We start from the raw sequence: 576,716 nt of genomic DNA, 5'->3' as shown, positions 1-576,716 counted from the left end.
GGTGGACCCCGAGCACTCCGTCTACCGCGGCCCGCGCTGGCTCTACAGCTACTCGGCACCGCTCTACGGCCTGCCGCCCTACTTCTCCAGGGTCGCCACTGCATAGTCGTCGCCCAGCCGACGAGACTCGATTCTGTACAGAGAGAAGCTATCTGTACGCTCTTCTCCCAATGCAGCAATGAATCAACGCTGTTCAGTTCTTACAGCTGACAATTACATTCAGTTTTTATCCATCAAACACTGCATTCACTCAGATTAATAGCCCTTGTCCACCACTTTCTTGTCACTCCTCACATCCTTCCTGTCCATCATATCCTATGACCAGAGTTTTGCTGGTCTGTGAACTAAAACGCCATGAGAAAAATCGTTTCGAAGCAGTTATTCTAAGCATATAGCGATACCTGATGCTCTGAGTTTTAAATAGTGGGCAAACAATTCATTGATCGCTGATTACGTGCTCGGAAATGAGAACTTTTAATTATAAATTTCCTTTACTTCACGTCTATGGTCACAAATTTTTATGTCATCAGACAAAAATTTGTGATCATAGATGTGAAGTAAAGGAAATTTATTCTGTTTCCGGGTCACTGTTCAATTCGCGACCTTGTCGCAGCTTGTGAAACTCTTAATTATTTTATGTGATATGTGGTCTCACTATTGCAGTAATACCAACTGCTGTCATAAACGACCCACTAAGCATTCTCCGTTTTCCTTTTCGAAATTTAAGGAAAAATCATTAGGCTTGTAATCTCCGTTATATGTGAACGTGTCCCGGTATCTGCGATAAACACTAAAGAAATACATCCTTACGTTCAACATCAGTGACATCCACAACGCCATAAGTGCATTTTTTTAAGATATGACGTGTATTATTCTTACTGGTTCTTGGTGGCTTTTCCCTGCCAGTTTATAAACTGACCTTGGTCTTAATATGTGCTCATATTACGAACTCACTACCAAGCAGTTATCTTAGAGATCAAACGATAGGAATTACTAGGATACCTGTGGCCTCACATTGACAGGATACCATTACAATATGATCTTTTCATCCACTTGTTGAATACAATGAAATGTGATATCTCTGAAAATCTGTGCACATTATTTAATCCATCTACATGCATATGCGGATGATTACTTACGCAGTTACAGTAGCAAGTGCACTAATAATCGTATTTTTGCTCTGAAACTTTCGCTAAGATGAAGGTGAATGCACTGTTACAACACAGAAACGATTTGGCGCATACAGCAATCAACTGACATAACAGCAGAAATACACTACTGACCATTAAAATTGCTACACCAAGAAGAAATGCAGATGGTAAACGGGTATTCATTGGACAAGTATATTATACTAGAACTGACATGTGATTACATTTTCACGCAATTTGGGTGCATAGATCTTGAGAAATCAGTACCCAGAACAACCACCTCTGGCCGTAATAACGGCCTTGATACGCCTGGGCATTGAGTCAAACAGAGCTTGGATGGCGTGTACAGGTACAGCTGCCCATGCAGCTTCCACACACCACAATTCATCGAGAGTAGTGACTGGCGTATTGTGACGGGCCAGTTGCTCATCCACCGTTGACCAGACGTTTTCAATTGGTGAGAGATCTGAGGAATGTGCTGGTCAGGGCACCAACCGAACATTTTTTGTATCCAGAAAGGCCCGTACTGGACCTGCAGCATGCGGTCGTGCATTATCCTGCTGCTATATAGGGTTTTGCAGGGATCGAATGAAGGGTGGAGCCACAGGTCGTAACACATCTGAACTGTAACTTCACTGTTCAAAGTGCCGTCAATGCGAACAAGAGGTGACCGAGACGTGCAACCAATGGTACTGCATACCATCACGCCGGGTGATAAGCCAGTATGGCGATGACGAATACACTCTTCCAATGTGCGTTCATCGCGATGTCACCAAACACGGATGCGACCATCATGATGCTGTAAACAGAACCTGGATTCATCCGAAAAAATGACGTTATGCCATTCGTGCACCCAGGTTCGTCGTTGGGTACACCATCGCAGGCGCCCCTGTCTGTTGTGCAGCGCCAAGGGTAACCGCAGCCATGGTCTCCGAGCTGATAGCCCATGCTGCTGCAAACGTCGTCGAACTGTTCGTGCAGATGTTTGTTGTCTTGCGAAGGCATTTCTCCTCCTTACACGTGGCATCACAACAACGTTTCACCAGGCTACGCCGGTCAACTGCTGTTTGTGTATGAGAAATCGGTTGGAAACTTTCCTCAAGTCAGCACGTTGTAGGTGTCGCCACCGGTGCCAACATTGTGTGAATGCTCTGAAAAGCTAATAATTTGCATATCACAGCATGTTCTTCCTGTCGGTTAAATTTCGGGTCTGTAGCACGTCATCTTCGTGGTGTAGCAATTTTAATGGCCAGTGGTGTATAAGTCCTAAAGCAAATAATAAAAATACAACATGCATTTTTCGGTTATAGGAGGTGGGAAGAAATGTATCAGACCATTTAACACTAACCTATCCTGTATAAGCACATTGCGGTAACAGAAGCCATGGGATATCTCCTAACATGGTGTCAGATCTCCTCTCACCGGGCGTGGTGCAGCAACTCGACGGGCCGTGGATTCAACAAATCGTTGGAAGTCCCCTGCAGAAATATTGATCCATCCTGCGTCCTATAGCCGCCCATAACTGCGGAAACCGTTGCCGGTGCAGGATTTTGTGCACGAACTGACCTCTCGATTGTGTCCCATACATGTTCGAAGAGATTCACCTCGGACGATCTGGCTGACCAAACCATTCTCTTGAAATGTTCAGAATGCTCTTGCAACCATTCACGAACAGTTGTGGCCCGATGACACAGCGCATTGTCATCCATAAGAATTCCATTGCTGTTTGGGACATGAAGTCCACCAACGGCTGAAAATGGCCTCCAAATAGACAATCATAACCATTTTCAGCTAATGATCGATTTAACTGGAACAGAGAACCCAGTCCATTCCATGTTAATACAGCCCACACCATTATAGAGCCACCGCCAGAATGCACAGTGGGTTTTGACAATTTCGGTTCACGGCTTTGTGGAGTCTGCGCTACACTAGAACCCCTCTTAGCAACTGAAATCGGGACTCATCTGATCAGCCCACCGTTTTCAAGTCCTCCAGGGTCCAACCGATATGGTCAACAGTCCATGTGAGGTGCTGCAGGTGATGTCGTGCTGCTAGGAAAGGCATTCGCGTCGGTCGTCTGCTGCCATAGCCCATTACCGCTTCCGCCACAGGTTCCTTGTCTGTTAGCACTGACAACTCTACGCAAATGTTGCTGCTTTCGGTCGTTAAGGTGAAGGTCGTCGGCCGCTGCTTTGTCCGCAGTGAGAGGTAATGTCTGAAATTTGGTATTCTCGGCACACTCTTGACACTGTGGATATCGGAATACTGAATTTCCTGACGACATCCGAAATGCAATGTCCCATGCGTCTAGCTCTAACTACCATTGCGCGTTCAAACTATTTTAAATCCCATTGTGCGGCCATAATCAAGTCCGAAACCTTTTCACATGACTCATCCGACTACAAACGACAGCTCCACCAATGCACTGCCCTTTTATAGCTGGTGTACGCGATACTACAGCTATCTGTATATTTGCATGTCGTTGTCCCGTGACTTTCATGGCCTCAGTGTAAGATTCCAGTGAGTGGTTGCTACAGATATGGTGCCAAAGCCGAGAAGAAAAGAAATAACTTGGTGCAGATGTTACGCTATAGTCAAGAACCAAACATTAAGCCAACTGATTTTTAAGGGACACACTAAGGACAAACTTATCCTAAATTACTTCACTAGTCTATGGGTAAAACATTAACCATAGCTGACTGTGTGCAAAGCAAAATAATTCCCCGTCAATATACACATCAAAAATCAAAAAGAGACACACGTGTTCAAAATTTAAGGAAAAATTCAAAATCTTGTAATCCTAATACTCATTAATAGCAACATCCAGATCAGTGACACATAGCTGTCGTAACTTACACACAAGTCTACTGTTCTCATCGTACAAACGTTATAAAAGCACAGTTATTTTTCCAACATCTGAAAAATCTGAAGATCGATGCAAAATATCATGCAGAATATCGGAGTACGACTCGGCTATCAGCATACTGAATTCAAACGGCAAGAGGAAATTTCGATACACAGCAGTTGCACCAAAACAGTTTGCTTGGTTTGCAAACAAAGTTTTTCCTTTCGGTCAAAATCATCCTCCATCTTAAACAATCCGATGTTTGTCAAGGAAAGAATCTAAATGCTAAAGTGTACGATGACAAATTTGTCAGACAAGGAACAAGTGTTCTTGTTGTGCAAAGCTACTAGCATATTCAGTAACGTATTGTACACATAGAAATATATCTTCATAAGGAACAACAGGAGGAAGAATCGGCCGGCCGGTGTGGCCGAGCAGTTCTAGGCGCGCCAGTCTGGAACCGCGAGACCGCTACGGTCGCAGGTTCGAATCCTACCTCGGGCATGGATGTGTGTGATGTCCTTAGGTTAGTTAGGTTTAAGTAGTTCTAAGTTCTAGGTGACTGATGACCTCAGATGTTAAGTCCCATTAATGGCACCACAGTAAGCTCATAGCAGCACAATAAGCAGTTCGAAACAAAGCTGCCACTTGTTTACTACACCCTGTAGTTAGGTACATTATCACTGTCAACAACAGCGAGAAGCTGATAGTTCTTTAAATGCAGTGGACACGTTGAAGCCGTAACAACTCGAGTTAATTTCGCAGAAATAAAGAAAAAGTGTTACTTATAGTAAGGTTCTTAAGTTGCAGTCACCCTCGTGCTCGTACAACTTCAAAGTGATCTCTTCAACCATGAGAGGAAAGACGACCTAGAACTCGATGTTTATTGTGAACCATCATGTGCTTATAAATCAAGAAGAGTGCAGAATACAAAATGTTCTACATTGCGCTGCATGTCGTTCTACAGAAACTACGTGACTTCAACTTTTCTCTCAACGACACAACCGCTTTTGACGTAGTCCTGACGAAGAACATCAGGAACTACATCACTCTGGTAACATTCTATGATAGCAGTAACTTTGTAATGTTGTTCGGATGTATTAAAGAGACACGCCTACCCCTTTTCAAAGACCGGCTACAGCTAGAAACTATGGCTGGTACAAAGGAGGAAATTTAGTTACATGCCGTCGACTACGAAGTTAATAGAAACGAAGTGCAAGGATACACAGTAGTGGCATTCGTTTTATACACCTATTGAAATGTTAATTTTCTTTACCGTCATGAGACATCCGTAAGCTGCCGGGCGGGGTGGCCGAGCGGTTCTAGGCGCTACAGTCTGGAACCGCGCGACCGCTACGGTCGCAGGTTCGTAGGTTCGTATCATGCCTTGGGCATGGATGTGTGTGTTGTCCTTAGGTTAGTTAGGTTTAAGTAGTTCTAAGTTCTAGGGGGCTGATGACCTCAGAAGTTAAGTCCCATAGTGCTCAGAGCCATTTGAACCATTTGAACATCCGTAAGCTGGGGTATACGAGATCAAAGAATTACGCTCCTATTTTTGTTTACGATATGTATTCTAAATATCATTTCTAGAAAATTGGTATGTTATATTTTATATTAAACACAAATAAATAATCATAACTTACAACCTATTTTAAACTCTTGTGCAACTGCAAAGCAAGTTCGTCATTTATTGTATTCCGATAAATCAAACAATGAATGTGTAGCATTGATTCATCCAGTACGAAAAAAAGTTCTGATAATTGTTGCTGCTGTGGTGATTAACAATAGACCGTTTTTGTTGAAGTGTAAATAATTGTTTCCAGGTCCTCCGAATTATCGGAAAATCATCCAATTTTTTGAATTATTCCAGGAAGTACAAAATTTTGTATAAATCTCCCGAAATTATTCGTTATTGCTTCGTCGATAGCGTATTATGCTGCTATGTGAGATATACCTATCACTTTGGTGACAACGAAACATCGCGTTAACAGTTACTATCGCTGTACTACTACAGTACTGTTTGGACACAAGGCCCTGCAAAGCCATGAGAAACAAACGCAGCCCATGTGGTGTGTATAAGGTTTTGCCGATTCAACAAAGAGCATGCGGGCAACAAAACGCGTGCAAGGGGTGGGCCATTCGTGGCTGTTATCAGGTGACACTAGCAGCTTGTGCGACGTCATGGAGTCCTATGCTTATTTAGATATGAGTTCAAAGTTTGATTCAGAATCTGCTGTGAAAGTGCCCAAAGAGGTAAAATATGCTACGAAATACACTGATGAGGCAAAGAAATTGCCACGCCTGCCTAATATCATGTTGTTCCCCCGCGAGTACGCAGAAGTTTCACAACGTGTTGTCTGAAGTAGTGCTGGAGGGAATTGACACCATGAATCCTGCAGGGCTGTCCATAAATCCATAAGAGTACGAGGGGGTGGAGATCTCTTCCGAACAGCACGTTGCAAGGTATCCCAGATATGCTCAGTAATGTTCATGTCTGGGGAGTTTGGTGGCCAGTGTTTAAACTGAGAGCTCTGTAGCAATTCTGGACGTGTGGGGTGCGGATTGTCCTGCTGTAATCCCCCAAAGCAATGGACATGAATGGATGCAGGTGATCATACAGGATGCTTACGTACGTCTCACCTGTCAGAGTAGTATCTAGACGTATTAGGGGTCCCATATCACTCCAACTGCATACGCCCCACACCATTACAGATCCTCCACCAGCTTGAACAGTCCCATGCTGATATGGAGGAACCATGGCTTCATGAGGTTGTCTCCATACCCATAGACGTCCATCCGCTTGATGCAATTTGAAACGAGACTCGTCCAACCAGGCAACACGTTTCTGGTCGTAAACACTCCAGTGTCAGTGTCGACGAGTGCAGGCGAGGAATAAAGCCTTGTGTCGAGCAGTCATCAAGGGTACACGAGTGGCCCTTCACTTCCGAAAGCCCACATCGGTTATGTTTTTTGAATGGTTCGCACATTCAAAAAAAATGGCTCTGATCACTATGGGACTTAACATCTGAGGTGGCTCTGAGCACTGTGGGACTTAACATCTATGGTCATCAGTCCCTTAGAACTTAGAACTACTTAAACCTAACTAACCTATGGACATCACACACATCCATGCCCGAGGCAGGTTTCAAACCTGGGACCGTAGCGGTCGCGTGGTTCCAGACTGTAGCGCCTAGAACCGCTCGGCCACACCGGCCGGCTGGTTCGCACGGTGTGACACTTGTCGATGGCCAAGCACTGAAATCGGCAGCGGTTTGAGGAATGGCTGCACTTCGTCACGTTGAACGATTCCCTTCAGTGTTCGTTGGTCGCGTTCTTGGAGGATCGTTTCCCATCCACAGTGATGTCAGAGATTTGATGTTTTTCCGGATTCCTGATGGTCACGGTACACTCGTGAAATGGTCGTACGGGAAAATCCCCACTTAACCGCTACCTCGGAGGTGCTGTGTCCCATCGCACGTGCACCGGCCCCAACACCACGTTCAGACTCACTTAAATTTTGATAACCTGCCATTCTAGCTGCAGTAACCGATCCAACAACTACACCAGATACTTGTTGTCTTATATAAGCGTTGGCGACCGCAGCGCCATGTTCTGCTTGTTTACATATCTCTGTATTTGAATACGCATGACTATACCAGTTTCTTTGGCGATTCAGTGTATAATCCCCAGTGGGAAAAAGAAACAGTGTTTAGAGGTTGACTCAGAAGCAGCAAGAAAGGTTCCTATAATGCCTAATGGTCTGCATGTGATTATGATCTAAAAATTACATCTAAGAAAAGTTGTGTGGTAAAGCACGCCAGTGATAAGAAGCACGTAAGTAACTGTGGTGCCCAGCAAAGACAAACTAAACTTACCGATATGTCATCAGTTGCGGCAACTCAAGATCATATGACAGAGTTTAGGCCAGTGAAATTCGGCTTGCTAATTTTGTTGCAGAGCATGATTTACCGCTTCGGATTATTGAACATTTACTGAAACTCATATAGGCAGTGTGTCATGATTCGCAAGTAGCAAAACATATGCATTGTGGCGGAAGAAAAGTAGCTGGAATCATAAATAGTGTTACAGGCATGGCAGGTTTCGTGAAACTAATGGACACGCTTAAGACAAATAAATTTAGCCTCATTATTGATGAATCAACAGATAAGGAGTGCATAAAACATCTGTGTTGGGCAGTACCTGTTCTGCGTGAAGGAAACGAAAGAACTAATACCGTTTTAGGACTGATTCTACTTACTGCTGCTACTAGTGATGAATTATATCAGCAGATTTTCAAATTCCTCTGTGACAATAATATTCCTTACAAAGGGAATATGACTGGTTTCGCAGCGAATGGAGAGAATGCTATCTTAGGAGCCCATCGTACCTTATCCACTTTATTTAAGCAAGATATTCCAGATTTGTTCGCCATAAAATACATTTGCCGTTCATTTGTGCTATGCGCCTCCTATGCTTGCTTAACCGTTCCTAGAAGCATAGAAGACCTAGCGAGGGATAGCTATAAACATTTCCAGTGTAGCCCTAAACGTATTGGTAAACTGAGTTTCGGAACTTTGTAAAAGCGAAACCGTACAAATTACTTCATCCCAGCCACACTTGCTGGCTCTCTTTAGATATGGTTGTATCCAGACTTCTTGGGCAATATGATTCACTGAAACTGCGCTGGCTAACGATTGACTTCTGGCAAGCGACACAATTCTCCAGAAATCACATGATAGTACTACGAGACGACGTTTTCTTAAGTTTTTGTTGTTTGTGTTGCTATTTAATCTTAATATTCAACCAGTCTCTCTTTAAGTCCACACCATGCGCCGTTACGTCGAGGCAACATTGGAAATGATGTTAGAATGTTACATGAAGAAAAATTATCTAGAATCAACCTGCTTGAAAGAAATTCAGTATCGAAATCCCACCGATTTTCAGTCTCTTGATGAATTGTATTTAGGAGCAAAGGTTTCGTTGGACAATGTTGAAAATACAGATCTGACTTGTGACCAATCGAAGAACATTAAACTTCAGTGCTTAGGTTTTTTTATTGAAAGTGCTCAACAGATATTCAAACGTTTGCCTTTCAGTGAGATGTTCTGAAAGATTTGGAGGCCCTTGACCCAATTTGCGTTAGAGACAAGAGAATTCCGACTGTTGCCAATCTCGCATCACGGTTTCCAAGTTTAATAAAAAAGAGTCATTCAAGTAATTGAAGCTGAATGGAGGCTATTGAGACCATTTCATAGTGTTCACAGAATTCTTGTAGCCTTTCATCTCTACTATTCATGTTTCCGATCCAGATCTGCCAGACGACTTCGAATTGTGGTGGTTGCTCCACAAATGTCAAAGGTTCGCATTATGATAACGTTGTTGTTTTTATTTGTTATTCCTGGCAGTTCTTCTATTTAATTGCACATACAGTATGTGATCAAAAGTATCCAGACACCTGGCTGAAAATGACTTTCAAGTTCGTGGCGCCCTCCATTGGTAATGCTGGAATTCAATATGGTGTTGGCCCACCCCTAGCCTTGATGACAGCTTCCACTCTCGGATGCATACGTTCAGTCAGGTGCTGGAAAGTTTCTTGGGGAATGGCAGCCCATTCTTCACGGAGTGCTGCGTTGAGGAGAGGTATCAATGTCGGTCGGTGAGACCTGGCACGAAGTCGACGTTTCAAAACACCCCAAAGGTGTTCTATAGGATTCAGGTCAGGACTCTGTGCAGACCATTCCATTACAGGAATGTTATTGTCGTGTATCCATTCCGCCACAGGCCGTGAATTATGAACAGGTGCTCGATCGTGTTGAAAGATGCAATCACCATCCCCAAATTGTTCTTTAACAGTGGGAAGCAAGACGGTGTTTAAAACATCAATGTAGGCCTGTGCTGTGATAGTGCCACGAAAAACAACAGGGGGTGCAAGCCCCCTCCATGAAAAACACGACTACACCACACCACCGCCTCCGAATTTTACTGTTGGCACTACACACGCTGGCAGATGACGTTCACCGGGCATTCGCCATACCCCCACACCCTGCCATCGGATCGCCATATTGTGTACCGTGATTCGTCACTCCACACAACTTTATTCCGCTGTTCAATCATCCAGTGTTTACGCTCCTTGCACCAAGCGAGGCGTCGCTTGGCATTTACCGGCGTGATGTGTGGCTTATGAGCAGCTACTCGACCAGGAAATCCAAGTTTTCTCACCTACCGCTTAACTGTCATAGTATTTGCAGTGGATCCTGATGCAGTTTGGAATTCCTGTGTGATGGTCTGGATAGATGTCTCCCTATTACACATTACGACCGTCTTCAACTGTCGGCGGTCTCTGTCAGACGAGGCCGGCCTGTGCGCTTTTGTGCTGTATGTGTCCCTTCAAGTTTCCACTTCACTATACGTCGAAAACAGTGGACCTAGGGATGTTTAGGAGTGTAGAAATCTCGCTAGGTGGCTAGTCCTTTGGGCCTGTCTCTCTTTCATCTAACTGATAACAATTATGGACTGTATGCAGTTAGGCCACTAACGTTGCATTGAGGAGGCATAGTGACCAGTTCAATGAACAGCATAGAGGACTGGCACTGGTTGGGCATGGTGTTGGCTGTAATGTAATTTTGCATGGAGTATTTTGCGGTGAAGGCTCATGGAGAACTAAGGCTGCTGTTGGCTGAGGAGACCGCCACCGGCGTATAGATCAGCCACTTCATTGCTGGCAGTTTAGAAAATGCAGAGGACCAAGCTCAGATCTTCCGACAATTAGGAGGACCTGGCAACAATTATTTACACTTCAACAAGAACGATCTAATGTTAATTACCACAGTCACAACAATTATCAGAACGCTTTTTCATACTGGACGAATCAATACTACACATTCATTGTTTGATTTATCAGAACGGAACAAATGACGAACTTGCTTTGTAGTAGCACAAGGGTGTAAAATAGGTTGTAAGTTATGTATATTTATTTGTTTTTAATATAAAAATAACATACCAGTTTTCTAGAAATGATATTTAGAACATATATAGTAAACAAAAATGGGAGCGTAATTCTTTGTTCTCGTATACCACAGCTTACGGATGTCTCGTGACTTTAAAGAGAATGAATATTTCAATATGTGTATAATACCAATTCTACTACTATGTACCCTTACGCTTCGTTTCTAATAACCTCGTAGTCGACGGCATGTAACTTTAAACTTACAGCCGGCCGAGGTGGCCGAGCAGTTCTAGGCGCTACAGTCTGGAACCGCGCGACCGCTACGGACGCAGGTTCGAATCCAGCCTCGGGCATGGATGTGTGTGATGTCCTTAGGTTAGTAAGGTTTAAGTATTTCTAAGTTCTAGGGTACTGATGACCTCAGAAGTTAAGTCCCATAGTGCTCAGAGCCATTTTTTAAACTTACATGGAGGTGAATTCCTCACTGAGTACGCCGTTCACCTCTGCAAACAGCAGCAATCATAGCTCCACATAGACACAACTCTAACGCGTAGTTTGACATTTACTGTCTCTGTCAGTCCAGCGAACTGTAGTCAGATATCGTTATGTTAGGAAGTCCGACCATACCTGAATTTCTCAACTGCACAGCACCACTTTTTGTAAACTTCCTTATAAGAGAATGTCACCCTTAGGTTTTTCGACAATAAATCTGTGTAATCACACTGGACACCTTTTAATTCAATATAAATTAGACCCTATAAACCTTTTTTAATTAAATTATGTTGGAGGTACTTAGAGTTGTTGAGAATACATTACGTTACATTCACTTCTGTCTCAAAACTAGGACCAAAATAGTAATTAGAGTAAGATCTTCTTTGCAGACAGTTGCATAGTGGTTCAACTGAAGGTTGGTTCTGTCACATAGGGTATCACCTATCAGAAGAAGAGTGGTATGCCACATTGCTGTTGTTGTTGTGGTCTTCAGTCCTGAGACTGGTTTGATGCAGCTCTCTATGCTACTCTACCCTGTGGAAGCTTCTTCATCTCCCAGTACGTACTGCAATCTACATCCTTCTGAATCTGTTTGGTGTATTCATCTCTTGGTCTCCCTCTATGATTTTTACCCTCCACGCTGCCCTCCAATGCTAAATTTGTGATCCCTTGATGCCTCAGAACATGTCCTACTAACCGCTCCCTTCTTTTTGTCAAGTTGTGCCACAAACTTCTATTCTCCCCAATCCCATTCAATACTTCCTCATTAGTTATGTGATCTACCCATCTAATCTTCAGCATTCTTCTGTAGCACCACATTTCGAAAGCTTCTATTCTCTTCTTGTCCAAACTATTTATCGTCCATGTTTCACTTCCATACATGCCTACACTCCATACAAATACTTTCAGAAACGACTTCCTCACACTTAAATCTATACTCGATGTTAACAAATTTCTCTTCTTCAGAAACGCTTTCCTTGCCATTGCCAGTCTACATTTTATATCTTCTCTACTTCGACCATCATCAGTTATTTTGCTCCCCAAATAGCAATACTCCTTTACTACTTTAAGTGTCTTATTTCCTAATCCAATTCCCTCAGCATCACCCGACTTAATTTGACTACATTCCATTATCCTCGTTTTGCTTTTGTTGATGTTCATCTTATATCCTCCTTTCAAGACACTGTCCATTCCGTTCAACTGCTCTTCCAAGTCCTTTGCTGTCTCTGATAGAATTACAATGTCATCGGCAAACCTCAAAGTTTTTGTTTCTTCTCCATGGATTTTAATACCTACCCCGAATTTTCCTTTTGTTTCCTTTACTGCTTGCTCAATATACAGATTGAATAACATCAGGGAGAGGCTACAACCCTGTCTCACTCCCTTCCCAACCACTGCTTCCCTTTCATGCCCCTCGACTCTTATAAGTGCCATCTGGTTTCTGTACAAATTGTAAATAGCCTTTCGCTCCATGTATTTTACCCCTGCCACCTTTAGAATTTGAAAGATAGTATTCCAGTCAACATTGTCAAAAGCTTTCTCTAAGTCTACAAATGCTAGAAACGTAGGTTGCCTTTCCTTAATCTTTCTTCTAAGATAAGTCGTAAGGTGAGTATTGCCTCACGTGTTCCAATATTTCTAAGGAATCCAAACTGATCTTCCCCGAGATCGGCTTCTACCAGTTTTTCCATTCGTCTGTAAAGAATTCGCGTTAGTATTTTGCAGCTGTGACTTATTAAACTGATAGTTCGGTAATTTTCACATTTGTCAACTCCTGCTTTCCTTGGTATTGGAATTATTATATTCTTCTTGAAGTCTGAGGGTATTTCGGCTGTCTCATATATCTTGCTCACCAGATGGTAGAGTTTTGTCAGGACTGGCTCTCCCAAGGCCGTCAGTAGTTCTAATGGAATGTTGTCTACTCCCGGGGCCTTGTTTCGACTCAGGTCTTTCAGTGCTCTGTCAAACTCTTCACGCAGTATCGTATCTCCCACTTTATCTTCATCTACATCCTCTTCCATTTCCATAGTATTGTCCTCAAGTACGTAGCCCTTGTATAGGCCCTCTATATACTCCTTCCACCTTTCTGCTTTCCCTTCTTTACTTAGAACTGGGTTTCCATCTGAGCTCTTGATATCCATACAAGTGGCTCTCTTTTCTCCAAAGATCTCTTTAATTTTCCTGTAGGCTGTATCTATCTTTCCCCTAGTGAGATAAGCTTCTACATCCTTAAATTTGTCCTCTAGCCATTTTGCATTCCCTGTCGATCTCATTTTTGAAACGTCTGTATTCCTTTTTGCCTGCTTCATTTACTGTATTTTTATAATTTCTGCTTTCGTCAATTAAGTTCAATATTTCTTCTGTTACCCAAGTAGTTCTACTAGCCCTCGTCTTTTTACCTACTTGATCCTCTGCTGCCTTCACTACTTCATCCCTCAAAGCTACCCATTCTTCTTCTACTGTACTTCTTTCTCCCATTCCTGTCAATTGTTCCCTTATGCTCTCCCTGAAACTCTGTACAACCTCTGGTTCTTTCAGTTTATCCAGGTCCCATCTTCTTAAATTCCCACATTACCAAAACAAATTCGCATTGTGGATGGTTTGCAACATGGTAGGTATCAACCACACTGTTTTTCCATTTTGTCTTTAGAACAATTTGCTACAACACTTGATCCAGGATTCTTTTCTGTCTTTTTTCTGAGCAAAAATAATTCCGTACCCATCTGATACAAAATATCCCATGCTATCCCATGTAGTTTCCGATACACCTTGCAGATCTGATTCATCGTTTTTAATGATTTCCTCTAATTCTTATAGTTATACAGCGTTAAGCAGAGTTCTCACATGCAGTCTTGCTGTGGTCCCTCCTCAGCCGGATCCAGGGCTCTGATTCCATTCTGCTTATGGAACTTGGAAATGTCCTTAAGGGTCTTAAAAGGAATTATTTCTTCTTCCCTTACGCATTCTCTTGCAATTGATATCCAGCGCTATTCATCTGTCTTCTGGATCATTTTCTAAACCAAAGATCTAAAGATTCCCCTAACTTCCTCTTGGTGCTCAAGAGAAAGGAGACCACTTGTACCAGCACTCATTTTCTCGCTGCACACGTTTGGCTCCCTATAGCGTTCGCCCATTACCACGATTAAGTGTGAGAGTATCACCTAACTGGAACTGGACCTAGCGGCGTTTCCCATTTTCTCCCTTTATTAAGTGGATAACATTATATTAATATTTATTTTTTGAGAGATATTTTAGAATTCTCCGATGACTGTGCTTGCAAAATATGAACATTTACCACCTGAACACTTGTTCAATAACCACTCCTCTTAAAATGTACATGTTTTATTTTAGAAAGCCTTAATGTTCATTGACTATCATGTATGCTGTGGACAGACTACCCTCGTACTGTTACAGCTAGTATACAAATGTGTAGGTGCGATCTTAGGGACATCTTTCCAGAGATATGTCATTCTGTGCTAGATGTTATGTGTACTGAACAGAATCACGTAATTGACTGAACATCTAGATGTTTACAGTTTAACGCACTATTATGCTGAATATTTAAGAAAGTGTGGCATACTTCCGTAAGCGTTGCTGCAAATGTAATGTATAGAGTTTATTTACATTAGCTCTGAGGACAGTGTAAGATATAGCCTTTTGTCTATACCTAATTAAGAGTATTATTCTATGTGCGCACTTATGTTTAATTATCACCTTAGATACGCTGATGGCCATAGAGGTTAACAAGGCAGCGTTTTTAGCAACATTTGTCTCTGCAAGACGCCTACATTCGTCTGTCACAGCGAAATGGAGAAGAAACAGTTCAGTTGTTCTACTATTACGAGATTCTGGACTTGGTGGCATCTGGAGCGCTTGTGTAGCCTTATTAAAAGTAAAACTTGAACAGGACGGCTCGGGAGGAGATATCTTCGTTTGTTGCTCGCAGCAGTTGTGTCTCGCTTCTTCAAAGCCGACAAACTCCTAGTCTCAGGATCACGTGTACGTGCCATCTTGATTAACCTATATCGCTTAAGCCGAATGGACTGTGAACATCTTTGTAAAGTACATGTCCGATTTGCCTCTTCAGTAATGGCCCTAATTCTGGACACTTAGAAGAAGTCCACTGAATTGTGACATTACTGTCACATACCACTACGCCTTCTGTCACTATTTGGTGATTATTTTGTTGAGAGTATTGGACATGTGGATTTGGGAGGAAGACTTTGCGTTTCTCGCCCTGAGAATGTGCAATCCCGTTGTGATCTCTGGGTTCTGTTGTCGGCAGTCAGTGAAATTCATTAAGAGAGAAGAGACTCCTCATGGAGATGGTCAATTTTCACAGAAGAGGCTGCGGCCTTTTTTGCCTTTTCTGCACGAATGTCAAAGATCGAGACGCCACGGCGCCGGCCGCCCAGCGTGAGAAAGACGGTTGCTTTTGCCCCAAAATTTCTGACATCCATTTGAATTGAGTCTCCCGGCGAACGTGATTGGCTCAAAGAGGCCGACCAATGGGAGACACACTGTTCTAGGGCAGTACCAGCCTCTTGTTCGTTAATGTGCAGTTTTTACACCAGGAGTGGAAAGTTTCTGCTGCTTCCCCCTGTTTTTTCATTACATGAACGATATTCTCGTCCGTCAAACTGGCAAAATAAAATCGTGTCGTCTCGTCCATGGAGAGTTTTATGAAAGTAGAGTGTTGAGGAGGGAGAACTACATTTGGTGGCCACCGTACGGTTGGTCCTTCCGGCCATTGCCTGGTGCTGATGGATGCACGGTTCGCTGATTTTTTTGCGGTAGAGCGACCGATAGTCTAAGCATCTCGTTACTTCCTTGTCCTGGCATGCAATTTTAAGTGCTCATTTGTTTGAAGTTTGTCATTTGGAATCATTAATACTGCATTTGCAAGCTGTCCAACTTACTGAGAATTTTCATGCAGTCTTCCATATAAGTTTGTGTTCCCACAGTATTAGCGTCATCTTAGTGTGAATTCTTGTTACCCACTTGTGTATTTCGACCAATAATTAGAGCATACAAAAATATGTTATTCTCAGTGATTTGAATTGCAAGATCTTTTAAACCATCCTACAAATTTTCAATTGTTAGGCGATCCTCTAATGATAAATATAACCCTTTGCACACCTAACCATATTGTTGTCACTGTGCCTTTGTTATCGTTGTCCTCAGTGGCTAAACTCAACAATCATTCTTTGATTATTCATTGTAGGTAACGAGCGTACCGCTCATGTATCTTTTTTTATTATAAATCCGTTTATTGACCAAGGAGCGTTGTCGATTTCCCCTAGGTTCCTAGAGCAATTTTGGTCAGCCCTGCTTCTTCATACTGCCTGATGACTTTTCTCACACCCGACACTGTATCGCCTTCACCCAAGCTTTTCTCTATTTCTACATCAGTATAACTTGGTCCACAGAGTGTTACTGTCTTATTCCTTTTAGCAATGACCAGTCAGCAAGTTTCGGTACAGAATACATTGTTTTCAATACTGTCTTCTTTCTCAACTCAGCTGCCTTAAAATAAATCTTACACAGCATAGCCAGCTCCGAAATTTTCCAGAAAATGGAGCTTAAAAATTTCCGCAACATGAAGTTAGGAATGGAAATTAAACAATCTCGTATAATCAATTTAATCTTATACGTTATTATTACTTTATGGTGATTATACTTAGAGAACCGTGACTTACAACGAACTGTAAACGTTTTCTTCTTAAATAAATACTTTAAAGTAACAAAAATTCTATGTACAAAGAATTGACCTGTTTTTATTAGCACAAAATTGTTGAGTCGCTAATTATTAATGGGTTATAATAATAGGAGCCTTAGCAATGAAATAATATGAATTATAAACTTCTTCAACTAGGAAGTAAACAGAGCCAATAGAATTTTATACACAGTTCATACAAACGTTTTTTCAACAGCCACTGCATATTGGTGAGCTACAACTAAAACAGCAAACTTTTTTCCTGTCTTTTGACCTACTTGCTTCTAACAACTCTTCATTTTCAATCTCATTTTCGTTTTTCTCTTTATCGCTTAACTCTGAATCACTGTCACGTGAATTAGTAAACGATATGCTGTTTGATATTTCGTTTTTGTATATAAGATTATTTCGGCCTTATTGCCTTCAGCAGTACATCTCCAAACAATCGCATTTGTTTGTATATTATATAGCAAATAATTTATAAAGTTTTTTACCGTTGATTTTACTCATGTCCTGACGCTGTAAATGGACATATATCAACTTTGAGTAAATTGTTACTGCTGTCCGTAGTTGATAGATGTAATATTTTTTCATTAATGTTTAAAGTTGTCCGATGAGAGATGTTGCACTACTAAATGAACAAATCGATTTCAAGCACAGACAGCGTTTAAAAAAGTTATTGATATTTTATGTAGGGATGGCGGATAACCAAAGCACCAGAGCGTAGATACACCACACAGAACAACATGAATGTCTTCCAGTAAACAACTGTCTGTCAAACTTGAATTTCTAAGACTGTCAAAATAATAAAAGACGTATACAATATACATGCGGTGTCTAATCATAGGACAAGTGTAAAACGTTACCGAAAAAATATTACATCCAACAACTACAGACAGCAGCAACAGTTTACTGAAAGTTGACTTATGTCCGTTTACAATGTCAAGACGTGAGTACAGCATCCAATTTAAAGAACCTTTATAAATGTCATAATATGTAAAATATAAATAAATACAACTGTTTGCAGATGTACTAATGAAGCCAAGGACCAAAATAAACTTATATATAAAAATGAAGTATCTAGCAGCATACTGTTTACTAATGCTCCGTATAAGAAAGAAATTCGTCAAGACATTTATTTGGAACATTTTAAGCTATGGTTGCGAAGCGTGGACTCTGTGGAACAAGAAAAGAATTAAATTAGAAGCTGTAGATGTGTGTAAAAGGGGGAAGAGCCAGAAGGACACCCTGGACTCAAGGGAAATATAACGACAAAATTCTAAAAGAAATTGAACAGAATAGGACTTCGATTTATACGATGTTGATGTTGTGCTCTTCAGTACAAAGATTGGTATGATGCAGTTTTCCATGGTACTCTATCCTGTTAAAACCTCTTCATCTCTGAGCAACTACTGCAACCTACATCCTTCTGAATCTGCTTGTTGTACCTCTCTCTCGGTCTCCCTCTACGATTCTTACCCTCCACACTTGCCTCCTAAGTTGTTGATTCCTTGATGCCTCAGAATGTGTCCTAGCAACCGACCCCTTATTCTTGTCAGGTCGTGCCACAAATTGCTTTGCTCCCCCAGTCTGATGATTACCTCCTCATTACGTGATCAAACCATCCAATCTTCAGCATTCTTCTGTAGCAAAACATTTCAAAAGCTTCTATTTTCTTCTTGTCTAAAATGTTTATCGCCCATGTTTTACTTTCACATATGGCTACACTCCATAAAAATAGTTTCAGAAAAGCCTTCCTGACACTTTAATTTATGCTCGATGTTAACAAACTTCTCTTCTTCAGAAACACTTTGCTTTCCATTGCCAGTCTACTTTTTACATCCTCCCTACTTTGGTTATGATCAGTTACTTTGCTTCTCAAATACACTCCTGGAAATGGAAAAAAGAACACATTGACACCGGTGTGTCAGACCCACCATACTTGCTCCGGACACTGCGAGAGGGCTGTACAAGCAATGATCACACGCACGGCACAGCGGACACACCAGGAACCGCGGTGTTGGCCGTCGAATGGTGCTAGCTGCGCAGCATTTGTGCACCGCCGCCGTCAGTGTCAGCCAGTTTGCTGTGGCATACGGAGCTCCATCGCAGTCTTTAACACTGGTAGCATGCCGCGACAGCGTGGACGTGAACCGTATGTGCAGTTGACGGACTTTGAGCGAGGGCGTATAGTGGGCATGCGGGAGGCCGGGTGGACGTACCGCCGAATTGCTCAACACGTGGGGCGTGAGGTCTCCACAGTACATCGATGTTGTCGCCAGTGGTCGGCGGAAGGTGCACGTGCCCGTCGACCTGGGACCGGACCGCAGCGACGCACGGATGCACGCCAAGACCGTAGGATCCTACGCAGTGCCGTAGGGGACCGCACCGCCACTTCCCAGCAAATTAGGGACACTGTTGCTCCTGGGGTATCGGCGAGGACCATTCGCAACCGTCTCCATGAAGCTGGGCTACGGTCCCGCACACCGTTAGGCCGTCTTCCGCTCACGCCCCAACATCGTGCAGCCCGCCTCCAGTGGTGTCGCGACAGGCGTGAATGGAGGGACGAATGGAGACGTGTCGTCTTCAGCGATGAGAGTCGCTTCTGCCTTGGTGCCAATGATGGTCGTATGCGTGTTTGGCGCCGTGCAGGTGAGCGCCACAATCAGGACTGCATATGACCGAGGCACACAGGGCCAACTCCCGGCATCATGGTGTGGGGAGCGATCTCCTACACTGGCCGTACACCACTGGTGATCGTCGAGGGGACACTGAATAGTGCACGGTACATCCAAACCGTCATCGAACCCATCGTTCTACCATTCCTAGACCGGCAAGGGAACTTGCTGTTCCAACAGGACAATGCACGTCCGCATGTATCCCGTGCCACCCAACGTGCTCTAGAAGGTGTAAGTCAACTACCCTGGCCAGCAAGATCTCCGGATCTGTCCCCCATTGAGCATGTTTGGGACTGGATGAAGCGTCGTCTCACGCGGTCTGCACGTCCAGCACGAACGCTGGTCCAACTGAGGCGCCAGGTGGAAATGGCATGGCAAGCCGTTCCACAGGACTACATCCAGCATCTCTACCATCGTCTCCATGGGAGAATAGCACCCTGCATTGCTGCGAAAGGTGGATATACACTGTACTAGTGCCGACATTGTGCATGCTCTGTTGCCTGTGTCTATGTGCCTGTGGTTCTGTCAGTGTGATCATGTGATGTATCTGACCCCAGGAATGTGTCAATAAAGTTTCCCCTTCCTGGGACAATGAATTCACGGTGTTCTTATTTCAATTTCCAGGAGTGTAGTAATACTCATGTACTACTTTAAGTATCTCAATCCGTAATCTAATTCTCTCAGCATCACCTGATTTAATTCGACAATATTCCATTATTCTCGTTTTGCTTTTGTGGTGTTCATCTTGTATTCTCCTTTCAAGACACTGTCCATCCCGTTCAACTGCTCTTCCAAGTCCTTTGCAATGTCATCGGGAAGCCTCAAGGTTTTTATTTCTTCTCCCTGGACTTTTATTGCTACTCCTCTAAACACGCCTCTGCTTAGTAACAGTGAATGCTATGTTTGCATTGTGTGCACGATTTCACCCGGCGCACATGACACCGTTCAAGCCCGACCTGTAAGGAAATGTGCTATTACTCACCAAGGATTTAGACTTCAGAAGAATAGCTGCCATCAATGTTCTTAAAATATTCCAATGAGATATGGAGGTGACCTCTATCTTAGAACAGATAACAACTGGATTGTGACACGACATTTACAGTCTATACCTTGTTATCCCCTTATTAACACTCCATCATCTTCCAAGAGTAGTAAGTTACGTACTCACGTGCCGCTCACGTTATACACTGTTCTTCCCCCAGTTCTCTGCCGTACCCGTACCCGTACCTGCGCTTGACTAGGCTGCGGCTCAGCAGGCCATTGCGTCAGTGTGTCTAACTAAAATTGGCTTCCCCTTCAGTGATGCTTCCATCCTGTTTCTACCTGACTTAAATAAGCAAAATTACGTAAGAGAATTTTTCTCCTCAATCTCGATGCCGCATGTATTAAATCTCAAACAAGATAAATGTTGTTGTTCTTGTTGTGGTCTTCAGTCCTGAGACTGGTTTGATGCAGTTCTCCATGCTACTCTATCCTGTGCTACCTTCATCTCCCAGTACTTACTGCAACCCACATCCTTCTGAATCTGCTTGGTGTATTCATCTCTTGGTCTCCCACTACGATTTTTACCCTCCATGCTGCCCTCCAGTACTAAATTGGTGATCCCTTGATGCCTCAGAACATGTCCTACTAACCGCTCCCTTCTTTTTGTCAAGTTGTGCCACAAACTTCTATTCTCCCCAATCCCATTCAATACTTCCTCATTAGTTATGTGATCTACCCATCTAATCTTCAGCATTTTTCTGTAGCACCACATTTCGAAAGCTTCTATTCTCTTCTTGTCCAAACTATTTATTGTCCATATTTTACTTACATACATGGCTACACTCCATACAAATACCTTCAGAAACGACTTCCTCACATTTAAATCTATACTCGATGTTAACAAATTTCTCTTATTCAGAAATGCTTTCCTTGCCATTGCCAGTCTACATTTTATATCCTCTCTACTACGACCATCATCAGTTATTTTGCTCCCCAAATAGTTCCATTATTCTCGTTTTGCTTCTGTTGATGTTCATCTTATATCCTCCTTTCAAGATACTATCCATTCCGATCAACTACTCTTCCAAGTCCTTTGCTGTCTCTGACAGAATTACAATGTCATCGGCAAACCTCAAAGTTTTTATTTCTTCTCCATGGATTTTAAAACCTACTCCGAATTTTTCTTTTGTTTCCTTCACTGCTTGCTCAATATAGAGATTGAATAACATCAGGGAGAGGCTACAACCCTATCTCACTCCCTTCCCAACCACTGCTTCCATTTCATGACCCTCGACTCTTATAACTGCCATCTGGTTTCTGTACAAATTGTAAATAGCTTTTCGCTCCCTGTATTTTACCCCTGCCATCTTCAGAATTTGAAAGAGAGTATTCCAGTCAACATTGTCAAAAGCTTTCTCTAAGTCTACAAATGCTAGAAATGTAGGTTTGCCTTTCCTTAATCTAGCTTCTAAGATAAGTCGTAAGGTCAGTATTGCCTCACGTGTTCCGATATTTCTACGGAATCTAAACAGATCTTCCCCAAGGTTGGCTTCTACTAGTTTTTCCATTCGTCTGTAAAGTATTCGCGTTAGTATTTTGCAGCCGTGGCGTATTAAACTGATAGTTCGGTAATTTTCACATTTGTCAACACCTGCTTTCTTTGGGATTGGAATTATTATATTCTTCTTGAAGTCTGAGGGTATTTCGCCTGTCTCATACATCTTGCTCACCAGATGGTAGAGTTTTGTCAGGACTGGCTCTCCCAAGGCCCTCAGTAGTTCCAATGGAATGTTGTCTACTCCGGGGGCCTTGTTTCGACTCAGGTCTTTCAGTGCTCTGTCAAACTCTTCACGCAGTATCATATCTCCCATTTCAGATTCATCTACATCCTCTTCCATTTCCATAATATTGTCCGCAAGTACATCGCCCTTGTATAGACCCTCTATACACTCCCTCCATCTTTCTGCTTTCCCTTCTTTGCTTAGAACTGGGTTTCCCTCTGAGCTCTTGATATTCATACAAGTGGTTCTCTTTTCTCCAAAGGTCTCGTTAATTTTTCTGTAGGCGGTATCTATCTTACCCCTAGTGAGATAAGCCTCTACATCCTTACATTTGTCCTCTAGCCATCCCTGCTTAGCCATTTTGCACTTCCTGTCGATCTCATTTTAGAGACGTTTCTATTCCTTTTTGCCTGCTTCATTTACTGCATTTTTATATTTTCTCCTTTCATCAATTAAATTCAATATTTCTTCTGTTACCCAAGGATTTCTACTAGCCCTCGTCTTTATACCCACTTGATCCTCTGCTGTCTTCACTACTTCATCCCTCAAAGCTACCCATTCTCCTTCTACTGTATTGCTTTCCCCCATTCTTTTCAATTGTTCCCTTATGCTCTCCCTGAAACTCTGTACAACCTCTGGTTTAGTCAGTTTATCCAGGTTCCATCTCCTTAAATTACCACCTTTTTGTAGTTTCTTCATTTTTAATCTACAGTTCATAACCCATAGATTGTGGTCAGAGTCCACATCTGCCCCTGGAAATGTCTTACAATGTAAAACCTGGTTCCTAAATCTCTGTCTTACCATTATATAATCTATCTGAAACCTGTCAGTATCTCCAGGCTTCTTCCATGTATACAAACTTCTTTTATGATTCTTGAACCAAGTGTTAGCTATGATTAAGTTGTGCTCTGTGCAAAATTCTACCAGGCGGCTTCCTCTTTCATTTCTTAGCCCCAATCCATATTCACCTACTACGTTTCCTTCTCTCCCTTTTCCTACCGACGAATTCCAGTCAGCCATGACTATTAAATTTTCGTCTCCCTTCACTATCTGAATAATTTCTTTTATTTCATCATACATTTCTTCAATCTCTTCGTCATCTGCAGAGCTAGTTGGCATATAAACTTGTACTACTAAGTTAGGCGTGGGCTTCGTATCTATCTTGGCCACAATAATGCGTTCACTACGCTGTTTGTAGTAGCTTACCCGCATTCCTATTTTCCTATTCATTATTAAACCTACTCCTGCATTACCCCTATTTGATTTTGTGTTTATAACCCTGTAGTCACCTGACCAGAAGTCTTGTTCCTCCTGTCACCGAACTTCACTAATTCCCACTATATCTAACTATCACCTATCCATTCCCCTTTTTAAATTTTCTAACCTACCTGCCCGATTAAGGGATCTGACATTCCACGCTCCGATCCGTAGAACGCCAATTTTGGTTCTCCTGGTAAAGACGTCCTCTTGAGTAGTCCCCGCCCGGAGATCCGAATGGGGGACTATTTTACCGCCGGAATATTTTACCCAAGAGAACGCCATCATCATTTAACCATACAATAAAGCTGCATGCCCTTGGGAAAAATTACGGCTGTAGTTCTCCCTTGCTTTCAGCTGTTCGCAGTACCAGCACAGCAAGGCCGTTTTGGTTAGTGTTACAAGGCCAGATCAGTCAATCATCCAGACTGTTGCCCCTGCAACTACTGAAAAGGCTGCTGCCCCTCTTCAGGAACCACATGTTTGTCTGGCCTCTCAACAGATACCCCTCCATTGTGGTTGCACCTACGGTATGGCTATCTGTATTGCTGAGGCACGCAAGCCTCCCTACCAACTGCAAGGTCCATGGTTCATGGCGGGACAAACCCATCCCACGTCACAAAACCAGTGTCTTGCAACACTGTAAACTAAACATAAAACTGAGGCATCCGACATGTAAGGTGTCCAGGATCTCGACTGCTAACACTCCAAACTTTTGTTTTCTTTCCCTTACTCTTGCTCAATGTACAGATTGTATAAGATCAAAGATAGGCTAAAATCCTGTCTCACACCATTCTCAGTCACTGCTTCACTTTCATCCCTCTCGAATCTTAACGCTGCCATCTGGCTCCTGTGCAAGCTGTGAATAGCCTTTCGCTCCCTGTATTTTACTCTTCCTACACTCAACATTTCAAGGAGAGTATTCCAGCCAACCATGTCAAACGCTTTCTTTAAGTCTACAAATACTATAAACGTAGGTTTGACTTTCCTTAACCTCTCTTCTAAGATAAGTCATAGGATCAGTACTGCCTCTGGTGTCCCTATATCTCTCCGGAAATCAATCTGATCTTCCCGAGGACAGAAACTACTGCATTTTCAATTCTTTTGTAAATAATTCGTGTTAATATATTGCAACCATAACCCTATTAAACTAATAGCTCCATAATAATAGCAGCTGTCAGAGCCTGTTCTCTTTGGAGTTGGAATTATTATATTCTTCTTGAAACATAGGGGTATTTCTTGTCTCATACATCTTGCTCACCAAATGGAGTAGTTTTGTCATGGCTGGCTCTCCCAAGGCTATCAGTGGCTCTGAAGGAATATTGTCTGTCCCTGGGGCCTTGTTTAGACTTAGATCTTTCATAACTCTGTCAAATTCTTCTCGCACTATCGAATCTCCGATCTCATCCTCACCTGTGTCCATTTACCTTTCTATAATATTGCCTTTAATTTCATCTCCCTTGTTATAACGCTCTATGTACGCCTGCCACCTTTCATCTTTCCCTTCATTGCTTAGGACTGGTTTCCCGTCTGAGCTCTTGATATTCGTACCAGTGATTCTCTTTTCTCCAAAGCTCTCTTTAATTTTCCTATAAGCATATCTATCTTTTTCCTAGTGTCATAGGCTCCTAAATCCTTACATTTTTCCTCTGTCATTTCTGCTCAGCCTTTTTGCACTTCCTGTCAGTCTCACCTGTTTCATTTACTGCAGTTTTGTATTTTCTCCTTTCATCAATTAAATTCAGTATTGCTTGCATTGACCAAGGGTTTCAACTATCCCTCGTCTTTTCACCTACTTGATCCTCTGCTGCCTTCACTATTCCATCTCTAAAAGCTACCCAGTCTTCCTCTACTGTATTTTTCCCCTGTTCTTGCCAGTCGATCCCTAACGCTCCCTCTGTAACCCTCAACGATCTCTGGTTCTTTCAGTTCATCCAGATCCCATCTGCTTAAATTCCTACCTTTTTTATAGATTCTTCCGTTTTAATCCATAGCTTGTAACCAATAAATTGTGGTCAGATTCCACGTCTGCCCATGGAAATAACTTACAATTTATAACTCTAACATTCTGCGTGGTGTCTGTTTGCTCTAAGTCGTGTCTCCCTACCACCTTCGCGCAACGACGCTCTGAGCGTGTTTTTCAGGAAATTGACTAGTTTGAATCTGGGACCTGTTGCTGGTAAGGAGACGCCAGACCGCACATGACATGTAGAGTTCAGAAGAGTTCAGTGAGACTAGCGATGATATAATTAAATACTTCATGATTTCAGCGTCAGCTCCACTGCACTCCCAGTAAAAGAATCTTAATACTAACTAAATTTAGTGGAAGGGGTTCAAGGCTTTCCTATTTTTAGTTAGCTGGTAAAATAACGTCCAAAAAGCAGTTAAGTTTACCATTGGAAATTTTATTCTACTCACAAAACGTTGTTTATAAACTGCACTATTGATAAAAGGAAATATTTTAATACAGGATGATAAAAACCAACTGCGTTCAACAAAAATGTGAACGAATATTCTCAGAATGGGTTTCCAAGTTCTACAATGGATCGAAGGATGACCTACGCCATATCACATCTATAATCTAGATTTAAGTTAAGTTTCATAAAAGAGAAAACTATCAAAATGGTCTACAGTGACCCTCAATTATCTTTAATTACTTATCTAACTTGTCGTAAATTACAGTGGCTGATGTGGCTTCTCAATAATTATATAACAGAAAAATTATCGCGTTTCAGATTTTAACTTACGTAGCAAATGTGAATACCATGAGCTTTAATTGACGATCGACACTAGTATTATGCAAAACGGGGATGTAACAGATGAGACTTCTGCAGTTCTGAGTGAAGCCTTATGTGCTCAAAAATGCGGCATCGCGTGCGTTCATTACCTTGTCGGTGTTAAGGCAGCGTCAGGGTGGCGCAGCTCCTCACATCTCGCCATCTCGGAAGCAACTCTTTCCTAACTTCTCCTTGCTACAATTTACCGAAGTTAGCTTTTAAAAAAAACTGTCTGGCTGTGTTTTCATCTGATCAATCAGGGTCTCAGTGTTAACCTTAAGGTCCGCCTACAAAAATTCTGTCTATCCAATGAGAAACGTTATACTTTTCGTGGTGGGGCAATGTTTTTAAAGTTTGCAACGTAACAGAAACGGGAAAAAGTCTCACGCTAAAACTTGCAGTTGGTGTGGCCCATTTAGTGTTATCGTAAGATCTATACTGTTCTTCTGGAGGGCTCTAGCATTCAACATGGGCTGGGGGGTGGTCCTAGCGGTTACTTTTCGTGGTGGGGCAATGTTTTTTAGGTTTGCAACGTAACAGAGACGCGAAAAAGTCTCACGCTAAAACTTGCGGCTGGTGTGGCCCTTTTAGTGTTATCGTAAGATCTATACTGTTCTTCTGGAGGGCTCTAGCTTTTAACATGGGCTGGGGGTGGTCCTGGTAGTTAGCTGGCGACGTGGGTGTCCGTCTCTTGTCGTAGGGCCTTCTAACTTAACACGGTTCTGCTCTCGGCTTCTGTTCTCGTTTCTCCCCTCGGAACTGCGTCTGTCTCACGGTGGGAGGGTATGACATGCATTTAGGCGTTCTTGTGTTAGTCTGTGGTATTCCATTTGCTCACTCGTTACTCTTATTACTTTGGTTAATTTAATGTCACGATTTATTCGGAGCTATGTGACATACTACTGGATTTTCCCATCATGTCAGGGTTTTCATGGAAGGTGTTGGATTTGCCTGACACCTTACATATCACCACCTTTCGAACTTAATTTTTGCACTGAAGTTAGGCAATGATTGAATCGTTGTCTAAGTCAGTCAAAAATTATTCCTTTATCTAAATTTTGTTGCCTACTGTTCAGCCACGTTATTCTGGTTCTATGCTAGTTTGTATTACTAATTTATATTTTCATATTCTTCCACATTATTCTCAAAAATATGTTTATATTGACAACAGAAGAGTATTTTTATGCTATAATTATTATTATTTATTTTTAATTATTTTCTTTCTTTATTTAAGTGTGAAGTTTGTTTTTTAAGAAGTTTGTTATCGAAAGTGAGGAGTCTTTCACATCGATTTTCTTAGAAATATTTTTTAAATGTAGTAATTAAGTAAAATCTATTCCTAACACATTTTCTAAATATCATGTACAAGTAAAAATGTTTTTGTTTCTAGACACTCATTTCAACATTGTTACACTAACAAATAAGAATTATTTCCAAGAATTGCTTTGACAAAGAAATACACATACACAAGTTTTGAGATATTATCCTAACAAATGGTACAAATGTTAAAAAAAAGGGAAAACATCCAACAAGATAATTTTTTATTCTTTGTTTTTATAAGGATAAAATAAGTAAAATATAGTTATTCTTTTATTTTTATGATGAGAAAATAAGTGGCATATAGTTTTAGTGTTTATTATGCCTTACTTTTGTTCTTTATATACTGTCCATTTCAGAACTAATGACTTATTTTTATCGATAGCCTATTTTTTACTTAAGTCCATAGTCAATGACCGTTATTTTGTAGTTTATTAGCTGTTTGGTGTGCTTAACTTATTTAGTTTTTCACACGTTTCTTTTGCACAGTTCCTACATCACATAATTTGGTTTCACACATTCACACAATCCTATGAATGTTTAAGCATGAGGCTGGCGAATGTTTTTGCACGAAGGTGATGGACTTGAGCGAGATGGATGTGGGCAAGTATTTGATGTACAGCTTCGTTCATCGTTCCTTGTTGGCTTTGCAAGTGTGTGTTGCTATTGTGGAGGTCCCATAATGGAATGGAGCTGTGAGTGCAGAATCTCGTGGTTTACTGGCTTTGAATGTGTGAAAGTCATCGTTATGTGTCGCTGAAAGCTGTCGTTTTTCGTTGTAATACTTTGCAGTCGACTAGTTTACAATAGTATAGGGATTTGGGAAGGTATGTTGTCTATTCTTCACCCATCTTCTTTCTTGGTCAAATCTTACAAATCTTCAACTTCAGTTCTTCCTGCTTTTTCTCTACTTCTTACTTGCTTCTTGGTTCTTCTCTGGGTAGGATACGGAAATATTTATTGATAATTAGTCGCTTTGAAGTTCTCCTCTTAGTAACAGTTTGATAAATTTTTTGGGCGTGTCATTTTTTACTTTGTGAAAGTTTTCTTCAGTTTTGTGCATGAGTGTGCTGTTTAATAGCAGTAGTGTGACTTTTACACTTTTTTTTTTTGCCAGTGGTGGCTTGCCCAAGCGGTCTTCTCGTCAGGCCGTTTTTTGCTCGCTCTGCTGAGTTGGGGGGTTCCAAGACCCTCTTGACCTTCCGTGTTCTGTCCCAGCAGGGTTCCGCTACTCTGTTGGTCTTGTGTTCTGTCCCAGCAGGGTTCCGCTTAGCGGGCAGATTTACTGCCCACTTCGGTTACAAGGGAGGCCCTCTGTTGGTCTCACTGTCCTTTCCCTTCTCTCGACACTTCTGCCTTGTAGGAATCGTGTCTTGCTAATTATCTCCTTTTCTTTCTTGATACTTCTCGCGTTGCAACTTGTGGGTCGTTGCATCTGGTCATTGCTGGAGTTTTTACAATGGTTCTTACAAAAAGTTTTACTTACAATCATCTAACATATGTCTAGTACCTACATTGTTTTACGCCTTCTTAAAAAGCTTTACAAATTTTGGCGCCCTTTCCATGTTACAATTCTAAGATATTTTGAGTCTTAACTTCTACAAGAATCCTCAAACTCGTTTTTTATTTTTGTGTAGTGTCATGGTGTATAGCATTTTAGTATTTCATGCTGTTAGACTAACTACGCTTTATCCCTTCTTCTTAATCTATGCTACTATTGATGTTATTTCTGTTTTTGTTTTTATTGAAACTACTTTCTTTATCCCACCAGCTGGTGGCGGTGGCCATGCGGTTCTAGGTGCTCCAGTCCGGAGCTGCGCTGCTGCTACGGTCGCAGGTTCGAATCCTGCCTCGGGCATGGGTGTGTGTGATGTCCTTAGGTTAGTTAGGTTTAAGTAGTTCTAAGTTCTAGGGGACTGATGACCACAGAAGTTGAGTCCCATAGTGCTCAGAGCCATTTGAACCATTTTTCCCACCTTCCTCTCTCTTCATTCTTCTTTCTCCTGACGATGTTATCTGCAACATAATCTCGAAATATTGTGCTGATTATTTACCATTAATAAAAGTAATCTTCAAACTTGTACTGAAAGTGTTTAATACTGCCAGTCTTGGGTAAAAATACCTCTGCTTTATCTCGAAAAATACCCTCTAATTCTCTTTTACTGTGTTCCGAAATACCTTGAACTTCTTGTAATTTTTCGTCGATTTCTTTACGGACTTCTAACATGAGTTGAGGCGATTCCCCCTTTTGTGCATACCATTCTAATTCTTCATCCTCTTTATCTCGCGTCATTCTTAATTGTTTGTTTATAACTGGTATTTCTTCTAGTTTTAGCTTTTGCTCAAAGAGAAGTGTGACATTCCGATCGTTACACTACCTTTCCCCATATCTATTATCGCTCGTCTGTCATTTAAAAAATCTGCACCTATAATCAAATCTACAGTTAGTTTAGATATAATCACGAAATTGGCTTCGATATTTTGACCTTGACACGAAGAGTTAACCTTGTTTGTCTCGTAACTTCCGCAGCATTGTTTCTAATAGGACCTCTTACTTTAATCTTACGTGTTTTCAGAACTGGCAATTCCTCATTGGCATTACACTGCATGAATAAATTTTCTGAGATCGCAGTCAGTTCACTTCCGCTATCAATTACAATATTGACTGGGATATGCTTTACCATGGCCTCCACAGTTGGTTGAATTTGAAAGGGTTGGTTCTGTTCTTCTTCTTCTTCTTCTTGCATCAACGAATCCTCCACTGAATCATACATGAGTATTTTCAGGAATTTCCCTTGTGAATTCGAACTTTCTGTAGGATAAGCTTCGACTGCTACTTCTCTCTCTTTTATTTCCTCTTCTCTGTTTCTTCCTTCATTTACGCTTTCTTCAACATCCTATACTTTTTCCTCATCCTCGTCTATCTTCTCCTTCCTCGTCGGTACTTCCACATAATCGCATCTAAATGCTCTAATTATCGCTTCATAACTTCCTTCATGATATACATTGGTTTGTGTGCCCACTAGTAACTTATTTTCAACTTCTGTCGACTGTGCATTATCCTCATTCAATTCGCTTTCCCTGGTTTCCATCTCAAATAGCTCTGCAATACTCATTACTTCGTCCTTTCCTCCTACATTCGTTGTGCATGCCTCTGGTAATTCATCTTCCTCGTCAGTATTCTCCCAACTAATTTCGCCCCAACACGATATTGTTATTTTCCTGTCATCGTTTTCATCTGGTCCCTGCGGATTTGTTTCTTCCTTCTTCTCTTCTCGTGATAAGGTATTTACTTCTCTGTTCAAGGTGCTGCAATTTTCCTGGGTCGGTGCGTCATTCTCTTTGGCATGGGCGCTTAGCTGTCAATTCGAACGTTTTTCGGAGTTTGGTGGTCTTACCTCCACCTCTTCTATCTGTATTCTCTTTTCTTGCTCCGTTTGTTGATATTGGTTTCTTTGTTGATGATTTGTAGGTCTATTGGCGCTCCAATACCCGTTCCGGTTGTCGTTATTCCCTCTGTAATAGTTGTTGCCGTTCCTGGGTGAATTATAGTTATTGCCATATTCCCTTCTAAACCCATAACCGGTTCTTTGTTGAAATCTATTGTCGTTTCTTGGTGCGAAGTTATCACGTGGTTCGTAATTATTGTTTCTTCGTACTGTGTCTTGTGGATTCTACTGCTTTTTGCTTTCGTTTTCACGTGCGCTTCGTCTTTTTCTTGCGTCATATTCCGAAAATATGAACTCTAGTTCCCTTAGAATACCTTTAAATGCTTCGACGTCATTGCCTCCGCGACCTTCTAATGATTGCTGGTATTTCAATGGTAATTTCATTGCGCATAATTTAATCAACTCTCCGTCACTGTATGGTACATCTAAGCATTGATTTTTCTTTGCCATTAATTCGAAAAATTTCACGGGACCCTTCTCTCCTGAATTTTCAAAATATGAGTTCTGCAATAATTCGTACTTCACTCTGTTCTGTGCTTCACTGGACCAATATCGTGAGAGAAACTTCTCTCTCAAATCTTCGTACGATCGGCATGTCGCTGCAACATTCTGCATGGTTTCTGCGACTGTTCCTGACATGTGTGCACATATAAAGTCTAATTTGTGTGCTAGCGTCCAGTGTTCTGGTAATCCTACTCGGAATTGATCAATAAAAGTTCGTGGATGTAATGAGTTTCCTTCTCGAAAGTGTTGAAATTTTCTGACTGTGAGGAAATGATCGTTGTCGTACTTCGTCATAGTTCCATATGAAATTCGCGATTCTTCGCCACTTTTGTTTCTGATCATTTCTCCCGTCGTTCTTTCCGGTTGTGGTAGATCCATTGGATGTTCTCCACTGTAACTTTCGCGTACCCGCGGTGCAGGCTGTCTGATTTCACGCATGTTACTTTCCGCCTGTGATTGGAATCGCAAATTCATGATATCTTCGTTAATTGCTTGTTTTTCCGGTGCTGTTACAGATACGGATGTGGTTGCAAACTCAGTGCTTGTTCAGTTCTGTTCACTACGCTCTTCAATGCTTTGCAACAACTCTGTTCGCAATTTCTGAAATTGTCGCTTCGTTTGCCCTTCTATTTTGACTATGCGGTTATCACATCTTTCCAGCGCTGCTTTTGTGATACACTTGCGTAACACACTGTTTTCAACAATTTCACGCGCTGTACCTGCTGCTTGTCTAGTAATTACGTTTATCTGTTTCTCTAGTTTCTTGACTTCTCCCTGGGTGTTGTTACGTAATGTTTTGATCTCGTCCTGAGTGTCATTACGCAATGTTTGTACGTCCGCTTGTACCTTGTCAATGTCTGTTCTCAATTGATTGTGACTTGTTATTAAGTTTCCTATCATTTCTCGTGATTCTTTTGCCTCGTCTTCAATATGACTTAGGTGTAACTGAATTTTTTTGGTTTGTTCTTTAATCTCACGCATTTGTCTCGTGATTTCTGCAATTTGTTTCGTCGTTTCTGCATTCTGAATTTTAATTTGGTTCGCAATTTCTTTATTTTGTCTTGTCATGGTTTCCGTCATTAATTGTAATAATCCTGCCAGGTTGGTGGGTCCTGCTGCGTTTTCTTCCGACGTCCTACGCTCTGTGTTTACGCCCAAGCGTTGGTTTGCAACCAATTGCATTGAACTGTGCAGTGACACGTTTCTGCTCGAATTCCTTGTACTCTGTGGTGGGGAAGCTCTGATTACTTGTACTATGGGTTCTACGTATTCAAGACGCAAGTCAGAATCCTCATCGGCTGTCTCTCTACTTTCCTGCTCCTCTGTCGTATGCTGACTTATGTTTTCTGTGACTTGGCGTACATTATCCTCGTTATGGTGCGTTATCTGTCCTATTTCTCACAATACTGCATCGTCTGTTGTACTGTCCTCAATTCTCTGTCCATCTTCATGTTGGGTTTCTACCTCATTTCGGTCAAGGTCTCGATCTGCCATTGCTAATATTCCCGAATCCCTTATTTTCTGTTTTAAAAGCAATTCACGCGCCGTACTTCGAGTTAACATGCGCTCATACGATCTCACGCGTTTTATAAACTTTTTGCACACACGACTTGACAATCCATTTACTTACTTGTGGCTCAGAACCAACTTGTCAACGATGTATCCGCCACCTGTGCGCTTGCATTGGAGGGAAAACTTAATTCTAACAATATTAAAATTCATAACTTAATCATGCTATCGTCTCTGCTAGAATGTCTCACATTCTATTGAATACTTTCGTACTATCTATCGCTGCAGCTACTGCTTTCGTCTATTTATAACTTTAGAGAAAAAAAATTTTTACTAAAAAAATTTTCAACAGCATATTTTTTTGACCTAGTTAGGCATGTGGTCGCCCTTCAATCATAGTATTTTACCATCCTGGCAGGGTCGCCATTCTCTAATATTCTGCGTGGTGTCTGTTTGCTCTAAGTCGTGTCTCCCTACCACTTTTGCGCAATGACGCTCTGAGCGTGTTTTTTAGGTAATTGACTAGTTTGAATCTGGGACCTGTTGCTGGTAAGGAGACGCCAGACCGCACATGACATGTAGAGTTCAGAAGAGTTCAGTGAGACTAGCGATGATATAATTAAATACTTCATGATTTCAGCATCAGCTCCACTGCACTCCCAGTAAAAGAATCTTAATACTAACTAAATTTATGGAAGGGGTTCAAGGCTTTCCTATTTTTAGTTAGCTGGTAAAATAACGTCCAAAAAGCAGTTAAGTTTACCATTGGAAATTTTATTCTACTCACAAAACGTTGTTTATAAACTGCACTATTGATAAAAGGAAATATTTTAATACAGGATGATAAAAACCAACTGTGGTCACCAAAAATGTCAACGAATAGTCCCTGAATGGGTTTCCAAGTTCTACAATGGATCGAAGGATGACCTACGCCATATCACATCTATAATCTAGATTTAAGTTAAGTTTCATAAAAGAGAAAACTATCAAAATGGTCTACAGTGACCCTCAATTATCTTTAATTACTTATCTAACTTGTCGTAAATTACAGTGGCTGATGTGGCTTCTCAATAATTATATAACAGAAAAATTATCGCGTTTCAGATTTTAACTTACGTAGCAAATGTGAATACCATGAGCTTTAATTGACGATCGACACTAGTATTATGCAAAACGGGGACGTAACAGATGAGACTTCTGCAGTTCTGAGTGAAGCCTTATGCGCTCAAAAATGCGGCATCCCGTGCGTTCATTACCTTGTCGGTGTTAAGGCAGCGTCAGGGTGGCGCAGCTCCTCACATCTTGCCATCTCGGAAGCAACTCTTTCCTAACTTCTCCTTGCTACAATTTACCGAAGTTGGCTTTTAAAAAAAACTGTCTGGCTGTGTTTTCATCTGATCAATCAGGGTCTCAGTGTTAACCTTAAGGTCCACCTACAAAAATTCTGTCTATCCAATGAGAAACGTTATACTTTTCGTGGTGGGGCAATGTTTTTAAAGTTTGCAACGTAACAGAAACGGGAAAAAGTCTCACGCTAAAACTTGCAGTTGGTGTGGCCCATTTAGTGTTATCGTAAGATCTATACTGTTCTTCTGGAGGGCTCTAGCATTCAACATGGGCTGGGGGGTGGTCCTAGCGGTTACTTTTCGTGGTGGGGCAATGTTTTTTAGGTTTGCAACGTAACAGAGACGCGAAAAAGTCTCACGCTAAAACTTGCAGCTGGTGTGGCCCTTTTAGTGTTATCGTAAGATCTATACTGTTCTTCTGGAGGGCTCTAGCTTTTAACATGGGCTGGGTGTGGTCCTGGTAGTTAGCTGCCGACGTGGGTGTCCGTCACTTGTCGTAGGGCCTTCTAACTTAACACGGTTCTGCTCTCGGCTTCTGTTCTCGTTTCTCCCCTCGGAACTGCGTCTGTCTCATGGTGGGAGGGTATGACATGCATTTAGGCGTTCTTGTGTTAGTCTGTGGTATTCCATTTGCTCACTCGTTACTCTTATTACTTTGGTTGATTTAATGTCACGATTTATTCGGAGCTATGTGACATACTACTGGATTTTCTCATCATGTCAGGGTTTTCATGGAAGGTGTTGGATTTGCCTGACACCTTACATATCACCACCTTTCGAACTTAATTTTTGCACTGAAGTTAGGCAATGATTGAATCGTTGTCTAAGTCAGTCAAAAATTATTCCTTTATCTAAATTTTGTTGCCTACTGTTCAGCCACGTTATTCTGGTTCTATGCTAGTTTGTATTACTAATTTATATTTTCATATTCTTCCACATTATTCTCAAAAATATGTATATATTGACAATAGAAGAGTATTTTTATGCTATAATAATTATTATTTATTTTTAATTATTTTCTTTCTTTATTTAAGTGTGAAGTTTGTTTTTTAAGAAGTTTGTTATCGAAAGTGAGGAGTCTTTCACATCGATTTTTTGAGAAATATTTTTTTAAATGTAGTAATTAAGTAAAATCTATTCCTAACACATTTTCTAAATATCATGTACAAGTAAAAATGTTTTTGTTTCTAGACACTCATTTCAACATTGTTACACTAACAAATAAGAATTATTTCCAAGAATTGCTTTGACAAAGAAATACACATACACAAGTATTGAGATATTATCCTAACAAATGGTACAAATGTTAAAAAAAAGGGAAAACATCCAACAAGATAATTTTTTATTCTTTGTTTTTATAAGGATAAAATAAGTAAAATATAGTTATTCTTTTATTTTTATGATGAGAAAATAAGTGGCATATAGTTTTAGTGTTTATTATGCCTTACTTTTGTTCTTTATATACTGTCCATTTCAGAACTAATGACTTATTTTTATCGATAGCCTATTTTTTACTTAAGTCCATAGTCAATGACCGTTATTTTGTAGTTTATTAGCTGTTTGGTGTGCTTAACTTATTTAGTTTTTCACACGTTTCTTTTGCACAGTTCCTACATCACATAATTTGGTTTCACACATTCACACAATCCTATGAATGTTTAAGCATGAGGCTGGCGAATGTTTTTGCACGAAGGTGATGGACTTGAGCGAGATGGATGTGGGCAAGTATTTGATGTACAGCTTCGTTCATCGTTCCTTGTTGGCTTTGCAAGTGTGTGTTGCTATTGTGGAGGTCCCATAATGGAATGGAGCTGTGAGTGCAGAATCTCGTGGTTTACTGGCTTTGAATGTGTGAAAGTCATCGTTATGTGTCGCTGAAAGCTGTCGTTTTTCGTTGTAATACTTTGCAGTCGACTAGTTTACAATAGGATAGGGATTTGGGAAGGTATGTTGTCTATTCTTCACCCATCTTCTTTCTTGGTCTCAATCTTACAAATCTTCAACTTCAGTTCTTCCTGCTTTTTCTCTACTTCTTACTTGCTTCTTGGTTCTTCTCTGGGTAGGATATGGAAATATTTATTGATAACTAGTCGCTTTGAAGTTCTCCTCTTAGTAACAGTTTGATAAATTTTTTGGGCGTGTCATTTTTTACTTTGTGAAAGTTTTCTTCAGTTTTGTGCATGAGTGTGCTGTTTAATAGCAGTAGTGTGACTTTTACACTTTTTTTTTTTTGCCAGTGGTGGCTTGCCCAAGCGGTCTTCTCGTCGGGCCGTTTTTTGCTCGCTCTGCTGAGTTGGGGCGCTCCAAGACCCTCTTGACCTTCCGTGTTCTGTCCCAGCAGGGTTCCGCTGCTTTGTTGGTCTTGTGTTCTGTCCCAGCAGGGTTCCGCTTAGCAGGCAGATTTACTGCCCACTTCGGTTACAAGGGAGGCCCTCTGTTGGTCTCACTGTCCTTTCCCTTCTCTCGACACTTCTGCCTTGTAGGAATCGTGTCTTGCTAATTATCTCCTTTTCTTTCTTGATACTTCTCGCGTTGCAACTTGTGGGTCGTTGCATCTGGTCTTTGCTGGAGTTTTTACAATGGTTCTTACAAAAAGTTTTACTTATAATCATCTAACATATGTCTAGTACCTACATTGTTTTACGCCTTCTTAAAAAGCTTTACAAATTTTGGCGCCCTTTCCATGTTACAATTCTAAGATATTTTGAGTCTTAACTTCTACAAGAATCCTCAAACTCGTTTTTTATTTTTGTGTAGTGTCATGGTGTATAGCATTTTAGTATTTCATGCTGTTAGACTAACTACGCTTTATCCCTTCTTCTTAATCTATGCTACTATTGATGTTCTTTCTGTTTTTGTTTTTATTGAAACTACTTTCTTCATCCCACCAGCTGGCCGCGGTGGCCGTGCGGTTCTAGGCGCTCCAGTCCGGAGCTGCGCTGCTGCTACGGTCGCAGGTTTGAATCCTGCCTCGGGCATGGGTGTGTGTGATGTCCTTAGGTTAGTTAGGTTTAAGTAGTTCTAAGTTCTAGGGGACTGATGACCACAGCAGTTGAGTCCCATAGTGCTCAGAGCCATTTGAACCATTTTTCCCACCTTCCTCTCTCTTCATTCTTCTTTCTCCTGACGATGTTATCTGCAACATAATCTTGAAATATTGTGCTGATTATTTACCATTAATAAAAGTAATCTTCAAACTTGTACTGAAAGTGTTTAATACTGCCAGTCTTGGGTAAAAATACCTCTGCTTTATCTCGAAAAATACCCTCTAATTCTCTTTTACTGTGTTCCGAAATACCTTGAACTTCTTGCAATTTTACGTCGATTTCTTTATGGACTTCTAACATGAGTTGAGGCGCTTCCCCCTTTTGTGCATGCCATTCTAATTCTTCATCCTCTTTATCTAGCGTCATTCTTAATTGTTTGTTTATAACTGGTATTTCTTCTAATTTTAGCTTTTGCTCAAAGAGAAGTGTGACATTCCGATCGTTACACTACCTTTCCCCATATCTATTATCGCTCGTCTGTCATTTAAAAAATCTGCACCTATAATCAAATCTACAGTTAGTTTAGATATAATCACGAAATTGGCTTCGATATTTTGACCTTGACACGAAGAGTTAACCTTGTTTGTCTCGTAACTTCCGCAGCATTGTTTCTAATAGGACCTCTTACTTTAATCTTACGTGTTTTCAGGACTGGCAATTCCTCATTGGCATTACACTGCATGAATAAATTTTCTGAGATCGCAGTCAGTTCACTTCCGCTATCAATTACAATATTGACTGGGATATGCTTTACCATGGCCTCCACAGTTGGTTGAATTTGAAAGGGTTGGTTCTGTTCTTCTTCTTCTTCTTCTTCTTCTTGCATCAACGAATCCTCCACTGAATCATACATGAGTATTTTCAGGAATTTCCCTTGTGAATTCGAACTTTCTGTAGGATAAGCTTCGACTGCTACTTCTCTCTCTTTTATTTCCTCTTCTCTATTTCTTCCTTCATTTACGCTTTCTTCAACATCCTATACTTTTTCCTCATCCTCGTCTATCTTCTCCTTCTTCGTCGCTACTTCCACATAATCGCATCTAAATGCTCTAATTATCGCTTCATAACTTCCTTCATGATATACATTGGTTTGTGTGCCCACTAGTAACTTATTTTCAACTTCTGTCGACTGTGCATTATCCTCATTCAATTCGCTTTCCCTGGTTTCCATCTCAAATAGCTCTGCAATACTCATTACTTCGTCCTTTCCTCCTACATTCGTTGTGCATGCCTCTGGTAATTCATCTTCCTCGTCAGTATTCTCCCAACTAATTTCGCCCCAACACGATATTGTTATTTTCCTGTCATCGATTTCATCTGGTCCCTGCGGATTTGTTTCTTCCTTCTTCTCTTCTCGTGATAAGGTATTTACTTCTCTGTTCAAGGTGCTGCAATTTTCCTGGGTCGGTGCGTCATTCTCTTTGGCATGGGCGCTTAGCTGTCAATTCGAACGTTTTTCGGAGTTTGGTGGTCTTACCTCCACCTCTTCTATCTGTATTCTCTTTTCTTGCTCCGTTTGTTGATATTGGTTTCTTTGTTGATGCTTTGTCGGTCTATTGGCGCTCCAATACCCGTTCCGGTTGTCGTTATTCCCTCTGTAATTGTTGTTGCCGTTCCTGGGTGAATTATAGTTATTGCCATATTCCCTTCTAAACCCATAACCGGTTCTTTGTTGAAATCTATTGTCGTTTCTTGGTGCGAAGTTATCACGTGGTTCGTAATTATTGTTTCTTCGTACTGTGTCTTGTGGATTCTACTGCTTTTTGCTTTCGTTTTCACGTGCGCTTCGTCTTTTTCTTGCGTCATATTCCGAAAATATGAACTCTAGTTCCCTTAGAATACCTTTAAATGCTTCTACGTCATTGCCTCCGCGACCTACTAATGATTGCTGGTATTTCAATGGTAATTTCATTGCGCATAATTTAATCAACTCTCCGTCACTGTATGGTACATCTAAGCATTGATTTTTCTTTGCCATTAATTCGAAAAATTTCACGGGACTCTTCTCTCCTGAATTTTCAAAATATAGGTTCTGCAATAATTCGTACTTCACTCTGTTCTGTGCTTCACTGGACCAATATCGTGAGAGAAACTTCTCTCTCAAATCTTCGTACGATCGGCATGTCGCTGCAACATTCTGCATGGTTTCTGCGACTGTTCCTGACATGTGTGCACATATAAAGTCTAATTTGTGTGCTAGCGTCCAGTGTTCTGGTAATCCTACTCGGAATTGATCAATAAAAGTTCGTGGATGTAATGAGTTTCCTTCTCGAAAGTGTTGAAATTTTCTGACTGTGAGGAAATGATCGTTGTCGTACTTCGTCATAGTTCCATATGAAATTCGCGATTCTTCGCCACATTTGTTTCTGATCATTTCTCCCGTCGTTCTTTCCGATTGTGGTAGATCCATTGGATATTGTCCACTGTAACTTTCGCGTACCCGCGGTGCAGGCTGTCTGATTTCACGCATGTTACTTTCCGCCTGTGATTGGAATCCCAAATGCATGATATCTTCGTTAATTGCTTGTTTTTCCGGTGCTGTTACAGATACGGATGTGGTTGCAAACTCAGTGCTTGTTCAGTTCTGTTCACTACGCTCTTCAATTCTTTGCAACAACTCTGTTCGCAATTTCTGAAATTGTCGCTTCGTTTGCGCTTCTATTTTGACTATGCGGTTATCACATCTTTTCAGCGATGCTTTTGTGATACGCTTGCGTAACACACTGTTTTCAACAATTTCACGCGCTGTACCTGCTGCTTGTCTAGTAATTACGTTTATCTGTTTCTCTAGTTTCTTGACTTCTCGCTGGGTGTTGTTACGTAATGTTTTGATCTCGTCCTGAGTGTCATTACGCAATGTTTGTACGTCCGCTTGTACCTTGTCAATGTCTGTTCTCAATTGATTGTGACTTGTTATTAAGTTTCCTATCATTTCTCGTGATTCTTTTGCCTCGTCTTCAATATGACTTAGGTGTAACTGAATTTTTTGGTTTGTTCTATAATCTCACGCATTTGTCTCGTGCTTTCGGCAATTTGTTTCGTCGTTTCTGCATTCTGAATTTTAATTTGGTTCGCAATTTCTTTATTTTGTCTTGTCATGGTTTCCGTCATTAATTGTAATAATCCTGCCAGGTTGGTGGGTCCTGCTGCGTTTTCTTCCGACGTCCTACGCTCTGTGTTTACGCCCAAGCGTTGGTTTGCAACCAGTTTCATTGAACTGTGCAGTGACACGTTTCTGCTCGAATTCCTTGTACTCTGTGGTGGGGGAGCTCTGATTACTTGTACTATGGGTTCTACGTATTCAAGACGCAAGTCAGAATCCTCATCGGCTGTCTCTCTACTTTCCTGCTCCTCTGTCGTATGCTGACTTATGTTTTCTGTGACTTGGCGTACATTATCCTCGTTATGGTGCGTTATCTGTCCTATTTCTCACAATACTGCATCGTCTGTTGTACTGTCCTCAATTCTTTGTCCATCTTCATGTTGGGTTTCTACCTCATTTCGGTCAAGGTCTCGATCTGCCATTGCTAATATTTCCGAATCCCTTATTTTCTGTTTTAAAAGCAATTCACGCGCCGTACTTCGAGTCAACATGCGCTCATACGATCTCACGCGTTTCATAAACTTTTTGCACACACGACTTGACAATCCATTCACTTACATGTTGGCTCAGAACCAACTTGTCAACGATGTATCCGCCACCCGTGCGCTTGCATTGGAGCTGCTGCTGTTGCTGTGGTCTTCAGTCCTGAGACTGGTTTGATGCAGCTCTCCATGCTACTCTATCCTGTGCAAGCTTTTTCATCTCCCAGTACCTACTGCAACCTACATCCTTCTGAATCTGCTTAGTCTATTCATCTCTTGGTCTCCCTCTACGATTTTTACCCTCCACGCTGCCCCCCAATACTAAATTGGTGATCCTTTGATGCCTCAGAACATGTCCTACCAACCGCATTGGAGGGAAAACTTAATTCTAACAATATTAAAATTCATAACTTAATCATGCTATTGTCTCTGCTAGAATGTCTCACATTCTATTGAATACTTTCCTACTATCTATCGCTGCAGCTACTGTTTTCGACTATTTATAACTTTAGAGAAAAAAAAAATTGTACTACAAAAATTTTCCAACAGCATATTTTTTTGACCTAGTTAGGCATGTGGTCGCCCTTCAATCATAGTATTTTACCATCCTGGCAGGGTCGCCATTCTCTAACATTCTGCGTGGTGTCTGTTTGCTCTAAGTCGTGTCTCCCTACCACTTTTGTGCAACGACGCTCTGAGCGTGTTTTTTAGGTAATTGACTAGTTTGAATCTGGGACCTGTTGCTGGTAAGGAGACGCCAGACTGCACATGACATGTAGAGTTCAGAAGAGTTCAGTGAGACTAGCGATGATATAATTAAATACTTCATGATTTCAGCGTCAGCTCCACTGCACTCCCAGTAAAAGAATCTTAATACTAACTAAATTTATGGAAGGGGTTCAAGGCTTTCCTATTTTTAATTAGCTGGTAAAATAACGTCCAAAATGCAGTTAAGTTTACCATTGGAAATTTTATTCTACTCACAAAACGTTGTTTATAAACTGCACTATTGATAAAAGGAAATATTTTAATACAGGATGATAAAAACCAACTGTGTTCAACAAAAATGTGAACGAATAGTCCCTGAATGGGTTTCCAAGTTCTACAATGGATCGAAGGATGACCTACGCCATATCACATCTATAATCTAGATTTAAGTTAAGTTTCATAAAAGAGAAAACTATCAAAATGGTCTACAGTGACCCTCAATTATCTTTAATTACTTATCTAACTTGTCGTAAATTACAGTGGCTGATGTGGCTTCTCAATAATTATATAACAGAAAAATTATCGCGTTTCAGATTTTAACTTACGTAGCAAATGTGGATACCATGAGCTTTAATTGACGATCGACACTAGTATTATGCAAAACGGGGACGTAACAGATGAGACTTCTGCAGTTCTGAGTGAAGCCTTATGCGCTCAAAAATGCGGCATCGCGTGCGTTCATTACCTTGTCGGTGTTAAGTCAGCGTCAGGGTGGCGCAGCTCCTCACATCTTGCCATCTCGGAAGCAACTCTTTCCTAACTTCTCCTTGCTACAATTTACCGAAGTTGGATTTAAAAAAAAACTGTCTGGCTGTGTTTTCATCTGATCAATCAGGGTCTCAGTGTTAACCTTAAGGTCCGCCTACAAAAATTCTGTCTATCCAATGAGAAACGTTATACTTTTCGTGGTGGGGCAATGTTTTTAAAGTTTGCAACGTAACAGAAACGCGAAAAAGTCTCACGCTAAAACTTGCAGTTGGTGTGGCCCATTTAGTGTTATCGTAAGATCTATACTGTTCTTCTGGAGGGCTCTAGCATTCAACATGGGCTGGGGGGTGGTCCTAGCGGTTACTTTTCGTGGTGGGGCAATGTTTTTTAGGTTTGCAACGTAACAGAGACGCGAAAAAGTCTCACGCTAAAACTTGCGGCTGGTGTGGCCCTTTTAGTGTTATCGTAAGATCTATACTGTTCTTCTGGAGGGCTCTAGCTTTTAACATGGGCTGGGGGTGGTCCTGGTAGTTAGCTGGCGACGTGGGTGTCCGTCTCTTGTCGTAGGGCCTTCTAACTTAACACGGTTCTGCTCTCGGCTTCTGTTCTCGTTTCTCCCCTCGGAACTGCGTCTGTCTCACGGTGGGAGGGTATGACATGCATTTAGGCGTTCTTGTGTTAGTCTGTGGTATTCCATTTGCTCACTCGTTACTCTTATTACTTTGGTTAATTTAATGTCACGATTTATTCGGAGCTATGTGACACACTACTGGATTTTCCCATCATGTCAGGGTTTTCATGGAAGGTGTTGGATTTGCCTGACACCTTACATATCACCACCTTTCGAACTTAATTTTTGCACTGAAGTTAGGCAATGATTGAATCGTTGTCTAAGTCAGTCAAAAATTATTCCTTTATCTAAATTTTGTTGCCTACTGTTCAGCCACGTTATTCTGGTTCTATGCTAGTTTGTATTACTAATTTATATTTTCATATTCTTCCACATTATTCTCAAAAATATGTTTATATTGACAACAGAAGAGTATTTTTATGCTATAATTATTATTATTTATTTTTAATTATTTTCTTTCTTTATTTAAGTGTGAAGTTTGTTTTTTAAGAAGTTTGTTATCGAAAGTGTGGAGTCTTTCACATCGATTTTCTTAGAAATATTTTTTTAAATGTAGTAATTAAGTAAAATCTATTCCTAACACATTTTCTAAATATCATGTACAAGTAAAAATGTTTTTGTTTCTAGACACTCATTTCAACATTGTTACACTAACAAATAAGAATTATTTCCAAGAATTACTTTGACATAGAAATACACATACACAAGTATTGAGATATTATCCTAACAAATGGTACAAATGTTAAAAAAAAAGGGAAAACATTCAACAAGATAATTTTTTATTCTTTGTTTTTATAAGGATAAAATAAGTAAAATATAGTTATTCTTTTATTTTTATGATGAGAAAATAAGTGGCATATAGTTTTAGTGTTTATTATGCCTTACTTTTGTTCTCTATATACTGTCCATTTCAGAACTAATGACTTATTTTTATCGATAGCCTATTTTTTACTTAAGTCCATAGTCAATGACCGTTATTTTGTAGTTTATTAGCTGTTTGGTGTGCTTAACTTATTTAGTTTTTCACACGTTTCTTTTGCACAGTTCCTACATCACATAATTTGGTTTCACACATTCACACAATCCTATGAATGTTTAAGCATGAGGCTGGCGAATATTTTTGCACGAAGGTGATGGACTTGAGCGAGATGGATGTGGGCAAGTATTTTATGTGCAGCTTCGTTCATCGTTCCTTGTTGGCTTTGCAAGTGTGGAGGTCCCATAATGGAATGGAGCTGTGAGTGCAGAATCTCGTGGTTTACTGGCTTTGAATGTGTGAAAGTCATCGTTATGTGTCGCTGAAAGCTGTCGTTTTTCGTTGTAATACTTTGCAGTCGACTAGTTTACAATAGGAAAGGGATTTGGGAAGGTATGTTGTCTATTCTTCACCCATCTTCTTTCTTGGTCTCAATCTTACAAATCTTCAACTTCAGTTCTTCCTGCTTTTTCTCTACTTCTTACTTGCTTCTTGGTTCTTCTCTGGGTAGGATATGGAAATATTTATTGATAACTAGTCGCTTTGAAGTTCTCCTCTTAGTAACAGTTTGATAAATTTTTTGGGCGTGTCATTTTTTACTTTGTTGAAGTTTTCTTCAGTTTTGTGCATGAGTGTGCTGTTTAATAGCAGTAGTGTGACTTTTACACTTTTTTTTTTTTGCCAGTGGTGGCTTGCCCAAGCGGTCTTCTCGTTGGGCTGTTTTTTGCTCGCTCTGCTGAGTTGGGGGGTTCCAAGACCCTCTTGACCTTCCGTGTTCTGTCCCAGCAGGGTTCCGCTACTCTGTTGGTCTTGTGTTCTGTCCCAGCAGGGTTCCGCTTAGCGGGCAGATTTACTGCCCACTTCGGTTACAAGGGAGGCCCTCTGTTGGTCTCGCTGTCCTTTCCCTTCTCTCGACACTTCTGCCTTGTAGGAATCGTGTCTTGCTAATTATATCCTTTTCTTTCTTGATACTTCTCGCGTTGCAACTTGTGGGTCGTTGCATCTGGTCTTTGCTGGAGTTTTTACAATGGTTCTTACAAAAAGTTTTACTTACAATCATCTAACATATGTCTAGTACCTACATTGTTTTACGCCTTCTTAAAAAGCTTTACAAATTTTGGCGCCCTTTCCATGTTACAATTCTAAGATATTTTGAGTCTTAACTTCTACAAGAATCCTCAAACTCGTTTTTTATTTTTGTGTAGTGTCATGGTGTATAGCATTTTAGTATTTCATGCTGTTAGACTAACTACGCTTTATCCCTTCTTCTTAATCTATGCTACTATTGATGTTATTTCTGTTTTTGTTTTTATTGAAACTACTTTCTTTAACCCACCAGCAGGCCGCGGTGGCCGTGCGGTTCTAGGTGCTCCAGTCCGGAGCTGCGCTGCTGCTACGGTCGCAGGTTCGAATCCTGCCTCAGGCATGGGTGTGTGTGATGTCCTTAGGTTAGTTAGGTTTAAGTAGTACTAAGTTCTAGGGGACTGATGACCACAGCAGTTGAGTCCCATAGTGCTCAGAGCCATTTGAACCATTTTTCCCACCTTCCTCTCTCTTCATTCTTCTTTCTCCTGACGATGTTATCTGCAACATAATCTTGAAATATTGTGCTGATTATTTACCATTAATAAAAGTAACCTTCAAACTTGTACTGAAAGTGTTTAATACTGCCAGTCTTGGGTAAAAATACCTCTGCTTTATCTCGTAAAATACCCTCTAATTCTCTTTTACTGTGTTCCGAAATACCTTGAACTTCTTGCAATTTTTCGTCGATTTCTTTATGGACTTCTAACATGAGTTGAGGCGATTCCCCCTTTTGTGCATACCATTCTAATTCTTCATCCTCTTTATCTCGCGTCATTCTTAATTGTTTGTTTATAACTGGTATTTCTTCTAATTTTAGCTTTTGCTCAAAGAGAAGTGTGACATTCCGATCATTACACTACCTTTCCCCATATCTATTATCGCTCGTCTCTCATTTAAAAAATCTGCACCTGTAATCAAATCTACAGTTAGTTTAGATATAATCACGAAATTGGCTTCGATATTTTGACCTTGACACGAAGAGTTAACCTTGTTTGTCTCGTAACTTCCGCAGCATTGTTTCTAATAGGACCTCTTACTTTAATCTTACGTGTTTTCAGAACTGGCAATTCCTCATGGGCATTACACTACATGAATAAATTTTCTGAGATCGCAGTCAGTTCACTTCCGCTATCAATTACAATATTGACTGGGATATGCTTTACCATGGCCTCCACAGTTGGTTGAATTTGAAAGGGTTGGTTCTGTTCTTCTTCTTCTTCTTCTTCTTGCATCAACGAATCCTCCACTGAATCATACATGAGTATTTTCAGGAATTTCCCTTGTGAATTCGAACTTTCTGTAGGATAAGCGTCGACTGCTACTTCTCTCTCTTTTATTTCCTCTTCTCTATTTCTTCCTTCATTTACGCTTTCTTCAACATCCTATACTTTTTCCTCATCCTCGTCTATCTTCTCCTTCCTCGTCGCTACTTCCACATAATCGCATCTAAATGCTCTAATTATCGCTTCATAACTTCCTTCATGATATACATTGGTTTGTGTGCCCACTAGTAACTTATTTTCAACTTCTGTCGACTGTGCATTATCCTCATTCAATTCGCTTTCCCTGGTTTCCATCTCAAATAGCTCTGCAATACTCATTACTTCGTCCTTTCCTCCTACATTCGTTGTGCATGCCTCTGGTAATTCATCTTCCTCGTCAGTATTCTCCCAACTAATTTCGCCCCAACACGATATTGTTATTTTCCTGTCATCGTTTTCATCTGGTCCCTGCGGATTTGTTTCTTCCTTCTTCTCTTCTCGTGATAAGGTATTTACTTCTCTGTTCAAGGTGCTGCAATTTTCCTGGGTCGGTGCGTCATTCTCTTTGGCATGGGCGCTTAGCTGTCAATTCGAACGTTTTTCGGAGTTTGGTGGTCTTACCTCCACCTCTTCTATCTGTATTCTCTTTTCTTGCTCCGTTTGTTGATATTGGTTTCTTTGTTGATGATTTGTAGGTCTATTGGCGCTCCAATACCCGTTCCGGTTGTCGTTATTCCCTCTGTAATAGTTGTTGCCGTTCCTGGGTGAATTATAGTTATTGCCATATTCCCTTCTAAACCCATAACCGGTTCTTTGTTGAAATCTATTGTCGTTTCTTGGTGCGAAGTTATCACGTGGTTCGTAATTATTGTTTCTTCGTACTGTGTCTTGTGGATTCTACTGCTTTTTGCTTTCGTTTTCACGTGCGCTTCGTCTTTTTCTTGCGTCATATTCCGAAAATATGAACTCTAGTTCCCTTAGAATACCTTTAAATGCTTCGACGTCATTGCCTCCGCGACCTACTAATGATTGCTGGTATTTCAATGGTAATTTCATTGCGCATAATTTAATCAACTCTCCGTCACTGTATGGTACATCTAAGCATTGATTTTTCTTTGCCATTAATTCGAAAAATTTCACGGGACTCTTCTCTCCTGAATTTTCAAAATATGGGTTCTGCAATAATTCGTACTTCACTCTGTTCTGTGCTTCACTGGACCAATATCGTGAGAGAAACTTCTCTCTCAAATCTTCGTACGATCGGCATGTCGCTGCAACATTCTGCATGGTTTCTGCGACTGTTCCTGACATGTGTGCACATATAAAATCTAATTTGTGTGCTAGCGTCCAGTGTTCTGGTAATCCAACTCGGAATTGATCAATAAAAGTTCGTGGATGTAATGAGTTTCCTTCTCGAAAGTGTTGAAATTTTCTGACTGTGAGGAAATGATCGTTGTCGTACTTCGTCATAGTTCCATATGAAATTCGCGATTCTTCGCCACATTTGTTTCTGATCATTTCTCCCGTCGTTCTTTCCGATTGTGGTAGATCCATTGGATATTGTCCACTGTAACTTTCGCGTACCCGCGGTGCAGGCTGTCTGATTTCACGCATGTTACTTTCCGCCTGTGATTGGAATCGCAAATGCATGATATCTTCGTTAATTGCTTGATTTTCCGGTGCTGTTACAGATACGGATGTGGTTGCAAACTCAGTGCTTGTTCAGTTCTGTTCACTACGCTCTTCAATTCTTTGCAACAACTCTGTTCGCAATTTCTGAAATTGTCGCTTTGTTTGCGCTTCTATTTTGACTATGCGGTTATCACATCTTTTCAGCGCTGCTTTTGTGATACTCTTGCGTAACACACTGTTTTCAACAATTTCACGCGCTGTACCTGCTGCTTGTCTAGTAATTACGTTTATCTGTTTCTCTAGTTTCTTGACTTCTCCCTGGGTGTTGTTACGTAATGTTTTGATCTCGTCCTGAGTGTCATTACGCACTGTTTGTACGTCCGCTTGTACCTTGTCAATGTCTGTTCTCAATTGATTGTGACTTGTTATTAAGTTTCCTATCATTTCTCGTGATTCTTTTGCCTCGTCTTCAATATGACTTACGTGTAACTGAATTTTTTTGGTTTGTTCTTTAATCTCACGCATTTGTCTCGTGATTTCTGCAATTTGTTTCGTCGTTTCTGCATTCTGAATTTTAATTTGGTTCGCAATTTCTTTATTTTGTCTTGTCATGGTTTCCGTCATTAATTGTAATAATCCTGCCAGGTTGGTGGGTCCTGCTGCGTTTTCTTCCGACGTCCTACGCTCTGTGTTTACGCCCAAGCGTTGGTTTGCAACCAATTGCAGTGAACTGTGCAGTGACACGTTTCTGCTCGAATTCCTTGTACTCTGTGGTGGGGGAGCTCTGATTACTTGTACTATGGGTTCTACGTATTCAAGACGCAAGTCAGAATCCTCATCGGCTGTCTCTCTACTTTCCTGCTCCTCTGTCGTATGCTGACTTCTGTTTTCTGTGACTTGGCGTACATTATCCTCGTTATGGTGCGTTATCTGTCCTATTTCTCACAATACCGCATCGTCTGTTGTACTGTCCTCAATTCTTTGTCCATCTTTATGTTGGGTTTCTACCTCATTTCGGTCAAGGTCTCGATCTGCCATTGCTAATATTTCCGAATCCCTTATTTTCTGTTTTAAAAGCAATTCACGCGCCGTACTTCGAGTCAACATGCGCTCATACGATCTCACGCGTTTCATAAACTTTTTGCACACACGACTTGACAATCCATTCACTTACTTGTTGGCTCAGAACCAACTTGTCAACTATGTATCCGCCACCTGTGCGTTTGCATTGGAGCTGCTGCTGTTGCTGTGGTCTTCAGTCCTGAGACTGGTTTGATGCAGCTCTCCATGCTACTCTATCCTGTGCAAGCTTTTTCATCTCCCAGTACCTACTGCAACCTACATCCTTCTGAATCTGCTTAGTCTATTCATCTCTTGGTCTCCCTCTACGATTTTTACCCTCCACGCTGCCCTCCAATACTAAATTGGTGATCCCTTGATGCCTTAGAACATGTCCTACCAACCGCATTGGAGGGAAAACTTAATTCTAACAATATTAAAATTCATAACTTAATCATGCTATTGCCTCTGCTAGAATGTCTCACATTCTATTGAATACTTTCCTACTATCTATCGCTGCAGCTACTGTTTTCGACTATTTATAACTTTAGAGAAAAAAAAAATTGTACTACAAAAATTTTCCAACAGCATATTTTTTTGACCTAGTTAGGCATGTGGTCGCCCTTCAATCATAGTATTTTACCATCCTGGCAGGGTCGCCATTCTCTAACATTCTGCGTGGTGTCTGTTTGCTCTAAGTCGTGTCTCCCTACCACTTTTGTGCAACGACGCTCTGAGCGTGTTTTTTAGGTAATTGACTAGTTTGAATCTGGGACCTGTTGTTGGTAAGGAGACGCCAGACTGCACATGACATGTAGAGTTCAGAAGAGTTCAGTGAGACTAGCGATGATGTAATTAAATACTTCATGATTTCAGCGTCAGCTCCACTGCACTCCCAGTAAAAGAATCTTAATACTAACTAAATTTATGGAAGGGGTTCAAGGCTTTCCTACTTTTAGTTAGCTGGTAAAATAACGTCCAAAAAGCATTTAAGTTTACCATTGGAAATTTTATTCTACTCACAAAACGTTGTTTATAAACTGCACTATTGATAAAAGGAAATATTTTAATACAGGATGATAAAAACCAACTGTGTTCAACAAAAATGTGAACGAATAGTCCCTGAATGGGTTTCCAAGTTCTACAATGGATCGAAGGATGACCTACGCCATATCACATCTATAATCTAGATTTAAGTTAAGTTTCATAAAAGAGAAAACTATCAAAATGGTCTACAGTGACCCTCAATTATCTTTAATTACTTATCTAACTTGTCGTAAATTACAGTGGCTGATGTGGCTTCTCAATAATTATATAACAGAAAAATTATCGCGTTTCAGATTTTAACTTACATAGCAAATGTGGATACCATGAGCTTTAATTGACGATCGACACTAGTATTATGCAAAACGGGGACGTAACAGATGAGACTTCTGCAGTTCTGAGTGAAGCCTTATGCGCTCAAAAATGCGGCATCGCGTGCGTTCATTACCTTGTCGGTGTTAAGGCAGCGTCAGGGTGGCGCAGCTCCTCACATCTTGCCATCTCGGAAGCAACTCTTTCCTAACTTCTCCTTGCTACAATTTACCGAAGTTGGATTTAAAAAAAAACTGTCTGGCTGTGTTTTCATCTGATCAATCAGGGTCTCAGTGTTAACCTTAAGGTCCGCCTACAAAAATTCTGTCTATCCAATGAGAAACGTTATACTTTTCGTGGTGGGGCAATGTTTTTAAAGTTTGCAACGTAACAGAAACGCGAAAAAGTCTCACGCTAAAACTTGCAGTTGGTGTGGCCCATTTAGTGTTATCGTAAGATCTATACTGTTCTTCTGGAGGGCTCTAGCATTCAACATGGGCTGGGGGGTGGTCCTAGCGGTTACTTTTCGTGGTGGGGCAATGTTTTTTAGGTTTGCAACGTAACAGAGACGCGAAAAAGTCTCACGCTAAAACTTGCGGCTGGTGTGGCCCTTTTAGTGTTATCGTAAGATCTATACTGTTCTTCTGGAGGGCTCTAGCTTTTAACATGGGCTGGGGGTGGTCCTGGTAGTTAGCTGGCGACGTGGGTGTCCGTCTCTTGTCGTAGGGCCTTCTAACTTAACACGGTTCTGCTCTCGGCTTCTGTTCTCGTTTCTCCCCTCGGAACTGCGTCTGTCTCACGGTGGGAGGGTATGACATGCATTTAGGCGTTCTTGTGTTAGTCTGTGGTATTCCATTTGCTCACTCGTTACTCTTATTACTTTGGTTAATTTAATGTCACGATTTATTCGGAGCTATGTGACACACTACTGGATTTTCCCATCATGTCAGGGTTTTCATGGAAGGTGTTGGATTTGCCTGACACCTTACATATCACCACCTTTCGAACTTAATTTTTGCACTGAAGTTAGGCAATGATTGAATCGTTGTCTAAGTCAGTCAAAAATTATTCCTTTATCTAAATTTTGTTGCCTACTGTTCAGCCACGTTATTCTGGTTCTATGCTAGTTTGTATTACTAATTTATATTTTCATATTCTTCCACATTATTCTCAAAAATATGTTTATATTGACAACAGAAGAGTATTTTTATGCTATAATTATTATTATTTATTTTTAATTATTTTCTTTCTTTATTTAAGTGTGAAGTTTGTTTTTTAAGAAGTTTGTTATCGAAAGTGTGGAGTCTTTCACATCGATTTTCTTAGAAATATTTTTTTAAATGTAGTAATTAAGTAAAATCTATTCCTAACACATTTTCTAAATATCATGTACAAGTAAAAATGTTTTTGTTTCTAGACACTCATTTCAACATTGTTACACTAACAAATAAGAATTATTTCCAAGAATTACTTTGACATAGAAATACACATACACAAGTATTGAGATATTATCCTAACAAATGGTACAAATGTTAAAAAAAAAGGGAAAACATTCAACAAGATAATTTTTTATTCTTTGTTTTTATAAGGATAAAATAAGTAAAATATAGTTATTCTTTTATTTTTATGATGAGAAAATAAGTGGCATATAGTTTTAGTGTTTATTATGCCTTACTTTTGTTCTCTATATACTGTCCATTTCAGAACTAATGACTTATTTTTATCGATAGCCTATTTTTTACTTAAGTCCATAGTCAATGACCGTTATTTTGTAGTTTATTAGCTGTTTGGTGTGCTTAACTTATTTAGTTTTTCACACGTTTCTTTTGCACAGTTCCTATATCTCATAATTTGGTTTCACACATTCACACAATCCTATGAATGTTTAAGCATGAGGCTGGCGAATATTTTTGCACGAAGGTGATGGACTTGAGCGAGATGGATGTGGGCAAGTATTTTATGTACAGCTTCGTTCATCGTTCCTTGTTGGCTTTGCAAGTGTGTGTTGCTATCGTGGAGGTCCCATAATGGAATGGAGCTGTGAGTGCAGAATCTCGTGGTTTACTGGCTTTGAATGTGTGAAAGTCATCGTTATGTGTCGCTGAAAGCTGTCGTTTTTCGTTGTAATACTTTGCAGTCGACTAGTTTACAATAGGATAGGGATTTGGGAAGGTATGTTGTCTATTCTTCACCCATCTTCTTTCTTGGTCTCAATCTTACAAATCTTCAACTTCAGTTCTTCCTGCTTTTTCTCTACTTCTTACTTGCTTCTTGGTTCTTCTCTGGGTAGGATATGGAAATATTTATTGATAACTAGTCGTTTTGAAGTTCTCCTCTTAGTAACAGTTTGATAAATTTTTTGGGCGTGTCATTTTTTACTTTGTTGAAGTTTTCTTCAGTTTTGTGCATGAGTGTGCTGTTTAATAGCAGTAGTGTGACTTTTACACTTTTTTTTTTTTTGCCAGTGGTGGCTTGCCCAAGCGGTCTTCTCGTTGGGCTGTTTTTTGCTCGCTCTGCTGAGTTGGGGGGTTCCAAGACCCTCTTGACCTTCCGTGTTCTGTCCCAGCAGGGTTCCGCTACTCTGTTGGTCTTGTGTTCTGTCCCAGCAGGGTTCCGCTACTCTGTTGGTCTTGTGTTCTGTCCCAGCAGGGTTCCGCTTAGCGGGCAGATTTACTGCCCACTTCGGTTACAAGGGAGGCCCTCTGTTGGTCTCGCTGTCCTTTCCCTTCTCTCGACACTTCTGCCTTGTAGGAATCTTGTCTTGCTAATTATCTCCTTTTCTTTCTTGATACTTCTCGCGTTGCAACTTGTGGGTCGTTGCATCTGGTCTTTGCTGGAGTTTTTACAATGGTTCTTACAAAAAGTTTTACTTACAATCATCTAACATATGTCTAGTACCTACATTGTTTTACGCCTTCTTAAAAAGCTTTACAAATTTTGGCGCCCTTTCCATGTTACAATTCTAAGATATTTTGAGTCTTAACTTCTACAAGAATCCTCAAACTCGTTTTTTATTTTTGTGTAGTGTCATGGTGTATAGCATTTTAGTATTTCATGCTGTTAGACTAACTACGCTTTATCCCTTCTTCTTAATCTATGCTACTATTGATGTTATTTCTGTTTTTGTTTTTATTGAAACTACTTTCTTTAACCCACCAGCAGGCCGCGGTGGCCGTGCGGTTCTAGGTGCTCCAGTCCGGAGCTGCGCTGCTGCTACGGTCGCAGGTTCGAATCCTGCCTCAGGCATGGGTGTGTGTGATGTCCTTAGGTTAGTTAGGTTTAAGTAGTTCTAAGTTCTAGGGGACTGATGACCACAGCAGTTGAGTCCCATAGTGCTCAGAGCCATTTGAACCATTTTTCCCACCTTCCTCTCTCTTCATTCTTCTTTCTCCTGACGATGTTATCTGCAACATAATCTTGAAATATTGTGCTGATTATTTACCATTAATAAAAGTAATCTTCAAACTTGTACTGAAAGTGTTTAATACTGCCAGTCTTGGGTAAAAATACCTCTGCTTTATCTCGTAAAATACCCTCTAATTCTCTTTTACTGTGTTCCGAAATACCTTGAACTTCTTGCAATTTTTCGTCGATTTCTTTATGGACTTCTAACATGAGTTGAGGCGATTCCCCCTTTTGTGCATACCATTCTAATTCTTCATCCTCTTTATCTCGCGTCATTCTTAATTGTTTGTTTATAACTGGTATTTCTTCTAATTTTAGCTTTTGCTCAAAGAGAAGTGTGACATTCCGATCATTACACTACCTTTCCCCATATCTATTATCGCTCGTCTCTCATTTAAAAAATCTGCACCTGTAATCAAATCTACAGTTAGTTTAGATATAATCACGAAATTGGCTTCGATATTTTGACCTTGACACGAAGAGTTAACCTTGTTTGTCTCGTAACTTCCGCAGCATTGTTTCTAATAGGACCTCTTACTTTAATCTTACGTGTTTTCAGAACTGGCAATTCCTCATGGGCATTACACTACATGAATAAATTTTCTGAGATCGCAGTCAGTTCACTTCCGCTATCAATTACAATATTGACTGGGATATGCTTTACCATGGCCTCCACAGTTGGTTGAATTTGAAAGGGTTGGTTCTGTTCTTCTTCTTCTTCTTCTTCTTGCATCAACGAATCCTCCACTGAATCATACATGAGTATTTTCAGGAATTTCCCTTGTGAATTCGAACTTTCTGTAGGATAAGCGTCGACTGCTACTTCTCTCTCTTTTATTTCCTCTTCTCTATTTCTTCCTTCATTTACGCTTTCTTCAACATCCTATACTTTTTCCTCATCCTCGTCTATCTTCTCCTTCCTCGTCGCTACTTCCACATAATCGCATCTAAATGCTCTAATTATCGCTTCATAACTTCCTTCATGATATACATTGGTTTGTGTGCCCACTAGTAACTTATTTTCAACTTCTGTCGACTGTGCATTATCCTCATTCAATTCGCTTTCCCTGGTTTCCATCTCAAATAGCTCTGCAATACTCATTACTTCGTCCTTTCCTCCTACATTCGTTGTGCATGCCTCTGGTAATTCATCTTCCTCGTCAGTATTCTCCCAACTAATTTCGCCCCAACACGATATTGTTATTTTCCTGTCATCGTTTTCATCTGGTCCCTGCGGATTTGTTTCTTCCTTCTTCTCTTCTCGTGGTAAGGTATTTACTTCTCTGTTCAAGGTGCTGCAATTTTCCTGGGTCGGTGCGTCATTCTCTTTGGCATGGGCGCTTAGCTGTCAATTCGAACGTTTTTCGGAGTTTGGTGGTCTTACCTCCACCTCTTCTATCTGTATTCTCTTTTCTTGCTCCGTTTGTTGATATTGGTTTCTTTGTTGATGATTTGTAGGTCTATTGGCGCTCCAATACCCGTTCCGGTTGTCGTTATTCCCTCTGTAATAGTTGTTGCCGTTCCTGGGTGAATTATAGTTATTGCCATATTCCCTTCTAAACCCATAACCGGTTCTTTGTTGAAATCTATTGTCGTTTCTTGGTGCGAAGTTATCACGTGGTTCGTAATTATTGTTTCTTCGTACTGTGTCTTGTGGATTCTACTGCTTTTTGCTTTCGTTTTCACGTGCGCTTCGTCTTTTTCTTGCGTCATATTCCGAAAATATGAACTCTAGATCCCTTAGAATACCTTTAAATGCTTCGACGTCATTCCCTCCGCGACCTACTAATGATTGCTGGTATTTCAATGGTAATTTCATTGTGCATAATTTAATCAACTCTCCGTCACTGTATGGTACATCTAAGCATTGAGTTTTCTTTGCCATTAATTCGAAAAATTTCACGGGACTCTTCTCTCCTGAATTTTCAAAATATGGGTTCTGCAATAATTCGTACTTCACTCTGTTCTGTGCTTCACTGGACCAATATCGTGAGAGAAACTTCTCTCTCAAATCTTCGTACGATCGGCATGTCGCTGCAACATTCTGCATGGTTTCTGCGACTGTTCCTGACATGTGTGCACATATAAAGTCTAATTTGTGTGCTAGCGTCCAGTGTTCTGGTAATCCTACTCGGAATTGATCAATAAAATTTCGTGGATGTAATGAGTTTCCTTCTCGAAAGTGTTGAAATTTTCTGACTGTGAGGAAATGATCGTTGTCGTACTTCGTCATAGTTCCATATGAAATTCGCGATTCTTCGCCACTTTTGTTTCTGATCATTTCTCCCGTCGTTCTTTCCGATTGTGGTAGATCCATTGGATATTGTCCACTGTAACTTTCGCGTACCCGCGGTGCAGGCTGTCTGATTTGACGCATGTTACTTTCCGCCTGTGATTGGAATCGCAAATGCATGATATCTTCGTTAATTGCTTGTTTTTCCGGTGCTGTTACAGATACGGATGTGGTTGCAAACTCAGTGCTTGTTCAGTTCTGTTCACTACGCTCTTCAATTCTTTGCAACAACTCTGTTCGCAATTTCTGAAATTGTCGCTTCGTTTGCGCTTCTATTTTGACTATGCGGCTATCACATCTTTTCAGGGCTGCTTTTGTGATACGCTTGCGTAACACACTGTTTTCAACAATTTCACGCGCTGTACCTGCTGCTTGTCTAGTAATTACGTTTATCTGTTTCTCTAGTTTCTTGACTTCTCCCTGGGTGTTGTTACGTAATGTTTTGATCTCGTCCTGAGTGTCATTACGCACTGTTTGTACGTCCGCTTGTACCTTGTCAATGTCTGTTCTCAATTGATTGTGACTTGTTATTAAGTTTCCTATCATTTCTCGTGATTCTTTTGCCTCGTCTTCAATATGACTTACGTGTAACTGAATTTTTTGGTTTGTTCTTTAATCTCACGCATTTGTCTCGTGATTTCTGCAATTTGTTTCGTCGTTTCTGCATTCTGAATTTTAATTTGGTTCGCAATTTCTTTATTTTGTCTTGTCATGGTTTCCGTCATCAATTGTAATAATCCTGCCAGGTTGGTGGGTCCTGCTGCGTTTTCTTCCGACGTCCTACGCTCTGTGTTTACGCCCAAGCGTTGGTTTGCAACCAGTTGCATTGAACTGTGCAGTGACACGTTTCTGCTCGAATTCCTTGTACTCTGTGGTGGGGGAGCTCTGATTACTTGTACTATGGGTTCTACGTATTCAAGACGCAAGTCAGAATCCTCATCGGCTGTCTCTCTACTTTCCTGCTCCTCTGTCGTATGCTGACTTATGTTTTCTGTGACTGGGCGTACATTATCCTCGTTATGGTGCGTTATCTGTCCTATTTCTCACAATACTGCATCGTCTGTTGTACTGTCCTCAATTCTCTGTCCATCTTCATGTTGGGTTTCTACCTCATTTCGGTCAAGATCTCGATCTGCCATTGCTAATATTTCCGAATCCCTTATTTTCTGTTTTAAAAGCAATTCACGCGCCGTACTTCGAGTCAACATGCGCTCATACGATCTCACGCGTTTCATAAACTTTTTGCACACACGACTTGACAATCCATTCACTTACTTGTTGGCTCAGAACCAACTCGTCAACGATGTATCCGCAACCTGTGCGCTTGCATTGGAGGGAAAACTTAATTCTAAGAATATTAAAATTCATAACTTAATCATGCTATTGTCTCTGCTAGAATGTCTCACATTCTATTGAATACTTTCCTACTATCTATCGCTGCAGCTACTGTTTTCGACTATTTATAACTTTAGAGAAAAAAACTTTACTACAAAAATTTTCAAACAGCATATTTTTTTGACCTAGTTAGGCATGTGGTCGCCCTCCGATCATAGTATTTTACCATTCTCTAACATTCTGCGTGGTGTCTGTTTGCTCTAAGTCGTGTCTCCCTACCACTTTTGTGCAACGACGCTCTGAGCGTGTTTTTTAGGTAATTGACTAGTTTGAATCTGGGACCATTTGCTGGTAAGGAGACGCCAGACTCCACATGACATGTAGAGTTCAGAAGAGTTCAGTGAGACTAGCGATGATATAATTAAATACTTCATGATTTCAGCGTCAGCTCCACTGCACTCCCAGTAAAAGAATCTTAAAACTAACTAAATTTATGGAAGGGGTTCAAGGCTTTCCTATTTTTAGTTAGCTGGTAAAATAACGTCCAAAAAGCAGTTAAGTTTACCATTGGAAATTTTATTCTACTCACAAAACGTTGTTTATAAACTGCACTATTGATAAAAGGAAATATTTTAATACAGGATGATAAAAACCAACTGTGTTCAACAAAAATGTGAACGAATAGTCCCTGAATGGGTTTCCAAGTTCTACAATGGATCGAAGGATGACCTACGCCATATCACATCTACAATCTAGATTTAAGTTAAGTTTCATAAAAGAGAAAACTATCAAAATGGTCTACTGTGACCCTCAATTATCTTTAATTACTTATCTAACTTGTCGTAAATTACAGTGGCTGATGTGGCTTCTCAATAATTATATAACAGAAAAATTATAGCGTTTCAGATTTTAACTTACGTAGCAAATGTGGATACCATGAGATTTAATTGACGATCGACACTAGTATTATGCAAAACGGGGATGTAACAGATGAGACTTCTGCAGTTCTGAGTGAAGCCTTATGCGCTCAAAAATGCGGCATCCCGTGCGTTCATTACCTTGTCGGTGTTAAGGCAGCGTCAGGGTGGCGCAGCTCCTCACATCTTGCCATCTCGGAAGCAACTCTTTCCTAACTTCTCCTTGCTACAATTTACCGAAGTTGGCTTTTAAAAAAAACTGTCTGGCTGTGTTTTCATCTGATCAATCAGGGTCTCAGTGTTAACCTTAAGGTCCGCCTACAAAAATTCTGTCTATCCAATGAGAAACGTTATACTTTTCGTGGTGGGGCAATGTTTTTAAAGTTTGCAACGTAACAGAAACGGGAAAAAGTCTCACGCTAAAACTTGCAGTTGGTGTGGCCCATTTAGTGTTATCGTAAGATCTATACTGTTCTTCTGGAGGGCTCTAGCATTCAACATGGGCTGGGGGGTGGTCCTAGCGGTTACTTTTCGTGGTGGGGCAATGTTTTTTAGGTTTGCAACGTAACAGAGACGCGAAAAAGTCTCACGCTAAAACTTGCGGCTGGTGTGGCCCTTTTAGTGTTATCGTAAGATCTATACTGTTCTTCTGGAGGGCTCTAGCTTTTAACATGGGCTGGGGGTGGTCCTGGTAGTTAGCTGGCGACGTGGGTGTCCGTCCCTTATCGTAGGGTCTTCTAGCTTAAAACGGGTCTGCTCTCAGTTTCTGTTCCCGTTTCTCCCCTCGGAACTGTGTCTGTCTCGTGGTGGGAGGGTATGACATGCATTTAGGCGTTCTTGTGTTAGTCTGTGGTATTCCATTTGCTCGCTCGTTACTCGTATTACTTTGGTTAATTTAATGTCACGATTTATTCGGAGCTATGTGACATGCTACTGGATTTGCTTATCATGTCAGGGTTTTCATGGAAGTTGTTGGATTTGCCTAACACCTTACAAAATCTAGATTCAAAATCTCTGTCTTACCATTATATAATCGGTCTGAAGCCTTCCAGTGTCTGCAGGTCTCTTCCACGTATACAACCTTTATTCACGATTCTTAAACCAAGTGTTAGTTATTATTAAAATACGCTCTGTGCAAAATTCCACTAGGCGACTTACTCTCACCTTCTATTTTTACTTCTTTTCCTTTCCCTACAATCAAATTTCAGTCCCCATGACTATTAACTTTTTGTATCCCTTAACTATCTGAATAATTTCTTTTACCTCCTCATACATTGCTTCAATCTGTTCGTCATCTGCGGAGCTAGTTGGCATATAAACTTATACTTATGTGGTGGGTGTGGGCTTTGTGTCTATCTTAGCGACAATAATCCATTCTGAACCGTGATTTATTTTCAAAGAATATTCCTAAGAATTTATTTTATTTACTAGCGATTCATCAAGAACATTAACACATTTAATCACACTCTGTAAGCGTGGAAGTAGTTGCCAGGGAGTAACTGATGAAATCATAACCAAATTCCTTTTAACAAATGGGAATTTTATTCACTTTAATAATGCCTAAAAGCATTCTTTAAAAAAGAAAACAGATTTAAAATTATAATAAGAAAGCACCCTCTAAATATCAAAGTTTGAATTTATTCAGAGGCAGAAAGAAATAACTTTTGACTGTATGAGCTTTCAGACAGAGAACCTTGCCGCTACCTTTTGACACGGCCGTAGTTACGACTACTCACAACAGCCTCTGAAAGATCACACTGGTGGAAATCTACAACACACCAGATAGCTTTAAACTAAGAGTTTTAAGAATTTAGACAAGCACACAAACTATGCACCCCCCATAGGAGGGATGGAAATGATACAAAAGACTAACAATTAAAAAATTAACCTTGCCGCCGAAGGTACAACTTGATTTTAACTTCTAAGAAAAGTCTTACAGTGAAAGGGTGGCAACTTTATATACTAAAATGATCATTTAAATAAAAGCCCATGAAATGCAATCTTATATAAAATTCTACAAGGTTGGCCAAACAATAGTTAAGATGCTCTACAGTACACAGATACCAACTCTCAAGATCAAAGGCAATAATATCAAAGTTTCCAAAGATCAAAAGATATTTCAGGTACTAGGCCGTTACACTCCAAGCAATAAATTCGTTAACACACCAAATCCGACAAACATGACCGAGGCAGATACTAAAGTACGGTAGATGGATAGGGAGATTACCGAACAACCCGAACCGCAGGTTGCTCTAACCCGCCCCTACTACACAAGGGAAAAACGGACCACCCAATTTATAAGCAACCACCTTCCCGCGGGTGGGCAAACAGCTGGTGACCTCACCAAGAAAACAAGTAGAATTTAACAAGAGTAAACCAAACAAGATATCAACAATCACTTAACTTCTAATAAACTGCGATTTGTCGAGAAGACCTGGCGCAGCACCACCAAATCGCACTCCCGAACCGTCCGCTGCCAGCCGCTTCAACGGACGCAGGTACGCGCGCCGATCTCCCGTCTCACGGCGTCGCAGCTCGCACCGGCCAGACATGTGGGTTGACTCCTGTTGCTCTCGTGTCGACCGCAAAGTCACTACCCCTCGCTATACGCCGCAGCCCACTGGACTCACGTGGCGACCTCACATGCGCCGACGCTCAAGACGGACAAGTCATCTTGTGTCTCAGTGCGCGACCGACCAACCGATCGATCCAAGCGCCAATGACCATTGCCTGAGCAAACTCGTGCAGCCGGCCGCCTAACGCGCAGACTCAGATGCAGGAACTAAGCCCCGACCGGGCGACCACTCACTGAGTTCTCTTACTGGAGGAGTGGAAAGACTCTCATTTTGCCAACTTTAAAGGTTGATCCGAACGACAGATATACTAGCACTCCAAACGACAGACAGACACTAACTGCCTAACAAATGCAGACGAGAGTCAGACTAGCAAGCTGGGGACGAGAGACTGACCGAGACTGACCGACTGGCGAGGTCATAGCACCCCTTAAATGCACGTGAACAGGCAACCTATCCTCTTCCCCACCAGAGGGAAACACCAAAGCTGCGATTGCCACAGCAGCGCCACCGCCAGAAATGGAGGGCGACTGCTTCACACTACGCGCTGCGGCGCGCTCTTCAAAACAGCAATTTTTAACCATGGCCCACATTCACTGTGCTGTTCATAGTAGCTTATTTGCGTTCCTATTTTTTTAATTCATTATTAAACCCACTCCTGCATTACCTCTGTTTGATTTTGTATTTATAACCCTGTATTCACCTAACCAGGAGTTCTCCTGCACCGAACTTCACTAATTCCCACTATATCTTGAAAAAAGAGACAGCATTGGTCGTATATTTTTTACTATTGCAAAATCGATTTTCTCTCACTGAGTGACCATCTTCAGTGCTAGAAGTTAAAATTTTTTTCACATTACGATCAGAGAGTACAACATAGAAAATCACAATTACATCTGCATATGAACATAACACTTGTTAGAAACAAACCTATATTGTATAACTTAAATTGGGATGCACTGTTGTCACTAAGCTTACGGCAATCACATAGACTGAGGTCGCTGATTTCCTGCACTTGTTCAGCAGACCTCGGTGTGACGGGGCTTGACACGCCCTCTATGTGACATGTGTCACATGAAGACATAGTATTATTGGTTTTGCGAATTATTAACACTAAATAACTCTTGTACTTTTGTGAATGGTGTAGTAATTCAAATGTAAAATGTACGTACAACACATAGCAGACGCAGGAGAATGTCTAAAATACATTGGCATATTGTTTTTTATAACCTATAAAACATAAAATAGATCGATGATAAGTTGTTAGAGTGCAGAACATATAAAAAGCAAAAGATAATGCCAAAGAATAATAAATGAACAACATAAAAAGAGGCGCAACACAGGTCTTTCTTAAAAAAACGTAACACCCACCATCTGGCGTGGGAAGTCAAAAGTACAACGTTCGTAATTTATGTAACAAACGTTAATACCAAGGAGTCAAATATATAAAAAATAATAACGTTAATACCAAGGAGTCAAATATATAAAAAATAATCAGTACGAAACTGCCGTTACTTAATAATTAAAATGCCGTGCAAATATAAGGTGCGAACAAGTAGTATACATCAATCATCGAGAAACCATCATGAGGAAGGACAAGTAATAGTGTCACTTATACCAAAATGTACATCGTACTATAGAGAAATTAAACATAGACTATGCACGATATCCAGCACTTATTCAAATAGCAAAGGAATTGTTAATATACATTAAAAATAATTACGTAAAGTGATAACCGGTTTGTATTACTTTGTGTCATTCATTTTCGCTCCTCTCTTTCGTCACATCATTAACTTAATTTCTGTCAACAATGTCATCCGGGTTGCAAAGAGTCGACATTTTCACACCATTCTCGCGTATCTGGTGTACCAGTAATGCATGTCTCATTGTCAGATTAATATTGTCGTTCAAATTCAATGCAGTGTGTGAACGAGCGAAAACATACAGTGAGTTCACCTTTCATAGCTTTCAACTCAAATTCTGCACAACGCATTACAACGTTAGGTTGCTGCAGCAAGCCATTTTGCGTATATGCTGACGATGCCTCAGTCTTTACACGCAGGTCAGTGATTGACATTAATTGACTTGTTTCGTTGAAAATTTTTATTCGGTGTCTAGTTAGAGACTAGCATTTGCATGTTAAAAATTTCTGGTTTGTGTTAGCAACTGTATGTCCAGATCACTTAGCTGCCATAAACTTCCTTAACACGCCAAACAGATTGTAAACCTACATAAACTACCGAACAATGCGGTTGAAACAAACTTATCTAACCTGTAGGAATAATATCAAAGACAACATACGATACCTGCAAAACCATTTACATAAATCATTAAGTGGAGGTTTACTATCTTTCACCCGAAAAAAGCATGTTCTTTGAAAATTTTTTTCTCGGTACGTGTTATAGATATCAATGTCGAATTTGGTGAAAATGTTTGTTGATGTTTCCTCTACAAACTGGAATTTTTTCGTTTCCGAAAATGTCTAAGAGCAAAGACGGAAGTGCCGTGGGAACGAAACAAAATTTCGATGTAGAGCTCCACGTGCGGCATGTCACAGATCAGTCGGCTAGTCTGAAGTCAAAATTGAGTTGACGTTAGCGAAGTATATCAGAGTCTTTAGGAGTTGTACCTCGCTTAAGTTATTTGAACCATAGGAAACAAAATGGCGGCCATTTGAAAAAAAATGATTTTTTTCATCGATTTTTCGACTTCGTCGAACAAGTAAAAAAATTTGTAGTTGATGGATCGTAATAAAAGTGGTAGAGCTCCTAGACAATTTAGTTATCTTCGTCGGAAACAAAGAATCATGCCAATCGGTTCAGCAGATTTAAAGTTACCATACCGCGCGATAAAAAAAAGTCATTTCGAGAAAAACTTTTGAAGTTTTGACTACATGTAAATGCAATATTATGCAACTTACGTTCAATCTGCTATTCCAGATCCATAAACTAGTCCTTCTTCTTCTTCATAGAGGGCGTTCTGCTCGATCTGGGCCATCCTGCGCTGCTCCAGAGCCGCTCGTACGGCCGGTGACAAGCGGTTTTCGGCAGCTTGAATCCGGTGGTCGTCCGAATGCTTGGCGAACTGCGTCGAATAGGGTTCCAGGGTGACGTCTATCGTTGTCATGCTCTTCAGAATTGCTGAATACCCTTCGCTGAAGCTGCTCACTGCCAGGAAAGTTGCAATCTCCACAGTCTTCGCACCAGAATGCAAATGCTTCGGGGCGAACTTCCAAACACACGCGTTCAAACCTTCATTTGAATTTTGCGTGTTTCCTCCCAAGCACCGGTACGATGACTCGTCCTCCGAAAGAAAAAAAACTGGTGCGTGAAAAGGCCCATTTCAGGCCGGTACATTTTTTTGTTCAACCTCGAATATCAAACATTTCCGTTCCGTATTCGGAAAAACCGTTTCAGGGCTGGATTCTGAACACTTTTATGGATCCAAAAATGCAAGTTAAAAAAATCCATTTTTTGAATGAAAATATAGTAAACCTCCCCTTAACAACTTACTTACTAATACAGAACAGGTCACATGCAACAACTGTGTTTGTATCACTTCAGTCTGCCACCTTGTATTAGGTTCATGAGATTCGTTCATGTCGTAAACAGCATTAGTACAGACTTACATGGTGAGTACATATGTCCTGACACAAAATCCAGTCGTTCTTATATGTCAGTGACAAATGTAAGTAGCTGATATTTTTCTTGGCCCAGATTATGGATAGCTCACATTGAAAATCAAAAGATCCGCCACTAGGCTACACAGGGTGAAGAAAATTCCTCATCAACATTCAAGACAAAAGTTTATTTACGATAGTCAATATTGCAGTCCACGATGCTGATTACGATGCAGAGTTCCTTTGGACGTGAATGCATGTCCAAAGGAGCAGGCATTCCGGCGACTACAGCCGTAATGAAATACATTAAATTTATTCGTAATTAGAACGGAATGACGACAGTGAAAATCTGTGCCGGACAGGAACTAGAGCCCGGATTTCCCGCTTATCGCGAGCGCTCACCTTACCATTCGGTTGACGACACATGGAAGTTTGAATGTGGCCGTGAGTCGCGCACGGATAGCCAAGTGGTTGGGCGACCGCTCGCCATAAGCGGGAAACCAGGGATCGAGTTCCCGTCCAGCACAGATTTTCATTGTCTTCAGTCCATTCTACTGCTGATGGTTGCCATTAATCGCAATTGTGAATACATTCAAAGAAAAGTTTATTTAGTAAAATCAGGTAGCGTGCACATATACGAAAACGAGGAGATGTCAATGCTGTCACACCGTTCAGCACATCGGAATGTACAGAGGAACGTGTACCACACTGTTCTACCGTAAAAACCATCATAGACTGCTGGGATACCAAACCTACATCCTCCCTGGCGCTATGGTTCGAATATTCGTCAGGCTCTTTATCTTGTTTTTAGACGTCATCTCCCTATTTCTCGTCGCTTATAAGTAGTATATCATTTTGTCACATGACAGTAGCCTATCGTATGACAGTGGGAACAATTAAACTGCATCATGTGTCTAATAGCTGTGCAGTGCTCGACCATAGCTTGTCCTGTGAAGTTCATGCAGGGCGGCTTCCGAGCAGGGTACGCACACGATGAATAAGTCGATGCGCCTTGCCGTGTGCATCTGATAACCAAACTGCTGCTGTACATGTGTATGTTTCTCGTCGCCTGGAGCAACGCCTTTGGGAAACCGGTAATCTTCATCCACAGGCAATAGACAGAGGTCGTCCAAGGAATAGACGTGCTCAACAAATAGAGGACGCAATTCTTCAAACCATTCACCATTCCCCTCGGTAAAGTACCCACGATACTGCAAGGCAGCTCCAGATATGTCTAAGACTGGTTGTTGAAGCGTTGCACGACGAAGAACTACATCCATATCATTACACGTTAACTCAACACCAGCGGCCAGAAGGCCGCATTCGACAAACGAAAATTTTATACATAACACGATGTGGACTGACTATCAACCTCGACATCAGCCATTATTGGTCGGAACACAACCCACATGTCACCGGTGAACGTGGCTTTCAGGAACGTTTTGGGCATAAACCTGTGGGTTGAAATTGGGGGGAGGTGTGCTTTTGAGACCTTACCTATTGTTGGACAAGTTGAATACGCCCCTATATCAGGTTACCTTCCATTAGGTAAGTGGATGGACTGAGCGACTGTTAAGTGATTTATAAATTATAGAGCGCAACAATCAGTTGTCCTTTTTGGCAGGTTTTATTACGCAAATCAAGATTTCGGCTAGTGCCTAGCCATTATCGATGCACTATTTTCTAGTCTCTATGCATGTCAGTTCCCTGTTGTTCAGGCGTACGTCACAGTTCCTTGAATGCTACTCATTGCATTGATAATGGCTAGGCACTAGCCGAAATCTGGATTTGTGTAACAAAAGGAAAAGGACGAATGATTGCTGCGTTCTATAATTTATAAAATTATTCCCCTTATATCGTAAGTTTCTTTGCAATACTCTGTCGCATTAGAAAACACTGAGCCGTGACCAGTTCTTGTTGATGCCGTTTGTTCTTTGGCATTTTGTCGCAATCGAGTGGCGTCTTATTTCTCCCTGTGTTACTACAATAACGAGTTGCTGACTTGCCTCTGCCAGTGGCAGCAGCAGCGCTTATCGATACTAGTATTGCTGTACCATCTTTGGTGTGACCAATATATTTCCGTGTAGTCGTGCGTGTGGCAGTCGGTCGGTTGGGAGAGAGGAGCGAGGAACTCTCAGGAGCGTGTGGTCAGACTTGGACCGCTGGCGGCGTGCACACGCAGTCGGATTGTGAGATGCTAGCTGCGAGAGCTACAAAGTTCATTTCCCACCTAACCTGGACACTGAAGCTGAGTGATCAGTTAACGTGTTATGAAACCTCAGTTGCTGTAACATCTCATTTTTCATTGCCAGTTGTTGCTTCCTCGGCTCTTCCGGCTAGCAGCAACGTATGATGTGTTGGAGTTGGCGAAATCTTGCAGCCGTCTTACTACATTGTGATTAATTATTAAATTGACTGTTACTTGCAAGTGAATTCTACCAACGGTATTTTCTGTCCTGTGGCCGTTAACACCCCAGTTACCTGCCCTGGTCGTTAGCATAATTATTGGCAGTGTGCCTTTCCTCATCGGGTTGATGCTGTCCGGTATAGGGTGTAGTTTGACAGCCTTTTAAGTTGTTTGGTTCATATTTTACTAACAGTGGTTATTGTTCCCTCGGCTGCTTTTAGACGCCAATTTCTGAAGACATAGTGCTGTTAGTATCCTCATCCTTGGCCGATATTTTCCATCATTGTGCTGTTGGTCGGACAGAAGGGAATTGGTTAATTTGTTGGTCGGTCCTTTGGGCCATCCCTAGTTTGAGTTGACATCCGATTATTTAACTTCAACTTTTGGCTGCCTGTCTCACCTCCATTAGCCGGCCGAAGTGGCCGTGCGGTTCTCGGCGCTGCAGTCTGGAACCGCGTGACCGCTACGGTTGCAGGTTCGAATCCTGCCTCGGGCATGGATGTGTGTGATGTCCTTAGGTTAGTTAGGTTTAACTAGTTCTAAGTTCTAGGGGACTAATGACCTCAGAAGTTGAATCCCTTAGTGCTCAGAGCCATTTGAACCATTTTTTTTTCACCTCCATTACATTTGAGCTACCTTCTCAGGCCGACCCTTAGAAACACTTCTGAGCACCACTTGTTCTGTTTGTTTTAGATTGTGATTTTCATTTTAGTTTGAAGTATTGTGCAAGGCCTTCAGCCGTGTATTAATTCAGTTCTTTTAAAGTTTACATAAAGGCCTTCAGCAGTGTAAATTAAAATTTTGAATACTGATTTTATTTTAAAAAAGGAAAAATTTTTTTCCTTAAAATTGGTTCTGTCTGAAATTGTCTGTAATCCAGGCCCTAAGCCGTTATTTGTTCGGTGTGTTATGTGTTGCCTTCAGCTGAGGATTTACGTGAACCCCTTTTAACAAGGCCTTCAGATGTGTGTATCCCTTAAAGGAAAATTTTTTATAGGAAGGAAGAGGTTTATTTTAAATTGTTTGTATGACTTGTTGTTCAAGCCTTCAGCCTTTGTTTCAAATTTGTTTGTGGCCTTCGGCCGTGCAATAAGTTAATATTTCTTTAATTAGGCTTTTGACCGTTTTGTTGTAAGTTTAAAAAGAAATTTCTTGGTTGGAAATATTGTTTATTGATGTGTTTTAATTATAATTGTCCTTCAGACGTGGAGTGTAGGCCTTCAGCCGCTAATCGTTTTCAATTGCATGTTTTTTTTAACGAAAAAAAATTTACCTTTTATTTTTAATTGCCTTTGATTTCTAAGCCAGGCCTTCATCCATTCTTTTTTTGGGTTGGCTTTGGGCCTTCAGCCCAGAGAGCATCTCAAGTTCTTTAACTAGGCCTTCAGCTGAATTGTTCAATTGTGATATTTTAAAGCAATGTGTAAATGAGTGGTTCTTGGAAAAATAAAGTTGTGTGTTTGATTGTGCAGCTCACAGTAACTGTTTACGTCCCCACATACGATCATAACCTTATCCTCTCTGAGTACCTACCAACCTGATTCCAATCTCCCAAACAATCATGTTAGAAATAGTTCCTGCGTGTATTACGTTTCTCATCTCGCGCCGTATGAGCGTTAAGTCCAGAATAACTACTCACATTGAATCTGCTAACATCCGAGGAGAGCACGCGGCTCCCCACCTTGTTGGTAGAGTCCCAACGCTCTTGACACCATCGCAAATGCCGATGTTGTTGTCCACAGAACATAACATGCCGTTCGTCGGAAATGACTCATTTTCATTAATCTCCATTAAGTTGTTGATATGTAACTTTACTTTATCTATCCCGTCTGTAAGTTTTGCAGAGCACTGAATGTGTTCGACACAGAGCATAAAAATAAAGGTACCACCATTACTTTTACATTAAGCTGTTATATTTCGAAGACCAGCTGCTATGATAAAACTTATTTCACTTAGATAGCACAAACAATAAAAATACAATCTTTTTATGTAATCATATGTATGACATGGCTCATATTTAATGGAACAGTTGTTTAGTATTATGGCGTTACTCAGTATTGCTTGGACTTTTTTTTAGTTGACTAATCTACAGGGTGACGCACGAAATGTTTTACCATTTTGTTTTTGAATACGAACTTTATTGTCAATACAATCTGAAAGGAACGTATACTACAATGAAGAGCCGTCCATCGAGATTTGTTATAACTCAGCACATGCTCAATATGTCCACCATTTCGTTTCCTAACTTCCTTCAAACGAACACTAAAGTTAGTGATTACCCTACGGCACATGTCTTCCGTAATTTCACTGCAAGCTTGAAGAATAAGTCTTCTGAGCTCCATTAAATCATGTGGACGTTTCGGGAAAATTTTTTCCTTTAGGTACCCCCAAAGAAAACAGTCACATGGATTGAGGTCTGGACTATTGGGGGGCCAATTTTGTCCGTCGTTGAAGCGACCTGGAAACCTGAGCATGTCAAATTCTCGAGTAAAAACTCCAACACAGTGTTTGCAGTATGTGGCCTTGCTCCATCTCGCATCAACCACTGCGTGTTGAAGGGCAAGGTAGTAGCAAGAAGCTGTGAATGAAGCTATTGCGAAGCATGCTCAAATAACGCTCACTGTTCACAGTTTCTTCAAAGAAAAAGGGTCCAATAAGTCCGCGACTGGAAATTGCTGGCCACGCTGTAATCCTCGAAGCATAATGTTGTCGTTCATGAAGCACTTGTGGGTTTTCAGTGGCCCAAAAGCGTACATTTCGTTTGTTAACCAAACCGTCTAAAATGCGCCTCGTCTGAAAACCAAACGTTGTTGAGAGTTTCTTCCCTATCCTCCGCCCACTGAGCAAACAGTAGTCTCTGCTGCTTGTGTTCTTCAGTGAGCTTCTGTGCACAGGTCATCTTGTATGGGTACCTATGGAGGGCACTTTTAAGAATGCATTGAACGGAGCGTCTAGATATTTCCAGTTGCACTGCTGCCTTTCTACAGGATTTCCCGGGACTTCTCTGTACAGCAACTCGTATCGCTTCAATATTCTCCGGCGAACAAACAGGCTTAGGCCGAGGTCGCTTCGCTTCCAATACTGTTCCTTCCTATACAAATGTATCGTACAACCTGTGGATGGTCTTTTTGCAAGGGACCAACCGTGTGTTAACTGTTGTCGAAAACGCCTCTGAATCACAACAAGGCTTTTCGTTTCATGAAAAAGTAACACAACTGCCGATCGTTGCTGTGTCGTCAGTCTTCCAGTGTCAGCCAATGCTGATTACTAGTCTCCTAGCGGCAGTATCGTGAATTACACGTCATTTCGTAACTCATTTGTTTTTCCAAGCTCTGCTGGTACTGCTGTAGAGATCCCTGCGGGATATCTAATGTGCGTCGTAAATTGTGAAAGAAACCATTTGGTAACACATTTCGTACGCCACCCTGTATATGCCTTAATAAAATATGCTTTTCACATTCAAGAAATTTAAGTTGTTACTATCTAACTTATCGTTCAACAAGTTGGAACTACGTAATGTGTCATGAAAGAAAATTTCTGGCTCTTCATACAATTTCATTTGGTGTTCCTAGTCCATTTTATGTAATATATGATCATTCACAATGGCGTGGAATGAGTGGCCAGTGTCCTTTATGTGGGTGGCTGTTGTTCAATTAGTATAATTGTTTGTGTGATTGGCATTTATGCATTCGTTGTCTCTTTTTTTGGAGGTTTCGTCTTTGTATGTACTGCACACTAGTTTGTAAAATGCTTTATTGTGTGTATTTATCTGTGTTTTTATTTTGTCTCAGTGTGTGTTGTAGTTTGTGTGTTGTGAAAGCGATGGCAGTATTGCTTGGTCTTAAAATATTTGCTATTTTGTGGCAGGGTTTGCTTTTGAATGATACGCAAGCAATGGGATTCTCTTTCATTTTCTGTGTTTCATTAGTTTGTTAGTGTTTTCCTTTTCTGTCTGCAGTTGTAAATGGATGATTGTAGACATCTGCTTCAGCTACTTGTTTGGTCATATTCACATTTATCTAATGGCGCGGTACAGGCTCTGTCAACTAACACTCTGTGTGCAACATGTTTGTGTGTTGTAGGATAACAAGGTGAGCTGTGTCTGGTGCTGTCGGTTGTCGTGGTTTTGCTGTGGACTTCGAATGCCTGCTCATTGTTTTCTTTCCTGATGTTCAGGTCTAGGGCGTTGATGCTACCATTGTTCTCATTTCAACAGTAAACATTAAATTTCTATCTTGTTTATTACGTGAATCGAGTATGTTGTTAATTTCATTTGTTAATATCATTTGTGTCACCATCTACGTAGTTTAATGTATCGTGAACATAAGCTTTACAGTAAACAATTACATTCATAGAGGGAATGTATTAGAAATTTCATCTACTATACCTGAACCCAGTAGAACACTTTTTTTCCTTTGCCTCTATTTGAATAATATCATCAACACAAAGAATGTAGATGAATACTACAGTATAATTCTTCTGGAGTTGACAAAATAAGAATAAAAGCTAGCTGTTGCGCTATGCATGAGAAACTGGTCCTGCTCTCCTAAGTACACTAAGACATATACAAAATAGCAAATCACAATTACACTTAACTGTAATAAAATAAGACAAATTTAGGTTACATTAGGCTGGCGAACGTTCATAAATAGTCTTGAACACATAAAAGGCCTGGTGTTATTGGTTTGAACCCTGATTACCTGTAATATTTCTCCATTCTGGAATCACTTCAGGATACGAGCTAATGGTCTGATAATTGTATCCATTACAAATACACCACACGTTCAAATAAACTCTTAAAATTCCTGTAAAATCAGTAACGTTAACTTAGGTATGTACGATTTAGAAACTACTTTTTATACGAATTCTTAGAGAAGGCATTTATTCGAACATCCCGACAGGTGACCACTTTTAGAAGAGAAATTTAATTGGTACTGTTACACTGGGCTATGTGATGGGACGTTTTAATGTTAAGTGCTGAAGTTAAACTCACGAAAATTTGTTGAGAAAAGTGAGGCTGAACGAAAAACAAATTTCTCATAACTTTTAATGGTCCTACATTTAACACATTAGTGGAAATAGTTCTTCCCATACACTGGCGACTCCATCTCCATCATCAAAAATCAAAATAACACAATAACAGACGCAGTTCCACCAAGTCAGCGCTAATCTTTTACGCTGCTATACCTTGCTACTATCAATTGTTTCGAAGTCTTGAAATTTACAGGTGCAGTTTTACTTCACAGGATTTGAAACGCAGTTATGGGAACGTGCCACGCAATAATGCGTACGCTAAAGGATTATATATGGGTAATGTATACACTGAAATAAATATCTAGATATATTTTTGTTTATAACTTTGTATTATTTAAATTTTTAAAAACATCTTCCTGCGTAGTTATTCCCTCTATTTTCTGAACGACAAATCGTACTATTCATCATTCTTCACACTTCTGTTTTTGCACTGATCTCCCTTAATATCCCACAATACCGGCGATGATTTATACATTTCAATACACTCTAATAATAATGCTCTTTAGTCTTGTTTTGAACTTACTTTTCACAGAACAAGAAGAAACCTAACCCAAAAAAAACCTCCGTAGTCCGTGTAGCACGTGAGACTATTTTGAAAAATGAAGGAACCGCCGGACAGTTGCTTAATCCACAATCTTTTATTGCGTACAGTTACAGTTCCATCATCTGACTACTCGCGGCTGGTATTTACGACTGCACAGTTTTTTCTCTTTGTCTTCCCAGTCGCACAGCACGGGGGAACGGCTGTTACGGAAATTTGTTGCTTTTCCCTTTTGACACTGAATCTTTGGTTCCACGACAACATTGGGATGAGGATGACGTCAGATGATTGATTTTATTTTTTTCGCCACATAATGGAATTTCAAGAATTCCGAAACCGGCCGTACACACACTAAAATATAGTGAATTAAGCAACTGTCCTGCGGTTTCTTAATTTTTTCAAAATGGACTTGTACAGTTGCAGCTGCCCCATAAGAACAACTCTTTTCATGAGAGACTGTCAAAGATATTGTCACACCCCTTTGCGGTCAGGAATATTGTGCATCCTGGAAATATTATAGATTTTATTGACCGTCTAGGGCCCGCTTATAACCGCGAGCATACGACCTGTTAACCGTTGCACCGTGGACTGAAGAAACAGCGGACGAAGTGTATTTGAAATGTACATGTCTTGGATTAATCTTCCACACAATGGTATAAAGACAGCGACACAGGAACAGTGCAGATACACGTTTATTATCGGGACGATTTACGGTGCACAACGCCGACTGCCGAGTTAAAATTCCAATGTGTCAGTGTGCCTTTTGTGATAACCTAACGTGTCGTGGAGTGGTAGGAGAGTAGTGACTGTTGAGCGACAGAACACATGCAGTACTACGAACTGTGTACGACTGACAACGTTCTCCTTATCGTACTGCAGTATGAACTGCGTACCAGTAACGAAGTGCTTCTTATCGTGAAGTAGCATATCGTGTAGAAATATGAAAGCAGTGATAGTAAAAGAATACGTTTATCGAGTGAACTATTTTCAATATTGAACACATACTCCGAATTGGGTACATATACAGAAACTATTACATTCGAACAGTGGTTAGATAGGCTTATTACATGCAGCGACGTTGGCAACATTACTTTGCTCATTACGGATTCATTTGTTTTGAATCGTTGACACCAACGCTTCTACCAACAAGAACAGGATACGCATCTTTTATTGCATCTTTGCATTCACTATCATTTTCAAGAAGAAAGCTGGAGCGACATTACTTTAGAAGGATTACAATAACTGGAATGTGTTAGCGTGTCGCAAACGTGGTCAATTAGTCGGCGTTTCCCACGGCTAAGTTTCTTTCTTGGACCATGGTAATGGTTAGGCAACTCATCTCTCTTGATTATATACTTTTTTAAATAATACATTAAATAAAACTTCGCTTGGATAAGTTTATCTGCAATTTTTCTCACTGTTTTGTCACACACAACTTTGTGACAGAATCATTTAAATAAATCTTTCAGTAGCTCCGAGCACTGAACTGAAACTGAATTCACTGTGTAATGCTTTTCACAGTAAAATGTTAAATACAGAAAATACCTGTTTTCGTTAAATTCTTTTAGCACTTGCAATTATTACAAATTCTTGGCTTCCTGCAGTAATAATAAATATTGTACTTTAGTTTTGCATTATTATATGTAGCTTGTTGGTCTTTCGTTGGTATCTTTAGCGAGATTTTGCAGCTGTTTGTGCAATATTTTATTGAAAGTGTTAGCGATATAGGCAAGTGGCCGCCATTAAGGCAGAGACCTTCGACCAATAACATTAGAGTAGCTTGATTTTCATTGGTAGAGCGGTTACTCAGCGGGAAAGCTTTGAACTAGATATACTTATAAAACATCATACAGTATTGTTATATTCCATAGTCACTGAGGGAACTTGTATGTTGTATTCATGAACAGTATTCACTATTCTACTATACGTGGTATTCGATAAATTCCGCGCAACGGTCAAACTTTATAAACTTTTTTTTACTGTAGATTATTCGTCTTCAGCTGACGGCAGTTTAATTAAAAAGAACTACACCAGACGCGTCTCGCTTTTATTTATAAAGCATCTTCCGTGGTTATTCTGAAAATTGCATATATACATTTGTTCATGTTTTATTGTTTTAGGCTAAAAACAGTGTTTTGTTCATAAAGTTGGTTTGCAAGTTAATTATGGTGTTTTTAAATATTCTGCTCCTTCCCTCCCTGCTAGCAGCGGCTGGCGCTGAAAGGCTTCGTTTCACATTTGCACACGGCAGTTATTGCCATTTAAACGATAACTGCTCCTAGCATGGAGGGAAGAAGTAGAATATGTAAAAAAACGCCGTAAGTAGCGTATGTATCCAATTTGCAGAATAAGCACGGAAGATGCTTTATAAATAAAAGTGGAACGCGTCTGGTGTAATTCTTTTTAGTTAAATTGCAGTCAGCTCAAGACGGATAACGTATAGTAACAGATTTTAACAGCTGCTGCGGAAGATGGCCATGCAATCAAACGTATTACTTGCAAACATTTTTGTTATTCCTAGATTACATTTGATGGACTTTTACTCGTTTTATTAGGGAACAATCAGATTTCTTCTGTTTTCGCACCAGATTTCACTTTTATTTAACAGATCAATTAATTGTTGTTAGATTTTTGCACGAACACAATCATGAGTGGTAGGAAAATTAATGGGGTATCCTGTTTCGCTACAAGGCCTGTTTCCAAATTTCAAATACCTTCCATTAAATTCTTCAATTCAATGTTGAAGAGCACTATAGTACCATCAGCGAAACGAAGGTACTCCCATTCTACTTCTGAGACTCCCCAGCTGGCGAATCTGAAAACAACATCTATGACTGACGAAAATTGTTTTGATGACACGGAATCTTGTTGGCTTATGTTCCTCCATCGTGTGGCTTAAACTCATCTGCAGACAGTGCAAGTGAGCTAGCTGACCGAGTTTCATTCAACACGGTTGACGAAACGTGAGGCAGCCACCTCGTCTGCAGACATTCGCCGCCCACGGTGCTTCGATGTTCTGGCGCCGCCCGCGTTATCAAGGCCGTTCCACGTCTGAGTGTTTGCCTGGACCGCAATGGTGTGGAGAGCCGTCTGTCGTTTTCGGTGGTTACGTGGGAGGCTCTCGATCCTCCTGAAACCTTGTCTTGATGAATTATTGTCATCGACAATTCTTGGGGAATTCCGTGGCTTTTGTACACCATCCGGAGGAGTGATGTTTGCAGATTGTCCATTCTGACATCGAAAAGCAGTCCTCCACAATCCACCTCGACAAGAGTCCTTTCTAACCCTATCTCACTGAAGCACGTATAAATATTGACCGGTGCGAATCCGCATTATCAACAGTACTTACCAGTTTATCGTTAAAGTGGCGAGATCGTGTTTACTATTCCCGCACCAAGAGGGCAGCTGGCGCAACACCGACTTAAGCCGATAGGCCGACCTCTCCGAGTCAGTCGTGTTCTGGAGAGAGAGCTGTGATATTATCACCCAAGATGGGCTAGGCGTGATTCTTCTTTTTTATCAATTTTTTCACTGGTTCGATGCGGCCCGCCACGAATTCCTGTTCGGTGCCAACCTCTTCATATTAGAGTAGCTCTTGCAACCTACGTCCACAATTATTTGCTGGATGTACCCGGCGGCCTCGTGATGGCTGGGTGTTGTGTGCTGTCAGGTTAGTTAGGTTTAAGTAGTTGTAAGTTCTAGGGGACTGATGACCATAGATGTTAAGTCCCATAGTGCTCAGAGCCATTTGCTGGATGTATTCCAATCTGTCTTCCTCTACAGTTTCTCTCTCTAGTACCATGGAGGTTATTCCCGGTTGTCTTAACAAATGCCCTGTTATTCTGTCTCTTTCCTTTCCTTCTCTCGCCGATTCTGCGGAGAACCTCTTCATTTTTTTTAAATTGCAGTTGTTTCAAAGAAAATGGCTTTTTTGCATGCTGCACATCGAAATTTTTATTTTTATTTATGCACCCAGACGCTTTTCGCCTTTTTTACAAGGCATCATCTGTGGGTGTCCTGAAATATTACATGATTTGTCCATTTTTACACATAGGTTATGATTTCACATCTAGGTTATAAATTTAAAAACAGTTCTTTAACGTTTTCTTATGAAATGGAAAGGTACTTTCAGATAACTTCTAATTCATTGCAGCTAAGCAAACTGCTTTTTCTCATCTGGCAACCAGATGGACATCTTGCAGTTCACTTTCAGTTCACTGTTTACGTTACACATCACTGTAACTACCATCCTTTTAATACAGAGTTTCATTTGTTTTTCTAAGTTTTACCAACATTCTCAGTTTTCTGCCTTCAACTGTTTTGTGAATGTGTGTGTGTTTTTTGCCTTATCAGTCCATCTAATTTTCAACATTCTTCTGTAGCACATCTCAAATGCTTCTATTCTCTTCTGTTCCAGTTTTCCGTGTCTCACTGTCACACAATGCTGTGCTCCAGTCGTAGATTCTCAGAAATTTCTTCATTTTAAGACCTACGTTTGACATTAGGAGACTTCTCTTGACCAGGAGCGCGCTTTTTACTAGAGATAGTCTGCTCCTAATTCCGTCCGTCATGGCTTATATTTCTGCCTACGTAGCAGAATTTCTTAACTTTATCTACTTCTTGAATACCAATTATGATGTTAAATTTCTCACTGTTCTCATTTCTGATACTTCTCATTACTTTTGTCGTTCTTCGATTTACTCTCGGCCCATATGCTATACTCACTTGAATGTTCATTCCATTCAGCACGTCCTGTAATTCTCCTTCACTTTCACAGGACAGCAATGTCATTACTGAATCTTATCATTGATACAATGCTATATTCCCATATTATTCTGTGTTGTGGGTGAGTGAGACAGTTCTGTTTCCTGTGCGTTGCCCGCAGTCGAGGCCCCGCTGTGAACTTTGTGAAGCACCTTGAGAAGGAAGTTAGCCTGAGTGGATTCAGTTTGGGAAACGGCATCGTAGCCTATGAATCCGTTACTTCAGGACGATCACAGAGGAAAATTATTCAGAGAAAACTTGTTACTGTCGTCGCTTCGGATCTCGTCCAGACACTGGCACTGAACGTTTAACTTTCTTTTCAACTACTGTAATTTAACTTTTCTGCTTCCCATGATTAACATCTTACCTGTGCCTTAATCAATAATATTAAATATTACTTTGAGTGATGACGTTTTACCGGTATTTTATCTTCCTCTGGGTCGGTTGCTAACGGTTGAGCACCGCGTTCAACGTCTCTAACTCATTACCTCACAGTCTTTTTTTTTTCCTTAATTTATTGTGATAATTCAGAGACTGCCAAAGCTGAACATGGTTTTAGCGTTCAAATGTTTTCAAAGTATATCTGGCATTTTAAGCATAGTGTTGTTTAATCAACTACTGCATAACGGGCATCTCCCGTGTTATTTTGTAACCAAATGTTATTAGTTATCTAAATTGGTATCTTAAGTATCTAACTGCTGGGTTTATTTGTTTCTCTCTCCCCGTTAGAGATCTGATGAATGTAAAAATTGTTATTGCTATTCCAAGGCTCCAATTGCCTTGTAAAGAAGCAACGTATGATCATGTTGCCCGGTTTAACATTCATGTCGACGCCTCTGAACTTAATTACTTCAGAGATCAGTCTGTTTTACTCAAGCATTATCGGCTTTATACTTTAATTGTGCAGAGGTAAGAGTTATTTAATTAATTGAACCCATCATTCCAAGATCTTCGTTGCTTATTTTCACAAATATTTTTTAACAAATGGACTGAATAAACGTTTTTCTATTCATTTAGTAAATGAGGAGACGTAATTTCAAGAAAAACATTATTTTAGCAATTTCTGTGTTGAGAAATTCTATTTTGAGTAAGGTCTAATTAATTTTGGCTATTAAAATGAATTGTGCAAATATAGTTATTATCAGGTGTACTTCATTATGGTGTGGCAAGTAAGCACTACAACCTACCTGTGTGCTCCCTACGAACTACGAAAAGCACTTCTCTGGCGCTGTGTTCAGAATATTCTCGATCACACTCACAAAACACCCGGCAAGGAACGTCGGGTAGTTGCAGCTGCAGGTTCGAGGCTAACCATCATAGCTTGCACGGCTCTCCGTAAATCTTATAAGTTCCACTGTGTGCTCAATATACACTGAAGTGAAAAGAGTTATGAGATAGAGGTATTCATGTATACAGATGGAGACAGTATCGCGTACACAGTCTTCGAATGAAGCACATGGCATACGGTTTTGAATTCACGACTGTATGACAGTATCGTTTATTTTTTAGAGATGCATATGGCGCCTGAAGATGGCATAGTGGAATGCCGAAACTGGAAGTCAAAATAAAATAAAATATCTCAAAAAATGGTTCAAGTGGCTCTGAGCACTATGGGACTTAACATCTGTGGTCATCAGTCCCCTAGAACTTAGAACTACTTAAACCTAACTAACCTAAGGACATGACACACATCCATGCCCGAGGCAGGATTCGAACCTGCGACCGTAGCGGTCACGCGGTTCCAGACTGAAGCGCCTAGAACTGCACGGCCGCACCGGCCGGCCTTGCAGCATCTCTGCATTGCTGACGCTGTTGATACCACACGTCTGTTGGCGAATTTCATTGATAATCATTTGGCCACTTGATGTCCCCTGTCCATGATGGATCAATAGAGACTTGAAAGTACATAGTTCTCGGACTTGTCGCTGGCTCAGGTTTCGCGTATCCTACAATATTTCCCGGTGGCAATTGCCCGACATTGTCAGCTGACGTCTGTGGTTACCTCTGGCGAGAAGCAAGTGCTGATGGATGCAGGCTTCGTCTCGAAGAGGTTCAGTATTGAACATACCCGTCGGGAAAGCTTGACGAGTCATAAGATTAAAAAATTTTGAATGTAAAGAGAATATTCCCCCTAAATTTATATTCATTAAACTGCTTCAGATCTATTTTTCTGTAGGTCTTTTCCTCCTCCGTTAACGCTGCCACAAATGCTTTCAAAATGTTCTCAATTTAACGTGCTGAATTAAGCGTCTGATGAAACAACTTGGGACCAACAATGTGGCGTGCAGACACTGCACGCCAAACCTCAACCTTCTGAACATGCAATGGTGTTTCGTGAAAGTCATGCGGATTCTACGCTGCCCAGAACCTGTGATTCTGTGAGCTGACATAGCGACTCAGGTGAAATCAGAATTCATCAGACATAAAGAAGAGACCCATGTCCAAGCCATTCATTCTTACCTCAGTGAACAGCCACTCACAAAACTGGAGGCGCTGAGGACCATCTGCTGGTTTTAATGTATGAACATCGGACACTCGGCTGGGACGCATGTACAAGCGGAGTATACGTCCGCATGCTGGACGTAATATGCTAGTCTCTTGCGACAGGCGTTGGATTGAGTTGGTAGGACTCTGAAGCATTTTCTAGTGAACAGTAGCTACATTTTGTCGTGTGCGGGCACATTTCGGAATGTTTTTTGACTTTCTCATAATGAATCCTGTCTCATGCCATTTTCGGACTACGCGTTGCATGGCACTCCTTGCTGTCACTTTGAACCATTAAACTTCCTAGCAAACATCTGCCCACACAGTTTCCACGACTTTATAGTCGCGTAATATTCCACAACGAAAACCCGCTGCTCCACAGTGAGTATCATCGTCTCTTTGCACTGCTCCACTCACTGGCAGAATCCACACTACGCTCTGAACCGGTGTGGATCACGTGGCCGGATCACACATGCGCTTCATGGGATGTAGTTATATGCATACATTCACACCCAATCGTATCCATTCGTCAAGGCCACTTTTATACGCTCCATTCTGTATTTCTGTATCCCTGAATTTCCCTGATCATTTTGGTACTTCCCTCTTTCATCTATCAACTGAAGTATTTCTGCTGTTCCTGTGGTTTCTTCGCAGTTATCTTCCCTGTAACTGTGTTTGTCTGCCGAACATATATCATTGCTCTTCTTACAGATGTGCATTCCCCTTCAACTGAACTGCCTATTATTGTATTCCTTATCTTAGTATCCACATCATCAGCGAACTTCAGAAGCGTCTCAGCTTCCTCAGTGCTTCAGTGTCCAACTTCCTTCCACATTCATTCTTCCGGAAGATTCTCTTAAGCTCCGGTCTACTCTTCATAATTACTTAATTGTGATCTGAAGCTATATGTGCTCCTGGGTACAACTTACAATCCAATATCTGCTTTCGAAATCTCTGCCTGATCATCAAGTAATCTAACTGGAATCTTTCCGTATCTCCCGGCCTTTTCCAAGTATACCTCCGCCTCCTGTGAAACTTCCGTTGGCAGAACTTCTTATACGGGAAGTCTTCGGCTGCCATTGTTGGTGATTTTTATTCAACATTTAAGCAGTGGCGAAGTTCGAACCTGGGTCCCAGAACTTTTTGATTACTAATCAAATACACTACCCCTAGACCACGGCTGCAGGTAGCCACCTATGTTTGTAAAGCAGATCATGCCACGTGTTACACAATTACCTCATTATCCATAGCACACATCCATAAAATTTTCATCTTGCAACCACATTCTTTCCAATATATTTACTCCCGCTCACGTACACTCTGACTTTTTAATTCTTAATGTTGACCTTCTTATTTACAAGACATTACAGAGATTTCTTTTTAAAGAATCTTAACCCCGTGAAGTAATGAAATTCTATGTTATTTTGAAGACACTGATAGCGGTAGACGCGTTGTGATGCTGTGAGCTCCCCTGCATCCCAACTGGAGCAACAGATGAAGGGCGGTAGCTTAGATGTTCTCAGATATGTGATGTTTTGTTGTGGACGATGCTTCTTCATCAGAGACAAAGTTATCGTCAGGAGTGCCCCCAGTGAAATATGATGGTAGAGCTCTTGTTTTCTGTATACATAAACGAACCAACGGATAGCGTGAGCGGCAGTGTGCGACTGTCTGCTGATGGTGGCGCTGTACATGGTAAAGTGTCGTCTTTGATCGATTGTGGGAGAATACGGCACGACTTGTACAGTGTTTCTATTTGGTGTGATTAACGACAGCTAGCTGTAAATGTTGGAAAATGTAAGTTAATGTAGATGAGTAAGAAAAACGAGTTATGTTCGAATACAGTATTAGTGGTATGCTGTTTTACATAGTCAGACCGATTATACAATATCTAGGCGTAACGTTGCGAAGCAACGTGAAATGGGAGAAGTCCAGGAAATTCTAACACACCTATAAAGGAGACTGCTAGCAGAACACTGTGCGTCTTATTCTTAAACACCGCTGTAGTGTTTCGGTTCCCCGCCACGTTGTATATGAGTACTACGGAAATGCTCCGTGCACTCAAATGAGACTGCCTTGAGGGAAAAACAGTCATTTTCCCCTCGTTCCATTTACGAGCAGAACTGGAAAGGGGAAGACTCGCAGCATTACAAGGAACCATTCGACTTGTAACGTATGGTGTCTTGCGGAGAATGTATGTAGTGTGAAAAAGTCTGCAGATGGGTAAAAAAAGGATAATTTCGGCTCCATGTTGTCCATTTTGCTCTCGGTGAAAATAAGTCGTCGTAATAGGCATGTCAGTGACATCCTCACACAAAATGACACTCATGGTGAGGAGGTACTTATCTGATTATAACTAATTACAAGGTGTTAAAGTTCCACAGGAAAAGGAATTAAATCTGTCAGTAGACTAAGTTTATTTGTATGCTTAAAAAATATAAATACATTAAACAAATTGCAAAGCAAAATATTTTACACATTCACTGTGATATTAATTTAACACAAAACTAAATTATATGTTACATAACAATATTATGAGAAGAAAAGCTGTTATTCACCATATAGCGGAGATGCTGAGTCGCAACAGGCACAACGAAAAACACTCTCACAACTATAGCTATCGGGTGTTAAGGCCTTCGTCAACAATACACAGACATACACACACATACACAGACTCTCATGCAAACCCAACTCACACACACGACTGCAATCTCAGCCAACTGAAACCACACTGCAAGCAGCAGCACCAGTGCATGATGGGAGTGGCGACTGGATGAGGATAAGGAGGAGGCTGGAGTGGGGAGGGGGAGGGATAGTATGGCGGGGGTGAAATGCTGCATGTTAGACTGAGGTCAGGGGAGAGGGGGGGGGGGGAGTAGCGGAAAATGAGAGAAGTGGTAACACTGGGTGTGGTGGTGGATTGACGGCTCAGTATTGCTGGATTGGGAACAGGGAATCGGCTGGATGGTAAGAACAGTGACTAACGAATGTTGAGGCGAGGAGGGTTACAGAATTGTAGGATGTATTACAGGGAAAGTTCCATCTGCGCAATCCAGGAAAGCTGGTCTTGGTGGGAAGGATCCATATGGCACAGGCTTTGAAGCAGTCAATGAAATGGGTATCATGTTTGGCAACATGTTCAGCAACATGGTGGTCTACTTGTTTCTTGGCCACAGTTTGTCGGTGCCCTCAGTCTAAGCTGCAGCACTTCGCTGCCCTCCCACCCCCCCTCCACTCCAGCCTCCTCCTTACCCCCACCCAGTCGCCACTCTCATCATGCACTTGTGCTGTTGCTTGCAGTGTGGTTTCAGTTATCTGAGACTGGAGTCGTGTGTGAAAGTGGTATTTGCTTGTGTGTGTGTGTGTGTGTGTGTGTGTGTGTGTGTGCGCGCTAAGGCCTTCAACAATAGACACATACACATGCACGCACACACACACACACACACACACACACACACACACATACACATGCATGCCCACATGCGTGTGTGTGTGTGTGTGTGTGTGTGTGTGTGCGTGCGTGCGCGCGTGCATATGTCTATTGTTGATGGCCTTAATGGCCAAAAGCTATAATTGTGAGATTCTTTTTGTTGCGCCTATCTGCAACTCAGCATCTCCGCTGTATGGTGAGTAGCAACTTTCCTTCTCATAATGTTGTTACATTCCATCTTGGATTTTCCATTGTTAAATTACATGTAATATCTTTAGCTTATCACCCAGCTGCAAGGATAAATAATTCACAGGTAAAGCCACTTTGAATAACAGAATTTTTCCAACATATTTACAGTCTTCAATAGTCCATTGTCGGTGCTGATTGGCCCAGGTGAGGCGCAAAGCTTCGTGTTGTGCAGTCATCACGGGTACAAGAGTGGGCCTTCGGCTCCGAAAGCCCATATCGATGTTGTTTTGTTGAATGATTCATACGGTGACACCAGCATTGAAATCTGCATCAGTTTTTGGAAGGGCTGCACTTCTGTCACGTTGAGCGTTTCTGCTCGGTCGTCGTCGGTCCCGTTCTTGCAGGATCTTTTTCCGGCCGCAGCGATGTCGGAGATGACATTCACGGTACACTCGTGAAATGGTCGTACGGGAAAATCCCCACTTCATCGCTACCTCGGAGATGCTGTGTCCCGTCGCTCGTGCGCCGACTATAACACCACGTCCAAAATTTTGATTACCTGCCATTGTAGGAGCAGTAACCGGTCTAACAACTGCACGAGACACGTGTCGTCTTATATAGGCGTTACCGACTGCATAGCCGTATTCTGCCTGTTGACATATCTCTGTATTTGGATGCGCATGCCTATATCAGTTTCCTTGGCGCTTCAGTGTAGTACGGCGTGTGTGAGTTGTCACATGAATTGACGAACTCTCAGAGGTACGTCTCGGAACTATGCAAGGACGTGCTGGAAGAACGTTTTATACTCGACTCCGTTGAATTTATCGAGAAGAACGTAAGATCTAATCATTTAATCTTTGATAAGACCAGTGCCCGAGGGTTTTCGTCGTCCCATACATGTGTATTCCTACTATTAAACGTACCCGTTCTTGTAAGCATTGCCTTGTCTGTAAAGGACACTAAATCAAGAAAATTGTTGTTTTCTGCTTACTGCTGTACAGTCCAACTTCCAAACTCCACTCCACATGGAAAGTCCGCTGCCTGCAGTGACTGCATATTCCGTGGATGATGTGGCTACAAGTGTTATTCACTTAAGACTCAAACACATTTGTTTGGCTTGCGTTCTGAACACAAGTGCATCGCGCCAGTTGCTGGTGGTACGACTGTCACCAACCGATTGTTAACACAGAGCTCTATCCCATGTTGGGTGTTCTCGCACGACCAGTCCTGTGTGCAGGACGCAAAAGTGATGCGGTTACCGTTGCCGCCGGAACAGTGCAGCATATCGTCGTCGTGCCGGTCTTTCACTGCATTCAGGTGCATATCGACCAGCTTTTCATCTGCACACTGCTGTATATCGCTGTTAACACGTTATTAACATTGCTAGAAAACAAGCCCGAGACAAAATCTTGAAGGTAAAGAGGAAAGCGGTAATTTCTCTTGTCGGTATCAAATAGTGACGCCATGAAATAAGACTTCCTGGCACATTAAAACTTTGTGCCGCACCGAGACTCGAACTCGGGGCGTTTGCCTTTCGCGGGTAAGTGCTCTACCAACTGAGCTACCCAAGCATGACTCACGCCCCGTCATCACAGCTTTAATTCCGCCAGTACCTCGTGTCCTACCTTCCAAACTTCACAGAAGCTCTCCTGTGAACCTTGCAGAACTAGCACTCCTGGAAGAAAGGATATTGCGGAGACATGACTTAGCCACGGCCTGGGGCATGTTTCAAGAATGAAATTTTCACTCTACAGCGGAGTGTGTGCTGATATGAAACTTCCTGGCGGATTAAAATTGTGTGCCGGACCGAGACTCGAACCCGGGACCTTTGCCTTTCGCGGGCAAGTGCAACGTTCGCAGGAGAGCTTCTGTGAAGTTTGGAAGGTAGGAGACGGGGTACTGGCAGAAGTAAAGCTGTGAGGAGGGGGCGTGAGCCGTGCTTGGGTAGCTCGGTTGGTAGAGCACTTGCCCACGAAAGGCAAAGGTCCCGAGTTCGAGTCTCGGTCCGGCAGACAGTTTTAATCTGCCAGGAAGTTTCAAATCAGCGCACACTATGCTGTAGAGTGAAAATTTAATTCTAGAACCATGAAATAAGTTTGTTTCCAAGCAAGACACACAGGTCATGCTTTCGCTATTGGCACGTCTGTGCGGATACGATGGGTGTTTAGTGAGTAATGCAACACATTTTTTTTTTTTCCTCTGCCTGTTTCGGTTGAAACTTCCTGAAATTTCATCCTGGAATATTCCCATAACTGTTTCATAAAGATGAAGGGTGCGCGCAAAGCTGAAATCTGTCATTGAGTTTCTTTCAGCGAAAGCAGAGCATCCCAAATATTCAGAGGCGCTTGCAGAATGGCTACCGAGACTTGGCTGTGATCGAAACTATGGTGAGTCCATGGGCGAGGCGTCTGTCATCTCCGCAACAAGTTCGCGCAAACCTGTCCGATTCTTGAGTCACGGCCGGCAGTCCACAGGCTCAGGAAATTGAAGAAACGGCTTGAGCGTGTTCGTCGCCACAAAAATGCAAACTAACGTCCCTTTCACTATGAGAACGCAAGGCCTCACACAAGTCTACTCACACGACAGCAGCTCACAAAACTTCATTCGAGTGTTTCTACTCATCCACCCAACAGCCCGCATCTCACACCTTCCAGCATTTCTACCAGAAATCGTAACACTATAGATCTGAAAAGCCAGTGTATAGGTCATAGGATTTGGTACATTTCCTACGACTTCAATCAGCTGCCCAAAGGGGATGATCTCCACATTTACTCTTCCCGTTCACAGTGACGGAGTAGCAGATGTGGAGCTGTTCCATTTCAGAGACCAAGAGCATTCATTCCTTATCTTGCATCCATGTACGCGATCACTGTTTCGGTACTGGTCATCCACGGGAGGTGTTGCTCCCAACACGACTCTCTCCATCTCAACTGGTGTCAGTCAATCGTTATATGGTAATTAACAGCGAACCAGTGGACAGATGGGATGGAAAACTCGATGCGTAGTCATCTACCAAAATTCTGAATCTAGTATATGGTACACCCAAAGTAGTGGAGGGGTGGTTTACCGATGATGAAGAAATTGAGAAGCATGCTGCAATGCCGATGGCCGGCGTTGAAACTACGGAAAACCTGGTAAAACTGCTAAAATTGATCGCACTATCAGAACATCGAAGTTGTCTTTTCCATCCCAATCGTCCGCTGGTGTGCTGTTGATTATCACGTGATGATTGACTGACACCACTTGTTTGAGATGGAGAGGCTTCCAAATTTCAATTATACATGCTTTATAAATCGATGTATGGTATTGCTTTCGAATGAAGCGGTCTTCCACACAAATGCCGCAACACTGAATGTAGACTGTGATCGAGGAGTGTGTATTAACACACCAAAAGTGCGGACGCGCGTCGCCAGCGGTGTAAGCTCTTAAAATACCACCCTTATCACCGAATTTAGAAAATGATTCGCTTAAGGAACGTGGTACTATGCCGATATTTTCAACTCCCTCTTCCCGCTGACGGGTATTTCCCACGCTAACAAGCAATATTTCTAGCGCATTCCATCTCAAAACCATGTAGACAATGTAACAGAGGTTCTACAATATATCCTCAGGGTCATAGGCGAGGGAGAAGATGGTTTATTGAGAATGGTCACATACAGTAGACGGTGTACTATTTGAGGAATCACTGAAAAAATGTAAGGCTAGATTGTAGTCGTAAGAAATGTACAAAATCTAATGACCAATACACTGGCTTTTCAGGTCTGTAGTGCTATGTTTCTCTTAGAAATGCTGTCTGCAATTTGGAATCAAGTCTATCCACATAACCACAGACTTGCGTTGGATCCTATGGAGACATCTTTTAATGATTGCAGCCACTGCTGAATCATATTTATTGCACGCTCATACGTCGAAACTAGCCACCTTTTTCGATACTATATGCTAAGGATCGCATACAGAAAAACCCCAGCGTGGCTATAGACAGTCCCTCCCCATCTCGTAACTCTTCCTCAGTCTCTGCCCCACCCACCCTACAGCTTTGACCATTTGATCGGTCCAGTTTAAGTCGGAACTGAATGGAAGTCAGAGAGCGCTATATCTAAGACCTTCTGTATCCTGTGGAGAAACAGGGTGAGATGAGTTAATGCGACAGGACAGTGTCTTGACCGCTCGATGGAAATGAGGACAGGTCGTAATAGCTCCATGGGATACAGAACGTCTTAGATATATCGCTCTCCAACTTCCACTCAGTTCCGACTTAAGTGGGACCGATCACATGGACAAAGCTGCAATGAGGGCGGGGGAGAGTTAAAAGAAGCAGAGGGACTGTTTAAAACCATGCTGGAGTTTTGCTGTATGGAATCCTTAGCAGATAGGTTCGAAAAAGGTGACTCGTTTTGAGATATGAGAGTAGCACATGGATCTTATGTTACGAAAGCGTGTGACAGAAGCAGTGGAATGACTTAGATGGTTGTTATTACTGGAGAATGTAGACAATCTCGTTACGAATATTGGGAATATAAATCATATCGAAGATATTATGCTCTTTAGCTGGGTGTGTTACGGCGTAAAGTTAGCGCCGGCACGCCAATCGGGAACGACAGAAGAGACGGCTGTGACAATAGGTCAGCCAATCACACGCTGACCGACATCCCTCCAGTAGCGGCTCCTACGTGAAGACATAGAAGACGTGAAGACGCGCCCGACTGGTGGCGGCCCAGTTCAGTAGCAGCTTCAAGATTAGCCACTTCTATAGCAGCGTCAACGCTACCCACTTCTCTTATACTCTCCATGAATCACAGACCTGAGATTGTTTGTACTGAAGAAGATTGATTATTTTGTATGTCGCCCGTTGCTTGCAACACATCTGTGTAGTTGACAAAGTTAAGTATTGTATCTCTTCTTATTGTAATAAAACTCATTAATACGACTTGCCTGATTGTTTGTCTAGCAAACCGAGTATGCAGGCTTCCTGGACGCTACATATTTGGCGACGAGGTTGAACGAATACCATAGCGACAACCCAGAGCCTGGCTGCCACAAATTTTGTTTTGTTATAGGTTTTGTGCTTTACTGACACCTTATTTCTACCTTTTTTTTTTTTCTTTGAAGTGGTGTGTCTGAAACGCCTGCGCTAGCAGGACAGAGCAGATTAAGTTGTGGAAAGGGGCCAAAATGAGTTTATGTCTGTTGCACTCAACATGCAAACTTTATTTATCAACACACAATGTTACAACAAGGATGCAAAACACTTAAAAACCTTAGTCGACCACCTTTGATTAACCTTAGCTCGGCTGTAGGCCACACTCAAAATCCAAGACACAAGGCCTAAGCAAGAAATTGAAATACAAGGTTCTTCTGGAGGTTTCCCCCTTTTATGTTTTCAATCTCAAGAGGCTGAAGGCCTTAGCAATTTAATTTTAATGGAACTTGGCTGGAGGCCGCATATTAAGCAATAAGAAGAGTTAAAATCAAAAGGCAGAAGGCCTTATCTTAAAATATTTCATGCCAAAGCGCAAGATGAGAACATCAATTTAAGAGAAATTAAAACTCATCTGAAGGCCACATAACAACACGATAATTTAATGGTTTAAGACCGTAAAAGATCTGATGTAAAATTCGACTGAAAGCCGCATATAAGGAATAACAATCTTATGCCTAAAGGGCAAGACAGGAACATTAATTCAGGATACATAAAAACTCGACTATAGGCCACACATCAACCAAATAACTAAAACTCAACAGGGAAGTCACTATGTAACAGACACGGAATGGCGCTCAGAAGTTTCCAAGGGTCGGCCTGGAATTGTAACACTAACGCCCGTTTAGGCGAGACAGGTAGCCTGACCAATAATCTCTAAATCGGAAGGCAGCCCAACCGACAGACAGCTGATGAATCAACCAACTACCTGATTTCGGTCACCAGACCAACGGCACTACAACCAAAATGCCAGCGAGGTGAAGATACCAGTAACACTTGTCCTCAAATATTGGTGTGTTAATCATCCAAGGCACAATAACTACTGGCATACGTGAACATCGCAACGGCTGTGGAACTACACGCCGTGGCGGACAGCATCAACATGGTAAGAAAACACTCACTTGCTGCTCTGTCACAGCTGACCAACTGGCTACTGCAGTACGCAGACAGCATTAAAGCATTTAAAGCATTGCTCAGTCGAACTGACACTGGGTACACAGTGTTCCACGAAACACTGCCACAAGAAACTCGAACACTCGTAAAACGAATCCCTAATAAACAACTAAAACAATTCACAGGCAGACACACATACACAAAACAGAAAGACGCTCGGTGACGAAACACACGTCGTCTGACCAGACGACCGACCAACAAGCAATCAAGGTTGTTGCCACTCAAACCATGTGTGTCAGCAATGGTCAGGTGTGTCTTGAATATCTGGAGCTCACTGCAGCTCCAACTCGACTCAACCCGATGTCCGTCCGGAACTGGGAGACACGGCGATCCAGGCACACTGGCTCGGACCCAGTCATGCAGAGGTAACTCTTGCCCATTGGCCATGACATCTCCACACAAGAAGGAACTGAGCCACGTCCAGCAATACGATCCAGTGAAGAGGCCCAGAAACGGTCAAAAGACCAAACACAGGTCGCCCAAAGAGGTGACCAACTGAACGACCGACCAATGGTCGATCCCACTGCCATCTCCGTCTGTCAGACAGTTCATCCTGTGCCGCGAGTGGTCTGTGAGTACTGGCTGTCCGCGCCTCCCCTAGCGTTCCTTCCCCGACTGTTCCTACACCCTGACTGCACTTCTGCCTCTTTCCAACTCAACGACTCCAGGTCCGATCTCCAACTGACTGCCAGACACACGACGACCCGGAAATACTATCGATCGCCCAGAGATAGTATGACAGTGCACTTATCGATATGCGCTGCTGCTGCCGCTCACGGGCAGACAAGACGGCAATTTTGTAACAGCAGAGATTGAAATTAAAATGACGTGGCAGCCGTACGGTAAAAACAAGATTTTAAATGAAGATGGTACGAACACGAGCCACGCACGGCTCAGTGTTTACATGTATTAACAGTGTCTCTTATAGTGTTTTCTCTATTCAGAGTTTTCAGATGGGCATTGCAGAAATTTTCTTGTGTGCTTACTTTTATTGCTTGCATTTTCTGTTTATTGCATTTGCCTACTCCAAAATGAGCAGCCCACCTCTCCCACCCCCTGCGCAAGCGCCACAGCTGCAATCGATAGATGTAATGCAGCTAACACAGATGTTTGTTTCAGATGTAGCAGATTCCCTCCCTTCTCAATACAGTACAGCGGCTACTGGCGAATCGAACAAATGCTGCGCAACAAGCAACAACTGTAGCTACTAGTGACATACTGACTTTTCGCTAGTTTAATGAAAAAGAAGAGGTATGACTGAAGTGGCTGCAACAGTATGAGACCCTCATCATCGCTCACAGAGTATCAGGTACTGTGAAACTACATTACTTTTTGTCGATGGTAGGAAGTGCAGTGTTTCACATCATTCAGAAATTGTTTCCTAACGCCATTCCGAGTGAACTTTCCTGTAGTAAGATTGTAGATTCTTTAACTACTATGACTAACAAGTGAATGCAGTAGCAAATAGGTACCAATTCTTTAATTGCAAGATAAGACCAGAACAAAGTTATCGCAAGTGGGTAACAGATTTGCAGGGTATGATGAGGAAATGCAAATTCAAATGTGCTTTTGGTGCTTTACATTCAGATGCTATGTTGCGTGATGCAATCGTGTACAATGTAACTGATGTCAACCTTAGATAACAGATTTTGAAACAGTCAGATCCATCTTTACAGCACATAGCGCAAATTCTAGATCAGTATGACTGAGGTGCTGTAGCGGCCAATAAATTTGAGCTGCCACCAATTTGTCGGGTTGCGTCGTCCCTTGCTTATGACTGCCCCAGTAGGCAGCAACACCTCGCACGTGCCAAGCCGTATAAACAGTTCTCCAAACAGTCGAACAGAATTAAGTCATGCCCTCGGTGACATTCACAGCACAAACGCCAAGGTTGCCCGTCCAGACAAGCACAGTGTTACGCTTGTGGCAATGAAGGTCACGTACAATCCATTTGTTTGCAACGGAACCAACATAAGAATTCTGCTAGCTCACAAAATTCTCGTCACAAGGCCCATGTAATCAATGCAGTGTACTCAAAGCCTACTGCGGGCATTAGCAAAACTAGCAAGAAAACAGTTCCTTCAGTGCCACGCCAGTCCAACAAACTTTTTGTTCATTTGCATATTAGTGGAAAACGTGTCAAATTTCAGTTGGACATGGGTGCCCCTGTTACATTGCTCAATCATAACACACATGAACTGTTAGGCTTCCCCCACCTGTTTGAAACTACCTTGCACCTTACGACGTATAATGGACAAGACATTCCTGTTCTCAGACAATGTACTTTGCCTGCCATTTATCGCTCGCATACGCGAACTGCCTCTTCCACTGTGCTACAATCGCAAGATTGTGAGAATATATTTGACCTTTATTCATTTGATATGTTTGACTTTCAGATTCAAGACAATGTGTCCTCAGTGACTGCATTCAATGCAAAAGACAGTGCAGCTAACTTGCAGAAAGAATTCCCTGAACTCTTCTCTGAAGGTTTTGGCAAGGTTAACAATTTTGTTGCACATATTACTATGAAAAACAATGCTCAGCCGAAATTTTGCTGGGCCAGAACCAGGGACAGCGCAAGACACAGGTGAAACGTGCGACCGCAAGGGGCGGCACTTTCCGAGGGGCGGCAAATCTGCCGCCCTCATTTTTTATTTTAAGAACAAACTCAACATTAATGCCCAAGAGGGGATTTGAAACCAAACCTCGGAGGGAGCGGCGTCAGGAACTGTGGCATGGCGCCTCGACTACCTGCCGGCCGCCCCTGTTGGACACAGGGAGGGAGGAGGACTGACTTCTTCCTCGCCACTGTGGCATCACCGTCGTGTTTACATCGGAGGAACAGAGAGGAGGAAGCAGTCTGGCGTACACGCCAGTATTCTTATGAGTGGAGCACTGCCAGCCTGTTAAGGCCGGTTCCCACTAGGGCTGCCGCGCGTCAAAACCCCGCGGCAGCGGCGTGGTTCCCATGGAAACGCCGTCAGTGGCGCGGCACAGAGATGTCTGCGTCGTGGTTTGCCCATGTCGAACCGCTGCCGCGTGCCGCGCTCCAGGTCCGTGCCGCCAATCGCAGCACGCGCTGAGCATGACGTCAGGTACGGAACCCCGGGCCACACGAACTTTCGCCGAACCGCTGGCACGGATGCGGAGGCAGCTATGAAATACTTATCATCTGATTTCAAGGAAACTATTTGGTAGAAAATTTTGATTCTTGTGCATGTTGCAGCCTGATATCTTCTCTCGATAAAGGACCGAATTTCTTTTCGTTACTCGTCATGGTTACTTGCCGTATCGCATTTATGTAAACCATTACAGGAAATTTTAATGAGTGTGCAGAGGTAAAAACGCATTGCGTGGGCTTTGCGTACAGTTCATTTTAGGTAATACATTATTGCGTACGAAATTTAGTCAATGTGTCGAAATTGTTTTTAAAGCTGAGAGCAGAACATTAGCTATCACCGTTCTCGAGATATTGAATATGTCGGCAGACGAGCTGTGCGGTGACCGCGCACGGGTCCCTCGCGATGCGACAGAAACAACCATGTCATTGTATCAACTGCAAATTTTGCAAATTCTTCAAATAATTGAAACATGTTTTTTTGCAAACGATAACTTGCAAAAAGTCATGTATTTCGCCGCATGATAAATATCCAAAATCTATTTATCTCCCGAGATATGAAAGTAACTACAGTTGTTTGAAAAGACGCGTTTCACCTTTTACTTCAAGGCATCTTCGGTGGAATCTAGAATGATTCAGTTTTGTTTTGATACTTGATAGTTGCAGATTATAAAACAGTTCACATCTTTTTTTTACGTAAATAACCGGTTACTTACAGTTAATCGAGTTTTTGGCGGACATCTGCATTTCCCCTCACCTTGTCACATGCTGGAGCTTGAACTAAAACTTAGCTTATGGAACATAAGCACATTTTCGTTTTCGTTTTCTTTTTCTTCTGTCACTAGCTGCAGACATTTTACCGAAAACTCTTATTTAAAGTCTTAACTACAGTGTGTTCACCTCATGTCCCTTGCTGTTTGGTTTGTTTATATACATGTTGCCAACCTAAAGAATTATATGCTGAGAACTAATGTTTGTTTATTTCTGTTCTCCTTATATATGTATGTGCGTGGCTAGCCAGTGATAGTTATAGGAAGTTGAAAGTGAATGCAGACAGTGGTTGAAAGGTTTGGTGTTCAGCTGATTTCAGTTTTGGCTTACATTAACAGATAAAATAGTAGAATAACATTTCAACAGCTGATTATTATCAGAATACTAGCACCCAACTCCTTTGTCCTCACTCTTACATGAACTGCTCCACAAGATATTTAAATCAAAACTCGAATCAGCTGAACACAATGACTTTCAACTACACTCTGTCATATATTACGTTCATATTCAATTTCTTCAGTTCAGCCTGACTAACTACATGCACACATCAACAGATATAAGTAAAACAGAATGAACAGACTTTAGTTTTCCGTATATGCTTCATTAGGTTGCAAACGTGTACATAAACAAACCAAATAAGAAGAGACATAAATTGAACACATAGTAGTTACGACTCTAAATCAGTTTTTGGTCAAATATTCCCAGCAAGTGACAGAGGAATAATTGTGCTCCACACCAATTAGCACAAAGAACATAAAAACTGTTAAGGAAAAAGTTTGTAATGTGAAATTACTGTGCTTACGTCTCGTAAGTGATTTTATAGTGCGATCTACAGCCTGCGACCAAATGACTGGAAACGCATACGCCAGCCAAAAATTCGATTAACTGTCAGTAATCACTTATTCAAGTAAAAAAAAAGACCTGAATTGTTTCATAATCTAGAAATAACACAAAGATTCCATTGGAAGTGCCTTAAAGTAAAAGGCGAAAATCGTATAGAGCAAACAAAATACGTCACAGGAAGAAAATGGCGTTTGTTATTTACAAAACGAATATTTCTGTGCTTGGTGCAGGTGATGGCCAAGTAAACAAATTTCTTATTTATTATTTCGTTTTGCCTCAAAATATTTTGTTTATTTGTAACGTTTATAATACTTTATAATTACGTGTCATAACACTTGATTGCCAATTATTCTTTCCAGCATCGCTAAAACAGTCTTTACAGTCAGATGTATAGTCTTTGATAAGGCGATTTCTTTTACCGAAAGATTTTACGTCCCTGATCGAATCTTTGTGTCAAACACCTTGGCATAAAGCACACAATATAATATTATATGAATCATTTTCGATATCCATAAAGTCTCACTGCTCACAGTCTTGCAAGTAGTTATGAAGGACCAGCCATAATAATTGGTTTCACGGTTACCACTTTAGGCGTTATAATCCAATTGTCGATTCCATATTTGGTTGCCAAAATACCGTATTTATTTTTTGTTTAACCTGCTTTCCCAGACAAAAACGGTACTTAAAAGTAGTGTTATACGAAGTTCGTGCGTCATTTAATATGCCTGAGAATAGTCACATGATATCTGAAGTCAGCAGAAAAGCCTCCACTGCACAAAAAACGTATGCCAGCATATGTAAAAGTGCATTACGATACATTTGCACAGATGACTTCTACACAGTTTGAGATCTGCCAGTGCATTCGAAAGTCATAGATAATACGTAACCAGTCATTGGTTGTTGTTTCATGAAGGAATACATGTCATATGGAAAATGCTACTAATGGCAGAGTGGCCATAACAGTAATTAAACTTCATCATTTGCTGACAGTCGCCATAAGAAAAAAATGGTTCAAATGGCTCTGAGCACTATGGGACTTAACATCTGAGGTCATCAGTCCCCTAGAACTTAGAACTACTTAAACCTAAGTAACCTGAGGACATCACACACATCCATGCCCAAGGCAGGATTCGAAGCTGTGACCGTAGCGGTCCTGCGGTTTCAGACTGAAGCGCCTAGAACCGCTCGGCCACAACGGCCGGCTCACCGTGACAAAACTGCATTCAAGTTGTAACTTTTCCCTAACATAAGGCTGTCTGCAGATATTATGAGATATATACACAAGTACATAACAAATATATGTGCTACAGGCTACATTAAACAAATATTCTGGCAATAAAATGGTTCAAATGGCTCTGAGCGCTATGGGACTCAACATCTCAGGTCATCAGTCCCCTAGAACTTAGAACTACTTAAACCTATTTAACCTAAGGACATCACACACATCCATGCCCGAGGCAGGATTCGAACCTGCGACCGCAGCAGTCCCGCGGGTCCGGACTGCATCGCCTAGAACCGCACGGCCACCGCGGCCGGCATTCTGGCAATAAATAAGCAACTGACCTACTTAATGAAAACTGATGTTATGCGCTAGAGGCTACATTAAACAAATATTCTGGCAATAAATACGCAACTGACCTACCTAATAAAAAGTGATGTTATTTGCTGTTGGGCTGCATTAACAAGAAATACAATTCGTCTGTGTGTTGATACATGTTCCACAGGACTCTGTCGTCGCCAGGCCTCTTCATTTCTACATAACTACTGCATACTACATCCATTGTAATCTGCTTACCGTTGGTAAGTCTTGGTCTCACTCTACCATTTAGCCTCCATTACCAAACTGACGATTCTTTGACGCCTCATAATATGTCATATCAAATAACCCCTCTTGTAGTCAAGTTGTGCCGTAATTTACTCTTCGTCCTCTATTTAATTCAGTGCCTCTTCTTCAGTTACACGATCCTCGTATCTAATCATCAGCATTCAGCATTCCTATGTTTCACCACGTTTTGAAAGCGTCCATTGTCTTCTCGACAGAACTATTCATCGTCCACGTTTCACTTACATACAAGGCTACACTCCACACAAATACCTTTGAAATAATACCCCAACCATTAGAATTTATATTCGATGCGATCAAATTTTCTTTTTCAGAACACTTTTCTTGCTATTGACAGTCTTCATTTTATATCCTCTCTATTTCTGCCTTCTCAATTACTGCTTCTCTTTCAAGTCATTGAAGTCTTAGAAATACAGTTTGGTTTCTGTACAAGTTGTAGATAATCTTGTGTCCCTGTGTTTTGTTGATGACATCTCCAGAGTTTCAAAGAATGTTTTTTCAATGAAGATTGTCAAAACCTTTCTCTAAACATGCAAATGCTATAAACACAGTTTTGCAGTTCTTCAGTCTGTCTACTTAGCTAAGTGGTAGGATCAGTATTGCCTTGCATGTTCAGTCATTTAGTTAGTTTGTATAACCCTTTCCCCTCTCCTCTCTACATATTCCTTCCACTTTCTAGCCTTCTCTTATTTACTTAGTTCTGGCTTGCCAATTGAGTCTTGACAGTTGCTTCTTCTTTGAGCAAAGTTTTTTGTCTTCTTTCTCATTTTCATTCTTCTATGTTTTTCAAGTGCAAAATCGTGTTGCTATTTTGGACTCTCTGCTATGTTTAGACATTTCTATTTCCCCTACCCTGCTTTATTTGCTGCATTTTTATATTTTCCTTCTTGTGAATTAAATTTAATATACCACTTTTTACCCAACGATTTCTACTGTACCTTTTTCCTGTTCACATACTCTGCTGCATTCACCACTTCTTCTCTCAAAGATATCCATTCGTATTCTCGCGGACCCCTTCCTCTGTTTCAGTCAGTTGTTGCATTACGGTAACTTTAAGATTATCGAAAAACTGTGGGTCTTGACTTATTCAAGTTCCATCTCCTTAATTTGCTACCGTTTACCGTCTCTTTAGTTGTAAATTGCAGCTCGTAACCAATAAATTATTGTCGGTTTGGCTCCGCACCAATCTGGTTTCAAAATGGCTCTGAGCACTATGGGACTTAACATCTGTGGTCATCAGTCCCCTAGAACTTAGAACTACTTAAACCGAAGTAACCTAAGGACATCACACACATCCATGCCCGAGGCAGTATTCGAACCTGCGACCGTAGCAACCGCGCGGTTCCGGACTGCGCGCCTAGAACCGCTAGACCACCGCGGCCGGCAAAATCTGGTTTCGAAAACTCTGTTCCAAATATGTATTATTCTTTCATGATCTTAAGCAAGGTGCTGGCGATGATTACATTACGCTCAGTGCGAAATTCTATCAAGTGGCTTCCACTTTCATCCCTTCCCTCAAGCCTTTGTGTTCTTACTGTTTTCCTGTACCTACTAACGGATCACATTTTAAATTTTTGTCTTGCTTAACTATCTGAATAATCTCTTTTATCGTACATTATTTCAATGTGTTAGGAGATAGTGAACAATCATGAATGGTAGTCATGAAATCTGTTTATGGTGAAATGAGAAAACATGAATAATGAAATATGTGAAAGATTATGTAACGCTATTGAAAATAAATACTGCCATTAATCTGTATATTTTAAAATTTTTTTGTTTAGTAATAATTTTTAAAAAATTAAGCAAATACTATAACGAGAGTAAGCTTTTGTTAAGTGTAGTTTATCTGTTTAAAGTAACCTCTTTGATGTAGGTGGAATAAATGTATTAAACATATTCTGTAAATAATTATGTAATATTTCAAGTACAACTGTAATTAATTATGTCAATTTTGTATGTATAAGCTGTCATGCAATTGTAGATGGTTCATACTTAGGGTTTTTGTAATCAGAAGTGTAAATCGAAAAGGTGTAGGGATCATAGGTAGAATGCAACTCCATTCTGTCGTCGAATTGAAAAGGTGGTGTGGCACACGAGTGAGAATTGGCGCACAAGTGGCTCAGACAGTCGGTAGCTGCCCTGCAAGTGGTGAACACGCATTACGTTGGACAAGGTATTGACTTGTCGGATTCTGTAGGAGCGAAGCCCTATCAGGACCAGAGGAAGCTTTGAAACCCAATCATCAGACATTTGTGCTTTCAAAGCAGATTTTAACTGATGATGCCATCGTTCAATTTTTCCATTTGCTGCAGGTTGATACGCTGTAGTTTTTTATGTGGACAATGCCCAGTGTGCTTGTGAGACATTTGAAAAGTTGACATTCAAACTGCCTTCCGCAATCAGTAGTTATGATATGAGGCATGCCAAAACGAGATATCCATGTTGAGACTATGGCAAGTGAAACTGCTTCTGCTGTGATGTCAGCTAATGGAGCTGCATCTGGCCATCAGGAAAGACGATCAATAATTGTAAGTAAATAGCGATATCCTTGTGATGGAGATAGGGGCCCAACTATGTCCACTTTAATGTGACTGAATCTTGTTGTCGTTTGAGGATAATGTCCCGCTTTGCTGTTGGTGTGTCTCCAGTCTTTACTTCGTTTGCAAGGAATACATGCTGAACTCCAGGCCTTCACGTCTTTTCTTAGTGATGGCCAAATGAAGTGCTTTCACACCAAATTAATGGTTGCTTGAACACCAGGGTGTGCTAGATTGTGTAGCGAGCTGAAAATTGCTTGTCATAGTTGTTGCGATAGATATGAGCGAATCGTATCTGCAGCTATGTCAAAGACAAGTTCTTTACCATTTGGCAACATTACTGTTTGAAGTGCAAGAGACGTCGTATTCTTGATATGTGGAAGCTCTTCCTCACATAGTTGGCTTCCCGCAATTTGTTCCATGGTAACAGTTAACAGTTGGAGGTATAGTGACTGAAGCAATTCGTGAACAAGCGTCAGCTGCGAGGTTCTCGTGTAACGTATATTTGTGATGAACTGTCCGGTGAAACTAATGTGTCAGATCTGACGTGGAGAAGTTTTGTCCAAACATTGCTTGAACATGAAGGTGAGTGGCTTGTGGTCAGTGTAAATTGGAAAATCATGACCTTCAAGCATGTACTGAAAGTGCTTCTCTGCTGAGTAGGCAGCGAGAAGTTCTCTGTCATTGGTTGAATAATTCTTCTCTGCATTTGTCAGTTTCTTGGAGAAGAAAGCTAATGGTTGCAGATTATTATCTTTGATTTGTTGTATAGATGCACCAATAGCATAATCTGAGGGGTCAACCATTAAAATTAGAGGTAAATTTGAGTATGGGTGAACCATAAGTGCTGAACTGGCCAAGCTATTTTTTAGGTCATTAAAGGCTTGTTGAAGGAATTCTGTCCAATTAATTTTCCTGTTATCATTTTTCTTGGTCCCATGGAGTAGGTCCAGAAGCACTGCTTGATTACTGGCTGAATTTGGTAGTGCTCTTCGGCAAAAAATTAATGAGACCAAGAAATCGTCGCAGTTTTTTATTGTTTCAGGTAGAGAACAGTCAACAGTGGTTTGTACTCGATCTGTTAGTGGTCTAATTCCTTCTGTAGTTACCACATATCCCAGGAAAGGTACTTCCATTGAACCAAAAATGCATTTGTTTAGATTGATTCCGATGTTGAATTTACTGAGGCACTCGAAAACCAATTGAAGATGCTTCTTGTGCTCTTCTTCCACTAAGGTGCGCGTCATATATCTTGGCGGCCGAGTTTAGGTTCGTTCTGCGCATTTGACGTCACAAATCACAGTCAGCCAATGAACAGAGAACGGCGTTGCCAGATCTCGACTGCAGTGCAGAGCACGGACGAGTGTCTTCAATTTTAGAAACGTTCAGTCATAAATGAAGTAATTGAACAAAAGCAATGTCTTGATAGCAGACTTTCTTTTATAGAAAGTTTGGAAAAAGCATTCTTTACACCAATTGCTTCATATTCTATTAATTAATTAAACCAAACAAACAATAAGCCTCCTAATTCAGGCGATAGCAAGGAAAGGTGTTTGTATCAGTCTCACGAACCGCTTTTTCGCAATAAAGAACAGCGATAATTGTTTATTTCCTATTGTACTTCGACGCAACGTGAGTAATTCATAGTCATCCCAACAGTGTTTGTCGGTATTTTGCAAACGTTTAGAGTGCTCCAGGAGATGCCAGGAATGAGTAGCTGCGTTGGCGTAATGGTTAAGGTGTTGGGCTGCTAATCGGAAGATTCTGAGTTCAAGGCTTGTTGCATACTAAATATTCCATTTATTTAAAAACAATAGCGAAGTGTCTTAATTAATGAATTTTATTCGTTTGAATGTAATGTTTTGAAAATTTCCTGTGCTTCATTAGAATCATAATAAGTTTTCAGTTTTTGTAATTTTCTCCTCCAATATTTCTTTTCACAGCAATTAAAAACAACGAAAAGGCACACATACAATATTCATGTTATCCGTTTTGTTTGTATATCGCCTCTTCCGCAGTCGCTGTTTTACTATTCATATTGAGATATATTCTTTTGCGGCAGTATTAAAAGTATTATTTAGAGCAGAATTTCGGCTCGTACGTTGCCGAGCTATTTGATTGTCTGACGGAATTCTTTGCTTCGCTGCTTTGGCAACATCATATTCAATGGTTTCGTCGACTGATCTATGTTTTGGCAAATATTTGCAGTCCGTTGTGACAAAAACAAAATGTTTGCGCACTGTGCCTCACTGGCAATATATTTTAGTTTTACGTTTTATTACGTCCAAAATTCAGTTTTGTGTACTTCGCCAACTTCGTTTTAATCAGAACGTTTTAGAAAAAAGCGAAATGACTCTGGTATAAAGAAAGTTTTGTTACAGTTGCTAAAGATAGAATATTTTCCAATTTATAAACACTGTTTATGTTATAAAGGGTGTTCATTTTATGGGGACATTGAAATCCCTTGAAAACGACACACAGAGCCAAAAGAAATCCTAATGAAAATTAGTTCCTCCCGGAAGGGGACATCCAATTATAACAAATTTGACTACAAATTCGTCGAATTTGGTAACATTGGATGTCCCCCTCTGAGACAAAAAAAATTAGTTATAAATTTGTTTGATCCGATGTGTAGATTTGCGGATATTTCAATGTCTCCAATTAAAATGAACACTCTGTATAGTTGGAACCATGAACGACTGCGGTCGATTTAAGGCTCGTTCTACGCATCTGACGTCACGCATCCGCTGACAGCCAATGAGTGTTCAGTAGTTTTCTGAAAGGTCTGCTGGGAATGTCTTGGCGAGTGCGAGTGTTAAATGTGATTATAGTTATTCTTTGGTGAATTTTTATCGCATTTGTTGCAAGTTGTCATGGCTGATAATGGTGGTAAGCGACAAACTCTCCATAAACAGGCGAGGGACATAATTTACCGGATTCACGCTTTTTTCAAGTGCGAAGCAGAAAACGGTGGACCTATCACGGATGTCGCCAGATCTCAGGACCGCACTGCAGAAGCGACAGGCGTTAGCTTGAGAACCGTTCAGCGGATTGCCAATGAAGGAAAGTTATCTACGGAGACCTGTGGAAGCCCACTTTTCAGATCGCCAGGGAAATATCGCACTCGTGAGAGGACTGTAACTAATTTAGATAATTTCGACAAAGATGTTCTAAGACGAGAAGTGCTCAACATGTACAACACAGGCGAATTTCCTACTGTAAAAAAAATCACTGTGAAAATGCGTGAAACCATAAATTTTAAAGGTAGCATGACTTCAATGAATAGAATACTTAAAAACATTGGATTCAAATATGTACATACAAATGACGGAAGAAAGTTTTTAATGGAACGTAGTGATATCGCTGCTTCAAGGGCACAGTTTTTAAGACGTATTATTGAAGTAAGAAAATCCGGGAATGAGAACATTTTTTTCTTGGACGAAACATGGGTGAACCAAAATCACACAAGGAAGGCGTGTTGGAAAATGAGTGATGGTTCGGGTGGGTTTAAAGTACCAGTTGGTAAAGGTGGACGAATAATTGTGCTTCACGCTGGTTCTGCTTCTGGATTCATTCCAGAAAGCAAATTAGTGTTCCGGGCAAAAAAGAGAAATTCAGGGGATTATCATTCCGAAATGAACTCTGAGACATTTAAATTGTGGTTTAGGAATCAGTTTCTCCCTTACTTGCCTGCAAACTCGGTGATTGTAATGGACAATGCGAGTTATCACTCTGTTGTTGTTGACAAGACACCCACAACAAGTACAAAAAAGCCGATATCATGTTATGGCTTGCAAGTAAAAATATTCCACATACTGCCAACCAAACTCGTGCTGAAATGTTGAATCTTGTAGTGCTCCATAAGCCTCGCACAAAAGTTTATGAAATCGATTGTATTGCACAGGAACATGGACACACAGTTTTGCGTTTGCCACCGTACCATTGCCAATACAATCCGATAGAGTTAATTTGGGCACAAGTGAAAGGGTATGTCGCAGAACGAAATGTGACATTTAAAATTGCCGATACAGAAAGGCTTCTGCACGAAGCACTTGACAGAATTACTTCTTCAGCATGGGCTGAATGTGTTCGGCATGCACAAAGGCTACAGGAGGAGGACATGGACAGGGAAATTGTAATTGACAATCTGCTTGAACCCATCGTCATAACTCTAAGACCTGATGATTCGGACTGCGACACTGACTACAGCGATGCAGAAGACTATCGCAGCGATTGACAACAATGAAGGGTAAGGCACATACACAATAATACTCATGTTCTCTTTCTTGTTTTTGTTCCACAGTTGCAATTTTACCAATGGTATTGAAATATATTCCTCTTCTGCAACTGTAATAAGCGTCTTATTTAGACCAGACGCGTTTTTCTCTTTTGAAGCATCTTCATTGGACAGCATTGTGTCTCCTCCATTGCCAAGTCACCTTTCGTAGTTTTGTGCTGAGGTAACACAATATTCAACGTTTGTGTCGGCCGATCAGTGTTTTAGCAAATAAATGCTTTTTGTGTGTGCCACACACAAAAATTATATTTGACATAGCCCAGAGCACTGATACACAGTATATTCAAGTCCTAATGTTTTTGTAAGTCCACAGTTTTGTTTAACGTATTTTGTGTACTTCCTTTTGATTGATTGAAGTGCTTTAAAATAAAGTCAAACGCGCCCGGTGTAAATAAAACTTTTATTACAGTCGCGAAAGACGGAATATTTCTCAATATTACATACGACACCAATCTGGTACTTAAATTAAATGAGATGTTGTTATACAGTAAATTTTATATGAAATTTAGGTATCTTGTCCACATTTCATTCTCAACATTGTGGTAACTACAATCGAACATACGGAAAGTATACGCTATGAACTTTACCTCTGCAAACTCTTCAAAATTTCGTGCAATGGTTTACTACATTTAATGCTGCAATATAACTGCGTTGAAAATCGAAACAAAATTAAGTCATTTATGGGGGGAAGGTATCAGTCAAGAAGATGTGTCAAAATCAAATTTTTGGGCCAAATAGTTTTTGTGAAATCGAATGATAAGTGTGTCAAAGCAGTCGGAACACCATGTGTCTGCACAGGCGAGCAGTGCAGTGGTTACAAAATCGCGCACGGCGTGGAATGCGGGGAGCACGTCTCTGTAGCAGCGAAAGGTTTAATGCGGCCGTGGTGGCTTTACTTCATAAACTGCGCGCTCCCCCCTAAACGTAAGTTTGAGAACTACACTGCTACGGCGCTGCTTCTCTTGGCGCGTACAACTGGTAACGCTGCAATCTCCCGCGTCTGGGCGGGCATGCGCGAGCCGCCAAGATAAATGAATTGAACTATAGATCATTTATACAACAGTACACCAAATCGAGGTCTCTCAGTATATTGTCGATATACCTATGAAAAGTTTGTGCTGCGTTTTAAAGTCCAAACGGAAGTCGCAAAAACTCAAACAAACCAAATGGAGTTATCACTGCAGTCTTACGTATATCGTCTGGGCATGATGATAAGCTCTGACCAGATATCTTTGAAAATATTTGTTTTCCATGCAGTTGGCTGTTAAAATCTTGAAGGTTAGGTGTAGGATACCTGTCAGGCTTGGTGATTTTGTTGAGTGCACGGTAGTCTCCACAAGGCCTCCAGGATCCGTCTTTCTTGAGAACTAAGTGGAGGGGGCTTGCCCAGGCGCTTTTTGATGGCTGGCAGATTTTCGTATTAATTATCTTTTGGAACTCTGCTTTAGCTGCTTTAACTATTTGAAAAAGTTAACGAAGAACAGGGAATCAGCGATCATAAAGCGGTTACGGCATCGATGATTTCAGCCGTAAATAGGAATATTAAAAAGGGTAAGAAGATTTTTCTGTTTAGAAAAAGTGACAAAAAGCAGATTTCAGAGTACCCGTTGGCTCAACACAAAAGTTTTGCCTCAAGTACAGATAGTGTTGAGGATCAGTGGACAAAGTTCAAAACCGTCGTACATAATGCGTTAGATGAGTATGTGCCAAGCAAGATCGTAAGAGATGGAAAAGAGCCACCATGGTTCAACAACCGAGTTAGAAAACTGCTGCGGAAGCAAAGGGAACTCCACAGCAAACATAAACATAGCCAAAGCCTTGCAGACAAACAAAAATTACGCGAAGCGAAATGTAGTGTGAGGAGGGCTATGCGAGAGGCGTTCAATGAATTCGAAAGTAAAGTTCTATGTACTGACTTGGCAGAAAATCCTAAGAAATTTTGGTCTTATGTCAAAGCGGTAGGTGGATCGAAACAAAATGTCCAGACACTCTGTGACCAAAATGGTACTGAAACAGAGGATGACAGACTAAAGGCCGAAATACTAAATGTCTTTTTCCAAAGTTGTTTCACAGAGGAAGATTGCACTGTAGTTCCTTCTCTAGATTGTCGCACAGATGACAATATGGTAGATATCGAAATAGACGACAGAGGGATAGAGAAACAACTAAAATCGCTCAAAAGAGGAAAGGCCTCTGGACCTGATGGGATACCAGTTCAGTTTTACACAGAGTACGCGAAGGAACTTGCCCCCCTTCTTGCAGCGGTGTACCGTAGGTCTCTAGAAGAGCGTAGCGTTCCAAAGGATTGGAAAAGGGCACAGGTCATCCCCGTTTTCAAGAAGGGACGTCGAGCAGATGTGCAGAACTATAGACCTATATCTCTAACGTCGATCAGTTGTAGAATTTTGGAACACGTATTGTGTTCGAGTATAATGACTTTTCTGGGGACTAGAAATCTACTCTGTAGGAATCAGCATGGGTTTCGAAAAAGACGGTCATGTGAAACCCAGCTCGCGCTATTCGTCCACGAGACTCAGAGGGCCATAGATACGGGTTCACAGGTAGATGCCGTGTTTCTTGACTTCCGCAAGGCGTTCGATACAGTTCCCCACAGTCGTTTAATGAACAAAGTAAGAGCATATGGACTATCAGACCAATTGTGTGATTGGATTGAGGAGTTCCTAGATAACAGGACGCAGCATGTCATTCTCAATGGAGAGAAGTTTTCCGAAGTAAGAGTGATTTCAGGTGTGCCGCAGGGGAGTGTCATAGGACCGTTGCTATTCACAATATACATAAATGACCTTGTGGATGACATCAGAAGTTCACTGAGGCTTTTTGCAGATGATGCTGTGGTGTATCGAGAGGTTGTAACAATGGAAAATTGTACTGAAATGCAGGAGGATCTGCAGCGAATTGACGCATGGTGCAGGGAATGGCAATTGAATCTCAATGTAGACAAGTGTAATGTGCTGCGAATACACAGAAAGATAGATCCTTTATCATTTAGCTACGAAATAGCAGGTCAGCAACTGGAAGCAGTTAATACCGTAAATTATCTGGGAGTACGCATTAGGAGTGATTTAAAATGGAATGATCATATAATGTTGATCGTCGGTAAAGCAGATGCCAGACTGAGATTCATTGGAAGAATCCTAAGGAAATGCAATCCGAAAACAAAGGAAGTAGGTTACAGTACGCTTGTTCGCCCACTGCTTGAATACTGCTCAGCAGTGTGGGATCCGTACCAGATAGGGTTGATAGAAGATATAGAGAAGATCCAACGGAGAGCAGCACGCTTCATTACAGGATCATTTAGTAATCGCGAAAGCGTTACGGAGATGATAGATAAACTCCAGTGGAAGACTCTGCAGGAGAGACGCTCAGTAGCTCGGTACGGGCTTTTGTCAAAGTTTCGAGAACATACCTTCACCGAAGAGTCAAGCAGTATATTGCTCCCTCCTACGTATATCTCGCGAAGAGACCATGAGGATAAAATCAGAGAGATTAGAGCCCGCACAGAGGCATACCGACAATCCTTCTTTCCACGAACAATACGAGACTGGAATAGAAGGGAAAACCTATAGAGGTACTCAAGGTACCCTCCGCCACACACCGTCAGGTGGCTTGCGGAGTATGGAGGTAGATGTAGAGGTAGATGTAGAAGTTTATCTGGTAGTAGTCATCGTGCTTTTGCTGCTACAGGATGTCCTTCTGTGACAATCATATGAAAAATAGTGGCATCTGGGATGACAAAATGGATGTTCTCTTGGAGCAAGTTGGGAAATTTCTTTAGAATGGCAGCATATTTTTGATCTGGTAGCATTACATGAACTGTTCTTATGCATGAGAACTTATTCAGTGTGCCAGATGTTGCTGCTGACGTTACCAGGTAAATGAGTCGTCTGTTCTTGAGGTCTACTAAAAGATTATAATGGTGAATGAAGTCAGCTCCGATAATCGGCGATTGCACATCTGTAATTACGAGCCGCGCGGATTAGCCGAGCAGTCTAAGGCCCTTCAGTCACGGACTGTGCGGCTGGTCCCGGCGGAGGTTCGAGTCCTCCCTCGGGCACGGGTGTGTGTGCTTGTCCTTAGGATAATTTAGGTTAAGTAGTGTGTAAGCTTAGGGACTGATGACCTTAGCAGTTAAGTCCCATAAGATTTCACACACATTTGAACATTTTTTTGTAATTACGAAATTCCAAGTGAAGTTGCGCCATAAACCTAAACTGAGTAATAATAAATGCTCTATGTAAATATTAATACCATTGCCATTTGCAGCATAAAGTTTATGATCTGTTTTCTTTTGGTGATCACTATTCGAAGGCGGAATCACAGAAATATCAGCTCTGGTGTCAAGTAACGACTTCCGTTATTTCTGTCTGTGAGAAATAGACAGCGTGAAAGATAGCTCCGATCACCTGCCGCCGCTAGTGTGGAGCGTTTGAGTTTGACTGTTTGTTGCAATTTTGAGTGGAAGATGGTCGAAACGCGCATGGGCTTTGACATTTCATTGCCCTGTGGCGATATTTAAAGTGATACCAACATAATGCTATTAGGATGAAAATGCTGGGCTGACCGTGACGTGTCTCGTGATCTACTTGGTGAAGAGCGAGGTGAACGTGAGCTGCCTCTTGAACGTGACAATGTTTTCAATTCATTGATTGTCAGCCTTAATTCAGCAATCCGCTGTTCTAATTCAGAGACTCTATCGTAACCGGTATCATTTACTTTACTGAGTGCAATAGTGGATGATGCCTGTAAGGTGTGAGCACATATACTCGACCCCGTTTGTGAAAATTCGACAATTTTGTCAGCCATAGTGGCTATGGTGTCAAGATCATCTTTAATTGTAGCTAGTATAGAACGTGCGGTGACAGGAAGCCGCTGCATAAATGTGGTTTCCAAAAAATCGTCCTTGATAATGATCGAGTAAAAATGTCGGAAATTAATTCTACAACATCCGCTTCCAGTGACGCAACATATCACGATTGGATTTCGTGATTTGGATAGTGATACCCAACGTGGTAAACTGTGCTTCAACTTGAAGGAACCATACCTTAATGTTTTTCTTCCAGACGGGCGGAATCTTGACTGAAACACAAGCAATATCCGCTAGGTTCTGCACTGATGCGAGCGATGGATTTGCGTCGTTTCTGTCGCCGATCATTTTTACACTTCACTAACCACAAATGCGTTCCGCTTCTTATTAATCACGCCGGGATGAACAATATGGTTTATGGTAGAAGGACCATAAAAGACAAGAAATGATGTATTTATGCGTTTAATGAAACACTCAAAACATTGTAGATGTGAACAAGATCAGAGATGATAACTGTTTCTAAGTAATAAGAATGTAAATGAAGTTCAGAGATATAATTTACAGATATTAACACTCGAGTCCGCCACATAATTATGGAAGCAACATAATGAGAATGACTTACTTGTAATGTGTATTAGGGGCATCTTTATGCAAATAATGTAGCATATTAGCAGCAACATTGGAAAATTGTCTAGACCTGCAGACATTTTACTATTAAATTTATGTATGATCCCACAGATTTTCTCCCCAGTGTTGGGCAGCAGCAGCATTGTCCAACGTACATAGTTATTTGTAGCTGTATGTTACTTTTTGGAAAACTTTGTTGCAGTGTGGTTGCTATATTATGTTGCTAACAAAGTTGGACAGGTCCATAATTTTATCTATTAAACAGTCTTTATTTCTGATTTTTGTGTTTATATGCTTTGGCTTTGTGTCACCGGCTTTTGTTTCGCTATATTCCAAATGGCTTTACTTTTATTGTTTGAGTTCTGTATGGTCTTATCATTTTAGATTCCTGCAGCAGTTTCCTGCATGTCCTCTTGTATCTGAGAAAGAAACCATAAGAAAGCTAGGCGACTTTCATTATCTCTCATAGTAATGAAATACGAGGTGTTTTTCTTAAGTAAGCAATGTTTTGAAATAAAGATAAAATAATTAGACTTTTCTTAGCAACGTTGTTTTTCTATTGTGCAACCAGCAACCAGCTCCTGAATACCATCCTCGTAGAAAACAGCTGCCTGATTTGGCACATGTTGCATAAAGCACAGTTCTTGACATTTCAGTATAGTCGTCACATGACCTTGAAATCGTAAATCGTCTTTTGTCCGTCACTTTTTCATCAGTTTTGTGCACCAAACCATCAGTAGTGACTGAAGGTCGTCCACTTCATTGCGCATCATGCACATTCTTATTGCCATCCTTAAAAGCTCTTCCCCATTTCCATACCATCCCATTGTTCATAATGTTTTCTCCAAACACTTCATTGATTTGACAATGAATTTCAGCCACATTCATGCCTTCATCATTAAGAAAATGAATCACAGCATGTCAGGCTTTGTGGCGGACTTTGTGTATCATCAACATCGACAAGTGCAATGAATATGGATGATACGATACTCTATGGTATTCTGCGGTTTGAATTCACTCTGGTTTTTTTTTTTTTTTTTTTTTTTTAGCAGTTGCATTAATTTGATTTTGTAAATGACACTGACAATATTATACACATGTATAATGCATTATTCAAACTACATCTTCTCCCGGATAATTATTTTGTTCAAATTGCACAAGAATTCCAGCTGATGTAGTGTAATAATGTTGACTGTAAGCTGTGTTCATATCGCTAAAATTACAGATCGTACATCTGAGCTTTATAATTTTTTTTTGTCTCTGATGGATTTAATTATTCTTAGAAAATTGATCATGAAAAGAAACCACAGAATACCACCTGCACACAACACTGACGTATGCTACCAGAAATATTTTTCTCCGTGATTCGTGCGTAGTTTAATTTTGGCCACATACATCAGCAATGAAATCTTGTTCAACAATAAATACCATCAGCACTGTTCTTAGAGAATGCAGTCTGATTCGATTAATTTTTTTCTTTTATAAATAGAGTTCAGTACCACCGGTGCACATTTATTTATTACACACTGGAATATTGAAAGTTTGCAGTTTCAAGTAATTTAAATTTGCTGCAATAAAAGTTAAGATGACGGCCAACAAACGATAGAGGATATCTTTTTTAATTAAGATTTTCCTTTTCCCAATAAATCATTTAAATCATTTAAATTGATGCCACCAATAAAAAATATTAAATTGTTTTGAAAATTAGTTTAACACAAACCCATGCTATTTTCAACTAGAAGTACAGACGAAGTTGCTATATAATCGCAACTAACAATGGCTGCGCTTCTTGTGGCTATGATAAAACAATTAATACAAAATTATAATTAAAAGAGGAAGTGAATTTTCAATAATTAATCATAAATAGTTTTAACACATTTGGCTCTATTTGTTTAACCAGCAAGTGAACATAAAAGTACAATAATTTTACATTAAATGTTTTTCATTTAACAGACCTCAAATCGATTCGCACCTTTCGTCGGCGATATACATCAGAAGAAGATGACAAAAGGGTACAAAACAAGAGAAAAGAATGACATAGATTAACAAAGAATGTGAGACAAATATTGTCTCTGTTTTACGTAATTATCATCTTTTTAAGAAATAATTACATAATTGAATCAATATTATCCACACGTTCACATTCCACTTGTAATAAAATATATATATATATATATATATATATATATATATATATATATATATTGTGGATGTTATAGCTTCTCAATCATAAACATTTCAAATATTGGTGGTAATTATGCAGAAAAGTGGCTTTTGTGTAAAAACAAAATTGATAAGAAAAATCTACTATGTTTATTATTTTTATTATTTCAAAATGATACTTACTTAAGATGCATGACTTGTATTTGACTGTTTCAGAATATTTTGTAGTATCATTAGCTGTGGTAACACTGATCCATTTTTTTATCTTCTTTACTACCATATGTTAAGCTCCAATTCATTTACAGGTGCTGGTCAATTGTAGTATAATTTTTTTTAGTGTTATGCTTTATGTGTGAGTAAATAAATGTGGTATTACCATATTTTGTCAGTTGTTTTCTTAGAGTGATTTTTCAAAAAATTTAGATAATGTTACCTTTGCCATGGGTGACATTGTCCCAAATGCTCAAATCTGTTCACAGTAATCTAAAAATGCCTTGAGCCCATGTTAAACCAACTGTAAAAGATCATATATTTAATAGATTGTAACTACAGTTCAATGAATTGTTTATTTCTGAAAACTGAGGTAAACAACTAAAATTTAAAGAGATAAAATCAACAAAAAATACTAATTAGTTTATTTTCATTAGAACATTCATCTCAAAAATGTAACACAATTCAAATGTTAACATAAATGATTACACAAAGCTGTCGAGTTCAGAAACTGAAAACAGGTTTCTTTTTGAGATTTTTTTAGTTGGCTTATTTTGCACAACATTATCCCACTAATTCATCTTCTTATTATCAGTTGAGTATGTTAAGCAGTCACTTCTTTTCTTCTCTAGCTATTCTGACACTGTCTGTCCTTACATGTCAACTGCAGTTTTGTTCATTGCCAAGTATTCAAGAAGCTTTTGCTTGTTCAATGACACAGTTCCACATTTTTTTAACTGGGAGATAAGATTTTGGATCATGGTCCCTTTTACATCACTTAGTAGGACAGGAGAAACCTGTCATCATGATGAGAAACAATTCTTTTTAAAAGAGTAACAACTTTAAACAATGGAAACTGCAAATTGGAATATCAACAATATTAGGAAAAGGATAGATTGCTGTTGACTGCAAAGATGACCCATTGAGTTGCAGAGAGGCATAGCAAAAAGACTGATACATGCTACAACTTATGGCCAAAGACTTCCACAGCAGAGAAAACAGATATATATTGACACAAGCAAGGACAACTCATAGAAACATAACAACTATCACAACTATCACCAGCAGCTCTGACCAATCTTTTGTAAGACGATTTTTGAAGTCTGCTGCTTATGGTTGGGCAGCTGTAGATGCATAATCGTGTAGGTTAAGGAATGAGTTCAAGAAATTGTTTTTAAATGAATATTGGTCTGGGGATGAACAACAAAGAATTGTGAATGAATTTTGGGGAGGGAGGTGACAGACATGATTCTCAGAGAGGTACTATTAGAGGTTTCTGTCAATTCTGAATTAAAAAATTAAATTATTTAGATAAAGAACTGTGGAGTAAGTCAATAACTATGGCATTAGAAAACAAACTCCCACATAGAATTACAGAGTTGCTTTTACCCGCTCCTATAAGTAACACTAATGATTTCTTAAATTATGTGTTCAAAGTAGAAAGGGTCAGGCCCACAATGGAAGGTAGTGGGAGAAATTTTGAAGATAGGACTACCATGTGAATAGAATGTATAGAGCAGAGTCAGGAAGGAATAATGGTGGTACTAAGAATAATCTAGTGGACAATTGTCCAAATGGAAATAGAAATTGTAGAATCAATTCTAGAGGCAGAAATGTGGGAAATAATGGTAATATTGAATCAAATCAGTTAAACTGGGATTTGCTCCAGTTAGGGCTTTCACTTGTGAAAGACACAGGTAAGAGCCTTGTGTAAATAATGTACTTTAATTTCAGAGAATATAAATGAAAATAGAAGTAATAAAGTAAGTGTAGAACCTAAATATGTTATGTGCTGAGTAGAGGTGTTTCCAGTAGTGTAAATCCTATAACACAAAATGTAGTTGACATAGTGACAGATTCATTTAGTGAAGGAGGAAGTGTTTCAGCTATTCGGTGTACAATAAGGGATAACACAGTGCTAAGAAAAGAATAGAAGCTTTCGAAATGTGGTGCTACAGAAGAATGCTGAAGATTAGATGGGTAGATCATATAACTAATGAGGAGGTATTGGATAAGATTGGGGAGAAGAGAAGTTTGTGGCACAACTTGACTAGAAGGGATCGGTTGGTAGGACATGTTTTGAGGCATCAAGGGATCACCAATTTAGTATTGGATGGAAGTGTGGAGGGGAAAAATTGTAGAGGGAGACCAAGAGATGAATACACTAAGCACATTCAGAAGGATGTAGGTTGCAGTAGGTACTGGGAGATGAAGAAGCTTGCACAGAAAAGAGTAGCATGGAGAGCTGCATCAAACCAGTCTCAGAACTGAAGACCACAACAATAACAAGAAAAAATATAGACTATTAAGCAAATCCAAGCAATTTAAGAGACTTTTGTGATGGTAAAATAATAAGAACAGGGAACAGCTGATTAGCAAAGCTTTTGAAGGTAATGATAGTGACAGCAGATTTGATTACATTTATATTACATTACATAGATCATGAATATGACATTTCATAATGATGTGGAACATGTCAGTTGAACATAAGATTTCTTTAAACAATATAATTAATTTCTCTTTTCTTTTAAACTTATTGCTTCACATCTAAAAATTCATCTATGGAGTAGAAGGAGATGTCAGTTTTTAAATGTTGGTTGGCTACCTGTCAGACTTGTAATGCTATTTAGCAAGTGACCAAAGATTTTTGTAGCAGCATAATTCATTCCTTCTGTGCCAAAGTCAGATTTAACCCAGAATAGAGAAAATAATCCTTTCTTCTAGTGTTGTAGCTATGCAATTCACTGTTATTTTTGAATTGGGATGGGTTACTAATATCAAATTTCATAAGTGAATATATGTATTGCGAAGGTACTGTGAATATCCTGTGTTCCTTAAATAAAAGTCTGCAAGGTGATCTTGGGTGGGCTGCAACTATTATTCTGATTACATGGTTTTGTGCAATGAATATTTTTTCTCTTAATGATGAATTACCCCAAAATATGATGCCATATGAAAGCAGTGAATGAAGATAGGCATAGTAGGGTAATTTACTGATATGTTTATCACCAAAATGTGCAATAACCCTAATAGCATAAGTAGCTAAATCTGTTGCAGCGGACTGTCAATGTGTTTCTTCCAATTCAATTTCACATCAGTGCACACACCCAGAAGTTTGAATATTCTGGCTTAGCAAAAGATTTCTGTTCAAAGACTATATTTAGCAATGGTGTTTTCTCAAAATTTAGTGAGAGTCCATTTGCAAAGAACAACTTAATAATTTTCTGTAAGACATTATTTACAATTTCCTCAGCTGATGCTTGTTTATTAGGTCTGCATAAAAGAAATTATTCAGATAGTGAAGAGTGACGAAAATTTAATAGTCATGGGTGACTGGAATTCGGTAGTAGGAAAAGGGAGAGAAGGAAACGTAGTAGGTGAATATGGATTGGGGCTAAGAAATGAAAGAGGAAGCCGCTTGGTAGAATTTTGGACAGAGCACAACTTAATCATAGCTAACACTTGGTTCAAGGATCATACTTTTATGATTCTTGAACCAAGTGTTAGTTGTATACATGGAAGAAATCTGGAGATACTGACAGGTTTCAGATAGATTATATAATGGTAAGACAGAGATATAGGAACCAGGTTTTAAATTGTAAGACATTTCCAAAGGCAGATGTGGACTCTGACCACAATCTATTGGTTATGAACTGTAGATTAAAACTGAAGAAACTGCAAAAAGGTGGGAATTTAAGGAGATGGGACCTGGGTAAACTGAAAGAACCAGAGGTTGTGCAGAGTTTCAGGGAGAGTATAAGGGAACAACTGACAGGAATGGGAGAAAGAAATACAGTAGAAGAAGAATGGGTAGTTTTAAGGGATGTAGTAGTGAAGGCAGCAGAGGATCAAGTAGGTAAAAAGATGAGGGCTAGTGGAAATCCTTGGGTAACAGAAGACATATTGAATTTAATTGATGAAAGGAGAAAATATAAAAATGCAGTAAATGAAGCAGGCAAAAAGATAATACAAACGTCTCAAAAATGAGATCGACAGGAAGTGAAAAACGGCTAAGCAGGGATGGCTAGAGGATAAATGTAAGGATGTAGAGGCTTATCTCACTTGGGGTAAGATAGATACTGCCTACAGGAAAATTAAAGAGACCTTTGGAGATAATAGAACCACTTGTATGAACATCAACAGCTCAGATGGAAACCCAGTTCTAAGCAAAGAAGGGAAAGCAGAAAGGTGGAAGGAGTATATAGAGGGTCTATACAAGGGCGATGTACTTGAGGACAATATTATGGAAATGGAAGAGGATGTAGATGAAGATGAAACGGGAGATACGATACTGCGTGAAGAGTTTGACAGAGCACTGAAAGACCTGAGTCGAAACAAGGCCCCCGGAGTAGACAACATTCAATTGGAACTACTGACGGCCTTGGGAGAGCCAGTCCTGACAAAACTCTATCATCTGGTGAGCAACATGTATGAAACAGGCAAAATACCCTCAGACTTCAAGAAGAATATAATAATTCCAATCCCAAAGAAAGCAGATGTTGACAGATGTGAAAATTATTGAACTATCAGTTTAATAAATCACAGCTGCAAAATACTAACGTGAATTCTTTACAGACAAATGGAAAAACTAGTAGAAGTCGACCTCGGGGAAGATCAGTTTGGATTCCGTAGAAATGTTGGAACATGTGAGGCAATACTGACCCTACGACTTATCTTAGAAGCTAGATTAAGGAAAGGCAAACCTACGTTTCTAGCATTTGTAGACTTAGAGAAAGCTTTTGACAATGTTGACTGGAATACACTCTTTCAAATTCTGAAGGTGGCAGGGGTAAAATACAGGGAGCGAAAGGCTATTTACAATTTGTACAGAAACCAGATGGCAGTTGAGGGACATGAAAGGGAAGCAGTGGTTGGGAAGGGAGTGAGACAGGGTTGTAGTCTCTCCCCGATGTTATTCAATCTGTATATTGAGCAAGCAGTGAAGGAAACAAAAGAAAAATTCGGAGTAGGTTTTAAAATCTATGGAGAAGAAATAAAAACTTTGAGGTTCGCTGATGACATTGTAATTCTGTCAGAGACAGCAAAGGACTTGGAAGAGCAGTTGAACGGAATGGATAGTGTCTTGAAAGGAGGATATAAGATGAACATCAACAAAAGCAAAATGAGGATAATGGAATGTAGTCAAGTGATGCTGAGGGAATTAGATTAGGAAATGGGACACTTAAAGTAGTAAAGGAGTTTTGCTATTTGGGGAGCAAAATAACTGATGATGGTCGAAGTAGAGAGGATATAAAATGTAGACTGGTAATGGCAAGGAAAGCGTTTCTGAAGAAGAGAAATTTGTTAACATCAAGTATAGATTTAAGTGTCAGGAAGTCATTTCTGAAAGTATTTGTATGGAGTGTAGCCATGTATGGAAGTGAAACATGGACGATAAATAGTTTGGACAAGAAGAGAATAGAAGCTTTCGAAATGTGGTGCTACAGAAGAATGCTGAAGATTAGATTGGTAGATCACATAACTAATGAGGAAGTATTGAATAGGATTGGGGAGAAGAGAAATTTGTGGCACAACTTGACTAGAAGAAGGGATCGGTTGGTAGGACATGTTCTGAGGCATCAAGGGATCACCAATACAGTATTGGAGGGCAGCGTGGAGGGTAAAAATCGTAGAGGGAGACCAAGAGATGAATACACTAAGCAGATTCAGAAGGATGTAGGTTGCAGTAGGTGCTGGGAGATGAAGAAGCTTGCACAGGATAGAGTAGCACGGAGAGCTGCATCAAACCACTCTCAGGACTGAAGACCACCACAACAACAACAACTGTACTTGCATCATCAGGAAAAGTCCGCCTGCTTAGTTGGGTGGTAACGGGCTAGCCTCCCATGCAAGTGGGCCCAGATTCTATTCCCAGCCAGGTTGGAGATTTTATCCGCTCAAGGACTGGATGTTGTGTTGTCCTCATCATCATTTCATTCTCATCACTCACAACTCACCCAATTTGGCATCAACTGATATATTAAGGACAATAAAGGACCCAAGACTGGACTCTGTGGGGCACCATTCTTGATAACTCCTCGGTTGGAGGACTCTGCTGATTTTTGCAGATTATCTGTACTGTTAATTTCAACCTTCTGCATTCTTCCAGTTCAATGTGAATTAAACCATTTGTGCTCTGTCCCACTCATACCACAATACTTAAGCTTATCTAGAAAAAATTCATGATGCACACAGTCAAAAGCCTTTGAGAGATCTCACAAACTATCCAATTGAGTGATGCTTAGTTATTCAATGCACTTAATATTTCGTCAGTAAAAGCATTTTCTGTTAAAAAGCCTTGCTGAAAACCAAACTGATATTTCTTTAGTATTTCATTTTTACAAACACATGATGCTAGTCCTGAATACATTACTTTTTTAAGAATTTTGGTTAAAGCTGTCAGAAGTGAGATTGGGCAGTAGTTGTTAGCATCAGATCCACCCCCCTTTTTATGCAATGGTTAAACAATAGCATATTTTAGTCTGTCTGGAAAAATGCCCTGTTTCAGTGAGCTACTACATATGTGGCTGAGAATCCTACTTATCTATTGGGAACAAGCTTTTAGTACCCTGTCGGAAATGCCATCAATTCCATGTGAAACTTCCTGGCAGATTAAAACTGTGTGCCGGACCGAGACTCGAACTCGGGACCTTTGCCTTTCGCAGGCAAGTGCTCTACCAACTGAGCTACCCAAGGACAATTCATGTCCCGTCCTCACAGCTTTACTTCTGCCAGTACCTCGTCTCCTACCTTCCAAACTTTACAGAAGCTCTCCTGCGAACCTTGCAGAACTAGCACTCCTGAAAGAAAGGATATAGCAGAGACATGGCTCAGCCACGTTGGTAGAGCACTTGCCCGCCAAAGGCAAAGGCCCCAAGTTCTAGTCTCGGTCTGGCACATAGTTTTAATCTGCCAGGAAGTTTCATTTCAGCGCACACTCCACTGCAGAGTGAAAATCTCATTCTGGAATTCCATGTCAGCATTTACTTTTGAGTGAATTTATTATTTTCCTAATTTCAGTAGGAGAGTTGGGTTGAATTTCAGGTTTTTGAATTGCATAGGTATTGCCTCTTCCATGTACTACAATGCATGTTCTAATGAATAGCTAGATCCTACTTTCTCTACAACACTTTAAAAAATTATTAAAAATGTGTTCTGCTTGTGACTTTTGTTAACAGATTTTTCATTGAGTTTGATGGAAATACAGTCTACCTGTGCTCTTGGTTGCCCTGTTTCCCTTTTTTACAATATTCCAAATCATTTAATTTTATTATCATATGTGTCAATCTCAGACAAAATGCACATACTTACAGACTTTTTAATAACTTTTCTTAATACAGTGCAGTAGTTTTTATAATGTTTCACTGTTTCTGGATCATTACTCCTTCTAGCTATAAGATACATTTCCCTTTTCTGTTTACAAGATGTTTTTATCCCTTTAGTAAGCCATGGCTTCTTAGACAGTTTTTTTACAATTATATTTCAATATTTTTGTAGATAAACTCTTTTCAAATATATTCACAAAGGACTATGAATTAGGCTAAATTATAAATTAGCATCATGTTCCCTGTCCACCTCATCCCAGTCTTACTGTTGCAAGTTTTTCCTCAAATTTTGAATTGTAAAATCATTAATTGAATGCACTATTTTGGAGGACTGTTTTACATTACTGTAGGGAGCTATGTTCAGATAGTGTAACTAGCTGTGCATCGTGATGAAACAGGCCATTCTTAACAGGAAAATTTTTGATTTCATTAAATTTATCTTGGTCTATAAAAAGTTATCTATCAGTGCGCTGCTTTCCTGCACCAACTGAGTAGGAAAATCAATAACTGACATCAAATTGAAAGAATCAAGTAATTCTTCAAGCTCAAGCTTTCTATTGGACTTTTTCTGAAAATCTACATTGAAATACCCACAAACAATAATTTTCTTCCCTCTGTCTGACATATAACACAACAAAGAATCTAAGTTTTTCGAAACTAGCTGAAAATTTCCCAATGAGAATCTACATATGGCTACAATTATAAAAGTACCATTATTTAGTTTAAGCTCACAAGCACATGATCTGTATGTTGCTCTACACAATACTTTTTAGTTTGTAAATGTTTCACACTATGACAGATTTTAACACATATGGCATCTCCTCCTCTGTCACTACTTACATGTGCTGAAAGCTTATATCCACCTACATTTACCTTTTCCATATCTGTGACTATATAATGTTCACACAGGCATAGTACATCTATTCCACGCTCAGTTTCTAAAGCTTCTAAACAAACAAGAAGCTCATCTACCATGCTTTTTAATTCCCTCATATTCTGATGCAATATACTAACATGATTGTTCACTGTACTTTTATGAGAATCTTTATGAGATTTTAACATCTGTAGTACCTGCTCGTCTGAGCTTCTCATTAAGTTTACTTTCATTCAATGTTGTATCATTGGACAATTTTTTAGCCTGAAAAAGAGGTACTTAAAGATTTTGCTATCATCCCAACAAATTTACCCTTGCCTTTCCTATTGAGATGTAGGCCATGTCTTGCGAAGTCCCACCTACCAATTCGAGTAATGGGTCAGGTGGTGATGATAGTAGTGCAGAATCAAGCAGTAATGAGGAAGATATGAAAGAAGAGTTATTTGAGTATATTTTTAATAGTGAAGGTAATATGATAAGTAAAGAAAGAATACATTATGTAAAAAAGAGAAGTGATGATGAAGAAGTAAATGTCTGCCAGACAGCTACAGTGAATTAAATGGTCTTTCCTAATTTTTGAGTCAGTTAAAGACAGAGAATGGATTTGTGGTGATGTCTATTTCAGGAATAACTGGAAAGATGTCATAGAGTATTAAGCGGGAAGTCTTGTCAACTGTCGAATTAGCAGGACAGCAACTACAGTGAAATTTTTTAGTGATTCTTGACTTCAGTATCAATGTGATTTTGGGCACCAAGGTTTTATGTAAATGGGGTGTAGATATTGATTTTGCTGGTGGAAAGTTTAATTGTATATGTAATGAAATTTGATATGAGATGACATTTTTAGAAAAATGGATATGGCAGTGCATGATGCACTGCACTAACATAGAGAAGACTGAAGAAGAGAGAGTAAGGTTAGAGATAACAAAAGAAAATTGAGGAAATTGAAAGTATAACAGCTAATCAAGAGAACCTGGAGAGAATATTACTGTAAAACAGTAAAAGATCTTCAAAAAAATTTGAAAGACTTTGAGTGTAAACTAAAAGTTAAAGAACATGAACTACCATTTTTTTAAAGAAAAAAAAACATATGTCATCCCATTTTCTAGAAATGAAATTTAAAAAAATTCTTGAGTGAGAAATTATTGAATGGTTGAAGATTAGATACAATAATCTCTTAGTAATTGTAATAAAGCTAAATGAAGGTGTTTGACTTGTCCTAGATGCTATAAAGTTGAATGAAATAGACATGAGAGAAAATGAAAGACCAACTAATATAGATAAGATTTTTCATAAGTTCCATGGATGCAGATTTTTCACTTTTTTGATGTAGCTTGTGAGTATTGGAACATCATCCTGGCAAAGGAATCTAGGCCTTGTACAGCATATCTACATGAAGGTCAGTATTACCATTTCATTAAAATTTGTCTGTTTGTGTTTTCACTAGGGCCACTGATAAAGTATTGGGGGATAACATGGTTCATAAGGTAGTTGTGTGTGTTGATGATCTTTGTGATGGCTAGCTCTGAGCATTTTTTGCATTACAAAATTTTGGATGAGGTACTGAGAGCTGCCTACAGATGAGGAATGAAATTAAAGTTAAGTAAGTCTGAATTTGCAAAGAGATAAATTTCATTTTTGAGCCACAAAATTATTGAGGAAGCTATACATGCAGACCCAGAAAAACTGAGTGCTCTTACTGATTCTCCATTATCTAGAAATAAGAAAGAACTAAAAGCAATGTTTGACCTATTCAGGTATTATTGAAAATTTGAAACAGTTCAATTGTTTAACCATCATTGTTTGGGAACTTTGATGAGAAAGAATTTAGCATTGATCTGGACTGAAGAATGTGAGGAAGTCTCTCAAAATTTAAAAAGAGTGTTAGTCAACAGCAAATTGCTTTTTTTCTGATTTTTCTTTTCTATTCTGCATGAGCACAGACTCAAGTTTTTGCGGTGTAGGGTCAAAATTTGCAATTAGTACTAACTGACATGGTGACTGAACACATTGCATTTGCAAGTAGAACATTACATGCACAGGAAAAAAATATTACTCTTCAGGAATGTTCAAAAATTTGAATATTATTTACTAATACACAACATTATTGTCTACTCATATCACAACGTTTTGAGTTTTCCAAAACAGTTTATCTTGAAACACCTTAGGCTGGTGAGATGGACCTTGTATCTCCAACAGTTTCATCTGGGAATTCATTACATCAAAGGCTTGTGCTCTTTTAGGAAGCAAACAGGAAGAAGGGTTGGTGATGGTAATAAGGTCAGTGGGAGTCAGATTAAGTTATTTTATTTTCAGGGGATAAAAGATGAAAAACTGTTTAGGAGAATTGTAAGCATATGAGAAAGGAACAAAATCAAGATCCAAATTTAAGGTTACTTAAACAGTACTACAACTCTGATGGAGAACTGAAGGGGAAACAGTGCTACACAATACATACAGGAATGCTTTTTAAAAGAAAAACTTTGGACAAACAGGAGTGGAAGCTGTATTTACCAGAACAACATATTGATAAATTAATTGGGTACTTAAACAAAAGTTATGGCCACTGTGGAACTAGAAAGATTGTAACAAAAATTCAGGAGACTGTAACTTTTAAAGGAAGAGGGACTGTGTTTAACATCATATGAAATGGAGCACAAGTTGGGATGCTGTCAAAGATGGGGAAGGGAATCTGTCAAGCCCTTTCAAAGGGAACTATCCCAGCATTTGCCTGGAGCATTTTAGGAAATCACAGAAAACCTAAATCTGGATTGCCAGATGTAGGTTTGAACTGTAGTCCTCTCAAAGCAAGTCCATTGTGCTAACCACTGCATCACATTGCTTATTGGTAACTTTTAACAATTTATTGTGAAGGGTGAAACAGAGAAGTACGCAAGTATGTGATAGATGTCAAATAGTGAAAATTACTGGGATACCATGTAAACATTTAATCCATTCAGTTCTTCCTAATGAGCCAAGGAAATTAATTGTTGTGGATTTAGTATGCCTTCTTCCAGCACCAACAGGAGATAGTAGCCATATTTTTGTAGTGTTGGAGATATTTTCCAAACCTGTCTAATTAGAAATTGATTACTTTTACAATGTGCAGGTGCCAAAATAATTTTCATCTGATATTGGAATGCAGTTTATTTAAGAAAGATTTGTGAAATTTACAGGGATGCACAGAATTACAGACATCAAAATTTCTATGTACTTTCCACAGGGTAACATGAGTGAAACAGTCATGAAGGAAATGAAATGTTTATTTAGGTTATATTGTAGCAAGAGACATACTGTCTGGACTAGCCACATACAGTATTCTGAACACATTACTAATAATTTATGGCATGATACCAATGAATTTGCGCCATTTGAACTTTTGTTTGCACTGAGGCCCACTAATGTCACTAGAGAAGGGGTGGAATTTCCTACAGTAAGTGAACTAGCACAGCATGAAAAAATTAGACCAGCCAAAGAAATGATGAAGAAGTCCTTAGGAAATAAGAAAAGCCATAACTAACATGTAGACTCTACAAAATTCAAGATTGGAAATTTGGTCCTGGTGAAGACAAAAGAGAACTCCAGCATGGTTAATGTTGAAATTAAGAATGTTTTTCATGTGTATCATAATGCTTAAGAGCTAGCTAATTCTGATCAATAGAGTGTTTGGTTTAAAAATTATAACTCATCTGAAGCTTTATGAACAATCTGTAAGATGTATGAGAACTAATCTACAACAATTTGAACTATTTCTAAATATCTGAAACATAAACATTGATGAGAGAATGGAAAATATTTTGAGACAAGAATAAAGTAATTAGATAGGGGGTCTGCTGACTTTCGAAACACATCACATGACAAGTGGCACCTTCTCTCAATGCGTGTGTCCATTCTTATTTCCCGTTATACTCATCTATCCCTCTTTCCCACCAAGTTCTTCTTTTTTTCTATCCTGAAATCCATCCCATCCTTTGGTTAATTTTTTTATGTAACTGGGATTTTATCCCCAACAACTGAAATTCCGGTGCTGAACAATTTGGCATCTGTTCTTTTCTACAAATATTTGCTTTGAAACATGTCTAACAAATTCTGTTTTTATGAAAACTATTGTGGTGTCAGCAGAAGGTCCTTGCTTGTCACCCGCCATAGAGCCCAATAAATTTGAGTTTTCTTTGGTGCTCTCTTTACTGACAATATTGGAGACGCAGATAAAATTTTTGTGTCATTTATTTTCATATGCAGTAGGTAGGAGGTTCATAGGGTAGGGAGATGGGTGCAGAAGGAGCATAGGGTCTGACAAGAATATTATGGAGATTGGGAGGGAGACAGAAAACTATTCTAGGAGTGGTGGGCAAAATTTCAGACATAATGGATCTCATTTCAGGGCATGATTTTAGGAAGTCATGACCCGATCGAAGTAGCTGATTAATACATTCCAGACCAGGACAATACTGAGTCACCAGTGGTGTGCTCTGAACTTGTTTTTTTAGAGGGATCAGCAGTACCAGGACTGGATGTGATGGCCCGGGAAATCTGCTTTTTAACTACGCTGGCAGGGTAATTATGTGCACTGAAGGCTGTGGTGAGAATGGTGATGTATTGCTGTAAAGAGTCTGCATCTGAATGAATATGTTTGCCTCAGATGCCAAGGCTGTATGGGAGGGAATGTTTGACATGGAAAGGATGACAACTGTCAAATTTTATGTATGGAGTCCAGGAAAGCGCCCTCTAAGTGACTCGTGAAAAGTTCAGCATAGGAAGGAGCCATCCTGGTTCCCATGGCTGTACTCCTGGTCTATTTGTACATCTGCCCCTCAAAGGTGAAGTGCTGTAAAAATATGTGAATCTGATCAGATGGCGCCAATACAGTCACTTACTGGTTTTTCCATGTTTGGATAACTGAGCGTAGTGTTGGCTAACAATTCACAAATACTAGACACAACACAGATCCAGTCAATATCAGACACAACACAGATCCAGTAAACAGTTGCTTGAGTACGTTACTCAGCACCCACGATCTCTTGCAAGTTGACTGGTACAGCCATACAGCAGTGTGGGGAGTGGATCTGCCCACATCTTTCAGCTTCCTCCCCAGAGTTCTCATCACTTCTTAGATTTTGGATACAGATGTTTGTACGCATTAGAATGTGGATTTTCAAGAATTTCAAATGGTCCACTATAATTTCTTTATCTCAGATGTCAACACTTTAGATTTCTCTTTGACTTTCACTAGTACAAGATCTCCCTCTTCAAACTTGGAAAATCTACCTTTACCATCATGTCTCTGCTTTCTCCTATCCCCTTGTTTTTTCATCAACTCCCTAACACACTCCTCCCTCTCCTGTGGTAACAGAATTTTACATGGTTAGCTAGTGTGCAATTAAACATGATTTCAAACGGTGAAAAATCTGTTGAAGACTGTTGCAAGATGTTCATAATATCCTCAAAATCATTGACATAATCTATCCAACTAACAATATGTTCTAAAGAGTCTTCCAATCTCTCCCATATATCTTTCCACAGGATTACATGAAGATGGTACACCGAGGTTAGAATATGCTTTATTTTTGTGTGATCAACAAAATCTTTCCAAGCTTGAGATGTAAACTGCGAACCATTATCAGATAAAATTGTTTTAGGAACACCCAACTGATGAAAATATGTGTTTTGAATCTTAGAGATGATTTGCTTACTGGCAGCTTTCTTAAGAGGTAACAAATTTATGAACTTCGAAAATACATCAGCCACCACAAAAACATAACAATATCCATTCTTAGACTTAGGCTAAGGACCACAAACATCCACAGACATGAGATCGAGGTTACTATTAGGCAGTACATTTTGCATTGTTTTGCATTTGGCCTCTACTTCTTTCGTTACTCACCATCGCTCTTTGACATCTGTCACAGCTGGCAGTCTTCATGTTGATTCTCCTTTCTATATTCTCCTTACTGTTTTGTGTGCATTTGGTTGATCCACAATCGCTGAAACTCTCATGTGTATAAGTAATTAAAGTATCAATACACTGTTCTGGCCAACATAGTCTCCAGTTTTCTGCGTCAGTCTTATGTCTCCTGAATAAAATATCCTTGTGTACGTTATAATACTGTTCTGTCTGTCCTCCTCCTTTCTTACCCAACATGCTCTTAACTAATTTCCAATTTTGATCGTGATTTTGATACCTATGGATGTCTTTGCAAATTTTCAAAATCTCCTTTTCCTCTTTCACACCTCTCAAGTACAAAATTTTAAACTCTGTCTCTCCTTCTCCAAAGCTGTTAGATGATTCACTCACTAAAGATAGTCTAGACAAAGCATCAGCAACCACATTTTCTGTGCCCTTGATGTATCTGATTTCATAATTTAACTGCTGTAACAACATGGCCCAACGAGTAATTCTGTTATGGTACAGCTTACACACCTGAAGATAACATAATGCTTTGTGATCAGTATAGATGATGACTTTTTAACCTAATAAATAATTTTTAAACTTGTTGGACACCCAATGTACAGCCAAAAGTTTTTTCTCCGTTACAGTGTATGTCTTTTTATGTTTCTGCAATACTCTGCTAGTAAATGCAAGAGATCTATGTTCAATAACACCACCAACTTCAGGCTCCCAAAATAAATTAGCATCCAAACCAACATCACTACTGTTTGTCATAATAAAAAAGGAAAGAGACAAATCTGGTCTGAAAAATATCTGACTTTGACACAACTGTCATTTGATCTCATCAAAACCATCCTGATACGGCTTATTCCAATCCCAAATGGTATTCTTCTTCAGAAGTTCACACAAGTGTGCAGCATTCAAAGCTTGGCCACTTCAAAATTTTCTATAAAATCCAGTTAACCCAAAAAATGACTTAAGTTGTTTTTTACTGCAAGGAGGAGGAAAATTAGCAATAGCATCAAGTTTCTCCTTATCAGATGCAATTCCTTTTTCAGATATAACATGTCCGAATAATTTAACTTCTTCCACACCAAATTTACACTAACCTATTTTCAAAGCAATGCCTCTTGATTCTAATTTTGCAAACACACCTCTTAACAGATCCAAATGGTGTTCCCAAGTCTTTTCAGCAACCAGAATGTCATCAATATACACAATTAATTCTCACTTCACTTCCCAAGATGAAATCCAGAGCTCTCATGAATTCAGCTACAGATACATTTAGCCCAAATGGAACCACACACTACTGAAACGCTTAGTTCCATACAAAAATGACGTATACTTTCTAGAATTAATGTGGGATCTGGTGAAATCCAGAGGTCAAGTCCAAACTACTCGTGTATTTTACATAATCAAATCTGTGTTGCAGCTTGTCCATGTTCTCAAGATGATCATTCTCTCTGACAAGAAATTTATTAACATGTCTAGAGTCCAAAACAATTCTCACTCCACAATTTCTCTAACTTACTGTGACTAAAGTATTATTGTAAGCACTCCTACTTCTCTCAATTACACCTCATGTTTCCATTTTCTGAACTTCTTTCTCTACATCTTTCCTTTTTGGAAATGGTATGGTATATGGTCTGAGAAAGAAACGGTGATGATCTTTAAGGTGAAGTATGCACTGATAGCCTTTCACTATCCCTTGTTTTTCACTAAACATATTTCTAAACTCCAATAACAAATTCCTAAGTTGTTCCTTTTGTAGGCCATTAAGAGTTTTAGCTTTCCATACTTTAGAATCTACTACACTTTCAAAATCTTGATCATCAGTCTCATCAAAATCTATATCACCAAACACCTGGTACGCACCAAGGACAAAAGAGCTTCAACCTCAAGATGATGTTTTGCAAATAGTTACAACTTTTCCCACTGTTTAAGACACAGAAATTAGTTTTCACATAAGTGTTACTTTTAGGTTCTAAAATAAACAATTCTTTAGCATTTCATCCAAAACAAGCCTCAACTTTCACTGTCCAATCCATACCAAGAACTATATTTTCTTCCAGACTAGGGATCACTTAGCATCCATGTTCAAAGTTTTTGTCTTCTATACTAAACCTTAAAAGTACCTGAGATTTTACGAATTTGCTTTGCTTACCTGTAGCTCCTCTTAACTTTACACATACAATGGGCATTTCCACAAAATTCTTACTATACTTGATCTTATGTCTAAATTGTTCAGATGCACCACAAATTGGGCTACCTGTATCAATCAAATGGTTCCCTTCCCACTGATCAGTCTTAATGTTTATGTAAGGACACCCAAAATCTGAATCACCATGTCTGTTATTAGACACTTCATGTAAAAGATCACTTTCAATTTCATCAACTGCTACATCCACACTGATTTTGCAGGGTTTTATCAACTTTACTGGTATCACAGCATTATTTTGGTTACTCATGTTGTCAGGTAATGACTGAACACACTGAATGGATTCCATAGCACAACTAATATCACTTATTACAGAACAAACACAAAATATATTACTGTTAAAATTACATTTCCTACTTAGACCTTCTTTCACTTCATTCCACCAATGTGGATACAAATTTTGATTATTCACAGCTAACTTATTACAGAATGCACATTTATCTATATGATCATCAATCTGGCCCCAAACAAACTTCAGAAAGTTTTCACCTTTATTCTCTATGCTTACAGATAACTCACCTTTACTGTTTGGATCATTACTCTGCATGATGTTAATGAAAAGCTGCTTTGACTGGGCTGTTATTCCATGACTCTCACTTACATCACCTCAAACATCACTGACCTTATCTTTATACATGAATAACTCTGAAACTTCATTATTTTTACACTCCTCATAAACCTGAAACTCATCATCATCATACTCTTCCAAAATTACTCCATCAACAACATCATTAACAACACAAGTCTCATTACCATCAAAGTCACACACTTCACCTACATTCATTTGCAATAAGCTACCAGTCTTAGACTTGCCAACCTCACTCATTTCACAGCTCTCATTCACATCTACATTAAAAATGGCACCTAATTCAGATCCAACACAGTCATCACCTGTTTTCTGACCAAGAAAAGAAATTGTTAGTACAAACTACATTAAAATTCACATTAGTCTCACATTCTTGTCTGTGATTAGTACCTACACCACCATAATTAAACATACTATTCCAAAACTTTTGTTCAAAACATAAATGAGAAATCTGATGTCCCTTCTGTTCAACTTCAAATAGCTGTGCCACATTATTAATACTGTTATTATTTTCTAAATGCAAGTGTAAATTAGCAGTCCTGTACTTGTTATGTTTCCTCGCCCCAAAACTGTGGACCTTCATTGAGGCGGACAATCATTTCCCGAATGGCCAACCCTACGATTGTTTCTCCTATTAAACTGACTACAGTTATCTCCATTATTCCTGTTCTGCTAATGTTCAGAGTTTCTGTCTCTATTACCATATTGATCCTGATAGAAGTTACCACTATCTCTGTTTCTGTAGTTATTATCATTGTAATCTCTATCATTATGATTGTTATGGTACATGTTTCTTTCAACTGCCCTATCCAGCCTGTCAACATATCATAAAAATTGTTCAAGGCAATCAGCAGGTCCGTGTATTAAATCCCATTGCAACCTCTCTAGTAATCTCCTTTTTAGTGCATCAGTCAATGTCATTTCCTCAAATGGTTGGTCAAGATGAGTTAATTTTTTTTTAAGTTGATTCTTACAGAACTCTTTCAGAGTACCATTCTATTCCTATAATTTGGACCATTCAAAAATTAACTTTTAATTCTCCCTTGTTCAGCTTTCAATTAAAATTTATTTAAAAAGTTTTTTTTTGAAACTTTGGTATGTTTCCCATTGACATAAATTCAGATTTACTCAAGACAGAGATTCACCTTCAAGACATCTTTTAATAAATTTAATCTTTTGGTTGTCACTCATGCCTGACACAAAACTATCTCTATGGTGGTGTAGAAAATCCACTGGATGTAAATTGTCTGATGGAAAACTTTTGATTGGATTTTTGGACCACACAATACCACTACTTGAATACAGATTGTTGTGAATGCAATTTTCCTGAATTACTGAAATTTTTTGATCTAAAACATTTACATTAGTTAGCATACTGTTTTCGACATTTAAAATTTTTTGATCTAACCTACAAAAGCTCTGTTCCGTTTTTTCCTCTACAGCCTTCTGTTGAAATCTGATGTCATTATCATTCATTTCCTGATTTGCAGATTGTGCAACTAACTCATTTTCCAAAACAATAAATTTATTTCCTAATACATTGACTTTTTTATTCACACTCTTTAATCCATCCATCTCCGAAACCTGATAAATAAGTTGGTTATTTGATATTGTACCCTGTCCATTTTATCATTGTTTTCCGTTTGTATTTCCATTAACTGATCAGTAACTGCACTAAATTATGCCAAAATCGACTGCATAATATCAGTTTTAATTGTTTCTTTGTTGACTATACTTTCACTTGGTTCAAACATGTCTAGGCTACATCCTACAGCTTTCACTTCATCACACTACCCTCGTCTCTATTCATTCTCCTAGCCATCACGTGAGTCCACCATAAATATTAGCTTCACAAATAGTCTGCACTTATCTTTCTTCTTATTGATGTCCCTCTTCATAATTGTAAGGTCCTCTTCCAGTTCATCCTGTTTGTCATTGTTGATATTATCTCATCACTGTTGATCTGACTTTGTTGGGCAGCTCTCAGGTTTTCTTTCATCTTATGATTGGGACTTCATTAATATATAAACTGTAAATGATACGAATCTTTTCTTCTTCTTCTTCTTCTTCTTCTTCTGCAACAGACAAAACTTTGTTATCAGTCAACAGATCCCAGCTGAGCACCCACTTGTAATCTTACTCTCCCACACATCACCATTAAATTTCTCTTAGTCTCTTCATTATTTTCAAAAGCTTTGAGAGGTGTAAGATATACAAAAGAAAAACCTTTTACTTATCTTCATGCTCTCTTCTTGCTGGCTCCAAGTCTTGTGTCTAGGGGTACATTCTTGTGGCTGAAAGTTTGATTGAACGTTGTGGGTTCCTGATGACTAAATAACTGATGAAGATTTGCCTGTATATTTCTTTTATTTTATTCCATTCTTCTAGATCACAGTGACTTCACAATCTCCATTTTCATACAGCCATCAATTCATTGTTGTAGACAAAATTGCAAAAAGTGTGCACTTTTATCAGAGGCATGCCCACCACTACTAACATTCTGCAGTACTCACAATATTCCAAATAGTTTACAAAGCAAAAGAGTTCACATACTTGCTTCACAAAATTAGTATATATACTAAGCCAAATCATTATTTTATAAATGAATTCAGAAATAAATTTAATAATTAGCATTAGACTGTGCAATTAATATGAATTTTAAATATGCCAGAAATTTCAAAATTTCAGATATTTTTAAAAGAACAATAATTCTAACTGCACATACAGAGTGTAACAAATTAATTTCTTTTTACACATTTTAGTCTGAAATATAATGCATGTTATACAAAATCATAGGAAATTCTTTCAGTGAAACAGCTGAGAATGTTCACCTATACCAGATTTGAGATTAATCCTGATATCGGCTACATCTATGAAAAAAAAGGTAATGTAGAAAAGGTGTCCCATTACAAACTGAACAGTTCAAATTTCTAGGTGTTCAATAGGATAGTAAACTGTCATAGAGAGCCTGTATTCAGGATGTTGTTCAAAGACTTAATGCCACCATTTTTACTATTCGAATGGTATCTGAGGTAAGTGATAGTTCAACATGAAAAGTAGTCTACGTTTCTTATGATGTATGGTATTTCATTTTGGGGTAACTATTCTCATTCTCAAAGGATATTTTTGGCTCATAAATGGGTAGTTCAGGCAATAGGTGGGGTAAGTTCCACCCCCGTCCATTAGTCAGTGTATTCTGACATTGGCCTCTCAATGAGATATATATTTTTTCTGTCATTTCTTGTTAACAATATCAGGTATTCCTAAGAATTAGTCCTTTCACTTAATTAGTACTAGGCAGAAATCCAATCTGCATTTGGATTGCACTTTGTAAAGGGGCACCCTCCTCTAGCATAACTTTTCCTCAACAGAAGTAGTTGATAACAGAACTAATTTTCAAATTTTGAACAGGTCAATATTATCTGTTTATCTAAAAATTTCATATAATTTTATACACAATATGTTGTATTGCAAACTAAAAACTATGAAATTGAATTACTTTATTTTTGTTGTTACAATCGATATATACTAACTATGTTTGTACTGTTAAAATTATTTTTTAAGAAACATTTGAAGTTATGAAACATTTGGCAAACTTAAGACTTCTATTATTAATTACACAATCTGGTACTGTTTATTATGTTTATTTCTGGATTCATTTATAAATTGATAGAAATTTATTTGTCAAGAAAAACTGTAAGCCCTTTGGAATATTGTTATTACTGCAAAGTGAGCAAGTAGTAGTGGGCATGCCTCTGATGTGGTCGAATGTGTCTTTTTAAAAAAAATTTTTTATTTTGGAAGAATGATGTAACTTCAACTTTGTTGATGTAAAAATTCAAACGACAGTGTGATACAGTGAAATGTGACACAAATAAACATTTAAAAAATCTACAAAGGCATTTTTCAAATTTATTTATGTCAACTGGGACATGAGTACCTAAAATGTGAAAATTTCAGCTTCAAGAATCAGATCCATAGACATGAAATACTGGAGCCAACTATGAGAGAAAATATAAGTAAAAAGTTTATTATAAATCTTACTCCTCTCGAATTTTCTGAATCGACTTTACCATCGACGACAGAAGCAAAAACAAAAGGAGGGAGGGGTAGATTACAACTTCCTTGGCTCTAGTGCAGAAAGGTTTGCAGTGTAATGCTGCATCCATTTTCCACAAGCTACCACAAGTATTCAAAGATCTTAGCAGCATTCCACATGCCTTCAAATCGAAACTCAGGAGTCATCTCATGGGTCACTACTTCTATCCTGTCAAGGAATTCATTGAAAAATTAAGGTTATGCCTGTGTTATATTGTTGACTGTGTTTATGTAAACTTATGGCTTGTGTTTTTTTGGGGTTCATAAACATTGTATTTTAACTGTTATTACTTTTATGTTGTAATTTCATATACTGATATGTTCCATGACCTTGGATATTTGCTCCTCAGTTTGGTCCTATGGAACTAGAGGTGTAAAATAAAATAAAATTAAATTAAATTAAAAAAATGGCTTTCGCATGATGCTCCAAGGTCCTCAGAACAGAAATTTTTGTGAAGATTGGTGATAGCTGGTAATGAGCAGATATTGCTCTGTGTGGGTGGGTTTTCAACAAACACTGTGGCGGAGACACCCATTTGCTTAAAGGCAGACAAAGATGTTGTAGGGGTCACGCAGTATCATGCTATAAACCCCTACTGTTTGTCAGGATGAAGCCTGAGGAACCTGCAATAAAACAGGATTACATTTCACTTCACTAATTCTCTGAATGCATCTCATTGCTTTATCTTTGGCTGTGGCCAATGGATTACCTAGCTAGTGAGGAACCTGGTGAACCTAGTGGTTGGCTCCAGTTGCTGTATCCCACTGCAACAGCCTTGTGCTCAAGACAGTGACTTCTAGTAAGTGGATCGTTGTCCATGATGTTGAAGGCGTACCCTGTCAGAAGCTCTGCTGGGATATAGTGGTGAGCAAAGCGCATGTGTGGTGTATCACACATGTGATTCTGGGAGTACTCTGTTGCTCCCACATCACTACCCATGACATCCCATTACATGGACTGTGATGTCAAATGCTGTGAGGTTGTGCTGAATGCTGATCCTAGTCCGGCAGTTCGGTAGGCCATCTGATCCAAACACTGCTTGAGTTTTGAGCAGTTGCTGGTAGACCCATCAATGGCAGCTGGTACTGGAAGCTGCCTTCCCTACCCGTGGCTATAGATCAGTGGTCTTCTCATAAAGCTGCAGGAGTATGTCTGGTACTGGAACAATCTCATACAGAAGATGTTACAAAACAATAATCAGAGAATTGATATGTGAATGATGTGAATGTCATCTGCCCTACTGCTTGACTGCCTCTAGCCTAGCAATGTAGAGTACTTATGGCATCAAGGAGTGACTCTGCTTTTTGACATCATTTGTTGTGACCAAATCAGCTCTGCTCTTTATGAGTTTCAGCAGTTTTCCTTCCTGCTACATTTTCTCAACCAATTTGTTTCAGTGTCTAACTGCTTTTTCAAACTGCTGATGGGTGTTTTTGTGTCTTCCTTAGCCTTTCTTACATAATGTTATGAGAGTAATGGAGGCAGTGTGGTCTGCACTCATCTAACCCTTTCCCATTGAACTTACTTGCACTCACACACTGGAAAGTTGCTATCACACTCTTGGTGACCGACTAATGATTTTGCAATGTTTATGCCTAGTGGATGGCTTATGTTGACACTTCCAGATGCTTGGGCAATGCTGTTCTGTTTGGACTTAGAATATTTCACTCTCCAATTCCCTTACTGTCTTGATGCATAACAGGTCCCTCCACTTTGATAAAAGTCATCCTGAATTTTACTCTTTCTTGGCCTACTAATGAACTATCTTACATATTTACCTTTGCTCCGAACCTTTGTTTCCATGTAAAATCTTATCCTAGTTCAATATTACTTTACTAGTTTGTTTTGTCATACATTGTGTTCTCTAAAATCTTTTATTCACTAGCATGAATCCGTTCCATGGGAATTTTGTGAACAGTTGCTTGTTTTCCATGATTGATTTTTCTTCTTAGATAAAAATAAACTGCACAAATAAATGCTAGTATTCCAATAACACTAGTGGTTGATACACTGATCATATGGTACTCCACATATGTTTCTCCTGATATTTCTGTACATGCTGTAACATTTGATCTACCAAAATTCATCTTTTCTCTGTAATGATTAATTCATCTATCACTTGTAGGGAACAAGGGAAAGCTGTAGGAAAGGTAGTGAGGAAAGAGACCAGATACTACTGTAGGCCATGTAACACAGACCTTTGTGTTCCTGAATGTTTAGAAAGATTTCATACCCGAGTGAAGATCTCTAATTTGTAAAAATGAGAAAAAAACATTTCAAAATAAACCACTTTACCTGTAAATGAAGCATTTAGTATGTCCTGCTGACAAGTGATTTTAAATCGATAGCCTACCATTCCCTATGACATGAAAATTTTGTCCACTTTGGGGAAAAATAAAAATGCTGAAAAATAGTATCTTTAGAGTAACATCTACAAATCCCTATATAATGTATTTGTGCTAAACATATACATATTCATAAAGAGGAAGGATGGAAGGTTAAGCTGATATTCTCCCTAAAGAGGTAAGTGGATTAGTAAATTTATTAAAAAATTATAGATTGTAGCTCATTTTCTCAGGATCTGGCTATTAACTGGATTGCCAACCCATTAGGCTCCAATGTGTTAAAGGTTTCTCAGGCCAATACAACATTTGTCAAATTCCTGTACCTATCATGGTACCTGTAGTTGTAGCAGGAAAATGAAACAGTTCTGGCTATGTCACACTTGGTTCCATTAACTAATAAATGAATATTTGTTGTCTAGTTTTATCATATCTGTAAATGTTTTATTCTTGCAGAAGTTACTGTTACTGTTTCTTGTGAGATCATGGAATAGATCCAATGATTACTGACCCACTGGAAGTGTTGTTGTGGCATTGATACTACCTTTTTGCAGTCTGGTGCTTCCATATTTCTTATGAATAACTGCATTTATTATGGTTGCTTGTTGGTATGTACTACCTGTTCCATATTCGTGATCTCTGTTGTATACCAACTCACGATTGTTTACATATTTATGGTCATTTCCTGTACTGTGCCTATTGTGCTATTTAAATTTGTGATCCCTCATTATGTGCTTTCACCAATATTGTGTTTAACAGTTTTCCACCAGCATCTAGCCAGCCTCCCTTCTTTTGCACTAGTGTTTCTGGAATTATCGCTGACCCTTGCTGTTCAGCTCTTGATACACTTCCTGTATATCTGTTAGTTGCTTCAGTAGATAAGTATACTAACATATCCTGTAACCATTGGACTTCATTTCTTACCACATGGATATCAAATGTAAGTTCTAGTGACCGCTTGTGGTTTGTGGGAAGCATGTCTGGCTGCGATGAGAATAAGATTCCATTTTCCAATGGCTGGATCTTAATTACAAATACTTCACATGCATCTAAAAACACTGTGCCCATAATAATACATTTTTCTATTACCTAAGAGGAAGGAATTATCACAAATCCTCTCTCTCCATAGGACGCAGGTCTATCCCACCAAAAACTAAACATACTACAGCAAACTAAATAAAATAACATTAATCTAGGTAATCCAACATTGAACACAATATACTGTTATTCTGTTATTTATCCCTGTATCTAAGTCCATATGGTACATTCTGGACTACTTTCATTCCATGTGGTAACTTCTCTTGTAGTGATGGTAACAGTATTTGCAGCAATGCATCAATTGAACACTTAAAAGCTTTTATCTGACTAACACGCTCCATTGATGTTTCCATTGGCAACTGAAACTTGACATTGACCAGTGAAGCCATCTCCACTACATGATATGCTCCTTGAAACTTTATTAAAAATTTTTTGGTTTTACCCTTTAGAGTATAAGGATTGGCCAGTAGGACACACTGTCCTACTCTGTATCAAGGTAACTTACTTGTACCCTGCCCAACCCATTCTTGATGCTCTTATGCTTTTACATTAGCATGCTTTATCTGCTGCCATACATCTTTTAATGTTTTTGTGAATTTCTTTACAGCTGTCTTAGGCTGGATTATATCAAACGTTGTGGCATCTTTCACCCTTACATTACTTTGTACATTGAAAGACCTGTTCCTGTGAGGATTTTAGAGTTGTAACCACTCACCTCATAACTTAAATGCATGTCCCACTCTAGATGTTTGCTATGCACATAGTGACTTGATATTTTTGCTATCGTACAGTGGACTCACACCATATGATCATTTGTTTGTAGGTTGAACAGACTAGTACACAATGTCTTCATTTTCAATGGGTGACACAACTGTTTCATCAGATCAGACATAAAATTAGTTCCTTGATCTGTGACCATAGTTCCTGGTACTCCAAATTTAAGTACTTAGTTGTAAACTATGGCTTGAGCTACAGTGTTTGCTTTTTGACCTCAGCTGTCTCTCATTACTAGGTAGCTCAAGAATGATTGATCATAGTCAGTACATACGTATTTCCTGTTAAACTTCTTTTAAATGGCCTTAACATATCAGTTCTTACCATTTGAAAAGATTTTTCTGATTCTGGTAACCTTTTGGTGACTTAAATCTGTTTGTTGAGCACAAGGAATGCAATTTCTAACTTACTGCTCCAAATCACCACACTGTGTTCTCCACCAAAATCTCTCTGCAATATATCTGTCAGTAGCTCGTTTATCTTCATGTTCCAACAGTACATGGTCATCTGCTTGTCATAACACTCCAGTTTAGAGTCCTGAAGGTACAATGGCACACACATTTTGTTGACCTGCAGAATAAACCTTCACGCATAAGAAACAGTGGTTCCTTGCTGTATAACTGGAATTCTTTGTCAGCTGCTCGTGCCTTCTTCAAATTCATCAAACTTAACTTAAATACTTGCAACACTGCAAATTTTCCTACTAAGTGAGTCCACATTTCTGTGTTTAACACTAAGTTTGAGAATATTCATATTTCAGACTCACTTAATTTCGGTGACCATCTTGTTAGTCAACCTAAAAGGTCTTTTAGTCCCAGTAACCACTTCAAAGCTACACAATCTACTTTAAATTTACAACCATGTGTGTAACATCAGAAATACAAAATACCAACATTGGTTATTCTGTCATTGAATAGTTATGCTCAGCCTTGTTCAGCTGGCGAGACACATACATTACTGGATGACCATCATCATCTTGACTGAAAATGGCACAGCAAAAATTCATTCTTTGGTAAAACCAGGAAAATCTAACACAGGATCTAAAGTTAATATCTCTCTTATGAGAAGGAAAGTTGCTACTCACCACATAGCAGAGATGCTGAGTCGCAGATAGGCACAACAAAAAGACTCACAACTATAGCTTTCGGCCATTAAGGTGATTGTCAACAATAGACAGACATATGCACACACACTGCATTTCAATGACTGCTTCACAGCCTGTACCACATGGATCCTTCCCACCAACACCAGCTTTTCTGAACTGCGCAGGTGGGAACTTTCCCTGCAATATATCCTACATTCCCATAACTCTCCTGGCCTCAACCTTCATTAGTCACTGTCCTCACCCATTCAGCCCCTTCCCTTCTCATAATATTGTTACATTCCATCCTAGATTTCCATTGTTTAGTACCTCTCTTAAATATTTAAAGGCTGTCAGACACTCTGACGTCCAATGAAACATAACTCCAATGAAACATAACTCAGTTGTCTAGTCAACAGTTGCACAGTTTCTGTCAACCCGTTCATAAATTTTGATTAATAATCTGATAGGGTAAGAAATGATTGTAACTGTTTTACTGTCTGCAAAAACACAAAATTTTGCACAGCTGAAGTGAGACAAGGATCTGTCCTCACTCCATCTCGGCTAATGATAAGCCCCAGGTAATTAACTTGTGAATGTGAAAAATGACATTTGTCATTGCTCAGCATGAGATGGGCTGTTCTTCATTCATCAAATACTTCTCTTAGGCATTTCACATCCTCATCTAAATCTTTTGTCATCCAAATATACCATACATTTTTGTTTTGTTTTGTTTTATACCTTCAAAGACTCCATTTAACAAGTGCTGGAATGTTGCAGGGGTGTCCTTTAACCTAAAAGGCATACTGTGATATTGGTAGTGACCATATGGTGCTGCAAATGTTGTCTTAGGCCCATTGTCTGGACATACCTCAATTTGATGATAACTACTACTTAAACCTATTGTGGAAAATAATTTACAATTCCCCTGGTTATCCAAAGTTTCAGTTATATTAGGAATTGTATATGCATCGATTACTGTTTGTTCATTTAAAATCTGTAATCAAAACACACTCAATATTACTTTGTTCTGTCAAGTGGCATTTTCAGTACAGTTATTATGCTTGCTGACCAGGGATTATTGCTGTGTTCTATTATGCCTTTCTCAAGCTGTTGATCTATGGATCGTTCTGTCAATGACTGGAGGTGCTTGTCCCTTATAATCTGATGCAGTGTAATGGGTGTCGCTGGCAATGGACACTCTGAATTAAATAGATCTTTCTACTGCACAAACAATGACTCCATAATCACCTCTAAATGACTCACTTTGCTATGTAATGCACGTGTGCTGCCAGTTTGCTTGACATTGTTCTCTATCAATGATGTACCAATGTCTCCTTCATCAAGTTCTTTTGTTGTAGTTATTACTAACCTCTTCAGAATGTTAACTTTGTCCATACCAAAATTATTCACACTTATTGGCACCATGACCTTGTCATTTATGTTCCTAGCATATACTACACTTCTTCATGTAAAACTGTGCTGTACATCCAAAATGTCATTACAAGACAGTAGTTCTATCAAACATAAAACTTGTTGTTGATACATTGAGATCTACTGTAACTCAGATTAGCTTGCCTATACCTGCTGTTATTCCATCGTGTGAAACAACAAATGGATTTGTACACAGTTTATTTGGTACTACCTTAGCAATGGGTGTATCTCTTGATGTAGAAACATTTGCAACTGCTGTACCCATGAGAAGCAAAGTTCCCATTGAGCTCAACTGTTTGTTACCAAAGGTCAATTTTAGCATGATGCCTAACCAGAAAGTTTAGTTGGAATTACAGAAATCCATACCCCACTGTTGGCAACACTTACATTTGCTCACATAAGCCTGTGTTTCCTACGTTAAAACTTGAGCTGTGTTATCCTAACTGAATCTATCTTATTAGCCTGTTGTGTGCAATCTGTATCTCACAGTTTTCAATCTCCTCTTGTCTGTGATGTCCAGACTCACAATCAATATGTGTGCCCCTATGTCCACTCTAAATTTGTACTTCTTCCTATTCACCCAAGCTATCAAGCAACAGTTCATCTCTTTGTATGTTTTTACTGTACTGCAGTTAACTGATAATCCTTCCCAATGGAAGAAACATCCCATTGCTGTTTAACTGTTTTCTTTTCCCACTGTGTTTGCCCTTCTTTTTAGGTTCATAATCCCAAGCATTATGCCTACATGGTGGAAATTATAGCATTGTGGTTGGCAACACTGTACCTTTGAATGCCCCTGTTGGCCACAATGGTGACATTTCTTACCAGACATAAATACCTTTCACTCACTATGCATTTTTGTTGTGTTATTTATTGCTTGTAGATATGAAGCAACATGAAATTCAATGTCTAATGCTCTATTGCCTGCTTCGCATAAGCCTATCTGCATCTGGTTTCTGTGTTAGCTCATATGTCTGTGTGTTCACCTTGTGTATCTGTCAAAAAATAATTCAACTGTTTCATCTGCATTCTGAGTTAAGCTATTGAGTTTCTCCCTAAAAAACCAAGCACTATTTTGTTTTCTGTATCTTTACTGTAAACCCTCTGATAATTCACCAAATTTGGATGCCTTATTAAGAAATTCATGTTACAAGATATAGATCTCAACCTCATGCATGAAATGCAACATGGCCATCTGAAACATGCTTCACTATAAGTGTGTGCTTATATGTTGTTGTTCAGACGGATGTTGTAGAGTGCATATCAATTGTCTATAGCACAGTTCCATCAGCAAAGATGTTACTGCATCTAGTAGATGGCCACTAGAAGGTGAACTTGCAGTCATCCTTAACAATATGGTTGTTGTTAAAAGTAATGGTAACACTGTGTGGCGCCGATGAGGTTGACACCAGCTTCGATATACGTTTTTCTCTAGACTCTGAGCATCGTCTTTGGATACTAAGCTAAGATTATCTTTGCTCTCTTCCACTATAGTTAGTTCTTTGTATGCCTTGCTTGTGTAAAGAGGTGAATAAATGAACTACTGTTAATAGGCATTTTCGCCATTTTACTGTGTCCGTGGCTTCTGCATCAGTTATTTTCGCATGTATTACATCATCACAAGATTCGAACAATGACTTCGGCCTAACGCCAGATTTTGTGTTGCGGGCGATGTACACCTGCCAGGACTGCAACACAATGTCTCTCACTCGATGATTATGACGATTTCACCGGACATTTTTGAGCCTGCAACAATAAGTGAGGTTAGGAGTGTATATGACTCTGGCTATCAGATGCCTTTGTTTTCTCACCACATGTGCCCTCCCTCATTAACAGTGCAGTTACCTCTTACGGATCTCCGTGCAGTTTGGGACCAATGTCAATTTCTGCAAATGCATCATTGGACAACCTAACACTGCCAGGACAACGATTTACCACGCCGCAATCTGTGCAGTACCACGTAGATTCCTGCCACGTGGCCAGAACTGCTTTGTTCACAGGTCAACCTCCTCAGCATCCGACCACACCCGCGCCTGCCTCGGTTCAGCACTAACACATGCCTTCCTGCTTTGCTACCTAGGCCTGCAACAGGAACAACAGCTTGTTATCTGTGCCTGACCTCCATCTCTGCCCCACTGCTATGCCTCAGTGTTTTGTGCCACCACATTCACCTTATCCACACACCATTTTGAGTGGAGTGACTATGAACAATGAACATTCACACATTCCATCCAACATTTCGACATCATGTTCCACACTAAGCTTCTGGACAGCCCACACCCCCGCAGCTTCCCTGCAACACAGTTGGCCCCAGCTCTGATCGTACACTGAGCTTTCCACTGACTAGCACGCGTTTTCAAACTTTGAACTTTTTCTCACTTGTCACCCCCGTGCCGGCTCCAGTCGAGCTTCCACCACTGTTCTCGGTACATCTTGGTGCCTCGTCCACGTTGGTCTTCCGCAACGCATCAATCCGAACACACCCGCAACGTGTTGAGCTTCCGCAACCACAATCGACACATTACGGTGCCTCACCCGCGTCGGACATCTGCGTCACGACAGATCGCACTCAACCACAACACGTCACCTTCACACTGCCACCCGACCAGCCCTCATCGCCACATCACCTACAGGCACACTCTCCTGGAATACTGCAGCAGCAACAGCTCGTTCAGGCAGTGCCCCGACGAATTCTACTCAACCCGTTCTTCCGAACATTCTACAACGCTTACCGACGCTGCCGCCGTTTAGTCCCGACAGGGCAACAACCTGGTTCAAAATTGTGGACGAAGTGTTCGACCATTACAAACTCGACGAGTCAACCAGATTTCTGTGCCTTATCACCCACCTTCATGACCAGGAGGACTTGATTGCTGACCTGGTCAATGCTCCGGACTCAGCTACCCGGTACACTCAAGCCAAAAAGACAGTTCTACATCAGCTTGCGTGCTCAACTGAGACAGCAATATGGCAAGTGCTCCACATCGAGCAGCTAGGCAATGACAAACCTTCCCAACTCTGGAGATCGCTACGTGCCCTGGTCAGCGCCAATCTACTTTCTGACACAGCTCTCCTCGCCATCTGGTCAGATAAATTATCTCCTCACATTCGCTTTGCTCTGGCTCAGAGGTCTCCCAAACCTGTCGAGCAATGAATTACAATTGCTGACAAACCACATGATGCATCACTGCTCTATTTTGCCAGCCACTGCCTACCTGGCAAGTCTCAGGTTCAGGCTCTTCGTCCCGCATCCGGGGCTGCACTGTACCGACTGTTCCGCTCTCTCCGGAAAGCAGTAAACAAGCAGCTGGGACCTCACCGGCTCTGCCCACAGTCATGCCCCCTCCTGCAAATGAACCTGCTGTGGCCACTGAATCTCAGCCACTGCCTCTGGCAACGAACTTTCTGCAGGAAATGCAACCGCACTACCCATACTGTTACTTCCACACACGGTTTGGTGAGGCGGCACGGAACTGCAGACCACCCTGCTGCTTTCCAAACGCCAAATGCAGGTAGCTCCAAGTGCTGCCTCCAGTGTACAACATGACAGGCACCCCCCAGTGCTCCATTCTGTCCGGGAACTACCGGATAATTACGGACGACTTTATATTAAAGACATTTCGTCGGGATACTTTTTCCTAGTGGACACAGATGCCGATGTTTCACTGCTGCCTAAGTCCTTAGTGTCGTTGAACATCCACCCTCATCATACTTCACTGCAAGCCATGAATTCAACTAAACTGCAATGCTCAGGTTCAACCTCCCACATCGTCTCACTCTCCACAAACTGCAAACTCGAGTGGACTTTTTTAGTGTGCGATATTGAGGAACCTATACTAGGCATTGACTTCTTGCGACACCACAAACTTTCACTGGACCTAGTGCTAAACACCATGTTCCATCACCCATCCAAGACTCACTTCCCCTGTGCTCCATCAAGCAAACCCCCCTGGGACACATCGGTCCGGACTCATCTCATCCGTAGATGCTCGTCTCTGTCAACGACGTTACAAGAAACAAGGCACAAGTGCCTTGTCAAGCTTGGAAACGTCACTTGCCTACGCAAGGAAAACTTTGAGCTCTCTTTCTGGCTCCATGAAACTCAGCTCCAGTTCTCCGAGACAGCATAGGAATTACAGACACTGCAGCAAGGACAAAGCAAGGTCAGTAAGTGCGCTGAATCTGCTTGTAGTCCCAGCAATCGAGCCTCCGTGTGCTTACATCCCACTACCCCTCACAACTGTGCTATCAAATCTGCCATAACGTGTATTGACAGTTCCACAGGGCCACCCCCCCCCCCCTAACATGGCAGCATTTGACACTAGGCAAGACACGAGTGCGCATGCACGATGAGCGTCACGTGTTTCTAGGTTTTCGGGTCTCTGCCGGCGACATTTCACCACCCCCTGAGAAAGTACAAACAATACTAAACCTACCCAGACCTGCGTCATTCAAAGAGCTCCAGCGTTTTCTGGGGACAGTTAATTATTATCACCGACATCTACCTCGAGCTGCGGAGATTCAGGCTCCACTGATGGATGCCTTGGCAGGCACCCACACTTCTGGATCTCAGCCTGTTCCATGGGCCCCTGCTATGACACTCTTCCACCGCCCTCAAGAATCTTCTTGCCGAGGCTTGCACCATCACGCATCCTCATAACAATGCGCAGCTTTTCGTCACCACAGACACGAACGATACTGCCATCGGCGCTGTCCTTAGCCAAACTATCGACGGCCAGACTTCGCCTCTGCAATTCTTCTCATGCAAGCTCACCAATGCACAATGGAAATATTCCATGTTTGACAGGGAGTTGCTCACGGTCTACAAAGCGATCAAGTATTTTAAGACTGATGTTGAGGGACGTCCTTTCTATGTTTTAACGGACCACGAACCCCTGACTGCAGCCATTACAAACCCACCAGCGGACCCACCTCCTCACCGCTTCAGATACATGGACTTCATATCTCAGTTCACCACCAATGTCAGACACATAAAGGGTGCTGACAATATAGTTGCTGACTTCCTTTCATGAGTCGACGCCGTCCATTCGCTGTTGGACCTCTCTGAACAGCCTAACCTCCAACCCACTGGTGAGCACTCACAAAACCTGATTTCAGACTCTACCTCTTCACTACACTTCGTCCGCACCACCTTCCCTGGCATTTCTGGTGAGATCTGGTGCGACAACAGTACGGGCACATTACGCCCCCTCATCCCAACCATGCTCCATCGAGCTGTCATCAACGCATTGCATAATTTAGCCCACCCTGGTGTTTGAGTGTCTGCTCGCCTCGTAGTGGAGCGCTTTGTGTGAAGAAATGCCAACAAGGATTGCCAGCAATGGGCACGCTCCTGCATCGCATGCCAACGATGCAGAGTACACAAGCATACTTAACCCCCCCCCCCCCTCGGCGCCTTTTCGATCCCTCCTGTGTGTTTCCAGCACATTCGTATTGACATTGTCGGCCCTCTACCCCCCCCCCCCCCCCCCTCTAACTGCTCTCGTTATGTTCTCTCATCTATCGACCGAACAACTCGCTGTGTAGAGGCTGTCCCCCTCCCCAATATTACGGCAGAAACTGTGGCTCAAGCTTTCATCGAGTCATGGGTATCATGTTTCGGATGTCCAGCTATCATCACGACTGACCAGGGCAGACAATTTGAGTCAGCCCTGTTCAACAAGATTTGTAAGATTTGCGGCATCCAGCGCATCCATACCACAGCATATCACCTTCAAAGTAACGGGTTAGTTGAGCACTGGCACCGCACTTTCAAGGCGGCTGTTTGATGCCACGACTCTCTTTGAATGGAGGCCCTTCCCCTTGTGCTACTTGGCATTCATGCGAGCTATAAGGAAGACCTCAAATGCACAATAGCCGAGTTCGTATACAGCCATAACTTGGCTCTCCCTGGCAAACTTGTGAGCCCTTCTGCTTCTCTCCCTCAGTCTGACTTACCTTCCTTTGTGCACTGCCTCAGACGCCATCAACCTCCACATCACTCCGCCCGCCAGCCATTCCCGCCCTAAGGTTCATGTCCCGAAATCTCTGGACAATTGCGAGTATGTCATGCTCCAAGATGACACTGTCCGTGCTACCCTCCAACCTCCTTATACCGGCTCGTACTGAGTTCTCCGGCGCTCAGCCAACACCTACGACATCCAGATGAAAGATTCAGCTGTCACAGTCTCTGTCAACAGACTTAAGCCTGCTCATGTCAAGCCTTCTTCTACCCCCCCTTCAGGCCATGACCACGCCACTCACTGTTGTGGCTCACGACGCTCTGACCACTCCCTCCAGGTCGGACTTACACACTCAATCGAGTGACTTCCAGCTCCAATCGTCAAGCTCTCCTCCGTCCTCGCCCCCTACTCTGGTCTCACACACTCCGTCGAGTGACCCCATGCTCCCCACATCGAGTTTACCTATGATCATGCTCTCGCCGCCGGGCCCTTCGCCGGTCCCTTCGACCTCTCCCCCGTCGCCTGCCTCACCCTGTCGGGGTTTCTCACGCCCCCCCCCCCCCAACTTGAACGTGCCATCACTTGAGGTGTTTGTGCCTGTTCCCCCAGACATTATCCACGACATCTCTATAATACTACGCGGTGATACACTGTTCGTCGTGTGTTTCCCTTTACTCATGACACAACCTCTGCCATTCCCCGCCACCTTGTGAAATGTGTTCCCATCTCGCCCAGTGTCAACCTGGACATGCTACGTGTGTTCGCCATGCCCACCAGAGACATCGTCATCGTCGCTCCATTCCACTTGCAAACTGCCGGCCCACCTGTTGCCGCACGACCAGCACGCCCAGTACGATGCCCAGCTCACTTCAACGACTTCGAGGTTTGGTGGCCGAACCTTCCTTCACATCATCTACTCACGCAGCTCCCCGACGACGCTGTTGAGCTGACCGTGGTCCGGCTCCCGTGGACCACCCCTGCCGACACCTTGGTCACACTCCCCCCTCCCCAGGGGGTGGGGGGGGGAGGGGGTGCCTATGTGCCTATGTGGGGCCGATGAGGTCGACATCAGCTTTCTTATACATTTTTCTCTAGACTCTGAGCATAGTCTTTGGACACTAAGCTAAGATTATCTTTGCTCTCTTCTGCTATAGTTAGTTCTTTGTATGCCCTGCTTGTGTAAAGAGGTGAATAAATGAACTACTGTGAATATGGTTTTGTTTGGTGTAACTGAAACCGAACATCCACCTCAACTGCTAGTTCCAAAAAGGTTTAACATGGGCATTATGAATATTGTGATTGGACTTTGAACAGTTGCAGTGGAGCTTTGGATCAGAGCAAGTACTGACCACATATGTCTGGGAGTCCAGACATAGTCAGGGGCAAGATTGTAGGTGTGGTAAACCAACTGTAAAGAGAATAACTTCTGGGAAGTTTTGTAGCCCACAAGTTCTCTACTGGTAAAGTACAGTAGAGTGAGTCCTGATTATATTTGTCATAAATTGTTTTAATTGCAAGATAACACTGCATGTAAAGTGATACCTTGTGAAATAACAGTATAGAGGGGCATGTATGAATTGTAAGATCATTGCAACACTGGGCTGAAACTGCATCTTGACCAAGTAATTACTATTGGTATTTTGGTGTGAAGATCTGTTGTGAATTTAATAGTCATCCAATTTGTCCCATAACTTGTGACCAGCACTCCTGACTGGCACTCTCTAAAGTAAATGAACGGTTGCTGTATCTGTATAGAGATTTGGCACCCTCTAACATTACTGACGGGTTGCTTTGTGTGTACTGGAGACGCTTTGGTGATCTCCATTTAGTGAAGCCATGACTCAATTGCAGGATATTTTGTTTAAGAGACATTAGGGATTTTAAAACACAACATCACTTTGGTCATATAGTTTGTGTCGGCACATCTGCTATATGGTGAGTAGTAACTATCCTTTTCATAATAGTGCTGTGAGAGACGTTATTATTACAGATTACAATCCCCCTGCCCCAGTGACCGATGCTCTTTCTCTTTTGGCAGTGAGAGAAAAATGAGTAAAATTTTTTTTTTAAATTAGAAGAATAAACAGTGATGGGCACTGTTCTGGCATAACCACAAGCACTGGAATGAAGATGCGGAACACAAGACCAGAGAAGGCGGTGAGGAAACATTGGCCAATGGTGTGTGGAAATGGACCACACCATGCCAGGAGCGCCCCCTGCAAGAAGCGAATAAAAGCAGCACTCTTGCCAGCCTTGGCTGCTCTGATCAGCTCAGCATCCAGACCAATACCAGATGTGTGTCGACTTGCCTGAACATTTCTATTTGTGAAATTTGTGTCTTCCAACATGGCCACCCTACCTGTCCCACCCCCTGCTCAGGTGCCACACCTGCAAGCATTAGGTGCCACTCAGCTAATGCAGATGTTACAGTTCCAGACTCAACAAATCTCCATGTTACTCAACACAGTGCAACAGCTACTGGCCAATGCTGCATGCCTGATGGAACAAGCACTGCCTACTACAGCTGCTATACCACCTTTTCGAAATTTTTATGACCAAGAAGAGGAATGGCTTCTGTGGTTATCATAATTTGAGGTGCACATCATCATTCACAATATACCAGGTACTGTGAAACTTCCATATCTATTATCCACGGTAGGAAGTGCAGTGTTCAGATTAATTCAAAAACTCTTTCCTAACACCACTCTGAGTGAACTTGTGTATGACAGAGTTGTAGACTCACTAACAAACTATTATGACCAACAAGTTAATGTGGTAGCAGCTAGGTATTAGTTCTTTAATTGCAAAAAATGGTCAGAACAAACTTATCGTGAGTAAGTAACAGATTTGCAGGGTATGACAAGGAAATGCAAATTCAGATGTACTTGTGGCGCTTTATATTATGTTGTGTAATGTGATCGTGTACAATGTACCTGATATCAAAATCAGATAACAAATTTTGAAACAGTTTGATCCATCATTTCAGCAGGTAGTGCAAATACTAGATCAGTACGATTCCAATGTCTTGTTGGCTAATACATTTGAGTAGCCAGCTATTTGTCAGGTTGAGTCCCTTGTTTCTGCTCAACTCATTCTGCATCAGTGGCTTGAGCGAGCCACACTGAGTAAGCAACCTTCCACACCACGAAATCAGTTCGCTAAACAGACAGATACACAGACGGACAGAATCAAGTCTTGCCCTTGCTGTTATACAAGGCACAAACGCCAAGACTGCCCCTCCTGACAAGCTCAGTGTTATGCTTGTGGTATGAAAGGATATGTACAGTCTGTCTGTTTGCAATGTAAAAAATATAATAATGCAGACCACTCACAAAACTAGTCACAAGGCACATGGCATAAATGCAGTATATTCCAAGTCTGAAACTAACAAGCGTGAAGTTTCATCACTGATACATCAGTCAAACAAACTTTTTGTTCATTTACTTCTTTGTGGCAAAAGTCTGAAATTTCAGTTGGGCATGAGTGCCTATGTCACATTGCTAAATTGACATACATATGGACCATTTGGCTCCCTATGCCTGTCTAAAACTAGCACATAACTGACAGCTTATAATGGACAAGACATTCCCATTCTCATAACATGTACTTTGCCTGCCATGTATCACTTGCATACGCGAACAGTGACTTTTACAGTGCTACAATCACATGAGAGTGAGAACATATATGGACTTGATTCTTTTGATTTGTTTGGCTTTAACATTCAAGACAATGTGTTGTCAGTGTCTGCATTCAATGCAACAGATAGTGTAGCTAGCTTCCTAAAATAATTCCTGGAACTCTTTTCTGAAGGTTTAGGTAAAGCTAACAATTTTGTTGCACATATTACACTGAAAGACAATGCTCAGCCGAAATTTTGCCAAGCCAGAACTGTTCCCATTGCATTACAGGACAAAGTCACTGCTGAACTTAAAGAATTGCAAGATAATGGAGTTATTGCGCCCATATCAGCTACTCAATGGGCAACTCCATTGGTTTTGCTCCCCATACCTTCATGTCACATTCACCTTTGTGTTGACTTTAAGACTACAGTCAGCCCACAAACTGTCATTGATACTTACCCATTGTCATACCCAGAGGATCTTATGCACAAATTAGGTGCTGGATACTATTTTTCAAAAACTGATTTGCGCAACGTGTATCTTCAAACACTGCTCGATGATGACTCTCAAAAAGTGTGTGTAGTTAATACTCATTTGGGCTTGTTTAAATATTTGTGTTTGCCTTTTGGTAGTGCTTCTGCACCCACCATTTGTCAGGGTTATTTGGAAGAGCTGACTGCACTAGTGCCAAACTGCTCAAACTATTTTGACGATATTGTAGCAGCAAGTCGTACACCTGAAGAACATACTGCAAATTTAGGTGCTTTGTTTCCATGTGTTATCTGAAGCAGGACTAAAGTGTACACTAGACAAGTGTGATTTTTTTAAACATGAGTTGCAGTACCTTGGTCATGTCAAAAATAGTCAAGGTGCACATCCTCTTCAGTTGCATTTGTTAGCCATCCGAGACTTGTCAGTTTCTTGCAATATAACAGAATTGCAGTCAGTTTTAGTGAAAACTCATTTCATACTGAATACTGCACAAATCATAGCTTCATTACGTCACAAGAATGCCCCTTTGTTTGGAAAGATGAGTGCCAAGTAGCTTTCAAAAACTTAAAGATGCATCGCTCAGTGATCGATGCTTAGTTCACTTTGATCCTGACAAACTAGTTGTATTGCAAGTTGACACTTCCTCTTATGGACTCAGTACAGTACTTTCTCACAGAATTAGTGATAAATACAGGCCTACTGCTTTTGCATCAAAAGTTTTGTCCAAAGCTCAATGTAACTTTTCACAAATTGAAAAAGAGGCTTTGTCTATTGTGTATGGTGTCACCAAATTTCACCACTATTTGTATGGTAGAAATTTCTACTTAGTGACTGATCACAAGCCTTTGGAGTCCTTGTTTCATCCAACAAAACCAGTTCCTCTACGAACTGCTCAAAAATTGCAAAGATGGGCTTTGTTGTTGTCTCAATATCAGTACAAGCTTGGGTATTGTCCAAAAGCTCAACATTGTAATACAAATGGTTTTTCACATCTTCCAATTGGGCCTGACACAGACTCTGATGCTTCTGCTGCATCTTGTCACATCAATGCTCAGGACTCTGAATTGATTCAGTCTTTTCCACTGAACCATAAGAAGATTGCTCAGGCCGTTAATGCTGATCCAGATTTGATCATTTTGCTCAACTACATTCACACAACTTGGCTTCCTTCCTTGCATAGCATAAAGAACTCAGTAGCGCAGCGATACTTTGTGCATCAGTATATCCTTGCTGTACAGAATGGTGTAATTCTCATTCAAAATGACAGTGGCCAGTCATGTGCATTGATCCCTAAAGCTTTGCAGAAAGAAGAGTTGCAGTTATTTCACCAAGGACACTGGGGGATTGTTCATATGAAACAGTTACCGTGTCAACACTGTACTTAGCAGGTTATGGATGCCCAGATAAAACAGATGACATCACATGCCACAGTGTCATGCCTATGTGGAAAATCAGTCTGCCCCACCACATAAATTCTCTGCTTGGCCTAAGTCACAATCGTCATGACAATGTGTGCACACAAGCTTTGCGGGACCTTTTCTGGAACACCCGTCAGTTGATTGTGGTTGACTCATACAGCAAGTTTTCTTTTGCTGTGCCCATGAACTTGACAATGTCACATAGCCTAGAAGGTTTACCTGAAGTAACAGTGTCAGACAATGGATCTCAGTTCATGTCAAATGAATTTGAAACATACTGTGAACGCAATGGCATACAGCATCTACCTAATGCATCACTCCGTGCACAGTCAAACGGTGAAGCAGAATGTTTTGTCAGAACATTCGAGCAGCAAATGGCCAAACTTCAATCCGTACACACCAGGGATCAAGCATTGCAACTGTTTCTCGCCTCATATCATTCGCACCCATGAGATGGACTTTCGCCGGCGAAACTGCCAGTGATGTGGAAGTTGTAGGATACTCTTAACAGTGCCAGTTGTGTTGACAGTTCAAGCAGCACAGTCTATTGCCCAGCAAATTTGTAGCAGTTCTGAAGTGAATGCTGTGAAGTATTTCCTTCGGTTTAGAAATCGAGTTGAACTTATGAGGGCTTAAGTCAGGGGAGTGCAGTAGGTGGTATAGAGCAGCCCCATCAGTCAAACAAATCAGTAACAGCTTGCATTGTACGTGCATAAGCATTGTTCTGCAAAATGATGGTCAGGTCCTGCAGAAAGTGTCATCACTTCTGTCTCTATGCTGTTCATTTTTGGAGCACAATCTACAACCTGCTTTCTGCAGGACCTGACCATCATTTTGCAGGACAATGCTCAAGCACGTACAGGGCAAGCTGTTACTGATTTGCTTGACTGATGGGGCTGTTAAGTGCTATATCACCTACTGCACCCCCCTGACTTGAGACCTCGTGAGTTCAACTCGATTTCTAAACTAAAGGAAACACTTCATGGCATTCAGTTCAGAACTGCTACAAATTTGTCGGGCAATAGACCATGCTGCTCTAACTGTCAATGCAACTGGCACTACTAACAAGGGAACCTCCCCATCGACCCCTCTCAGATTTTGTTATAAATTGACACAGTGGATAGCCCTTGAAAAACTGAACACAGATCAATCGAGAAAACAGGAAGAAGTTGTGTGGAACTATGGAAAAATAAGCAAAATATACAAACTGAGTAGTCCATGCCAAACATAGGCAACATCAATGACAGTTCAGCTAAGGAGCGCCGTGGTCCCATGGTTAGAGTGAGCAGCTGTGGAATGAGAGGTCCTTGGTTCGAGTCTTCCATTGAGTGAAAGTTTTACTTTCTTTATTTTTGTGAAGTTACCATCTGTCCGTTCATTCATTGACGTCTCTGTTCACTGTAATAAGTTTAGTGTCTGTGTTTTGTGACCACATCGCAAAACTGTGCGATTAGTAGATGAAAGGACGTGCCTCTCCAATAGGAACCGAAAACATTTGATCGCAAGATCATAGGTCAACCGATTCCTCCACAGGAAAACACGTCTGATATATTCTATACGACACTAGTGATGGCATGTGCGTCACATGACAGGAATATGTTGTTGACCCACCTAACTTGCACACCTGGCGAACGGGTAAAAAGATTTAGGTTTTCTTGTGGATGTGATGATCACTCCCAAAAAAGTGATGAAAACATAAGAGTTTGTCACATAAACTGCAACAAATGAATGCAACAGTTTCACAGTCACACAGTTTGCCCTGTGCTCTGTCAAAACATATGTTGTTTACGTTTTCAAATGTTTCCGTGTGTAGACCGTCAAATCCTGCATATGTCCAAGCAAATCTGAACATGTCCTGGAATTTTGGAGAGCGAAGTTGATTATGTGTGAGTGCCTGAACTTTGATAATTGTCTGAAAATAAAAAATTAAACTTTTCACTCGAGAAAAGACTTGAACGAAGGACCTCTCGTTCCGCAGCTGCTCACGCCAATCACGGGACCACGGCACTCATAAGCTCACATTGTCCTTGATGTTGCCTACCTTGCGCATGGACTACTCGGTTTGTATATTTTGCTTATTTTTTTCATAGTTCCACACAACTTCTTCCTTTTTTCTCGATTGATCTGTGTTCAGTTTTTCAAGGCCTATCCCTGTGCCAACTTATAACTAAATCTGAGGGGGGTGCGATGGGGAGGTTCCCTTGTAAGAGTATCCTACGACTTCCACATCGCTGGCAACGGGTAACATGTATGTATTTTGTACGAGCTGTAAGTAAATAGTTGCCAGTATGAAAGTTCCAATCCTCGTATGTCAGTCGGATGCAGAATTGCTTAAGGTTGCATGTTGTTGTCGTTGTGATCTTCAATCCAGAGACTGGTTTGATGCAGCCCTCCATGCTACTCTATCCTGCACAAGCTTCTTCATCTTCCAGTAACTATTGCTACTACTAGGTTGCAACTGCTAGGTTGCACATACATACATAATTAAAATGTGTATTGGAAAGGAGTATTACAATATCAGTACTCACAGAGATTCCACCTTCCATTTATAAAGGTAAGCACTGATTACTTTCACAACTTTGCCAGACAGTAACATATACAGGAAGTGTTCAGCACATGAAGTGTTGATCACAGCCATGACTTCTTTTAGCAATAGTTCATGCAATGCCAGTGTATTCAGAGGACTAACTACTAGTATGTGGCATGGTATACAGAATTTTGACTGCCACAGTAATTCGTAACAAAGGTGCACCAATACTTATATTATTAACATTGCCAGGAGTATTCCTGGAGATGGACTTTGTATGCAAGTATCATTCATATTATTCCAACACACTCACAGTACACTGTCCAAGCCCATGGGGCATCGGGGGATTTTTACCATTTGTATCTCACTTTGCCATCTAACAACTGTTGGGAAGTATATTGCTTGTCACTGGAGCAAGTTCATGGGATTCAGCAATCTGGGAAACATCAGCTAAGGAAGGTTCAGACAAGGCCAATTGATTAGTGTAGACCTCAGAGTCAAGTCCCAAGAGACAGTCATGTCTCTATAATTACACTAATGTGAGTCTGCACATACAAGGTAGCACATTGGGACACTCAAACTGATACTTGTGTAAGAGGCCTTATAGGCTGGTGATCCAGGTCACATGTGACTGCCCAGGATGGTTGTGGTGCTGGTTAAACTGCAACTGTGCCACCACTGTATGGGTTTGATGATCAAAAAAGCTGAGTTAGCAGCTGACAGAGTTTCTCAGAGTTAAGTTTCTTAGGCTCGATTCCGGGCTTCAAATTTTTCACAGCCTTTTCAGCTGGGTTGGTGATATGCCATACCTGGTAGTGCAACAAGAACTGGAGCAGGTAATTCTCAAACCTTTTTGCAGACTTGTTGAAGTTGATGGATGGCATTGGGGATGGTGGTGGTTAAGGCTTCTCTGCAGGTGCCTGGCTGGCCGCCATCATGGCACAACTATGGAGCAGTTCCACGTACTGTTTCAGTAGTTCCTGCATCTCCTTCTGCTGCAGCATTTGTTGCTGCTCCTGGAATGCAATTGCTCCTCCAGCATTGCAAAAATACCAGGTTCATCATGGCTGCAAATTACCACTATGAAGAAAAGTGTCACAGACATAAGAACTTCCTATGTCACCAGTTTTATACCTGCACAGGGTGTGACAATGCCGTGAAACCATTACTGTTAACACAAATAAAATTATTCTAGAGGATGGTGGGTTGACAAAAAAGCTGAGGATCTGAACCCCAGAACAGGGAATGAAACTCAACATACAAGTCAACATACTGGGGAATAGAGAGTACAAACACCACATATAGGTGAACACAAAGATAAACACAAAATGTGGTGAGTGCAAATACCAACACTAGTGTCAGAGGTGTACAAAGTCTCCTTCCACCCTCCCTGCCCCTATCTCTGCCACAACCATTAAAGCAGCTCAGCCTGTCACAATGGAGGCAGAAAGGTACATGTGTACTGAAGCACTGCACTTACAGCAAGCCAGCTTTCATGCAGCTTGTTCAGCCTGCTTCACATGACAACAGGTTGTGCTGTCATTCCACCATGACTAGCCAGGTATATGTTTGCACAGGAAGTTTCACTGCAGCTCAGTTATCATAACAGTAGAACCAGCAAAATGAACAAATCAAATATATGGAGAAATCAAGAATTGGGGAACATGTATTGGTTACAAAATAGATTCCAAGTCAAACAGGAAAAAATTTTCATGTATTTGTGAGACAGCTGTAGGTGTCTCATGATATAAATTGTGAGCAATTAAACACTTGTTCAGAAACCTTGAGTATGTTACAGGTCAGTAAATTTGGCCATCAGCTTCATCACTTCATAAATATTTTTGAAGAGGACAAAGACCTTCTGGCTCACAAGTGTGCAGAAATGTTTGCTAAGGACTTGAGGTCATTTAGTAGTATATAGGGTTTTTAAATGCAGAGCAAACATTGACCAAAATAGGAAAAAAATATGGTTCTATGGATATTAAAAACCACATTCTGGCTTCTTCTTTCAGACATATATTTTTTAGATTAAAATAGTATGAAAAATGAACTTTGTGTTTGATACAATGCATTTGGGGAGTATAGAATGAATTATTTTGGCAACTTAAAATGAATTCAGCTAATGCACCTGACCCATTCTGGGAAAAGTAATTACAAACTGGTATAACTTGCATCATATTTGGCTGAAACACATTAATTTTACAGAAAATATACTTCCAAAACCTTACTTTAACTTGTGTTGCAATATAATAGACATCTTCAGGTTCTTAGGTGCAAAGAATCCTGACTTTCAGAGCTGATTCAGCATACTACACAAAACATGTATTTGAGGTGATCTGATGATGGTTCACATTCAGAATATCCAATACTAGTCGAAAGAGAGTGGAGTTGCAGAGAAAACAGCTAATATCGAGATAAATAAATAAGCCCAAAATACTTCAAAAAGGATAAATAAAAGCCAATGTTTTCTTGCCTACAATGACCCAAAATGAATATGTATTACATTAGGCATAGCCTTGTGATACTCCAGTAAAAGAAAACTTTTCATCAACTACCAAACCCTACTCATAACAGTACAATTAAAGCATACACAATAAACTACCACATAGTGTAGCACAGTGGGAAGATGGGCAGGCAGACCAGGAAGGCTCCATTAGCCTGCTTGGGCTGGGCATAACTTGCCTTGGATGGGAAACAGAATGAATTTTTCATTTTAAAAAAGTCATTTCACAGCATATGAGCCAAACAACAGAATTTTTAAAAATAAATTGTTATATTTTACATAAAATTTAACATGGGTATTTTTATGTCTTTTATTACTGCATACTTAAAATTTGTATTTTCTTTTCTGCATACAACAATCTCAAGAGAGATAGTGTAGCAACCGATAAAGAATGAAAAATGAGATAAAATTCAGAAGTCCATTAAAAAGAAAAGAAGAACATTTTCAAAAGTTTTGAAAATTATAAATCACTCTGTGGTGGGCTGCTGTAAGCAATGAAAGGTAAGAAAATCACTTTTTTCACTTATCTTGGTGTGTATCATTCAGATAGGCAGTGTGAAGTGAGGAATTTTGTCCCAATTTGCGTTGATTAATTTTTCAACATTTTTTGAACACATGAAAGACAGGTATTTTGTGCCAAAATCAAGGTCAGCAATATGGCCAAACTGTAGTACATATAACACAGCATAATACTCTGCATGCTAATAAATATTAAATCATGATTGACTGTAAATCTTACTTTAGGAGATCCACCTACATATTTTATTTCAATCAATCTATTTGTTTAACTGAAAAACAGGAAATGTAAGAAACTCAAAAGAAACAGCTTCCATGGATAATACCATTGTAGAATCAGACTTTGTTGAGCAAGAAGTAATTGGCACATCAATTGAAAATCTGGATTCTGCCACAACTGAAAAACAGATGCAGCAGAATCGTAAAAACCACTCACATGGTATCTGAATCATTTACTGATTTTCCTAAGTTTTTTCAAGACATGTTAAGCTTGAATTTAGAGTATATCATGCAAAACCAAATGAAGCAACAGAACAAAAACTTTGAACATGTTACATCTGAATTATAGATCAAGGTGACAACACAGTTGTGATTTGATTTAGATGAGAATTATAACTGCTCAGCAAATGACTTTTGAGGCATTAGAATGGAATTTACCAAACTCAAGAAAGCATACAAAGATTTGCCTGTGACTGTGCATAATTTCTCTCAGCAAGTTGAAAAAATCAAAACGACACAGGGAAGAATAGAGACTTCAAGATATATGAAATTGAGTGCATCAACAGGTAAGGGGAACATGACAATTTGACCAAAACATCCACATCTATAACTTGTTATGTCAGCAAACAAGATATCTCTTTTATCCCCTTCTCCAGTTACTAGCTCTGTAGGTATCCTGATGGCAGCAGTCAGGTCCTTCAGGGTTCCCACCCACACCCTCCTTAACATGGTGGGTTGCAGCCCCCTTAAAAAAAGCATCAAATGACCCAGGTTTCACCTTCTGGAGAATACGTTTGTTTACTTCATAATTTCCAGTCAACTCATATGAACTCGCATTCATTGTCTGTATTCTGTTGACGAAGCTTTCTAATCATGCATTCTATCTCTGTGATGCCCTACTCAGTCAAACTCACCCAGTTTTAACACCCCCCTCATCACACTACTCGAAGGATCCTACAATCACAACATCCACTTTAACACTGTATGGTTGCCTACCACCTTGAAATTTTTGTTGTCAAGGTAACACCTGAAATAAGTGACACAATATACCAAGCTTAAGATTTCTTTCACTCTTGTACCACAATTCCTTTCAGCCTTGTTTAATTGTTGTGAAGTGTAAGCAATTGAATGATTTTCACCATGTATTTCTTGACGCAAAACACACCCTATCACTTGGTTGAAAGTGACACAACACAGGATAAACTTATTTTTGTAAACGGGAAGAATAAATTCAGTGCTTCTTGTTAATGCCTGTTCAGTTTTTCAAATGTTGCTTGACATCCTAATATTCACTGAAATTTTATACCATCCCCAACAAATGTGTAAGTGGTTATGTGATGTCTGCAAATCCTCTTAAGATAATTCTCATTTATTGATTCATCTCAGTTGATCATTTTTAATTAGATTACACATTTTGATCACTCTGGATCATCTTCAGATCTAAAATGAAGTGAAACTAAGTATGTGCCGTCTACTATTTTACAATAAGTAGAAAATAAAATAATCATGCATAAATCTAGAATTTACCTGAGTAGCTGTGTTAGCAACCCACACTGTCTACTCAGAACCATATATCAGAGTACTGTGTTTTGCAACTGCAGACAATGTTTTAAATAAGTATATGTAGGAGATGGGGGGGGGGGGGGGAGTGAGGAAGGGGAAATGGAGTGGGGAAATGAAGCAGGGAGGGGTGGTGAGGATGTTGTGAGTTTAACAAGAGAGATTGTGCTACGATTACAGAATGTATAATTATGTAAAAATTCTCATTGAAACACTGATAATGTAGAACAATGGGTATGTAAAATGTAAATGGGTTAAAATAGTGGAATTATAAAATGGTGCAAGGGGGGATTGAGAGCAGGCAAAGAAGGCAAGGGAGGGAGGGGAATGTGGGGGCAGGGATAGAACAGTGGGGGGGGGGGGGGGCAATAGTGGCAGGGATGCTACAGGTTTAACAAAAGAGGGTCATCTTGTACTAAGATTGAAAAAAGTCAATAATGTCAAAAACCATCTGTTAATATACCAGGATGGATGCATAAAACTTTAAAAGGGGGATCAAATAGTAATTATAAAAGTGGAAGTATAGTAGTGAGAACTGAATTAGTATCTAAAGATATTCAAAATGTGAAACTTTGAAAGTGTAAAGTTCTTAGTCTAGAAGTATAAAAATAAAATTGTATGAATTTTTTGTTAAAATATTAAAAGTATAGGCCTAAAACAATGTCTGTATAATAGTGAAAGACCTAAAGATTCTAAAATTACAAAATTGGAATTGTGTAGAGGATTTAGAACTGCATGTAGTGTTATGACATATTATGTATTTTAAAAACACTGAAAGTATGAAGCCATAAAAATGTAGAACAGTAAATTATAAAAGTGAAACTATGTGCAGCAACTAAAGTTATAGGGAATAGGGTGTAATAGTTATGGTTTACTGCATTTGCTTCTGCTAGGTGTCATTGTATGGCACAAAGTTTTGAAGTACATATGGAAACCAGTCTGCTCACCAGCCTACTGGCAGGACGATGTGAGCTGATGTGCTGCAACTGTCTCTTCTCATCAAGCTGGGCTGTTAATCACAAATGCACTGCAGTGATTGGAAGAGGCTTTCAAAGTTTGTACAAAATGTACTGTTAATAAAATTGTTCTGCTGATTTAATGTGCTGCAGACAGCGTATAAAACAGTTTGCCTACTTCAGGGCAAAATGTTGCTTTTCAACACTTCAGGTAAGGCATGCGGTATGTAATCTCCCAAAACTTCCTAAACCATTGTACGTGCTCATCCATATCCTTTCAAAACATTTTTGCTCCAATTTTATATGTAATGTGACTGTACTGGAAGCTTGCTTCTGGCTATGGTCCACAATTGACCTGTCTAGGTCATCTTCATCTAATATGTCTAAATTAACAACTAATAACCTGGCTAAAACTTGCTTCACCGGAGCCAAAATTATCCAGACTGGAGGGAACCACTTGAGACATAGCAAGTTGGAGTCTAAGCTATCTGCTATGTTTTCTACTCCAAATAATAACTGAAGCTTTTTGCTTTATCACTCTATGTCTAATGCAGATCAGAAGTACAGGAATATGTAAAATTATTATTTATGCTAAATCTCTTGTAAACTCAGTTTTATATGTCCCTGATAACAATAATGAAATTAGTTTTACTGAAAGCATACTAATTAAAGGATATAAATAATTAAACACACGCCAATGTCACGCTACACAAAAAGCATTATGAGCAATGAAGCTGCAGCAGAGGTATTGTTACCACTCATTTGAAAGCAGGCCCTCCCAACATTCTGAGAACATATTTTGAATTAGACACAAGTAATTAACTTATGAAATAATTGATATAAAAATTTCAGAGCCATCAAATTTTGTTTGCCTATTTTGCTTTAATGACTACAATATTCCGAACTTTGACAGTATAATTTTATTGCTGTATTTTTCTGGATCAGACAACACCATTCACCAATTAATCTAGTCAGTAATTAATATCTTGAATCATTTAGAATCACAAAAGATTTATTTTACGGTGGGGTGTCATACTTGTAAATAGGGGATTTCAGAAACTGTATGTGAATAATGCTCTGTGTACTTTGTGAATAACTAATCTGAAACAAATTTTCTGAACCAGACAATAGTAAAGTCTTAGAATCCATGCAGATCAGCAAAATCTAACCTAGGTAGCTTTCAAAGCATTATGTAATTTCAGAATTCATATTGCATTCTTACATTATGTTAGCTCGTATGGCTAACATCTCTATGTCTGATCACACTAGAGTCTGCATATGGGGATAAAACATATAACATCTCCATGTCATTAAAAGTCTGTAATCAGCTAACATATCACTAACAACTCTAAGCTGGACCACATTTGAAATCACAGCTGTCAGCAATCAGGTAACATTTATACATTATTAACGTATGTGCTTAGAAATTATATTGTTATTTATATTACCTTATTTATGTATTTATATTATACATTATACACATTATTATTATTACTATTATTATTGGTGAATTCTCCCCAGAAATGGAAGACATTAAGCAAATAACTCAATTAGTTTTTCTTTGCTTTCTTCTTGTTCTTCCAAAAGGCTTTCATTCTTTCCGAAAAAGCTTGTTTACACTCTTGCAACCACTTTGGTCTGTGCTGTTTTTCTTTTGGTTGTTCTGATATAACTTCCCATTTGTCTACTTTTTGTCTGAAGATGTCTCTTTCTAGAATGTCAACTGGTCTTATGTTTGCATTATTTAGGTCATTTTGACTTTCATCTAGCCTAGGGGTGGAATTCTTAAGTAAGGTTACATAATCTATTATTCTCTTCATTGATTTTCTGGTAGTCAGCTGAGATGACCAAAGAATTTCATTCGCCTTTTTCTGATATCAGTTTCGATGTTTGAAAACATTTCTGTTGTTTTAATTGATTGTAGCGTATAACCATCTTGTGTATGTCTTCCTCCTAGAATTTTCGTGATGATCTTTCTTTCTTCTTTTTTAATGTCTCCAAGTTGTTTTCTGTTAAGTGTTAGTGTTTCACTTACATAGAGGATTGCTGATTTTATGACAGTATTGTAATGTTGAATTTTTGCCCCTCTTGACATTGGTTTTTTGTTGTAGAAGTTTTGCATTAAACTTAATCCTTTTTTAATTTTTAGAGGTGGTGTTGCTGTGAGAGTTATTCAATAACTGTTGGTTCAATGAATTCTCCAAGGTATTAAAATTATGGGAGCCTGTTAATTTTACTATGTTTTGTTTTCAAGCTTGCAATTTATGTTTTTCTCAAATGAAATTTGTAAACGTACTTTTTCTGCACATTCTTTGAGTATTTCCAGCTGTTTGACTGCAGTCTGCTTATCCTCTATTATAACAGCCAGGTCATCCACAAATGCAAGATATGGTATGTATAGGTTGGTTTTGGCAACACCCAGTCAGATTGGGTTCCAAATCCCACATTTCTTGAGGTCTTTCGCCCTTTCTTCCACAACTTTGTCTAGAACTACATTGAACAGAACAGGAGAGAGTCCATCACCTTATCTCACACCTGTTTGAATGTCGAAGGGTTCTGAGATCTCCCCCACAAATTTTACTTTAGATTTTGTGCCAATGATTTCTTGTGTTTTGGGATCTAATCCCCCCTCTTCTAGAATATGCTTTTTTGAAATCTACAAATGTGCGTACTACAGGTTTATGTCTGAGAGTTCGCATTTTGAGTATGGTTTTGTGGTTGAAAATTCGCTCTGGACATGATTTGTTTGATCTGAATCCTGCTTGATATTCTGCTATTTTGGGTTCTAATAGCTGTTTTATTCTATTCAAGAGACAAGCTGACTGAATTTTGTAGGTGACTGGTAATAGAGAGATGCCCCTATAGTTGTTTACATCTGATTCATTACCTTTTTTAAGTAGATGATGAATCAGAGCAATCTTCCAGCCGTCCGGGATTTTTTCGGTTTGCCAGATGTTTCGGATTATTTGAGTAATTTCTTTGAGTGAGTTTCAGCCTAAATTTTTCAAGAGTTCTGCTACAATTTCGTCTTCCCCTGATGCTTTATTGCTGTTAAGTTTCTTGATGTGCGCATAAATTTCTTCTTGTGTTGGTGGTGATGAGTTCTGTGGTGAGATTTCTGGCTGCACTTTCGAGAATATCTCTTTGAGTTCTGGACAATTCAAAAATTGTGAAAAATATGTGGCTAGTAGTTGGCAATTCTGTTTATTTGTCAGGGCCAATTTACCATCTTGTTTTTGAAAGCAAAGCTTTCATGGTGAGTACCCTTTTATCTGGTTTGCAAAGCTCTTATAGAAATCATGTGTATTGTAGTTTTTGAAGTTTTTTTTTTTTTGTTGACTGCAGCTACTCAGTGACATATTTTCATTTCATTTGTCTTAAAATCTTAGAAGTCTGTGCATTTCGAAAAATTTCTTTTGTGTTTCTTCTGATTTGTTGCAATTGTAATTTTGGAATGTCTTTCTTCTTTCTTCTCATGCCTTCTCACATTCTTGATTCCACCAAGGGTGTTTTGGTATTTCATGAAGATGGATCAGATCTTTTGCTGTTTTGATGATTTTAGTCTGAAATTTCTCCCAATATTCTGTATGTTGTTCTTCCCATTTTTCAGTCTTTGATTTTGTGTAGATCATATTTTGGAATCAGTGGTGTTTTTCTTTTGAATTTCCTCTTGGGTGTGAATTTAATTTTTATTCTTGTTAAATAATAATTCGAATCAATATTTGCACCTCTGCATACTTGCATGTCATGAATTTCTTTTTGTTAGTCATATGATATTGCAACATCATCAATCTGAAATTCTCCCAAATGATGGATGGGTGATCCCCACATTTTTTGTTTATTGAGATGTTTCCGAAGCAAAGTTGACATAATTTTTAGGTTATTTCATTGACATAGCTCAATGAGTCATATGCCATTTCTATCAGTAAATTTGTGTGCTGGATAGTTTCCTACTGTCTTCTTGCATCTGTGTTCTCTGCCAAATAGTACACTGAAGTCACTGAGTAGAATTTTCACATCATCTTTCGGAATTTTGGAAGTTCTTCCCAGAATCTTTCTGTTTTTTCAGACTCTTTTTTATTATCACCATTTGTTGGTGCTTGTACATTAATAAAGGTGTAATCTTTATTTGTGTGTTTGATTCGTACGGTCATTAGTTGATTGTTGATGGGTTTCACATCTGTTACTCAGCCCAGCACTTTTTTGTCTACAATAAAGGCCACTCCAAATAGTTCTTCTCCTTTGACAATTTTCTTGTTTGTTCCACTTATGAAGATTCTGTAATTATTGTAGACTATCATTTCTGAGTCTGTGTAGCACGTTTGTTGCAAGGAAAGAATTTGAATTTTCTACTTTGTGAGTTCTGTTGTGAGATTATGTAATTTTCCTGCTTGAATAAGTGGCTGAATATTGGAAGTGCCCATATACATGTGTGTTTTTCGTGGAAGTTTACCAGACCAGTCTAACTTGCTCTTTCGTATAAGTCCAAGGTCCCCAGAATCCAAATGCTTGTTTGCCACTTTAAAATGGGTAGATTGTCCACCTGGGGTAATTTTGTTGTTAGTTGTACAAGTCATATTTGCTTGTCATCAATTGTCTAGCTTTGCTAACTGTGTAGAACCAGGGATTGCGAGTTCATGGAGCATATTTACAGCTGCCTCCTGGTGAACAGATGGCGACCATACCACCACTTGCTCCAAGTCAGACACAGCTTGGATTCTGGTTGTCATTTTGGTCCACAGGTGGTATTTTATTTCCCACATACCCAGCATATCTACCAACCATTCCCCTATCTGCTACCTGGGGACATGCCAGATGGGGGTTGACAAACCCCACACTGGTATACATTATTATTATTATTATTATTATTATTATTATTTGTGTGTGTGTGTGTGTGTGTGTGTGTGTGTGTGTGTGTGTGTGTGTGTGTGTGTGTGTGTGTGTGTGTGTGTATTTTGCCTAATTCAGAAGAAGGACTTTTGGCTTACGTTTTTAGCAGTCTTTTTGTTGTCCATGTCTGCAAGTCAGTGTCTCCACTATATGGTGAGTAGCAATCCAACATTATAAAAGTATAATGTTATTATCAGTAACATTTCTATGTCCAATCATGTTGCTCAATTAACATCAGTGTGGCATTTCATGTGGGATTTTGTATAGGGCTATGATTATGTTCACATTTCTGGGTCAGCCAAAGTGAAATACTGTGCCCCAATATACTACGCATAACAACTATATCTGGCAAGATTATGAAACAGTGTAACTGGCTTTTGTGTCTAAAGAATCTTGGATGAGCCAATGAGTATCCAACCTGAAGGCATTAAAGGATCAGCAAACTATGTGTATTTGACTGTGTTACTTAGGATGGTAACACATCAGTACTGCAAACCCTTTAATGTGCAGTGATAGAATCGTATTTCTGTCATCACATATTCTGTCACTGTGAACTTTAACCATATTTGTGACATTGCTGTTGAGTGATTCTCCTTTCTTACAGAAAGACAAAAAATGTGCTGCCTTTCTGTTTACCTGTATATACTGTGAATTGTGAAACTGGAACTGGTCACCAACTCCAATGCAGTGCAAATATATTGGGATTAAACCACCTTTAGAACTTGTTTCATGTCCAGATTACATCATTTGAATTGCTCCCACCTGACATCTGTTTTCAGTATGTTATTTCAGTTCAATAATATATGAGACTTCAAGATTCTTCAAAACAGAGTGTAACAAAACAAAAGGTAAGTGGAACATTGCTCACTCCCTCACCACCTATTTCCTGTATGCATATGATACTTCTCCATATAAAACACTGTGATGCATCCAACACATTATTCTCCTCTAGTGGTTCTACCACACACAGCGTGTCATAATATGCTCATCCTCACAATTAGTTATAACAGAAAAAACATTGTTTCAAGTACATTGACAAAACAAAATAAATGATTTTCCTCACAAATATGCAAAACAAAAAAATCAGACACAACAGGGGAAACAAAAATCAAATGAAGAGATGGACACTTAATGTAACACTATAATTTTTATTGACAAAACTCAATTCCTCTGCCTGAGTGGCTGCCCGTACATAATAATTATTTTACACACCTAAAAACTATAAGCCATACCCCTTGATCACAAGATGGCACATCATCCATACTAACCAGAGAAAGCTAACTGTCATATTTACACATTCTCAGAACACTGTCTGGGTTTACTCACCATGCTTCACATACAAACACAATTTAAAATCAAGTAGAAGACCCATTTACTCAACATGCCACATACAGGGGAAAAAAAGAACTTACAGCATGTTGAAGCTGCAAGTAGTTGCTTGAGATGAGGTTCCAGGTCCAGTGGATGACATCCAGCATCTAAAATTACTTGTAGAGGTGTGGAGAGAATGACTTTAACAGTGGGCAGTGGAACTGGGTTTTCAGTGGTGAGGAAGCCAGTACTTGACTACCTTGGGCAAGATTGCAGTGGAGCAGCAGTAGATATCTGGTTGTTGTCTGACATATTGTCATCAAAACAGCATTGTTAAACATCCATTTCATTACACACAGTTGGCATGGAGATGCTGCTGTAAGCAAGCATTCTGTTGTCCCAGGCAGCCAGCAGCATAGTTCGACCATTGAAATGATGACACCAGTGACTCAGCAGGGGCAGTGACACCAACAGCAGATGGCAGCCCACAATGGCAGCCCCACAGACTAGAGGCGGCCACTCAGTTTGAGGCAAGGTGCTTTAGTGTGTGCAGAACCACACTGTGGACAAAATGTAGAGGCAGTGGCTCTCAGCAGGGGTGCCTGCCCGAGCAAGCAAAGGTGAACAGCCCATACAAGCAAAAGTGGTAGAGTAACTGCATGGCCCCTATCTTAAACTATACACCAGCAGGAGACTGGCAGTGACACTAATATTGTCGCTGGTGACCCACTGGTTGAAGTCAGCAGCATCAGACTAAGTGCAGACAGCAGCCTCACAGCTGGCAGTGAGTCTTGTAATCTTATCCTCCCACAGTCTATTTTCAATCTCTTCATAAAGATTAATTCATTTCAAAAGCTTCGAGAGGTGTAAGACGTACAAATAACTTTTTTACTTATCTTCATTTTCTTGCAGTTCGCTATGTCTAGGGATAGATTCTTGAGCCTGATTTTTTTTTTTTTTTAACTTTGTAGGTTCCAGATGACTAGATAAATTTTAAGTAAGCCTGTTGCATGATTCCTGATTGCACCTGTTTTTTATTATGTCACATTCTTCTATAGCATACTGTTTTTACAATCTCCACTTAAATAAAGCAGAAATTTACATTGTTATTGTCAAACATAAAAACAAGTCCAATTCCATCAGAGGCATGCCCACAACTACTTTCTGTGGAACTAACAATATTCCAAAGATTTTACAAAACAAAACAATTTACAAACTTTCTTGACAAAAGAAGAATCATCACCAATCTATACCATAATTTTTTAAATTCTGGCGGTTTCCGTTGATTAAGGGTGGCAGTGTGGTACTGGTGTGCAAGACTCACACTCCCTCTTGGCTGTCAAACTTACTTGGAGTAACTTTGCCAATCTTCTTTCAGGGTAGTCAGCTGTGAAATTCTGCCCAGCTTCTTCTCTGATGAATAGATGCTACTCTGGAGGAATTTTCTATACTTTTAAATAACTTGGTACACTCAAGAATACTTTAAATTCAATCTCACTATATTTCATAACACATAACAGTGTTCATACACTACACATATCCTGTAAGCTCAACGCCTTCTGGTCTGACAGAAGCTATTACAATCATCTTTCTACACATACAGTCTATAAATCTCTCCAAGTTTAACAAGACAACTGTCCATACTTCATGGCAGTAAATGAGAGAATGAATGAAAAAAGTCTCTTCTTTTCTTTTAATAACCTTCAAATGTTTACACCAATAACGTTTTATCTCTCACAGAGTACAAAGCGTTTACTCAATGGATGGGACGTGCAACTTCTTAGGCGGGCTCGGTGACCACCTGCTCATGCTGATCATCTGTCTGATACACGTCCATGCTATACACACATAATTGTGTGGCAGTAGACATAGTTCTACTTTACCACACTTATCTCTAAAATAACATGTGTTCAAGATGGTGAAAATACGAGTGTCTATAGAATTTACTCCGAAATTCTCGAGGCACTAAAAAATGACCCAGAAATAAATTTAATAATTAGCACTGCATTGTGCAATTAATAATAGGAATTTTAAGTATGCCAGATATTTCATAATTTCAAATATATCTAAAAGAAGAGTAATTGTAACTGTACATGCAGAGTTAACACATATCGATTGTAACAAATTAATTTCATTTTATACATTGTAGCCTGAAATATAATACATCATATACAAAATCATATGAAATTCTTTTATTGAAACAGCTGAGATAATTTTAACCTATACAAGATTCAAAAATATTCCTGGTATCAGCTATTTCTATTTAAAAAAGACAATGTTAGAGGAGGGTGTCCCATTACAATGGCACCCTCACGAAATTTGGAAACAGTGTGTTTACAATATTTTGTGGCAGACAGTAAGGTTTGTCAATCGGTATACAAAATGGTGCCAAAAGATAGAGTACAGATGTATAGAAGTATTGACCCATAACATATTACAGAAAGCACAAGAAAAATATCTACTATACAAGTCATAAACTACATATATATCAGGGTACAGTATTCTGATTTTCAGATCTGTGGAACATACTATCACAAGACAATCAATACTAGGTCGAAACTACAACATTGCAACACTAAATACAGAAATAAATACAGATACAAAGTAAATTGCAAATTGTAAGTTCACATCCATACAATGAAACCAAAATCTTCAAAAGAGAAGAGAAAAATTTCAGAGCCTAAGCGTATGATGAGTGAGCCAATTCAAAAAACTCACGACGACGGGTACAGACCAGAAGAATATATTCAATCACGAGTAGGCATATAGTAAAAAAGAATCAGCAACATAAACCAGAGTATTTAAGGATATATTGAATAGCAAAAGAACAAAATAATGCAAAAATATTAGGACTTAAGTTTACGATGTGGGGACCGACCCATGAATCCAAACCACACCGGGTACAAACCAGCAAAAACTGTTTTGGCACAAAAAAATGAATAAAGTTCATAATCATATCAATAAGTTCAATCATATGCAAAAAGTAATTTAAGAAGCATATAGCCTCGATCAATGGTTGTACCCTCTCCTTGAGTACACACACACACACACACACACACACACACACACACACACACACACACACACGATGGCCAGGGGTACCCAAAACAGAGTTAAGCATGAATCTGCCCACAACTCAAGTTCCAATTAGATACAATACTGTAAAACTCAGGATAAATACAGGTAACCAGAGTCATAAATAGCTTTGAATGATGACATAATCGAGTAGCTTGAGGAGCAAAATCAGTGTATGGATCCAGACATTTATACATCTTATTATATTGTCAATACTAGTAAATGTCTTCCACACTATTTGCTAACTGTCCATACAAACCAACTTACATACACAAAAGCATAGAAGATTCATTTACAAATGAAAAAAAAATACATACTGATTTAAAGTTACATAATATATTGGAAAGTCAATCCCTCTACTCAAAAAAATAAATAAATAAATAAATAAATAAAATAAAAATAAATAAAAATGTGCATTTATGTTAAATAACACTGTCTTTAGCAGTCTTGATTAACAATCCACAAATATCAGACACAACACAGATCCAGTCAACAGATGCTTGAGTATGTTACCCAGCACCCATGATTTCTTGCAAGTTGACTGGTCAGCACGGTACAACCATACAGCAGTGTAGGGAGTGGATCTGCCTACATCTTTCAGCTTCCATCCTACAATTCTCATCACATGCTCCAACGGATAGGTAATTGCCTGTCTAGCATTCATAACAAATCCTGAAACATTGTTTTGTGTCTAAATATGCTGTTCAATACCTTCTTCGCATCACATGAGATATGCCCTCCCTATTCATTTTCTAAGTCAATTATATGGGATTTATGTCAGGTACGATTAAAAAAATGTTCAAATATGAAACATTAATAAACACAGTTAAATGCAATAAAAAAGTGATCTATCAAGGTGATGCATACATACATACTAAGATACTAGTCCTAATTTTTGCAGTACAAATTATGAACATTGTCCCATTTCAAAATTGCAAAAGGATCTACTCATTTAGTCTCATGGCATATATGTATCAAATTCTAAAGCACAAATCTATTACAGAACATAATTGTATAGTGTATTATAGATTTTAACTCAGTCAATAGATGGGACATCATCATACATGCTAAATTCATGACAATGGAAAAAGAACAAACAAACAAAAATTATATACTTATGGATCGTGCCTATAGGCTTTCAGTTTGGTAATCCTAACAACTTATTAGATTTAGGACACATAAGCTTGTATGCATTAGGATGTAGATTTCCAAGAATTTCAAATGGTCCAATATAAATATTGAAAAAATTTCTTTATCTCAGTTGTCAACATTTTATATTTCTCTTTGGCTTTCACCAACACAAGATCTCCCACCTCAAACTTAGAAAATCTGTCTTTATCATCATGTCTCTGCTTTCTCCTATACCCCTGTTTTACCATCATCTCCCTAACACACACTTCCCCCTCTTGTGTGTTGACAGAATTTTACATTGTTAGCTGGTCTGCAAATAAACATGATTTCAAATGGTGAAAAATCTGCTGAATAATGTTGTAAGCTGTACATAATACCCTCAAAACCACTGACGTAATGATTCTTACTAGAATATGTTCTAAACAGTCTTCCAATCTCTCTCATATATCTTTCTGCAGGATTACTTGAAGGATGGTACACCGAGGTCAAAATATGCCTTATTTTTGTGTGATCAACAAAATCTTTTCAAGCTTGAGAGGTAAACTGAGAACCATTATCAGATAAAATTGTTTTAGGAACACCCACCTGATGAAAATATGTGTTTTCAAACTTAGAGATGATTTACTTACTGGTAGCTTTCTTAAGAGGTAACAACTTTATGAGCTTTGAAAATACATCACCACCACAAAAACATAACAATATCCATTCTTAGACTTAGGTTAAGGTCCATAAACATCCACAGACATGAGATCAAGGTTACTATGAGGCAATATGTTTTGCATTTGACCTCTACTTGTATCATTACTCACCATCACTCTTTGACATCTGTCACAGCTGGCAGTCTCCATCTTGATTCTCACCTCTAAGTTATAAAAACAGATGTTTTCCTGACTCATTTATGTGCATTTGGTTGATCCACAATGGCCAAAACTCTCATGTGTATAAGTAATTAAAGTATCAATACACTGTTCCGGCCAACATATTTTCCAATCCTCTGAGTCGGTCTTATGTCTCCTGAATAAAATAGCCTTGTGTACCTTATAATACTGTTCTGACTGTCCTCCTCCTCTCTTACCCAACAAGCTCTTAACCAATTTTTCCAATTTTTATCATGATTTTGATACCTGCGGATGTCTGCAAATTTTCAAGATCTCTTTTTCTTCTTTCAAACCTCTCAAGTACATAATTTTAAACTCTTTCTCTCCTTCTCCAAAGCTGTTAGATGATTCACCCTTAAAGGTAGACAAAGCATCAGCAACTACATTGTCTGTACCCTTAAAGTATCTGAGTTCATAATTCAACTGCTGTAACAACATGGCCCAACAAGAAATACTGTTACGGTACAGCTTACACACCTGAAGATAACACAATGGTTTGTGATCAGTATAGATGATGACTTTGTGACCTAGTAAGTAATTCTTAATTTTTTTGAACGCACAATGTACAGCCAAAAGTCTTTCTCAGTTACAGTGTATGTCTTTTCATGTTTCTGCAACACTCTACTAGCAAATGCAAGAGATCTATGTTCAGTAACACCATCAGCTTCAAGCTCCTGAAATAAATTATCACCCAATCCAACATCACTACTGTCTGTCATAATACAAAAAGGTAGAGCTAAGTCTGGTCTGAGCAATATCTTACTGTGACATAACTGTCCTTTGATCTCATTGAAAGCATCCTGACACTCCTCATTCCAACCCAAATGGTATTCTTCTTCAAAAGTACTTTGACACAACTGTCATTTGATCTCATTGAAAGCATCCTGACTCTCTTGATTCCAATCCCAAATGGTACTCTTCTTCAAAAGTTCACGCAAACATGGAACATTCAAAGCTTGGATGCTACAAAATTTTATATATAATCTAATTAGCCCAAAAAGATTTAACCTGTTTTTTATTGTGAGGAGTAGGAAAATTAGTAACAGCGTCAAGTTTCTACTTATCATATGCAAAGCCTTTTTCAGATATTATGTGTCCTAAAAATTTAACCTCTTCCACACAAAATTTGAACTTGCCTATTTTCAAAGTCATGCCTCTTGATTCTAACTGTGAAAACACATCTCTTAACAGATCCAAAAGTTGTTCCCAACTTATTTCAATGACCAGAATGTCATCAACATACACAATTAATTCTGAACTCACCTCACTTCCCAAGATGGAATCCAGAGCTCTTATGAATTCAGCTACAGATACATTTAGCCCAATTGGCACCAAACAGTATTGAAAACACTTTCCTCCATACAAAAATGCCGTATACTTTCTAGAATTAATTTTATGTGGGATCTGGTGAAATCCAGAGGTCAAGTCCAAACTACTCTTGTATTCCACATAATCATATTTGTGTAACAGCTCATCCATTTCTCAGGATGGTCATTCTCTCTGATAATAAATTTATTAATATGTCTAGAGACCAAAACAATTCCCACTCCACCATTTTGCTTACTTACCACAGCTAAAGGATTATTGTAAGCATCCCTACTTGTCTCATCTACATCTACATCTAATGATTACTCTGCAATTCACATTTAAGTGCTTGGCAAAGGGTTCATCGAACCACAATCATACTATGTCTCTACCATTCCACTCCCGAACAGTGCACGGGGAAACAAACACCTAAACCTTTCTGTTCAAGCTCTGATTTCTCTTAATTTATTTTGATGATCATTCCTACCTATGTACGTTGGGCTCAACAAAATATTTTCGCATTCGGAAGAGAAAGTTGGTGACTGAAATTTCGTAAATAGATCTTGCCGCGACGAAAAACGTCTTTGCCTTAATGACTTCCATCCCAACTCGCATATCATATCTGACACACTCTCTCCCCTATTACGTGATAGTACAAAATGAGCTGCCCTTTTTTGCACCCTTTCGATGTCCTCCGTCAATCCCACCTGGTAAGGATCCCACACCGTGCAGCAGTATTCTAACAGAGTACAAACGAGTTTAGTGTAAGCTGTCTCTTTAGTGGACTTGTTGCATCTTCTATGTGTCCTCCCAATGAAACACAACCTTTGGCTCACCTTCCCCACAATATTATCAATGTGGTCTTTCCAACTGAAGTTGTTCGTAATTTTTACACCCAGGTACTTAGTTGAATTGACAGCCTTGAGAATTGTACTATTTATCAAGTAATCGAATTCCAACAGAATTCTTTTGGAACTCATGTGGATCACCTCACACTTTACGTTATTTAGCATCAACTGCCACCTGCCACAACATACAGCAATCTTTTCTAAATCACTTTGCAACTGATACTGGTCTTCGGGTGACCTTACTAGGCTATAAATTACAGCGTCATATGTGAACAACCTAAGAGAACTGCTCAGTTGTCACCCAGGTCATTTATATAGATCAGGAAAAGCAGAGGTCCCAGGATGCTTCCCTGGGGAACACCTGATATCACTTCAGTTTTACTCAATGATTTGCCGTCTATTACTACGAACTGCGACCTTCCTGACAGGAAATCACAAATCTAGTCGCACAACTGAGACGATACCCCATAGGCCCGCAGCTTGATTAGAAGTCGCTTGTGAGGAATTGTGTCAAAAGCTTTCCGTAAATCTAAAAATACGGAATCAACTTGGGATCCCCTGTCGATAACGGCCATTACTTCGTGCGAATAAAGAGCTAGCTGCGTTACACAAGAACGATGTTTTCTGAAACCATGCTGATTACGTATCAATAGATCATTCCCTTTGAGGTGATTCATAATGTTTGAATACAGTATATGCTCCAAAACCGTACTGTAAACCGACGTCAATGATATAGGTCTGTAGTTCGATGGATTACTCCTACTACTCTTCTTAAACACTGGTGCGACCTGCGCAATTTTCCAATCTGTAGGTACAGATATATCGGTGAATGAGCAGTTGTATATGATTGTTAAGTAGGGAGCTATTGTATCAGCATAATCTAAAAGGAACCTAATCGGTATACAATCGGGACCTGAAGACTTGCCCGTGTCAAGCGATTTGAGTTGCTTCGCAACCCCTAAGGTATCTACTTCTAAGAAACTCATGCTAGCAGCTGTTCGTGTTTCAAATTCTGGAATATTCCATTCATCTTCCCTGGTGAAGGAGTTTCGGAAAACTGCGTTCAATAACTCCGCTTTAGCGGCACAGTCGTCGGTAACAGTACCATTGGCAGTGCGCAGTGAAGGTATTGACTGCGTCTTGCCGCTTATGTACTTTACATATGACCAGAATTTCTATGGATTTTCTACCAAATTCTGAGACAATGTTTCGTTGTGGAACCTATTAAAGGCATCTCGCATTGAAGTCCGTGCCAAATTTTGCGCGTCTGTAAATTTTAGCTAATCTTCGGGATTTTGCGTTCTTCTGAACTTCGCATGCTTTTTCCATTGCCTCTGCAACAGCATTTGGACCTGTTTTGTGTACCATGGGGGATCAGTTCCATCTCTTACCAATTTATGATGTATGAATCTCTCAATTGCTGTTGCTACTATATCTTTGAATTTGAGCCACATCTCATCTACATTTGCATAGTCAGTTCGGAAGCAATGGAGATTCTCTCTTAGGAAGGCTTCTAGTGACACTTTATCCGCTTTTTTAAATAAAATTATTTTGCGTTTGTTTCTGGTGGATTTGGAAGAAATGGTATTGAGCCTAGCTATAATGACCTTGTGATCACTAATCCCTGTATCAGTCATGATGCTCTCTATTAGCTCTGGATTGTTTGTGGCTAAGAGGTCAAATGTGTTTTCACAACCATTTACAATTCGCGTGGGTTCGTGGACTAACTGCTTGAAATAATTTTCGAAGAAAGCATTTAGGACAATCTCGTAAGATGTTTTCTGCCTACCACCGGTTTTGAACAAGTATTTTTGCCAACATATCGAGGGAAGGTTGAAGTCCCCACCAATTATAACCGTATGGGTGGGGTATTTATTTGTTACGAGACTCAAATTTTCTCTGAACTCCCCAGCAACTATATCATCAGAGTCTGGGGGTCGGTAGAAGGAACCAATTATTAACTTATTTTGGCTGTTAAGTATAACCTCCACCCATACCAATTCGCACAGAGTATCTACTTCGACTTCACTACAAGATAAACTACTACTGACAGACACAAACACTCCACCACCAATTCTGCCTAATCTATCTTTCCTGAACACCGTCTGAGACTTTGGAAAAATTTCTGCAGAAATTATTTCAAGCTTTAGCCAGCTTTCTGTACCTATAATGATTTCAGCTTCTGTGCTTTCTATTAGTGCTTGAAACTCAGGGACTTTCCCAGCACAACTACAACAATTTACAACTACACCCCATACTTCCATTTTAAGAATTTCTGTCTCTATGTCTTTCCTTTTTGAAAATGGTATATTATATGGTTTAAGAAAGGAAGGCTGACAATCTTTACAGTAAATTATGCACTGATAGCTTTTTGGTTTACCTGATTCTTCACTAAACACATTTCTAAACTCCAACAGCAAATTCCTTTTGTAGGTCATTGAGAGTTGTAGCTTCCCTTACTTTAGAATCTACTATACTTTCAAAATCTTCATCTTCAGTCTCATCAAAATCTATATTGTCATCAAACACCTGGTACTCATCTTTGTTCACAATGTTTTGCAAATTTGTTTTCAGATGGGGTCCACCTTTAGCAAAACACAATTTTGTTTTTTATCCCAAACATGTTTCACTGCAGATGCAGCATCATCATTGGACTTTTACTTTATGTCTGTTAAACATAAAGAATGTTCTTTACTGTTTGTGTACATGTAAATATTAGTTTTTAAAATTGTAATTACAGGTTTTTGAAAACTTATTATTTATTTGTACCTATTACCACATCACGTGGTTTTGCTGATGTATTGTGTGTTTATAATGCCTGTTTTCATTCTCAGTTTGTCATATGGAACTATATACAACTCAAATTAATGATATGAATAAATAGAGGGAAACATTCCACATGGGAAAAATATATCTAAAAACCAAGATGATGTGACTTACCAAACGAAAGTGCTGGCACGTCGATAGACACACAAACAAACACAAACATACACACAAAATTCAAGCTTTCGCAACAAACTGTTGCCTCATCAGGAAAGAGGGAAGGAGAGGGAAAGACAAAAGGATGTGGGTTTTAAGGGAGAGGATAAGGAGTCATTCCAATCCCGGGAGCGGAAAGACTTACCTTAGGGGGAAAAAAGGACGGGTATACACTCGCACACACACGCACACATATCCATCCACACATATACAGACACAAGCAGAAATATGCAGTTGTATGATTAGGATGTTTGTGAATGACTGTGCTGGTGGTGGTCACTTTCCTGAATGTGGAGAATTGGTGTTGGTTGTTGTGTCTGTATATTTTGAGGTCAAGGAAATTTAACCTTTGTCATTTTCTGTTTCTATGGTGAATTTTATTTTTGGGTGGACTTTTTTTATATCACTCTGGAGTTGTTGGATGCAACTGGGTGTTTCATCTAGAAGGCATATGATGTCATCTACATAACAATACCAATATATTATCTGATGTTGTTTGGATCTTACTATTCTTTCAAATATTTTATTTTCAATGTGATTAAGAAAAATGGTGGCTAGGAGTCCACTGACTGGTGACACCATTGGAAGCCTGTCTTCTTGTGAGTAGAACTGATTGTCAAACAAAAAATACTTTTGCTCTGTGATTTGTTTTAGAATGCTAGTTATTTCTTTTATGTGCAGTTTGGGAATTTCTGCCTGTTCTTCTAATTGTTGTTTGATGATGATGATTTTGTGGAGGGGATATTGGTGTACATGGATGTGATGTCAAATGATGGGAGTAGGGCTGTCGTGTGTATGTTGATGTCTTTGATTTTTGTATCAGCTCTTCAGTGTTGTGTATGCTTCTGTTATTTGTGTATATGTAATGTTTCTGTAAGTATGTGTGCATTTCTATGGCTAAGTGATTTGTGAGTGCACTTCTAAAATTGGCAACTGGGCATATAAATAAATAAATAAATATAGGAATGCCCTCCTTGTGGAGCTTTATTAGGCTGTTCAGTGTGGGTGCTTGGGGATTATTCTGTTTCAGCCATTTCACTTTCTATTTTACAAATATGTGTGAGATGTATTTTAGAAGTGTTTGTGTGTTTTTCTGGTATCTTTGTGTTGGGTCAACTTACTAGCTTTGTTATGTTGTTGTAATCCAGAAATTTTAAGGTTTTATTCTTGTATTCATCCTGTTTTATTATTATCATGGTCCTGCCCTTGTCTGATCTCACAATGAGTGCCACATTGTTTTTAAGTTTGTTGTTTATTTTTCTGGAAGTTTTTTTTCTTCAGTTTTTGTTCCTGTCGATATGTTGTTTTTGTTTTCCTTTATTATGCATCTTATTTCTTTTGCAATTAATTCTCCTGTCAGACCTCTATTGAAGTTTCTTTCTTGTTGTTTTATGATATATTCACTTTCTGTGATAAGATTCTCCACTGTCTTGTGTGTAATGTGTGTGTTGACATTGAATTTTGGGCATTTTTCAAGATAATTTATTTCTTGGTTGGTTGGTTGTATGTAAGTAAGGCTGACCAGATGTTTGTAGAATGTGTGGCTTGTTTGCTTTCTACTTTTATGTACAACAATTTCATTTTGTTTTTGCAGCTGGTGAACAATAAAAAAGGGGCAGTGATGCTCAATACACAGAGCTTCACAGGGAAGAAGATGAGGAAAAAAGAACGTAAGTGAAATATAATGTAACATAGAATTAATTATTTCAGGCGTAGCCATAACAGTTTCCAAAAGGTAATTTTTACTTAAATAATTTGTCTACATTAAGTTGTATAGGGTTGCAGGTAACAAACTGTGAAAGAAAACAGGCATTATAAAAACATAATACATCAGAAAAACCACACCATGTGGTAAAAATATACAAATACATAATTTTATGTGTTCTTCAAAAATCTGTTATTACAATTTTATAAACGATTTATTGCAGCAAAATTGCCATTATAGTTATACATTAGATTACAATCATTTAAGAGTGAATTACAAGGATGTATTGAGTGTCTGCATAATTCTTAGTAGATTACATTCAGTGCAGGTATTATAACAGATTATCATTTGAACCATTTATTGCTTAGTCTCTAATTGATCTGGTCCTCTTGTTGCATATTTCTATATGGTATCTCTCACAAGACTGACCACATAGTGTACACTTGAAAAGGTTTGACGGTTTGTGGTATGTTGCATTTGCACAAATTTCATGATGGAATCCGTGTACTGCGAGTCTTGTAAGTACATGTCTCATCTCAAAATTTGCTGCTGTCCAAGTGCGGTCGATCATGGCCCCGGGTCCATAGAATTCCATTGGTACTTCCTCTCTTTTCTTGAGTAGTGATCTTAGTAGGTTCTCCAATGCTGATGTGTTGGGAAGTAAGAACCTTATCCTTAGATCCTCGATGAGGAAAGATTCTCGGACGAGAAGGTAGACCAGTCTTGATCTTGTGGTTTTTGCTACCCCTAATGCTCTTTTGATATAGGTTGCTTTTACTCTTTCCAATGTTTCTAAGTTCTTTTCATTTAGGTGTATCCATAAGATTTCTATCCCACAAGCCAGTATCGGTATTATTTCTGATTTGAAGAGTGCCATAGCTGTGTCTAGATTTAGTGTTCTGATGGAACTTATTTTGTTTATCACTCTGATGGCCTGTGTCGCTTTCTCTGTTGTGTGTTTAGTGGAGCACTTTGTGGACGGCTGGAGTGTTATCCCTAGATATTTGTAATCTTTTGTGCTAGATATTTGCTTTCCTTTTAGTGCAATTCTTCTCGTTTTTGGGATTTGCCCGCCTGGTCTGAATACCATCATTTCCGTCTTGTCGGTGTTGATCACAAACTTGTGTTTTGTGCACCATTTTTTCCACATCTTCTATAGTCTCCTGTAGTTTCTTTAAGTTTTTTGAGCCTATCACAATGTCGTCCGCATAGGCATATGCTTTGACATCTTCGTCATGAGCAAATTTCATAATGTCCTTTGCTGCCAGAATGAACAGGAGTGGGCTTAGTGGGTCTCCTTGGAGTACTCTGTTTGTTTGCCTTATTGGTTCAGACAGGTCGAGGTTGTCCAAGATCCTTATCTCGTTCCTCCTCATCCAGACGCTGTCTCTTCCCATGGTTTCATCGAGCATCCTTTTTACTAATGATTGATCGAGGAGGTCAAAGGCCTTTGTGAAGTCTATGAATACAGCATAATATTTTTGCTTCTTATCGTTGGTTTTACATATGTTTTTTAGAAGCAGCTCCACTACTGTGATAGTGGATCTTTTTTCCCTGAACCCGAATTGAGATTCTGGGAGGTGGTCTTCCAAAGTGTGTCTTACTCATCCTGTGATTAGTTTTGTGAATACCTTAAAAGGGTTGTTTTCTGAGGCTATTCCTCTGTATTTGTTTGTGTCTTTTGGGTCGCCTTTCCGTTTGTACATTACCCTTACTATTGATTTTCTCCACTGGCCTGGGATTTTTGCTGTTTCAGTGCATTTGTTATAAAGTTTTGTCCAGGTTGGTGCTAGCAGATGGGCTGTGTCGTTAAGGTATTCGTTGCAAAGCATGTCCGGTCCTGCTGCTTTCTTCCTTTTTTGAAAACTAATATTTACATGTACACAAACAGTAAAGAACATTCTTCATGTTTAACAGCCATAAAATAAAAGCCCACAGATGATGCTGCAACTGCAGTGAAACATGTTTGGGATAAAGAACAAAATTGTGTTTCGCCAAAGGTGGACCCCAATTGAAAATGTGTGTATTGTTAAAGCAAAAAAGGACAAAAGAGCTTCACCCTCAAGATGATGTTTTGCAGATAGTTACACCATTTCCCACAGTAATTATTTTTCACATAACTATTACTTTTAGGATCTAAAATAAACAATTCTTTAGCATTCCATTCAAAACAAGCCTCAACTTTCACTATCCAACCCATACCAAGAATTATATTTTCTTCCAGACTTGGGATCACTAAGCATCCATGTTCAAAGGTTTTGTCTTCTATACTAAACCTTACAAGTACCTGAGATTTTACCAATTTGCTTTGCTTACCTGTAGCTCCTCTTAACTTTACACCTACAATGGGCATTTCCACAAAATTCTTACTATACTTGATCTTGTCTCTAAATTGTTCAGATACACCACAAATTGGGCTACCTTTATCAATCACTTCCCTTCCCACTGATCAGTCTTAATCTTAATGCAAGGACATCCAAAACCTGAATCATCATCTTTGTTATTAGACACTTCATGTAAAAAATCACTTTCAGTTTCATCAAATGCTACATCCACACTGATTTTGCAGGGTTTTATCAACTTTACTGGTATCATAGCATTACTTTGGTTACTCATGTTGTCAGGTAAAGATTGAACACACTGAATTGATTCCATAGCACAAGTAATATCACTTATTACGGAAGGAACACAAAATACATTTCCTACTTAGACCTTCTCTCACTTCATTCAACCAATGTGGATACAAAGTTTGACTAACCACAGCTACCTTATTCCAGAATGCACATTTATCTATGTTATCATCAATCTGGTCCCAAACTAACTTCAGAAAGTTTTCACCTTTATTCTCTAGGCTTACAGATAACTCACCTTTACTGTTTGGATCATTACTCTGCATGACGTTAATGAAAAACTGTGTAGACTGAACTGGTATCCCATAACTCTTGCTTTCATCATCACATACATCACTTACCTTACCTGTATTTACAAAAAACCCTGAAATTACATTTTTCTTAAACTCTACAAATACCTGATACTCATCATCATCATATTCTTCCAAAATAACTTCATCAGCAACATCACTAACAACACAAGTCTCATCACCATCAAGTCACACACCTCACCTTCATTCATTTGCAATAAGCTACCAGACTCAGATTTACCAACCTCAGTTATTTCACAGCTCTCATTCACATCTACATCAAAAATACTGCCTAATTCAGATCCAACACAGTCATCACCTGTTTTACATACATCAATAACACAGTTTTCCGATTGAGAGAGGAAACCATTAGTACATACTATATCACAATTCTCACTACTCTCACATTCTGGTTTGTGATTAGCACCACATCACTGTAATTAAACATAGTGTCCCAAAATGTTTGATCAAAATATAACTGAGAAATGTGATATTCCTTCTCTTCAATTTAAGATACATGTGCAATATCATTAACACTGTTATTATTGGCTAATTGCAAGTCTGCATCAGTCAAGGTCATTTCGTCTAATGGTTTGTCAAGGTATGTTAATTTCTTAAGTTGATTCTTACAAAACTCTTTCAGAATACCGTCCCTATTACTGTAATTAGAACCATTCAAAAATTCACTTTTAATTCTCCCCTGTTCAGCTTCTGACCAAAATTTATTTAAAAACTTTTTTTCAAAACTTTTATATATTTCCCACTGACTTAAATTTAGATTTAACCAAGACAGAGCTTCATCTTCAAGACATCTTTTAACAAATTTAATTTTTTGATTATCACTCATGCCCATTGCAAAACTATCTCTACAGTGGTGCAGAAAATCCACTGCATGTAAATTATCTGATGGAAAACTTTTGATCGAAATGTTGGACCATGCAGTACCATTGGTTGAATACAGAATGTTGGGAATACAATTTTCCTGAACTACTGAAATCTTTTGATCTAAAACATTTATATTAGTTTGCACACTGTTTTCACATTTAAAATTTTTTGATCTAAACTAGTAAAGTTTTGTTCCATTTTTTCTGCTATGGCCTTCTGTTAAATTCTGACATCATTAACATTCTTCATATGTCATGCAGATTCACTTAGTAGTTCATTTTCCAAAACAATAAATTTATTTTCCAATACATAAGCTTTTTCATTCACACTTTTTAATCCCTCTGACAACCCATTTTTTAGCTCCAAAACCTGATTACTAAGTTTGTCTATTTGGTACTGTGCCCTGTCCATTTAACTATTGTTTTCAGTTTTCAAGTCATTTAATTGTCCTTGTAGTGAAGTAAATTTGCTATCATTGTCCGCCCTTATTTCAGTTAACTGCTCATTAATTGCATTAAATTTGCTATTGTAACCTGTTTTTATTTCAGTTAACTGATGATTAACTCCACTAAATTTGCTATTGTTATCCATTTTCATTTCCTCTAGTTTTCCCAAAATCAATTGCAAAGTACCAGTTTTTACTGTTTCTTTGCTGACTACGCTTTCACTTGGTTCAAACATGTCCTGGCTGGGTCCTACAGCTTTCATTTCTACATCCCTACTACCCTCGTCTCTATTTATTTTCCTAGCAATCACTCGAGTTCACAAAAAATAAAAATAAATTTAAAAAATAATAATTCCCACCAATAGTTTGAACTTATCTTTTCTTTTTGATATTCCTCATTGTAGTTGTAAAGTCCTCTTTTTTAAGTGATCCGGTCCATCATTGTTGATAGTATCTTGTCGCTGTTGATACGACTTTGTTGGGCAGTCCTCTTTCTTCTTTCTCTGTGCTGCAAATGACAAAAATCACTGTCGTTTCTTCTTCTGCAACAGACAAGACTTCATTATCTGTCAATTGATCCTGGCTGAGCCCCCAGCTGTAATCTTACCCTCCCACACATTGTCAGTCTATTTTCAGTCTCTTCATAAAGATTAATTTGTTGCAAAAGCTTAGAGAGGCAAAAGATGTACAAATAACCTTTTTATTTATCTTCATTTTCTTGTTTTTGGCTGCAGTTTGTCATGTCTATGGCTAGGTTCTTGAGGCTGAAATTTTTATAGCTTTGTGAATTCTAGAAGACTAGATAAATTTTAAGTAAGCCTGTCGTATGATTTCTGATTGCACCTGTTTTTTATTATGTCACATTCTTCTAAATCACACTGACTTTACAAACTCTACTTCCATAAATCAGAAATTTACATTGTTATTGCCAGACATAAAAACACGACTGATTCCATCAGAAGCATGCCCACCACTACTACTTTCTGTGGTACCAACAGTATTCCAAAGAGTTTACAAAACAAGTGAGTTTACAAACTTATTTGACAAAAGAAGAATCATCACCAAGGTATAACATTATTTTATAAATCAATCCAGAAATAAATTTAATAATGATCATTACATTTTGCAATTATAATGGGAATTTTAAGAATGCCAGATATTTCATAATTTCAAATATTTCTAAAAGAAGAGTAATTTTAACTGTACATACAGAGTTAATACAATCAATTGCAGCAAATTAATTTCTTTTTATACATTTTAGTCTGAAATATAATACATCATATACAAAGCCATATGAAGTTCTTTTAGTGAAACAGGTGAGATAATATTCACATATATAAGATTCAAAAATATTCCTGGTATGGTCTATTCCTGTTTTAAAAAAAGGCAATGTTAGAGGAGGGTGTCCCATTACAGTTTGCAGGTGGAATCTTGCAGACTCATGTCAATTCAAAGACTTGCATAGACATCCCCTCAAAGTTGGTTGTTGTCAGACTGCATAAATCTGTCTAAAAATGAGTAGTATTTATTTGGATCTGGCTCATTCTTGCTTTGCTGAGACATTATGTGACATAAGCTCCAACAGAGCCACAGCTCAGACATATAGCAATAAAGTCATCAGTGCCACAGTGGCTCCGCTTTTCCACTGGTCTCCCTGCTGGGCTGGGTTATGTGCTAACTGCCCAATGTCATCGAGACAGTGCTTGTTCTGTCAGCAGGTAACTCCTGATGTACTTTTACCTGGCCATTCCTGGTCTGACCTGCTTGCCTGAGGCTATTGCTTTGAAACATTCAACACTATGCCCATATGCCACACAGGTGTGCATGTTTTGGCCATGTGGATGGCGCCCTTATCAAGTACGGGTGCCACTTTTGCGGTCGTTGAAAGGTGTTTTTCAACACACTACATGGCTGGTGGCTGTAAGGTATATGCAGTAGTTCATATTTTGTCCACTAGATGCAGCAGCAGTTGATGAGTTCTGTGTATCATTTGTATGAGTAGAATTTCTGTCAGTATAGCAATCACTTCTTTGACATTTTCACTTGGCACACAACTGTAAATTTGTGATGATGTATAAGCATTTCGAGCAAAAATGACAGTTAGAGACCTCCAGGAAAGTGAAGTTCTGGACATTTTATTCACAGAAAATGACTCTGATATCGATGTCAGTGACAATGACAGTAATTACGAGTGAGAAAGTGTTTCAAGCGATGAATCAGGAAGTAGTTTTTATTTTTTTTCCCTCAATTTTGTTGCTAATGTATATGAAGAACTTCTAAAGAAAACACACTATCTTTTTTTATCTAATTTGAATTATGGTTTTCCATTAGATGAGGAACTGCAACAATCAACAAATGTTACATTTATTTATTTATTATTTATTTATTTATTTTATTTATCCATCCGTTGACAATAAATATTGTATGGATGTTGTCAAGGGTACATGTAAGCCATTTCAAAGAAATGAGACACAAACAATATATATGTAAAAAAGTACAAAACAAAATAATACAATGAAGTTAATAATAATACAATGAAATTAATATAACCCATATACACCCCTGCTTGTTATTTTAAATTCATAGTCTGTTTTTCATATGGCTTTAGTTTTGTCCTCCCTAAACGGCAAGTCCTTATATACATGACACTGCTTAAGTATATATTTACATTACACAACAGCTGTCCTTTAAGTATGTAAATGTAATGAATGATTAGGTAATGAATGATTAGGTACAGATAGAGTATTTTCAATTTTGCCTTTATAAATATCACCAGAAAAAATTTATTGACCTACATTGTCTGTAATGAATGACTAGGTAATGAATGATTAGGTACAGATAGAGTATTTTCCATTTTGCCTTTATAAATATCATCAGAAAAAATTTATTGACCTACATAGTCATTTACAGAATAAAAACATTGTTCTACTAGAAATTTTTTAAATTTTGTTTTAAATTTGTTATCATCTTCTAACTGCCTGATGTTGACTGGCAGTGTGTTGTACAGTTTTGCACCGATATGGCTCACATGCCTTTGTGTATTCATTCTTTTTGTTCACTGAGTATGGAGTGCTGCGCTATTACGGGTATTATAGTTATGAAAGTTGGCATTTGTCTGAAAATCTGCAGTGTGGGTCCTGACATACAATACACATTTGTATACGTATAATGATGGTATAGTAAGTATTCTAAGCTTTTTGAATATGGGTTTGCAGTGTGTCTGTGGATGACTGTGAGTTATTATTCAGATGGCCCTCTTCTACAACAAAAAAATTTGTTTTAGGCGCCCTGTTGTGGAACCCCAAAATATTATTCCGTATGTGGCAAGAGATTGAAAATAGCCTAAATATGCCATTCTGGCACCCTCTGAGGTACAAACATTTGCAATAATTCTGAGGGCAAAACAGGCCGAATTAAGTTTCTGTGCAAGTTTTATTACGTAGTCACTAAAATTTAAGTTTTCATCCACATGAATCCCCAGCAATTTTGTGGATATCACTCTGTCTAAGGCTTTGTCACCCCACACCAGATCGAGATTTACATTTTGACATCTTTTCCCAAACTGCATATAATTTGTTTTATTTACATTCAATGTCAACCTGTTTGCATTGAACCAAGAGTGGATGTAATTTAGTACTTTATCAGCAGTTGTTGGTAGCAATTGCTTTGGTGCACTTATTATCACACTAGTATCATCTGCAAACATTATTGCTTTGGCTGCATCATCTGAGGTGTGAAAATCATTTATACAGACAAGATACAATATGGGCCCTAGGATGCTGCCTTGTGGTACTCCTATTTCTACATATTTTTTGCCTCTGATACTGAATTTATTTAGTGGTTGGAGTAAGTTGATGTCAGTCCTACAACCTGTGTTCTGTTTTTTAGGTATGATTCAAACCATTTTTTTCCTATCACATGTATACCCAACACTTCCAATTTTTCTAAAAGAATGTCCTGGTTCACAGTGTCAAAAGCTATGGAGAGGTCTAAATTTACTCCTACTACACTATAATCATTCTCTAGATTTTTGATTATCTCTTCAGTGTAGCACATTACTGCTGTTTTGGTATTTTTACGTGCTTGGAAGCCATGCTGATTTCTGTTTAGTAAATTATGGTCATTTAGATATTTGTTGATTCGGTGCTTCACCAGTTTTTCTAATATTTTTGAAAATGCTGGGAGGAGAGATATTGGGCAATAGTTTTTTACCTTATACTTGTCGCCGTTTTTAAATAATGGCTTCACTTTTGAAATTTTCAGCCTTTCTGGAAAAGCTCCTTCACTGAATGATAAATTGGCTATGTGTGCAAAGGGCTTTGTGATTTGTGGTACTGTCCTTGTCCAGCAACAAATGCGACTATAGGTCTTACTCAACACAATGCTGATGACCGGCAGGAGCATGGCAAACTGCCTCACCTTCCAATATTTCAGTCAGTGTCTGGAGCCACTTGTTTATGAACAGGAAATGATGTTTATGACTGTTTTTTTGAATTTTTTTAAACTTTTTTAGTGATGGTGTTATCTGAAACACGAAGACCAAGACAAACAGATATGCAGGTACAAAAATTGCCACAATGAAACGGCAAAATGAAATAAAAAAGAACTATATGTGGCTCAAATGGTATCCTGTAAAACTACATGAAATATACTGTTTTTTTGTAACAGTTCTGCATACGTGTGTCATGAAGTTACCAAAGCTTAGTGACTATTGGTCAACTGATCCATTTTTACAAACAAGCTTTGCAAGCCAACTGTTGAGCCATGATAGGTTTTCCAGTATTATGTTCATGCTGCATGCCAATGACAACTCAACACACATAAAAAAAGGAGAGGAAAACTACAATCCTCTTGATGTAATTCTTCAGGCTTTCCTGATGATCTAATGATATCTTGGGTTGTCGGGTGTTCTGCTGGATATCTGCATCGTACTTGCACGATATTTCAGTAGCGTAACTCGCATCAGGTGCGATCTGAGACTACTCCTCGAGTGGACCTGATCCAGTATTTATGCCTGTGGCCTTCACCCTTCACCAGGCACTCCCTCTGCAGTCTGCGCCTGCTCACTGCGATCTTCTGGAGCATTGCCGTTCCCTTTTCTGTCAAAATATCGTGCAAGTATGATGCTGATATCCGGCAGAACACCCGACAACCCAAGATGTTACAATCCTCTTCATAAAATTAGACCTGTGTTCAACTTTTTGTCGACAAATGTAGATCCAGTTTCATACCATACGAAAACTTGACTAGAGGTGAGACTATTTGCCCATTTCATGGATATGTTGGCTTTAGGGTTTACATTAAAAAAAAAAAAAAAGAGGCATGAAACTTTATGCACTTTGTGATGCTGCAACAGGCTACATCATGAACTGTGATATTTACACAGGATCAGCAGGGAGAACTGACAACCATATTCCATATTCCAACATTAGTAGACGGGATGTGTTCTCCATATTATGGTAAAGGCCACTGTATATGCATGGACAGATATTACACTACTGTTCCTCTACTGAAGATGCTGTGGGAGAAAAATGCATTAGCTGTTGGAACTGTGATGAAAAACAGAAAAGGCTCACCACCAAGCTTCAAAACAAATAAACTAAAGCAAAATAGAGCACTGAAGTGGAAAAATAAGCATGATGTATACGGTTTATCCACAAAACATCAGACTACCACCAAAGACATTCCATTACATTCAAAAGGTGGTATTACAACAGTAATGAAACCAAATGTTGTAACTGAGTACAATATGAACAAGACTGGTGTAGAATGTTTCCAGAATGAGATTTTCACTCTGCAGCGGAGTGTGCGCTGATATGAAACTTCCTGGCAGATTAAAACTGTGTGCCCGACCGAGACTCGAACTCGGGACCTTTGCCTTTCGCGGGCAAGTGCTCTACCAACTGAGGTAGGAGACGAGATACTGGCAGAAGTAAAGCTGTGAGTACCGGGCGTGAGTCGTGCTTCGGTAGCTCAGTTGGTAGAGCACTTGCCCGCGAAAGGCAAAGGTCCCGAGTTCGAGTCTCGGTCGGGCACACAGTTTTAATCTGCCAGGAAGTTTCAAGACTGGTGTAGATCATGTGTATCAGCTGTACAGTTACTACTCATACGCACAAAAAACAAGGAAGTGGTGAAAAAAACTTTTGTTTCATGTTTTTGTAATGTCTGTCATGAAGAGTTTTATTTTGCACAAAGATGTCAGTAAACAGAAAATCTCTCTTGTGGACTTCATAAAAAAAGTTGGGTTGAAATTGGTAGCAACAGGTGGAGGCTTTTGATCTTTAGAACCAACACCAAGCACTAGCCTGGATAGAAATTTTGGTCATCTGTTTCCATAAAAACTACCTCCCACTGCCAACAAAGTAAGTACTATGTGTTATTGCAAAGTTTGCTCCAACAAAGCCGAGAAAGAAGATGGTGGTGCAAAGACTGCAACGAAGGACTCGGTGTACCTCAGTGCTTTCAGGATTACCACTTAAAGTGACTTATGTATAAAATGTATGTAATCATATTATATCATAAAATATTAAATAAAAAACCTCCTGTGAACCAAAACCTTTTTATTATAAATACCAGAAATCATGTTAGGAATGTAAAAATTTTGTCCTGGTGAAGGTTTCTCATGTTTTTGGGAATGCTGGTGTACTGATGCAAGCATATACATAAGCTTACATTTTTCCTAATTTATAAAGTATGGAGTTTCAAATGATGCTAGAAATGCACCTTTGAGGCCCTTACTTATTGTACACTTATTCATTAAATTTCCTTGAAAATCGCCAGTGCTCCTGCACCGTCGAGGCACATACAGAGAAGTGTTAACAATGGCAGTATCTTTATTTTATTCAGCCATCAACCTTCCAAGCAAAAGCGTTGTGGTAAAATACTTCTATGGTCATGGGAGCAGATAAGAGGTGATGCACCACTGAGTGGAAAGCTCTATGTTCATGTGCTACTGGATATTGTGAGCAAGAAGATATTACTATGTTTGCAGTTGCAGTTTTTCTAAAAATTTTGTGTCCTGATGTCTAGCATTAGCTTCAGAAAGTTTATGGATTTGTTGCCGATATCACCAATGTGAACTTAATGTATTTATGTTGAGTGTTTAAGTTATGAAGAAATGTCCTGAGCTGTCCACATACGCAGTAGGCTACATCATCTACATATCTGACTCAGTAGTTTATATTTGCACTTGTGATAGTTCTTTTGTGGCGGTGTTCGTAGCGACAAACACTTGGCTGTAGAAATGGCTTACGAAGTCACCGCCACACTTTTAATAGCGGGCCGACCGGTCCGCTGGAACAGTGAACAGAAAGATGAAAGCCCAAACACTCATATTAAATAAAAGTCGGTACTTATCTTTATTCACGAAGATACAGAAACAAGGTCGTGAACTCCGTGTCTACGGAAATCTGTCTAGTTCAAGTCGGAGCGGCTAGGTCAGCGTCGGCTGACGACAAACAACAACTCTGCTGCGATGAACACCCAACTGACTAGCAAGTACACAATTTGGTGGCGAGTATACAACTGAGCGGCGAATACAGAACTGTCCTAGCGCTCACGACTCCAGCGCTTAAGAACCCAGAAGCCAGCGGTGGCGCGTGCAGACTTGCGGCGATTTGCTGTCTCGCTGGCGCTGCTTATGCGGACGGCGTCCGGACTTTGATGCTGCCAACCTTTTGGCAGCGGGCTCGGGTGGCATTACTGGCTAGGATATAACACTCCTCCCCCCAAAATCGCTGCACCGTCGTTGAATAATGACGTGGCGAGCGTCGACGGCGGGGGAGGGGTCTGGCCGCAGGCGTAGCAGAAGAGACCGGGGCGGAGACTGTTGTCGGTGGCAGTCCCCGGTTCGCACCCCAGCATTGGCTGCGCGGGGCCTCGGGAAACACCGACTGAAAACCGAGGTCAGGGTGCACGCCTGTGACCACGGGCGCAGCTTCTGGTACTGGACGCGACGGGGTGTCGGGACCCACGAAGAGAGGCAGCGTCTCCTGACGCTGCGTCGACGGCTGCTGAGTGGGCGCCGGAGAAGGAACTGCGGTGTCAGACTCCTTGGGGGTGCCCAAGGAAAGCGGCTGCAGGACAGGCTGCACAGCCACCGCTTGGGAAGGCGGCCCGGCTGAGGGGTCGACGTCCATCAGCTCCGAAGGCGGTGGCGACTGAAGAGGGACCGCAGGCGCCGGAGCGACCACCTGGGGCGCTCCCGGATGAAGCTGCGCGGGAGGCATCAACGGGACGGGCTGTCGGCGTGGTAGCGGCGACGGCTGCTGCTGCTGCCCTGAGGGCGGCAGCGAAGTCGGAAGGCGCGGCTGGAACCCGCCGCGGACCAAATCTGTGGACAAAGAACGAGCGGCAGAATCCGGGCGGCCAGCGCGGCGCAACTGGTTCTGATGCCTCCTGTGCACCCCAGTAGCACCTTGAACAGTATAAAAACCGCGACCCTGGACACGTATCACGGTACCACGTTCCCAACGACGGCGACCGTGATAAACTCTGAAAAAAACGGCATCGTTGCGCTGAAAACGCGTGCGATGCTCAGAAGCGGCGGGTCGATCCGGGGGGTGCAACAACCGTAGTAGGGTGCGATGACGACGGCTGTGGAGAAGCTCCGCAGGCGAAGGGCTGTCGCGTGGCGTGGTCCGGTACGACGACAGGAACGTGATGAGGGCCTGCTGACGAGAGTGCGTAGCACGAAGGCGGTCCATATGATCCTTGAATGTGCGTACAAAACGTTCCGCTCCACCATTCGATTGAGGGTGGAACGGCGGAGTAAGAACATGACAAATGCCATTGGCAGAACAAAAACTTTCAAATTCAGCAGAGGTAAATTGTGGACCATTGTAAGACACTAAAACTTCTGGAAGACCCTCAATACAAAAAATTGAAGTCAACGCCTGTATAGTTTGTGCAGACGTTGTAGACTGCATGGGCACAACAAACGGAAAATTACTAAATGCATCTATCACGATGAGCCAACGAGAATTCCAATATGGACCAGCGAAATCAATATGTACTCGCTGCCAGGGACCGGTAGGGCGTGCCCACTCAAAATAGCGTTGAGGCGGAGCAGCTTGGTGTTCGGCACACGTCGAACAATCTGTAGACATCTGCGTAATCTGCTTATCAATGCCGATCCATGTACAATGACGGCGGGCAAGCTGCTTGGTGCGGACTACTCCCCAATGACCTTGATGCAACAAGTCGAGGACCTTGGATTGGAGCACTTGGAGAACCACTACACGAAGCTGGTCATTCTCGGTGCGTAACAGCAAAACTCCGTGCGAAACAGACAACAGATGACGTTGCGGATAATAGCGACGAACCACAGGATCTGATATGTCCTTTGCCTTGGACGGCCAACCACATTGAACAAAACGTAATAGTAAACTCAGATGAGGATCCGTAGCTGTCTCATGTGCCACCTGACGATAATCAATCGGAAAATCCCGGAGGGATTGATGCTCATCGGCGTCAATTTGATGGCAAGAGTCTTCAGAGGAATCGAAGACATCATCCGCAGCAATCGGCAATCTAGAAAGCGCGTCAGCATTTGCATGCTGAGCTGTACGGCGATACAGTATCTCATACTGGTATTGTGATAACAAAAGAGCCCAACGTTGTAGTCTCTGAGCTGTCCGCTGAGGAATTGGTTTAGACGGATGAAACAGTGACGTCAGGGGCTTGTGATCTGTTACTAAATAGAATGGTCTACCATAGAGGTAGTGATGGAATTTTGTGACACCGAACACAATAGCCAACGCTTCCTTGTCCAATTGGCTATAATTACTCTGAGCTTTGTTTAGCAATTTAGATGCGAACGCAATAGGACGTTCGGTGTTACCGACTCGGTGAGACAACACAGCACCGAGGCCGAAAGAAGAGGCATCACAAGCTAACACCAGAGGCTTGTTAGGGTTGTAATGGACCAGACAACGATCATTCAATAAAGCCTCTTTAAGCTGCTGAAAGGCTGATTGGCAATCAGCTGACCACACAAACGGAACATTCTTACGGCGGAGACGATGCAACGGTGCAGCAATCTGTGAGGCATTAGGTATAAACCTAATATAATACGTCAATTTGCCAAGAACTGCTTGCAATTCATGCAGATTGCGAGGGGCGGGCAAATCACGAATAGCTGCTAAATGTGACTGGGAGGGATGAATGCCTTGAGCATTAATAACATGTCCCAGATACTCCATCTCCGTAAGGAAAAATGAACATTTATCGATGTTGCAACGTAGGCCTGCCTGAGACAACACTTTAAACAAACACTCCAAATTACGGAAATGTTCAGCAGGCGTCCGACCGGACACAACAATATCGTCTAAATAGTTGCAACACGATGGCACATTAGCCAGAAGTTGTGACAAAAAACGCTGAAAAACAGCTGGAGCTGACGCACAACCAAAAGGCAAACGCAGAAAACGGAACAACCCCAACGACGTGTTTATGACAAAATACTGTTGTGATTGCTCGTCGAGGGGCAATTGCAAATATGCTTCACGGAGATCAATTTTGGAAAAGAAACGAGCTTCCCCTAACTTATCCATCAGCTCGTCCGGCCTAGGCAAATGAAAAGAATCAATGACAGTCTGAGGATTAACTGTCGACTTAAAATCAGCACACAAACGTAACTTGCCAGACGGTTTCTTTATAATAACTAAGGGAGAAGCCCACTGGCTCGCTGAAACGGATTGAATAACACCGTTGTTTTGCCAACGACGAAGTTCATCTTCTACAGGTGCCCGGAGGGCGTGAGGCACTGGACGAGCACGACAAAATCGAGGCTGAGCATTATCCTTTAACGTAATATGAGCGGCAAAGTTCGCAGCACAACCTAGTTCGTCTTTAAATATGTCACTGTATCGTTTACACAAATCGTTTATGCTGTCTTGAGGAACAACAACAGAATTAATTTGCAACACATTGTCTTGGATAGACAGGCCAAACAAGTCAAAACAGTCTAATCCGAAAATGTTTACACTGTCTGTAGCGCGGAGCACTGTGAATGAAACTGTTTTTGTATTGCCACGGATGTGGCTGGCATGCTACATACACCTAACACAGGAATTTGTTCTCCACTATAAGTAGCCAAAGAATGTTTTGCCGCTGAAAGTTTAGGGCGGCCGATAGCCGCATACGTAGCACTATTTATGAGAGTCACAGACGCACCAGTGTCTAATTGAAAATTGAAGGTCTTATCCTGGATGCGTAGCTTCACAAATAATTTATTACACTGTCTCTGGATCGGTGCAGTGGAGGCGGAAAACACCAAATCAGCGCGTTTAGCGCGTGTTCGCTGCTTACGACATCTCGTGGGTTGGGCGGGTGGAACAACAACTCCCGCTTCACTTGCAGTCTGTACATTACTTTTTACGGCGTTTGAATTACGCTTGGGTCGCATAGCAGAGGGCTGGGTGGGTGGCTTATTGCGAACAAGTTTATTACCCACACGAACCGTGGAAGAGTCTTGAAACGCGACCTTCTGGGCGGGCTGGCTTTGAAGAACATGAATATCCATGGGCTGGGCAGCACTAGAATCGTTCTTGCGTTTACGCAAACAAACAGTCTGGACGTGTCCTTTCCTTTGACAAAAGTGACAAACCACGTTTCTTAACGGGCAACGTTCACGAGGATGAGCAAGAACACACTTAGGGCAAGACTTAACTCTATTATTTTGCACACGTGGCTGACGAATGTGTTTAACATGACGCGGCCGGCTAGTGTTTACAGTCTGACTCTGCCGGTGGGGCCGCGGGCGTGACATAACTTGCTTAGCACAGGCAATTTGAGAAATACATGGCTGATCTAACTCACACTCAGCATAGTCAAAAGTATCTTGGGCTTCAATGATGTTCATCACAGTCTCTAATGACGGGTCAGACAACTTTAAGATAGCAGCACGAATACGAGAATCTGCAATGTTTTGCGTAATAGCGTCTCGTAACATGACATCACTGTAGGAAGCTCCACACACACAATTAAATTGGCACTGACGGGTGAGGCCCCGTAAATCTGTTAACCACTGTTTATTAGATTGATGTGGCAGTTTCTTTAATCTGAAGAACTTTAATCTGGCTGCTGCCACATGAACTTGCGACTCGAAATACTCAGCAAGCTTGTTAACAACAACGTCATAGTCTAAAGCTTCTGGCTGGGATTCCGGGAACAACTTACAAAGTAGTCGATAGATTTCCACGCCTGCAGTGGAAATTAAATAAAGCTGCCGCTCAGTACCTGTGATTTTGTAGACTGTCATGTGCGCCTGCAACTGCGCGAAATATTCTCGCCATTCTTCTCTGGATGCATCAAAAGCACGGAAATGTGGTGCTGCCTGTGCTTGCTCCTTTTGTGTTGGAGGATGAGCCGCTTGTTTGGCGATTGCTTCCACCAGACTTTGTATTTGCTGACTCTGTAACAAGATCAACTGTTGTAATTCGGCAGACATAGTGAACACAAATTAAACCAGCCCCCAAAATTTTATCGCTATAATTAGTATAACAAGAACAAGTTGAACCAGCCCTGCACACGAGTTCGGAAGACCTCGTCGCCAGTTTTGTGGCGGTGTTCGTAGCGACAAACACTTGGCTGTAGAAATGGCTTACGAAGTCACCGCCACACTTTTAATAGCGGGCCGACCGGTCCGCTGGAACAGTGAACAGAAAGATGAAATCCCAAACACTCATATTAAATAAAAGTCGGTACTTATCTTTATTCACAAAGATACAGAAACAAGGTCGTGAACTCCGTGTCTACGGAAATCTGTCTAGTTCAAGTCGGAGCGGCTAGGTCAGCGTCGGCTGACAACAAACAACAACTCTGCTGCGATGAACACCCAACTGACTAGCAAGTACACAATTCGGTGGCGAGTATACAACTGAGCGGCGAATACAGAACTGTCCTAGCACTCGCGACTCCAGCGCTTAAGAACCCCGAAGCCAGCGGTGGCGCGCGCAGACTTGCGGCGATTTGCTGTCTCGCTGGCGCTGCTTATGCGGACGGCGTCCGGACTTTGATGCTGCCAACCTTTTGGCAGCGGGCTCGGGTGGCATTACTGGCTAGGATATAACAAGTTCAGTCTGCCTCCCCCCCCCCCATCTCCACTCCCCCCCCCCCTCACCACCCCTCACCCCCCCCTCACCCCCACCACCCACAATCTGTGGACATTGCCATCAGAGGGGTGGCTTACATGCCCCAGCGATACAGATAGCTGTGCCACAGGTGCAACCACATCAGAGGGGTAACTGTTGAAAGGCCAGACAAATGTATGGTTCCTGAAGAGGTGCAGCAGTCTTTTCAGTAGTTACATTGGTGACAGTCTGGATGATTGACTGATCTGACCTTGTAACATTAACCAAAACAGCCTTGCTGTGCTATTATTGTGAATGGCTGAAAGCAAGAGGAAACTACATACATATTTTTTTTCCAAAGGGCATCAAACTGTATGGTTAAATGATGCAGCTGTCCTCTTGGATAAAATATTCCGGAGGTAAAATAGTCCCCCACCCAGATCTCCAGGTGGGGACTACTTGGGAGGTTGTTGCAATAAGGAGAAAGAAAAATGGCATTCTAAGGATCAGAACGTGGAATGTTAGATCACTTAATTGGGCAGGTAGCTTGGAAAATTTAAGGAGGAAATGAATAGATACAGTGAGAATTAGTGAAGTTCAGTGGCAGGAGGAATGGGACTTACGGTCAGTTGAATACAGGGTTATAAATACAAAGTCAAATAGAGGTAATGCAGAAATGGGTTTAATGATGAATAAGAAAATAGGAACATGGGTAAGCTGCTATGAACAACATAGAGAATTCTTTATCATAGCCAAGATAGAAATTACACCCATGCTTATCACAGTAGCACAAGTTTATGTGCCAACTATCTCCACAGATGAGGAAGAGATTGAAGAAATGTACAGAGTGTTTCAAGAAGAATCAACTGGTTTACAAAATAAATATATAAATAAATAAATCGTAACTATTATGTTATCAATATAATGGAAGGAAACATTCCACATGGGAAAAATTATATATAAAAACAAAGATGAGGTGACTTACCGAACAAAAGCGCTGGCAGGTCGATAGACACACAAACAAACACAAACATACACACAAAATTCAAGCTTTCGCAACAAACTGTTGCCTCATCAGGAAAGAGGGAAGGAGAGGGGAAGACGAAAGGAAGTGGGTTTTAAGGGAGAGGGTAAGGAGTCATTCCAATCCCGGGAGCGGAAAGACTTACCTTAGGGGGAAAAAAGGACAGGTATACACTCGCACACACGCACATATCCATCCACACATACAGACACAAGCAGACATATTTAAAGGCAAAGAGTTTGGGCAGAGATGTCAGTCGAGGCAGAAGTGTAAAGGCAAAGAAGTTGTTGAAAGACAGGTGAGGTATGAGTGGCGGCAACTTGAAATTAGCGGAGATTGAGGCCTGGCGGATGACGAGAAGAGAGGATATACTGAAGGGCAAGTTCCCATCTCCGGAGTTCGGATAGGTTGGTGTTGGTGGGAAGTATCCAGATAACCCGGACGGTGTAACACTGTGCCAAGATGTGCTGGCTGTGCACCAAGGCATGTTTAGCCACAGGGTGATCCTCATTACCAACAAACACTGTCTGCCTGTGTCCATTCATGCGAATGGACAGTTTGTTGCTGGTCATTCCCACATAGAATGCATCACAGTGTAGGCAGGTCAGTTGGTAAATCACGTGGGTGCTTTCACACGTGGCTCTGCCTCTGATCGTGTACACCTTCCGGGTTACAGGACTGGAGTAGGTGGTGGTGGGAGGGTGCATGGGACAGGTTTTGCATCGGGGGCGGTTACAAGGATAGGAGCCAGAGGGTAGGGAAGGTGGTTTGGGGATTTCATAGGGATGAACTAACAGGTTACGAAGGTTAGGTGGACGGCGGAAAGACACTCTTGGTGGAGTGGGGAGGATTTCATGAAGGATGGATCTCATTTCAGGGCAGGATTTGAGGAAGTCGTATCCCTGCTGGAGAGCCACATTCAGAGTCTGGTCCAGTCCCGGAAAGTATCCTGTCACAAGTGGGGCACTTTTGTGGTTCTTCTGTGGGGGATTCTGGGTTTGAGGGGACGAGGAAGTGGCTCTGGTTATTTGCTTTTGTACCAGGTCGGGAGGGTAGTTGCGGGATGCGAAAGCTGTTTTCAGGTTGTTGGTGTAATGATTCAGGGATTCCGGACTGGAGCAGATTCGTTTGCCATGAAGACCTAGGCTGTAGGGAAGGGACCGTTTGATGTGGAATGGGTGGCAGCTGTCATAATGGAGGTACTGTTGCTTGTTGGTGGGTTTGATGTGGACGGACGTGTGAAGTTGGTCATTGGACAGGTGGAGGTCAACGTCAAGGAAAGTGGCATGGGATTTGGAGTAGGACCAGGTGAAACTGATGGAACCAAAGGAATTGAGGTTGGAGAGGAAATTCTGGAGTTCTTCTTCACTGTGAGTCCAGATCATGAAGATGTCATCAATAAATCTGTACCAAACTTTGGGTTGGCAGACTTGGGTAACCAAGAAGGCTTCCTCTAAGCGACCCATGAATAGGTTGGCGTACGAGGAGGCCATCCTGGTGCCCATGGCTGTTCCCTTTAATTGTTGGTATGTCTGGCCCTCAAAAGTGAAGAAGTTGTGGGTCAGGATGAAGCTGGCTAAGGTGATGAGGAAAGAGGTTTTAGGTAGGGTGGCAGGTGATCGGCGTGAAAGGAAATGCTCCATCGCAGCGAGGCCCTGGACGTGTGGAATATTTGTGTATAAGGACGTGGCATCAATGGTTACAAGGATGGTTTCCGGGGGTAACAGATTGGGTAAGGATTCCAGGCGTTCAAGGAAGTGGTTGGTGTCCTTGATGAAGGATGGGAGACTGCATGTAATGGGTTGAAGGTGTTGATCTACGCAGGCAGAGATACGCTCTGTGGGGGCTTGGTAACCAGCTACAATGGGGCGGCCGGGATGATTGGGTTTGTGGATTTTAGGAAGAAGGTAAAAGGTAGGGGTGCGGGGTGTCGGTGGGGTCAGGAGGTTGATGGAGTCAGGTGAAAGGTTTTGCAGGGGGCCTAAGTTTCTGAGGATTCCTTGAAGCTCCGCCTGGACATCGGGAATGGGGTTACCTTGGCAAACTTTGTATGTGGTGTTGTCTGAAAGCTGACGCAGTCCCTCAGCCACATACTCCCGACGATCAAGTACCACGGTCGTGGAACCCTTGTCCGCCGGAAGAATGACGATGGATCGGTCAGCCTTCAGATCACAGATAGCCTGGGCTTCAGCAGTGGTGATGTTGGGTGTAGGATTGAGGTTTTTTAAGAAGGATTGAGATGCAAGGCCTGAAGTCAGGAATTCCTGGAAGGTTTGGAGAGGGTGATTTTGAGGAAGAGGAGGTGGGTCCCGCTGTGACGGAGGACGGAACTGTTCCAGGCAGGGTTCAATTTGGATGGTGTCTTGAGGAGTCGGATCATTAGGAGTAGGATTAGAATCATTTTTCTTCGTGGCAAAGTGATACTTCCAGCAGAGAGTACGAGTGTAGGATAGTAAATCTTTGAAGAGGGCTGTTTGGTTGAATCTGGGAGTGGGGCTGAAGGTGAGGCCTTTGGATAGGACAGAGGTTTCGGATTGGGAGAGAGGTTTGGAGGAAAGGTTAACTACTGAATCAGGGTGTTGTGGTTCCAGATTGTGTTGATCGGAATTTTGAGGTTTTGGAGGGAGTGGAGCTGGAAGTGGGAGATTGAGTAGATGGGAGAGACTGGGTTTGTGTGCAATGAGAGGAGGTTGAGGTTTGCTGGAAAGGTTGTGAAGGGTGAGTGAGTTGCCTTTCCGGAGGTGGGAAACCAGGAGATTGGATAGTTTTTTGAGGTGGAGGGTGGCATGCTGTTCTAATTTACGGTTGGCCTGTAGGAGGATGCTCTGAACAGCCGGTGTGGATGTGGGGGAGGAAAGATTAAGGACTTTTATTAAGGATAGGAGTTGACGGGTGTGTTCATTGGCTGAGTTGATGTGTAGGTGAAGGATTAGGTGGGTGAGGGCAATGGATTGTTCAGTTTGGAACTGGTATAGGGATTGATGGAAGGAAGGGTTGCAGCCAGAGATGGGAACTTTGAGTGTGAGGCCTTTGGGGGTAATGCCAAATGTTAGACAAGCCTGAGAAAATAAAATATGCAAGCGTAATCTGGCTAGGGCGAAGGCATGTTTGCGGAGGGAATGTAAATAAAACTTAATGGGGTCATTGTGGGGGTGTTGTGAGGGTGACATGGTATTAGAAGGTGGAAAGTGTAACATGAGGTGAAATGAAAATGAAAATAAAAATATATGGGGAGAGATAAAGGTGAACCGGAAAGAAACTGGAGATCTGGAATGAAAAAAGGCGAAAAGGTGTTGGTTACAGCTGGGCTATGTTGGACTTCGGTTGGTAGACAACGATGTGCATAAAGGTTAGGTGGTTGTGTTGCCGCCAAAACACGTTAACGGACGGAGAAATTCGGGAAAATTTCGGAAAAATTGCGTGTAGTATATTAAAAGGAGTGGTATTGTGGTGGCAGATTATGAAAATGAGGCTAACAATTGTCTGACGAAGAAATAATGGCGTTAAAACCTGTGGGAAGCGGCTAAAAATGATCAGTGATGTGGGAAAAACGGAAATGGAAATAAAGCGTAAGTTATTAGAACTGGCCGAAATGGTTGTTTAAAAGGTGAAAGGAGCTGTTTGTGAACTAGAAACGGTGGATATTATAGCGGCGGTAGTGCTGAAAGCGGCAAAAAAATATTTGTTTATTTATGGTTTGGAAGTGGGTTACGTATTATTGAGTATATATATAGGCGGGATAAAATAGTATAGCAGATTACGGTAAAAAGGAGAAGGTGAATACAAAGTGAAACTACTGGCAAAAACAGAAAGAGGGAAATAAGGCGACAGAAAAGATTTCGAAATGCAACAGTGACAATAGCAAACGTAATTGTTGGATTCAAATTAATGATATCAATATAATGGAAGGAAACATTCCACGTGGGAAAAATTATATATAAAAACAAAGATGAGGTGACTTACCGAACAAAAGCGCTGGCAGGTCGATAGACACACAAACAAACACAAACATACACACAAAATTCAAGCTTTCGCAACAAACTGTTGCCTCATCAGGAAAGAGGGAAGGAGAGGGGAAGACGAAAGGAAGTGGGTTTTAAGGGAGAGGGTAAGGAGTCATTCCAATCCCGGGAGCGGAAAGACTTACCTTAGGGGGAAAAAAGGACAGGTATACACTCGCACACACGCACATATCCATCCACACATACAGACACAAGCAGACATATTTAAAGGCAAAGAGTTTGGGCAGAGATGTCAGTCGAGGCAGAAGTGTAAAGGCAAAGAAGTTGTTGAAAGACAGGTGAGGTATGAGTGGCGGCAACTTGAAATTAGCGGAGATTGAGGCCTGGCGGATGACGAGAAGAGAGGATATACTGAAGGGCAAGTTCCCATCTCCGGAGTTCGGATAGGTTGGTGTTGGTGGGAAGTATCCAGATAACCCGGACGGTGTAACACTGTGCCAAGATGTGCTGGCTGTGCACCAAGGCATGTTTAGCCACAGGGTGATCCTCATTACCAACAAACACTGTCTGCCTGTGTCCATTCATGCGAATGGACAGTTTGTTGCTGGTCATTCCCACATAGAATGCATCACAGTGTAGGCAGGTCAGTTGGTAAATCACGTGGGTGCTTTCACACGTGGCTCTGCCTCTGATCGTGTACACCTTCCGGGTTACAGGACTGGAGTAGGTGGTGGTGGGAGGGTGCATGGGACAGGTTTTGCATCGGGGGCGGTTACAAGGATAGGAGCCAGAGGGTAGGGAAGGTGGTTTGGGGATTTCATAGGGATGAACTAACAGGTTACGAAGGTTAGGTGGACGGCGGAAAGACACTCTTGGTGGAGTGGGGAGGATTTCATGAAGGATGGATCTCATTTCAGGGCAGGATTTGAGGAAGTCGTATCCCTGCTGGAGAGCCACATTCAGAGTCTGGTCCAGTCCCGGAAAGTATCCTGTCACAAGTGGGGCACTTTTGTGGTTCTTCTGTGGGGGATTCTGGGTTTGAGGGGACGAGGAAGTGGCTCTGGTTATTTGCTTTTGTACCAGGTCGGGAGGGTAGTTGCGGGATGCAAAAGTTGTTTTCAGGTTGTTGGTGTAATGATTCAGGGATTCCGGACTGGAGCAGATTCGTTTGCCACGAAGACCTAGGCTGTAGGGAAGGGACCGTTTGATGTGGAATGGGTGGCAGCTGTCATAATGGAGGTACTGTTGCTTGTTGGTGGGTTTGATGTGGACGGACGTGTGAAGTTGGCCATTGGACAGGTGGAGGTCAACGTCAAGGAAAGTGGCATGGGATTTGGAGTAGGACCAGGTGAAACTGATGGAACCAAAGGAGTTGAGGTTGGAGAGGAAATTCTGGAGTTCTTCTTCACTGTGAGTCCAGATCATGAAGATGTCATCAATAAATCTGTACCAAACTTTGGGTTGGCAGACTTGGGTAACCAAGAAGGCTTCCTCTAAGCGACCCATGAATAGGTTGGCGTACGAGGGGGCCATCCTGGTGCCCATGGCTGTTCCCTTTAATTGTTGGTATGTCTGGCCCTCAAAAGTGAAGAAGTTGTGGGTCAGGATGAAGCTGGCTAAGGTGATGAGGAAAGAGGTTTTAGGTAGGGTGGCAGGTGATCGGCGTGAAAGGAAATGCTCCATCGCAGCGAGGCCCTGGACGTGCGGAATATTTGTGTATAAGGACGTGGCATCAATGGTTACAAGGATGGTTTCCGGGGGTAACAGATTGGGTAAGGATTCCAGGCGTTCAAGGAAGTGGTTGGTGTCCTTGATGAAGGATGGGAGACTGCATGTAATGGGTTGAAGGTGTTGATCTACGTAGGCAGAGATACGCTCTGTGGGGGCTTGGTAACCAGCTACAATGGGGCGGCCGGGATGATTGGGTTTGTGGATTTTAGGAAGAAGGTAGAAGGTAGGGGTGCGGGGTGTCGGTGGGGTCAGGAGGTTGATGGAGTCAGGTGAAAGGTTTTGCAGGGGGCCTAAGTTTCTGAGGATTCCTTGAAGCTCCGCCTGGACATCGGGAATGGGGTTACCTTGGCAAACTTTGTATGTGGTGTTGTCTGAAAGCTGACGCAGTCCCTCAGCCACATACTCCCGACGATCAAGTACCACGGTCGTGGAACCCTTGTCCGCCGGAAGAATGACGATGGATCGGTCAGCCTTCAGATCACGGATAGCCTGGGCTTCAGCAGTGGTGATGTTGGGTGTAGGATTGAGGTTTTTTAAGAAGGATTGAGATGCAAGGCCGGAAGTCAGAAATTCCTGGAAGGTTTGGAGAGGGTGATTTTGAGGAAGAGGAGGTGGGTCCCGCTGTGACAGAGGACGGAACTGTTCCAGGCAGGGTTCAATTTGGATGGTGTCTTGAGGAGTCGGATCATTAGGAGTAGGATTAGAATCATTTTTCTTCGTGGCAAAGTGATACTTCCAGCAGAGAGTACGAGTGTAGGATAGTAAATCTTTGACGAGGGCTGTTTGGTTGAATCAGGGAGTGGGGCTGAAGGTGAGGCCTTTGGATAGGACAGAGGTTTCGGATTGGGAGAGAGGTTTGGAGGAAAGGTTAACTACTGAATCAGGGTGTTGTGGTTCCAGATTGTGTTGATCGGAATTTTGAGGTTTTGGAGGGAGTGGAGCTGGAAGTGGGAGATTGAGTAGATGGGAGAGACTGGGTTTGTGTGCAATGAGAGGAGGTTGAGGTTTGCTGGAAAGGTTGTGAAGGGTGAGTGAGTTGCCTTTCCGGAGGTGGGAAACCAGGAGATTGGATAGTTTTTTGAGGTGGAGGGTGGCATGCTGTTCTAATTTACGGTTGGCCTGTAGGAGGATGCTCTGAACAGCCGGTGTGGATGTGGGGGAGGAAAGATTAAGGACTTTTATTAAGGATAGGAGTTGACGGGTGTGTTCATTGGCTGAGTTGATGTGTAGGTGAAGGATTAGGTGGGTGAGGGCAATGGATTGTTCAGTTTGGAACTGGTATAGGGATTGATGGAAGGAAGGGTTGCAGCCAGAGATGGGAACTTTGAGTGTGAGGCCTTTGGGGGTAATGCCAAATGTTAGACAAGCCTGAGAAAATAAAATATGCAAGCGTAATCTGGCTAGGGCGAAGGCATGTTTGCGGAGGGAATGTAAATAAAACTTAATGGGGTCATTGTGGGGGTGTTGTGAGGGTGACATGGTATTAGAAGGTGGAAAGTGTAACATGAGGTGAAATGAAAATGAAAATAAAAATATATGGGGAGAGATAAAGGTGAACCGGAAAGAAACTGGAGATCTGGAATGAAAAAAGGCGAAAAGGTGTTGGTTACAGCTGGGCTATGTTGGACTTCGGTTGGTAGACAACGATGTGCATAAAGGTTAGGTGGTTGTGTTGCCGCCAAAACACGTTAACGGACGGAGAAATTCGGGAAAATTTCGGAAAAATTGCGTGTAGTATATTAAAAGGAGTGGTATTGTGGTGGCAGATTATGAAAATGAGGCTAACAATTGTCTGACGAAGAAATAATGGCGTTAAAACCTGTGGGAAGCGGCTAAAAATGATCAGTGATGTGGGAGAAACGAAAATGGAAATAAAGCGTAAGTTATTAGAACTGGCCGAAATGGTTGTTTAAAAGGTGAAAGGAGCTGTTTGTGACCTAGAAACGGTGGATATTATAGCGGCGGTAGTGCTGAAAGCGGCAAAAAAATATTTGTTTATTTATGGTTTGGAAGTGGGTTACGTATTATTGAGTATATATATAGGCGGGATAAAATAGTATAGCAGATTACGGTAAAAAGGAGAAGGTGAATACAAAGTGAAACTACTGGCAAAAACAGAAAGAGGGAAATAAGGCGACAGAAAAGATTTCGAAATGCAACAGTGACAATAGCAAACGTAATTGTTGGATTCAAATAAATGATATCAATATAATGGAAGGAAACATTCCACGTGGGAAAAATTATATATAAAAACAAAGATGAGGTGACTTACCGAACAAAAGCGCTGGCAGGTCGACAGACACACAAACAAACACAAACATACACACAAAATTCAAGCTTTCGCAACAAACTGTTGCCTCATCAGGAAAGAGGGAAGGAGAGGGGAAGACGAAAGGAAGTGGGTTTTAAGGGAGAGGGTAAGGAGTCATTCCAATCCCGGGAGCGGAAAGACTTACCTTAGGGGGAAAAAAGGACAGGTATACACTCGCACACACGCACATATCCATCCACACATACAGACACAAGCAGACATATTTAAAGGCAAAGAGTTTGGGCAGAGATGTCAGTCGAGGCAGAAGTGTAAAGGCAAAGAAGTTGTTGAAAGACAGGTGAGGTATGAGTGGCGGCAACTTGAAATTAGCGGAGATTGAGGCCTGGCGGATGACGAGAAGAGAGGATATACTGAAGGGCAAGTTCCCATCTCCGGAGTTTGGATAGGTTGGTGTTGGTGGGAAGTATCCAGATAACCCGGACGGTGTAACACTGTGCCAAGATGTGCTGGCTGTGCACCAAGGCATGTTTAGCCACAGGGTGATCCTCATTACCAACAAACACTGTCTGCCTGTGTCCATTCATGCGAATGGACAGTTTGTTGCTGGTCATTCCCACATAGAATGCATCACAGTGTAGGCAGGTCAGTTGGTAAATCACGTGGGTGCTTTCACACGTGGCTCTGCCTCTGATCGTGTACACCTTCCGGGTTACAGGACTGGAGTAGGTGGTGGTGGGAGGGTGCATGGGACAGGTTTTGCATCGGGGGCGGTTACAAGGATAGGAGCCAGAGGGTAGGGAAGGTGGTTTGGGAATTTCATAGGGATGAACTAACAGGTTACGAAGGTTAGGTGGACGGCGGAAAGACACTCTTGGTGGAGTGGGGAGGATTTCATGAAGGATGGATCTCATTTCAGGGCAGGATTTGAGGAAGTCATATCCCTACTGGAGAGCCACATTCAGAGTCTGGTCCAGTCCCGGAAAGTATCCTGTCACAAGTGGGGCACTTTTGTGGTTCTTCTGTGGGGGATTCTGGGTTTGAGGGGACGAGGAAGTGGCTCTGGTTATTTGCTTTTGTACCAGGTCGGGAGGGTAGTTGCGGGATGCGAAAGCTGTTTTCAGGTTGTTGGTGTAATGATTCAGGGATTCCGGACTGGAGCAGATTCGTTTGCCACGAAGACCTAGGCTGTAGGGAAGGGACCGTTTGATGTGGAATGGGTGGCAGCTGTCATAATGGAGGTACTGTTGCTTGTTGGTGGGTTTGATGTGGACGGACGTGTGAAGTTGGCCATTGGACAGGTGGAGGTCAACGTCAAGGAAAGTGGCATGGGATTTGGAGTAGGACCAGGTGAAACTGATGGAACCAAAGGAGTTGAGGTTGGAGAGGAAATTCTGGAGTTCTTCTTCACTGTGAGTCCAGATCATGAAGATGTCATCAATAAATCTGTACCAAACTTTGGGTTGGCAGACTTGGGTAACCAAGAAGGCTTCCTCTAAGCGACCCATGAATAGGTTGGCGTACGAGGGGGCCATCCTGGTGCCCATGGCTGTTCCCTTTAATTGTTGGTATGTCTGGCCCTCAAAAGTGAAGAAGTTGTGGGTCAGGATGAAGCTGGCTAAGGTGATGAGGAAAGAGGTTTTAGGTAGGGTGGCAGGTGATCGGCGTGAAAGGAAATGCTCCATCGCAGCGAGGCCCTGGACGTGCGGAATATTTGTGTATAAGGACGTGGCATCAATGGTTACAAGGATGGTTTCCGGGGGTAACAGATTGGGTAAGGATTCCAGGCGTTCAAGGAAGTGGTTGGTGTCCTTGATGAAGGATGGGAGACTGCATGTAATGGGTTGAAGGTGTTGATCTACGTAGGCAGAGATACGCTCTGTGGGGGCTTGGTAACCAGCTACAATGGGGCGGCCGGGATGATTGGGTTTGTGGATTTTAGGAAGAAGGTAGAAGGTAGGGGTGCGGGGTGTCGGTGGGGTCAGGAGGTTGATGGAGTCAGGTGAAAGGTTTTGCAGGGGGCCTAAGTTTCTGAGGATTCCTTGAAGCTCCGCCTGGACATCGGGAATGGGGTTACCTTGGCAAACTTTGTATGTGGTGTTGTCTGAAAGCTGACGCAGTCCCTCAGCCACATACTCCCAACGATCAAGTACCACGGTCGTGGAACCCTTGTCCGCCGGAAGAATGACGATGGATCGGTCAGCCTTCAGATCACGGATAGCCTGGGCTTCAGCAGTGGTGATGTTGGGTGTAGGATTGAGGTTTTTTAAGAAGGATTGAGATGCAAGGCCGGAAGTCAGAAATTCCTGGAAGGTTTGGAGAGGGTGATTTTGAGGAAGAGGAGGTGGGTCCCGCTGTGACGGAGGACGGAACTGTTCCAGGCAGGGTTCAATTTGGATGGTGTCTTGAGGAGTCGGATCATTAGGAGTAGGATTAGAATCATTTTTCTTCGTGGCAAAGTGATACTTCCAGCAGAGAGTACGAGTGTAGGATAGTAAATCTTTGACGAGGGCTGTTTGGTTGAATCTGGGAGTGGGGCTGAAGGTGAGGCCTTTGGATAGGACAGAGGTTTCGGATTGGGAGAGAGGTTTGGAGGAAAGGTTAACTACTGAATCAGGGTGTTGTGGTTCCAGATTGTGTTGATCGGAATTTTGAGGTTTTGGAGGGAGTGGAGCTGGAAGTGGGAGATTGAGTAGATGGGAGAGACTGGGTTTGTGTGCAATGAGAGGAGGTTGAGGTTTGCTGGAAAGGTTGTGAAGGGTGAGTGAGTTGCCTTTCCGGAGGTGGGAAACCAGGAGATTGGATAGTTTTTTGAGGTGGAGGGTGGCATGCTGTTCTAATTTACGGTTGGCCTGTAGGAGGATGCTCTGAACAGCCGATGTGGATGTGGGGGAGGAAAGATTAAGGACTTTTATTAAGGATAGGAGTTGACGGGTGTGTTCATTGGCTGAGTTGATGTGTAGGTGAAGGATTAGGTGGGTGAGGGCAATGGATTGTTCAGTTTGGAACTGGTATAGGGACTGATGGAAGGAAGGGTTGCAGCCAGAGATGGGAACTTTGAGTGTGAGGCCTTTGGGGGTAATGCCAAATGTTAGACAAGCCTGAGAAAATAAAATATATGAGCGTAATCTGGCTAGGGCAAAGGCATGTTTGCGGAGGGAATGTAAATAAAACTTAATGGGGTCATTGTGGGGGTGTTGTGAGGGTGACATGGTATTAGAAGGTGGAAAGTGTAACATGAGGTGAAATGAAAATGAAAATAAAAATATATGGGGAGAGATAACAGAAGAACCACAAAAGTGCCCCACTTGTGACAGGATACTTTCCGGGACTGGACCAGACTCTGAATGTGGCTCTCCAGCAGGGATACGACTTCCTCAAATCCTGCCCTGAAATGAGATCCATCCTTCATGAAATCCTCCCCACTCCACCAAGAGTGTCTTTCCGCCGTCCACCTAACCTTCGTAACCTGTTAGTTCATCCCTATGAAATCCCCAAACCACCTTCCCTACCCTCTGGCTTCTATCCTTGTAACCGCCCCCGATGCAAAACCTGTCCCATGCACCCTCCCACCACCACCTACTCCAGTCCTGTAACCCGGAAGGTGTACACGATCAGAGGCAGAGCCACGTGTGAAAGCACCCACGTGATTTACCAACTGACCTGCCTACACTGTGATGCATTCTATGTGGGAACGACCAGCAACAAACTGTCCATTCACATGAATGGACACAGGCAGACAGTGTTTGTTGGTAATGAGGATCACCCTGTGGCTAAACATGCCTTGGTGCACAGCCAGCACATCTTGGCACAGTGTTACACCGTCCGGGTTATCTGGATACTTCCCACCAACACCAACCTATCCGAACTCCGGAGATGGGAACTTGCCCTTCAGTATATCCTCTCTTCTCGTCATCCGCCAGGCCTCAATCTCCGCTAATTTCAAGTTGCCGCCACTCATACCTCACCTGTCTTTCAACAACTTCTTTGCCTTTACACTTCTGCCTCGACTGACATCTCTGCCCAAACTCTTTGCCTTTAAATATGTCTGCTTGTGTCTGTATGTGTGGATGGATATGTGCGTGTGTGCGAGTGTATACCTGTCCTTTTTTCCCCCTAAGGTAAGTCTTTCCGCTCCCGGGATTGGAATGACTCCTTACCCTCTCCCTTAAAACCCACTTCCTTTCGTCTTCCCCTCTCCTTCCCTCTTTCCTGATGAGGCAACAGTTTGTTGCGAAAGCTTGAATTTTGTGTGTATGTTTGTGTTTGTTTGTGTGTCTATCGACCTGCCAGCGCTTTTGTTCGGTAAGTCACCTCATCTTTGTTTTTATATGTAACTATTATGTTGTTAGAGATATGTGCATGAACAACACACTGTTGGAAAGAGCAAAGTCTCAAGTTTTAGATGGTTCCTGCAACATAGCGGCACTGTGCGCCCACTTCAGTTCTAGTAAAAATGGTGTCGGGACAACAGAAAGTGTTTTTTGTTCTATATAATAATAACTGTTCAGCATGACTTTTGTACTAGGTATGGTGTGGATCCTCCTACATCATAGAGCATTAGACAACAACATGAACAATTCAGAGAAACAGGTTGTTTGTGTAAAGGCAAATCATCGGGCCATCCCGAAGTTGAACACACCCACCATAGTTTCACAAGGAGTCTGCAGAAATGCGTTCACTGTGTAGATCGACAGCTCAACATGCCCCCGATGTCTGTCTGGTATGTCTATCAACATTTACACATGAAACCATACAAAATTCAGCTACTGCAAAGCTCTTTGTGGAGGTGGAAACATCAACGTGTAATTTTGTTCTTGGCAAGATGGAGGATGACTGTTTTCTTCCATGCTTAGTCTTTAGTGATGAGGCAACACTCCATTTAAATGGAAAGGTGAACCATCACAATGTGAGAGTGTGGGGTACGGAACATTCACATGAAGTTGTACAACATGAGAGGGACTCTCCAAAATTTAATGTGTTTTGTGCAGTTTCATTTTTCTTTGCTGAGAACACTGTTACAGGAAGCACGTATCTCAGTATACTTCAGAACTTCCTTTTCGCAGAGTTGGAAACTGTAGAAGCTCTAATTCAAGACATGCTTGCTGCAGTGTGTGAACAATTTGAATACCAAATTGACATGTGCCGTGCATCTCAAGGGGGGCACATTGAATGCCTATGAAAAGGCATGAAGAAAAACTTTTTGAGTTTACCGTTTGCCATAAAACAAAATTCATTGTATATCTTTATTAGTTTCAGAAGTATAAACATGCCAAATAAGATGATTCTTTTTGATACACCCTGTATAATGAGATAAAAGAAATTATTCAGATAGCTAGGAAGATGAAAATTTAATTGTGATGGTAGGCTGGAATTTTACAGTAGAAGGAAGAGAAGGAAAAATAGTAGGTGAATATGGACTGGGAGCAAGGAATGAAACAAGAAGCCAGCTGGTAGAAATTTGTACAGAGCTGAATTTAGTCATCACTAAAGCTTGGTTTAAGAATCATAAAAGAAATTTGTATATGTGGAAGTGTCTGGAGACACTGGGAGCTTTCAGACTGATTATACACTCCTGGAAATGGAAAAAAGAACACATTGACACCGGTGTGTCAGACCCACCATACTTGCTCCAGACACTGCGAGAGGGCTGTACAAGCAATGATCACACGCACGGCACAGCGGACACACCAGGAACCGCGGTGTTGGCCGTCGAATGGCGCTAGCTGCGCAGCCTTTGTGCACCGCCGACGTCAGTGTCAGCCAGTTTTCCGTGGCATACGGAGCTCCATCGCAGTCTTTAACACTGGTAGCATGCCGTGACAGTGTGGACGTGAACCGTATGTGCAGTTGACAGACTTTGAGCGAGGGCGTATAGTGGGCATGCGGGAGGCCGGGTGGACGTACCGCCGAATTGCTCAACACGTGGGGCGTGAGGTCTCCACAGTACATCGATGTTGTCGCCAGTGGTCGGCGGAAGGTGCACGTGCCCGTCGACCTGGGACCGGACCGCAGCGACGCACGGATGCACGCCAAGACCGTAGGATCCTACGCAGTGCCGTAGGGGACCGCACCGCCACTTCCCAGCAAATTAGGGACACTGTTGCTCCTGGGGTATCAGCGAGGACCATTCGCAACCGTCTCCATGAAGCTGGGCTACGGTCCCGAACACCGTTACGCCGTCTTCCGCTCACGCCCCAACATCGTGCAGCCCGCCTCCAGTGGTGTCGCGACAGGCGTGAATGGAGGGATGAATGGAGACGTGTCGTCTTCAGCGATGAGAGTCGCTTCTGCCTTGGTGCCAATGATGGTCGTATGCGTGTTTGGCGCCGTGCAGGTGAGCGCCACAATCAGGACTGCATACGACCGAGGCACACAGGGCCAACACCCGGCATCATGGTGTGGGGAGCGATCTCCTACACTGGCCGTACACCACTGGTGATCGTCGAGGGGACACGGTACATCCAAACCGTCATCGAACCCATCGTTCTACCATTCCTAGACCGGCAAGGGAACTTGCTGTTCCAACAGGACAATGCACGTCCGCATGTATCCCGTGCCACCTAACGTGCTCTAGAAGGTGTAAGTCAACTACCCTGGCCAGCAAGATCTCCGGATCTGTCCCCCATTGAGCATGTTTGGGACTGGATGAAGCGTCGTCTCACGCGGTCTGCACGTCCAGCACGAACGCTGGTCCAACTGAGGCGCCAGGTGGAAATGGCATGGCAGGCCGTTCCACAGGACTACATCCAGCATCTCTACGATCGTCTCCATGGGAGAATAGCAGCCTGCATTGCTGCGAAAGGTGGATATACACTGTACTAGTGCCGACATTGTGCATGCTCTGTTGCCTGTGTCTATGTGCCTGTAGTTCTGTCAGTGTGATCATGTGATGTATCTGACCCCAGGAATGTGTCAATAAAGTTTCCCCTTCCTGGGACAATGAATTCACGGTGTTCTTATTTCAATTTCCAGGAGTGTATAATGGTAAGACAGAGACTTAGGACATTGCCAGGGGCAAATATGGATTCTGACCACAATTAGTTAGTATTATGTACTGTTGATTAAAACTGAAGAAATTGCAAAAAGGTAGGAAATGAAGGACATGAGACATGGATGAGCTGAAAGAACCAGAGGTTGTCGATAGTTTTAGAGGGAACATCAGGAAATGGTTGACTAGATCAAGGAAAAGGAATACAGTATAAAACAAATGGATAGCTTTGAGAGGTGAAATAGGGAATGTAGCAGACAGTAAAATACTTAGAAAGACAAGGCCTAGTAGAAATCCTTAGTAACACAAGAGATATTGAATTTAATTGATGAAAGGAGAATATACACTACTGGCCATTAAAATTGCTACACCAAGAAGAAATGCAGATGATAAATGGGTATTCATTGGACAAATATATTATACTAGAACTGACATGTGATCACATTTTCACGCAATTTTGGTGCATAGATCCTGAGAAATCAGTACCCAGAACAACCACCTCTGGCCATAATAACGGCCTTGATACGACTGAGAATTGAGTCAAACAGAGCTTGGATGGCGTCTACAGGTACAGCTGGCCACGCAGCTTCAACGCAATACCACAGTTCATCAAGAGTAGTGACTGGTGTATTGTGACAAGCCAGTTGCTCGGCCACCATTGATCAGATGTTTTCAATTGGTGAGAGATCTGGAGAATGTGCTGGCCAGGGCAGCAGTCGAACATTTTCTGTATTCAGAAAGACCCATACAGGACCTGCAACATGCGGTCATGTATTATCCTGCTGAAATTTAGGGTTTCACAGAGATCAAATGAAGGGTAGAGCCACAGGTCGTAACACCTCTGAAATGTAACGTCCACTGTTCAAAGCGCTGTCAATGCGAACAAGAGGTGACCGAGATGTGTAACTAATGGCACCCCATACCATCACACTGGGTGATACGCCAATATGGCGATGATGAATACATGCTTCCAATGTGCATTCACTGCGATGTCACCAAACACGGGTGCGACCAACATGATGCTGTAAACAGAACCTGGATTCATCCGAAAAAATGACGTTTTGCCATTCATGCACCCAGGTTCGTCGTTGAGTACACCATTGCAGGCACTCCTGTCTGTGATGAAGTGTCATGGGTAACCACAGCCACGGTCTCCAAGCTGCTAGTCCATGCTGCTGCAAACGTCGTTGAACCATTCGTGCAGATGGTTGTTGTCTTGTGAACGTCCCCATCTGTTGACTCAGGGATCGAGACGTGGCTGCACGATCCGTGACAGCCATGTGGATAAGTTGCCTGTCATCTCGACTGCTAGTGATACGAGGCCATTGAGATCCAGCATGGCATTCCGTATTATCCTCCTGAACCCACCAATTCCAAATTCTGCTAACAGTCATTGGATCTCGACCAACGCGAGCAGCAATGTCGCGATACGATAAACCGCACTTGTGATAGGCTACAATCTGACCTTTATCAAAGTCGGAAACGTGATGGTACGCATTTCTCCTCCTTACACGAGGCATCACAACAACATTTCACCAGGCAATGCTGGTCAACTGCTGTTTGTCTATGAGAAATTGGTTGGAAACTTCCCTCATGTCAGCACGTTGTAGGTGTCACCACCGGCGCCAACCTTGTGTGAATGCTCTGAAAAGCTAATCATTTGCATATCACAGCATCTTCTTCCTGTCGGTTAAATTTCATGTCTGTAGCATGTCATCTTCGTGGTGTATCAATTTTAATGGCCAGTAGTGTATAAAACATGCAGTAAATGAAGCAAATGGAAAACAGGTCCAAAGCAAAGAAGGGAAAGCTGAAATGTGGAAGGAGTATATAGAGAGTCTATATGAGGGAGATGTACTTCAGAGCAATATTATAAATAGGGAAGAGGGCATAGATGAAGATAAGATAGGAGATATGATACTGCAAGATGAATTTGACAGAGCTCTAAAAGATCTAAATCAAAAAAGGCCCCAGGAGAAGACAACATTCTGTTAGAACAACTGATAGCCTTGGGAGTGGCAGCCATGGCAGAATTCTTCCATCCGGCAAGCAAGATGAGACAGGAGAAATACCCTCAGACTTCAAGAAGAATAAAATAATTCCAATTCCAAAGAAAAAAGGTGGTGACAGATGTGAATAGTACCTATCAGTTTAATAAGTCATGGTTGTAAAATACTAACATGAATTCCTTACAGAAGAACAGAAAAACTGGTAGAAGCTGACCTCAGGGAAAACCAGTTTGGATTCCTGAGAAATGTAGGAATATACACGGCAATACTGACGCTATGACTTATCTTGGAAGATAGGTTAAGGAAAGGCAAATCTACACTTAAAACATTTGTAGACATAGAGAAAGCTTTTGATAATGTTAGCTGGAATACTCTCTTTGAAATTCTGAAGGTGGTAGTGATAAAATACAGGTAGCAAAAGGCTATTGTAGAGAAACCAGATGGCAGTTTTAAGAGTTGAGGAGCATGAAAGGGAAGCAGTGGTTGGTGGTTGACAAAGGAGTGAAACAAGATTGTAGCCTATCCCCAGTGTTATTCAATCTGTGCATTGAGCAAGTAGTAAAGGAAACCAAAAACAATTTGGTGTAGGAATTAAAGTCCAGGGAGAAGAAATAAAAACTTTGAGGTTTTCAAATGACATTGTAATTCTGTCAGAGGCAGCAAAGGACTTGGAAGAGCAGAATGGATAGTGTTTTAAAAGAAGGATACAAGATGAACATCAACATAGGCAAAACAAGGATAATAGAATGGAGCTGAATTAAATCAGGTGGTGCTGAGGGAGTTATATTAGAAAACAAGACACTTGTAGTAGTAAATGAGTTTTGCTATTTGGACAGTAAAATAACTGATAATGGCTGAAGAATAGAAAATATAAAATCAAGATTTACAATGGCAAGAAAAATGTTTTGAAGAAGAGAAATTTGTTAACTTCAAGTATAGATTTAAGTGTCAGGAAGTATTTTCTGAAAGTATTTGTATGGACTGTATTTGTGCATGGAAGTGAAACATGGAGAATAAACAGTATACACAGGCAAAGAATAGAAGCCTTAGAATTGGGGTGCTACAGAATGATGCTGCAGATCAGATGAGTAGATCACATAACTGATGAAGAGGTACTGAACAGAATAGGGGAGCAAAGAAATTTGTGGCACAACCTGACTAGAAGATGGATCTGTTGATGGGACACATTCTGGGGCATCAAGGAATCATCAGGGGTAAAAATCACAGAGTGTGACCAAGAGATGAAACAGTAAGCAAATTCGTAAAGATGTAGGTTGCAGTAGTTACTCGGAGACAGAGAGGCTTGCACAGGATAGAGTAGTGTGGAGAGCTGTATCAAACCAGTCTTCAGATGGAAGGTCACAACAATAACAATGGTTCAGTTACCATGACCATATTAATTTAATTTGTAAGCCAAGATGGAGACAATGTTCGATAAAGAGACAGCTGACAATGCAGCCATGGTTCATAAAGGAGGAAGTTCTGTGTTTAATCAGTGTGAAAAATGTGTTGCAGAAAGCACAATGTGTGTAACTGGGGACTGCTGTCAGTGTTATAATAGTGGACTGAGTTTTTGGTCACCAAACGCAGATTGTCGATGTCTGTGTGAGACTGTGGCAGGCACCAAAGAACATGTAATTATGATGGTTGAAGATTGAGCTTATATAAAATATTAAAAAGTATTAGACAGTACTATGCTGGATATGGTCATGTACTAATCTGTACATCACAAAGCTAGAATTGTGAATTTGTTCTTGATTGTAGTGTTAAATAAAGATATAATTAGGGAGTACAACTGGCACATCTTTATTCATTACCAGAAAATATGGCGATGCTGATTCTGAATTCTGCTGGAAGTGATTGGTAGTTTGGACTTAGATGACTTCTTCTGGTGAACGGTTAGAAATAATAATGTTGTTATTTGAGCTCAAGCTTAATTAGAAACATTATTAATGTAGCACTGAGAACAGTTTATGTGACAGTCTACTTAATCTGTGGCAGTGAAATTATTCTTTGATTTTGGTGAATTTTTCACATACTGTCATAGCTACAGATTTTTCCCCTCAATGTCTCCTAATTACTCAGACTTCAGCAGACAAGTCAGGGTTTATTAATGATTAGTAAAGCCATAACCATTAGGCAATTTCTATTAAAACCCCACTTTGTGTGGCTTTATTCTGAGTTGGTGACTACATCTCAAAGCACTCATGTTTCCTCAAATCAGTCAGTTGACCGAACACCTGCACCTGAGGAACATTAGACCCTGTAGGGTAGGGGACCACCACACACTCAAAAGTTCTTTATTCAGGACATATTATTCAAAATTGTCCATGAATATTTTAGCCAGAAGTGGACTAAGAGGGGACCCTGTAGCTAAGTCACCTAACAGTTTATAGATTCCTTTGGAAATGGAAATAGTTCTGTAATAAACGTGTCTGAGTAACCAGTCATAAGTCATCAAATTCTACAGAATTGACGTTAGATTTGTATATCAACCCTGTCAGAATATCAGCATATTCCCTACTGTTGTGTAGGGAATACAGACCTCAAAGGATACTAATTTAGCACTGTGTGAGATGCGAGGATCTTTCATTTTATTTAAAAGAACCACTATGTTTGTAACACCATGTTTTGGCTTGAATTTTGTCCTGCTTTTAATTAAAGTGTTCAATTTTCTTGCCAGTTTGCATGGAAGTCATGTGAATAAGGATACAACTAGATGAATGGAGAAGTATTAGAAGTCCATACAGTCTAGGAGGCACTGAGTTTATATCAGTTAATAGATTTGGTTCAAAATCAAAAAATATAATTTTGTAAAAATGTACGCATTTAAACTTATCTTATAATAAATTAGTAGGATTTTTGGGAAGGACCTGGAAGTATCTGAGAGTCATAAAATCACTGAATTTTTCTCAGTAATCCCTTTATCTGGCAGGTAGGTTAGGAAATTTAAAAAGGGAAATGGATAGGTTAAACTCAGATATAGTGGGAATTAGTAAAGTTCAGTGGCAGGAGGAACAAGACTTCTGGTCAGGTGAATACAGGGTTATAAAAACAAAATCAAATATGGGTAATGCAGGAGTAGGTTTAATAATGAATAAAAAAATAGGAGCACGGGTCAACTACTACAAACAGCATAGTGAATGCACTATTGTAGCCAAGATAGACACAAAGCCTACGCCTACCACAGTAGTACAAGTTTATATTGCAACTAGCTCTGCAGATGATGAAGAGATTGAAAATGATGATGGGATTAAAGAAATTATTCAGATAGTGAAGGGAGATGAAAATTTAACAGTCATGGGGGACTGGAATTCGATAGTATGTAAAGGAAGAGAAGGAAAAGTAGTAGGTGAATATGGAATGGGAGTAAGGAATGAAAGAGGAAGCCTCCTGGTAGAATTTTGCACAGAGCATAACATAATCATAGCTAACACTAACATAATCATAGCTAACACTTGGTTTAAGAATCATGAAAGAAGATTGAATACATGGAAGAGGCCAGGAGACTCTGGAAGGTTTCAGATAAATTATATAATGATAAGACAGAGATTTAGGAACCAGGTTTTAAATTACAAGACATTTCCAGGGGCAAATGTGGATTCTGACCACAATCTATTGGTTATGAACTGTAGATTAAAACTGAAGAAACTGCAAAAAGGTGCGAATTTAAGATGGAACCTGGATAAACTGAAAGAACCATAGGCTACAGAGAGAGCATTAGGGAACAACTGATAGGAACAGGAAAAAGAAATACAGAAGAAGAAGAATGGGTAGCTTTGACAGATTAAACAGTGAAGACAGCAGAGGATCAAGTAGGTAAAAAGAAGAGGGCTAGTAGACATCCTTGAGTAACAGAAAGATGGAAGGAGAAAATACAAAAATGCAGTAAATGAAACAGGCATAAAGGAATACAAATGTCTCAGAACTGCAAGAAGTGCAACACAGCTAAGTAGGGATGGCTAGAGGATAAATGTAAGGATGTAGAGGCATATATCACTACGGGTAAGATAGATACTGCCTACAGGAGAATTAAAGAGACCTTTGGAGAAAAGAGAAACGCTTGTATGAATATCAAGAGCTCAGATGGAAAACCAGTTCTAAACAAAGAAGGGAAAGCAAAAGGTGGAAGGAGTATATAGAGGGTCTAAACAAGGGTGATATACTCAAGGGCAATATTGTGGAACTGGAAGAGGACATAGGTGAAGATGAAATAGGGAATATGATACTGCGTGAAGAATTTGACAGAGCACTGAAAGACCTAATCTCAAATAAGGCCCCAGGAATAGACAACATTCCATTAGAATTACTGATAGCTTTGGGAGAGCCAGCCCCAACAAAACTCTACCAGCTAGTGAGTGAGGTGTAAGAAACAGGCAAAATACCCTCAGACTTCAAAACGAATATAACAATTCCAATCCCAAAAAAAGCAGGTGTTGACAGGTGTGAAAATTACCGAATTATCAGCTTAATAAGTCATGGCCACAAAAGAATGAAATGAATTCTTTACAGACAAATGGAAAAACTGGTAGAAGCCAACCTCGGGAAAGATCAGTTCTAATTCCATAGAAATGTTGGAACACATGAGGCAATACTGACCCTAGACTTATCTTAGAAGATAGATTAAGGGAAGGCAAACCTACATTTCTAGCATTTGTAGAGAAAGCTTTTGACAATGCTGAACGGAATACTCTCTTTCAAATTCTGAAGATGGCAAGTGTCAGTTAACAGGGAGTGAAAGGCTGTTTACAATTTGTACAGAAACCAGATGGCTGTTATAAGAGTCGAGGGACACGAAAGGGAAGCAATGGTTGGGAAGGGAGTAAGACAGGGTTGTAGCCTCTCCCCAATGTTGTTCAATCTGTATATTGACCAAGCAGTAAAGGAAACAAAAGAAAAATTCAGAGTAGATATTTAAATCCATGGAGAAGAAATAAAAACTTTAAGGTTCGCCGATGACATCGTAATTCTGTCAGAGACAGCAAAGGAATTGGAAGAGCAGTTGAACATAATGGACAGTGTCTTAAAAGGAGGATATAACATGAACATCAACAAAAGCAAAACTAGGATAATGAAATGTTGTCGAATTAAGTCGGGTGATGCTGAGGGAATTAGATTAGGAAATGAGGCACTTAAAGTAGTAGAGGACTTTTGCTATCTGGGGAGCAAAATAACTGATGATGGTCGAAGTAGAGAGGATATAGAATATAGACTGACAATGGCAAGAAAAGTGTTTCTGAAGAAGAGAAATTTGTTAACATCAAGTATACATTTAAGTGTCAGGAAGTCTTTTCTAAAAGTATTTGTATGGAGTGTAGGCATGGATGGATGTGAAACATGGACGATAAATAGTTTAGACAAGAAGAGAATAAAAGCTTTCGAAATGAAAAATGCTGAAGATTAGATGGGTTGATCATGTAACTAATGAGGAGGTACTGAACAGAATTGGGGAGAAAAGGAGTTTGTGGCACAACTTGACTAGAAGAAGGGATTGGTTGGTTGGACATGTTCTGAGGCATCAAGGGATCATCAATTTAGTATTGGAGGGCAGAGTGGAGGGTAAAAATTGTAGAGGGAGACCAAGACACTAAGTAGATTCAGAAGGATGTAGGGTGCAGTAGTTACTCAGAGATGAAGAAGCTCGCACAGGATAGAGTAGCATGGAGAGCTGCATCAAACCAGTCTCTGGACTGAAGACCACAACAACAACAAATCAAGGTTGTTCAAAGGTGCGATAGTGTTACCTTTATGTGATGTTTTGCTTATGCAATTTCTTTTAAAAGATCTTGAGGTTGTAGAAATCCATAGTCTGTGGGGTATTACACTCAAATGTTTTGACCATTTTTAATGTATGAGCAACTAAACGTTTTGCAGTAGCGTCTTTAGTTAAAGCATATTCAATATTTACCTTCATTACGTTTCATTCTTTTTCACATGGAGGATGGGAAGGAGCATTTTTAAAACCTTTCTAGGGTACATTTTGCTCATTTCTTGAAAGGACTGACAAGTCAATGACATATTACAAAGACTTTTGTATGCAATTTCTTTTTAAGTGTACTCACATCACTCCATCATAGCTAATTTCTTGGTCTATGTTCAAGTTATATTTCAGTATTCTAGTCTTGTATTAGTTTTATTTTACTTCGATTTCAAATTAATTTTATTTTTTGTAGTGACTATAAGGTAATACAATGTACATTCTATCACACAAACAACCACACACAGTTTTTCAGGGGTTCACTGTTAATGTTTTTCTGGTCTGATCCATTTATATTTACTTAAGTCTAACCTTAATATTAACCCTGAAATTACCGCTACACTATCAAAAATGAAATTTACTCTGCTTTTTACAGTGTTGTTCATGAATATTGCTCTCTCTTTCATGACAGCAGTCAGTTGCAGTTGTGCTGTTTACTTTCTCTCTCAAGCTGAATGTTTGTTTCAATTCCAAACACTCTTGAAACTTGATTTATTCCATCCTACCTAATCTAAAAAAGGTGCTACTCTGATGCCTGAAACGACTGGTACTTTACCACTCATATGAGATATCAAATTAAACTTATGAGTTGAAATGAATTTCTAGATAGATTTGATGCAGAGTTTCTTATCTTGGGTGGGGAGTGTTCAGCAAATGTAGAATTCAGAAATCTGCTGCACGTTCTGCCTCAAATAAACATTTAGAAAATGTTCTCACAATAGTACATGAGATTTAATCTAGACACAGACAGACAGGGTACACAGATTCTGTCCTGTGGGGAGGGGGAGTAAGAAACTGATAATCATAGGTGTTTCGTCTCTTTAATTCTTTAGCATCATCATTAGTAGCTTCAGGCATGCCCCAGGGAATTGTGTTGGGACCCAAGGTATTCATGTTCATATTAATGATTAGGGCTAGGATTTCTATGGCCTAAAAATCACCATATAATACGCACAAAAGTACATGTTGTTATGACAAAACATTTGCACATAAAATTTATGCTACAAATAAATTAGTAAATCAGTTTATGACAATGATAAGGGCCCAGGTTCGATTCCCGGCTGGGTCGGAGATTTTCTCTGCTTAGGGACTGGGTGGTGTGTTGTCCTAACCATCATCATTTCATCCTCATCAACATGCAAGTCGCCGAAGTAGCGTCAAATTGAAAGACTTGCACCTCGCGAACGGTCTACCCAACGGGAGGCCCTAGTAACAACTATCTATTTAAGAATAAAACGAACATGAGAAGCAAGCTAAACTATGGAATTTATGTTGTAGTATGCTTTATATTGACATTATCAGAACATAGTTAACATATAATATTTTCGCATCATTATTTTTGCTTCAATTTATGAGCTCTGAGTAGCAATACACAACCAATACCTTGACCAGATTTTTTTTTTAAAAAAAAAAAGATTTCTGTTGTCAGCCAACAAACTCTGCACCTTGAAAAGCTTCTTTCTGTTTAAGATGACACATGATAAATGGACAGTATCACTGGAACCGAAATCTAAATGATTATGGGGGAACTTTTCACATACGAGGGTGAGTCAAATGAAAACCTTAAATTTTTTAAAAAATATTATTTATTGTGCAGAAGTGGTAAAAAGCAGTATCACTTTTCAACATAATCTTCCCCATGCTCAATGCAAGTCCTCCAGCACTTCTTACAAAGTGCATAAATTCCTTTAGGAAAAAATTCTTTTGGTAGTCCGCACAACCACTCATGCACCGTGTGGCGTACCTCTTCATCAGAACGGAACTTCTTTCCTCCCATTGCGTCTTTGAGTGGTCCAGACATATGGAAATCACTTGAGGCAAGGTCTGGTGAGCATGGTGGATGAAGAGGACACTCAAAATGCAGGTCTGTGATTGTTGCAACTGTTGTATGGGCAGTGTGGGGCCTTGCATTGGCATGTTGCAAAAGGACACCTGGTGACAGCAATCCACATTGCTTTGATTTGATTGCAGGCCACAGATGATTTTTTAGCTCTGTGTATGATGCACTGGTAGCAGTGGTCCCTCTAGGCATGTAATGCTCCAAAATGACGCCTTTTTCGTCCCAAAAGAGAGTCAGTATAACCTTCCCTGCTGATGGTTCTGTTCAAAACTTCTTTGGGTTTGGTGATGAGGAATGGTGCCATTGCTTGCTTGCTCTCTTCATTTCCAGTTGGTGGAAGTGAACCCAGGTTTCGTCCCCAGTAATGATTCTTGCAAGGAAGCCATCATCTTCTCGTTCAAAGTGCCGAAGAAGTTCTTCACAAGCATCAACATGTTGTTCTCTCATTGCAGGAGTCAGCTGCCATGGCAGCCATCTTGCAGACACTTTGTGAAACTGGAGCACATCATGCACAATGTAGTGTGCTGACCCATGACTAATCTGTAAACATGCTGCAATGTCATTCAGTATCACTTGGTGGTTTTCCTTCACTATGGCTTCAACTACTGCAATGTTCTGTGGAGTCACAACTCGTTGTGCCTGACCTGGATGAGGAGCATCTTCCACTGCAGTCACACCATTTGTGAACTTCCTACTCCATTCGTAGACTTGCTGCTGTGACAAACATGCATCACTGTACTGAACCTTCATTCGTCAATGAATTTCAATAGGTTTCACACCTTCACTACACAAAAACCGAATGACAGAATGCTGTTCTTCCCTGGTGCAAGTCGCAGGTCGGGCGGCCATCTTTATACTGATACTGCGACGGTATGTGTGCATCTGCACTGTGCTGCCACCTACAGGCCATTCTGCAAGATGTTACAGGATAACAGCACAAAATTTTGATTTGTTATTACAAATTTAAGGTCTTCATTTGACTCACCCTCGTAACAAAATCACTGAAATGGAACAGAGTATACCTTTCATTTTTTTCCTAATGTCTTTTCCATTTTCTTTGACATTTCTTTTCCCACTTTGCCATAGACTGCTTTTAATTTATTCATAATGTTTTCACTTGTTCTGTCTGCTTGACTAATGGCACTTCTGATTGCTCCGAAGCAGTTAGGGCAGCATGAATATATCCAAAATTTGATTTTATGTGTGGTAGTTCATCAGAAATTTTAGTATTATATATTAATTCTTGGCTAGTCCAACAAAAGTGGCTTTGCTGTTACCAAATGAATCAATGATGTTGTTCACACTATTGAAGTTCTGGCAGTAATAGTTGCAGGCATCAATCCAGGATCCTCATCTTGTCAAATGGGAGATGTTGGTAAGGATGTGTCTGAAGCTGATTATTTAAATGCTGCAATACGTGAAGGGGCTTTCAAAATTACCTTTTTGACACAGACAGTAAATTTGTCAACATTACTGAAATTTCTACAAACTTCTTCTGCAACTCTGTGTAAGGCATGAGATAACAAAGTGACATGCACCATTTCACTGCATAAGGCTTTTAACTACATAAGGTGCAGCATCAATTACAAACAGCAGTACACTGTCACACTTAATGCCTTGAAGATCTATTGTACCCATATATCTGTCAAACAATTTACTAATGGTGCAAAAATTTACTTTCTGTAAATGTTCACAGTTTATTGGAAACTTTATGCCTGAACATCTTCTTCCAAAGTTCCCACAGTGATATTTACAACATATCTTCCCATTGAATCTGTAGTTTCATCAACTGATACCCTTTATTTTTCCCCATGATCTGATTCACTGCATTTTTTTTCCATAGCTTTGGTTGATGTAGTCCTTTCTTAATGTACAAGAATAAGGAAGAGATTTTTCTGTGTACTTCTCTAAGAATTTTGGATGGTCCAGTTTACTTAAGGAATGTCAGCACAAAGGAAAGTTGTACAAAGTTCTTCACAGAATGGCAAAAAAGACTGGCAGGAATTCCCTAAGAGAACTTTTTGATTTTTCACTCCATTGCACTCCACATTTGTGCTTTTTGTAGACACATGCTGCTGAATGTTAAATAACTTCTCCACAGTTAATCTTACATTGCACTGTTCATAGTATAGCATTTTCCCATCAGTAGACAATGCTTTCTCATTATATTGAGACACAAACTGTTGTAATGTTACTTGAAGACATCTTTTGGAACTACACTGCACACACTTCTGACTTAACAAGATCAAACAACACAATGAGACACTTGTCTGCAGTCCAGGATCCAGAATGGCTTAAGCAACTTTCTGTTCACAGAGTAACAACAAGCTACAGGAACTCACCATCAAGTAAGGGTGAAGTCCACATTGTTAATTAAAGTGAAATAGAGGAGGAAGATAGTTATCTGCCATTTTCTAGGAAACAAAATGAGATGCACAAACCTGAGACATGTAACACGTAAGAAATAAATTGCATGAGAAAAATTCTTTACTTCTTTAAATACTGAAAATATACTAAATATTGCCATTTACCAACTAAAATATGCTATGTCAGAGGGAAATGGTTATATGTGCATAAATATGATGTAAGAAATGAGAGTAATTTATTTAATTTTTTCACAACAAGCAATTGCCAAAAATATATGTCCTTTTTTCTGTCATAGACCTATTAATGATCTTGCAGACAATATTAATAGTAATCTCACTTTCCACAAGCAATGCAGTTATATATAATGAAGTACAGCCTGAAAAAGGGGGCCAAATATTTTCAGATCTTTATAGTAACATAACATGGTTGCCTCTCACACTTAGGCAGCCTATGTACTGGAAGCTGATGGATGGAGCTTGCTCCTCCATTCCCCACCTCCCCTCCCGCCACCCTCAGAATTCATTCATATCTTTGTGAACAGACTACAGGATCCCATGACCACACTACAAGTGCATCAGAACTGGAGATATCTGGCTACAAAAATTTGTATTGGATATGGAAGGGTATCATCACATAAGCTCAGTTGCAGGTAAAGCAGGTGGCATAGTTTGAGTGATTGGTTAGTATACTGAGAAACTGTAATGAATCTACAATGGAGATAGCTTGCAAAATGCTTCCATGACTCATCCTAGAATATTGCTCAAGTGTGCAAGGTTGAAACCAAACAGGACTATCAAAGGATATGGATGTGTACAAAGAAGGGCAACACAAATGGTCCCAGCTTTATTTAACCATGAGAGAGAGCGTTAAAGAGCCTAAATTGGCAGATGCTACCTATCTCATGGAAGAATACTCACAAAGCTTAGAGAATTGACAGCAAGTGGCAAATTTAGGAAAGTTCTGTAACCCCTACATATCACCATCATAGGAACAATGAAGACAGTTATAGGCTAACTACAGCATGCAGAAAGATATTAAAGCATCATTCTTTGCACACACCATATGCAATTGAATGGGAAGAAACCCTAATAAGTGGTGCAACTGGAAGCATTGTCTGACATGCACATCACAGTGGTTTCCGAAGTATAGAAGTAGATTCAACAGAACATTTTGCTGTACGGGTCAAAGGGTGACAATATCATCATACTAGTGTGAGCTTCATTGCATCTGATGTCTAAACCTGAGTGAATCAGTTTTAATCCAAAATGTTGCCACCATCCCTAACTATTATTACATAATATCCTTTTCCATGATATTGTTTCCAGAGTTCCTAAATCACTCACAACAATGTTGAGCCCTGCAATAGACATAAAAATACTAATAACCTGGTACTAATCAAGCAGTTCCAAACAGTTCTGAGATCTCCCCTGTCATGATTTCTACAAAGACCTTCTTGCCCTTCGTAACCTTCTGACTGATACAGATTTTTAAAATAATAATTGCCTGAGCTCTTTGTTAATACAAAGAGAATAAATCTTTTAAAAGCTTCATGAGTTTCTGGAATTCAAAAGTTGTTAGACAAAGGGTTTCATGTAGAATATTCATTTATTAGTTTTTCAACTAAAATCTTAACTTTGCTATCTGTCTGCATCTACACAGACTTAGTAGCTCCAACAATAAGTAGCATACTGGGCAACAAGTTTTCACCAGCAAACTTGATCAACTGGCAGATTTTCAGCCTCCTCCTGGTTCATGTCCTTGCACTGAAGATCCTTTGCAGAACTTCGTTATCGAGTGTTATGAGGTCTTCCTCTGCTTCTCTATTCTGCCATTGGTTTCCACAATAGTACCGATTTAGATACTGTTTCGTCTTTTATGCAAAGAATGTGCCCCACAAGGTTCAGTCTTCTTTCAACAGTGATTTTGTGCAGGCTACATAGACCGCTTCTTCTCCGAACTTCATCTTTTGGAACGGGGTTATGATCTTCAGAATTTGTCTCAAGTGTTATTGGTGGAGAACATTGCGGTTGTGTGCTGATGTTACTGATGTTTTCCAGGTCTCCAATGTGTATATGGCCATTGGTAGGATGATAGAGCAGTACAGTCGAAGCTTTGTGGATGTATGTATATGGTCTGATTGCCTTATGGATTGATTTTGTTGGAAGGCTGTAGACTCTTTCCCAGTTTTGCTTCTGATGTATGTATCTACATTCCTGTCATTACAGATAAGGCTGCTGATATATGAAATCGACCACCCTCTTATAGTACCTTCTGTTGCACTATAGTTTGAGTAGATACATTTCCACTTTTTATGCACATTATGTTTGTCTTATCATCATTTATTTTCTGTCCTACAGAACTGCCCATTCCATCCAGTTAGTTAAGTTTTAGTTTTAAATGTTGTGATATCATCAGCAAAATCCAGATCCATAAGCCTAGATTGCCCATTCCATACATGCCCATGTTGGAGCTGTCTACAGTTTTCCTCATACGAAATCTATATTAGTCAGTATGAAAAGGAATGGTGAAACATGCATTTTTGTCTGACATCTGATAGAATGCTAAATAAAGGAGTGCTCACATCTTCTTTCCTTATACAGCAATTCAATTCTAGATAAGGTTTCTGAAAACATTAATGAGATGGTCAGGAATTCCATGTGAACTTACAACATTTCATAGTGGTTCTCAGAGTACGCAATCCAAAGCTTTTTCAAAATTAATGAAGTTTAGGCACAGTGGAGAGTTGGATTCTGTGCATTGTTCCTTGTATACTGCACAACAAATATTTGTTCAGAACAAGATCTCCCACTTTAAAAGTCAGCTTCTTCTTCTTCTTCTTCTTCTTCTTCTTCTTCTTGCAGGCAACAATCTAATGGTTCTTGAATCCTTTTTAGAAGAATGCGGCAAAAGACTTTGCCTGGCACTGAGAGAAGCATAACATCTCTTCAATTTGTGCTTGCCTTTCAATCTCCTTTCTTCGGCAGTTTAACAATGATGCCACACTTCCAGTCTTCTGTAACTTCCCTTGCCTGCAAATGGATATTGCACAGTTTAGTAAGGTGATGAATTAAGTCAAAGCCTTCATTTTTCATAATTTTGATTGAGATTTCACCCAAACAGGCTGCTTAATTGTTTATGAGTGTTTTGATAGCCGAGCACACCTCTGGTTCAGTGATATCACCTGTTTTTACCATTAGCTCTTGCATTTTTGAAGCTGTGAGCACTAAGTGGGATGAGTTGGTTTAAGATTTCTTTGAAGTACTCATTGGGCAGCATGTTCATCTTTTTTTAATCTGAAGTTTGTCATTTTTATTTTTTATGGGGATGTTTGAAACAGTATGGGTTCCAGTAAGTTCTTGAATAATACAGTATAATGTCCTCAAGTCGTTTTAGGGCCGCCATTTTGCACCACTCATTTTTTGTCAGTTACACAACTGCTTTTAACATGACAGTCTAATTCAGTTCATTTTTATCTCACTACTTGAAGCTCATCTTGATTTTTAGCTTGTTCACACTTTTACTTTACCATCATTCTTTCACCTATGAGAAGTAACGTTTGATCATTCTGTCTCTCCAGTGTCTAACTTTCTTTTCAGCACATGTTCTCACAGAATATGAATTCTTGACTTTGGCTGTTGTTTACAATTATAAATAAATTTATTTCCAGGAGTGACAAGATTCTTCAATATTAAATGTCTATATTTACAATCATGAAATAAAACTATTGTCCATGGATATGAAAATGTCAGCAAGGACCCAGAAACGTTCATATCACAAAATTTATATTCAAATTTTTTAAAAGCACATTCAAATGTATAAAATATTCAGTGGAAATGGAAATGAGCGTTTGGCGTCATTGGCCGGGAGGCCCCTCGCGGGGCAGGTCCGGCCGCCATATCGCAGGTCTTATTACATTCGGCGCCACATTGGGCGACCTGCACGCCGGATGGGGATGAAATGATGATGAACACTACACAACACCCAGTCCCTGAGCGGAGAAAATCTCCGACCCAGCCGGGAATCGAACCCGGGCCCAGAGGACGGCAACCCGTCACGCTGACCACTCAGCTACTGGGGCGGACAAAATATTCAGTTATGAGGTAACTCAGATGCCAGTATGAGAGGGAATCATCTATCCTCTCTCCTGACCAAGGAAAGCACTAACAGTTCTGTCAGCTAGGATTGTACCATGTACTGTTACATGAGTCTATCAGCAGTGCTAAAATTTAGATTCAGTACTTTTGTGACAAAAAATTAAATTTTAAAAACCTACACTGCACAGATTCAGAAAGAAATTAAAGAAAACAGCAATAATCAACTGATTTTTTAGCATTTACAAATTATTAACAGGAATAAAATTTCAAATTTCACGAATGTTCTAGTTTAAAGAAATGGTATTTATTTGCCTTCCAAAATTTGTGTGTGTTTTATAATTACATGCCTGGTTTTCTACTTAAAAAGACCTGTATCAGTCCATTTACATTTCCCCTAAGCCAATACACGTCTGGAAGGCTGACCCTTCCCAGCATCAAAAAACAGTGCTAGAAACAATACAATTTAAATATTAAAAGTGACAGTACCTTTGGTGAGTAGTGGATTTATACCAAACAGACAGTGAGAACAAACCACAGTCTGAGTTTTAGAAGAGGGAACAAAGGGATATCAGTGTTGCACTACAGGGCAATATACCTAGTAAACAACCGGGTCGAGATCAAAGAAATTTGGAAAATTTTGGAAATTTGTGGTAAGGACTATGGGACCAAACTGCTGAGGTCATCAGTCCCTAGGCTTACACTACTTAATCTAACATAAACTAAGTTACACTAAGGACAACACACACAACCATGCCCGAGGGAGAACTCAAACCTCCGACAGGGGGAGCCGTGTGAACTGTGACAAGACACCTCAGACCACACGGATACCCTGTGTGGCAGAAATTTGGAGTGTATGGTACAAGAAGAACAGTACCAACTCACAAAGAAGGACAACAAGAGATAAATGATGAGGAAAACTCATTAGACATTCTGAACTTGAAGAGAGGTGATGATTATGATGATAAGTAAGAAAGGGATACTGACTAATAACAAATGCAACATGTTCATTTCAAGTACACAATTATTTTAAATTGCACATTAAAAAAAGTTTAGACACATGAACCCAATTAGCAATGCAAAGGCTTGAGTGCTGCCGAGCCATGGAGGATCATTTGGCAGTAGTTTACTACAAGGATAGAGTCACACGCAGAGAACTGCATATGGTCAGAGGCCTTGAGTAATTTCAAGATTCCTGATTACCACTGTAACAGAACAGGTACATATGGCCCTGCCTTGGTATATTTGTCCATCACTTATACTTCACTCTTCTTGCCTTCTTCCGTTTCTACATTTTTCTGTTAATAAGATTGTAAAATTTAGCTGTAGACTCTCAACATAGTATACTGGAGTTCAAAATGTAAGGACAAAGGTAAATTTTGCATGGTGTGTGATTGTCAAGTAACATAGCTCAAAGAAACTTGCATCACACACAGAGAACTGCTACAGTATAGTATAGAAGATAAGTGAAAGAAATATGCAAAGAGACAAAGATAATTGACATATTTATTTAAAGACAACAATTACACTAACTTCACTATGATTCATGATAGTCTTCTGGACATTGCAAAAGGGAGGACATGGTACTTGATAGGGTATATGTGACCACCACAGATGAAAAAGCACACTCTATGACGTGCTGTTGTGCTGGCCATAAGGTTGGTACATAGTTGTTGTGGTAGGGTGTTCCATTCCTCCAAAAGCATGGTTGACAACTACCGGATGGTTGTTGGTACCACAATACGTCTCCCCAATGCATCCCATATGTTTTCAATTGGATTTAAGTCAAGGGTACAGGCAGGCCAATCCATTCGCCAAATATCCTCATTCGTTGTTGCCTCCACCTGTGCAGTTTGATGCAGTCGTGCATTGTCATCCATAAAGTTGAAGTCAGGGACAAATGCACCCTAAAAGACACATATGGCAAAATAGTACAGCATCACAATGACACTGACTTGTCACGGCCATTTTTAAAGATCTGGAGATCAGTATGCCCAAGTAATATTATAACTCCCCACACTATAACACCTAGTCCGCCAAAACAATGTTTGACAATGTTCCTGAGCATTTCATGTGTTCCCTCCTATCAACATATGAGTGCTCAACATATGACTATTTTGGTGGTCCAAGTGTAATATTTGGGGGAGGCATAATGTTGTCTTGTCATACAGACATCCAAATCTTGGAACACGGTACAATCACTGACAATGTTATTGTGACATCTCACTCCTTCCCTACATGCAGCTTTCCAGGGGTACATTCTACCCTGAAATTTGTGGATGATAATGTGCAAACTACGCAGGTGGAGCAGCTCTTTGACTGAGAGGATATTTGGTGAATGAACTGGCCTGTCCACTCTCCTGACTTCAGTCCCATCTAGCATATGTGGTGTGTGTTGGGAAGACATATTGCAGCATATCCACATACACCAACAACCACCCAACAGTTGTCAACCATGCTCATGGAGGAATGGAATGCCTTACCACATGAACTTCTTACCAACACTGTAGTGAACATGAGAGCATGTTGCAGAACATACACTGATATTGTTAGTAGTCACACATCCTATTAAGAACCAAGTACTGCCTTTTGTTATGTCCATGGGACCATCATGAATTATGGTGGCTTCAGTGCAATTATTGTCCATGAATAAAAGTGTCATTTCTGTTCATCTCACTGCATGTTTCTTTCAGTTACCTTTGGTACTATACTGTAGCAGTTCTTCCTATGTACGATCCAAGTTTCATCACACTATATTATTTGGTAGCCACACACTCTGAAAGTTACTTTTGTCCTTAGGATTTGCACATTAGTGTATATTCAATGTATAGTGCAATAAAAATAGGATATAACAATCTGCATTAGAATCACAAGACGGCAGAATCAGTTGTAATATTGATAAATAAATATAAATTTTATGGTGATGATAAGTGTGATAATGTTGTATAATGTTTGATAACATTGTGTAGTGAGCTGTGTTAGTGGTGTGTATGCCCTACTCAGTGGGTACTGTGTATTGTAACATTTTTTCCAATTGTTTCTGGTTACTGCAGCTGCTTTAACTTGTTGAAGAACATCAATTTTTATCACAACCACCTCAGTTGAATAAGTTTATTTATTGCATTCCTCTTTATGTTTCAGTATGCTGATATGTATTGTTTTAGAAGCAAAAATTTTATTCATGATAGATAACGATGAAAACTGACATACTTTCTTGCTTATACTATTTGTAAGTATTAACCATTGCATCAGTTTACACATAAGTCATTTTCTTAACACTGGTCACTCCAACAGAGAGACTGAGTTTAATGATATTTTCAAATTCATTATCCATTAGTGCTGCAAAATTTTAACCGCCCAGCAATTACTTCAGTTTTGTATGTGAATCAAAGGAGAAATCCTGAATTCATTACTTACTGTTCTTTCTTTTTTTCGTTTTTTGCTATTGGCTTGGTATGCAGACTTGCTGAAATGTGCAGATACATCTCCTGTAACTGGGATTAGGCTGGATAATAAAGTACTTATATCACAGTAAGAAGATGAGCCTGGAAAACATGTATTTACCACATGCAGTGAGTTGCAGGACAAAGGTAAGCTTTAAGATAGTACACAACCTGTATACACATTAGAGTTCCTTTCCTAAAACTTCCCTGTCACATTAACAATACAAGACTGCAACTCGCAGAAAAGATGACATGATGAATTGCAGACAGGCACAATGAAAACACATTCACATTAGCTTATGGTCAAAACCTTCTTCAGAAAAGTAAATACACACACAAACATTAATTCATACAAGCATGCACACCTCAAACACACAACTGCCATCTACAGCAGCTCAGACCAGAGATGGTTCTCATGTGTGTGTGAGGTGTGCCTGCTTATGTGAATGAACTATCTCTCTTGCTTATGTGAATGAATTATCTCTCTCTCTTTCTCTCTCTCTCTCTCTCTCTCTCTCTCTCTATCTCTCTGTCTGTGTGTGTTTGTGTGTATTTCCTTTTCTATGAAGGCTGTGGCCAAAAGCTAATGTGTATGTGTCTTTTCATTATGTCTGTTTGCAACTCAACATGTCATCTTTACGGTGAGTAGCAATCCACCTTTTCCTTACATTATTGATATTCCAACCTGGGGTTTCCATTGTTTGCATTCTTATACATAAAAAGCCCATTCACCACCATTCATTGTAACTGAGGAATGAGACTATTTAACATAGGCGTTGTCAGCATGTGGTGGCAAAACCATAAATTATTTATTACAATTGCTTTAATATGTTATTTCTCATGTTGCAAAAAGATAAGACAGAGAATCTAGTGTGAATGCTGTTTTCTGTTATGTGTTACTGTGTTCCATGCATCAATCCACTATAGGCGAGCTGTTGCACTTCCCTTATTTTGCATACAGATAAGACAGGTAGATGCAGAGGGGGAAGGAAAGGAAGGAGGGAGGGGGGAGGGAAGGAGGGAGTAAGAGAGAGAGAGAGAGAGAGAGAGAGAGAGAGAGAGAGAGAGAGAGAGAGAGAGAGAGAGAGAGAGAGAGAGACTAAAATATCATTGTACAATGAAGTGCTTGTTTGAGGTCAAAATATAATGTTTAACTTCTCTATTTGCTTCTTGTTTAATAAACTATAAAATACGAAAGATAAAGAAGCTACTTATATGTGAGAATTCCCATTGTGTGCAACCCATGACTGATGCCAAACAATTTGTATGCAGGTTTATGTCTGTGAATGAATGTGACATAGGCACCATGTATCAGCAATTAAAACTCACATGGCAATGGTTCCTATCATGAGGAGATTATCACAAATGTGTCACAGTTGCAATATATATTATAGACTTTTATTAAACGCTTCATGAAATAAAAGGTTTGCTAGTCCTACATTAACAAAATGTTGAAGTTGTCTATTGGTTTATATGTTTATTTATTCATCCACGGATTTGTCATAAAAAAACAAAAATAAAATACACGTACATACATAATATACAAGTATGCCTTTATGAGAGACAAGTGGTTGGCTGTGGCCCTGACGAAGGAACCACTGCAGAATTTGTCTGAAGTGATTTAGGATGGCCTAACAGGATGGCCGGATAAAACAAACTTTGTCCTCCCAAATACGAGTTAAGTGTCTTCACAACTGCCCTGTCTCATTTGTCCCTACTGTACAATGTTCTTTGATTTATACACACACTCCAGGTAACATATAACACAAAACTTATTTGCTCTCCATTGCTGCACACACTAAGGACATTCGCTGCTGGCTCCTTTTTTGATCTCGTGAGTTTACACGCTTTCGAGGCCACTCCTCTCTATGGATTTGACACATTTAAGAATTGTTCTTGGTACAGAAAAAAAAAAAACAAAAAAATTGTTACATACATGAGAGAGAGAAGTAACTAAGTTTGGCAGACTTTCCTTTCCTGAACATTAGCGACTGAAACAAATAGTGGCATAGCTACATGATATTCTTTGTATTTCAATTTGGTCATCTGTATCACTGTTTTACCAGTCCTATTTTTTCTGAATTAAGAATGCAGTTCATCAGATTCATACATATCTATTATCAATAGTTCAATAGTGGTGCCCAGAAAGTATGCAACGGACAAAAAAAAATTATTGGTCATCTCTTTAAAAAAAATTAAAAAGAAATCTGGTATGATGAAGTTGAAAATCAAACTTTTTTTAATTTTTTGGGTTCAAGGCCTTAATGAAGTAACAAATTTTCCTCCATTGGCAACCTAAATCATTTACAGTTTTAGTAAGAATAGTAAACATATCCATTTATGGGTGCTTTCAAATGTAATAAGAGTTATTAAATTTAAACTTAGAATTGTATGCCACTAGTCTTGTTAATTATTTGAGACAGAAGTTATTGAATCTTGAAAATGGAAGGGGAAAAAGCTATGTGTTTTCCTGAATGAGAGCCTAAGTTTTCAGCAAACTACAATTTTGAAAAATTATAATAAAATTAATTCTTCCTTTGATAATGTTATGAAAAGGATAGACTGCTACTCATCATATAGTGGAGATGCTGAAGCAAAGACAGGCACAACAAAAAGATAGCTGTATAAGTAAACTACACGCACACACACACACACACACACACACACACACACACACACACACACACAGTCAGATACATATCCATGCAAACACAACTCACACACACATAGCCACTGTCTCTGGCTGCCAAGACAGGTGGCCAGACACTATCTCTCTCTCTCTCTCTCTCTCTCTCTCTCTCTCTCTCTCCCTCTCTCTCTCTGTATGTGTGTTTCTTTTTGTCGATTTCAAGAGATGACCTTTAGGCCAGAAGCCTAGTTTAGTGGTCTTTTTGTTGTGCCTGTCTACCACTCAACATCTCCACTGTATGGTGAATAGCAATCTATCCTTTTCATAACATTGTCATTATTTCATCATGGATTTTCCTTTGTTTGAATTTTTACTTTGCTTTTTATGCTAATAATATCTTTCAGTGGAGTTGTGAAAAGAGTGAAAAATTTTAATCCAAGCACTCACTGACCAACTATGGCGAGTATGTCATGTAAGTGCTTCATTTTGTAACCATATGGTGTGGACATAGAAATGAAACAGAAGACAAAGTATGACACTAGCACAATCTACTTCTCATTGAACACAATTGTGATTACATGCCTTACGTATCATATTCAACAGTGTCTTAAGCTCATGAAATACTGTAAACAGATTTGGAATTAAGTCCAGGGCACAGTGGCAATATCTGGTGACCAAGATCTGTCCACTGTGTCTTTTCTCCTCTTGCTGCCCTAATTCTATTTCCCTAAACTGCTGGGAGTTTTAATAGGTAAATTCAATACTGAAGTTAGTGGAATGTAGTGCACATCTACTATATGCAATGTCAGGCAAAGTTTTATTCTGGTGAGAGAAGTGTCTCTTGCTTAACTGCGACACGATTGTGGCTACCCACATTACAGAAACTACCCAAAGGTGACCAAATTTCACTATGTTGTAAAAACATCGAGAAAAGTTAGTTAAGTTACATGTTCCGTGGATCATTTTGCACGATAGATTGTAATGATGTAGAACAGGTAATGTTATATTCACATCATAACTTAATCTGTGCACAGTTATATATTATGAACATTTCTATTTTTTTATTAATTTATCTTTTTTACAAAAAGAAAAAAGATATTAAGATGTGAGTTACAATTTGTACCCACCAGCTTTTACACATTATGGTACAGACGTTTTTCTACAGAATAGTAGGAGTTGTCGAAGAGAAACTTTCTCAGTTTGTTATCAAAATTTACTTTCTTGTCAGTCAGACATTTAATATCACTGGGTAAGCACAAAAAGGGGTGCACAATGCTGCAAATTTTTCTTGCAGCATTGTGCACCCCTTTTTGTGCTAAAGACAACATTAATGTGGGGTAATGAATCTCATTTTTCCTTCTGGTATTGCAAGTACATACCTCATTGTTTCTTTTGAACTGTAGTGAATTACTTACAACAAACTTCATGAGGGAACAAATATATTGTAAAGCAGTAGTCAGAATGCCCAACTCCTTGAACGGATATCTACAAGATGATAATGGGCAAGCACCACATGTTTTTGCACATGAGGACTTTCTTTCTTAAAAAAAGGTTTACCCCAGAACGTTATTCCATAGGACATTATTGAATGAAAATATGCAAATTCTGTCAGCCTACTTATTTGTCTCTCGCCAGAATTTGCAATGATTCCAAACACAAATGTGGCAGACCTAAGTTGTTTTAAGAGTTTCCAAATGATTTTCTTCTCTAATTTAAAGTATCATCAATATGGACACCTAAGAATTTTAAGTTTCCGCCTTATTTATTATTACCTCATGTTTTCACTTAACATCGGTGGAGTACCTCTAGGTGGGCAGAACTGAATGTTAACTTTGTTTACCATTTCTTCTGTTTCTGTATGCATGCTTGGACTGAATGCAATACTAGTGTCATTTGCAAAAAGAACTAATTCTGCTTGTTGTGCACTAGACAGTTCATTTACATAAATTAGGAATAGTAGTGGATCTAAGATTGAACCTTGGGGAACCTCACATGTGATTTCTCCCCAGTCAGAATTATGTCCCTGGACTATATTGCTTGAATTAATAAGTATAATTTTCTACATTCTTTTGGTTAGGTATGACATTATCCATTGGTTGGCTACCCCATTAATCCTAAAAGAAGTCAATACTGTGATTCACCCAGTCAAATGCCTTACAGAGATTGCAGAAAATGCCAACTGGCACTATTTTATTTTTAAATGCTTGTAATATCTGGTGTAAATGGCATTCTCAGTAGAGCAACTCTCCTGAAACCCAAATTGTGATTTGCTAAGAATACTATTGTTGCTAAGGTAAGATACTATTCTAGAATACATCATCTGCTCAAAAATTTTTGGTAATGATGTCAGCAGTGAAACAGGTCAGTAGTCACTGTCATCTCTCTTATCACCTTTCTTAAAGAGGGGTTTAACAATTACATAATTCAGTCTCTATGGAAAAATGCCTTGAGTTAGTGATGCATCACATATTTCAGATAAGACTGGACTTATTACATGGGACCAAATTTTTAGTACTCTATTGGAAACAGCATGAAAACCAGGAGCTTCTATTATGGAGAAACTATATAATTTTCTTAATTTCAGGAGGAGATGTTATTCATATGATTGAATTTTATGACAGATAGCACACTGCTCTGATTTTGCTCTTGAGCTGTTAATCCCTATGCTTTCTACTATATTTATGAAATGATTATTAAATTCATTTGCTACCTGTGACTAATCATTTGCAGCCCTTGCATTCAGTTCAAATGTGATGTTGTCATGTTTTGTGACCGACTGTACTATCTCTCATTTTACTACACTCCACATATCCTTACGTCTGCTGTACTGATTTCTGACACAATATGCCTGTTCCTTTTAATAAACTTTCTTAGTAATTTTTACATGTGCAACCACTGCAGTACCCTATTTATTCTTGCTAAAAAGAAACAGTTCCCTTTTCCTTTCACAAGAAGCTTTAATCCCACTAGTGATCCTTGGTTTTTTTACATGGCTGTTTAGTGTCCTTTCTAATTAACTTATGCAGATAGCTATTTTCAGATAATGATATAAATTTATCATGGAATAGATTAAATTTTATGTTGGCATTTGGTTCATTATAAATTACATCCCATGTCATCTCCTGTAAACCACTCTAAAACATTTGTCCTGGAGTCATTAATTATTTTATCTGATTTCCACTGAGGAATATCCAAACTTTAAGATGCTATGTTATTAATCCTAATTAACTGTGCATCATGATCAGAGAGAGCATTTGTTACTGTGCAAACAGTTATTTTCTTGCTTTGAGTTTCACCAAAGAAAACATTATCATTTACTATCCTACTGTCTTTATCCACCTGTGCTGGAAAGTTAAGTACTGAGATTAAATTGTTGGAGCCAGATAACTTTTTCTATCAGTATCCCCTAGAAAATCTACATTGAAGTCACCCCAGGCTATTAACTGCTTGCTGCTGTCTGACAGAGAGTACAGTATGGAATCCAGTTTCCTTATAAATACTTCAAAATCTCCCAGTGGGGACCTATATATTGTTACAATCAAATATGAACTAGTTTGCCACCATGGATTATTTTTGCAGTTGTTGCATGCAATCAGACATCTTCTGGTTGAGTCGTTGACTCACTTTCCTGAAAAAAACGAAGTCTGAGAAATGAAAAGGGTACGGTGATGTGGAGTAGAAATTAACAGCGAATGCACATATTCTCTGTCATTGATAACGCACTGTTGACAGCTTTAAATTCACTATCACGTGTCATATCCCGTGCACAAGTTTATGCTAACCATGTTGACATACACACCCCTTGTCCTTTAAACCTACCTACAGAATAACCAAAGTGAGAAACAAGTTAGTTCCGATACTGCTTTACGGAACTTATTTTTCTATTAATATTACTCTTCCTTATAGAGATTTGTGGTTATAGGAGTCTGATAACGTCCTGTTTCGTGTTTATGTACAAGACAAGATAGTATTTTACTTGTCTCGTTGCTTAAGACTTTTATAATAAGTTTACTTGCAGTTCAGAGAGTTCTTTATTTTGAAAATACAAAGTAGATCAATTTTCCAGTTACACCACATGTAAGCGACTCGGTTTTCACATGTTCCGTTCATTGGGCACTTTAATGTTATGTATAATCAAACAAATATTCTGAAAATCATCCAAAAAATATACAACATGGGTTACGAACGCCGCTTTAGACCACAGAAATGTTACGGACTTTCATACATCTGTAATTTTTGTTCCAAGTAGAATGCAATGTCTGCGCATACTTCAAATAACCTACAGAGCAAACACGTCATTGATTTAGACGTAGTTGTGAAAAACTATTATTAATTGGGTCCATCAACAGAAAAAAACCCTATGATTGTCCAAATGTTTACATGGATACAAACGACTTAACAATCTCATAACATTAACGCTCCTCGCATCATAATATTATCATTTACACTGCCGGATTATGTGTAGTCTGTCTTGGGAATATCTTTGATTAAATGACGTAGAGAAACAGGAAAGATTATCTTTGGTAACAATTGCAATTTAAACATCAAAATTTTTAGTGAGATGTCATAATCATATATGTAATGTTGGGAAAATTCTTGTGTGGTTTGTGATTTATTTTATTCTTCTGTCATTTTTAAGGCATTTATTTTTACTTTCTCTTTGTACTCAAGTGAACATTATATATCAGTGAATATACTCCCGTTGTACTCTTGTATCAGTCCGCGACCTGACGGGAACAGGAATATGGGAAATAATGGATGTGTGCGTGCATTGTCTTCATAGTGACTGCTTACATGTAATTTTTCTTATTTAGCAATGCACGAAAACCACGGATGTTTACACGGCCCACATGTTTGCGTCCATGATGGTTATTTGAATGAAGTGAATGAGAGGAGAAGCCAAACGTGTGCAGCGAAATATTGCATGGCTGCAAGATTCGTCTGTAGGCTCGGAGCCTACCTGTGACAAGAGCAGCCATTTGCAGTGCTAATCCATTTAGTACGGTTTGAGTGTTACCCCACAGAATGCAGAGACGTGAAACTAGGAATAGGGAAATGGACAAAGATTTGCGAGAAGAAGCTGCAAAGAGGGTATCACGTACGAGTACAGGAGGTACGAGAACTAGCATGCATACTAGCAAACACAGTGTCTCCAGCAGTTCGGGTCTGTTGATGGTTGGCCCAAACTTCAAAGTTGGGAAGAAAATAGGAAGTGGAAACTTCGGAGAGTTACGGCTAGGTGAGTGACTTTTCATTTGTGTCATTTGATGCGAGTAACACTTTACATTCAATAAATCCCTTCTTTTGTTTAGACGTATGCCAGATGTTTGCTTGGCAGTTATTTATGCATGTCAGTGATATATTTATACAGCTCGGTGCAGTTCAAAACCAGTTTTAATTTTCTGTGTTCGTCGTAAGAGGCCTACTTTCGTTGTCATGATGTCTGTGAGATAAAAGCTTTCACGCAGGATGATATACATTTACATCCATGTCAAGTTGTAATTTCAAAAGACGTGCTTGAACCGTGGTTAAACTTAAGTTAGAGAAAATCCATAGCAAATTTAGTCACCAAAGTAGTACAATTTTGTGTTGTTGATGCTGTCTCATTGCCGAATTGAGAGGACTCAGTATTATTTATGTTTGTGTCATACATGATGTCGTCTGCCCTGGCTTCGGGGGCAGCGTCTGAGACAAGGATTCGAACTTTTTCCCCCGGAAGAGCCGTATAAAGTAGTTGTTGGTGTTGTCGAATCTCATTTACACTTCTTATTCAGCACAGTTTGAAATCCCTATAGCTCAAGTTTTAAAACTGTATACTTTGTTTAACAGCTCTGATGAATCCAATTTCTCGTTAGTAGGCTAAGAAATGAATGGCGACTGCTGCATTCACTTTATCCGGTAACTGTATCGGACATAAAATTATTACAGTTAGGATAATGCTGGTTGTTATGTGGTTACCTACTAGTGTTATTAGAGAAGTTCGAGAATAAATAATTTGTACTCATCGTAGTAGATACATCGAGTATGGAAGAACTCTCAAAACACATTGGCAAAGATACCAGATTCTTTTACATATTGATCAGTTTTGTCTTTTTCTGGATTGGTGTAAGATCTCGTCAGAACTTGTTATAAACATAAAAAGGGATTGACATCATACGTGGAGCCTTTTCCAATCTGCTTGTTTGTTATGAAACAGTCATATCCACACATCACTATCCATGTTGATCTACTGTCTTCAGCTGTGAAGTCTTCTTTGGGCGATTTCGCTTTAAATAAGTTAGTCAATAATTGTTTGACATCAGCAGGCATTTGAAAAGGTATATATTTGTATCCCATGCCTATGACTTAAAACTCCAAAATAAATGGCTGATCTTTTTGTAAAGATTTGTCAGCACTTACAACATTTAACTCTGTGGTATTCTTTCCCGAACGTTACATGACATAGATTTAAATGGGTGCCGGAAATATGCTTTCAGTAACTACATGTTATTTTTTGTTGTTTTCGTGCTCAGCATGATTACATCTACATAGTTTATTATCGTTTTTTGCATGATCAGTGTTCAGAAGTTTAGTACAGTTGTCCTGTTGTCACATTTCGTATAGGGCACAAGTTACACTTAAAATTGTTGCAGTGCTTTTGATGCATGCACTTCAGTTTGGTGACCAGTGAAACTTATTTTACTGTTAAGTCTTGAATAAAAGATGTTTGGTTACTTTGAAATGTGGCCGTACTTTGTGAATATTGGGGATGGGGAGAGCACATTAACTGTCTCTTCCTTTTTTTATGTAATTGGTGTATTGAGCAAGAGACAGTGTGACACTTCCAATAGGATAATGCCAAGTAATTAGCATTTTGGTGCTAAGGTATTCTTTGGGGTTAATGACTGTGTACCTTACTTTGAAAAGATGAAGTATGTCTATTCAGAGAGTAAAACTGATCACTTATTCCATACTACAATAGGTAGGTTCAGGTAGTCAGAAAAAATCAAATATTTTGTTCAGTAAATGGAAGTGCGAAACTAAGAGAAAACTACAGTAAAATGTATAAAACCAATAGTTTGTAGCCATATCAGAACTTTGTAATAGCTAGATGATTGGTTCATGTATGTGCACACGTGTTGAGGTATCAGGGAGAAGCAAGTCATTCTTCAGAGAGCCAATTTAAACTATATAATACCAAAGTGTAACACCAATACCAGTTCCTTAAATTCTGAAGAATTGCATTGGCTTAGACCATTTTTATTTCCTCCAGCAGCATATCATACATCTTCAATAGAAAACATTCTTTTTTTTTTTATTTTTCATCATGTAGTGTCGTTTCTCCCTCTGGCTGGGCACATATTTTGTGGGATTAGATTTATGGTAACTTTGCTTGACGTATGCCAACAAATGTCGATGTTGGTAACTGATGAAGAGGTTGTCTAGTCATAAACATAAACTAGTCACAATGGAAAACATAATTAAACAAAAAAATTAGTGATGTATATGAGGCATACTTCCATTGATGTCATCAGTTGACAAAATTTAATTTATCAAATGAGTTAAGATTATTTTCTGTTGCATAGGTGTTATTGTAAAAACTTTTTCCTGTTTATGTTCTCACATGTTTAAATGTTGAGGATCTTAATACTGTTTTCATTTCTTCATGTCAATTTGTTGGTATGATATTCTAGTAGTAATGAATAGTAGTAAAACTTCGTAGCGAGTGTTCTAGATTTTCATAAATCTTGTAATTCAGTTCCCCGCCACTGGCAGCTGAAGCAAATATTTTGGTATGAGATACTTAATTAGCAGTGTGCAGATGTTAAAAAATTTATTCTTAGCCAAAATACAGCATGTTGTTATAGGTGAAGGTTCAGGCACAAAAGTAATTAATGTTGATAGTGAAACTTCCTGGCAGGTTAAAACTGTGTGCCCGACCGATACTCGAACTCGGGACCTTTGCCTTTCGCGGGCAAGTGCTCTACCATCTGAGCTACCGAAGCACGACTCACGACTGGTACTCACAACTTTACTTCTGCCAGTACCTCATCTCTTACCTTGTGAGTACCGGTCGTGAGTCGTGCTTCGGTAGCTCAGATGGTAGAGCACTTGCCCGCCAAAGGCAAAGGTCCCGAGTTTGAGTCTCGGTCGCGCACACTGTTTTAATCTACCAGGAAGTTTCATATCAGCGTACACTCCGCTGCAGAGTAAAAATCTCATTCGTGAAAGTTGATAGTATTTGTTCATGAAGCAGCTGCTAGTATTAGTTGTAGTCTTTTTGCACGTGGCATGATGATGTGTTGTCTTACAAAAAGTTTTTCCAGTCAGATATACAGAAATTATAAATCTACATCTACATTCATACTCCGCAAGCCACCCAACGGTGTGTGGCGGAGGGCACTTTACGTGCCACTGTCGTGACCTCCCTTTCCTATTCAAGTCACGTATGGTTTGCGGGAAGAACGACTGCTGGAAAGCCTCTGTGCGCGCTCAAATCTCTCTAATTTTACATTCGTGATCTCCTCGGAATGTATAAGTAGGGGGAAGCAATATATTCGATACCTCATCCAGAAACGCACCCTGTCGAAACCTGGACAGCAAGCTGCACCGCGATGCAGAGCGCCTCTCTTGCAGAGTCTGCCACTTGAGTTTGCTAAACATCTCCGTAACGCTATCATGCTTACCAAATAACCCTTTGACGAAACGCGCCGCTCTTCTTTGGATCTTCTGTATCTCCTCCGTCAACCCGACCTGGTACGGATCCCACACTGATGAGCAATACTCAAGTACAGGTCGAACGAGTGTTTTGTGAGCCACCTCCTTTGTTGATGGACTACATTTTCTAAGGTCTCTCCCAATGAGTCTCAACCTGGCACCCGCCATACCAACAATTAATTTTATATGATCATTCCACTTCAAATTGTTCCGTACGCATACTCCCAGATATTTTACAGAAGTAACTGCTACCAGTGTTTGTTCCGCTATCGTATCGTACAATAAAGGATCCTCCTATATATGCATTCGCAATACATTACATTTGTCTATGTTAAGGGTCAGTTGCCACTCCCTGCACCAAGTGCCTATCCGCTGCAGATCTTCCTGCATTTCACTGCAATTTTCTAATGCTGCAACTTCTCTGTATACTACAGCACCATCTGCGAAAAGCCGCATGGAACTTCCGACACTAGGAAGATCAGCAACTGAAGTGGAAAAATATATAGAGGGGGGAACAGTGTACTGGGCTGCAGGAATGAGGTGTATTGAGCTTAGCACAATCCTGGCAGGTATGCTGCTGATGAGCGAGAACATGTGAAAAAGTAATACCTCAGAATTTATTTGACAACTCTTAGGGCAAACTCTACTAACATTCTACATTTTTAGTCTTTGTGTATACATATCCAGATACAGTGTGTGTGTGTGTGTGTGTGTTGTGCTTGCATGAATGTTTGTGTATGTTGTCTACTTTAGAAAAAGGCCTTTTGGCCGAAAGCTCAATTGTTTAACAGTCTTCTTTTTGTGCCTATATGCGACTCAGCATATCCACTATACAATGAGTAGTAATCTCTCTTTTTCATAATATTGTCATTATTCCATCCTGGATTTTTCCATTGTTTTATTGGCGATGATCACATTTGCCCCAACAAGTGACCAGTTTGGTGATACTGCCACTGTAGAATGTTTGACATTTCTGATGAAGCTACAACTTCATGTCTGCTTCCTTCGCTTCATAACTATGAATGTGAAGTCCTCAAAGGTCTTGTTTGAATTTTGGAAACGGATGAAAATTGGATGTGGCTAAATCGGGACCGTGTGGAGAATGATAAATGACATTGAACCCAAGGCATGGTTTGTTGTAGATGTTAAAGCACTTGTTTGTGGTCTAGTATTGTCACGCTGAAGGAGAAGGTGCTCCATGTGTGGACAATCTCTCTGATCTCGTGCTTTTAGTTTTATGAGGTTTCACTGTACATACATAGGTTACACACCCCCTTGCTACAATCTGAAGTCACCTAATGGCAGTGGGTTGCAGCTTTCATCATTGAAGCAGGAAAGTCGACTGAGTAATATCGATGACATGTAATACCTCTCGCAGAATTGAGAACAGAGTAAAAAATTCGGAGGTATTACTTTCCAGCACGTCCTCATAATTATACTAACTACAACATTCACAAAGTGCATAGATTCGTTAACACTGATTTTATCTTTTATTTTACCCCCATATACAATCCAGTGCTTGGATTTACATATGTATATATTAGTTTTGAGAATATGAATCATTAATGTGTAGTGGTAGAGTCGTTGAAATTAATATAGTGGTAGAGTCATTTATGTCTTAGTGATTGATGGATAAATGAGGCATTAGGAGGTAGGATGGACTTGATTTTGTGATACAATGTTTTAATCACCACTGCTAAAAAGTCATTAATAAGGTGTGAAACATGCAAGTTATGAGGGATTACTGATTGTACCTTAGGTTTATGCTGCAAGATAATTGACAAAAACCTTGAAAGCCACCTGAGGTATAGACAGACACTAAGCAACCTAGTGGATGTAGTGTAGTCGACTGTTTGAGGAGTCACTAAGGCAGAGCTGTAACACTTTTTATGATTTAGATTGCTATTCGTGCTGTTGTCAGATCACATTAAGTCTGCCACGAAATTACTCTGTGATATTTTGTGTGTGATGTAAAAGTCTGAAGTAGCTTATTTAAAAACAATGAGTTAGTAAATGTAAAAGGGAAGGGGTATTTTTCGGAAAACAGTTGGAACATTGTGACAAAAATATCCTCTGTAACAGGTGTCAGTGAGAGAAATGGGTATTTCTACTGTCTTTTGTGCGAGTTAATTTCGTATTAGTTAGTACCACAAGAAGTAAGTAAATGTTTCTCTATAGATTTGAAGGAATCCCTTTTTAAATACTAGTGAAGTTGGACAATATGCACAAGAATATTATTGACCTACTACTAATTAGTGGAATGAGAATGATCATGTTTGACATAATCTTATTTGAAACAGACAACAGATAAGCGTGTGTATTGAAAAAAACTGATATCAGTGTTTAAGTATTTATCATAGAACCATTGCTGAAACCTCCTGTATTATAGTTAACAAACTGCTACTAGCTGAGCACATTATCTACTGATCAGTGCAATACATGCAAGAGTAAAAACCTGAAAGCAATAGTAGTAAATAAATGCTAAAATATACATTATTCTCTTAGGTGTACAGTTGGTTCTAATTTTAACTGAACTGAGCCGACCATTATCTGTAAGAACTTGGCAGTTCAGATACTAAACACTGAAAACAGCTGAGACAAAATTGGGGTAAACTTGATGAAAATAGCAACTCAAGTTAGGTGCGAGAGGAATTCCTGAAGAATTGTAAATATTCTGACAGAAACACCAATTGTTTTGATTGGTGGAAGATTACTACTTTTTCAAACTTCCAGATTAGATGTAAAGAATACTTAAATCCGTATTAACACTGTTATTACTGTAACCTTAGGGAAGGTTGGAATTCCATGATGGAGCCCAAAAACTGAATGATACAAGACATATATAGTAAAGATTGATGCCAGGTTCTTCAGTCAGCTCAACATTGTTAACCTACTGGCTGCTAGCTCACTTATTGGAAATGGATCTTGCCAGAGCCATCTGATAAGCTATGGGTGCCATGTCAGTTATACCAGGTGTAGAAGTGTGAAACCAGAATTTGGTTGCAATAATTACATGTTTGTTGTTTGAAACTGAAAAACAATATTTCATTCAGTTTAATCTCCAATGGTATTTATTCATTTCTCCCAGCTCTCCGGCAGGCTACGAATTCCATAAGAAAAAGGTCTTCTTTTGAAGCGAACCAGTCAGTGCACCATTTTTGTATATTGTCATACGAATTGAAGCGTTATTCAGTGAGAGTGTGCCCCAGTGAGGCAAAATAGATGATAATCAGATCTGGAGAATAAGCTGCATGCCCTAGTATTTCCCAACTGAGAGCCTTGATAATTCCCCTAGCATGTTTTGCTGCATGTGATGGGGCTTTATCATGGCACAATATGACTGTGTTACCTTTTTCCACATTCCGGTCATTTTTCACATAATGCTCAATTTAAATTGACCATTGCTGTTGGGAGTGATCAGTGTTAATGGTTTCATCAGGTTTTAGCAGCAAATAATAGACGACACCCTTCTGATCCCACCAAACAGAGCATTTGCTTCTTTCCTAAGTGATTTGGTCTTCCAGTGGTCGTAGATGGTTTGCCTGAATTTACAACACTTAGGATTCTCAAAATATATCCACTGTTCATCACCTGTCATTATTCGATAGAGAAACGACGTTGTTTGCTATCTGGTGAGCAGCATTTCACAAGTGGTGTTTAGATTTGCTTTCTGTTTTTCATTCAGTTCATGCGGAACCTGTTTTCCCACTTTCTGCGCCTTTCCCATAGCTTTCAACTGAAGAGAAACAGGTTTCTGTGTTACATCCAATTGTTCCACGAGTTCCTATTGAGTTTGAGTATCATCTTCATCCAATAAGGCTCGCAATTTGTCGTCTTCAAACTTTTTTGTGGTTTCTCGCACTCGTCCTTTCCCATAACTTTTGACTGAAGAGAAACTGCTTTCTGCATCACATTCAATTGTTCAGCAAGTTCCTATTGAGTTTAAGTATCATCTTCATCCAATAACGCCCACAATTCGTTGTCTTCAAACTTTTTCGTGGCTTCCCACGCTCGTCGTTTCTCGTGTCAAAGCATTTGAAACACTGTTTTCCCAAGAAAATGTTTGCCGAAAGCTTCAACAAGCATTTGTTGAGATTCTGCAGCAGGTTTTTTTCAAAAGGTAACAGAAAATCAATGCTGTCTGCAAATTGTAGTTTGTCGCACAAAACTTGACATGGTTACGGGTTTGAAACAGATACCAGTGTATGGAACTTGGATTACTGTGTGTTGACATTCGTCATCAGCCATTACAGGAAGCAGATGGTGCTGCAGACGTGGTCTTATGGGCCCTATACTGATGGCTAGCACCATCTGTGGAGAAATTCCAGTTTCATACTTCTATGCCTGGTTTATATGCCTGACATCAATATTTCCTGCTAAACCACATGCATGTGACATTATCTGTTTTCCAGAAAGCTGTGTCAGTTTCAGAGCCTGACATCAAGTGCAGTTTTACATTGAGGCAAGCTGTGGCCACTCCTGAAGCTTTGGACTAAGCGATCGGCCCACTTTTGCACTATGAAAGAGAACAGAGTCTGCTACATATTCTTTGCAAATAACTTACTGATAAGGTTACATGGGAGACTGCTTTTTAAAGGTACAAAAGAACTACTATAGATTTCAAAAGCAGTCCAAACACATGAAAGACTGTTTCCCACGGTCCTGGCAGAAGGTACTCACTTGCTTCACTTTTTTTCCTGGTTTGAGATCTTCATTGGCTTTTCTCCAGCTTATTATGCCCCCCTCCACACACACACACACACACACACACACACACACACACACACACACACACTAGTTTTAACTTTTATGTTCGGGTCCCTTTTGTACACTGAGAACATGCACATTACAGCAAGTAGGTTTCTTGTGATTACCTGTAGTGTTAGTTCAAGTAAGCAAGCAAACATGCAGGCAAGTACCTATAGCACTGTCAATCACGTGTGACTGACATGTTCTGTTTCTTACAGTTAATGTTCTGAGATTAAAAGAATTGTGTAATGCACACGTACTTGTTTCTAGCAACCTTACCTTTTGTTTGAGATTAAAAACAGTATGGGCCCAGGACGACTTTTTACAATGCTGTCATTGCTGCCAGAGGACGAAGGTTGTCACCTGCGTCTAATGCGACTAAGCAGGAAAGTACAGATGCCAGTGAGACATGGCTGATATGCCAGTCAAAGTGCTAATCTCAATATTATGCAAATTATCCTGTTTGCTTTACTGATGTCTTAAACTTTTTTAAGATAAAATTTGAATATAGAAGTTAAATATTAAATGGTTTCTGTGCTTGAGAACCTTTTTACCATGAACTTTATCCTGCATATTGGGATGATGTCATGACTGTGTTGTACCAGAGGAAGTAGTCCACTGAAGAGAACTGGGTGACATAACTCATTGGGATGAAAGGCCAATCATTGAAGGAAGACATCGAGGCATTTCAAAGGCTGGCTGCTAGATTTGTAAGCAGTGGCTTCAAGAAATGCTTTGGGAACTCAAATGGGAATACCTGGAGGGAAAGTGACGTTTCTTTCGAGAAACAGGATTGAGAAAAGCTAGAGAACCAGCATTTGAAGCTGACTGCAGAATGTTTCTGCTGCTGCCAACATAACATTTCGCATAAGGCACGAGAAATTAGTGTTCATATGAAGGAATATAGACAGATGTTTCTGCATTTTCTCTTTCCAAGTGAAACAGGAAAGGAAATATCTAGTAGTGGCACAGGGTACCCTCTGCCACGCACCATAGAGTGGCTTGTGGAGTTTGTATGTAGATGTAGAAGTCAGTGACCACCAGTGCAACATTTTCTCAAGTAATGGCATGGAAATGTAACTCCATTACAGATGACATTATTTGCCCTTAAAATATGATTCAGTGTGTCAAGCTCTCTTCACATTGCAGCAGTCATTACTTTCTACTTAGTTTGTTGCCAGACACATTTTGAAATGAACCTATGGTATTGCCAAATGTAGTGATTGTATTCTAGAAAAATTAGAGAATTCTGAGAAGTTTATTTGAACATGTTGTGCCCTTATTCAGAAAATTTGATAATTCATTACTACTAGTTTAAGTTTCAGCTCAGTTTCACTTCTTTCCATTTTACATTTTCAGCAAATCTCACCAATAAAAAGTGTCATCAGTTAAGCATTCATTGTGTCATTCATCACATAATTGGAAGGCCTTTGCAGGAAGTTCACCAGGCATATCCATCTCTCTTCATTTTAATTTTTATTAATAAAGAAATCAAATTTCATATCTCTCAAATCTGCCTCCACTACGAATGTTTTCACACAGAAATCAAATGGTTAGAGTTCTAACGTAATCTTTCACGGCTGACTTTTGCTGTAGACATCTTTACAGTTAAGGACATATATATATATGTGTGTGTGTGTATATATATATATGAACTTTCTTTTGTTTATTCAGGTATATCTCCAGGTCTACTTTCCCCCTGGTTTTGACAAGTCAAGAATAGTGCTTTCTTTTTGTTTACCCTTATCGCCAAATGATTTTTACCTACAAGGGAAAAACACTGTTTTTTCTATCCCCAGTCATTTCTAGGATTTTTCTAGGACTTAACCTTACATTTTCCCGTGGCAATTATTTGTGTTTGCGAAAACTGTCGAGAGGCACGAGTGTTTAACATCACACTGTAAAGCCCTGTTGGGCAAGAATAAGTTGCTGAAGAATGTGGGTGTGCTACCTCATTTTAACCATGCCTAGTAAGACACTGTGGTATTCTGTCCAGCTTGTTATTCCTACTGATTCCAAAAAGCAAAACTATTCCTTTGGTAACATTGCATAGAATTTTTAATGCTGTGTTCACTCATATTTTAGTACTTTAATTTCTCCAGGTTATGGAAACTTCATTATTTGGATGTCTTGGATAACTTAACAGTTCCAAAATTAATGTCCCCATAAATCTTTTCTTTATTCATGTGTGCAGTAGAGATTTATCAGGCTTCATTCTGATCAACAGTTGGAAAAAATAATCACTGTATCACAGATTGTCACACAACATATAGTTTGTATATTCAATCAATATTGCTGGGATTAATGCTTCATTCTGTGGGAAATATGTCACAGTCGTTAAAACAGATAGCCACCGTTCCTACTTAAAGAATATTCATCAATTTGCAATATGTAATTTTAGTAGAGCTGTGGGTTCATCGAACATTAGAATACAGATTCACTGTTTAATGGGTGGCTCAGTCAGTTGTAGGGTTTTTTTCTGCCACTTATCACTACTTTAATTCCAGGCAGTGATTCATTAATATGAAACATGCTGAGTTGCACCATAGTTTTGTAGTCAGTGTCAAACTGTTTAGGTATTCCTTTAGCTGCTTGGCCCAGTCAGGTTAGGAGGAAGGTAAAGGCAAGGCATATCACTCCAATAGGACAATATCTAATAACAGAGCTTGCAATTTTCAAACAAACATTGGGCTAAGAAGAGCTTTCCTTGTCGGCTATATTGTCTATTAATTCTGCTGAGCTGCTGCTTTCAATTTCTGTCCACTAAGTTTCTTAATCGGGAAGAAAGTTACAAGATTCGAGGTGAATCAAACTCTCATGTCGTTTTAGTAAAATCTGTGGTGCGATGACTAAGGTAACTAGCTTGGGAGTGACGCTAAGGCCTATTATCGTGACTCTAATTTGCACTTGTCACCAAAAGACTCTTGTCAAAGTATTTTGGTTCACAACAGTCTCTGACTGTAAATTGCACAGATTGTGGAGTGGTGGGAGGTAGTGTATCCAGCATGTGATCATGATTTGTAACACCACCTGACCGTGATTGTAAAGGAGATGTAGTTGTAGTAAATTTCATGTGCATAACTATGTTGCATTTTCTCGTAATGGATGACAGAAATAAACTTGCACACTTTGTTTACTTTCACTCGATTATGTCATATGGTATCATATTTTGGGGTAACTCCACATACTGAAAGTTTTTTAGAGTGCAAAAGCGTGTAATAACTCATTTGTGGTATAAATTGAAGAACAGCTTACCGAAACCTGTTCAAACCACTGCTTCTGAGTATATGTATTCCTTGCTGCAGTTTGTTGTAAGAGAGAAGTCTTTCTATGCATTTCCATGAACCAAACTGTCTTCTTTCCATGGAAGCATGAAAAAAAAATATTATATGGACAATAGTATCGATTATTCTGAAAATATCTATTATTATATGAAAACTTTTTGAGATCTGTCGGTCAGGGTATTTGAACAATCTATTGTACTTCGCGGAATTACTGTTTATAACATTGATCACTGACAAAGTATACGGGAGAAGCATGCCTCAGAGCTGTCACCGTCCAACAAAAGCATGTTCCTTTGTGCAGTGTTTGGTGAGTAGGGATTTAAGAGTGCTGCAAAGAGATCTGTGAAATTCCACGCTGGAAAGCGTGAGCTATACCTACCTGCACTGCAGTTTACTGTGTTTGGTCATCATTTGCCAAAATGTCCAGTCATGAATTTTCCACAACCTTTTTACTGCTGCTCACTTTTTTTTTGGGGGGGGGGGGGGGGTTGCGGTGGTGCTGGTAAAGGAGGATTTTGTCATATTCTTATTTCCTGTAGTAAACAGGGTGACTAATAGGTCATATTGTAGCCATGTTTCGACCTGTTCTCTTGCAAGCAGACTACTGAAATAGACTGTTCAAGCGTGATCATTGAAAATGTTGCACTATTTATAGAGGGCAAAAACTTCTGTAATACTGAATAGAATTAATGAATGCCGCAGCGCTGCCACATATGTTGAAAGAAACTAATTCTTGCAGAGCAAGTCTTCATATTTTGGAAGAAATAAGAATTATGTGTGCATTCAATTTTTTTTTTTTTTTTTTTTTTGTCGCGTTCGTTTGTGAAATCGATATTTTTTGTAACGTCCCACAGCTGTTGCCGCATCGTACCTGAGAGTCAGCACGTCTGACGTAGCAAGAGGAAGTCACGGTGCTGCCCAGAAAATCACTGAACTGGATTTGCGTAGTTTATTCAGGTCAGTTGAGGGGAGAAGAGCAGCCCGTGTTTGGAAAAGCCGTTATCACACATAGCCCTCCGTAGTGATGCCTCCGGCAGGGGATGGACATAGCAGTCGGTTGTCGCGGGCCACGGTCACTGCTTCCCTCGCGAGCCTTTTCGTAACATTCTCTGAAAATGTAACCATCTACACGTGTTTCTGTTTGTCAATAAGTTTGTTGAACAATCGTTTTCATTTACTCTTAAGCACTTATGTCTGCGACGAATAAACGGTTTATTGAACGGGAGCATTAATGGTGTAGAGTTTTTCATTAGAGAAGGAGTATTGGCCTAATCGTAAACGATGGTAACCTGTTGTGTTCTTGTCCTGTTCGACTATGTGCAATTTTCTGGGTGTGATGTACGGTAATCTCGGAGAACGAGAAATGTTCTAACGAAATGGAAATTTGATTCAATTCCGGAAGGATAAATGAGAGTGCAGTAATAGAAATGAAAAGGCTACGGGTATTAAAATTCCTGTTCTGCTATCGTGGTCTTGCTACTTCATTTCTACAGATAAATGGCCCAACATATTGTATCCTTTTCATAGTCCTACAGAGAGCTGAATATGTTCTTCGTTTACTTCACTCTTCCACCGTGAAGAAAAATACAAATCAGTCACGCTACTTTCATCCTTCAAACAGTAAAACTTCCAACAATATTTGATTTTATTCATATTTAAACTTCTATCTCTGTATGAGAAAAGAAATTGAAGTGTTTGGTTAATATGTGGCTAGGAGACCGCAGTAGAAAGGCCGAAGACGCGAATGTTTTCTTAAGAATGGATATATTGAAAGGGCATTTGAGTAGTTTTGAAGTGCAGGCCTGCATATTACAGCTTCCAGTAAAGCTGAAACCACATCTGAGTCTTTCGATTGATACGTCAAACTTGAAAAAGATTTAGGAACTATGTGCAACCATCCACTGAGATTGAAGCAATATTTGGTTTGCCCTTTGCTGTTCATATATGCGTAAATGACATCGCGAGTCTCGTTAATCGCAGTCTCAGATTTTCGTAGATGCAGATATCTACGAGGGAAAAATCAGTAGTATCCAGTTAGATCTCGACAAAATATCATTCTGGTGAGAAGGCTGGCAATTTTTCTTTAAGGCAGAACAACAAATATTTGTGCATTACGTAAAACTTGAAAATATGTTGACTTTTTACTGCCGGATTAATGAGTCACAACTAGTTTGTCACGCCACACAAATATTTGATAGTAACAACGCTTTGATCTGTGAATTAGAACGATCAAATATGTTTAGGTAAATTTAAATCAAGTGGCAGGGTAAGTATCTGTTGTAGGATCATGCGTCAAAAAATATTTCAAACAAAACACTGCTTCAGTGCATACTAGAATACTGTATCGGTCACAGTAGCAGGAGAAATGGAGCGTGTACAATGAAATGCAGTACGAATGGTCACAGGCTTGTTTCACAAGTTAGTGTGTGTAACAAATTTTGTCGAAGTGTGAAAGACGTACATCTTGCGAGAGTGTGTTCAGAAATTTTGAAGAATTGCCTTTCAGTCCTCTGTGTATCTATCCCGTAAATCAAATTAAATTAACTGCTTGTACAATCTTTCTTCGCACGGTCCACTTTTTAATGGAACGTGAAGAACCCACTCACGTAGTATAGATGTAGAAGTAAATGAAGATGGTCGTATTCATATCACATGTTTACAGGTTTTCATGCCGTCCGTTCTGTCGAGTTTTCATTCGTCGTAACGGAACGAGGTCGTAGCAAAATGGTACTCACGGTACTTGAGAACATTGAAGCAGTTAAAGCGTCGCGTAAAATGTTGACAGTTGTGCTGGTGTATCGCTCTGATGAAGACAGATCTGTTTGGTCGAGGTGCTCGATTGATGTTTTTAAGAGTGTGTACTAATTGAAGGAAGGATTTTCTGCGTATCTGTTCTCAGTGTTTGGTTTGAGAGATTCGAACATCACATATTTCAGCAGTGTCTTCAAGGCAAAAAAACGAGCAATCTTTCAAGATTTTGCCAGCTGGATTTTCAAGCCAAAAGTACTCTCTCAAAGTTTTGGTGTGACATCTTATGTTTTGTTAACAGAACTTTAAATACAGCAAGTACATCATGTCATTGGCTATGCAGCTGACACAGCAACCAATAACGTATTCTGCCAGATATACATCGGGTAGTTCCTGAATTGTTTATTTATTGCCAGTATAAAATTTATCCGGGAATGGTACTGATTAAACTTTGCAACCCACAGTAATGCTAGATACTCAGGATTATCGCTACGTAGGTGACATCGCGGCGCTAAAGAAATTTGATCGAAGAAGTGGAATCCCCTTTTGGCCGTTATTGCGTCTGTATTTACGTAAGCAGTGTAGTTTCTTCACTGGATACTGAATGAGAGCAATCCTTCGAAATGAGACTAAAATTGGCGCGTAGTTCTTGTGCGCGACAGTATCAGGTGCTTGTGACGATTGCAAAAATTCCTTACGATGATCTGAAAAGCATGTGATAGCAGACAGGTGTAGGTTGTAGTTGTTGGCAACTTAGGGCCCGCGAGATGTGTGACGAGAGTTCCTTTGTTGGCGGCAAGTGAAAGCCGCGGCGGTCTAGATGTAGCGGTGCCGCGTCGCGCCATGTTTGCCGGCCGGCGGGCGAGCCAGCAGGTAGTATAGTCGGGTCAGCCACCCCTCTCCTCCTCCTCCTCCCCCCCATCTTCTAGGCCCACTCCCACCGGCGTGCCGGTCAGCTGTCGCGCTGTCCTCCCGCCGCCCTCCCTCTTGCCTGTCGCCTATCGACCGCCCAGCTGGGACGCCACACACACACACACACACACACACACACACACACACACACACACACAGAGTTCAGCAGCGTCAGCTTTCCGCAGCGTCGCCTATTGAGCCTTCATATTATCGCTCCCTTTGCTCCTTACACATGTGGCGCGAGAGTGGGCAGTAAGTTACGAGACTACCTTCCCGTTCGGCCTGCCTCTGTGGACCCTCCGTATTTTCATTGTGTATGCAGTCAGAAATATCTTGCACTGTTTTAGTAACGAATAAAAATATTGCCAATGTAGAAAAATTTTTCATCGATTATTCGCGCTTTCATTTAGCAAGTACATATAAATATCTATTCTGCAAGCATTAAGCGCTTTGTATCAGTATTAACCATTCAGTTTGCTTAGGAACAGAGGAAAAGTGGCTTGCGTGCATGCGCCTTGCGTTAGGACTACATGAGCGGAATGTTTCTGCAGCGGAAGACTTACTGCAGCGATGTGCTAAGTGCGTTGCTGCGGAACGAAATGCGGAGTGCCAAATACCTAATCGTTTGTTAACATTTATTTTATGTAAAATCAGGAACCATCTTCGGGCTATATAAGGCCACCACAGCAGCAGTTTTGACAGTCAGTTGCTCCTGACGAAAACGATGGAGGTAATCATCGAGAACTCGAGGGTTTACCATGAACTGACGGGGCAAGAAGTCCGAGAATATTTTATACAACAGTGCCGTCACAAAAGATATCTTTATTATATGACTTTCATTTTTATGGAATGAAACAAAGCTGTATCCTTGTCTGGAGTTAGTTTTTCATTAAAACTTCTGCTTTCTGCGTAAAAATTAAAAAAATATATTGGCCGAGTGCAGGTACGACACGGGCACTGAGGGATCCTTAAAAACTCATTTTTGTGTATAGACAATTCCTCCATGGATTCTGGACAGTTTTTGAGTGTTGTCGATACAGATACTGGCGTGATATCACCCCCTGGGATTCCAAGATTTTTGTGAGTACTGAGATACAGTACGTGACACACATGACCGTTTCTTTTGATTGCATTGAATTAGAAGCCTCCCTTTTTTCACGCCGCCAAGGGGCCATAGATCTCACTATGTGACGTAAATTCAAGTTAAGTCTACCCCTTCATCAGAAAAAGTGTTTTGAGTTGTCTGATAGACGGACAGCAAAGCAGTCCTGCGATTGAGGAGCGGAATCCAAAAACCCACTATTTTTGCATTCGCGTATGTTCCGCGCTGTTCAATCTTCACCACTCGATTCTGAGAACACTCTTCAGTGAGAAAATTTATTATTTCTCACGTTGTAGTCTCACATCGCAGCTTTATAATTAACTGGTTTTCTTTCCGTTATTGTTTATAATTACGAGACTTGAAAATTAAAATACTCCACCGCACGTATTTCGAAAGGTTGATTCTGAAATGTATAGTCACCAGTTTGTTTGGTGCTTTATCGAAATTCTTTTAAAAGCTGAAAGGAGAGTCATACTTATTTCCAGTATAGTGTAAATAGGCGACACACACACATATATATATATATATATATATATATATATATATATATATATATATATATATAGGTACCTCCTTGCTACGGCTAAGACCCGTCACATCGTTGTTATATTCGCGAGCTATGCAGTGTTGTGGCCCGTGGTCCTGTTTCGCAAGTGGTTTATGAAGTCAGTTGCTGTCACACTTTCACGCTAAAATTACATTAAGACTGTCAAGCAGCGAAATTCCACAGCCTCAGCGTTCTGTCCCACGAGGACTGCTGTATCTACGCCATAACAGTGCATCTGTTTACCGCGTATTTGACGTTTCGCAAACATTCCGTTCCTGTGAACCCAGTATTAATTTCTGTCATATGATTCCAATTACCCAACGGAAGAAACGCGATGAAATCAGTAGGACTGTTACTGACTTTCCTCGAATATTGGGTCTCTAAGTGTGCCTAACCGCAGTGACCGAGAACATCGTCACCATTCGTTACTAGATCGTTACGGAGTAGTGCAGTAAGCAGTCCTGTGTATTCACACTTCCATTATGTAAAAAGCCCGCCTCCCATAACCCGGAAAGTCGTTCTACGAGCAGTTCACATTACATTTGCTTCCTGTACCAGCTAAAAAGTTTAAAGACAGAAGCCGTAGTGGTAAATGTTACTTCTGTAAAGTCGCACAGCGTTTTGTACAGAGGGTACTACGCTGGTACTATGTATGGAAGCTGTCACATTATGTACACTGTGTGGTCGAAACTATCTGGACACTTGTTAGTGGTTTGTCCACCCATCGCTTCTATTCTAGTTTCAGTAAGGTTTCGATGCCTGTGGAGAAACGCAGCCCATTCTTCCTCAAGAACCAAAACCAAATTAAGGTAGTGGGGTCGGACGATAGGTCCTGGAGCAAAGTAGACATTTGTTTATACAATAATCGACTCCAAACTGTTCCTCTTATGTATGCAGTGCACAGTGCTGTAAAATGTGTTCATATAATTATGCATTTAGCATTTTGTTATGTGCAATGAGGGGACCGCACGCTAATCATGAGAAACCCCCATACTATAACACAACCATTTTCGTACTTCACTGATGACGTCCCATACGCTGGCAGGTGACGTTCTCCAGCCATTCCCCAAACCCAGTCCGTTCCATGGACTTAGCATGGATTACAGAAATCTACGGCTTATGGGGAGCTGCTCTTCAATTGTATCCCATTTTTTCAGCTTGTTATGCAGTCTTGGTTCTATCTGGAGTTGGGCAGCTTTTGCATGGTTGAAATGCCTCTGGTGGATTTGTTACGCAGGGCCACGTTCGAAGTCAGTGAGCTTTCATGACATTCATTCTGCTGTCACTGCTTCTCTACTGATAACGCAATATTGTCCGCCTCCGTGTGTACTGGCGGATCTGTCTTTCGTGACGTTAGTGGTCAATTTCGCATTGCATTTAATCAGATAGTGTAGGTATCTATAACCCTGCAACCGTGACCTGTAAGTTTTTTTCCTTGTTCAGCTAAGGGAAACCGAATGGTAGTGAGCGGGGAAAGTCACTGTGCGTACGGTTTTGCATCGATCTTTCGACTTTCAACAAACATTGAAACACCCTGTTGCGCGACGTGAAAGCTAAGAGATGGGACTTTATCAACGTAATGCGCGGCTTTATTCACATTACAACGAATCAAGTTGCTGTCACTCGACTGCTTGCTTCATTGCACACTAAGTGATCATATGCAAACAGTGACAACTTGCTTTAAATGTTAAGAAATTTAAAATTTTGCACTTCATCAAACAAATAAACGTGAGTACAATATCAGTGGGTCACAGTTGGGATAAGTTCAGCTCATTGGGGGTGTAACAATTTTTAGGGATACGAAATGGGACGATCACATAGGTTCAGTTGTGAGTAAAGCAAGTGGCAAATTGCGGTTTATAGGTGGAATACTAGGGAAATGCAATCAGTCTTCAAAGGAAATTGCTTAAAAAAGATTCGTGCGATCCGTCCTAGAATATTGCTCAAGTGTGTGGAACCAAAGTCAGATATAACTAACAGGGGATTTTTAACGTAGATTTGACAAATGGAAGAATTTCACAGAGATGCTGAAGAAACTGAAGCGGCAGATGCTTGAAGATAGGCGCAAACTTTAACGTGAAACCTCCACGGAAACTTTGAAGAAATAACTTTAAAGTGAGCAGTTTAGGAATATAATACAACTCCCTACGTATCTCCCCCGTGGGGAGGGCTGAGAAAACATTAATTTATTTACAGCTTGCATAGAGACGTTTAGTCATCATTCGTCCCGCGCTTCATACGTGGATGGAACGGTAAAAAACCGTAGTAACTGGTACAATGGGAAGTATCCTCTTTCTACATCTACGTGATTACTCTGCTATTCACAATAATGTGCCTGGCAGAGGGTTCAATGAACCACATTCAAGCAGTCTCTACCGTTCTACTCTCGAACGGCGCGCGGGGAAAACGAGCACTTAAATTTTTCTCTGCCAGCCGTGATTTCTCCTATTTTATCGTGATGATCACTTCTTCCTATGGGGCCGGGTGCCAACAGAATGTTTTTGCAATCGGAGGAGAAAACTGGTGATTGAAATTTCATGAGAAGATCCCGTCGCAACGAAAAACGCCTTTGTTATAATGACTGCTACTCCAATTCACGTATCGTGTCTGTAGCACTATCTCCCCTATTTCGTGATAGTACAAGACGAGTCACCCTTCTTTGAACTTTTTCGATGTCATCAGTCAGTTCCACCTGATGCGGATCCCACACCGCACAGCAGAATAGGGCGGACAAGCGTGGTGTAAACATTCTCCTTAGTAGACCTGTTGCATCTTCCAAGTGTTCTGCCAGTGAATCGCAGTCTTTGGTTTGCTCTACCCACAACATAATATATGTGATCGTTCCAATTTAGGTTGTTTGTAATTTTAATCCCTAAGTATTTTGTTGAAGTTACAGCCTTAACATTAGTGTTAATTATCGCGTAATCAAAATTTAGTGGATTTCTTTTAGTACTCCTGTGAATAACTTCACACTTTTCTTTAGTGAGGGTCAATTGCCACTTGTCGCACTCTGAAGATATCTTACCTAAATCGGTTTGGTCATCTGATGACTTTACAAGACAGTAAATGACAGCATCATCTGCAAAGAATCTAAGATGGCTTCTCGGATTGTCTCTTATGTTGTTAACATAGATCTGGAACAATGGGAGGGCCTGTAACACTTCCTTGGGGAACGCCTGATATTATTCCTGTTTTACTCGATGACTTTCCATCTATTACCACGAATTGTGACCTTCCTGACTGAAAAATCACGAATCCTGATGCACAACTGAGGCGATATTCCATAGACACGCAGTTTGGTTAGAAGACGCTTGTGAGGAACGTTGTCGAAAGCCTTCTGGAAATCTGAAAATATGGAATAAATTTGACCTCCCTGTCAGTAGCACTCATTACTTCATGAGTATGAAGAGCTAGTTGTGTTTCACAAGAACTATGTTTTCTGAATCCGTCCTGACTGTGTGTCAGTCGTTTTCTTCGAAGTAATTCATAATGTTCGAATACAGTATATGTTCTAAAACCCTACTGCAAATCGATGTTAGTGATATGGACCTGTAATTCAGCGGATTAGACCCATTTCCCTTTTTGGGTATTGGTGTGACTTCAGCAATGTTCCAGTCTTCAGGTAAGGAACGTCCTGTGAGCGAGCGGTTGTATATAATTGCTAAATATGGAGCTATTGTATCAGCATACTCTGAAAGGAATCTGACTGGTATACAATCTGGACCGGAGGCCTTGCCTTTATTAAGTGATTTAAGCTGCTTTGCTACACTGAGGATATCTACTTCTATGTTTCTCATCTTGGCAGTTGTTCTTGATTGTAATTCAGGAATATTTACTACTTCTTTGGTGAAGGAGTTGCGGATAACTGTGTTTAATAACTGTGCTTTAGTGACACTGTCATCAGTGACTTCACCGTAGTTACGGCGCAGTGGAGGTATTGATTGCATCTTGTCACTGGTGTGCTTTATGTAAGACCAGAATCTCTTTGGGTTTCTGTAAGATTCAGAGACAGTTTCCTTGTGGAAATTATTAAAAGCATCTCGCATTGAAGTAAGCGTTGTATTTCTAACTTCTGCAGAACTTTACCAGTCTTGGGGATTTTGCATTCTTTTAAATATGGCATGCCATTTTCGTTGCTTCTGCAACAGCGGTCTGAGCTGTTTTGTGTACCATGGGGGATCACTACCATCGATTGTTAATTTACGCAGTTCATGTTCTTCGCAGTGATACTTGGATGGAATGGGATAAAACCGTAGTAAGTGGTACAATGGGAAGTACCCTCTTTCATTCCCCCTGTAGGTCCGGGTGTTAGAATAGGCCTGAGATATTCCTGCCTGTTGTAAGAGGCGACTAAAAGGAGTCTCTCATGTTTCGGCCGTTATGTGATGGTCCTCTGTAGGGTTTGACCTCCATTTTTCCGAAGAGCGAGTCAATTGGGGAAGGGCTCCTTACATGGTGCATCATGTCCATCATGTGCTGGGACCTATCGCATCCTTTGTCGACTTGTATCTGCACTTCTGCTCATTCTCCAACTGTTGGGCGAGGTCATCCTCCTGGGTGCTTATTTTTCCATCAACTGTACAGTATCGTTTTCTACGCTGACGATGATAATGGACTTGTTTGCTTGGTTGCACCTGATACACAGCATGGTAGGCAGTCCGTTGTGGTGGGGCCGCCGTGTACCCTGTTGGTTGTAGCCCCCCTGACCACACAGATTGCTCTGCTGATGCGTGCGCCGTTAACTCCCCCACGTATGCCGAGGAGCAGACGCCCGTCACCCTGCGGCATCGTGACTCCCGGCAATGGCCATCATGCCAGGTGGCCCTTGGTGTGGCTGGGTGGCGCGCGTGGGGAGGGCCCCTGGTCATAGTGGGTGACGTCAGGGCGGATGACACGCGATGAAGCGTAGTACATCATCTCTTGCTGGTGGTGAAACATCACCAGCTCTAAGCATTCACGGGCTCAATTCAACACACAGAAGTAAGACCCCAAATCGTTCCCCTCCCTGGCCACACCATGAGAGAACGTCAGGCTAAGGATGGCAGCGTCTCTTATTCGCCCCGGTATCTTGTATGTTCGAGAGCTGATGGGGAATCTTTCATGATGATGAAGCCTCAGTTTTTTGTTGAGTATTTAGAGGACAAGTTTGGGGAGGTGGAGGGCTTGTCCAAAATGAGATCTGGGTTAGTCTTGATCAAAACAGCATCATATGCCCAGTCACGACGTTACTCGATTGTGACGAGCTTGGGGAAGTTTCTGTAACCATCATGCTCCATAAGAACATAAGTATTGCCGGGGTTATCATATTTCACAGGGACCTTCTTTTGCAGTATGACGATGAGCTGCACGTCAATGAGAGCGGCGAGTTGTACATTTTGTTCGGCGTGTCCACTGGGGTCCGGGGGATAATCAGGTTGCCACCGGTGCCTTCATCTTGGGCTTCAAGGGTATTACATTACCCAAGAAGGTCAAGGTGGTCTACCGATGTAGTCCTATATCCCTCCCCCAATGCGATGCTTTAAATGCTGGAAGTTCAGCCATATGTCTTCCCACTGTAGTTCCAGCATAACATGTCGAGATTGCGGATGCCCATCACATCCCGATACTCCCATCTGTCAATTGCAGAGAGCACCATTCGCCTTGCTCGCCTGACTTCAGGATTCGGCAGAAAGAAAGGAAAATCATGGAGTACAACAACCTGGATGGACGACCTACACTGAGGCGAAATTTGAACGCCTACATCCTGTATGTATGACATCGTCTTACACAGCCGCTACAACAGTTGTAGTCCCGTCAGCTCCGCCAACCCCAGTCACCTGTCAGATCCATAAGTCTACACCTGCCCCTTTCATGGTGGGGGCTCCCTCCCTTTGCTCCTGCACCACCTCCTTAGGGAGCAATACCCCCCCCCCCCTCCCCAACCATCGGGGACGTCCGTCCCCATTTCTAAGCCAGAGAAGCGTAAGTCTTCTTCGCCTCCTCTCGTTAGGAAGGGACCACTTGGGTCACTCCCTTCCCAGGTTTCTGCTAGTGGGAAAGATGACACCCACCAGTGGCTGAAGAGCCCAAAAGCAGCTGGTCGTAGGGCTTCACGCTCTTTCTCAGTCCTGGAAACTAAATCAGTGAAGTCCTCCCAGCCAGGGAAACCCAAGGAGCAGCGACAGAAATCCAAAAAGAAGATCCCCAAGACCAAGGGAATTGAGATGGCACCCACACCACCGCTACAGCTCTGCATCTGTGGATGAGGTGGAGAGTCTGGCGTCCGCCAAGGATCTAGATCTCTCCGGAACCTCAGACACAATGAATATAGACTGCTTAGGCAATAAGTCGGTGGCAACAGGTGATCCTGAGGCGTAAACTGCCTCATTGAACGTTCCATGCCTTCCCAGTCTCACGATGTCATCCTCCAGTGGAATTGCAGCAGTTTTTTTCCACCACCTGCTGAACTATGACAACTATTCAGCTTTACACCTGCTATCTTCATTGCCTCCACGAAACCTGGTTCCCAGCAATGTGGTCCCTGCCCTCCGCTGCTATAAGGAATGTTACAGGAACCGTAGCGACTATAATCGAGTGTCAGGTGGAGTTGGCGTTTATGTCTTAAACTCGGTCTGTAGTGAACATGTGCCCCTTCAAACCCCTCTTGAAGCTGTGGCTGTCAGAATGACGACGCAGGAAATAACGGTCTGCAATGTATATCTTCCTCCAGATGGTGCAGTACCCCTGATGTATTAGCTGCACTGATTGATCAACTCCCTAAATCTTTCCTACTTTTGGAAGATTTTAACGCCCATAACCCCTTGTGAGGTGGCACGGTGCTTATTGGCCGAGACAGATGTCGAAACTTTACTGTCGCAATTAGACTTCTGCCTCTTTAATACTGGAGCCGCCAGACATTTCAGTGTGGCTTATAGTAATTAGTCGGCCATTGATTTATCAATTTGCAGCCCAGGACTTCTCCCATCTATCCACTGGAGAGCACATGACGACCTGTGTGGTAGTGACCACTTCCCCATCTTCCTGTCACTGCCCCGGCGTCGGGTCCACGGACGCCTGCCCAGATGGGCTTTAAACAAGGCGGACTGGGTACTTCCACCTCTGCTGTCACCGTTGAATCTGTCCACACGGGATCATCGATGTGATGGTTGAGCATTTGACTACAACAATCGTTTCTGCGGCAGAAAACGCAATCCCCGCTCTTTAGGGTGTCCCCGGCGAAAGGCAGTCCCTTGGTGGTCACCGGAAGTCGCTGAGGAATTACGGCGCGTCGGCGAGCTCTACAGCGGCATAAGCGGCACCCTTCCTGTAGCACCCCATAGCCTTTAAACGGCTCCGTGCCCACGTTCGCCATCTTACCAAACGACGAAAACAGGAGTGGTGGTCGAGATACGTCTCGACCATTGTGTGCCATACATCACCTTCCCAAGTCTGGGCATTTATCAAACGTGTTTTCGGGTACCAGACCCCAACAGGTGTCCCTGGCATTAACATCAATGGCGTTTGGCGTGTTTATTTACCGACGCAATCGCGATTGCCGATTACTTTGCTGAGCACTATTCTCGAGCCTGTGCGTCGGAGATTTACCCCCCCCCCCCCCCCCCCCCCCCCCCCCCCCCGCGTTTCGCACCATCAAACGGCGGCTGAAAGGGAAAGTCCTCTTGTTCACTATACGCCACAGTGAATCCTGTAACGCCCCGTTTACAGAATGGGAGCTTCTCAATGCCCTTGCACATTGCCCCGACACTGCTCCTGGGCAGATCGGATCCACAGTCAGATGATTAAACATCTCTTGTCTGACTATAACCGACATCTGCTCATCATCTTCAACCGTATCTGGTGTGATGGCGTTCTTCCATCGCAATGGCGGGAGAGCACCATGATTCCAGTGCTCAAACCCTGTAATAACCCGCTCTATGTGGATAGCTATCGGCCCATCAGCCTCACCAACGTTCTGTGTGCTGCTGGATCGTATGGTGTGTCGGCGGTTGGGTTGGATCCTGGAGTGACCGACTGGCTCCATGTCGGAGCACCTTCCGCCAGGGTCGCTCTACCACTGATATTCTTGTGTCCCTCGAGTCTGCCATCCGAACAGCCTTTTCCAGACGGCAACACCTGGTTGCCGTCTTTTTTTATTTGCGATAAGCTTATAACACTACCTGGCCGCATCATATCCTTGCGACATTATACGAGTGGGGTCTCGCAGGCATGCTCCCGATTTTTATCCAAAATTTCGTGTCGCTTCCTACTTTCCGTGTGTCCAAGTTGGTGCCTCAAATGTTGTTGTTGTTGTTGTTGTTGTTGTTGTTGTGGTGGTGGTGGTGGTGGTGGTGGTGGTGGTCTTCGGTCCTCAGACTGGTTTGATGCAGCTCTCCATGCTACTCTATCATGTGCAAGCGTCATCTCCCAGTACCTACTGCAGCCTACATCCTTCTGAATTTGCTTAGTGTATTCATCTCTTGGTCTCCCTCTACGATTTTTACCCTCCACGCTGCCCTCCAATACTAAATTGGTGATCCCTCGATGTCTCAGAACATATCCTACCAACCGATCCCTTCTTCTAGTCAAGTTGTGCCACAAGCTTCTCTTCTCCCCAATTCTATTCAATACCTCCTCATTAGTTATGTGATCTACCCATCTAATCTCCAGCATTCTTCTGTAGCACCACATTTCGAAAGCTTCTATTCTCTTCTTGTCCAAACTAGTTATCGTCCATGTTTCACTTCCATACATGGCTACACTCCATACAAATACATTCAGAAACGACTTCCTGACACTTAAATCTATACTCGATGTTAACAAATTTCTCTTCTTCAGAAACGCTTTCCTTGCCATTGCCAGTCTACATTTTATATCCTCTCTACTTCGACCATCATCGGTTATTTTACTCCCTAAATACCAAAACTCCTTTACTACTTTGTCTCATTTCCTAATCTAATTCCCTCAGCATCACCCGACTTAATTTGACTACATTCTATTATCCTCGTTTTGCTTTTGTTGATGTTCATCTTATACCCTCCTTTCGAGGCACTGTCCATTCCGTTCAACTGCTCTTCCCAAGTCCTTTGCTGTCTCTGACAGAATTACAATGTCATCGGCGAACCTCAAAGTTTTTATTTCTTCTCCATGGATTTTAATACCTACTCCGAATTTTTCTTTTGTTTCCTTTACTGCTTGCTCAATATACAGATTGAACAACATCGGGGATAGGCTACAACCCTGTCTCACTCCCTTCCCAACCACTGCTTCCCTTTCATGTCCCTCAACTCTTATAACTGCCATCTGGTTTCTGTACAAATTGTAAATAGCCTTTCGCTCCCTGTATTTTACACCTGCCACCTTCAGAATTTGAAAGAGTGTTCCAATCAACATTGTCAAAAGCTTTCTCTAAGTCTACAAATGCTAGAAACGTAGGTTTGCCTTTCCTTAATCTAGCTTCTAAGATAAGTCGTAGGGTCAGTATTGCCTCACGTGTTCCAACATTTCTACGGAATCCAAACTGATCTTCCCCTCGGCTTCTACTAGTGTTTCCATTCGTCTGTAAAGAATTCGCGTTAGTATTTTGCAGCTGTGACTTATTAAACAGATAGTTCGGTAATTTTCACATCTGTCAACACCTGCTTTCTTTGGGATTGGAATTATTATATTCTTCTTGAAGTCTGAGGGTATTTCGCCTGTCTCATACATCGTGCTCACCAGATGGTAGAGTTTTGTCAGGACCGACTCTCCCAAGGCTGTCAGTAGTTCTAATGGAATGTCTACGCCGGGGGCCTTGTTTCGACTTAGGTCTTTCAGTGCTCTATCAAATTCTTCACGCAGTATCATATCTCCCATTTCATCTTCATCTACATCCTCTTCCATTTCCATAATATTGTCCTCAAGTACATCGCCCTTGTATAGACCCTCTATATACTCCTTCCACCTGTCCGCTTTCCCTTCTTTGCTTAGAACTGGATTTCCATCAAAGCTCTTGATATTCATGCAAGTGGTTCTCCTTTCTCCAAAGGTCTCTTTAATTTTCCTGTAGGCAGTATCTATCTTACCCCTAGTGAGATAAGGCTCTACATCCTTACATTTATCCTCTAGCCATCCCTGCTTAGCCATTTTCACTTCCTGTTGATCTCATTTTTGAGACGTTTGTATTCCTTTTTGCCTGCTTCATTTACTGCATTTTTGTATTTTCTCCTTTCATCAATTAAATTCAATATCTCTTCTGTTACCCAAGGGTTTCTACTAGCCCTCGTCTTTTTACCTATTTGATCCTCTGCTGCCTTCACTATTTCATCCCTCAAAGCTATCCATTCTTCTTCTACTGTATTTCTTTGCCCCATTCCTGTCAATTGTTCTCTTATGCTCTCCCTGAAACTCTATACAACCTCTGGTTCTTACAGTTTATCTAGGTCCCATCTCCTTAAATTCCCACCTTTTTGCAGTTTCTTCAGTTTTAATCTACAGTTCATAACCAACAGATTGTGGTCAGAGTCCACATCTGCCCCTGGAAATGTCTTACAATTTAAAACCTGGTTCCTAAATCTCTGTCGTACCATTATATAATCTATCTGATATCTTTTAGTGTCTCCAGGGTTCTTCCATGTATACAACCTTCTTTCATGATTCTTAAACCAAGTGTTAGCTATGATTAAGTTATGCTCTGCGCAAAATTCTACCAGGCGGCTTCCTATTTCATTTCCTAGCCCCATTCCATATTCACCTACTATGTATCCTTCTCTCCCTTTTCCTACTCTTGAATTCCAGTCACCAATGACTATTAAATTTTCGTCTCCCTTCACTACCTGAATAATTTATTTTATCTTATCATACATTTCATCAATTTCTTCGTCATCTGCAGAGCTAGTTGGCATATATACTTGTACTACTGTAGTAGGCGTGGGCTTCGTGTCTATCACAATAATGCGTTCATTATGCTGTTTGTACTAGCTTACCCGTACTCCTATTTTTTTTATTCTCCAATAGTTCCCACATATCCAGGAAAATGGGGTCCTGCAGGGCTCTGTATTGAGCGTATCTATATTTCTAGTGGCCATTAATGCTCTAGCAGCAGCTGTAGGGCCGTCCGTCTCACTTTCTCTGTATGCAGAAGACTTCTGCATTTCGTACAGCTACACCAGTACTGGTGTTGCTGAATGGCGCCTACAAGGAGCCATCTACAAGGCACAGTCATGGGCTCTAGCCCACGGTTTCCAGTTTTCGACCGCAAAGTCTGTGTCATTCGCTTCTGTCTGCGTCGTACCGTTCATCCGGAACCAGAACTTTACCTTGATGACGATCCACTCACTGTTGTGGAGACATATCGATTCTTAGGACTGGTTTTCGACGCCCGATTGACTTGGCTTCCCCAACTTGGTCAGTTTAAGCAAAAGTGCTGGCAGCACGTCAATGCCCTCTGCTGCCTGAGCAACACCAACTAGGGTGCAGAGTGTTGAGAAAACACTTCCCATCGAAAACGTTCCAAAGGCGTCCTCATTGCACTGTGCGGCCAATTGTCATGAAGAAGGAAGTGCTTGACAGCAACGTTATGTGGGGTTGCGTGAAATCAGGCGAGTCCCTGAGCGGGCATTCATACATGGCGGGAGACGCAATTTTCTAAGCATCTATAAGTGACCGCTGTCTGCTCAGAACTGAAAAGAGCGATTACTGGCTCAGGCTTCAACCAAATTCATCACCGTAAAAATGGGATGTGTGTGGTTTTCTTGTACCTGTTAACAAGTTAGAGAGGTGTTGTGAAGGTACTAGATAAACTGAAATGTATTTCTTATCTTGACAGTGATTTCGTATCTTATCATTTTGATATGCTACGGAAACATTTAATAAAGTGTTGAAAATGGAGGTAGCTTTAGTTTATAAAATGTCGCATCCATTTTGCAACAGATGACCTATTTACCATGAACTATTAAAACTCCCAGAACGGTAGAACGTGGCAACAACGAAGAATGCTACTGGGAACAATAGGAAGATATCTAAAGTCTCGGCCAGTTGCACTGAACGCCATAAAGAAATAGCACACACACTGGACCTTTACAGCGGAGAATGGACTTCCAGATTATTCCACTGTAAAATTTATTTTTATTATTTTCGATGTTTCCAGACTGTGATTTTGTAACTGCAAACTCGGGCTATTACAGTACGTTGCTGAACACCCCTCCACCCAAAAAGGTCTTCTATGTTTTAAGAGGATTTAAACATAGTTAAGTATTTCATTACTTCATACGAGTGAAAATACTCTCAGCAAGTGTGATAATAAGCACCTCCCCAAAAAGAAACGGTAGTCTTTCCTACTAGTTTCGCGGGAAATTGTCGTTGCGTGATGGTGTTTTTTTGGGCATACACAGGGTGGCGCATGATAGGTCACCTGGTTTGTTTTATGAATAACACGTTTGTTGTCGACAAGATTTGTAATTTATTGATGCAGAAGTAAAGAATACACCTTGGATATACAACCTAATGAATAACATGTTCAGTATGACTGCCGTTTTGGTTAACAGCTTCAAGTCGCTCACGTGCATTTGCGACGACTCTCCGACACAAATCTTCTGGAATGGCGCGGCATAACTCCACAATGATGGCCCCAAGTTACACTGCGTTTTCGGGTTTTCTGTGGCACAGCTTCTCTTTAAGGAACCCCCAAAGGAAGAAGTCACGTGGATTAATGTCCGGGATGTGGGGCGGCCACATTCCTCCTGCTGCATAACGTTCTGGAAATATGTTTGACAATACTCTAAGGCCAAGTCTTTGGTGTAGGAAATAAAGCACAAAATTGGCAGTATGGGGGCGTGCTGCGAACAGTAATCATCGCGTTTTGTGCGACGGTCAACCGTCCTTTGTCCGCCATCGCGACAAACTGTAATGGCGGACTCGGAACATCTGGCGTAATTTCCACGAAGTGCACGAAGTTGAGCGCACAATTTGAAAACTATTTCCCCAATAGTATACTTGTAGGATCAAAATTCAATTGGGTGACTTATCGTATGCCACCCTGTATATTTTCAGCTCTAACTTTACCTCTGAATAAATACGTGCTTTCGTAATATAAATACTGCGTATTGCATTCGTTGTTTGCATTAACAAAGTCTGTACGTTTTTATTAAAATACTTCAGATGAATCCGTAGCATTTGCTTGACGTTCCTTTTTCTTTTTTTTTCTTTTTTAATCAATGCGAACATAATCCGGTGATGCCGTTTCAGAATAAGACAGGTATTACTAACTGAAAGACAGGGAGCGAAGGTACAGACGTAGATAAGATAAAGGCAGATAAATTATTACAGGTGTTATACGATATGTTATTTGTATTTTTAATGCTGGGAGCACAATGATAGTGTTCAGTTTTTCTTCCATTTCCAAGAGTTTTTCGAGTAATACGTATTCTGACGAAAAATATCCGTACACCCCTATGTAATGCGGAATTGACCACTACATGTCAAGAGATGCAGATCAGCCAGTAAAAAAGGAGGCGGAATTTGTGTTTTCGATAGAGAAACAGTAACAGTAGACTGGGGCAGTGAGGAAAACTCAGTGACTTCTACCCTCGGCTAGTCATCGGATGTCACCGAAACAACAGGCCAAGTAGATTGTTGGTGATGTGATTGTGAGATTGCGACGCGAAGTAACAACCACAACTAAACCAAGACAGACCTCGTGTACTGAAGTACAGGGACCTCGAGCATTGCGAAGGATGGTTTTCAGAAATTCATATGAAGATAGGTAAAGAAATCACTCGTGGGTTCGTAAGTGCTTCCAGCGGTCGAGCAAGCACAATGATTGTGTGTAGGGAGTTAAAAAGAAAAATGGTCTTATGGTCGAGCAGATCCCCACAAGACACACATTTCTGTAGTCGCTGCTGAGCGACTGGAGACTAGACAGTGTATGACTGGAAACGAATGATTTGGAATGACGAATTACTTTATACCCTGTGGCAATTAATGGGTTTGGCAAATTCGTGAATAGCGTTACCTGACATCAGGTATATTGCCAGCAGTGAGATAAGGTGTTGCGATATGGGAGGGTTTTTTTTTTTTCGTGGTTATAGTGCGATTCCCATATTGCGCAAAAGCAGAATGATATGAACACATTTTACAACACTGTGCAGTGCGTAGAGTTGAGTAAAAGTACAGAAACGATTATTTATATCAACATGACAATGAACCCTGCCATAAAGCAGCGATGTTCAAACCGTCATAAAGGCGAAAGTGGACACATCGCATATTAACGTCAACAAATAAGTATCCGGATATATTTGATCAGATAGTGTACATGGTACAGTAGATTTCTTAAGACATGAAGGCGTAAAACTACCTGGAAAAAGCAGGCAGTCCTAAGGCACAAAATATATTGAACGTACATGTATGGTTGAAAGAAGCAGGGAGTTTGTACAGTATCTTCCAGGTCATTTTATTCATGCGTTATTGACACTACAGATCGTATTGCCACCACAGAAAATGTGTAGTATATGGAGCTGCTTTGAAGGCATACATACGTTCTGAGTTAGTAACCACACAGGGTTCGTCAGTGTTTCCCAGTGTGGGAGCTCTTTCGTTTGTTACAGTATTACGTACGGGAAAGAGCCCTCAGTACGAACTTAGGTTTGAAGATTACAGTGCCATTCTAATAGGTTTCTATTTAAATGGTATGTCCGTGCTTTCTGCGAGAAGCATTCGCCGCCATGTAATTTACGTCATGCAGTCTGACGTAGAATCACTGTGCTGATAAACATATTTACTTTCACGAAAATTTTCCGAAGGAAAAGTATCTGTAAAGTGCCAGGAAAAAGGCTCAAGAGTGGCCAAGATCGTGTTTTGAATCCAGATTTGTGGTCTCGCAGTCGCACACCCTGTCGTCAAAACGTGAAATAATGGAATTTAAAATGTTTATGAAGCTGTTGGCGGCATGGCGGCGGCGGTGGTGGTGGTGTGTGTAAACATGTTCTGTAGTCAGGCGCGCCAGACTGGGCAGGCTGACGAAGTTGCAGTGGCAGCTGCATGCATGTCGCGTTTGTGTGTGTGTGTGTGTGTGTGTGTGTGTGTGTGTAAGGGGCGTAGGGGGGAGCGCGGGAAATTGGCCAGCAGAGGCACCAGGTGCGGCAGCTACAACTGCTTGCCGTGGCCGTTGCAAAGACGCGGGCAGCTCCTTCCGAGCACTTGTTTGTCCCCAGCTTCTGCGGTTAGTCAACATTTTCGAATCTTGTTCCTCAGATCTTGACTGGGAGTTTAAAAATGTTCATCAAAAAAAGTGATGTATAGTAGGCGATTTAAATAAGGCATTGCTGAAAGCATTAAATAAAAAAAGAGACGAGTTTAGCAAATTTGCGCAGAAAAATGACGATGGCCGAGGTGGTGATCATAAAAGATCCAGACCGGCAGTAGCAAGAAACGCGTTTTTGAAAAAGAGATATTTACCAACATCTAATATAAATTTGTTACGACCTCTATTCTGGAGATGTTTATTTGGAATGTAGCGTTTGTGCGAAACTTAACCTTTAACTAACGTAGTAGCAAACATGGGACACTAACACCGTGGTGCGGTCAATCTGACCTCTTAATTATAGGTGGGTATAATGTGAACAATTTGAATCCCTTTGAAATTCTGTTTTGCATATGGCAGAGTCTTTACTAAAACGTAAATAAACATGAAAATACAAAACATTAAATAATTATTGATAAACTGGCATTTAGATATGTTTACTGCTCATCTCGTAAACTAATACATTGATATGTTTTTCATAAGCTAATAACGAAATTAATGCATAGATTTTGTATTTGTTCTTGAAGAACTAGTGGAACCAAAATGTAACGTTTTTAACCTGTGAAAAAATACTTCATGAAAAATGAGAGCCCTCCAAATCACAATTTTTCACAACAGTGCTTGCAGACCTGGGAACAGCACTACATGCATATTGGTCTCTTGCAGATGTAGCAAACATGCGAAGTCTTCCGTTTCTTGCTGACTGGGAAGATTCAGCGCGTTTTCCTATTCCTAGGACCTAATTCTGCTTCCACTGCTTCTTCAGTTGGAGCATCGAGGCCTAAAATCCGGCGGGTCATGGTCGTAATTCTTGCGGAAGTCGTGGGTTCTGAGCTCGCTTTTGCGTATGTTTTCAGCAAAAGACTACGGGCCAGCTCTTTCAGAAAGATACCACTGTCGACAGGAGCTTCATCTGATCCACTCTTCTGAAGAATATTTGTATTTACTATGCTGATGTCCAATAAACGGTCGAATAAACACATCGGCCAACGTAGAGTTCTTCGACTGCAGGAGTATATGGAGCACTTTTTGTCCAGTTCATCGACACCTCCTTAATTGGCGTTGTCGAATGATATTATTTCTGGTTTCTGAGAAGTCAATCCTCAGCGCGGCTATGATACATGGAACAGACAAGAAGAACCGCTTTGTTTGTCTTTGGCACATGCGGCAACAGAGTGGTGCCTTGCGCAAGACCGTACAAAGACGAACCAACTGGCCTATGCTTATTTGGCTGGAAGACCTGTGGAATCTCTCTTATTCTTTTCTAGAGTTCTAACAAAAGTCAATCCTCTTTTTCCTTAACTCTTCTACAGCCTGTATTGAGCTGCACCAGTTGTCAGTAATGTTGCGATTACTGCCGTAGGTTGGTTTACACACTTGCAACAGAGACTGTGTTGGTATCATCAGATTCTTATCATTGTCCGGCAAAGTACCGCCATCAGAGCCTTTTCCAGTGTACATATGCCCATTATAAAAGTAACTGGTCCTTGCATCACAGAAGGACATTTATTTTTAAACCGTATTTACCAGGTTTCTTTGGCATGTAGACCACAAATGAGCATTCACCATGGAAGGAAACTAGTTGCTCATCTACAGTAGCACATGAGCCTAAATTGAAATATGTTTGGGAATTTTCCACAATTTTTCTAAAGAGAAAAGAGGCTGCTGCCATTATGTCATTTTAAGTCACTCTTTTCTAGTTCGAAAGTCATCAAACTGTAAGCAGTTCAATAACATTAGGAAACGGTTCCTAGACATGACACGTTTGAAAATTTCCCGATCTGAACCATCAATTGCAAATATATCATTTACGTATTCGTGGTTGGATTTAAAGACAGAATAATGTATAAGAAGTTCTAAAAAAGCCAAAAGTTCATCCAAATCCAGGTTCTGAAGTCCAGCTTTGCTTTTGTCAGAGTACTTCTGCTTGACGCAATCTATTTTAGCATTTGTCCATAGTAGGATCTGATCGAGAACTTAGTTATCAGAATAGAGATGCCATAATGAAAATGGGTCTTTCGGATCTCCGGCAGTCAACATGATGGATGGAAATTTCATGATATTATGGCGAGGAGTTCTAACATTTCATTCTTGCCATAAATAATTGCTTCTCCATTGATCATCACATAGATCACTACTCTCACTACTTCTATCAGAGTAATTTTCTGTTGCACTTTGTTCTGAAAAAGTGTCATGCTCACTCACAATGGGTTCAGTTTCTTCAGGATTACCGTCACAGTCACTATCGTCTGATTCGTCCAACCATCTGCTCAGTTTGTTCGCACGTTGCCTATTACTGGCATCAGGTCCTTTTCCTGTAGGATTACTAGATTCCGCCATATTTCAAAGGCTGTGAAATGGAAAATATAGAGAATATGTAAGGAAAGTAATTGCAGAAAAAATTACACAAACAGCGTAGTGCGGTTAAAATGACCGCGAGCGATTTTCAAAAGGACGTCACTCACATTATAGAGGCTCTGGAATAGCACCACATGCGTTGCCGGTCCACTCACAACTAAACTCGAAGCTAACGAGCCGACGGCCGCTGTAGTATGGAGGGAAATGTGGGGTAAAAGTTTTAGAGAGCGCTCAAGCTATGTCTACAGTATTGAGAAGATTCAAACGGATGTAGGTTGCAATAGTTTTGCAGGGAGAGGCTTGCCAAGGGTAGACTAGCAAGTAGAGCTCCATCGAACCAGTCTTCAATGTCGACCACCACCACCACCACCACATGTACTTTCACACACACGTCCCGTTTTCCCAATGTCGAAACAGTAATTGTAAATCATTATGAGAAGAAATCTTATTACGTATTGATGTTGTCAACATGAACACACGTGGAAAATAGACAGTTCGTAAGTAATGTTGTCGCAGATATTTTTTTCATGCCGACCGAGGTGGCGCAGTGGTTAGCACACTGTACTCGCTTTCAAGAGGACGACTGTTCAAACCCGCATCCGGCCATCCTCATTTATGTTTTCCGTGGTTTCCCGAAATCGCTTCAGACAAATGCCGGAATGGTTCCTGTGAAAGGATACGGCCGACTTCCATCCCCATCCTTTCCTAATCCAATGGAACTGATGACCTCACTGTTTGGTGGCCTCCCGCCAACCAATCGTTGTTCTTTCGTTGGAAAACCAGACACCAGGCTCAGATTCATCGGAAGAATGTTAAGGAAATGTAACTCATCCACGAAAGAAGTGGCTTATAAGGCGCTTGTTCGCCCGATTCTTGAATATTGTTCATATATCTGGGATCCCTGTCAGGTGGGATAGATATAGGAGATAGAGAAGATCCAACAGAGACAGGCGCGTTTCGTCATTGGATCGTTTACTTGGCGAGAGAGCGTTACGGAGATGCTAAACAAACTCCACTGGCAGACGTTACAAGAGAAGCGTTGTACATCACGGAGAGATTTACTATTGAAATTTGAGAACAGCACCTTTCAGGAGGAGTCGGACAACATATTACTTCACCCCACATCTCACGTATTGACCACGAGGAGAAAATTCGAAAAATTAGAGCCAATACAGAGGCTTACCGACAATCATTCTTCCCACGCACTATTGGCGAGTGGGACAGGGTTGGAGTGTGATGTAGATGTGGAGGGAATTATTCATTCATTGATGTGCAACTGAAAGCATAATTCCTGGCAAGTGGAATAGTCGTTCTTGATGAGTTATTCAAGCATTGCTAGTCATTTCAATGTTGTATATTATACGTTCTCATAATCGACTTTAGGCGACTGGTAATTTGCTGTCGAAAAGAGTTCCAGCATTGTATGCACTGTTTTCGTGAATGAAGTGACTAAACTGTTTTCCGCGCCCACGTGGGCGATTACGTATTTCTGCCTCAGCAGTTCCGTAAAATCAAGCTCAGCGGAGAAATTGTGTGTCACCCTCATTGAAAGAGCACAGTCGTTACTGTGAAGCGCGTTACACGGTGTAACATTAGTACCAGGCGGTCATGTGATCCGTCGCCACTGACGTAAGACATCACAGTGAAGTGTGTGTGTGTGTGTGTGTGTGTGTGTGTGTGTGTGTTTTTCGATTGCATGGAATCTGCGCAATAAGATAATGCGTCATGGAGACTGACAAAAAGAAGCTGATATGTTTTACGTTTTCTTAACTAAAATTTGAATAAAACTGCCCGATTTGTCGGTGAATCAGTGCGGACTTTCGAACATGTCTAAAAGGAATGGTGAACAGTTCACAGCCATATAACACAGCGTAAGAAAAGAGGTTGTAAAAACAAAATCTTAAGCGACAGTGACCAGAGACGACTGTCACGCATTTCCAATAACGATGCGTGTGAAACCCAACAGTTATTCCTCTTGTCAATGAATGTAGGTCCTTTACAAGACGTTTCTCAGTGAACATTGCGAAAGGTAACTGTATCCAATGAACATTTAAAGTCGGATACTTACTAAAAGCCTCCCAAAAGCACCACACAGAGTTTAGTTTTCAATAGTCCAAAGACCACAAAATGGACAGTAGCTGACATGCGACGAGTCGCGATTTTGCGTATTTGCAGATGTTGGGGAAGCGACAGCCCGAGGCTTAACTCACACGTAGATGCTGTGATTCAGGCCGGAGGTGCGTATCCGAGTTTTTGTGAATGTCTTTCGAACCACGACTTGGACCACCTCATTCAGGTTACCGTGAACCCATACCAGAACGTTTATTTCAACGTTCTCGGTGGCCAGGTGTCTTCCGGGATGACAACAGCCGTATTGAGAGCTGCTCGCATGCGTTCCTGGTTTCACGGAACACTCGGTGACCCTGTCACAGGCCGAGTGGTGCGCCGTATCACCCGATGTTAATCCTATAGAAAACCAGCGGGAAAATGCCCGTATAAGAGCACAAAAAAATGCAAATATGTTCTTGTTTATTTAAAAGACTGACTGAAAAGTGAGATACCAACTACCTCATCCTACCTCCCTTTAAAATTTTTCCAAAAAATTTAGACATGCGAATATATTCGCACTGTTTTTAACACACAGACACCACAGACCCCCACAGCTCCCCTACCTGTAATTCGCTCACAACCTCTAGTCCATTGCTGTAAGTCGCACATACCCATCCACTCCCAGTCGCCCTTACACACTCATTCAACCCAACTCATTGTCATTAGCTCTTCGTGTCTGTCATTGTCTCCTGGGTTAAAGCCACAGTGCCCATCGCTCTGTCCTACTACCACTGTCTCCCTCTTGCTCTCTCTTACTGCTAATATCTCATTCATTCTGCTCTCTCTTCTCACTGTCACCATCTTTCTCTTCAGCCGGCCGCTGTGGCCGAGCAGTTCTAGGCGCTTCAGTCCGGAACCGCGCTGCTGCTATGGTCGGAGGTTCTAATCCTGCCTCGGGCATGGATATGTGTGATGTCCTTAGGTTAGTTAGGTTTAAGTAGTTCTAAGTCTAGGGGACTGATGACCTCAGATGTTAAGTCCCATAGTGCATAGAGCCATTTGAACCATCTTTCTCTTCCTCGTTGTCATTGTCTTATACTATGTCTCTTGTATCACTGGCCCTCATTCATTTCCACTTCCACTTTTTCTTTCTCTTTTTATTCCCCCCTCCCCTACTCTATTTCTCCCTAGCACACTTCTGTCGTTGTCAACTATGTTCAACTGTCACTGTGTCCCCCCTCTCACACACACACACACTCTGCCATTGTCTCCTTCGCTTTTTCCATAACACAACTACTGTCTGCTATCTTCCACTATTTATTACTTTTCCGTCTCTTTGCCACTACCATTGTCGTCTTCTCGTCTTCTCTCAGCATAAAAAAGCGCGAGTATATTCACATGCCAAAATTTTTGGGGAAAATTTTAAAGGTGCTGAGGGAGGTAGAATGAGGTAGCTAATATCTCACTTTCAGTCTTTTAACTAAACAGGAACATATTCGCATTTACTGGTTCCCTTCTTTTCTATGCTGCAGTATGGCATGCAACTCGTATGAAAAGAAATGTATTGGTCAGTATAATTTAGATAGTTCACATGTTTGAAATTGAAGTAACGCAAAACTAATTTTTTCACTTCAGACCGGATTTTACGTGCTATGAATTTTTGCATGTACTTCAGCACAACATGGAATTCCCAATGATAATGGCTGTTTACACCATATTTCTCCGTGCAACCTCGCATTATAAACTAAGTTTTCGTCTCACACAGAATTTTACGTGCGAATTTTGTGTATAAGAACGATAACTTCGAACCTCTGTATCTCGGAAATTGTTAAAAAGTTTTCTAGGTTCTTAGAGATCGGGATCGGAATCTTAGGAATACATCGCAAAAATTACAGCCATTTGCTGTGTATAAGCTTCTTGGAATCCTCGGATGGGTTTTGGTCCGCTGATGACGGCGAAAATATTGTAAGAAACTCTTTTCTTGATGGTTTTCCGAGGAAACGCCCGTGAACTAATGGCGCATCCATAAGTCCCATGAAACCCGCGGTAGATCACTTCAAATGTAAAAAGAACCATCAGATCTGCTCTATTTTGCTAAGCAGGAGAAAGTGTGTAATATTCTTTGACCTTTTACTCTAGGATAGTGACAATAAGACGATCCTTCTACTGGGTGTACAAATCGTCCCTAGCCCAAGGGCTATCCATACCAGTTGATGACCTTACCTTCTTGTCATCAATAGAACCCAAGATATGAGCACCGGGAAATCCCGTTTCTATCCGCGGCGTTTTGGAACGAATGAGGTAAGCATTCTTTCGCAAGCATACCAATATATTGGACAATTTGGAACAGCGGATGAAAAGTGGCAGTAAGCGTCCCCCGTACTTTGATAGCTCTACGGGATCGTGTCTTCAGGCGGATATGGCGTACCTGAATAAACTAACGCACTCCCTTTCTTCGCCAGCCTTGATACCATTATCAATCCTAGTGTCTGTGCTATACGACACTAGTGTGTTCCGTTTGGGTGAATAATTTTATGTCCGGTATTATTATCTGTGTGCTAAATATCTAAACTGTAAGAGTAGAAAAGAAAATGAACTGCACTGAACATGTAGATATAGTTTGAGCTAAAAATACGTGGAACACATCTGACAAGGGAACCTCCCCATCGCACCCCCCTCAGGTTTAGTTAAAAGTTGGCACAGTGGATAGGCCTTGGAAAACTGAACACAGATCAATCGAGAAAACAGGAAGAAGTTGTGTGGAAGCGTGAAAAAAATTAGTAAAAATACAAACTGAGTAGTCCATGTGCAAGATAAGCAATATCAAGGAGAATGTGAGTTTAGGAGCGCCGTGGTCCCGTGGTTAGCGTGAGTAGCTGCGGAACGAGAGGTCCTTGGTTCAAGTCTTCCCTCGACTGAAAATTTTACTTCCTTTATTTTCGCAAAGTTACGATCTGTCCGTTCGTTCATTGACGTCTCTGTTAACTACAATAAGTTTAGTGTCTGCGTTTTCCAACCGCACCGCAAAACCGTGCGATTAGTAGACGAAAGTACGTGCCTCTCCAATGGGAACCGAAAACATTTGATCGCAAGGTCATAGGTCGACCGATTCCTCCACGGGAAAACACGTCTGATATATTCTATACGACACTGGTGACGGCATGTGCGTCACATGACAGGAATATGTTGTCGACCCACCTAACTTGTACACCTGGCGAATGGGTAAAGAGATTCTTCTACCTTGTCCGATTTAGGTTTTCTTGTGGATGTGATAATCACTACCAAAAAAAGTGATGAAAACATAAGAGTTTGTCACATAAACTAAAAATAAAAAAATAAACTTTTCACTCGAGGGAAGACTTGAACCTAGGACCTCTCGTTCCGTAGCTGCTCTAGCTAACCACGGGACCACGGCGCTGCTTGACTCCCAACGTTCTTGATGTTGCTATCTACGCATGGACTACTCAGTTTGCATATTTTACTAATTTTTTTCATAGTTCGACACAACTTCTCCCTGTTTTCTCGATAGATCTGTGTTCAGTTTTTCAAGGCCTATCCACTGTGCCAACGTATAATTAAATCTTGTGAGGAATAAGGAGAAAAGCGGTCATCCTGTTGTAGCATTCATGTTCATATCACTTTTTGAAAATTATGTTCTTAGTTTGGTTAGATGATTTTGTGTGCCTGCTTTGCCCGCAGGGTATGAGGCTTTTCGTAATGACTGGTTGGTCGGTAGAGCAAACCGAAACAGTGTTTCCGAAACCGTAGTGAGTATGGCTGGGCTCCCACTGCGTTAACAACGAGCGTATATTCGTGGCAAAAACAGAGTTGTGTGTCGTGGTAGCATTGAAGCAGAGAAATGTTTCCCCCTTGCAGTGGCTTTGCCTGTATGTGGTGAGCCCTGCTGCGCCACTGTAGCACGTCGCATCCACCTATCGTCTCAGCTCAGCTCACTCGACGGCGCGCGCTCCGGATGTGTCGCAGTGATAAGCCTGTGCGCTGTGTTTACTAACAGAGGGCGCCGCGGCCGATTTGACAGCTGCGGAGGAGAGGGGGGGAGGTGGCCACGGCGGCCGGCCGGACATTGAACTTTGGCAGTGAGGGCCGTTTGTGTGTGTCCAAAGTTACGTCTGTAGTTCTCTTTATGCCATTTCAGGTTTGCTGTGGTCCAATATACAGATACGTTTCAAGAACGTAGGTAAAGAAGAGAGGCCGAGAGAGCACGATACAGTAAGAAATGAGATCGTGTGTGTGTGTGTGTGTGTGTGTGTGTGTGTGTGTGTGTGTGAGAGAGAGAGAGAGAGAGAGAGAGAGAGAGAGAGAGAGAGAGAGCAACAGAAGCGCATGCAAGGGACCGTAGTTAAGACAAGGCTAAGTTGGTATGGGGGTTTGGAGGATACCGAGACAGGCCCATGAATGACAGAGGCGGCAAGATTCCTAGTCGAAGACAGAGACACCGACGGGTCGCTGGAGTAAAGCAATGTGTGAAAACGAGGGAAAACACGGGGACAAAGTGGGGAGAGAGAAACGTGGTGGGACGACAGAAAAAGATAAAAGGGCTTACGTTCAAGACGCGACCGTAGCGAGAACCAAATTGATGTAGTAGCTACGTACAGCCACGTTCTGAGTCAATGAAAACCGAGCGTGGTGGTGCAGTGGGTAGCACACTGGACTCGCATTCGGGAGGACAACGGTTCAAACCTGCCCCCGGCCATCCTGATTTAGGTTTTCCGTGATTTTTCTAAATCGCTTCAGTCAAATGCCGGGATGGTTCCTTTGAAATGACACGGTCGACTTCTCCCCAGCCTTCCCCCATCCGATGGGACCGATGACCTCACCGTTTGGTCCCTCCCCAAGCCAACCAACCAACCAGGGACAAAGCACGTCCTTTGCTACCTCGCAGTGTAAGTAGGTTAGGGTAAGTGATCACGGGAAATGAGCTTCGTGGACGGTTACCGCGATTGAAGTTAGTAACAATGAGGAGGAGCAGGACGGACTGACAGTGTTGATAGGTGACAGAACGTGCAAGCAAAATATTGCAATCGTGTGAATCGATATCGTGCAAATTTCGGCCTGAGGTGCACAATGCTCCTAAAGAAGTAGTAGCAGAGTGCGGACAGCAAATATCCCGTTGGTGATCGGGATGAAGATGGTGTTAGGTAACAATTTCTTCGATATTACGAAGTCAAAGAAATATCTTTTTCGCGGAAATTTCGTGGTTTGTCTTACAGAACTGGACTTACGGTAGCAGAAAAACTGTAACAAAAATTCTTGTTTGTTAGATACAAAGTGCACAGAATAAACGACTCGTGATATACTAATGAGATTGCATAGTTTCAAATAAGGCATGCTACCGTAGATTCTTGCAAAAAAAAGTGAAGCAATAAAATTACAATCGTGTGGTTTATTAAGACAGTGCTTGGCTTCATAGACATTATAAAATGTGAATAAATGTCTCATAGTGGTAGAGTGGGAGAAATGCTCAACTACAGCGTGGGTCAGTGTTTAACTTTGTTATGCAGAACATCACTGTATATACGTGTGGTGTGTGAAGGAGCTCCACGTGTGACCTCGCTGGAGTCGACGGTGTGGCCTCCCCTCTTCATTTCTGAGGCGTAAAAACGACGATGCCGCCACTGTGGGCCAGTTCTTGAATTCGCTGTCCGGGGTAATACTTTCTTATCGACAGTACACGCAAGTTCCCTGTAAGTATTCGAATATTTGTGTTCGTCAGGATATTCACTGTATTTTTCACACTTGCTGGAAGTGCTGTGATTCTTGTTATGAATCGTCTAATGAGAGGACAAGTACTTACCTTCACTGACATTGCCATTGTTACATATTGCAAGGAGTTATGACGTGTCTCTTAACAATGCTGTAGCAAAATTTTATGCTAGTATCTGTGCGAAGCGCAGATGGTCAGACACAATGTTGGACGCCGTGCTTGTAGTGCAGTCTCTAGTGTAACGGCAACAGCTTATTCTACAGCTTAAATCAAGTAGCCATAAGTGTTCTAAGTAACTCGTTCTGTACAGACCTCATCTACTGCAAATTAACTTGTAAGTATTATAAACACCAGAGTTAGAGAATGTATGAAACTCAGTAGTGTTGTCGCCTCTGGTTGTGTGTGTAATGCTCCGACACTATTTTTGCATTAAATGTTAGTTATTTAATACTGCTCATTTAGTTTGCTGTAGTATTAGATTGGCACCGTACTCGTTATTTTGACAGCATTGGTGCGTAGATTTACTCCCAGGGTACACGTATCAGTGATAATTCGTAACCGTGTACATATGACACGTGCGCTATGGGCGTCCAACAAAAATAACTAATCAGATTCAGACCGAACCGCCGTAAAAATATTGTATGATCTCTCAGCCAGAGCGGAGATTTAATTACAACTATTACTGGTGGCACGCATTTTCCACGGCCCGAATATATAATGGTGCGTATCTTACGTCCGACACACAGCTCCGACTGGCTGTCTGCACTGCGCGCCAAAATGCTCCTGTACTGTGATGATTGGGCACGTGGGCTCCGGTCAGGCAGAGATGAGCAACGGCAAAGTTCGATACGTAGGGACTGTGTCGACATCTGTTCCCGTAAAAAGTCCACTGTTGACCAGAATGTCAGTTTTTGGAACTAGTAGACACTGGCCATGAACGAGACCTACAAACGAACGTTGATCATCCCCCTTTCACCTCGTGAGTTTCTCTTTTACTCTTACCACGTATTTTGATCTGATGTCTTTCCATTCAGATATTAGAGTTCGTGCATACTGTAATTGAAAAAATGTGTGCTAGTTGTATTGTCGAAAGGTACGCAAGGCGTAAATTTCGTGAGCTTGCTGTGAAAGGTGCTTTTGTAACTAGGCATTTATTTTTCAAAGCAGACTCAATTTAGGTCAATCTACTCCGTGCAGTTGTTTATCATTAGTCGAGTCCACCGTAATGGGCAGTTCTTTGATGTATACAAAGTAGGCGTGTAGCGTGTGGTAGTATCTGCATCGAACCAACAATTTATCTGGCCGCAAAATTATATTATATAGGTGGAACTCAGGTTTCATACAGTTCCAAAATAAACGCCTTATTGACTTTTTATCTACATTTTTCAAGCTAATCAGTAAGAAGAAACCATTTGCATATCAGGAAACACTGGCCGTGTCGTTTGTCAGATGAAATAAAATCTTCCTGGCTTATTTAAACTGTGTACCGGACTGGAGCTCGAACCCAGAACCTTGCTGTTGTTATTTTAAAAACCATTACACATTACATGAAATAATGAATTCATGTAATAACCTGAGGTCTTACAGTTGTACGTCTATCAGTGTGAAGTAATTGTAGATAAACATATGATATTCGTTACTGTGACAACTAGCTTACTAATCTGTCAATGTACTGTGATGGAGTCAATGAAAAACTATCTCCCGATGATATACGAACAAAGAATGTAATGTTTATACCACATTTCAACACATTTCACTGCGCCCTTGGCGGACGTTAGTGGACCAGTAATGCTAAGAAAGTGTAAAGAAACAATCAGTTTAGCTCTTGCCTTGAGACGATGCTCCGTCAGCTCAGTTTTGTAGAATTACCAGTGATGAGTATTCTACCGGACCAGGTTTCCCTCAAGCTGGCTACAGTAAGTTTCGGGCGGAAATTCTTAGAACAGTTCTTTTCGCCTGTAAGTAAGTCAGTTGAAACTCTTAACTTTATAACCACCACTTCTAGATGAGTTAATTCGCCAGTGACTAATTACTACAGGGTTATTGATTTCAAAAATGGACCAACTTGTACCCGAAGTAAGAACGAAAATATCTTTTAATTCCTTCTCTACATAGACCTACACCACTCGATTATTGATTATATAGTCAGGTAGTTTTCAGACGATTAATTAGCTTTTCTCTTTGCAGTGTTTACTAACACATATGTTAAATAAGGTAATGTAACAAATCATTACAATTAATGCAGATGGTTTGGTTCGTCGCTTTGGATATATGTTACCCTATAGCACTTCCCGGCAGATGAGTGAGCTAATTACGGGATGTCTGCTCTTTTAAACATATTTCACAGATACATCTATGTTTCATTAAGACTGGTAATTAACTGGTCATTGAGTTTGTTGTGCTCCATTTTATACATGGCCGCTGCCGCCTGTTTGACACGCCTGACATCTGGTGTCAGAAAAAATATATTGGCTGGTTCCTTGCGACGTTCCTAAGACGCACCGACGTCTGTTTTTATGTGTTTTCGGACATGAAAGGGACAAAATAGTCTCATTATTTCCTCGTGTGAGCTTGACCCAATTTTTAAAGTAGATCTTCGATGTGCATGTTTTTAACAACTGAGCAGCACTCATACAGGATCAGTAATTGACAGCAGAAAACACACACGCAGAAAAAAAATGAAAACGTTCGTTACCAGCTGATTAGATTGTAACCTTACACAGTGCACTTACCGAGTGAACTACACAAATACCATTCACAAGTCGGCCTCACTGCTTTCATCTCTCTGCCCAACTTTACGTGTACCTGGTGCTGCTACTGCAGCAGACCTACAGCAGCAATTTGACGTCCCAAAATCCTGCCGCGTCCCACCATAAACATGCTGCAGATTATTCTGGCGCCAGGAAAACGTTCACTCATTGCAATTCTGCGTCGTTCACATGTTATTCGTTTTATAATTGTGTGGACACACACACACACACACACACACACACACACACACACACACAGTCTTTTTAAGACCTACATCTGTGTCTTCTAGATGACGTGGATGCTTAACCTATTCGTGTCTAGTTGCAACAGTTCTTACGGCCCGCAGATATTATTACGTGAAGCTTTTCAGCGAAGTTGAATCCTATATGTGAATAGATATTAGAAAATGACTGCCTTATGGCGTCTCTTTATTACTTGTCATCCAAAGGTATAATCCTTTATTTGTACTTACGGCTCTTCGCGAGGCTGAGGTTAACGCAATGCTAGGCATACTATGTTTAGTACATTCTTAATCTTTTATATGTCCAAAGAAATGTTTCATAAACGAAATCGTGGTTGATTTAACGCTTTGGAGCTTATTTTGGAAACATTTGTGTATTATGCCCTTCGTCATATTTGTGCACGTGGAAACATATTCAGAAGATGAGGGCCGTGCAACAACATGACTAGATGAAAGTTGGAATACTGGGGTAGTCAGGAAAACAAAGTCAAGTGGAAGACGTAATTACAGGTATACAGAAGAAGTAGTGGTGGGGCAAGTGGCCAGGTGGATCAAGAAAGTTCTTTGGTAAATCCCAAAAAGTTCTAAGGGACGACGACCTAACGGAAAACGCGAAGTAACAGCGTAGGTGCGTGTGGCTGAAAACCCTTATACAGACTATCGTAGTACAGTTTGCTATGTAAAATAGTGATCATGTTAAACAGTAGAAAAAATTGACAACAAACTAAATGCAATTACAGTTAATTCATCCTGTCACCCGCAGCGTCGATAATTGCTTGGCCTCTCCGAAGCATGCTTGAAACAAAGTTTTCCGCGTATTCACGCGGAAGAGACCTCAAAATGCGTCGACATCTGTTTCAAAGTGAAGATCTTATTTCCGTAAGGCCACACATTTTCAATAGTGTCAGGCGAGGGCCAATCCAGTACCTCCAGTACCTGCACAACTTTTCTCCTTTTGCTAGTTGCTGCAAAGTCTGATGCGGTCCTTCAGACCATTGCCCTACTGCAGTATCCACTCTTCATTTTTTCGATGACCCTACGTTTGGCGGTCGGCATAAAATATCTTTGATAAATTTGTAACATCTTGTATGCACTTAAACTGTCGCTAAACACGTGCAGATATGTCAAGGATTCAAAGTAAACAAACGCTTTATGGATACTGCATGAAGGACAAAGGTTCACTCTAGTGGACTGCGCAAGAACTAAGACGATATCTTTTGTACCATATGTGTGTAATGCCGACAACAATCTTTCTTAACACTCTGTCATGAAGTCTGGAGAGATTTTTACTCAGGAGTTGGCGCAGAACGGCTGATTATAATCTTTTTGTATGTGACTATATTTAGTTTATTAAATATTACATAGTCACCCACTTCTTGCTATTTAGTTCCACTAAAACATTCCCGAACAACATTACATATATGTCAATATTTTGATGGTCAGTAATTGCAGTCCAATATCGTATGCACACTTTGTTTTCTTAGGATAAATGTATGTGATCGCCAAGTTTCCAGGAAACATGGCGCCACCGATGTAACAGATAGCATGGGTATTGATTCGTGATTAGCTTGATGTCAAGTGACAAAAAGCTTCATGCTGAACCGCAGTTATGTTGTATCTGCATTGCGCCAGTTTCTAGTCGTTTTTGGTACTTAGTGTAAGCACATTTAGTTTCTGCAAGGATATAGGGTGTTCGTACAAAAACTTGTGTCTATTGGCTGATTCAACAGCTTCACCTTCGACCGATACAGAAAATGCCTATATAAGGTGTACAGATACGATGTTCCGTAACCAGCTGATTACGCGACTGACTCTCTGATAAGATAAAACAACACTCCGTCGTTTCGCTTCTCGCCTGTGCTGCCACGTGTCCACCAGATCTGAACCTGCTGTACAGACACTCATTTCTTTCGCATTTTTAAGCTCCTACAGGATCCGTATTGCAAAACGCAAATATGCTAGCATGTTTCGGGTAGCTTCTTAACTTCGGTGTGAGGTGTGAAAGTATGGAGGCTGGATTACAGGATTACATGCTCAATCATATCGCGTCTGCTATCTAGGCGTATACTTTATTAAACTTTCAGTAATCTGGCAGTTAATACGAAATAAAAAGTAGCTACAGTATAGGAATCCACTACGGTCTATTTCCCAGTAACTGGTTAGTTCAAATGGCTCTGAGCACTATGGGACTTAACATCTATGGTCATCAGTCCCCTAGAACTTAGAACTACTTAAACCTAACTAACCTAAGGACAGCACACAACACCCAGCCATCACGAGGCAGAGAAAATCCCTGACCCCGCCGGGAATCGAACCCGGGAACCCGGGCGTGGGAAGCGAGAACGCTACCGCACGACCACGAGATGCGGGCCCAGTAACTCCGTAGTGAATTTAGAATGTAGTGAAGTAATCAGAAATCAGGGAAAACTTCGCAACATGATGTTGTTGTTGTTGTTGTTGTTGTGGTGGTCTTCAGTCCTGAGACTGGTTTGATGCAGCTCTCCATGCTACTCTATCCTGTGCAAGCTTTTTCATTTCCCAGTACCTACTGCAACCTACATCCTTCTGAATCTGCTTAGTGTATTCATCTCTTGGTCTCCCTCTACGATTTTTACCCTCCACGCTGCCCTCCAATACTAAATTGGTGATCCCTTGATGCCTTAGAACATGTCCTACCAACCGATCCCTTCTTCTGGTCAAGTTGTGCCACAAACTTCTCTTCTCCCCAATCCTATTCAATACTTCATTAGTTATGTGATCTACCCATCTAATCCTCAGCATTCTTCTGTAGCACCACATTTCGAAAGCTTCTATTCTCTTCTTGTCCAAACTATTTATCGTCCATGTTTCACGTCCATACATGGCTACGCTCCATACAAATACTTTCAGAAATGACTTCCTGACACTTAAATCTATACTAGGTATTTGCAAACAGTTTTGATTACCACCGCAGTTATTTTCGCATGTAGGTTGTGCGGTAGAAGATTAACCTTACCAACCGTTTCTCAGGTGCCAGATATTACTAAAAAAACTCCCAAATATTGCAAAGACATATCTAATTCTAATTTTTAGTCAGATTAGCATACTGTGAATTGCAGTACTTCACACTGCACTTTCGTATTAGTTGCCTTTTTGTGATTGTCGTCTCTGCCGGACCCTGAAGTCAAATGCGGCAAGATGGAAGTTCTATAAAATAATTCACATTAACTCTTCGAAAGGCTTTTTATGTCTTGCGCTTATCGAAACGATAAGCTATTTGTTTATATTCAGTTTGGGAAGATCTGTGGAAATACTTGCGATAATCTAGTCAGAGAAAAATTTGGGGGTATAGAATAACATGACTGCGTCATGATGAACTCTGGAATGCTAATACTACTAAAAGCAATTGGATCGTTGGTCAAGATGTAATACACTTCGTGGAGGGTGAGTTCGGATTAGAACTGTCCAGCGCCCGAGAAGAATTCAGACAATTTTTACGTGGGAGAACCTAAATCAAGGCATCTGTCTGTAGTCAGTTCGCCGTCAGGTCATGCTCATATGCATAGTATAGTCCGGTTACTGGCGCTCCGAGATAGCTCAACTACTGGAGCCCCAAGAGTAGACGGTTTTTCCATGCTAACTTTATTTAATCCTTGTGATACGTCAGTAACCAGACTTATATCTGTGTCATAGAGCACCGCTGGTTACAGAATAGCAGCTAAATCGTAGTGTAAAGTAGTAAACACAGCGGGAGTTTGGAGAAGTGTGATCTCGGGATCGTGGACTCTAATAATGGTTGGCGTTCTAAGAGGATAGTGTGGTCATCAGTGTGCCACTAGGATCGGATACGATTGTTAAATATTGGTCACAGGCTTCCGGAATAGGGAAGAAAGCACAACCAAGCAGCAGCGAACTTGCAGATAGCGGCGGGACGTAGCAACAAAATCACAAATTCCTCACAGATGAAGCGGGAGCTTGGTGTATCTCCCATTAACAGAACAACACTGTGATTCCCGACATTGAATGGTGGAACATCGTGAATGCAGCAACACGCTGTGATTCGGTTTTGAGCCTAACACCCAACGCAATTACGACTAGAGATCGCAGAAACACCCCGCGTCTGTGCGGATATGTTCCAAGGCCATAACGCGCCGCAAGTTGCACAGAAATCAGTGCTTCTAGACGTATGAACCATCACATCATCATGAGTCATGGCTAGGAGGCGAAGGGACGAATCCCTCAGACTTTGTGCTCTGCGTTGAGAGGACGGCATACAGCAAGCGAGTGCGGGGCTACCTTGTTTCCCTGACACAACTGGTATTCGCGTGAAGATCATTGCTGGGCTAGGCTAGCATCCAAATGCGTTTAGATAGCCGCATTGTTCCTGAGGAGTGACTGACAGCATTTTCACTCCGGGAGGCATAAATAAACGTCACTCAATCAGTGCGATGCATATTCCCAACAATTTGGCGTTTGCAATAGCCGACGGTGCTTTAGGGGACAATAATTATTGTTCTGTCTAGTCTCTGGAGTCCGGGAAAAAGATAGTCGTCTTTCGTTTTGAGTGATGTGGACAAGGATTGCAAGTAACATACATCGTTGCGTTCCAATGCACAAAGTGTGGCAGTAATTGTATTCATGATAATGATCTTATTTTGGCGTAGCTCACCTGTTTCTCGGTTAGTTTTGAGTCGCAATACAGTGCCGGTGGAAAGTTCCTGCATTTCATTGTTTCTAACAGATGTACAACATATGTTTTCAATAGTAAACTGCATTCACATGCTACTCAAATTAGACGACATGGAGATTATAAGTATTCTGGAAGCAAATGTGATGTAAAAAAAAAGTATGTGTAAAATCCTGGTCGGGTATGGGGAATGCCTGAAGGCGGTAATCCTATCAGTTCAATAATAATACTATGGACAACAGAAAGCTAGGAGACTTTTAGGTTAACATCTTTACCATTTTCTGGAATTCTGTTGTTAATAGTAATCCACAGACTGTAGTAGAAAGAACGTTGCAAAGACAAGGAAAAGAAGCTGTATATAAAGCTTAATTTCGAAGAGCCCACTAAATAAAACTCGCAAGGAAGCGTATTCTGACGTTTGTTTGTGCATTCGCCAGCGTAGAATTGAAATTAGCCTTTGTCGCAGCGCGGACTGGACTCCGGAACAAAAGCAGCGAGAGCAGTCTCCGCCAACGGCCTATGGTTTCCCTCGCCCCTAACAAGGTTACGCGCCCGCCGCCGTTATACAACGGCTGACCCCCGACCCAGCGTGCATTCAGACCACTGCACTCTGCGGAAAAACGCCGCACCGCAGCGGTTCGTCATTGAAGTTCGGGAGCTTAAACACCGTCTGCTGCTACTGTTACAGTCCTTTTATCCTGCCGGCAAACACCAATGTTTCTAAAGTTTTGAAACTACTTTTACGCCGTTACGACCACTCTTTCGGACTGTCGAAAACACAAGTTATGAGCGATCGTTTGACTTTTTGCAGTGCGAAATAGCTAAGCCGAGATCCTTAGACACTTTCGTGCTTGGCTGTCGACTGTGGAGCAGAGAATCCTCTTGGTGGACAAAATTTTCGTCATTCTTTTGCTAACTAGGGAAGGAGAGGTAATAGCAAAAATTACCTGAGTACAGACTATACACAAGTTTGAGAGCTAACACTCGAAAGGTCACCGCAAAGTATGTGCGTTAAGTTATACTGCCCGGCTTTTGCTATTCGAAAGGAATAATCTCTCTGCTGGCACCGGATTTCATCCCCCCACGCCCCCTCTGTTTAGCATTGCCAACAACATAAAGGCGGCGCTACAGTTCATACGGACTTATTTGCTGATTGCAAGATGTATTATTACACTTTCGACATTTGACATACGAGATACCAAAAGGGGGCAGTTATAAAGCAGCGAGTCTGACGAGAGAGAGAGAGAGAGAGACTGGTCGGGTGCGAATAGTACTGGCGCACTGAGGGTTCCACAAAAAATTGTTTGTAGACAGTTTACTCACTCCGGGAATCGTGGATATAGCCGATCTTCACAGGTTGTCGACGTTGATACTGGCGAGGTACAGGCCCCAGGGATTCCAAAACATTCGAGAATGTTTTAATCTCAAGTTAAAATCTGATAACAAATGACAATTTTTTTCGTGCAGTATAATTGCAGATTCACAAATTTGGATTTTTCCATGTACATGTACTGTGAAACCTTGCTTCTTGCGAAACTTCATAATTCAAGGTAAACGGGAAGTATTGGATTGCGTTGCCTTCGAAGCTTAAAATTTGTACACCGCCAAGGGATCATAGATCTTAATATGTGATTTGAACTTGATACGCCTACTTGTTCTCGAGAAAAAGGGCTCTTAGACAACGGAGCGATCCTCTAAGGATTCTATTTTTACGTTTTGAGGCACGGAACCCAAATATATAAAACCCGTGGACTTTCGCGAATGACATGTTAACATCAGTGCAATGTTAAACAAGGAGATTCATATTTAATGACATTGCATCCTTGAGCCAAACATGTTTTTTTTCACCTTCCGTCACTTTTATATATAGGAAGAGCTCGACATAGTATGTCATCTCAGACTAGGAAACTGAAATTTGCGCTGTCCATTTCTCTTTTGTTTGAACACACTGTGCATTAAAACTTTCCTGCTGCATTTCTCTGCGTATGCAGTGTCTCGCTTGGCACTCCGTTATATACCTGTAAATAATATAGAAGGCTCGATAATAAACCAAGTAATCTTGTCTATAGCGTGTAGTGTAATTGATCCGTTCAAAACAATTTTTTCGGACCAGTCTTTAATTCGAAATAATATTTAAGATTTCTTAACAAAACGTTTATTCTTTTCAACTTCGTTCCGTCTTTTATTGCAGTTACAGAAGGATGTATACAAGGGGTACTAGGAAAGTAATTTATTTCATTTTTCGAAGTACTTCCCACCGCATTGAATGCACCTATCAATCCTCCGAAACCAACCCATAAACTATTTCCCCCAGGTTTGTGTAGGGAGTAAGGTACACTCGTTGTCCCAAGCGCTCAGCAGATCCTCATCACTTGAAAACTACACTCCTTTCACCTTCATTTTCACACACGGGAACAGTGCAAATTCACATGGAACAAGGTCTGGACTAAGGAGGATGCTCAAGAAGTTCCAGTCCTGTACCCCGCAAACATTCGGTGCATGCTTTGGCGCTCTGAGCCGGAGCGTTGTGGCGGAGGAATCAAGCGTCCATTCTAGTCTTCGGTCGCAGGCTCTTCAAAGATTGGGTGACGAGCAGGCGCTGCTCAGTGTATCACTTAGCCGTGACTATCTTCTGTGTGACCAAAACAAGTTCTGCAATTCCACTCTATATGAAAAAAAAACAGGTACCATGTTCTTGTTTACTGACCGAGATTTTCTGACAGCTACGGGTGCATCGTCATCTTCAAAGACTCAAACTTTGTCTGAGTCTGTAGTTGTACGATGTGGCCACAAATCACCGAGTGCAAGAGTCATTTCGTTAAAGCACTAGTCCAAGTTTAAACCACGGGCGGAGTTGCACCGCAAAACTGTCCGAATTTCATTTGTGACCACGGTGCCACAGCAAGCACTTCGAACCAACCCTGCTAGTGAACACCTGCGCCCACAGATTCGGCACAGTGGCTACAATGCAAGTATGAAGTATTCTCAGAACACAGCAACAATCAGCCCCTGCGACCTATTGTTGTTTTATTGCAAAATTTTCCTAGTACCATTTGTGTTTACTTGAATATTGAACTGCAGTGACAGGTTTAATATATAAAGGTAAAAAATCGCATGTTCTCAATGTGGGTTTCCCTAAATGCTAACATCTTTTGCAGTTCACATTTGCTTTGGAGTGGTTTCTGGAAATAACTTCTAACGAACGGCGACCATTTCGATTTCCTTCCCCCATCCTCGTGCAACTGAGCTTGGGTTCATTATTGCAAACTACGCTTGGATACGATGTTAAATTTTGCAGCCTTCCTTTCATTCCTGAATAACCGTATTTACATCAGCAGTCCATTTTACTTTCAGATGTGTAAAGTGGGTAGTTTAATTTTTAGCCCAAACGCATAGTCTGTCAAAATCATACTTATTGGTCAATAATTTCCCGGAACCATTGTCATTTAATAGAATCATCGTATTAAGAGTTGTCATTAATCACATTGTTTGGGAAAAAAACTTACAATTTGGCAAATGTGCTTCATTACCATAAAGGGTGTCCCAGGAATGGTCAGTATTCGTGAATATGACAGGAACGATCATTCGAAGAAAAAATAGTAGTAAATGTGGGCTCTAAAATGTACATCTTAAGAGCGAGGGGCATTTGTTCAGTACAAGAGATGTTTCGCCGTAGCGAAGATGAAGACTTACTCGTAGCTCTTAAAGAATACACTTTAGAGCCCATGTTTACTAGACCTTTTGCTTCGAATTATCTTTCATGTCATATCCCTGAATATTGACCATTCCATCCGGCACACACTGTATGTACGTACTCGTGCTGAATTCGTATCACGCAGAATAAACAAATTTATGTCGGTTATAGCTGTACAGTACAGAATGAATACGACAGTGGAAGTTTGGACTGGAAATGGATGTTTAATAAGCTTTTCAGTTCCTGACGATAGTCACTTAAAATGAATTCTTCGACATAACGTGTCATATACGGGAGAAATTAACGCGTAACATAAACATCGCCATTCATCATACGGTATTGAAGACAGACGCCATTTGCGTGGATTCGTACTAGAGACAACATTTGCGTGGACTCGTACCTTCTCTGTTCTTGCGTTTTCCCCCCAAATATGTCGTTTTCAGTAATTTGTATTTCCGTGCTCTGGCAAATGTTTGCCGTAATGACATATGGGTCTACCAACAGCTATAACCAAAATAGTCTTGGAAGATGTTTTAACCTCATCGCAAAGCCCAGAGTTGTCTTACGAAACGTCAATATGGCATGTGTGCACAATCGGCAACAGAAAGAAACGAAAAGAAGCAAAAATTGGGTATTTGGCGTTTGATATCCAAGAATTACTGCTACGCACGATCAATCGACTGTTTCCTATTCCACAGTGGTGAGATCGTGCCTTAGATATGAGCTTGACAAATAATTAATGCTTTCGAAGCTTGGTTAAAAGCATTGGAAAAAGTGATTCGTTACTATCATCACACTAGTCATTCACGGTCATCTTTTGGACTTCCATTGCCATATAAAGTCCTCCTCTAGAGTTTTAGATGATTCGCGGGCTTCTGCTTTGTTCGTTATGTCAGCGTCTCGGTCTTCTTTTGTCTATTCGGGTCCAGACAAGAACGTGTTCGGTCCATATGCCGGCCATTCGCCTGGTCATATGCCCCTCCTACCTCCATTTCATGTCATTCCTGTCATAATTTCGCCTTCCACTCAAGCCCGTCCTCTGATCCATTTGTTCCTTTTTCTGTCTCTCCTAGTTATTCCGAACATGCATCTCTCGACTACCAACTAAGCAACCCTAAGCCACTGAAAACCCACGTGTCACTGTCATAAATCCATGCAGGTAATCTTCTGAGGTACGTGGAAGCTGAAAACTCTCTTTAGTTTACCGTTCGTATGTACTCTGCCGTTATTTATTTTACTTACCATGCGGCCATTGTCTTCAACTCCCCTAATTTAAAAAAATCTGTGTCTTCACTCTTTTAAGTTCGTTTTATTTTCGTGATGATACGTTATTGTTGTATACCACTTCTGGGACTTGCATTTCTTCCTTAATTTTAAAGAGTTACCGAGCGATTTTTTAGTGTGCTCATATAATTCTTTCGTGAGTGAAAGCCGTTTATATGGTTAGGAAACAGTGTGATTTCTGTTGTGTAATTTTGCTATCGTAGACTGAAATGGCCCGAAGTCTAAAACATTTAGATACCCCTGAGGGCGTTGAGATACAGTGGCGATTGTAGTTTAAACTAATGCACTTACTTTACTGTTTTTGTTTTACTAGGGTGATGGGGTTTACTGCTTCCCTTCCTGACCATTCCTGATAGATATTCAAAGAGTTTATAAATCGAGCGTTGGAAATAGCCTGTAAAGCAACTCTTCTGTCTACACATATATCGTGCTTTAGACGGTGGGACGAGACACGAACATCAGGAGATTTTAATCATGTTTTCACCGTTCAAATTGTAATTGGTAGAGGAAGTGGAGGCGGTAATAATGCGCCATGACATGCACAGTTGATTGCGGAGCTTTAGCGTGCGAAGGATGTGAAGCACACAACAGATTGATACCAGTCTCTCATAATTATGTAAATGTAAATGAACCGCTCAATACAATTTGCGTTTCCTAGGAGTTAGGCACGGCAAGAATTGAGAACGACAAAGGCGGTATATGTTAACAAAATAGACAAAGCTACGACGTGGTGTGATGAGCACCAGACCACACGCGAGGGCGACATGTGCAGTGGCAGCGAACTTTATTTTTAACCCGCGAGCGCCCGGTGGCCCTTTTGTTAGTTTCCCCCGCATGCCTGCTGACGATTTACGACTTGATTTATTTCGGCATGTGGCTGGCGCTAGCGAGTGGCGACAAGGATGCGAGTGTGCCACACCTCCTGTGATACGAACTCACAACTACTTCCCGTGTCTACTGCGGCTTGTGTAACTTAACACTGCTCGCTTTTAGGTATCCAGGACATTTGGTTCTGCAACGTTTAACATTCCATTCATTTAAGTGATTATGAGCCATAGCTTGGGCTGTGTCATCCTGGCACTGAATTTGACGGAAATGTGTGCAGACGCTTTATTTCTGAAGTTACTGAAAACACAAATGAGAATGGCTAGGTGAAGGTCTTGACTCTATTCGGTGCCGATGCACTCCGAACGGTGTGACCGTTTTAAAGCAGCCCAAATGAACGCCCTATTCCTTGAGGCGCTCGCGCATTGCAACAGTAGCATCATATATTTTAGTATACTCCTGTAAGTAGCGTTTTTCGATAGTGATGAAAGTGCTACCATGTGTATGTAGTGTTTTGACATGCTGTGCGAAGAGTTTTATACAGGTGAGTTCTACTTTCGAAAGAAACATTATTTGTAAATGTATTGTTTTGTTGTGTAAAATTAACCTATAGTTCCCAGTTATCTGGCGTATTATTTATTGTGAAATACAAATTGCTCGAACAGGTGCACGATAGCTAGTTTACACCAAAGACTACTACATGTATCAGATATAAAACTGTGCAGACGTATAATGACCAAATATCATCTCGTTTTTTGCACCAAAGAAAGTTACAGTGAATTAAAGTGGACAGTGGGTATGGTTTCAGAAAAGTCATTTGTCGTACGAAAGTGGGGACTAAGAGTACACGTCATGTAAGACGTAGGTTCAGAAACGGCCGCAGCAACAATTAAAACGTCTGAAGGACTGCCGCTGTACTCCTTGCGAAATAAATACACACAAATTGTGAATTGTTTCCTGATGAATTATGACACTTCCCTCATGCATGCAACACTGTGTCCTTCCATTGTCCGAGGTCTGCGCCGTGTTCTTAGCTCAGTAACTGAATTAGAAGGGAGAGCTACACCTGCTTCTCTGTAAAACTAGAATGCAGTGACGAGTTTTGAATTACCATCTTAGATGATTCTCACTAGAACAACCTTGTAGGTATGCAGTATAGATTACTACAAGGGACATTCAAATGAAACCCGGTCACTAGTGTAAAGTAACGGTAATAATTTTATTTACTCAAAAATGTAATTATACACAGTACACATACTCAAAACTAGCTGGTCGATTCCATCCTTGAAGGAGCTAGTAGGCTGCTGTCGGATCCGTCCCTGGACCCAGTCACACAATTCCGTCGTCTGTTGCGAGTCGATGTCCGCGAATAGCTTTTTTAGAGGGCCATACACATGAAAGTCACGCGGTGAAAGGTCGGGACTGTACGGTGGATGATCCAGCGTTTCCCGCCGATACTGCTAGTGTCGTCTCCACCGCATTGGCCGTGTGTGGGCAGGCATAATCATGCAGGAGGATAACGCCATTGGACAACATGCCTCGACGTTTCGACTTGATGGTTCGTCAAAGGCCCTGTAAAGTGGCTCGATAACGGTGGGGATGGTTCGTCAAAGGCTCTGTAAAGCGGCTCGATAACTGTGGGCATTGCTCGATAACTGTGGGCATTGCTCGATAACTGTGGGCATTGCTCGATAACTGTGGGCATTGCTCGATAACTGTGGGCATTGCTCGATAACGGTGGGCATTGATGGCGGCTCCCCGTCCAGGAACTCGACAAGCAGTGGGCTCTTGTGAAAAAAAAGACATGACCTTACCAGAACTGGTGTGCACGGCCTTTGATTTCTTTGGAGGCGGTGAAGTCGCATGTTTCCACTGCTTGCTCTTGCGCTTGCTTTCCGGTTCAAAATGGTGACACCATGTTTCTTCACCTGCGACAGTACGCGACAGAAAGCCGCATTCTCCCTCGCGATAACATTACAGATGACTCAAAGACAGCACCATTAGAGTATTGCGCTGTTCGGCGGTCAGTTGGTGGGGAATCCTCTGCGTACAGATTTTTCGAAAGTTCAGGTATTGATGCATTATAGTGTGAGCGGTGCCCAGGCTATTACCCAGTAACCGACGGATCTCGTCCACGGTGATTCTGCGGTTGTCCAAGGCAGCATTCACTTCCGCAACCATTTCCGGTGCGAGGACACGATGAGCCTGTCCAGGACGAACATCGTCTTCCAGTGACTCGCGCCCCTCAAGGACTCGTTTGCGCCATTCCACAACACTTGAACGACTCAGACTGTACTCGCCGGACACAGCCTTCATCGGTAGATACATTTCACGGCGTCCAACTTCCTCCGGCGCAAAAATCAAATCTCTCCTCTTTGCTCCTGCTTACTCGCCTGCATGTTCAGTAGTGGACGATAACTTGTGTGACCACCTTCTCTTCAGCATGAGAGCGCACTGGCGCTATGCAACATCAAATGGTGCGCACGCGTCACTCTCTTACCAATAGATAGCGCCACCATATCCGCAGTTACGTGGTGCCACGTGTTTCAGCAATGCCCTTGTATGTAGTATGTACGTCTTCGCAAACGTTTTTTGTCATTGCTTTATGTTTGTAGCTGAATCCTCATGTTAACTAAGGAATTTAAGTAGTATCGTGACTGCACTACAACTGACGTAAAATTACTGCAAATAATAAGATGGAGTGTACATACCAATAGATGCTGGATATGAAAGTCATCATTTATAATGTCGTCGTTGGTTTTAAAAAAAGCCATTAATACACGTTTTGGAAAATTACACTTCACTTAAGACTTCAGATCATTGTATGATGCTGTTGTTGTTATTTGTGACTATGTAGAAGATAACGAAAGTGGCCCTTGAAAGCATTTGTTTTCACTTTTTTGAATGCAGAAATTTTTGCCAAATTCACTTGTTTGTAAAGACTTCAGTAAAATATCTTGATGCCCACCAGCGTATTTTCGAAGAGAATACCCGTTTATTCTGAACACACGTTCTTCCCTTCCTCCCAGATGCCTATTGACGTACGCTGAGCAGTCTCACTAGATTGTTTTTTTTATAAAAGTTACGTTTTTTTTGTAGCGTGCCTAACACAGCATATTTCTTCATACCGTGCTGAAACGACTAAGTCAAGGTTTACTTATGTTAGTATTATTGTAAATCCATTTGGTGTAGAAGGCATCAGGGTCGTGAAGGAAGAGGAGTTGTTCCATTGAATGTTGATACGCGCACATTGTATTTTAGTCACGTAATGCCGTGAGCGAGCACCTGGATGGCCCTGAAAGAATAATCGAAGACTGCTGGGGTCACAGCTCGGCTTCTTCACGGACGTAGGCGCTGCGAAAAATCGTCAGATGTCTTAGTTTCACAAATTACTGGCTTTGCAGCTTGTTTCTCTAGAGGAAAGTCTTCCACTTTAACGGCACCAGCATGTAATATATACAGTGTCCTAAATTGCTCATGTGAAAGGCAATAGGTGGTGTCACGTAACGAGGTATTAGACAACGATGTCATATTCAAACAGGTTTGTAAAATTTTGAGAATATTATTGTCATCATTAATAAATTATGACTTTCGGTGATAGGCTCTTTTGTATCCTATCTCCAGGATTGATGAAATTCACTCCCGTTTCGCACAGACGTGTCAGCAACACATTTGAGTGACTTTTACGCCACTCAGACGTACCATTATAAGTATACACTATAACTTTTTTTGCTGTATTGTTAACTAATATAAAAAATCTGGAGTAACCCCAGAAGTTGTTTCACGAGAGTTGGGGGGGGGGGGGGGGGTGCAATTTTACACATTCCTCTTGACGTGTCTCGTTTATAACGCCGCAAAGTATAAAATGAATTGCTCCCAGGGTAGCGTGATTAAATTGCAAACCGATTTCAATAAGTATTTGAAACGGCGAAATGTAACCCAGAATTTCTGTTGTCGAATATTTGTACAAAAGGTCGTTCTTTTGAAACACAACTAGCTCTTTACTCACATGAAGTGCTGAGTGCTATCGACGAGGGATTTCGAATTGATGTAGTTATTTCTGGATTTTCAGAAGGCTATTTACGCAGTACGTCACAAGCGACTTGTAATCAAATTGCGTGCTTATGGAATTTCGTCTCAGTTATGCGACTGGAATCGTGATTTCCTCTCAGTGAGGTCACAGTTCGTAGTAACTGACGGAGTCCTCAAGTAAAACATGTGATTCCTGGCGTTCCCCAAGGTAGTAGTCCTCTCCTAGTCCTTGACTATAGAGACGATTTAGGAGACAAGCTGAGCAGCAGTCTTGGGTTGTTTGCAGGTGATGCTGTCATGTAGCATCCAGCAACGTCATCAGAAGATCAAAACCAATTAAATAATGAAAAGTGGAACGTCATCCGCATGAGTGCTGAAAACAATCTGTGAAACTTCGATTACACGATAAATCAGTCATATCTAAAGGCTGTAAATTCAGCTAAATACCTAGGAGTTACGGTTATGAACAACTTAAACTGGAAAGGACGTACAGAAAATGTTGGATAGGATTAACGGAGTACGTCAAGGAGGTTCAAAGAAGAGGGGCTCGTTTTGCATTATCGCGGTATAGCGGAGAGTGTGTCACGGACATATGATACAGGAGTTCGGGCGGACATCATTAAAACAAAGGCGTTTCTCGTTGGCGGAGGGATCTTCTCACGAAATTTCAATCACCAACCTTATTCTTAGAATGCGAAAATATTTTGCTGACGCCGAGCTACATAGTGAGAAACGGTCATCATAATAAATAAGGGAAATCAGAGTTCGTACGGAAAGATATAGGTGCTCGTTTTCTCGCGCGCTTTTCGGGACTGGGATAATAGAGAATTATTGTGAAGGTGGTTCGATGAACCCTCTGCCAGGCACTTAAATGTGTTTTGCAGAGAAGCCAAGCAGATGTAGAATGTTGCTTCTACAACGACGTTGCTAGTTTCTGTGGATATCCCTATAGTCCGTAACATTTGTTGTGAAGACGTCAAACGAAAGTGGAAGCGGAAGTACTGCCGTTGCTTGTGAGTATTACGGTTCAGGCAGACTTGTGCTTCGTATCTGAAACAATCTCGGTGAAACATTGTATTTACAGCATTAAATCTGTCTGAAATGTACACAAGCCGTGAATATTCAGTCATTGTGCGTTTGACACTTTCCGATGGGACGGTGCGATTCTATTTTACCCTTAGTTGACTAGGTAATGTACGCCACAGGCCTGAAAAATCGTTTGAAAGTGCTTGTGCGTAGATACCTGAGACGGAAATTAAGCAGTGTGTTCTAAAACTACATCTGCACGCCGATCGCGATAGTGTAAGCGCAATCGGGGTGTGGGTCACATACTAAACACGCCGTGCTTCCTGAAGTGTTAAACGTCGATTAGAATCAGTAGTTGCGAGTAACACATTTCCTTTGACTCTGATGGAAGAGTTATACCAGGCGTTTTGCATTCGACCTGGAGAATAGCCGTTGCTTGTCAATCTGTGTTTGTACCCTGACGTGACTTTGCTTCCGTAGGAAGCAGTTACATTGGTGAACCAACCCAATGCTTTGGTAATGCTACAGAGGTAGGCGACCGCATGTTGGTCGAATTGCGGCTCATTGGTGCAGCACAATCTTCACAAAGCGCTATGCGGGCAACAAGGCCGCTGTTGGGATAATGGAAGGCAGCGGGTCAGGCAATTCCAGCTGTTGGCCGCCAGTTAACTACCACAGTAGAGGCCAGCAGCGCGTCTGGGCCGCCGCTTGACTCACTCGTGGGCCATCCCAGAATCCACCCCGTGACGTGGCCGGTTCCATGTCGACGAGATCAGGGATTTCCGTCGTAACAGTTGGCTCCATGTGGCAGCTGAAGAAAATACGGCATCAGTGCTAGTAAATTGTCACTGTGTCCGTTCGCGGTACATACGGTATAAACGCTATAAACAGCAGCAGAATTTTTTATATCTTGATTTTCTTAAAATATTGTATGCAAGTGGCTGGTCGCATCGCAAACATCTGTGCCGGGATGTGTGTTACCAGTGGCTTTCGCGACTAGCAAGGCTTATTACTCCTACAGAACTAGGTAAATAATATTTTCTTCTGTACGTTTTAACCAGTCGTGTCAAACATGTTTCGCCAGAAATATCGTGGAATCAGTATGTTAAATGCGAACATACAGAGGTGAGCAGTTACACAGGATGTATCTAGCCGTTACAACTTTGGTGGTGAAGCTGGATAATCTGGCGCTGTTGTATTGAGTTTCGTTGTTAGCTTTCGCTAGGCGTTGGTGCATATAAGAGCGCTCCCAAGTGGTGTTTCCCTAGTAATCAGCAGGAAACTACTACTGCACTTCAGATGTGATATTGATAGCTGTGAGGAGGAGGAGGAAGGAGATAAGATAACGGAGCGAAACTTGCGAAAGACACTCACAGTTGTTGCTGCGTCGTTGTACCAGTTACATTCACACATCAGCTTAGATAAGATAATATTGGCTAGCAAAAGAATGTTGCCTTAGCACTTCATTTGAGTCTGTGTTTCTCCTGTTTGAGAATAAAGGACCGACATGCAGCAAGTTTACTAATATAAATAAAGCGGTAAATACCGTGAGGAAATCTATCGTTAAAAGGGTAGTTTTACATCAAACATTTCTTACGCTATTATACAGAGTACGTCTAAAAATATGCTAGGTAGTTAAGTTTTAGTAACTATCACTGTACACACACACACACACACACACTCTTCTCTCCCCCCCCCCCCCCTATCTCTCTCCCTCGCGCGCGCGCAGAGACAAGAACGCTCTGTACGTCAGAATCATGCTTGCTACCCTTCTAGCAGTAATTTATCGTAATCGCTTGAGCAACGAAGGGTACCTAGCCGACTGGAAGAAAGGGCAGGTCACTCCCGTTTTTAAGAAGGGCCGTAGGACAGATGCACACAATTATAGGTTGACATCAATCTGCTGTAGAATTATGGAACATGTTTAATGCGTGAGAATTATTGCGTTTCTGGAGAAGTAAAATCTCCTCTATAAAAATGAACGTGGATTCCGCAAACAGAAAGCCTGCGAAACTCAGCTGGCTCTGTTCCTCCATGAGATTCACAGCACGTAGACACTGGCGCTCAGGTTGATACCGTGTTCCTTGACTCCAGGAAGGCATTTGACAGAGTCCCGCACTGGGAAAAGAAAGAACAAAATTGACAGATGTCATTTCCGGTGTACCCCAAGGAAGTATGATAGGACCATTATTGTTTACAATATATATAAATGATCTAGCAGAAAGCGTCGTATGCTCTGTAAGGCTGATCTATAACAAAGTAGCAGCGCCAGAAGATAGTAACGATTTGTTGAATGATCTCCAGAGAACTGGTGAGTGGTGCAGGCTCTGACAGTTGACCCTGAACGTAAATACTGCTAACACATTGCGCATACATAGGAAAAGAAATCCGCAACAGTATAGCTACACTATTGATGACAAACCGCTGGAAACTACCGTAAAATATCTAGGAGTAATTATCCGGACCGACATTAAGTGGAATGACCATGTAAAAGATGTGAAAAGGTGATGCCAGAATTAGATGACGCTTGTTTGACCCATCCTTGAGCATTGTTCATCTCTCTGGGATCCCTACCAGTTACAACTGATGGAAGAGATAGAGAAGATTCAACGAAGAATGGCACGTTTCGCCAAGGTATAGTTTAGCCGGCTCTAGAGCGTTACGGAAATGCTCAACAAACTCCATTGGCAGACGTTACAAAAGAGGCGTTCTCGCGTAACGACCACGAGGAGAAAATTTGAGAAATTATAGCCAATACAGAGGCTTATCATTCTTCCCACGTGCTATTCGCGAGTGGAATAGGGTTGGAGCGCTCAGTTCGTGATACAAAAAGTACCCCCCGTCACAAACCATTAGGTGGCTTGCGGAGTATGATGTAGATGTAGACGCCGTATTTGGTGGGTTTTATATCACAACTTAACATCTTCTGGATGTGTCTTATTTCTAAGCACTGGCACATTGAGGATCTCTCGATGACGCGTCATTGGTGCGACTGGTTGTAATAAAATGTGAAACTTCATATTGGTGGTTAAAGAATTTTCATATTTATTTTCGTGTTATAATTCGCGTATTGTAAAAGCACACAGTTTTGAGACAACCATACATTGAAGTTTCATAAAAAACGTGTCATTCTTGGTAGGACTTTTTGTTTATAGTGTAGCCAGTTAGTAACATATTGACGATTAAAGCCTTCATTATATCGTAACATAAAATGCAAGCTCATTTGTTGCAGAAGTCCAGCGTAGGGCAGTTGGTAGAGGCGCCGTGAACAGGGGGTTCGCTACTTGCCGTATCGTGTTTATCTTTGCGTTTTGTAAAATGTTGTGGGACGTTCTTGTTTAGCTGATAATATTTGTATCAGCTAATATTTGCTGTTAGGTAAATGTAAGTGCACTCTCTCTACCAGAAGTGAGTTTGTCATTACGGATTGGACAGAGAACTTCCATTTTTGTCTTGAAACATGTTCATGTATATTGAAGTTCTTCACGTATAGTATAGACAGGACAAAGTAACGAGCATATGGACAAGGGAGGAAATGTGCCTCTCGATAGAGTAACGTAGTAGTTTTATGGGTGTCTATTTTATTTTCGTGAACAGTGTTGTTTGCGTGCCATATCTCAGCCGACAGCTGCCTCTGGAGATGGCTGCAATTGCAAATCGCGTAAACTAGCGCGTCCCGTAAGACGCGGGCGCTGTGTCGCGTGAGGTAGGATTTCTCGTCCACGTCAACGTTAGCTGCTTTGTCCCTTGTGAAGAGGGCTTAAGTAGAGAACCAACGACGAGAGAGGGAGACGGGACAGGTGAGTAGAGAGTGTGAGCGCCGCGGCCGTTGCTGAGCAGGTCAGTGTCCTTGCGAGGCACTGGAGCGGCCGGCGGCGCACAAGCAGCAGCAGCAGCAGCAGCCACGGAATGCGGCGCGCCCGGATCCCGCACTTCCTGGCGCAGCGCGGAGCGGGCCGTGACTCACGCCGGCGCGGCTCGGCGCGTCTGTGCCTGCGGCTGCTCGCCAGCCCGACCGGCCTTTGTCTCCAGCCGAGGAACGCCACCGGCGATCGCGAATCCGGGAGGGAGCATTCGCCAGTATCCACTGCCATTCGCTTGTATGTGTGGGTAGCACGGGCAGAGCGTGTCGACACCAGGAACGCTGTGGTGTTTCTTGGCCCTGATAATCTGCATACGGGACACACTAGTAAATACAACACCATAAAAAAAACAGTTACGTCACGACGCAAAACTCGGGTACGCCGAAAGGATTACTTTGCATGGCGAACGCGTTGATCTGGAGGAGGCAGGCAAACTGACCAGCAACATAACCTGAAGAAAGGCCACCACGTGCTCCGGATACTAGCAGCTATACATTTATACTAAAATTGGATTTTATTAAGTAAATGAAAGGAAGAGACTGTTAATAAACTGAGATTAGTGAAATGTAAATATAGAACATTCAAACTGTCACATGAACTACTTGATAAAATCTGCTGTAATGTTTATTAGAGGGCAGATAGCATCGTAGCGGGAAAACTTTTACTTATTCGGATAAATATTACATAAAAAAACTCTAAAATAACGGTGATGCATCAGGCATGTAACTACAGCTACAGCTGCAACAGCTAGAATGATTCAGATCGTATGCATATTTTTAATTTTAATTATACTAGCGGATAGAAATTCGCAATTATTTACTTCCAAGGACATTTATTCTGCAGTTGCTTCTTAACAAAAAGAAATACAAACCTTGTTCTTATTCACTCCGCCCTCGCTTGATGGAAGCATCTAATGAATTCATCGAATTTTCACGTCCCCACTTTCTCGAGTGGTTCGACGATTTTCTACCAATCGTGCCTCCGGTGTTTGCGCTCTGGCTCCTACAGCACCTATGACATCCATACTCTATCAGAAAAATGCATCGTCTTGAGACCATTTCATCGCTCACGTATTTAGTGTCAATAACTAAAGTTAAGTCGCAAAACAGCAGGCGAATGTTACCTGTCTTGCTCACTTTAATAACAGCAGCGAGGAGAGAAATGGTAAGGCATTAAGGCATTTTTTTTCGTTTGAACTGCGTATTTATAGTTTAAAGGAGTCGGGACAACAAATGGAGAAATAGATTAAAGGACTAGAAATGTTAGAATACCATAGTTAAAATCCCAGACTGGCAGCACTGAGTTAATTTTCGATCGGTCTGGGGCGCCTTGCCACGGTTGGCACGGTTCCCCACTTCGGAGTTTCGAGTCGTCCTTCGGGCGTGGGTGTGTGTGTTGTCCTTAGCGTAAGTTAGTTCTAGGTAGATTAAGTAGTGTCTTAACCTAGGAACTGATGACCTCAGCAGTTTGGTCCCATAGGAACTTAACCACCAATCACCCAATCAATTTTCGATCGCTTCCCTAAATAGCCAGTGGCGAATAGCGATGCTGTTGTTGCACAGTTCGCGTCCAATTCCTGCCAAAGTAATTCACCATGTTCTCTCTCTCTCTCTCTCTCTCTCTCTCTCTCTCTCTCTCTGTCTGCCTGTGTGTGTGTGTGTGTGTGTGTGTGTGTGTGTGTGTGTGTGTGTGTTTGTTTGTAAAATTTGAAACGATCTCATTCATCCAATTGCATAGCCAGTTTTTATCGGTATAGTGCATCATCTTCGGCTTGTCAGTTGCAACCTTAAGCCGGCCGCGGTGGTCTAGCGGTTCTAGGCGCGCAGTCCGGAACCGCGCGACTGCTACGGTCGCAGGTTCGAATCCTGCCTCGGGCATGGATGTGTGTGATGTCCTTAGGTTAGTTAGGCTTAAGTAGTTCTAGGGGACTGATGACCACAGATGTTAAGTCCCATAGTGCTCAGAGCCATTTTGCAACCTTAATTTACGCTATACGATACCATGTCACCTGCTCCATCTTCTAGTATTGGCAGGCGTTTACGTGTGTACAGGCAAGAAGGGTATCGATTCAGGGCGGCGTGACGCAGTCCTTGTGACGGCTTGGTAGCGGCGAGGGGGTTCCTAGGAAGAGGAGCGCTGAATAAACATGAGATGGTGCCGGCTGGCTTCCCGGGTCAGCACTGTTTTTTAATAGAAGGAGTGGTCTCGGGGACAAAGTGGGCAGGGGTCATTTTCCGACGCCTGGCAACAATGTTTCCGTCGCCAAACAGGAACGCGTGGAAGGGGTAAATGGCTCCAGAAGAATATTCATTTATTTATTGACAAAAATAAATCTTTCGTTTCCACTGATTGTCTTGAAATGAAATAAACTAAAAAAGTACACTTCTGTAACACGCACATGCGGCGTTGATACTCCTAGGACGCCGCCGCCCGATCTTCATGGCATGTCGTATTGTAATGTCGTGTAGATACTGTTACCTGTTCATCTCCTACATGTAAATGTATCATTTATGTCATGTGATGAATAATCTAGCTACGTGGAAGATGCTGTGCAAGAAGCTCGGAAAGTATTGGCTGTACTTCAGGTTCTTTGCAGTAGCACAGTGACGATCGTTTAAATAGTTCCAAAAATCCACGAGTCCTATGACACCACCTCCGAACAAGTAATGAATCGCGTGACGTCTGATCCACGTGACAGCGTTGTCTGTCTTTCGTCCTCGGGTAATAAACAGCGTACGGGTAGAGAAGAATGCGTGAATCGAGGTAAGCGGGCGACATCCGTAAAAATAGCGCCAAATTTGACGCACATAATACCAGATCTCTTCAGCCGGCCCACGGTGGAGCCAGCGTTCGCTGTATCCTGAACTTTGCAGTCTACACATAAGTGAATCTGCAAGATGAATACTGTGGAATCTCTCTAGAGTTACCTGTTTTCTGTTTACCGTGAAGAAGTACCAGGTCGAACGTACGTCTGAATCTAGCTTTACCGCTTTGACAGTCGCCATACTACGTTCCAGTGCACGGTAGGACACGTCAATTCGACGAAATGAGGCGAACGGCGACGAAGTAGTGTGCGATGTCACTGCCCGTTGGTAAGAGGGGGGGGGGGGGGGGCAGAACGTCCCTTAGGTAGCTATACTCCAGATAAAACTTCCCAAAGTACGAAAATGGTACTGGTATTTCAGCAAGCGCCAGAGCCTCCGTCAGTAAGCCCATGAGGCTGATCGAGCATCGCCGCCAAAGCTTTGAGGTGCATACACTGTTCGAACATGAACGTTGGCAAGGTCAAGTCCGCTAAGCTCTTTAGGAAAAGTATGGGAATCGTATCGAACTTTAAATATCATTCCAGCACTGACAAATGAACCGAATACCGCCATGAGGTTCCGAGCTGTGTGTTTAGGCATCGGTAGCGTTTGCGGTACATGTGAAATTCGTGATGTCTGATAGACATTAATAAATTTGGTCCGTTGATGAAGTCCAGAAGCGCGGACACGGATGTGTTGCAAGAGACTCCGATAATTAAGAGATGTCGTCTGTGAAGTCGATACCAGGTTAGCGGATTTTATCGCACAGTGTGAATGGGGCGACGCTTGCAGGTGTCATCCCTGTTCCAATATTAAAGGCCATCGATTTATGTACATTTATACGTGTTCCAGAAGCTGCACCTTAACTGGCTAACCAAACCAAATCTCTGCGTACATCATGTTCGTCACGAATGGTTAGCATCAGATCATCTTTATACTCAATGCACCAACAAACGAGCCACAGAGAGGCAGACCCGTGAGGCGGTGTCGCAGACCACACAACGCAGGTTCTAATGCTAAAGCGTACGGTATTGTCGATAAGGGGCATCCCTGTCTTACAGATCGGCGAATCTGCAAGGAGTTCTACAGTCTACTGTTCACAAGCACTTTCGATGTTGCGCCACTTACGGAGCATCACCTCGAAAGCGTCCGGGTAATCCATATTCTGAAGAATAGCATTTAAATATGTATGATTGACGCGATCAAATGCTTGACTGAAGTCTATCGCAGCCGGTACACGACGCACCACACTCTTTGGCTCTGTTAGTGGATTCGCCTTTTATCGCTCAGCGGCGCCCTTGCGTCTGCATGCCACTCGAAGAATATGAACTAACGCAGACGTTGTTGTTGTTGTTGTTGTTGTTGTTCAAGATGTAGGAACACCAAATCGTGTCTTATTTATGAACTGTTGTCGCAATTCACTGTCTGTATTACGATTCTCCTTTTTGTTCTCACACGGCACCGGTCCATAACCCGTTCTCTGTGCGTTTTAAAATTCTCTGATGTCACTCCATCGTCAGTACTTCGTGCACTTGGCGAATATAGATCACAGTTGTCCTTTGCTACTTTCGTAATTTTATTTGAGAGTTTAGTTAAACATAATGCTGCACGTGATATACTGTTGATGGTGGGATGATGATGTAAATCTTACCCATTATGCATCGGTGGTTCTGTGGAACTTGCGGAGCTGAGCGCGCATGTTTTCTAGGAGGGACATCGTCTCACTGTTTCACGTTCAACAATGCTCAAGCCAAGCGGAGCGCTCGTGTGCATTTGAGTCGTACATAAATTATTAAAACACTTTGCTAATGCGATGAAATATGAGTTTGGAAGTTCACCGTCGATTGGCTGGGCAACCGTAATTATGCGGCTTATTTGTTTAGTGTACTCATAATTACTCGCGAAATTAGTGTCGTCTTTCTCAGTCAGGAGTATTCTTTGCCGATATATATTACATGGAGGGTTATAAAACGCTACAGGGGTCAGGCCCAGCCTGATATATTAATTTGAATAAGCAATGTATCAGTGGAAAACGTCAGTGTGTAAGTGGCTCTAAAATTAACTGTTAATATGAGCATGGTTGGGTCTACGAATTGTTAGGAAGTCTGTTATTTACGATGGCAGAACCAAGTAAAATGACATTGCTGTTATCGTGCCAAAGCAACATTGTTCGAGATAAATTGAGAAACTTAAGTATTGGAAAAGCAAAGAGGCACTTTCTCGTTTGGGGCAACGCTGTCAGATATCGTAACGAAGTGTGTTCTCTTTGTTAATCATCCCTTACCCATGTCTGATCGCTGCAAACAATTGTTGAATTGAAGCATGAGCAAAAATATCCAGGCGATTATAGTGTTCGAAACACTGTAATACGGATGTTAAAATATTTACCTTTGATGTTGACTAAAAGCTTGACTACCTGTTACCATTTTGCTCATTTAAACATATTTTTTGTGAACGTCTCATAACGACACCAGTGTAAAACATTAGCGCTATGTTAAACGTGACTAGAAACTGATAGGGAAGGTCTGTGCCTACAGTAATTTTGTACATGATTTGTGAAGGTGCACAATGTTTTCAGTCTTAATAATGAAGACTTTTTGAACCTGCTGGAAGTCCTTGCACGTTTGGACATAGCACTGTCGGGACTTACATCCAAGAGAATACTGGAAAATCAATTTGAAGTTAATCAGAAAACTTCAGAAATAGATTTCAGACCGTGGACAGTTTAACACGACATATTTTGACGGATACAGTGCAGGGCAGAAGTTTTCTGGGGATTGCTGCTCATTATTTTGATGGCGATGAAGTGGAAGGTTATCTGAGAGTTGCTAGGGACACAAGCATGTTAATATATTTCGAACATGTTATTACAGGCTTGTGACAAGTGCGGGAAGTAATAGCAGTGATAACTGATGCCTGAGGACATGCAGATAGCAGTTGAAGAAGTCATGTTCGTATTTTGCCCACATGCTCAAATTGCTACCAAAAACCTATTGAAAAGACTGGCAAACTGCATGTGTTGATAACTGCTGTGAAAAGGATTTTAACGTGGTTTCAGCAAAATATAGTATCAATGGATGAGCCATGAAAAGAGTCAGACCTCGATCTAATTCGAAAGTATTCCCTGCATGGAATTCAAGGTTTTATATGATTTTTGCACCTGCGTCCAGTGATTAATAATATTAGTAATCATGCTGGTGCACCACCAAGGCAAACGGTCACAGATATTCTTGATGTGTCAGATGTTTGTGACATTCAGTAGCCAATAGCAGTGGCCACTGGTGAAATTTGCGTAGAAAAGTATGTTGCAAGTAATGGAGAACTGCCTGTAACTAGTACGTTGGATATCAAAATAACTGACGTTCAGCCAATATAGGCTTTCGGAGAGACTCTGAAAAGTAAATGTGGGAACATGAAGGAAGCTAATAGTTTGCAATGCCGACTTGCTGCGCTGTTCAGCACATTTCCGTTTTAGGCATCTACGGGTGCACACTTAGGGCGCTGGTTATCCCGCTTGCCAAGGCACAGCAGTGCATTACGAGTAAAAACGTCGTGCACACTGTACCTTGTCTGCAGTCTTTCTCACACAATTTTAAAGATGCTGTTAAGTAAAAAATTTGGTTGTTTCACATTGTGTAGCTTTATATGTAAGCTTCATGATGAAGTGCCTATTATTTCCTTAATGGTTGCAATTATTGTGATATTTCGCATTTTAAATAAAACATTGTGCGAAATTCGAATAGTTCGCGATGGAAAATAGGAGCTTCTGTGATTTTGCATTGGTGAACATTGGATCATACTGTGCTGCATATGCAGTTCAGCTAATATTTTGAATTTTTCTTTAGACTTGAGAGTATCCCCAAACTCGAGAAAATGGATTTTATGTACTGCACTCAGTTTTGCCCGTGTGCGCCACAATAGAGCCGCCATAATAGAGCGAATGACAACTATTCATAACATCCATTACCTCCCCTAAATGGATCAATATACCGAAACATGAATTTGGTAGATGATAGCATGCAAATGAGTTGTTTGCCATGCAGAACTTTATCAACTATTATATATAAATAACTGCAGACTTTTTCCTTGTAATATGTAATTTTTAACGGTTATCTATAGCTGGTGAAATGATAGTATGGCTTTGCCACAAAAGTGAAGAAATTATGTATTTATATTTCTAGTGAGGGTGTGATTTTTCGTAAGCTATTGACCTGACTTGTTCTCATTTCCTCATTTAACAAAAACCTGTTTCAGGATTCTGTCGCAGTTGCAACTGCACTAGCATGTTATTGAGGAGACATAAACTTAGTTGTTTTGGTAATGGCGTTGGAAACGGGTGTTAATGTGGCAACAACAAAAATTTAGGTTTTGTCCAAAATTCGCCAACTATGACGCTTCTCTGAAGAAGAAAAGGGTAGGAAACCTGGAACAATCAAATTGCTTTTTTTGTAGCAATTTCAGTGGATTCCTGTAACCCAACGTGTTTTAGAAATGAATAGTTGATACTGACAGTTGGCAAATAATTTTCTTTCTGCTCTTCAGTGATCTTTGAAATGTGAGAAAGTACAGCGAAAAGCTTACCATCTTTCCAGTCCTGTCCCTGCACAGAAGTGAGAATGAATCGTTTCACTTCAAATATCGTTTAATTCATCAGTGACTGATTTTGAGTCGCAGGCAAGGGTTTGAATACGGTCGGTATTTTCACAACTTCAGAGATACGAAATATTTTCATTGCCTCATTTCCACTCTGCAGCACAAGTGCCGTATTGTTTTGTTAGAAATAACAAATGTAATGACTGTTTTTCCGTGAACAGTAAAGTTGGGAAAACATGATTTTCATTACTTTATGAACCGCTTGAGACTACCCCTTAAGGTGGGTGTACTACAATCTGTCTTTTAACATATTAGAAGATTATGCAAGGCGGAAAAGTTCAGTGCTTTACTCTGAATAGAGTCTGGTACGCTAATTGCTGTGAATTATTCTCATATTTCACTGTTCGTTAAAGTGCAGGCAGAAAATGGTTTGGTAAGTTTCCAATTCAGTCGTTCACTATAAAAAATATGATAGCTAAATTATTAACCACGTTTCCTTTAAAGAAGCGTCATGAGTTAGAATTAACGTCTTTATTTCTCTTGTTGGTAAGTTTAATTTTGCTTCTTTTGCAAAGACTCATAATTTGTACAGACTCACCTTGTACAGACTCACCTTCCTAACATACTAAAAGCAACTGCGATTTATTGAACTTGCTTGATCTAAGTCTGCGCGCGCGCGCACGCACGCACGCACGCACGCACGCACACACGCACGCACGCACACACGCACGCACACACACACACACACACACACACACACACACACACACACACACACCTCATGGGAAGAGAGAGGTGGAGTGGCAGTGGGTGTGTCTTCTCATGTACAATACGAGCAGGACCTAAACGAAGGTTATTACGGTACTTCAGCCGAGAGCGTCATTGATCGACTGGCGGCCGTATGGCGAACACCCTGTACTTGGCGCCAGTCACATGAAGTCCCCATGACGCATACCCATGCGAAGGCCCTTATTAAGCTGTAAAACAATTTTGTCATAGAACTTTAATAAATCTGTGCTCGCTTTTATACAAGTTGGAGCATGGTCTTAGCTTTTATGAAAGATTTGACACTGGTCTTTGACGGTGTAACTCGGGCCTAAGCGGTTCGCTGATGACGAGAGTTCTCCTGTGCTGAGACCAATAAGTAACTGTCTGTTTAATCTTCACGGGACGTTCAGTGACGCCATTGTTAAATGAAAAATTTGAGCTAAAGACAGGCTAAATTGAGGGAGATGTAACTCTGCGGTAAGAATTCGGTATCAACTTGATCATCTTCTGATACTCATGACGAAAATGCTTCTACGTTTCCAAGTACATTGAAGAGTGATTAGGTGTAAGTTGTTCAAAATATAATGACAGTTATTACAAATATGGTGTTTCAGAAATGACATTCGTTTTCTGCGTTGTCTGATGTTAAATGTATTTAATTAAGATCTCTCTGTTACTGGCCAGCGGGTCGCAAACAAGTTTGATGATGAGTGTGATCCGCCTGAAAAAAATACTTTGGATTTAATCAGACAGAAATGCTAGGTAATTACATTTTTTCCTTATTGGGTTTTTCCGTCTCAGACTGTAGGGACGTTGAAGTAAAATCGCGTAACTGACACAATGGCCGCGTAACGTTGAGGAAGGTCAGGGACAACTGTACCCCGTACTCGCTGTTTCTGGATGCAACAACCATGTGACAGAACATCGCAGTCTACGCGCATATTTTAGTGGTGGCTGATAATTTGCGTATTGTTGAGAATATTAATGCGGCGTGCTGCTACTCGGCGATCTACCGTGCGCATCATGTTAACTTCCTAGTCTTATCTTTTGTAAGTTTTCTTCCCTGTCGGTTAAATATTAGTTTTGTCCACATGCTGTTTCCACCTTGAAATTGTAGCAAATGGGTATTAAATAGTACTACAAACAGCATAAACTTCACTACAGAAAGAGCCGCTATTGGAATTCCATTTTCTGGTTTCTATATCCCTGTTTATAATATTGCATACAGATAAAGTTGACTGGTTCTCATCGACATTTAATCGCTGGATACAGGGTGTATACGATCCGGGACAACCGGGAGATCCGGGAAAAAACGCGGGAATTTTTTTGTCTGCGAGAAAACCGGGAATTTTTTAGAATTCCGAGAATTTTTCATTGTTTTAGTTTCAGTTAAATTTTTGGGATTTTGACTGGATACTCTAACAAAGAATATTACTGTATCCCGCTTCTGCAAAATAATACTACAGGAACAAAACATGAACGAGAGAAAAAAACGAAAATAAAACTTGAGTCATAAAGGAAATGCGCCGTATACAACAAAACACAGTGCTCATACAAGCGTCTGCCAACAGCAAAGTGTGTCAAAGGCTTTAGGAAGACTAAGCAATGCTTCTTAACAACAAATGGCCTCCGATGAGCGTGACGTGACAGCTGTTTACATTAGATTCGCTTTAATGCAAGAGCTTTTAATTTTTTACACGTACGAACATACGGGCTTCCTACGTCATCATAGTTGCGCAAGTGCAGTGACACCTGTTATCTACTGAAACGAACCTGTTTCTAACAGGTCACGGGAAAATATTGCGAATGGTGGTTTTGAAAAGCTGTACTTTCAAAGTTAATTTATTTTATAGAAGATGAATCATGTGCGAGAATGTACGACGAATTTCTTGAATCACAGAGCGTTTGACTCTCATTTAAAAATCAACTCTTTGGGGACGACGATCTAGAAGAATTTCGAGCCCAGATCAGACATTTACGTCATTATTAAAAATTTTGGTGGCACGTGTATGTGATGTATCTTAAAGTGTAACACGCGCAAAAGAGATCAGCATTATATGTGGAAGCTTAGCTTCTCTTGCAGCTTATTAATCTTCGAAACCAATATTATATGTGAAAGCTTTGCTTTTCTTGTAGCGACAATATGTATATTAAATTAAACCATTAACTTTTCTTATTTGTGTGTTACGCTACTTAAGAGTGAATCTGCTATTCGCTGAATACATCACGTGTCCTGTGCTGTCATCAGCTGGCGAGATCACGTGACATGAGCTGTGACTGGCTTACGAAAGCACGTCGCAATCGCGATTTCAATGCTTCAGAAAGTAACATGCGGTGTTTGGTGGAATTTGAATTTATACTTTCGTAACACGAAAATATGCAGCGTACATGTTGCTGCACATCAAAGATCTTTCCGAAACGTGTTTTTTTTCCCCTGAGTTTCATTTTCTAAAGTGCCGGTAATTCTACGTCGGTATATAAAACCATAAACCATCAAAGAACTGATAAGTTTTGCAGTGCCGAGGAAAAGTGTACTTTCACTTAACACGGAAAAAGTGTATATTCATCCGGGAGAAAGTGTATTTTCAACCGGGAAATCTGGAAATTTTTTCCTTGTCCACGTATACACCCTGTGGATATCCCTATGACCCGTTCTAGCTTGTTCCCTTGAAGTAGGGGGATGCGAGTAAATATGGCAGCTGACTTCATTTCGCACTTCATTTAACGAAGCTGCCGCCTTCTCAGAAATGTGGGTTTGTGAGTTCGTCATAATATCGGGGGGGGGGGGGGGACAGTACTTTCTCTTTTATCCAAGATTTGGTTAGCATTGTTCGGACCGTAGATGTTACTCGGCTGAGCTGCATCGTGTGGCGCCGCTCCGCTGACCGCCTCCGAACTCCGCCCGCATGACCTTACCCCTTCAGGAGGGGAAGGGGAGCATCGATTGGACGAACGCCCTGGCCTGGCCTGGCCTGGCTTCCCGCACGTGGCGCCACGTGTCGCTGGCCTCCCAAGTTCGTAGCTTTTTCTGCACGAAAATTACACATCTTAATAAGTTTCCTCTTCGCATGGCAGTGTTTCATTCGTTGTTGTGTAGAGGTCCTACGATGTGAACATCGAATGTTTATACCAAACTTGCTAGTGTATCTGGGATTAAAATCACTGTTCCTTCATCATACTTTCCACTAATTGGTGCGTTGCTGAAGCCACAGTTTGTGCGATGTACTGGTTTATCGATAACAGACTGAATCATTATTCAGTTTCCCGTGGACCGCAAATTACTGGAAAGCAAATGAGTATCGGTATTCTCAAAAAATGGTGATACACCGAATCAAAATATCAACTTCAGTTACCAAAGAGGATTCGTAGTGCGGTTCTTGGATTCACATCAAATTCTGGTTTAACTGCGTACTTCATTCCCGAGTTGAGCACAAAACCTTAGTGTCATCTGCTGTCTGCAAGTCCATGTATAACAAAGCTGCTGAAGTTTTATTCATTCCGTAAATGCGACAGTTACGATTTATTGTGACGTGACTGCAACAAAGCATCAAGTATTTTTTCCCTTTCTTATCATTCCAATAAATCGTAAATATTACAGTCCCACTAATGTTGTTTAAAGGGTGCACATACATGTTCTTTTCTTTTTGTGTGTGTGTGTGTGTGTGTGTGTGTGTGTGTGTGTGTGTGTGTGTGTGTGTGTGTGTGTGTGTGAGAGAGAGAGAGAGAGAGAGAGAGAGAGAGACTGACTGACTTTCCTCTCCTCTCTACAATCTCTCCTCCTTTGTTTTCTACTTAGTTTTGTTTTCACGGTAGCGTCAACGAGAAGCATAGTGTTTCCCAACTTCTGCTGCCGCGGTTTCAAGCAGCACTCGTAGGGCTTGATTTTATCCGATTTGCTTGCGTACCACTGAAGTAGGTGACTGGAGCGCTTACTGATTTGAAGCGGCGAGATAAAACACACCGTTGTGCTGGCGAGTCAAATGTTTCCTTTTTTTTCAGTTGGGGTAGCTGCCACGAAGTAAAGCAAACAGAGAAACGCAGGAAAAATTACAAAAAAGAAACGCCTCAGCCGTGTTCCCCCACTACTGTCGCTTCGTTAAAGGTGCTGTCGGGGAGGGGAGCGTTGGCGCGTGCGCACTCGTGGCTCGGACGAATTCGGTTGGTGGTCATCGCACAGCCGACTGGCTCTACATTCTGTGCCTGGCTCCCAGAGCAGGTGGAAGGAAACTGATCAGGACAGAACAGAGGAGCTCTCGGAGCTTCAGTTGTCGTTTTATTTGCGAAAGTGCTCGCTTCTCTGATCCAAGAGTAATGAAACGATTTATGATACGACATCCTGGGGCAATTTTTATCTACGAAGGTACATTTCATTAGTACAGCCGATAAGGAAAACTGTTTGTGAAAAAGGTCAAAAAAAAATAACACGAGGCTTTAAGACGAGATAGAGGTTATTTACATAGCTTATTACTGTATACAGACGCATGGGGTTGCGGCGACGTTGCCCCTTGCCTCTAACATTCCTGTCATCTTAATGTCCGCTATTTGCGGTACCAGAGGAGAAAGTTTTGACGTGAAGTATATCTGTTTTGTTAGATAAGCTGCCTCGAACTGCGATGCACTAAATTTTTCATCACAGTTCTCTCGCCGATTTCGCAGTTGGATTCACCTTACGTAAATTACTACTGTGGAATTTCACCTCACACCCTCCCCAGATTTCAGTGATAACACTAAATTTGTTCTGCTATGATCTATAATCGCTGTCCACTGCTGCAGTCTACCGTCGTACTTGCAGTAAAAAGCAGTAGCATCTGATCTGTGTACTGGCTGACTGGCAGTGCTGAAGGGCGACGGCTCGCCGAGCACGCCTTCTAAATTGCTGCTCATAGATCACTGGAGGATGTCTAATCCGTTATCGCCGTACGTGAAAGTTGTTCCCTTCGTGCTAAGCGTCGTTACAGTTGGTTCACTGGACTGTTGCTATGTGCCATAATTTCAGTTTAGAAACATGCGCCATACGTCCGCTGTCAACACGGCGTGAACTTCGTGGCAAACAGATTGTGGTTTAGGTATTTCTGTCTTCCACTCTCCAAGCGGCTGTCAGTCAGTAGTGCTCTACGGGAAGTACTATCGAGGATGTCTTTCCTTTTCCAATAAAACCATAGCAGATATCGGTATCTCACGTTCGGTACAGACAAAACAGGGAAGAACAAAAAATCGCGTTCTGGTCATCAGAGGTCTTCCGTATAAACTATGCCTGAACGTGGGACATTACCGATTAACTATCTTGCCATCGATAAAAAAAAATGTGGTTTACATTTTCAGTTGCGTAGTTTTTGCTGGAGACAATAAAACCGAGGCACCGGTTCTTAAAATAAGCAGAATAATTATGAAATGGTATCTCTTCCTGTTCTGATGCAAGACGTGTTACATGGTGATTCTAAAGGTTATCCTTTCACCTCTGAACTGCCATGAACCACGTGAGAGTATATTCCTGTTTCTGTGTATTCTCAAAGACTTCCTTTCATTACCATTATCCATTTTAACTTTTCGAAAAGGGTAAAAACAAAATGAGGACCAATCTGCGAAGGAACGTAGGTGCTGTGGCACAAAAAACGAAAATTATTTGTACTTCAGTGCAATAGAAACGTTACGAGGCCGAATGAACGTTAATGACTGCACTGTTCTTCTGATAAGTAAACCGTCATTTCTTTAAAGTTTCTGCTATGTATAAAATAGCTTCAAACGTATGATTATTTTACAGATTAGTTAATGGGTTAAATATTTGACATTAAGCATGTAAGCGAGAAAAAGTATTGAAGAGGTTTGAAGTAGTGCGTAAAGTTTGCTGGAAGTAGTAAGTGCTCTTACTCTCAAATACTTGCTGAATTAAGTCCGGGTATTTGCGCTCCGTCAGTTACGGTGCCTCAAGACAAACTGTTGCTAACTGTAATTCTTACCTTATTATGTTAAACTTTTAACATGAAATTATACTTCCTAATGAGAAGATTATGACAGCATTTTAAAATTTTAACCCATTAAGTCCCAAATTATTTCTTTTAAAAAATTGAATTTTTTATTCCTTAATTATAATGTATGTAGTGTATGAACCACAATAAGTACAAAAATAGCCGAAGAATATTTATACATGCTGATACAATGGCCGTCCTCAAAATAGGACGCTGGGATCTAACAGTATCGTATAGCATACTAAACTGTATTCAAGTCGTAACTACTTATTTCTTGTGAAATGTTACAAAACACTTCACACACAGTGTTACACGGCATTTAACACAATATATTTTTGGCTTCCCATTGCATTTAGCTCTTACACGTCTTCTTTGCGTGCTTCTTTTGTCAATCATATGACCAATTCCATCAAACCTGATGTCTGGTATCACTCTCAACTCACTTGATGGGTATTACATTGGGCGTCCAGTATTCGGTCTTCCAGTGTCCAATTTCAGGTATGTAACTGTAACAGCACATCTGAAATCCAGTAAATCTAGTGCATTTTTCCCATGTTCTACTCTGTACAAGAGCCAGGCATTTACTAGGGTCATTTCCAGCATACGTGTAAATAGGACCCAGTACCATTTTTCCCCTCTAATTACCGTCGCATGTTTTCAAACTAACCAGTCATGGTGGTCAACACCTCCCATGTACGCGTTATACGACTTCAAAATGGCAGGTTATTGCACTTGTGTCTTCTTACTTGCTTCTCTGCTGTACCCTTATAGCTGCTCCCAAAGGTTCAACTTTGTCAAAATTTGTACCATTTGTAACGCATCTGTTGTCTTACCATCGAACAAATAAGTCTTCACCATTCCTGTCGAACTGGTAGTCATAGTTTCCTCGAACTATCTTTTTCGATTAGTTGCTGCTGAGTAGTGGACCGTCACCAACTCGATTCTCTCAGACAGTCCCACTTGCTCGAAAACCAAAATTTCTCAAATGAATCAGATGATCTCTGCTAGTGAAGAAATTGTCAAAGTACACACAATGATTTTCGGGTTTTGCAATGCAGTCCAACATGTTTAGGACTACTCTTGATCCCAATAGTAGGTCATCCATTGCAGCATCTTCTGGATCCTTTCCACAGTATAAATCAAATTTGAAGCAGTAGCCACTTGCTCCCCAAAGAGACCACAACTTATAGCCAAATCTAATAGGGTTGCCTCGGATAAACCGCATTATAGAATGCGTCACTGTTTATTATTTCTTCTATTTCTTCGTTAGTGAGGTATCTATCTCGTCTGAAGGCCATTATAATCTATATAAAATGAAATGAAATAAAATGTAATAAAATAAAGTGAAATGAAAGAATAATACATTAGAACAAACTACAGAAAAGGGAATGTGTAAATACCTATGTCCATCTGGAACTGTATTATTTACTGTTGGGTAACACATTCATAAATATACTTACATAATACATTGTAAATTTCAAAGTAACCTCACATCATATATATATATATATATATATATAAAAGAGGGGTCATTACTTACCACAACAACAAAATCTGGTAAAGTTGCCATGTTCTAAAAAGAAAATAAATCAGCAGTAGCAGAGTTTCATATTTGAACGTGCAGCAATACAAATAACTGAAATGATAACACCAAGTCCCAGTGTCCTATTTCGAGTACACCAAATTTTATAACAGTGGGAAACAATGAATATAACTCCAATTGAGCTAACAATGCAAGTAGTTTAAAAGACACTATTGACTTTAAATAATCACAAAAAGATCTTTGCCACGTATTTCAAATATTACTAAATTGTCGATAAAGTAAATACCTGTAATAACGAAAACTATGCCTTAGTATTCAGTAATCAAGTAATGGTAGGATTTATGGCTTTTAATTTCCTGTAAGCATACATTTATTATAAAAAGCATCAACAAATGACGTAGAACAGTAATAGTTGCAAATTAATAATTTATTGTCTATTTAGTAATAAATATGTGCTCTGTCCTCAAAATAGGACACTGGTACTTAATGGGTTAAATTCGGTCAATAATTACGTGAAATCTTGAAAATAAAAATTTATTACCATTTGATAGGCAGCCTGCAACTGGATCTGGTTCCGGCAAAGTCACTTAGAAACACAGATAATGACTTTGGAAGACGTCTGCGGACTACACGCTTGAACGAAATGTCATCAGAGATCACTACAACGTGTGCGTGCGCACAGCGATCTGCCATGGGTCGCTTATTTGTTGCAGCTACAAGAATGTAACGACTACTCGTGGCGCTGTTGTATTCTCATCTTTTTCCTAGAGGCATTTAGCTTTTACTGTAACTTGGTACACACTTCACTACTATGTGTAATGACAGACGCTGAGCCTGCTGCATCGATCGTTGTTTGCTGTAGTTTACAACTCTCTTTGCTGTAGTTTACAACTCTAGAAATTACATGTTCGTTTCATTGTAAGCTAAAAATATGGACAATGACATTCCCGAACCTATGGATTCACCTTCAGATCTGTGGTTTCTACAGTATCTGCGTGTGTACTTTATTATATCTTTTATCAGTGTGGCAAAGTAACACAGTATGCAGTGATGCTTCTATATTTGCTAAAACACAGTTCCATATCACGACAATTAATGTGTAGTTACTTTATATGGTTTCATTGGGATAACTGCTGTATTTCGGACCTGTGTTGTACAAATGGCAGAATCAGCATTGTATCCGGAGTTATAAGTTGTCACTCTCATACGAGAAGATTTATAGAGTGGTGCATGTAGGGACTGTGGACACTAGAGCACCTGAAGCTGTGACCACAGAGTGCGGAATAGCAGTGTACATGAAATAGACGTACACTACTGGCCATTAAAATTGCTAAACCACGAAGATGACGTGCTACAGACGCGAAATTTAACAGACAGGATGAAGATGCTGTGATATGCAAATGATTAGCTTTTCAGAGCATTCACACAAGGTTGGCGCCGGTGGCGACACCTACAACGTGCTGACATGAGGAAAGTTTCCAACCGATTTCTCATACACAAACAGCAGTTGACCGACGTTGCCTGGTGAAACGTTGTTGTGATGCCCCGTGTAAGGAGAAGAAATGCGTACCATTACGTTTCCGACTTTGATAAAGGTCGGATTGTAGCCTATCGCGATTGCGGTTTATCGTATCGCGACATTGCTGCTCGCGTTGGTCGAGGTCCAATGACTGTTAGCAGTGGGTTCAGGAGGGTAATACGGAACGCCGTGCTGGATCCCAACGGCCTCGTATCACTAGCAGTCGAGATGACAGGCATCTTATCCGCGTGGCTGTAACGGATCGTGCAGGCACGTCTCGATCCCTGAGTCAACAGACGGGGACGTTTGCAAGACGTCAACCATCTGCACGAACAGTTCGACGACGTTCGCAGCAGCATGGACTATCAGTTCGGAGACCATGGCTGCGGTTACCCTTGACGCTGCATCATATAGGATGGGGCCCCTCCACGCCCACACCAACGTGGTGACCAAACCAAAAGCTCTACTGTCACCTCCGTAAACATGTTAGTTTTTGAATCAGGCGTCACAGGATGCGGGCTGTGATGTTGTCCATGCGTCTGGGTAAGATTACCCATTAACATGGTCCATCAGGAGATAGAAAGTGGACGAAAACGATTGAAGGGTAGCGGTTGTAGGGGCAGAGGAAAAAAAGTGCCGAGGCAAGAGCCAAGGGGAAAAAACCTCTGCGACAGTAAGACGGGTAGTAAGGGCAGTAGCGGCTTGCTGTCTGCGACAGTGCATGCAAGGTGTGGTTGTGTTAGTTCGAGGTATCGTGCATCGTTACCTTTGTCGTTGTTGGAGATTGTTGCGGCGCTTTCTGCAGTTGCTGCGTCCCTGCAATAGGTCAAGGTCGTTGTAGATTAGTGGGCGATCGGTCATAGATCGGCTCACGGACGGTGTAGAGGGTGTGTGTGGCTGGTTTGCGTGCTGTGTACAGTACGGTTTCCCTGCGGTTGCCTGTTTTTCGGCTGGTCGCACATCTGGGTTTCCAGTAATAACTGTGTTGCAGGGGCTCGCCAGTACTGTCGTGTTAGTGTTCTATGGACCATAGATGTTTAGTTCGTAGTCAGTAATGTCTTTGGTCTGTTATGCTTCCATCTATGGTGTGGTCGTAGTTACCCAGAGAAAGGATAAACGGGTTGCGCGAGTGTCTCGTGTTATTGTACCGTCGTGTGGAGAGTTTTTGGAATACCTGCAAGATAGTATCTAGCCGGTATTCCCGGTGAAGGTCTGCGATGCGTATGTAGCGCGGAACGTTGCTTATGATTTTGAGTACTTTGTTCTGTATGAGCTGCAGACGGCGCAGTCGAGTTGGCACAGCGTATCCCCAGACAGGGGCTGCGTACGTCATCAGGGGTCCAATAAGTGTCATGTACATGGACCTAGACACCCTCCTGTTCAGTGTAGTACGCCTGTTAAGCATAGGGTAGAGTTGTTTGAGCCTCGCGTTAGCTTTGTTGGTCACGTGTTGAATGTGGTCCCCCCAGAGTAGTTTCCTGTCCAGCCAGACACCGAGGTATTTGACCTTCTCGCGGAAACGTATTGGGCGTGTGTGTAATGTTATTGGGTTGCAGTGCTGATGTTTGCGCAGTTGCTTCGGTCGTCTAGTGAACAGAACGGTCTCGCACTTGTCGACGTTTACTCTAACACGCCATTTCACCAGCCAAGGTTCCGCCGTTCTGAGTGCTGTCTGCAGTCGTGAGTTAATGTTAGACGGCTTCCAATCTTGCGCAAGGATGGCGGTGTCATCCGCGTAGATTGCTACCGTCGTGTTATGTGTAGCTGGGAGGTCGTTAATGTAGAGGTTAAACAGTAAGGGCCCTAGGATACTTCCTTGGGGTACTCCTGCCTGTATACCATGTCGTGTCGATTGTTTGCCCTGCACGTCGCTGTTGAAACTCCTGTCCGTGAGATATGAGTGTATGAGACGTACGAGCCCGTCGGGGAACCCTGCGTCGCTAAGTTTGCGTATTAGGCTTGTGCCATAGACGATCGAAAGCCTTTTCGATGTCCAGGAACACCGCCCCAGTTGCCTTGTTTGTGTTGTATCCGTGTGTTATGTATTCAACGACACGGAGGAGTTGTTGTGTTGAGTGGTGATTCCTGAAACCGAATTGCTGCGGTCTCAGGGTGTCGTTTGTGATGCAGTGCCTAGTGAGTCGTTTTAATATTACCTTCTCAACGATCTTGCTGAGCGCGTTCAGCAGACTGATGGGTCGGTAATTTTGTGGGAGCGAGTGGTCTTTCCCCGGCTTCCTGAACATCAGGACCTTGGCCGTCTTCCAAAAGGCAGGGAAGTGTTGGTGCTTGAGTATGGCATTCGTGATGTGTGTTAGGTAGTCTACAGCTTTGTCCGTGAACTCCTGGAGGACACGGTTTTGAATGCCATCGTGACCAGGGGCATTCCTAGCGGTGGTATGCATGATGGCCCATTTGACTTCTGCTGTACTAGCTTGTCGGATGTTGTTGCGCGCCGGTTGGGCCAAGATGCGTGTGACCTGGTCCGTAGCAAGTGTGAACGCTGGGTCTCAGGGATCCAGGTTCGGTGTGAATGACGCTGCGAGTGTGAGGGCCATCAGTTCCGCTTTTTCTTCCGCAGAATATGCTGGTCTGTCGGACTCTTGTAACGTGGGGGTGTACAGATTCTCCCTGGTGAAGTGTCGGGCTAGCTGCCACACGCCAGGTCGCGTGGTGTCCAGCCCTTCGAGTTTCTGGTCCCACTGTTGTCTTGAATGTTTGTATTTTTTCCCGGATTATACCCTGGAGCCTGTTAATGTGCTGTTTGAAGTGGTGGCGCCTGGTACGCTGCCAATGTCTCCTGAGGCGGTTCCTCATTGAGATTAGGCCCAGGATTTCCTGGGGCAGGGCAGCACTGTGTTGTTGTGGCGTGCAGATTGGTATGGTGTCGGCTATTGCGTCCTGGACGGCGCCGGTGAGGGTTTCAACTGCCTCGTCAATTTGGGCTGTCTCGTTAATCGCGTGGATGGGTGGGATACGACTGTCAAGCGTTTCCTTGAACTGAGTCCAATTCGCGCGCCTGTAGTCTAACATCCTGCGTTGTTCCGTGTGCTGCAGTGTTTCTTCAGTGTACAGTATAACGGGTTGGTGATTTGAGGGCAGATCGTTTTCAACAGCAACGTTGAGTGTCGTTGTTATGCCCTTGATGAGGGCCATGTCTAATACGTCTGGCCTGTGTCCCCTCCGGTAGGGAATGTGCGTCGGTTCGGTCGGCGCTGGTGTGATGTAGTTTCGTCCTAGTGCGTGTTCGTATAGTTTCTTGCCATTGGAGTTCCGTATTCGTGAGTTCCAGTCCGGGTGTTTTGCGTTAAGATCTCTAGCGGCTATTACGCGCGGTGATATGTTGAGTATTGTGCTGATGTCGCGTGTTTTAATGTTTTTAGGGCTGTTGTATACTGACACCAGTGTAGTGTAGGCTCCGTTGAACTTGACCCTGACGGCGGTTGCCTCTAGTTTTTCAGGTTCAGGGAGCACTATGTTTGTGTGTTCTATGTCTTTGTGTATGATGATGGCTGTTCCGCCGTTACCGAAGCCGTCCGGTCGGTCGGTACGATAGACGCAGTAGCCGGTGAAGTTTAGTTGGTTGCGCGGTTTGAGCTTAGTTTCGCTCAGTAGGGCGATAAGGATACCCTTACGCTCCATGAGCGCGGCAAATTCCGCCCTTTTGTTGTTGATCCCGTCTGCATTCCAGACCGTCTGCATTCCAGAACAGGATCCGTGTCAGTGTCTGGTTGTTTGCGATGGGGGCGGGGTGTGGGGTGTTATCCATGTGGCGTGTTATCCAGTGTGGTGAACGCTGTTTGTATGGCGGCCCAGTACTGCCCAGGTTGAGCAGTCGAGAGCCGTGTGAAGAGTGTGGCGACGACCGCCATGATCCTGTTAAAGATCTGAGCGGTCGTGTGATGGGGGAATATTGTTTCCAATATGCCCTCAAATGTTGTGTTGGTGTTGTGTGTGTGTCGGCCTGTGGCTCGGTTGTGGTGTTGGCGGCCGATGGTGAGAGTATTGGCGTTATGTGTGGGCTGGCGCTTGTGTTGTTGTTATGTGGAACATTTTGAGGTGCCTGTGTGTCAGACGCGGTGGGCGTGGAGTTGTGTGTGTGCTGGTGTCGCTGGCTTGCTGACTGTGTGTCATTGTTTTGTTGTCGCTGGGTATTTTGTTGTGGTGCTCGTGTGTTCCCGCTCCTGTTTCCGCGTGTTCGCCTACGCCTTCTCTGGGTTTTTGGTTCTGGGGTTCCTTGTGTGAGTGTGTGTTCCTGTGTGTCATGTGTAGGTTCGCAGGCAGTGGCTTCAGGGGGTGGGGTCGTGTTGTTTTTGGGGGCTGGTGTTGGTACCGGTGTGGTTGCGGTGTCGTGTGTTGGCTGAGACGAGTGTGTTGTTGTCGCAGCGGTTGTGTTAGGTGCGTGTGCTGGGCGCAGAGGTTCCGCGGCCTGCTTCGCTCCTCCAGGGCGTGTAGCCATGACGAACGACACTCCGTTCCTGACAGGGTTTGGTGCGGGTCTTGGACGTGTTATGACGTTGGGTGGCTTCGACTTTTGATTTTTGCGCCTCTCTGTATACGTCGCAGCCCCTGTAGTTGGCCGCATGGCCTTGGCCACAGTTGGCGCAACGGCGTATGTTTTCGTGTAATAGTGTACATGCGTTGGATGCGTGTTTGCCAGCGCATCCGCGGCAACGGGGTGCCAGGCCGCAGCGGAGGGCCGAATGACCGAACCGCTGGCAGTTGTTACATTGTTGTGGGACCTGTGGCGGTTCGTATATCTCTACCCTTACGTCCATCCGCAGAAGGCCGCGGGAGGCGGCCGTGTCGGCCATCTCGACCAGGTAGTGTGGTAGTCGGTGGTGGGAGCGGAAGCCTGTCATCCTGGAAGCACTTTTGCAGTCGAATCCAAGGAAGTTGAGCGCCGCTTGTACTGTGCTGTTTGGGGTACTGGGGTCCACTCCCTTTACCACGTACTGCTGTGTCCGTTCTTCGGCGGTCCTGTACGTGTAATGTTCGATCCCCTTTTCTTTGAGGAAGATAAGGAGATCTTTATATTCATTGTTAGTTGATACGTACAGTGAGGCCCTATCCCCAGAGTACTTCGTGTGTAGCGTGCAAGGTGAGTGCCTTTCCGCGAATGTTGTGTTGAGGACGCTGAGGTCCCCGTAGTTCTGTATTACGACTGGGGGAAAACCAGTCTTCTGTTGTGCGGGCGTAGCTGCGGTTCGTACTTGTGTGGTGTTGCTGACCGCAGGTCGGGTCGTGTTTGTTGTTGTATTGGTGTTCCTAACCGGAAGTGCGGGTTTTGGTGTAGGTAGCAGCGCCTTTCGGCTACCTTGCGAGTGTGGTTGCTCGCTTGTTTGCGTGGTGTTTCTCTGTTTGCGTCGTGGGCCCTCCACCTGCCAGGGCCCAGTGTAGTGTTGTTCTGTGTCCGCATCTGCAGCTGCTGGTTCCGCCGTTGGAGTCAGCTGCCGCAGTGGGACAGTGGTGCATGAGTCACCAGTTGCAGGTGAATGTAGTGTTACGTGGAGTGTGCTTGTTCGCGTGGGGGACTCACTTGGGCCGCAGAGGTCGGTTATCAATCGACGCTGGCTCAGCAGTTCCTGCGCTTGCGCAGCGATCTGCCGGTCCTTGTCGGCCAACACCACCTCAACGGCGGCAAGCGGGACGCTGACGTCGACGGGAACAGCCGATTCTCGCGCCTCTTTAGCTGCAGCCTTGCTGCGGGTTAGGGCGGGGGAAACACCGGCGGAATCTGCCATCTTAGTGTTTACAGGAGCTTTATTTGGTGTGGGTAGGCACGACAATTATGCTTTTTCTGAAAAGAAAAGGCTAACAAGTAGGTCCTACAGAAGAGGGGGGGAATGCCCTACGGCCTAGCGTGCGCCGTTGGTGCAGTGGCTCGGCACCTAAAGGAGGTGCGGAGGAAGAGAAGTGGCCTACAGTACGCGGGGTGGTCCGACGTGAACGGGGCCCCTGGCACTGATCAACCCTAACACAGAACGAGATAGTCTCGCTAAGTTTGTAACCGAAGTTACGGGTTACTGTGAGTCAGTGACTCTTACAATAATTGAGCTTCTCCGCGAACTACGCGGCTTTTCGACGAAAGGGAGCAAGCTCAACCTTCCGCCGATCCACCGAGCGCTACTGGCGCTTCGAAAGGGAACTCTCTGTAGAGCAGAGCGGTCAGCGAGGCCTAAACCCCAATAGCTGACGCTGCATCAGAGACAGGAGCGCCTGCGATGGTGTACTCAACGATGAACCTGGGTGCACGAATGGCTAAACGTCATTTTTTCGGGTGAATCCAGGTTCTGTTTACAGCATCGTGATGGTCGCATCCGTGTTTGGCAACATCGCGGTGAACGCACATTGGAAGCGTGTATTCGTCATCGCCATACTGACGTATCACTCGGCGTGATGGTATGGGGTGCCATTGGTTATACGTTTCGGTCACCTCTTGTTCGCATTGATGACACTTTGAGCAGTGGGCTTTACATTTCAGATGTGTTACGACCAGTGGCTCTACCCTTCATTCGATCCCTGCGAAACCCTACATTTCAGCAGAATAATGCACGACCACATGTTGCAGGTCCTGCACGGGCCTTTCTGGATACAGAAAATGTTCGACTGCTGCCCTGACCAGCACATTCTCGAGATCTCTCACCAACTGAAAACGTCTGGTCAATGGTGTGAGAGCAACTGGCTCGTCGCAATACGCCAGTCACTACTCTTGATAAACTGTGGTATCGTGTTGAAGCTGCATGGGCAGCTGTACCTGTACACGCCATCCAAGCTCTGTTTGACCCAATGCCCAGGCATATCAATATAATGGCAGAGGTGGTTGTTATGGGTACTGATTTCTCAGGATCTATGCACCCAAACTGCGTGAAAATGTAATCACATGTCAGTTCTAGTATATTTGTCCAATGAATACCCGTTTATCATCTGCATTTCTTCTTGGTGTGGCAGTTTTAATGGCCAGAAGTGTATTTGTGACTGAAGGCGAAATTTATAAATGGATCCACCAGAAAAGAAGTTGCTGTGTTTATCTGGTAAGAATGTAGGAAAAAAATGGTTCAAATGGCTCTGAGCAGTAAGCGACTTAAGTTCTGAGGTTATCAGTCGCCTAGAACTTTGAACTAATTAAAACTAACTAACCTAAGGTTAGTTAAAAAGGGAAATGGATAGGTTGAAGTTAGATATAGTGGGAATTAGTGAAGTTCGGTGGCAGGAGGAACAAGACTTCTGGTCAGGTGACTACAGGGTTATAAACACAAAATCAAATAGGGGTAATGCAGGAGTAGGTTTAATAATGAATAGGAAAATAGGAATGCGGGTAAGCTACTACAAACAGCATAGTGAACGCATTATTGTGGCCAAGATAGATACGAAGCCCACACCTACTACAGTAGTACAAGTTTATATGCCAACTAGCTCTGCAGATGACGAAGAAATTGAAGAAATGTATGATGAAATAAAAGAAATTATTCAGATTGTGAAGGGAGACGAAAATTTAATAGTCATGGGTGACTGGAATTCGAGTGTAGGAAAAGGAAGAGAAGGAAACATGTAGGTGAATATGGATTGGGGGACAGAAATGAAAGAGGAAGCCGCCTGGTAGAATTTTGCACAGAGCACAACATAATCATAACTAACACTTGGTTTAAGAATCATGAAAGAAGGTTGTATACATGGAAGAACCCTGGAGATACTAGAAGGTTTCAGATAGATTATATAATGGTAAGACAGAGATTTAGGAACCAGGTTTTAAATTGTAAGACATTTCCAGGGGCAGATGTGGACTCTGACCACAATCTATTGGTTATGACCTGTAGATTAAAACTGAAGAAACTGCAAAAAGGTGGGAATTTAAGGAGATGGGACCTGGATAAACTAAAAGAACCAGAGGTTGTACACAGATTCAGGGAGAGCATAAGGGAGCAATTGACTGGAATGGGGGAAATAAATACAGTAGAAGAAGAATGGGTAGCTTTGAGGGATGAAGTAGTGAAGGCAGCAGAGGATCAAGTAGGTAAAAAGACGAGGACTAGTAGAAATCCTTGGGTAACAGAAGAAATATTGAATTTAATTGATGAAAGGAGAAAATATAAAAATGCAGTAAGTGAAACAGGCAAAAAGGAATACAAACGTCTCAAAAATGAGATCGACAGGAAGTGCAAAATGGCTAAGCAGCGATGGTTAGAGGACAAATGTAAGGATGTTGAGGCCTATCTCACTAGGGGTAAGATAGATACCGCCTACAGGAAAATTAAAGAGACCTTTGGAGATAAGAGAACGACTTGTATGAATATCAGGAGCTCAGATGGAAACCCAGTTCTAAGCAAAGAAAGGAAAGCAGAAAGGTGGAAGGAGTATATAGAGGGTCTATACAAGGGCGATGTACTTGAGGACAATATTATGGAAATGGAAGAGGATGTAGATGAAGATGAAATGGGAGGTACGATACTGCGTGAAGAGTTTGACAGAGCACTGAAAGACCTGAGTCGAAACAAGGCCCCCGGAGTAGACAATATTCCATTGGAACTACTGACGGCCGTGGGAGAGCCAGTCCTGACAAAACTCTACCATCTGGTGAGCAAGATGTATGAAACAGGCGAAATACCCTCAGACTTCAAGAAGAATATAATAATTCCAATCCCAAAGAAAGCAGGTGTTGACAGATGTGAAAATTACCGAACTATCAGCTTAATAAGTCACAGCTGCAAAATACTAACACGAATTCTTTACAGACGAATGGAAAAACTAGTAGAAGCCAACCTCGGGGAAGATCAGTTTGGATTACGTAGAAACACTGGAACACGTGAGGCAATACTGACCTTACGACTTATCTTAGAAGAAAGATTAAGAAAAGGCAAACCTACGTTTCTAGCATTTGTAGACTTAGAGAAAGCTTTTGACAATGTTGACTGGAATACTCTCTTTCAAATTCTAAAGGTGGTAGGGGTAAAATACAGGGAGCGAAAGGCTATTTACAATTTGTACAGAAACCAGATAGCAGTTATAAGAGTCGGGGGACATGAAAGGGAAGCAGTGGTTGGGAAGGGAGTAAGACAGGGTTGTAGCCTCTCCCCGATGTTGTTCAATCTGTATATTGAGCAAGCAGTAAAGGAAGCAAAAGAAAAATTCGGAGTAGGTATTAAAATCCATGGAGAAGAAATAAAAACTTTGAGGTTCGCCGATGACATTGTAATTCTGTCAGAGACAGCAAAGGACTTGGGAAGAGCAGTTGAACGGAATGGACAGTGCCTCGAAAGGAGGGTATAAGATGAACATCAACAAAAGCAAAACGAGGATAATGGAATGTAGTCAAATTAAGTCGGGTGATGCTGAGGGAATTAGATTAGGAAATGAGACAAAGTAGTAAAGGAGTTTTGGTATTTAGGGAGTAAAATAACCGATGATGGTCGAAGTAGAGAGGATATAAAATGTAGACTGGCAATGGCAAGGAAAGCGTTTCTGAAGAAGAGAAATTTGTTAACATCGAGTATAGATTTAAGTGTCAGGAAGTCGTTTCTGAATGTATTTGTATGGAGTGTAGCCATGTATGGAAGTGAAACATGGACGATAACTAGTTTGGACAAGAAGAGAATAGAAGCTTTCGAAATGTGGTGCTACAGAAGAATGCTGGAGATTAGATGGGTAGATCACATAACTAATGAGGAGGTATTGGATAGAATTGGGGAGAAGAGAAGCTTGTGGCACAACTTGACTAGAAGAAGGGGTCGGTTGGTAGGATATGTTCTGAGACATCGAGGGATCACCAATTTAGTATTGGAGGGCAGCGTGGAGGGTAAAAATCGTAGAGGGAGACCAAGAGATGAATACACTAAGCAAATTCAGAAGGATGTAGGCTGCAGTAGGTACTGGGAGATGACGCTTGCACAGGATAGAGTAGCATGGAGAGCTGCATCAAACCAGTCTGAGGACCGAAGACCACCACCACCACCACAACAACAACAACCTAAGGACATCACACACATCCATGCCCGAGGCAGGATTCGAACCTGCGACCGAAGAATGTAGGACTATCATTTTATTACTACACTAGGTTGCTATTGAAGGACGTCTTTCGAGCCCTACTCTTTGACAAAGAATTTTGTACTTGTATCTGCCCCTCTTGGCTCGTGCCTACCATTTCGCAGCGACGCTACACGTTTCAAACTGCCACAAAAACTAAACTAGCGCAGGTACGACGTTCACTCGACCACGGCTTGATGCCGACTGACCTGTTGAGTGCGTGAACGCACAGATGGCGTCGCTACTCCCCCCACAACCCGCACTGTGACCAGTCGGAGGTTACTTTCTGAACCGCCCTCGTAGTTTAATGTTACGTATTTAGCAAATTGGTGGTATTGTGTACTGAACCGTGTTTCAACAGTTCAAATTGCAGTATAGTATTTGGTTTGTTTTCTACACCGTACGTTGCTGACTGAGACTGGAATGCTTCGATTATTGTTCCTCCAGTGGAATTGTTTAATGTTTCTCTCTCTCTCTCTCTCTCTCTCTCTCTCTCTCTCTCTCTCTCTCTCTCTCTCTCTCTCTTTTACAGACCTTATGTTAATATCGTAAAAGTAACCATTGTATGAACCTTATGAAAGAAATGTGCTATGTATAAAAGAAACCTACTATTCTTGCGCGTAGCGTTTTTATTTGGGTCCGGTTCGTCTTCAGTTGTACCTCTAAGTCGAATGACAGCACCGTGTATGTTGAAGGTCAAAGCCAATCACAGTCGTCGTAGACGTTCAATGAGTACCTAAAAGTTATAACTTTGATTGAGTCATCAAAGTGTGTAGGTAGTTGCAGCACCGAAGGCATACGGAAAACGCATAGACTGTACCTGTTAGTTATTATACACGTAAGTAATTCCATAAATTTAAAGAAAATGTGTTGTAAAATAACGAGCGCCGTGGGATTTTACTGAACGCGTTAACCAGTGTCGTACTGCACGTCCTCTGGCATAGGTTTAAGGAATCAGTTTCGACGGTGTGTGTACTTACCGCATAAGAACTAATGCAATGGCAGCTTACAACATGCATTCTAAGTAGTGCAGAAAGAGGTGATAGAAATTTTTGTCCTTGGTTGGTGGGTTGCAGGCACGAGTAATAATGAAATATCCGGTTTCAACGGTGAACTCCACACCGATGATGTATTCTGTGAAAGACTCGAAAGTGTGAAAAACGAAGAGAGACTGAGATTTCCTTGTCTTGTCGGAGTTAATGCTGAGAATCTGATTAACGCTATGTAGATCATTCGTTAAATTCCAAACGATTTTTCCTATCAGATACCACGCCATCTGACATCCACTTGTTCATAAATTTGGAGAGGAAGCTGTTTAAATATCGGTACAGTAACAACTATTTGGAGCTCAGCTTTAGTTTTATCTGGTTGCAGGTCGATGAATTGCAAGAGAGCGGTTTTCTGAAACAAATTGCGAATTGCGGTGAGCTAATTGTTTTCGGAAAAGTAAGGTATTTTTTTTCTGTTCTATTAAAAATTTTTTTAGCTGAGGTTCTGGCCACAGGGCTAGTGAACATCATTTTCGGAGGTAGCAGCATACATTGTGCTGCTTCTTTCCCGTCTCGTAGTCTTCCTGAACAGTATCGGCATTTTTGAGACGTCGCTCACAGATCACATACTAAAACAGTTTGGCCCTCTCCAGTCAATACTTCATGTATTGTATCTCAGGATCGCAGGTCTCACTTCACCTGCAAACTTCTGAGATAAGCATTATACATATACTTGTCTTTCTTAAGCCCTCATACTACTGCAGTCTCGAAGATATGGACACATTACATGGTGCTGGAGGAATGCGGGGAGATAACAACTGAAAGAGCTCGGTCGCCATAACACATTGAAATGTTTACTGAACCAAAAGCATACACAAACTAAAGCGAAGGAAGCATGTCGATAGAAGTAACCTTTATTTACTTTAATACAGTAGGATTATGTGTGCACTTAGCGAAATACAAGACTACTGTAAATGAGTCATTCGTTTTGAAAGTTATATATTTTCCGAATTGTTGTGTGTACAAATATAATTAATGCATAAATAGAAACGTAAACGCGGTGTTAGCATTGTGTCCACCAGTCGGCGTTACCCGTGCAGTGCCTTCACAGAAATCGACAAAACAAGAAAAGTTTTTGTGTGCTTGAAAATGCGAGATATTTATCTGTTACAACAATGCAACGTGAAGTCAGGAATTACGAAGAAGAACCGCCTATTAAATACAACATGGTACGCTGATATCGACAATTTAAGGACACTAACTAGGTGTGTCTATAAAAAATTGTCGTAGCGCTCCAAAAATTTCCTAAGCGTTCAACATACGCAGGTGCCGCCAGGTTGTTGAACCAGTCACTAACGTTCTCTTTCTGTTCGTTGTCACTTTCATATTCCTTTCCGCACAAAATAATGCTTCAATTTGGAAGTGAGTTTATAATCTCGCAGGACAAAGCCTCAGGCATAAGGCGAATGTTCAGAAACTTTCCACTTGAACTACCGAAGCAAATGCTTCGTCCAAGCAGCAGAATGCAGGTGAGCGTTATCGTGAAGAAGCACAACGCTGTGATGCAACAATCAACGCCGTTTTGAACGGTACGGCGTACTCGATTAAGAGTTCCTCTTCTACCATAAATTAAAATCGACGAGTTAGACGCCATTTGGATTCCAAAACACTTTTCGATGCTCAAAATTCGTTCACCTATTTTGCCTTTTCTTAGTGATTTCATAAAGCCTTCAGCTGCCATTCACTTTATTTCCTGTACGATTGCATAATTTCGGCCTGAGGCCATTTTCAAGTATCTAAAAACGGAAGTATCATACATTGGATACATTAGTGACACTTGTAATTTTGATGTAGGAACAAGTCATATCTGTCGATATACTAGGCACATTATAACTTGCTTCATGGATGATTTTTTAGTAGCAGATTATGTCGTATACGTCGTTGCTCCTATGTCGTCTGCTTCCCTAGCGCAGCGATAGTGTTACCGGCTGCCATGCATGAGGGCCCGGATTTGATTCCCGGCAGGGGACTGGGTGTTGTGTGTCCATCATTTTCATCATCATTGACACACAAGTCGCCGAAGTTGCGTCAACTAAAAGACTTGCAATACAGCGGCCGAATCCCAAAGGGGATATTCCGGCCAATAAATGCCATACGATCGTTTCATTTCATCATGTTATAAAATAATTAGGTGTTCACGCTATTTTAGGCGCACGTTACTTTCGAGCAGTTGTTGCAAAACTTTGTTGTATATAACATACTTAACAATAGGAAGATTATAAATATTTTACAGCAATTGGCTAGTTAACCTGCATACGCTTTTGTTCTCAGTTAGGTTTAATTATCGTTCATCATTGGTGTAAATATGACTGTATGTAATTTCTTTAAAATAAGTTGTAAATATTTGTTCTGTTATTGTAGGAGCACGTCATTTTTGAATAGTTGGTACAAAGATCTTACATATAACATTTATCATAGTATTCTAATGAAACATCACTGATAACCACGAGAGTCGAGTAAAAACTGCTTTATGGTTGCGTGATGTTTCGCATTACAGTAATATTTATTAATGATTGTAGCGATAATTTTACATTCTATGCTTCTGTATCGCTTCGCCGTAGAACTGGTAGAAAGTTGTCTAGGAATTTCCCATTTCGCAAGTCTTTTTGCTCATTTAAAACTCTGACTGATCTTTTAAATGTATGTAGGTTTCAGTTTCTTCCATTACATCCATGAGTTTTCCTTTCTGTAACTTATGTAACATATGAAGCAATCCATCTATATTAGGTATTTTGTGGTTGGTGTCTTTTAAGTATGCAGCAAATGTGGGTGGGTTATTGTCGTGTGTTCTTTTAAATCGTGTACTAACTTTTCCTCCTGTTCGTCCAATATAAAATACTGGGCATTCTTCACAGTTAATTTTGTAGGTTCCTGATTGCGAAAACGGATCTGATTTACGTGGTATGTGTCTCAACAATCGGTTAACGGTTATGTAACTGGTGTGTAATTTTGTATCCTTCAAACATAGAGTAATTTTGTCGGTAATAATACCTAGATATGGCCATACAAGAACTTTAATTTTCTGTGGTTCGTTTTTGTCTATAGTTAAAGTTATTTCATCTATGGGACTGGCATGTATTTGGTTTTCTTTTTGAATAAAGTGTCTACTAAAATTTTTCGATAACCATTAGAATACTATGAAAAATGTGATATATAAGATCTTTGTACCAACTATTCAAAAATGACGTGCTCCTACAACAACAGAACACATATTTACAAGTTATTTTAAAGAAATTACATACAGTCATATTTAAACCAATGATGGACGCTAATTAAATATAAATGAGAACAAAAGCGTTAAGTAGCAAATTGCTGTAATATAATTATATAATTTTCCTAGAGTTAAGTAAGGAACCACGCGGCTGCTACGGTCGCAAGTTCGAATCCTGCCTCGGACATGGATGTGTGTGATGTCCTTAGGTTAGTTAGGTTTAGGTAGTTCTAAGTCTAGGGGACTGATGACCTCAGATGTAAGTCCCATAGTGATTAGAGCCATTTGATTTTCTGCTACTAAAAAATCATCCGTAAAGGAAGCTATAAGGCGCCTAGTATATCTATAGATATGACTTGTTCCTACATCAAAATCACAAGTGTTACTAATGTATCAAACGTATGATACTTCCGTTTTAGGTATTTGAAAACAGCGTAAGGCCGCAATTGTACAATCGTACAGGAAATAAAGATAATGGCAGCTGAAGGCTTTAAGAAATCATTAAAAAAATTCATCGCAGCTGCAGACCCTATCGCATTTAAAATTACAGTGGTTTTGTTAGGGTAGTTAGTGATTCAGTTCCATTGACGGACGCTTTGTTCCTGGGCCTTTATGCGAAACACTGGTGTCGTCGCTAGTAACGTGATTCAAAGTGCTATAGCCATCCTTGTTATGCGAAATCAGTGCAGCTCCCATTGTTGGTTTTTGTGTTCATAGGTCAAAAATCGCGGAACCCATGTGATGTGGCACATATTTGTAAATGACCAAAATCACTGCTAATATTTGATGAAGAATTGATCGTGAAACGTCTGGAAAACACACAGTCCATCACATGTCACAAGCGAAACACCTAGCCTGTTGAATTCTTCCCGCAGCCCTTGATTTGAGTTCGTCAGTCACGACTGATGATCTAATCTGATAGTTGATCACGAAAATTCGTTCGACCGCCATTGAACATGATGTACCATTTTCGAACTTCGGTTTTCAGAGTTCAAATTTCGATTGGGCAGACCTTTTAATTGGCTTTCGGAACGCGCCCATAGAAAGAGCTAATCACAGGAAACGTTATGTTGCAGTTGGATTTGACAGTTTGTGGTAGATATTACGTCGTAGACTGGTATGATGTAACAGAGGATTAACAAAGGACTGAGTCGACATAAAACATGATTTACTGTCAGAGTATACGAAAACGACTAAACAAGACGGAAATGGAACACAAAATACACACGAGTATACTGAAAAACCCTACTGGCAACACATCAAGAAATGATAAATCGCCGTTTTTACACATTTGGGACATTACCAGTTCGGTCCACATTAATGACTATATATCTAAATTAAGAATAAAATGTTCTTCGTATGTTCTTTGAAAATTGTTTCTAAAGCTGCAGATAGAGAATTGAATATTTGTGCATGTCTGTAAGTACCAGTTGGGTAGGAGAACAGTTTACAAGAACCAGAGTTGTGTATTAGACCCACACGTATAGATACATCAATATTGACACGCACGCAGTTGGGCGGATTTTATTTTGCATTCTGAAGCAGCATTTCACTAAGAACCGCTCACTTAGTGAGATTTTTAATTTTGTCGCTTATTTTAAATTCGCAAAAATAAAGAGCAAACGACCGTTTATGCTTTTTGTGAGCGTCATACTGGCCCCAGCGATCGGGAAGATGGATGGAACAGTGGCGGAGTTGAAAGGGGAGGAGAGAGCTGCCACTTGTCAGATCACAACGTTGGTTACTTTCAGAATGACTGTGGTGAAATTGTGGACTCAAGTACCGTCGTACTTTCCAGCTGCGCTTGCCCACGAAAGCCGAATTTTGCCGTAAAATGTAGACTGCGGAACTACCGTGTTGGAGCGGTGAAAAGTGGGCGCGCCAATGATAGCGAAGCAACCCAGGCGGTAGGTGTTAACCGGCGGGGCAGAAGCAGCAGCGTGCCGCAGGCGAGGCCGGGCAGGGAAGGCGCAGACCGGTCGATGCGCGGCGCTGGCCGTGGGCGTGGCGGCCCACGTCTCACTGCCGCCGAGGCCGGCCGCTGCCTTTACACACGCTTCGCGCTACCACACTTCCATAACGGCTCCACTGTCTGGACGTCGTGTAAATAGTCTCTCCAAACAGTGCTCCATTCAAACTACGCCTCACACCGGAATCGGTGAGCGACGGGGGTTTATAGGATTTTGTTGTTGTTGTCGGCTTTCCGAACACTGATTCCGTGCGACTCTTCATACTAGTCTATCCCGTGCAAGCCTATTCATCGCTACACAACCACTGCATCCTACGTCCATTAGAACCTTCTTGCTGTATTCTTATGGAGCCGTCTCTACAATTTTACCCCCCAGCCCCGCCCCATATTTCCCTCTATTACTAAGTGACGATTCCTCGATTCCCCGGGATGTGTCTGGTAACAAAAGACTTTTAGTCAAGTTGTGCCACAAAGTTATTTTTCCCCAATTCGATGCAGTACCTCTACGTCAGTTATTCGACCTCTTCTTTTAATTTTCAGGGTTCTATATCATCACATCTTGTCTGACCTGCTTATCTCGGACGTTTCACTTTCGTGCAAGGGTACACTGCAGACAGATACTTTCAGAAAAGACTTTCTATTTCGCAGATCTGAGATGTTAACAAATTTCTCTAGATGCGCTTTTCTTGCTGTTGCTAGTCGGCATTTTATATCCTCTCCACTTCGGCCATTATTAGCTATTTCGTTGCTCAGACACCAAAAACTCACTTTTTGCATCTCATTTCCTAATTTAATTCTCTCAGCATCACCTAGTGTAATTCGACTAATTCCATTACCTATGTTGTATTTTGGTTGATGTTCGTCTTATGTTTTCAAGAGACTATCCAATCTGTTCAACTTCCAAGTTCTTTACTGCCTCTCATACGATTGCAGTGTCATGAGAAAGCCGAAAAGTGTTTTTCTCCGCCAACTTTAATCACGTTTCCAAATTTCTCCTTAGTTTCCTTTATTGTTCCCAGTGCACGCATTGAATAACATCGGGTATAGGCAGAATACCTACCCTTTCCCCTTGAAATTACTTTTGGTGTTGACTCTTTGGCAAGTGCACGTGGAGGCGCGGAGCAGTTGCCACAATCCGTACGGAACACAAGCGTAATCTTACATTTAATTCCTCTTGTTCAAATTCGCGAAGTATTGAATCTGCAAAGAAGGTACTGGCATCAATCTGTTCTGGAAGAGCTGCGATAAGCTTTCATTTCAGTTTAATTTACAGTAACCGTTTTTGATACAGGGAACTCGCTATAACTGTTACATATCTGAACAAAAACATTTTTATAGCCATCAGCTGTACACATTCAACTTTATTCTTTACCGGTTTCGGTTTTTATAACCATATTTACTGGAGGAAAAGCATACTACTCATAAATGACTAATCAGGCTACTAAATACGACGTTCCGCAGTGGTACGTAAAATACACATAATTTCACCAATGTTATAAATAATACTCTGTATATATTGAACCTTAATCTACTTGTGTGATTCATGACGAATTATGTGCTTTACGTATAACTGTGGAACAACATTGTATGCGATATGCTAATGACTTCATGAGTAGTGTACATCTATCTGTCTACTTTCCTTCCAGTGCCGGTGGTTATAAAATCCGAAACCGGTAAAGAATAAAGTAGAATGTTTTTAGCTGAAGGCTGTAAAGTATTTTTTATCAAATAATTTTTAAGGCGATATTCGAAAAGTCTCATAGTGCCATTCCCTACTTCATATAACTGGAAAATGTTTTCGTTATTGAATTGGATGAACTTACTATGCAAACGAATTTATAAGAAAGAATCATATTTTTATCTGCTCAAAAACTGAACTGTCAGTGACCTTTAGCAGCCGGCCGGAGTGGCCGTGCGGTTCTAGGCGCTCCACTCTGGAACCAAGCGACCGCTGCGGTCGCAGGTTCGAATCCTGCCTCGGGCATGGATGTGTGTGATGTCCTTAGGTTAGTTAGGTTTAATTAGTTCTAAGTTCTAGGCGACTGATGACCTCAGAAGTTAAGTCGCGTAGTGCTCAGAGCAATTTGACCTTTAGCACCAGATAATTATATTAAATTGTGACGCATAATGCTCCGCCCGCCCGTCAAAACCTTAGCAGCTGTCCATTTTGGTTCATTTCTTCTAAGAAATCGCAAAAAAAGACCCATGTTTCGTCAAGCTTGAGCATTTCTCCGATATTCTGCCCTACGGATCTGCCTTAAAAATCGACGCCGGCAGAGAATTCCTACACTTAAACGTCTAGGCTATGTAGAAGTACAAAAGCGATGTCCGACGATAATCTTAAAAAAGCCTTCTACTTGAAGGGTAGCCTATAATTTGTGCAGTATGTGATGTATTTTTGTAAACAAAGAAGTGACAGCGTATTGCCCAATGAATCTATGCTGCCAGTCCGATATCCATACAACGTTTTTCCTCGACATTTTTAGCTTAGGGTTTTTCTTCCTCCCTCCTCTTTCTCAAACATTCCTTGACAATCTTGCACAACAGTATTCTTAATTACATTAAAGCGCATTATATCTTTCGATCATCCTGTTAACGGATAGAAGCGGGCTATAATGACATTTTTCAATCTCGCAGTAGGTAACTGACGCTCGAAAAATTTCTTTCGACTGATCTCTTACGACAATCCCTCATCCAAGAGAGCAACGTTGATCTTCTCCACACACAATACTGACGAAGTTGTTTCTCACATTCTTCACTATCTGGTAACGACAACCACTGCTTCAGCAGATGAAATATTAACTTCCGCAGCCGTAGGAAATTGAAACATACAATATTACAGAGCGCAACGAACGATCTCAGTGGGTAGAAAGTTGTATGAACGTTGAAGGATATTGAAGGCGAGAAGTGTTGCAATGATGTGGTGAAGGTTTGACAATCTCGTGAGACGGGCCGAATGCGTGCCTACCTCCCGCGGGAAACTCACCCGACTACTGTCTTCGTAGTTAGCATCTTAAAGTAATTTTGAACAGAGTATAGGATTAAAACTAACCTTTGTGTTTGAGCCGAGGCACTGCGTCCAGAAGCGGAAGAAGAATATAGGAGTTTGGTCCTTCGAACGATCCCGTGCTGCTTTTACTTCATGTGTACAGCATGTGTTTAGGTTTGTACATCTAAGAGCGTTGTGAAAATAGTTGGTTGGTTTTTTTATTTATTTTTTTTATTATAGCACTATACTTTAAATCATTCGTATCACGGATCGCACATCTTTCCGGTCGTCGAATTTGGTCTGTTTCACGGGCCCTATTATCTCCATACTGTGTTCATCAATACGGATTCCATTTTGAATCCAGCACCCACCCAGGTTACAGGTTTTGTCTGAGAGAGCTAGCGGTCATCTGCACAAATTACCGCTGGTTGCTCCTACGTCTTGACTCTCGCACACGAGTAATTTTCAGCGTACCAGAGCATTTAGATTAGCAATTTCGGCAGCCCTACTGTCTTCCATCGATTCAACCATTAACGTGTCGAGGGAAATGGGACAGTTGATGCTACTTGTACTTGCGAATAAGACATCATTTGACGCTGATGAGTTTTGTCTTACCTGGTACTTTTTAATACTTCATTGCGAAAGTAACTCGTCGCTAAGTAATTGATTAATATTTAAGAAAAATTTTGTTTAATGCTAAACAATAAACATAAAAGTAAGGCTTTTCCTCTGCCACAACAGAACATCAACAATAGTGGCGCGAAATCGACAGCGGACTACGTACGAATTTACTCGCATGCGGCAAACCTGGAGTTGCAGCAGGCGTGTTAGAACGAAATAAAACAGCTAATTTGCGGCAGGAACAAAGAACGGAAAAATAGCGCTTGTTAAGGAATGACAGTACAGACAATTAAATAACGGCATTTCCAGTGCAATACATTTTTTAATCCCCGCATAAAAGTAAGTCCACAATTCCGCACCACATTATGAGCTAAAGGCTGTAGAATACACTGGTGTGTCCGTGAAGATATAATTCGAAGTTACACTGCTATCTTAAAGAGCCACAGTGTTTTCACTTGCTGTTCGGATGCCTTCCACCTCGTCTGCGATACCTTTTGTCTGCAACCCACAATGAGGTATGGATTTTAATATCCTCTGCATCGGTAACTTCCCTGCATGCCTGTGTGGTTGTCTGGCTGGAGCGATAGCATCCCTGGTAATAGCCGGGGGGCTTCGGAGTCGGCGATTCATTTACTGTGTTGTGAATGGCTGAATGCAGACGCACTATAAACTTCATCCAGGGCGCGTTGTGGATTAAGTCCGCTGGCGATTAAGTACTTGTGAACATTGCGTCGTGGGTTAGAAAACCCGCATGTACGTTGATTAAATGCGAGAAACAAATATAGTTAAAATTTTCCGTGTTGATATAAAGTATGGACACGTGACTGTCGAAGTGGCAAAAATGTTCTTGAATAGCATTATTTATGGTACATGGTAGCAGATAGTGTAGATAGAAAGTCATTGCAGAGGTATCAGTGTGCTGAGCTGTTCCGTCGGGCCCTGCCTTCCACTCGCCCTCTTTAGCCTTCATGGAGAAATATAAGTTTCACTCAAATTAAAAATAGCCTTTTCATAATACTCTGATGAAAAAGTTTTCATAGCGTTTTCATGTATTGTGGCATCAGGGACAACCTCGCAGATAAAAAATAAAAAATACACAAGAATTTAAACATGCCCTTGCAACTTGAAACCTTCTCCGTAGCAGGCGGTTACCTCACAATTATGAGCAGCAAAGGTGTCACGTTACACATAACATTTACCCATTAGACTAGTTTTCCGTTTAGAAACCAATGACTGCACCACTACGCTAATAGATCACGATAATTCACTGGTATTAAGCATGAAGCGATTATTTGACTTTACATGGGACTTAACATCTGAGGTCATCAGTCCCCTAGAACTTAGAACTACTTAAACCTATCTAACATAAGGACATCACACACATTCATGCCTGAGGCAGGATTCGAACCTGCGACCGTAGCAGTCGCGCGGTTCCGGAGTGAAGCACCTAGAACCGCTCTGCCACCTCGGCCGGCGTCTGTGGTATGAAAAAGCAGAATTACACCTTGCATTATCATACTGGAATAGAGCATTTGTGACCTTGGTTCCAGAGGGTATCGCAAGAGGGTTTGCCATTCTTGCCACATACTGGCGAGCATTCGGTCCCTCTTCAACAAGCACCAAATAAGTCCCGTTGTCATATCCAATACGTACCACACCATGATGCAAAGAACGGTAGTTGTTGGTCTCGAGCATTAGTGCTTCATGACATTTTATTGGCTCGCCTACGGGCAAACTGACATCGATGTATCCGCCGAAAACAGGAGAGAGTCTGATCACTGAACGCCACAGAATACTAGTCAGTGACCCAGTTGACTGTAGTTTGTCTTTTGTATGGCGTCTACATCTCCATCCATACTCCGTAACGCACAGTATGAAGTGTGGCGGAGGGTACCCAGTACCGTTATTAGTCATTTCTTTTCCTGTTCCACTCGCAAACAAAGCGATGGAAAACTACTGTCTTTATGCCTCCGTATGAGCCCTGATTTCTGTTATATTGTCTTCGTGCTGCTTATGCGAAATGTATGTTGGCGGCAGTAGAATAGCTCTGCTGCCAGCTTCAAGTGCTGGTTCTCTAAATTTTCTCAATAGTGTTTGTCGAAAAGAACATCGCCTTCTGTCCCGGTATTTCCATTTGAGTTCTCGAAGCAACACCATAATATTTAGTCGTTGTTCGAATCTACAGCTAAGAAATCTAGCCGCCCGCCTCTGAACTACTTGGGTGGCTTACTTTAATACGACCTGGTGCGAAGGCCAAACATTGTAGCAGTACTCAAGAATTGGTCGCACCATCGTCCTATATGCGGCCTCCTTCACAGATACACCACACTTTCCTAAAATTCTCCCAATAAACCGAAGTCGACCATCCGCCTTCCCTACCACCGTTCTTACATATTTGTTCCGTATTATATCGCTTTACAGCGTTACGCCTAGATATTTAAGCGGGGTGACTGTGTCAAGCACCACAGTACTAATACTGTATTCGAAAGTTACGTGTTTGTTTCTTACTCATCTGCGTTAAATTTTTCTACTTTAGTGCTAGCCACAATTCATCACACAAACTAGAAATTTTATCTGTGTCATCTTCTTTCCCTCTACAGTCACTCAACGACATCGTCCCGTAAAGCACAGCACTAACAGACATCCGCAAACTGCTGCTTATCCTGTCCGCCAGATCATTTATGTATATAGGAAATAACAGCGACCCTATCACACTTCCTTAGGGGGCACCCCTGACAATATCGTTGTCTCTGTACACGCGCTGTCGAGAATAGCGTACTGGGCTCTAATTCTTGAAGTCTTCGAGCCACTCACATATGCGGGAACCTGTTTCATATGATCGTACCTTCATTAGTCTGCGATGGGACACCGTGTCATATGCTTGTCGAAAATTTAGAATATGGAATCTGTCAGCGGTAAACGATGCAAGGCAACTTACAGAAATCTGTTCCAGATATATCGTGGTTACATTGTCTGTAACCTCTTCCCGGGTTTTAACTGTTGTCATTCATCTATTCGCGAGGGCCAGTTGATCTGTAACCAGTCATTCCGCAACCATTCCATTCAGTCAGCTGTACCATCTGCCGGCGTCATGCTCCCATGCCCCTCTTGCCAATGATTTGACCTTTCTCAAAGCCGTAAATATGGTGATAAACTGCACGTGCACGTCGTCTGAGCATCGCCACGTGAAAAGTTGATTTAACATTAGAGAGACCCAACAGCGATTATGTACTCACATAATTCATCTGTAGGCAGACATCTTTTCATTTTAGTCAACATATCCTACAGGCACGAAAATACTCGAGTATCAATGTGATGGCGTTCGTTCATAGTAGAGCACTTTCAATTTCCGTAAGTTGTGTAAATGTGATAGCAATAAAAACGAATATTTTGTTCTACTGTTAGCAGTGTAAAAAATTGTACAGTGCAACCGTGATAACTTTTTGAGCAACGTATGCTACGAAGTACATTGTGTCTAAAATTAAAGCAATAAACCGGTATTTCCCCTTCCTGTGTCGAAGTCACGATATAATCATACGCCTACCTGACTCTAGCGGTGGAGGCCATGGGAAGAACGGGAGCAGGAGAGTCGCAATGTCATGTGGTCCGATGGCTCAACGCGAATCGTTCTATTGATTTTCGGATGTGGCGACAGTTTATAGAGAACGAAACTGTATCCCGAAGACCAGGACGGGGCCGACCACGTGTAACGTCAGAGAGAGAGAGAGAGAGAGAGAGAGAGAGAGAGAGAGCCCTTATTTTTCTGTAAGGGTACGATGATACCGCCTTAATACTGCACGGTAAGTGGCATCTGACTTTGCAGCATCCAGTGGACGTGTTGTAGCGAGGGAAACAGTATGCAGAAGTCTTCGGCAGAGTGGCCTTTATTGTCGGAGACCTGTGACGCATCTTCACAGAAGGCAACGTCTAGAGTGGAACCTCCAGCATGCCACCTGGGTGGTCAAACAGTGGGCCAAAGTTCTTTTCACAGATGAGTCCCGATTTGGTCAGAACATCTATGGTCTCAGATTCGCATATGGAGGGAATGTGAAACACGATTTCGGGACCCAAAAATTGTGGAAAGAGGCTGATATCGAGGATGATCCCTAATGGTGTGGACATGGGTTATGTTAATCACTCGAACACCTCCCGAACGCGTCGTCGGGAGAAGGTAATTTTAACTGGATTCTGGATAGGGCACTGTCTTTTTAGCCATCGACATCTTTTAAGCGGCGATCCTCCCCCACTGTCCCCACTGCTCTCAGCTGTGGACGGTAAGACACCTTTTAATTGAGTGCCCCTGTTTTACTCCGTTACGCGCCCGTCTACAGCTGTCGCCTGATACATTGTCCATTTTAGCAGATGACACGCGCTCGGCCGATCGCGTTCTTGAGTTTATTAGTGCCAGTGAGATGACGTCAGTCATTTTAATCTCTCTTTGGGGACAACCAACCCCTTTCTGTAGTGGATTTTTAAGCTTTCCTTCTGCTTTTAGTTTCTCCAATTTTTTGAGTTTCGTTCCCATTGCTGCTGCTTTCCATTTTCGTTTTTTACCGTTTCCTAAGTCACAGACCGGCAGTTTTGCGCCCTAAAACCAGAACACAAAAAAACTGGAACACCTCTTCATGAAATTGTACGGTTAAATCAGCAAGGTTTAGCTACTGTCAGGTGTCGTGACGAGATCTTGGTTCCTCAAGTGCTATTGTTGCGAGATGCGTAGGCCAGGCTATGTATTGATGCACGATAAAAGCTCGACCTCATAGGGCACGCGCGGTTGATGTTTCCGTGGAAACGGAAGATACTGCACGTATGGCGTGACCTGCACGCTCCCCCGATTTGAATCCAATGGAGTGTGTCTGGGGATGCGCTAGGGAGACGGGTTGCATCACGTCCAAGACTTGCAAGCAGCGCCGCAGGAAGAACGGACGTTATTGCCTCAACATGAGACTGATGACGTCATTCACAGCGTGCCCCGTAAATCGTCAGGCCTGTGTTGCTGCCAGGTGGTCACACCCCATATTGAGCGCATTAATCGATTGTCGGAATGTGTGAGAGTAAATCAGTTTAATTGAAAAGAAAAAAAAATTGTCTCCGTTATGCATGTTGCAGTTGCTTACGTTCTATATTCTTTACATTATTTCTACTTTACTATCACCTGATTATACTGTTTTGTGTCGAAATAAACGCAACCTTACAAAATTTCGGTTTCTTGCTTTCATTTTGGACACCAGTGTATTATTGGTGGGATATTATCAGTGCCGATCACAGGAAAAAGTATATGACTCATTTATAAAAGAATTATTTGTGGGTTTCTACAAGGTGGCTTGACGATTTAAGTTTTCCCGGTTCGCCGAATTGCCCATTGTTTTCTTTTTTTTTTTACAAGTATGACAACGCTGGTGTCTGGAAGTTTCCTGCATTTCTATTTTTAAAACGAACGGAGGAACAACCTCCCATGGCTCTAAACGTATGAATAAGTATATCAGCCATTCAAGTTTATCCAGTATTTCATCATCCGTCCATTTTAGCCTGCAGAAGCTGTTTTGAAAACCTAGTTTGTAAACTATTGCTGCTGGCGCAATTTACATGTTTAGTGTCTATCGATGTTAAATAACCTGATATGAGATGACAAGAGCAGTCACTGGTGCTGCGTGATTTTTTGTATTATTGCAAGGGAGCCTCCCCACCGCACCCCCCTTAGATTTAGTTATAAGTTGGCACAGTGGATAGGCCTTGAAAAACTGAACACAGATCACTCGAGATAACAGGAAGAAGTTGTGTGGAACTATGAAAAAAATAAGCAAAATATACAAACGGAGTAGTCCATGCGCAAGATAGGCAACAGCAAGGATAGTGTGAGCTCAGGAGCGCCGTGGTCCCGAGGTTAGCGTGAACAGCTGCTGAACGAGAGGTCCTTGGTTCAAGTCTTCCCTCAAGTGAAAAGTTTAATTTTTTATTTTCAGACAATTATCTATCCGTCCGTCCGATGTAACTGCGCCGTAGTATGGGGACGCTACACCTAAACAAACATCGAAACACACGTCAGTCGACTACAGCGCACGGAAGAGAGAGTATTCCTGCTAACGAGGCTCCCTGGCAGGCAGCTGACTGTTCGCTACTTTGGACGAGAGTGCATTACATACGTGAGATGTATTCCGTGGGCAATATGAATCCAGCAAATATAGCTCGCGACGTCAATAACAAGGTCAATGAATATTTTCCGAACTGTAAGGAATCGGAAAGTTCCTTAAGGGATCGAACGATTGTCGAACATATTTGATTATTTCCTACATTTGTTGATAAACAGTACGTGTGGTGATGACGATATCTTCCTGATTGCTGCGGGGCTGTATGTACCGGATGATGAGATTGTTGACGATCCGTACGAAGAACACGAAGAGGAAATACTGCGTCTTCAATCTGATGGTATTTCTTTGGGTTACATGTAGGAAATGCTCCAATACAGGTTACTGTCCAAACCAATTAAAAGACGCAAATATAGATTACGGAGTGAAGTACCACATAAATTTAAGACATTTGAGGGGATGGAGGAAAAAAGCACAATTAAATATTGCAAAGAAGTCGTGGAACGAGGTGGAACCCGAAGACAGAAGTTCAGTGAACTATAAAACCATGTATACCGACAATTTATTAAAGCCAGAAATGAATTAAGTGCAGTGCATGATACAGACCTACAGATTTGGGGATTGCATTACGCTAAACAAATCGGCCTGGACTTAAAGGCTTCATCTCATTGGCTTGTCACGTTCAAAAGAAAATACAAAATTACGAGCAGGAAGATTACGAAATATGTAAGCAAGAACTACGCGATTAAACTGGAAGAACTTTTAGAGCGTTCCAAGACGTTTGTTACAGAAACTAACGTCAGATTCCAACAGTATGAAGACGCATATATTATCAATACAGATCAGTCCGGTTTTAACTATGAGCCGGCCGGTGTGGTCGAGCGGTTCTAGGCGCTTCAGTCTTCAACCGCGCGATCACTACGGTCGCAGGTTCGAATCCTGCCTCGGGCATGGATGTGTGTGATGTCCTTAGGTTAGTTAGGTTTAAGCAGTTCTAAGTTCTAGGGGACTGATGACCTCAGATGTTAATTCCCATAGCGCTCAGAGCCATTTGAACCATTTTTTTAAACTATGAAATGAAATCGACCCGCACGTTATCGTTAGTTGGAGAAGGCGACACGGAATGTACTGTAGACCAGCGGCATGCCACTTCACATATTTATACTATACAATATGCTCTGAACAAAGCAGGATTTCTTTTACCTACATTTTATTTATGTTTGTAGGGAAAAAATGGTGTATTTGGACCGCAAGTTCAGCAACGGGTGAATAGGGTACTTGCGCAAACGCCGAATGTCATTGTGAATTGCAGTGCGTCAGGAAAAACAGAGAAAAGACTAGTGAAAGACTTTAATGAACGTGTGATTGCTCCTTACGCGGACAAAGATTTTGCCTTACTCCTTGACAGCTATGCAGGACAGAAGGATCAGGCATTGTATAATTTTAGTGTGGGAGTAGACGTGATTACCATTCCTCCAGACTGTACACCTCTTGTGCAATCATTAGATGTGTTTGGGTGTCGGCAAGTGAAATACTTTGTGAAAAGATTCTATGATTTTGCGAAGCTGCACAGGTACATAGAGCAGTATTGTTTACATGATCGTGTGTCAATTATCAAAGTTCAGGCACTCACACATAATCAACTTCGCTCTCCAAAATTCCAGACATGTTCAGATTTGCTTGGACATATGCAGGAATTGACGGTCTACACACGGAAAAATTTGAAAACGTAAAAACATATGTTTTGACAGAGCACAGGGAAAACTGTACGGCTGTGAAACTGTTGCATTCGTTTGTTGCAGTTTATGTGACAAACTCTTATGTTTTCATCACTTTTTTGGGAGTGATCATCACATCCACAAGCAAACCTAAATCGGGCAAGGTAGAAGAATCTTTTTACCCGTTCGCCAGGTGTGCAAGTTAGGTGGTTCGACAACATATTCCTGTCATGTGACGCACATGCCGTCACCAGTGTCGTATAGAATATATCAGATGTGTTTTCCTGTGGAGGAATCGATTGACCTATGTCCTTGCGATCAAATGTTTTCGGTTCCCATTGGAGAGGCACGTCCTTTCGTCTACTAATCGCACGGTTTTGCGGTGCGGTCGCAAAACACAGACACTAAACTTATTACAGTTAACAGAGACGTCAATGAACGAACGGACAGATCATAACATTGCGAAAATAAAGTAAAATTTTCACTCGAGGGAAGACTTGAACCAAGGACCTCTCGTTCCGCAGCTGCTGACGCTAACCACGGGACCACGGCGCTCTTGAGCTCAAACTATCCGTGATGTTGCTTATCTTGCGCATGGACTACTCAGTTTGTATATTCTGCTTATTTTTTTTCATAGTTCCACACAACTTCCTCCTGTTTTCTCGATTGATCTGTGTTCAGTTTTTCAAGGCCTATCCACTGTGCCAGGTTATAACTAAATCTGAGGGGGGTGCGATGGGGAGGTTCCCTTGTTGGATACCACGGAATCGCTTTTCACACAGTACTGGTAGGGCACAAATGCGATGCTCTGAACTCTCAGCTTCTCAGGGACGTTAACCTCATTGGCCACACTTTGTATATGGGGCTGGATCTCTAGAAGAGGCGTAGGTGTGTCTGTTTGCCTCACGGATGCGGCGTGCGTCTTCCAACAACAAGAAAATGACAGTGCGTCAGAAAGTAACTCCATGTTACGGTATATCACCTACCTCACTTGTAATAACAATACCATCAAAAGGAGAAGATAAAATGAAAATAGAAAGAAAGGAAGATTTAGAATGATGTCTAAGACTTAGCTAAACAATATTTAAACTGCAGATGCTGATGTATATGGAATCGGTGGGAAGTAAACAAAGAGCTACTGGTATTTCAAGAAATAAGCCAGTAGTTCGTTATTGAAACTTGGGAAATTTGTACATTCTATGATATAACAGAGGAGATAATTTTCTAGTAGAATGCCTGCAACACAAAGGACGTGGCATAATCCAGTGGGTATGTGGAGTTATTTAGAATGTAGAGTCTCGTCACGCGCATGTCGTTACGCAATCTCCAACTGCAGAAATTTGTAAGTTCTATTTAGAATGAAAGGATGTGGTGTTTCATGAACGTTGCTGTAGGAATGTAATATTGAGGATAGATAACGTACTAAAATGTGGTAGTTTTCTGTAAAGAAGGGATCATGTAATAATTCATTGAAACTGCCTGGCAGATTAACATTTAGTGCCGGGCAGGGACACTATAACTTTGTCTTTGGCGGGCTAGTGCTCAACCGGCCGAGCTACCAAGTGCGACTGACGCCCCGCCCTCATTGCTCTATTTTCGCTGGGAGATAAAGTTTTAATGTGCCGAGAAGCTGCAAACGGGCACAAACTGCCTAGCAAAGCGAAATTTCATTCTGGGTCACAGTGTGGTGAGTCAGTAATATATCTTCCAGCATAGTTTAAAACAAGCGTAATTGTTGCTGATCGGACGTCGTTTCAGGACGTCTCCAATGTAACAAAAGTAAATTGTTTACTATTTCAAAAGTAATCACCATAACTGTTAATACATTTATACCACTTTGCTATATGCGTGCACCTTTTTCCTCCGAAGCAAATCGATCGCCACGAATGTCTTTACTCGGGCGTCCAAAAATATGAATATAGCTTGGGGGAGAGATCGGGACTGTGTGCAGGCTGTTAGTGGGTCCATATATTGCCAACGTTGTTTCGACTACGCTGCGGAAGTTTCGCTGCTAAGCTCTTACAAATCCTCCATACAGTCCCGATTTCTCCCTTTGCGATTTCCATATTTTTGGAGGACTCAAAAAAGACGTTCGTCGCTGTTGATTTGCTTCAGACGAACAGGTGCACGCCTGAATACATTCGTGGTTCCGTAAGCAACTGCAAACATTTTTCCATGAACGCACTGACAGTTTTGTCCCACAGTGGGACAAATGTGTTAACAGTTGCGGTGACTACGTTTAAAATAATGAACAGTTTACTTAGTTTTTCTCCGTCTGTCACGTTTCCATTTGAGTTCCCGTTATTAAAGGGTGGCAAAAAAGTTAGTGTTCGAAGGCCGTACAGTCCAGAATTGGTATGCCCGTCAAGCAAAGTCGCCGTGAGCGTTGAGGAAATCATTCCACCGACGCAACAGGTTGATGATACCGTTTAAAATAAGCCGTGAGCTGTAGCTTGAGGAGTGTGTCACTGCCTCGTCCGACAGGAATAGTCGAACCTTCAAGGCCTCTTTCAACGGACCGAAGGCGTGATAATTCGTGTGGGGGGAGATCAGGCTTATAGGATGGTTTACATGTGTTATATGGGGACGTGCTGTATCATGAAGCAGCGGCACCCATTGTTGGTCGTTTTCAACACACATGCTGCTCCCTAAAAATTCTTCATTCTCCGATTGTTATTTACCGGTGTTTGTCCGTCGACATCCAAGAATAGGATAACAGCGCGTTGGTCCTTCTTGGACGCATTTGATGATGATGTCATAATTCCCGTTTCTGTATTTAGAGTGCACACATCGGGAAGATACTAAGGTCACATTAATCCCTTGCCTACACGTCGGTGCTTACATACTGCATCGTAATCGTGCTACATTGCATATGCGCTGCAGCACCACCGTCAAACGGAAACTTTTTGATTGTCCCTTATACACTCCTGGAAATTGAAATAAGAACACCGTGAATTCATTGTCCCAGGAAGGGGAAACTTTATTGACACATTCCTGGGGTCAGATACACCACATGATCACACTGACAGAACCACAGGCACATAGACACAGGCAACAGAGCATGCACAATGTCGGCACTAGTACAGTGTATATCCACCTTTCGCAGCAATGCAGGCTGCTATTCTCCCATGGAGACGATCGTAGAGATGCTGGATGTAGTCCTGTGGAACGGCTTGCCATGCCATTTCCACCTGGCGCCTCAGTTGGACCAGCGTTCGTGCTGGACGTGCAGACCGCGTGAGACGACGCTTCATCCAGTCCCAAACATGCCCAATGGGGGACAGATCCGGAGATCTTGCTGGCCAGGGTAGTTGACTTACACCTTCTAGAGCACGTTGGGTGGCACGGGATACATGCGGACGTGCATTGTCCTGTTGGAACAGCAAGTTCCCTTGCCGGTCTAGGAATGGTAGAACGATGGGTTCGATGACGGTTTGGATGTACCGTGCACTATTCAGTGTCCCCTCGACGATCACCAGTGGTGTACGGCCAGTGTAGGAGATCGCTCCCCACACCATGATGCCGAGTGTTGGCCCTGTGTGCCTCGGTCGTATGCAGTCCTGATTGTGGCGCTCACCTGCACGGCGCCAAACACGCATACGACCATCATTGGCACCAAGGCAGAAGCGACTCTCATCGCTGAAGACGACACGTCTCCATTCGTCCCTCCATTCACGCCTGTCGCGACACCACTGGAGGCGGGCTGCACGATGTTGGGGCGTGAGCAGAAGACGGCCTAACGGTGTGCGGGACCGTAGCCCAGCTTCATGGAGACGGTTGCGAATGGTCGTCGCCGATACCCCAGGAGCAACAGTGTCCCTACTTTGCTGGGAAGTGGCGGTGCGGTCCCCTACGGCACTGCGTAGGATCCTACGGTCTTGGCGTGCATCCGTGCGTCGCTGCGGTCCGGTCCCAGGTCGACGGGCACGTGCACCTTCCGCCGACCACTGGCGACAACATCGATGTACTGTGGAGACCTCACGCCCCACGTGTTGAGCAATTCGGCGGTACGTCCACCCGGCCTCCCGCATGCCCACTATACGCCCTCGCTCAAAGTCCGTCAACTGCACATACGGTTCACGTCCACGCTGTCGCGGCTTGCTACCAGTGTTAAAGACTGCGATGGAGCTCCGTATGCCACGGCAAACTGGCTGACACTGACGGCGGCGGTGCACAAATGCTGCGCAGCTAGCGCCATTCGACGGCCAACACCGCGGTTCCTGGTGTGTCCGCTGTGCCGTGCGTGTGATCATTGCTTGTACAGCCCTCTCGCAGTGTCCGGAGCAAGTATGGTGGGTCTGACACACCGGTGTCAATGTGTTCTTTTTTCCATTTCCAGGAGTGTAGTTTCCTGCACTGTCACTCTGATAGAACTCACGATCGTCCACATACAGCTTGGCAACACACGAAAATGAAATAACCTGTAACTACCGGAGCGTCATGCAACTTAAAGATCTTCTTTCACTTTTAGAATTTTTTTAATGTTTTGTACTAAGATATCATCATAACTTTGATTTTGCGGCTGGTACCTTTAAGGTCACACTTTTTCATAACCGTGGGTCAAACATTTTTATACCCGCAGAAATTTTAGAAAGTGCATTCTGATATGTCTTTCACTGTCATTTGTGAAGACAGTGTCAAAGCTGATGGTGGAAAACATATTTATGCAGAATATACTTTATAAATTTTCTGCTGTTTGACTGACAAGCGTGAAAAAGTTTGACCTTGAACGTAATAACCGAAAAATAAAAACTATGATAGTAAACAAAAAAAGAGGGTACCTGGCATCACGGGTAACGTTCATAAAATTTTGATATTTAGCCACGTTGTTTACACAAAGTTATAGATACAGCATGGATATGAAAATCTAGTTGCAACAACTAAATGAGCTTTTAATTAAATAAATCAGCGACTACTGAAAAGGTCTTAAGTATACAAATGAAACAGGAAAAGCTATGTTTCAAAACGTTCATCTGGATTGTGCTCCCATATGACACTGAGAGCCGGACACACAGCGACAGACAATGCGCTCAGAAACGACGGAAATGGGAGGACATTTCAGACTGCTAACGACGGCCGCCTGGATGGAACAAAATCCGATGTACATATTTTGAGCGAGATCAGCGAGTAGCAAAGAAACCTGGAAGCAGCAACCCATGAAACGAAAACCTAACATAGAAACTATAAGTTTTTAACAGATATTTTGGAAGAAAAAAATGGAGGAAGGAAACAGTGGAAGACCAAGAAAGTAAAAATACCATGTATTGGAGGTGTAAGAATTTTTAAGAAGTGTATGCAAACCGGTATATGGTTGTTCGAATGTGCAGTGACGTACTAGTGAAATACATTGCTGAAAATGGGTATCATATTTCATGATAATTGAACATCGAAAACCGCATGTTTGTGTTTCTACCGTGCAGGATATCATAACAATACTTGAGAAAAAAATATGAAATCCCCTAGACCTTAACAGGCACAGTTTTAATTTTTTTAGGCGAATAGAGTACTCCAGGTTGCGCAGTGGTTGGAGCTAATCTGCAAAATGAAAGTTTCACGAGAGCAGAGGTCTAACTGGCCTAGCGCATTGAGTAACTTGCCTCGCTCCAGTATAAAGAGATGCGCTACCTGTATTGCGGAAGTTGTGCGCCTTATCCCTAAAATTTATCTGTTCACTTTCAGCACAACACACTATTGATTGTGAGAGACAATCTTTGGGGAAAAAAGTACTAACACTGGTAGTGAGTAGTTCGAATGTCATGAAAGAACGGACTTTTTAATTTAAGAACATCTGGGTAATTCACACACACAACATACATATAAACGAACAACAGAAACCACGTTAGCTATTAAAATAAATTACGGGTCACGACACTAAGCCCTCAGTTTATATCGTCATCTTTCAGCATTTACACTGGTTATTATTAGTAGGCGTAGTTCCTCCTGTATTGTGTTGTCCGGACGATGTACTGTTCAGCGAAATGGCTCGTGCTGCATAACCAGAAAATTTTTTAGTACACCAAACGGTTACACACACGTATTCTTGTGGCTTTATTTTTTGTGCGGTGGCGTAAATTCTAGTTTGCCGATGGTGAAACACACGAATTTAAGAGGCATACGTATGATCGCCACCCCTTCTCCCCCCCCCCCCCCCCCCTCCCCAGTAACTTACATTGCAATAAGTCTTGGATGTCAGCCGTCGTTTGAATGCTGTGTGTGACAGTCCTTGAGGCGGAAAAGACGTTAACCTTGTCAGCCCACTGGAACGAGGGCAAACCATCATTTCCGCTCGCTGTGAGGAGGCGCTTTGGAAACGGGAAGAGGACCGCGGAAGGGAAAGCTGTAACGAATGTTGCTCGCCAAGACTCGGAAACTGACGTCCATGTTCCAGTGAACTATCATTCGATGCTCTTCGTGTCATGAACCTTATCCATTGTTTAAGGTTGCCTTCATATTAGGTATCCCGAAACAGAGTTGTGTGGCGCTCAAGACAAAACTTTACTTTGCGCAATCCCCACCACCCTTCGACAGCATCTCATTGATTTTTGTTTCTCAGTCGATGGTCAGCTTTAGCCTTTATTGATATCGACACGACTTTAAAATGAACTACACTCTACACATTTCAGTCCTTCGTATTTTGTATGATACGATTGAAAACGCGTAACACTCCGTGGAAAGTCGTAATAAACAAAACAACAAACGCAATAAATACTATGTAAACTTTTCTTTGCGTTGAGTGACTCCATCTAGTGCCCGAAAACGAGGTGAACCGTATCCGTAACAGGATAGAAAACCTTCGTTGTAATTGTGGTTCTTTCTTGCTCCAATCCTCTAAAGAGACCAAATGAATTGAACTAGCCTGCGGAGTCGTTAACAAATCCAATATCGTCATTCTATAGAGATTTTTTATAACTTTCTTAGATAAATCCAAAGAATCCATCACGATTATCATTTGCAACCAGCGTCCGTCTGAGACGCTGTGACTTTATATGATTGGAGAACTTCAGCTCGTTTTTCAACCTACGCACAGGAGGACAACATTTCGTAAATCGCATGTGTAGCATCGTGATAAACATGTTTTACTTATTTTCTGGTAAGTCAAGCAGAACGAGATATCAAATTGTGTTTAACGATCTTAGACCCCATTTTTAATGGAAGAAATAACGTAGGTTCTGAGGCTTGAGGGATTACTGTTAATCAGAAGGCTGCTTGTATTTGACCAAATATGCTTTTTATATCTACGGGCAGTGATTGTATGCGAGCCCTTCCTTTCAGGTAACCTTCAAGTAGGCTAAATCCAAAGTTTTCAATAAACTCTCCTCGCCTTTGCCTCTTCCTTTCGAGCATTGATATGTTGTTGGCAACAAAAATAATATGGTCGTTTACAACTGCCATATCCAAAACTGAAAAATAACGCTAGTGGCCACCTCCTTGTCGTTCGTCTCGTAGAATAATTGGCACATTTTTGGTCATGTGAATCAACGCCACCTTTAGTAGCGCTATAATCAAGAATAATGTCTGGTTTTCCCGTTTCATTGCAGACAGCTGGCTTATTGTGCATTGTGGACAGTACAATGACACTTTTTTTAAAGGAACGTGAGACACCAGAGTGCAGCAATCTTGAAAGCCAAATAAAGTTGATCCTACTGGGCGATTTCGGTTAGGAAGGAGCTCAAGAGGGATGTCTGGCTTGTTCTTCTTCATGGTAGTTAGAAAAGTATGGCCATTTTCGAGAAGGTGTATAGCAAGCTCGTAACGTGAATAATAGTTATCAGTTGTTAAATTTCTCTTTGAACCTTTCAATGGTTCTACTAATCCCTTTACGATGTCCATCGGCTTATAGGATAGTACATACTGCCCTGGACGCTAGACACCACAATAAATGTGATACGTATTACGTTTTCGCATCACGTAAGGCATACATTTTTATGCCACATTTGGCTGGCTTACCTGGAATATAGACGACGAAGCCACATCGGCCTCGAAATGGGTGGAGCATTTCGCCAATGGTGACAAATGGAGATAAAAAATAACTTTTCTGAAAATTTTCATTTATTTCTGAAGAAACCGATCTAACTGGGGCTAATTCATCTACCACACATATCTGTGATCGACTGCGGTAGTTGTCAAAGCGTAGGGATTGCAGTAAAAATCGAAATTGTTTACACCAAAAGCAGCCCTGACCACCATAAGACCGGCACCATTGGTCTTCCAGGCCCGCGAAGCATCAGCACTGCAACTCTTGTTGACAGCTGAAATATATATGAGGCCTAAAAGATCCATGATTTCGGACCGAGAGGTGTCCTTACAATCTCTCTCTCTTGAATAAACGCAACTACTTCTCTTTCTTTCTTTATATAGATTAGTGTAATTTACAATTTTATCTACAATATCAATTGTAAAATACTTCATAAATGCATCAATTTCAGTTTTAGCATACCGTGAGACACGTGTGGGTTCAGGAAAAATGTTCAGCAAATTCTTTGAAGACCTTTTCGAGGTTTGGGTCACTGGATTGCTAAGCCAAGATGTTTCAGACCTTTCCCCTGCCCCAAAAATACTTGAAATTCTTTTGACATTTCCAGAGTTTCATGGCCTGTGTCCCCAAACTGTTCACTCTCGCTGGAATGGTCATCTTCAATATTTCTCTCTTCTTCGTCACTTTCGTCTGAAAAATCGAAAGTATCTTCTTGTTCTAATCTGCCTTCACGCTTTTCATCAGAGAGCTCTCTTAGTAGCTCCACAATCTCTTCTGTCGTATTATTACGTCTAGGCCTGAAAGATTAGAATCGAGGGAATAATGAAAGGAAAAGCAAAGCAAATAAACGACGAAAGTCGATAGAACTGTTAAACGAATGAAGCAAAATTTAGCTTATTTTTGTAATAGGAGTAATAATAATTGTTCATTTATAAGTGTGTAGTACTAAAAAATATACGAAGTAGTAAAAAATACATTGTCGTGTATTATGAATATAATTGTAGAACACCAACACACGCAAGCGGTACGGGGTGCCACAATGAGGAAGTGTCTCAGTTAAGGGCTTGCAGACAACTAGCTGTAAATCACACAGGCACGGAGTCATGTGGGAATCACGTGGAGGCTCCTGGTGGGGGAATACCTGGAAGCTCAACCTCAAACCTTCTTTAATAGCTGCCAAAACTCAGAAATGAGCAGTTTGCGGCACGGCGTGCCGCTAAGCGTGTGGCTAAGGGTTAAAAAACATAATTTTGTGTTGGAAGCGATGTGTTGTTGTTGTGGTCTTCAGTCATGAGACTAGTTTGATGCAACCCTCCATGCTACCCTATCCTGTGCAAGCTTCTTCATCTCCCAGTACTTACTGCAGCCCACATCCTTCTGAATCTGCTTAGTGTATTCGTCTTTTGGTCTCTCTCTACGATTTTTACCCTCCACGCAGCCCTCCAATGCTAAATTTGTGATCCCTTGATGCCTCAAAACATGTCCTACTAACCGGTCCCTCCTTTTTGTCAAGTTGTGCCATATACTCCTCCCCAATTCTATTCAATACTTCATTAGTTATGTGATCTACCCATCTAATCTTCAGCATTCTTCTGTAACACCAAATTTCGAAAGCTTCTATTCTCTTCTTGTCCAAACTATTTATCGTCCATGTTTCACTTCCATACATGGCTACACTCCATACAAATACTTTCAGAAACGACTTCCTGGCACTTAAATCTATACTCGATGTTAACAAATTTCTCTTCTTAAGAAACGCTTTCCTTGCCATTGCCAGTCCACATTTTATATCCTCTCTACTTCGACCATCATCAGTTATTTTGCTCCCCAAATAGCAAAACTCATCTACTACTTTAAGTGCATCCTTTCCTAATCTAATTCCTTCAGCATCACCCGACTTAATTCGACTACATTCCACTATCCTCGTTTTGCTTTTGTTGATGTTCATCTTATATCCTACTTTCAAGACACTGTCCATTCCGTTCAACTGCTCTTCCAAGTCCTTTGCTGTCTCTGATAGAATTACAATGTCATCGGCGAACCTCAAAGTTTTTATTTCTTGTCGATGGATTTTAATACCTATATTTGTTTACGTTTATGTATTGTGTGTTGCTGCCCATTGTGTGAGCCGCTGACATAAAGCATCCCTGGCCAATGGCATTTTTCCCAATTTGTTCCATTCCGGAAGTGTGAGGCGACAGTCAGGAGGGATACACTATATGCTCGGATGGAGAAAAGCGGAAAATCCGTGTTAGACTCTCAATCCGACACAAATTTTCATTTCTCGCCGTTGGGTTCGCTCAGTGCCTCCACCGCAGTTAAATGGTTCAAATGGCTCTGAGCCCTATGGGACTTAACATCTGAGGTCAGCAGTCCCCTAGAACTTAAAACTACTTAAACCTAACTAACCTAAGGACATAACACACGTTCATGCCTGAGGCAGGATTCGAACCTGCGACCGTAGCGGTCGCGCGGTTACAGACTGAAGCGCCTAGAACCGCTCGCCGCACCGTCCGGCTTGCAGTTAAATGTCGGATGTTTCTTTCGTCGTGTACTGATGCTACAAAAGTATTCGGACACTGTCCAATAAATGTTCATAAGTTGTAGGACGAAAATGTCAATACCTTGTGGTGCCACCTTTCATTTTCAATACCTCCTCCAATCTACTGGGCGTACTTTCCACGAGTTTTTTCGTGAAATCTGGGCCTATATTTGCCCATTCTTGGCGCAGTTTCTCTTTCAAGGTCTCCTTCGTATAGATGTTGTCCGCGCGGAGGGTCCGTTTCAATTTATCCCATAAATATTCGATTTGGTTAAAGTCTGGTGATTGAGAAGGGGAGTGCAGTACTTTCGGGCAATTGAAGAGCAACCACATTTGTACAATATGCGCGGTATGCTTGGGATCATTATCCTGATAAAAATGAAAGTTGTTCGCAATACCTAGATGTGTTGCACTCTGCTTCAAATGTCCTCGCAGTATATTGAAATACGCTTCCTTGTTCATCGTATCATCAATTAACACTAATCACCCACACCATTGCCGGACATGCATCCCCACACCATGATGCTCCCACCTCCAAACTTTACTGTTGGTTTGAGGTTCCTGAGATTCAACTCTTCATTAGTCTTTCGCCACACGTTTGCCTTTCCGGCGCTTTGCCATAATGTAAATTTACATTCGTCGCAAAATATCGCCTGATTCCACCAAGCCTGGTCGTATTCGGCGTATTCCCTCGCAAACTGCATACGTTTCTTCTGGTTCACTGCATATATGAATGGCTTTTGCCGTGCCAATCGACCATGGTACTGCGATCGTAGTACTCTCCGCACGGTTTCGGGATGAACTTTTATACCAAGGTCTCCCTCCACCTCACTTGCAATTCGTGTGGCAGATATTTTCGGATTCTGTTGTACCTTTCGCACAATCACACGTTCATCTCTGTGAAAATGTCCGTGGGCGTCCTGTACTGCAACGGAATTCCAATCGGTCTTCTTTCTCGAACCGTTTAATAATATCGTGAACTGTACTTTTCTTCATGTTCACTATTGCGGCAATTTCCCTGCAGGTTTTCCCCTTCGCGTGATGATAAACGACAAGTTGCCTCTGCGTCCCATCGTCGACCTGCACAGGCTGGCGTTACGTGTTTACTAATCATCGCTATCGTCTCGCGGAAATGTCGGACACACTGCAGTCGCTTCACCTCTGTGCGTCTCGGAATGAACCATTCGCTGACGTTGTTCGCCTTTGTCCGAATACTTTTGTTGCACCTTCCCATGCCGTTTTCAGGAAATATTACGTAACAGACACATGTCCAACAACTATTCTTCGTATTTGACCCGTGTATCACGTTGCGACATCGTACCCAGTCCCAAATACACTACAAAGTGCAATTTCTGTATTTGTTTATGCGGCAAACTGCAAAATTATGCGCCGTTACGTGCTGTCCGAATACTTTTGCGACTGTGTGTAGATTAATAATAACGTGCCATTTTTGCTGTTGTCTAAACAGCGCTGTTTATATTGTTGTAAAGAGATGTTACATGCTACATACAGAAAATAATCAAACATTCGGAGAGTTGCGTTTACACATGACATGATTTTTCTACGAGACACCCGCATATTCTCGATAGAAGCAGGTCAGTGGGTTCTGTCGATGTTAGGTTGAAGCTGTGACAACTGCGATGAGACGTTGCTCCTCCCACTCCCACCGCGCCCTGGCGATAAGCGGCCCGGTAGCCGCGAGGCGTGCCGGCCGCTGTCGGCGTAGCGTCGCGCTGTTGCCAAAACTGTCGCTCGTGCTCCTGGGACTGGCCGCTGCCTCCCGCCTCGTGGTGCCTGACTGACTTGACTGCCTGCCTTGCCTGCCCGCCCTCTCGCCGGCGTTAATTGCAGCTTCCGCGTCCAGCGGCCGCACTCTGGAGGCGCTGCTGTCCCTGATGCTACCCTGTCTTGTCATTTTCTTTGGTGTTCACGAATGGGGAAAAAAGTAAAAGATTTGTCCGACAGGCGCTTGATCCTGTAGATGTTTACAGCTAGGCTGCATTGAATTGCAAGAAATAAGGCAGACTTGTCACTGTTTCCCCTATCATCAGATTAAATTCACCTCACCTGATGATCTTCTGCTCCCTGGTCCGTGGAGATTTCAGCTTTCGTCTTTTACTGCAGGGAATTCAATTCCTGACATAAATAAATAGATTAATGAACGGAACAAGGAGAAACGACAAACGTGTAACAGACGGGCAGTTTATTAAGATTACGGCTTCAACATTGCAGATACCTTGAGGCTAATTCCTTTCGGTGCAAATCGTGAAATTGTAGCTTAATCGTGGAGGGAAGTACTACGTACAAGCAATTTACCTCGAATGTCATGATCAAATCTGAACTTAACTTTGCACAGTTGCTTTCCAGGTTGGTGGAAATCAACATACGCATCGCGAAGAAAGGGGGGGGGGGGGGGAAGTTATCGCACTACTGCCAGTCACGAAGTGATGCGTACCAAGAACAGCAACGAACTGAGACCCAGTGGGCGTCTGACGGTACTTTCGTTACCTCGGACTCCTCACGACTGCGTGTTTCCTCAGAGAGCAAAAGATGCCTGTGGCCAGCTTAACTATCATGGTCGCTTACACTTTCTGCCGGAGGACAGTTCGGGTCGCCCACATGCAGGTTGTTGGTCCCAGAGCGCCGCCAACTCTGACCGAGGGAGGTGGTGGTGTCCCTGTGTGACACTGTTGCCTTGGCTTGAATTTGAAACAAACGGCCGCTGGAACGTCTACAGATTTACGCCATCTTGACTATTTTATGAACTAAATGAGTCATCACGTTAATTGCTCCGCTCCTTTAATCTATAGTCCTCTACTTAGGCACGCTACCGCTTGCTTCGTTTAGTCTGAGGAAATTACTTTTAATGTATAACAAGCAAATTACATTCGGCGACGTTTTAATTCATTTGTGTACAGCCGAGTGCTTCCTATCGGTTTAGCTCTTAATTTGCGTAAGCATGATCGGAAACAGGGTTACAGTCTGTATTTTTACCCCCCCCCCCCCTCTCTCTCTCTCTCTCTCTCTCTCTCTCTCTCTCTCTCTCTTTTTCTCTCTCTCTAGCGGTATTGGACTGTTGGACTGGAAGGCTGATTTTTGCCATGTGTTCTAATGTCTTTGAAAAGTCTTGTGTTACACACACACATCACATCACTGTCTCTGTGTGTTGAGTGAGTGCGCTATATTTGCACGCCTCATGGATTGACTCAGCTTCATACGAGGGTAAAGAACGTTTTGTTGCTCAATTTCGTTTGTTTCCAGTTTTCCTCAACTGCTCTCCCAATTCCGGTGGATGATGTCCTACTACAAACACGTCGCACGTTGATCTAAGTGGACGGTGTGTGCCAGCGCATGGTGATCCTGCGGTGCGACGTCATTTAAATGAATGGAAAGATCGGTGGATAGGATATGATATTGCTATTCTGTGGCCAGATGGGTCTCCTGATTTACAGGTTTCGGATTTCTTTCCGAGGTGACGTGGAGCACCTCGGGTCTGCGTTGACAGTACCCCTGCTTATTGCGAAGACCACCGGTGCCATCACATTTTTGAATACTTAGTGGCGTTACAAACCATTGGCGTGCTGCTGCAGTTATACGTGAAACACACGCATTATTTCCGATTCTGATAGTTTTCCCAAGGAGCTCAGACGCCTTCTAAATAATAATCAGGAAAACCATAATTCTGCGCCGCAGATTAAGGCGTCAGTATCGATTAAAGCCAAAAGGCAGAAATTGGATGCAAATGATACTGCACTGTCAAAATTCACAGGTTGTGTTTGCCGGCAACGTTTCGTGTGAGACCGTTAAAGTTTGTGACTGCCTTCGCAGCGTCGAAGGTGGCGGACAGTGTGGGTAGATAAAGGGGATTTACTATTGTGGAAAGCTTGAGCTTGTAAAAACACCTTGCTAATGTGGTATGGCTTACACAGATCATATAACAGGCACAGTGAGAAGAGCGTGCAATGAACACCGTCGCAGCACTCGACTTTTGTAATGTGACAAATCTGCTACTGGTGAACACCTCAATACCGCCGGACATTCAGTAGCACATAGTTTTGTGACTTCTTATTAGAGACTGTGAAGATACAAATTTCTGGACAACCTTGTTAACTGTGATAGCGTCTGTCAACCGGATATTGCATGCAATCTTGTCATTGGCACTATTCATCTCAACGACAGAATACACCAAAGGCCACAACGATCAACAACCTGTCGATCAACTGAATTTCAGGTTTCCACCCTAGTTGACGCTACCGAATTCTCCGGTTTATTTGGATTGGTTTGTTTGTTTACCAACATGACATAGGCGAAATGCTTGATTACAGTTGGAGTGAGATTGGAAGCCTGTGTCAGTTTTTAGCAGTCTCGCCTGAAAATGCCAACATGAAATATCGTGCTTCGAAAGCAAATAGAAAAATGGCTACAATCTCGCAACATCATCAAGTATTAAGTGCCTATTCGAACTTGGCGGTTCACAGGTTCTACGGTGTTCTTACACATAATTTGTGGTTGTGAACCACTTATAGCAGGCAGCTGAAACCGTTTTGAACACATTATAGGAGAATGCATGTAATGCACTTTCATTGTTTCTCATTTTAACGCTTTGTGTTTACTGTTTGTAATTGTATTGAACACTGTCATATTCTTAAGTGTAATACTAAACGATGTGCAATGGGAAACATTAAAAAGATACACCTAATGGAACTGATAGTCTTCGAAAGAGGAACAGTAACGTTACGGTATGGATATCGTCGAGCTGATTTGTTTTTGGAAGATGTGTATGTAAATATGTCTTTATTCGTCCTTGATGAGAACATAATTTCTTGTTGTTCACAATTAAACCAGGCGTGTTTCGGTGATGTTCTGCTATCAGGGGGCAAAGATGAACTTGAAGACGAAGATATAACATAACCGAAACATACATGCCTGTGAGTGAAATGTTATCCCGTCCCGGTAGAGTAGCTAAGTGAACGGAGACCAAGGAATAGGGGAAAAATCATGTAGTCGCAAATTTTTGTACTGTAGTAGGAGGGATGACAATGACATGAACAACTTGCTAAAAATCTTGTCCGGTGGTACGTGAGCGTTGGATGGAGGAGGTTTAATTTCACTTTTGTATGTCTTTTTTTGAATAAATGGAAAACAACGGCTTCTAGCGAAAAGTACAAAATAAACTTCGTTAAATTTGCTACAGAAAAGATCTTATTTTTTCTGTAGGGCTATTCGTTTCTGCAGTGCAGAAGATGCAAAAATGGAAAATTATTAAAAATAGGTTTTTAGTGCTATAAAATTAATGTTTATTGTTAAGTGCATGAACAGATATTAAACGAGTGTACCAAGTCTAAGTGCAGTAGAGCCGTACTAAGGGATAAATTGTGTTCTAGGTTTCTAACAGGTCGATGGGAGATGAAGGGTGTGGGCGCGGGGGAGGTAGATCGCTGCAATGTGCTCATGCAATTCCCCCTTCATAGGTCTGAAAACTGAATGGCAACCCAGGTGATTCCCGTCTCTATACATCCCACTACTCACAAGAAGCAACTTCGTGGTCTCCCACAAAGTTAAAACAACATTCCCAGTACGTCTTATGATTCACTGGGAACGCAGTGAACAGATACGCCCGGGTGGTATTTGTTTCCAGCAAAGTACGTTAACACTACATGGATTGCAAATATGAGTTACAATTGTGAACACTGATAGAGGAGAAATAGATTCTTCGTCATTACGTACAACATCTGTATCGTTCTTCCGGTAAAGGCAACTTCCCACACAGAGTTCTGCTCGCTTTTCAGTTTACAGACACACTACCACCTCAGCATTTCCTGTCGAATTCCTATTGTTAGTAGACCAAATAACTTACTGGATATGTGTTGTATAGTAGAGTTACCTTCAGTTAGTTAAGTGAGTATTTATTTGCAGTCGATAAGTGAGCCTTTACGTAAAATATGTTCCTGTAAACAATGATTAGTGACTAGTGCAGTGTCTGAGGAAAAAAGGGATTAAATTGGTAAATGTGTATCTTACTGCTGTCTGTCGTTGACAGCTAATAGTAAAGCCCTGTAATTGGAAACCTTTACCACACATCCACAGTATATGTTCCAAGGTGAGTGTGAAAATGGCTGGTGGAATGGGAATGAATCGTGTTCAAGTCTAGGACAGTACTCTGCTGTAATGTATTATTTGACCTATGTTGAAATATCTGAAGTTCAATAACACAGACGTGATCTCCTGTAGCACAGGACGCCAGTTGAAGTCTCTGGGCCTCTTCAGATGTTGGGAGAATTGAGGCTAGGATGTTGCATTTGATATTTCTCATGCCGTGAGAGACATTACAGCCATTAATATTTTAGGCAAGGAGATTGACATACTGACAGCATATTATGCTTGAATTGGCGCTTCACTGTAGTGAACAGTTGACAGCTCAATCTGTTGAGCTGTTTTGTATAACAACTCACTTAACAACTGTAAATAAGTACTCCCTTAATGAGCTGAAAACGACCGCCATATATACAAGAGCTCAGCGAAGTTGCTTCGTCTGTTCACATAAGAAAACTGGACAAAAAATGCTGGGAAGGTACAATCTGTCTGTAAACTGAGTAATGAGCAGCGCTTTGCTAGCGCAAGTTGCGTTTCCCGGAAAAACGATGCGTTTGCTGTGTAAGGCGACGAAGAATAAATTTCCCCCAGTAGTGCAAAACACTGTGCGGAGATTTGCGTGGGCTCTCTCCAGATGAGTTTCTCGCGTTAGTATTAATAATAACTCATATCTGCACTTTGTGGAAAACAGACGCCACCCGCTCGTATCTGTGCACGGTGTTGCCAGTGATACGTTAGGCGTACTTGGGAGGGTTGGTTAAACTTTGTGATAAGCCATGCAGTTACTTCTTGTGGTGTTGTGGAATAATACAGATGGGAATACCCTGGCTTGCCCTACAGTTTGCAGACCTATGATCGGGGGGAAGTTGAAGACCACAATGCAGCGACCTACCCTCCCTTGCGCATACACGCTCCATCTCCCATCCATCTTGTTAGAACTCTTGAACACAGTTTATCCCCTAATACGACGCTACTGCACGTATTCTTGGTACTTACACCTGCAGTGCTGAAACTATTAGTCTTATAGAAAAAATGAGTGAGATATCTTTTCTAGAAAATTTAACTGTTAATTTTTTTACTGGGAATCATTTTCGCTAGAAGCCGCGGTTTTAGAGTTATTCAAGAAAAACACAAAATAGTGCCATTAAGACGAACTGTACAAAAGTTAGCAACTATTCAAATTTTTCACCCTCTCCACTTTTCTTGCTCGTCTCTGATGGGGTTATTTTGGACATTGATCACAATGTGGGCTGAGGTCTAATAAGAAATCTTTAACGAAGTGAGAGTGAAAAAGTCTTCTAGGATGCTTACCACAGATGATTTTGGAACGGAACGGAAAGGACAGGTTATTGGCTGTGTAGGAACTGAAAAAGGTTGCAAACACTAAAGGATTCGGTTTAAGACCAATTTATTTCCCAGTAGTCCAGAAATATCTTACAAGGGCTTTATATCTTAGCAAAACAGTGAATACAACCTTCCACTTTTACATGTTCGTCCACCTCAGCAGTTCTACCCGAGTTCTATCTTTCGATGTCAGTCGAACAGGCTGTTAATTTATCTCCTGATGCTGCAGAGGACGTTAGGAGAGAAGCATGTCATATGTTGCCGGGGAGCGCTGATAAGCTATTGGTGTACTGTCAACGGAAATACCTGACAGTATGCACTAACGAATCTTTATATGCTAAAATGTCGAACCATAAGACTGTTTAGGAGGCGCATCAGATAGTTACCAACAAACACCCTCTTTAGCCACGAAAATGCCTCTCGCCGTAAGACTTCAACTGCTAGCAGAAACATTATTGCTCAAGGGGCCTCATTAACTGTATATGATGATTTGCAAAAATAAGATAAATTTTAGATGAAAGCAATATTCGATGGTGACTAAATTGTAAACATATACAGACAGAAAAAAGCGAATGTAGTTACTAGGGGTTCTGAGCAATCTGTAGAACTCGCTTAGCCGGCAGTTACTTCCTCGTATTGTGCAAATTAGCAGCCTTTTGTATGGAAGGGAAAAAATTGCTTACAACTAATACTTCCTCTCCCAAGTCTTGGGCAGTCCCTTCGTATTCGGCCGTACTTTCCTCATTTCACCATTAGGCTGTTGAAGGTGAAGAAATTGCTGAAGATGACAGGCTGACGAAACTTTAAAAGTAACGCTCTTCTTGTCGACTGACTAATTGCGAAAAAAACCTCTTTGTCATTTAAACATCTAACTTTACAGCCACACTTCACTGACGTTATAGCCACTTACTTGTTAATGGGGTATCGGCCCTTGAAAAGCACCATTCTTCTATCAGTAGCCGTACATTTTACAATACCTGCCTTTGCTTCGAACACCATTAACTTCGTCGATTACTGGCTTTGAACTGTGGAGACACAGACAACTGTGCCTGTGGAAAGAGATCGCTGGACCAATAGTGTACCGCCCTACAAAACACACGTCTCCCATCAGAACGTGAACTGTAATCGATAATGACATTTCCTGTGCTGTAGCAGATACTCGCTGTTTTGACTTCCTGATCTCCAGTATATCCTTCTTTGTGTGCGTCCTAGAGATATGGTTGGCGACAAGTGATAGAACCATTTGAAACAAAATGGAGGAGGCCGCTTCCTTCGTTTCTGAGTCAGGTCACATTTACAGTGCCATTTTGACCAAACACATAACTAAATACGCTTCTAACAAAAAGATGTGAAATGCCGAGAATGCGAGGAAAAACCGAAACTTTCCGGCTTGAGAGGGTATGCGATGCTATTTCAGTATATAAATGTCGTGTGACGAGGGCCTCCCGTCGGGTAGACCGGTCGCCAGGTGCAAGTCTTTCGATTTGACGCCACTTCGACGACTTGAGCGGCAATGGGGATGAAATGATTAGGACAACACAACACCCAGTCCCTGAGCGGAACAAATCTCCTACCCAGCCGGGAATCGAACCCAGGCCCTTAGGATTGACATTCTGTGGCGCTGACAACTCAGCTACCGGGGGCGGACGCTATTTCAGTGATTACAAAATAGTGAAATATACATTCAACGTGATAGTAAGTTCCCACCTATCAGTATGACTTTGCACTCTGATTAGGGTTGCAAAAGGTGTCACAAAGACGTTGTATCGTCTCATGAAGCAAGCTGGTCTACAATTGTTGTAACTGATTCTTGATATCCTGGATATAGGCATGGGACAGTTGACGTCGAAGCTGATTCTACACTTGTTCTGTCGGGACAGATTTGGAGGTCTTTATGACTACAGGACCATCTCATCATCAAGCAGACATTTCATACACACATGCACTCGTTCCACGAGGAATATCCTGTTGAAAAATGGCACCATGAATACGGTCGCATGGAAGGAAACACATGAGGTGCAAGCTGTCCGTCACATACCTGTTTGCCGTTTGTTCACTCAGTCACTACCAGCCATGACTAAATCATACCCGATCGCTCTCCATGCATGACGCTATGAGTAACCAAAACCTTGGAAGAATGGGACCTCCTCCAAAGTCGCTGCCATATTCACCTATAATGGCCATCTGGGGCTGTGCAGAACCTCGCTCCATCGCTAAGCACAACGCGATACCATTAGTTATCAGTCCATGCTTCCTGGTCCCGATATACTCCAGTGGAAGACTCTGCAGGAGAGACGCTCAGTAGCTCGGTATGGGCTTTTATTGAAGTTTCGAGAACATACCTTCACCGAGGAGTCAAGCGATATATTGCTCCCTCCTACGTATATCTCACGAAGAGACCATGAGGATAAAATCAGAGAGATTAGAGCCCACACAGAGGCATACCGACAATCCTTCTTTCCACGAACAGTACGAGACTGGAATAGAAGGGAGAACCGATAGAGGTACTCAAGGTAACCTCCGCCACACACCGTCAGGTGGCTTGCGGAGTATGGATGTAGATGTAGATACCACTCCAAACGCAGCCGTTGCTAACGGCAGCCTGCGCGTCGACGGTAATTCCCTTGTCTGGCTGCTGCTGATCTCCCACCAGTGCTACAGGATGACAGAACGTTGTAGTGAGTCCATAACTTGTTCTCAGATGGCATGCACTGTAGTGAAGGAGTTACGACGTGCTTGGTGCACGATATTGTGATCTTTCCTTGTGGTCTGGTGTGTTCATAAGGAACCTTGATGAGTTTGCCAACTCTCACGTCCACTTGCAGTCAGTAATCCGTCCACTGTCACATCCGAATGTCCTGCAAATCTGGGTATTGCACAGTTCGACCAGCCGACCAAATGGAGACATGCAATGAGGCCATTTTCTCTGATGCACGTTTGTTTCGTTTCTGGATTTTTGTTTTCAAATTTCCAGCTTGGTTGTGCAGGTATTTCTTCTTTTCAAATGCCGTTTTCGGGCAGCTAAATGAAATGCGTAAAATGGCTATCATTAGCTTCAACAGAAGCTTCTAAACGCCAAATCATGGCTTGTCTTACTCCCATATTCCAGGTGTTTCCTGTATTTGCTGAAATATTCCTTGAACATGCTGGCAAAGAATATAAACATCCGCAGTATGTCTTCAGTACACTGTTCTTTAAATGCCTATCCAAAAAAAAAAAACCAGTGAATTTAGCTCAGAAGATAGAGCAGACCTAGATGTTGCTGCGCCCGATTTCTCCAATTATTTGGAAGACACTGATTTAAAACTGTGGCCGGCCGGAGTGGCCATGCGGTTCTAGGAGCTACAGTCTGGAGCCGAGCGACCGCTACGGTCGCAGGTTCGAATCCTGCCTCGGGCATGGATGTGTGTGATGTCCTTAGGTTAGTTAGGTTTAAGTAGTTCTAAGTTCTAGGCGACTGATGACCTCAGAAGTTAATTCGCATAGTACTCAGAGCCATTTGAACCATTTAAAACGGTTTCTGCTCGCAGAGCAAAACGAGACGATGCTACTTATGTTCTGCCATAAGTGTAGTGGAACGTGCTTCAGCAAAACATTCAAATGTTCGATTAAGAATTCAGTACATGATACTCTAATCGGAGTTTCATAGAAAATGAAATTTTCATTTAATCTTCGTCCACTTACGCCAATCCATAGATTAATGCTAAACTAATGTTAATGGCTTGTATCCAAAGCAGCAAAAGAATTTTCATCTGCCAATACAAGGATTTTTGTGAAAATTCTGCACTCCGTTCTTAATAAACTTTGCTTTTTCAGTGAGTATTATGGCATCCAAAAAGTGTTGGTCCTAATCACACATTCCCACTAGCAAAGTAAAAAAGCCTTTCTGGATCGAAAATCTCTTTCAGTAAACCATAGAACTCTGTGAATATGGTATGGATGAAGGAGTTGGCCTCGTAACACTTTCCACACTGTCACTGACTCACGTTCTCAGTTTCTGCTGATTCTCTGGAACTGCTGCCTTTATTGTCTACAATATGATTGTACTCGATCTTGTAAATAAGGTGTTCGTAGTATTACTACAGAAGACCAATGAAATGACCGTTTCTGAAAAGCGCCTAACTTCAGAAAGCATTCATGTATTCTTTGAAAGGTCTTGATTGTTAGGTAAATGTGTGTGAGGAAATCTTTCTGCATACACACCCATGGCTTCAGACCCGTTGCAATTTGGAAGTCCATACATCAGGTGCGTGCCAATCATGCGCTGATTAAAATACACTTTAGCTAGATCTGTGCAGTACACTCGTTCAATAAGAATACGGTCGAACAGGCATCACGCTCGTGACTGGCAGTCAGACACGTCACTGCCCACCTGAGGTCAGAAACGGGCTCTTCTTTGGTGACGACCTTCTCGGAACTATCCGATTCGACACCTGTTTGGTTCAGAATCTCCAGTACACACTGAACATGAATCCAGTAAGATGTGTAGAGTAAGTTTCCAATACCGTGTCATCGGTTCTAAAAGATTTGTGTAGCTAGAAGTACAGTGGCAGCTAAGATGCTCTTAAGAAGGCTGTGACCCAACACTTCCCAAAACAAACATCATCTGAAAAGAAATAAATACCTGTAGAGCCAAGCTGGATATATGAAAACACAAAAACAGAGCGAAACAAGCGTGTAACAGTAAAAAAGTGTGCCAATAAGAAAATAAAAAATGCAAATATAAACTTTTTGATTCTTTTTTTTAAGTCCGCTATCCATCTGCAGAGGTTAGAGGTTTCCCACATATTAGTTAACACACTGTTTACTCTACAAGGCCCGCTGACAGCATTAAACATGAACAAAGTAACGCAGTGTCGTTGCCGTCCTACCTGCCACGGAGAATTGCAACTCTACATACCCGGCAGTGGTATGTGCGTGTACGAAGTTACATTGACATCCAGCCGTCTCCCGTGCTTCACGAGTTGTTTCGTCAGGAATTGTAAAACGAAATATTTTGTAACACCTAACTATGCAGTAGCGTCTATTGCTTCTTCCATCTGTATTCCTTGAAATATTGCGAGTTTCAAACTATACTGTGGTAGACTTTTCCTATTGTGGGTTATCAGATTCAGATGCTTAACAATATTTTGAGGATGAAACAGGTATCTACAGTGTCATTCTGGACGTTTTTAAAACATACAGCACGAATATGTTTCGACATGTATAATTTAGAGCTTGGCCTGAAGTACGGCATCTGGGAAATATTAATTTCCAACTATACCGCACTGTTCAGCTTGTTTCTGCAAATATTACTACACAGCAGCAACAGTTCAGTTGCCAGAGTCTTTTTTCAGTAAACATTCTCGCTAGGAGAAAAGGACTATTCGAAGAAAAGCAAGACATACACATGTAGGTTTAACTTCAAATGAAAGTAAATGATTTAAGTAAATGCGCGCGCATGCACACGCACTCACGCATGCACGAAACATCCATTTCATTTCACGGGTAATTTATCCTAGACCATACGCACCAAATGGTATGTTTAGCAGATAATAGGGAAGAGGCAAGCACTATCTTCACTGAACTTTCGATCACAAAAATACTCAAAATGCTGGAATTTGTCCTTACACAACGCCCTCGTCGACCTACGAATAAAGCGAAAAGCCTGTTGGCTTCAAATAGCTCCTAAAACCAGCAACACGTTGCAGCACTACATAGGGGTTGGACGTTCCTGTCCCAAATTGGTCAGGAAGCAAATTAGTGGGACACGTGGCGAAGCAGTGACCGGTTGAACATGATCACTGTACTATAAGCAATTTGCAGTTTCGACTTTCGAGATGAGAGGACCTACTCCGTTTCCAATTCGATTTTTTTTTATTATCTACGAAATTTTCTCTAAAGACTCAAAAAAATATGTAGTTTTCCTATCGCATCATCTCAGTTTTAGTTGGACAAGGAAATCAATACTCGATCATTGAGCCCGACGTGCTTCTATACTATCCTAACTAGTAGCACCGTAGTGACCCTGTCGTTGACGCGTCATTAAGCGACAGCGGAACTGGAAGGTGTAGAATGGACCGAGCACTACGTTCGAGGCAGTGTACGCGCGATGTCTCGTAGCACAACTGCGGCCTGGCCTTCGTGGAGACTTCGCCCGTCCGTTCCTCTGGGCAACTCGGCTGCCGCATCTTCAGGTTTCTGCGCAGGACACCTCGGTTCCAGTTCCGCGAGTGCGAGAAAAACCATGCCGACTGTACCGGCTGCGGCTGCTACTCGAGCCGTGCTAGGAGCTACCGGCGCTCGAGTTCGCTGAGCGCCGCCTTCTGCTAAGGGCGGACGGTGCCTTTGACCGGCCGGGCCAGGCTGGGGCTCAACCGGTTAGGAGCTGCAGCTGCAGCGCGAGGAGCCTGCTGCGGTCGGCGGACGGATAGCGGGCTGCAGCATTACGGAGACGGACTCTGGACGCGAGTGAAGCAAGGATCTCGCTCCTTCCAAGTCCGAAGCGAAATTTTTGTGGCATGTTTCTCTAAACTCTCAAGGATCACAAGAGTCATGCAGTAGGGATGATGGATGATCTCTCTACACTCTTGTTCAGCAGCGCACGAGAGATAGCGAAGTCGCGATATGACGAATGAGAAAAGGAATCTTGTTCAGACAATCGAGGATCTGGTCAGAGGAGGACGGAGATAGATTGCGTGAGAAGAAAAAGAGAGTTCTTTACATAACGAAATTCGCCATTACAATATTGTAATTAAGCCTAGTATCTCTGTATGAAACTGAATGCTTGACATAACACGAAAATCCTGTGCTTTCCAACGTTGAACAGGAACGTGTTCCTGTGCATTATTATTCCATAAAATATCAAAAATGTGAAAAAAATCCCAACAAAAAATACATATGCAGCAGAATTTAGATAAAATTTACAAACGCAGATATCTCTCCTACTGTCATATAAGGCACGTGGACATAGCGCCGGAGAGTGGATGTATCTTTAACATCGTTCATCTAACTACAGGCGTTAATAAAACATCAAGTAAAACCTGTTACCTGCCAGGTAAATGTCAGGAAGTCTTGAAAAAAATTCGAGCACTACCACACGTTCAGAATATGTCTCCTCCTTTGAGACGGCTCGAGTTGAGAAATCGTTGTGCACGATATACACAGTACGACGTGCAGCAAGAAGGTGAAAAAAATATGGGTACAGAGGAAAATAAAGTGCCACGATGGTAGGACTTCCTTGTTGTCCCTGTTTTGCAGAGCAAGTGAAAAAATTACATATTCGCTGGTATCTGCGTGATCTGGTTGGAACCCCAGCGTGTCATTATACTGTTCCATTATAACCATCCACTGGGTATTGTTTGTCATCGACGCCCCATTAGTAGGAGAATTAATAAAAGACCGTTGCCGTCTACTGGTGTAACTATTGAGAGAAGGTTTTGTGACTTTTTCGAAACTCGTGATACAAACATATTGTTGGCAAATGTAGTAGCTGAAACCCCAGTCTCGAGAATTATCATGACTGTAGCAATGTAGTAATGCTATAGTTGTTGTAGCGGTAGTGACCTCTATTGAGTAACAGATAGCAAGTGCGTAGTTAAGGAGACGAGCCAGAACAAGGTTTCTAATATTGCCAAGTGGCTCGTTACTGAGACGTTCTGTGCAAAACATTCATGTTGGGCTCTATTGCGGGTTCACTGAAATTAGGAATCTTGCAGGATGTAGGTTTGAGCCCGCTACTACAGCTGGCTCACCAGCCCACTGTCTGTGACGCGGCGAGCCTTGGCGTCTGAAAGTCACGGGCACAAAATATGACTTCGACGTCGTGCAATACATGATGCTATGCGTCAGTGGATTCAAAGATTCCACCCATCTAGAATGCTGTGCCGCTGATTCCGTCAGTGCGTGCTTGATTTGTATATTTGGGAATTAAGAGACTATCTAAAGCTATTTTGTTGTTGTTATTGCTGTCACGTGGATTGTTCTTATCATAAAAAATTAGCAGTGTGGGTACTAGTTGCAGATAAAACTAAGGCTTACTATATTGAAGCATTCGAGCTCAAACATCCAGCGAAACCGGAGCCCTTCGGCCCCTACGTCTGATTTCAAAAATTTTCATCGCATATTGACTATTAGAAGTTTCGGGTTTGCAGCAGGTCATTGTACACTGACGATTTAAATAAGTTTCGGGCTTGCAGTAGGTCATTGTTTACTACATACTCCACGATATTTCGACAAGGTATCTTCTTGTCACTTTCGGATAGGCCATCGAAGACCGACGAAGGCTGTGTCCATCTCGCGATTTATTAGGGCGCTGTGTGTGTTCAACATGTGCGTTAAGATAGTGGTGACAGTCAAATACGCCCGGCAGAAAATCTGACGGAACTGTGATAGCGTGTAGCAGTTTTATAACGCGTGGATCGCATTGATTTTTACGATATACTCCAGACGAAGACGACAGTACGCTGATGGCCACATTGAGCGGCAACCCAGCAACAGTCCAATTCAACTATTTCGACAACGGCGCCTCTCAGGGTCTGGTAGTGTGGTCGGTCTGTGACCGCGATATTATCGCACCCGCGGAAGACAGCGCGCTAATAAATTGCGGGACTGGGAAGCCTTAGTTTTCGATGGCTCCTCTGAGGTTGACTGACAGGTGCCCAATCGAAATATTGTAGTGTGTGTAGTAAACAACGACCGGCTGCAAACTCGAAACTTCGTTAAATGCAACTACGTATTTATTCGAAATTATAATGAAGGAAGAGAAATACTAGCGTATGCAGAGAGAGGCCGACCTTAACGCAGAAGAGGCGACAGTCTCGTTCGGCGGTCTGAGAAAGCGACGGGGTGGCGAGGCGCCTCAACCCGGTACTTCCGGACGGCATCGCATCGGCGAATGTCGTTCAGCTACACGGGCAGGCCGGGCAGGGTGGACCGAGTGTCGTGCGTGACTTTAACTTTGCTACGCAGTCTACATTTCAGTCATACGTAAAAAAGCAATCGTCGTGGCCTCGTGTATTAACTTAAACGTCTTCTTTTGTAATCTGCCAGTGCCAAATCCCTCTCCTTGTTCAGCCACTGTTTTGCTGAATTTTCTTCGATAAATAGTATCACCATGTCTTCTTACGTTGCGCCAGAGGTTCTTCTTCGGCTGGATATGTGGGTAGGTGTATGAAGGGAATTTACTGAACGAGCTGTTATGTCCACAGAAGACTCCCGAAAGGGCCGTTGTGAGACATGTTAGCACGGATCATAGCCACAAGACTGTATGATATCGTAGACTAGAGAGCCGCCGGCATAGCCCTAGATCGCTAGAAGCGCGGATAACGCAAGAATAACTTCGCGTACACAGTAGGCCGACGAACGACATAAACTGGATTCGGCCGAACGTTGGTGGCCAATGCATCGGCGTTCGCCTTCTCATCGGCGTTCACCAAACAAAGGGCTTACGGCTAAGAGATTTGGCCGTGTGGAATCGCAGTTGGCTCTGATAACTTGGGAATATTGCTCCCGTTTTCTTATAAAGTAGCGTTTTAATTAAAATTTCACCGGCCAATATTATGAGGGAAGTAGAGGATTTAGCAGTCGTCGCATATGTAGCATTTATTTTAGTGCAAGAACCTGATCATCAGAAAAACAATAGAAACTACTCTGGTGTACGACCTCTCTTTTAAAATGTAGAGAGCAGTGTGGTGGAACGAAATTAATTTCTACATTAAAGCTGAATTGGAATATGGGCTATACCGTAATTTTTTTCCTAATGGAAGATAAAGATTTCGAATTGTTGTTCAGTTATGTAGGCCCTAAAATTTCCAAAGATAATTCCTCTTTTTAGCAGTTCTGTACCTACAGCAGAAAGCTTAGTCACTTCACTTTAGTTAGTTTCTCTTAATTTACTGCGAAAAAATGTCAGAAAGACACTATTTTCATTTTCACGTCGTTCATACCTCTTTCTAATTGCAGAGTTATTTCCCTCCATGCGTTTAGTCTTTTCAGTTTGTTTTTATAATCCCAGTTCGTAGGGGTCCATAAACATTCCCATTTACGATAAAACTGTATCTTTAGCAGTGTTTCCAGGCGCCTTAAAAAGGCCCTAAAAGGGTCATAATTTTAAAAATCCTTTGTAGGGGCTCCTAGAAACGCCATAGTTTAAAGTTTAGGGCCCTAAAAATGCTATAAAAGCCTTACAACAACCAGGAAGGAAAACAAAAGGTTACAACACATACAGAATTTGGCAGTGGAAAGAAGGCAGGTGCATACCGTGTGGAGAAATTGGATGTACGGACGGTCACAGTGAAAGGGCCAATGCTAGCAACCTATGAATGCGCGCACTTCGTACCATGCAGCAGCTACGATATATTGTACTCAAGGATTCATGCACGCATTATATACGGTGGTATCGAACATTTTTGTAGAAAAAAATGTGAAATTAAGGCTGTTGTAATTCAACAATCTCAAGCCGAGCTTGGCAAGTGGCTGCAATGAGAAACAGAGGACATACGACACGAAGGTCAGCGAAACACGCCGACATTACACGAGGAACAAGCCGCCTTCTTTCCGTAATCAAACTGTAGAGGGATTGCCTAATTCAACGCCGAACTGCTGGAGAGCGTGACGTTGCATTCCTTCTGCCCATTCGCTGTGGTTTTCTGCCTGTTACAGCTGCTCCTTCTAGATTTGGATAAGTAAGGGGTGGGGGGCGTGTCGTCATCGATATTCAACAGATTTTCTGTGTGATGAGAAGAACATATGTTGGACTGAACAATGCATTGCCTTTCGTTCAGTCCTTATCGTCAGTACCCTTTGGGCTAGTGATTTTCTTGTTGTTTGACGCGGATGTTGTTGAGTGCTACTGCTCAGTGGTGAAAATATAAAAATTCCTTAATGGGCAAATGTGTCTCTAATCTTGTTTGGGGTCAGTAGTGAGGAACATTGGGTAGTTACGCGAGAACCAGTCCAGACATCTTTTGCGTAGGAGATCGAATACGCCACGAGGATTAGCGCCTATTCTGTATTGGTAGTAGCTGCCACGTACACTGAAGCGCCAAAGAAACTGGTATACGCATGCGTATTCAAATACAGAGGTATGTAAACAAGCAGAACATGACGCTGCGCTCTACAACGCCTGATAAGACAAGTGTCTGGCGCGGTTGTTAGATCGGTTACTATTGCTACAATAACAGGTTATCAAGATTTAAGCTAGTTTGAACGTGGTGTTATAGTTGGCGCATGAGCCATGGGATACAGCATCTCCGAAGTGGCAATGAATTGGGTATTTTCCCGTACGACCATTTCACGGGTGTACCGCGACTATCAAGAATCTGGTAAAACATCGAATCTCCGACATCGCTGCGGTTGGAAAAAGATTCTGCAAGAACGGGACCAACGACGACTGAACAGAATCGTTCAACGTGGCAAAAGTGCAACCCTTCCACAAATTGCCGCAGATTTCCATGTTGGGCCATCAGCAAGTGTCAGCATGCGAACCATTCAACGGAACATCATCGATATGGGCTTTTGGAGCCGAAGACCCACTCGTGTACCCTTGATGATGACTGCACGACATAAAACCATAAGCCTCGCCTGGGCCCGTCAACACCCACATTGGACTGTTGATGATTGGAAACATGTTCATTGGACTGTTGATGATTGGAAACATGTTGTCCCGTCGGTCGAGTCTCGTTTTAAATTGTATCGAGCGGATGAACGTGTACGGGTATGAAGACAGCCTCATGAATCTATGGACCTTGCATGTCAGCAGAGGACTGTTCAAGCTGGTGGAGACTCTAATGGTGTGGGGCGTATGCGGTTGGAGTGATATGGAATCCCTGATACGTCTAGATACCACTCTGACGTAAGAATCCTGTCTGATCATCTGCATCCATTCATGTCCATTGTGCATTCCGATGGACTTGGAAAATTCCAGCAGGACAAATGCGACACCGCGCACGTCCAGAATCGCTACAAACTGGCTCCGGGAACACTCTTCTGAGGTTAAACACTTCCGCTGGCCACCAAACTCCCCAGACATGGACATTATTCAGCATATCTGGGATGCCTTGCAACGGGCTGTTCAAGAGAGATCTCCAACCCTCGTACTATTACGGATTTATGGACAGCCCCGTAGAATGCATGGTATCAGTTCCCTGAAGCATTACTTCAGACATTAGTCGAGTCCATGCCACGTCGTGTTACGGCACTTCTGCATGCTTGCGGGGGCGCTACACGATATTAGGTAGGCGTACCAGCTTCTTTGGCTCTTCAGTGTAGTAGGCTAGAGGCGCTACGTGTTATACGGCAACTAAAGGCAAGAAAGAATGGACATTAACGCCCATGGCGTCTTCGTGCTCCATCTATGCGTGACGTCGGACAGAATCTCGCGCACACAGCATTCCTCTATTTACTGTCTTTGGCTAAGAAACGATTAATTCAGGAATTAGATTACGCCCTCTGTTGAGTCGTTTGTAGAAGTTAGCGCCGTTGCGTGCCCATAATGGGTAAATGTGTTTTTAATCGTCTTTTGTTACGAAAATATGAATTCAAGAATCTGATTACACCATCAGATGATAAATTCTAAGCAAATTGCACTGTTTGCAACAAAGATTTTGCGCTTTGAAAGACGGGAGAATCGTCCTTAAAACTACATATGACCAGTAACTACATTTTCCATCGTTTTTCTGTATGTATTTTGTTATGGTGAATAATGCTTACAGCCGAATAAGTTTCTGATAAAATAATTAATGCAGAACACCGCGTCAAATCCGGAATTACTCCGTGATCACCTATTGTGAACTTCAGATAATTCTGAATTAAGAAGAGAGAAACCGAAATATCATTTCAGTTTGAGACTATAAACAGCATAGGTGTTTCCGCAGACAACGAGGTTCTCGACATTTCCCGCTCACGGCATCGCGCATCAATTGGTTGGTGCTAGCTTGTTCACACTCGGTCGTAAGTGACATTTTTGCAATATGTGACGTGAAAGAACAACAAATGGAAAGTAAGGGAGATCATTTCCGTTTTTATTTAAAATCCCTACCTCTATAGTTTCTTGCTCGCGCAAGCTATTGTTATTCCGGATCTCGTTCCTCGCGCCGGTCACCCTGTTATAAAAAAAGAAGTCTGTATATTTAAAGATGTCATTTATATTCTTTCTGGAAGATGCTAGTTTCTCTTCCACAGTTTTATGACAGGAAGACTAAATAGAAATATTCTTTGTCATTGTTCTCGTTAATTCGAGAACGTAAACGAACTAGCAAGCAATCGACTTGCACCACTGCAAGTGAAATATCTCGAACAATCACATTAAGAGATACCATAAAAACTTTTAATTTTGGTATACGATGAATTTTTTCTCAGATTCTGTAAACCACTATGACTTTGTGGCTAGATGCAAGATGCAGTTGCTCTAAACGTTTATAATGCTGGAGCAGCACCTGCACCCATCGTCACGAAGCTTCGCGCAGTCATTCGATACACGCAAATGTAACCTGCCATTACCGGCTAATGTTGCGAATATTCGGACTGCGTATCAGCTATCGACGTGCAAGCGATAATTTAGTGGCTTAGCACATTAAATATTCTGCTGTGCGGACAGAATAGCGTTGCTCATTTCTGCTGTTGTTCTCGGACTGATTGCACGTTCTGACTAAATGAAAAGGAGTTATTGTACTACATTCGTACATGCATGAAATAATTGTTAGCACACTTGTAGAAGTAAAGAAACTGGACAAAAGTTTGGAATTTGTATTGCGGCCATCTTGGATAATAGAGGGATAAAATTGCGAAGCTGCTAATGTGACCACCGCATTAGCGCGCTTCTTAGCAAGCAAAAATACTGTTTCGGCATTGCCTCGTCACGATAGACGCAGGTGGGGCCCCAGCATTAGAATTGCTTTGTCCAATGGGTATGCGTTAAGGGTTCAAAACTGCTTGTTTTGAGCCATAATTTTAAGCATCGGAAGTTTTTGAGTACTTTCGATTCATCGGGTGCATTTGAACGGCAGAATTTTATGCCAAGTTATTGAGTCAGGAAAACTGTGAAATAGGGCACAAATCGTTTGACTCTTAAGCGGCGGACACAATATGACCAATCGGCAGCAAGAATAATACAGAAGCCAAGAAGAATACAGTTGAACTGCGATCCTCGCAGATGAAACTGGAAACTTGCGTCGTAAAAATTTATGTTCGGTGGCGGGCCGTAAGTCTCGTTGCATTCAAGTATGGATCGTACCAAATCTAATTTATTAATTCAGCAGTGTACTACAGAGGGCATTGTAATGTGTAATGATGTACTGTACTAGAGAAATTTGATCTAATAATCGGACTGTATAATCTCTCAGGAAGAGCCAACTTCAACTTTCCTTCCATGAAATTGCGTATACATACTATAGCTAATGATGATTACATTTTTATTTTCTTTTTTAAGTAAGAGGCATATGATTATAATGATGGCCACAGAAACTGTTACTGTAAACTTAAAATTATTTTTAACCAATAAAATAAAGAACTAACTAAAACACACAAGTCTTTAGTTTCCAAACAAAAAAAAAAACATCAATAAGCAGTAGAACAAGTGGCTACTCAATCAAAACACGTTTTTAAAAATTCGGTGTTAGATGCCGAAACAATATGGGGAGTAAAATAAGTGGCTAACAGTTTTTCCTACAGTTCTTGTAAGTATATCTGTAATGTTTTTCAGCAATGTTTCCAGACAGCTACATTGCAAAATCTTTTTCGTGTGGACCAGCTAGGTGTACATACTTGGTCAGCTTTGTGGTAGCACCATATTTCGTGAATATACTGTATGATAAAATTAATAATGCGGATAGTTTCACACTGTGCTTTGATGATGCATTAAATAAGTCTTTACAGGACAAACAGATTTACACATCCGGTACTGGGATGGAGTAAACAATAAAGTAGTAACACGATACCGGTCTTCTGCTTTCCTAGGTCTCGGTGTTGCCGAAGATGCTATGAAAGCAATTTATGATCTAACAAACTCGATTTACGAAATTTAATTCAGATTTCAGTGGATGGCCCAGCTGTTAATTGGAAACTATTCGGTATGATTCAAGGAAATTTTAATCAGGAGCTATAAAAAGGTGCTTAATTTAGGTAGCTGTGGCCTGCATGAGATAAATAAAGAAACAAAGTGGCAGCATGGAATTTAGATGCTTTGTTTACAGTACTTTACTGGCTGTTCAAAGATTCTCCCTCACGTAGGGAGGATTTCTTAAAAATTTCAGCCAATAAGAAAATGCCATGTAGTTTTGTAGTCATACGTAGCTAGAAAATATTCCGGCAGCTGAAAAGACATTAGGGATATGGCAGAATGTGAAATATTTTGTTTCCTGTGTGGCAAAAAATCAATTTAACAAACCAAGTTTAAAATCTTGTGAGACATTAGAATAAGCTACCAAAGATAATTTGATATATGTGAAACTTAATTAAATTTTTTCTTATCTGTTGCCAGAATATTAACCCCATTCGTACAAAAGTATCAAAGCAGTAATACAATGTTGCCTTTTTCTGCTGAGGATCTAAGAAGGCTTGTTCTTGACCTTTTTATAAATTTTAATATAATAAAAAAGAACGCACGGACAAACTGATCTTTGCAAACTAACTATCAAATTTTGATTTGGAAGATAAATCTAAGTATACAGAAATTCATAAAAGTAGTTAGGCGTTTTAGGAAACTTACAGCAAAAAACTTACTTTTTGAGAAAAAAGTCTCGGAGAAAGATACCTTTAATTTAAGACCTGATGGTTATAATGTTTTGATTTCAATATATAAAAACTACTAGAAAACTCTCCAATTAACTCACTACTGGTTCGAAACTTATCTTCCTTAGATCCAAGGCAAATGACATTAATTTACTTCGATTGTTACGGTAAAATGAAAGAAACTTTAAGAAGGCTAAAGTTATTAGAGATCATGAGTGTGAAGCGCTACTGATAAATGACAGTAAAATTCTAGTGAACAAGTATCAGCTAACTATGATCTCTTTTAATGTTTTCAGTCCATTAGAGGAAAGACTTAGTTTTTAAGTAAGTTCTTGACTCCAGATTTTTCAAAGCTACACAGTTTCATCAAAAAGTTATTGATTTTATCTCGTTGTCAAAGAGGTTTCAAAAAATGGTTCAAATGGCTCTGAGGACTATGGGACTAAACATCTGTGGTCATCAGTCCCCTAGAACTTAGAACTACTTAAACCTAACTAACCTAAGGACATCACACACATCCATGCCCGAGGCAGGATTCGAACCTAAGTTCTAGGAGACTGATGACCTCGGAAGTTAAGTCCAATAGTGCTCAGAGAGTGGTATAATGTGAGTATAAAATAATATGTGCTTATTAAATACATATTTTAAAGTGGTTCATAATGCCTTTTAATTGGTTTTCTAAATAAAAACAATTATGTGGAACTACTGAATATTTTATTTTATCTTAAATTGGCAGCTTCAGTTTTCAAAAATTTTCTCTTCAACACACAGAAAGAAAGAATGTTGCTAAGAAAGTCTAGAGGGTGTGCACTAAAAGCAATAAATGCGACAATTTTATGTGCAACGAGTGTTTTAGTGACATTGACAGTGCTGTGTTGAAGAAGTAGAATATTCTAAGATCTTCATTCATGGACGTTGTCAAACCAAGTAAAAAAATTGTAAATAATATTATATGTAGCTAATATAATCAAATAAACTAAGCGTTTGAATCATTTCTTGAAAAATGATTTTTTTTTATAGCCTATGTGGTTTTAAATCGTGTGAGCCACATGTGGCTCATGTGGCCACAGATCATAATTGTGTTAAAATGTTGTTGTTGGGCCACGTGAGCCATATATGGCTCACGCTTGTTGTCAGTCCAGTTGAGGTATAAATTGAATTCTATATGTTTAAGGGGATACGGAATCACCTATCCCCGCAATGTTAATATATGCCTACTATAGGGAACATTTTCTCACAAACTACTGGAGACAGAGAGGTAAAAATTTTACTGTATGTGCATTCATATGTTACAACAATACTGAAACAACAGTTTATTGTCAAAGTATTTTCTTACAGAGATATTGTACATTTATTTTTAAGTAAATTTTTTCCATCGCTTTTTACTAGACTATCACCCCTAAGTCTTTTGTAAATCAAGTAATTAAAAAATCGTTGTTTCAGTATGTAATAGGGACCTATGTCACTACGTCATAAAAATTTCAGACTTCTAGGTTGACCAGTACCTGAGATAATGTTCCTAGATGAAGTAAAAAGTAAACTTACGGGAAACGGAGAAAGAAGATTAAAACATTCCTGATCCGTAGCTAATACCCCCTTCACAGTCTTCATAATCATCTTCAAGTCTTCTTTTGGCACCCCTCTGCACCTGTCTTGCTTTTTTCACTAATGTCTTGATTATATTATCAGCATGCCTTAGTCTGTGCTGATCTAAAAAGAACATAGCACGTACCGTACGGGAACCAACACACATACCCAACTTTTGAAGGACCTGGCATTTAGTTATATTTCCAAGATTGAAGGTTGCCACAGCATCATACACACCAAAATGTAGTGTATTAATTCCGACAAACACTGTTTTTGGGAGACGATGCCATATCACACTATTCAAGCACTCGTTTGGGTTCTGCGTTTTTCCGTGAAGACATTTCATCAGAAGACTTCTGTCAGCCAGATCTCTGAAAATGGGCTTTATTTCTGCCATGATGGCTGATGGTAGACTGTGGTGGTGAATGTATTTCTCTCCTGTTGTTAGTCCCCTATTGTATTTACACCAGCTGTTTTCACCTTTGGGGCACAAACCATGTTGTGGATGCTCATCCGTGGATGCGGTGTGGAAATATAAAGCCCATATAGCTCTCCTCATTTCTTCAAGATTGCCTGTATTTTGCCTGATTGCAAGGTCATAGCAGTTCTGAATGTGGTCTATTATGGAATCAGTCAATCTTCCTCTGCCATCCAAGGTTTTCCCATCATCTAGTTTTTTCCCTTTCATAACTGATTTTAACCTTCTCAGCCTGGCACCCATTCTCTTCTGCACATGTCCTATACATTCAAGTTTGCTTATATTTACACTGTTCCCATATGGTTTGCTTTCCAAAACTTCTTTGAATGCTTTAGAGTCACCATCTCCCAGATATTTGACATAGCGAACATTATACCACTGTGAAGAGCGATGAAAAATTTTCTTCACCCCAGCAACCTCCATGCCACCACTACTACCATAATAATTAGCAATACAGTCATCACTGTGTTCATTTTTCAGCCTGCCTGTACACCTACAGTATTTAGACATTATTGCAACATCAATAACCTTGCCAGTATCAACACTAGTTGCTGTTACAACACCATTGTTGGAGGTGTGGCCCCTTTTCTGCCACGTGCCATCAAACGCCACTGTGAGGTCACGACTGCCGTCATTTTCTTCCACTGCTTCTTCCACAGCAACCTGCATTGACTTCTGTGCTACATCTTCAACTGCAGATCCTAGTACATAATTGTAAGCTTCAAACTTTGAAGGTGCACTTGGAAGATTTAGAACACCACATAGCATATCACCAGCTGCTTTGCCCTTACCAATTGCTCGCAATCCATAAACTAACCTAATATTTACACTATAAAGTTCAGTTTTCTTGTATCCATTATTTACAGTTACTGAAACCGAACTTGGAAACTTACAGCTGTATTTACAAACACTGCATATTAAATTAAACTGGGCAGCCAGGCCAACATGGGATTCTACTTTCAGAGAAACGTTTCCATGACATTTTTTGCAGCACAAACTGTTTTCAGGAGCTTCACACAATATATTCGTATCAATGAGTTCAAAAACTTCATTCCCTCTATCAAGTAAATTATATTTCTCTTCCAAATCTCTTAGTTTTTTATGAGAAGCACTGTTTTCATTTGGTGTAAGTTCGTTCGGCAAATCAGTAATAAGTGGATTCACATTTTCCAACAGTGATGATGATGAACTGCTTTGCTTTGCTAATGAATCATTATTTCTTTTCTTTTGCCAGTTCACACGCTTTTTAAATACTTTTGCTTTAGCTCTAGGCATTTTCACTGCGAAAAATGAAGCACTAAATACGAAATAACTCAACAACAACTACTTTCTTATATCACACTGTTTACAAAACAGTCCCGCCACAAAGTCAAAGAGTAACTTGAGGAAACCAGAGAGAAACATTTTCGGGCAACTAGTGTATAAATAGTCGCTGGAAACCGGGATATTTGAATTCATGTCACTTTAAAGGTACTGCCAAAAAGTTCATGGTCAGCCACGAGAGACGTGTATAACTAAAGCGCAATACCCGATCTCACAAATATATAAAAATAAAATAGTTATAATTGTAGTAGAGCTATGTATGATACGTCATTTTAAAGAGGAAACATGGCAGAATATAATACGCCAATAAAAAAAAATTCGATTTTTTAACCCAAAATCCGATTCCGTATCCCCTTAAAAGAAGACATCTGATGCAAAAAATCAATTTGGCTTCAGAAGTAATATTCGTGATTGCAGTGTGGAGTAGAAACGCATAGTCCAAATTTCATCATAGCAGACAGTGTGTTAATGCTCTCTCCATATATCATTAGCGAGAGCAGGCGTTGGCTGCAAGGCCGCAAGTTGTATTCAGTACGTTTTATTGACTGCTTTCGCTGTTTAACGCCAACTACTTTAAACTGTAAATTCCAGAATTTCTGATGATGCTCTTGGTAAATAGAAGAGCAGAACCGGTCAGTAAAACATAGTAAGTGTGGCTTGTGACTGTCCTGAAAAACTTAAAATACACACCCGTTCTAGAGAGACAACAAATAGCTACTGAACCAACCAACGAACACTCGACCCGGCGTCGGCACCAGGGGAGATGGGTCCCAACGCCAAGCAACTGTCAACGCTTTGATGTTACCGCCAGCAGACTGAACGGCAACCAAGGCCAAGCACTTCGTTGGGTCCGATTTGCCGCATGAACACGCTAAGGAAATCTCAGCCAACGAAGCGGTTGGCTGTCGTTCTTTTGCATAGTGTGTACGCACCTTAGTACTATGCCGTCGCCGTCTCCCCCCCCCCCCCCTTCCTCTCTCTCTCTCTATCTCTCTCTCTCTCTCTCTCTCTCTCTCTCCACTTTTCAATCCCTCGATTGGAGGACGCGAGTAGTACAAGAGCTACTTCATTATTTTTGCATTATCAGCACAGTTGCAACTGCAGCGACCAGTAGCACTCGGTGCATACTGAGGTGCGCGGCGCTGGCTTCCTCGCCGCTGCCCGCTGCCTTCAGCTCGCGGTTCACTGGCGCGGAAATCCGCCCCGGCCGCTCACAGCTCGCCGCTGACCTGTCTTCAGACTGCAGTCCAGCGGCTCGGCGGGCGCCTCCCGACTTCTGCAGTCTTGCCTCTCGTTAGCCACTGAACTACATCGAGCTGCAGAGGTGAAGAAAATGAAGTTTGTTGCCAGCGGAAAAAAAAGGTTCAGTGAAATACAGGAAGAGCCTAAAGCGAAAAGCGAAGAATCAACGGAACAAGATAACAGCGTGGAGCCAAATACAAAAGTCGCTTAGTTCAAATTAGTCTTTGTTAGTATTTGGAGATATACTGGTTCTCTTCTCTAATTTCTCACTTTCTCGTCTTTGACTGAATTGCTTCACTGAAAGAACTCTTGTTTTATGCTGCATATTGAAGCCCGTTCTTTAGATTTTAATACTGTTGCACCGTCTGGCTTGGTGGGCCCACAATCTGGCAGTTGTGCTTTCTCCCGCCTGTCGCCACACCAGGTGTGATTTGTTGAGGTTTCGTCCATACTTTCTGTAAATTTTGCCCCGAATACCTGCAGGGCATAGTTCGAAAGTATTAACCGAGTACTTAAAAAACATTCGTTTTTCTGTTCCTAGTAAGTTACTTCTATGTAATTTTTATTTTTAAGAGAAGTTTGTACACATTCATGAAGCAGATCTTTCACAACTGCATGTTGTTAAAGTTTATGAGCTAAGAGAAGAATTGGGAGGGGGCAGATATACAGCAATCAGATTTCTGTGTTTACCACTGTATCTGTGATGTTCAAGTGCTAGTCGATTCCTAAGATATACGGACACAATTGTAGAGCTCAAAAGCGTGGCATGAAGTCATAACTGAACCTATAAACTGATCCATAAAATTTATTGGGAAGTATTACATGGTACAACATTCTTCATGTTAGATGAACTGGTTTATCATGTCTCTTCAGCGCCAAGAAGTTAACTCCCGTCGCGTTCAAACGTTTTAAGTTGTTCCTCGGTTGTGAGCTTCGATGAAATTGAGTCTGCCAGAAAAACATGCGGCTTACATTTCCATTTCCGTACGGTCAGAAAGGTTAGTCTGTATCCCTATGACACAAGCTTCAATTTAGTTCGTTGTGATTAGTTTGACTTCTCATCTGATACGTGTGTGTATAAACGCCTAAAGTCATCGTTGGTCGGATTCCAAACGACACAGTAACACCTCACCCTCAATAACCAGATGGGTGAGAGGGTACCTACAAGACGATCGCATCATTTTGTAACATCCACGTTGTCGATGTAACGTCGTAGTGTCATGAAACGTCCCTGTACTTCTGAGATATGTGCTTCCATCTGCCTACCTTCTTAACGGGGTTCTTCACGAAATAGAGCAGATTATTGAACTTGTAATTGTTCGTGAACTACAGAAATAATTCTGATGGAAGTTTGCAGAACGCAGCGGCCTTCACTTGTCCGATCTGGGTCGTATTCCAGTCAATTACGAGGAGCGAAGTTAGACAGTATGGTTTCATCCGCAGGCTTACTGCACTTGAGTATGTGCGAAGTTTGTGTATAATTAAGAATTTTCTTGTGTCTTAGTTTCCAATAAGATCTTCAGTATTGGAAAAATAATAAAAAATCAGAAAGCTCTAAAGACAAAGCTTAAAAATTCGAAGATATTTTTTTGAAGACTGAATGTACTTACAAACAAGGTATATATTTACCGACACATCTGTTTATATAACTTTGATAAGGCGCGTAGTATGGAAAATTGATGTTCGTCCACTTTCCCGAATACTTAATGACGCGCTTTCAACATAAAATGAAATTCGTGTTAATAATTCTAAAATGTGTAGGCCACGGAATTGTTGTAATTGTTTCCTTTTTATTTTTCATTGCTCTGATATACAACAGTGTATACGTGCGCATCTGCCTTTATTTTATTATTATTCCTTTTTGTGATCAGTACAGGCGACGACAAAACCGTTGTGTGCGAAGCGCAGTCCCTCTGTCAGGGCGGGGAAAGAAGTTTCCTTGTGTATTATCTTCGCGGTGTAACACTACCGGTCACAAGTTTTAACGTTTAAGTGATGCTCGTTTAACTAATGCATAATGTGCTCCATGGAATTAGAACACGTATTGATCCCGATATTTCATTGTATGGTACATGCGTTAGAATCTAAGCGTAGCGAATTGTTTGTCGGGCCCTTTTAGTTACGTCCACACGCCTCTCACTGGCGAACGATGCGCGAATCAGCCGTGCAGCCAATGTACCTCCCTGTGTACGCTTACAGCGCCCCGCCGGTGGTACTTAAGTTTTGGAAGACAGTCCACCAAGAGGCCATGAGGGTGCCCGTATTCTTCATGCGCAATTCCAGTTCGCCGGGTTTCACTCTTATTCAGCATGCCTAGGGCGCCAGAGAGCAAGACGGGCGCGCCTTGGATTCATCTCCGATCAGCCTGTTGAGAAGTCTGTGGTCAGAACGGCTCTTGTAACTATCTCGAGGAGCGCACACCACGGCGAGGCGAAATGAGGAGAGGATGCTAGACGTTGCTAGCAGTGACTCGTTCGTCTGCTCGCGAGTGCGCTTTGTGAGAACGGTCTTAGGCATTCGTGTTGAATATTTGTGTGAAGTAGCGGCCGCTATTTTCTTCAGCACGTCGATACTTCTGTTACCATTCATTACATCGATGACGCACGCCTAGCCGTACATCGATCACGCGCGCCAAGCCGCCAGGGAGTTAGGTAAGTAGCCAAAGCGTAGCTCGTGCTTACCGTCGTCCAGTGGCCGGCCGAGGCGCACCTACAAACAGAGTTGTGCCTTGCGCTTTTAAGATTTGTAACCATCTAACAAAGATAAAAGTTTCCATCCAAATGAAGTCAAGTGGCTAACTACTTTGCTCGCTAATGTAATGTCACAGGTTCTAGAATTTAAATGACATTCGGAAACGTGTCACGTGAAGCCTGTGAACGACGAGATAGCTGATAGCTATAGCACTAGCAGGTAGCTGTTAGTTGCACTTCTTGGCTTTGTGGTTGGAAACAGCTTCGAACAGTGTGAACAAACCTGCGAATAGGTGCGAAACATAACTGTAGGAGATGCGCTTATCTAGAACAATTCCACGAGTGCAACGGGAGAAAAAATTAACAAGTCCGTAATTCGCATCTCGGACTGGTAGCGCTCAGTTGGGAGTTTACGAGAGAGTCAAGAATGCAAACGTCTCAGAGTCAGTGTGGAACGCTGGAAGTTGGTATGTCGCGGAGAAAACTGGAAAATATCAAGAAAGTCTAATAAACTGAAAATTATACTTCAAGGGGAGGCCATGACGTTCGGATCACGGATTTACTTCAGGATTTATACACTTTTAGTAGTCCAGTAGGACAACATAATGTGCACGTGATAAGGCGTACTACGGTGATTTTGAGAAAATAGCAAGAGAAGTATTACGCTTCAATGATGTGCCACTGCGTTGCGAACCTGAGTACGAGATGGCGGCAGTCATGTGGTTAGTGTACATGCTCCAAGGTCGGTGGATCGCCGGGTCGAGTACCGCTCGTCATTTTTAATTTTTTTTTTTTTTTTTTTTGACACTTGTCATATTACTTCAGACATATTACATTTGAAAGATAACGTGATGAAAAGACACGTGTATTTGCGTGAACGTTTATTGAATTTCCAATTTATTTTGGCTGTTTGCTATTTTGTGTCATCACAAAGTTATTAAATATTATTTTTGACAGCCAAACTACCAAATGTATAAAGTTTCTATGAAAATGTGTGCCTCTCGTAATTTCCGAAATCCCTTATACCTGCAATCTGCTAAGGTACCGAGAACTGCTTTGCACCTGGACGCCTCGACCAGCAGACACAAATGTACGAAATAATATGACTAGTGTTGAAAAAACCATAAATTAGAAGAAAAGATGAGCGGCACTCGATCCAGCTATTCACCGATTGCGGAGCTTGAACTCTTAACCACGTGACCGTCGACAGCTCGTGCTCAGGGTCGCGACGCGTTGGTTCTTAATCATTGACACGTAAAATTTCTCTTGCTACTACTTGCATATTATGTTGTCCTAACGGACAAATAAAAATATATAAAGTTTGAAGTAAACCCATGATCCGAACGTCGCCTCTTGTTAGTAGAAATTGACAAAGGTGAATAGAAAAACGACAGCGACTGTAGGCTAATACAAAACGAGCGACATCAGTGATGTAGCAGATAAAATGAGTAACTTAGCGATACTACGAGCAACGCAGTATCAATTAAACTTTCCTGGATAAAAATGAAGTAATCGCAAACCATCGTTGTTAACGTTCACACACTGTTACCTAGGTAACGATACCAAAATAGAATATTTTATTAAAGGAAATCTGTTCTTTTTAAGGGGCTGGATGCCGTATTTTCACAGTTTCTGCCCTTTTGTTCTATTGAACATCGGAAAAATTAAAATAATGTGATGCTTGTTTCCTGTAGTTTTCTGGCGTTGCGAATCATGAACGAAATATGTTTGCCGGCCAAATTCCGTCACCTGTCTCAACCTCAACTCAAAATTTCATCTCTAAATTTCACGAAACCACGTCTCTTTTGGCAGTCAAACCAGCTCGTCCTGCTATAACTACACGTTTCGTTGGATGTTGGCACAAATGTTGCCAAGATGTTGTTATCCTGTATTTCTGAAGTTCCACAACTCTTTAATGTACACGACATTCCAATAGTTTAGAACGTAATGAAATTCATCACCCTTAGTTTGCGTTTTTGTACTGTCAGCTGTAGAAGGTGCTCTTTTCACTTCTTGCGTAACCCTAAAATTACAGATTTTCCCCTTCATGTTGACTACGTAGTTACGCCTTGAACGAGTCTTGAAGCTTCCAGTAGACTTACTGGTAGACTTACTGGTAGACAGGACACGAGTGTAGTTATTCCCGTGTGACGAGGCTGTTACGGAAATAGGGAAGTTACGTATCGATCCGTTGCATGCAAGTCTCCCTCGCGCAACAGACTATCCACCGTACATGGTTTGCTTGCTCCACCAGTCCTACTCGGACGAAAAACCACTATATTGCGCATCACTGTGTTGCTGTCACCTAGGTAGCAGCGCTCCTGGGTAATGTGCTAATAACGTCAGGTAAACTGTTGCAATAAGAGAAACAAAACGCGGTAGAATTCTTTAGAACCTTGCACTAGATCGGTTCTCTACGACCTGAGTGTGCTTTCAGAACGATAATAAAATTTTAACATGACTACATTAGATGTGCTACACTTGAGAATTTTTCGGAAAACTGAAAACGCTGTAATGCCATGGAAAGAAGAGCAAAGTGAACACACGCAATTATTTTTGCCGTTTTTTCTCCACCATATGTGCTGTTTTGAATGTTGTACTCAGGACTTCGATGTTCTCCAGATTTATTACACTCCAGGGTTGAAATTCTTCTAAGCGAAACCGTAGCGAGTGTGGTCCACGTCCTCTATACGTATGTAATGTGTGGTAATGTATGTATGGTAATGTATGTAATTTTTCGTGTCCTAATTCCTTTCGAGTAGCAAGGGCTTAGATAACTAAGTTCACGTCATATACAGTATGTAATCAAAAGTATCCGGACACGTGGCTGAAAATGAATTAAAAGTTCCTGTCGCTCTCCATGAGTAATGCTGGAATTTAGTATGGTGTTAGCCTTGATTACAGCTTCCACACTCTCGCAGGCATACGTTCAGTCAGATGCTGGAATATTTCTTGGGGAATGGCATCCCATTCTCCACGAATTGCTGCACTCAGGAGAGGTATCGACGTTGGTCGGTGAGGCCTGGCACGAAGTCGGTGTTCTGTAGGATTCAGTCGGGACTCTGTGCAGGCCAGTCCATTACAGGGATGTTATTGTCGTGAAATCACTCCGCCACAGGCTGTGCGTTATGAACAGGTGCTCGATCGTGTTGAAAGATGCAGTCGCTATCCGTAAATTGCTCTTCAACAGTGGGAAGCAAGAAGGTGCTTAAAACATCAATGTAGGCTTGTGCTGTGATAGTGCCACGCAAAACAGGGGGTCCAAGCCCCCTCCATAAAAAACACGACTGCACCACACCGCACCACCGCCTCCGAATTTTACTGTTGGCACTACACACGCTGGCAGATGACGTTCACCGGGCGTTCACCATACTCCCACACCGTATCATAGGATCGCCACATTGTGTACCATGATTCGTCACTCCACACAACTTTATTCAACTGTTCAATCGTCCAATGTTTACGCTCCTTACACCAAGCGAGGCGTCGTTTGGCATTTACCGGCATGATGTGTATCTTATGAGCAGCTGCTCGACCATGATATCCCAGTTTTATCACCTCCCGCCTAACTGTCATGGTACTTGAAGTGGATCCTGATGAAGTTTGGAATTCCTGTGTGATGGTCTGAATAGAAGTCTGCCTATTACACATTACGACCCTCTTCAACTGTCGGCGGTCTCTGTCAGTCAACAGACGAGGTCGGCCTGTACGCTTTTGTGCTGTACGTGTCCCTTCACGATTCCACTTCACTGTGACATCTGAAACAGTGGACCAAGGGATGTTTAGGAGTGTGAAAATCTCGCGTACAGACACATGATACAAGTGACACCCAATCACCTGACCACGTACGAAGTTCGTGAGTTCCGCGGAGCGCCCCATTCTGCTCTCTGACGATGCCTAATGACTACTGAGGTCTCTGATATGGAGTACCTGGCAGTAGGTGACAGCACAATGCACCTAATATGAAAAACGTATGTTTTTGGAGGTGTCTACATACTTTTGATCACATAGTGTATTCGTATGAGGAGGTTTCAGCATTGTAATGAAGCTGAAAAGCAACAGAACAGTAAAACTTATAAAAACGCTGAGTTTTACATGATCTCCGGATGGCTGACTAAAATGTTTTATTGTTTTATGGAAGTGGATTTTAGTGTTTTCATATATAGAATACCTTGTTATGGATGTGAATAACTTGAGGGGAAGGGGGCGGGCTAGAGGTTCATCTACTATTCCATAGACGCCTTCTATAGTTTCGCTCCTCATGTCTTACACGTTCTCGTGCAGGCGTATACTGTACATTGTACACGGCTCTGCGCGTGTCGTAATGTAGCTTAGCTTTCGAAGACGCCTGGGTCGTGTGCATTCTCTGCTAAATTTTAATACATGCAAGCATTGTGTAAGTAGCCGCTGCCCTACGGAGAGTGATAATCGTTCTTCTGCCAGCAGTGCTACGAATTTATTCAGTTCCAAACCACGCTCCGAACGCAGCGTCAGAGAAAATTTCGCTATGCACATGCCAGTGGTTTATGTTGATTATAAATAAAATGTAAGTCTAGTGTTAATACTCTTCATCTATCAACACTGAGAAAAAAATAAAAGATTTTGACTGAAGTCAGCGTACTGAGTACAGAGTGCTTCAAGGGGCACTAAGGTGCCTAGCGGAATTAGTCGGCCGCGCAGCTGATGGAGCTCTTCGCGTCAGGACTTGCAAATTAGGTTGTTGCCAGTAATGCAGTTTGGAGCGCCGGCTGCGGGTCTGCACCGCTGCCGGCGAAGCAGGAGCAGCAGGAGAGGGGGGGGGGGGGACCCGGCTGTGCTCGGTGACGTCGCCTCCCCGCCTACCCCGAGCTCACAGCGGCATTTCACAGCAAAGGATAAAAATGCCGATAGTTACATGGGGTCCGCGGACTGTGACGACTGTGATACAATCTGTTTAGGTATAACGCCGTGTCACACTGTAGAAAGGAATATCATAACAAGCAATACAAGACGATCTTCTCCCAGATGTCGGAAATGTTTATTCAACGGACTTCTCCAGTAAAGTATAATGTCATTGACTTTCCCAGAGAGGCGTGGATGTTCCGGTGAAAATTCCGAACAATATTCTTCCACGCGAACACTTCTGTCCTTCCCCTCTACGACTACGTAGGCCATCTGCAACTTTATATATTGTGTCCCACTTAGGATCACCACTGTTGTGTCTAGACAAGACAGCCTAGACACAATGAGAGGAAGCCGAAAGGCACGCGCTTAAACTCACGCAGGCTGGCGTGAGGTCTGAAACAGGATACGCAATGAATGCTATAAAGAAAAGTACGTAGCTTCTGGAATACTTAACTTTAATTCATAATTGTAGAACATCGCTCTTGATGATACATGCTTCATATAATAAATATCAATTGAATACGGCGCCTTGCTAGGTCGTAGCAAATGTAGCTGAAGGCTATGCTAACTATCGTCTCGGCAAATGAGATCGTATTTGTCAGTCAACCATTGCTATGAACGTCGGCTGTACAACTGGGGCGAGTGCCAGTACGTATCTCTAGACCTGCCGTGTGGTGGCGCTCGGTCTGCTATCACTGACAGTGGCGACACGCGGGTCCGACGTATACTAGCGGAGCGCGGCCGATTTAAAGGCTACCACCTAGCAAGTGTGGTGTCTGGCGGTGACACCACAACCACCACTATGACAAAGGAATCAACCTCCAACATTTCGAGACCACAAACAAGATCGTTGAAATTCTGTCTAGATAACAATTCCTATTTTGTTTCGCTCCAAAGTATGACCCAACAACGTAAACGAGAAATATGTTTTTACAAATCAAAATGTTTTCTGCACGTCTGTTAAATCTTTATTATGATTAGTTGTACGGAAACAATCTTTTTCCGTGTCGGCTTTGTTGTCACATAAATATTTACCGTACTAAAGTTGCTGCGGGTACTGTAATGTGAAATTCGTGAACAGATCAGTGGTCGCTACACTGCAAATGCTTGGAAGTGGCGCTGCTGAACGTACTGTTTACAAAGAGTCTGTTACTTTGCATTGTACCTTACGAAATAACACGTTTTGGTGCAGTGGTACATTCTTAGCTTTTTCTCCTGGAGGAGGCGGAGTTGATACAACAACACACTAAATATTAAATCGCTTTATTATAACTTGAACGAGATGAGATACCTTTGTAACAATCCACGTCTACAGGAATGTCATGACAATTTATTACTGTCGCCGGACATCAACGTATCACTTCTTACAGAACAAGATATTTCTTACAAAGTACTATTGACCATAAAAATTTATGCAGTGTTCTGATACAACCGTCGCATTGCTGGCTCGATGGAGACAATGCTGTCGTCTTCAGCGATGATCACGGAATGAGCTGAGCGGCAGTGCGCTCAGACGCAAGTAAGCGAGCTGATGCCGCGGCGTATGGAAACTCATCTCGAAGTGTCCGACTCTGCTTATTTGTCACTGCGTCTGGCAGCGACTATACTTGCTTGTTGTTTCGTCGCGAGGTGTCAACCTTGCCCTGGCACCTCGTTCTTCGGACGACACCACACTTTCCTGTTCTAAGTGACTCGTTTGCAAGTACAAAAGCAATGAGTGATACACAGCGCAAAACGTTTCCCTTGTAATAACGCATTCACCTTATATTTGTAGAAAAAAAGTTCAAAAATTTATCTGCATATGTTACCATATTAAACATGTACCTTATTTACACTACATTTAATGTCATAACATATGCAGGTGTATTATTTATGCCATGGAAGTTCAAAATTTAAGCTAAAACTAATTGCTTGTGCATGTTTTGGCCAGGATAAGATTAACAACGCGACTAATGAGGGCACTTCTTTAGCCTTCTGTGCTCATACGACAAAACGAATTTTGTCGGTTACTTAACCCGTGACGCGATTGAAGAAACGTGGTATGTTCTTTAGTTTATGACACTCCATATCACTGGTGTGTGTCGTTGCCTCCTATTCATTTTTCATTCTGTATAATCGTCCTTTAAACTTGCTTTGATAGCAGTTACTAAAAATTACAGTAGTACATCGCTGGCCGGCCGTTGTGGCCGAGCGGTTCTAGGCGTTTGTCTGGAACCGCGCGACCGCTACGGTCGCAGGATCGAATCCTGCCTCGGGCATGGATGTGTGTGATGTCTTTAGGTTGGTTAGGTTTAAGTAATACATCGCTATTTCACGCGCATTGTATTGTGCCAGCGAATCGAAAAACAAATTTTTATGTTCGTCACTGTTCGAACATTCTCATCTTTGCTGAAATAAATTTCATGTACGTTAGAAGTCAGCAACAGCCTTCAGTTTCGGGCGCGTTGTTCCATTGTTGTTAAATGATAGCGCACTTTCATAATAGTTTTAAATTCTTGAAGAAATGACAAAAATAATATACACTTGTCTTTCCTATAAATAATTTCGGTTACAGTTTGGTACTTAACCTCGACAGAACTTGATTATGAATGTTGAATCCCTATGTAATTTCAATCTCTTCACTTCGAAGTTGATAACATCAATTAATAACAGTGCAGTTTTATAGCTGCTTTGAATTGCATTTGATATTACGAACTTTTTTTATGTAGTTGTGGCATTGCTTGCACAATGGTATAGGAAAAGCTACATGAATACTCCACAGTTCACACTTTGCGCTTGGCACAGGGTTCATCGTCCAGATTATTTCTCTGCCGTTCCACTCTCGAAGAGTGGATAAGTAAACACTTAAATCTTTCCGTGCGAACTCTGATTAGTCTTATTTTATATTAAGATGGTCATTTCTCCCTATGTAGGTGAACATCAATTAAATATTTCCGCATTTGGAGGAGGAAATTGGTGTCAGAATTTTCATGAAAATATCCTGCCGCATAGAAAAAGTCTTTGTTTAAAGATTGCCATCCCAAGTCGCGTATCGTATCCATGACCACTCTTCCTTATTTTGCGAAAATACTAAGCTAGCTGCCCTTCTTTGAACTTCTTCCATATTGGTGGTCAATCCCATGTGATGCGGATCCCATACCGCGTAGCAACATTCCATAAGAGGACGGACAAGCGTAGTGTAAGCAGTCTCTTTAGTAGACCTGCTGCATCGTCTAAGTGTTCTGCCAGTAAGACACAGTTGATCGTTCCAGCTGAAATTATTCTTAATCGGAATCCCTAAGTCACAGACTTAACGTTTGTCTGAATTATCATGTAACCGAAATTTAACGGAATTCTTTTAGTGCTCGTGTCGATGACGTCGCATTTTTCATAATTTAGATTCGATTGCCACTATTCGCACCATACAGATATCTTGTCTAAATCATACAGTTTGTTTGCAGCTTCTGATGACATCGTGAGATATAAGCGACAGCACCATCTGCAAACAATCTTAGAGGACTGCTCAGATTGTCTCCCAAATCGCTCATATAGATTACTGGATTGCTTCCAACAGTTACTACGATCTGTAAACCACGGATCTAGTCGCACAACTGAGACGATACACCGTAGGCATGCAATTTGAGTAGAATTCTCTTGTGAGAAATGATGTCGAAAGTCTTCTGGAAATATAGAAATTTGGAACTCATTTGAGGTCTATAGATAGTACTCATTACTTGGTGCGAATAAAGAGCTAGTTGTGTCTCACAAGAACAATATTTTCTGAATCCGTTCAGACTGTGTGTCACTAGACTGTTACCTTCGTGGTAATTCATAATGTTCGAATATAGTATAATATTCCAGAATCCCACAGAAAATCGACATTAGTGACATGGGTCTCTAATTCAGCGGATTTCTCCTGTTTCCTGTCTTGTGGATTGATCTGAGCCGTGCAAATTTCCAGTCTTTGGGTACCGATCTTCCGTCGACAGAGCAGTAGTATATGAGTGCGAGGTATGGAACAATTATGTAAGCTTATTCTGAAAGGATGCTAATAGCTATACAGTCCGGACAGAAAGACACGCCTGTATTAAAAGATTTCAGTTGCTTCCATACACCGAAAATTCGTACAAGGTGCGTCTAAAAAGTTCGGTGAATGGTCCCTTAAAATAACAGTAAGCAATCACACTTGTAACATAGGTTGTAAAACAGTTGGAATTTGTTCGCAAACGCTTCTTGTGGGATCCCTGAAAATAACATGGTCTCGCTTTGTTGTATATTCGAAGCGTTTACGTGCTCAACTGTCTCGCTCAGTGCAAGGTAGCTGTTCTTCAGCATTCTCATTACCCTCGAAATTTGGTGCGGGCTGCCTCATTTTTCTTTCCCTCCCTCAAATTGTCCCTGAAAGGCTTATGCTTTGTAGACGTTGCGCGTTACTAAGGTGCTTCGAGCAATTCCACAAGAAGCGCCTGCCGACAGTTTCCAACAGCTTCACAGTTGACGTCAGGAGTGTGTTGTAGCTGATTGCTTTGAAGGCAAGTAGAGGTATTTTATATTTAACTCTTGTTTCCTCTATTTTCTGAGACCATTTACCGAACTTTGCAGGCGCAATTTGCACTTCTATGTTACTCATCTTGGTAGCTGTTCTTGATCGGAATTCTGAAATGTTTACTTTCTTGATGAAGGAACCTCTGTCATCAGTAACATTTCTATCGATATCATGCAGTAAAGATACTTATAGTCTTTCCGCCAGTGTACGTTAACTTAAGACTAGAATCTCTCTGGATTTTCTTCCAGATATAGAGAAAGAATTTCATTGTGAAAACTGTTGTAAGCATTCCGCGTCGAAATCCGCGCTAAATTTTGAGCTCCTGTGAATCATCCCCAGTCTTGGAGATTTTGCGTTCTTTTGAATTTGGCGTACTTTTTTCATTGTTTCTACAACATTGCTGTAACTTTGTGACAATGGGGAATCAGTTCCAACTCTTACTAACACACTGGCTGCCGGACCTGAATCACCATTCCGAGGCCTTTTCCATGTTGTGTAATTGTTAGACTCCTGGCGTGTGAACTTAATTTCTTCAGCATAATTCCTGCTCAGGTCTTGTGTATAGGACTTATGCACAACCTTTAATAACAAGTCAAGACTCCTTTCAGGATTTCAGGCGAATGACATTTCCCTTTTTGGAAAGTGGACCAAAAATAATAAAAGTGTTGAATATAGCATACATCAGCAGGTTGGCTTACAAATTCACAATAGATGTAACAACATATTTGAATTAATTAATCGGTTGTACGGTTCGTTTTAAAAGTGTGAATAATGAAAAAAGCGTTCCAGGAACATGAACTTTCCGTGCGAGCAACCCTTATGGTTTATGATTAGTTGCTTTGATTTTTGTAAAGCTTCAGCTCGGCCAAATTTTTGAGTCAGTCTTCGGAAACGTAATGCTTGCTGCCGGTTTCTTGCAAGACCTGGTTCCGTGAACTTGGTGTTCCTAGTACATTTATCTGTTTTCCAATGATTATTAGTGCAAGTGCAACTTTATCTCGAAATTCAGTAACGTGCACCTTTCTGTCAGTTACTTGCTTGCAGCTAGCACGAGAATCGACAATTCCCATGCTTGAGAGGAGCTTGAATACAACTTGCGGCACCATTTTACTCATTTTTGTGAAATTGAAGCATTATATGCCTTTTGATCTGACATCTCTGTGAAGGATTTTGCGGCATGATTTTCAAAAGTTGTGGATGTTTTTTTGGTTGCTCCTTTTCTTGAGCTGGTTGCCACCATTTCTGGAACTCCTTTAGTGACGAAAAGCAAGACCTCTCTTGCCATTCCATTTTCCTACAGTAACATTTCTGTTATTGTCCATGCATAATGTTTCACCTTTCTGGACCTTTCCTTTCACTAAGGTCGTTGGATTGAATTTTGTGTTAATCCTCAATATAGCAACGAGATCAGTTGAGTGTGTTCATTCAACGGGCGAAGGCACCGCTTGTGCAGTAATTGTAGACGTACAGATTGAGCTCGACATTTAAGATTGGACGCATCAACTCCATCAGTACATGGAAGGACACTTCATGATTTGCCGGAACAATCTCGTTTCCAGCATACAATTCCACATACCACGTATACCCTTCCACAATACAAAGTTTGAATAGCTTGAGACATATTTATGACGTTTCTCCGGACTATACACGCTAAAACACAGTATCGCTGTAAACGGCACCATAGTTTCATCTGTGTACACGTTCTCACTAGGACAATACATTGCGTGAAATTTATCGTTAATAGATCACCTAGTGGTGAAATTTTGATCAATTTGTTTGTGCCAGAATTGTCTAAAAAAGAACCTCAAACCTGTTATCGGGCAAAGCCTTACTTACGTCATTTTTGAATAGTACAGTCTATGACCAAAAAATGGTTTTGGAGTGTAGGTGTTCGATCCAGACCAATCAAAGACACGGATCCAAAATATTGTTGTGTTCTGCTGTGTTCTGTATATTTTTCGTTGACAGTACAGTCCGTAATTCTTTGCTCAGCATAACGATTCTGGTGACATTCATATTTCCTGTTACAGCATGCCAAGTAACTAGGGGGACGTTTCTGGGAGGTACATTTGTTGATTACTCAACAGCTAGTAATTTTATTTTCCTCGGCCCGCCTGAATCAGACTCGTTGGCAATTCTATTAGAGTGTTATGGCATTCATTCTCACCACAACCACGTAACTATTTACATTTTGTATGGGCTCTTAAACTAATTGCTGAAAATAATTTTCGGAGAAAGCATTGAGTAAAATTTCGGACGATTTGTTATTCTTACCACAGACTTCAAACCTGTATTGTCGCCAATGTATCAGGTGCAGATTGAAATCACCATAAACTACAATTAGATGTGTCTGATACCTATTCAAAATAATGCAAATTTTTTTAAACTTTCAGCAAATATTTCAGCTGAGTCTGGGGGTCGGTTAAAGGAACCTGTTAATTTATTCCCGTTGTCAAGTATGACATTTAATAACTCGCGGGAACTACCTAATTCAATTTCATTACAAAATAAAATACTTCTAATAGCAACAAACACGCTACCACCAACTGTATTTAATCTATCCTTTCTGAACGCCGTTAGGTCCTTCGTAAAAATGTTGGCTGAACATTTCTCTGGCTTTGCCCAGCTTTCAATACATATAACGATTTGACCATAAGTACTTTCTATTAGAACTTGCTCTGGTTCTTTCCCAATACAGCTGCATCTCTTTACAACTGTAATACCGATAGGTCCTAGGCCTAGCTTCGTCCTGTGTTTGTCCTGCCCCCTTAAGGCTGAAACCCCTTCTGTACTTTCCCGTAGACCGTTTAACCAAAAAAACTACCATTCTCTCTCCACACAGCCCCTGCTACCTGTGTATCTGTCTTCTGTGTGTAGTCCACCCCAAACGTATTAAGCAGAACTCGAAGCACCAATACCCTGTGGCGCAAATCAAAGAATATGCAGGGTACATGGTCACAGAACAGTTTGAGGCTCTGATTCAAACTTCCTGCTCTCGACTCTGTACCATAGGAGGCTCTCCATAAATTAAGGCACACGTTAAGGGGTGGGAGGGGGTCAACAGTGTGACTTGGGCGTGGGGGGGGGGGGGGGGGCAAAGGAAGGAGGAGTCATAAGCTTCGTGACATTAGAGTATTGCAGCTCCAAATTTCAACTGTATCAATGTCATTAAATTTGATTTGTATCACTTTTGGGCATGTGGCGCCGCGCGATTTCACAGTCGCTATACCTGCGGTGTCGCGCGTCGGCTGCCATTGACATAAGCCGAAAGGCCAATATCGCGTTTGAGGCGTTGACAAACACCGCCTTCGGCCCCCATTTCGTTTCCGTCTTATTGTTTATGTCTCTTAGTCGACACTTGACTTTGGATGAGTGATGGACGATAATTTTTGAAAATGAGAAAAAAATTGATTTAGGCATTCTTTACCGCAAACTATATTAAGTATACCTGTACAGTGCAGCTTACGCTGATAAAAATAAACAAAATATACAAGACGAAGTTAACACCTAATGGCACCTTATAGCGAAGATTAACAGTAATGACAGCGTTGAAAATGAAGTTGATCGGAAAATCAAAGATTTGCAAATAAAAGTAACTAAAAACAAAACTACACGTATAAATTTTTATACAAAAATTCCTTCGTTCTCAAAACCACCGAAACAACTCATGCCACGGACGTACATAGATTCCTACTTCCGAAAAGTTAATGATAACTCGAGAAGGTTTTATAAAACCCGTGTTTGTTTATACTTGCGATTGTGGTCCTGACAAAAATTTACAATACGGGCGAGTTATTGTTTCAGCTGTACAACACCGAGCGAGGTGGCGCAGTGGTTAAACACTGGACTCGCATTTGGGAGGACGACGGTTCAATCCCGCGTCCGGCCATCCTGATTTAGGTTTTCCGTGATTTCCATAAATCGCTCCAGGCAAATGCCGGGATGGTTCCTTTCAAAGGGCACGGCCGACTTCCTTCCCCATCCTTCCCTAATCCGATGAGACTGATGACCTCGCTGTCTGGTCTCCTTCCCCAAACCAACCCTCAGCTGTACAACATTGTAAAGATTTTGACGTGCATGCTATTTTCATTGTCACAAGTGCTCCAGGAAGAAGAAGTACATTTAACAGAGTATAGCGACGATCAGCACCCCTTGGTTTCGAACTTAGTGATGTGTTAAAACACTCAAGTGGAAGACACCAGAACGACAGGCAAGACGTGATTACATTGTAATATACAACAAAGAAGATAGACAGAACACATCTTAGAGATACGTGACAGTCTAGGACCCAGTGTGCGATTTGCAGGGGGGGATGGGGGGGATTTCCACCCCTCTGCATCAGACCATCCCCTCCTCTGACTTGAGTTTATGCATCCCAACCTGGGATGTTTATTTCCCACGCACTGGAGTAAAACTTTACATATAATTTAAATTTGTGGAGCCGAACACTGAAAGTTTTTAATACAGTCTTACTATTAATATGTTTGCTTATTAATTTTGAAAAAGTATTATGTAGTAGTTAAGCATTTCAAAACATTTAGAACTAAATCATCATTCTCATGTTGTCATTGTTGATTTCGTCTAAGGTGCGTCACCCGTTTACTTGCGAGCTTGCGAGGGAAGTAGTGTGGCAGTCATACCGCAGCAGTCGTACCGCAGAGTTGGGGGCTGAAAGTCCCACCCGGGGCCCTGACACAGGGCGGTGACCGGCCCGGTACCTGTGCGAACATTCACCGTTAGGCCACCTTTTGGCAACAGTATGGCGCGGACTAACGCGCCTGGGACGAAAGCACACATTACTAAATAACGTACCATCGTCTGCTTCTAGTTCCTAGGATAATATTTCGTGGACCTTCTTTAAATACTCTTCTCTTCCACCATCGTTTTCTTTTCCTTTGGTTTTCATTTCCGTTGTCAGCTGCGTGTGCAAGTACCAAGTAGGCCGCCGCTGCGATACTTTATCATCCTTTATACTGCAAGACCGACACACGTGTGGCACAAATTCTGTTGCTTTGGTATAAATTAACCTGCTGCATGCAACATACGCCGCAAGATGTTGCCTGTTGTAGCATGCTACAAGACGACGCACGCCACATTTCCGTAGCATGCCACAATGTTGCAAGACGTCGCCCCAGCGTAAACGAGGCTTTAGAGCCAGATCTGTATTGTATGGTGGATGTGATGTGTTGCGTACGAAACTAAAACCTGCAATCAGATCCAACCGTCGTGGAAAACTGTGAAGAGGTGTCATCCTGCAGCAAGATAACGCTCACCCACATTCTGCCTAACGGATAGCCGTCGCAATAAAGGAGTTGAGATTCGAGGTGCTGGAGCATCCACCATACAGTACAGACCTGGCTCCAAGTGATTTTCACATGTTTGGACCCCTAACGGAAGCACTACAGGGAAGAAGATTTGAAAGTGATGAAGGCGTCATTGCTGCGGTGCAAAATTGGTTACAGATGCAACCAAAAAACGTATTTTCTGATGAAATTAAAAAAAAAAAACTCGTTAAACGTTGGGAAAACTGCACTGAAGTCCAGGGAAGTTACGTAGAAAAATAACGCATGTTTCAGTTTTCTATCATCAGAATAAGTGCAGCTTTTCACAAGCGTGCCTTTACTTTTTGAATTCCCGTCGTATACCTGTATATAGATGATTTTGTAAATAAGCTTTACCTATAATGTACTTTTAAAGATATAACAAGGGATGGCTTTTCTGACAGTGCATACGCGTGAATAGTGAGTTTCGGCATTTACATCTGTTTATAAATAACTGTTTAACCATGGGTAACGCCACGGTCCAAGCTAGTAGCATATGTAATAATACTTACCCCACTAAGACATCCCCCCCCCCCACACACACACACACACACACACACACACACACACACACACACACACACACTGGTAAAAGCACAAATCGCACACTGCTAGGACCTGTGCCTGGATATGCGCCTTTGTGGTGGTCTACTTATTTCACTATCGAGACATGTCCCACATATTGATTCAATGCCTCATCTTGGCAGTTTTTCCCCATCCTTTTCAGTCTGCGGAGGCTATAACACAGTTTGGGCGTATCGTATATATTTCACACCGTGTGTACTGTCCGCCCCCGGTAGCTGAGTGGTCAGCGCGACAGAATGTCAGTCGTAACTGGGACGGAGATTTTCTCCGCTCAGGGACTGGGCGTTGTGTTGTCCGAATCATCATCATTTCACCGCCATCGACGCGCAAGTCGCCGAAGTGTTGTCAAATCGAAAGACTTGCACCCGGCGAACGGTCTACCCGACGGGAGTCTCTAGTCACATGACATTTATTTATTTACCGTGCGTACGTACCGAAGGGTGGGTGGTATAAGCGAGCTAAGCAACATCAGTAGATTAGTTCGAAGCGGATTAAAAAAAACTGTTCTAAGTGACCGATACTTTAATAAGAAACGCGCGATTCTGTCACATTTTGGAATTTGAGCGTATGTGGTGGCGCCTGGTGTTAGGCTGTACCGCCTAGCCCTTTCGTTCTCCACTTTGCAGCGCGCCAGGCGCTACGCGCCATCCGATCCGCACGGCACGTGACGTTCGGTACAGCCTTTCTCCGTACATTCTCATCATTGTGGATCTTACCCAGTGGTAGTTAACCTGAGTGGGCGACAGATGATAGTCTCTATATAGTGCAATGTCATGTACATTTGAGCAGGTCAGAATTAAAAATATATATATATATATTTTTTTTGTCCTTCTGCAACTAGAAGCACGAAAACCGAGCTGTGTGAAGATCATTGGTGTGCGAAGCCCACGGAGTGCGACTTAACGACAGATATCAGAGCTTAAATGTCACGTCAGTTTTGCCCCTGACTTCCTCTGCAGTTTGTAGATTCTATGGTGCAATTACTCTCATTTATTTATTTACTTGTATTAAATATTTAACTTTACGTATCCCTTTATTAATCGCTAACCTTTTTCTTTTCAGGGAAGAACCTGTACAACAATGAGCATGTGGCCATCAAAATGGTATGTGACAAACTACTTTAATTTTCTGATTTTTGGGGGTTCCAAATCTGAAGTTAATTAGTGAACAGAACTGTGTTTTTGTAGGCAAAGTATGCCGGGGTTCTTTCTGGAAGCAGAAACAGTACTCTGCGTCCTGTGTTAATTCGAATTGTGAAACTGTTAGCAATCCATTAATCGACAGCTCTTTAAATTAATTTCGTACTTTCATCTGGACAAACTCACTTTCGATAAGGCAAAGACTTTTTATTTTTGCTGGAAGTTGTTGATGTTGGCCAAATTTTTGTAATCATTTGTTTGAAATATCCGTTACCAGTCGTTAAGGGACAGAAATGTGCATAAATTTTGCCATCGATCAGAAATGACTTATTCTCATTCTGTGTATTATTTTTCTACTTTTCGGAAGATTATCGCACAGTAGTACATATTTCGCCGAGAACAGCGCAGTAAATATATTACAGTAGCTGTAGTATATCCTTTTCCCTTTCGTGGGTGAAAAGCTCACATATTGAGTTTCTTACATAAAAGGGTTTAACGTTTTTAATCGTAAAAGAATAAGGCAAGTCACTATTCGCACTATGAATTTCGCTTATTCCATTCAGCTTTAAAAGGCTCCATTTTCCGCTAAGATTAGCGTTCAGTATGACTATCAATAAAGGAGAATGACAAACATTCCAGTGTCACGGAGTGAATTTAAAACAGTGGTGGGTTTTTTGCTGCAACTGTGTCTGCCACTGAACGTATTTGTCCTAGTTCCCGAAAGCAAACCACGAATGTAGGTTGTACAGATTTACTTTGAATAAGTTAGAGGCTGTACAAACTAAATAATTAATTGCACTTTTTTCAAATCAGAAACAGATGGAAAAAGAAGAAGCGAAGCAGGAGCTTTTCAGCTAGTTCATTTATAAAACTGACAAAAATACATAAGCCAAGTAACATGAGAATAAAATGTTTCATTTCCGTTGCTTCGTGCCGCCACCTGTGGATATAGTTCTAATTAATTTATATTAACGGTTAGTGTTGGCCACTCAGGAACACAGTTTGAAATAGGGTCAGTCTACGGTACGATGTCCTCTGTGAACATTGCATTGTTGTGTGGATCATCTAGTGTAGACTAACCTCAAACACTAACACACCTGATGACTATGATTTTCCACAAGGCTTGAAGTCGGAAAGAAATGCTTTTCCATTGATCGGAAGCGCTCTCTCTCTCTCTCTCTCTCTCTCTCTCTCTCTCTCTCTCTCATGGATGCTTCACGTCCAGAGAATTCTTGTGAACTTCGAAAGAGGTCGCAATTTAGTCAGAAAATAGCTCAGAGACCGTCACTCTGTATTGTACTACGTCGCATCTACATTTTAGTGCTTGAATGGAATCTCGGACACACATCACGAGGTTAAAACGGTTGAGGGTTAATAAACTTCAACGAAGTCTAAGAGTAAAGTACGTTTAAAGCTTATTATTGATGTCTGGAAAGCCTGTTAAAATTTATTTTATTGTCGCAGTAACATTTTTTTTTTCTGCAACTGTCTAGTATCGCCAGCTTTTGAGGCGCTGATGGCCATGTGCAAGGGGATGTATAAAATGGTTAGGCACTTGATAATGTAGTAGAAAGTTACTGGGAGTCCTTATGTTCAAACGGTCAATATCTCACAATCTTCACACGTGAAGGGCGTAAGTCGTGTGAGAATAAAGTGTAGAAACTTTATCTGTTGCTTCAGTTTTTTATGAAATTGCGATTAATGCCTATAATACATAAAATGTTGTTCTACGTGTTTTCTGGCATTGACGCCATTGCATTGTCAGTACGGGAATTTCGTTCTCCCATGGAGTACGCTGATCGAGAAGCCCGATAAGCTCACGGAAGGCTAGCAACATCTCCTTTATCTGGGGTTATCGTTGTCTTTGACGTTTGAAATGCTTATCGCGATCGTGCAAACATTGCACTGGTAGCAGCATTTTAACAGCCTGGCACAAATTTCATAAGAAGGAACTACAGTAATCCACTTCTTTATGTGGAATTTGCCTTATAATTTCAACGTGAAATCCTCCGCTGTCCTTTCATGGCGCGGAGAAGCTGTTCTTAATGTTTGCTCCAGGAAAGTACTTAGCGGCTAATGAAAGAAGAAAAGGCTTACACTTCAAGGGGACGTATAGGAAAACACCTCGCATGTAAGTCGAAAAACGGTAGGACAATACGATGAAAGGAACCGTCTGTTGCTTTTGTTCATAGACGCTGTCTGGGCATTTATGAGACGTGCTTCAGGAAAAACAGTGAAAAAACGGACTGGTTGGATAAAATAAGAATTATGTCTTAACCGCTCGTCATCTGACTCAACTATATACATCGTTAACATACCCGAAAGTAAGTTGCAGTAGTAAGATTGAAAGTGGAAAATGATGCAACTACTGCACGTAGTCATAACACAGCATATTCTGTCTCATATTTACAGATGTTAATTTAATTAGCGACTTCCAACCTTTCTTTTACAATCACTTGCTAAGAGTTTGAGATTTGGATCGATTTAACTGAAGTAAATGACATTGTTTTCATTAAAATTTCTGAGTCTGTGGATGTGTCCTCCATTACTGATATTGTGTTCGCTAATATTGTTAGATGCTATAGAGAGAAAAAATGTCTCTGTACAATCCCTGAAGTCTCTTTTCTTTGTGGTTCTTACGCTAAATGTACATTGGCGACAATCAGTTTCGAATGCCGACTCCCTCAATTTTCTCAGTAGTATTCCTCGAAATGAACGTCGCCGTCCCTCCAGGCATTCCTATTTGAGTTCCCGTAGCGTATTCGTAATACTTGAATCTTGATCGAACATTGGTTACTACAGATCTCGCAGCCCGCCTCTCAGTTGCCACAATGTCCTCAGGTAATTCGACTTGGTGGGGATCCCAAACACTCCAGCAGTACTCAAGAATTGATCGCGCTGGTGTTCTATACATAATCTCCTTTGCAGATGAACTACACTTTGCTAAAATTCTCCCAGTAAACCGAAGTCAAGCACTCGAATTCCTAACTAGCGTTCTTATAGCCTCTTTCCATTTCATACCGCTTTACAACTTTACGCCTGGATGTTTAAACGACGTGACTGTCTCAAGCAGCATACTACTAATACAAAGGGTACTTGGGAAGTTTTGCAGCACGACGCAACAATAAGTCGTAGGAGGTCGGTTACTTCTGTGATCTAGGAAAACCTCATACTTACATTGTAACCGCTGTGCAGGTCTGTAGGCGCAGTCGTTCACTAGCAGGGTTAGTTTGAAATGCTTGCTATGGCATCGTGAACACGAACGAGATTTGGGCAGTTTTTCGGTACAACTTCACGCGTGATTTAAACTTAGACTAGTGCTTTGACGAAACGACTCTTGCACTCGGTGATGTGTGTCCACATCGTACTACATTCAGGTGGTACAGAGAATTCCAAAAAGAAAATTTCACTGTGGAAGACGCTGAGAGGACGGGAAGGCCACGATCATCAGTTACGGGCGAAAACATTGATGCTGTGAGGAAAATGCGAGACGAAGACAGACGAGTGACCTGTAAGCAGATAGAGGATACCTTAGGGCTAAATGCACCAGCAATTCGTTCTATTCTGCGTTATCATTTGCAAGTAAAGAAACTTTGTTGTCTCTGGCTGCTGCATAGACTGACGGAAGAGCAGATGACACGATGTGTGACTTGGTGACGGGAGATGTTAAAAAGGTTTTCTATGGGGCAATCTTAGTACCCCCCCCCATAAACCATGGACCTGGCCGTTGGTGGGGAGGCTTGCGTGCCTCAGCGATACAGATGGCCGTACCGTAGGTGCAACCACAACGGAGGGGTATCTGTTGAGAGGCCAGACAAACATGTGGTTCCTGAAGAGGGGCAGCAGCCTTTTCAGTAGTTGCAGGGGCAACAGTCTGGATGATTGACTGATCTGGTCTTGTAACATTAACCAAAACGGCCTTGCTGTGCTGGTACTGCGAACGGCTGAAAGCAAGGGGAAACTACAGCCGTAATTTCTCCCGAGGACATGCAGCTTTACTGTATGATTAAATGATGTGGCACAACTTGACTAGAAGAAGGGATCGGTTGGTAGGACATGTTTTGAGGCATCAAGGGATCACAAATTTAGCATTGGAGGGCAGCGTGGAGGGTAAAAATCGTAGAGGGAGACCAAGAGATCAATACACTAAGCAGATTCAGAAGGATGTAGGTTGCAGTAGGTACTGGGAGATGAAGAAGCTTGCACAGGATAGAGTAGCATGGAGAGCTGCATCAAACCAGTCTCAGGACTGAAGACCACAACAACAACAACAATCTTAGTACGTGAATAACATCGTGATAGGTGACGAGACTTGACTGTACTATTATGACGTGCCGACTAATACTCAAAACTAAGTTCGAAGTTTGTGTCACTCGTACCTGTCAGGAAATCCCGATCACTAAAGAAGAAAATGATAGTTTTTTTTTTTTTCTTCTTCAGGTCGAGGGGAATTGTGTATCGTTTTCAAATCAAGTGGAGTTGTGTATCGCATTATGTACACACAGAAGACAGTCACAGCTAACTGGTACACTCAGCAGTGCCTGCCCAAAGTCATCCAAACTTTGAAGAACCTGCGACCAAAGACAAGGATGGGCACTTGGTTCGTCCATCACGACAACGCTCCAGCTCAGCACGCCAAAGCATGCTCCGAATGTTTACGGGGTAGAGAGCTGAAATTGCTTGAGCACTCTCCTTACAGTCCTACCTTGTTTCATGTGACTTTGCACTGTTCCCGCATATGAAAATGAAGCTGAAAGGAGTGTACTTTTCAAATGATGTAGACCTCCTGAGGGCTTGGGACAAAAAGCGTGACTTACTCCCTACAGAAACTTGGGGGAACTGTTTTAGGGATTGGTTTCGGAGGATGGAGAAGTGTATTCAGCGTGGCGGAAATTACTTCGAAAAAATTAAATAAGTAAAGCTGTATTGCCAAACTTTCCTAGTACCCTTTGTACAGTACTCGAACGTTAGTGTCATCTACATTAGCTTACATTTTTCTGTATTTAGAGCTAGCTGTCATTCTTCACAGCAACTAGAAATTTTGTCTTGGTCATCTAGGAGGCTACAGTCACTCACTCCTCTGCCGTAGTATATGGATAGGCGATAATCATTTTCTGATAGAAGTCACGAACGCATTGGGGAGATCAACTTGCAGTCGGTGAGTGCGACGAACAGAAGTTACCTCGGAAAGACGATCGCTTTCACCCTCACGCTAGCGAAAATTTCTGCGCAAATTACGTAGCTGTCAGCTCTGTTAAAGTTGTCTTCTACGTGGTATCACACTGGCTTTGTGTATCTAATTCCGTCGGAGTTGCGCAGCGTCCTGAATTACGGAATATGGGTTCTTGACCGTATCAGAATACATCTAGCAGCATTCTAATATTCGATAATATATTAATCTGTGAATGTAGACATCATTAAGAGTACATCCCCCAGGTTCTGAGTAAACTATAGATATGTTATGGAACTTAAGTATATAATACTATTCATTGTATTAATCAGGACCTATTACTGAATTACTCGTGGATTATCACTGTGTAACGAAGTAGTCAATCAGATATGCAGTGGATTGTCTGTACTCGAAGTTGCATCCGAGTGAATGACATCTTAAGCGATTACGAAGAACGCAGACATTGGCGCTGCTTTGACCGTCGTCGTCATTCCAAGTAGGCAGGCAAAGACGAAAAAGTTCAGTGTGTCCAAGACTGCACTACAAAACCAGCTGGCCGTGATTGAAGACTTTGACACCTTTCAGAAACGAGGAAATACCTTTACGAACGTGAACTACCTGAACACAAAAATCTATCTCACCAAGTACATAGAACAGGAAGTATGTTGTCCCTGAGAAGACTGACCCCCTGCAGTATGAACCTTTATGGGATCAAAGCACGAAGAGTAACGGAAGATTTCATGCATTTTCTGAAGGAAACACATTTTGGTTATCAACCAAACTAATCATTAAGATTTCAGTGAGACGCAGAAGGTGCGGTTTCCAGTCATTGGTATAACTAGAACTGATGTAAAGACTATATTGACAAATGAGACTTTGTCGGAATAAAGGCAAGGCATTTCGTAGTATATCCAGCCACTAACAGTCGGTGTACAGCTGTGGCGCAGTTACTTAAAAGAGCATTGGTGTCTTCGTTCCTTCAGTAATTGTTTTAAAAATTGGCACTTTCCGTTGAAAACACTGTGGTGTATCTTCTGTGATTCTTGAATTTATGCTATACTTAAGTGCGTCTATAAAAAAATAGCGGCTCTTCGTTACGGATGCTCTGATTGCAATTCTCAAATTTGAGAGATGCGGAAAATCCTTTTTTTTTTTTTTTTTTTTTTTTTTTTTTTTTTTTTTTTTTTTTTTTTTTTTTTTTTTGTCAGCCTCTCCTTTACGAACTGCGTCTTGCAAGTGGTCTGCTTGCTATAATAACCCCATTGTTGTCAAATTGTTTCAATCACTTGTTAATGCAAGCTGTCATTTTACCATTCGTCAAACTGTTTTATTCGAATGTTTCAGGGAATTTAGTAAATTCGTAGAGATGCACGCCTGCAAACACTTGTCGGCCGTGAATAATTGCCTCTTTTTCAAGCCATTCAAGTGAAGATTTGAGGAAATATGCGAAAGTCAAATGAAGGAAAATCAAGGCTTTGTAGAATGTGTGTTCCAGTATATGAACTACCTTAGCAAGCCGAGATGTTGTATACAGACAGGTGCACTTCCACATTTAGAACATCCAAATAGTAATTCCGCGTTTGATAAACTGTAAATGCGTTTACAACGAAAAGAGAGATGCTTTTTTCAGATATATTTGCAGGAAAAGTTACAAACTACGTTCTCAGTCCTCGAGCCACATGCGGAGCGGCGTTAACATCGTGTACCAATATAATTCCCTGCCCATGCCTTTTTCTTGCTCCAGTCGCTAATGATTTGCAGGAAGAGCGAATGTTATTAAAACTTCTACGAGCTCGATGTTCTCTAATTTTATTTTCACAGTCTGTGTGTGAAAGTAATATGTTGCTTGATTCTTCTTGGATATTACGTTCCCGGAATTTCGACATTTAAGCTCTTCGTGTTGGACAACCGCTGCAGTTCGGTGGCTACGTCGGTGACACTATCGCGCGTACAAAAGGAACGTGTCGTAACATTTCGCTCGTATTTGGATTTTCTCTATCTCCTTTGTTAATCCTGTCCGATAGGGATCCAGTTGCAGAGCACTGCCAAAGAACCGATCGATCGAGGTTTTTATAAAACACTTCTTTCTTTAATTACATTTCCTAAGGAAGTTTCCATTGAATCTGTATGGCATGAGCCTTTCATACTGATAGTTCTATTCTGTCATTCCACTTTAAACCGCGTTATACGCATAGTGATGGATCACCATTCTTTATCTATACTTGGTATTTCGACTTGTTATATCGTAATGCTTTACTTTATGTTGTTAACGCCAATGCTTACACTAAGCGTCTATCTTCTACAGGTCTTTCAGCGTTAGCTACTGCATCATCCTCCTACAGCCTCGTGGAGCTTCTAACGTTATCCCCACTTTATATATACAGTATCTCTTTAACACATTATTAGAGAAAGCTCGAGCACAATTGTCGATTTTCCAAAGTAGAGAACAACGCGCTGAGTTAAGTTTTGTAAGGAAGGCTGTCAGATCACACAGCTAGTCGAAGAAAACTCATTTGTTCACTAAGCAACAATGCAGAACTGTCTCGAAAGCCTACTCTGTCAAGGAAATCTGCATATATCGGGGCCACGTTGTCTGTTCCTTCATGGACGGATAGTGCGATCACTGTTTACAGATCCTCGTCCATTACTAAAATGTTCGGTGTTTCGGCCTTCTCTTGGTCACTCTTCATTTTGGTATCAGTAAGTAGTATGATTACTTGGCGACAATATAGATGACTGTGACGACGTTAAAGAGATACCCACGTACGGTTATTTTATTCGTTAGCGTGTTGCAGCCAGTTGTGGGTTAGATGTGCCGAGTTAGGTATTCCTTTTCGCCTAACTGTTTTTAAAATTTTGCCATTTGTTTTGCCTCGCGGCAGTGAGAGGCTAGCTGCAGCTATAAATTGTGAAACTAGCGTCGTCTGTCTACTCCTCCAGCCTCCCATATCCAACAGAGTAAGCTGTTTTACTTTAAGCGATTCATGTCTGTCTTTACATTCCGTAATCTAACATTGAATGGGACATTTGTAAATCTTAAACGTGGACTTCATGTCATTTAAGTGAGAGCAAAAGGTTGTCTTGCCATCGAATGTGAAGCTAGAGCGCCAAAAATGGTCTTATTTTTTTAGATATATTAGCCCCAGAATTTGACAGCTGACATAACTCACTCGTGTTTATACGATTCCAGTTCTATTGATGATGACATTGTGTGTGAGTCTGATACAAAAACATATTTAAAAATAATAGATGCACTGCATCTTGGAAGGATCGTGACGGTTTCATCTGCATGAAGACTTCCTGTCTCTTCGCTGTAAATAATGAGTGACTTCTGTATCAGATACATCGTCTGGGTTTGATAAGCGTGGAATTTGCTCTTCGCCCCTTCCCTCTCCCCCCCCCCCCCCCTTTTATGTGGGACTAACATAAAACATACTCGCGACGCCTCCACACCTTTCAAGAATTTCTTATGTTCCTTTAAGGACTTGCGCTGTGATGGTGGGCGTGCGGGAATGATTCGTAACTCAAAAGTTGGAGTCGACCTCTGGCCTGACTGTCAGTATTACAGTCTCTTCTTGGAACCTCAGTTTCCATTAGTTAAAACTGGTAGCTATGAGTTACTACTGGAGGCAGTGCTCATTAGGAACTAAAACTCTTTGTAGCGCACCATTTTTATCTGTCATCCTGACACGCTAAACCAGTGGGATGGCGCAGTGGTAAAACAGTGGAATTGAATCGAAGTGGGGAGGGGGGGGGGGGGGAATCGGCCCAAGTCCGCGTGTTGACCGAGGAGGCTTGGGTTGCAAATTCTAAAACTTTTCCGGCGAATTGAGCATTAAAAGAAGTTCAAGCTTGCAGCCTCTCGTTGTCTACTGCACAGCACTATATTTCGATTGGGGACCTGCCAGTTAACCATAGATAACCCATCGAAGACTAAGACTTCCTCCGTCCCGCAGGTTATTAGCTCGGTGCATATATTCCGCGCGTGCGTTAAGATGGTGGTGAGGGAGCGACCACACTACCCGGTGGGCAGCGCCGTCGCCGTCGCAGGTGGAATCGCGAACTCAGCTGTCCGCAGCGTTGCCGCCCACCGTGGCCATCGGCGCACACTGTTATCTTCGTCTAGATCAAACCCTGGAAATGAGGAGATTACACCCATTGTCCAACAAATGGGCGTTATCACGCTTCCACCGTCGCTTAAAACGAATTCCAGGATAATACCTTTGAAAAGGGCACATCCGATTTCCCTGTCCACCATTGCCTTACACAGTCTTGTGATCCGTCTCTGAGGACGTCTACGCCGGCGGGTCGCTAGTCACTGATACTCCTGATTGCTTTCGCACTAACCATCCATTATATTTCCTGGGGCTGCAACTGTGGATATCGCTATTACAACTATAATCTACTTTTGCGCTACATATGTCGAGTGTGTGTATATGTATTTATTGGCGAGGAAAGTGTAAAGTATTAAGTCCACCTTTATATGGTTTTACAGCTATGGCACATACAAAAAAACTTGCCTATCAGGTATCTTCTGACAGTGTCACAAAACGTTGTGTGTTCGTTTCTAATACGAAAATTATATGGCCATGGAGTAACGTGTCAAGACTATCTGATCGTGAAGGGGGAGGGAGTGGGGTGCGGTTTAGATTCTGTGGTAGTTCGTTCAGGGTCTTTTCTGTTTGCTTGTAAAATTACTGCGGCGTCTGTATATGATGTGTTCCACAAAGTTTTCTCACTCAATATGTGGCCACGCGCGAGGCACATGAAGCATGCAGCTCTTTGCCACAAACGGAAGTGCACCTCACTGCTGCTCGTCATTTTGCGCCGTCAAATCTGTTACGTGGTATTGGCAAGTATTTGCAACACAGCACTCGTTTTAAACAACAACTGATAGCTAAATTGGAATCCATTTAATGCCGATGGTGCGTTGCGACTGTTGAATATCCAAAAATAGGGGAGGACAGCAGTCAGTCGCAAAATACGTAATTTATTGTAGATCTAGATTTCGACTATTACACACTCATCACCGGTGCACTACTAGAAGTCATGTAGGCATAACCACGTCAGAGCATAAACACGTGACAATTGACGTTAGCATGTGCTTGACGTTGGCATGTGCTTTGCGGAAACAAAACCAATGATGACTGTGTTACAGTCTAAATCTAAATTTGCAATAAATTACGGATTTCTGCTGTTGACTGGTGTCCTTTACGTTCGAACAACTGATAAACTTTACATTAATGTTCGCTCATAGTTCTATGTAACTTTTATATAAATTATAGGTTCTACACTGATGGAGTCGAGAGACTGTCCAGAACTTACCACATTAAAATATACTGAATGTTAGGGTTGTGCATCGGGAAAGGTGCCTTATAAATTGCGTTAAAAAGTTCTGTTTGGTTCTCTGTTGCTCTGAAATGTGTGGGGGAACCAATAAACTGTGCAGCTGCAGTCTACCACCCACTAGTACTTTGTTCGCAATGTCCCATGATCCTCCTTAGGAAACTGACCCTCTGTGTAAAAGTTATTGTGAAAATTGTTCGTTCAGTGATGCTTACTGTTCAGGTCGTGGCACATTCTCTTTACCGTTTGTTGTGCATAGGCCTATAACAACGGTTTACGAAAATTAAAATAACGTTATTTAATGTACACATCTACAGATTCAAAACATATGTTCAAGAAGTTCACCAAACAGAATTCCCAAACATTTTTCGAAAGTAGCTTCAAACTTAACCGCCACACCCAGCAAATGATTCAAATATTAAAAACTGAACGGGTTGTCATCAAACCTCTTTTTACATTTATATTTATAGGCTGGTTGTGAGCTGTGGAGCATTCTCCACGACTTCCTTGTTTTTTAAAATTGAGTCGTATGTAGACTCAAAATTTTCCTTCACTTTTTTCCAATGAGTAAGTTTGTTACGGCCCTGACGCATTTTCATAAAGAACAAACTTCAGATAAATAAAAATTGCTTTAACAATCGAAGTTCTTCCCCTTAATGCCCCAAAGGCACATAAGACATGTCTTCTTTTATTGTCGCACAAAAACTGACAACGGAGAGAAAATATTCATTTTCGCGTGGTGCTTATTTTGTTGCATTTTACCAAGCGTGAAATATTTAGTCTATTACTGCAAGGCACTCTGAAATATTCTGTTTCCACTTCAGAGCGATTACTTGTAATTATCTCTACGTTTATTCTGCACCACTAATTGATGTAGTAAAACTGCTCCGCATATAAAGTACTTGTTCCTATTCACATAAAATAAACCAAACTGTAAATAACATGCGTCGTTACCCGATCGATAAAACCTTTTGCAGTCTGGTTCACCCTCTTACGTGCCAGTGCGCTCCATTACCGATTAGGTCCGCCGGTCACAACATGATTGTTAGCCTCCAATTTCACCGAACGAGAGCACAGAAGTTCTCCGGTAACGTGGTAGTAGCAAGACATAGGGAACGATCCTGAGCAGTACGGCACTTACCTTCGTCACAGCGAACCACACTATTTAAATTGGAGAAAGCAGTTCTTTGACTTCAGTGTATCCGTTGTGGATGACGATCTGCTTCTGTGATTTAAATTGACGATTTATGCAACCAGCCCCTTTTCTTAGTTCGTTGACGAGATTTATTCAACCATAAACATGTTTTCCAGCCACTGTAGGCGCATCATCAGAGGGAGGTGTTAGAACAACATTATGCTGTGGGTCAAGTGCAGGTAGATGCAGTGCTAATGCTGCTGGTGGAAATGGCGGAAATTTTGTAATCAGTGACAAAACGTTTACGAAACTGAAAGTTTCTTATGTTTTAGGTACTTAATAGTGCACTGCCTTGTGGTATCCATGTCAAATGTCTTCGTATAATGTACATAATTAAGCTATGTACACAGATATACACATTGTTTAGCTGCACTTGGTTTTACACTGATTCACGGAAAGTAAACACTAGATGTTTTTACAAAGAATATTGATGTGATAGATATGACAATTTATTACAGTATAAATATTACTCGTACAGATATTATATTTCAGTAAATTTTGCTAGCTGCAAGAGTGTTTCTATACTGCTAACATTATTGTAATGTGGATTAACAGTTATATAAAAGGTAAACAAACGGAATGGAACATTTACTACGTAACTAAAAACCTTTTATAAATTACAAAATGCCATAGTTGTTACATGACAAGGAGAACAGATTTTATGCAGGAAGAATGAATATGTATTGTTGTCATCTTTGTTGTTTTGGTGCCAGAATGTCATGGAAATTCTGGAAGGAAAGGTTTTGTGTAAATACACTTTGTTCATTAACTTTTCTAAATCGTTTCAGGCAAATGCCGGGATGGTTCCTTTGAAAGGGCACGGCCGATTTCCTTCCCAATCCTTCCCTAACCCGAGCTTGCGCTCTGTCTCTAATGACCTCGTTGTCGACGGAACGTTAAACACTAACCTCCTCCACCACCACCATTAACTTTTTCTTACAGAAATTCCAGGACATCCTGGCACCAAAAAGACAACAATAACGAACACGTATTCATCTCCGTGCATAAAATTTGCCTCCTTGTCACTTAACAACTATAGCATTTTGTAGTTTGTAAATAGTTTTTATTTGCTTAGTAAGTATTCCATTCTGTTCGTTTACCTTTTCTATAACTGTTAACGCACATTAAAATTATGTTACCAGTATAAAAACACTCCTGTAGCTAGTAAAATTTACTTAAATATAGTACCTGTACGGGTAATACACACATGAAAAACGTTTTGCATCGCCTCGGTTCCCAGAACTCCTGAAGACAGATGTTGACTATAGATGTTGTATCACAGACACAGTCCCTTTGACTGTTCAGAGATGTCACTATAAATCCGCCCAAAGATGTAAACAACCAAGCATGAGCAGCGCCTATTAGAAGTGGTCCGACAGCCAATCAGTTCCAGTCATTCCACCAGGAAGGAGGTAAACGGCTCGTGTTGTCTATGGTTCAGCCACGCCTAGACGGTCAGTACCGCGGTTCGATCGCGTCCGCATTGTGACTTTGTGCCAAGAAGGGCTCTCAACAAGGGAAGTGACCAGGCGTCTCGGAGTGAACCAAAGTGGTGATGTTCGGACGTGGAGGACATACAGAGAGACAGGAACTGTCGATGACATGCCTCGCTCAGGCGTCTCATTGACAGCAGTGGATGACCGCTACCTACGGATTATGGTTCGGAGGAACCCTGACAGCAACGCCACCTTGTTGAATAATGCGTTTCGTGCAGCCACAGGACGTCGTGTTAAGACTCAAAACTGTGCGCAATAGGCTGCATGATGCGCAACTTCACTCCTGACGTCCATGCCGAGGTCCATCTTTGCAACCACGACACAATGCAGCGCGGTACAGATGGACCCAAGAATACGCAGAATGGACCGTTCAGGATTTGCATCACGTTCTATTCAGCTATGAGTGTTGCATATGCCTTCAACCAGACAATCATCGGAGACGTGTTTGGAGGCAATCCGGTCAGGCTGAACTCCTTAGACACACTGTCCAGCGAGTGCAGCAAGGTGGAGGTTCCCCGCTGTTTTCGGGCGGCATTATGTGGGGTTGATGTACGCCGCTGGTTATCATGGAAGGCGCCGTAACGGCTGTACGATACGTGAATGCCGTCCTCCGACCGATAGTGCAACCATATCGGCAGCATATTAGCGAGGCATTCGTCTTCAGGGACGTCAGTTCGCGCCCCCCATCGTGCACATCTTGTGAATGACTTCCTTCAGGATAACGACATCGTTCGACCAGAGTGGCCAGCATGTCCTCCAGACATGAACCCTATTGAACATGCCTGGAATAGATTGAAAAGGGCTGTTTATGGACGACGTGACGCACCAACCACTGCTACGGTCGCAGGTTCGAATCCTGCTTCGGGCATGGATGTGTGTGATGTCCTTAGGTTAGTTAGGTTTAAGTAGTTCTTAAAGTTCTAGGGGACTGATGACTACAGATGTTAAGTCCCATAGTGCTCAGAGCCATTTGAACCAACCACTGTGAGGGATCTATGCCGAATCGCCGTTGAGGAGTTGGACAATCTTGACCAACAGTGCCGTGATGAACTTCTGGAAAGTATGCCACGACTAATACAGGCATGCATCAATGCAAGAGGACGTGCTACTGGCTATTAGAGGTACTGGTGTGTACAGCAGTCTGGACCACCACGTCTGTAGGTCTCGCTGTATGGCGGTACAACATGCAGTGTGTGGTCTCCATGAGGAATACAAAGGGCGGAAATGATGTTTATGTTGATCTCTATTCCAATTTTCTGTACAGGTTCCAGAACTCTCGGAACCGAGGTGATGCAAAACCTTTTTTGATGTATTTGTACTGCAATATATTGTATCTCATGCCGAAGACCATGATGTAGTAAAGTGTCATATATATCACATCAATATTCAAACATCCAGTGTTTACTTTTCCGTGAATCAGTGTGAAATAAAGTACAACTAAATACTGTGTTTATTTCTGTACATAGCTTTAAAAAATGGTTCAAATGGCTCTGAGCACTATGAGACTTAACATCTGAGGTCATCAGTCCGCTAGAACTTAGAACTACTTAAACCTAACTAACCGAAGGACATCACACACATCCATGCTCCAGGCAGGATTCGAACCTGCGACGTAGCAGTCGCGCGGTTCAAGACTGAAGCGCCTAGAACCGCTCGGCCACTGCGGCCTGCGTACTTAGCTTACATTATACGAAGAGATTTGATACGGATACCACAAGGCAGTGCACTTTAAGTACTCAAAACATAAGAAGCTTTCTGTTTCGTAAAAGTTTCGTTACCGATTACTAAATTTCGGTCATTTCCGCCAGCACTGCATCCAGCTGCACTTTGTTCACAGAATAATGTTCTTGTAATACGTCCATCTGATGACGAGCTTGCAATGGCTCGAAAACATGTTCAGAGTTGAATAAATCGTATCGAAAAAACTATAAAAGAGCGACTGATTCCATATTTATTACCACATACATCGCCAATTTCTTAACGTTGAACGTACGTTCTGAGGAAATTGAGGCAAACGCAAGTGACACTGCGAAAGTAAAGGTTCTGATCGGTAAACTAACCGCTGGAGAAAGGCACGATACTATGTTTTGAATTTGGCGCCAAAGACAATAATTTAAATGGTCTCATTGCAATGCCATTTTTAAAATATTCAGCACTGTATTTACGACGTACAGTATGTTCTCGTAAATTCTGTAGGGTACATTAGTTTTCACTGACATTCATGTTGCTTGCTAGTGTTGTTTATAAAGGTTATTCTGCATGCTTTTATGAATAATAAGTTTCGAGCAGATTTAAGTAAACGAACTGACAGACTGTGAAAAAGAAGTAAGAATATCCAATTGGTTCACCCACCCCCTCTACGGGTCCGGGGTTAGAATAGGCTCGAGGTATTCCTACCTGTCGTAAGAGGCGACTAAAAGGAGTTTCACCAGTTTCGGCCTTTATGTGATGGTCCCCTGTAGGGTTTGACCTCCATTCTTCAAAATTTTCCCGAAGAACGAGCCAATTGGGGAAGGGCACCTTACAAGGTGCATCGTGTCCATCATGCATTGAGATCTTTAGCCCACTTTCTTGTCGTCGCATTGCATTCCTGCCCATTCTCCATCTCTTGGACGAGGACACGTTCCTGGGTGCGTTTTCCACCATTCACTATGCAGTGTCGATTTCTGCGTCGACGATGACCATGGACTTCTTTGCACCTGATATCCAGCACGGTAGCCAGGCCGTTGTGGTGTGGCCGCCATGTACCCTATTGGTTGTAGCCTCTTGACCACACAGGGATCACTCTGCTGATGCCTGCGCCGTTAACTCCCCAAATATGCCAAGGGGTAGATGCCCATCCCCATGGGGCATCGGGACTCCCGGCAATGGCCATCCTGCCTGGTGGCCTTTGCTGCGGCTGGGTGGTGCCTGTGGGAAGGGCCCCTGGTCGGAGTGGGTGGCATCAGGGCAGATGACACACGATGAAGCGTTGTCTGTCATCTCTTGCTGGTGGTAAAACACCAGCAGTCTCTAAGCGATCACGAGCTCAATTCGAGAAGTATGACCCCAAATCATTCCCCTCCCTGGCCACACCATGGAAGGAACGTCAGGCTAAGGGTGGCATCTGATCTTATTCGCCCCGGTATCTTGTATGTTCCAGAGCTAATGGGGAATCTTTCATGATGATGAAGCCTCAGTTTTTTGTTGAGTATTTAGAGGACAAGTTTGGGGAGGTGGAGGGCTTGTCCAAAATGAGATCAAAACAGCATCCTCTGCCCAGTCACGACGTTACTCGATTGTGACGAGCTGGGGGATGTTACTGTAACCATCACGCCCCGTAAGAGCTTAAATATGGTCCAGGGTATCATATTTCACAGAGACCTTCTTTTTCAGTCCAACAATGAGCTGCGCGCCAGTTTAGAGTGGCGAGTTGTACATTTCATCTGGCATGTCTACTGGGATCTGAAGGATAATCAGGTTGCCACCGGTGCCTTCATCTTGGCCTTTGAAGGAGATACGTTGCCCAAGAAGGTCAAGGTGATAGTCTACCAGTGTGATGTAAAGCCCCTATATCCCTCCCCCGATGCGGTGCTTTAAGTGCTGGAAGTTCGACCATATGCCTCTCCGCTGCACTTCCAGCATCACATGCTGAGATTGCGGATGCCCATTACATCTCAATACTCCATGTGCCCCACCTCCCATCTGTGTCAACCGTGGAGAGCACCATTCGCCTTGCTCACCTGACTGCAGTATTCTCCAGAAAGAAAGGAAAATCATGGGGTACAAGACCCTGGACAGACTAACCTACACTGTGAGACTAAGAGAAAATTTGAACGCCAATGCTACAACAGTTGTGGCACCATCAGCTCCGCAACCCAGGTCGCCTCTCAGAGCCAGAACGCTACACCTGCCCCCTTGATGTTGGGGGCATTTTCCTCCATGTTGCTCCTGCACCACCTACTTCAGGAGCAACCCCCCCCCCCCCCCCCCCAACCATCGGGGACGTCCGTCCCCCCTTCTAAGCTAGAGAAGCGTAAGTCTTCTTCGGCTTCTCTCGCTAGGAAGGGGTCCCTTGGGTCACTCACTTCTGAGGTTTCTTCTCGTGGGAAAGACGACACCCGCCAGTGGCTGAAGAGCCCAAAAGCAGCTGGTCGTAGGGCTTCACGCTCATCCTCAGTCCCAGAGACTGAGCCAGTGAAGTTCTCCCAGTCAGGTAAACCCAAGTAGCAGCGAGAGAAATCCTAAAAGAAAGCGCCTAAGACCAAGGAAATTGCGGTGGCACCCACACCACCGCTACCTACAAGCTCTGCGACGGAGGATAGGGTGGAGATTTTTATTTTTGCGTCCGCTGAGGACCTACATCTCCTTAGACCCAATGGATATAGACTGCTCAGGCAATAAATCGGTAGCAGCAGGTGACGCTGATGGGTAAACTGCCTCATTGAATGTTCCATGCCTACCCAGTCTCACGTCATCATCCTCCAGTGGAATTTCAGCGGTTTTTTCCACCGCCTGCTGAGCTACGGCTACTGTTAAGCTTCACGCCTGCTATAAGCATTGCCCTCCAGGAAACCTGGTTCCGAGCTATGCGGACCCCTGCCCTTTGCGGCTATAAGGGATGTTACAGGAACCGTAGCGACTATAATCGAGCGTCAGGTGGAGTTTGCGTTTATGTCCTAAACTCGGTCTGTAGTGAACATGTGCCTCTTCAAACCCCTCTTGAAGCTGTGGCTGTCAGAATAAGGACGACGCAGGAAATAACTGTCTGCAATGTGTATCTTCCTACAGATGGTGCAGTATCCATGAATGTATTAACTGCACTGATTAATCAACTCCCTAAACCTTTTCTACTTCTGGGAGATTTTAATGCCCATAACCCCTTGTGGGGTGGTACCATGCTTACTGGCCGAGGCAGAGAAGTCGAAACTGCACTGTCGCAATTCGACCTCTGCCTCTTAAATACTGGGGCCGCCTCACATTTCAGTGTGGCTCATGGTAGTTACTCGGCTATTGATTTATCAATTTGCAGCCCAGGACTTCTCCCATCTATCCACTGGAGAGCACATGACGACCTTTGTGGTAGTGAACACTTCCCCATCTTTCTGTCACTACCCAGATGGGCTTTAAACAAGCCTGAAACGTTCACCTCTACTGTCACCGTTGAATCCTCTCCACTCGGGAATATCGATGTGATGGTTGAGCAGGTGACTAGCACAATTGTTTCTGCGGCAGAAAACGCAATCTCTCGCTCTTCAGGGTCCGGAGACGTAAGGCAGTCCCTTGGTGGTCGCCAGAAGGTGCTGAAGCAATGAAGGATCGTCGGCGAGCTCTGCAGCGGCATAAGCGGCACCCTTCCCTGGAGCACCTCATAGTCTTCAAACGGCTCCATGCCCGTATTCGCTACCTTATCAAACAACGGAAGGAGGAGTGTTGGGAGAGATACGTCTCCACCATTGGGTGCCACACGTCACCCACCCAAGTCTGGGCAAAGATCAAACGTCTTTTCTGGTACCAGGTCCCAACAGCTGTCCCCGGTGTTAAGCATAAATGGCGAGTTATGTACCGACGCAAACGCGATTGCCGGACACTTCGCTCGAGCCTCTGCGTCGGAGTATTACCCCCAAGCCTTTCGCACACTCAAACGGCGGCTGGAAGGGAACGTCCTCTCATTCACTACACGCTGCACTGGATCCTATAACGTCCCATTTACAGAGTGAGAGCTCCACGGTGCCCTTCCACATTGCCCCGACACAGCTCCTGGGCCTGATCACATCCACAGCCAGATGATTAAACATTTCTCATCTGACTGCAAGCGACATCTTCTCGTCATCTTCAACCGGATCTGGTGCGAGGGCATTTTTCCATCGCAGTGGCGGGAGAGCACCATCATTCCGGTGCTGAAACCCGATAAAAACCCGCCTGATGCGGTTAGCTATCGGCCCATCAGCCTCACCAACGTTCTTTGTAAGCTGCTTGAACGTCGGCGGTTGAGTTAGGTCCTGAAATCACGTGGCTTGCTGGCTCCATGTCAGGGCGGCTTCCGCCAGGGTCGCTCTACCACTGATAATCTTCTGTCCTTCGAGTCTGCCATCCGAACAGCCTTTTCCAGACGGCAACACCTGATTGCCGTCTTTTTTTGCTTACGTAAAGCATGCGACATGACTTGGCGACATCATATCCTTGCCACATTGTATGAGTGGGGTCTCCGGGCACCACTCCCGATTTTTATCCAAAACTTCCTGTCGCTCCCTACTTTCCGTGTCCAAGCTGGTGACTGCCATAGTTCCATCCCTATCCAGGAGAATGGAGTCCCACAGGGCTCTGTATTGAGTGTGTCTCTATTTTTGTGGCCATTAACGGTCTAGCAGCAGCTGTCGGGCCCTCCGCCTCACCTTCTCTGTATGCAGACGACTTCTGCATTTCGTACTGCTGCTCCAGTACTGTTGTTGCTGAGCGGCGCCTCCAGGGAGTCATCCACAAGGCGCAGTCATGGGCTCTAGCCCACGGCTTCCAGTTTTCAGCCGCAAAGTCGTGTGTCATACACTTCTGTCGGCGTCGTACCGTTCATCTGGAACCCGCACTGTACCTTAATGACGATCCACTCACTGTAGTGGAGACATATCAATTCCTAGGACTGGTTTTCGACGCCCGATTGACTTGGCTCCCTTATCTTCGTCAGCTTTAAGTAGAAGTGCTGGCAGCACCTCAATGCCCTCCGTTGCCTGAGCAACACCATATGGGGTGCAGATCGCTGTACGCTGCTGCAGCTCTACAGAGCCCTTGCCCAATCCTGAATTGACTACGGGAGTGTGGTTTATGGTTCGGCAGCGCCTTCAGCATTGCATTTACTCTACCCTGTGCACCACTGTGGGATTCGATTAGCGACAGGAGCTTTTAGGACGAGTCCGATGACCACTGGTGGAGGCTGGTGTCCTTCCCAGCAGATTAGGCGTGCGCAACTGCTCGCCAGGTACGCAGTACACATTCATAGTTCTCCTGAGCATCCGAATTACCGTATCTTTTTCCCGCCCGCGGCAGTCCGTCTCCCCCATAGATCGGGGCTAACGATTGCGGTTCGTGTGCGGTCCCTTTCTCCGAACTGAAGTACTTCCCTTTACCACCTCTACTTGCGGTCCGTTCACGTACGCATGCATGGTGTACACCTCGGCCGCAGCTTCCCCTTGACCTTTTGCATGGGCCTAAGGACTCCGTTAACCCCGCCACCCTCTGCTGTCACTTCGTCTCGATTTTTGACGTGTTCCGGGGCTCTGAAGTGGTTTACACCGACGGCTCAATGGCTGGTCGTCACGAAGGCTTCGCGTGTGTTTACGGAGGACATATTGAGCAGCACTCTTTGCCAGTTGGCTGCAGTGTTTTCACTGTAGAGCTGGCGGTCAAATTTCGTGCTCTTGAGTACATCCGCTCATGCCCTGGCGAGTCATTTCTCCTGTGTACTGACTCATTGAGCTGCCTCCAAGCTATCGACGAGTGCTACCCTCGCCACCCTCTGGTAGCGTCTATTCAGGACTCCCATCTGTGCCCTGGAACAGTCCCGCCGTTCCGTGGTGTTTGTGTGGACCCCGGGACATGTCGGAATCCCCGGCAACGAACTTGCCGATAGGCTGGCCAAAGAGGCGACGCGAAAACCGCTTCTGGAGATAGGCATCTCCGAAGCTGACCTGTGTTCTGTCTTACACTGCAGGGTTTTCCGGCTTTGGGAGACGGAATGGCATAACAGAACGCATAACAAACTGCGTGTCATTAAGGAGACTATGAATGTGTGGAAGTCTTCCATGCAGGTCTCTCGCAGGGAATCAGTTGTCCTCTGCCGGCTCCGCATTGGCCTTAAGTCACGAGGACGCACAGTGTCGCTGTGGCTCCCAAATGACAGTCGTCCACCTCTTGCTGGACTGCCCACTTTTAGCCGCTCTGCGGCAGACTTTTAACTTTCCCAGCACCCTGCCTTCGGTGTTGGGCGACAATGCCTCCACAGCAGGTTTAGTTTTACGATTTATCTGTGAGATTGGGTTTTATAGTTCTGTGTAGATTTTAGCGCATGTCCTTTGCCCCTCTGTGTCCTCCACCCTAGTGCTTTTAGGGTGGAGGTTTTAATGTGTTGCAGAATGGCTGGCTTTCCCTTTTTATTCTCGTGGTCGGCCAGCCACTGTAATCTGCTTTTATGTTTTACTCTCTTCTGTTTCTAGAGTCTCTCTTGTTTTCTTGTCCTCTTTTGTTCCTTTTAGTATTCGTTGCCTTCCCTTCGTTCTTGTAGCTATTCCTTTTGTTTCCGTTTTGTGTTATATGTTTTGTCCGTTTTATTCTCACGCTTGTGGCATTGTTTTATTAGGAACAAGGGACCGATGACCTTGTAGTTTGGTCCCTTATCCCGCTTTTAAACCAACCAACCACCACCACCACCAACCGCCGCCGCCGCCACCACCACCACCACCACCACCACCACCACCACCCTCCATTCGTTCGAATTGCTTGACCTCGCGAGATGAAACGGCGGTGAGACACTGGAAGACGACGCTCCAAACCCTCCGGCTGTTGGCAGCGGTTCTGTGCTCATATGAGGACAGATAACGATTCCATGTCAAGGTAACACTGGAATCTGATAACCCTCCTATCGATCTGCAACAGTTGTGTGCGGTATATTCAAACTCGGGATGTAGTCTGACAACAGTCATTTGTACCCTCGAATGGAACTCATCAATTGTGCTGGTTCCGACTTCACTCAACCCCACCCCCTTCCCTTTCTCTTGGCCAGTGAGATTCCTTAATTTTCCCCTCCAGTCTTTTCTCTTTCGTCCAGTTGTGTGAGCCTTTTCATTTGTGCTCAGTGCGCCGTAGTGAAAGTGTCCTGAAGTGCTAGCAGCAGAATTTTCGTACTTAAAAATGACTTTTCGCCAATCTTCTCCCACTTTTCAAGATCGTAACTCCAAGATACTCGTAAATACGAGACTTCAAATGTTAAACGATTTCGACGATCTATTGTTGTAACAAATAGACTGACATCCCACGTTAAACTGTTAGCACATTGCGATAATTAAACAAATACACATATCCCCCGCTAAACAATTAACACTCTGCAACACATACCTTATTGTTACTTACTAGTCTGAGAGGAACATGTCCCTGAATTATTATTGTGTAAAAGCAATGAAATAGCTATAAGACAGCTTAGAGGATTCTTGCACTATGAGATTGCAGCAGACATGTAAATAACGGCGGAAAAATCTACGCAGGACTGTTTCTACAGACAATTATAAAATTTATATTGTAAACAATTATTCCTAAACCTCCTGTACTGTTAGCTGCCACAACAAAGAATGGTATAGATATATGCACTTTATTTAGAACAAACAGAAAATATCTTCGATTATGCACTCCATAAGCGCAAGCGGCCTCTGCTCTGTTCGCCCACACAGTACTCCACCGTATTCCACTGTATCTTAACTGTTGCCGGGGTTGCGATCCTACTGCAACAATATACGCGTATGAGGTGGCCGATGACCGCTCTCAGTCGGCAGGCTGTAACCCGCTGAGCAGCGCTGATGACGCAGACTGCCTAGTAACGTCCCACACGCGACAGGTAATGCTATTGGACAGAGATAGAGAATGGCATCTCGGGGTCTGTCTCACTGTCCACCAACTGTAAAAAATTCGCCTACAAATGGCCATGAGACGGCCAAACGATGCGGGATGTCCCCCTCGCGCCTTGCTCCCGCTGTGGCCGTTAAACGATAGCGGCTGGCTTAAGCTGTGTTGTCAAAGGCACGACAGCGACAGACCCCCCGCGGTGAAATGGACTGCCTGCACACTCAGGTATACGACGACGCAACGGATTTTCGTCCGCAGTCGCCGCTGTTTCCCAGGGAAACAGGCACAGCTGCGACGCCAGCGGCAATGGAATGGAGAGAAGCACGGTCGAATTGAATCTGACTTTGAACTACTTAGATATTTCACTACAAGAAAAAATGACACGGTAATATTAGCGTGGCTCATCTGGAAAAAGAATAGTATTTTTGCGGACATGACAGTGAAGGTTGTCATAACATTTTAATTAACAGGCCCCTTGTAAACTAGGACACCAGATTCAGACTTTGTTTTAGGCTAGTTTGCGCATGTTTTGCAACTTGTAAGAAAAAAGTCCGAACTGTTCAAGAAACCAATCAGTGCAGCTGGAAAACTCTCATTGACGCATATTTTCTTATGTAATACACACATTTTTGGCTAAAATTATTAAAATAATTTTTCTCTTTGGCAGAGTTCTAATAGTTAACAACTCGTGAAGTTTTAACACATCGTGGAGCATTAAGTAATTCGTCGTTTGTTATTGAGAACGAATGTCTTCAGATCGTAATTGAACCCCTACCTGCTACATGCCGTCACATTTCTCCTTTAAGGTGAAAACAGTGAAACGTTTGGAAAATAGCTATTTATTAACACTCTTGCATCTCATTTAGGTAATAACTTCTGCATTGTGATGAATCACTGTGATAAAATACCTTATTTACTCTCCCGCCATCGACAGGTTTACGGCAACTAAGAGAACTTAATGTTACCCGCATTCATTAAAATAACAAGCTACTTTTAAGAAACAAAACGTAGTAAAAAATTTTAAAAAACTTTAATTTTATTTTAAATGGGAGTACGTTATGCCCCTAAGATCATCATTCTCAAATAATATCACCCTTTTTGACACTTTCAAATTTCTCATTTTTGAATTTTATATCCATCTTAATTCCTAAATTCCATATGCTTTTTTGACTCAACTAAAGTAGTGGGTGGGGTGTTCTTGTAGTCATACTCATGTTCAGTAGAAATAAATTTGTGTATTCCTTCGTAGGCGCCTCTAGGTATTTTATTTTCAATTCTGCGGATGCTTTCTCATTTTCTGTCTTTTTTCCGAGCAGTAGATACATTTTGTCCTCAACACTCGTTTTATTCCTCTTACGTGAACTTGTGCCACTGGGATCAAGAAATTTGTTTATCTGCATGGAAGTTGTATGTCCCTTCTCTCTTTCATATTAGGGTCGCCCAGGTTAAATGATACAGATCCAACTTCTGTGCAGTCTCTAGAATCATTCACAATATTTGAAACAATACTGTTGGTCTTTTCTAACGACAAATATTGGAGACAGGTCTGCAACAAAATATTTCCTGTTTCAGGTGGTAAAATGTATCAATACAGTACTTGCAGAAAGTTTAGGGACTCATCAAAATTTCGTTGAATCCACTTGCCGCGTGAGTAACAATATTTCAGTCAATGTTTTACGTGATGTTGTTTGAGGTCTGAATTACGAGTTCATAGTTAAAATTCAAGTGCTCTAGTTCTAATACTTTTGGAGATTTAAAGTTTTTTTCCGTTTTGTATACAAGGCTAAAAAAATTCCTATTTTCCGTTTAAAACGTTTTCTTCTCCAAATTTGCTATATCTACTGTTATTAAATTTTAAATGCCGCTTCATTACATCATAGCGGTTACAAGAATAATAATGCAATGTGGAAAAAAATCCTACTGATTTGGTTACATCTCAAACAAGATTATTTTTAAATTACGCTGTATGAAATACTGCTACCAGCCACAGGTTTTCTAGAAATGATTGTATTATACCATTAACAGTTTCGGGCATGAGCCTATCGTCAGATGATAGCATTGAATTCTTTTAGATTCGTGTCCTCCTTCAAAAGCCCTCCTGTAATATGTAAAGGAGGGCTTTTCAGGATGATACAAACGTAAAAGAAGTCTACTCTACCATCGGACGTTGGTCTTAGGGCTGAAACTGGTAATGTAACAAATTCATTTCCAGATAACTAGTGGCTAATGACAGTATTTCCTACAGCGTAATTTACGAAAATGACTGCGGTGTTCTCCAACCAATATGGATAAAATAATAAGATTATTTTCCCCCGGTGAATACGGTGGCAGAATTCAATTTCGTTCCACGGTAACTACCGATTGGCAACACTTAGATGAATACACTGACCACGCATTTGTTTTCTCTGTCTCTTGCCTATAATGAATCAGCTGTCAAAATGGATACAACTGTTGCCAGTGGGGAGTTATCGCGAAACAAAACTGACTGACTGTGCCACCGAATTTAACGGGGAAAAATTTTGTCCGAGAGGCGACGGAACGAGTAGGTGGTATTTCTATGATTTCTATGCTGTAATAAAACAGCAGTAAAAATTTAATAGCTGTAGGAGTAGCAGTTTTCGAGAAAGGAAATATTTGTCAGAAAACAGGTTTTTTTTAGCTCTGTTTACTGAACGGTAAAACATTCCATGATTAGAGCTACAGCAGTGATACGTAACTGGAAACCCGAATTTCGCAACATGTGTACTATAATGTAAAGCACTGACTGAAATGCTGTTACACTAGGGACACGTGTAGATTAAACGAAGTTTAAACTTGTCCTTAAATTTTGCGCAAGCGCTTGAACAGCCGAAAATTATTTTTCCAAAAACGCAAAGATGCGGAAACTCCCTAAAATCAAGAAATTTACTTTTTGTCTTCCCAGGAAAACCTAGTGATCATACAGAACCCATTTCTTTGGTTTCTCTGAGACATTTGATCCTGTTCCAAGCATTTTCTTCTCTTCTATTTCTACGACATGGAACCCTAATGTTTCTCTATGGTTCTTGCAAATATGACTTTAAAAGCCATGAAATATAGACATATTAAAAATAAAAGCGTACCGCCGGACGGAGTGGCCGAGCGATTCTAGGCGCTTCAGTCTGGAACCGCTCGACCGCTACGGTCGCAGGTTCGAATCCTGCCTCGGGCATGGATGTGTGTGATGTCCTTAGGTTAGTTAGGTTTAAGTAGTTCTAAGTTCTAGGGGACTGATGACCTCAGATTTTAAGTCCCATACTGCTCAGAGCCATTTGAACCAAAGCGTACTAGCTTAAGTAACCTTTCTTTCAGGTTATTGGCAACAGGCGAATCTTTCCCATCTCTAGTATTTTCCTTCCGAATCTGTACAGAATAAGTCAGGAGAATTGTGGAAGAAGTACTGTCCGCATTTGTCTACAAACTTCCTCCTGTTTATTTCCAGTTCCTTGAACAGAAAAACTTTTGGAAGAAGCAAAAGAATTTTCGACCAAATGCCAGTTTTCAAATTTTGACGTTAGTAGAACAGAGCGCCGTTGGGCTTATGGTGCTTTAAATCTAAAGACACTGAGAGACTAAGTCGGAAAGTATTATTTTCTGTGTCTCATTGGAGGTACTTTGCGTAGACATCGACAATACCAGGTAGAACATCTCATTCGCACGGCTGGCCACTGGTTCAGTGCTGCGAGAGCGTCCGCATCAGCCGCGCGTCACAGCCCATACTCGAACTGCGCATGCGTGAGCAGGTAGCCCCTTCGGTCGGCGGCAATCCTGTCGCTGCCGCAAGCCGCTGTTGCACCTTTGGACAACGCAACTTCAGGACGCCAGCAGCCAGCGCCTGGGTTTACTGTTGCCACTCGCTTGCCAATGGAAGTAGTGGAACTCGATAAGGCTGACAGACCGTTAGCTATAGGTCTGTGAAGCACTCTGCAAAGAGGCGGATGGGTGCCTCTAATTATTTTAATTAGTAGATAACAATGTTTTAATCTGTAGTCGTATGTTTTTAAAAAATGCATATTATACACTCCTTGAATTAGTTAGTGAATTGTTGGAAGAGGGCGGAGAAAGTCAATACCCTGTTGGACACTTCGAACAGAAATCAATATGAAATTAATGTACACTGAAAAAGAGGAGGCGAAAACGCGATGAAAGTAAGAATCTCAGTTACTGATATGGATGAAGACTGACACGGAGCTATTAAAGGAGTGTTGTGATTAAAAGTGGCAGAAGTGGGTGAAGTTATCAATAGCGTGTCATTACCAAGAAACGATGGTGATTAAGTTGAACTGTTTGTCATGTAATGCGGATGGGATCTGTGGTCATTCGCGTGCAACACAAAGGTCAGCCTTAGAGCTCTTAGAATATGTACAGCTTTCTTCCAAAAGATGCTAGTGTGCGTACCTTACGGTCTGTGGTAGTGTGTAAATGTCACATACACACCGCACAGTGGGCATGACTGGAGCCTATTTAGCATTTCCATAACGCACGATGAAACGCGCCAGTCTTCTGTTAATCCAAAGTAATAATAGCCCCACGTTGACGAGTAATACTAAACAAAAGCGGGCAAATACATTACGTGATCAAAAGTATCTGGACACCTGGCCGAAAATGACTTCAAAGTTCGTGGCGCCCTCCATCGGTAATGCTGGAAATCAGTACGGTGTTGGCCCACCCTTAGCCTTGATGATAGCTTACACTCTTGCAAGCATACGTTCAATCAGGTGCTGGAGTGTTTCTTGGGAATGGCATCCCATTCTTCACGGATTTTTGCTCTGAGGAGAGGCATCGTTCTCGGTCGGTGAGGCCTGGCACGAAGTCTGTGTTCTGTAGCATTCAGGTCAGTTTGGAATTCCTGTATGATGGTCTGGATAGATGTCTGTCTATTACACATTACGACCCTCTTCAACTGTCGGCGGTCTGTCAGTCAACAGATGGGGTCGGCCTGTACGCTTTTGTGCTGTACGTGTCCCTTCACGTTAACAGTTCACTATCACCTCTGAAACAGTGGACCTAGGGACGTTTAGGAATGTGGAAGTCTGACACAAGTGACACCCAATCACCTGACCACATTCAAAGTCCATGACTTCCGCGGAGCGCCCTATTCTGCTCTCTGACGATGTGTAATGACTAATGTTGCTGATATGGAGTACCTGGCAGTATGTGGCAGCCCAGTGCACCTAATGTAAAAAACGTATGTTTTTGAGGGTGTCCGGATACTTTTGAATACATAGTGTGGTTCCATTTCGAACCAGGTTTCCTGAGGGATTCCCTTAATCACCAGGCGAATTCCGGAACTGTAAATCCCCTCCCACTCATTCTCAAATGGGTCTCCTCCTGCTTATCTGCTTAATAATGAAGACAAAAATCTATCAAGAGAAGTTCAACTGTGTCATCATCTGTGTTCGTGTAGTAGTCTCTCTCTCTCTCTCTCTCTCTCTCTCTCTGTGTGTGTGTGTGTGTGTGTGTGTGTGTGTGTGTGTGTGTGTGTGAGAGAGAGAGAGAGAGAGAGAGAGAGAGAGAGAGGGGGGGGGGGGGTTGGGGCGGTTATACACTGGCACTAGCGACGTAAACTCCTGTGGCAGCGAGGGTGTGCTATGTCCTCTTTTGGGCTTTGCGCACTATAGACTACGATAGTGGTAATACGTACAGTGTCTCACGGCGAGACTAAACAGTGCGCAGTAGAACTAACGCAACGGCTGTTACGAGGCTGCGTTCCACCGCACGACAATCAGTTAATACAAAAGAACGCCGACTGGACCCACGCAGCGCAGAGTAATTTTTGCCAGTGCTAATCCCGCTCGGTATATAACGAGTCTCCGTATTTCAGTCATGTAACTTGATCGTCACAAACAAGAAGTTTTGATTTATTTTCCAACAAAGCAAGAGGAAGAATCTGACGCCAAGTTTAAAAATGTTTGTGTAATTATTTCCTGTTCATGTAATAGGATAAGGACTATAGCGTATAAACCTTTTATGGTTTTGTAGAGCTATGTTCTCCACGAGTAGACCCTATTTGAAAGCATTTTTGGATCAGATGATTCTCTTGAAGACGTAGAGTCCGCTTGCTATAAGATGACTGCCAGTTGCAGTTCTGAGGACAAATTGGCTAGTAAAAAACCGTATAAAGCGACAAAATAATTTGTCCTTCAGACATTAGTAATTATCTGCACAATGGAGCAAATTCATCATCACAGATAAAACAGTGAAGGGCACAGTTGTCACTTGCGTTGTAAGAAAAAAATGTAGAGGAACAATTTCGCATGAAGTTCACGAGGAAATATATTACACACATTCGAATATGACTTACTGTAATAGAAGATTAGATTATGTTTCTGGTTTGTCGGAGTTAATAGAAAAGTACCATAGAAAGAAATGACAATGAAAGTAATTAGACATCTTGATGCGAAATACCACATTGAGCACGAGACAGAAAATTGATACACAAATCCTACGTGGTTTACCATTATGTACAGGAAGTTGCAGATGTGGAATTAACGTATAGTGCAGCAGAATGTCAACTGCCCTCAAAGTCAAATGAATGTTGAGAGAAAAGTTTCGCAACAGGCGTCATCATGGTTCGAAGAAGTTTGTAGCCGTGGAATAAAAAATTTACGTGAAACTGTGTCATTGAAGTCACAAGAAGCAGTCGCAGTGTAATTTGTGGAAGAAGACAGACTGACAAATATCCGTCAACTTGTCCGTGAGAGGGAGAGCACACTTTTGGAGGAATTCAGTGTGGAGAGTGCTGATGGAGCAACACTTACACCTCTCTCTTGACATGTACAAGAAATGGAGCCAAATGAATTATTCTGCACAGTGCTATAGGGCCAATCTTCATGCGAGCAATATTCTTAACAACGGAGCCACATTCATCCGTAATAGTGTTTTCAATTGCCGTGTCTGGAGAGATGAAAATATATTTTAAAAAAGCCGTATTTTGACCATCTTATTTTCATTTGTACCTTAATATCTACCGGATTAGGTCGTGGAGCATGTTTGCAGGATATAAGACAGAAACAGAGGGGATAAATACATAGATATTTTTTTTCTGGCTAATGGAAAATCCAAAACGTCTTAATGGGTATAATAAAAGAACGCATGTTCCACAAAGGTTTAATAGAGATGTGATTCAACGTAACAACAGATAACGTAATGATGTGCAAAGAGCTCGTACCTCTTCGATGTCTTTTTTTTTTTCTTTTGTACGTCACTGCTTTAACTGTTGTTACAATGAACACCTCTGTTAGGCTTTTGTGGTATATGTTTTGTTCTTTTCTTGTGGCTATTATGACGTTTCGGATGTTCTACCAACTAGAAAAGAAAATTATCTATGTATTCACCTGATCTGTTTTTGGTTTATTTACTGCAAAGATGGCCCACGACCGAAACCGGTAGATGTTAAGATACAAGTAAAAATAACTGATGCTTGAAATGCGTTTTTTCAATTACGTAACGGCTGTTGAATGTCAACTAACCAAAACATTAAAAATACAAAAATATATTAGCCACCTCTAACACTTTCCGAAGGATAATTGATGTAATTAGTAGAATAGATTCATAGGGTCCTAGCTGACTGCCTTCTTGTAAAATAGATAACAAGAATATTTTATGGGCTGTAGGTTCAAATGGCTCTGAGCACTATTGGATTCAACTGCTGTGGTCATAATTCCTCTAGAACTTAGAACTACTTAAACCTAACTAACCTAAGGACATCACACACATCCATGCCCGAGGCAGGATTCGAACCTGCGACCGTAGCGGTCGTGCGGTTCCAGACTGTAGCGCCTTTAACCGCTCGGCCACTCCGGCCGGCTGGGCTGTAGGAGTGCATGCTTTGTGACTATACTAGCAGTTATTGCTTTGAAGAGTTTACTGTGCCGTATAAGTTGTTTATGCCATTAAGTACGAAATATTCATTTCTTATGATTGCGAAGGACGGTTATAAAAAGTTTTCATTTCACCAAAAGTAAAAACGTAACTTTTTTTAAAAGTATATGTTTGTAGTCCCAGTACACATTGAAAGCCGCGCGTTGCACACAGTACCGATGCACAGCATTTAGTGGGAGCAAAAAAGAAAAGAAGAAAAACAAGAGGCACAGCCCGTTAATGAAGTCTAGTGTATTCCGGTAATTCGTTTCGTCAGCAGCAGAAATTTTATTGGCCTGATCCAGCTGCAACTATTTTACTGCTGCAAAAAATGAATTACTACAAAATACTACAATTTATTAATGAGCTGCTCATTATGCTCACCCTACTGGCCTGGTACGGTCGTATGGCTCAGGGATTTCTGTGTATACATAGGCTGCACACAGGTACCTGAAAACAAACAAAAATTACGGACTTTCCTTATGTGGTGATAATAAAAACGTACGCCTAGCTCTTGTAGTTCCACATCTCAAAATAGACAATTTAGTGCCTTGTACCATGCGTTTAATTAGTAGGTAGACAGTGCTGATTCTAGTGCATTCTGCAGTGTTACCAGATTTCCCCCTGCCCATACCTCTACGACATCGTGCACAGTTGTCAGATTTCCACCCTGCGTCCATCCCTTTGACACAGGCGAATTACCCTATGTATAAAATGGTAGGAAATTCAAAAATAGCCCAATTGTAATGTCACAGTGGAAGTAGAGCTGTTGTCCTAAGTAAAAATCGGCAGGAATGCCAAGATGATGCATTGTCCTACTGGAATTAAAGATGCCTGGATTAGTGACTAGTCTGTATTGTTGACAGATGGCTTGGATTTTCCCCTGTCGTCAATCACCAACTGTACATTCAAGCGTGTGGTTCTGGGACAAAGGGCATTGTCTCCCAAGGTCATCCCACCCTCCACCTGTACCAGTTCTACCATAAGACAGAGAGCATTGTCTCATGTGATGCAAAGGATCTCTCTTCCTCCTCCCCCCTCCCCCCCCCCTCTCACCCCTACTGGTTCAAGCCTGTCTTTTAAACATAGCTGCCATTCTGAGCTTGTTGATTAGATAAACATATTTTTCACCCAGTAGTTAGTAACCACTCTGAACTTGGCTGCTAACCTATTTTAAATCAATTCAAATTCAATTTAAAATTGGAGCCCACTTTCCCTAAGTTTAAAAATGTTACTAGCCGAGATGCCCAAAGTCTAAACAGTTGTGTTCCATCCCCTCCTTCCACACCCCACTCAGTTGTTGTTATAATTTTGAATCTGTCTTATCCTTAGCTTAAGACCATGTGCACTAAACTTAAACAACTGCCATCACTGCTGGGAGAGGGTATTCAAAAAATTCACTCATCCTAAATTTAAAATGGTGATAAATGCGCTTAAAATGATGATAAACCCTCGGTCAGAATTAGGCCAATTATCTCAACTGTAAGACTATATACCGCTGGTGCAGTCTTTATGGTTGCCGAACGCACATCACTGGCGTGTATGGAAGGTAAGAATGAGAAAGGGATGCACTTGCATTTTATATACGCACATACTACGCTTGGAGGGGGGTCTTTCCGGTGCAGCATAGCACTGGGGCTGGGCACCTGCGGTTCACACATGAAAGATGAGCTTCCACTCCATTGCTGCAAAGTGCTGTCACTGCCAATCCGCTAGTCGCTTGATTGGCGCAGGGCGAGGTCACGCTACACTGTGTCGCACTGCGTGGCTGCCTTTAAACTGCCGACAAACTCTAGCAGCCTACCGCCGCAAAGAGCACACAGTGCACCACTACATAGAGGCTGCTTCCATCTGTGGATCTGGACCTGTCAGCGCCGTGTCATCAATTAGGTATTGGACAGTTGTTCGTCATGTGTTGTACTCTACAGGTAGTGTACCCCTACCACAGCCGTCTACCGTATTTCACGCTTAACAATTGTAAGGAATCGTAATGTGGTGTGTGCCATACCTGCTGCCGCCGTTCACTGCGCTCTGACATTGCCTGCATTCACCCAACACTGTACCGTCAAAATCTCCTCGTCTAGTGTTTTGGGGCATCAGAGACCGTACGGAAGCACACCTTTCCTCAATACTCAATTTAAATTTGAAATAGGGTTATTCGTTTCGCGGAACGTTAATGTGAAAATTTACAGAACATCCAGTTGCGACGATGATCTAACTAATTCTATAGGTACAGTTCGTAAATTTTAAAGTAAAATCAGCCAGGCGGTACTACACAGGTCTGTTTGAGATGCACATAGAGCAGCACTGTATTGGTACCAGACATTTTTCATCTCGACACGAGATTAATAACTTAACAGAGAATGCTTACTGAAGCATACACTCGTTCAGCCCTTACTACAATATTGTTACTTGATGGCTAAGACTATTGGTCAGGCCACTTTATCGTTAATAGTGAAACCTGAAAACATGTGAGATTTACTGCGGGTTCTTGAAAATGGGAATGAACTGTTTAATGGCGAGGATTGGACTGAACAAAGTTGTTAACTGTAACAGTGACAAGTTTTTATGACCATCATGGTAATGGTTTGATCTATTCAGCGCCACCATATGTCTCGAACTGCAACACCCTACACCAAACAGCACGCAGTTAATGTAGTGGGTAATAGAAGTGTCATGACTTCATGTATTAGATTACCATCGCACTGAACTAGGTACCCCCCTCTTCCCTGCACCACAGACACCTATCCTGGGCAGAGGTGCAGACTTGTCAGATGTATGGTTAGCATGTTTCTACAGGATTTCTATATCATTTACGATTAATGTAGTAGCGCTTCTTTCAAGAAAGTGCTGGTGTTGGAAGTCTTTTGATGACCATTGTTGTGGATGGTCGTAAAAGTGAACTGTTCCAACTTACACTACAGTCCACACAACAGCCTTACGATTTTGAATGAAACAACAAGTTTACTGTTACCACACACTGTTTATTTATCTCTATATTTATCTCTACGACTCGTTTCAGAGGTTTAAACCTCCATCATCACGTGGACTTGCATTTCTTAGTATGACGTGTGTAGTAGTAGTAGTAGTAGTAGTAGTAGTAGCTTTATTCATCCGTAGATCTCTTTTTACAAGGATATAGGACATGCCAAAGTATTTACAAGTTTAGACCAATTTAAAATAAACTAATTTGTATAAACATACACTTACAGACTTCTAGTTAGACTCCTGGTATACAATACTTATTTTACAAATAAGTTATTACATAATGTAATGCCACACTGTTCACTTATATCTCACTATCAGTCACTGCACACACTATACACACATAGTTTCATAACACTTCACTCACTACACATACACACACACTCGTGATCTCTGGGTCATTTTCTGTACCGATTTGCTATCCAAGACTGAGTCGGCATCCCTCTGTAATGAGTGAGATGTTGAGCTGAGAAAGAGGAAGAGTTGTTAGTATTGTGCTATGCATAGCATGGGGGTACGTTTTTCTAGAAAAGGAAAAAAGAAAGAAAGAAACATAGTGTGAAGGTGTTGTGTGGAATGTTGGATGTTTTATAATCATTATTATTATTGTTTATTTCTATAACTTTTTTTAACCAAACCGCTACTCTGTTTTGTCTACGTAATCCTTCAATGTATAAAATGTATTGCATAACAGGTACCTTTTAGCTGCCTTTTCAAATAAGTGTATTTTTGCAATTTCTGTAATCTCTTCTGGTAATTTATTGTACAGTTTTATTCGTTGGTAGAAAATGCTGTTTTGAGTTTTATGTTTACTTTTTCTTGGTAAATGTAAGTTGAGCCTAGCTCTTGTTCCATGGTCATGGACAGAGATGTTTGTGCCGTATATACCAATCTTATTTTTGATGTGTACAACTGACTGGTAAATGTATTCACACAGAGCAGTTAAAATCTCCAGTGTTTTGAACAGATCTTTACAATGAGCTTGACTAGTATTTTTGGTTATTATTCTTATGGCACTTTTCTGGAGTTTGAAAATTGTGTTCGTATTTTGTACATTTGTTCCCCAAAAAAGAATGTCATAGCTAAGAACTGAGTATACATATGAATGGTATGTAACTAAAAGACACTGCATGTTACACACTGATAATAGGATTCTAAGGGCATAACATGCTGATGACATTCTGTTTGCAAGTACCTTTGTGTGTTCACACCACTTCAACTGAGAATCAATATTCATTCCTAGAAATTTTGCATTTGTTACACTGTCTATAGAGGTACCATCTACATTTAACAATGTCATTTTCCCCTCTTCAAACTGAAATTTATACCAATAGTTTTCTTCATGTTCAGTGTCATTTTATTGCTTATTGACCAATTGCCGCGTGGAACCCCTATATTAATGTATTTTGGTTCTGACAAATGTTCAGATCTATTTGACGTATGTTTTATCTTTACTCTTTGTACCTTATCTGTTAGGTATGATCGAAACCAATCATTAGCTACCCCTCTTATTCCTAAGGCTTGTAATTTATTTAATAGAATCTTGTGGTAGACTGTATCAAACGCCTTAGAAAGATCCAAAAATATGCTTGTGACAAGAACATCAAGTACAACTTTTGTAAATTTTACTATGACTGACTCGGTATTTTTGCCACTTTGGAAACCAAACTATGATTCGCTTAAAAAATTGTATTTATTCAGGTAATTCATTAATCTGTCTTCCATAATTGCTTCTATTATTATTGAGAATGATGACAGCAGGGACATGGGCTGGTAATTTTCAATGTCTTCTTTATTACCTTTCTTAAGCAAAGGTGCAACTCTTGCCTGTTTCAACTGTTCTGGAAATGTCCCTGATGTGAAGGATTCATTTATTATATTTGTTAAGGGGCCTTGTATAATCACTGTGCATTGTTTCAGTACACACACCGGTACTTCATCTAAGTCTACCGACTTTTTATTTTTTTGAACAGTTTATTGACTTCAATTCCTGTGGTTGGTAGTAACATCATTGTATTTAGTGCCACATTATTTACATGTGTTATATTTGTTTTGGTGAATTTTTGCTGTAACTTCCATGCAATACGTGTAAAATGCTTATTTACATAGTTTGCTAAGTCTTGAGGATCATTTATTACTTTATTCCCCTCCCTTAGCTGTATATTATTCTGTATTTGTTTGCCTCTCCCCGTTTCCTTTTTTATAACATCCCAGGGTGCTTTGCTTTAATCTCTGCATTGTATATTATTTTGTCATTAAATGACTTGTTTTACAGCAATCAGCACCTTCCTATGGATATTTTTGTATCTATGATAGAAATGTAAGAATTCTGGATCTTTGAGACTCTTTTTAATGGATCTGAGGCATTTAAGAGTTTGGGAGGACTTCTTAATACCTGCTGTTATCCATTTGTTTTTGTGAGATTTTGATAAAGACATGCCTACTTTTGGAAATGCTTTTTCGAAGTTTAATTTAAACAATGTGGAGAATTCAGAGAATTTCATACTCACATTGGTTTCCTTATACACTTCTTCCCACCTTTTTTTTTTGCTAGTTCTTTTAAAAATTCTTTTATTTTGATTTCTGGTAGATGTCGTTTGTAGGCTTGTAGTTTAGGAAATGATTCGATGCCTGATTTTACTGTTGTTTGACAGAGATGGTCTGACAGCCCGAGATCTTTTACAGCTGCATCACATTTTTCCCTGCCGATATTTGTGGCCACATGGTCAATTACTGGTGCAGTCATTGTAGTAACCCTTGTTGCACTATCGACCAATAAGGACATTCCAAAACTTTGAAGGATATTTATGAGGGTGCTGCTGGTTTCATGTATGGTATTAGTGTTAGTGTTAATGACTTCACACACAATTATGTTGAACTTTGTTCTTGAGACTTTATATAGAACTTCTGTTAATTTATTTAAACAAGTGTCCACACTTCCAATGGGAGATCTACACACAAAAATTATTAATTTCTTGGTGATATCAAACCCTGTTAATTCAACACCTGGTATTTCAAAGTGTTTGTCTTCAGTTACTGTACTGAGGTCACGTCTTGATTTGAACTGTGTTCCTTTTCTGATATAAATGCATGATTCTCCACCCCTTGAAGCAGCTCTGCAGTGTGTTGTGTTAATATTTATGGAGGAACTTGTGGCGATGTCTAGTGGGGAAACAAAACACTATTTCAGAACATGGTTTTGGATTTTGTGACAAAAAGCTAAATATATATCTAACGGTAAAAATAAAATAAGTAAAATTGAATACCTCAGTGGTCACGTGAAATATTTATTCCAACGCATCTATTCAAAACTGCAAAACAGAGATCTCCAAAATCCTTTAAAACTTATTCCGTAATAATGTTACGATTTACAGTCTTTGAATTTCGTGTTAATGTTTCTCTTTTGCTATATGATCCTTGCACCTAACAGTTTCCAAACGTCATCTTTGTTTACAAGCCGCGCAGTTTGAGGCGGCGTGTCATGGATTGCGCGGCCGCTCCCGCCGGAGGTTAGAGTCCTCCCTTGGGCGCGCGCGCACGTGTGTGTGTGTGTGTGTGTGTGTGTGTGTGTGTGTGTGTGTGTGTGTGTGTGAGTGAGATGACCTCAGTAGTTTGGTCCCTTAGGAATTCACACACACACACATTTGCACTCTTTTTTTGTGTGAGTGAGATGACCTCAGTAGTTTGGCCCCTTAGGAATTCACACACACACATTTGCACTCTTTTTTTGTGTGGGTGAGATGACCTCAGTAGTTTGGTCCCTTAGGAATTCACACACACACACACACACACACACACACACACACATATATATTTGCACTCTTTTTTTACAAAATATGATTATGTGAGGTGTTACGACAGTGAAAGGAGCCTGTGACCAATGCAGGGATTTTATTTTTACCGTTAGATATACGTTAGTTTTTTTTTTCTAGAAAAACCCAAAACCCTGCTCTGAAATAGTGTTTTGTTTCTCCACTAGAATGTGCCACAAGTTCCTCCAAAAACCGTAACACAACACATACATATTCCATCAAATGTAAATGCACATGGTGATGGAAGTTTAAACCTTCGAAAGGCTTCGTGGAGGTAAATAAACAGTGGCCTAACAGTGAACTTGTTTCTTCAATGTCAATAACAATCATGGTAAAGCCTAACCTAAAATGTTAACATTTAAAGACTTAAGACTGTCAGCAGATCTAGCATGCAAACAGATCAGTTCAACAGTAGCTTCTTCATGAGGTATCTGCCATTGTATGTTGACACACAACTCCAGTAATTTGCAGGTATAGAGCTGAAGTCAAATAGCGTCCCAGATGCATCAAGATCAAACTAATTTGAGGGCTCAGACATTAACGTGTTTCCCAAACCACATGTCACTGACTCAGAACCGCTTCTGCTATAAATCTGAACGAGTTGGTTTATGTCCAAGCTGCTGGTAAGTATACTTGTTGCCACAGAGAAGATTGTTTTAGGGTTTTGAAATAGCTTCTCACAGTAGTGCAATCCCGCAGTGTATCTATAGATAACTGCAGAACTCAACACCCAGTAGCACACAAAATGAAATACATCCTTTAACAAGTGTAGCACATTATTCTCCCATAGACACAGATCCTACTGTAACTACAATGCATACATACAGCGAATTTTTGTTATCGTCCCCATGCCGATGCAGTGATACACATTATGTAGGCAGCTTTCAAAAACAGACTTCAAACCCACTGTGTTACAGCCAAAAATGTTATATTTCAAAAGCATTTTAACAAAATACTGCTGTGTTATAGGGAAGCTGTGGCAATTGCCTCAAAACTGTAAACAAGATGACTTGCTTTAAAAATGCAGGCTCCATGGTAAGCAGTCCAAAATAGCAATCCTGAGGGTATTGGCATGTTGTTGTTGTTGTTGTGGTCTTCAGTCCTGAGACTGGTTTGATGCAGCTCTCCATGCTACTCTATCCTGTGCAAGCGTCATCTCCCAGTACCTACTGCAGCCTACATCCTTCTGAATTTGCTTAGTGTATTCATCTCTTGGTCTCCCTCTACGATTTTTACCCTCCACGCTGCCCTCCAATACTAAATTGGTGATCCCTTGATGCCTTAGAACATGTCCTACCAACCGATCCCTTCTTCTGGTCAAGTTGTGCCACAAACTTCTCTTCTCCCCAATCCTATTCAATACTTCCTCATTAGTTATGTGATCTACCCATCTAATCTTCAGCATTCTTCTGTAGCACCACATTTCGAAAGCTTCTATTCTCTTCTTGTCCAAACTATTTATCGTCCATGTTTCACTTCCATACATGGCTACACTCCATACGAATACTTTCAGAAATGACTTCCTGACACTTAAATCAATACTGGATGTTAACAAATTTCTCTTCTGCAGAAACTCTTTCCTTGCCATTGCCAGCCTACATTTTATATCCTCTCTACTTCGACCATCATCAGTTATTTTGCTCCCCAAATAGCAAAACTCCTTTACTACTTTGTCTCATTTCCTAATCTAATTCCCTCAGCATCACCAGACTTAATTTGACTACATTCCATTATCCTTGTTTTGCTTTTGTTGATGTTCATCTTATATCCTCCTTTCAAGACACTGTCCATTCCATTCAACTGCTCTTCCAAGTCCTTTGCTGTCTCTGACAGAATTACAATGTCATCGGCGAACCTCAAAGTTTTTATTTCTTCTCCATGAATTTTAATACCTACTCCGAATTTTTCTTTTGTTTCCTTTACTGCTTGCTCAATATACAGATTGAACAACATCGGGGAGAGGCTACAACCCTGTCTTACTCCCTTCCCAACCACTGCTTCCCTTTCATGTCCCTCGAGTCTTATAACTGCCATCTGCTTTCTGTACAAATTGTAAATAGCCTTTCGCTCCCTGGTATTGGCATAGTCCGCATGATTTTATCTTCAGAATTCAAGATGGCTATCCATGACATCGTCAGTGACGTTAGAATCCAAGATGGCGGACTTGGGGATACAGAAACAGTTCGAAATGGTTGTTCCAGTTGCATGGCGCTGCAGTCGCTTACCTCCACCACACCATCATCTTGTTAGGCAATCGTGGCAGAGGTTCAGTTCACTATAGTGAAAGGTTGATCATCGTAAAGTGTCATCTGATCTGGCGACCCCAGAAAGAAGAAACTGCCTTGCACAATTAACTCATTTGTATGCCTTAGTGTCCATTGTTATTCATTGTGTGTGTATTTTCATAATCATTTCATTTATTTCTTCATCACCACAACAGCGCCAAAACATGGCTGATGCAATACCTAATACATTTGAGCAGCAGCAGAAATAAACTTAGTATGCACACTGACTCCATGATGCAGTGCGTGATGTATTATAGCTGGGCACAAAGTGACTTTGAGAGATTCCACAGTTACCAGCATTTGCACCACTTGTCGAGCTGTCACCATGGTATAGTACACCTATGAGTGAGTGTGATGTTATTCTCTGTAATGTAGAAGTCGAATGTGAGTGACAGTAAACGTGTTGTTATAGGCATAACATCAGGCCGAGAGCTCAAAGTGACGGTTACTTCTGAAAATCTGCAATTTAGTGACATGAAGGTAGTGCTGTCTGACTATGAATGGTACCAATTATGTTAGAATTCAGTATAAATAACTGCAATCTTCAAATCTCAAGCACTAACAGTGTTATTGGATTGCCATACAAAGTGTTAGTGACTGCCAAAGAATTGTAAAAGTATACAAGATTGAGAATATCTTGCAATTGACTCACTTTCTCGAATCCTAGAAAATTATGTTTATATTTATTTGTGTAGTCTACTGTGTTAAGCCAAATTTTAAAAAGTGAAAATAAATGAGTATTTATCTCTTTAAATTGTTTCATTTCAACTGAAAAACTCAGACGTGCTGAATAAGATATGCAGTTAAGATTACAAAAGTATAAATGACAATTAGGATGATTGCATGTTCGGTAACATAGATAGTCAAGACATATCTCTCAAGGAGGATTGGAAACATTTACCTCTGCGCTAGAGCATGTAGAAGAACTGTAGCTTAATTTTAAACGAATAGCTGCCCTTGCACAGGCTACATAAATGTCTAGTGGAACAGTTAAAGATACAAGGGAATATGACTTTACAGTTATCGCTATGTTGAATAGACTTTAGCACATTTTTACACGAGACCAAACTTAACTGTTGAGCTGTTTTGTAATGTCAGGTAGTAAGAGTGACTTAACAGCTGTAACAAAGTACCCTGTGGTACAGTAAAATTGCAACAATAGATCCACCATGCTACAGTTTCAGATAATCACGTTAATGTTCCACAAAGGTATGCTGGTTTTATGTACCTCATAGTCTAAAATTATGCTTGTTGTTACAGAACACAAGCCTGTCAGCGAAACAATCCACCTTCATCCGTTCGTGAAAATCAATGCATAATACTGTCTCCATTTTGGTTTATCGGCTCGTTTTGGCACCAGTTACATTTGAATTCTGTAAGCCTTTAACTGTAGATCCTTGGACAATACACTCCATACCGTAGAGCGACACACTCACTTTTCTGCTGGCACGGTATGCGGATGTTCTGGTGGTTCTTCCATAGATCGTACGAATGTATTCCATCATACCATTCTCGACAGATGGCTGTCTTGTAGTTTTGCGTATGTATCTTGTCTCCTGGAACTGCTCTCTCCTTCTAGTTATGTTGTGACGGGTATGGTGCCACTTTACTAAACTTTTGTCTGAAAATGTCTTTTGAACAATGATTAGTGATGATTTGGCATATTCCATGACGCAGTATGTATTTTCTATTGTGAATGCCACCATTTTGAATACTACTACAAGTGATGAACAAAGTCGACTTTCCATTGTTTCATTGCAGCCAACCTAAATTGTGACACTTCAAATTTCGATCTAAATGCGTATATCTTTAAAAAAATTCATTACTGTAGTCGCAGGAATACTTTCTTCTTGAGCATTCACGTTCCAAACACCTTCTGTCACTTCAACTGCTAAGTCTCACTGACATGGCATCAGTTGACGTGTTCAGTTTCATCTCTATGTAAGCACGTGCTATGTCCTCTCTGGACGTAGCATCAACTTCGACTGTAAGGTCTTCCTCTAGGTGTAGGCTCCTCCTTTATACAGATATTGTGCAGTGGTTGTCTGAGATAGTCTGTTTTGAGAGTTCTCTACTTAAAGCTGTAAAACAGCAAAGTGTGTTGAGAGGCATTTTGTTACACATTTTGCTGTGACATGGAAAATTTTACCATAACGTGGTGAAGTTTTTATTGTAAGACGCAATTAAATGAAAGCAGGGCAGATGGAAAAAGTAATTAAATTGTTTATTGTTTCACAAGTAATCGGAAAACTGTTAATACGTTAATACTGTGAACAAGATGGTCAGTGCCTTCGGGAGAAAATATTTGCGGTTCTGGGTTGTACCCAGTAGTGCATGTTTTCGTCTGAAGCAAATCAGCCGGTACTAATGCCTTTCATCAGGGCTCAAAAAAATGGAAATTACGTGGGGATCATAACTGTATGGAGGGGAAGACGTGTAAGGGCCCATATGTTGCCAAAGTTGTGTAGACTATGCTACAGAAATTTCGCTAGGAAGCCCTTACACATCTCCCATACAGTCTCCTGCCGGTGCGATTTCCATATTTTTGGACTCCTGAAAAATGACATTCGTGCACATCGCTTTGCATTGGACGAAGAGTTGCACACTTCGGTACAGTGCAAACGTTTTCCATGAAGACACTGAGCGTTTTATATCGCAGTGGGAAATTTTTTTTAACAATTATGCCAATTACTTTTGCTATAATAAAGTTTTTCCCCTGCCTCTCTCGTTTCCGTTTGACTGCCCCTTATACAATTTTACTGTAACAGAAGAGGGTATTTTGTTAAAACTGTTAGGTCTCTCTCAATCTTTGACATTACTACAGCACAACTGTTAAGTTGCATGTCGTGTAAAAATGTTAGAAGCCTCTTCAGTGTAGCAATAACTGGACTGTAAAAATCAGGTCCCTTACAACAAGAACTTCTCGAGTAGACATGGTAGAGGAGCGTTCAGTAAGGAAGGCAATAATTTTTTTTCTGAAAGCAGGTTGTTTTTATTCAGGATTTCAGTACAAATATTATATACACTGAAGCACAAAAGAAACTGGTATACACATGCATATTCAAATACAGAGATATGTAAACAGGTAGCATACGGCGCTGCGGTCAGTAACTCCCATATAAAACAAGTGTCTTGCGCAGTTGTTCGATAGGTTATTGCTACTACAAGGACTGGTTATGAAAATTAAAGTGAGTTTGAATGTGGTGGTATAGTCGGCGCACGAGTGGTGGGACACAGCATCTCCGAGGTAGCGATGAAGTGGGAATTTTCCTTTACAACCATTTCACAAGTGTACCGCCAATATCAGGAATCCAGTAAAACATCAAATCTTCGACATCGCTGCGGCTGGAAAAAGATCCTGCAAGAACGGGACCAACGACGACGGAGGAGAATTGTTCAACGTGACAGAACTGCAACCCTTCCGTAAATTGCTGCAGATTTCAATGCTGGACATCAACAAGTGTCAGCGTGCGAACCATTCAACGAATTATCATCGATATAGGCTTTCGGAGCCAAAGACCCACTTGTGTACCCTTGATGACTGCACGACACAAAAAGCCTTACGCGTCGCCGGGGTCCGTCAACGCCGGCATTGGACTGTTGACTGGAAACATGTTGCCTGGTGTCACGAGTCTCGTTTCAAATTGTATCCAGCGGATGGACGTGAACAGATATGGAAACCACCTCATGAATTCATGGTCCCTGCTTGTCAGCAGGGAACTGTTCAAGCTAGTGGAGACTCTGTAATGGTGTGGGGCGTGTGCAGTCGGAGTGATTTGGGACCTCCTGATACGTCTAGATACGACTCTGACAGATGACACATACTTAAGCATCCTGTCTGATCACCTGCATCCATTCATGTCCATTGTGCATTCCAATGGACTTGGGCAATTCCAGCAACACAATTCCACACCACACGTCCAGAATTGCTACAGAGTGGCTCCAGGAACACTCTTCAGAGTTTAAACACTTCTGATGGGCACCAGACTACCCAAACATGAACATTATTGAACATATCTTGGATGCCTTGCAACGTGCTGTTCAGAAGAGATCTCCACCCCGTCGTACTTTTTTTGGGCAGCCCTGCAGGATTCATGGTGTCAGTTCCCTCCAGTACTTCAGACATTAGTCGAGTCCATGCCACGTCATGTTGCGGTACTTCTGCGTGATCGCAAGCGCCCTGCACGATATTAGGTAGTTTTACCAGTTTATTTGGCTCTTAGTGTCTTAATCCTCACGCTTTTGACTACAAAACCATGTTTTCAAAATAACCTCTGTACAGTGTGACGGGCTTAAGACACCTTGCTGGGACAGCCTGTATTGTCTGCGTGGTACCGCTATGCTGGTCGACTTCAGAGCCAGCTGCATCAATAACCTCCCCATCATGCACGTACTGCTTTCCTCGTAAGTGATCCTCTGTTTGGCCAAACAGATTGCGGCGGCGCGGCTACGTTCATCCATTACCTGCACCCATCTGTGAACTCGTTGCAGCAGATCGCAGGTACGAAAGTCGAGCAGAAACCTATTTCCTGAAATCTGAACAGCTACTAAGCACGCATTGTTCTTAAGTGAAAATGCTCGCCATAACATTAAGTTTATCGGTATCTGATGCACTCAAGTTTTTAGTCACCGATCTGCTCAATATGTCATGCTGGATTACGGTCTTTTCTCATAGTCATAATTACTTTAAAAATCCGTACTTTCTAAAAATAAATAAAAAAACACTGGAATAAATATGCCTTCATTTTAAAACACTTTACAAGTATGTAGCACGACTAAAACCGGCAAATTATAACTTTTCTCGGAGCTCATCCGACACACGACCGTGCCATTGAAAGGCTGTGCTCTGATTCCCTTAGACTGCTGTAAGCATTCTATATCTACAAGAGAAAAGACACGCGAAGCATATTCCGTTGTGGTTGGTCAGTTTTCTTTAAGGCCAATAGAAAAACTAGCATTTGTAGACTTAGAGAAAGCTTTTGACAATTTGTATAGAAACCAGGTGGCAGTTATAACAGTCGAGGGGCATGAAAGGGAAGCAGCGGTTGGGAAGGGAGTGAGACAGGGTTGTAGCCTCTCCCCGATGCTATTCAATCTGTATATTGAGCAAGCAGTAAAAGAAACAAAAGAAAAATTCGGAGTAGGTATTAAAATCCATGGAGAAGAAATAAAAACTTTGAGGCTTGCCGATGACATTCTAATTCTATCAGACGTGGAAGAGCAGTTGAACGGAATGGACAGTCAGTGTCTTGAAAGGAGGATATAAGATGAACATCAACAAAATCAAAACTAGGATAATGGAATGTAGTCGAATTAAGTCTGGTGATGCTGAGGGAATTAGATTAGGAAATGAGACACTTAAAGTAGTAAAGGAGTTTTGCTATTTGGGGAGCAAAATAACTGATGATGGTCGAAGTAGAGAAGATATAAAATGTAGACTGACAATGGCAAGAAAAGCGTTTCTGAAGAAGAGTAATTTGTTAACATCGAGTAAAGATTTAAGTGTCAGGAAGTCTTTTCTCAAAGTATTTGTATGGAGTGTAGCCATGTATTGAAGTGAAACATGGACGATAAACAGTTTGGACAAGAAGAGAATAGAAGCTTTCGAAATGTGGTGCTACAGAAGAATGCTGAAGATCAGATGGGTAGATCACATAACTAATGAGGAGGTATTGAATAGAATTGGGGAGAAGAGGAGCTTGTGGCACAACTTGACTAGAAGAAGGGATCGGTTGGTAGGACATGTTCTGAGGCATCAAGGGATCACCAATTTAGTATTGGAGGGCAGCGTGAAGGGTAAAAATCGTAGAGGGAGACCAAGAGATGAATACACTAAGCAGATTCAGAAGGATGTAGGTTGCAGCAGGTACTGGGAGATGAAGAAGCTGGCACAGGATAGGGTAGCATGGAGAGCTGCATCAAACCAGTCTCAGGACTGAATACAACAACAACAACAACTACTAGACTGAAAGCGCTTTAGACCATCTGTCATTGTGCAAGCATGAGTCATTTTCCCGATACACAGGCTCTAGACAGGAGCGATGCCTCTAGATGGAACTGAGGTGGTGTGAGACCTGGACTGTAAGGTGGATGACGAAGCAGAGTCCACTCAAGTTTTGTGAATTGCTCTTGGGTGCACAGACTTGTCTGCAATGCTGCTTTGTCAGGGAGAAGTAGTTCGTTTGCGTTTTCGTGCCAACAAACAGGCTGAAGTCGTTTCTTCAATTTTTTGAGGATAGCTCAATATACTTCATAATTGATCTTTGCACCGTCAGGGAGGACAGGTTTGCGCGACCTTGTTGCAATGATGACAGACGCCTCGCCCAACGACTCAGTGCTTTTGTTGACTGCCAGGTCTCCGTAGCAAGAGCCTGTGAATATCTGCGATGCTGTGGTTTCCCGCCAGAAGAAACTCAGTGAAAGCTCTCTGGTTGCAACGCACCTCCGTTACGACATCGTTTTGAAGTCTTCGTGTAGCGCCACCACCTGTTGAAACTTCATGAAACTATAGGGACTGAAGTGAGAATTTTGCACGATGTCCCACAACAAATTCCCCACGTTTCCAGTCGAAATTTGCAGAGAAGAAAGTGTTGCATTACTTACGAAACGCCCCTCGTATGTAGCCTTGTGCAAGGATAGCTATTTGGTTAACTCAAGATGCCATTCTTGTACATGCTCCTGCCCAGGGGTTAAAGTTTCCAGTTCCTCCTTGAGAGTTATATCTTGACTGACACTTTATCTAGATTACTGAACTTGTAAGTCATTCTAGTTGTAATTTCTATTTTAGTAATCTTAACTGCCTATTTGTATTCAACATGATTGATGAAGTTTAACACAGTCTAGAGGGATCGACAGTAATTTATTGACTTTTTAAGTTTAACACACTAGAATATACAAATAAATATAACTATGCACGCAATTCTCGTCTGGTGTTGGTGATGGTGCATCATACACACTGTGTAACGAAACACAACGTGCATCAAAATTAGTGACGGACTTCCTCTGAAGTGTTCCGACACGCAAGCTTTGAAAGCTCATGCCTTAAATTGCCAAAAAATTCATTCCATACTCCAATCTGAGACGCTCGTCCACAGCGCAATGAATGGCTGAACTAGCACACATTAAGTTTCCTCCCCCTGCGGGTCCGGGGTAAGAATAGGCCCGAGGTATTCCTGCCTGTCGTAAGAGGCGACTAAAAGGAGTTTCAACCGTTTCGGCCTTCCATGTGATGGTCCCCCTTGGGGTTTGACCTCCATTTTTCAAAATTCTACAGAAGTACGAGCCTTTTGGGGAAGGACGCCTTACGTGGTGTACCACTGGTCCTCAGTGCACTAAGACCTTGGCACTCAGCATTGTACCGGCGTTGTAACCATACCCACTATTCCTCAAATTGGGCCTAAACGCCTGATGGGTTGTACAAGTTACGCCCATAGTGCGTCCTCATCTGCACCTACGATCATGATGGACTTTCCATGGCACCAGAAATCCAGCACGGTAGCCAGCCCGTTGTGGTGGGGTCGTCATGTACCCTCTAGGTTGTAGCCCCCTGACAACACAGGGATCGTACTGCCGATACCTGAGCTGCACCCTCCCCACGTCGGCCAAGGAGTAGATGCCCGTCTCCTTGGGGCATCAGGATTCCCGGTAACGGTCATCCTGCCAGGTGGCCCTTGCTTAGGCTGGGTGGCGCCCGTGGGGAGAGCCCCTGGTCAGAGTGGGTGGTATCGGGGCGGACGTTTCGCAGATGAAACGTCAACACGTATCAGGTCGCTCTGCGGCCGAGTCTTTCAAAAGGAAAGGTACTGTTTCTAGTTCTAGTTCTGGTTCTGGTTCTCCTGCCCTTTCCCCCTTGGCCACTCCCTGGGAGGAGGGACAGGCCCGCCGGCTTGGGGCGAAGTACTTCCCCCGCTATTTGGTCTGTTCTCGAACCGATGGGGGGACGTTCGCCACCTCCAAGCCCATATTCTTTGTTCAGCACATTGAGGACATCTTCGGGGAAATCGAGGCTCTCAGTAAGATGCGTTCGGGGTCCGTTCTTATAAAGACCACCTCCGCCACACAGTCGGCGGCGCTCCAGGCTTGCGACCGCCTAGGGGACATCCCAGTGTCCATTGTCCCGCATCTGGCACTAAATAGGACGCAGGGGGTTATTTTTCATCGGAACCTCCTGCTGCAATCTGATGAGGAGCTCAGGGCCAACCTGGAGCGCCGAGGCGTGCATTTCGTCCGGCGTGTCCAGCGCGGCCCCAAAGACCGTCGCATTGACACCGGGGCCTTTATCCTCGCCTTCGAGGGGGACGTTCTCCCGGAGAAGGTTAAGGTGATGTGCTACCTGTGCGACGTGCGACCTTACGTCCCGCCTCCTATGCGCTGTTTTCGTTGTTTGCGCTTTGGGCACATGTCGTCACGGTGTGAGGCTGAGCCCATTTGTGGCGATTGTGGACGTCCTCTCCGTGAGGAACATACATGCATCCCACCACCTCGGTGCGTTAATTGTCTTGGCACCCACTCGCCCAGATCCTCAGACTGTCCCGCATATCAGAAGGAGAAGGAGATACAAGAACTCAAAACTTTGGATCGGCTCTCATATTCTGAGGCCAGGAAGAAGTATGACCGCCTCCATCCCGTGCCGTTGACCACTTCGTTTGCCTCAGTTGTGTCCCCTCCTTCCGCGGTATCCTCACCCCTCTCCTGTCCCCCCTCCGCCTCCTCCCCCCATCCGGGGTCTCTGCCTCCGCCTCCCAAATCCCTCCCTTCCAAATCCTCCTCCCCCGCGGCCCCCGCCCCCTCTGCCCCAGGGGCCACCCTTCCTCCTCCTCCTCCCCCCCCCCCCCCCACCCACCGCCTGAGAAGCGATCCTCTTCTCAGGCGTCCATCGGGGAAACGTTCCGGACCCCAGCTTCCGAGGTCCGGCGTTCCAAAACGGACCCCGCACGTGAGGACCTTCTTCGGGTCCAGCCCACCATCCCTGTACCTCCTCGGACTTCCAAGAAGGCCTCCCGGAAGAAGTCTCTATCCCCCTCTCCACCCCGGCGCGTTTCGTCTGACGCTCCATCCGTGAGTCGCTGCTCCCGGCCGTCCTCAGTTTCGCCGGGACGCTCTGCTGCCAGGCGCTCAGCTGGCCTCTCGTCGGCAAATGATGCTGCCCCTCCTACACAACCAGGGACAGCAGCCGCAGCTGACGACGACTCGATGGAACAGGATCCGCCTCCCGCCGGTTGTAGCGTTGTTCCCTCGAAACCTGGCCCTCCGCGGCCGTCGAGGTGACCAGCTCTTCCCCCGTCTCGTTCCCCCTCTTTTTTGACTAGCGATGGCCTTGTTACATTGGAACATAAGAGTTATTCGATCTAATCGGGAGGAATTACAACTGCTCCTCCGCCTGCACTGTCCGCTCGTCCTTGGTCTCCAGGAAACCAAGTTGCGCCCGACTGACTGTATTGCCTTTCCCCACTATACCTCGGAGCGTTATGACCTCACCCCTGTGGACGGTATCCCAGCTCATGGTGGGGTCATGTTGCTCGTTCGGGACGATGTCTATTACCATCCCATCCCCTTGACCACCCCACTCCAAGCAATAGCTGTCCGTATTACTCTGTCTGCTTTTACTTTTTCAGTTTGTACCATATACACTCCATCGTCATCCGCTGTTAGTCGGGCTGACATGATGCACCTGATTGTTCAGCTTCCCCCGCCGTTTTTATTGTTTGGCGACTTCAATGCCCATCATCCCCTTTGGGGCTCTCCTGCATCCTGTCAAAGAGGCTCACTCTTGGCGGATGTCTTCAACCATCTCAATCTTGTCTGCCTCAATACTGGCGCCCCGACTTTCCTCTCGGACTCTACTCATACCTACTCCCACTTGGACCTCTCGATCTGTTCTACCACTCTTGCCCGTCGGTTCGAGTGGTATGTCCTTTCTGACACCTATTCGAGCGACCACTTCCCCTGTGTCGTTCGTCTCCTGCACCACACCCCATCCCCACGTCCTTCGAGCTGGAACATACCGAAAGCTGACTGGGGACTTTACTCTTCCCTGGCGACCTTTCCGGACCACGATTTTCTCAGTTGTGACAGTCAGGTTGAATACCTCACGGCTGTTATCATCAATGCTGCCGAACGTTCCATTCCTCGTACTACCTCTTCTTCACGTCGCGTTTCCGTCCCCTGGTGGAACGAGGCTTGTAGAGACGCTATCCGTGCTCGACGACGTGCTTTACGCACCTTTCGCCGCCATCCTACGTTGGCGAATTGTATAGGATACAAACGACTCCGAGCGCAATGCCGTAGAGTCATCAAAGACAGCAAAAAAGCTTGTTGGGCCTCTTTCACCAGCTCCTTTAACAGTTTTACTCCCTCTTCTGTCGTATGGGGTGACCTGCGCCGGCTGTCGGGCATTAAGGCCCACTCCTCGGTACCTGGCCTGGCCTCAGGTAATGAGGTCCTCGTTGATCCTGTGGCTGTCTCCAACGCCTTCGGCCGGTTTTTCGCGGACGTTTCAAGCTCCGCCCATTACCACCCTGCCTTCCCTCCCAGGAAAGAGGCAGAAGAGGCTCGGCGACCTTCCTTCCACTCGCTGAATCTGGAAACTTATAATGCCCCCCTTTACTATGCGGGAACTCGAACGTGCGCTTGCACTGTCCCGGTCCTCTGCTCCGGGGCCAGATGCCATTCACGTTCAGATGCTGGCACACCTTTCTCTGGCGGGCAAAAGCTTCCTTCTTCGTACCTACAATCGCGTGTGGACCGAAGGTCAGGTCCCCATGCGTTGGCGTGACGCCGTCGTTGTCCCTATACCCAGACCCGGGAAGGATAGACACCTTCCTTCTAGTTACCGCCCCATTTCTCTTACAAGCTGTGTCTGTAAGGTGATGGAGCGCATGGTTAATGCTCGGTTAGTAGGCCGTCATATATGCTAAAATAAAGATCCGGATTTAATACTCAACGAGCAAAGCGAATTCAATCATAACGCCTATTTTAGTATTTATGACGACCTACTGAGATGACAACTGTTGCGTGTGGAGATCCAGGCCGAGGAATGAGAGATGGTGCGCGGTGGAGAAGCCGGACGACGTGTGCAGCGCCTGGCGTCGTTGCCCTTGCCCGCGGTGATGGACATCAGACGACTGAGCGGACCGCGGCACACCACCAAAATGGCGGGAACCACGGAAGCAGACCGTAGAGGAAAACAAGTTCACACCAGCACCATAGATATATAAATCGCCCTATGCTTTTTAGATCGTATAAAAAATGATAATTTTACTGTTTTTTAATTCTGACAAGTACAGATTTTAACCTTGACATCTACATATTTTAATTAAGTATTTTTAATATAAAAAAGGTCTACTGAATACAGTATGTGCAAATGGAATGTAACAAATGTACCAGACGCCACCTGTCGGTAATAGTGTTATAATTAATATAAATGACGTGCACTCTGCCAACCAATTTTATGTGACGTAGCATGTGAAAGTTGCTGGATTTGGACGGGTTACTCCTTTGATGTTGATTAGATAGGATGAAAAAGATTTGCTTCTGTGAAATAGTAAGTTAGTATCATTATTTTTACAGATCTGAAGATGGTTCTGAATGAACCGAAACCGGTCATATGAATAAAAAATTTGCAGTCAATACGGGTTTTAAGTAGAATTACCAATACGTTGAATCCCCAATCTGCTGACTTGGCGAACGGCATGTCTGCTGTCACTCGCTTTCAGCTTGTACGTTGCAGTGAAAAACAACACATTCATTTCAGAATTCGGGTGACTCGACGATCGGTGCAGACGTTATTTCGAGTGGAAACTCGAACTCCGGAAACAATTGTGTGTCCTCCTCTGATATATCGGACATGCATAATTCGTAGCCATACTGCATAATGGAATGTCTCTGCAGGCGGAATTGATTCTTGTTGCTTCTCATATGTATCGAGCACTGTATCACCTGTGTCAGGGAGATGATATGATTAGGGAGAAGTGAATGAGATGAGCGTGAGAACACAAACGTACATTCATAATCAATTGTGCGAGTCTGTTTCTCTGTCAAGAAGTGGCAGATCTCTTGATTATGCTTCATGATGATCAACCTTTCACTATAGTGTACTGAACACGTCTGCCGACCTCGCCTGACAATTTGGCTGTGTGGAAGCATGGTGGGAGGTAAGCGATTGCAGTGCCATGGAAATTGGAATATCTATTTTGCGCTGTGTCCGTATCGGTAAGTCTGCCATCTTGGATTCTGACGTCATTGATGACGGTGTGGATCACAGTCGTGAATTCGAAACATTGAAACATGCTGACTGTGCCGTTCCCCCAAGATCGCTTTGCATTGCTCACTATTCAGACAGCACTAACCTTTAACTGCTACAGACGTGCTCTCTCCACTCCGAGCCGAGGGTCCCTGTATTGCTCGCCTATTGCTGCTACCTATGCCGAGCCGCTATGAAATACGTTTCATTCATTTTTAAGAAAACTATCCTGTGAAAAAAATTGATTTTTTTGTGCATCTTAGCGTCTGATACTTTCACTCGATAAAGAACTGAATTTCTTTGTCATTCGCCATAGTTGCCGTTCTGCATCAAATTACGTAAAGCATATCACGAAATTTTAAATTTGGAAATTTGTGGTAAGGTCTTAAGGGACCAAACTGCTTAGGTCATCGGTCCCTAAACTTACGCACTTCTTAATCTAACTTAAACTAACTTACGCTAAGAACTACACAACACACACTCGAACATCCGACGGGGGAAACCACGCGGACCGTGACAAGACGCCCCAAATCGCGCGGCTAACGAAGTCTTAAAATAGTTTGCAGAGGTAAAAACGCATTGAGTAGAATTTTGTTCATACTTTACTGTGTATGGAACGTTGATGAGCAATAGAAAATTTATTTAAAACTGAGAGCAGAACTATCTCATTTCGTTTTCGAGACATTGGTTTTTATATCTGGCAAATTGACGCGCGAGTCGTGGCCTGTTCTATCCCTGTGCATCGGGAATCATGCGGTCATAACAATTGTCGTATTTCATAAACAATTAAAGATATCGAAACGAGGTTTATTTGTAAATGATAGCGTGCAGAGTAGCATGTATTGTGTATGATAAATACCGCAGCAGTGAGAGGGTTGGCGGATACGTTGCGTAAACGCATCAGAGCATAGCGGGTTCACTCAAAGGGTTAAGGTCAGTCATCTTGGTTATAGTTTTGAGGAATTTGCCACAGTTTCAATATAACATAGAGGTATTTTGTTAAAATTTTTCTGAAATATACGATGTTTGGCTGTAGCATTGGGGATACAGGTCTTTTCTTAAGTTGTCTACGTAAACCTACGGTGTATCATTGCAGTTACGTGGGGATCGCATTCTTGAAACAAAAAGTCTATGGATACACCTTACTTAATGCTGGTCCCTACTTTGCACACGAGGTTGGGTTCTCTTACACATTGGCCAGAGGGGCTGAAGATAACGCAATGAAACTCTGAAACTGATCTCATAAACAAATCGTATTCAAACTATAGACGGCTAAACGTGGTTTTAATTTTACATTTTGTATTGAGCAGCCTAAGTCTTCTAACAATCTTGTTCAAAAACAGGTTTACACAGATGATGTGAAAGGCTATTACAGTAGTGTCTCGTTGAGTGTTTTTAGATTGCATTCTGCAGCACCATTGGAGTGCTGTACGGAACCCTAGATCCTCCATAAGGTGGAAATAACTTTGCTTTCAGGTAATTATCAGCTATCGTACAATTTCAAAATATATCATCGTTTGCGGGCCTGTATATCAACTTTTTGCTAAAATTGTTCCCCCGTATCTGCCATTTTGCCACATATTTTATTCTCTTCGCTTAAATAACCAGTCGACTCAAAAAGTAGTTGTGAAATACATTTAGTGTTCCAATTAGCGCGCGCGCGCCTTCCCCCCCCCCCCCCCCCCCCCCCCCTCACACACACACACACACACACACACACACACACACACACACACAGGCGCGCGCTCTAGCTAGTGAGGTTATTGCAGGGTAGTTTGTGCTAAGAGATAATTGTTAAGAAAAAAATTTCATACTTTGCGCCATTTGCGATTTAATTAGCGTTGAAGTTCGGCACCTGATCGTAGGCGCGCGCATTTAAGCAGCCTGCCAGAGACAGTGTCGCCAAACGTGTTCGTCGTTTGGTTTCCTCAAACCGAACAAGTGTAGCTTTTACTCACCCAGCTTAAATTTATCAATTCGGAAAAGGCACATTTTAATTAGTAATCAGCGTTTCAAGTAGTCTCACAGGCCCACAGATTTCTCCGGACTGCAGCTTCTTAGCGCGTGCAAGTTTTTGCGCGCGCAATGACCTGATTGACTTACGTCAATGCTAATTAAATCGGAAATGGCGCAGCGTATCTAAATTTTTGTTAACAATTATTTCTCAGCACAACCTATCCTGCGACACCCATACAAGCAGTTGAGACAATTTCTGACCACCCTGTATATACACATGGTAGAAGTTAAGTGACATTATGGCGAATCTTATTTGGAAGGATGCCCCATTCTTGCATGTTGACCTTGAAGACTATTCAGCAATCTCCAAAATCTTTTAGTCGCGCTAGTGTTCTGCTTTTGCAGTGATATCCGGCAGCAGCTTACTCTTCCATCAGGTAATGCGATGGGGTCTACCACTGGTCTCTCCACTGCTTGAGTCGTAGTGAAGAAGCTCTTTGTAGCTTTCAGTTGACAGACTACAGCTTGATGATCATCCAATGGATGATGGGGGTTATTGGTCAGTGTCGCCTCCTCTGCATTGGCAGCAACTGTCCATTTGACAGTGGGGAGAGCTATACCAACAATCTGGTAGTTTGTGAACTGGAAATGGCGTCATACATCCCAACAAGGTTCTGATAGTCTCACTAACTGCAGTGTCAACCTGCTTGTTGTGAGCAAATGCACTCCATACAGTCTCACTAAATGCAGTGCCAACCTGCTTGTTGTGAGCAAATTCACTCCATACAGGTGGGATACACTCTGCAGCTGACACACACAAAGCAAGAGCAGAAGTTGTCAGAACATGAGGACTACCTTTCCAGGTATACTGCCAATGAATCCCTTTCATATCCCCACTAATTAGTGCACCCATATATATGTAACAGATGGTTTATTCCAGTTGAAAGTCCTTGATACAGTATTTATAAAACACGTTTTTGTGTTTTTTGAAATGCTTAGATCTATATTTCTATTCATTTAAAGCAATCTTTGGATGACATTGAATTGTATCGAGATGTGATTGATAATTTGTGTAGTGTTCTATAGAGAGTAGTTCATTATAGATAACTGCATCATCTGCGAAAAGTCTGAGGTTATTACTAGGTAATTAATAAACAATGGTCCCAGCACAGAACATACTGAATCCCTGATAACCCAGATGGTGGCCATTTCTTAATAAGCACTTGTTTAGTACGGAATTAAATGCTTTATGGAAGACAACAAATGTTGCACCAACATAATTGTCTTAATCCAGGCCTTTCCTCAAGTAATGTGAAAAAAGTGCTTGTGGGGTTTTGTCATGGAGGACACAATTTTGTTAGGGATAGCTTATTATGTTTGAGCTGCGAGTATGTTCTAGAATGATACAACAGTTTGGTGACAGATATTGGACGATAGTTAAGGATCGTCCTGCTAGCGTTCTTGCAGACTGTTGTGGCCTGTTGATTCTTCCAACTACTGAACACAGATTTTTGTTAGAGTTGTCTATTTACGTAATGGTTAGAATGAGGGCTCATTTGACCGCAAATTCTGTGCAGAATCTGATATGGATTCCCTCGAGTCTTACCACTTTCTTCGATTTAAGCAGTTAAAACAGTTTTGCGTCTTGAATTCCCCTTGTAAAGGAACATTTGAAAACAGAGTTTGGGGTTTCTGGTTTAGCTTTCCTACCATCAGTTTCAGTTGCTGTCTGGACAGTAACTTTTGGTGCCCCTGGCAGCCTTTATGTACGACCAGATTTTGTTTATCTCTATATGTCTGTCTTTTCAGAGGTGTTTGCGGGAGTTGACAGATGATGGTTGAAGGTATTGCTATAGCAAGCAGAAGTCTATTTATGTCAGTATTGTTGGCCCCTGGTTTGATCAGAACCGAGGTGGAATATTCCCACATGTCATTCAGGGGCCTGAAGATAGCGTAGTAAGTCACCGAAACTGATAGCCAAATAAAACAAGTTTGGAAACTAGATGGCTGAAAGGTGTTTAATTTGACATCCAGAATTTCTTTGGCTTTTAAGATTCTGCTGCAGTAGTTGCAGGCTTCACATGTTGCCCTTATGGCAGCCAAATGAAGTTCATTCAGGAACTGTCTGTCTACAGCATATTTGGAAATTCCTGTTGCAAACTTCTATGACTTGCCGAGGGGAGTCCACCCCTGCTGAGGGAAAGAGAAAAGTCTGAGTTGCTTGTACTGGTATGTAATTTGGTAGACAGAGTGGCAAGTACAATGTCAGATGGTCACAATATGTTATTTAATGTCTGCCGCATTACGAGACCTGGTCAGTGCAGGTGTGTCTCAGATACATTACACATGGTTCCGTACATATTTTTGGAATGCTCCTTGGGTATGGTGAAGCTAAAGGTAACGGAAGAGCTGCTGGTTGGCTGCATCAAGAATGTTTTCCACAACATAGCATCCCATCACACAAACTTTTTTTCCAAGTCACACAGCGGCTCCGATAAACATGCACCTTCACTGTAAGGAGGCATGACTTTGGTGCTCCACAGCAACGGCACATGCCAGAATTTGAAGATGATGTACTGCATCACATTGAAGAGAACATGTCAACGAGTCCTCAAACAGTTGCATGTGCAATGGATGTTAGACACAGTATCAGCTGGGATGTTATGTGTGAGCAACAATTACATTCATACCACTTACAAAGGGTACACACTGTGGATCCAGTTGATTTTCTGCAACGCATTGCCTACTGCATGTGGTTCCTGCACTGCTGCATGCGTTTTCACATTGAGTTCCGTTAACAGAAGAATTTAAGTCCACTAGGGACTGTTCTGAATTTGCAAAAGAGCCGTGTTTGGACAGACAAAAATCTTTGTGCCACGCATGTTCATGAATTTCAGAACTGGTTTGGTATTAACATGTTGGCAGTTGTTTTGGGTGGTCGTATGATTGGGCCATACCTTCTTCAATTCACACTAACTGGTCCTGCATACTTGATGCTCCTAGAAAATGTATTGGGCCGAATTCTGAAGCTGTACCACTGAATATCCATTATGGAATGTGGTTTCAGCATGATGGTGTACCACTTCACTTCCCATTTGCGGTTCGGAGAAACCATCACAGATAAAGTGGTCCAAGATGGATAGGCCGATGTGGTCCAACAGCATGGCTGCCACAGTTGCCGGATTTATCTCATGTGGATTACTTCTTGTGTGGTTGTATGTAAAGTTTAATTTACAAGACACTCCTGTACATACAGAGGAACATCTGCTGATATGCATTCTGAGTGCTGCACTAGAATTTGAAGAGATGCCGAGTGTGATGGACAATGTGTACCAGAACATGTGTTGTAAGTAAAATGTCTCTAATAACATTTGCAGTCATCACATCGAGCAGCTGTTGTAATCCATCAGTACAGTTATGTACATACAGTGTGCTGGATTCATTTTTGTTTTGAAGTAATGTAAACATGTCATGTTTAAGTGTTCATACAAACAAACATGCTTAAGTGATAAATGAATATTTCATTATGTTTCCTTTCAAATTGTTACTTAATTGTACTACTCCATGCATAATTCAATTTCTTGGGCAGAAGTGGGTGAGTTACACATCTGAATTGAATTGTTAAGTTTCCAGACATAGGCTCCTGTTCAAAATATCATGTGCTCACTCTCCTCTAAAGATTATGGAATTTCCGAACACTCTGTATAGCACTGTGTTATTGTGCAGTATTCACTGCTTGTTTAGAAATTCCTTGACAGAGACTAAGCAATGCTTTATCTTTTAAATGTTAAATGCTGCTAATAATTGGTCACTGTGTGTGTGTGTGTGTGTGTGTGTGTGTGTGTGTGTGTGTGTGTGTGTGTGTGTGTGTGTGTGTGTGGGCGCGCGCGCGCCCTTCCGTCCTTTTTCTTATTGAAATGCCAAGCAATATCACTCTTCCATTGATTTCTTATCACAAAGCCAATGGTTATATTTTCATCACTACACAAATACCACACACTTATTGTGCCTGGAAAGATCCAGTACCTTATTTGATAAGTGACAGTTAATCTAGTGTCGTAAATGCATGTGCGATTTGAACAGCAAAACTAACTTTATGTTAATTATATCACATCCTGACATTGTGACATTGTTCATCAGTGTGGATGGGAAGATATAACCATGTCACTGACACGAAACTGTTGATCACGGAAGCTTAGTGTGAGATATAGATAATGCATTGTATATTAGGTAAAGGAAAATCTTTGCTTCTGTGCTCCGAAAATAGTCTGGACGTTTGATGAAAGTGTGGAGAGAGGCTACAGTGGGTGAGTAGCAAGTGAAGTCAACTGTGGGACAACATTGGACATTACAAACAGATACTGTGAACTGACTATGGCTAAGACATGTATGTGGAGGAAATTATTTTTTTGTACCAGCAGATCTGGTATTAAGATTTTATATGGAGTAAGCCAAATGAAGAATTGCAAAACAAAATTCTTAAGACCACAGTAAGGTCCAACAAGGATAGTGTACTTTTACTAGGAGCATGTCTCCTAAGCTAGTACGATTGTACTAAAATTTATTGATGACATTGTGTCTACTGACAATTGCTCCACTGTTGAAACAGTGTTTGGAAAGGGGGGGGGGGGAGGCTTAATGTGGGTAAGTCGCTGACTGGCACATCTTGAGATATATGATCTGTAAAAAAAAATACAGCATTGGGGACATCGTTCAGCATTTTTACCAGCAGCTGTTAGTGTCATATTACAAAAACATGACTCATCACAATTACATTTGCTCAAACATTAGGGCCATTTGGTAGTGATACAAGGGCACATTATTCTAGCTACTTTGGGAAAATATTAGAATAGAGTTGTTCATTCTCTTATCTTCTCGTTACATTGAACCACAGTTTTCGTTGTAATTTCAAACATCATGAAGATTATGTAGTGACTGTTTCCCTAGGTGAATGGGTAGTGCAGAAGCGCACCCAGGTTTGATTCCTGGTACCTCCTCAGATTCTCTCTACAGTAGATAGATCTGGTACGGTGTCCACTCAGTCCTTGGGAGGCCAGATAAATAGTAAATTTGGATAAAGGAGCAGTGACATCACCAGGATTCCTCTACTGGCAATAACAGCTTGAATGGATCAACTGCATGATGATGAAGTGTCCCATGATCATAGATTACTACACATTCTGCCATGTAGGCAACAGTGGGCCAGTCAGAACAGGTCAGAAGAGTAATCTGTGAGTGGCATTTTATATATGTGGTTATCGAGTTGAAGATGACTGTCTGACAAAAACAAATAAATGTAACAAAAGTGAGAACAAACTTATTCCAAATGAAGTCTCCTGAAAGCAGTGTGACATACTGGAATGTTTTGTAAGTGTGGTAACAAGAGAATTAGTCATGCTTTAGTGTGATGTTCAGTGGACTTGAAAACTTTCCATTACCCGAACGTGTCTTATGCAGGAAAACTAAGCAATGAATCCATCCCTCTGCCCCTCCCACCTCCACCCCCTCTGTCCAAACAGGCCTCGGAAGTCTCATTGGTACCAACCGACTGCTGTGACATTATCAGCCGAACAGTGTTACTGGATGTGGTCAGCTCACTGCTTTCGCGACTGTTGTCAGTTTCCATGACCAGAACCATTACTTCTCGATCAAGTAGCTCCTCAGGTGGCCTCACAATGGTTGAGTGCATCCTGCTTGCCAGCAGCTGACCCAAATGGTCACCCATCCAAATGCTAGCCAAACCTGGCAGCACTTCAGTGATCTGATGGGAACCAGTGTTATCGCTGTGGTAAGGATGTTAGCAGCGAATCCATGGTCTCTTGTAAACTGAAAAGCCATTTGAATAGCAAACATGGACACTTAAGTATTTCTGAAAAAGCAAGTAGCCACTGATAAAACTACTGAAATAATAGCAAAACAAATTCAACCCCACATAATTGCAGAAGACTTAATTTTTCCTGCATCATAAGAAATGGTGAAATTGATGTTAGGTGATGGCGCTGGGAAGGCAATATCTTTGGTTCCACTGTCAAACTATACTGTTTCCCACCAGATTGATGACATGTCTTAAGATATTCGGTGTATTGTCTGCGAAAAACTGAGCAATGGTCATGTTTTTCACTACAGCTCAACGAGTCAACTGATATAAGTAAGAAATCTTGATTACTGAATTACGTTAGATTTTTGATGAAGATTTAGATATTGAAAAATTCCTTTCTTGTGCTGAACTGTCCTCAGTTAGCCATCAACATAGTAAATTTTGTTAAGTCAAGGGCTCTTACAATAAGACTTCTCAAACAATTGTGTCATTGAGTGGGATCTCAACATGACTCTTTCATGCATACTGAAATTTGCTGGTTATCAATAGCCTTGGAAAGACTTTTTGAATTGAGGGAAGGGCTATTAAATATGTTCAGCATTAAAAAGCCAAACTTCACCACTCAGTTAAATGATGATGAGTGGTGTGCAAAGGTAGCCTATTTGGCAGATATTTTCCACCATTTAAATTACCTGAATGGAGATATGCAAGGAGAAGAAGAAAATGTGCTGATGTCAAGCGATAAACTCACCAGGTTCTTAAATAAAACTTAAAACATGGAAATCATACACGGAAAGAAAATCTTAAATAGTTTCTCTTACTTTCAAGGTAGATCCACATGGTGACATAACCTACAAACTCATTTTAAATCAGCTCTTGGTTCTTGAGAATAACAGGGCACAATATTTTCCCTCCGTCACTGTGAACTGTGCAGTCCGTGTGCTGTCTCCAGAATCCACCACTGACAGATTGAACACTTTAACTGAAATGTGATGTTATCAAGTTTTGGATGTTAGTGAAGAAACAATACCTAGTAAGAGCAGTGAAAGCAGTTAATACCCTGTTGCATTTTTCCACAGCCTGCTTTTGTCAGTTGGGATTTTCTGCTCTAAGCTACATAAAAAACAAAAAACACCATAGACCTCTCTTTGAACAGGAAGTGTGTGTGTGTGTGTGTGTGTGTGTGTGTGTGTGTGTGTGTGTGTGTGTGTGTGTGTGTGTGTGTGTGTCTTGAATTCCAACACAAACTGAGCTTTTGTGTGTGAGAAGCAACAGCCTCGGTGTCTCATTGACAACTCTTACTTGTAAGGTGTGAACCAATAAATAACCTGTAACCAAGTTAAAGTTCTACTGGAGTATTACTGTATATTCTGTTCATCATTTTTGAAAACAAATATTCTTTGAAATTAGTTCAGTTCCTTTTATTAGCAGTGCTATAAACCTTCAGCCACGTAGCTAATCTCACGCCACAGAATTGTGCCATGGCACACCCGCTTAAAACCATTGCGCTGGAGCATTGCGCAATGATGGAAAATCCGAGATGGGATGCCAACTAACCAATCTATCCTAACTATCAGACTTGACCCGAAACCAATATTGACCTCTGCCAACTCATATTACTCCTCCACTTAACTGTGATCCACCACACTGCCCCTAAATCCTCCCCCGTTTACTTAACAGACTTTCCTAACCTCAAACCTTGTCTGACCATTGTTTCCCAAACCCATCAAAGTGCAAACCAACCTGATATCTGCGGGTAAGAACACAATCCACCACCTAAAAACTGGCTTTATCATAATCCTATCTGTTGACAAAAATCTCCACCACTGTGGTTGAGAACCACTGGGATTACCTGACTGAGATGCACCACCATCTGTCAGATGTTTCCACCTAAAGGACCTGCCACACTGACCCCACTCCAGAAATCCAGTATGATCACCAACCCTCCACCCCCCTCAAATTCCTAGCTCCATCCCAGAAACTGCCTCCTCAGTAGGCTGTGTGTTACCTTCCTCACACCCACAACTGTCTGAACTGCTACCATCTCCTTCCTTTGTTAAAATATGTAAACATCGTAATTCAGGACACCTCATTGCGGTTGCATATTGTGCGCTGAGAGAGAGAATCTCCGCCCTTGTGGACCACGATCTTCAGCTGCAACCAACCCTCCTATATAAAAGACACTTAACAATTTGCTTTACTGACACGCCACAGTTCACAGTTCCTGCCCTTCAGTGCCCTGTTAGTCAATTTTAATGCCATCTCCCTCTACACAAACATACCTTAGATTACCTTCATAATACACTACATATACCTTTGCCCAGCTGACATAAAAGTTACAACCTTCTTCCTGGTTACTATTACCAACTATCTTGTTGCCCACATCTTTGGAGGCATTACCTACAAATAAATATGCAATGCAGCCATGAGCAACTGTGTGGTCCCATCCTATGCCAATCTATTCATGGGCCATGTAGAGGAGTGCTTCCTATCCAGAATCCCAAACCGTTCATGTGGTTCAGATCCATTGATCATGATTTGGTTTAACAGTGAGGAACCCTAACCACATTCCTCCAAAGCCTCAACATTGTTTCCTCCATTTTCTTCACCTGGTCCTCCTCTGTCCAACAAGCCATATTCCTTGATGTCATGCTCCACCTCATGGGTGGCTTTGTCTGTACCTCATCCACAATAAACCTTCCAGCAACCAACAATTCCTCCATTTTGACAGCTGCTACCATTCCACACCAAGAAGCCTAGTGACCCATAGTTATTGTATCTGCAGTGACAAGCAGACCCTCTCCAAATATATTGAGAGTCTCACTGCTGCCTTCGCAGACTGACATCTTTTATAGTGGTATCCTGCCACCTACTGAACCTGTGCAGTGTTGTAGTCCATCCCTATCACATCCCTGATCTCAACACCTTGCCCCATGGCCAATATCTTGGTAATAGCCCTAGATGTAAAACTTGTCCCATACATCCTACCTATACCACCTACTCCACTCCTATCTCAAGTATCTCCTACACCAGCAAGGGCAGGACCACCTGTGAAAGCAGCCACGTGATCTACCAACGTAACTGCAACCACTGTGTCACATTCTACATGAGCACTAACAAGCTCTGTCTTCTAAATGACCACCACTAAACTATGGTATAGAGACAGCTGGGCCACCTAGTTGCCGAGCAAGCTACTGAGAATGGTGTGCTTGACTTCAGTTGCTCCACTGTCTGTGCTATTGGATTCTCCCTACCAACACCAGTTTTCTGAATTGTGCAGTTTGTAACTTTTTTTACAACATATTCTTCTTTCCTACAATGCCCTCTGGCCTTAACCTTCTCTAGTCTCTGTCCCCCCAACTGCCTTTACCCCTTCACTGCTGCGTTACATACACCTTCTGTACTCCAAGTGCACCTGCATAGTCCTGCATCTCTCCTCTTCCCTTCCCTACCCTTACAACCCCTTGCGACACAGTGTGTCCATGCAGCATCTAGTAGCCCACAATCCTGTCTCTGTACACTCCCATAGGATGTTCCCCACCCTTACTCTGCTGTCCCTCTCCTTCCCAATCCCATAACTCTTTCCCACTATCCATCCCAGCACCCAGCAGAGATCACACACACACACACACACACACACACACACACACACACACACGCAGGCAGACAGACAGACAGACAGACAGACAGAGAGAGAGAGAGAGAGAGAGAGAGAGAGAGAGAGAGTTGATGATTTGCAATATTAAATTTCCAAATTTTATCAGTCATACGACCCATTGACAAGTTCATGTTTGTACGTTGAATAAAATTGTGCGCATTTTACCTTTTCAAATAAGTAGTGAGTTATCAGTTTTTAAGGATATATTCTTCTCCTCCCCCCCCCCCCTCCCCTTCTCTCCCCTTTCTTCTTCTAAACAAGGTCAGATAAAGATCCCAATTCAAAACGAATAGGAAGTTGAGTCCATGGATTATTGTTTAGTCAAACTGTTTTAATCAGTATTATGAAAGTTGGTTCCAGGTTCTGCATCAGCATGCAAATGTTGTATATTACTCAAAAGTGTGTTGTAGAGTGTATTGTTGGCAGCAAGTGGTTCAGTTATGTCCATAAAAAGAGACATATGTCTTGAGTTTGTTTATATCTTTTCATTTATGTATTATTATTGTTATCAACTATATTGCAGCACTTACTGTATTTTATTGGTCTGAACTTTGCTGTGTATTTCTTGCTATAGTATCATCACTGTCAAATGTTTCACCTTTGCCAAAAAGAAAATAAGAGATAAGCAGCATGCTGCTAGTTTCTTAAAACAACATACAATGGAGAAATAACAAAGCCAACTGGTTGTTCAATACATTGAGCTAAGTTTCGACACCTCTAAGGATAGCTTCAGCAGAATGAAAATTTAAAAGCTGTCTGATGTTTTTCATTGCAAGGTGTACATACCAAAGACTGGAATGTTTTTAATTTGTGCTTGTCTGGTCTAGACATTTACTATTGCATTCGTGCAATGTAACTTGAGGCTTTTAAATCTTATGCACGGGCACCAAAAGGTAGCCATATTCAAAACCATAAAACAATATACTTATTTTTTCCCTGTCTCTCTTTTATATAGGTTCATTAAGAACTCATATTGCCCATATTGTTTTTCAATCCTTGTTTGCGGTATTACATGCAACCAAATGAAGTTTCTGGATGCTGTAAACAAATGCTATTGTTCTCCATATTCTCTCCCCCACCACCTCCAAAAAGGAAACTGCCCTTGTATTTTTCTCTCACACTTTTTGTATTAAAGTATCAATTTCTAGAGACCTCATATGTGCTTTGTTGTTACAGGAACCAATGAAGTCAAAAGCACCACAGCTGCATCTGGAGTACAGATTCTACAAACTACTCGGATCTCAAGGTAAGCCGTCTTTACTGGCAGCTTTCATTTCCTATGATTGATAATGTGACATCTAATTAAGTGTATGTACATTAATTATAAACAAATAATTGATGTGTTCCCAATGAAGTAAAAGAAACCAGATTGACAGTTCAAGACCTTTCACTGCAGCTAACCAGAAAGGTTGACCTTTCTTCTTAAAATACTTTGTGGATTGTTTAAATATGACATCATAAAACTGACATGTTTATGTATAATAGGAGTACTTTTAAACAGACATTGGTTGAAACATCGTGTGCAGGTGTAAGCATTGAATAACAGGTCTTTGTTGTAGGTTTATATTTATGAAAGTAAACAAATATTATTATAGTTATTGTTTCATCCAGGTAGTTTGTGTGTATATTCTGAAGCTAATTTTTGCAGAAGAATAGTCTGATAAAAAAAGAAACGAAACTGTTCACTTTACTAGGGGACTTATTGTCATAGCGTAATAATGTATCATTGTTTTTGAACCTGGAAACATGTTCATAGAATGTGACAAGTGTAATTGAACAACTCACTGATAATGAGAAAATAGTTTACAACAGACATTTTCTCTCTTGCTCTACATCAGAAAAAAATGTGCGTGTTGCGTGCCACAAACTATTGAGATTAATACTTCAAATTTGAGCCCATTTAAATCATCATTCGTTCCTTACATCACCCAGTACATTTATGCATATAATTTTCCATGAGGATGTGCAGGAACTCCTCAATTTGTGTGTGTGTGTGTGTGTGTGTGTGTGTGTGTGTGTGTGTGTGTGTGTCACGTCTGTAGTAAAGTTAATTGCCATTGAGTATCTGGTATCCGGATTTTGGCAAAACTTGTCACTGTGTTAGAAAACAGCACAAAGTCAGAAAAGTGTCTTATACTACACAACATTAAATGGTTTCAATGGTTTTATCAGACTTCTTATAGGAAGAAATTTTTCATGTTCTGTATGTTTGTGACACGTTCGTCCAACAGCAAACTGTAAAAGCCCAGTCTGATGACAGTACACCAGACATTGATCGGATGATGATACTTGATATAGAAACTAGTAGCCAGTACACAAAATAAAAGTATGATTATAGACTAAAGCAAATAATTTTGTTCTGGGGATAGAAAGGCAAATAGTGAACAAGGATGCTAATTTTATGTGTCAAAGTGAGTGGGAGTGTGCCTGCCACTAATCTTCTTAGCATGAAGCCCACTCTACTGCTAATGTGGAAGAAAAATTCAGTGCACTGCAGGCAAGAGTGGAAAAGAGGAATTATTATAAAAGTTAGAAACCCACATCCATCATCCTTTCATTATTTCCTTGAAATACTGCACAGAGCTGATAAGTGCATTGTGCTAACTTTTCAAGAAACTTCCAACTACAAATCATATCCACAACAAGATCATTAAATTATGGTTAACAGTACTCGATGGAATACCTTTAGGAATAATGAGGTTGATTTGCTGTTTAAATTATCTGTACATTTTATGTTCAGATACAGGTATCATATGTTACTCCACCACAATTGAAACAATAAATAAATCCATTTTAACTTCTCAGGCGTAAGCAAAATTATGGACATAAAACTGCTTGTATAACTCTCTACCAGATTTATGTACTCACGCATGTTGTACCTTATTGTTACTTACATTGTGCCTTAAAAAGTAGAGAGAGAAGAAGGAAAGCAGCTAAATCTGAGCTGTGGTTTATACCTTGTGTGGCACATCAAACACAGTGCCTTTCTATAACAATCCTTTTTGTCCACCACCCTTGTGTGTGTGTGTGTGTGTGTGTGTGTGTGTGTGTGTGTGTGTGTGTTTGAAATGTTAACAAGCAGTCTATAACTTTTATACTTGTCCAGTGCTGCGAGAACAAGTGGAGTGGACTGCAGTATGACATACCTGAAATGGACATTTTTGAAATCAGATTATAGTTACCATGGCCGTGTGCTCCGTTTCCCTCAGGAAATTTTAAAAGACTGAGTTTTCAAGGTACATACGGGGTTCTGCCTTGTCGGACACTTTTCTCCAGGAAAATGGTGTGCCTCAGGGTTCCATCCTGAGCGTCATCCTCTTTGCTATTGCCATTAACCCTATAATAGACGGTCTCCCACTGGGCATCTCTGGCTCCCTTTTCGTGTACGATTTTGTGATCTATTGCAGTTCTCCATGGACTTGCATCCTTGAGCAGCATCTTCAGCGATGTCTTGATCATCATTACTCATTGTGCACTGACAATGGCTTTCGTTTTTCCACTGACAAAATCAGTTGTATGAATTTCTGGTGGCGTAATTGGTTTCATCCACCGTCTTTACATCTTGGGCCTGTTGCTCCTCCATTTCTTGAAACTACAAAATTCCTGTGGCTTAGCTAGCTTGATAAGAAACTTTCTTAGTTCTCCCTCTGGTCTTATCTGGCCGCCCGCTGCACGCGGTCTCTCTGCACGCGGTCTCTCAATGTCGTACATGTCCTCGCTGGTGCTTCCTGGGGAGCAGATCACACTTCCCTCCGTTTGTACCAGTCCCTTGTCCGTTCAAAACTGGACTATGGGTGTTTTGTTTATGCATCTGCACGTCTGTCCCTGTTACACCATCTGAATACTATTCACCATCATGGCATCCATTTGGCCACAGGTACCTTTTCCACTTGCCCGGTCGAGAGTCTCTATGCAGAAGCTGCTGAATTACTGCTGTCATACCCCCCTGACTTTTCTCCTCAGCAAATATGCATGATGTTCGTCTGCCATACTTGGCCACCCATCTTTTGCCTCCATTGATGAATCCTTTGATTGCTAGTATGAGGCATGTCCCTCTACTCTGTTACCTCCTGGAGTTCACTTTCGGCTCTTGCTCCAGCAGCTTAACTTCACTCTGCCTGTCACTTTCGTGATGGAATGTGAACCCTTCACCATCTTGGCTTTGTGTTGTAGCACTTGTTCACCTTGCCTTTATTTGGTTCCTGAGGACACTCCGCCAGCCTCGTTCTATTGTCATAAGTTTCATGACCTTCACACAGAACTTCGCTATAGTACCTTTGTGTACACTGATGGCTCTTGGAATGACCATTGTGTTGGATGTGCCTTTGTCATTGGAACTGCCGTTTTTTGTATTGAATTCTGGAACACTGCTCAGTATTTACAGCAGAGCTCTCCACCCTGTATCGGGTCATGCAATACATCCAGCGACACAGGCTTTTCAGTTGCGTCATCTGCTCCGAATCTCTCAGTGGCCTTGTCTCTGTGTTCTGTACACCGTCCATCCAGGAAAGCTGTCACTTGCTCACTCTTGATGCAATCACTGTGATGTGTGTGAGGGTGCCTGGTCACGTCGGTCTGACAGGAATCGAAGCTGCAGATGCTGCTGGCAAGGCTACAGTCTTCGTACCCCAGCCTGCTAGTTCTTACATTCCCTCCGATGATATCTGTGTTTTCAGGTGGCAGGTTGCAGGTGACATCACTTTGGCATCATCATTGGTCATCCCTTCATGGGAACATGCTCTGGGGAATTGAGCCCCTCCCAGCGTCTTAGACGACCTCCTCTCAGCCCTGTCGCTGTGAGATCATTTTAAATATGTTGCATATTGGGCTCTGGCTTTTAGCCAACACCATTTGTTAAGAGGTGCCCCACCCACCACTTTGTGCTTGTTGCCCTCAACCTTTGACAGTTTGTTGTTTCCTAACGGAATGCCCTATTTTTAACCACTTACGTTCTCATTTACGTTTACCATCCGAGTTATCGACAGTTATAGTGAACAACCACGTTTACTTTTTGTCCATTGTAGCAGTTTGGCGAAGGACATTTAATCTTGTGTTCAGGACCTTCGTTTCTCTACGGCGTATTTTATAGACCTTTCCACATACATTTTTTTTAGCTGTCTTTCCTTCTGTTGTTAAGCTTAACATGTAGTCGTTTTTTCTCTCCCCCACCTCCCCCTCTCCCCCACCTGCCCCTTTGCCCCACCAGCCCAATTTTGACATGGGCATGTATGACCCTAGTTGTTTTTGCACCCTAAAACAAAACAAAACAGACAAATGAGATTATAGTTATCGCAACCTTAAATTTACAGGCGCATGGCTATTGGTACATTGAACCAAAGTGCACAATCTAATCTGTGATTTGCACACAAGACAGACTCTCCTCACCTTAATTAATCGTTGGTGCATAAAAATAGCATCACTGTGTAATATGATTTATTTGTTGTGCCACAATTTTGAAGTAAAATGAATACTCAGTTAAGAACTTAAGTGTCAACAGAATAATAGACACAAGTTATCTGTATCTAATGTGCTTCTTTGAAGACAGAAGTTGACTGCATCAAACAGTACGGTGGAACGTCTTCTGACTGTATAACGCTTGAATAATGTACAGTGCAGGTCAAAAGCAGGTACTCGAGAGGCTACATACATGATCGACTCAATTTTTAATATGGCTGTGCATTATTTTGAAGGCAAGTTTTTCAGTAGATGTAGTAACTACTTTTTCGTGAAGAGATTCACTGATATCCTCTTTGATTGTTTGTTATAAATGTAACATGTACATAATAAGCTGTGATTTAAATTGATTATCTTTTTATGGCTTTGATTTCATTATCACATTCCATTACATATAGCCTTCACTCATAACTTACAATAATATTGAATGAATTTGGGACTGATATTACTGTGAGAAGTTGTCTGCTAGATATGAGGAAACTAATCAAATAATACTTAGAATTTTATTAATTCCCATATTATAACAGATATTATTAGAATAAAATCATGGACTTAATAATAAAATCATCTCGATATTGCAGTCCAAAAGATTAGTAGCAGGTATATCAATGTGTTGTTGTTAAGATGATTGAGTACCACATAGCAGATTGTAACACAATTCGTTCTCAATACTGATTGATTCTTCCGATGTTCCATGTGTGGCATCTGATAAATAATTTTTCTGTAGTTCGAAGAAATGCCATAAATTTAAAAAATATCATCTGTGCATTATCTTCCTACGTCATGAGCTTTCGTACCATTTGTTGATGCCATGTGTGTCAGATCATCAAGCATAATAGTAAAACTTGAATAGTAGAGGCACAAAATATTAGTTGTAAAGATGTGTATTACATTACTGTCTTTGTGCCATAAATTTATTTAACTGAGATAGAATCAATGTTTTATACCTCAACTTGTGATGTCACAACTGGCATATTGCTGTAATAACTTACAAAGATATTTATGCTTGTTGTTAAATTTTGATTATTTATTTCTGTACAAGCTTTGCAAACTTTTTGAAGAAAGAACTTTGCTAGCTTTTACATAAATAAAACTTAAAAGAAGTGTGGGGTGTAGGTGGACAACAGTGAGAGTGAGAGGAGGTCCCCCAAACATTCAGGAGATCAGATGTAATGTATTGCTTTTAGAAGGCATCCCGCAAGTGTACTACTACGGGACGTGCGATGGCCGCTACAATGCCATGGTGATGGAACTGCTGGGCCCCAGTCTGGAGGATCTCTTCGTTCTTTGTAACCGCAAATTCTCGCTGAAATGTGTTCTCATGATAGCCAAACAGGTGGTAAGTATAATCCACCATCACCCCACGCTAATCTGCTATGCTCGGTGCTCCACACACCACCTGTTTTGTGGATTGTGGAACACTATCTTTTTGTGTTGTTTACCTCTTACTTTGCAAGGTAATTTCAAACTTGCAAGTGGTAAAGTTTGATTGTTGCATTTTTATGGGTTCTTCGCTTTCTGTGTTGTGGTTTTTGAACTTTCTTATTACTACTTTTACCCCAGCTGCGAGGTATATTTGGCACGTATTGTATTACAAAAGATGGGAAGGATTAAAACACTGGAACAAAATGCTTTGTGTAAACCAAGCTAAATTTGTGTTATGACTTCTATAACTAAAGCCAAGTGAAGTGTTTTGATCATATTTCAGGGAGTTTCAGTTCCCTTGAATATAACTGAAATTAAATAAAATTGCTTTTGCCTAGATAAATTTCATTGGTTTGCACCCAACCTTCTGAACCCTTTTGCTTGTCTGGAAAGTCATTCGTACTTTCTTTATCACTTCTTATCTCCCAATAGTTGCTCCTACAGAAGTATTAAACAGTGTTTTTCAAACATTTGTTCTTGTCTCTTCAGTAACATATCTAATTATATGCCATTACTGCTTATGATGTGTTATGTCTGTGCTATATTTGTTTTAAACTGTTGCTTTACCTACCTACATGTCAGATACCCTAACATGCTCCTCTTGGACCAACATTTTCTGTCATCTTTATGTTCATATATTTCCATAATATTAACTGAACATTTACCCTATGTAATCTGATTATGATGAGGTTTATCTTGTACTTAAGAATGTATATATGTAAGGAAAGAAAATGGGAAAAAAGGAAAAGAAAACGAGAAAATCGCAACACTGAAAGAGAAGTGTCGTAGTTTATATTCAAATATTTTTTGTGACTTTCCCTTTTTTTGTTTCCAAAGGCGATTTCTCATAAGTTTTACATCCATCCCTTCCTTCTGTATCTTTCCATTCCTTATCACTAGTGTCATCACTTACTCATCCATATTTTTTCCATTCATTTCGAACTTTTGTAGAAGGAATCCCTGAGGTGTTCTACTTCGGACCTTGTGGGAAGTACAACGCGTTAGTTATGGAGTTATTAGGACCCAGTCTGGAAGATTTGTTTGACCTGTGTGGACGAAGGTTTTCTCTCAAGACAGTCCTTATGATCGCCACTCAGCTTGTAAGTATAAAGGTTGAAAATAAGTAGTTCTGTATCTTCCCAGCAGTATTTCTTTGTATTGTGTGACCATTTCGTAGACTTTGGTATTTTTCGTTTACTTTTCTTTACACTTTTATTTTCATATAAAATTTCCTGAATATCAATGTCCATTTTTCTTTTTTGTATCATTTCAGTTATTATTGCAACAAATGGTACTGTCAGTGAATTTTTAAGGAGATATTGTCAACTAATTCAGCATCAAGACAAACTTTTTTTATATGAAGCACATTGCTGGGCTTCCATTGAAACCTACTAAAAACTTGCAGGATGAAGGACGTGTTCTAGCGATTTGCATCAGTTATTTACATTTTCGTTTGGTTTCATTTTCAGCCCAGATGTTTGATGCTGCATTCATTCTTCATTAATCCATTCATTCCACATCACTGTTCATGATGGGAGAGTTTCCTTTTAAACCTAACTCATATGTTGAAACTTTGTTTTCATGTGAGTTGAAGCCCTCACTGTAAAGCTCAGTGAAGTTGAGCACCAATTTCCTTCATACTATGCATGTTTTGAGAATAGCTCTTTTTCCTATGTTAGGAATTGGATATTTGAGAGAGTTCAGAGTAGTTTTGGTAGCCAAACTTCCATGTAACTAAACTTTTCTCAAAATTGGGGCGTTCTTTCTCGACAACTCTGTCATACGGTGAAATTGTGTTTTGGTGCAAGAGGAGCAAGGGTACTCAAACATTCCTTCTTCTGTGTGTCTTTGGTATCTTAGTTAGTTTTTCTTCCTATGTGTAAAATTATACAGATGCATATCTTAGTTTGATGTACTATGTCAACAAATTGTGTCTTAAGTTAATCCCCGTAATAATTTATGTAATTATTAAAAATCTTTCAGTGTGAAAAACTTTTTCATTACTATTTATTAGGAACATTGAATTTTACATAACATTTTCACGCATATTGTGGGTAATGGAACAGCTACTGCAAGTTTATTGACACCATCATCTGCTAAATGGCAAGGGTCTTAAGTAGATATTTTTTTGAAGTCATTGAAGAAAGGCAGAAAAAGTTAAGATATTTGATAAAACACAGACAAGAGGTCTTCGCCATTGCAGAAGCTTCACCTGTGATTCAAGTTGGAGAAAGGGGAGATGATCTGATATTCTATAAGATAAGTAGTGTGGAAATTTGAGATAAAAAGTGAAGTTTTAAGAATAATGGTCCTGAGGATGGCAATATAAATGTGTTTCAAGGAAGGAGAATGACTGACCCCACAGTACATATACAAATTATAGTAGCAGGGTACTAAGGAGGTTTGAAGTGTTACGTATGTGAAGAGGTACTAGCATAATCGAAGAATGCTTCTTTTATGATTTTTACTTCCAGGCCACATGAGCTGTTCTACACTAATACTAGTGTGCTGGAAATGGTCATGTGACTTGAATACCTGATGTTTATCCAGCCCTTTTGCTACATTATGTTAAAACATGTTTATTTTTTGGAGGGGGGGAGGTGGTAGATTAATTTTTTCTATAGTGATAGTGGAATTTGTAATACCATGAATTATAGTGACACCTATAACTGATAATTATGCAGGTAAATCAAATGTCAGACTAAAAGAGCCATATCATATCACAAGAATTGGTATTTACTGAAACTGCTGTGAAATGAAAGCTGCTTTTTGACATGAGACGAATACAGTAAGAGGGGCACTTTCATATGTAACATACAAGTGTCGCACTAAACCTGTCTTAAGTTAATGGTTCAGTAACACACAACTTCAGAGAGCGCTGACTACCCATTGTCTTGTGACTGTATGCTTTATACATCCAGGTATTTATGTATATACGTATTGATGTATATACCAAACAGATATGATAAAAAAAGTAGTGTTTCTTGTTGTACTGTGAAGATTGAATAGTGTCTTCATTTAGTGACTGCATTTTATTTTTATTCTTATCTGGTGTGTCATGGAAGAACTGCAATAATTAGCATGGAGTGGCTTTTGCCGACAAAGACCTTCTGGTGTCCATGATTCATTTATGATCTTCGATGCATCGTACTTTCTGGTTGTGATAGACTGTCACACTTCAAAGTGAGCACATGAATACTTAAAATCAGATGTGCATTAGCAGTAGGTTACCTTATTTTTTGTGGGGGGTGGGGATGAAATCATCTTCCTTTTCTGGGATTAAAATAATGGCCTATCAGCAAATAAGATGACTGTGTTGTTTCTGCACGAATTTTGGTGTGTACCCTAGAAGGGAGTTGCTAACCTTCATGGCGTGGAGGCCTTGCGTACAGTTACTGACTTGTTTAATAAAAGTGGTGATTGTTCTGTACAGCAAATGCTGTGGATGTGAAAGTCGTTGGTCCATTGCTGCATCTGTTTTACGGCAAGAAAACACATCATACACTTCATAAGTATCAACAGCAGTGAAGATCTTACTGCAGCTTGTAGTGTCAGGAAATACCGTTTTCTTGGCAGTGGCATAGTTCCATTAAACTATGACTTTATTAGATATTTGTAACTTCATTATTTTGTTGTGTTGCATTATTCTGACCAGCCACATTATTTTCATCATATTTTATGTCATTCTTTTGGCATTCCCTCATCACTTTCCGAGACTGTAATGTAACAATGAACTATATTCCTTACTATATTTCTGTCCATGTCAGACATATGCCTGCACTAATAATCATGTCTTTATCTCTTGTCTTCCAGTTGAACTATTAGTCAACAAGTATTACACCTATATCACCCTCTCTTATCATAGTTTACAGGCATCCAGAGCAACAGTTGACAAGTGCAGATTTTCTAAATCTTTTTAAACCATTCTCCCCCCATAGGAAAACTTGATAATTAGGTATTTGTTCTTTTCTTCTCTTTATGATTCATCTGCTTTGGTGTTAAGCAAGCTCTTTTCTTTTGTATAATTCACTTTGAGTCAGGTGTAAAGAGTACTTATGTTTATCATTATACCCAAGGTGAAAACAGTACAAAAATGTGCCATTACATGTAGTTACATTTCTTCTTCACACTAACTGGAAGTTCAATATTAGATGAAATGTTAGCTATATGATACATTTTGCCACTGATATGTTATAAATAATGCAGGGATGAAAGTGTAGCATTACTGTAGTTTATTGCCAATATGTCACCACCCAACTTGAATTTACTATATCAGTAAATCTTAATTTCTGTCTGCATTCATGATTTTGAAGTTTTTATTGCAATTTTTATATATAAGACTGTAACATAAGCAAAAAGATTTAGTAAGTTATTGAATTTGTATTGATTTCCTCCCTGGTATGTGTTTAACAAAACAAAAATTGTGTTTACAGCTTCATAGGATAGAGTATGTACATAGTCGACACCTGATATATAGAGATGTCAAACCTGAAAACTTCCTCATAGGACGTAGTACTACAAAGAAGGATAAAGTTATACATATTATAGGTATGTATATGTTGTTTTAATATTGTTATGATCTCCTTTATATTATATGCAAACTTTATATTGAACCTCCAGAACAGTGAGCTCTTTTATTGTGCTAGAATGTTTGGGGAATGCTCCATCACGTGCATGCGAGGGGGGGGGGGGGGGGGGGACAGGTCGAGACAACCACAGCTTGGCACATTTCCTTTGTCTATCCTCTATAGCAATGACAATAACAGCTTGGAATCTGAACTGAATATCTTCTAGGAAATACTGAGGGCCAATGGCTGTCTTGGTTTGTCCATAGAGAGAATGTCAAAACAAAATAATATTAATTATGATAAAACTTTATTTGTAACTGTGGACATAATGAAAAAGATGTGAACATAATGAGGAGAGTGACAGTACACCTCAAAGAGACAGCTGCCAACATTTTGACACTTGGCTAACAAACATTTTTGCTGGTTCAATTCCTCCATGTAGCAAGGAGAAGCACCAACATCCTCTGGTGTGGCCTACTAAGAGGACAAAAAGCATGGACTCCTACCCCCAGAATATGACAGACCTACAAGCCAGTACCACAATTTTGAAAGAATTCTACTCTATTCCAAGCAATTATCACTTGTAGTAAACTACAAATGATCAAAGGATTGCTACTGCATGATGGTTCGCCCTCAGATTTCCCTGAAAGGACTCGACCACATGTCTTTATCACATTGGTCATATTAGCATTGCCCACAGGTTCTTTGCATGGTGCAAGGACGCAACCCACTGTGGTTGTGGTGCTTTCAACCAAGTGGGGTTGTGGTGCACACCTGCAGTTGTCTCATATACTTGACAGATCTAGTAACTGAAATAGATGAGAACTTCAGTGACTTACTCACTTCTGTTTTCACAGATGATACTCAAACAGCAAATCAGTTTCTACAAATTTTAAGAGCTGTTGGTTTTTGTAAGAAAATTTGACAGTGTTATGTCAGATGTGGGATAAGTGTGGGCAGACTGCCTCTTTCTGCAGTTTGGAATTTGGGAAGCCTTTGGCTTTACCTGGCCCTTGAACTGACATAATTTACAGAAATTTTTGGTCATTCTATACATTCTTTCACCCTTGCATCCTTCCTGTTATCTTTTATAAATTTTAACAATGTTTTCTGGAAGCAATACAGCCATTTACAAAGTGCCTGTCAGATTTAATTAAAACAGGTAAGTGTCATGTAAGCAGTTACTTTATTGTATAAATTTACTACATCAGTATTTGATATCTCACAGTTATGGCCAGTTCTTGCAGGTAACATGTTAACTCTCCATAAATTTCAATAGTGTTTTGACTCAGTAGGCTTTTAGGGTTTGTAGACAATGTAACCACATTTTTGTGAGAGCTTGCACACTTTACTTTGGTGTGAAGAGTATTTAATGCATTCCAATATGAAGAGGTTAGATTTTCATCTTCTGGATGTACACTGCATGGTGTGCAGGAAAACATACATGCCTCAACCTTAATCGAATAGTTGATATGTATCATGTCTCCTTGGAACATACAAGATCTGTTCAGAAAATTCTGGAACATTCGTAATTTTCACATCAATGCTATGTTGGAGTGAAATGCAGTTGGCATGGCTCCACATGCCTGTGTTTGATATGTAACTGCCGGAAGTTTCATTGTCGTATGTCTGTTAGTTATTGTTCAGTGCTGTATTGAATAGAACGTTGTGTCACACGGTTAGCAAATTTCAAGATGGCATAGTTGGAGGAGCAATGTATCTGCATTACTTGAGAATACCTTTACAGAGACACACCAGATGATGCAGGAAGCCTATTGTGACGAGTGCATAAGCCATAATTGGTGTTATGAATAGTTCACACCGTTTAAAAAGTGGCAGAGCAGACAGATGTTAAAGGTGATCCTCTGACTGTATGAGAGATTACAGAAGAATGTGAACATTTCAGTTGGATCATGCCATGAAATCCTAACACAGCATCTTAGAAAGCATCTTGTTGCTGACACGTTTGTCCCATGACTCAAGAGTCAAGATCAGAAAGACCTTTACCGCGCAATCTGTGAAGAGCTTTTGGATCACATGAATGAGAATGAGATGACCCTCGTGGACTTCTTTTTTGTTTCCAAAATTGAATAGTCCAGTGAAAGGACGAAAATTTGTAACTATAGACAAGATAAAAGAAAATTCGCAGATGGGGCTTTACGTGAACCAGCAAGAGACATATCAAAACTGCTTCTGGAAGTGGAAACAGCATTGGGAGCAGTGTATCAATTGTGGAGGACAGTATTTTGAAGGAGACCATGCACATTAAGTGTAAGGTAGGGGTAAAAAATTTTGTGGCCAAAGTTGGGGATGTTTTTGAACAAGATGTTGTACACTATGTGATCAAAAGTATCTGGACACCTGGCTGAAAATGACTCCAAAGTTCATGGTGCCCTCCATCGGTAATGCTGGAATTCAATATTGTGTTGGCCCATCCTTAGCCTTGATGACAGCTTACACTCTCGCAGGCATTCATTCAATCAGGTGCTGGAATGTTTCTTGGGGAATGGCAGCCTGTTCTTCACAGAGTGCTGCACTGAGGAGAGGTATCGATGTCAGACCGTCAGGCATGGCGCGAAGTCGGTGTTCCAAAACATCTCAAAGGTGTTCTATAGGATTCAGATGAGGACTCTGTGTAGGCCAGTCCATTACAGGGATGTTATTGTCATGTAACCACTCTGCCACAGGCCGTGCATTATGAGCAGGTGCTCCATTGTGTTGAAGGATGCAGTTGCTATCCCCGAATTGCTCTTCAACAGTGGGAAGCTAGAAGATGCTTAAAACATAAATGTAGGCCTGTGTTGTGATAGTGCCGTGCAAAACAACAAGAGATGCAAGCCCCCTCCATGAAAAACGCGACCACACCGTAACACCACCGCCTCCGAATTTTACTGCTGGCACTACACACTCTGGCAGATGACGTTCACCAGGCATTTACCATACCCACACCCAGCCATCGGATTGCCACATTGTGTACTGTGATTTGTCACTCCACACAATGTTTTTCCACTGTTCAATCGTCCAATGTTTACACTCCTTACACCAAGTGAGGCATCGTTTGGCATTTACCAGTGTGATATGTGGCTTATGAGCAGCTTCTTGACCATGAAATAAAAGTTTTCTCACCTCCTGCCTAACTGCAGTTCGGAATTCCTTTGTGATGGTCTGGATAGAGGTCTGCCTATTTCACATTACGATCCTCTTCAACTGTTGGTGGTCTCTGTCAGTCAGTAGAAAAGGTCGGGCTGTACGCTTTTGTGCTGTATGTGTTCCTTCACATTTCCACTTCACTATCACACTGGAAACAGTGGACCTAAGGATGTTTAGGAGTGTGGAAATCTTGCTTACAGACGTATGACACGAGTGACACCCAATCACCTGATCATGTTTGAAGTCCATGAGTTCCGTGGAGCTCCCCATTCTGCTCTCACGATGTCTAATGACTACTGAGGTCACTGATATGGAGTACGTGGCTGTAGGTGGCAGCAGAATGCACCCAATATGAAAAACATATGTTTTTGAGGGTGTCGGGATACCACTTAATTACCAATACATAAGCTCAGTTTTGTATTTCGAACTTTTTCACACTGTTCACCATGTTTCGCCTTCTTTTTGTGGTGTACTATTATTCTTTCACCACTTGATACAACTATCCCAGATGTCCAGCATAACCTCCAACCCCTACTCAGACCTGGGGACCCAGACCAGAATTTATCTTCTGGTGAATCCACCTCCTTACGTGCGCGCGCGCGCACACACACACACACACACACACACACACACACTAAGGGCAAAATCCAAAATGCCACATTTTAGCCGGCTACTGTGCTCCCCCTGAAAGAAAATCCATGTTCATCGACCAAGATCTCCAACCAATTGGCTGTAACCAAGCCTCCCATACTAAGGGTGCAAGCCACTTCCTGCACCAACCCCCAATCATGCCTATCCCATTACAAACTGGTTCCCTACTTGCTACTGTTCTCACCTTCCTATACACCGACATCTCCCACGCCCATAGCCTTGCCACCATCAAACAATGTTTCCCCAAGGTACTTCTTGCTCCAAATTCATCACTGATTTCGTTAATACACCTAACCAATTTCATCCTTGCACATAACTACTAATCCTTTGAGTGTAAGATGTACAAGATAATCTGCTGCATGGCCATGGACACTGGCAACCTCCTATGCCAATCTGTTTATGGACCTTCTAGAAGAAACCTTCCTAGCCTCCCAAAACATCAAACCCTGTGCCTGTTTCACGTTCATCGAAGATATCTTCAAGATTTGGACCCAGAGCCAGTATACCTTATTCCCATTCCTCCACAGCCTCAATACCTTCTTCCTCCCCCACTTCACCTGGCCCCGCTTGCACTTTCCTGGTCATTGACATCCAACCCTGAGGGTTCCATCCAAAGCTATGTCTATATCAAGATCACTAAACATCAACAGTACCTGTATGTTGACAGTTGTCATCCCTTACACACCAAAAAATTACTCCCTTATAGACTGACTATCCAAGGGAAGCCCATCTGTAATGACAAAAATTTTGTAGCCCAATATGCTAAGGCCTGCACTGACAGGACTCTATCATACAAGGCCTGGAGACTGATTTCCTGTTTGATACTGTCAATCCTCCTCCCATCCGCAAGAATCAGTTGCAAAACCCTCTCATTATCCAGTGTCATCATGTGTTGGAAAAACAACCATAATGCCACACTTGCCTCCAATCTTTTGCCTGGTTCAGCCACCATGTGTGTCCTTATCCAGTCCTGTCACAGGCTTATCCTACCTTATTAGAGGCAGGACCATCTATGAAAGCACACAAATGGGCCTTTGTACATCAGCATCCTCTCTGCTGATGACCACACAACATTTCCCAATGTCTTCCTCATACCAAGCCCACCACCTCTTCCCTGATCCTCCTAGCCAACCAATTGCTGACCCGCAGTTATTTCACTTTAAGCAGCAGAAACTATAAAAAATTTGTGATACTGCCATGGGTGCTCGCATGACACCATCCCATGGCAACTTACTTCTGGGCCCTATGTGAGAATCTGTTCCATCCAATCAACATCTAAAATCCCTTGGCTGGTTCATATTTTGTTAATTGCATTTTCAGGATTTGGACATGTGGCAAGGACAATCTATGCTCTTTCCTCTATAACGTCAACACCTACTCCCAAATTTGCTAGTTCTTCTCGGCTCAAGATGTTGATCTCCAACTTGCAGATTGCTTCCTCCACTAACAGTACTTCTACTTCTACAGCTGTCACCCATTCCATCTCAAACAGTCCATTCCAGGCATTCAAGCCACATCTGCAGTGGAAAGCAGGAGTTGTTGAAATATACCGATAATCTTCCCAGAGCCATTATTGACAGAAAATATCTTAGTCACCACCATCATAAACAGATCTCTTGTGCCAGATCCTTCTCCAACACCAGTAAACATGTGAACCTGCTACTGGCCAGCAGTTGTCTGATCACCCAGCATCATCCTGACCTTGAAATGCTCAACCACATCCTTCACAAGGGCTTTGACTATGCCCCATCATGTCCTGAGATGAGGGATACTCTACCCAAAATCCTGCTCCCATCGCCCGTAGTGTTCTGCCGCACTTCCGTATATCCCTAATCCCGCACCCTGAGAGTCAATCCCTTATTGTTAGCTCAGGTTCAAGACCTATCTCATACACCCACACTCCACCTCCTATCGCAGTCCAGTCACAGGCATCTCTAACCCAAAAAAAGACAGGGCTACATGTGAAAGCAAACATGCTATATATCAGCTGTGCTGCAATTACTGTGCAGCACTCTGTATGGGTGTGATAACTAGCCAAACATCTAATTTAATGAATGACAATTGCTAACTATGGTGAACCACAGGCTTTACTATCCTGTTGCCCAACAGGCTGCACAGCTCTACACAAATTATTTCACTAGCTGCTCCACTATACAGGCCATTTGGATACTCCCTTCCAGCATAAGTTTCTCTAAACTATGTAGGTGGGAATTCTCTCCAACATATCCCACCCTCTCGCAGACCCCCTGGTCTAAAATGTCTGCAACATGTTCCCACTGCCTCCCATTACTTCTCCCATCACTCTTCCCCCTGCTCCATTCATATTCTCTTTCTCCCCCCTCCCTCCCCTCCCCACTACCTCCTCCCCTCCCCTCTACCTCCTCCTCTTCCCTCTACCTCCTCCCCTTCCCTTCCCTCTACCTCCTCCCCTTCCCTTCCCTCTACCTCCTCCCCTTCCCTTCCCTCAACCTCCTCCCCTTCCCTTCCCTCTACCTCCTCCCCTTCCCTTCCCTCTACCTCCTCCCCTACCCTCTACCTCCTCCCCTACCCTCTACCTCCTCCCCTACCCTCTACCTCCTCCCCTACCCTCTACCTCCTCCCCTACCCTCTACCTCCTCCCCCTTCCCTCTACCTCCTCCCCCTTCCCTCTACCTCCAACCCCTTCCCTCTACCTCCAACCGCTTCCCTCTACCTCCAACCCCTTCCCTCTAACTCCAACCCCTTCCCTCTACCTCCAACCCCTTCCCTCTACCTCCTCCCCGCCCCCTCTACCTCCTCCCCACACCCTCCCCTCCCCCTCGACCCCGTCCCTGTCCCCCTCGACCCCGACCCCCTCCCCCGCCCTGACCTACCCCCCTGTCCTCGCCCCCCCGACCTCCAACCTCCCCCCCCTCGATCTCGCCCCCCCCCACGCACAATTGGAAAGCCCCTGGAAAAGATAAAAAAGCAAATTTCTGCTTGCTCCCCACCCCCACTCTGCCTGCTCCCCACCCCCCACTCTGCCTGCTCCCCACCCCCCACTCTGCCTGCTCCCCGCCCCCCACTCTGCCTGCTCCCCGCCCCCCACTCTGCCTGCTCCCCGCCCCCCACTCTGCCTGCTCCCCGCCCCCCACTCTGCCTGCTCCCCGCCCCCCACTCTGCCTGCTCCCCGCCCCCCACTCTGCCTGCTCCCCACCCCCCACTCTGCCTGCTCCCCACCCCCCACTCTGCCTGCTCCCCACCCCCCACTCTGCCTGCTCCCCACCCCCCACTCTGCCTGCTCACCACCCCCCACTCTGCCTGCTCACCACCCCCCACTCTGCCTGCTCACCACCCCCCACTCTGCCTGCTCACCAACCCCCCACTCTGCCTGCTCACCACCCCCCACTCTGCCTGCTCACCACCCCCCACTCTGCCTGCTCACCACCCCCCACTCTGCCTGCTCACCACCCCCCACTCTGCCTGCTCCCCACCCCCCACTCTGCCTGCTCCCCACCCCCCACTCTGCCTGCTCCCCACCCCCCACTCTGCCTGCTCCCCACCCCCCACTCTGCCTGCTCCCCACCCCCCACTCTGCCTGCTCCCCACCCCCCACTCTGCCTGCTCCCCACCCCCCACTCTGCCTGCTCCCCACCCCCCACTCTGCCTGCTCCCCACCCCCCACTCTGCCTGCTCCCCACCCCCCACTCTGCCTGCTCCCCACCCCCCACTCTGCCTGCTCCCCGCCCCCCACTCTGCCTGCTCCCCGCCCCCCACTCTGCCTGCTCCCCGCCCCCCACTCTGCCTGCTCCCCGCCCCCCACTCTGCCTGCTCCCCGCCCCCCACTCTGCCTGCTCCCCGCCCCCCACTCTGCCTGCTCCCCGCCCCCCACTCTGCCTGCTCCCCGCCCCCCACTCTGCCTGCTCCCCGCCCCCCACTCTGCCTGCTCCCCGCCCCCCACTCTGCCTGCTCCCCGCCCCCCACTCTGCCTGCTCCCCGCCCCCCACTCTGCCTGCTCCCCGCCCCCCACTCTGCCTGCTCCCCGCCCCCCACTCTGCCTGCTCCCCGCCCCCCACTCTGCCTGCTCCCCGCCCCCCACTCTGCCTGCTCCCCGCCCCCCACTCTGCCTGCTCCCCGCCCCCCACTCTGCCTGCTCCCCGCCCCCCACTCTGCCTGCTCCCCACCCCCCACTCTGCCTGCTCCCCACCCCCCACTCTGCCTGCTCCCCACCCCCCACTCTGCCTGCTCCCCACCCCCCACTCTGCCTGCTCCCCACCCCCCACTCTGCCTGCTCCCCACCCCCCACTCTGCCTGCTCCCCACCCCCCACTCTGCCTGCTCCCCACCCCCCACTCTGCCTGCTCCCCACCCCCCTCTCTGCCTGCTCCCCACCCCCCTCTCTGCCTGCTCACCACCCCCCACTCTGCCTGCTCACCACCCCCCACTCTGCCTGCTCACCACCCCCCACTCTGCCTGCTCACCACCCCCCACTCTGCCTGCTCACCACCCCCCACTCTGCCTGCTCACCACCCCCCACTCTGCCTGCTCACCACCCCCCACTCTGCCTGCTCACCACCCCCCACTCTGCCTGCTCACCACCCCCCACTCTGCCTGCTCACCACCCCCCACTCTGCCTGCTCCCCACCCCCCACTCTGCCTGCTCCCCACCCCCCACTCTGCCTGCTCCCCACCCCCCACTCTGCCTGCTCCCCACCCCCCACTCTGCCTGCTCCCCACCCCCCACTCTGCCTGCTCCCCACCCCCCACTCTGCCTGCTCCCCACCCCCCACTCTGCCTGCTCCCCACCCACCCCCCACTCTGCCTGCTCCCCACCCACCCACCCCTACTCTGCCTGCTCCCCACCCACCCACCCCTACTCTGCCTGCTCCCCACCCACCCACCCCTACTCTGCCTGCTCCCCACCCACCCACCCCTACTCTGCCTGCTCCCCACCCACCCACCCCTACTCTGCCTGCTCCCCACCCACCCACCCCTACTCTGCCTGCTCCCCACCCACCCACCCCTACTCTGCCTGCTCCCCACCCACCCACCCCTACTCTGCCTGCTCCCCACCCACCCACCCCTACTCTGCCTGCTCCCCACCCACCCACCCCTACTCTGCCTGCTCCCCACCCACCCACCCCTACTCTGCCTGCTCCCCACCCACCCACCCCTACTCTGCCTGCTCCCCACCCCCCCCCACTCTGCCTGCTCCCCACCCCCCCCACTCTGCCTGCTCCCCACCCCCCCACTCTGCCTGCTCCCCCCCCCACTCTGCCTGCTCCCCCCCCCACTCTGCCTGCTCTCCCCCCCACTCTGCCTGCTCCCCCCCCCACTCTGCCTGCTCCCCCCCCCACTCTGCCTGCTCCCCCCCCACTCTGTCTGCTCCCCACCCCGCCCCACTCTGCCTGCTCCCCCCCCCACTCTGCCTGCTCCCCCCCGCCCCCCCACTCTGCCTGCTCCCCCCCACCCCCCCCACTCTGCCTGCTCCCCCCCACCTTCCCCACTCTGCCTGCTCCCCACCTTCCCCACTCTGCCTGCTCCCCACCTTCCCCACTCTGCCTGCTCCCCACCTTCCCCACTCTGCCTGCTCCCCACCTTCCCCACTCTGCCTGCTCCCCACCTTCCCCACTCTGCCTGCTCCCCACCCCCCCACTCTGCCTCCTACCCTCTCCTCCCCTCTACCCCCTCTCCTCTCCTCGACCCCGTCCCCCTCCCCCTCGACCCCGACCCCCTCCCCCGCTCCGACCTGCCCCCCCCGTCCTCCCCCTCCGACCTCCGACCTCGCTCCTCCTCCCGACCTCCGACCTCGCTCCTCCCCCCCCTCGATCTCGCCCCCCCACGCACAATTGGAAAGCCCCTGGAAAAGATAAAAAAGCAAATTTCTGGCTAAAGAAGTTCACATCTAACTAAATTATTTAACATGAGGTGACTTACTGAACAAAAGCGCTGGCAGGTCGATAGACACACAAACACACACACACAAAATTCAAGCTTTCGCAACAAACTGTTGCCTCATCAGGAAAGAGGGAAGGAGAGGGGAAGACGAAAGGAAGTGGGTTTTAAGGGAGAGGGTAAGGAGTCATTCCAATCCCGGGAGCGGAAAGACTTACCTTAGGGGGAAAAAAGGACAGGTATACACTCGCACACACGCACATATCCATCCACACATACAGACACAAGCAGACATATTTTATACGTATATAATTTTTCCCACGTGGAATGTTTCCTTCCATTATATTAAATTATTTAACAGTTACATTGCAGACCCATACACATTCCCTATACACTTACACGTGGAATAACCTATCTGAAACCTAAAGATCAAGCAGGCACAGGAAACCCAGCTAAGTATCGCCCCATAACATGCCTACCAACAATATACAAAATATTAACTTCAGTAATTACACAGAAATTAATGACACATACAACACAGAAAAAAATTATAAATGAAGAACAAAAAGGCTGTTGCAAAGGAGCACGAGGATGTAAAGAGCAACTGATAATAGATGCAGAGGTGACATATCAAGCTAAAACTAAACAACGGTTGCTACACTACGCATACATTGATTACCGGAAAGCTTTTGACAGTGTACCCCACTCATGGTTACTGCAAATATTGGAAATATACAAAGTAGATCCTAAATTGGTGTGGTTCCTAAACATAGTAATGAAAAATTAGAAAACCACACTTAATATCCAAACAAATTGAAATAATATCTCATCGCAGCCAATACAGATTAAGCGTGAAATGTACCAAGGAGACTCATTATGTCCTTTCTGGTTCTGCCTTGCTCTGAACCCACTATCCAACATCCTAAATAATACAAATTATGGACACAATATTACTGGAACATGCCAACACAAAATCACACATTTGCTATACATGGATGACCTAAAGCTACTGTCAGCAACAAATCAACAACTCAACCAATTACTAAAGATAACAGAAGTATTCAGCAATGATATAAATATGGCTTTTGGAACAGACAAATGTAAGAAAAATAACATAGTCAAGGGAAAACACACTAAACAAGATGATTACATATCGGATAACCACAGCGACTGCATAGAAGCGATGGAAAAAACAGATGCGTATAAATATCTAGGATACAGACAAAAAATAGGAATAGATAAAAAAGAACTAAAAGAAAAATATGGACAAAGACTAACAAAAATACTGAAAACAGAATTGACAGCGAGAAACAAGACAAAAGCTATAAATACCTATGCTATACCAATATTGACCTACTCATTTCAAGTAGTGAAATGGAGTAACACAGACCTAGAAGCACTCAATACACTTACACGATCACAATGCCACAAATATAGAATACATCACATACATTCAGCAACAGAAAGATTCACATTAAGCAGAAAGGAAGGAGGAAGAGGATTTATCGACATAAAAAACCTACATTATGAACAGGTAGACAATTTAAGAAAATTCTTTCTAGAAGGAGCAGAAACTAGCAAAATACACAAAGCACTCACTCATAAATACATCGACTACACCATTGCAATTTCATAACCACTTCTACAACCCATTAGATCACATAACATCAACACATACGAAGAAAGTAAATTGGAAAAAGAAAACACTACATGGCAAGCACTCGTATCATCTAGCACAGCCTAACATCGATCAAGATGCATCCAACACATGGCTAAGAAAAGGCAATATATACAGTGAGACGGAAGGATTCATGATTGCAATACCGGATCAAACAATAAACACCAGATATTACAGCAAGCATATTATTAAAGATCCCAGTACCACAACAGATAAATGCAGACTTTGCAAACAACAAATAGAAAGAGCAGATCACATCACAAGCGGATGTACAATACTAGCAAATACAGAATACCCCAGAAGACATGACAATGCAGCAAAAATAATACATCAACTACTTGCCATACAACATAAACTAATAAAAACAACACGTTCCCACCTACAAGTACGCACCACAAAATGTACTGGAGAATGATGAATACAAATTATACTGGAACAGAATCATTATAACAGATAAAACACCACCACATAACAAACCTGATATCATACTCACCAATAAAAAGAAGAAATTAACACAACTAATCAAAATATCCATATCCAATACAACAAATATACAGAAGAAAACAGGAGAAAAAATTGAAAAATACGTCCAACTGGCTGAGGAAGTCAAGGACATTATACTATCAACTACAGTAGTCATACCACACAATATCCACCAGTACATCAACGCAATACAGCTACATCTGAACGTATATATACAACTACAGAAATCTGTAATTATTGATACATGTTCAATTATCTGAAAGTTCCTAAATGCAATGTAACATATACCGTACAGTTAAAAGGAAGTCACGCTTGATCAAGGTCCGCGTCACTTTCCATTTTTAACCAGACATAACGTCTGAGACAGGAAAGAGAAATAATAATAATATTTTGTGCTCTGAAATTCTCATAATAGGCAATAATGATAATTAACTTTGTCTAAAGAACTGCATAATAATACCCTGTTGCAGATATGTGCATAAATATCAGAGGTTTTTCCCAGCTTCCTGTGCCCCTTCTCCAAAGTGTTGACATTGCGAAAATGCAATCTTGCAAAAAGGGATTCAGGTGTATTTGGGTTTGAGGGGACATAAATTCTTACAGAACTAAAGTACTATATCATTGTGTGTATCCTGTATTTACGTATATAGTGCCATAAGGATAAATTATTAAATAATAAGCGCAATTAAACTGTCCTCATAAGAGGTGGAGTTGAATACAATGGTGCTTTACTAGCCCTGTACATATTGGAGATGTTTGCCCTTGCAATCCTCTGATCTCTGAACTGAAATATCCCCTATAGTTTAACGTGATCTCGAAACCGTAGTGGAATGTCATTTTTAACATTAACAAACTGTTGCCAGAAGTCATAAGTGACAGTAAAAAAAAAACTAGGCCCGATTTCATTTGTAGTAAAACGTAAAAATAAAAAAAAGCCACTTAGCCACTGACAATCAGCAATGGTACAAGTAAGGTAGCTAAGTTTTCATTTTCTGTGTAATATATTTATCTACAGCTCTCAAAACTGTATATGTAAATGGCTCTTATGATTGCAGATTTTGGCTTAGCGAAGGAGTATATAGACTTAGAAACCAACAAGCACATACCATATCGGGAACATAAAAGTCTAACTGGAACTGCAAGGTAACATACCATATCGGGAACATAAAAGTCTAACTGGAACTGCAAGGTATATGAGCATCAACACACATTTAGGCAAAGGTAAGCTAAATGTTGCCTGTTGCATACAATTTGAAATTATTTCCTAATCATGTAGGCAGTTTAGAAAAGTAGGAGAATTCTGTTATATCAACAATAACATTAAAAGGATGGATTACCACTCACTGTGAAGATGACATGTTGAATTGCAGACAGGTACAATGAAAAGACTGTTACAAATGGAGCTTTGGGCCTAACCCTCCTCCAGAAAGGAAAATGCTAACACAAGCAAGCACAAAGGACCACTTTGGCCGGAGCAGCCATAGTTAGCACTCTTGTGTGCATAAGGTGTGATTGCTGTTGCAAATATGTGTGTGTTTTCATGTCGTATTTATGATGAGTAGTAGTCTGTCCTTCTTATAATAATGTTGATATTCCAATCTGAACTACCCATTGTTGGAATTTTGTTGTGTTTTGTATCCATATTCCAAGAATGTGAGATAATTTGATGATATATAATGTAAATAATAATAACAAAGTTACAGCTTTATCTGGAACCCAAAATCCATTACAGCCATTAAAATATAATCGAAACAGTTGAGAAGAAAACAGCACTTACAGTGGATGAGTTAGAATACTTTGTCACTATTAAGAATAGTTGCCACATGATGATTTTCTTTTATCTTGGTCTTTTCAATCTATACTATGAAATTAGTGTATTGGGAATATTATTTTGAAATATAGCTCGAAAAAAATAATTTCAGTTTAACAACTTGAAAAAGTTTCACACAAGATACTGAACGGTAAAATATGCTGGCTCATATCTCTCTCCCCACACACACTCCCCCCCCTCCCCCCTACCCCTCCCCCCCTCCACCCACCACCACCACCACCACCACCACCACCACCACCCTCCATAGATTCTGCAACTTACCAAACGAGAGAGCGCTGGTATGTTGATAGACACAATAAAAAACACACACACACAAATTTCAAGCTTTCGCAACCCAACGTTGCTTCATCAGGAAAGAGGGAAGGAGAGGGATAGATGAAAGGATGTGGGTTTTAAGGGAGAGCGTAAGGAGTCATTCCAATCCCGGGAGCGGAAAGAATTACCGTAGGGTAACACACATCCATCCACACACATACAGACACAGATGCAAGATATTCCACTTTGTGACATAATGGCAATGTACTTTAAACATGATGGGTGTCCGGCACATAGCACACGTGCAGTTGAAGTGGCATTAAATAGAATATTTAATTACAGGTGGATTGTTGTAGAAGTACCATACCATGGCCTGCACGTTCACTGGACCTTACATCTCCGGACTTCTTCCTTTGCGGAAAATTGAAAGATATTTGTTATTGTGATCCACTGACAGTGTTTGAAAACGTGTCAGCTCATTGTCAATGCATGTGCAACAATTATTGAAGACAATCTACTCGCTGTTGTGAGGAATTTCATTACACATATTGCCAAATGCATTTGAGTTGAGGGAAATCATTTTGAGCGTTTATTACATTAATGAGGCTATTACAGTTGCTCATGCAGTAACAGCGTGCATTCCCATAATTTGATAAGAGGTCACAAAAGTAAATGTATATATCACACTGGAACAACAGAAATAAAGTCCAAATGTAACTACTTTGTGTGTTTTAATTTAAAAAACCACATTGTTACCAACTGTTCATCTAAATGGTTGTAACATATTATAAGCGTTGGAATATTACAGTGTCATCCATCGCAAAGCGAAACAAATGTTCCAAATCAAACATCCATATTCATTTACATATTGGACAAATATGGATTACAAAATGGGGTACCTATTTAAAAAAATGCAGTTTCAATCTATTTGACCTATAGCAGCACCTTCTAGTGAGCCATCCATAGCGCCATCTGTTTTCCCCTGTCATGCTTGAACAAATTTTTTGTTCTTATTTTTTCGTTTGATGCTAATTTCATGTGGTATTTGGTCCAGTCACTATCAATGGACCGCCCTGTATATTCACTCTTATAATTATTTACTTTGATACACTAAATTTAATAATTACTAATATTGTAGTTCCTTAGTTGTGACGGAATACAGAAGTTTAGATTTTTCAATTTTAACAACATACCTTATCTCGCAGCTCCCCACCCCCAACAAACACACACACACACACACACACACACACACACACACAGGAGTGGGGGAGAGAGACGGGGAGAGGCACTCATTAATTTCATGACGCCTTGTTGTGTGCAACAGACCTTTTCATTGTGGGATAGGAAAATTTATGATCAATCCATCCTGCCCATTTCAAAAACACCGAAGATTATCAATGAAAATAATCAGTCATAATTGATGATAGACACAAGCATAGAGTTTGCTTCTTTTTCTGGACTGCAGAGACACAAACAACTACTTTTTCTCTTTTCAATTACATTATTAAAATAGTTCAGATAATGTGAAATAAGTTCCATTAATTAATTTCGATTGTGTGGTAAGAATACAGAATAATTTGGCTTTAATATATATATATTAGACTTAATCATTTACACGAACATGAGCCCTAAAAAGAAACATTCATCCTCTTTAGTTCTGAATTAAGCAGTATTTATTAGAAAATATCTTACAGTTAGTTACAGAACGTGATCAAGCTTATGCTTTAACAAGTTCGTTGGATTTTTGTCACTGTGTGCACTTAGTGTTAATTTTTTTTTCTTTTATTATTGGAGGAACTGATAAATGAAAAACATACATTATTATGTCTGTTAAATAAACAATATGCAGTTTACCCTTTTCTGATTTAAAATAAAAATTGTTTTCTATTAATGACTATTATTTCAGAGCAAAGTCGTCGAGATGACCTTGAAGCCTTGGGTCATATGTTCATGTACTTTCTCCGAGGAAGCCTTCCTTGGCAAGGGCTGAAAGCTGATACCCTTAAAGAGCGCTACCAAAAGATTGGTGACACAAAGAGAGCCACACCAATTGAAGTGCTCTGTGAGGGTCACCCAGGTGATTATTCTTTGTTTCACATATATTTTCAACATAGGCTGCCCCATCTCACCCTTTCTTGTCCCAACCTTGACCAAACTGTGGATGATAGTTTTTTTTTTTTTTTTAGGTGAGTCATATCCAGTAATGTTATTTTAGCCTCAGTTTACATGCAATTAGATAAACATTACACAGTTGTAATATATTTTACAGCTGCACTTAACAAGCCGCCTTATAGTACGTGATAGTGTGTATGTAGTATATTGGCTTTTCTATACTATTTGCAAATGGGCTGTGAGAGTAACTATGGTCTGTTATATTAAGTACTGTGAGGTACTAAATGTTGGTATAGATACCTGTTTCCAGTGTCTGTGTAAGATAGTCCTCTAATACCTTTAACTTGGTGAAGTTAACTAGCTGAATATTCATGGTGACTTGATTGATGCTGTCAGAGCTAACCACTATCAACTGCTTACCATCTCTGATGGCCATTGAACTTACTGTGGTGATTACTTCTGCATGCAGTGGTTGTGCAGTCATCAGTATGACTATTGCTGTGTGTTGAATATTACAAATGATTGAAGCGATTTCATAAATTCACTGTAGCTCCATTCATTGACATATGGTCACGCCACACTACAGATACGTAGAAAAACTCATAAAGTTTTGTTCGGCTGAAGCCGCACTTCAGGTTTCTGCCGCCAGAGCGCTCGAGAGCGCTGTGAGACAAAATGGCGACAGGAGCTGAGAAAGCATATGTCGTGCTTGAAATGCACTCACATCAGTCAGTCATAACAGTGCAACGACACTTCAGGACGAAGTTCAACAAAGATCCACCAACTGCTAACTCCAGTCGGTGATGGTATGCGCAGTTTATAGCTTCTGGATGCCTCTGTAAGGGGAAATCAACGGGTCGGCCTGCAGTGAGTGAAGAAACGGTTGAACGCGTGCGGACAAGTTTCACGTGTAGCCCGCGGAAGTCGACGAATAAAGCAAGCAGGGAGCTAAACGTACCACAGCCGATGGTTTGGAAAATCTTACGGAAAAGGCGAAAGCAGAAGCCTTACCGTTTACAATTGCTACAAGCCCTGACACCCGATGACAAAGTCAAACCCTTTGAATTTTCGGCGCGGTTGCAACAGCTCATGGAAGAGGATGCGTTCAGTGCGAAACTTGTTTTCAGTGAAGAAGCAACATTTTTTCTTAATGGTGAAGTGAACAGACACAATATGGAAATCTGGGCGGTAGAGAATCCTCACGCATTCGTGCAGCAAATTCGCAATTCACCAAAAGTTAACGTGTTTTGTGCAATCTCATGGTTTGAAGTTTACGGCCCCTTTTCCTTCTGCGAAAAAAAACGTTACAGGACACGTGTATCTGGACATGCTGGAAAATTGGCTCATGCCACAACTGGAGACCAACAGCGCCAACTTCATCTTTCAACAGGATGGTGCTCCACCGCACTTCCATCATGATGTTTGGCATTTCTTAAACAGGAGATTGGAAAACCGATGGATCGGTCGTGGTGGAGATCATGATCAGCAATCCATGTCATGGCCTCCACGCTCTCCCGACTTAACCCCATGTGATTTCTTTCTGTGGGGTTAAGTGAAAGATTCAGTGTTTAAACCTCCTCTACCAAGAAACGTGCCAGAACTGCGACAATCTGCAATGGGGCACTGTGTCAAATGCTTTCCGGAAATCTTGAAACAGGGACTCTGCCTGTTGCTCTTCATTCATAGTTCGCAGTATATCATGTAAGAAAAGGGCAAACTGAGTTTCACATGAGTGATGCACTGAAAGTGTGCCGATTCATGGACATAAGCTTCTCAGTCTCAAGAAAATTTATTTTATTTGAAACAAGTGTGTGTTCAAGGATTCTGCAGCAAACTGAAGTTAGGGATATTGGTCTGTAATTTTACCCTTCTTGCGTACAGGTATTGAATGCGCCAAGGACTTTATGCTGAGCGAGACATTAGCAATAAATGCAAGCTAGGTAAGGGGCCAGTGCTGTAGAGTATTCTTTGTAAAACCAAACTGGGATTCAATCCAGACCTGGTGACTTATTTGCTTTCAAATCTTTCAGTGTCCTTCTTGGTAAGATTTCAGTGTGTTTTGGACGCTTGCTTTAAATGTTCAGAAATGTGGAACTGTGCAGTTCATAAAACGCAGAAATGTAGTATTGTATGACAACAATATCAATGGGTGCCGGTGAAATATATGGGTGCTACTGTAAGTGAGAATATGAAACGAATTTATTGGTAGGATACTGCAAAAAATATAATCAGCCTATGAGGAAGATTACTAAAAAAGAAAAAAGGGGAAAAAGTGACCCATCCTAGAATAGTATGAAAGTGTTTTGGGTCTATACCAGAGAGTCCTATAGTCCTAATGGAATATTGAAGCTGTACAGAGAAGGCAGCACAAATGGTAAAAGGTTTGTTTGACAGATGGGAGTGTCATAAAAAACTGCAAACTGGTGTATTATACTTCTTCCAGCACGCCATACACAATTTCACAGGGAAGAAGCACTAATAACAGAGTGGTTTGCAGAGTATGAATGTAGATGTAGAGAGAGCATTTTGCTTTATTTCAGTAATTAACCTTACCACTTGTTACTTTATGTATGAGCCAAGCGAAACAGGGAGGAGAGCAGATTGTATTCCCACTGTTGTGGGGGACTTTTCAGTAATGCAAGGTTTCCATTTAGTTGAGGGGGGAGGGGTTAGGAAACACCCAAAGGTACTACGCATATCTGCATGGTGCTATCAGTGTTTTTCTTTTTGACTTCTCATTATTTAACCATGATGTGAAACAAGTTGTAGTGTTATCTTGTGTTGTTAGCATGTTTAGTTACTAACAAACAGGAATATGGAAACATAGATTGGGTTTGTAAATTTATTTGAGAAGCGTGCACACTAGCAAATGTGTGCACCAACATTGCTTACGAATTTTGATCTTTTTTTGGAGTGATCAAAAGATCTGCAGCATTACACTTGATTCTATATTTCTTGTAGTTTTAACATTTTCATAATTATTTCCTAATCAAACAATCAAGGACTTAGTTCTTTTAGTACCATTGCATTTAACACTGACGAATCATTGCTCCAGTTTAAGAACATAGAGGTTGAATGAAAATATGGGAACACTAGGACTAGCGCATGTTTCAACATAGATACAGATGGTAACCAAGCCTTCAGATTGTGCTGTTGTATGTGACCATGAATGGCATCTGTGCAGTGTCTACAATGTATTACAGGTGTCAGTTGTGGTCAGAAGTGTGTTCTGTGTAGCAGCGAGAGCATTATATCAGAGACAATTGAATTTGAATGTGGGTGAATTGTGAGTGACCATATGGTATGTGCCTCTGTAACAAAGAAAGTGCTTTGTGTGTGGTGTTTCAAGAGGCATTATATTGAAGATTTATACTGCGTACGATGAAATCGGAAAAAATAGCAGTCACAGTGTGGACAAAAGTGTGTGCAGAGCGATTGTGACCGATGGTCATTGAAGAGGATAGAGAAGAAATATAAAGAGGACGACAGCTGCAAAAGTATCTCCAAAACTAAACTATCACACTCACAAACCCTGTCAGCATGAAAACAACATGAAGGGAACTCCATAAGAAGGGAATTTCAGGATGAGCTGGAATTTCAAAACCACTCACCAATGATACAAATTGCCGTAACAACAAAAACAGGTGCCAAAGCCATAAAACCATATTATGGCAGTGTGGAAGAAAGTAATTTGGTGGGATGGGTCTTGTTCACATTGTTTCTACCTTCCTTCCCCAGGAGTGAAACATGTGGGTTTGGCGATGATGTGGTCAGTCGTATTGTGGTATTCCATGGGCCTGATGGTACTCTGCAAGGTCACATTACTGATAAGTATTATGTAACCAACTCATGGCATAATGTTTACTCCATAAAGGTGATGCTGTGTTCCAAGACGACAGGGCCCCTGTTCACGCAGCTCACGTAGTCCAGGAATGGTTTTGCAAGCACGAAGATGAATTTTTGCATCTCCCCTGGTCCCTTCAGTCACCAGATATCAATATTATTGAACTTCTTTGTCTGCTTTGGAAAGAAGTGCATGGTCATTATCTGCCTTCATCATTACTTGGACTTGACAACATTTTTCAGGATGAAATCAAACAGGACCTGCATTTGTACATTCAGAGTCAACTGTAAGTTGCATTAAATGCCTACAGTTTTCCTGCATCGTATTAGGCAGGGTAATGTGTTGTGTTTTTAGTGTTTCCATATTTTTGTCCACCCCCTTGTAAGTGTAACTGTAGTATACTGTGATATTTCATTTGTTCAACTATCTCCTCCCCTCCCGCATGTCCCCCCTTGCTTCCCAAAATTTATTATTTTAAACAAAACTGATCTGATTAAATTCTTTCTTCTTGGTCATGTACCCACATGCCAGATTGTGTCGAAACCTGGAAACCAAACTTTTATGGAAATTCACTATCATTTGTACCATCTTATTGCACCTATCCATCCATCAATTTGCCATAGCTCCCCCCTCCCCCCATCCACAACTCCACAGAGCCTCTCTCACAGTGCTAGTATTTTCAAGGGAATTTACAGTTTCAGGCCTTTGGCATCTGTATCGTATTTCTTTATCCCCCCCCCCCCCCCCCCCCAAGCAACAGTGGTAATCATGCCGCATTTAAGATATATTTAAGCATTGTACACCTAGTCATAGATACCTTTTAGAATGAATCTAGTCCATTCCTTTATAAATTTTGACATCACTCGTCGTTTTCTTTAAGCAAAATTACCATTAATCACACTGCCATTTTACTTTCAGAGGAAATGGCGATGTATTTGCGCTATGTACGAAGGCTGGACTTCTTTGAAACTCCCGACTATGAGTACCTTAGAAAATTATTCCAGGATCTCTTTGAACGGAAAGGCTATGTGGATGACGGAGAATTTGATTGGACGGGAAGAACAATGGTGAGTTCCACTAACACCAAGCAGCAAGATCAAGAGCGATGAATGTGAAGAAACTTGAAAATAATGAGAAAAAGTTTTAATCCCCATTTTCTGCGACGTAATGTATTTTATAATACGTACATTTTTCAGACCCAGTAAATTTGTGTCGGAACAAGACTTACAATTTTTTTCTTTGATTTAGTTTCATTTAATTTATTCTATATATGTAAAAATGTTTATTCATTTTCATGAATTACATATCTTTCTAACAAATGTATGTCTGTTTGTTTGTTTTATATAAGGAATAGTTGTACTGAGAAAAGCATTCAGTGCGTGAATGTTCTGTTATGCAAGTTCTCTCTTCAGTTAATGTTTGTGCATGGTTTTCTTGTGCATGCTGCTTTTGTTAAAACAGCCTCCTAACTTTCAAGCATTGCGACAAATCAGGAATGCTCCGCCTTCTCACATTGGGAAAACTAAATCTGATAAGGTCTGTATGCTTTGTGGTGTTTTGGCTTTTAGTGCTTCTCTTATAAATTATAAGGTGGAAAGATTGTTTTGCCAGTCCTCCTTTCTTTCTTTTGTAGTCTACATAGGAATTCTTAGTTTTGAGAACAACTGGTTGTTAGTAACATACATTAGTAGGAGATACTGATAAATTAGTTCTTCACTATTCCATTATGTTGTTGCATTTGCAAGCCACTACATCTTCTGTATTAAATTTCAATATACAGTATATAGAACAGATTACCACTGTGTGTGTGTGTGTGTGTGTGTGTGTGTGTGTGTGTGTGTGTGTGAGAGAGAGAGAGAGAGAGAGAGAGAGAGAGAGAGAGAGAGAGAGAGATGAGCTTAGCTCATGGTAATTTGACTAATTTCATAATTATGCGTTATATGTACATATACATGTTTCTAGAACGCTAGAGCAACAAAGTATTTGTGTGGGACGAAGTGAATCATCTGTATTGGAATAGTGTAAAGATTCTATCAAGTTTTTGGGCCTCGTATTTGTTTGAACCATTATGTTTATGCTTGTGTCAGCCATAGCAAAGACAGAAAAAAATATTTTTATTTTACGACCAATCTTGATGTCATTTTTACCAGTCAGTTCTGGTGGCTTCCCTCCTAGTTAGTCTCGGTCATACATTGTTATTAGCTATGGTATTAGTGTGGGACAGCCTACTTCCGAAGTGCTGTATTTTCTTCAGTTTATCCATATTTCATATTTTTACAAATTATGCTGAAAATATGTGCATTAATTACATGATTTTATTGACATCACATTTATTTACAGTATTAAAAAAAAAATTTTTTTGGTACTGTAAAATCTAATCAGTTTAAGAAGAAATAACTTTGCAACCATATATTGCACTTCCCTATAGTGTGAAAACAGGCACCTCGAGTATATATGTGAAAATGGAAGCTCAGTTTTATGTACAACAGCCATAAGGCCTCTAGTTCTGTCAGCATGTCATCTCTGGTGGACTAGAATCTTAAAATAACATATCGAAACTAATTGCAGCACAGAAAACATTTTCCCAGTTTTTGTGGTGGTTGCACATAAAATTGCCTCCTAAAATGCTGTGTGACACAAGGCGGGGGGGGGGGGGGGGGGGGGAAGAGGTAGGGGGAGACTGGAATCTCTACACTAACGAGACCTGCAATTCCAAGTGTACATAACGCTCCGCTTTAATAGTGTGTCAACATCCTAGTATTAAAATAGGAATCTCGGGCTACGAATTCGGACGTGCATGTCTCCCCTCATGAACCATGGACCTTGCCATTGGTGGGGAGGCCTGCATGCCTTAGCGATACAGATAGCCGTACCATAGGTGCAACCACAACAGAGGGGTGTCTGTTGAGAGGCCAGACAAACATGAGGTTCCGACAAACATTTGGTTCCTGTAGAGGGGCAGCAGCCTTTCCAGTAGTTGTAGGGGCAGCAGTCTGTATGATTGGCTGATCTGGCCTTGTAACATTAACCAAACTGGTCTTTGTGTGCTGGTACTTTGAGCAGGTGAATGCAAGGGGAAACTGCAGCTGTAATTTTTCCTGAGGCATGCAGCTTTACTCTATGCATAAAAGTTATCGGTTTACTTGCCGCGTCAAACTTGGATAAAATCTCGAGCTTTCGATGACTACCGCCATCTTCTTCGTCAGGGGTGAAACTGACTGTAGTGGGCACGTGAGGCTTCCACTTTTATAAGCAATGGACGGCTTCTCATTGGCTGGATGACATCACAGTGAAAACAGCGCATACGTAGATGGCGGCCTCTATGTCCATAGATTTTGTTTGCATGCTTTACCCAATGTTGCTTGCAGCGCCATCCATTGCAACAGGCAGAGAACGGCAAGGAATGTATGAAGTCGCCCTCTGTGCTCTTTCTTTATCAACTGCGTGCTTCCATGCATTGCTGAGTGCATATCGGGAGTTTCTGTTGAAATTATTTTCGCAAAGTGTAATTTCAACTGCTTCCCTGATGACAGAGTCCCAATACTTTGAAGCGTGAGCCAGTATTCTTGTTTCATCGAATAAAATTTTATGTTTATTTAACAAACTGTGCTCAGCCACCGCTGATTTTTCAAGATACCCGTATTTCCGGTGACGCTGATGTTCCACACAGCGATCGGCAACAGTTCTTATAGACTGGCCCACGTAATTTTTGCCACAGTCACAAGGAATGCTGTAAATTTCCGGTACTCTCAGGCCGAGATTATCTTTCACAGGTCGCAACATTTCCTTAATCTTCGTGGGTGGCCGGAACACTGGTATGATTCCCTGCCGGCTCAGGACTCTGCCGATCTTGCTGGTCGTTGCACCACAGAATGGTAGCCGCACGATGTGTTGGTCCTCTTGATCTGTTCTGTTTTCACTGTGACGTCATCCAGCCAATGAGAAGCCGTCCATTGCTTATAAAAGCGGAAGCCTCACCGGTCTACGACAGTCAGTTTTACCCCTGACGAAGGTGATGGAGGTAGTCATTGATAGCTTGGGATTTTATCCAAATTTGACGTGGGAAGTAAACTGAGAACTTTTTATGCAAGAACTCCATCGCGAAGGACTTCGTAGTCAGCTTTACTCTATGGTTAAATGATTATGGCATCCTCTTGGGTAAAATATTCCGGAGGTAAAGTAGTCCCCCATTCAGATCTCGAGGGGGACTACTCAGGAGGAAGTTGTTATCAGGAGAAAGAAAACCTGTATTCTACAGATCGGAGTGTGGAATGTCAGATCTCTTAATCGTGCAGGTAGGTTAGAAAATTTGAAAAGGAAATGGATAGGTTAAAGCTAGATATAGTGGGATTAGTGAAGTTCAGTGGCAGGAGGAACAAGACTTCTGGCTAGGAGAATACAGGGTGGTTTAATAATGAATAAAATAATAGGAGCATGGATCAGCTACTACAAGCAGCATATTGGACACATTATTGTAGCCAAGATAGACACAAAGCCCACACGTACCACAGTAGTACAAGTTTATATGCCAACTACCTCTGCAGATGATGAAAAGATTGAAGAAATTTATGATGCGATAAAAAAAAAATTATTCAGATAGTGAAGGGAGATGAAAAATTAATAGTCATGAGAGACTGGAATTCAGTAGTAGGAAAAGGGAGAGGAGGAAAAGTACTAGGTGATTATGGATTGGGGATAAGGAATGAAAGAGGAAGCTGCCTGTTAGAATACTGCACAGAGCATAACTTAACTTGGTTTAAGAATCATGAAAAAGGTTATATATGTGGAACAGGCCTGGAGACACTGTAAGGCTTCAGATAGATATATAATGGTTAAGACAGAGATTTAGAAACCAGATTTTAAATTGTTTGACATTTCCAGGGGTAGATGTGGACTCTGACCACAATTTATTGGTTATGAACTGTAGATTAAAACTGAAGAAACTGCAAAAAGGTGAATTTAAGGAGATGTGTCCTGGATGAACTGAAAAAATCAGATGTTGTAGAGAGTTTCAGGGGGAGCATTAGGGAACGGTTGACAAGAATGGTGGAAAGAAAACGGTAGAAGAAGAATAGGTAGCTTTGAGAGATGAAATAGTGAAGGCAGCAGAGAATCGAGTAGATAAAATGACAAGGGCTAGTAGAAATCCTTGGGTAACAGAAGAGATACGGGCTTTAATGGATGAAAGGAGAAAATATAAAAATGGAGTAAATGAAGCAGGTGAAAAGGAATACAAACATATCAAATATGAGATCGACAGGAAGTGCAAAATGGCTAAGCAGGGATGGCTAGAGGACAAATGCAAGGATGTAGAGGCATATAGAACTAGGGGTAAGATAGATACTGCTTACAGAGAAATTAAAGAGACCTTTGGAGACGAGAACGACCTGTATGAATATCAAGAGCCCAGATGGAAAACCAGTTCTAAGTAAAGAAGGGAAAGCAGAAAGATGGAAGGAGTACGTAGAGGGTCTATGCAAGGGTGATGTACTTGAGATCAGTACTATGCAAATGGAAGAGGATGTAGATGAAGAAATGGGAGAAATGATACTGCTTGAAGAGTTTGACAGAACACTGAAAGACCTAAGTTGAAACAAGGCCCTGGGAGTAGACAACGTTCCAGTAGAACTACTGATAGCCTTGGGAGAGCCAGCCATGACAAAAAACTATCATCTGGTGAGCAAGATGTATGAGACAGGTGAAATACCCTCACACTTCAAGAAGAATGTAATAATTCCAATCCCAAAGAAAGCAGGTGTCAGCAGATGTGAAAATTATCGAACTCTGTTTAATAAGTCACAGGTGCAACATACTAACACAAATTCCTTACAGATGAATGGAAAAACTGGTAGAAGCCGACCTTGCGGAAGATCAGTTTGGATTCTGTAGAAATGTTGGAACATGCAAGGTAATACTGACACTATGACTTATCTTAGAAGACAAGTTAAGGAAAGGGAAACCTACATTTGTAGACTTGGAGAAAGCTTTTGACAATGTTGACTGGAATATTCTGCAGTTCTGAAGGTGGCAGGGATCAAATACAGAGAGTGAATGGCTATTAACTATTTGTACAGTTACTAGACGGCAGTTATAAGAGTCGAGGGACATGAAAGGGAAGCAGTGGTTGAGGAGGGAGTGAGACAGGTTGGTTGCGTATCCACAATGTTATTCAATCGGGATATTGAACAAGCAGTAAAGGAAACAAAAGAAAAATTTGGAGTAGGAATTAAAATCCATGAGGAAGAAATAAAAACTTTGAGATTTGCTGATGACATTGCAATTCTGGTAGAGACAGAAAAGGATCTGGAAGAACAATTGAATGGAATGGACAGTGTCTTGAAAGGAGGGTATAAGATGAACATCAACAAAAGTAAAGTGAGGATAATGGAATGTAGTCAGATTAAGTCAGTTGATGCTGAGGAAATTAGATTAGGAAATGAGACACTTAAAGTAGTAAAGGAGTTTTGCTATTTGGGGAGCAAAATAACTGATGATGGTCAAAGTAGAGAAGATATAAAATGTAGACTGACAATGGCAATAAAAGCGTTTCTGAAGAAAAGAAATTTGTTAACATCGAGTAAAGATTTAAGTGTCAGGAAGTCGTTCCTCAAAGTATTTGTATGGAGTGTAGCCATGTATGGAAGTGAAACATGGACGGTAAACAACTTCAACAAGAAGAGAATAGAAGCTTTCGAAATGTGGTGCTACAGAAGAATGCTGAAGATTAGATGGGTTGATCACGTAACTAATGAGGAGGTACTGAATAGAATTGGGGAGAAGAGGAATTTGTGGCACAACTTGGCTAGAAGAAGGGATTAGTTGATAGGACACGTTCTTAGGCATCAAGGGATAACCAATTTAGTACTGGAGGTCAGTGTGGAGGTAAAAATCATAGAGGGAGACCAAGGGATTCATAAACAAAGCAGATCCAGAAGGATGTAGGTTGCAGTAGTTACTCAGAGATGAAACAGCTTCCACAGAATAGAGTAGCATGGAGAGCTGCACCAAACCAGTCTCTGGACTGACAACGATGACGACAACAACAACAATGACAGTTGGCCCATTCCGAAACCAAAAGAATTTGTCTCCAGCTGTCCAGTATCCTGTTTCCTAATTTGATTGAAATGTGATGCTTGACATGACAGGCTCCTTTTGATGTGGTCATAGCTCTCTCTCTCTCTCTCTCTCTCTCTCTCTCTCTCTCTCTCTCTCTCTCTCTCTGTGTCTGTCTGTCTGTCTGTCTAATTTCTTCCATTAGTGTTGTTGTCTTACACATTTAATCCACATTCTGCCTCATAGCATTAGTGCCAGAAGTGACGTAAGAGACCTTATGTCAGCTGCTTCTGTTCTTCATTAATCTCTCTTTTTTTTTGGGGGGGGGGGGGGGTTGTAATACAGTTTTCACCATCATATTTACGAGCAGGAAATATTTTTGGCAATAAAGTAAAATGTTTAATCATTATTGTCTGTCTAGTTTGAAGGTGCAAGCCAGAGAATTTCAATGTTTACTTCAACTCTGTCTGATGTCGTGTAGTAACAGTAAGCAGCCAGTTAGTTGCAAAATGGAAGGTTTATTAAAATCTCTCTGCCATGGTTTCAACATTTATAAATATGTTCTCTTCAGAAATATTGACAACTGGATTTCACTGTATGACAGAGGTATGTTGAAATGGAGAGGTATGTTATAATGTAGCTGAAAGGCTTCAGTCAGATGTAAAATTTAATCTCCAGTGCACTAGCTGTTCATTGATGAGGAAATACGAAATGATAACCATCATGTTGTGCATGTTTTAATTATTATGGAGGCAAAATTTTATAAATGGCTATGCTTTACACCTATTTTCTAATGCACATGTACCATGGCGTGTAATTCGATTGTCACAATTTTTTTCTTAAGAAGTAGTTTATACAAACATTGAAACCGTGAATAAGGGGTTTTAATAAACGCTGCATTTTGGAACTAATTGGCTGTTTATTAGTTGTGCAAGAAGATACAGATAAAAACTATAATTCATTATTTGTGAATAACAAACAAAAATATTTATTGGAAACATTATTGATTTAGGCAAATAAAAATATTTGTCATTTGTGAATAAAAAGCATTAAGAATAGTAGATAAATTTGAAATAGAATGTCATTTATTGCTCCAGTTCTTCCCCATTTAATAAATAGATGTACATTTTGTTGCTTTTACATTAGTTTTCACAACAACTCTTTCTTCAAATACCTAATTAGAAATTTTATTTCATTTTCAAAGATTTGTCATCATGAGACACTAAGGAAAATACATTCTACACATTCAAATAAGATATTGGCGTGTTATATACTTTTGAAATAGTTTTTGTTTCAGGATAATATTATAAGAATTTCAAATCACAAAATTTCTTTGTCAAAAATTGAGAAATTGTCAATTCTGCTGTAGTTTTGGTAGGTAAGTTCGTCATGGTTTCATGTTAGCTTCAACTGCCAGACCACATTAAAAATAAATTTTCTTCTTGCGTGTCTACTCCGTTGTTCATTGTCAGCAGCATAGATGAAGTATTTGTTTTTTAAATTGTGGCTAAGACAGTGCCACAGTAATTAATTGCAGTTGGTGTAGAAAGGCAAAAAAAGGTTTTCAAATTCTCTCTCAAAGCTTCCTGACTTAAAAAACCAGTGTGCTGCAGTGCTGCTTCCCCCCTCCGCCTCCTCCGCAAAACCTTGTGTCTCCTGAAGCTATTCAATCTCAAAACTATATGTAGCTACATTAACGTGCGTTCCACCTTCTAATGGAAATCTTACTCAGAGTTAACCCTAAACGCTTTTGGATGACGTTAGACATGCAGCAGCATTACACAAACATTTTAGAAGACTTCACATATAAACTGTGTTGATGTTAATCTTTGGCAAATGCTGAGTTGTTATTTTTGTTCATTCATTTTTAACGCTACAAATACAAAAGAATTGCATAGTTACAGTGAAACCCCTGTTTTATGTTTTCGTGCAGTCCCAACTTAAAAAATGCAAAACCAAGGAAAGTGCAAGATCGAGGAAAACGTTAAAAACCCAAAAATATGAGCAAAAACATATATAATTGCCATATATGATTAAAAATCGTAAGCCTCTCGAATACATTAAATTAAATCTGTATAAGTGAAGGAAATTAAATGTACTGTAGACTGTATATGCATGAATTTGTGGTAATGAATGTCGTCAGTTCTCAAAAAATCAGATATGTAACAGCAAGGAAAAACTCTTCAAAAAATTGAAATTGGTGTCAGGATACAAGGTAATCAAGCTGTTTTCCGATATGCTGTGACCACAAATTATATGACAAAACACATATTTTTGAGAGATCTTTCCTTTGCACTTAACCAGAAAAAAGGAAAAATTGATGAACATGGTGAATGAACCGAGAACTGTGAAGTACAGTGAAAGACGTCAGAATCTAACATGTGGAGTTGTTAATTTCTGTACACAGTGCAAAATGTGAATTTCAAAGGAAGCTCAGGCGCTACAGTTTTGCTTCATGCCTTGTATCATTGCTGCCGATCTTTACGATCTACAGTGTGTGGTCCAAAGTATATACATGACTAGTGATGTAGTTGTTGCAGCTGTATTGTGTCAGATTTGAATACAAAAGGCTTGTGCTTTCGCCAAACCCTTGTTCTATTTCTATGTGACATCTCTGCTGCAGCACATGATCCGTACAGAAAGTGTATTTTCAGCACTTCACAAAATGCCTTCACCCTTACTTGCACTCCTGTCATTGAAGGGCCACTACCTCTCTCCACACATCCAGCAATCGAGCTCATTTTGTGTGTGTTAAGCCCCTTTTACACAACCGACTTTCTTTATTCAATTGGCTACTCTAGACAAGCACGTCTACTGCAGCACCCCTGGCATTTCATTCCTATACTGACTCTCGTCTGTTTCCAGTGGTCATTTTTGTTTAGATGTCGGCACTAAAATTGCCAGGGTTGTGATAGCTGTCTGCTGTGTAGTTTGGCATCTGAATGGTGAGAATGAGGTTAGTAGGGACTATTCTTTTTACGGAAAAATCGAAATATAGTAACAAAAAGTAAGAACAAACTATGACAGAGTTTATTAATTATCCAAGTAAAATACATTGTCTAAGTTCTTGCCAGAAGTCATGTGGTAAATTCTCTAGGCTCTTAAGAACTGAAACAATAGGAAAAGTGTCATCCAAATGTTTCAGAACATATACAGGCATTTGCTCAGGAAAATATGTCCTTGCAAACACATCAGACAGTATGTAGAACACCGTAAATAGTGACCTTTTGCTTCATCCTATGTAACTTATTTTCTAGGTAAGTCCCAAGTGACAACGAAAATTATTTTTCTCATCTGTTAATTCTGACTTTTTCACTGTTGAAATAATTTTCTTCAACATACGTTTATCTATTCACGTTTTTATTCTCTTTAAAATGTAAATGCTTTTTGCTTCTAGATATTTCATCTCTCGTGTAGGAGATCACTAGTAGGTAGGACAAAAATATCAGAAGCTTGTGTGACTTTTCATTGTGCCATGAAAACAAAGCAAACAACATAAAAAGATTGAGAAGACATGAAACAGGGTGTATTCGACCCGGGACAACTGAAAGATCCTGTAAAAGCCCAGGAATTTTTTCATCCTGGTGAAAACAGGAAAAAACCCAGGAATTTTTTCATCTGGGAGAAAACAGGAAAAAACCTGGGAATTTTTAAGAATTCTGGGAATTTTTCATCGTTTTAGTTTTCAGTTACATTTTTGTAACTTTGACTGGTAAGAACCAATACTCTAACAAAGAATATTACGGTATCTCGCCACTGCAGAATAATACTGCAGCAACAAAACGTGAACGAGAGAAAGAGAACGAAAATAATACTTAAGTCGCAAAGGAAATGCGCCATATATAACAACAAAACACAGTGCTCATACAACAGCAAAAGTGTCAAAGGCTTTAGGAAGACTGTAGCAATGCTTCATAACAACAACTTGCCTCTGATGAGCGTGATGTCACAACTGCTTACATTAGATTCGTTTGAGCAATTGCGAGCGAGCTCATGCGCATGCACAGTTGAGTTGCGTATGACCAGTAGCTTCTCCCGCTTCTGGCTACAGAAGTGTGACAGTTAGCTTTATAAGAAAGAGCAGCAAGCAGCCAGATGCTACCCAGAAAAAGTTTACAGTCACCCCTAAGCTGCCAGATTCACACGTGCGTAACAAGCCCGGATCTAGGGGCTGGGGGGCAAACTGGGGTATCTGCCTCAGGCGGCAATTTCAGGGGAGGGGAGGGGGATGCCAAATTCATATTCTTGAGGAAAAAGACCTCGTTTCAGAAAGCTCCTAGCATCCAGCGCACATTGGTCTATTGATTATTCATGTGATTATGAAACACATCCCTGTTGGTTTTTGAACAAATTCTAAGTTGATTTCTGAATGCATGCATAGTGTACATCATGTCTCTGCCAGGGGAATCCCCATTGCATCTAGAAATAAACATTCCTGCAGGCAAAAGGGGACAGGGCTATACGAGGTGAGTGGAATAAAGCGGAACAGGTGAATGCCAATCGCTGTTTATGTGGTTGACTGGATTTGTAAATGATCAGCCTTGTTATAATTACTAGCAAAATCCATAGATTCAGACTAAAAGAGTGGAAATAAACGACTAAGAGGAATAACAGGGAAGAAAGATTACATATTATCTTCTCCGAGTACCCAAGAAAATGAAATTTTAACAGAAAATTTTTGGCCAGACCACTACACTTGTAAGGTAGTCCCCAGCTAGCAGCGGCTTAAGTTCTATTCTGGGAGTAGTGTGGAAAACGTAATAACGTCTAACCAGAGAATAAGTGCGGGATAACTAAACTGGTGATTGTGGCAGGGTTAGTGAAGTTAACCGGAGAACAAGTTTTGACACTGGTAGGACTAGTTACAGAATTAACGGTCACAAGAGTGTTTGTTAGAACGAGGAAGGAGAGGAAATGGACATCACACAAATTATGGAAGAATATGAAGATTCCAATTTTATATAAAAATTTCATACTATTACTTTTTGATCTGATGCTTGAGAAGCTAGTGTATGAATGAAATATGAATCATTTACTAACATAAAACTCTTTGCTTTTAGTAAGCCTAATAGGCCTATAATATTGGTACTTCGTGAATTATATTCTCTCGTGCTATAAAAATGACCATTTGTGCCAAGACAGGCTTGTTTATTAGGGGTGTGTTACAATTGCTGCAATATTAGACAGGCCTATTTCGTTTCATCTAGCAGACAGTGACAAAATAGACATAATCAAATCGAGAAATCATACCAGTTGAGGGTACTATTTGTATTAGCAGTTGTTTTTGTATTATGCAATGATATTTCGATTTTTCAAGTAGCAAAACGTTTGACAAACTTTGATGAGGTAATAGGTCCTTTCCCAGAAAGGAATGCATGTCACGCAAAGCTGTAGCAAGATTAGAGAAAAAAAAAATGCTAGGACTTAAGGATTGAAGAAATGTGCACTGTCTTGCCTGTCTCTTGTCTTTACTGCTTTTATGTATCCTATATTTAATTTTATGTTACACAAAACAGTACGTTATCAGCTAATAGGCAACAAAGAGTGCAAATTTCTGAAGAGTTCTTGTTCTCCCAGTTACAAATAATCTCATCCAGTATTAATTGCAAGTTTTTTTTAAGAGGGGCAAGATGTCAAACCGACCAAAATCTGAGCAGGAGAGGTATCACTGCACATTTTAATTTCTATTGTCCTGAATATAGTTTGATGGCACCCATTACAAAATATTACACGTTTGAATTCCACAGAGCGAAATACAGTGATGTACGATAGAAGAATGCTGTGTGAAGAGGAGTGGCACTGCAATTTGGCACAAATAACATGTCTTACAGTTCCTTGAACACACGTTTTGTGTATCAGACTCTTCAGAAAGATGTGCACTGCAAATCTAACATATAGTCCATTCAGCATGAGCAAGTTTCTGGTCAAAAGCGATTACTCGACGTGTGTGTGCCTTTTGTGTCCTTGTGTAAAGCAGCAATCAAACACAATGTGAATGTGTCTATGAAACCACTGACCTATTGACTGCGCAGAGACAGAGGAATATAGTTGATCCAGGGCTGATACACAGAGCAGTCTGAGTTGTAGTGGGGAGGTGGGGAGTCTTCATGTGACCCATGTTTATGTGTAGTGATTTTGGTGTTTCCTCTTCTTTTATTGCTCTCACGTCAAATGAAAACCTAACAGATTCCTGTGGCCGGGAGATATCAAGTGAATTAAAATACATTCACATAATTGCAGAAGGCTAAAATATGTTATTAGTTTCAGATTTTATTGTATTTCCACCTTGCAGAACAATGAAGTTATTTTTGTCGGTTCGCTAAGGAAATTTGGCTTTTGTTAATCTTTTCCACTGAGCGAATCAATTTATTTGAAACGAAGTGTTTAATTCCACACTATTGGCTAGTCTCAACTGTTCACTGCATTTCAGGTGCACGTTTTCATCTTCTGGTATGTACAGCATTATGCTATAATAAAGAACCAAACACGATATAATAGAGTACCGGTACTCCAAGAAAATTTACTTCTGAATTTGGACATACGAATGTGCACTTTAAGCCAAATTATGCATTTTAGTATGGTTCAAGAAATTCCAATGCTCTTGGAGTATCCCCTGATGTCTTGTTTCTTTTATGGCATAATGTAAGATCTTTTAATTTCTTACACGTACGGTCATATGGGGTTCCTGCGCCGTCATAGCTGCGCAAGTGTGGTGACGTCTGTTACCTGTCTCTCTCTGGCAACTACTGAAATGAACCTATTTCTAACAGGTTGCGGGACAATATTGCAAATGGTTGTTTGAAAAGTGTTACTTCCAAAGTAAATTTCCTTTAACACAAGATCAACTACGTGCGAGAATGTACGATGAATTTCTTAAATCATAGAGTGTTTGACTCTCTTTTAAAAATCAACTCTTTGAGGATGACCATTTAGAATAATTTCGAGCCCAGAAGATGAAATTTACCCCGTGTTGTTAAAAATTTGTGTGATGTATCTTTAAAGTGTAACACACGCAAAAAAGATAAACATTATATGTGAAAGCTTAGTGTCTCTTGCAGCTTATTAATCTTAAAGAGCAATATTGTATGTGAAAGCTTTTCTTTCCTTGTAGCAACACTATGTATATTAACTTAAACCATAACTTTTCCTGTTTGTGTGTTCATGCCATTTACAAGTGATGTTGCTATTGGCTGACTACATCACGTGTCCTATGCTCTCAATATTTGCTGTCATTGGCTGGCGTGATCACGTGACATGAGCATGACTGGCTTACAAAAGTGCTGGGAAATTCTACGCCGGTGTGTAAAACCATACCCACTCAAAGGATTGATAAGTTCTACAGTTCCGAGAAAAAGTATACTGTCACTGAACATGGAAAAAGTGCATTTTCATCTGAGAGAAAGTGAATTTTTAACTGGGAAATCTGGGAATTTTCTTTTCTCATGCGCCTATATACCCTGTGAAAGTACAAAATCTGTTTCTATAATAGGAGTGGGCTCGATCAAAATAGGTTGTAACTTCGTAGTTACCAGATGCTACCATAGTTCCTTGTCTCTGCGCAGTCAATAGGTCAGTGGTTTCATAGACACATTCACATTGTGTTTGATTGCTGCTTTACACAAGGACACAAAAGGCACACACACGTCGAGTAATCGCTTTTGACCAGAAACTTGCTCATGCTGAATGGACTTTAGTGTGGTGTGGTGACTGTGCAGAGTGTTGGGTGACATAACAAGTTGCCAGCCAAGAAGAGCTCACTAGTGGAAATGGTCAGTGTTCCCTTGATTTTTACCACGTATATTCTTAGAGACTCTGTGTTTGAATTTAAAAGATTGATGATCAATATTATTGCTGCATACACTACATCAGAAATATATGCAAACAGATGAGACTGAGTGGTGCAAGAAAAAATGACGGCTAGGGACCTACGTCTCGACTGTCCTGCTTTTCTGTTCCTGCCACAACCTAGTAGAAGTTGTATCGTAATTGCATAGCGGAGCTAAATGTTGGAAGTTGTGTTGGCAATACTGATCATGGATTAAGTTAGGATTTCCTGTCTCACGTTGTACTGGTTGTTATCTTACTGGTTTCTTAAATAAATGAAGAATCGTTTATAGAACCTTACGTGGTATAGTGTGGTAGGACAGCACTCTCACCACGAATTATTGGTTTCCATTCAATAAGCTATTTGTATATGAATAATAAGTCCAGTCCCAGCACAAATTTGTTAGTAGTTGCAGAAAGATTACATACCCAATAACTGCAGATATCATTTGTCTAGGGGGTTTACTTCTGTTTAAATAAACTCCACCGGATTGGAAATACTTTTTGCTAAACAATATATCTATTCAAACTTTTTGTTCCAAACTACACTATTTGCTATGTAAGTTTGCACTTCTTAGCATTTTTACTATCAACATTGATTATTTAACTCTGTTATACATCACTAGTTACAAAAGCACAACTGTCTTCCTCCAAGACTGAAAAAGAAGTGGCAGGCAAGCCAGCTTGTGTCCAGAAGTTGCGGGTATTCCCACTTCTTAGCTTCTTTGGTCTTCTGACCTTATACTCTCTAAACATACATACACACCCAGTCCCTGAGTGGAGAAAATCTCCGACCCAGCCAGGAATCGAACCCCAGCCCGTTAGCATGACAGACGGCCATGCTGACCACATGAAATTACTTCAACTCTTTGCTATGGGCTGCTCGGTGTGGCCGAGAGGTTCTAGGCGCTTGAATCTGGAACTGCGCGACCGCTACGGTCGCAGGTTCGAATCCTGCCTCGGGCACGGATGTGTGTGATGTCCTTAGGTTAGTTAGGTTTAAGTAGTTGTAAGTTCTAGGGGACTGATGACCTCAGGTGTTAAGTCCCATAGTGCTGAGAGCTATAGACGCTTTGCTATGGATATCATACTCTTCGCTTTAGATAAACCTTATTTCCGACTGTCTGCCCCGATAGCCGAGTTGTCAGCGCGTCAAGGGGCCCGGGTTCGATTCCCGGCTGGGTCGAAGATTTTTCTCTCCTCAGGGACTGGATGTTGTGTTGTCCTGATTATCATTTCATCCTCATCAGTGGAAGGCAATGGGGAACCACCACTAGAATCATTTCCCTAGACGCTCATGCGGTTGGACCCCTCTGACACGGCTTCACCCATGACAAGACCTGTCATAAGGCAGAACACACAGTTTTTTTATTTCCGATGGTCAATTACGTTACAATAGCCCACCAGGACTTAGAAGTGTCCCCTGGTCCACTTGTCAGTCTGATGAAGAAATTGCATCACTGTCTTGGCTGATATACAACCTTTCTCCCCCCCTCCTATCACAACTCTAGTAAATTGTTCATTCTTACATCCCCCGTTGATTCCCTCCTTTGTCTTACAACATAAATTACATAAACACAAATATCAATTTGTTGCCCAGAAATTTACTATAAAATAATACCGAAGTTAAAACATTTTCTCATATTAGAATAAACATAGCAGTAACTCCTATATCATTACTGATGTTACAAAAGTATTTCAGTTCAACAATCCTGTTCTCTCGTGAACCTTGTAGATTATCTAGAATGAAATTTTCACTCTACAGCGGAGTGTGCGCTGATATGAAACTTCCTGGCAGATTAAAACTGTGTGCCGGACCGAGACTCGAACTCGGGACATTTGCCTTTCACGGGCAAGTGCTCTACCAACTGAGCTACCCAAGCACGAAGCAGTTTGGAAGGTAGGAGACGAGGTACTACAAAATTGTTAAGGCTTTCGTGGCCACTTGTTGACAAACTGCCTATTGGCTTCTGTCTCGGGTTCTTCGGCCGACGTTCATCTAATGATTTTTCTGACGTTTCACCAGCACGAGTGGCTGGCATTGTCAAAGCTTCACCCTCCATTGCCGGTGGTGAACTGGAGCCGAGCTCGCGGGCGCAGACTAAATGTACCTGGCGCGCCAACATCCGAGGGCTTCTCCGCGGTCATTTCCGGTGCGGCTCTCCTCTTGCTACCTGCGACGGTCGTTCGCTGTAGTACGGGAAGCCAGGATCAGTTTACCTTAAGGCTTTCCTCTTTCTTGTTCAAACTGTTCGCGTGTTTTTGTATTTCTACAGCTTCTCTGAACAAGCGCGTGTGATAATGCTTCTCTACAGCCAGAACTTCCGTGTCGGCGAATTTTATTACGTGGTCGGTCTCATTCAGTGCGTGCTATGCCGCGTCCGAGGTACTGGCAGAAGTAAAGCTGTGAGGACGGGGCATCTTGTAGATTATGTGATAGATATCAAGATCGAGAGGTGAAATAAGCCAACATAAAGTATCTGTGTTGTGTGATCAACACAGCCGAATAAAAATGGTTATTCATGGTGAGCATGATATAACACAAAAGCACACTTGTGTGTACAAGAAAGTATATTCTATTAACTATAGAACATATTTTATAAGCATTACAGTCTGTTTAAGTGAATGAACAAGATTTAAAAAAAAAATGAGATTTGCTATTCTCAGACTGTTGGGTTGGGTGACATGTATTGTCTCCTAGCATCATCATTAAATTAACCTCCCTCATTTATCAAGTTTACATATTTTGCAATTCATTATATTGTGTACAAGTACTTAAACAAGCACACCGGAATCGTGAAATCTAATGGTATTAAAGAATTAAGTGACAATCAGTCTAGATGCAAAATTATTTTGCATGAGATATGTTACATGATAATAGTAATTTGTTAGTGTGACCGAATCTCACAACATTTCGTATTTTCAGTAAAATTCCTACCAGATAAAAGCATGTTTGTAGGCTCAATTTATCCTTTTCTCAATATACGGCTTCAAAGAAACAACATTCCTAAGACCAAATAGCTTTCTCAACTTGGGATATACTAATCAGTATGCATTTGGGTGGGGGTTCTCAATAATCTCAAATGGCCCAATGTAAATATCAGAAAACTGCTTGATTTCTGCTATTAGTAATTTCAATTGTTCATGGGATTTCACTGAGACATGGTCACCTACTCTGAATGTGGTAGCCTTTATTTTTCTATCATGTCTGTTTTTCCTAGCTTCAACTAGTTTCTTCATGGTTTTCTTTACAATCTCTTCTCGTTCTTTCATTGATATTAAGGCACATTGTGGAAAGTCTATTAATTCAGAAATAGATTCGCTGGTCCGAGATGAAACGTAATATCGTATGGTGAAAATCCTGTGCAGATGTGCTATAAGCTGTTCATGATGTCCTCAAAGTTGTTTACATGGTCAGCCCAACTAGGGTGTTTGTGACTACATACATCCTGCAGAGTCTCCCTATTTCTCTCATGTACCTTTCTGCTGTGTTTGAAGATGGGTTGTACATGGATATCAAGATGGTTGTTTTTTTTTTTTTTTTTTTTTTTTTTTTTTTTTTTTTTTTTTTTTTTTTTTTTTTTTTCCCCCCCCTCCATGAATGCTTTCCAGGTTTTTGAAACAAATTGTGAACAATTATTAGATAATATGGCTTTTGGTTTCCCTACACTCTTGAAGTACTCTCTTTCAATTTTTATAATGATCTCTTTACTTGTAGCATTTCGAACAGGATAAAGTTTAATTAATTTGGAAAATACATTAACAATGATGAATATAAAACAGTGACCACCTTTGCTTTTAAGTAAAGAACCATAAAAGCCTACAGCTACTAAATCTAATGGCTTATCCGGAATAATGTTCTGCATTTCTCCCTGACATGTTCTGTTACTTACTTTACTTCTTGACATTTGTTGCATGTTGATATTTCATTCCTCACCTTTTTTACTGTGTTATAAAAGTAGATGTTTTCTTGTAACTTTTGTATGCATTTCTGTATGCCACAGTGACCATAACTTTCATGGGTTTACTTTATTAACTTGCCAGAGTCCTCATCTGTTCTTCTAAAGTGTGTTCCCTTAAAGACCTTATAGTATTTGTCAAGTTTATCATACCCTCTTTTGCCTAAACATTCCTTAACCTATTTCCAATTAGGAATAGTATCCTTATGCACTTTTCATCTTGGATTCCCTTCGTGTATCTTATTTTAAATTCTTTTTCTTTCTCTTGATCAAAGATTTCCTCATCTCCTCCTACTGGTAACCTGGATAAAGCGTCAGCTACTACATTTTCTAACCCCTTAATATACACAATTTCATAATCAAACTGTTGCATAAACATTACCCACATGGTTGATCTGTTATCATATAGTCTGCACTCCTGTAAATAACTTAAAGCTTTGTGGTCTGAATACACTTTTATCTTTTGTCCTAACAGGTATGTTTTAAATTTTGTAAACACCCAGTGTACTGCGAGTAATTCTTTTTCTGTAACTGTGTAAGTTCTCTCATGTTTAAGTAACATTCTGCTGGCAAATGTAATAGTACAATGAAGATTTTTTCCAGTCACAACTTTCTCCTGAAATAGTTCTGCTCCTAACCTGTAATCACTACTGTCAGTGTGAAAACAAAATGGTAAACTAAAATCAGGTCTGTGTTAAAGATTGTTCTTACAAAGTTCATTTGTAATTTTCTCTAATGATTTCTGACACTCTTTGGACCAATTCCACATAGTATTTTTTCTAAGTTGCTTAAACATGTTACATTAAGCCATTGTCCATTTATATATTTTCGATAGAATCCACAGATTCTGTAAAAAGATTTCAACTGTTTTCAGTTTCTAGGAAATGGAAAGTTTACAATAGATTTTATTTTTTCAGGGTCTGCACTTATCCCTTTCTTAGTAATGACATGACCTAAAAATTTGAGTTCTAACACACCAAATTCACATTTTTCTAGTTTTAACATCATTCCTCCTCTTCTGAGTTGATCACACACCTTTTTCAACTACTTCAAATAATCCTCCTAACTTGGATTTGACACTAATATATCATTTACATAAATGGTTAATTCTGACACCACTTCATGGTCAAGTGCATAATCTAGTGCTCTTATAAATCCTGTGACTGATGAGTTTAAATTGAAAGGTACTACACAATATTGGTAACATCTCCTGTTGTATAAGAAAGGAGTGTGCTTTCTAGAACTAATTGCAAGAGGTACTTGATGAAAACCCAAAGTTAGGTCAAGGCTTGACGTAATTGGTATTTTTTAAATTTATACAACACATCGATGTTCTCTGGGTGGTCAGTTTCTCTGTATAAACATTTGTTTAACTGTCTGGAATCTAGTACTAATTCGACTTGTCCATTAGATTAATTTAAAATGACAAAGGAATTATTATAAGGGCTTATACTTGTCTCAATGATTTCACACACTCCCATCTTTTGTAATTCTTTCTCCACTGCTACCCTTTCCGAGATTGGAATTCCATATAATTTTGTAAAGAAAGTTTACTGTGACTTCAACTGCAAAGTACATTGGTATCCAATTACTTTACCTGGTATGTTGCTAAATACATCACTATATTCCCACAAAAATAATTTCAAGACTTGCTTTTGGTTCTCATTTAGTTCTCTAGCTTTGGCTACTTTTTCATTTACCAAGTTTTCAAACTCTATCTCATCTGTATCCAAATCTGTGACGTAACTTTCGATGTACTTACCTTCTTTTGTAAATTCAATACTGTTCAGTCTTATTCATAAACGACACATTTGACGTAAGAAGTCTCGTAGCAATGACTTCACCATTGGTAGAGTCATCATTAATTTCTGTCCTACCCAGTCAAATGCTGCACTTACTTTTGTTATCCAAAATATGCCTAGGATAAAATCCTCTGAGAATAACAATACGCCCATGTGACCATGATACTCCTTCAATTTCAAAATCAATAAAAGCCTGACTCTTTACTGATTTACTGTGCCTCCCATTAGCACCTCTTATTTTAATTCCTACTATAGGTAACTCAACAAAATCCTTATTAGTTTTCGGTTTTCTACTTAATGATTCTGATATCCCAGATATTTGACTCCCTGTGTCCACTAAACACTTTCCTTTCCATGATCCTATATGTACATCAATAAACGGACTGGTTACATCAAAGTCAAATTTTTCATTAACATTCTCATGTAATAAGTCATCTTCAATTTCAATAAATCCATCTCCCTTTCTGGTGTCCTTCCTTGTATCATTACTACCATAGTTATATGCTTTTATGCCCCTAATTACATTTTCTTTGGCATGATTACTATTCCTGAATATTTCATTAATCCAACTACATTCATTTGTGCTATTGTGTGTCTCTCCTTTATATTTAAATGATTAGTGGAAAATCTCATATGAGATGTGAAACAAATACTAACAAAGAGATAGAGGGGCTGGCCAGTACTTACCTCAGCTCAGTACAGCCGATAGATACACATAAAACACTTATGTGTTTTATGTGTATCTATCGGCTGTACTCTCCTTTATATTTATCTCCTAACATTTGTGCAATGTGATACTTAATTATATGCCACCATTCTGGATACAAAGTTTCACATATATCTAGTGTTACCTTTCTGAAATTTTCATCATCCTTAGTGGCAATACTGTTAACCCATAAGTTAAACATAAATTGCTCACTATCTGACATTTCATCATCTACTTCCCTAATGCTGTTAAGATTACCTGCTGTCAATTCCCTCTCATTGTTTTTCTTACATGTATTAAGATCAAACAGCTCATAGACTAAAATTCTGGCATCCTTATCATGTGAATTGTCAACCGTGTTCATGTGTACCTCGCTAACTTCATTATTATTGTTTATATTAGTAATCCCTAAAGCTTCTCACTTATACCAATAAAACGTCTTTCTTCACTACTATTATTAATCTCCTTTTCTTCCCAATCAACATCACAAAAATTATCCTCTTGATCCTCTGCACCCTTACCTCCAGTGTACAGATACACATTTAAATCATCTTTACTAGTTGCAATTTTCATTCCTAGCCCACCAGACTCTTCTGTAAGTTCTCTAATTCCTAACACACTTTGATCATTTGAACAACTATTTTCCAGCAAGGTGTCCATCTCAGCCCACTCATAGAATAAATCTAAGTTTAATTCTTCTTCACAGTTCTCTAAGCAATCAGTGTCTTTAAATAACTTACCTTTTGGTTCTTGTTTATTTGTATGACATATATTATTTTTAACAGATACCACATTAATGGGCTAACACTTCTCTTCAAAAAAATTACTCATTCTGTCATTGGTATTTTTCTGTTTAGTTTGGGTTGGCCCTTTCCATTTGTGTATAAGCAGCTCCTACCTTGCGGACCGCCAATGGAGCCCTGTTCAGTTTTTTAACTAAACTCCTGTATAGTTTCCTGTTCAGTTCTCCTCGTACCATTATAACTATGCCACTCCTTTGGTTTATTTCTGAAGTGTTTGTTATCAAATTGATTATGATTATTTCCATATTCACCTTTGTGATGAAAATTGTTTCCTTGTGATCCCTTGAAGTTTTACTGGTGATTTTTCTGATGAGAATCGGTACTTCCAAAATTGTGTGGTTCCTTTTTATCATGTGTGTTTCCCCAATTTGTGTGTCCTGTCTTTTGGAAATGGTGTGGTGGTTTACCCGTTTTCTCAATAATTCTGTTTAGTGTGTCTACATACTTCAAAAACTGATCTATTATGTCATCAGGTCCATAAGCTGACTCCCACTGTAATTCATATGGTAGCCTTCTTTTTAATGCATCGATTTGAGCGAGTTCACCAAAAGGTTTGCTTAGGTGAATGAGTTTCCTTAACTGATTTTTGCAAAAATGCGTCATGCTGCCAAACTCATCTTCATAAACAATCGCTGGCAGTTTAGTTCTACATGTGACTGCAATGTGTGTGGTTGCAATGTTGCCAGGTTATATTATTGGCATTATGCAGTGTTTATGGCCTGTGTAAACATACCGTCACACGATTGTGTTCCTGTTGGTGTAACAGAACACTGAGAATATTTATTTGAGTATTTATTTAGTACTATTTTTACGTTTTGGAGAATGAAGTTTTGTTGTGACAGCCCAGTTTGTAGCGTACCCTGAGCTCTGAGATAGGCTGAAAAGTGATAATTTGTTGAGTTTTAGTGGAGCCATTGAATGTCCTTCTTCTCGTGCAGCACAATATAAATTCTTCTGCCTTTCACATGTGACAACACTGAAGTTTGTGTGATGTCACATATCCTGTGCTATTATTGGCTGATGGAAGAGCAAACTGAGCTGGCACGATCTTGATATAGGTATATGCTAAGCTAAAGTGTCATTTTTATGGTATTTTTTCTTTCATGTTACAAAGAGATACAGTTCAGTATATTAATGATCTCGCCGTAACCCATAATTTTGCTTTGGTACGTTGTACAAAAGTTTTGAAGAATGTGATGTTGCCCAATTAAACTGTTACAAGATTAGAATTTGTTGGAAGTAGGGTATTTTTGTCTTAGATTACATTTAGGGCAAAGTTTTTCATGCAGGAAATGGTCATTTTAAGTTAATGCACAAATCTCAATTTGAAGAAAAAGTCAATATCCAGTTTCATCATTTACTAATATTAGTAAATCACCCCATTAGATTCACGAGGTTTCGATGCAGGAATGGGCAAAATAACAAATTTTACAACATTTTTATTATTTTGAATTGCCTTTTTTTTGCATTATCATTTACACCAAATTTCCAACCGAGCGAGGTGGCGCAGTGATTCGACACTGGACTCGCATTCGGGAGGACGACGGTTCAATCCCGCGTCCGGCCATCCTGATTTAGGTTTTCTGTGATTTCCCTAAATCACTCCAGGCAAATGCCGGGATGGTTTCTCTGCAAGGGCACGGCCGACTTTCTTCCCCATCCTTCCCTAATCTGATGAGATCGATGACCTCGCTGTCTTGTCTCCTTCCCCAACCAACCAACCAAATTTCTGTGTTCCCAATTAAGTGTTGCTTGCCTGTGGACTGCTTAATCACTTCATGGGACTCAAACTATGCATTGTACTGCTATCTCCCTTCTCATTGTTTTGTCTTCACTGCTGTCACCCATTCCTTTCTTCATTCCTAACATCCACCAATACCACAGATTTCTTCAGTTGACTTTAAAATGCAATGTATTATGTAGTACCATGTGTTGTTTGTATTGGTCTTCCCTCAAAGGATTTATGGTGCCCCCATAATCCAGACTTTATGCGTTTACTGCAAACATTTCTTAGCAGCTTGTAAATATAAGACAGTTGCTGTAAAAACATTTAACTTTTATCCATTTTAGCAGGAAATTATTTAATCAGTGTAGTGTGTTTCAAAGAACTGCAACAACACGTTAGTCCATTTCATAAAAAATTTATTTTTGAACAACAAAATTAATAGAAGTTATATGTTATGAGATGTTCATCAAAAAATTGTATGCAGATGATAATTGTTTTCATATTTGTTGATAGTATATGGCCCTTTATTGTAGAACCCAGAACACCTGCCAGCATCTCATCCCGTGTTCCAAGAACCTTTGCATACCATAAGTTCTACATGCTATGGTGCATTGTGCTATTTTTTGTGTTAAAGTAAGCCTGTGGTTTTGAGGTATGCTGTTTTTATGATCAAAGAAGTGAATACAGGTTGTATATTTCCTCCGTAAATGTAATAGTGAAGTTTAAACAATGGAAAATCCAAGATGGAATGTAACAATATTATGAGAAGGAAAGTTGCTACCCACCATATAGCAGAGATGCTGCGTCGCAGATAATCACAACAAAAGGACTCACAATTTTAGCTTTTGGTCATTTAGGGCTTCATCAGCGCACACGAAACACACACGCATGACTGCAGTCTCAGGCAACTGTAACTAGTGGTTTCAGTTGCCTGAGACTGTCGTGTGTGTGTGTGTGTGTGTGTGTGTGTGTGTGTGTGTGTGTGTGTGTGCTCGCATTGTTGACAAAGGCCTTAATGGTCGAAAGCTATAATTATGAGTATTTTTGTTGTGCCAACTGCGACTCAGCATCTCCTCGAGATGGTGAGTAGCAACTTTCCTTCTCATAATATTGTTAATATTGGAAGTGTTTAACTACCGAATAGGCAGTGGTATATGATCATCCAAACTTTTGCTAATGAGATATAGAGAGACAACCTAAATGTAATCTCTGTGCACTTTGCAATTGGAGGACATCCTGAGTTATACTGCAGTGTTCAAAATTTGCCTTGCAGTATTCTGTAACATTGTTACAGACTAAACGACACACACAGTGGAGTTCGCATTCTGTGATTTTGGTCTCTTTAAGTTATTACATGTGGGTTTGTGAAACATTTAAACCATAAAAGCAGCAGAATTATATTCAAAACTTTTAGAGCACATCATTTTGGTAATATTTATTGAAAATGCAGATGTAATTGCATGCAATGCTTTGCCCTGTGTTTTTCTGTAATGCTTTTGCTTGATAGTTCAGATATCTTTTACATGGCTTAAACTTGATAATTAACATATGAGGTGTGTGCTCATGCCTTTTTTCCATTATCATCAGCCTTTATTTTCGTGCACAATACTCTCAGTAGAATACCAGTATATTAAGTATGTCTAGCACTGGTTTAATTATTCTGTATAAAGCTAATCCTAAAATATTAAACATGAAGTATAAACTGCTAACAAAGAATATGTCATTAGCTCTTTACAATTGATACTACCTTACTGACACTTTTGCAGTTGGATTTGGGGATTGTTTGACATTGATGGAAACTGATTTGCTTTTTAAGAAACTAAAGGATTCGAGTCGTACTGTTGGATAAATGTGATTGTTATTTTGTACAAAGGAGTGTTATAGATTCTGTTGAGAGCAATAGAAATTACATTGATGTTCCACATAATTTTATATGTTCATTTTGCTGGTATATAACGGCATAAATAATGTAAAAACCATGCAGTGACGGAAAATTATAAAACCATTATTTTGAGTAATACTTTGTTTTTTAATTTCATACACATGCTTTCAGAATAGGCATTTGTGTTTTGCTGTAAGTCTAATCACAAATATCTTGAGGCATTTAAAGTATCATATATTTTTTCTATGGACATAACTGTTGTGGAAAAAAGAAAATTGCCTGAATGCTGAGGGATAACTAGTTTTCTGAAGCAGATATTAGGAATTCTCTCTTACAAAATTTGTTTACTGTAATTGGAAGTTATTACTGTCTTACATAATTACCAAGAGCGAACTAGTGAGAAGTTTAAATAATGTCAATACAACAAATAATTACACCTTTGTACTAAGTGGAAGAGATTTATGTTATGATTGTTTTCTAGTCTACACCTGTTGGGTCCCTACAGACAGGCCATGAAATAGTGGTATCGCCCAACAGAGATCGCCATGCAACGGCCAACAAGGTAATTGAAACTACTGTGAGTTAAATGAAACGCAAATTTTACATATGTTACTAGTTTTAAAATGTGTACATGCTGTTAAGTTGCTGATACTGTTGCAATTTTTATACATCATTCTCATGTTGATTTCGAAATAACACACGCTTTCATATGAAAATATGTTCAAACTCTATTAAAATTACACCACTAATATAAATTCTCTTACACATGTGCACGTACACACAGACATTTTAGCCCCCCCTCCTCCCCTACTCTCTCCCCCTCTCCCACTCTCCCCCTCTCCCACTCTCCCACTCTCCCCCTCTCCCACTCTCCCCCTCTCTCCCGTCCCCCTCTCTCCCCTCCCCCTCTCCCCCCTCTCTCCCCTCCCCCTCTCTCCCCTCCCCCTCTCACCCCCTCTCTCCCCTCCCCCTCTCTCCCCCTCTCCCCTCCCCCTCTCCCCTCGCCCTTCCTTGTATTCAGTGTGTGTGGAGTAGAGCAATTCAGTTGATTCATTGTATCCATTATCCATACTGGAATTACTAAATTTCATGTACTACTGTCCCATTGTTTGACTACCAGATTGACGACTTAATGTGAGGTACTGATGTAAGCACCCCTAGTATTAAAAAAAAACAATTAACTACTCAAAACATACAAGGCAATAGGTCATGATGGAATTCTGTTTAGGTTTTATAATGAATTTGTTACAGAATTAGATCCTTTCCTAACACACATTTATTGAGTATCACAAATCCAGGTCAATTTTGTTTGTACAAGGTGTGCAACATTGCTTCCGCCATTTGGCAATAGGTGGAGACAACAGTAAGTATCGGTCGAAAGAAAGAGATCGCAGACATCAGGCAGTTAGCTTGGACCTCGGCCAACATAACCTCATTCAAACATTAGTGGATTTGTGTCTGCATCATAAAGTTGTTCTTGATTGAAAATGTCAGTTTATGAGCCTAAGTCTCATCATTTGCGGGAGGTGTTACTGTTTTGTTTCAATATGAAGAAAACAGCAGCTGAGTCTCATTGAATGCTCTCACGTACGTATGGTAAGGACGCTATTAGTGAAAGAATGTGTTGGGAGTGGTTTCAACGCTTCAGGAACGTTGATTTTAACGTCGTAGACCGGCATAGTGGTGGAAGAGAGAGTGTTTTCGAAGATGCAGAATTGGAGACATTGCTGAGTGAAGATTCGCGTCAAACTGGAGAATAATTGGCACGAATAGTGCGAGTGACACAGCAAGCCATTTCAAAACGTCTCAAGGCCATGGGCATGATTCAGAAAGAAGGATCTTCTGTCCCGCGTGAGCTGAAACCAAGAGACATTGAATGGCATTTGTGTGTTTGTGAACAGTTGCTTCAGGGGCAAAAATGGAAAGGATTTCTGTATCGCATTGTAACCGGGGACAAAAAATGGGTTCATTACGATAACCCTAAACACAAAAAATCATGGAAATATCCTTTCCATGCTTCCACATCAACAGCCAAACCGAATATTCGTGGCTCCAAGGCCACACTCTGCATTTGGTGGGACCGGCTTGTCGTCGTATACTAAGAGGTGTTAAAACCAAGTGAAACAATCAGAGGTGCTCGTTGTCGAACCCAATTAATGCGTTTGAGTAGAGCATTAAAAGACGAACGGCCGCAATATGGCGAGAGGCACGATAAAGTGATTTTGCAGCATAACGCTCAACCCCACAGTGCTAAAGAGGTCAAAATGTACTTGGAATCGTTAAAATGGTAAGTCCTACCCCACCCGCCATATTCTCCAGCCATTGCTCCCTCTGACTATCACCTCTTTAGATCAGTGGCACTTGGCCTGGCTGACCAACACTTCCGATCTCATGAAGAAGTCACAAATTGGATCGATTCGTGGATTGCTTCAAAAGATGAAAGATTTTTTTGACGCCGGATTCATACGCTGCCTGAAAGATGGGAGAAAGTAGTGGCCAGTGATGGAAAATACTTTGAATGATACATGTGTAACCAATTTGTTTCATTAAAGCCTCAAATGTTGGGGGAAAAATGGCGGAAGCAAAGTTGTACACCCTGTAAAATGGGTATGAGTGGATGCACAGAATTAGAGATAAATATCACTGATATCAGTCTCCTACAGGAGACGTCCCTAGAGGAAACGAAGCTTATCTCAAAATATTTTAACAGATTCAGATAAAGCCATTTGTATGAAACATGGCATACTTTAATATTGCATGATATTGTCACTTCAAAACCGTAATCAAGTCTAAATCTGGAGGTAGGGTTGTCAGTGAAGTACAGCAGTTAACACTGAAAGCACATTTATTATGAACACAAACGTACAGCGAGAACAGATTTGAACACCTGGATGGAGAATGCTGCTATTTATACATACATCGAATATACCTGAATTGTGTCATTTGTATAAACATCAAATATTCCAGAATATACAAACATTCCCAACGTAAGATATTTGAATAATTTCCCTGAAACAACAAACGCCAAATAGCAAATAATTGCTGGTGGTCAGGTTTGAACTGCCGATGCACAGCATGGCAGCCAGCTATGCTTACCACTTCACCACACTGCAAGCACCACAGCGTGTAGCATTGCTCCCTGTCCAAGAAAAACAGGGACCCACTGTTTCAGAAGTTCTTACCAATGTCGATACAGCACTCTGGATCTAGATCTTATCGATGGTCCTCTGGACCACAGCACTGGTCAATCCTCGTGTTCTGGCTGTGTTGTCACATCCCTTTCACTATGATAAGCATCAAAGTGAGTCTTCAGTTTTCTTGGACCTCCTGTCGATCTGTGCCTCAGGACTGTAGTATGACTATATATGGAGGACATGGATGATGTCTCTTCGGTTTCGTTTTCTTGACGAAGGGTCATAATCCTCAACTTCCTATGCGAGTCTGACAAGAGACAAAGGATACGATACAGCTCAGCATACCACTTTTGTAAATTTTCTGACAGTCCCACTTCTCATACAGGCTTCAAAATCCGTACAAAGTCTTCTGGTCTGTATCTCACTGACCATTGTTTGGTGTTATAGTGCTCTTGGGTCTTTCTCGTGGGCATCCAAGTTCCGTATGACAGCTGCCTTGTTTCTTTGGTCCTGGTGCCTTATTTCTGGGGTCCTGGTGACAATGTGTTCCATGTAGTCACCTCGAGTATCATCTGATTGAAACAGGAACAGTGTATCAATTGTTGTTTCAGCCTCATGACTGTTGAGCAGAAAGATGGGTGTGAAGCCTGTGGTGTTTTACTTTGCTCTGATATTAAAGCATTCTGTGAGGCAATTTGTCTGTTAGTTGTAGGGAGCTGTCATCCTGTGGGTTCTGTTACAGTGTGAAATTACCTGTGATATTAGCCTCAACTGTAAAAGTTTTCCACAATCAGAGATTATCAAATGTGGTGCTCTGTGCTTCAAAATTATGTCTTCTACAAAGAACTTTCCAATTTTGGGGCACATCTTTGGTAACAGCATAGTGGATGAGGTAGTCTGTGCAAGTTGTTATCTGCAGGTTTGAACCTCCATAAGAGATTTATCCCATTTGCGCTGCTGCATGCTGGGCACCAAATGCCCTGGTGTTAGCTGCTGCAACACCTGCTTCTGCATTGGCATTTGTAACAGTGGCTTACTAGTGCCTCACAGATAGGTAGAGATGTGGGCAGTGATACTTGTGTCTCTTATGTATCCCAAGTAACTAGATGTTGGAAAATCACAGAAATACTTTAGAATAGCTGGTCGTAGATGAGCTGTCGTGACAAGTAACCATTTCTGCCCTATTGCATCACAGTTTGTCATATACAATATTTCATTTATTAATTGCAATTATCCTTTAGTCAGTTCCTCCTCTTTCAAGGCTTCAGTGGTTCTCAGCAGCTGCAGTTTTGCCTCTGTTCTGCAACAATGTCACATAATTCAGCAACGACTGAGATTATGTCCATGCAACTGTGTTCTGCCAAAGGATTCTGTGAAAGGCAGTTAGCATCCTTACGCTTGTGTCCACTTAGAGTGATAAATGGTGGTCTGTCACATTGACTGGTTTGTCAAATACATCTGGAACTTGGTGATGGCTGAAACAACTGAGTTGTTGAGTAGTTTATTTCGACCTTAGACAGTGCTCTGGAAGTGCAAGCTATTACTTTTTCAACACCTTCCTGAATTTACACTAGAACTGCATCAATCCCCTAACAACTGGCATCGGTGTGAAGGTCTGTCTCATCAGGAGAATTGAGAGACTCCCTGTAGTAGCTCTTGTATGGGACATGGCTTGGTACAGAAGCCCTTTATGAAACACAGAAAGTATAAGCACATTCCGAGAAAAATTCTCACATCACAAATATACCGAGGAGTGAGAAAATGTATGATTTCCTCTTTATTTTATCTGGATCAAGGCAGATTCCTATCACCATTGAACTAATATTCCAAAGCTTTTTGTTTCTTGGGTGATGGTGAAGCTCTTTTTTGGATTCAGTCAGAAGCATTCAGTCTAAACACACTTCAGCATGGTTATCAGGTGGCTTAGATGTTCTTCAGAGTCCTTTGATGGAAAAAATGGTGGTGTCATCCAGGTAGCAAAGACACATCACCTGTTTAAGATGCCAGCTTGTCCATCATACGTTCGAAGGTGGCTGGAGTGTTTACGCGTTCCAAATGGTATAACTTTAAACTCATAGGCTGTTAGGAGAAAATGAAGGCAGGCTTTTTCTGGTCGGCCTTGTCAGCCTTGATTTGCCACTAGCCTGGCTGTATGTTCATAATTGAGAAATATGTCCTTCCTCTCAAGAAGTCTAGGGTGTCATCATTGCATGGCAGTGGATAGGCATATTTCTTTGCAGTTCTGGTCAATCACGACGAACACATGGAAGGACCAAGGACACTCTGAAGGTTCATTGATGACATTTGCGGCATCCTTCTCCACCTCCTCCAGGATTGTATGTTGTTCAGTTGGTGACGCACTATGTGAGTGCTGGCTAATTGATGGATGATCTGCTGTGTTGCTATGGTGTTTTATGATGGGCTGCTTGGTCTGCCTTTTCTCTAGTCCAGATTTGAAAAATCTGAAAATTGAAACAGAATTGTTGTCTCTTGGCCAGGCCATATCCTATCGGTAGTTCAGTAGTAGCTTCCTCCTATGCGTTGTCTGTAATGGTAGCAGAGCACAACTCTTCAACGATAACACCAAGCAGGCCTCTCCTGTACTAGTTTGGCACTTCTTACGTAAATACCTATAGGGATTAATTGTGGCTGCTTGTGACAGTTAGTAATCCCTAGTTCTCCTTGACCATCTACAATTCTTACAATCGTTGCTGACGTTTATGTTCCTTTTGTGAGACTGGGTAACTTTTTCAGTTCACAAAAGTATCACTGTTCAGCTGAGCATGAAGATTGACAACTGGAACTCACGTTGTTGATGATGGTGGGATAACAATATAAAACAAAGATGATGTGACTTACCATACGAAAGTGCTGGCAGGTCGATAGACACACAAACATACACACAAAATTCAAGCTTTCGCAACCAACGGTTGCTTCATCAGGAAAGAGGGAAAGACGTCAGGATGTGGGTTTTAAGGGAGAGGGTAAGGAGTCATTCCAATCCCGGGAGCGGAAATACTTACCTTAGGGGGGAAAAAAAGGACAGGTATACACTCAAGCACACACACACATATCCATCCGCACACACACAGACACAAGCAGACATTTGTAAACGCTAAGAGTTTGGGCAGAGATGTCAGTCGAGGCGGAAGTACAGAGCCTCGACTGACATCTCTGCCCAAACTCTTTGCCTTTACAAATGTCTGCTTGTGTCTGTGTATGTGTGGATGGATATATATATATGTCTGTGTGTGTGTGTGTGTGTGTGTGTGTGTGTGTGTGTGTGTGTGTGTGTGTATATACCTGTCCTTTTTTCCCCCTAAGGTAAGTCTTTCCACTCCCAGGATTGGAATGACTCCTTACCCTCTCCCTTAAAACCCACATCCTTTCGTCTTTCCCTCTCCTTCCCTCTTTCCTGATGAAGCAACCGTTGGTAGCGAAAGCTTGAATGTTGTGTGTATGTTTGTGTTTGTTTGTGTGTCTATTGACCTGCCAGCGCTTTCGTATGGTAAGTCACATCATCTTTATTTTTAGATATATTTTTCCCGCGTGGAATGTTTCCCTCTATTTTATATATATAGTAATTGGAAATGGAGAAAGTAGTTTCATGCTGTTATTAAACATTTTTATATGAAGGATTGCACTACTGCACAGATCAAAACAGAAGTGGATGAAGTTCACATGGACTCTGCACAATCGGATCACGGGGTCCTGGATTAGATTCCTGGCTGTATCGGGATTACCTCTGCCCCGGGCACTGGGGTGTTCGTGTTGTCCTTGTCATCTCATGAACATTTGAGATGTGGCGAGTCTGGAAATGGAAAAGTTGGGAACCTGTACAGGCGCTGATATTGAGTAACCCACAAACCAACATCATCAGCTTCATAATCATGGAAGGCTGTTTACTTTTGGAGTAATGAATTTAAACATAGTCGGAAAAGCACCGAAGATAAGCGCACTCCAGCTGTCCAATTGAGGTCACCACAAAGGAAAGCATTAACAGCATCCTTGATGTGGCAATGCAAGAACACTGAATTAAAATTCATGAGATTGTTCAGACTGTAGGCATATCAACTGAGTGAGTGCATAAAATCCTGTCTGGAGAATTGGCTCTGAGGAACTGTGTGCAAGATGAGTTCTAAAATTGCTCGCAGCCGACAAAAATTGCATCGTGCACAACATTTCACCACAGTGTCTGGCAGTGTTTAACCACAATCTGCAAGACTTTTTTCACTGATTTGTGACTGTTGATGAAAACTGGATTCACGGTTACACATGAGAATCAAAACGACAGGTCAAAACAATGGACAAAGGCTGGTAAAAGTGTACCAAAGAAAGGAAGGACCATTTTTGTCAACTGGTAAGGTGATGTCCACAATTTTTTGGGATTCCCAGGGAATAATCCTCATAGATTACTTGGAAGAAGGCAGAACCATAATGAGGCCCTATTATGCGTCATTTTTGGATCGTTTGAAACTTGTGTGGGCTGAAAAAAAGAGCAAGATTGACATGCAAAAAATGTGCTCTTTCACCAAGATAATGCATGAATTGGGCTTTGAACTGGTTCCTCATACACCCTATTCACTAGACTAGCCCAAGAGTCTTATTCCTGTTTCCCAACCTGAAACTTGGCTTGCTCGGAAGAAATTTTCATCAGGTGAGGAAGTGATAGTTGCATTAATATGAGTATAGTTTGGTCAGAACCAGGTGTGTATCCCTCAAAGAGACTATATTGAGAAGTAAGGTGAGTTGTTCATGAAAGAAACTTTTTTCTTCCTTTTTTGTCAGACTCATCGTACCATCCTCATAGCTTTGTTAAATTGGAGCTCTGTCTTCCATAGTCTATGACAGCCCGTGATGCTTGCAAGAAGTCCCTTACAGGAGTGACATTATGACTACATCCTGTTAAATGACAAATTTGAAGGATTGTGTTCTGTCATTGATAGTTATGCTTCCAATTCATATTTCTGTTGGGTGACATACAATCTTATTTGAATCACGGAACATAGTCTTCTTTAGCTGATGATGATAATTATACAGTTTACAGAAAAGCAAGCCTGAGTCGGTTAGTGCCCTGACAGATTAGCCTTTTGATGATGTGGATGAGATTTATTGACATCTTTGTGACTTGTCAATGGAGGATTTTCATTTGTGGTGACCTCACCTCTACATATAGGTAGGAATCTTGTTGAGTTTTCCTGAAGTCATCTGCAGGGTGAGCAGCTGACGCCTCTGTAAGGCAATGGTAACGGCTACTGTGTGTTAGGAAGTGATCTTCATTCCACAGGACAACTGTAATAATCTGCTGTTGACAGGCATGAATAAGACTGTTTTGACATTTGATGTTTCGCAGTGTTATAGTTGTTGAGCACTCGTCCTCTCTCTCTCTCTCTCTCTCTCTCTCCCCCTCCCCTCCCCCTCCCCCTCCACAGTACCATTTAAAGTATCCAGAGTTTCCACAGTAAAAAAAAATCCAGCATGTTGTTTTCTGTCCTTCAAATGTCCCTATTTCTGAAAGGCATTGTACTTATAAGAGGGTTTGACTGTACCTGCATCAGCTAGATGCCAGACAGTTGCAGCATAAGTCATAGTCGGCAGAGTATGTTCGTCTTGGTGCATAATAGGGCCAGTAATTTTCTCAATATATGTAAACATTTTATCAAATAATATCAGAAAATCTATCAGATTATTTGTTGCTGTTGTGTGTGGGAAAATATTGTCATTGAACGATATTAATGAAACACTGAAAGGTTCGGATAAAATGTTCTCTTGGTGTAGTGAATGAATGGCGGCTCCTTGTAAATGTGCATAAATGCTATGTAATGCTTGCAACAAAGAAAACAAACCTAGAAGTATAAGATTTGTGATGATCTTGAGCATGCAACATATCTTAATTAAGTAATTAGGGATATATTGAGAAGCAATATCAAATATAATGATTTCGTAAAATTGATTTTAAAGAAGGTGAAAGAACAATTATTTACACAGGTACAACAATTAGGAAACATTATAACATGTGTTTTACAAAGTATCTATTGAAAAATAAATATTTTTAGCACATACAACTCTAAGTGTTATTGTACATGTCACATTAGCTGTGTAGAGTAAATGATCAAATACCCCACTTTCAACATTAATGCCTTTTGTACTCTTGGGAGAACATGTTGTGTTGCTTGTCTGGATGCCGGTGCATATTCCGTAATGAGGGCAGCAGCAGCCCTGAGTGCAACCAAGCAGTTCATCATTTGTATTCACCATTTGTTTGCACACCTCAGACTTCATCCAACCCAATAAACAAAGCTCTAGTGGCTTAAGGGCTGGCAATCTTGATCGCCATTTAATTGTGCTACCATAGACAATCCTGCAGTCAGGATAAGTGCGGTTGATCTGTTCCTCAACATGTGGAAGTGTGGAGGGTCTCCGTCATACTTGGAAGTACTTTGCATCTACATCCACACACATTCTCTACAAACCACTGTATGGTGCGTAACAGAGAGTACCTAGTATCACTACCAGTCCATTTCCTTTCCTGTCCCACTCGAAAATAGAATGAGGGGAAAAATTATTGATTAAAGGCCTCCATATCAACCATAATTTCTCGCATCATATCTTCATGTTCCTTCAGATGTTTCTCAGTTGAAGTCACTTTCACTTGCTTCAACATCCACGTCTTGAAAACTTCCATAACTGTCACTGAAATTATCGTTATTTCCTAAAAGCTGCTGCTCCATCTCTGAATCTGATAAATGACTTATTGTCACCATTGCAAAAAGTCACTCACTAACACCCCAGCAAACTTAGATGAAAAAGGCACAGTTTGTGGATGCTTCACAGCATACTGTTGATGCACAAATGAGTGAAAAATGTTTATAACTGTCCCAGAATACACTGTGTTGTCTGAAGAGGCAGATCAGTAACTCATCATTTCCATTGGCTCTCAACCACAGAACACAGCAGATGGATATATCCATCCAACCCATGGTGAATTAGCAGAGTGTGGACAATTTATGAGTCATTCCCACTTAAAGGATTCATCCAACCTGGTAGGGATATCAAACAATTCAACAGTACTCAATATTGAGTCAAACAAGTTTTTACACACAAGCTACAGTTTCCCAAAATACTGCCAATAAAACATATGGGCATTCATGTTCCCTACTACCAACCTGATGTGCTACATTTCATATTCCTTTGCAACATTATGCCTAGGTATTTAATCGCTATGACCATGTCAAGCTACACCTTACTGCTGTATTTGAATGTTACAGGATTGTTTTTCCTACTCATCCGCGTTAACTTAAATTTTTCTACATTTATAGCAAGCCACCATTCATCACACCAACTAGAAGTTTTGTCTGAGTCATCTTGTATACTCTTACAGGCACTCAATGATGACACCTTCCCATACACCACAGCGTCATCAACAAACAGCTGTGAATTGCTGCCCACCCTGTCCATAAGGTCATTTATGTGTATAGAGAATAAAAGCAGTCCTATCACACTTCCCTCTTGCCTTAGAGGATAGTGTACTGGGTTGTCTTACTGACAAAGTCTTCAAGCCACTCGCATATCTGGGAACCTGAACCATATGCCCATACCTTTGTCAACAGTCAGCAGTCTGAATGCTCAAAGGAATGTTCTCTAGGTGTCCAGCACACAAATTTTCCAAAACATGCAAGTAATTCTGTCCTGTCATTGGCTCTTCTAAAATGATTGGACATACTAACATGTGCATTATATGTATTATATCTTGGTAACTATTGACAATAAGACATATGTCCATACGAAGTCTTTTGCTTCAAATGAGCATTCTTGTCATATCCCTGAGTACTGACTATTCCCCCTGGGACATGTTGTGTGGGTATTTAGATGCATATTAAGGCTTCAGTCTGTTTTTTACTAAGTTCATGCAAATTAGTACTTTGATGACTTTCTTGCAGTGTCACACTTAAAGTTAATAGCATCTGGTTTGAAGCATAATGAGTCATTGATACCAGAGTCTATTGCTATTATGTTCTAGTGACAATGCTTTTGAACATATGTTTGAGGTTAATGCACAATGACATGGAATGATGACGGTAACAAAGAAATTCCCAGGGTTGGCAAGAGCTTATAACTTAAAGAATAGTTGATAAAATGGAAAATTGGAGATGAACTTAGAATAATCACTAGTAAGTGATGGGGAATTCAGTTTCATTTAAGGCCATCAAAACCAGTAAAAACAGTAACTAGCTGTAGAAAATTTGGAATTTAACCTGCAGAATTGTGAGGGGGTTCCACATTCAGCCCTGTTTTTTCCATAGTTTAACTCTTAAATACCATGCATGTTTTTGTATTTAAGAGGTGTTATCTTGTCTATTAGGAACTGTGTAGATTTCCGCAGTCTGTAGCACAGTTATCACTTCCTTTGCAATACAGTAAGACTACAGCCTCATTTGGCAACACATCAGGATATTCAGCTTTCTGTGTCTGCTGTGACAGGTGTGAAGGTGGTTTGATAAGTCTGGTAAAAAAAAAAAAAAAAAAAAAAAAAAGGAAAAGTAGGTGTTGCATAAACAACTTACCTTACTTCTCGACATGTCTCGGGTGGGATATATACATGGTCCAGTAATCTTCCAGCTTATTCTTCCCATCAGAAATATACATTCTGTCATTCTCTGCAAAGTACTTTTTGACTGCAGCTATCACTTCTTCTTTTGATGAAAATTTCTCCCTACAAGCCAAAGTTTCAGGTTAGGGTAAAGGAAGAAGAGACTTGGGGCTAAGACTGGTGAATAGGGTGCATGAGGAACCAATTCAAAACCCAGTTCATATATTTATACCATTGTTATCACTGATGGGTAGGATGGTGCATTATCTTGGTGAAAGAGTGCTTTTTTGCGTGCCAGTCTTGCTATTTTTTTCAGCAAACAACACCTTTCAGACGATCCAACAATGAAACACGTAATAGGATCCAGTTATGGTTCTCTCTTTTTCCAAGTAATCTATGAGGATTATTCCCTGAGAATCCCAAAAAATTGTTGGCATCACCCTTACTAGTTGACAAAGTGGTGTTTCCTTCTTTGGTACACTTTCAACAGCCTTTGCACATTCTTTTGACTGCTGGTTTGACTCTGGTGTGTAATGATGGACTAGTTTTCAACAGCAGTCACAAATCGGCACAAAAATCTTGCAAATTCCGATTAAACACCACCAGACATTGTGTTGAAATGTTGTGCCAGATGCGCTCTTGCTGCACCCACATCACAAATAGTTTCTTCATTGCCAATTCTCTGAGCAGGATATTATGCACTCACTCAGTTGATATGCCTACATTCCCAGCAATCTTAATCAGCAGGATCCAAATAAGCAGACATGAGTGATTTGCTAGTTATCAGGAGCTCGAATGTTTAGGTATATTATGGAGCTCCTTAGGAATATAGCATCCAGGCCTGCAAAGAAGTCCAATATGCACTCTGTATGCTGGCAGGTGGGGGGACGAGGCCTCGAGCATACAAGGTTCAGTCGTTTGCAAGTTGTGTCTCCATGAGCACTGATGGCATCTGTCACTTGAGTTCTGAGGCCATCCTCAGTTCATATAGGCAGTTAGCAGTTGCAAGGCGCAAGCAGAGCTCACAGTTTACGGCATTGTTCCCCTAATTGATCAAGAGTCCTTTGTTTGGAGCCCAGTGGAAGACCTCAGTCAAAAATTCTGTCAATTCTTTGACAGTCTTGACCGCAGATTTCTGGACCTGCATTATAGGGTGAAGAGTTACAGGTCTCACCTTGATAGGTCAACTGTGTACTGCACGGAGGCAAGCAGCTATTTGGGTAGCAGGGTATGTGTGGAGTGCACATATTTGTTTTTTTTTAAGACTAGGTGATAGTTTGAGATCCACTAATGAACCAAAATGCAGAGTGTGAAATCAGATGGGATCCAAAATAAAAAGACTTTTGACTGTCAAAATTTTAACATGAAATCGTTGAAGTATTTGTAACAAAGTTCCCGAATTTACTGCCCTCCGGGAAAGTTGTCACACTCAGATTGTTCTCGAAACCCAAACTACAGAGCTCTGAGATATTTAGTGAGGCAATGGAATGTATATTAAAAAGACAGATTAGACATTATATTAGGAGAGTGTTCATTGCAGTTAACAAAAATATCAAGGTCAAAACTGAGTTGGACTATAAATTTATGTGGATGGCATGTAACAGTTCTAGGTGAATTAAAGTTATTTACTGGGTGTGTTTACAAGCTACCCAAAAACACAGTGAGAATGATTCAAAGAAAGCCTATGCCAAGTAGCACGGAAATACCCAGATCATGCAATATTAATTGAAGGAAACTTCAGCTTACTAAGTATAGATTGGGACTCCTATGGATTCATTGCTTGTGGTATGGACAAGCAGTCTTGTGAAGTACTTTTGAACACAGTTACCGAAAACTTCCTTGGACAGCTTGTTCCACAGCCCACATGCAGTAGAAATACTTTAGACATTGTAGCTTCAAAGAGACCTAAACTTATCGTTTGTGTATAAATGCAGGGATTAAGTGATCACGGTGTTGTCATGGCAATGATGGTTACAAAAGTTCATAAATCCATCAGGAAGGCTACAAGCGTATTTTTACTACAAAGAGCAGTGGTTAGCACCCACTTAGAAAATAAATGGACATTGTTTAGTTCCAATATGATGTAGAGAGAGGGGTTATGGGAAAAGTTTAAACAGATTGTAAATCACACACTGGAGAAATGTGTGTTGAGTAAGTGGATTTTCGCACCCCTGAAGAAGGATGTGTCAAGTAAGTGGATTGAGGACAGGAAAGACCCTGTTGCCTCATAACAAAATTTGGAGATTGCTGAGAAAAAAGAGACTATTGTGCTGTTTGTGTGTGTGTGTGGGGGGGGGGGGGGGGGGGGAGTGCAAATGACATCCAACTGAAGTTGGTAAAAATTTGTGTGCCTGTAGAAAGATGGATTTGTGAAGCATACAGTAACTACCATCATCATAAAGATGTTGTTGAGAACCTGAGAAAATTCTGGTTCTATGTAAAATCCCTAAGTGAGTCAAATGTTTCTATCCAATCACCTGTTGACCTGTCTAATGTGGCAGTAGACGACAGAAAAAGGAAAACCGAAGTTTAAACTGTGAAGTTTAAGAAATCATCCATGCGGAAGGATCATACAAATGTACTGTTGTTTTCACTTTGTACAGACTTCCTTATGGAGAAGATAGTAATAGGGATCTCTGGCATGGAGAAGCAACTGAAAGAGTTGAAAACATATGTCACCAGGTCTGGATGGAATCCCAGTTCCATTGTACAGACAGTACTCTATGGCATTGGCCCCTTACTTAGCTTGCATTTATTGCAAAATCTCTTATCACTGGGTGAAAGTGTGGGTGACTTATGTATGTAAGAATTATAAAAGAATGGACACACAAAATTGCAGAGCACTCAGTTTGCTGCAGAATTCTTGAACATTTTCTCAGTTTGAATTTAATAAATTTCCTTGAGGTGGAAGAACACTGTGCACAAATGAGCACTTATTTAGAAAGCATTGCTCATGCAAAACTCAGCTTGTTATTTTCTCACGTGATACCTGTTAACTGTGGCTGAAGGACTGCAGGTAGATTCCATATACCTAGATTTCTGGAAAGTGTTTGATGTGGTGCCCCACTGCAAACTGTTAACAAAATATGAGTATACCGAATAGGTTCCTGTAATAGAACCTATTCTGGTGTCCTTGACAGTGAGTGTTTATCAGGGACAAGGTTACTGTGAGGAGAGCACCAGGAAGTATGAGAGGGCCACTTGGTCTCTGTATATGAAAAGTGTGAACAGCAGTCTGCAGCTGTTTGCTGATGATGCTGTGGTGTCCAGAAAGGTGGTGTTATTGAGTATTCATTGGATGATACAAGATAAAATAGATAAAATTTCTAATTCGTGTAATGAATGATAACTTGTTCTAAATGTAGAATAATGTAGTTTAATGCAGGTAAGTGGGGAAAAACAATCCGCTAATGTTGGAGTACAGCATTATTAGTGTTTTGCTTGACACAACAACGCCAATTAAAATCTAGGCATAACAATGCAAAGCAGTACTAAATGGAGCAAACATTTAAGGACAATAGTAGGGAAAAACAAATGGTAGACTTCAGTTTATTGGGAGAACTTTTGGAAATTGTGGTTATGAGACCTTGTATAGAACACAAATGTGACCACTTCTTAAGTTATGCTAGTGTGTTTGGTATTCCCATCAGGTCAGATTAAAGGAAGATCAAAGCAATTCAGAGCCGTGCAGTTGGATTTGTTACCGGTAGGTTTGATTAACATGCAAGTGTTACACAAGTGTGTTGTGAACTGAAGTGAGAATCGCTGGAGGGAAGAAGGCATTCTTTTCATGGAATACTACTGAGAAAATTAATGACCTGTCATTTCAAGCTGAATGCAGAATGATTCTGCTCTTGCCAGTGTACCTTTCCTGTAAGGACCGCATGGATAAGATTACAGAAATTAGGCCTTATATGGGACCATATAGACAGTTGTTCTTCCCTCGCTCTATTTGTAAGTGGAACAGAAAAAGAAATGACTAGTAGTCCTAGGTACCTTCTGCCACACGCAATATGGTGGCTTGCATGTAATGTATGTAGACGTGGAGTCTTTTAATGAAACAAAGTCTCTACCATTACAACATCCACATGCTTTACTGCATCGCCTGTTTCATCGATGCTTGGAGCCTCGTCAAGTGTGGTTGGCTGCGTGGCAGCAACACTGTCCCTTGCCAGTCAGTCACAAAGTTAATTTATTTGATGAAAGTAGAAAATATTTTCATTATGTGAAATAATCTTATACTGTATAATTTATTTTCTGATAATGCTCCACAGAATATCCATGAGTCCAAGTAAGAAACTTGTGTGTCTGTGAGTTAATTTTGCATTAAATAATTAGATACAAATATTTAAATCACTGTAAACTGTGTTAATTAAGAAATCTAATAATTGCCAAATTATAGTAAGCATACTACTTAGATGTAGGATGTCCTTTCCTTGTAACCTTTTTTAGATCATGAATTCAGCTGGTAGAGTATCAATGCGTAAGTAAGGTGTTGAAGTCGTGAAGGAATAATCTGTTTCGCCAAAATATAAGGGGTATTAGAGATGTTGATTCTGACATTATTGGTGTATCGGAGCACCACGTACACAGTGTAACAGTTGAGGGCTCCCTACTAGGACACAGATTAGCTGGCTATTTGTCAACGAGTTCTTTGTGGAGTGGGGGAGTGGCCGTGTATATGAAAAATGGCTTTCAATTTGAATCTGTTGAAGTATCAAAGCACTGCACTAAACAGGTCATTGGATGTTGTGCAGAAGCATTGAATTTAGTGCAACTAAACTTTTATTTATAGTTTTCTGTAGGTATCCTAACTTGGATTTCAGGACATTCTGTTTAAGTGGTGAGAGTGTTCTTGGTTCACTATCTAGAAAGTACTAAAACTTAGTTGTTGTATGTAGTGACTTAAACATTAATTTTATAAGTGATCCTATAAGGAAATAATTACAAATTATTATAGTGTTAATCCAGTGGTAACAAAATTTTAAAAACCTCATTAAAGAACAAGAGTGGCAGGATACTTACATCAATAGGAAGGAATAATGCACATATACAAATGGCAGTAGTATCTTGTACACACTGTATAAGAGGGCAGGGCTTTGGTGGAGCTGTCATTCATACTCATGTGATTCATGTGAAAAGATTTCCTGCGTGATTATGGCCTGAGGTGTCTTGTGAATCTGGTAGGGTATCTAGGAGCATGCTAAAGCACTATATGTTATCCCTATATGTAGCTGCAGAAGTAATTTTTCCATTAAGGAATTGTCAGTTTCCTGAACGATTAAAGTACTTGATAATGAAACAGCTTTATAAAGGAGAAGAAAGGAATAATGCACACAATTTTAGTGCTATTTCTATGCCATCAGTGTTCCTAAAAGTTAGTGAAAACACTGTATGTGTTAGGGTAACTAATTGTTTAAATTCAGATATTTTGCTGCAAAACATGTAGTTTGATTTTAGAAATAGTTTAACAACTGAAAATGCTATATTTTCATTTCTCTGTGAGGAAGTGGCTGGATTAAACAAAAAGTTCTTAAAATTAGGAGATGTTTTTGATTTAACTAAGGCGATTGTGGTGATCACAAAGTACTTCTGCAAAATTGGACCCTTACGGAATATGAGGAGTTGCTCACAGTTGATTCTTCTCATTTTTTAAGAATAGACAGCAAAAGGTAATTCTCCATAGTAATGAGAATAGCTGTGAGTTGGCATCTGCTTGGAGCGTGGTTGAGTGGCGGGTACTTCAGATGTCAGTTGTGGCACTGCTGCTGTGTGATAGATATATACAGGGTGTCCCACTTATCTTGACCACCCTAAATAACTGTTTGTCCAAATGCAGATTACAAAATCTTTCAAGCAGATGTTCTTTAGCTGTCAGGGGGACATCAGTCAGCATGATTGCCTTCATTGTAGCTTTGTTTTATTCAGAAATATGAACTTTTTATGACTTTTTTTAAATGGCACCCTGTATTTTTTATTTGATAATGCATTTCCTCTCCTAAAGACTTATTCAAAAATGTATCACAGTGTACCATTCACTGAGACACAACATTATTAATTACATTACATAACACAACATTGACGTTGACACTCCCAGTGCTTAGTGCAGGTACTCGGGGGTAATGGAACACATCCACGTTCTGAAGTTGGCAGAGGACAAATTTAAACATAAGTAGAATGCACACCCATCATTCTGTCAACCATCGCCACTTGAAGAGTTGTGTGAGTTGAATGTACACCAATGAAGAGAAGGTAGGAATGCTACTCATCTGTGGGGAATTTAAGTTAGCAGAACAGTAATTGCAATACTGTTCTGTTATGTACAGGTACATTTAGTACAGTAGTTTTAGTCTTTTCAAATACTGTTGTGTAGAGTAGGCATACAGTAAAGGCTGTCCTTCCTACAAACTGCATCGACATAACATTTCTTTTATTGTTGTTGTTGAAGATAGGCGAAATGCTTTTCAGACAGTGGAACTGTATAGAGAGCGATATCCTTGCAAGAACTCTTCTTTCCTGACAGATGTTTTCTCGTCTTGTTGTGACGCTTCAGGAAATTGGAAGTTTCAACCCATGACAACACAATCGTCGTAGCACTTGCACAGATGAAGCTGCCAAAGTTACTGTTCTCGCTTCCATTGCTATGAATCCACATGTGAACACACGACAGCTTGATCACGAGATTGGCATTCCTAAAACCAGTGTACATCATATTTTTACACGTCATCGGTTCCATCCTTACCATGTTGACAGCCATCAAGAATTGCATGGGAATGATTTCCAACATCATGTACAGTTCTGTCGGTGGGCACAGCAGCAAATCCTCGCAAACCCAAACTTCTTCTCCAATGTTCTATTTATCGATGAATGTTCCTTCTCAAACGAACGACAGGTAAATACAAGGAACATGCGTTATTGGTCCAGCGACAACCCATGATGGCTTAGACAGGTGGAACATCAGCATCAATGGAGAGTTATCGCCTGGCGTGGGATGCTTGGTACTACAATTATTGGCCCTTATTTCATCAATGGTAGTCTAAATGGCACAGCATATGGCAACTTCCTCAGACCAATTCTTCCTCCTCTTCTGGATGAAGTGCTGCTAAGGACCAGAATGCTTATGTGGCACCAAAACAATGGATGTCCAGCACATAATGCCTTGCTTGCACGTCATGTTCTGAACTGAAGGTATCCTGCCAGATGGATTGGTCGAGAAGGAACAGGTACTTTGCCTGCTAGGTCTCCTGATTTAAATCCTCTGGACTTTTTTCTTTGGGGGTGCATTAAAGATGTTGCCTATCGCGATACTCCAACAACTCCAGAGGACATACAGAAACGTAATGTGTTTGCTTGTAATTCTCTTGAGCAGGCAACACTGGAAGCAGTAAATAATTCTTTCATTCAATGAGTGCACCAGTGTATCAGTGTCCAGGGTCACCACTTTGAGTACCTTTGAATGTTCTACTCCTGGGCAATGGTACAGGAGAGTCAAAGTCAATTATGTGTTCTGTTTTTACTTGGTTTTAATTTGTTTTCCGACAACTTGAGCAAGTGGACGAGTTTGTGATCCCGGGCTCAATGTCAGTGTTGTGTTATGTAGTTAATAATGTTGTGTTTCAGTAATGGTACATTGTGATACATTTTTGAATAGGTCTTTAGGAGAGGAAATGAATTGCCGAATAAAAAATACAGGGTGCCATTTAAAAAAGTCATAAAGTTCATATCTTTGTAAAAAAAAAAAAAAAAAAAAAAAAAGAGAGAGAAAAGAAACAGCTACAACGAAGACAATCATACTGATTGATGTCCCCCTGATGGCTAAAGAACATTTGCTTGAAATATTTTTTAGTTTGCATCTGAACAAACAGTTATTTAGGGTTGTGAAGATAAATGGGACACCCTGTATATGACATGATTCTAAAATATTTCTGTTTACTGATGATGGCACTAACTTGGTAGTGAAGGATGTTGACTGCGACACGGGCAGTGTATAAAGTAGAGCACTTAAAGACATAAATTCATGGCTTATGGTAAATGAATCTATGCTAAATCACAGTAGGACCCAGTTTTTACAGTTCCTAACACCCATTCAACTAGAATAGACATTTTGATTTGAACTGGCTTACAGTGGTGAACAGTGCCCCCCCCCCCCCCCCCCCCCTCTCTCTCTCTCTCTCTCTCTCTCTCTCTCTCTCTCTCTCTCTCTCTCTCTCCCTCTCAACAAAATCTACCCTTCACACACCACTCCATTCACCCAATTCACTGGGTATATTTCTTCTCTACAGCAGTAGCGAAGCAGGAAGTTTGTCACCAATTGACAATTGACATCAATTAAAGATGAAAAATACTGCCTCTTCAAATTTTTGTTTCTGCCATCCTTTTATTTTTACAGAATCATATTTATTTCAATTTTCTACTTTCAAATTAGAATGATCTTTTTGGGAATTGTTAAGAAATGAAAGTTTCTTTTGATTTGGACAATGGGTTAAACAAAACAATGTCTATTCTAGTTGAATGGGTGTTAGGAACTGTAAAAACTGGGTCCTACTGTGATTTAGCATAGATTTATTTACCATAAGCCATGAATTTATGTCTTTAAGTGCTCTACTTTATACACTGCCCGTGTCGCAGTCAACATCCTTCACTACCAAGTTAGTGCCATCATCAGTAAACAGAAATATTTTAGAATCATGTCATATACAGGGCGTCCCATTTATCTTCACAACCCTAAATAACTGTTTGTTCAGATGCAAACTACAAAATATTTCAAGCAATTAGGTTAGTGGGTCTGAACTAGCCAAATTCGTAGGAGTTCAGGTGGATGGCAACTGCTGTATTTGCCACTAGAATGATTTTGCATTCACTTATCACATAGGCATTAGATTATGGGGTAACTTCAGATTCACGAAAGGTATTTTTGGCTCGGAAACAGGCAATTCGAGGAATAGGTGGTGTAAGTTCATGACACTCTTGTTGGCCCCTCTTCAGGAGTGTGGAGTGTTTTGTTACTGGCCTCTTGATAATATTTTCTTGAATGTCATTTATTGTTAACAATATGAGCTGATTCCCAAGAATTAGCAGCTTTCACTTAGTTACCAGTAATACTGGACATTAATCCAGTCAGCATTTGATTTGCGTCTCCTGGACTCTTCTTCAGAAGGGCGTAGACTATTCTGCTGCATCCATTTTCAATAAACTACCGCATGAATTAAAAAATCATAGCAGTAATCTTAGTACTTTCAATTCTAAAATGAAGAATTTCCCGGTGTCTCATTCTTTCTACTTTATTGAGGAGTTCCTAGAAAAAATTTAAGCAGCTTGCTGTGTTACACTGTTGATGGTGGTAATGTATACTCAGCAGCTTATCATGTGCATTCAGATTTGTGTAAATGTTATTTTACTTATAATAAACTTTTCTGGTGCTAATTTCATGTAATGACTCATTCTCTGATGATGGAGACTTGGTTCCTACAGAACTAGACATATTAAAAATAATAATTATTTAAATAACTTTACATATTTCCAAACCACATCTTAGTTTTATGTATCAGACACGAAAGCAAGTCAAATGTAATAATTTGTAGATCTCTTTTTCTTGTAACTGAAATATCTATATAAGGTAAAGCTCCAAACCAACATCACCCATCAACAGATCCGAGGGAGGGAATCGTTCACTAATGACAAATATATAAACACATTGTTCTGCAGATAAAAATGCACGTACACACACACACACCACACACACACACACACACACACACACACACACACACCACAATTTCTGTGTTTGTAAAATCATCAAGAGTATAGAGTATTTTTGATACATAAAGTAATGAAGTTGATTCTGAGCAATGTGTAAACGTCTGCAATATAAGAACTAATATTTTTAAAGGTATTCAGCTCATAACTTTACTTGTCTATATTGTCACACTGTCCACACTGTCTAACAGAAATAAGTCACCCTCTCCCTCCCTCTCTTTTTTGTTGTTTCTTGTGGAGATTATATGTTTTGACAGAGGCAAATATTTGTATTGTTTACACAAAAGACATCTCACCCCCCTGCCAACCCCTATTGTTCTCGTACTGTTTCAGATAAGATAAACGAGTAATAATTGTCAAATCATTTGTTTATTTTTGTCTCCTTTTCGTGTTACTGCTACACATGTCTCCTTTTGAAGGTTTGTGTTAAATGGCAAATACTGTCAGTTGGAAGGGAGAAGTTTCCGTGGCCAGTTGCGGAATAAAATAAAACATTATAATATTTCCAATAGTTTTTTACTCATTAATTCTAATTAATTGTTTTGTTTAATCCATTGTCCAAATCAAAAGAGACTTTCATTTCTTAACAATTCCCAAAAAGATCATTCTAATTTGAAAGTAGAAAATTGAAATAAATATGATTCTGTAGAAATAAAAGGATGGCAGAAACAAAAATTTGAAGAGGTAGTATTTTTCATCTTTAATTGATGTCAATTGTCAATTGGTGACCAAACTTCCTGCTTCGCTACTGCTGTAGAGAAGAAATATACCCAGTGAATTGTGTGAATGGAGTGGTGTGTGAAGGGTAGATTTTGTTGAGAGAGAGAGAGAGAGAGAGGGGGGGGGGGGGCACTGTTCACCACTGTAAGCCAGTTCAAATGAATATAGGTTGCAGTTGTTACATGGATATGAAGAGGCTTGCGCAGGATGAATTAGTATGGAGAATGATACAAAACCAGTCTTCGGACTGAAGATACAGGTCAGAAGGAACGAAATTGTGCTAGATATTATATATGAATTATTCAGAATAGAACAGAATCAGTTGACTTGTTATTAACCTTAAAAATGCGCTTGATCTTCATGTTGTGCCCCCTCTGCCCCTCACTTTCTTTTCTGCTTCTGTTGATGGATCAATTCTATGTAGGAAAGTTGTCTAAATAATTAGTTAGTGGCAGGCATTTTGCTTTTAGTTGTAATGAAAATAGTTGAGGTACGGGGAAATATAGATCATGCTCATATGTAAGGTGGTTGTCAGAATTCACTAGACAGTACAACCAACTTTCGTAGTAATTCTTTGTATTATTATTATTGTTGTTGATGATTCCATATCCTAATAGGAAACAGAACTCTATCAGGACTTTGAACTCTTGAATTGCTTTCTTTGTGTGTGTGAAAGCAGTTGTCTGAAAAGTAGCTGATCAGATAAAAATGGAAGAATTTCGCAGTTTATTGCAATGTATGCTTCACATTCCACAGTTAACCGGAGCACAAATGTGGTGTTACTAGGATTTGAAACTGACAATGAATTTTGAACTCGCTTGCAGTCACAGGTGTGGTGCTCATGCTGTGATTAGTAAAGAATGCTACATTCTGAACTGCATTGTTATGAGTTACAAAAGTTTTGTAACTCTACACACAAGAAAATGAAAAAATTGGTGGACTCTGGAAACATCTGTTATGCAAAACCCAACATGGACACTTATTATTTTTTAAATAGTACTATATAAGTAGGCATTAAAGAAAGTATGTTTGTGTGTGATATCTATGGAGAACTAAATTTTGGATTGAAATCTTTGACAGGTTAAATGGAGTAACATTATTGTAGATGCACCGTCTTCCAAATGTGCAAAAATTTTGATTTTTCTTTAGGGAAGTGTAACAGAGCCACTACTGTTGTTTGCAGTCTGACTTTCCTCAATTTCAAGAAAGTGTCATCAAATAAAAATTGTTATTTTCTAACCAGATTGTGGCAGTTTATCAGCATGGTAAAAACACTTGACAACTAGTTCGTAGTTTGTCTAGATAGAGAAATGTCAAACATAGATATTTTCATATTGTTTGTTTTGTATTTTTATATTATGTCACTATTCTTACATGTTTCATTGAGCATATAGTGCACATTTCTTAACATTCATTATCTTTTAACACACTCTAAACTAGCTAAAATAAAATAATGCATTAAATAAAAACAACAAAAAAGAAATTACTCTACTGAGAATCTCTTTACAATATTTGTGAGTCTGGTTACCTTTTATTAGTAAATGCCTTAAACATGCACAGCCAAGGTCTATTCTTTAAGTTTCATAATCCTGTGACAGTTGTTTTATTATTTAAAAAAATGTGTGTGTGTGTGTGTGTGTGTGTGTGTGTGTGTGTGTGTCGTGTGTGTGTGTGTGTAGAGGGGGGGGGGGGGGGGGGGGGAGAGAGAGAGAGAGAGAGAGAGAGGATCGCATATCATTTATCCTGTTATGTGGGTTTACATAGTCTACTCAGACATTGGATATCTCCCAGTTCATCAGCACTGCACCTTTATTTTGTTTGTATATAATATGAGTGAAGGTAAAAACTCACTGAATAGAACAGTATTGGCGTTGAGTCATCAGAAGAGTCATAAACGAAACTGAGAATTTCACTAGCGTCAGACTATTTCTTTTGTGAGCTAGAGTAAACGAGTGTGCGTGACCATGCTTGTACTCTAGCTGGAAAAAGGAATTGTCTGAAAGCTAGCAAAGTACTCAGTTTTGTTCATGTGTCTTCAGGGAAATTAAATGCTCAACTGTTCAATGAGTTGTTACCATTACTCCTTAAATTACCTATATTCCACCAACACTTGCCATTAGCTTATCTGTTTTGTTTAATGTTCAATATTTTGGTGGTCTTCTGATAATGTTTTTATCGTAAAAGATAAGTTTTATTAAATCAGTAAGCGTACACTTGCTCTCTCTCTACTTAGTGACCATAGAAAATTTTCTTATGAATACATAAAACTATAATAGAAATGATTGTGGAACTATTATTCACACTTTTTTGTGATTTATTAACTTTTTTCCCATCGGCCTGAGAAGGATGGAGATTATGATGAATATGAGGACGATGACAGTGTTTTTAATATTTGAGGTCAGGAAACAGAATGCTTTCTCATTGAATAAGAGCCATCTCCCTGTAGATGCTACTTCTCCCATTCACATTATACTGGTCTGACAATACTTCACACCCAATTTGAGAAAATATCTTGGCACTGTCATTGGAGTACTGCATCCATTTTTTCTTACATTGTGTGTACCTGTTAACATGTTATATCAATACCTGTAAAATTTGCAGAGTTTGCCTTGTAATTCCCTTTCCTGCTAGTGTTAAAACTGCAGTGGAACTTAAATAACATATTGTGAATGTTATCTGTTGATGCTATGAGTATTTTTTTAAATTTGTGAGCATACTATTGTAGCAAACATATCATATTAAATTGTTAATGGAAAGTAGCATTCTGTGTGACTTGTGCCTCGCTGTAGAAAAATTGTCATGTAGTTGCCATTTGTTGACAGCCTACAACCTTCTCCTATGCCCACCCTTTATAAGCATTCTAGAAATACATATGAATAAGATATATTAAACTCTTGTAGATTTATTTGTGTCCGCATTGAGTATATGACATCGTAAGTTGTTATTGATGACTTGTGGTATTGATACATGAAATCAGATATAAACTACTTCCATTTATGTAGGGTGGAGGAAAAGGTGTACCTGCGTGGCCGATGTGCCAAAGCAGCAAAGTAATGCAATGGGTAACCTTACTCCAGCAGACAGGCATGGGGGATCAGTACAGGTGAGTGCATTGTTTTTCACATTTACTTTAATCTGAGCATAGTTCATGAGGGCAATACAGGATTATTATATGTGAAACGTGCTGCAAGCTTCTCCGATTAATAAACGAAATTTTGGTTTAGTGGGAAATGATTTTTGTGATTGACAACACATCGTCTGGTTATAAATGATTACAGCAAACTGTGCTTTGCTTCTTTATTTGTTCCATGAGGGACTAGCATATTGCCCAATTTTCATTTTCTTTGCAGTGTGCAATGTCACCATTATGCCACATACGGAAAATGTCTTCATACAGGTATAACTTTCAAATTATAAGATGCTCCAAACATGTAGCTGCATAACAAGATGCAACATTGAGAAATTCCATTCAACAGAAATTTTCAGGAAGTGTGAGCAGCCGTAACAGGAAAATGTTATTCATTATAGTTGGGGGTATTATTTCAGTGAGAAAAAATACTACAGACAAAAATAAAATAAAAAATTATTTAGATGTAACTGATTTTAGGCTCTGGCTTATCTCCTGATAGCACATTTAATATCTATTAATCTATGATAAGTGTGTAATGAATATACTGAGAAGCAAAACTTCAAATGTGCTAACTTAGAAGCAGCATATTAGTAGTTCATGGGTTCCTGTTCATGTATTGCTTTTGTTACATAGTTTCTGCAGTTAGCGGTATTTGTTTATTTTTCTCATACATATAACATGGAACTCGTGCAGTGGTAAAGACACTGGACCTGTAGGGTTCTAATTCTTGTTCATTTTGCCAGATTTTGGTTTCTGTGGTTTCCCTTAAATAAGTTAGAAATTTAATTCCAGTGCTTTTTCTTAAAAATGACTTAGCTTATTTTCTTTCTTGGTGATTCTCAAATCCAAGAATGTGCATTCTTGGTAATGATGGCATCATCAATATGATGTTAAACCCTAAACTTCATGTTTCTCATATATATATATATATATATATATATATATACAAAGATGAGGTGACTTACCGAACAAAAACGCTGGCAGGTCGATAGACACACAAACAAACACAAACATACACACAAAATTCAAGCTTTCGCAACAAATTGTTGCCTCATCAGGAAAGAGGGAAGGAGAGGGGAAGACGAAAGGAAGTGGGTTTATATATATGTATATAAGTACTGGAAACCAATATCACTGGGAACCAAAAAAGATGACCTACAAATCCCCTACTTAGCCTACACAGACGATCTTGCAATAATGGCAGATTCTAGTGAAATGGCAGTCAAACAGATAGAAACCTTAAAAGAGTGTGCAGGAAAAGTTGGCCTACAAATATCTTTTGAGAAAACGGTGTTTACAACAACAAATCTAGAAATTTCTAAGTTACAAACCAAATATGGAGAAATTAAGAGCGTACCATACTTTAAATATTTAGGAGAGAGAATTTCTGAAAAATACTCACAACAAGAAAGAATATTAAAAGCTCGTAGGGGTCTAGGGCTGGTCCAAAACATTTACAATAAAAAATGTCTATCTATAAATACAAAAATTAAACATTATAAGTCGGTAATTAAACCAATAATGCTATATGCCAGCGAAACCTTGACACTTAAAAGGAAAACAGATATGGAAAACCTGAAGAAAGAGGAAAGGAAAATCATTAGGAAAATTCTGGGACCAAGATGGACCAAAGAGGGGTATAGATTACAGAAAAATTCTAAAATTGAAGAATATTCTAACATAGAGATAGACATGAGGAAGAGGCGTCTAAAATTCTATGGCCACATAATGAGACTTCCCGATCACAGACTTACAAAAAAAATAGTAAGATACGTAGCATCCCTTGTTAATGGAGGAGAATGGATCAAAAATGTAAAGAAAGATCTGGAATTAGCCAACATTACTACTGAAGACATGAACAAAAGAAACAATTTCAAACTTAAAGTTGACAAATGGGAGGTCAAACCAGAGACAAAAGCGCCGAGAACTGGAACAAAATGGAGCGAAGAAAGAAAAGCTGAATTCTCGCAAAGAATGAAGACCTGGTGGGCAAACAAGAAGAATAAGAAGCCCCAGAAGTGAACCATCTTTACTTAGCGTCTTCCATGTTGGGAGCTTTACGACTAATAATAATAATAATATATATATATATATATATATATATATATATATATATATATATATATATAGTTGAACTCTGCAATTACACTGTCCAGGCACATTAATGTGATCAGCTGTCAGCAATCTGAATACCCACCTTTTGCACCATGGTCCATTGCAAGACGTGCTGGAAGAGTATCAGTGAGGTTCTGGAAAGTACCAACAGGAATGTGGAGGCATGCTAACTCCAGTGCTGTGGCCACCTGGGCTAGGTTTCTCGGTTGAAGATCCGTGGTGCAAAGAGCCCATCGAGATGTTCTATGATCTCCAGCTTCCCAATTGGGTTTAAATCAGGAGATTTTAATGGCCAGGGGAAAACTCCTCCTGGTCCTCTTCGAACCACACTCATACACTACGAACCATGCGACACATTGCATTGGCCTGCTGGTATATGCCATCATGCCGAGGAAAATAAAACTGCATGTGAATATGGACATGGGCCACAAGGATAGTTGCATACTTGTGTTGATCTATTGTGGCTTTCAGAATGATGAGATCACCCAGTGAATGCCACGAGAACATTCCCCAGACCATAATGCTCCTTCCTCGAGCCTGGACACTGCCAATGATTTTTGCAGAGGGGTTTACTTTCGGATGTTTCACACCATACATGTCATGCCAGTAACAATCTATCATCTGAAAAGGCCATTTGTCACCACCCAGTGGACACACTGCTGCATTATTGGCGTGCAAATTCCAGCCTTTGTCACAGATTAAGAGCAGTCAACATGTGCGCATAAACCATGCACCTGCTGCAGAGGCCCTTATGCAACAACATTCACTGAATGGTCATTGAGGAGACATTGTTGGTAACCCCTGGGTTCATCTGGTTGTTCAGGTGCTCAACACCTGCATGTCTGTTCACCCGCACGCGTCTCTGCAGCCGTCGTTCACTCCTATCATCTGTGGCCTGTGGTGATCACAATTGCCTCAGTGCTGGTTTTGGATAGCACCATTTACCAAGCATACTATATTTTAACCAAGGTGGCATGTGAACACTTCACAGACTGAGCCATTTTGGAAATGCTTCCACCCTTGGCCCAGTAGCAAATGATCATATCCCTATTGGACATCAGATGAATCACTCTATTCCCACTTTTCGACAACTACTGCACTGTTTTCTGCGCCCCCGACACGCTTCGCAGCTGGTGCTGCCACTTGTCATCTGCCAGTGATTATTGCACGTTGACGTCGAATACAGGTGCTGATCCAGTAATGTGAATTGACTATGTATGTTGAAATGAAACACTGAAAGATTCTTTATTTTTTTTAAATTAGATTATGACTGACTATTGACGTTAATCGTACAGTATGTTTCCTGTGTGCCTTCTGTTTCACTCTAAAACTGTCTTCTTCTTCTTCTTCTTTCTATGGTGGCTTCTTTTCAGTACTGATGTTGCTAAAATATTTTAAGCCCTTGCATCTGTAAATTTCAGGAGAATTCTGAGATGTTTTTCAGTTCAAATAATCAGACAAATTCTAATACAGATATGTAATAATTTTTGAAAAATTTATTATTAACAGGTTGTGAGTTCAACCAATGGTGAGCTGGCCAATGATGATCCGACAGCTGGTCATTCCAATACACCTATCACTGCGCAAGCGGAAGTTGAAATAGTTGATGAAACAAAGTAAGTATTGTATGAATGTTCACCTCTGTCTGAAAACTGAATTTAACAAGCTAGATGTTGAAACAGAGTATAGGTATCAGTTCAGCATTGATGATAATGATTATATAATGTATATTTTTTTAAAGAGGTGAGAGTTCCAGCAGCAGTTCGTATTAAATTGAACTATAATTGAACTATGAAGTATTGAAAAAAAATACAAATTTTCACTCTTGTAATAGGGTCATAGCCAGTTCATCTTACTGCTCAGTCTTCTATACCTTTCTTTGCTATGAACTTGGTAAATGTTAACTGTACCATGACTAAAATAACTTTGTAATTAACAACTTAGGATGGATGATATAGTGTTGCCAGCTGACACACAGCATTATGTGTGTTCATAGTGTCAGAGTTTGGAATGCCGTCATTATTATACAGATTCTTCCATCTTTCACAGGCAACAGAACAAACAGCATAATTTGAGCAAGTATGCACTGCTCTGCCTTGTCACATGAGCTTCCATTCATAATGGACACACATTGACAACACATAACATGCACAGATTTCAAACTCTTATTCTGAACTATTTCTCGTGAATGTCATTTTACAGTGAGAATTATAATTATATTTAAGTTGAGAAGGCATAATTAAAGGCAAAATTAAAATTGTTTCTTGCGTTTTAGAAGTGTCCTTCCACAGAGCTGTCGGATCAACAAAAACTGAACTATTTCTCGTGAATGTCATTTTACAGTGAGAATTATAATTATATTTAAGTTGAGAAGGCATAATTAAAGGCAAAATTAAAATTGTTTCTTGCGTTTTAGAAGTGTCCTTCCACAGAGCTGTCAGATCAACAAAAACACACAAACGTACACAGCTACATTGTCTCGATACTGCAGCTTTTGGCCTGGGGTGAGCTCAGTTGGTTGTGTTGTGCCTGTCAGTATAATGTAGCTGTGCTTATGTGTATTTGTGTGTTTTTCTAAATCTGATAGCTCCTGGAGTTGGTATATGTGAGATAAAAGCTGGAAGGCAGTTACTACTATTGGATAGCAGCTGTTATTGTGACTCCATAACAAGGAAAATACACTAACACAAGTGAGGGAGAAGTGTCATATCATATTTGTCATGTACTATAAACCATGTCAAAAACTGCTGAAAAGGTAGAATTCTTAGTGAAGAAAACAAGTTTTAAATTCTGTGTGTTCGTTAGTTTAGAAACTCTTTTATCAAGAAACTTGAAATTCTGTCATTAATCTTTTTACACCCTCAATACTTATTTTGTGTTGGTGACAATGAAACTTCAGTCACAGCTCAAACACAAAATGCCTAGTGTAGGTAGGTAGATTAGGCAACAGTGAATAGGTGCTCAGCACTTCATGTATAGAGATCATCTGAAAGAGCTGAATGGAACATTCTGGTTGGAAGCCAAAAGTGAAGAGTGTTCCACAAGGCCAGTGTAAATTTCCTATGTACTAAAAGCTGGTGTTATTCTGCAGGGTTCCTTATAAGTTGGAGATGAAGACTAGATAATATTAGCGATACATATGCATTTGTAGATGTTCAAGTGACAAAGTTGATCATTTATTGTGATAAGATAATCTTAAATCCATTTCCAAATAATTGCATCCACCTCACAGTATAATGAGTTCATTATTTTTATTGGAATTGTTCTGACAGTGCAGGAACCATTGTCTTGAAGTAAAAAAGGCAGAGGTTGCATATATATAATTTTTTTTTTTTGGTACTCTCATCGCAGGAAACTTCAGTACATCTTGTGATCACCGAGGAGAGGTGTTCAAGACAGTGCAAATTAAAAACAAATAATGCAGTGGCGATGGCGATGAGTAGTGTCTTGATTATTTTGTCAAGGATAATTTGTCCTCATTTACAGAAATCTCTTTTCTCCAGATGTTTTCCATTATTTTTATTTCTCCTTTTTATTAATGATGATGTACTTGCCACTGGCAATGATTCATCAACTAAAACTAAAGATGGCCCATCTGATCTACCAAACTTTTCTAGATTTTCCAACTCAACAGTGTTAATACTTTCATTAGATCCGTTTGGCTTACTGATGTTTAAACTCTCGCTTTTTAATAAAAAAATACATATACTTCCTTCTCAATTACTTTTCAGTACTTTCAATGGAAGGATTTCTAAGTTAAAAGGGTCTATAATATTTCCAGTAAATCTTTTCATACAAATAACAGGAGATGCCAGCCCAATCATCTGGTTGAATGCTGAAAAAAAAGCAGTATGTCTAATATTCTGCCCCAGTATAGTGCACTGTGTGAACACTGTATAACAGTCCTTTGAAGAGTATTCTAGACATAATTTTGAGAATGTAAAATTAGTGAGTGGGTATTGCAGATGTATCTTAGTGTCCATCCAAATTGCAATGCAGGGCTCACATTTTAGAAAAGTAAATGTTGTTCTTTCACTGTTTGTCACACATATGATGATGAAGAGAGCAAGTACTCAAAGCATTACTTTTATTGCAGATGTTGCTGCTTCTTCAAACGGAAGAAGAAGAAGTCTGGCCGACAGAAGTGACTAGCGGTGGTACAGTGCAGCCCAGAACGTGAGGCAGTGACACTGCTACGTGCCACCTCCCATTCAAACTCACGTGACAGTATGCTGAACGGTAGCTGCCCAGCTGTGCCAGCAGGCTCTGCATGAGCCACTGTGCCCTGGCACTGCTTTGTCACACGTGTGTGTGTGTGTGTGTGTGTGTGTGTGTGTGTGTGTGGGCACTTGCTCACACTCGCACCTTTTTCAGATGCTTGTGTGCAAACATCTAGGTGCAGATGGTTGCGTCCATGCCATTATGTGCACCGATTATGCTGATGGTCCAGCTGACACTGGATTGATGTGAAAGTATTGTTTCCTTTTGTTAGTTAAGTGATGAATCATCCCGGATATATATATATAGTCTTCAACTTAATGTGGAAATCTACCTTAATTTATATTTGTACATTTTTGTTTACTTTGTGCCCTCCATAAATCTTGCATGAAACCTTACATTCTGTAATTGCAGTATCATCTTTATAGTACTGTGGCAACAACTTTATCTCACCATTAGGTAATATTGTTTCCAAAATATTACAGCTGATGCTACTCGTAATGCCTTTGTAAACTATTTTATTCTCATTTTAAAGATTTGAGGCAATTTTGTTGCTGTTGTACTAGTATAATTGCTTCCAAAAAGTGTAACTTCATGAAAAGTGATATGCCGTTTCATTTTTTACCATCTTTTATGTAAAAAAAAAAAATGCTTTCAGTAACAGAAAAATCTGGACCTGAAACTGTTGTTATTGCTAATTGTATGTCACACCTTGCAAATCTGCCACAGAAGCATGTAAAACCCCTATATGTAATGCACAAATTGACCACTTTGATGAATTTTGGTAGTGTTAAATTATTTTTGCAGAATATAATCATTTCAAGATGTTCCTAGGTACCAGAAAATAAAATTTTTGTGAATATGTGTTCACGAAAATATCAGAAATGCATACCAATGTGAATGAAAAACACTGTTTGTCATTGTCAGACACATTTATAACAGTTGTCTAGTTTATGGAAGTACCTCTGATGGTGAAATGAATTCTTGTAAGTGTAAGTTTACTAATTGGTTATTGGTTTTGTGTCAGGAAAGTAGCAAAAATTACAGTTGACTTGAAAGGATATGGCCTTTGTTATCTAAATAACACCAAGAATTAAATTTTCACTCATGGAATTGTAATTTAGCAGCCTGTTCATTGTCTGAAGAAAGAGGAAAAACAGGCTGTAGTAACCAGTTAGAATGTTCGTGAATCATCTGAATTATATTCAGAATTTTATGATTAGTTCAATGTATCTGACCAGTAGCCCATCATCATCCTATCCCAACTTGCTCTCCCAAAGGTATATGCACTGAGTTGTTGTTGTCAAGGCGTAACAATCTTTAGTGTCAGTGATACGGCTACCACTTGTGACTCCATACATTTAAAGAACAGTTTGACTCAATCAGTTATACATGATTATGAGACATTTTTACAGTGAGGTGTCAATAATAACAAGAAGTCTACTTTGCAGTATTTGCAAAGATAAGTGCTGTGACTGGACCACCAAACTCCCATCTTATTTGTGTTTGGCTTATATTTTCAGAATCTTTCCAAAAAGCTGTGTGTTACTTTTCTTTTCAGCCCTCATGTTTTTCATTTCATACTCAACCTCCTGCCCTCCCTTCCTTCCCTCCCCCCCCCCTCCCCCTCTAATTAAAAAATTGTTCTATTTTAATTGTATATAATTTATTTTTATTTTTGAAATGTGAAGAGGACAGATGTATACTTCATATAGATAACTGCATACTTTGTTCCCATTGTTAAATGAATGGGTTGTGATTTGTTTTGTGTAGTTTCTGTATATAATGGTTATTCCATCTGCAACACATACGAGAAAATAATAAAATATTGCGTAATTTTGTTTTAAATTTATTCAATCACTGAACGTAACAGTATCCATTTCAGAGACTGAAGTGATAAGAGTAATAATCAGGTATTTATTTCATTTTTCACTGCAGGTTGTGCATTAGGGTGACTGTTATAGTTTAGTTGCAGTTTATACGCATGAATAAACATTGTGAAACTTAATTTTGTGCTGGTAGAATGCCCAAAGCCAGTGCTTCATTTTTGGTAACATAGCCACTTGTTAAGTATTGTATAGGAATCAAACTGTTGAGCCAAAATAATTTGCAAGCCTGTTGACACACACACACACACACACACACACACACACACACACTTATTGCAAACCACTTGCCGTTCTAGGCTGTTGCTACTGGATATAGTATATGATGATGACAACAGAGCTTCTGAAAATATGTCCTCAAGGCATATTAATCTGTTACTTTTTGAATGGAAAAGAAGTACTTTTCCTGTGTGAGAATCTTTCCTAAATATATTAACTCTTATTTCATTTGCAAATACTCTTTTGCCCCTCTTAAGCAAAGTTACTTAATGGTAAGAACAGCAAGAGAAGTTATGGGTACATGCAAGGAAGCAAGAAATAGTAATAAAAATGTAAAAGCTACATTGTATATTTAACAGTTTGCTATGACCCACACCGATGTGGAAACAGCGTGTAACTGGATCTACTAAGAATGCAATATTACTGTAGTAGGTACAGAGATAATCTGTGTAAATCCATCAGCAGACCAAAGACTGTCCTCACTTTTAGGTGATGACAAAACAGTTGCAAGAAAATTGTTGACATTTTGTGTGACGTTAGGGCTCCTCAGTTTAGTTGGTGAAGGTATTAATGTGTTTTTGGGTAGCTGGCTCACCCGTTAGTTCCACAATCTACCAGCTATCTTAATGCCGTTTGTGGTTTTATTAATAGTATTAATGTGTGACAACGGTATGAATAACTCTACTGGAGGCTACATGTGAAATTTTTTATGGCTATGACTGTAGTTCATGGCCTTCGCTTTTGATTTTAACAAGGGTGACTACTCGTACACCAGTACCATGATCTTAAGGAAGGGCGCTGTTGACCATGCTGTTTGGTGCCCAACAGTTTTAAATCCATGCATCCACTATCTGTGTCTGCTTTGACAGTGAACGAAATTCACATTAAAGAAGTAGAAGTTTATTGTCTTGTAACATACAATTTCAAGCCATTGACTTAAAGTACAGGAGGCTCGTCAAAACACAAAAACTGGTTTACAATTTTCCTTATAATACCAGTAATATAATATACAGTACTGAATAATTACTTAATAAGCAATTAATAATTTTTTTTTCAAAAGTGACAGACTTTTAAGATTAACCGTCCTAAGTACTTGCTTTCTCCTGCTCAAATTTTCAGGTTATCATTTATGAATTCTTCTACTGAATGGTAACATTTCTGCACTAGTTTCTCATATAATGATTTTTTCAGTGTTTTTAAATTTATGCTGAGCAATTCTCTTCCCTTCACTTTGTTATAAATTTTCATACTCATGTAATGTGGAGTTTGAGCATAAAGTTTCAAATGGTGAGTGGGCAGCATAAAATTATTTTTATTTCTGGTGTTGTAATCATGTTGACAATGATTTGCTACAAATAAATCAGGGTTACTGTGTACAAAGATAATCAGCTCATATACGTATAGTGAGGGAACACTTAATATATTAAGACTTTTTAGGAGTGGGCGACATGATTTTTCTTCGCCCTACATTGTGCATATTTCTAATGATGGTTTTCTTAAGTTTTAGTATTGGACACACATAGTTCGAGTTACCCCGAAATACAATTCCATACCCTATTACTGATTCAAAGTAGCTGTGATATACTACTTTTCTTATACCCATACTGGCAGCATTTTACGATATTCTCATTGCAAATGCTAGGCTATTTAATTTATTTGCAAGGTACTGTATATGTGATCCCCGTGATAGATTTTTATCTAGTTGCATTCCTGAGAGTTTCACACAGCTAGCTTCCTGCAAATCCTGGTTTCTGTGACTGACCTGAATATCATTTAATTTTGCTTGTTTTGTTTTAAACTGCATTAACTGAGTCTTTTCCATGTTTAATTTTAACCTGTTTAAATGAAACCAGGTATCTCATTTTTCTAAAGTATTTAATACAGTTTGTGGAATTTGATAAGTACGGTTACTTTCAATGATTAAAGATGTATCATCTGCAAATAAAACTGAGTGACACCCAGTATTAAGTGGCAGATCATTTATGTAAAACAAACATAGAATGGGACCTAAGACAGAACCTTGGGGTACTCCATGTGAAATGGATTTCCGTTTTGAAGTATAAGTCCCTCTCTCTGATGTTATAACCACTCTTTGTCGTCAGTTGGTTAGATAGGACTTCAATCATTCTAATACCGTGCCCCTAATTCCATACTTTTCCAGTTTGCAGAGTAGCAAGGATTGATTCACACTATCAAAGGCCTTTGATAGGTCACAAATTCCTGTGGCATGCAGTGTGTTGTCTAGAGATGAGCTAATTTTACTAACAAAATTATTTATGGCAGATACTGTGGTTTTACCTTTTTAAAATCCATACTGATTTTTTGGGATTATTTTAAATTTTTCTAAGAAATTTTGAATTTGTATGGTGACTACCTTTCCAGATATTTTTGATAGTGATGGAGGAAGAGAGACTAGGTGATAGTTTCCTATATGTTCTTTTGTGCCTTTTTTTGAATAGTGGCTTAACTAGTGCATACTTCAGTGTGTTCGGAAAATAATCTTCTTGAAGGGACTGGTTAACTATTGTAGTTAGTGGCTGTGCAATTATTTTAGAGTCTGTTTTCAACACTTTTGTTGGTATCCGATTCCTTCCTGCTGGTGTTTTACTTTTTAGTGATAGTATCGCCTTTTCTATATCTTTTACAGTAGTTTTGGTAAATGTACTGAAAAATTCACTGTCAGATGGCTCACTGCTGAAGAAATTTACCTTGTCTGGGTACTCTGCTACATTGACAGTAGATTTGTTTACATTTATAAAGAATTTATTAAATAATTCAGAATTTTGACCAGGATTTAAAATTGTTTTATCTATCGTGATTTCAGAAATATCATGGCCTCTACCTGTTTCAGCTTTGATCACTGACCATAATGCTTTTGATTTGTTTTCACTATCCAATATAAATCTATTATTTGCCAATTCTGTGGCTGCCTTTGCTACTTTTTAAAAAATATTTTTGTAATCTTTTACATAGGCAACAAAATCTGGATTTTTGTTATGTTTTAGTTCCCTATGTAGCTGTCTTTTCTTGCACTTGAGATTTTTATTCCTTCTGTAATCCACTTTACTTTATTTCTTCATTTTTATGATGTACAGTAAGGAGGAAAATTTCATTAAAAATGTGTAGGAAGTTTTCCAAGAAAGTAGCAAAATTTTCAGAGCATGAAATACTATGATCTATAGCCCACTCCACCTTATTTAATCTATGATAGAAAAATTACATATTTTCTTTGCTGAACTGGCGTTTGGTGTAGGTTTTTTTTTCAAGTTCTATTGTTTTTGGTAACTCCATAAACAGAGTGCAGTGATCAGAAAGTCCTAAATCTAAATAAAACTTATTTGGCTCATTATAAGTGTAAATGGTTAAAGTATTATCTATACATGTTGCTGATATTTCGTTTACTCGAGTAAAATCAGTGAAATTTGCACTGAAACTCGATATTTGAATCTTATCAAAGAATTTTGTTGAGTTATTGGCTTCACTGGCTAGGTCTATGTTGAATTAGCAGTTACTATGACTCTTTTCTTGGTTTCTTTTTGAAGTTTTTGCAATAGACACTGGAATTTTGACAAAGTTTCGTTATTTCTGCACCTGGAATTCTGTACACAGATAAAATTACAATATTTTGGCCTAACTCTAGGCAGCAGCTTTCAAATATACATTCTTCATTAAGGGAATCGAAGTAGTCTTGCTCTATATTCCACTGATCTTTCCACAAGTATGCACGATCCTCCTAGAGTTAAATGACTCCTACAAAAGCTGCTGGCAACATAAAAATTATTAAGGTTATTTAAGATTTTGATACTACCCTTTGTAAGCCAGTGTTCATTCAATCATACAACCTTGATATTTGGTATTTCTGACAAAATGATTTGCAAGTCGTTAAGTTTTGTTTCTCTACCATATGTGTTATTTGAACTTAACCCATTTATGTTAAAGTGCGTTACGAACATAGTTACTTTTTTGAATGTTCCTAATGGCATCTGTTTTCAAACGCTGTTTGTGTATTTTCATTTCAACTTAGTTATCAGTTTTTACACCCCCATCTCCACACATTAGTTTCCCTTACTAAGCATGATCTTACGTATATCACTATACATATTGCTGAATTTTGCCGACCCTAGCCTGTGTAGATGCAGTCCATCTTGTCCTACACATTTATCACTGATAAATTTATTCGAATCCATGAAAACTGCACCAAGTATGTTGCACTGCTCTCTGATGTGATTGTTTATCCTATCTATGTGTTTATCACTTACCGATCTTCTGTGCAGGATACTACTAATAATTAACTTTGATGCTGGGTACACATTTTTTGCCATCTGGATTAGACTCCTTGCTTCGTGTACCATCTCTTGTACTTTTCATTGCACTGTACCGGCGGGAATGCATTTTGTTTCGCTGTCTGCATGTTTTTGAGGTGATTATTTAATTGATGTATACCTATCCCTGGGCGGACATCAATTTTAGTATTTGGTACTGCAAAGTTTCTAATTAGTGAATCACCAATTATTAAGAAGTCATTTATAGTGCTTTGTTTGCCACGTTCTTGATGCTTCCTTCCTTTGTTTTTGTACGTTACTGCAACCCACTTATGTTTATTTCTAGATTTGACATATTTTGTATTTCTTTCTACGCAATTTTCATCATTATCATAACTTTTTTCAGTTTGCATATCGCTTTTAACACTTTGATTTTGACTGCGTTTTTTTGGGGCGTGGGGGGGGGGGGCGGCTTTTTCCCTCGTTGTTGCCACAGATCCATAAACGTTTTTCATTTAATAGTTTCATGTTTTCTTGCTCCAAGATTACAATTTCTTTTCTGAGAGTCAGTATACAGGGTGTATACGACCCAGGACAACCAGGAGATCCTGGAAAAACCTGGGAATTTTTTCAGCCAGGAGAAAACTGGGAAAAACCGGGGATTTTTTTTAGAATTCCGGGAATTTTTCACTTTTTTAGTTTTCAGTCAAATTTTTGTAATTTTGACTGCTAAGAACTTATACTCTAACAAAGGATATTACTGTATCCCACTGCTGCAGAATAATACTTCAAAAATAAAACAAACGAGAAAAAAAAATGAAAATAACTTAAATTGCAAAGGAAATGTGCCATATACAACAACGACACACAGTGCTCATGCAAGCGTCTGCCAACAGCAAAATGTGTCAAAGGGTTTAGGAAGACTATGCAGTGGTTCATAATAACAAATTGCCTCCGATGAGTGTGAAGTCACAACTGTTTACATTACATTCGTTTTAGCAGTTATGAGCGGGCTCATGCGCATGCACAGTTGAGTCACGTTTGAGTAGTAGATTCTCCTGCTTCTGGCTACAGGAATGTGGTTGTTGACTGTGCAAGCAGTCACAGCAAACAGCTAGATGCTACTGGGAAAAGGGGGCGCCAAGTTCATACTGTTGAGGAAAAAACTTGCTTCACAAAGCACCTAGCACCCAGCACACGTTTGTCTATCGATTATTCATATGATTTTGAAGCGCTTCCCTGATGGTTTTTGAACACATTTTAAGTTGATTTCTGAATGAATCATAAGTTTATTTTTGAATGTGTGCATAGTTTACGTGATGAGTCTGTCAGGAGAAGCCTCGTCGCATCTAGAAATAAACTTTCCGCAGACAAAAGGGGACGGGGCTATACGAGGTGAGCGGAGTAAAGCCGAACAGATGAATGCCAATTGCTGTCTGATTATGTGGTTGATTGGGTTGGCGAATGATCAGCATTGTTATAATTACTAGCGAACTCCATAGATTCAAGACTACCAGAATGGAAATAAATGACTGACAGGAATAACAGGTGAGAAAGATTAAGTATTATCTTCTCGGTGTATCCAAGAAAATGAAATTTTGACAGAAAATTTTTGGCAAGATCGCTACACTACTAAGGACTAGTTGCACAGTCACCGGTAAGCAGCTGCTTAAGTTCTGTTCTGGAAGTAACACGGAAAACATGTTGTATGAACACGTAATAATGCCTAACTGGAAAATAATCGTGAGATAAATAAACCTGTGATTGTGGCAGGGTTAGTAAAGTTAATCGGCCAACAAATTTTGACAATGGCAGGAATAGCTACAGAACTGGTGATAACAAGATTGTTTGTTAGAACGAGGAAGGAGAAGAAACAGGGACATCACACAAATTATGGAAGAATATAAAAATTTTGTAATACTACTTTTCGATCTCATGCTTGAGAAAGTGACGCGGATGAATGAAATGTGAAACTATTTCCTAACAAAGTTTTTTGCTTGTAGTAGGCCTAAAAGGCATTTGATATTGGTACTTTGTAAATTATATTCTGTCGTGTTACAAAAATGGCCATTTGTGCCAAAACAGTCTCGTTTATTTGGTGTGTGTTACAAAATTGCTGCAATATTAGAAAGGCATATTTTGTTTTATCTAGCAGACAGTCACAAAATAGACAATCAGACCGAGAAACCACACCAATCCTCAATATTATTTGTGTTAACAGCTTTTTCAGTATTAGAGAACGACATTTCGATTTTTCATGTAGCTAAATGTTTGACGAACTTTGATGAGGTAATAGATTCTTTCGCAGAAAGGAAAGCACGTCATGTAAAGCTGTAGCAAGATTAGAGAGAAAAAATGCTAGGAGCTAAGTATTGAAGAAATGTGTACTTTCTTGCTTATCTCTTGTCTTCATTGGTTTTATGTACCCTATATTTAATTTTATGTCACACAGAACAGCAAGTTATTGGTTAATAGGCAATAAAGAGTGCAAATTTTCTGAAGCGTTCTTGTTCTCCCGATTACAAATAATCCCATTCGCTACTAGTTGCGAGATTTTTTTAAAGAGGGGCAGGCTGTCAAACCGGCTGACTGGGAGCAGGAGAGGCACCACAGGACATTTCAATTTCCACTGTTCTGAATATAGTTTGATGGCATCCATTACAAAATATACACGTTTCAGTTACACAGAGCGAAATACAGTGACGTGCGGTAGAAGAATGCTTTATGAAGAGGTGTGGCAGTGTACTTTGGCACACTTAAGACTAAGTAATGTCTTACATTTCCTTCAACACACGTTTTATGCTTCAGAATTTTCAGAAAGATGTGTGAAAGATGAACATATTTTTGAAAATTCATTTTTTTTTTTAGTATTGACCTGGTTCACAAATATCGTAGATCCGGGGTTGATGCACAGAGCAGTCTGAGTGGGTAGTCTCCACATGACCTGTGTTTACATTTTCTGATTTTGCTGTTTCCCCTTCGTTTACTCTCACATCAAATGAAAACAAAACGGATATCTGTGGTCTGGAGCTATCAAGTGAATTAAAATACATTCACATAATTACGGAAGGCTAAAATACGTCATTAGTTTCAGATTTTATTTTATTTCCATCTTTCTGACAGTCAAGCATTAATCGCCTTGGAACAGTGAAGTTATTTTTGTCTGTTTGCTAAAGATATTTGAATTTTATTAACCTTTTCCACAGAGGAAGTCAATGTATTTGAAACAAAATGTTTAACTCCACACTAATGGCTAGTTTCAACTGTTCATTATGCCATAATACAGAACCAAACAAGATATAATACGGTACTGGTGCTCCAAAAAATTAATATCCCAAAAACCACACTAAAAACCTTAATATCAAGTCAAGGTCTACTTCATTGGGAATCTGGACAAAGAATCTGCAATTTAAATGTGCACATTTTAGTATGGTTCATGAAATTCCGATGCTCTTGGAGTATCCCCTGATGTCTTGTTTCTTTTATGACATAATGTATGATCTTTCAATATTTTACATGTACGTACATAAGAGCTTCCTACATCATGATAGCTGTGCAAGTGCGGCGTTGCCTGTTATCTGTGCTCTCTGGCAACCGCTGAAACAAACCTATTTCTAACAGATCGCAGGAAAATATTGCGAATGGTGGTTTGAAAAGCATTACTTTCAAAGCAAATATCCTTTTACGTAAGTTGAACTATGTACGAGAATGTACCATGACAGAAAATTTGACTCTCATTTAAAAATCAACTCTTTGTTGATGAGCCATTTAGAAGAATTTCGAATCCTGAAGATCAGACATTTATGTCATTATTAAAAATTTTACTGGCACATTTGTGTGGTATATCTTGAAGTGTAACTCATGCAAAAAAGATCAACGTTATGTGTGAAAGCTTAGCTTCTCTTTCAGCTTATTAACTTTAGAGACCAATATTATATGTCAAAGCCTTGCTTTTGTTGTAGCAACACTATGTATATTAATTTAAACCATTAACTTCTCTTTTTGTGTGTTCGTGCTACTTAACAGTGATGTTGCTGTTGGCTGACTACATCATGTGTCCTATGCTCTGAATATCCGCTGTCGTCAGCTGGCGAGATCACTTGACGTGAGCCATGACTGGCTTACAAAAGTGCATCGCAATTTCAATGATTCAGAAAGTAACAGGCGGTGTTTGGTGGAATTCCAATGTAATACGAAAATATGCAACGTACATGTTGCTGTACATCAAAGATATTTCCAAAACGTGTCTTTCCCCCCCCTGAAGTGCTGGGAAATTCTACGCCCGTGCATAAAACCGTAACCATTCAAAGGATTGATAAGGGAAAATATACTGTCACTTAACACGGAAAAAGCGGGAGAAAGTGTATTTTTCCTTGTCTGCGTATACACCCTGAGTAACTTCATAATTTCGTCTTTTGAATTTATTGTGTTGAGAAAATCTTCATGTTCATCGCTAACACAGTTAAGACATGACCACTTAATGTCATTTACGAACTTGAGATTGACATTCACACACTTTTCGTGTAACCATGAGTTACATTTCACAAAGAGGATGCCTTTAATCACACTCTTTTGCATTCTTTACATGATGAGTTGTTATAAAACTTCTTTTAAGCTGAGGTTGAAGTGTCGCTGCACTGTTCTACTGATGCCATCTTACTTAATGATGGAAACCCAGAGGGCATGCCTTGAGAGCTTTTTGATGCACAGCAAATGGTGTACATGCAGTTACGAGACTGGCACCATCATCAGACAGCATATGAGGAAAATTCAGTCACTTCATTTCAACATTATCATTCGATTGGCTTGAGCCAAACAGATTTGTACTAACTTTGATACTTGCAGTGTCTATTCACAGCAACAAAGAGGAAATCCTGGAGGCGTATTAGTTTTGAAAGCTGAAATATGATGAGCATGATTTGCCACCTGAAAAGCCATGAAATATTTTGAGAAAGTCAGACATCAACTAGTAGCTCTTCTTCTTTGCAGGTTGCTAATGCAGGTACAGAGGTTGAACAAAAATATGGAGCCAACGCTAGAAATGCATGCTTGCAGATGCTAACCAAGCCTGCAGGATGGACTGTTGTATTTTATCAAGAAACACTAGTGCAATGTCCCCCAATATGTTGCAGGTCTCTGTCATGGTCAGAACAGTCTCCTGTATAGTTGTCACTGCATTATATCGGAACTAAGTGAATTCGAACTTGAGTGTACTGTTGGTGCTTGTAATGTGGTTTCTTCCATAACCAAGGTAGCTGAAGTGTTGGGTGTTTCAGGAGTTGTTATATTGAAGAGTTATACTGCATATAGTTAAAGTTGAAAAACATCATCTGCTAAGTCACAACTCAAACAAAAGTGTGTGTTCATTGGTTGTAACAATGGTCATTCAAGAGGATTGTGCAGAAAAATAAAGGACAGTAGCTGCAAAAGTCACTGCAGAACTGAATGCAACATTTGCGAACATTGTCAGCACCAAAACAACATGTATGGATCTCCATAAAGAGGAACTTGCAGAGCTGGCTGGAATTCCAAAACCACTCGATGTGTTGCAAATGCTTGTAACAGGAAAACATGGTGCCAAAGCCATAAAACCTGAAATATGGAGCAGTGGAAGAAAGTAATTTGGTCAGCTGAGTCTTATTTCACACAGTTTTCAACTTCAGGCCGAGTTTATATGCAAAGAGAGGAAAAATGGCAGCAGTTTGATAGTGATTTGGGCCACCATATATTGACACTCCATGGGCCTCAGAGTTAATCTGCAAGGTCACAGTACTGTCAAGGATTATGCGACCATTTTGGCTGATCAGGTCAGTTCCATGGTACAATGTTTGTTCCCTAATGTAGAAGCTGTGTTAAACACGAAAGAGCCCATGTTCACACAGCTCACGTAGTCCAGGACTGGTTTTGTGAAAATGAAGATGAATTGTCACATCTCCTCTGGCCACAACAGTCACCAGATTTTGATATTGTTCTGCCTTTGTGGTCTTGTTTGGAGAGAAGTTTGCATGATTTCTATCCACATCCATCATCATTACCTGAACTCACCAACTATTTGCAGGGATAATAGTGTAAAACTTCCTCGAAAATCGCACAGCACCTGTATTTATCCATTCTGAGATGACTAGAAGTGCTTTTGTTTGCCAACAGGTTTCGTACACCATATTAGGCATGGTAATGTGTTGTGTTTCTGTTGTTTCCATATTTTTGTGCAACACATGTACTTCTAATAATAGTAGAACATTACTAATTTGTGACAGTAAAAGTTTTCATTTTGTGCGTACATTAGGGATAACCCATTTGATTTTATCACTATAACTCTGCTTGCTAACTTCACTCTGTCTTCATGTAGACTAAGTGTTAATTCTTTTACAACACTAGGATATTTCAGTTTTGGAACTCGTTAACGAGATGAATCTTGGCTTTAACAAGAATGTGCACTTTAGATCATAGATACTCTGCGGTTTATTTTATATATGAAGTACACAAAATAATTAAAAATGAAATATTGCTTCAAATAAAGCAACATTCTAACTAGTTCTATATGTTACACTAACTGGAATCTGGACACTTAGTTTCCTTTTAATAGTCTGCAGCTAATTTCCTGTTCTAACATAAAGTGTCTAGCATGAAATTGGTTTAACATTGAAGGTCATGATGTACTGTAACTGCATCGGCAAAAATAGAAACAGAAGAAAAAAGAAAGAACATCCCATACTCAGTCCTAAACAGATTTCTTTTTTTCCCCCCCTTTTGTCATTTACTAAGATGTTCTAGAAATTTCAACATACATGATTCAGGAGTATGGAGTGTCTTCAGCTGTTTTGAAGTGCTATATAGAAGCACAGCATAGTATTTGTGGCAGTGTGCTTAGTACCCTGGTTGCATTGGAAGATGTAGCTTCTTCACATACATCCATACACCAAAAACCGCCAAATACAGCTTTTGGATTCTAGGCCAAATTATTATGACCCACAAACAAGCACTGACTTATCTCTGTACTTGGTTGAAATTAATGTATGTATTTGCACTCTCTGTGTGCTAGGTGTAAAGTTAACTATAAAGGAATTCACCAAACTAAATAATGTAAAATTTCAAAGAGCTAGAATTGCTGGCCAGTACTCGCAGTAAAAACCCTAATTAAAGAACCTGCTCTTAAGAAAATCCTGCTTTTAATGAATATTTCCATTGCTCCCAGCAAAACTCCAATAAGAATAATGTTGTTTCTCTCCACTTTTAATGAACCACACTTAAGGAAAAGTCTGCTTTTAAGGAATAAGCATGAAACATTTTGCAAATTCAAATCCATATTTTACACAGTTCATGACATGTTATAGTAAGTTTCCGATTTGTTTCCACTTCTCACAGGTCATAATTTTTGTTGTGTGATGCTGTATGTGCTAACTGATTCAACAGCGGTTCATTTGAGCAGCTGCCAGTGGGCTCACCTGCAAGCGCAGAGCTGAAGTCACTTGTGAGCAGTGCCTTCATCCGCATATGGCTACTTGATGCAAGACTGTTGGCTGTATGAGTAATAGCAGGAAGTAGCCACGTGCCATCTGGAAAAATGTTTCTGGCATGCTTTAGCTGCCAAATTTGCACATGTACAGAGCATTCAGAGTTGTAGGGGGAGGGGGATGTACATTTTGTGCTTTTCCTATTTTCTTTTCATTAACAGGTCTAAGCAGGCAAATTTGGTATGGATTGAAATATTTTGTTTCAAATATATAGACAGACATAGTAGAATTTTACAAATCTGTCTTCCATGAAACACGTTTTCAATCACAAGTCATGTTCCTACAGTCCTCTGGTACCTTCCCTAGGCTTGATGTTATTTCTTAATTTGTGTTATTTATGTCTCGAATTTAGAGAACACCATCCTTCGATAAATTACAGACTGGCGGCATACCATGTTTTATCATTGTAACTCTTCACGTGGCACTGTACAGGGTGACACAGAAAAACGGGAACATTCCCACAATCCAGTAAAACTAGAAGTGATGAAGGAAAGAAATCGCATTTATAGTAATTGGAACCTCACAACTTTGCCATTTACAAAGCATTGATGGCATTTATCTTCCTTTTTTTTTTCCTCCAAAATTACATCCTTTAGATGGTGTCCTCCTGTACAAATACATTCATGAAATCTGCTATTGGAATTCCTCGTTGATTGCTGCTACATCTCAGCTGGCACACTGAATTCTCTATTTTAACTCATCCAGGGTTCTTGGTCGAGTTGTGTGGGCTTTGCTCATGAGGTAGCCTCACAAGAAAAAAATCACAAACAGATAAATCTGACGATCTAGGGGGCCAGGGAATGTTACAGAATCATGATTGCCAAACAATTCTTGCACATATGCCATCGATTGCTATGCAGTATGCAGTGTCACTCCACCCTGTTGAAACTAAGCTTCTTGAACGTTTGGAAAGTTGTTCAATGCAAGTGTAACGAAAGTTCATAACATCTCCACGTAACAATCAACATTGACAGTTATTGTGTTTCCCTGTTCATTTGCGAAAAAATACGGTCCAATAATCCCATATGATGAAACACCACACCATAGTATCACTTTACTAGCGTGTAAACAGTGTTCATGGACGTCATTAGGATTTGTGTGTCCCAATAATGATAGTTCTGTTTATTCACATAATCTGTGAGATGAAAATGCCCCCATCTGACATCCACAACTTCTTCAGAAATTCATCGTCATTGTTTATTTTTGTTGCAATTTGTTGACGGAATCCTAATCGTAACCAGTAATCATTGTCCTTCAATTGTTACACCATCTGTAGTTTGTATGGATGAAATTTTAAATCAAGATGAAGAATTCTGTGAACACTCTCCCAGGGCATTCCAACCACTGTTGCTTGCTTACGTATAGAATGCCATGGACTCCAAAAGACAGACTCACGTACAACATCAAAATTTGCTGGAGAACGCACACTTCTTGGTTGTCGTGTTGGTTTCTTTTTGAGGGAAGATCCAGGATCTTCAAAGTTACTAATCCAACATTTTATCACGTTTCGACAGAATGGCATCATGACTTCCTAAATTATAAAAAAACGTCGAAACTCCCTCTGCGCTGCTACCAAACCATCATTGTTTTTATAAACATTTTTATGGCTAACTCCTGCTGTTGTCCGTTCCACTGATACATGATTTCTGAAATGATGGACTGTTTACTCACCAACTGTCATGAACCTGCAGTGCTGCCACCTGCTCATGGCTGCCACTACTCATTTCAAACATTCCCGTTATTCTGTGTCCCCTGTATTTATTCCTACAGTAGAATATAAGCTGCCAGTTGTACAGTTCCTTGGTTTTGCAATTAACCTCATTAATTTTTTCTACAGTTTGAAATAGTCATGAAATAACTTGTACTTATTTCTGGTGTATATAAGCAACTGCTTTTTTATTATTTATTTTATTTTTGGAGGAAGTTTGTATTCCTTCTCATTAGTTTTTTGCAGTGCTGGGTAGATGCATACCTCATTGGAAACATTGCATAACAGTATTACAGCGTACAAATAAGAAGTCACTACATAGCAAAATGTTAGCTACTTTCAGCTAGAGAGAGTAGGTTTGAAATAAGTACTATGCCAAGAACTGCTTCCGTATTTTTCATTCCTTATCTGGATAGGATATGATAAAAAGAAATAGTCCTCAGTACAACAACACCATGTGTCCCCTCCAAAATGCATGCCGCAGTGCTGCCCAATCACATGATGCCCCCAGCACACACAACATCCCAAAAAGAAATGTGATGAAAAATGTATGGGCAGAGCAAACACTGACCATGGATTTCCTGCGTCACAATAGCTACGCATGTGCAGTAATGCCTGTTTTCTTAAACACTCTCGCAACTGCTGAAATGAACCTTAGGACGATACGTGCCTTGATCATTGTCAATAACTCAGGTTCTCTTGTAGATGTACTGACAGATACATTGAAAGAATCGGAAATGATTTTTGTGCAACTTACGTCATGTGATCTGATGTTGCAGTTTCTGAGCCAACAACTATGAGTACGAAGCACGAAAAGTTGAGCCCTTTGGTTAATGAAGTGTGGAAGTTTTCAATTTTTATTCTTGTTGAGTTATGGCCTAGCAAATGTAGAACGCTTGCAGTTCAGCAAAAGCCGAAGACAAGTCTCAACATGAATCTCTCCAGCAGGGCAGTGAAGTGCGATTTAGCACCGTCCACATGTCGATATATTCAAAAATAAGGAAGCATTACTAACCCTTAAGTGGACAATGAGACTGTAGCACATGTTGTTCTCACCCCAGTACATTGCTGCCAACTAGGGACCAGTACAGCGTACTGTTTCCATTCAGAAGTTTCCATTGTTATAGCTGTATGATCTCGCTGAGGGTTTCATCGACTGTTGGCCTACAGGAGAGCTTTGGACTGCTGTTACTGTGACATTTTGTGATTTTCTTCTCACTGCTTGAGTCTGAGTTAAATACTTTTGGTTTTTGCTATGGCATCTTATTATTTACTGTTTCTTGCTTGTTGTTAAATTTGTTGTATTTACATTACTTGTGGACATCACCTGTACAGTCGTGGACAAAACGAGCGAGACCCCTCGCCTCTTCGTTCTGCTGATCCGCACAGCTTTAAAGCCTGCTACACAGCGTAACAGGCTAGGCGACGAAGTGCTACCAACATACTATGCACAGGCGTGAAATTGACAAACTATCCCAACTTTGTCAGATTGTTTTCAGTTATGTGTAAGACTATATTAATACTGATTAGTGTGTTAAACACAACACGTAAATATAAGATATAAATGAAAGAAGAAACGCTAATTCGTATGAACTGTAGTAATAAAAATAAATTTCAGCTTATCCAGATAACATAACTGTTTTAGTAAGACAAAGTACCACAGATCGTTACGAATTATCAAAATATTATGCGCATTAGGCCGCGAAACGGTCTGTGTCAACGTTCAGACCAGTCATACTGGATTACTGTTGCTGACCTACCATGAAAGTGTGCAAATTTAGTAATGCGTGAGGATACATAACGAAATTCAGTAAAAAATCGTTCAGTGCCACACTTAAGTCAATTCAGTTATTGACGGAAGCGGAAAAAGTAGGCAGTAACAAGTATGAAATTCTACAAGAGTTTCATATTGACATCCACAGGGCGCCAGTACAGAATAAAGCTGGCAATAAAACGTATTGGGGGCGCGAGAATTTCTTAAAATTGCTTTACTTTTAGTCTATCAGCCTCCATCGAGATTAGAACCGAAAACAAACCAGACCTAGCTTGCAGTAGTAAACACCTTTCACTACACTAGCAGACAACCCAGGCCAACAGCGCTCTATTATTACCACAGACATTAATTAATAAGACCGACACTGGACTCGTATTGGGGAGGACGGCTGTTCAATCCCGCGTCCGGCCATCCTGATTTAGGTTTTCCGTGATTTTCCTAAATCGCTCCAGGCAAATGCCGGGATGGTTCCTTTAAAAGGGCACGGCCGACTTCCTTCCCAGTCCTTCCCTAATCCGATGACCTCGCTGTCTGGTCTCCTTCCCAAAAACAACCCCAAGCCTTCTGGCTGCCTTCATGGATTTAACTTTAAAAAATGAATAAGCCGGCAATTTCGAAATGAAAATGGCAAAATTATCTGCAGTTTCTGTTGCATAGAGCTTTCTGGACTCAAAAATATGAATTTTCTACCTTTATGTCACCGTTTATGTGACAATCATTCGGGATGGTTATCGAAATAACAAAACACTGTTATTAGCGAGTAAATATAGTAGGATACTTCTGCACCACCCCAGGAAATAAACGGCTATATAGCTGCCAAACGTATACTACAATGTTTCGAATTCTTCATTAGGCTCACCATAGCCAGAAAACGTTCATTAGCCGAAGGAATGGGAATGCTCGCACTTCTAAAACGCGGTGACATTAATACTGGGATCTGAATTACCGCTTATATAGGCAAATGGAGAATTATTTATGCGGCCCTCATCTTCAGTAATTGTCGTAGCTAATTTCGTTGTTAGGATTTCGTCACCTAAATCGGTAAAAATGGGACCCTACTAGTCTTTCTTGACCGTCTGTCTGTCTACCGAACCCTTAAAACCCGTTTACCTCGAGTACGGGTAGACATAATAAGTGGAAATGTATCGCACTTCCTGCGGTATACCGTGCCTTGGTGGTGTATATAAGTGAGCTTCTATGGCAATGCAATCGAAAGATACGGCCATTTATGTAAAGAAAATTTACTGCGAAAGGTAAAAAAAAAATGGCTCTAAGAACTATGCGACCAAACTGCTTAGGTCATCAGTCCCCTAGACGTAGAACTACTTAAACCTACCTAACCTAACAAACATCCATGCCCGGGGAAGGATTCCTACTGACGGCGCAAGCAGCAGCGCGGTCCGCGATTGACGCCGTTGAACGCACGGCCAACCTGCGCCGGCAAGCTGTTAATATCATCTTGTGTTGCAAAAAGTTATTCACTTCTGGTGAATGATTTTTGCGCAGTTCATTAAAGATATAACAACTAAAATATTTTTGATGTTACGAAAGAGGAAGACGCCTAATTCATTTCCCCTTGTCTTTATTTATGATGTTAGATTCGCAATCTGAGCATACGTACTTTCCATAACCACACTTAAGTGCAACGTCATAGTCACAGATATGCGAATACAACACTTTGGCTTATATTTGAGGTATTCCGTTTTCTACGAAGTGGTTGCAGATGATGCTGTGGTGTCTTCGAAGCGCGAGCTTCGCCAGTACTAGAGCTATCTCAGCACATCAGCTGAGGGAACGTTTTCTTCCTTCTGCTAGTCTTATGGACAATGACAACACCGTAGAACACGTTTGACAGCTATGTGACCATCGATTTACGTTCTTGAGTGGTTCATAATTATGTTAGTAAATCCACTCGATATTTTTATGTCCTTTAAATTACATTAGCTACATGATTCGCACTGAAGACGTAGGAAATGTATGTTATTTGGTCCAGGAAGCACGTTCCAACAAAAATTGGTGCTTACATTGACTTTTATGTTGTGAATTAGTCGTCTTATCCCTCACATGGGCAACGAGGAAGTTCTGTTTTCCTATAGTTGTTTTAGAGCTTAGTGGTATTGTGTGCTGTTGGCGTTGCCAGTTAACATACTGCGCATGTAACACAAAAAAAAAAAAAAAAAAACGTTGGATGCCTGCAGTGATCAGTCTACTTGAAAAACGTTTGTTGTCATCGTAATTTATGTAACTTGCTCTTCGACTTCCAGTTTGACAATTTGTGGAAAAATGTTTTACCTTGCTAATTCTAGTTTGAAACATTGTCTGACTGAGAAAACGTGGGCATGAAGGATTCAGTGAAAGCAATTATTCGCTATTATACCACACTTTTGAATCCACTGGACACTTGAATTCTCTATATCGATTCTGAGAGTTTTGCTATTCCTCTTGTTATTTACTGTCTCAATGTCATCTGTGAGAATAAAATTAGAGGCAGTGGGATTAGGTTCTGATCTATATACTGTTTATTAATATTCTGCGCTACTAAGTAAATTTTAAAGGTTATATATTATTTACGTAAAACCTAGTATCGGTTTCAGCCCTATGATCGACGATGAACTTCAGAAACACAATTACAGAATAGTGGCATATCGATTATGGCTC

General features: G+C 41.1%; 1 protein-coding gene across 1 annotated transcript; it reads left to right on the top strand.

Moving 5' to 3' along the window:
* The first annotated feature begins 237,072 nt into the window (after positions 1 to 237,072).
* Positions 237,073 to 558,255, top strand: LOC124805383 (casein kinase I-like). The gene is given in 14 exon segments (XM_047265945.1): positions 237,073 to 237,687; positions 404,470 to 404,510; positions 469,151 to 469,220; positions 474,616 to 474,767; positions 479,287 to 479,401; positions 492,291 to 492,378; positions 492,425 to 492,456; positions 495,228 to 495,398; positions 500,196 to 500,344; positions 525,514 to 525,594; positions 550,235 to 550,262; positions 550,265 to 550,335; positions 553,987 to 554,093; positions 556,574 to 558,255. Coding segments are annotated over 14 exon segments (1,371 nt in total). The 5' UTR covers positions 237,073 to 237,473; the 3' UTR covers positions 556,626 to 558,255.
* Positions 558,256 to 576,716: the final 18,461 nt, after the last annotated feature.

The sequence above is a fragment of the Schistocerca piceifrons genome, chromosome 7 (genome assembly GCF_021461385.2).
Source record: "Schistocerca piceifrons isolate TAMUIC-IGC-003096 chromosome 7, iqSchPice1.1, whole genome shotgun sequence".
In the NCBI taxonomy this organism is placed as follows: Eukaryota; Metazoa; Arthropoda; class Insecta; order Orthoptera; family Acrididae; genus Schistocerca; species Schistocerca piceifrons.
The sequence above is the reverse complement of the archived record's forward strand: the minus strand, read 5'-3'. Positions and strand labels throughout refer to the sequence as shown.